Genomic DNA, 576,716 nt, shown 5'->3' with positions numbered 1-576,716 from the left:
AAATAACTGGGATGCTTAATAAATAAGACTCAGTTTCTACTTTTAAGAATATGTTAACCTAAAATAGTAATATGGCAGAAAAAGAAAGGTACCACAATGGAGGCAAAAATAAAGAGCTGCATATATTGAAATGAGGGATTGATCACAAAGAAAGGTAAAAGATTAGCAAAGTCTTGATTAATGAAGCAATATTTGCTCTAAACCCCAGAATATGAGTAACATTCTGATGGGGCTAGGGGAGGGGAGGTTTTAGGGACTGAGGTGAACAGGGAGCTGTTAAAGGCAGCAAAGCAAGGTAGTTAAGGTTGTCCAGGGTAGCTGGGCATTATCCAAGATACCATGGGTAATCCAAGTTAACTGGGGCATCCAAAATGCAGCACTAAACTGAGAATTAGGGTGAAAAGAAGGATTTACACTTGGTTATTGAGAATATTGAAAGAAAGTCAAAGTCAGATATATTTGGACTTAATTCAGTCAGTAGTGGGAAGAGGAGGAATGCATGAAGCTGAACTTCAGGAAGTTTTTTCTTGCAGCTGGAGATAAGAATGGATTAGGGCAAGGAAATCCTGGAGGAGAGCCCAGTTAGGTCATTATTGTAACAGTTAAGGTGATTAGGGATGAAGATCTGTCCAACTAGAGCAGTAAGGAAGTGGATGAATATGAGAGAGGAACAGACTCAGTTAATGGTTTGTTATCTCTAATTAAAGTATGGGATTTCAGTTGACTGGATTTGAGGACAGACCTAGGGACAAATCCTGGCTTTAACAACTGCTAACTGTATCACCTTGGGCAAAGTGTTATAAACTCTTTGAACCATAGTTTCTTTGTGGCAAGAGGATTAAATGAGCTAATGTATATGAATATATATAAAGGACTCAACGGAGTGTCTAGCATGATAAATGCTCAATAAATACTAGTTTTCTCACTCTAAAAAGATTATTATTTATAAAAGAACTGTAAATACAATTATGTCATTTTATAATTAGTCCCACTTGAAAGAGTCTAAGCTTTAACTGTTTATATACATATATACATACAGATATATATATAATATAATAGCAACAATAGCTAGCTTTTTTTGTTTTAACATATATTAACAATAGCTAGCTTTTGTTAAATTATTTCATTTATGCCCAACATTGTGCTGAGCACTATATATACATGATATCATTTAGTCCTGCCATCTGCCATATGAGATACATGTTTTCATCACCTGCATTTTACCGTTGAGAAGACTGAAGCTTAGAGAAACTTCTTTTTTTAAAAAGATTTATTTATTTATTTGAGAGAGAGAGAGCGCACACGTGAGCTGGGGCAGGGGCAGAGGGAGAGAGAGAGAATCTCAAGCTGATTCTCAGCTGAGTGAGGAGCCCATCTTGGGGCTCGATTTCACGACTCTGAGATCATGACCTGAGAAAAATCAAGTGTTGGTCGCTTAACTGACTGAGCCACCAGGCTCCCTGAGAAACTAACTTTCTTGAAGCGCAAAAGCTGATGAGTGACAGAGCCCGAGTTTGAACAGGTTTTTGCTGATTCCAAAGCCTTGCTCTTAGTTTATTGAGCTGCCTTTCTAAAATATAAGTGAGTCGGCATAAGTATTTCTCTTTCCATATATGTCTCACCTGGTATACCATTTGTATAGTGGGAGTTGCTAAATCAATACATGCTTGTTGATAAAGACCCATCACTCATGTTCCAATTGAGATGATGTGGCTGCCATTTTTCTGGCTTCAGACTCTCCTGGCACTTCACCTCCTGAGTGATGAATGTGGTTTTACTCCTTACTGTTTTGGCACTGCTCAAGTGCTTTAAAATGTTCCCTTCCTGACTTCGAGAGGTGATTTACCAAAATGTCAGTCAGAATTAATTTGAATGATATTCATTGCAGTTCCCCAAGGGCTGGAGTTACTGGCATGTTGTTTTTGGATGTCATATTTTGATGGGAGATAACATTTTAACTGGAGTGGGAAGGGCACAATTTTGGATGAGTCAAGCAGTAAGTCACTAGGGACTATATTCATAACTATATTACTGTTCTGCTTTACAGGAATTGTTAATCACAGTGATTCCAAGCCATTTAAAAGTCCCAACACCCTATCTTTTATTTCATTTTGCAAAAATCCATCTCAAATTATTCTATATCATGTTTTTCTTGAAGAGATTTCAAAATGAGTTTGCTTTGATGATTTTAATAAGCCAAAACCAGTAGGATAATTAGGGCCATTCCAGGAGACTGTAGGCTGTAATACCAGAATTTGGAATTGTTGATTCCGTAATTCCAGATCTCAGCTCTGCTTATTCAAATAAACTTAGGAAATCTGAAGTTCTTTCTTCTCCTCCCCAACTCCTCTTCTTCCTTCTCTTCCTCTTCCTCCTTCTTCTTTTTTGGAAGAGATTCTTTCTTTTTAAACTTTATTGAGGTGCATCTGTGTGGCTCAAGTGGTTAAGTGTCCGACTCTTGATTTCAGCGCAGGTCATGATCTCAGGGTCATGAGATAGAGCCCTGCGTGGTGCTCCACACTGAGCATGGAGTATGCTTAAGTTTCTCTCCCTAACCACCCCCCACTCGCACTCTCTCTCTAAAACAATTTAATGAAAAACTAAACTTTACTGGGATATTTTTGACATATAGAAATAATATATATTTAAGGTATACAATTTATTACAGGGAAATATATATAATATTGAAAAGTTCACCACAGTCAAGCTAAATAACTTATCCATCACCTCTATATAGTTATTCTTGTGTGTGTGTATGTTGAGAAGATCTGACTTAAAATCTATCTTCTTAGAAAAGTTCAAGTACAATGCACTGTTTTTAATTATCACCACCATGCTGTACTTTAGATGTCCAGAACTTATTCATCCCACATAACTGAACCTTTGCACCCTTTGACCAGCATCTTCCCATTTCCCTCACTGCCCCTAGCCTCTGGCAACTGCCATTCACTCTCTGATTTTATGAGCTTGACATTTTTTAGATACCACATATAAGTGAGATTATGCAGTATTTTTCTTTCTGTGTCTGGCTTAATCACATAGCATAATGTACTCCAGGGTAATCCATGTTATTGCAAATGGTAGGATTTCCTTTGAAGAGATTATTTCCAAGTACAAAAGCATGATAACAATGTTTGCTATCTTTTGGGATCAGTGAGAGCAGAGTCTCAGACTCATATAAACCTGGAGTTGCAGAGATTTTAGAATTCATGCCTTGTCTTTTAGGAACAAGAAAATTAAGATTCAGGGTAGTGAGTTAATTCATCCAAGGTCACACAATTGCTTAGTGATGGTACTAGAAATGAAATTTAGGACTCTTGGCACCTAATCCAAATTAAAGTTAAATTGACTTAGCAAGTGCTTAGCTATTCAAAGGTGCCTTGTCTAGATGTTCAATAAAAATGATGAAGTAGCTTAACCATAATCCTTGAGAATATATTACTGTTTGTTACTGAAGATAACATCTGCCTCTCTACATATCATCTTCTGAATTATTGCTAACTGGCTAGCAACTTCATTTTGACTTTAGCACACAGTATTGCTCATATTTGTTTCCTTACCACATTTTAGAAATACACTGGTTAAGAGATGATTCTATCAAACCAAATGATTTTCCTAAAGTATATTTGAAACAAGATCTTCTAATACCAGCATTGGATAGTATAAATTAAACACCTATCTATACCTGATACAGTTTAGGCATTGTATAGACTAAGACAAACAGATAAATTCTGATTTTTTACCTCTGTGGTATGACTGTTGAAGGAAATGGTGTTAATGGAGTGGTATCCAGTAAATTTAATTAAATAAATAACGTGTTAAGATCCATGTATCAAAAGGGTTGCATTGCAAAGAGGTTAACAAAGATGGGTCAAGTCAGTTGTTTAGATCAGTGGTTCCCAGATTTTTGAATTTCAAAGACTAGGAAAATTTCTCTCCAAAATTTTGAAAAACAAATATGATAAAGCTCTGCTTGTAAACAAGTTTTGATAGCCAAGTTTTATTTTGACAAATAATGAAAGAATGTTTAAAAAAACTTTATCTACCGTTGCTATTATTATATAAGAAACAAGATATTTTAATATTTATAAAGTTCAAGAACATAATTTCAGAATAAAGGATAAGCCTTCCCAAGAAAAGGTAGTTTCATTTGACACCTTTCTACCAGTAGGGGTGTATGGTATGTGTGTGTGCATGTGTCTGTACACCTTATGTTTCTCACTTTCTACAGGTGGTACAAACTCTGTAACAGCAGGGGTCCAAGGACTAGTATTGAGGAACAATTAATTTTTTGTTATGCAGAACCAGTAGATAATTGTTTCCTGTCCTAAAGCTAGAAAGGATTATAGGAAAAGGAGAAATTGCAGGAATGTTTTAAAAACTAAGATACCAGAGGGGCGCCTGGGTAGCTCAGTGGGTTAAGTGTCTGCCTTCAGCTCAGATCATGATCCCAAGGTCCTGAGATGGAGCCCCACGTCGGGCTCTCTGCTCAGTGGGGAGTCTGCGTCTCCCTCTGCCTCTGCCTCCCACTCTGCCTGCTTGTGCTCTCTCTCTCTCTCTGTCAAATAAATAAATAAAATCTTAAACACACACACACACACACACACACACACACACACACACACACACACACTAAGGTACCAAAGGTGAGAGCCAGGTACATTTCCAAGAATAGGTATAGCCTGGAGGAAGTCTCAGCCATAGAAATGTAATTATTCAATGAAGAAAGCATTTGGTAAATATAGGAATAGAGGAAAAAATAGAATCTGCATAGGGAATGAGATGGAAAAGAAAAGGTTGAGGAAAACCTTTGAGCCATTTATGTAATTTAAATTTGTGGAAGTTTATTACTTTTCCTCTACTTTTTTTTAAATCATGGTCAGATTAATAATGAAGAGCAATGATTGAAGAAAAGGGAAAAGCACTGATAGAATGGCTGTTCTGAATAAGTAACGGAAAGTATTTCCCTTTGAAAATGTCCTACCTGAAATGAACACATACCTGTCAAGCTTCCAGGTAAACCCACTAACTCTCTTTTATTGTAGTTTGTCCTTTAAAAATACACCTTTCCTGCTAAGGAAATGTTATTTAAAAATCCATAATATAGAAAATAGCAACCAGTCATTACAAACTAATCGTGAAACACCTTGCCTAAGAACAGCAAGGCCAGGCTATGCCAGGAGCAGAGATTCTCCCTGTAAGCCAGCAAAATTATTTCCAAATTGTCTTCCCTCCAAGATATGGCTGTTGGGGTGTGAAGAGAGTTTTTCTTCTCTTCAGGTGGCTCATAACTGCTCTGATTCAGAGGATGACACTTGGATAATCACTATTGGAGATTGAGTCTCTTCTCACTGAGCGGTCATTACTTTCTTCAGCAATATTATGGAACACCTGTGTTAACCTGTGATTGGAATCCCAAAGTAGAATTTGGGAATCCACTTTCTTTCCCAAAACAATGTTTTAAATGATAATGATACAATGAGAGGGGCGCCTGGGTGGCTCAGTCAGTTAAGCATCTGCCTTTGGCTCAGGTCATGATCCCAGTGTCCTGGGACTGAGCCCTGCATTGGGCTCTGCTCAGCAGGGAGCCTGCTTGTCCCTCTCCCTCTCCCTGCCTGCCTGCCTGCCTACTTGTGATCTTTCTCTCTCTCTCTCTGTTAAATAAATGAATAAAATCTTTAAAAGAATGATACAATGAGTTACACAATGATATGAGTTACATACTAGGATGGAATAGAAAGGATCATCTAACTCCTTGTGTAACCTCAGTGCCAGGCCTAATTATTTATTGAGCACCTACCAGATGCCAGTTACAATTCTGGATCAGTAATGGGCCTTCCCTAACTGTATTTTAACTCTGTGACTGTGACTTGGGATTATCTGTTCTAATGGGCTATGGCCTGTTTTATATATTCTCCATTAAGATTCCTCTAAGTAGCCCCATTTGTACTCTTACTGTAAATGAGTATGACCAATTGTCATATTTCTCTGTTTATGAAATAATAATTACTGATAAAAGAAAATACTCTATAGACCCAGGTCAGATTGCATGAGATTCCATATTCAACAGAACTTCACTGTTCTTTTGGGAAATATTACCTCTTTTTCTATTTCAGATAATGAAATTAGGGATTTATATTATACCCCAAAACACAATTCAAAGAATAATATAATGCAGATGCCTTAATTAATGAATGAAAAGAAGAAAAGTTTGCCTGGGTCAAATATTTCTTTTTTTTTCATCAGGAGATCTTCTGGAGCCGGATTGATGCTTTCTCTCAAGAGATCACCGGTTGGGGCAGTTGGGAAGCATTTGAAGAAATACAAAGGTAGACAGAAGGGTACACTCTTCTGTTAAAGAAAACACCTTTACCTTCCTCTCTATTCACATCTTGTTTTTTATTTTAAAGAGATATTTTCTTAATCTTAAAAATGGTGTAATTTATAACAGGTAAGGGAGGCAGTAAGGGAGATGGGTCAAAGTGTTGAGAGGTTACATGTGAAGTATGGAGTGTGACCAGTAAAGTTCCTTTCTTTGTACATAACGGATTTTAAGTGTCCATACTCTGAACCATACTTTCTGGGTTTGAATCCTAACTCTACCGTTTCCCAGTTGTGTGCCCATAAGCAAATTGCTAAACTCCTCCAAGCTTCAGATCCCTCAAAATGGAGATAATAACAGCACCCCCTTGCGAAGGTTCTTAGGAGGATCAAGTGAGTTAATATATCTCAAGCACTTAGAATGAGACCAGGTACAGCAAGTGTTTGTTATTATGGAGCAGTGTTCTCCAAAGTAGAGCATGTACTCCTCAGAGATCAATAATCTAAACACCTATTTATGCTTATTTTTTATCTTAGCCTGTTAAGTTTCCTACTTTTTGTATACTTTCTAGCATACATAGTGTTATGAATATATATTGTTATAGGATATAGTATAGTATTTCATAGATATTACATATACCATCTATTGGAGGTATACAGATTTTTTGTTAAAATCACAAAGGTTTGGAGACCACTGATACAGTAGTCTCCTAATTTTGTTTTGAAATCTAATTTTATTTATTTGTTTTTTGGGTGTTGAGTTTGAGAAGTTCTTTATAGATCTTGGATACCAGCCCTTTATCTGTAGTGTCATTTGCAAATATCTTCTCTCATTCTGTGGGTTGCTTCCTTGTTTTGTTGACTGTTGCCTTTGCTGTGCAGAAGCTTTTTATCTTGATGAAGTCCCCAAAGTTCATTTTTGCTTTTGTTTCACTAGCTTTTGGAGATGTATCTTGAAAGAAGTTGCTGTGGCTGATGTCAAAGAGGTTACTGCCTATGTTCTCCTCTAGGATTTTGATGGATTCCTGTCTCACATCGAGGTCTTTCATCCATTTTGAGTTTATCTTTGTGTGTGGTGTTATAGAATGGTCGAGTTTCATTCTTCTCCATGTGGCTGTCCAATTTTCCCAGCACCATTTATTGAAGAGACTTTTTTCCATTGCATATTTTTTCCTGCTTTGTCGAAGATTATTTGACCATGGAGTTGAGAGTCCATATCTGGGCTTTCTATTCTCTTCCATTGGTCTATATGTCTGTTTTTGCGCCAGTACCATGCTGTCTTGGTGATCACTGCTTTGTAATATAGCTTTAAATCGGGCAATGTGATGCCCCCGCTTTGTTTTTCTTTTTCAACATTTCTTTGGTGATTCGGGGTCTTTTCTGATTCCATACAGATTTTAGGATTGTTTGTTCCAGCACTTTGAAAAATGTCATTGGAATTTTGATTGGGACGGCATTGAAGGTATAGATTGCTCTGGGTAGCATAAACATTTTAACAATGTTTATTCTTCCAATCCATGAGCATGGAATGTTTTTCCATCTTTTTGTGTCTTCTTCAATTTCTTTCATGAGTGTTCTGTAGTTCCTAGAGTGTAGATCCTTTACCTCTTTGGTTAGGTTTATTCCGAGGTATCTTATGGTTTTTGGTGCTATTGTAAGTGGAATCGTTTCTCTAATTTCTCTTTCTACAGTTGCATTGTTAGTGTATAAGAAAGCAACTGATTTCTGTGCATTGATTTTGTATCCTGCCACAGTACTAAATTGCTCTATGAGATCTAGTAATTTGGGGGTGGAGTCTTTTGGGTTTTCCACATAAGGTATCATGTCATCTGTGAAAAGATAGAGTTTGACTTCTTCTTTGCCAATTTGAATACCTTTTATTTCTTTTTGTTTTCTGCTTGCTGTTGCTAGGACTTCTAGTACTATATTGAACAATAGTGGTGAGAGTGGGCATCCTTGACGTGTTCCTCATCTTAAGGGAAAGGCTCTCAGCTTTTCCCCATTGAGGATGATATTCACTGTGGGTTTTTCATAGATGGATTTTATGAACTTGAGGAACGTTCCCTCTATCCCTATACTCTGAAGACTTTTAATCAGGAAAGGATGTTGTATTTTGTCAAATGCTTTTTCTGCATCAATTGAGAGGACCATATGGTTCTTCTCTCTCCTCTTATTAATGTGTTCTATCACACTGATTGATTTGCGAATGTTGAACCACCCTTGCATCCCGGGGATAAATCCCACTTGGTCATGGTGGATGATCCTCTTAATGTATTGTTGGATCCTATTGGCTAGGATTTTGTTGAGGATTTTGGAATCCATATTCATCAGGGCAGAAGACATGAACAGACACGTCTCTGAAGAAAACATACAAATGGCTAACAGACCCATGAAAAAATGTTCATCATCATTAGCCATCAGGGAAATTCAAATCAAAACCACATTGAGATACCACCTTACACCAGTTAGAATGGCAAAAATTGACAGGGAAAGAAACAACAAATGTTGGAGAGATTGTGGAGAAAGGGGAACCTCTTACACTGTTGGTGGGAATGCAAGTTGGTACAGCCACTTTGGAAAACAGTGTGGCAGTTCCTCAAAAAATTAAAAATAGAGCTACCCTATGACCCAGCAATTGCACTCCTGGGTATTTACCCCAAAGACACAGATGTAGTGAAAAGAAGGGCCATATGCACCCCAGTGTTCAAAGCAGCAATGTTCACAATAGCCAAACTGTGGAAAGAGCTGAGGTGCCCTTCACCAGATGAATGGATAAAGAAGATGTGGTCCAAATGCAAGCTGGTGCAACCACTCTGGAAAACAGTATGGAGGTTCCTCAAAAAGTTGAAAATAGAGCTACCACTACCATATGATCCAGCAATTGTACTACTGGGTATTTACCCCAAAGATACAAATGTAGGGATCCGAAGGGGTACATGCACCCCGATGTTTATAGCAGCAATGTCCACAATAGCCAAACTGTGGAAAGAGCCAAGATGTCCATCGACAGATGAATGGATAAAGAAGAAGTGGTATATATCCACAATGGAATATTATGCAGTCATCAAAAGGAATGAGATCTTGCCACTTGCAATGATGTGGTTGGAACTGGAGGGTATTATGCTGAGTGAAATAAGTCAATCAGAGAAAGACATGTATCATATGACCTCACAGATATGAGGAATTCTTAATCTCAGGAAACAAACTGAGGGTTGCTGGAGTGGTGGGGGGGGTGAGAGGGATGGGGTGGCTGGGTGATAGACATTGGGGAGGGTATGTGCTATGGTGAGTGCTGTGAATTTTGCAAGACTGTTGAATCACAGATCTGTACCTCTGAAATGAATAATGCAATATATGTTAAGAAAAAAAAAAAGAAGATAGCAGGAGGGGAAGAATGAAGGGGAGTAAGTCGGAGGGGGAGATGAACCATGAGAGATGATGGACTCTGAAAAACAAACTGAGGGTTCTAGAGGGGAAGGGGGTCAGGGGATGGGTTAGCCTGGTGATGGGTATTAAAGACAGCACGTTCTGCGTGGAGCACTGGGTATTATGCACAAACAATGAATCTGGAACACTACATCAAAAACTAATGATGTAATGTATGGTGATTAACATAACAATAAAAAATTTAAAGAAAAAACAAAATAAAATAAAATAAAAAGAAGATGTGGTCCATATATACAATGGAATATTACTCAGCCATCAGAAAGGATGAATACCCAACTTTCACATCAACATGGATGGAACTGGAGGAGATTATGCCAAGTGAAATAAGTCGGGCAGAGAAAGTCAATTATCATATGGTTTCAGTTATTTGTGGAACATAAGGAAGAGCATGGAGGACATTAGGAGAAGGAAGGGAAAAATGGAGAGGGGGAAATTGGAGGGAGAGATGAACCATGAGAGACTATGGACTCTGAGAAATAATCTGAGGGTTTTAGAGGAGAGGGGGGTGGGGGGATGGGTTAGCCCGGTGATGGGTATTAAGGAGGACACGTACTGCATGGAGCACTGGGTGTTATACGAAAACAATGAATCATGGATCACCACATCAAAAACTAATGATGTATTATATGGTGACTAACATAACATAATAAAATAAAATTAAAAGAAAAGAAGAAATAAAATAAAATAAAATAAAATAAAATCTAATTTTAGGGGTGGCTGGGTGGCTCAGTCAGTTAAGCACCTGACTCTTGATTTCAGCTCGGTCGTGATCTCAGGGTCATGGGATTGAGCCCTGCATGATCCGGCTCCTTGCTCAGCATGGAGTCTACTTGTCCCTTTCTTTTTGCTCTTCCCCCTGATTGTGCTCTCTCTCACGCTCTCAAATAAATAAATAAATAAATAAATAAATAAATAAATAAATATCTTCTTTAAAAATCTAATTTTACTTTAGGAGAATCCTTAGACATAGAAAGTTCTATTTTGTCTTGAGGTTATGGTCAAACCTATGAGAATAGCAATATATTGCTTTTAAGACTAATTAATACCACCAAATTTATTCGAAGTTTCCCCCTTCTTTTAAATCATTTCCTCAGAATGTCTTCCAGTAGGGCATAATTCTTTAATTTTTATCAACTTCCAAATAATTTATATTGGTACATTTCTTGAAGACTAGGAACCATTTTCGGTGTATAGATTTAGAAAGATCTCATTTGGGTATTTGTAAACTACTCTTAACTCCTTTCTGTCTCTGTATTTAGGTTTTCTTTCGTGCATCGATATATTAATTCCCCAAATTTATCTCCTGAAAACCCAAGGACAGCAGTATAAAAGAATCATTAGCATTCCCTTTTAAAGTTGGGTATTTAAAAATCTTCAAAACGTAGGTACCTTTATGGCCCCAAACATTTTGTTACAACTGTAGAACAAACCTGTGGCATCAAATTTAGACTGAAAATTAGCAGGAAGCTTTTTGAAAAATCACTGCAGCCACAGAACAAATATACAAAATAATTGTTACCATCAAAAAGTTCTAGAGAGGCTTGCTTCCACAAGATGTCATTATATAAATGATCTTTGGAGGGCCTCAGAGTTCATGATAAAACTACCAAATTGCTTATTAGGAGGCAAACAACAGCTCTGCTGAGATAAGTGTAACAGGCTTAGAAAAGCACATCTATGGCACAGTCCGCCTACACAAACTCCGCTCCTACAGGAACACAGAAAACACTTTGGAATTCATTAGCATGCAGTATTTACTCAAAAGCTGCAAAAACATTGTGTTTGCATAATTTTATCAATTGTCAATAGCAGTGCTTGCCAACATTCATATCTTTATTGAGATGCAAAATTAAGAGCAGGAAGAAAGTTTGTATCAATATTAATACTGAACTCACTTGAAAAGATGACATTTATTAATAATGCATCTGGCTCAACATTCACAGTGGTATTTAAAGGCTAAACACAGTCCTGGTGCAGGAAACATTTTTTAGCGGATCTTGTTCATCAGCCACATTAGAGTTTTGAAATATATAAACCATTTTTTTCCATTCTACAAATGGTTACTTCCCAAAAATTCTATTGAAATGTAGGATGGGCTGGATGTAGTTAGAACAAGAGCAGTAATAAGACAAAGATTACAATGCATTAAACATTTTATGGAGAATTGTGTTGGTGCAAAGCATATTAGTTTTTAAAACTCTGTGTTTGGGGAACAGCTGGTGTGGGCTGAACATGGAAACAACTGTTGTAAAACAAATGTTAAGGAATTGCTGTAAACAAGACTCCATTTGTTTACAGTATGTTTCAATTCTTTCTTTCCTCTCTCTATCTCTCACTCCTCCATCTATATCCTTCCTGGCCAGTAGAACCAGGGGGATGAAAGATTCCAGTATGTAGGTAGGGGTGTGTGTGTGTGATGGGAATGTTGTTATGTGGACGTAGGCACACACACATATACACACATGCAAAAATATTATAAAATATATCAGTGTATTTATGTATGTATATTCTGCTGTGTTGAGTTGATCTTTTGCGCTCAGAACTGTAAAGATGTAAAAGTGATATTGTGGCCATGATGTAGGTTGTAAAAAAACAAAACAAATTTCATTCACTACTTTACCAATAGTCTTCATGACCAACCATCCCTTTGTTTTTTTTCTGAACTTCAACTTCAGTTCATTGTGGACACATAGCCACAAAGACCTTATATTGCTCAAAGCTAACCACACTTCATATATGACATCAGCAGTTTGGAACTTGACACTTTAGATAAAAATGAGGAGGAAACTAAGAACATTTGAAGTGGGGCAGGCACCTTGGGCTCCACCTCTCTCTTCGCATTGATTTGCATGGATTGCTAGCAACACCAAGAACCTAACACCTTCTTGTCCTATTTTCAGTTGCTTCCAACCCACTCATGCTCAGTTATTAAGCACAAAAGAAACTCATGTATCAGAGTTATTTTTTTCATCTTTAGTGTTATTGGCCTTGCATGCAAAATGATTATACAGTTTAATTAAAAGAGAATGAAAGGATTACTGATAAAGTAATCTAGTGGAAAGCTCCTTATGCAGTTATTTCTAAGCACATAAACTTTTGGAGGGCAGGGGGGATGTTTTAAATGCCATTTATTTATATTTTTAAAATGCCATTCATTGCAGACTTCTATAAACACACCTGTATTTCCTAGAAGACACCAGTATCAAACCATGGCTTGATTTTTATGATATTTTATGTCTCTCACAAGCATAAGGATCAGTGTGGCCCATGGTAGGGCAATGTCTGCCTGGCATAGAGCCTTTTCTTTCTTTCTTTTTTTTTTTAAGATTTTTATTTTTTATTTGAGAGAGAGAGGGAGAGAAGGGTTGGGGAGTGGGGGGGTCAGAGGGAGAGGGAGAAACAAATTCCCTGTGGAGCAGGGAGCCCTAGACGGCTTAATCCCAGGACCCCAGGATCATGACCCGAGCCAAAGGCAGGCGCTTAACCAACTGAGCCACCCAGGCGCCCCCAGCATAGAGCCTTTTCAAACTTAACTTTGGTCAGTCAAGAAACTAGGTATTTTATATGTGTATGATTTGGGTTTACGGCTAACCTGAGTTTGAAATAACCTGTGAGGCTTTAAAATAATTTATCTCCCCCATCATCCCTTTTAAAAACAATTAAGTACTCTATGTATTTGAAGTATCTATCCACAACTGTTACCTTTTGTTGTATTCTTTGACTAAACATTTTGAATTCAAAATACGGGGAAAAATACTTCAATGCACAAAGAAATATTAGACACTAAGTGTACGTGTCTTTTTATTCACACATCAGCTCCAATACATCAGAAATCCTCACTAGATCATGCCATGCCTCTAGTCCAAATCTTCAATGGCTGTCTGGTTTTAGATAATAAGAAAGTACTACTTTTGTTTTAATTTGTGACAAACGCTGTTAAGGAAAGAATACTGTTTCTCAGAGAAGTGTAGTTTTGTTCCAGTTTTCCCCTAATCCTTCATTGTTCTGTTGTATAATTTTAAGGAAAAATCTTGTGTATTCTACTTCCTATGAAATGAGAATTATTGACATTTAGAAATTGAATATTTTTCCCCAAGAGTTATGGGCCATTATTATTTATCACCCTTACCCATATGTGTTATGAAGTTTGACAAGTCCTAATTGTTTATTTTCAATTCTTAGGAAGTAAAGTGCAATATAGAATATATTACTTTTATTATTGCAAGAAATCTATCAAACTATCACATTAACTTTGATAAGAGTAATCGATTTATTGTCTCTTTTGTTTCAACAAAAAACATCACATGCCTACTATTTCAGAAGTGGTACACAGTTGAATATTCTTTGTCATTGAGCTTACAGTTTAATAGAGCAAGAAAAAAGCACACCAAAAGTATTGAAAATAGCACGTATTTAACGAGAGAAAGAGGGAGCTAGCATTTATTGTGCAAGGCTACTTACGTAACTTCATTTAATCCCCTCAGCCATCTTGGTTTGCCAGTGAACAGACTCAGGTTCTGAAAGGGATAAACAGCTGAGAGTCTGAAGGCCAAGTAGTCAGATTATGGAGAGTTGAGGTCATGCCAAAAGCCACATCCCTTTCATCATAGTGAAAGTATATTCGCAATTCAAAAATAGGCATAGGGAAAGGTGTCAAAGGAGTCAGGAGGAGGAAAATAGATTAGGAAAGATGTTAGCAAGATTGAGCAATATTGAGAAAGTTTCATTTTATCCAAATAACTCTCTGCAAATGGTCATAATTTTTAGGGGCTTGCCTTCTCTTCTCAGTTTGCTCTTCAATTAAACTAACCCAGAAACTTGAAACAAACTTGGAATGGAATTTTTTATTCAAATTTAAATTATCTTTTTTAAGACTTTATTTATCTATTTGTCAGAGAGAGAGAGCGCGCACACGCACAAGTAGGGGGAGTGGCAGGCAGAGGGAGAAGCAGGCTCCCCGCTGAACAAGGAGCCTGATGCAGGACTCGATCCCAGGACCCTGGGATCATGACTTGAGCTGAAGACAGATACTTAACTAACTGAGCCACCCAGGCATTCCCAAATTTAAATTATTAAAAATAACTATTGACATTCATTGTTCTAAATATACATCTATGACTGGAAACCCTCAGAATTCACAGTTAACACCAGACTACCTATATTATGATATAATATGTTATTAATTTGCTTATTATTTCTTAACTGACCATTGATCTGTGACTAGAACATATGGTGAGTTGAAGCACCTGTGCCTTTCAGAGCCCTGACCAAAGCACCTTGCTTGGATGCTCTAGAAGGGTGGAGTGGCCCCAGAGCTCTGATGGAGACCTATAAAGAACTGAAGGCCTCAGAACAGCTCTCAGTTGCTGCTTTAATGACTCGTAAGAGTCAACAATGGAAGGTAATGCCCAAAATAATGCAGAGGAAAAATTTTTTGTAATGGAAGAGATCATGCAGAAAACTAGCTGGCATGCATAATGTCTTTGTGACCAGTCTGTATTTACCTGCAAATTTTATAGGAATCAATACGTATCAATGTGAATTGAAAATAAAGAAAGCAGTGCAGAACTATAATTTTTCCAAGTAATAACACATTTTCAATACTCAAGTATATGCAAAGTTGGCTGGGGGGAAGCTTATTTTAAAGTCAGTGCAAAAATGAGGGAGGAGCCCAAGTAAATGGATTTGATAATCTACAGGATATCGGAATTTGATACAGAATTCATAACTATATGCTTGTTTTTAATTATCAGTTTAAAAATAGCTAAAGGGGCACCTGGGTGGCTCATCGGTTGGGCCTCTGACTTGGTTTCGGCTGAGGTCATGATCTCATGAGTGGTGAGATGGAGCCCCACATCGGGCTCCGCGCTCAGTAGGGAGTCTGCTTGAAGATTCTCTCCCTCTGCACCCCCAAATATATAAATCAATCTTTAAAAAATAGTTAACAAATATATTTTTTAGGAAACAAAGTTTTGAACAGTCCTGATGCACTACCACAGAATTCTAGTGTTCTAAGGGACAGAATTTGAAGTGTACTGATTTAAAGCAAGATTTTCCTCCTGGAAATTTTCTAAAATCTTTGAAAATGGGGGTAAACACTTCATTTTACTCTAAGCAAATGGGTCATTCATGCCTGTTCAACTGCTTTTTCCAAATCTTCAGAGGATCTCCTGCTGCTTTTGTTGACATTAGTAATAGCACACTGGGAAAGAAACTTTGTAGAGAGAAATGTCAGATATTTCCTTCCAAAAACTGGAAGTAGGGAAACACAAGAGAGGACTTTATGTGAGTAAATAAAGTGCTTTTGAATGATTTCAATACAAAGTTGCATTATTTTTTTTCCATTTCTTAACTTTTCCAAAACTGTTTTGCCTATAATAAAAAAGGATTATAATAAAACACATTATAATAAATTGTACCACCTCCCAATTATATCAGTGCTAATCAAAGTTATTGCATTCAATTAGGTGATAATTCAGTCACACACATCTATATTTCTATGAATTACACTTCAAGGTTTTACAGTATTATAAAAAGAATAATCATTTTAATAGGATGACTTGAATAGAAAATTAACCAGAATATTTCCACTTTCAGATTAGATATTCCATTGTATGTTCTTAATATAATAATCCAAAGAGCTTTGGTTTTCTTCAATTTAATTTCTAAGAGAAAGAATCAAACAACAATAAAACCTATCTATAGAGGAAATGCAATCAAATAGAATGTTGCTCACTTAATAACTGAGTTTAGACTCAGCTGTATCATCTATATCATTTACATCTCTGCACTTGAGTTCATTGTGGCATCTTTATGGTGCTCTGTATATAGAAAATTTATGTTTAGATTGGTTATCCAATGACATTTCAGTATACCGTTGAATCTATCACAAGACAGATTCAAGTAGATTCACCTTTGATGTTCTTACCAAAGAATTCTAGAATATGTATCTATTTCTATACCTATTTATCCACATATACATTTGTATGGATGGCTCCCTTCCCTTCCCTTCCCTTCCCTTCCCTTCCCTTCCCTTCCCTTCCCTTCCCTTCCCTTCCCTTCCCTTCCTTCTTCTTTCCTTTCCTTTCCACGTTATTCTTTGTCAGTGGAACAGGGATTGACAAACTTTCTGTAAAGGGCAAGATAAATATATACTTTAGGATCTGTGAATGTACCATCTCTGTCACAGCTACTCAGTTCTACCTTTGAGCTCAAAAGCAGCCATAGCCAATGAATAAAAGAGTAAATGTGGCTGTGACCCATTAAACTTTACAAAAATAATCATTGGGCTGAAGTTGATCCTTTATCCTTTTCTGTATATATTATTCAAATTCATCTCTTATAAATTATATGTGTATATATAACAAAATCCTGTGGAGAGATATTTATGTTGTTTCTAATTTTTATTCTTACAAACTGCTACAATATATATAGCAATATACAATACAATGTATATATATGTCCTTATTTACATATCTTTTAATTTGTTGGTTATTTCTTTATAAAAAAATTCTAGTAATTTCAGTTATGTCAGAGTTGCATACTTAAATATTTGAATCGTTACAAAATTGCTCAAAGCCAGTTTACACTCAGGTGTACTGGATATGAATGCTTCTTTTCCCTTATCATCCCCAATATTGGGTCTTATTTTTATTTTAATTCTTTTTCAACTTGTTTGGTAAAATATTGATTCCTCATAGTTCTGTTCCTTGATATTTACCAATCTGGAGTATCTTTCCAACTTCTTATTGGTCATCTATTTATTCTTCTGTGAGTTGTCTTTTTGTGTAATTTGCCCGTTGTTATACTGAGTTGTCAGTTTTTTTCTTATTTGTTAATAAGAACTCTCTAAATGATAAAGAGACTAACATTTTGATCCTTATGTGTGTTACGAAAAGAATTCACCACTTTGTTGTTTGTTCTTGGCTTTTCTCTGTTTTTCCACCTAGAAGCTTTTGTTTTTCTTAAAGTATATTAATGTAGATCTTTTCTTTTGTTGCTTCTGATTTTGGAGTTATGTTCACAAAGACATTCAACAGCCTAAGATGTAAAAATATTTTCCCATATGTACTTGTGGTACTTAGAGCACTTCCTTTTTCAATCTATAATATATTTTAAATAGTGTTTTTAGATTTTTAGATTTATTAGCATAGACCAGATTTACTAGCATGTCCTGTTTCTTATTTTAAATCTGTCTTCCATAAATGTGGTTACATCCCCTTTCCTAAAGTTATACACTTGTTTTTTCTCTTTTTCCTTTATCAGTTTCTTCAAAGTTTGCATATTTTATTTATTTGTTATTTTTTATTTTTCAAAAAACCAGCTCTTGACTTTTGGGGTTAATTCTTGGTAGCTGGTTTCTTACTTACTGCTTCTTGCTTTGTGAATTTATCCCTCTACTTTCTTTTTTTTTTTTATTGTACTTTTTCTAGCTTGAGTTGAATGCTTTATTAAACTTTGTTCACTAATTCTTTGCTTACGATAACGGAAATATTTAAGGCTATAGGTGATATCTCATTGCTTTGCATATGTAAAAATAGCATTACATTTGATTTCCAAATAACCTGGAATGATTAAGCTCCCACACATCACAGTTTCACAGTTGATTTAGCTCAGGTCTTAACATTAAGAGGTCATGGATCTTTATCTTGATTAGGGTAATTTGGGTGATTGTTACATAGATGTATACATTTGTCAAAACTTATCAACTTATATTTTTGAGAGCTGTGTATTTTACCATCTATAAAATATACTTCAATAAAATTACTGCCATGAAACAAAAATAAAATAAATGAGAGTGTGGAGAGGGATATTCTTGGCACAGCTCTCTTAGTTTTCCTGGTTCCACAGAGAATGCACTGGAAAGAGCAGGGGCAGGTAGCTTCAAGCTCGGCGAGCTGGAAAATCAGCCACACTGCTCTTCTTAGCCACTATGCAAGCCCCTTCTTTGTATGCAAGGCACGCCCAACCAGCTACATTTGAATATGTTGAAGAAGAGATCCAGGATTTCAATTCTAACAAAATCAACTTATTTATACTTTGGAAGCCTATTCTTGTGGGGCTCATATCTTCACGCCTTCCACATGAATTCCTACTAAGATCCTCCCGATCCATGGATTTTATTACTTTATCCACAGATCGCCTAAATTCTGGCAGTTATCATGTATCTCAATTATTACAGTCAGGCCTGATTATCATTTGCTCCCATATAGGAATTTGGGCCTGACTGTGCCTCAGAGATTAGGGTATGAGGTTTCAACACCTTATTCTCTATCTTGAATTCTGGAAAATTAATTTTAATTTTGATGTATAACATTCTAATTATAATACGGGAGCCTGATCTTTAACAATAACTTATAACATGAAGATCTGTGACAAAGGAAATGCCCAATAAAATTTATGTTTAAACTCTCAAAACAGAATACCACATGAAAAGGATGCTTCTGAAAAAACTCCTGGTCTAAGTTCCACAAAGACGTGTTGGCTGGCAGATGCACAGCTGAGAACCTCAATCTCAGGTGTTCCTAATGTCCTTATCTTGTCTGTGAAGCGTAGAGACACTTACCAACTTAACTGGATACATCTTAATTTAGAGGTACAGCACACTCTTATTGCTTGGGTTTGAATCCTGGCTCTGTTAGTTACTGTAGGTTCATAACCCTGTCAGGAACTCTCCTGGTGTAATATTAAACTGGCCCCTGGACACAGAGGGCAGGGAGAGACTGAAGAGGTAGGCCACGCCAGGTTGGTAGGTGGCAGTTTTAATAAGAGCAAAGGGAATTTACATACAAGGCTTGTCTTTGGCAGCAGTAAGATGAATGGATGCCTACATCCGCCTACCAAATCTTGAAAATTTATGAAGAGGCCTTAAGTGGGCCTAGTCACATGTACCATGCAGGTGTTTTCAACATCACATTACTTTCTCAAGGCTATGTCCTTGGAGCAGCTTCTGGGAGTGGGAAAGGGAAGCAGAACTCATATTCCAAGGATAGGGAAGGGAGTAAGAAGTCTCTGAGGGCCCGGCTTCAGCTCACAGGTCAATCCGTGGTCATATATTTTTTGATCATGTTCTTTAACAGTTATGTGATCTTGGGCAACTCATTTAGCCTCTCTGTGCTTATCTGTAAAATGGGAATAATACTACTGCTAACCTAATATGGCTGCTGTGAAAATCAGATGAATTGATTCTTAGAATAGTGCTTAGTACGTAGTTAGTGCTAAATGTGTGTTTTAAAATAAATTCTATTTAACATTACCTTCAAGCCCTGTGATACCATCAGCTGGGATATTGCCTTGGTTAGGTTCCTTGTCTCTGCCTTCTCGACACATGATCCTATACCATAGATATATTAACGTTTTCCTTTAGTTTCATGACAAATTGCCCTTTTTAAGGATACGTTATACTCAATTCTTATGGATATGGGAATAACATTTTTAGGTTGTCTCTTGTATTCAGTAACTCTGTTCTAGTTTTTATTTGTTCTGACTGCTCTGCATGACCCTTACCTCTATGATCAGTTGTTATTATCATCGTTGTTGTCATAGTCCCCTCCTCCCTCTTCTGATCCCAGTGTTTGTCCTTCACTCCAAACATGCCTTACTAGTGGCAACCCCCAATCAGAATATGTGCCCTCACCACAGGCTAAGCTTACCATAGTACTTCATCATTCTGGCCACAGTGACTGGTCTAGCCACAGAGTCCCAAGTTGGACCAATCTTAATTCTTCCTTGGGGCTTTTACAAGCTAGCAGGAAGACTACTTGGCCTTTTGGATCGTAAAACTGAAAGTGTCTCAGTCCAGAGTAACCAACAACTATCTTGAGGCTGAAACCCCCATGCAGTGGAAGAGAATGGAGGCCAAGACATTTTTTTGTTTGTTTGTTTAGAAAGAGAAGGGGAGAGAGAGAGAATCTTAAGCAGGCTCCATGCCCAACACAGACCCTGACATGGGGCTCAATCTCCCAACCCTAAGATCACGACCTGAGCCAAAGTGAAGAGTCGGTTGCTTCACCAACTGAGCCACGCGCAGGCGCCCCAAGACATTCTTATAAGCAGAGAAAACCCACGGAGAGACTCTTGTTGCCATTTCAAATTTCTCATTCCAGTTACTATCACTAAAATCAGCTATATCCTTGCATTTTCTGTTTGTGTAAGCCTCCAAATTCCATACCCTTCTCCTTTTTTTTTTTTTTTTTGGTCTGTGTTTTTGCTTAATTCAAGTTGGACTTTTCTTGCATCACAGTATCCTAACTTACAGAATAACTCTCTTTCAAGCAGCCAATTTTCTTTATATGTTTAGAGATTTTAAAGTATCTCTTCGTCCTTACAAATGACTGGTTAGAAGTTATCCTCCGTGGTTACATGAGGACATGGACTGCACCTGTCTTAATAATCACTACGTTTCCAGTGTTCAACATAGTATCTTATGCCATAAGATAATGAAGTCATTTCTCTCAAGGAAAACAACCAAAATAAGACCCTCCTCTTTCTGTGGTTCTGTGGAAGCTGAATTTGTTGCTAACTGCAATCTCCAGGTACTCTGCCTCTAACTAAGGTAACGTGTGCACAATCACTTGAGTGGTTTGACACTAGTTAGACCTTCCTGAGAAGAGAATTCTTAAGGGGGGCAGCAGGGGCACAAAACCCTAGATAGACTTGACTGCACTTGCAGACAAATAAGAGTGAAACCTAAGGTTTTGTGTTGGGATGATAAATGGCATTCCTGGCATAAAATATCATTGTACCAGTTGCAGACCATCTGTACCACCTGTACCAGTTCTCATCCTGGATTGGTCAATGCAAGTATGGCTACTGGCATCTCTTCTCTAAATTCTTTCTCTTTCAGTCTCAAAATTCAATTCAAACCCCATTATGCTTTCCTTCTGTCCCCAAATTTTCTATTTTCATTCCTGCTATTAACTGTGGCTTCTTGTGTATTAGTAGCTTTGGGAATGTATTAAAGCTATCTTCTGATTATACTTGAAGGGGAAGTCAAAATACACTAAGTGATGGATTGAAAGTATAAAAATTTATATAAGAATGAGCTCTTCCAAAGAGTTAAGCAGAGTCTTCTCAAATCAGACTTGACAGACTTAAGAAGTTAAGATTTTCCAAAAAATTATAGGGGTCATTATCCCACTGTTTTGTGAAAGATAGACATGTACTGTGTCTGATTAAACACAAATTCTTGGGCTTTCAGCTGGGCCTGTAGCATGAAAGGGAGTTGAACAATAGCTTATGAATTCATTAAAATGACAGCAATGTTTCTATCAAACATCTCATCTGTTGTATTGATGAGTCACATCAGTAGAATGAAAACTTTAACCACTTTGTGTACAAAACTTAGGAAAGCAACATACAGCAGCAATTCATAACATGTACACACTCATCATCTGGTTTATAAACCATTAGTTTTGGGCCTGCATACACTGTTTGACAGATGCTTCCAGCCTCTTAGGTTTTAAACAACAGTTTTCACTTGCCAAAATTCTCACTTCATTATTATGAACATAACATGAGGTGGTAGCAGCTGGTTCAGGTAAGCTAGCAATTCTCATCCACACATAACAGTGAATCTTAAATTACAAGCCACCTTCTCAGAAAGTTAGAAGAACTTCAGATGAGCGCTTTGAAGTCCTTTTGTGGTTTCAATTTCAAAATATTGTTCAAACACCGTTCTTAAATTTCCAAACAGTCCAACCACAGAAATAACCAAACTCAAACAACTTACAAATAATTTATTTTGCTACTCTATTATATAAAATCCAAAATTTAGAATGTCCAGAAAAATCTATTTCATTATGATGGTATGTCTAAGGGGAAGGGCAAAAGCCAGGAAAACCAAGGATCTGGAGACAGTGGAAAGGTGCACATGTTTCCATGAAAGGAATATACATCCACCCTGAAATCTGGCTGACTGGGCAACCTTGAGAAGACAAGACAAAGGGTGTGTCCTCATGTATTACCTTTCCCTGAGGCCAGGCTACTGTAAAAAAATTGGCTCAATGAAATAGGAAAAGCATGCACTTAAAAACAAACAAACAAACAAACAAACAAACAGATTATTAGAACTGGTCTTGGATAAAGATAGCTGATCTTGGTACAATCAAACCAAAATATAAGACAAAAATATCCAAAAGTATGCTAAAGAAGATAGGTAGAAAAGAAGACATACAAATGGCCAAGAGAGACAAAAAGAATGCTTCACATCACTTGGCATCAGGGAAATACAAGTCAAAACCACAATGAGATACCACCTCACACCAATCAGAAAGGCTAAAATTAACAAGTCAGGAAACAACAGATGTTGGTGAGGATGTGGAGAAAGGGGAACCCTCTTGTACTGTTGGTGGGAATGCAAGCTGGTGCAGCCACTCTGGAAAACAGTATTGAAGTTCCTCAAGAATTTAAAAATAGAGCTACCCTCTGACCCAGCAATTGCACTACTAGATATTTATCCAACGGTTGCAAACATAGTGATTCAAAGAGGCACCTGCACTCGAAAGTTTAGAGCGGCAATGTCCACAATTGGTGGACAAAATATGGAAAGAGCCCAGATTTCCATAGACAGATGAGTGGATAAAGAAGATACGACATATATATACAATGGAATATCACTCAGGCATCAAAAAATGGAATCTTGCCGTTTGCAATGATGTGGATGGAACTGGAGGGCATTATGCTGAATGAAATAAGTCAATCAGAGAAAGACAATTATCACATGATTTCACTCATATTTGGAATTTAAGAAGCAGAACAGATGAACATAGGGGAAGGGAAGAAAAAATAAAATAAGATGAAATCAGAGAGGGAGATAAACCATAAGAGACTCTTAACTATAGGAAACAAACTGAGGGTTGCTGGAGTGGAGTTGGGTGGGGGGATGGGGTGAGTGGGTGATAGGCATTAAGGAGGCATGTGATGTAATGAGCACTGGGTGTTATATGCAACTGATGAATCACTATACTTCTGAACTAATAATACACTATATGTTAATTAATTGATTTTATTTTATTTATTTTTAAAGATTTTATTTATTTATTTGACAGAGAAAGACACATCGAGAGAGGGAACACAAGCAGTGGGAGTGGGAGAGGGAGAAGCAGGCTTCCCACGGAGCAGGGAGCCCGATGTGGGGCTCGATCCCAGGATGCTGGGATCAGGACCTGAGCTGAAGGCAGACCCTGAGCCACCCAGGCGCCCCAATTAATTGATTTTAAATAAAAAAGGAGATAGGTAGATAATTAGAATTGGAAGATTCTTAATTGACAATTAAAATATAGTATATAGTGGGGCCTGACAGCAGTAGGCTTCCTTTACAGTTAGACAAGACTCATATGTTTTCAGGTTTAGTTTCTTTCCTGACGAACTTTGTCTCTTTTCACACTGCTATATCTGCCAATCCTACTTCAAGAACTCAACTTGCATACATTCTTTTTCTAATCTTTTATTGTTCTTTACCATTAATGTGTAATTTTTTTCAGGTCTGGTTATTTGTAGAGTACAGACAAAAAGCAGAATACAGTGCTGGATTGTTTTTAAAACATAGATAACCAGGTCCCAAGACATTTAAGGAATTAGAGAAAAAACAAATGCTTTGCATAAACTGTATTCAGATGCAAAAGATTTATTGCAATAGTATGTTTTTATTCTCTCCGTAGATTGTTACTTAGAGTCTTGAGTTAACTTAATGAACATATTTCTTATTTCATATTTCTACAATGACATATGATTAAGGACATTTGTGATGTGCAGGTAATGAGTCTATAAGTTCTGTCTCTTTGTATTCATCTGTATTTATCAATGGGAAATGGTCACATAAGCAGCACAATAAGTAAGTAGTTACAATCTAGTTTTTTATAGTCATTCTTCTTGCCCATGTCTTTCATTGTACACACGGTTTATCATCTAAGTCAGATCATTCATGTTTTTTAGTAATGGGCTGTTTAATCAAACGGTACATGTACTCAGATTATAAAGATTTTTAAAATTTATAAAAATATAAATTGCAGCCTATGATACATTAAAATAGTTTAAAGTCATATAAAAGTAATTTTAATCAATTTATTTATATGAAAAGCTTAATATTAAAGGCATATTGCTAGTCACTGATCATTTTCTAGCACATCAATGAAAATACTGCTACTTTAGTAGATTTTCATTTCAAAACCTGTGGGATATTTTTTAGCCAAGACACATATCCGTTCTGATTCCAATCTGTATCACTAATGGTAGCTCTCACTTTTGGATTTATGGTTTTGTCAATTAAAACATACAGAGTCCAGTGAAATAAAATAAAAACCATATTTTTGCTATACAGCCACAAATTAAAAGACAATTCTGAGACTATTAGATACATTTCCAAATTTCAGAGAAACAATATATATTTTTTGTAATTCTCCCTCAGCTCAGTAAATTCCATATCAGTGTTAGCAGCTGGTTTATATTTCACTCATTGGGGAGTTTTTCTTCCATGCATCTTCACCGGAGAAACCTAAATCATGACAAATATTTATCATTTTGTAAATCACTTTCAAAATTGTGATTTCCGTTAACTTTATGGAAGTTCAGTTACATGAATGATTTTTCTTCCCTTACAGTGAGATGAGAATTCCTACAGAGTTTAGGGCAAGACTTAAGAGTCATCGTGTCTGTTACCTGCAGTAGAGATTCATGGGGACATGAGAAAATGGGACGGATGTGACCTGGAATTGATGTCCAGGTCAAAGCCAAAAGACTTGTCCCAAACAGGTTGTTAATACGGATGAATGAAAGAAGCCATTCAGGAGGGAGGGGGGGGATTCAGGAAGTGGAGGAAGGGTAAGAGCAGCCCACTGGTGGGCAATATCATGGGTTAATTCCAGAGACAAGGTGCCAAATTTGTGGCAGTCTTGTAGTATATTACCACATATATTTGTGTTTACTAGTTAAGATCACTAACAGGTCAAGATTCCATCTACCTTTGCTCAATCTCGGCAGTTTGAGTTTCTTCTAAAAATCCCATAAATTGGCAGAGATTAATGGCACAAGCATGAAGAGATAGACACTCATAATCCATTACCTAATAAGATACTGAAATGCACACTCTATGTTTTCCTGTGGTACAGTGGACACTGGGAACACCAATTTCCATTTAGAATTGAATAAATTGCCAAAAATTTCCTTCCCATTCATTATAGCTGCCTTATCTGAGATAACTGGACTCAGTGTTCTCAAGCTTAGATTGAACTTCTCAATCTAAGCAGGAGTTAGTTAGGCTCTCTGGTTTGTGCACGCCAACTAAATTAGTCTGATATTTTTAGTTTTCTTAATTAGGTTTGGTTTCAATTTAGTTTTGTTGCCCTAAAATTCTTTTTTTTTTTTTAAAGATTTTTATTTATTTTTTGAGAGAGAGAGAGAATGGTAGAGAGAGAGCATGAGAGGGAGGAAGGTCAGAGGGAGAAGCAGACTCCCTGCCGAGCAGGGAGCCCGATGCGGGACTCGATCCCGGGACTCCAGGATCATGACCTGAGCCGAAGGCAGTCGCCCAACCAACTGAGCCACCCAGGCGCCCTGCCCTAAAATTCTTGAATCTCAGGTAGATTTTATTTGACACTTAAATTAGATGTGAATCTTCTTTAGATTTAGTTAGAAGGATAGGGCTTTTTAAAAAGCCATTTGCAATGTTCATAACCAGTTAATGCTGCTAGAATGTAAAGCCCCAAAAGATTCAAGTAATGTCTTGCCTTAGAAAGTTACTAAATTACATGTTTTGAGGATTAATGTTTTAGATAGATATAGGTAGTATTTAAGAAATTTTTTTAAAATATAAATTTATTCATAAGTTGGTCATTTTCAGAAACTTTTCTGCTCTGTAGTTTCAGACTTTATTAATTTTTAAAACCCCTTTTATTATTTGCTTCTACCCTCTCTGTTTCTCTTTCTTCCTTATCTTGGTTTCTATCGTTCTAGTATCCATTATACACAGATTGGATGATTAGAATTTTTTCTCCATAGAGCTCATCTTTTCTAAAATTATTTTTATCCTAATTTCACTAAAGTGAATTTTCTGCAGTATCCAGTCTGCTGTTCATTGCCCCTTCTCAGGTTTTATTTGAACAATTTTATTTTTTACCTTTATGACATTTGACTTTTCTTAACTTCTTCCTTTTGATATTTGACATACATTTTGGGGAACCTAAATTAGACATTGAATAAAATGAGCTTTTCATCTTGTAGTAAATCTATTTTAGAAAAGGCATTTCCTCTGCTTCCTCCAGATGGTCTCCTTTTGACTTACTGTATCTTTTCCATATCTTTCAGAGGAAGCCCCACTCTGCCAACTCTTGGTTTGTGGGGGCCATCTGCTCTAGACGGAAGCTCATCCACACTTATTTTCTGTTTGCTGTGGCTGCCTGCCCCATATCTTGCCCTCATTCCTCTTAGCTGCGGTGTATTAGTGGCGCTCTTTCTGGGTCTCCTATACCTATTTCCTAGGTAATTTCAGAGTATAGAAAGTCACAGATCGGCCTTCTATACCACCTTCGCTACAGTAGAAATTTTCAAGTGTTTGGTGTGTGAGTGGCATTTTTTCCCTCATTTTCCAGCACTGGTATTGGCATATGAGTTTTATACTCTGTAGTCATTTCCATGGCAATTGGGAATGGAGATGAGTTAAATGTCTACACTCATGGTTTTTCTTTTTCCTCTTAAAAACACTACTTTTAAATTTCCATGAAGTAATGTCTCCAGTCATAGCACCATTGAGAACTCATTGAGAATCTGATCTCTCAGATCTTTTCCTTATTCTGCCCCTTTCCCATCCCTCCTGGTTTGAACTATCAGTGAGAGTTCACAGGAGCCATGGCATTCCCATGCTGAGCATTCCTCTTCATTCAAGCACCTCTCTAAATCCTTTCCTAACAGCAGCAGCACATTTCTTCTACCCTCAGGCTTCACTTCCCCTTACAGATGCTCAGGATTAATATTATACTGGTATATTGTGGAGAGAATGTAGTCATCAGGGTATCTGACTGCATCAAGCGTGAGTTTAGAAGGCAATTCCCTCATAGTAAGCGAGGGGGGGGTGGAATCCTTCTCCCTCACTGAAAGAGCAGGGGAGATCCTAACACTATAAAGAATACTTATTCACATGGACATAACCCAATTTTAATCTGTTCTGTGTGATTGACTAAACTGCTGTTAGGGAATTTATTCTACTTCTTTTTATAGCTCTGAAGTGTCTTAAGGACTGAGAATCCAGGGACATAGAAATCTTTAGAGCCTGGAAAAAGTAGTTGGAGGCATTTTGCTTAAATCAATATTTTAGTCTCTTTTTCTTTTGATGCTTTTAAGGATCACATATGTTTGATGCTTTGAGGGTTGCATGAAGCATTTTTTTAAAAAAACCTGTTCCTACAAATAATAATCCAAAGCAATCATGCTTTAATTTATTCTCTGATTACCGAATTGCTCTTCTTGTGCCTGCATCCTAGCTAGCTTCCTATGAACTTCCTCAGTCTCTTAGATTAGTTAAAAATTAGTCACAAAAGCTGAGGAATCTGAATGTTGAAATATGCTTTGTCGTGGATGTATCTTTCTTTTAAAGCCATGACAAAGCTTAGCAAAACCTCTGCCGGTGGAAGTATGTTTGACAAAGAGAAGCAGATAGCCTAATGAGGAACAAGTGGCTGTGATTCTACATGTGGCACGTTTGGAGGAAGAACACCTGTGTTAGGTCATGGCCTAGCCTAGTGCCCTGATAAGAAAGGCTGACAACGTTGGAAGTAGGTAACTGAGGAAAGCAAGAATTTCCTCATGTTAATAGAGTAGGTCTGATGCCCCTGACATCCTCTAGCCTATAATAGTAAAGGTAGAGAGCCTGAGATTCGAGCTTGTATGACCAGATCAATTCCTTGTGGAATGTCAGAGCAAGAGAGTCGGTAGCAGAGTTGTGTTGTACTCCTGTCTCCGTTATAGTCCACTCACTTGTATCCCTATCTCCTTCATAGCTTTTACCATGTTTATTTGCTGGTTTGATAATTAACCAAAGTAAAAAAAAAAACCTTAGCAGAATCTGAATCTGTGTTCTGAAAAATCTTTGAGCTTGCATCAGCTTGTGGTGTCTGGTCTGGCTGAATGTCATACAGAGAAGAGCAGTTTTTAATGAGAACTTTTTATCCTGACTATTGCACCAGCGATTTCATTAAAAAGGTTTGAGGGCAAAATTAACCATTTTACCAGTGTACCAGATTTGTCTTTCAAATGTAAACACTATTCATGATCAGAGATTGACAAGCTTACATCTGCAAAGTGCTGAAGATTGTTATTTTGGGGTAGAAAATATCTCATTAATCAGAATGTTAAATAATCCACACAGTACTTATATAATGTGTTATTATTTATCAGTCTTGATCAGCTCTATTTCCAAAGGGGAAAAACAAAATAATTTCAACCAAGTGAGCATAATATTAATGACAGCAGTATTATAAATAAATTTAAAATGATGCCAGAAAGCATGTGACAAGAAAAAAAATAGTTCTTGTTGATTTTTCCCCCTAAATGTGCAAAACATGCTGCTATGCTTTTATCCACAGACTTTGTTTGAAAATTTCTCAAGACACAAGCCAACCCCATGTCAACAAAGGATGGGTACTTGGTTTGGTGCAATTAAAAGATTTTTACAACTTCTACAATGGAAATCTGCAGGAAACCAAGAAAATTGGCAATTCATCAAACAATCTAATTGAAGGGAAGAAACAAACAGGGTGTAGATGAACCACTGAAAAGAGTACTATTCTTTTCCATGATATTAACATAGTGGTAATCTTAGGGCCCCATGAATATGAATATCAGGCTCCCTTTCATAAGCTCTCTTTGGACTAGGAATTATTCCAATATGATGTGAATACCCCTTGACATCTCTCCTTCTCATAATTTAACTTGGAGCCTGTGTCTCTAAACAGCTGTATTGTCATTCTTCAAATAGGACAAACAGACAGGGACACTGTTGGAAACAGGGGCTCTCTGTGTGACACCACTCAGTCTTCCTGGGCAGAGAGAATCATGTTTCCATGTTGAAGTTCATTATTTTGACACACATTAGTAGAGTATGCTATGAAGATGAGCTATCCTTTATACATAATTACATTGACTTCTAAGGCCTATTCTGCTGATTTGGACACCTGAAAACTAAGTTGTTATTTATGCTGAATCCTGCCACCAGAATGTATTGGGCCAAGAAATAGATTTTGCAATCTCAATATTTTTCTCCAGTGCTTTATCCAATCGGTACTATTCTAAAAGAGAGATGTTATGTGACTGTCAAATGCCAAATTCACAATCAGGCATGTTAGCTTATGTGGATTGATTCTAGGATGCCTCTTAGAATTTTTAGTTGTGTTGTGCAGAAGTTTATGTCCTAAAAAATATATAGATTCAAAATAATGCCAATCTAAATCCTAACAGTACTTTTTTTAATAGAAATCATCTAGCTGATTCTAAATTTCATATGGAAATGCAAAGGAACTAGACTATCCAAAACAATTTTGAAAAAAGAATAAGTTGGAAGACTCACCCAGTCTGATTTTAAGACTTACTATAAAATGATAGTAATCAAAGCAATATGGCATTGGTGAAAAGAGACAAATAGATCAATAGAATACAATTGAGAGTCAGAAGTAGACCTCCACATATTTGATCAATTGATTTTTGGCAGAGGTGCAAAGGCAATTTAATAGATAAAGTATAGTATTTTCATCAAAAGATGTTAAAACAATTGGACAAGGCAAAAAAAAAAAAAGAACCTTGACCCATACCTCATACTTTATGCAAAAATTAAAACAGATCATAGACTTCAATGTAAAATCTAAAATGATCAAATTTCTAGAAGAAAAAATAGAAAATTTTTGTGACTTTGGGCCAGACAAAAAAATTCTTAGGAAGACACTAAAAGCACCAAAAGAAAAACTGATAAATTGGATTTCATCAGAATGAAAACCTGCTTTGCAGAAGATACTGTTACAAAAATTAAAAGATAAGCCAGAGGCTTCATGAAAATAATTGCAAAACACCTACCTAATGAAAAGCTTTTATCCAGAATATATAAATAACTCTCAGAACTCAGTAAGAAAACAAAGAATCCAGTTTTCAAAATGGGCAAAAGATATGTATAAATACATTACCAAAGAAGATACATGGATCACAAATAAGCATGAGAAATGATGGCCAACATCATTAGTCATTAGGGAAATTAAAAGCATAATGAATTATCACTAAAACTATTTGAATGGATTAATTTTTTTTAAAGAACTGACAATACCAAGTGTGAACAAGCATTTTGAGCAAACGGAATTCTTGTACATTGCTGGTGGGGTTATAATATAATATAACCACTGGGGAAGACAGAGGCCAGTTTCTTTTAAAGTTAAACATACACTTAACCATATAACCTAACAGTCCTACTACCAGGTAGTTACCCAAGAGAAATAAAACTATGTTTACAGAAAAACTGATATATAAATATTGATAGCAACTTTCTTCATAGTCACGAAATACTGGAAACAACCCATATGTCCTTAACTAATGCATGGATAAACAAACTGGTACATTCATACGATGGAATTCTATTCAGCAGTGAAAAAGAATGCACCTTATATTCATTGAAGAATATGGATGAATATTAAATGTGTTTTGCTAAGTGAAAGAAGTCAAACCCAAAAGGCTACATACTATATGATTCCATTTATGAGACATTATGGAAAAGGCAAAACTATGGAGATAGATAACAAGATAACAAGTGGTTGCCAGGGCTTGGGGGTGAGGGCAGGGTTTGGCTACAAAGGGACTTGGGGGAATGTTTGGAGGTGAAGCAATTGTTCAGTGTCTTTAGTATGGTGGTAGTTACACAGCTCTATACATTTGTCAAAATTTACAGACCCATATACCAAAAAGAGTGAGTTTTGCTCTATGTAAATTGTAACGTAAAAAAGAAAGAACCAGTGCTTAGGGCTCAAAAACAAATCCTGTATTAGCTCCTTAAGGGTAAGGCCCCTGTCTTCTTTTTCATCCTGATCCCACACAGTGAGTGTGTATATGATTAATGCTTATTTAAAGTAAATTTTCTCAACATCAGGTCATAGATTTCTGTAGTCAGAACACTTCTGTGTTCTTGAGACCAACTAGGTTTGTTTGTTACCAGAGATTTTTTTTAATACACATAGGAAAAGAAATAAATAAAAGAGATCATTCATTAAAGCATCCCCAAGGCATTCCTCAGAATTGTTTTGTCTCTTGTAACAAAGGAAGACTTTATTTTATAATGTGTCTGCATAAATAAGAGCTTTTCCCCCAAATGAACCAAAGACGTATTTTTTTAAAGAAGGCAGAAGTAATAGAAGAGAAATACATGCGACTTTTTAAAATGTTTTTTTTTCCCCCTACATTTGAAAATCTGACAGCCCCTCGCCTCCAGCACCTCAGCTGCACAATCAGGACACAGAAGGATTATTAACGAGGGCGCTCCTATTCTGTTTTCAAACCCACATAATACTGGTTAAAAAAATCGCTTTGCTGAAAGAATATTATACATCTTTCTCACCATACTTGGAGATTTCTGACAGCCAGATCCAAAAAAGTACAACACTCTGTAGTGTATGTCAACCAGAACAAATTTTCTTTACATAGAATCAAGAAACTGCCCCGTTTCCCCCAGAGATTCCCCCAGCCTAATATTCCCTAAGTCAAATGTGTCAGGGGAAACTACATCTTGCTGTGGGATTCAGATGTAGTTCATACAAAGAAATGCTACTGTTGTTGCTGTACTTATGGTGGTGACAATCTAAAAAGTTCTCGTGACAGCAGAAATGACACTTCTGACATACTATATATAGAGACAGAAGTGTACAGTTTAGAATCGGCAATGGATCGTGACTCAGTCTGCTTGTTCTCACACTTTGTATTGTTTCTTGGCACTACTGTGTGTCTTAAAGCACACACCAGTTCTGCCAGTAACAGACCTCCTTAGCTGATCCTCATTATCACCATGGCACAGAATCAAACCCCCATTCAGTTCTCTGTGCTTTTAAGAAAAGTATCTTTAAGCTTTACATCAATGTCATGTCAGAGATCTAGGGAGCTCCCTGCTTATGGATTTGCCCTCTTGAATGGAAAAGAAGAAAGGGAGTAGTCAATCCTTATGCAGCAACAAAGGAAAGCTCCTGGCCCTAACATTTACCCCACTGGACTAACCAATATCAGGGAAAATAATCTGCCTCTGGGGCAATAACCTTCTCTAAATCAGGAACACTCATGTTTTCCATTCTCCTCTACAACCTTAATTCTTTAACATGAGGGAATGGGAAGAAACTCTTCCCACTTTCCTTTCGTCTGAAAGGCCACGCATATTCTGTTTGTCATCCTGACTGCTTTTATAGTAATGGAAAAATTTTTGAGTAATGGAAAATGTCCTGAGGCCATGATGGTTCCTGAGAATAAAAAAAGGAGAAAATGCGGTGGAAGAGAGAAGGCAGTAGAGGCCCAGAGACAAGGTAGGAAAGAAAGAGAGGTTGAGGGGAGCCAGAGAAAAGGGGTCACTGTCTGGGTAGACCGGTGTATGCTAACTTGTAGACTTTCACGGTGGCCACAAAACCTTTATATATATGTATTCTCTGCTCAGGCACCTAACTCTGCTGCCTTCTGGGTAATTCAGGGTTCTGCTCTTCTCCTCCAGCTTCATTACTTACCTCCAAGACATTTTCCATAGAGAGGACATTTGTTCTTGATGTTCCATCCCGCATTATATGGTACCACAACTTTCCCACTGCCACCAAAAATATTCTTTCGCTTGCCTCAGGGTTGCAACATATAAGCCCCATTTATACACACACACACACACACACACACACACACACACACACACACACACAATGGACTGAGTGACCCTGTCTGTACATCTCTATATCCCATATTTCTAAAAACTATTAGCTTGAAAAAGAGCTGGTAAAATTTAGATATGTTTTTGTGTTTTCTATGTATCCATTCTTGAAGCTCTTTTTAAAAATGAGCATTGTATGTAATTTGTTTTGTTCTAGTGTTTCTTACAAAGTGAAAAAAACTAGATTTGTTTATTGATAAACATGCTTATTTCTAAAAATCAAGATACGGAAAATTACAATAAAGAAAAATTTTAAGATACTGCCATTCTATATACAAAACAAACTATAGTATTGCCTTTTAGCATATTATATCCTTGGCACTTGTTTCATTTCATATGCTGTGATCCTTTTATTTTATTTTTAAAGATTTTCTTATTTATTTTAGAGAGAGAAAGCACACATTGGGAGGGGGCAGAGGGAGAGGGAGAGAAAGAACCATAAGCAGACTCTCTGCTGAGCATAGAGCCCAGAGCCCAATGTGGGGCTCGATCCCATGACCCGGAGATCATGATCTGGTGGAAATCAAGAGTCAGACGCTCAACTGACTGGGCCACTCAGGCACCCCATATGCTGTGAACCTTTTAGAATGTATATTAGGATTGGACAGTATATGCTGTAGTAACCAAACCCAAATTTTAGTAATTTAATACTAAAAAATGTTAGGTTTTGCTTATGTTACATATCCCAAATCAGTCAATGGAGGGCTCTGGACCACACATTCACTTAGGGACCCAGGCTAATGGAAGCTCCATTATCTTGCGGCTGCAAAGTAGGGAATGCCCAGCCTCCTTGATTTTTAAGCTAAGAGAAGCAAATATTGGAAAAATCTTTCAAGGGCTTTTAATTGCCACAGTTTGGAAGTGGCACACCAGACTTCCACATTTCAGTGGCCAGAATGAATCACATGACTCTACCTCACTGCAAGGGTATGACAGGAGATAAAAGGAGTAAGTAAACATTTAATAGGCATTACTGTCTTAGCCATATCATTTCAATAAATATGGATCTACTTCATGATCTTTGGTGGCTAAAGAATTTTTAAAATGGATATATCATATTTTGTTTAATCAACCATGGTTGAACATTTAGATTGCTTTGATTCTTCACGACTCTAAATGACTGTGTGACAAATACCCTTCTATATACATCTTTGAGTACTTTTCTAATTGTTTCCTTAGGATAAATTTCTATAATTTGAATTGCTACGTCAAGGCATTTACACAACCTAAGTTTCTAGTACAGAATGCCAAAATACCCTTCAGAATGGATATTCATATTTATATTGTCACAGCAGTAATGAATATATTCATTTCTTCATACCTTCATCAACAATATTATTTATTTTGTACTCTTGTCAGCAAATGGGAATGGGGGATAAAGGAACTTCATTGTTTTAATTTTTACTTATTTGATTCTTTGACCTGTGCTTTAAAATGCTCCAGTCTTGGAGAGGGAGGGAAGATGGCAGAAAAGTAGGGGACCTGCATTTTGTCTGGTCCCTTGAATTCAGCTAGGTATCTATCAAGTCATTCTGAACACCTGTGAATTCAATCTGAGATCTAAGAAAAGAATTGCTGCAATTCTACTAATAGAAAAACGACCACTTTCTGCAAGGTTGGAGGTGTGGAGATGTGAATCTGGGGGGATATATTGGAAGATAAACTGCAGGGTGAGGGAACCTCCATAAGCTGGCTACCGGAAAGTGATATAGCAGTGGAGCACAAAATCAAAACTTTTAGAAGTCAGCTCTGGTGAGGGACATCCCTACCTGAAAGGTGCTCAGGTGGTGAAGTGGGGCAGAATCCTAGGGCAGGGGGGACAGTGTGGTCTCAGGAGCCCCAGAGTCACAAAAAGAACAGGGGTGCCTGAGTGTGGCAGAGTTCCCAAACATTGGAGTAGGGAAACTGGCTACAATTAGTGAGCCTAGGAGTGGCCTCTCAGCTAGGTGTTGCCATAAACTGTGAACCGCAGCACAGTCAGGCAACTGATCTCCAAGCAGGGGCCCAGCAAGCAGCAATGACTGTGAGACACACCTCCTTCCCATGGGAAGGCAAAAAAGGCAAAAGCTCCCGGAGCAGAGGCCCAGCAAGCACCAGGGCTGGTGAGACCACCTCCCCCCCATCCCCCCAGGAGGATTGGTGCAGGTGAGCACCATAGGAGTCTGCAGAGTTTGGCACACACAAAAGGGATTGACCACCTTTCCCTGAGTGTGCACTGAAGAGTGGGGGCTGTGATCATTCAACTCCGGGACTGGAGATTGGGGCACTGCCATTTTTTACTTTGTTTTCATTGTCTAAAGTGACACAAAAAGCCTTCAGGAAATAAAAGCCAATGGAATAACCTGGAGCAGCTTACACTGAGCTCAGCCCCCTGGCAAGAGGTGGTGAAGCTCTGCCTAGGCAAAGACATCTGAGAATCAGTGCAACAAGCCCATCCCCCAGAGGATCCACCAGCAGGATCCTCAGGCGAACACCAAGTTTATAGATCACTCAGACCTGAAAAACCCTGTGCTAGGAGAAAATAGTATATAGAATTAGAGGGTTTTTTTCACATGAGTCTTTAGTCTTTCAGTTTAAAATTTTCTTTTTCTTTTTTCTTTTCAACTAGTTTCTTATTTTATCAACTCTTTGTTTTTAAGTCTTTTTTTAATTTTCATTTTTAAATTTACATTTTATAGATATATTCATTTTTTGCTTCCTTTCACTGTATTTAATTTTATTTTTGTGTATATATATATATACATATATATATACACTTTGCTTTCTTTACAATTTTGGGATTTAGTGTCTTCTTTTTTTGGGTGGGGGGATTTAGTGTCTTCTAACAAACAGACTAAAATACACCCAGGACCAAGCAGATCACCCTGTTTTGTCCACCTATGAGATTATATTCTCTCTTTTTTCCCTTTTTTTTTTTTTATTTCTGACCTCTTTGGATTTGTCTAGTGTGTATTTTGCTTGGGTCATGGTTGATTTTTTTGATTTTGTTCTCTCATTCACCCATTATTCTCTGGGCAAAATGACTAGAAGGAGGAATTCACAACAAAAGAAAGAACCAGAGGTAATACTCTTTGCCACAGATCCAATCAAAATGGATATAAGTAAAATGTCAGAGCTGAAATTCAGGATAATGATTATAAAGTTACTACCTGGGCTTGAAAAAAGCATAAAAGACACCAGAGAATTTCTTAGTGCAGAAATAAAATCTAATCAGACCAAAATTAAAAATGCTTTAACTGAGATGCAGTATAAAATGAGTGCTCTAACAGCTAGGGTAAATGAGGCAGAAGAGAGAGTCAGTGATATAGAAGACAAAATGATGGAAAGGAAGGAAGCTGAAGAAAAGAGAAAAAAATAACTGTGGACCATGAGGTGAGGCTTCAAGAAATCAGCGATACCATAAAGTGAAACAATATTAGAATTACTGGGGTCCCAGAGGAAGAAGAAAGAGAAAGAGAGGGACAGAAGGTATATTTGAGCAATTCATAGCCGAGAACTTACCTAATCTGGGGAAGGAAACTGGCATTCAAGTCCAGGAGGTAGAGAGAACCCCCCTCAAAATCAATAAAAATAGATCAACACCCCAACATGTAATAATGAAGCTTACAAATTTCAGAGATAAAGAGAAAGTCCTGAAAGCAGCTTGAGGCAAGAGCTCCTTAATCTACCAGGGTAGACACATTACACTGGCAGCAGACCTATCCACAGAGACCTGGCAGGCCAGAAAGGGCTGGCATGATATATTCAGTGTACTAAATGAGAAACACATGCAGCCAAGAAATACTTTATCCAGTAAGGCTGTCATTCAGAATGGAAGGAGAGATAAAGAGCTTCCAGGACAAATAGAAACCAAAAGAATTTGTGATCACTAAACCAACCCTACAAGAAATTTTAAAGGGGATCATGTAAACAAAGAGAGAGCCCAAAAGTAACATACACCAGAAAGAAACAGAGATAATCTACAGAAACAGGGACATTACCGGTAATACAATGGCACTAAATTTGTATCTTTCAGTAGTTACTCTGAATGTAAATGGGCTAAATGCTCCAATCAAAAGACACAAGGTATCATATTGGATAAAAAAGCAAGACCCATCCATATGCTGTCTACAAGAGACTCAATTTAGACCCAAAGACACCTCCAGAATGAAAGTGAGGGGGTGGAAAACCATTTATCATGCTAATGGACATCAAAAGAAAGCTGGGGTAGCAACTCTCATAACAGAAAAATTAGATTTTAAACCAAAGACTATAGTAAGGGATGAAGAGGAACACTATATCATACTTAAAGGATCTATCCAACAAGAAGATATAACAGTTATAAATATTTATGCTCCTAACTTGGGAGCAGCCAATTATATAACCCAATTAATAACAAAATTAAAGAAACACATTGATAATAATACAATAACAGTAGGGGACTTCAACACCCCACTCACAACAATGGACAGATCATCTAAACAAAAGATCAACAAGGAAACAAGGGCTTTGAATGACACACTGAACCAGATGGATTTCACAGATATATGCAGAGCATTCCATCCTAAAGCAACATAATGCACATTCTTCTCTAATACACATGGGACATTCTCCAGAATAGATCACATACTAGGTCATAAATCAGTCTCAACTGATACCAAAAGATTAGGATTATTCCCTGCATATTTTCAGACCACAATGCTTTGAAACTTGAACTCAATCACAAGAGGAAATTTGGAAGGAACTCAAACACTAGGAGGTTAAAGAGCATCCTACTAAAGAATGAATGGGTCAACCAGGAAACTAAGAAGAATTTAAAAAATTCATGGAAACAAATGAAAATGAAAATACAACTGTTCAAAACCTTTGTGATGCAGCAAAGGTAGTCCTAAGAGGGAAGTACATAGCCATACAAACCTTTCTCAAAAGATTAGAAAAGTCTCAAATACACAAGCTAAACTTAAACTTACATCTAAAGGAACTAGTGAAAGAACAGCAAATAATGCCTGAACCAAGCAGGAGAAGAGAAATAATAAAGATTAGAGCAGAAATCAATGAAATAGAAACCAGAAGAATGGTAGAACAGATCAACAAAATTAGCAGCTGGTTCCTTGAAAGAGTTAATAAGATTGATAAACCCCTAGCCAGACTTATCGAAAAGAAAAAGGACCCAAATTAATAAAATCATGAATGAAAGAGGAGAGATCATGACCAAGACCAAGGAAATACAAACAATTTTAAGAACATATTATGAGCAACTGTATGCCAACAAATTAGGCAGTCTGGAAGAAATGGATGCATTCCTGGAAATTTATAAACTACCAAACCTGAAACAGGAAGAAATAGAAAACCTGAACAGACCCATAACCAGCAAGGAAATTGAAGCAGTAATCAAAAATCTCCCAACAAACAAGAGTCCACAGCTGGATGGCTTTCCAGGAGAATTCTATCAAACATTTAAAGAAGAATTAATACCTATTCTTCTGAAGCTGTTTCAAAAAATAGAAGTGGAAGGAAAACTTCCAAACTTGTTCTGTGAGGCCAGCATTCCCTTGATCCCAAAACCACATAAACCCCACCAAAAAGGAGAATTACAGACCAATATCCCTGATGAACATGGATGCCAAAATTTTTACCAAGATACTAGCTAGTAGAATCCAACAATACATTAAAAGGATTATTCACCACGTCCAAGTGGGATCACAAGAACCATATGATCCTCTCAATAGATGCAGAAAAAGCATTTGACAAAGTACAGCATCCTTTCTTGATTAAAACTCTCAGTGTAGGGATAGAGGGAACATACCTTAATGTCATAAAAGCCATATACGAAAAACCCACAGTGAATATCATTCTCAATGGGGAAAAACTGAGAGTTTTTTCCCTAAGATCAGGTACACAACAGAGATATCTACGGTCACCACTCTTGTTCAATACAGTACTGGAAATCCTAGCCTTAGTAATCATGTAACAAAAAGAAGTAAAAGGCATTCAAATTGGCAAAAAAGAAGTCATGCTCTCACTCTTTGCAGATGACATGATACTTGTTGTGGCAAACCCAAAAGACTCCACCCCCAAATTACTAGAACTCATACAACAGTTCAGCAATGTGGCAGGATACAAAATCAATGCACAGAAATCAGTTGCCTTTCTATACAATAACAATATAACTGAAGAAAGAGAAATTAAGGAATCAATTCCATTTACAATAGCACCAAAAACCATAAGATATGTAGGAATAAATCTAACCAAAGAGGTAAAGGATCTGTACTCTAAAAACTATAGTAAACTTATGAAAGAAATTAAGGAAGACACAAAGAAATGGAAAACCATGCCATGCTCATGGATTGGAAGAATAAATATTTGTTAAAATGTCTATGCTACCCAGAGCAATCTACACATTCAACGCAATCCCTATCAAAATACCATTGACATTTTTCACAGAGTGGGAACAAATAATCCTAAAATTTGTATCGAACCAGAAAAGACCCCGAATAGCCAGAGAAATGTTGAAAAGAAAACCAAAGCTGGCAGCATCAGAACGTCAGACTTCAAGCTCTATCACAAAGCTGTAGTCATCAAGACAGTATGGTACTGGCACAAAAACAGACACATAGATCAATGGAATGGAATAGAGAACCCAGAAATGGACCGTCAACTCTATGGTCAGCTAATCTTCAACAAAGCTGGAAAGAATATCCAATGGAAAAAGGACAGTCTCTTCAATAAATGGTGTTAGGAAAATTGGACAGCCACATATAGAAGAATGAAACTGGACCATTTTCTTACACCATACACAAAGATAAACTCAAAATGGATGAAAGACCTAAATGTGAGACAGGAATCCATTAAAATTCCTAGAGGAGAACACAGGCAACAACCTCTTCAACCTTGGCTGCAGTAACTTCTTGCTAGAAACGTCTCCAGAGGCAAGGGAAACAAAAGCAAAAATGAACTATTGGGACTTCATCAAGATAGAAAGCTTCTGCACAGCAAAGAAAATAGACAACAAAATTAAAAGGCAACCTGTAGAAGATATTTGCAAATGACCTATCAGATAAAGGGCTAGTATCCAAGATCCAAGATAAAGAACTTATCAAACTCAACACCCCAAAAAATAAAAAAATCGAGTCAAGAAATGGACAGAAGACATGAACAGACATTTCTCCAAAGAGAACATACAAATGACCAACAGACACATGAAAAAATGCTCCACATCACTTAGCATCAGGGAAATACAAATCAAAACCACAATGAGATACCACCTCATAACAGTCAGAATAGATAAATTTAACGAGTCAGGAAACAACAAATGTTGGTGAGGATGCAGAGAAAGGGGAACCCTCTTACACTGCTGGTGGGAACACAAGCTGGTATAGCCACTCTGGAAAACAGTATGGAGGTTCCTCAAGAAGTTAAAGATAGACCTATTCTGGGGCGCCTGGGTGGCTCAGTCGTTAAGCATCTGCCTTCAGCTCAGGTCATGATCCCGGGGTCCTGGGATCAAGCCCCGGATCGGGCTCCCTGCTCGGCAGGACACCTGTTTCTCCTTCTCCCACTCCCTCTGCTTGCGTTTCCTCTCTCACTGTGTCTCTCTCTGTCAAATAAATAAATAAAATCTTAAAAAAAAAATAGAGCTACCCTATGACCCAGCAATTGCACTACTAGGTATTTACCCCAAAGATACAAATGTTTTGATCTGAAGGGGCACATGCACCCCAATGTTTATAGCAGCAATGTCCACAGTAGCCAAACTGTGGAATGAACAAGATGTCCATCGACAGATGAATGGATAAAGAAGATGTGGTGTATATACACAATGGAATATTACTGAGCCATCAGAAAGGATGAATACTTATCATTTACATCGACATGAATGGAACTGGAGGGTATTATGATGAGCAAAATAAGTCAATCAGAGAAAGACAATTATCATATGTGGAATATAAGGAACAGCAAGTCATCAGAGAGGGAGAAAAACCACGAGAGACTCTTTAACTATAGGAAACAAACTGAGGGTTGCTGGAGGGGAGGTTGGTGGGGGGATGGGATAATTGGGTGATGGGCATTAAGGAGGGCATGTGATGTGATGAGCACTGAGTGTTCTATGCAGCTGATGAATTACTGAACACTACATCTAAAACTAATGATGTACTACTATATGTTGGCTCACTGAATTTAAATTAAAAAAATGTTCCATTGTTCTGGGAGAAATAACTCAGAAAATCCAGGAATTCAAGAAAGAGGCCAAGAATTTGTATGAAATGAGAAAAAGTAAGTAATTTATGTATAAATTATTATGACAAAAATATCATCTTTTAAAATTATGTAGTAAATAATTCATCTACTTATATCTGAAAGGCAGATTAGTCCAGTTTTGGGCAGCTATTTTTATAGTCTCATAAGTTTTGCCAGGATTTCTTTACCAAAAGCAAATAAAATGTTGCCAATTTTGAAGAACAAATTTTGCAGATATTTGCTTCAATAATATATGGAAATCATATATTATTAGTCACTTGTCTCCCAAACAATATTGTTAGAATTTTTAAAAATGAACTGGATAGATGGAGTCAGCATTTTGGGGAGGTCTGAGTTGTCTGAATTAAAGTATATTGGAATATTATAAAGCATATTGCAATGTATTATTATAAAGTATATTATAAATATAAATATAACCTTGATAAGTCTATAAAAATCATTATTCTATGAAAGAAAAGCTCACTCTAGTTAAATTTTCAAAAAGCATATGATGTACAGAAGAATCATATTGAACACAAAGAACAAAGTAAAAATATGGGATCAGAATCTCTGGTAAAGGAATCTAAATAAATGTTACTAAATTAACAAGTGCATTGTTGGTTTGAAGAGAGAGAAAGTTTTGGTCCCATCTGCTTTTTCTTCACTAAATTCCAAGTCCAATGTTAAAATATTTCATTGACTTTACAAGGTGACTTCATCGTGTTTAATCCAAAGAGAAGAATTTATTATATTTCATTGTTTCTATGGCATACTTTTTCTTGGTTCATGTTTTCACATTTCTGAAATTGGAACGTGTTTTATAGTTGCTGTTAGCTGGGCAGCAGTGAAGACTTTCAGTCATTGTCAGCACCTGCGTGTCAAAGCTTAGAGGATGGGTGAAGCACTTGGAAGAACATCTTAGAGACAAGACATTTCCTAAGAGGGACACTTTTAGGAGACGGTGTATGCTTTTGGTAGCACGGAGTATAATATTGAGTGGGAAAATAACAACCCTGAGTATGTTAGGAATTGGACTGTGAGTGCAAAGTTTTAGGAATACCTTACTCAATTTACTAGCTAACGTTTTCCTTTTTATGTAGACTCAAGAATGATATATGGTGAATATCTAGATGTGTGATAAAAGTGTTCTATCCTCGTTTAATGGCAGCATTTTTTTTCTTCTTTGCAAGTGATGCTATCTTAGTGCCAATAAAATAGAGATATTTTAAAATCGATATTATAAAATAGAGTCAATAATGTAGAGAATAAAAGATGAAAGATTGAATGAAGACTTGAAAGAGGGTTAAGATACTGGAAGAGGCAAAAGTGGATAAGATCATTGACATACATAGAGGAGTTACCTTGGGAAAGAAAGTGAAATTCATTCTCCGTTGGAAGGAAAGGAGAAAATGAACTTTCTTCCTTTACTATCCCATTGTTCCTTATACCCACCTCCCACTCATGCTGCTGCAGAAATCCAAGTCAGCTGATAAAGAGGAAGTAGTTATCCTGTAGCACATTGACAATGAAGACTCTGAATAATAAAAACTGACATTTATTGAACATGTGCTATCTTCCAGGTATTATACTAGTACTTTATATGTAGGTCAGAAGAAAAAATTTGAAAGTGCATCTGTTTGAGGGCCCTAACTTTGAAAGTTTAAGTCAAGGCATGTCAGGTTTCTGAAAGGTATTTTGGAGGAGGAGGAGGAAGAGAAGGACAAGGTAGAAGTGAAGGCAAAAGCATGCAGGTAGTAAGATTCTCTTTATACGACAATTTTAATAGACAATCTATAGATTCCATAGCTCTTGTGTTCTATAGAAGATATCGGGGCATACTAATGTAAGGTTATCTGGGGAAAATATTTGAATTTGGAATAAAGTGAAAAATTTAGCTTAGCTTCCATGGGAAATAAAAACAAATAGTATTTGTAGAGCATGTTTATAGACCAAGCAGTGGGCTGTTTTACATTCATTCTTTCATTTACTTACAAGGAAGTAATTATTGGGAGGCAGTACAGTGAGGTGCTGCAGAGCATGGGTCCTGGAGGTTTAAGTCTTGGCTCTGCTATGGGTTACATATATGACCTTGACTGAGTTATTTACCCTCTTGGTCCCTCAGTTTCTTCATCTGTAAGATGGAGATAATAATAGTGCCTCCTTCATTACATTGTTATAAGGATCAATAACGTTAATTTTAAGGGGCTTAGAAGAGTGCCATTATTTTCACCTTTTTATACATTAGAAGATCAAGACAGAGGAATCTGTATGATAGGTACTGTGATAAAATCCGTGTTTGAGATTAGGAAACCGAGTTGTATACTTAGTGAATGGCAGAGCTGTGAATTGCTCGTATGTTTCCCTGATGCCAAATCTTATACTGCCTCCCTAATATGGTTGGCACTCAATTTGAAATGAAAGCAATTGCTAAGCAACAGAGTAGACCCAGATGAATAGCATAGATTTTTAGTGAAATCACTCAGTGGGTTTGGTAACTTAAACTTCTGCAGACTGTTTGAGAAAGTGATGAATATGCAGGTAATATTTGTGTGTGTGTATAAATTTACATATTTTTCTTTTTATATTGTACATATGTATGTGGATATTATAATTACAGTATCCTGTATTTGAGACAAAACACAAAAATCATAATTAATTAAGAAAAATGGAAATATCAGTATTAAAAATGTCTGCCTGATAAGTCACAACAAAGTTATAAGGCAGACACCATATATAGAGAGAAGATATTTACAGACATGTGTGGATGTAATCATAGTATTCAGAATATATAAAGAACTCCTACAAATAAGTATGACAAAAAATAAAATCTCAAAAGGAAGTTGGGTAAAATATATGAAAAAACAATTCACAAATTAGGAAACCCAAATGGCTAGTAATTATGGAAAGATCTTCCAGCTTAGTAATCATCCAGGAAATTTAAATTAAAGTAGGGAGATTTTATTTTCTGCCATCAGATTGGCAAATGATCTGACAACATAAGTATGAAGTGCTGGTGAGCGTGTAGAGAAAAAGAAACTACCAAACATTGCTGGTGGGAATGTGAATCCGTATAATCCCTTTAGAGAACCAGTTGGCACTACGTAGTAAAGATGAAAGTACTCATATCCTTCAACCCTGTAATTTCACTTGGAAGTATAGGCACCCATAGAGAGTTCTTGCACATGTGTAGAGATATGTATAAGGATATTCATACAGTATTGTGCATAATAGAAATTGGAAATATCTAATGGGGGAATAGGGAAATAAATTATATTAAATATAAATTATGGTATAATTGGTTATATAATGAAGTGTTACAAACAGTTAAAGTGAGCAAACTAGTTATATATGTACTCATGGACAAGTAAAACACAATGTTGAGTGATTAATAAGTAGGTTTAGAAATATGTACAGCAGGAGTGCATTTATGAATGATTATCATAGATGTATATATAAAATGATCTGGAAACATAATAAGACCTAGAAGTATACAAATTAAATAATGATAGCCTCTGGAGGGGGTAGGGAAGGTTGGGGATGACATGGGGAAGAGTAACAAGTACTGTTTCAAATTTATCTGAAATGCTCTATTTTTAAAAAATCTAAAACAAAGTGACAAGCTATAAGCATTTGTTAGTTATAGAAAATGAATACTACAGGAATGTTTATGGTTGTGTGTGTGTGTGTGTTTGTATTTTTACTGTATTTTTTTAATGTTTCCTGCAAAATATTTAATGGGAAGCCAGAGTTTCCAGGAGGTCATTGCAATGGGAGATAGTATTGTTGACTGAACAATATAGATTTCAGAAGAGTAATTAGCTCTAAAATGCTTCCCTCAACCCTGCTACTGTATCAGATTACTTTCTCTTCTCTCTAGATTCTTTTACAAACAAATGCGTGTATTAATTTGGGAGGTTAACCCCTTGACCCCATAGCACAGTAACATGGATTAATTTTCCAGATTAGCAGAAAACACTGCAAGGCTTCAAGGAAAGAGACAGGGCAAGATGAGTAACTTCAGTCAGTATTCAAATTGCGATAATTCTCATAAATTTCTATGTGGATACCGTTCAACACAATCTGTAAATTGTAAGATTTAAAAGTAAAAGCCCAGAGTTTAAGTATGTTGGAGTTGAGCATTCGGCAGGTCAGGGCATGGTGGTGTGTATGGACTGGCCCCAGTATAGGGAGGACCTTGTGTGGCTGGGACAGAGAACTGCAATTTGAAAAACTGGTGATAGTCCTTGCATTTGAGCCAGAGCCAGTCTTGCTCTCCAATATCTGACCTCCCCTTGGGGTCCTAGAACTGCTTGACTTTTCCTTTGTTTTCAGTACTGGTATTGGGTTGTTGCTTAATCACTCAACATTTATCAATTCTCCCTTACTATTCATGGAATACTGTGCCCAGTGGAGTGGATACAAAAGAAGTAGAAATAGAAATCACTTAGAAGAGGAATGGAATAACTATATTAAAAATCCTTTCATTAACAGGATTAAGAAAAAAATTTTGATAAGTTATTCATACTCCCCTACATCATTATGACTTGTAGATCAATAAATAAAATTCCTTTGGCATAGGAATTTTCAGGTGAGCAAATTTTAGGCTTAGATTTTGTGGGTAACATTATTATTTTCTCTTAATTAACCTTTCTTAACAGAGATCTCTCACTTATGGTATGTAGTAACTTCTGCTGAAATTTCCATCAATTTTATAAATTTTCCACAAAGGCCAACTATGGAATATTTCCAGTGTTTCAGTTTCCTTCTTTCAGACTTTGATTTTTTTTTTTCCCTTAGAGGAATACATTTCCCAATGATGTGGAAACGCTACTTCAGCTTATGTGATGTATCACTCAGAAAACCTTTCTGAGCCTTAATAACATTTTCACTTCTGTTTGCCACTGTGGGATATGGTGCCGACATGCTTAGAAAGTTTGTGGTCTTTCCCAGCACCTGCTTTTTTCAAATATGCAATTGAATTTTTCACAGTTGAACTCTAACATTTCTCTCTTAACTGAGCGAAGTTTCACAACACATTTGAAATATTTCTGAGGCTGGGCATATGTTCCTGTTTATCCAACACAAAGCTGAGGCCTCTTTGAACTTTCATCTCCTGATAATGTGCCTCATACTTTAACATCATAACACTCTAAGATTGGAACTGTTTGGAGGCTTTTGTGCTTTCCAAAGGATTTTCTCCTTTTTCTTTTGGCAATTTTTCTCCTTCCTCGTTTTAAACAGCTGCCTAAGGGCAGCAGTAGAAGAGCACATTGGTGGTCAGTGCCAATAAACTTTCGATACGTACCCTCTTTTCTCAGTGGGGAATTCCCTAAGAATCTTTATCTTACACACATTTAAAAATCCTACAAGACCTTTTCATGAGTTGCAGTACACCATTGTGGGTGTCAGAAGCTCAGTCTATGCCAAATGGCTTTGTTTCCCCAAGTTGAACCCCTTTATTTCTTTTCTCAGATGCATTTCCAGTCCCCCTCTCACTCTATTTCCGATGTGTTGCTTCCCACAGTCATGAGAGAGAGAAGCATAACACAGCCTCATCTCCATAAGGAGATGTAATGATGTGTGTACAGGTTGGATATACGAAAATACTAAAACTCATCCTGAACTTTATCGGGGTTGACTTTTTATCTTTTGTGGATTTTTTTTTTTTTTAAATCTGGCTCAGAGAAACCTGAGAATGACTTTTCTTTGGCTCTTTAACACCTTCTTCACACACCACAAGAATATTATCCAGGATGCATTTGGCCCCCTATCTGCCATGAAACCTTGGTGAGATATTTCTCTGGAGTTCCTCCAAAGCTGGAGCAGGCCACATGGTTTCCTTTGACACCTCTAGGAAAGAAATAAGGTATTCAAACTATATTTGTTGGCTGTTTCCTTGGTTGGCTCCAAAATACTAACTTTACTTCAGCATTGGTACCTTATGCTAAGAAAATATTACCTTCTCAGTCCCTCTTTTTAGACAGACTTTAACATGTTTTCACCTCTTTTTGTCCTTTCCTTATGAAGGAGCATAGTAAGTCTCACACATGAGTTCTAAGGGAATGGTTAAAATGATTTAAGTATTTAAGACATAGTAATTAATTGGGTTGGACAAAAGCAAAACTTTTGCATTGTTGTCCAAAAAGATTAGAATGTCCCATTTTAACAAAATCTACAATTATAGCATCTCATGTGAGCTGATTTTATTTCAATCTAATGTTATCTGCACTATTAATTATCTTTGAGTTCTTCATAAAAAGAACAAATTTATGAATCCAAGATGTCATCGTAATTATGCTTATGTCTTCCTGGAAATTTACTCAAGTGATTGGGCAAAAATGAACTTTGTAGCAGTTCTCTTTCTCCATCTATGTTTGAAAGCTTCATTTTCTATAGATTTTATTTGTAAAGAATAAAGTAGCAGTTAATTAATTTTTTATAATATAAATATACTGAGTAAATAATTGGATCATCTGGAATCTGCCCAAAGCCTAGAATATCTGACTAACCTGTCTATGCTGGCAACATTACTTGGATTAGTAAGTAAGTCTTCCTGAAAATTTTAATTAGAAAGATGACACAGTAAATATTTATTTCTAAGGAGATCTAGTGCAGCAGAAAAATCTAATCATAAAGAAGTTTGTCCTTAGTTTGGTTGTCTAAAATAAAATATTCCTGAGAGTCATCAGCACATATAACTTAGAAAGTCTTAGAATTTCTCTAGATGTGTGGTCAGTAGTCATGTGAAGCAGAGAAATCTATTTACTTTCTTCAGTTTTCAGTATATTATGGATTTCTTATAAGTTGTTGATAGAATGAATTATGTTCTAAATCAAAGATTTTATGAAGACTTACTAGAAGTGGATCAAGGTCTACATTTCCATTTTCTACATAATTATTTAGGGACTATCACCTAGCTGATTATCTTTCTTCTAATCTTTTTCTCTTTTCTAATTCATTTGTCACACACTTGTTACATACTTATTTGTTCACTCAGCTATAAATATCTCTCAAAAGCCTAGAAATTCCAATACAAAATAGTCTTTTAAATATCTATCAAGTGAATTAAGTATAAGATTATTTACGTTTACCTTTTTCCTGTAATTCACATAACCTGTGCATCACTGGCAACTTCCAAGGGCTTTTCTTTACAGTAGAATACATATGTCCTATAAAACCACTGGCTGCGTGTATCATACTCTGTCCACAAAATTAGGAAGTGTACCAGAGATATATGAAAGTCTATTAATTCAAATAACCTTAGGAAAAAAATACTTGAAAAGGAAATACAGAAAAACTGAGAAAGGAATCAAAGTTAAGAATTCAAGGATGAAGTAGTCAAAAGGTAACAGCCCTAGTGATTAGCATTGTTTTTAGGTAAACATTTTATTTCAGGTAAACAGTGGTCCAAAAAAATTATTGTAATTACAATGTGCAACACAAATGTCAAAATGGTTTTTAAGAGAAAGCACTACATATTCAGAATAATATTTTAGTATCAAATAGGTGAAACTGTACATTCAGATTATGTGAATAAAGATGATGAAGGGCAGTGGGGGAAGGTAGAAAGAGGTAGAGTTTGCTAAATTCCTTATCTTAAATGAAGAAGGATTCAGAAGACGAGTTTTTTGTTTATTTTTAGTTTTTAATTGTTATTTTTCAAGTTATAAAAGTATTATTGTTATAGATCACTTAAAAATAGCTTTTATGTACTGATTTAAATTTTTTTCTCTTTATATGCTTTTTATTTTTCCATTATTTGTGAAATGAGCCAGTTTACATACACTTATTTCAGATACTACTTGGATACAGTCTCCAAAATGAAATTCTAATGGTGTTTTCTCTAAGTACATAAAACTTTGGACTTTTATTCAAACAGATTCAGTGATGAAATCCAAAACCAAAATATAACTTTTCTTTCACCCAACACTCTGACATTAAAGCTGCTATTTACAGGTAAAGTGGTCTAAGATATTAATAAATCACGAAAGGCAGGGACTAATTCACTAATTCGAAGATGATTGCATATGTTGGTTTTGTCTATGATATTATTGAAACTTGCTTTAAGAACATGGGGAAAAATGAATCTCACTGGGCTGCAGAGGAAGAAGGCCTGACAAGTTCCTGCCAAAAGATTTGGTCAGGGTATGTGTGGGAGAACAGGGGAACGAATGGCAAGAGCTAGTCACCAGCAAATTGATATTGTCATCTGAGGCCGAGCATGTCTTCTAGAGAGTGCCCTAATTTCCTAGATTCAGTTTATGTGTTTTAAAATTAGTCTGCTTTCTCTTATCCACATCACAGAAATTATGAGTACTGAGCTAGAGGAGAGGCCACCTGAGCTACTTTGAGTCATTCTCTTACTAATGACAGGAGGGAAATGAACACTACCTAGGAAAGAACCAAATGAGCATAAGGGGCAAACATTCGTCTGCCTTTGCTAAAGCAATAACTTTTTGGGATCTGAGAAAAGATGAAGAAATCCTTAGATAAAAAAGAACAAAACACAGTTTTCAAGGATCTTAAGTAAGCCAGCAATTCCACACACACTTGGCCATTTTATTTTTAAAGAGACCAAGGGGCGCCTGAGTGGCTCAGTTGGTTGAGCGTCCAGCTCTTGATCTCAGCTCAGGTCTTGATCTCAGGGTCTTGAAATGAGGCCCCACAATTGGGCTCCATGCTGGGTGTGGAGCCTACTTAAAAATAAAAAATAAAAAAAAAGACAAGAGGAAATGACTTTTCAAAATATATGAGACAATTGGATTCTTAGTATATAATGCCACTTTGGAAAAACTTACCTTTATTTACATGTATGAGGAACAATAATGACATGTTTAAACATAGAGTGCTTAAAAATGAGTTGAGGAATCCTCAACATATTTGAGGCTGCCTAATCATATTTTTGAAAATTTGGTAATAATGTAGGCAATTTAAAAATGAAAATCTTCATTACTTGTTGAAGAACTATATCAAAAATGTTTTTAAAAGAACATTCCTGCCTATTTGAGAGTGTCTTACATTTTATCTCCAGGCAAAAATATGGAAAAAAACACATATTAACTCCAACTTATTGACTGAGTCATTACATTCAGTAATTTTTTTTTTTATCAATGACTGTGTTAGATGCTACGATTCATACTCTTTGCCCTCATGAAGCTGGCACAACAATTATAACAATCCCCAAAGTTAAAAATCTACTTCAAAAGGAAAGTATCCAAAATAATGGCATTTGTGCTGGGGTGATCCGGTTATGGATGATCTTTTCCTCTTTTCTCTGTTTTTTCAGTTTCCTACAATGTGAATATTATCCATAAAGTACCACTGATTGAGATCACTGTGCTAAGTGCTTTATAAACATTGTCTCACTAATCTTAATGATTAATAACAATCCCTATTTTATACTTGTAGAAACTGCAGTTTAAAAAATTAAAAATCATACTGCAGGCACTTATAGAGTAATTTGAAACCTGGTTGGTTTTACTTTGCATGCTCCCAACCACTATGAAACATTAGCAAATCACAGAACTTTTAAAACTATATTCATCTCCCCAGAATATAATATAATATGTTGAAAGGAAAAGTAAAATAAAATTTGCCTGGAATTTATCTTTGTAAATTATATTTTTTGCAAGAAATATAACAATTCCTCATTTCCTGTAAGTCAGTTCAGTTTCCAACTATCTGTCCCCCTTCCCTTTCGGCTAGGGGCAACTCCTCTGTCATTCTTGAAGTTCTTCATCCCCAAGGTTGCACCAGGGATCCAATATTATCAACTAGCTTCAAGGGATTCTAGAGATCCTGGTTATCTGTCTCCACTGGTTCATCCTGAAATGTCCACTGTCCAAATCACACACTTCTTTCAGGTCAGGATAACTCCAGCATTTTAAGTCCTATTTTGGGCATAGGGATCTGTAGAGCATTTGGAGACTTGTAGTCATTCCCCTTTGGGGTATTGCAGTCTCTCTGGGGCATTGTTGGAGAATAGGGAGTAGGTGCCTTGCCACCCAAAGCAGTTGTAAAATGTAAAACCTCAGCTGGTGTTATATGAGACTACCATTTCCCTGTATCTTTGCTAATCCTTGTTAGAGGTAAGGTTAACTTGTTCAAGACTGATCTCCTGTTGGCTGGCTTCCCGAAGTGCTGGACTCCTACAAAGCTCCATGGAGAGTGGCTATGACCTATGGTTAAGGCCACCAGTACTTCTCAGTCTCAAGGCTTGGACCCTAGTTCCTCACCCCTTCATGTAGTGGAGGCACCAGTGTTTCCTTAACTATGAAGGCAATGGGGTGAATTCTTTGCTCATTTACCACAACATGTCCTCGCAGGTGTAAGGCTTAGATCCCACCTACCTGACTCCCAGGAAAGGGACTGGCATTCTTCCCAACCATAAACACCAAACCAGCCACTTAGAACTGTAGCAACTGTTTTGCATATCATATTGCTATTGAAGCCTGGCTTTTAACCCCCTCAGGGAAGTGGTCGGTCTTTCCCTAATCCTGCAGCTTAGCATCATAGTGCAAGGGTCTGAGTTGGGCTCTACTATATTGTGATGTGAGATATCAGGCTATTTGAACTTGTTTATACAGTGCTTCGACAAAAAGTATTAAAATTAAAATTTTTTTGCTAATTTCCTGAAGGGTATAAAATTATATATATTATGCCTTTAATATCTATTCCCTTGGCTATTACTGGATTGAGCGTCTTTCCTTATGTTGTTCCTTATTGGTCATGTCTGTTTTTCCCCTGTGATGTTCTTGTTCACAGTCTTTGCCTTTTTCTTATTAATTGGTAGAAGTTTACCGAAAACCATTCTTCTCTCTCGTACATGTGCTGCAAACCTTTCTCCCCATACTCCTGACTTTCATACAAGCTTCAGTCCCATATTTTTCTTTCTTTTAAAAAAATCTGATCTTATTTATTTGTTACTCTTAGAATATCTTATTTTTGATTCAGATTAAGGATAGAAGCTCTCGGAGAGGACAGCTTCTGTCTCTTGGATATGTTGCTGGCATTTTTCTTTGTTCTCCCATTCTCTTGGCCCAAAGTTTAGCTTAATCTGTAGCCTCTTCCTCATTTTTCTTAGTACACCGTTTCTTCAGAGCAGTACGTCAGTGTTTTGTGTTCTAGAATACATGGGTTAACAGGACACTTGGGTTCTGAGTTTCTTTCCTTCTTTGTATAGGGACTTTCTCACAGCATACTGGTGGACATCATCTTTTTAGAGAGATTGAAAGAAAACTTTGCAGATTCTGCCAGCTCTTTTTTGGGCCCAGGCAATGAGGCACGGTCATTCCAGGAATATTTTTTCTGCCTTTCTTACAATAACCAAGTTAAGGACACTCAAATTAATATCCACAATGCAGCCCTAAACATATTTGCCCCTTCCTTCTTCAGTTCTCCTTGGTCTATCACAGGAAAACCCTTTATTGAGTAGCAATGAACATAGGAAACTGTGTTTGTCATTCCCATACTGATTCAGGCCTCACACTCCTCCACTCTTTACTCAGAACAGGAGCAACAACCTCGGTGGCCATACATTTGTGTGTGTGTGTGTGTGTGTGTGTGTGTGTGTGTTTTATTTATTTGAGAGAGAGAGAGAGAGAGAGGTAGAGAGAGCAGTGGGGAGGGGCAGAGGGAGAGGGAGAAGCAGACTCCCCACTGAGCAGGGAGCATGATTCAGGACTCCATCCCAGGACCCTGGGATCATGACCTGAGCCGGAGGCAGACGGTTAACCGACTGAGCCACCCAGGTGCCCCCATACATTTCTTTTATATATGGAAAATACTCATCTTTGTCCTAAAGCAGCTGCTTTTCCTCTGAGATGCCATGGGAAAGAGAAAGCCAGTCTTATATTTCTAAGTATGTATCAGACATCTACTTGCATATACAAAATGAGCTCATCTTACTTTTCTCTTCTAAACCCTCCTTCCCAACTTTCCTGTCTCTCCTGGTCCCAAACTACTGGACCTATTGATGTGAAATGCTTATAGTCGATTTTGACTTTTCTTTTCATTCCTTCCTCCCTCCCTCCTTCCCATCCTCCCTTCCTTCCTCCCTTCCTTCCTTCCATTTTTCTTAACCTTTGGGCCCTTCTAAAGACAGTTAATCAAAACACATTTGATGCCAAACAAACACACCATGATATTATTCTTTTCACTTTTTTCAAAGTTGATAGAGAAAATATTTTATTGGTGTTTTTCTTACAAAATGTTTTCTGAGTTCTGAATTGGAGGAAAAAATGTTTATCCAAATAAACTATCACGTGCCGATCTTTGGCCAATGAAAGCTATACTGTAAAATGTTTCTATGATTATTTAATATGCAAATAAACTCCCATCTTTACCTTTCCCAAAAAAGTGTTCTTGGCAAACCTCTTTTCTTGGACTTTTAACAGAATAGCATTTTGTGAGTATGTGAGAGCTCTGGAGAGGACTGGCACTTGCTGCAGCTGTTTCTCCCAGCTCCCTACATGGTTACCTCCAGTCCCATCTATGGGAATCTCTATGCAAGTTAACTGTATATTGCCTTTTTACATGAACCATACAACCATCAAAATTTTATTTCTCAGTAGCCAGCTAGGTAGAAAAAAATTATCTGTAATTGTAATTTTAAAGAAGCAGAATTTACATTGTTTCCAGGCTGTCTGCCAGTTTGCTGTTTAGTAAAGTTAACCCAGATACAGCTTAATCAATTTGTATTGTCTTTTTTTTTTTGAATCACCAAAAATTCTCTTGTCAAGATCAGATGAATGGTAATAATATATCCTTAATGGTTTTGCACACTAGATGGGAGTCAGTCCCTAACTTCAGTAACTAGGAACCAGGTGGCATTTCCCAGAGGCCCTAATAGTTTCTTCATCCTGCTCATGGTCTGCTGTCATCAAGCTCTTTTCTCCCTGCCCAACCTGTTTCTGTTGGCTTTAGCAAGTCCATCAGTAGATGAGGTGTAGCCTTTGACCAAATAACTTCAGAAGCAAAAATCTGACCTTGTTGTAATGGGTCTTCCATTGAGTCATAAAACTTTTCATTATATTTAAAGTGTCTTGATGAACAGATTTGAATTTTGTACTCTCACAGAACATTGGGATTGCCATTTATATTTCACAATTTGCATAGCTGATTCCCTTCCCGTAGCCATCCCATTTTATGTTCTATAGTTTCTGCCAGTGTGTGTGTGTGTGTGTGTGTGTGTGTACAAATCACTAGAACATTGTGATATCGTACTGGGATATAAAACTCTGTGGTGAGAGACAGGGTAAGATTATGGCCCCTACCCCCAGGGGTCTACCTAAAAGTAAGATTATAATGGCATTGATAAACCTAGTAATGTAATGCAAAATCAAGAGGTGGAATAGTTTATCTCAGTCCCAAACATGTTGATTATTTTCCTGTAAAAGAATAAGTAAAACTTAAGGGTCCAATTCATATCCTCTACTGTGGAAATGGCCAGACTCATTCCATATTCTTTTCTTCACCACCAGCCTCTCCCCTGCTCCCTCCCACCATCTCCACCAATTACATGATGGGTGCAAGTAGGCAATTACATGATATGTGTGTCCTGGACCCGTTAGCCCTCACATCCCTTCCCTCCCTTTCCCTGCTCTTCTCTGTATCAAGAGGCACTAATTCCCTCAGCTGTGGTCCCCATGCTTCACTGACTTCAGGATGTGTGGGGAGGAATAGGCCAGGGTCTCTCCTCTTCCTTCCCTGCCAGCTGCTTCATGAATCCAGCTCTTGGCAGGGAGGCCAGCAATGTCTCCAGCTTCCACTAGTGCTGGGAACACTGCCTTTGCCCTTTATGCCTTCAGTGGTGGATGAGGCTGGATTCCTGCTGTTGTTAATCTTTGGATTGCCCCCGTGTCCCCTGTTTGGTGTCTCAACTCTTTCATCACCCATGGAATCAATTTTCTGCATTAAAGTCACTTTAACTACTCAAGTGGTTTCTATTTCCTGGCTAGACTCTGATGATATACATAATTTCCTCAGTACATATGAAATAACCTTTCAGACTTTTTTTTTTTTAAACTCTGTAAAGACTAGAAATTATTCTATCACCCACGGAGGGCAAAGCCAAAAATATAACTGCCAAGGGGGAAACCCAAGAATGTGCAACTTTTTAATTTGCTCTGATACATCTGTTGACTTACTCTATTTAGAATATAATATTTTTATTTAAAATAAGTATTTCCCCATCAAAGATGGTTGTAGTAAAGGAATCTGTGCTTTATTGAAGCTTAAGAAGTTGAAATATCACTTTTTACCTAATCATACTATTTTTCTGGTTAAACCTTATTGATGGTTAGAATTTTAAAAAGTAAACTTTTACAAAGAGAATTGTGTCAGTAGTTTGTGGAGAAAGAAAAATCAAGCAACATATAACACTTCCCATTATTTTTCTCTGGTTAACTGATACAAAATATGAAACTAGTAACAATAAAAGTAGCTTCCAAGGCTTCCCACTTAATTTCCAACTAGAGCAATGACTTAGAGTAGGGCCTTTTAACCTTTCTGTATTTGGCATTAAATATTGACTTTCAGTACACTGCATGTTGATGTTATTCTTCTATCTGTTTTTCAGTGTAAGATGCCAGAAATTTTATAAAATAAGCGATAAGATTGGAAAGGTATGTATAACATTTTCTGTTTGTTGTTGTATATTCTTCCTAAAATAAATGGTGAGAGTTCCAAGGAGAATACGGCACTGATAGGAGCCTTAGATATGACATTGTAATAAAATAATTAGAGTCTTAAGTGACTTTTATAACTGTCCAAAGTTTCCATTCCCCTGTTTACTTTATTTCTGAAACAAAAACTCTAAGCTTAATTTTTCAATTGCCACATTGCTTTGATCAATAATGAAAGTACATGTCATATACCAAACGCCTGCCATGAGCAATGTGTTTTACTTGGCTATTTCTAATATTTATCATGTTAGACATTTTTACTCCTATTTTACTGATGAAAAAACTGAGACTCAGATATAAGTTCATCACTTGACATGATGCAGAATTACTTTTCTGTGAAAGAAGAAAAGCAAATGGAAAACATTTCTTGAGACATTTCTTTGTGCATAGGACCCTGTTAGGTTTTTTTTTTTAGGCCTTAGAGTTGAAAATACTGAACCTTCTCAATGGAGTTTACAATTTAATTTGAGAAAGAAAGTGTCCCAAATAATAAACAGTAACAAGATAAATATCAATCTAGACTATATCCAAAGATGTGTCAGAATGGTGTGGATTAATGAAATAATCTCTAAAGTAGTAGAGCAATGTTAATCAGGCATGTTTTCTTTGAAGAATTAAATTATGAAAGATCCAAAAGATAACAGAAGACACAAAGTACTGAAAGAGTGAGGCAACTGGTTTGATTGAACCAGGTTAATAAATAATGAGTAAAAGATAAATCATATTTAAGATATATAAGTTTTTTTTTAAAGATTTTATTTATTTATTTGACAGAGAGAGTGAGAGAGCACACACGGGGGGAGCAGTAGAGGGAGAGGGGGAATCAGGCTTCATGCCAAGCAGGGAGCCCCATGTGGGGCTCGATCCCAGGGATCTTGACCTGAGCCAAAAGCAGACGCTTAACCATCTGAGCCACTCAGGTGCCCCAAAATATATAAGTTTTAAAAAACTAAGCAGACCTGGCTGGGGCAATTTTTAAAAAACTAAAGTTTTAAAAAACTAAGCAGACCTGGCTAGGGCAATTTGGTAAGAAAAGCCATAAAAGTCATCCAGATTGAAAAGAATAAAATACTTAGGAATGAATTTGACAAAAGAAGTACAAAAGTTACACTCTGAAAACTATAAAGCATTGTTGGAAGAAATTTAAGGAACCAAATGAATGGAAAGACATTCCATGTATATGGATCAGAAAGCAACATTGTTAAAATGACAATACTCTGAAATTGATCTACAAACTCAATGCAGTCTTCATCAAAATCCAGCTGGCATCTTTGCAGAAACTGACAAGCTGATTCTAAAATTCATACAGAAATTCAAGGGATCCAGAATAAACAAAATAATCTTGGTAAAGGAAAACAAAGTTGGAGGATTCACATTTATTGATTTTAAAACTTACTACCAACCAACAGTAATCAAGACTGTGTAGTACTGGCATAAGGATAGACATAAAGATCAATGGAATAGAATTGGTAGTCCAGAAATAAACCCTCACATTTACAGACACTTGATTTTTGACAGGGTGCCAAGACGATTCAATGGGAAGCGGATATTCTTTCAACAAATAGTGCAGAGACAACTGACCACACAGACCACATGACTCTCTCTTGTCTTTCTCTTGGCCCAGTTTACACATTTCTCATACCTGCTTTGTGTCTGCAAGCATTTGATTTTGCAACCTTGATCCAGTCCAACTCTTCACCCAATGCTTGAATTCTGCTTATCATTTCCCTAAGAGGTTTTAGCGTATTCTTGAATAAGTGTTATGGCCAGGGATCTCCTTACATTGGGCTCCATTACTTAAATCAGTAGTTCTTTACAGGAACAATTTTTAAATTATGTGATTATTTTTATTTTTTATAGCAATTGGAGGATGAGGCTGGTACTTAGAGGGGATGGGTGCATAGAGAAGCTAGATGTCCCACTATGCATATGTCAGCTTTGCACAATAGAGAATGATGGTACATGATTTTCAAATATCTCATCAACATTCGTGTAGGGGAAAATTGGTTTACAATTATTTATCATGACAAAGTTTCATTCTTCATAGTTATAAACTAAAATTTCCAGGAATGCAGTACTGTTTAAATCAAGGGAATATTGCACTATGTTTCCTAAGCATTGTTCACCATTTCAGAAAATCACATCAACAAAACAATGTCACTCATTACAAATGAGTGACCAATATAACATGCCAGTGTTATTTGGCACACATAGCTGCCACATGCAAATATATAGCAAAGGAAACCCGAGACTCTTTTTAACAGACTTAGACTTAAATATTACGAAATTAGCAAAGATACACAAGATGCAGGGATCTCACTGAATTGTATTAATAAAGATTGTTTTTATGTTTCATATTATTGCCATCACATATGTCTTTAAATTTTTGTGAATAAAAATAATAAGAGATCTAGATTATAAAACTTACATATTGAAAGTATTTATTCATTTTGGGGGTTACCTGTTTTTGCCAGTGTACATAGATTCTGTCTGTCATAGTTTTTCTGTGGTTTCTTTTATTACTGCTTCTTTTTGCCGTACACCTCATCCCCCATAGTTTATCAAAGGATATGGTCTCCTGGGTCTTTCTAAGTGCCAGAGACTGATTGTGAGCCTCAACATGTGGAGGAATTCAAGGCAGGAGATATGTTTTCAGAGATACTTTGTCACTATCCCGTCATAACATTGGGAATTATTTTGACATTGCACTTATAAATAAGGCCCAGCTCGTTTGTGCTAATATCATACTTCATCATTTTCTCTGTTTCCAAAGTCTGTAATTTGTCTTGGCATGTTATCCTTATTTCAATTAAGATCATTTCCCTCTTTTTCTTTTAGACAAATAAGTCTGGTCTGTTAGGACTTATTTTTATTTTAGTGACCATTTATATTTCCACTGTTTTATCTGCCTGAACTTCTTATATTGAAGGGTTTCTGACCTTAGCCCTCTTAAATCTCAATGTGTTCACTCAGGAGGTGTAGGCATCGATCATCATCATCAAGTCTTCAGGATTAGCTTTGCCTGAGCATTTACATATTGAAATACATTATTTTATCATAAATGACTCTCTTTTATTCCACTGACAGTGCTGTTCTGAGTTGTAGTGGAACTGAGGCTCCTTTGTGCTTCTTTTTTATTGTTATGTTAATCACCATACATTACATCATTAGTTTTTGATGTAGTGCTTCTTATAAGCATTCTCTGAGCTGAACCAAAATACAAGCGTTGCAGAGCCCTGTCCACATCTTCATTCTCTCACACCTTGCATCCCAGAGGAGCCTCTGAGGTCTGGCCAATGCAGCAACCAAGAGGGTCTACCTCATGGGTTTTCTCTTCTTCATGGTAAAATTCCCAGTTGCTTTAGCCGCTCCTTAGGTGACAGAGTTTCAAATGTTGAAATATTGGTAGCAGGTGCTTTCAACTCCATTTCTACAATGGCTCTGGGGTCAATTCCCTAACTCTCTCTGATTTATTTTTAATTTTCACTTGTGTTCTTTCTATAATGTCCTAATTAATTCCCCTGCTTGGTTTCCCCTTCCAGTTCTAATATCACAGAAGCCAGTTGACCTCTGAAGTGTAGGTGTGATTGTGGAGCTCTTTTGCTCAAAGACTTTCTTTTTTTTTCCCCCAAAGATTTTGTTTATTTATTTATTTAACTGAGAGAGACACAGCGAGAGAGGGAACACAAGCAGGGGGAGTGGGAGAGGGAGAAGCAGGCTTCCCGCTGAGCAGGGAGCCTGATGTGGGGCTTGATCCCAGGACCCCGGGATCATGACCTGAGCCGAAGGCAGATGCTTAGTGACTGAGCCACCCAGGTGCCCCCTCTTTTTTTTCAAAGACTTCCAATTTACTTATTTCTCTCTCTGTGTATATACATATATCTATATGTATGTATTATATGTGTTACATATAAAATATATATAACACCTCTTACTGTTTCTCATTTTTTTCCTGAATTAAGTCCAAATTCCTTATTATTTAATTAGCGATCTTCTTAATGCTGATCTCAAATAACTTACCCAGTACTCTTTCTTTTTTCTTTTTTTTTAAGATTTATTTGTTTATTTGAGAGAGAGGGAGAGAGAGCATGAACAGAGGGAGGGGCAGAGGGAGAGGGAGAGAGAGAGAACCCCAAGCAGATTCCTCGCTGAGAGAGGAGCCTGATGTGGGGCTCTATCCCTTGACCCTGAGATCATGACCCCAGCCGAAATCAGACACACAACTGACTGAGCCACCCAAGTGCCCCCCAGTATTATTTCCTTCAATCCTCCATACTTTTGCTTTGCTTACACTTTTGCCACACTGGTGGTTTTGAACTCCCCAAGCTCAGTAATTGATTCAGTTCTTCACACTTTTTAAACAATTTCATTTGCCTGGAATGACCTCTTCATTTCTTTGGGCATCTTTGCTATCCTTCAAACACACATTCAGTTGTTGCTTCTTTCCTGAGCTTGTGCTGATTGACATCTCCTTCCTCTGAATTCTGAGGCCCCTTTTTGGTTCTCTTACAACATTAGATGACACCACATATATGTTGCATGTTTTCTATTTCCCCTACAAAAAAATCAACTTCCTTGGTGAAATGACAGGGCATAGAATTAAGAATGTGAACTCTGGAGCCATACCTACCACTTACTAGCTATTTGGCTGTCTTAGATACCCAGTCTCTAGAGTGTATTAAGCATGTCTTTTTAATTCTAATGCTTGGTATCTAGGAAATTACTGATCCTGCAGGACTTACCTGCCCCTCCTAGGGCTAGCCAGTTCTTAGAGATGGTAAATAACTAGCTTGTAAGCACATCTTTTTTTTTTTAATATCTTATTTATTCATTTTGAGAGAGAGAGTGCAAATGGGGGGAGGGGCAGAGGCAGAGGGAGAGAGAGAATCTCAGCCAGACTCCACGCAGATAACAGAGCCCTATGTGGGGCTTTGATCTCACAACCCTGAGATCATGACCTGAGCTGAAATCAAGAGTCGGAAGCTTAACTGACTGAGCCATGCAGGTCCCCCTGTGAGCACATCTTTCATATGCAAGCTAACCAGTCCAAAGCCTACACTACACCCTTCCCTACCTACCTCCTCTGTTGGGTTCTTACATGCCAATAATTCCCCACCTCAGTCACCCAGGACTAGGCACCAAGCAATTTGGAAAAAACCTGGAGTCTGGAGCCCCTGAAATCATTAAAACTAGAGAATCTTGAGCCTGCCTACTCTGCCTTGCTTTTTCCTTCCGATGGAAATCTCTTGCTCATGCTTTCCATCTACTCTCTTTGTCTCCTAATTTTTTTAAAGATTTATTTATTCCAGGGAGAGAAAGAGAGCGTGAGAGGGAGAGAGAGGAGGGAGGAGGGAGGGAGAGGGAGAGAGAATCCTCAGGCAGACTGCTCCCCGCTGAGTGCGGAGCCAGACACAGGGCTTGAACCCAGGACCCTGAGATCATGACCTGAGCCGAAATCAAGAGTTGGCCACTTAACCAATTGAGCCACCCAGGCGCTTCTTCCTTTGTCTCTTAACTGATTCTGGTGCTTCCTTTTGTGGCCCTGTATAGCATGGCATGTCCTCTCCTCTTGGAAACTATGAATGACAAATTGTCTTTTCAGTGGCAGTCGTCTCCTGATCTGTTAGCCTCACTATGCCTGAATAATAATAAAGCCTACATATAAAAACAAAGTGCATATTGGGAGGGCCAAGCGAGGTAATCTTTGTCAAGCACAGAGATCAGTGTCTGATACATAATTGGCACTGCATGAGCATTCACTGTTAGTGAGGGCAATGATGGTATATAAAACATCTTTGTGTTCTCCCAGGGGGTTTTGCACATAGTAACTTCTCAATAAATATGACTAATAAAAGAATGCAGCTCTTTAAATGTCTGCTGTCCTAAAACGTTTTCATTGACAGAGAGCAAGAACAAATTCATAAATGGATTAGGAAAAGAGAATAATCAAGAAGAAAACAAGACAATAACCAAAGGAAAATGTTAGCATTGATAATTTGAAGGGGAGTTGGGTGGGAGCCGGGGAGCTGAATAAAGCTGAAATCAGAGAAGTAGACTGCCATAAAGAAAAGAGATAAGAGGTAACAGGAGATAAAAATCTGAAGGGATGTAGAACATTGGAGAAGGATCCAAAAGGAATAGGGAAATCAAATCTAAAGTTTTTAATATTAAAACCTAATTACACATTCCCTGCTCAGGGTGTTCAGGTGTGACCTACCCATCTGCAGACTTTGATACTGACAAAAAGGGGGGAATAAAGAGCTATTCGGTGCATGTGCTTAGGGCCAAAGTAAGAACTGCGTGAAATGATTCCATTTTCACTACATGAATTTTCACTTATGAAAATTAGGCTTTTGCAGAAGCTATGAATTCATAAGGACTAAAATTGTGTCATTTCTACCACAGAACAGTAGGTTGTCATAGCACAGAAAATAAATACAAGTGGCACAATTCCATATCAGTAATACATCCGCAACTCACTAATACTGCCCCTGGCAAAAAACGTGCTGAGCTATATAATGTTAAAGGAAAAAGAGCTCTTTGGCAAAAAGGATGGGCTTTTACCTGTGAGAAGTCACCTGTCATGGAAGAGGGAAAGAACAACTTAGAAACTTACAGAAAAAAATGCAAGTTGATCTTGTTAGGCGTGTGTCTCGTCTTTCTCACCAACAGTCCAACAGTGAGATTTTTTTTTCCCTCACTGTTCTAGAAGAGAAAGCAAAGCTGAACTCAGCCAAAGTGCCCCCTGTGAAAAACAAAAACAAAAACAAAAACAAAAACAACAAAACTATGTCCATAAACTTAGAAAAGCACAATGTTTCGTTTTAAATTTTTTTTAGGAAATACGACAAATACAAAAACAGAACAGATGTTATGTCTCTAAGCAACATCATCTTTGACACATCTTGAAGCTTTGTGAAACCTGCTCTATTTTATTTCTAACTTTTTATATCATAAAGGAAGAAGACAGAAAGGTTTGATTTTTGTGTTTCCTTGGGTTGTTAGTGAATTCTTTGCTCTTTCTACCGCTCCACAAGCAAATACTTGCTCTTAGGCTTTCTCCATCTGTAATCAAAGGGTCGTTTACATACAGTTACTCATTTTATTTAATTTAACTCTGCAGCATAATTATTATTTACAGATTGTGAAGAAATATCTAAAGAAAACTATGCTAGTACTAAACATATTGCGGTACGGTATAAATGTATTATTGTGTCACCTCTGCAACCCTTTAGGCAAAATTACTATTTATTTTCAAAAATAAATTTATGAATCACAAAAAGAAAATATACACAGAAAATTTGAGTTCTTAACCTGGCACAACAAATCAATGCCACAGTCAACAGCTTTGTCCTTTATTTATTAAGACCTCACATACAATGATGAAATTATTAGACAAAGTAATGAGTCTCTATCAATCTGTCTTTAGTTTTATAAAACCCAGCTTTACTCTGTCAGCCTTGTCAATGCTACTGAATATTAATGGGAATAAAGTTAATTGCTGGGTGGAAAAAGGTCTTACTCGAAGTGAAAAGGAAGCACCTTGTTGAAATCTGTCGTTTTTGACAAGCCATAATTTGTTTCTACTTAGTGATATGTACCGACAGGTTTCAAACCTCACTCTTATCTTTACCACAGATTCTAATTATTTTCATTTGGGAAGTTGTTGGATCCTGAGCCTCTGACCACTTTCATCATTTAGAAATAAATTGTTTCATGAAAGGTGCTTATACATTCTGAGTGAAAGGAGTTTTGCATTGAGTATAAGGAAGCAACTGCCTTCCACAACCTTTAGAAGACATACAAATATACTTACTGTATCTCAGTGACCAAGGAGGAAGGGAGAGCAATGACTTTCAGAACAAGAAAGGGTTATATGTGAACCTAATAACTTTCTAGCATAGCTACGTGCTAGTTAAACCACTTCAGTCAAAGAAATGAATAATGAATAATCACTTAAGGTTCTTCCTGATTAGATTGTCACCTGATTGGAAACATAACAGTCAGTTGTGTTAAGAATCTTAAGAACTTTCCATTAAATTTTAAACAGTTGTAACGTTAAAACAATACATTTTTTTTTTTAAATCAGTCGTCTATCAAATGCAGTGCCATTCTTCACTGAGTCGAGTTTAGGAAATAACCTTGAAAATGAGCACTGGCCAGTTCATAAGGTTCTTATGAGAAAGGACCAAATTAAGATGAGGTGATAAAATGAAAATACATTTACTGTTGTCTATTTCCTCTTCATATAGTCTTGTAGCTGCTTTTTTATAAGAATCTACATTTATTGTTGGAAACTTTGACTGACCTACTCTTAGCTGAAGGCTTATTGTGATCCTTACCCAAATAATAAAGAAAGCAGTAGAAAGAAAAAAAAAAGTAGCTAGGAGGAAAAGGGGTTGTTTGATGGGATCAACGCAGGGTTTTGTTTTTAGAAATTAGACTGTGTGGCCTAGTGATTTTGGTAATGATTTAATACATGAAATCCATCTGTCCTCATGGCCTGGCCTCTCAGAGTTGGCTATAGATTTTTCTCTATATTTGGCACCTACATCTAATAACATTTCAGGAACCTGCTCTTTTCCCGTTGGCTAAAAGTAAGTGCCGCATGTGACTGGCCAGGAGATTGGGTGGCGTTTATGTTGTGGTTCTTAGTCATCCCAATTTTTCTCCACCACATCCCAGTCACAATGGGGAAAAATGAAAAGCAGCTGCTAACAGCCTCACAACAGTTCTGTAATTACTTTCCTGGGCTGGCATTATATGATTTGACAATGGCCTGGGGATGTAACAAATAAGAAAAACCTTGTCATTCAATTTAAAAGGCTTCCTACCAGGGCAACACACTCCCCACTTCATCAGAATGACAGTACTCAACTCTGACACAGCCAGTGTGTTTAGTGCTGAGCGATGTAACTGCAGCCAGGTGGTGCCAAGCACAAACAGCCAACTTGCTTTCCTGTTGACACTGCCATTGAATTGAAAGAGGAATCCTAACATAGGCCAAAGATTCACATCTCAGTTCCAAAAAGCACCAACCTATTTATTCCAAGAAGAAATGCTAATATATTAGAGTTAAAAGAGCAGTTTTTAGAGATGCAGTCTTGCTTTGCCAAAGATTTCAAGTTTCCTCAATGATAACATATGCCATTTTCATAGCTTCGCATAATCAAGTTTCATCCGACCTTTCTGAGACAATATTAGGAACTGGTTCTGTTGGTTGGTCCTGGTAGACTAGCTATCGCAAAAATCTATCCCAATTATCACTGAGTTAGAATTATAAGTATTTTAGCCCTCATTCCCATCCTTGTCCATTAAAGAGTTTGGTGAGTGGCCTTCTACCCTGTGATTCAGAGACTCAGCCTCCTTCCATGCAGTGATTCCATCATCTTCTCAAGCCTCTGAAAAACCTACTGTATCCTATCCTTCTGACCAGAGCACAAGGAAAGAGAACAAAATCATAAGGCAAATTTAAGAATTCAGCCTGGGAAGTGCAATCCTATTTTATTGAATTTCCACCCTATTCTGTTGTCCAGAACTACTCTCAAGATGAACAGGGCTGAGAACTGGAGTTCAGCAGTATACCAAGAAAGAAATAGTGTCAGTCCCTGCCATGTTTAATTGCACAAAAAGGTGGAGGACCATTAATCATTGCAGCTTACAATCACTTAAAAGTAACCTATGCAAGACCATTAAATTATCATGTTCCCTAGCACACTGCACAGCTCTTCTCCACTAGTATCAGTGATGAAATATATTTTTTGGAAAAATTTTTAGCAATTTTATAACACTAGTAGTGTTATACTAGTCATAATTATACTTTAATAGGAAGTTCACTGGAGGGGAAAGAAAAAAATTCTTTTTTTTCCTCCAGGAAGTATTGATCTAGTCTTTTTTTTTTAAGATTTTATTTATTTATTTGACAGAGAGACACAGCAAGAGAGGGAGCAGAAACAGGGGGAGTGGGAGAGGGAGAAGCAGGCTTCCCGCTGAGCAAGGAGCCCGATGCAGGGCTCAATCCCAGGACCCTGGGATCATGACCTGAGCCAAAGGCCGATAGATGCTTAATGACTGAGCCACCCAGGCATCCTGGTATTGATCTCTTCTTAAAACCTAAACAAAGTATTCATTCACTCAACAAGTGTTCACTGAGTAACTACTATGTGTCAGGTGTTGTTCTTGGTACTTGAAATGCATCAGTGAGCAAAAAGACAAAAATCGCTGTCCTCATGAACCCTGTATTCTAGAGGAGGTAGAAGTAACAATAAACATAAGAAGTCAGTACATTACATGGTATAAATAGGATGGTGAATACAAAATAACGAATACTTAGAAGGGATATTGATGTGCTTGGAATAGCCTCGTTAAGAAGGTAATATTTACTAGACTTGAAGGAGTGAGGGATTATAAATGCAAGTATCTGGAGAAGAAGCATTTTAAGTAGAAGGAAAAGCAGTTGTAAGGGCCCTATGGTAAGGGCAAACCTTTCATGTTGAGGAATGTTAAGAGACAGTATGGCTGGTGTGAAGTGAGTGATAGAGAAAAATAGAATGAGAAGAGATCCAAGATCCAAGGGACCAGTTTATGTAAGGCTTTATGGGCTACTGTAAAGACATTGGCTTTTTCCCTGCATGAAGTAGGAAGGCACTGGATTTCAGAACAGAAGAAATATTTTATATGACCTAGGTTTTATCAGGTTTATTCTTGCTGCTATGTTGTGATTAGTGCAAGAGAAATGAGCCAGTTAAGACATTAAAGCAACAGTTCAGGTGAGAAATGGTAGTGGATTTATGAGACTACATCAGTGGAGATGGAGAAGGTGTTTGGATTCCTATTATATTTTTAGTCTTCTTTATATTTTGAACAACAGACCCTCTTTGTGGATTGGATATGGGGTGTGAGAAGAAGGGAGAAGTCAAAAAAGACTAAGATTTTTGGCACAAAGAACTGAAATGTTATCATCAGAGATGGAAGTGGCTAATAGCTGAACAAGTTTGGTGGTAGGATGACTTTGGTTTTGGACATGGGAAGTTTGAAATGTACTACTATACACTCAAGCATATTGAATTGGCAGTTAGATATGTGAGTCTGAAGTACAGGAGAGAGGTCTAGACTGGTTTATAAATTTAGGAGTCATTAGCATGGTATTGAGGCCAAAAACTGAGTAAAATGCCAAAGGAATGCATAAATATATAAAGGAAAAGAGGTCCAAGCATGCTCTGGGATGCTCAGTTATTGAGAAGTTGGAGAAGAATCACCAGTAAAGACCAGAAACAACAACCAGCTAAGTGAAAGGAAACCTGGAAGGCAAGTGTATCAAAGAGACAAGAGTAGCCAATATGTCAAATGCTATCAGTAGGTCAAGGAAGATGAGGACTGAGAATGAACCATTATATTTTGCAATCTGGAGGTTATTAGTAATCATGACAAGAACACTTGGAGTGGAGGGGTGGGGTGAAAGCCAGATTGGAGTGTGTAGGAGAGGACTTAGAGAAGGGAATATAAAGTCTTTTAAGGAGTTTTGTTGGAAAGGGGAATAAAACCATTTTTACAGCATCTGGCAAATAAAGTGGGCTCAAGAGTTCTTTTCACATGTGCAAAGTAATATTATCTTTATGTATGTTGTTGGGAATGATCCAGTTGAGAGTGAAAATAGGAAAATGGGGGAGGAGGATTTGTTTAAGTAATGCCTTGAAAAGTCAAGAGAGGATAGGATCTAGGGTACAAAATTACAGATAGGCTTTATTTTTTTTTAATTTAAATTCAATTAGCCAACATATAGTACATCATTAGTTTCAGGTATAGAGTTCAATAACAGATAAGAACATAGTTAAGATATCTATGGTAATAGTCAGATACCAGAGATTGTCAGAGATGATGTAGGAAAATCTGTGGAAATTCCCAGCAAAATAGGAAGAAACAAAAGCACCAAAGAATGAGCAAACAAAACTCAACATTATTAAGTTCTAGAGGAGATACTTCTAATACTTTGAATTTATATAGGCTATTTTGGAAAAGACACCTTTGGAATTGATTAATATGGTGTTGCATCTGCACTATGAATATTTATGACCCAGGTCTCATGAATTCCATTTTCATGATTATCCTCACTTTTCCATATTACATGTCCTCCATTCCATTCAGGCTAGTTTCCCAACTAGACCAGTGTGGGTTGAATTGTGTCCCGCAGGAAGATTTATTGAAGTCGTAACCATTGGTACCTGTGAAAGTGAACTTGCTTGGAAATAGGGCCTTTGTATAGATACTGGGTTAGGGCCTTAAATCCAATGACTTGTATTCTTGTAAGGAGAAAGAGATTTGGACAGACACAGGCACACAGCAGTAAGACAGCCATGTGAAGACAGAGGCAGAAGTTGGAGAGATGTAGCGGCAAATCAAGGCACACAAGGGATTGCCAACCGGCAGACGCAGGGAAGAGGCAAAGAATGATTACTGACGTCTTGCTTTCAGACTCCTAGCCTCTGGAACTATGGGAGAATAAATTTCTATTATTTTAAGCCACCCAGTTTGGGGTAATTTTTTACAACAGCCACAAGAAACTCTGTCAACCATGATCATTTCAGCCTGCATAATTTTTCTGTGCTCTTTTCCTCACATGAAATGCCTTCTCTTTTCCTCAGTTCAATTTTTTATATGTATTTACACACATTAATTAAAATTAGATATTGTAAGCATTTATGTTCAATGATCTATGACCAAAAATTGAAGTAGAGAAGGAAAAGCAAGCCGTGGCAAGTTGAAAATAAAAGAATCTATAGTATTTGTTATCAAAATAATTTAAGGAGCTCACCCCAAGCAAATTGAGTGTATTAGCCTCAGAGAAAATCCAACAAAGTTTTTAACACTTGAGGAATGGAGAGACTCACATAGGAATAAACCAATTATATTATAGATGTCAGTCATTGTCCTCATTTCCAGTCTGTGCTCCTTCCTAAGGACATCTCCATTCGTGGCCCCTGCATGGCCGTAGAAAATCACAATGACTCCAATGGCCAGAGATGATCGAACCAAAATGGATGAATCAGATTCTTTCACTTGAGAATTGTAAAAAGAGCAGTAAGTGTCTAAGTCAGTTGTGGAAAAACAGCTGCAGTGTCGTAAAGACAGATGAAAGTCAGCATATGCCAAGCCAAAGCCATGTGTCATTTTGTGGGAGCAGAGAGACCATGGGCAAAGAAAGGAAGCTGGTTTATAGAAGAAAGTAGGAGAACAAATAAGATACGCTGCAAGAAGCAGAGACCCATTGGCATGAAGACCCATTAAAGCCAGGGGGATAGCCTTGTCCTGATCATTTAGATCCCGTTGTATGAATCCTGGTGTTGTTTCCTGTCATGAATTCTTGTGAGATTATCTGTTAATCCTTAAACCAAACTTCTCTATTGATCTCCCTTCAAATCAAACACCTATACAGCCTTGCAGAGAATAGGCTGCTCCATGCTGTATTTTATGGAGATGTTTCTGGAAGGACATATGGAACTGAATTAGGACTACAGTGGGGTAAAGATGTATTCCCAGCCTTGAATAACAGTGCTACCCTTTCCTTTCCCTTAAAATTCTCAGAAATCATATTTTTATGTCCATTATTTCTTTTGGCCACCATTTCCAACACTTGTTTGTCAGTGTTACTAGGTTGCTATGCTACTGGGTCGCCATAATATTATGGTGCCTTTCCTAATAACAAGGATATTGTGAATTACAGTTAGTAATAGGCTGACTGGTTTCTAATCTATATCCTCCTTTACGGATCATTTAGTAGTTCTAGACCACTAGTAAGGTGGCTTAAACAACTGTAATATTTGCATTTTAAAATCTAGCATGATTCTTTTCCTTTGTTTATTTGGGACAGATTTAACTCTATCTCTGTACCACTTTAGTTAGGCATTGCGTGTCAAAATTGTTCCCCAGAACAGAAACTAAATGGTGGGAAAAGGGGCCACTGTGGGGTAAGAAATGCATAATTTGAAGGTAGGACCTTGACCAAGGAAGAGGTCGGCAAATCCTATTCTCAAAAGCCAGCTATAAAACTGTACAGAATTGTCAAAGCAAATCTGCCAAGCATTTCAAGGCTCTAGAAACCAACCAAAGGCAAACAACAAAGAGATAACCATTATTTTATGAAAAGCTGCTAGAAGTTCAGCTAAAAGCAGTGGGAAGCAGTGGCCTTCTTGCCTGGGGCTACTTCCATCTCTCCTTTATACAAGCTCAACTGGCACAGTTTTTAGACCAGAGTAGGGTTGCTTGTGAAAACCAGCAGATTTGCTGCCAGAGGATGAGGAATTGGTTTGGAGCTGAGAGCAAAAGCACATGTCTTGCAGGCATTTTCAGTACAAGCCCAAAACTTGGTAAGAAATGAATGAGGCAAGCCTGCAGCTCTGCTAGCCTGAGGTTTCAGTCCTGGTTGTGATGAGTGACAAGCCTACAGAGCAGCCAGAATCTTAACCAGGACATCCTGGAAGTGAGAGAGCTGCAGTGGGGCTGTATATGTTCTCCACACATCCCTGGCTGACTGGGGATTGTACACACACACACACACACACACACAGACTCTCTCAGGGCTGAGAGGAAAAATAAAATCTGGGACAGAGGAAAATTGTCTGAACTTTGTATGTCCTCTTCAAATCACACACATATCCATTGGCAAAATGTAAGTTTTAGGGGCACCTGTGTGGCTTAGTCATTACGCGTCTGCCTTTGGCTCAGGTCCTGATCCCGGGGTCCTGGGATTGAGCCTCACATCGGGCTCCCAGCTCAGCGGGAAGCCTGCTTCTCCCTCTCGCACTCCCCCTGCTTGTGTTCCCTCTCTCACTGTGTCTCTCTCTGTCAAATAAATAGAGTCTTTAAAAAATTTTTTAAAAATGTAAGTTTTATAGGTTCAAGGTGTTGAAGCATAATCTCTAACCAGTTATTGGCTGGCCCCTAAGCAAGGTGACCCCTAGGAAGCCAGGCTAACGAAAATAAGAATTAAAAATTTCTTAGTAGAGCCACTAGTGGTACCACATTGCCGAGGAGACAGCTTGTACAGAGTAAGTCCAACCTAGTTGTAAAAAAAAAAAAAAGAGAGAGAGAGAGAGGAAGAAAGGAAGAGAGAGAGGGAAAGAGGAAAAGAAACAGTAGAAGTTCTAGAAATGAAAAGCAAAATAACCAAAATAAAAAATTCACTAAAGGAGTTCAACAGCACATTTCAGATGACAAAAGAAAAAAAATAGGAAAACATGGAGCTAGATCAATAGCAAAGACAAACAGAAGGGTTTTGAAAGAAACAAGGGAAAATGATTGAGGCCAGAAAATAATGAAATGGCATAACCAAAGTACCAAAAGAGATGGAAAACTATTTTTCAACCAAGAATTCTATATCCAAAAATGTTCTAAAGTTGATTGTGACAATGGTTGCCCAGTTCTCTGACTATACTAAAAGTCATTGAAATGTATACTCTAAATGGATGAATTGTATGATATATAAGTTATACCAATAAATCTGTTAAGAACAAATAAAAATCCTACATACAGCAAAATTATCCTTCAAAAATGAAGGCAAAAATAAAGATACTTCCCCATAAATGAAGCCTGGAAGAAATCATTGCTAGTAAATCTTCCTTACAAGAAATACTAGAAGTAGTTCTTCAGGCTGAAAGGAAATGACACCAGATAGTAACAGGAATCTATAGGAAGAAATAAATAGCATCAGAAGTGGTTGACACGTGGATAAATATAGAAGACCATACAAATATTTTTTTCTTTTTTCTTCAATTATTTTCTTGAAAAGAAATAAGATTATATGTAAATGAGAGCAAATGATGCCAAATGCACTCAATTTAAAAGAGCACAGTAGAGCCCTCATTGACTGAAAGCAATGGAAGCATGGCATGCTGGCCCATTGCTTGAAAGCTTACATTGCAGTTTCCCTTAAAAGTGCTCATTAACTGAGAGAAAAACAACACTCAGAAAACAGGAAAACAGGGGCGCCCCGCGTGGCTCAGTCAGTTGAGAATCTGACTCTTGATTTCTGCTCAGGTCATGATCTCATAGGTCGTGAAATGGAGCCCTGTGTTGGCTCTGTGCTCAGTGGGGACTCTGCTTGAGAGTCTCTCCCTCTGCCTGTCCCTGCTCACACACTTTCTCTCCCTCTCTCTCTCTCAAAATAAATAAATCTTTAAAAAAAGAAAAGAACAGGAAAACATACTATTAATTGTATGTATATATGTATTTGATATGTATATCATTGTTTTATTTCTGTTAACACATAACATTTTACACATACCTGTTTTGGAAAATATTACAAAGATAGATAGCTTTAAAATAAATCAGCTTCCCTAGTTACTAACATGCATAGAGGCAATCATGATTACAATTACATTCTTCACCTAGGATTTGGTAAGGATAATGAAAAACTACAAAGGTGGTTAAGTTTCATCTCTAAGTTCTTGGCAGTGGTGTGAACACAAGTCCATTTTGCCACCGATGGCACTTCTCACACCTCTGGGATTTGAGACACTATCGTGGGTACATGGCTGATTGAGTTTGAGGTAGTTCCCTAGAAATCAAGGCAAAGGGGGCCTTTTGCCATATTCATCTATGTTAGTTTCCACTTAAAAACAGATGCCTGTCTCAATTTCTTCCAGCCTATTCTTACACCATCATACAACAATATTTTTCATCGGTTCTTTCCTCAGTTCAAAAACCCTCACTGAACTGTTTTAGTCTGTCAGGCTCTCTGTGATCTGAATTTAACCATATTTTTCAGTCTTGTTTCCAAAATACTTACAAGCTAGTCTATTCACAGTGGAGCATTTTAACCAAGAAAATTATTGTCAAAGAGATGAAAAACAGATGAGAGACACAGATATAAAGATGTTGAAATAGGAAAAAAAAAATCACCACCACCACAAAAGTGAGGAAGACACAGAAAGGAATATAGAGTTGATGAGAAGACGAAGTAACAAGGGACGGTGTCCCTTGTCTTGCCAACTTTGTCCTTTGTAACCTTTCATTATGAGAGTAAGTCAAATACACCCACCAGGATAAACAGAACCTTAATGCTGTGAGTTGGAGACTCCCACCAAAAATATCTCTTTTACTGCCCTAACTTGTATTTAAGAAATGCATCTTAAACCAGTTAAAAGATTATATCACCTTAGAAGGTATCAGCCAGAGATTTGGTGTTTGAATGTGTTTAGTTGGAGAAAATGAGATATAATTATTTAGACTCTCCTGAATTCTTAATATACATTAGGATCTGAGGGACGTGATTAGTCCTTTTCCTGATGTTTAGGCGAAGTGGTCCGAGGAGAGTATATTTGCCTCTCCATTGATTGTGAGCCTTCCCACTGTTTTCTGTGGAGTTATAAAGGATTAAGAAGGGAAAAGAGTCTACTCACTCCTGTTATTAGAACCCTTAAGAGGAAGCCTTCTTTCTGGATTATCCTCACCCCTTTGCTCTTTTGGCTGTAAGCACTTGCTTGCTGCTAAATCAGTAGGACAAATCTTGTACTGTGGACTCACTTCATCACAGAGTCATGGCTGGGCCTTGCTTTATTTTTACTGTGTAAAGCTAACAATTCATGCCCCTATGTTTTCTTTAACACCATACCTAGCAGGCAGGCAACTGGATAGCTGTGTTTGTTGTTCGTTGTCTTTAAATCCTGACCTTATTTTAGGGGTATCTATATTAAAGTTTCTTTCTCTGAATTCTTAGCTCTTGGCCTGAAAGCACAGGGGAACCATCCAATTTACTCATATAAAAATAACCAGCCAACCCATTTTCAGGAATTAGCCTCTCTGGTTTATCAGCCAGCCTTTTTCACACATCTGGGTTCTGACGGAATAGGACAGAGGAGGGGAGAAGGCTGATGGGAGCGTTCTCCAGCAGGTGGAGAAGACTGCGAACGTGAGTTACTGCAAAAGCCCTCAAAATCTTATGCCTGGTGATAGCAGGATGGACGACGGTGGTGGTGGTGGCGGCGGCTAGGGTACCACATGACGTGTAATGAGATGTACCTTAAAAGCTGTACGAGTCTTCCAAAAGAAGCGTAGGCCAAAGAAAAACTGCTCCTATTTTATAGTGTTGCCATGGGATGATTTATCAATAAAGTTTGATGACAATAATGGTAGAAGGCAGGTGAGTAAACAGTATTTTTTAAGCTCAGATGGGGAGTTGCTACACCTCTTAGCCCTCATGAAAGGCTTCTGGTGCTTTTTTCCCTCTATGAAGTCAGTAAAATTGACCTATTCAGGGCTTTTCTAACTTTAACAAGTGTGATTTAGTCACACTGTTCTGAATTCTTATTCCTTTCCATACATCATCCTTCATCTTGGGGAGAAGAAAAGAATAGAACAGTTAAATAAGAAGGGGTTTATCCTTAACTACTTCTTCTATTCTCTCCTCATCATCAAAGAACTACACATCTCCCTGCCAAGCCACAGGAACAAAATAAAGCAGATATGTGCCTCTGAGCCTTTCTGGATATTAAGGGATGGATTGAGCAAAGATGATTTTGTGGCAGTTATTTGCCTTTGTTTCTGAGTCTATGTGGTTGTTTCCATAGAAGTTTTGTTTTTCTCTCTGCTGTGGAAGTGTCCTAACAGTAGTCATTAAAAATATCGACATACTAAACAAATACCTAATGGTTAATATGTATTGCAAATATATCCTTTCCTTTGCATCACGCTTTAATTTCCTTCCCCAAGGTGGACGTGCAGTGGCATACCAAAGGGGAAGGAGGTGGGGGAGGACCCGAGGCGTGCCCTGGTGAGGAGCAGTACCTTCTCACCAACGTGATTTAGAATTGCATGGAGTCAGAAAAAAATAATCAGATTTTCAGCTGGTTTTATGAATGTTTTTCACCTCTTTATAGACAGGGTGCCTGCTTCTCATCTACACCTGGGGCAGACAACACCCCTACACCACTCTCACCTTGCTCACAGCTGGCATTTAGAATACACAAGACATGCATATTGAGCCCCAAGGAAATGGAGGCTTCATCTGCACCTTTTTACATAGGCAAACGTGAAAAGACAGTTATATTAACATAGGATCTAGAGCTCTGTGTCTAAAAACGAATTCCTTAGTTGAAACCTTCTGGCTCTGCTGCTGAGAAAATATGTATGGACAAATATATATCTTGTATTTGCAGCCGTGCACACTTTTGTGGCTTAGTGCACAATTAACAGTTCTTATTCCCATAGATACATGAGAGGGAGACGGAGAGAGACAAGGAGAAAGCAGCTGGATAAACTACTCCGAGCTCCTCAGATAGAAGTTGTGTCCTTTTCACCTCTCAATGGTAAACTGAAGAGAATGGTAGTGCCTACCTCGGGGAGTTGCTGCAGGATTCAGTGAAATGAGGCACACGCAGTGCTCATTCCAGCCTAAGTCCGCGTCCAATAGTCATTAGCTATTATTATTGTAGGAACTATCTTTTATTGCAGTGAATTGCTTATGTTTCTGTATGCTCCGTTTCCCTTTTGCCAATTTCCCCACACTTGCATATTCATCAGGCAGAGGAGGAAAAGGCATAAACGTTCTCCTGGTGCCATCAACCGGAAGCAGCTGTGTGCCCGCTGACTCCCCGGGCCACTGCTGCGAATAGAAGACATTTTCCTAGGGGCCACGCGTTAGCCGAAGTGTTTCGCAAACGTCAGCTAATTCAGTCCCTCCAGCAACCTGATAAGGATGAGGAAGCCGATGAGGAAACTGAAACCGAGGCACAAGCATTTTGCTGCAAAGCACGGGAACATGTGGCAGAGGCAGGAAGTCAATACTGGGAATTGGGCAAAGCGCTGGTGGTTTGGACCGGTGCTCTGCCCCGCCTCCTGCGGTCCCTCACGGATACACAACACGGGGACCTGCTGCCCGCAATATGGGTGTTTAGACTGTATTAAGATCCATTAACGCGGGGCGCCTGGGTGGCTCAGTCCTTAAGCGTCTGCTGTCCAGCGTCCTGGGATCGAGCCCCGCATCGGGCTCCCTGCTCCTCAGGAAGCCTGCTTCTCCCTCTCCCACTCCCCCTGCTTGCGTTCCCCTCTCACTGTGTCTCTCTCTGTCAAATAAATAAAATCTTTAAAAAAAAAAATCCATTAACTCAACTAATAAATCATGGAGCACTACATCAATAACTAATGATGTACTACTATATGTTGGCTAACTGAACATAATAAAAAATAAGTAAAATAAAATAGTAAAAGAAAAAGATCCATTAACAAGGTCAGGTTAAATAGTTTGGAAGACAAGTCAGTTTCATAAAGGGAACGTCTCTGTCTTTTTGCCACCTGTTACAGGTTGCTGCCTCTGGTTGTGAGGGGGACTAACGAATACTTCACCACCAGAGCGGGGGAAAAAAAATCCCACCTCACACTTCAACACTCCCAGGTGTAAGAAGCACCATTATTGTATAGGAAACATGAGACATTATTTCATTGACTAGATTCTTTCCTCTTTGTATTAAAACAACTGTCATTTTTCTAGTCATCAGTGGGCCTTTTTGAGCCTTTCTTTGGTGAGAATTCCTCCAGATTAGAGCCCCCTCCTTTACTCCCCTAGAGAGAGAAAACAAAATAAGAGCAAAACCCTCTTTAGTATTATAAACTAAACTTCAAAAAGGAAACCCATCCCCAGAGAGTACAGTAATACAGTAAGATCTTACTTTGGGGATCTATTTGCCTTCTCGAGGCTAGCGCTCTCCTAACATTTCAGTTCAGAGCACATTGCCCTCTGTTATGTTACCACCTGCATGGCTGGCTCCGTGCACCTTTAGTGCCAAGAAGCATGAGAAGATTTTATAACAAAAGTAATTGTAATAGGATTTAATCATGTTGGCAGCAAAGGGCCGGCAACCTTAATGATAATGTTACAATAGAGAGCCCTGGAAATTGTATAAGTAGGTAAAATACTATAAATGGAAGGTACCTTGTGCCTATAATATACACTTTAATAGCCATTCAAAGCCAGGCACCATAAAAATATGTCCGGTGTCTATAAGGCATTACACATGAAGCAAACCTCTGACAAAAGTCCAAAATCCCAAAGGATGCCATGGCGTTAAAACCCCATCTGTGAGAAAACTGAATTACAGTGCATCCAGAACACCTTAAGAAATCAAAAAACAAAGGTGGAAAATTAGAATTTACAAATTACTAGATCTTTGAAAATTTTGAACAAATGAAACTTCATGACACATTATTTCACCTTTCTAGCTGGTATGGGTAGACTGGAACCCTGAATTTAGATGGCAAAATAGATGCATACATATAATCTTTTGGCAAATGCTTTAAGTGACTTAGAGTATGGTATAAGCCTAATGTCAGGTTAGGCTAATGAAGCTCTCACTTGTAGGTTGTCTACATGTTCTCTAAGAGCTAATCTGTGCATTAGCTGATACCGACACTTTATTCTAAACCTTTCTAGAGTATTGCAAATGTTAATTCATCGGTCTCAACAATACCCTTTTAGAATAACATGAAAAATAATATTAATAACACTTTGGGCTATTATAATGCTTTTTATCTGAAAATCCCTGAAGGCATCATAAACATTAATAACATGAACAAAAGTCCTAATAATACTAGCTGGATCTCAAACAGAAAAGATTCCTAACCTCATTTTGCAGATGCTGAGATTTAGTCACAAATAGGCTAGGAAAATTGCCTCAGACTACAGAAGCAGTCACCAGCTGAGCCAGCAGTAGAAATCAATGCTTTTGATTTTTATGTCCCTATTTCAGACACTGTACTTTTTCCTATAGAAACAAGAGGCATTCCATCTTTACTCTTGGATGTAACATTTTGCATTCACAAAACCATCTAAACCTATCTAGACTTCTCCTCTTTGCCTACCTCAGTTATTCCCAGTATCAAGAACCGCTTCATGGTTCACTTTAGACGTCTATTTTAGGTATAGATACAAATATCATAATGGCTGACTTTTCATGTTCCCAATCATACCTGCCTGTACTAGATGTTGTTCATGCTTTAACTTTAACAAGATCATGAATGGCTTGATTTTTTTTTAACCATAGCTAGACTTGGAGCCTTTATTGAATTTGAAATTTGCCAAAGCAAGTGACAAAAAAACAAAAAATCCAATTCGTTAGATGATGTCACTAAGAATTTTTTTTCCTACTAACCTTTGGTAAATATTTACCTTAGACTTAATTTATGTTAAATCCAGCTTATACTTTGAGTGTCTAATCTCTTTTAAAGCAGATAAAAATCTACTCAAAGCCAACTAACTAGTTTCTTCTCGGATTATAGATCTTGACAACTTTTAGTATATCTCCCTTAGAGCTGCTTTCATGAAATGATGTGGAGCTTTTCAGCTTTACTTTTGAAGGAAGGTGATGCTTTGCTTCCCTTTCATATTTGTCTGAAAGCACCTTTGCCAGCCAGCTAGCATCTGTGCTGCATGTGAACTTTTCTACAGAATCTCCCAAACAAGGTGAAAAAAAATCATTAGTAGTCCAGATTTCAATCTTCTGCACAGCTCAGGTAACAATAAATGAGTAATTTGCCGCCCTTCGCTTTGGCAAGCTGATGCCTAATGATTACCCAGGGACAGGATAATGGTACCATAGTGATTACACTGTTTTTCTAACCACTTTCAAGGCCTTTGCTTTCAGACCTGCCCTAATGAAAAGAAAGCTCTGAAATTGGGCCAGGTCTTTATTAAAAATGTTCTGACAGGCTCTGCTTAGGGAAAATGTATTCACTTCTCAGATTTGAACCTTCTTCTGAGGATTTGGAAGGCCTGGGCTCCAGAGTAGATATGATTGCCTGAACACTTTCATAATGAGGAAATGAGGTGTTGGTTAATTCCATAAGCCACTGGAAAGATTTATTTAAAGAAGATACGATGATAACCCATCTCTGGACAGGGAACTGGCTCAGGGAGAACTATACAAGACAAGGAGGCAGAAAAACATAAAAATCTGATCTTTGCTTATGTTACTGAGTTACTGTGACTTTACAAAAGTTAATGTATCTGAGTTTCTTGGTCACTGTAGGCAGCACAGCCGTCAGTCATCTATCTGATAGCTAGAAGAGATTGACGGATGACAGTGATAGATACACAGGTACACAGGTAGACTTACTATGGACAGGAACCACTATCTGTACCAGCAGTTGTGGCTGTAACTACTGCCTTCTAAATTTTTATATGCAAGAAAACATATTGGCTGTGTTTACTCAGCCTCCAGTCCATCCTGTATACTGCTGCCTGAGCTATCTTTCTGAACCACCATATTATACAGTGTCACTGTTGTAATACCTCACCTGTGCCCACTGTTTACCAGAGGATGGTTTACTTGATAATGACCTGGAAAAAATTTAAAATGCATGAGCTGTATCATGAGTATTATGTGAGCTTTGGGTGTCACACGTTTGACCATTCTCGTAATTCTAGGGTGGGTAGCCCCCCTCCCCCTCACCAAAATTGGGTAAATAGGAGATGATTAAAGTGGTTGAGTGTGTTGTTTACCTGGACCTTGCTATTATTGGCCAGCATGATCTCAGGACTTGGGTAAGAGGGAAACTGAGTCAAGGGCCAAAGTTTTAATGAATGTTGAGAAGCAGTTTTGAGGCAGGTAGAGCCTTAACGGTACGAGCAGACAAAGAGAGAATATCCAGATACCATGAGCCATGTGCCTGGGGTTAAAGATTGTCAGAAATTGCTGACCTTCCTAATTCTCAAGTGGAGATATGGGAGAATTGTCGGAGGTAGGGAAAAAAAAGAGACCCATGTCTGGAGAGACAGATATATGCCAGATGCTGTACTAGACACTGGTCATGATACTTCATTTAATTCTTTCCCCAAACCAAGTAAAGTGAGGTATTATGATCTCCTTTCTTCTAAGGTGGGAACCAGGGCCCATAAAGATAGGGAAATCTGGCCACATCCTCACAGAGAGACAAAGGCTAGATTAGAACACTCATCGCTGAAGTCCCACGACTGTACCAGCATGACTCCTTCAATTCTGACCATTGAACATTTTATTTTGAGATTCTCTTATGTTCAAAACTCTATTTTAGGCACTGAAGATACAGGACATCAGTGCGTGTACAAGAGTTCCTTGCTCTCAAAGAGCCTACAATGTAATGAGAAATACCATCATAGCCATTCCTCTGGGAGAGGCAATGACTTATGCCAAAAGAATTTTTAAAGATTGGTAATGTGAGGTCTGTCTTTACTGCGTACTGTATTATAAGTTATTTTCAAACCTAGTGTACTCCTTTTGCCAAACATGAGAAGAGGAACCACTTTTACCAGTGAATATAGAAACGTCTATATTTAGTCACCCTTTTGTTTTTGGATCTTGCACCAGCCCATACAACTTAAAGCTGTTTCTGTTTCTCTTATAAGCAGCCTAGCTACAGGCATTGTATGTGGTTCTTTAAGAGCCTTATGATTTTTTATTACCCCTTTGTGACAGTTTTCTCAGAGTTATGCAAATGGTATGCCAAGTGTAGTAGACGGAAATTTCTTCCATTTTATCTCTGTCCAAATAGAAGTTGCCTCATCTGCATATAACAGTTCCCTTTGCAACTCAGTTGTAGTAGAAAATTGGAAGTCATTTGTATTTGCATTTCCTGGGGATACAGACAAGAGCAGATGCCAATAATGGATGTCATAATTTGCTGCCTTCTCTTTGCTGCCTATAAATCTTTGAATATTTTTCCTACAATAGCAAGTAAAGAGATTCAGCAAGCATAATGGGGAGAGAGGAGATGTAAATCTCAGCAGTGGTGGTGGATTCCAGCTATGAATATTTCAGAAACAAGACACTCTCTTTAAATGAAACACTAATGGTTTTTAAGATGCTGATAGGCCTGATGTGCTTTTGATTTCATTTAATAACCCAAAACCTCTGACTGCACAGCACTAGATCCTGGTTGGTAGATTCTAAAGAAAGTCTTTTCTCCTTTTCTAATTTCAAATGCTGGCCTTATTGTGGTGTCAATTCTTGACTACTTACATACTACACCAGAGATACACAGGTAGGTACAATTCAAAAATGTAAATACTTTATATTTCGTTCTGAAATGACACTCACATGCAAAAAGTCTCTCTGTCTCATACACATATACACACCCAAACTCACCCCCAAATACTTAGTTTTGAGTCTTTCACTCTCTGAACCCTCTTTCAGTAGGTTATGACCCAACTGAGTGATGGTAAGTATCTAAACATTGATATGGAAGACAACATTTTTACTCAAACTGAGTCTCACCTATAGAGATTTCAAAATGTAATGTTATTGATTAAATGTCCATTTTGTATTTTTTCTCACTTCTTATATATTGTGAATAATAAATTAGTATAACCCCAAATTATCCAAACTCCTCTTTCCTAACTCACATTGGCCATTTTTCTACCCATTTTGCTGTAAACATAAACCTTTATATGCTACATTGTTTTAGAAATTCTGGAACCGGTAGCAAGATTACCTTGTTCACACAGGTTTGTTGTTGTTGTTGTTTTTAACATCTGCCAAAGTATACAGCCTTTCTATAAGGTGTCTATTACTACTGTAGTGAGATGTTTAAATACCTTAATTAGAGCAAATGTTGTAAACTAACCCCAGTATACCTCATTAACTAGCTATATTCAGTAATACTACTGCCAGAAAGAATTGGCAAGCCATTAGCTTAAAGCAGATATTCCCCAAAAAGAAGAAAAGAAAGGAAAAAGAAAAGAAAAGAAACTAAATAAAAATTAACACCTAGATGAGCTTCCACTGAATTCAGAAGAATGGTGAAATCCAGAGTAGTATTTAATTCTGACCACAAGTCTCCAAATTTGAACTCTGTGAACTTATTGCCTGAATCACTCTTCACTCCCTACTGTGGCTACACCATTCTTAGCCTAGTTACCTCTTTTCTCTTCCTTAAAAGCCAAATGTCATTTTCATGATAAAATCTTTTCTAATTTCTCAGCAAACAGTTTCCCATTCCTACTATAGTAGAGGTGTTGGTGCCCAGCCCCAAACCTCTTTAGCAGGCAGCATGCCCAACCTTCAGCTGCTGTGAGTGTTGGCTGCTAATAGCCTGCATACAGCCACACTCTCTGCCTGAGGATTGCCTCCCACCAACAGGAACCTCCTCACTCAGAAATGTCTGATATGTTGTTCTCTGTCCTGGGAACTTGCTGATTTGGGTATCCAAAAGGCCAGTCTCTTGCTTCAAGATAGGACAACTCAGTGTGCCGTTCATGCTCTAGGGATCACCACAGGATCGCTGAGACTAACCTGCTGTATCTCTGCCTACCTTTATCCCCTGCCCCATTCTGCTTTCCTCACTAACTTAAGGTTTCTCCTGAGAGAACTCCCTCATTAAATCATTTGCACAAGAAATCCCTGTCTCTGGTTCTGCTTTAGAACACTCAACCTAACCTAGTTGGTGCCAGGAATGATCTTATAAAGTAGTCTCTAAGAATGCAAGACTGGAGTTAAATCATTCACCAGCCAGATGGCAACAAAGACTCCATTACTGTTGACTGGTACAGTATTGATCATCCCTGACCTGCTGTAACAATATAAATGCTGAGACTTTCACTTCTGGTAATCTCAGATGACATGGTTTATGTAATGTTCTTGATGCTTAAGAATTTCAGAGTAAATAATAACTACAAGGACTGTGATATTTGGTAGCTGTTGCTAAGTGCCATTAATGCCTTAAATAGAGAAATGACAGGCTCAGACTTAATCTCCAATTTAAAGCAAACCATGTTTCCTTGGCTGCAATGAAAGAGATCCATATCTCTTATTGCCAAAGTGTAGACAGAATTGACAACCAGGCACAGGACTTAACTGTAAGAGTGGCAGAAATTCAAAGAATCCTGAATTCAGAACCAGTCAGAACCCTGATAGGGATGGGCCCAACAGAATGGGCTCCCTCTCGATAGGGTTCATCAGGCTACTTCCATGGCTGACTGACCTGTCAATCACAAAGACCAGCACTGAGCTCCCAGTACAGGACTACCCCCCAGACTAATTAATCACTTGGCTGCAAATTGATTAAATGGACCCCTTTCACCCTGGAAAGAGAAACCATTTAATCTGATTGTGATTAACTTGTATCCTGGATATGAGTTTGCATTTCCTGTTCATAGTGTCTCAGCCAGCACCACAGTTGATGGGGCTGATCAGTCAGCATGAAACCCATACTATAGTGCTGTGAACCAAGACCCACTTTATGGCAAATGAAGTGTATGGCTTCTATACCATTCAGAAGCTGCCGGCCTGACAGTGTTGGAATGGCCTCTTGAAAGTACACTTGAGGCTTAAAGATGACACCTGGCAAGGATATGAAGGATATGGTGACTCCATGATGCTGTGTCCCCAGCAGGCAGAATATATGCATCTGGTAATCAAGGAGTAGAAGTGGGAGTCACCCCACTCCCATAGTTATGTAACCCATTGGAGAATTTGTGCTTCCCAACTCATGTATTTAGGTTTTGTGTGTCTAGAGATCTCAATGAGGAGGAATACTCTTTTAGCTTATCAGGGAAATTAACTATACAGATGCCACTCGTCATTTTGGGCTCCAGCAGGAAAAAAAAAAGAAATTATCATACTGTGAGGGGTAATTGAACTCTGATAATGAAGAGGAGTTAAGACTTGGTTCATAATTGTTGCATAGTAAGGTAAAGAGTAATAATTTTGTCACACAAGTGACCCCATGAGTCATCTCTTGGTATCTTCATGCTCCATTTTAATAGTAAGTGAATAAAGGATAAATGGGTAAATATAGCAACCATGACCTAGTACAGTCAAGATAACTAGGGATTTTGATCTGTCAGGGATAAAGGTCTATCTGGGTCACCTTTCTAGGCAAGACACCTGGATCAGCAAAATGCTAACCAAGGCAGAGAGGAATCTAGAATGGGTGGGTTGTAGAGAACATGATGCGCATTAGTGCAACAGGAACTGTAGTTTGTCTCAATAATGCTCTTCTTATAAGTTTCTTCAAAAATTCTGACCAACCAGAATCTTGAAGAAGTTGTGCCATAATGATATGAACTTAATGTGAGAAACAAGTGGGTCTGAGCAGTATTTATGGTGGAATGTAGTAGACATAGATCCTATTTACTGGGCTAGCACACCCATCCCCCAAGCAGCTCTGATGACAGTTTACAGCCTATGGCAATATTCCTGAGAATTGTTCCTGGCCAACAGAAGCCACCCCATTTGGAAATGTACAGGAGCTTATTATGCCCTCTCCTCAGGACAAGCCTGAAAATTGTGACTTAGTGATAAAAGGTTTGAACCTTTACCTCAAAGTGAGACAACTTTATGATGCCATTTATGACCCTGATCTTCTTGAAGAATCAGACTAAAGCTGAATTTCTGCTGAACTCTCATCTTTGCCTACCTTCTTGCTTCCCTCACCAGGTTTCATTTGAACACACTCCTTCACTAGATAATTTGCTTGGGAATCTTTGTCTCTTAGGCTCTGCTTTTAAGAAACTCACCCTGCAGAAATTCTCTGCATTCCCATAGCTCCTTCTTTCACTTTGTATCAAATACCTCTTATCATGTCACTTAATACTTTGCATTTGTCTTCAGTCCTACCAGTGAGCTCCAGGAGGACTTGTCTGTGTTTTCTAAGACAATTCCTAACATAGACTACATAAAAGCATATTGAATGAACTAAACAAACAACTGAACGAATGGGTAAATAAGTCATTATTGTCATAGGGTTTGCCAAATCTGGGCTAGTCTATGCCTGGATTCTTTTAATCTTAATTAGAAAAAAAAATTCCAGATACTTACTATGACTGACCAATGGTTTCAAAGGTTGTAATTCTCAATCAAATGTAATTTCTCATAATATTTAGGCATTTCTCTTTGTTTTCAGCTCAACACCTGAAGGTGGTGAAATTCAATTGATCAGATTTTGCCAGTCTCAAGAGCTACTATTGGTCGCTCTATGATGAGAGGAATATACCATATACTGCCCTAGCATAGAGGAATGCCTCAAGGGTAAATTGATTTTTACAATTTCTTCTGATGGTAAAATACCACTAGGCTTTTCCCCATGGGGAAATCCTATTAGATTTTCTTTTGCTTTATTTGGGAAACAATGGTACCTATGTATTCCAAAGTAGTTTAGGCATACATATCAAAATAAGCAAACATTTCTAAACAAAGATGTGCAAATTTTCTTCATTTTTCTTCTATGCACATTTATAGATGTTTTATTGGAGAAATCTCAGAGATTTTGGTTAGCAAATCTTGCAGTGTGGGATATTTCCCATTTGTTCTTTCAGATTCATTCCTCATTTTCTACTCTTCTCTCTGACCTAGGAGACTGACCTGTATGAGCAGCATCAATGATAGAATTTTATCATTAGTGAGGCTAAATATTTTTTCACATACTTAATTGCATATGTGTGTTTCTTGATAATCTGTTCATGATCTTATTCCACAGGGATGTTTATCTTTTTCTTAAAGATTTATAAGAGTTATTTTAAATAATTACATTTATTAATTATAAGTTATAAATATATAACATATGTGTTACATATGATATAGTATAATTATTTTTAAAACATATTTTTTTGTAAACTTGCATCTAATATTAGCATGTTTCTTAACTACAGATTGTATCCAGGATGATGCCAGTATAATACTTTAGTAATGCTAAACATCACATAAATTGTGGTAGAGGATTTTAATTTAGTCCCTTGTTTTACATGTAACAACATTATTTCTAGTTTTCTGTTTATTTTTCACTCTTTTCAAACTGCATGAATCTTTATTTTTATATTATTTAATGGTTTCTGTGTTTTATATCTAACTTGGAAATGTCTTACCCATGGAAAATTCTGGTTATGAATCAAATAAATGGAGGATCCCAAATAATAGTTGGCTGCTATGAGTAATACCTGTTGTCTTTGGGGGCTACTGAAAACATCCACTGACTTGGACACTAGAAGACTGAAGAACATCAGATTTCTTTATCTATTGTAGTATAGATCATATTCATTGCTTTTCTTTTAAAAATTTTCCCTCTATTTTATTGGAGTTATCTAGTTGTAGAACTTCCCAGTTATTTTGTAGAGGCTGGAGGCAAGTGTACCTATGGAGTTACTCAAGCATTTCATCCCCTGATTTAAGGATTACGAGTAGCTTTTCAGGTCTCTTGGTAAATGGTCCAGAGTAACACCCAAACATGAAATATGTTGCCTCCAAAATCCCAATAGTCCACTAGGTGTTATGCCTTTTTTTTGGTTGTGGGAGAGAACAGATACAACAACTTATCCTTCATCTTAGAAGACATATCTTTTTTTTATTAACATATACTGTATTATTAGTTTCAGAGGTAGAATTTAGTGATTCATCGTTTCATACAACACCCAGTGCTCATTACTTCAAGTGCTCTTCTTAATGCCCATCATCCAGTTACCCCATCCTCCTATTCACCTCCCCTCCAGCCACCCTCAGTTTGATCCCTATAGTTAAGAGTCTCTGATGGTTTGTCTTCCTCTCTGTTTTCTTCTTATTTTATTTTTCCTTCCCTTCCCCTATGTTCATCTGTATTGTTTCTTAAATTCCATACATATGAGTGAGATTATATGGTATTTGTCTTTCTCTGACTGACTTATTTTGCTTAGCATAATACACTCCAGTTCCATCCATGTCATTGCAAATGGCAAGATTTCATTCTTTTTGATGGCTGAGTAATATATATATATATATATATATATATATATATATATATATCACATAGAAGGCATATCTTGACATGCCCTAAAGTACTGGACTCCTAGAAATTTCACTGAGATAGAAGATTCCTGAATTTTTGTCAGCTTTATCTCCCACCCTCTGACACACAAATGTCTTACCAAAGTCTAGAGTAGTTACTTCTCGCTCACTAGGTCCAGTCAGCATAATGTCATTAATGTAATGGACCAGTGTGTTATTTTGTGGAAGGGAAAGGCAGTCAAGATCCCTGCAAACTAAATTATGTCATAGGACTAGAGAGTTATATATCCCTGGGGTAGAACAGTGAAGTTGCATCATAGGCCATGCCAGCTTAAAGTAAACTGCTTCTGGTGGTCTTTATAGACAGATATGCAGAAAAAAGCATTTGCTAGGTCAGTAGCCACATAGCAGGTACCAGAATTAATTGCTCAATTAAATCCTATCTGGTATAACAGTTGCAATTGGGGTAACTGCATGCTTAAACTTAAAATAATCTGCTATCATTCTCCAAGATCCATTTGTCATCTTCACAGACCAAATAGGCAAGTAGAATGGGGATATGGTGAGAATCACTATCCCTACATCTTTGAAGTCTTTATTAGTGGTACTAATCCCTGCAACCCTCCAGGAATGTAGTTTTTAGTTCAATCTTTTCTTAGGTAGAAGCAGTTCACTCTTTTCTTAGGTAGAAACAGTTCTAGTGGCTTCCTCTTGGCCTTTCCCACCATAATGACTCTCATTGCACCATTCAGGGAACCAATGTGGGGAGTCTGCCAACTGCTCAGCATGCTAATTCCAATTATGCATTACAGAACTAGAGAAATAACCACAGGATGGATTTGGGGCCCCACGACCCCACTGTGAGTCAGACTTGAGCTAAAACTCCATTGACCTCCTGACCTCAATAAGCCCTACTCCTCCTGGTAGACCATAGTGATGTTTTGCATCTCCTGGAATCAGTGTCAATTCAGAAATAGTGTCCACTAGTCTGGAAAGATCTGATTATTTCCTTTTCTCCAATGCACAGTTACCCTGGTAAAAGGCTGTATGTCCATTTGGGGAAGGCTGGGATAAAGATTAGTAGTATAAATTTCTGGCAGTGTACCATGTTCCCTCCTCAGGGAGGTCCTTCCTCAAGAGGGCCTCCTTTGCATTTAAAGGGCTCTGCGTCTGTAAACTGGCTCAAGTCTGGGAATTGATTGAGGGGCTGTGACTCTGTTTTTATGATTCAAGTCAGACTTTCATTCACTTAACCTAAAATTTTTCTGCTTATACAGATCAAATAAGAATTTAATAGACTTTCTATTTCACTTCTAGGAATACCATGATCAGCTAGCCAATACCATAGGTCTGCTTGAGTCAGACTATTCTGAATGTTGCTTTTCCTCCGCTATCCATTACACTCACCTTTCTTTTGGCAGCTGAGTGCCACCACTTGGCCTTTGCCACCCTGGGATCCAGTTACTCCCATTGCATTTTGGTTTCCCAATTCAGTGACTGCAGATCCCAAAGTAAGGTCTGGCTTCCAGAGACAAGCAATTACAGAGCTCTTCAAGGATGATGGGGCTCCCCTCACAAATTTATTACTCATAGTTGTGGTGAAAGGTGTATGTTCTGGACTCCCCCAGGGTGGTGAGTAGGTCTTAAGTGACAAATCCACTCTAACATTCCAATCTTCCTAAGTCTTTGAATCCCTTCCTCTACATTAAACCAAGGTAGGTCCAGCATTTTCAGCTCACTCACTGTGGGCCACCTTTTGGTCCATATTTCAGCCAACCAACCAAATAAATTGTTAGAGCCCCTTTTAACTCCCCCAGATGCAATATTAAATGCAGAATCTCTGCTTAGTGAGCCCATATCAATGAATCTGACCCAATCAACTTTATATTTCTGACATGATTGTCCCACATCCTTATAATCCATTCCCACACATGTTCTCCAAATTTCTGTCTGTGTAAGTTAGAAAATTCAAGTAGTTTTTTGGGAGTATATTGCACCACTTTATGGGTCATACTCTATAACTCAGTCTTAGGGGCCTACTGGGAATTGAGGCTAGTTTTAGGTCTAGAAGCAAAGAGGGGTTGTAAGAGTGGGTCCTGAAGAGAATCAGCATTGTCTTGCATGTCAGCTATCTCAGGGGAGGCCATTATCGTTTCATCAGGCAATATAGGGTTAATCCTCTCAAATGGAGATAGAGAGGCAGCTTCTACTGGGGCTGGGGAGGCTGTTTCCACTGGGGTTGCAGATGCTGCTTCCATTGGCAAAGATGATTCATCAGAATTTAGGGTCCCAGTGTCTCCAGCTTTATCAGGTTCTTCTCATACATCTCCATTCCACTTTTCGAGATCCCGTTTTTGCCCAGTCAATGCCTTTACTTTAATAGTAGATACCCTACAAGGCTGGGTGTTCAAATTGCATTGTAATTCAGTCAGTTGCAGGTTGAGATTCTGCATTTGATTTTCAACAATTTGAGCCCTGAAGCTACAGGGGATATGAGTGCTCTTTAGGGCACACACAGAAGCTTTCAGGTCATTTCAGTGGTGCCTGTGCTGGGAATTTGAATTCCTGAGTTCATCCATTTCTTTCCCTACTCTGGCCAGCGGCATTAGGAACAATCAGTCAATCTCTTTATACTTGTTAGTTTGACAAAAATGTTCAAAAGTATCATATACATAGTCACTCAGACCCTTGCTTATAAGTGGCTGTTTAGGAGTCTCTAGCAGTGATAGTGTGCTTATCTCTATTGCCTGATCATGCCAGGGACTATCAATGCTCTCTTTGCTACTAGAAATAGTCATTAGCATCTTTAAATCTAATCAAATTAAAAAGCCAGTTCCACAAACCCCAGAACCAATTCAGAAAACACATCCTTCTATTTCTATAAAATTGTCCTCAGTACCAAAATCTGTTTTATTGGTGTTCACCAGAGAAACAGAACAAGTAGAATAGAGATTGAGATCAAGATGGAGATAGTGGGGCAAGATGGGGCGGGAGGAGAGCGAGAGCGAGAGCAAGAGAGAGAGAGGGAGAGAGGAGAGATGGAGAGAGAGATTTATTACAAGGAATTGGCTCACACCGTTATGGAGGTTAGTAAATCTCAGATCTGCAGGGTGAATCAGCAAGCTGGAGACTCAAGAAAGCCAGTGATTAGGTTCCAGTTCAAGTCTGAAGATCTGAGAACCTAGAGAGCTGATGGTGTGGTTCTACTTCAAGGGCCAGTGCTTGAGACCCACAAAGAGATGATGTCTCAGTTTGAGTGCAAAGGCAGAAAAAAAACCAGTATCTCAGTCCTCAGAATGTCAAGAACTCTCTTACTCCTGGGAGGGTCAGCTATTTAAGCTTTCTATTTAAGCTTTCAACTGGAGGAAGCCTATCCACTTTAGGGAAGGCACTATGTTTCACTCAGCCTACCGATTTAAATGTTAATCTCATCTAGAAACACCCTCTCAGAAACATCTAGAACAATGTTGACCAAATATCTGGGCACCCCGTGGCCCAGTCAAGTTATCACATAAAATTAACCATGATACTAGACTTTCCTGAAATAAAAAGTGTTAACCATTCCCGCTTATGTGTTATTTTTGTTGGGTATTTAAGTCTCCACTTGTTTTTTTCTCCTCCCCAAATTAATCATTATTATCCTTGCTATTTAATGCAGTCAGTGTTTTTTTAGATTTATCTACTTTTTTTTAAGATTTTATTTATTTATTCATAAGAGTCAGAGAGAGAGAGGCAGAGGGAGAAGCAGGCTCCCTACTGAGCAGGGAGCCCGATGCGGGGCTCAATCCCAGGACCCTGGGATCATGACCTGAGCCGAAGGCAGATGCTTAACCATTTGAGCCACCCAGGCACCCAGATTTATCTACTTTTTTACCTGTTTACTTGCTCACCTTTCCTTCTTTCAACTTAATCCTTCTTTATTGATTCAATATCCTTTTTCTTGAATATTCATTAGAAATTCCTTCAGTGATGGTCTTTTGACTATAAATACAATAACTTTTATTTGTGAAATGCTTATTTTGATCCCATTCTTAAATGATGTTAGATGAATCCAAAGTACTCTTTTTTATGAGAACTTAATTTTTTCATTGAAGGGAATAATTCACTGTCTTCCCTTTTTCATTATTGCTATTGATAAAAGATATGTCTAACTGTTGATTGTGATCTGTCTCTTCTCTTGGCTTGGTTTTAAAATCATTTATTTGCCTTTGCTATTTTAGAAACTCCTTGGGATTTATAAGATTTCTTGAATCTGAGGACTAGAGTGTTTTATCACTTCGGGACAATTCTCAGACATTCTCTTAATAGATAGACTCACCACCCTTATCTCTCTAGTCCTCTCTGAAATTTCTTTTGAATGTTCTTATAAGACTTTCTAATTTTACCTTCATGTCTTTTTAACCTCTCTAATTTTTCCATTTCTTGGTCTCTCTTTGTTTCTGTGAATAATATCTTCAAATTTATCTTTCTGTTCACTAACTCTATCCCTAGCCATAACTAATCTTTTTTTCTTCTGTTTCAGTGACTAAATTTTTTATTTCTACAAGTTATTTTTCATTCCTTTTTTTTCAAATTTGGTCCAATTTTTTTATTAGTAATAATTTTGTACTATGTTCAGTAGAAATTATAGGAACAAAGCAGTTAACTGGAACCAGATATAAAGAAAATGCATATCCTTAAAGCAAACATGTGTCTTTTTAATTCTTTTAAACAACAATGTATTTATACTATATGATACTTTTGTAGCTAAATTTTCTATAATAATTAATTTTGGAAATAATTACACATCAGCATATATGGATCTACCTAATCTTTTTTACTTGCTGCAAAGTATTCTATTTTATGCTTTTTAAATAACATTACATTGCTTTCTTAGACTTTTGATTATTTATTTAAATCAGTTTAAACATACTTTTTTAGTGTGTTTCAGTCTTATTACCTAAAGCTTCTGGGATCTTATTCTGTTTGCTCTTTCTGTGAATACAACTTTTTGGTGTAGACTTTTTTTCCTAGTCAGATCTCAGGTCAACACAACAAAGTTCCTTTCATTTCACTTTGCCAATAGATGGATTTTTTCCCTAGCTACCATTTTCCTGAAGGCATAGCCTTTTATATGTCTTGGCTTTATATATAACTCTGTGAGGGGAAGGTTTGCTAGTCCAGCTTCCCAACTGAAGCAGTCTTAGTGTCTTATTTTTTGGTCCACAATGTTTATTAAATTCATTTGAATAACAGGACTGACTAACGTCTCCTACTCCCTTAAGCTGCCAATGTGTCAGAATCAGTTTACTAATCTGGTTTTCAGTGTCCTTGCTTTTAGCCCCTGGAGATTTTACAACTTCTTTGTGAGTTTGACTCTGTATTTTAAACAATACTAGTGATGTCATTAGCCCATACTTATAGGTGTTTGCAATTGAAGGTTCTCAGGATCCAATCATCTGTAATATTCTTATGTATTATGTGTTGTAATATTGTTCAACATAAAAGGTCTACTGTTTCATCACTTAGCTTGGAAAGGTCTGGATGTCACCTACTTTTATAACTCTCTCCCTAACTCTGGACACCACTGTCTTCATGTGTTCTCTTTGATATATTTAGGTAAGAGAGGAGCTTATTTAAGTCAGAAGCTTTGATGTGAGGAGTGATCTTGTTTGAATTTCAAAGTGAAAGTGAATACACATAGTATACAATGTCAAGGACATATCTCGCGAATATCTTTATTCTTTCTCTCCTACTTTCCCTCTCTCCTGTGACAATAGCTCAAGGGCATTCCTGGTTCAATCCCAAGTCCAATATGTATTTTACAATTACATTTGAGGCAGTACACGGTCGGTCGTAGAAATAATAATGACTACAGTGAAACCATCTGAATTATAGTTTAGCTGTACTACTAAATTATATGACCTTGAGTTAAATGGTCTACCTCTTAGTGCCACTGTTAATCTGTTATGAAACCTTCAAGCTATGTCTAGGACCATGTAATCCTGGAGCTTGTTACTTCTAAGAATTCCTTCTAGCCACCAAAAGTACAGAATGATTGAAAGCTGTAAGTTTTCCTATTTCTAAGTATTTAAAATCACACTTTTTAAAGTCATTCATAAAAATTGAATTAAAGGGTAACTCTTAGTGTCTGGTTTTTCCCCCATAAATCAGGAAAAAGGAGTGGTTGGAGACATTATATTAAAATTATTTAGGGTAAGGAAACAGATCAACACGATTTGAGTAGGAAAAGTCTAGGCACCTGGACATGTAGGTGTCTAGGTTACATGAAAGGCTAGAGATAACTGTTCTGACCCAGAGCATAGTTGAAGGAATTAAGTGTAGTCACAAAGCATATAATTAAACAACTAACTATTGTGTTTCATTCTTTACAGTAATTTGACATTTCAGCTATAGCCTGTGCTTATGCTGTCTTCTCTTGCATTTACCCTTACTCCTATTCACACAATCTACTTAAGCCCAGAAATCAACAGAAATCATTAGAGAAGGTCTCTGAATCCAGGCCGCCCTGGATCCAGGGAGCTCCTTGTAGTAGTTTGGAATTACATATTCATGTCTGTGGCCAGAATACTCCACTTAATAAAAATGCTGGGAAGCACATTTGTAGATCTTTTTGCTTGTGGCCTTTTAGTCATTTTACCATTTCAGAGGTGAATCACTCTTTCCATTTTGCCTACTCAAATGTATATGGGTTCATTCTGTACTCTTACCAGTGATTAATGGTATCATTTTATCTTTACCTTTTCTTCCCCGAGGGTAAAGAACCTCAAAACCTGTGATATAATTTTCTCAAATAGCACTGATAGCATTTTCTAGACTCACTCTCTGGAGGCCTTGAGTTGCTAGTAGGGAAATGTACCTCCCATAGACTTCCAGTAGATGGCAGGTACAGTACTTCAAACCTCTCATAACACGAAAAAAAATCCAACAGCTCAATACGTAAATGTAGATTGTTGCTGTTTTAAATCTCAAGAGCAATAAAAAAAGGAGTGAAACTTTTGTTTATAGATCTCGTATCATATTACCATATAAGTATCTTCTTATTTTTGTCTTCTACTAAAAATACAAATGCAACAAATGAAAATATGTCTTTATCAGGGAATGCCTGCAATTCCAGATTGCAAATTAAGTATTTAAATGTTGAATAATATAATCACCACGTTATAGATGTTAATTAAAGTGCTTAGTGAACAAAGATACATTTAGCAATTTTTAAATATAAATTTTGGAGGATGAGAAACTATTGTTTCATAGCAATTATAGTTTACTAGGCTTCCATTTACATTTTATTTATTCATTTTTTTATACATTCATAGATGGCAGAAGTACAAATATAGATAAATAAGTGCATACATATGTATATACATACAGACAAAGATAGATTTCTCAACCCATTTCTTTGCTTTCTTTGAATAATGAATCCCATGGTGTTTTCTTCAACTTACTGTAGAAATGAATTTCTACAGTGTATTTGGAAAGAAATTCCCCTCTGTGACCTATGGTAAGAAACAAAGAGGAACGCTTGGGGTGGCCCCTTACAGATGAAAAATGAGCACTCTGTCAGACCATGCATCACCTGACTAATAAGACAGATGTTTGTTTTGGGAGGGATGACTGTGAAAGCTGCAAAATATTCTATTACACATTCATAGACACACTTTTGTTGAAAATGTGTCCAGGTGTGACAAATCTAAGGTACCCAGGACTTTCAGAAATATTTTTTTAAACTTAAGATACTTTCCAAGTACTTAAAAATAGTTTTAACTTCAACATATGTCTTAAATTCCTTATAAACTTACCATATTTGTGTTATACAGAAGATGTCTAATGGGACTTATTTGAAGGAAACTCAGCCAAAATTATAGTTATGTGGGTTTGGACTATTTGCTTGGTTTTCCCAACTTTAATAATGTGCATTTTAGTTATTTTATTTATTTTCTGTTCTTCCCCTTAAATTGTAAGCAGAGTTATATAGTTTTATTCATTATTGAATCCACAACATTTAGAACAATGCCTGATACTTAGTGGATGCTAAGTACATATGTGTTGACTAAGTGAATGAATGGGTAAGGTTGCAGAATAAAAGAAAATAATGAAGAGTAGTCACTCAGTAAATGTTGGATTGGCTTAGTTCCCTCTTTTTCTCTCTCCTCTAGCACACTAGAAACCTTGGAGTCACCTTTGGTTCTTTTATTTTCCTTCATCACATTGGATTAGATCATCATTTTCAAAATCTTCACTCCTCAAAGTGTGGTCCACAGACTAGCAGCATAGGTGTTACTTGGGAAGTGGTTAGAAATTCAGAATTCTGGGCCTTAGCCCAGAACTTACCAAATAAGATTTACATCTTAAGAAGGTTCTCAGGTGTTTCATGCACACAGTAAAGTTTGAGAAGCACTGATCTAAGTAAGTTTGTTTCTCCTGTCCTAGATTTTTTCACTTTTCTCTAATCACACAGAGTTGAATCTTCCAAGAGAGAAAAGTCTTCCAAGTTAGTTCACTTGCCGCTAAACTATAGAGCGTACCACAACCAGATTCAGTTTTTTAAAATATTTGATTACATTGTACCTCTGCTTAAGGATCTACAATTTCTCCTTTTACTGAGTTGGTTATAGGAAGTCCAAGCGATTCTTCATTCTGGAATTCAAGCCTCTTCATCATCTAACTCTACCCCCACAACCCAATCTCATCTTTTATCTTTATTCTTTAGTTGGATTTCTGCAAGTTCTTGGCTTTTTGAAGAACACATGTCACTTTACTTAACCAAATGTTATTCATCATTCAGGGTTTAACACAAAGAATTAATCCTCTGAGGTCTTTCCTCATTGCTAGAGCTCACATGGATTTCTCCATTTTCTATGGCAACTAATTATACCACATAATGCTTATTAGAGAATAAGCTGCATTGTTTTAGAGAGTTTGTTATAAGCGAATTTCTTGTTTCCCCAGTAAGATTTTAAGTAAATCAAAAGCAGAAATTTTACCTTTTTATTTCTTTGGTATCATTCATAAGTGATTCAGAAACTTAAATAAATCTTTATGTTTTATTTTAAGCTAGTCTACTGTTAGGACTCTCTGGGTTTCTAGTAACACAAAGCAAAACTAGCTAACTTAAGCATAAGGAAATATCTCACAGAATGTAAGGGCAGTTCAGTAGAACATTGGAAGGTTTAAGAACTAGAGTGTGGAAAACTCACTAGAATTCTTTCACTACTCAGATTCCTTTTCTTTCTGCCTGGTCTGCTCATTTGCACACATCTGCTTCATTCTTCTTTCTCTCTCGCTGCATATTAACTGTCTCTGCTTCTCTGGTCCACAGGACAGGAAGATGACACTCACCAGTAGGCTCTATCTTTGAGCCTGCATATTTCAGAAATTGAGTCAAGCTTTTCTCACCCTGATCTTAGATTTCTGATTAGTCCAGCTCAGAGACATCCAGTCAACTAGTGTGAGAGAAATCATCACTGCCAAGGCTTCAGTATTTTTGTGATAAACAGTTAACAGCGGAGAGAGGGGAGTCATAACTTAGGAAATTATTGCCACGTATGTACATTATAACCAGCTAAGGTAGAATCCTAGCCCCATGTCTAGTCAGGAAGGAAAAAAATAAAGCTTTTTTCCCCTGAAGTAATACAGGTAGTATAATTAACTCAACAGTCTAGCTTTTTCTTTTCTCAAAATCTTCAGGTACAGGTTTTTTTAGTCATGTGAACAGTGAAATAGATACTTCACTCTCCGCTTTATCATGGCCATAGCAAAATCAGTTTCCAGGAGTTCTCTTATCATCTTGCTTTCATTCAGGAAAGGCTGTATTTTTTTTATGTTATGTTATGTTAATCACCACACATTACATCATTAGTTTTTGATGTAGTGTTCCATGATTCATTGTTTGCATATAACACACAGTGCTCCATGCAGTACGTGCCCTCTTTAATACCCATCACCAGGCTAACCCATCCCCCCCCACCCCCCTCCCCTCTAGAACCCTCAGTTTGTTTCTCAGAGTCCATAGTCTCTCATGGTTCGTCTCCCCCTCCGAATTCCCCCTCTTCATTCTTCCCCTTCTTCTTCTTTTTTTTTTTTTAACATATATTGTGTTATTTGTTTCAGAGGTACAGGTCTGTGATTCAACAGTCTTACACAATTCACAGCGCTCACCATAGCACATACCCTCCCCAATTTTTTAAGTAGGCTCCACGCCCAGTATGGAGCCCACCACGGGGCTCAGTCACAACCCTGAGGTAAGACTTATGCTGAGATCAAGAGTCAGATGCTTAACCAACTGAGCTACCCAGGCACCCCGGGAAAGGCTGCATTTACTTATTTATTTATTTGTTTATTTTTATTTAAAATTTACTAGCTTTATCCTTAACTCTGCAGTATTTTTTATAAAGATTGTATTTATTCATTTGAGAGAGAGAGAGAGAATGAGTAAGGTGAGAGAGGCAAAGGGAGAGGGAGAAGCAGACTCCCTGCTGAGCAGGGAGCCCGACATGGGGCCTGATCCCAGGAACCCGGGATAATGATCTGAGCTGAAGGAGACACTTAAGTGACTGAGCCCCCCAGGCGCCCCAAGGCTGCCTTTTTAAAAAGCTGGCTAGGAATGAAAATCCTTCAGCTCCAGTTAAGAATCTATCACACAATTCCAATAACCCTAAATAGACACTTCTGCTACCTAAAAAGCAAAGGAGACAAAAATAGTTCTGTTCACAAAAAATGCTGCAGGAAGATTTTTATCACAATTAGAAGTTTGAAATAGATGAACTCTGTTCTTTCTGACTCTTAACACACACACACGCACACATACACAGAGACTGAGGCCATTGAATCCATGTGAGAAAGAAATAAGAATCGAGGTAAACCCTAAAATGTGGAATTCCCTATTAATTAAAAAATATGGTTATGATTTGAAACTGTGGTCAAAAGAAATAATATTTTAGGATGATGAAATGTTATAAAATTAGTTTGTGATGATGGTTACACAGCTCTGCAAATATACAAAAAAACCCCCACTGAATTGTATGTTTTAAATGGGTGAACTTCATAGTGTGAAATTATCTATTAAAGCTATTACCAAATTTGAAGAAACCTAAAAAGCACAGGTAAAATGTTGTTTGGATGAGTATTTGGACGCAAAAATGTCACTTGGTCTCTGCAGCTTATCATTTGGATAATGTTATGGATTATAAACAAAATTGTTGAGTTGATTTTAGGTGGTTGAACATTTGAGTAGGATGAATTATTAAATAAAGACCAGTGATACAGGAAAATGTTATCTCATACAGATGTGCCATTGTAATGGAGGGTATAAATGAAGCAATTCATTTGTAGCAAATGACTAGTAGTTTTTATTAAAAGTGCTAAATGAGTGAAGCTACTGATGGTGTTGAGGAGCAGTAGGGCTCTTACTATATGGATACTCACTTAGAGGTCTAATATCAGGGAACACTGAGCTGATTATAAAAACCAGCTCTTCAAGAAGAATCATATGTAGGTTTTTTTGTGGACGAATTATCTGGAAAGACCAGCTACCTTGAATTTGGTTGATTATTCCATTCTTCTTTTCATTTTGCTTACACAGTTTAAACTTGGTTTTAGCAATCGGTGCTCATAGACTAAGCTCAAAAGACCTTAACTTTGGCACTTGCTTAATGCTTCAGTGCAGCTCTACTAAGACTGTTCTGCTGGGTCTCTCTCTCTGGATCATTAAAGCAACCTCTAATTCCAGTTATCAGTGTAGGCAAATGAAAAATCTAGCAGAGAAATGTAAAAGAAAAGAAAAATGTCATTCACTGTCCTGCAAAATGCCTTCTAGGTGACAGTATAGTTGAGCTTTGTTCTCATTCCATGTTCTTCAACTCTTGAAACCAGTTTTCTATTTTCTTTTTGCTCATTAGAGATAATCTAATCTGGTGTAGATAATCTAATCGGGTGTAGTGATTTCCTGTGCCTTCTGATAGTGTAGCCCCTAATTGTCACCTACTACTGCTTTCTCAACAGATTCCTCTACACTTTTCTTCTTTCTTCTATCACTTTGTAGAGCAAGCCATATTTACTTGTATGCCACAGCCTATGTTTCATATTTGTTTATTTTATCACTAATTTCTGTGGCTTGTTCTGTCTTTATTTGTTCCTTTAATGGCCAAGTCTCTAAACCTGCCGAGTATAAGAGCAAAATTCCTTTGTGTTTAGGGGAAAATGTGATGCCTATGATAATTTATTAAAATACTATACTTTTTGAGCTTTTAAAATTATAGCTTTATTTTTAATTGTTCAAAGCTGGAACAGAAACAAAGAGCCAAGTAAAACAAGTAAATAAATTATTTTATTCATGTAGAATACTATACAGTAATGAGAAAGCATGTACCACTTTTACAGATAAGATTGTTAAATTTATAGGTAGAGTATTAAATGAAAAACTGATTACATTTATATGAATTTTTAAAAGAGGCAAAACTAATTTATGAAAATAGAAGTAAAATGGGTGCTCTCTTTTTCCATAGGATTAAAATGGTGAATGGGTATGAGGGAGGTGTCCTAGTTGCTCTTATACTGCGCCTTGATCTGGGTGGTGGTTTCACAGGTAATTCATTTCATAAAATTCACTGAGCTGTACACTTAGTGTTTGTGCACGTTGATGTATTGTATTTCTTTTTTCCCTCATTTTTTCTCTTTAATGTTATTTCATACAAACAATAATGTTATTTTATATCCATTAAGATGGGCCACAGAGCTGTGGTTTCAAATAGCTTTTCAGTATTGGATTCCCTTATTTCTTTTGACCTTTTGAGCCCCTTCACCCATTTCTCCCACTCCCCAACTCTGGCAACTACCAATCTGTTCTCTCCATCTATGAACTTGGTTTATTTATTTATTTTAGATTCCACATATAAGAGAGATCATATGGTATCTGTCTTGCTATATGCCTAGACTAGTGCTTGGGATTTAAAGGTAAATTGCATAATCTCTATCCTTAAGAAACTCACAGTTTAATTGGAGGAGATGGATGCAATCAGTCAATATGAAAATATGTGTAAAGCATCCTGGGACTACAAAAATACCCTAGCTTATCCTAGTGCTAGGGAGTAAGGGTCAGGAGAGATACATTGAAGGGACTAATGCTGGAATTAAATTTTTCACCTAACATTACAAAAAATTTCAAACATATAGTAAAGTTGAAAAAATTTAGCAAAGCTTTTTAAAGAAAGCTTCTATTGGGGCACCTGTGTGGCTCAGTCAGTTAAGCATCAGACTCTTAATATCAGCTTAGGTCTTGATCTCAGGGTTGTGTGACTTCAAGCCCTATATTGGGCTCCACACTGGGCATAGAGTCTACAAAAAAAAACCCAAAAACCTACCTTCTATCATTACAGTTTCACTCTATATTATCACGTCTATCCATCTGTCTATTGCTTTAACTATGTATCAATTCAGGTATTTTTGATTAATTTCAAAATAAATCTCATCAGTACACTTTTCCTAAATGTTTTTGCACACATATCATTAACTAGCGTTCAGTATTTGTGTCCAGTGTTTTTCTTTTGATATAAAGTGTGTAATACAATAAAACACACACACTGTAACATTTGCTGAGTTTTGATAAAGGCTGAGTTTGGACAACTGTGGAACCAAACTCCTGTCAAGATAGAGACCATAACCATCACTTCAGAAAGATCCATCATGCCCCATCAATCCCCATGCATATCCACTGACACCAGAGGCAACTACTATCATGATTTTCTCCACCAAAGATTAGTCTTGCCTGGTTTGGAAATCTGCACAAATGAAATCATATATTCTCTTTTGTGAAGGATGTTGTGTCCTTTTTTAAAAAAGATTTATTTATTTATTTATTTTAGAGAGAGAGTGAGTGAATGGGGGGCAGCAGAGAGAGAAAATCTTCAAACAGATACCCTGCTGCACTCAGAGCCTGACACAGGGCTTGAACTCATGACCTACGAGATCATGACCTGAGCCAAAACCAAGAGTCGGGTGCTCAACTGACTGAGCCACCAGGCACCCCAGGATATTGTGTCTTACAAGATGAAAAAGGACAAGTCAGGGAATTCTGTGAGGGAGGAGAAGGGAGACTTTGGTCAGATTGTACAACCCACCCCAGCCAATTTTTGAAACATCTTGGTAAATTTCACGACTGGACCCTGCTTTCCTGTGAAATCCTGACTTTGACCCCTTAACTACCTAGATATGAAGAATCAGCAGTCAGAATCTTTTGGCTTGTGATATTTTATTTTCCCTTCTCTGACTTACATGAAACTGTTGCTACTAAACTCTTGATGTGACAGTCTAGAATCAGATTACTTTAGTGTAACTTTTTGTTTTATTTTTTAGAGAAAAGATATTAATTTTATTTTTAGATTTGTAGTTACCCTTATTTTATTTTTTAACTTTTTTTTTTAATTTGAGAAAAAAGCTGCAATAAGAATACTCTATCCAGCAAGGCTATTATTCAGAATAGAAAGAGAAATAGAGTTTCCCAGACAAACAAAAGTTGAAGGAATTCATCACCATTAAATCACCCTTACAAGAAACATAGTGGGAATTCTTTGAGTGGAAAGAAAAGGCCATAATCAGGAGTAAGAAAATTAGGAGAGGAAAATATTTCACAGGTACATACAAACATAATAAAAGTAGTACATTAATCAGTTATAAAACCAGTACAGAGGTTAAAACACTAAAGCAGTAAATCAATTATATCTATAAAGGGAACAATCCAACAAGAAGACACACAATTGTAAATATTTATGCATCCAACTTGGAGCACCCAAATACATAAAGCAACTATTAACAGACATAAAGGAAGAAATAGATAGTAATACAATAATAGTAGGGGACTTTAACACCCTACTTACATCAATGGATAGATAGATCATCCAGATAGAAAAACAACAAGGAAACCATGGTTTTGAATGACACATTGGACCAGATGGATCTAACATATATTCAGAACAGTTCAATCTCAAAACATTCTTTTCTAGTGTACAGGGAATATTCTCCAGAATAGATCATATGCCAGGCCACAAAGCAAGTCTCAACAAATTAAAAAAGATTGAAATCATATCATTCATCTTTTCTGACCACAGCACTCTGAAACTAGAAATCAATCATGAGAAAAAGTCTGAAAAGAACACAAATACATGGAGGTTAAATAAAATGCTACTAAACATGAATGGGTCAACCAAGAAATCAAAGAGGAAATAAGAAACTACATGGAGACAAATGATAGTGAAAACACAAAGGTCCAAAATCTTTGCAGATGCAGCAAAAACTTTTCTAAGAGGGAGGTTTATAGCAATATAGGACTATTTCAAGAAGCAAGAAAAATATCAAATAATCTATACTTACACCTAAAGGAGCTAGAAAAAGAAGAGCAAACAAATCCCAAAACCAGCAGAAGAAAGGAAATAATAAAGATTAGAGCAGAAATAAATGAAATAGAGACTAAAAAACAACAACAAAAACCCAGATCAGTGAAATCAACTGTTCTTTGAAAAGATAAACAAGACTGATAAACCTTTAGCCAGACTCACCAAAGAGAGAGAGAGAGGACTCAAGTAAATAAAATCAGAAATGAGGGGGAGGAGCAAGATGGTGGAGGAGTAGGAGACATAAATTTCATCTGGCCCCAGGAATTCAGCTAGATAGTTATCAAACCATTCTGAACACCTACAAACTCAACAGGAGATCAAAGAAAAGAATAGCAGCAACCTTCTGAACAGAAAAGCGATCACTTTCTGGAAGGTAGGATGTGCGGAGAAGTGAATCTGAGGCAATATATGGGAAGACAGACCGCGGGGGGTGGGAGCCTCTGCTAGCTAGCTACTGGCAAGTGATAGAGCGGCAGAGCACAAAATTGTAACTTTTAGAAGTCTGCTCCGCTGAGGGACATCGCTCCAGTGACTAAGCGGGGGGTGGAACACTTGCTGGGACAGTGTGGTCTCAGGACCCTTGCGGTCACAGAAAGACTAGGGGTGCCTGAGTGTGGCAGAGCTCCCAGGTATCAGAGCGGGGAAGCTGGCTGCAGAGCCAGAGCCGAGAAGTGGGCTCTCAGCTCAGGGTTGCCATAAAGTGGGATCTGTGGCACAGTCAGGCCACTACTCTTCGAGCAGGGACCCAATAAGTGGCAGATCTAGGGAGACTCCCCTTCTTCCCCTGGGAGGAGCAGCACGGGAGTGCACCACAGGGATCTGCTGGGTTTGGAGACTGCAAACAGGGTTGTGTGCCAGAGATAGAAACACTCGGTCACAGGCTGGGTGAGCATGAAGTGAGGCTGGAGACCAGGGAGAGAGGAGTGATTGACTGCTTTTCTCTGAGGGTGCACTGAGGAGTGGGGCCCTGAGCTCTTGTCTCCTCTAGGAGCAGAGATTGAGAGGCTGCCATTTTCACTCTCACCCTCCAAAGCTGTACAGAAAGTTTTCAGGGAACAAAAGCTACCAAGAAAATTAAAAAAAAAAAAAAAAAAAAGCTACCAAGAGCAAACCCAAGCAGATTATTTAGCCCGGCCTCTGGAAAGTGTGGTGCAATTCCGCCTCTGGCAAAGACATTTGAGAGTCACTGCGATGGGAGCCTCCTCCAGAAGATCAACAAGAACATCCCAGCCAAAACCAGATTTTCCAATCAATGGGAATAGCAAAACCCCAGTGCTAGGGGAATATAGGACATAGATTTCATAGCTTTCTTCCCATGATTCTTTAGTCTTTCAAAGTTAATTTTTTAAATTTTCTTTTTCTCTTTTTCTATTTTTTTAGTTGAATTTTTCTTCTTTCCTTTTTCAACCAACATCTTATCAATTCCTTTTTTAAAATCTTTTTTAATTTTTCATTTTTACAGTCATAGTCTCTCTCTTCATTGTATCTAAACTTATTTTTTGTGTATATATATGTTTTTCTTTCTTTAAGCTTTTGGGATACAGTTTCTTCTAACAGACCAAAATATACCGTAAATCTAGTGTATGACGTCGTCCTAGTCTCCCGTCTGATCACATTCTCTTTTTTTAAATTTTTTTTCATTCTTTTTTCAACCAGCTTCTTATCAATTCCTTTTTTAAATCCTTTTAGATTTTCATATTTTTTTAAAGATTTTATTTATTTATTTAATAGAGAGAGAGAGAGGGAACACAAGCAGGGGGAGTGAGAGAGGGAGATGCAGGCTTCCCGCCGAGCAGGGAACCCGATGCAGGGCTCTATCACAGGACCCTGGGATTATGATCTGAGCCAAAGGCAGTCACTTAACCAACTGAGCCACACAGGCGCCCCTTAAATTTTCATCTTGACAGTCATATTCCATCCCTTCATTACATTTACCCTTATTTTTGTATATATATATATAAGTTTTTCTTTCTTTAAAACTATGGGAGGCAATTTTCTTCTAACAGACCAAAATAAACCCAAAATCTAGTGTGTGGCTCTGTTATATTCACCAGCCTGATCATATTCTTTTTTTTTTTTCCCCTTTCTTTTCCCCCTGGTTTTAGGTCTCTTCTGATTTGTTTAGTGTATATTTTTCTGGGGTTGTTGTTACCCTTTTAGCATTTTTTTAGCATTTTGTTCTCTCATTCATCTATTCTCCTCTGGACAAAATGACAAGATGGAAAAATTCACCTCAAAAAAAAGAACAAGAGGCAGTACCGACTGCCAGTGACCTAATCAATACAGACATTAGTAAGATGTCAGAACTAGGGTTCAGAAGGACGATTATAAAGATACTAGCTGGGCCTGAAAAAAGTATAGAAGATACTAGAGAATCCCTTTCTGGAGAAATAAAAGAACTAAAATCTAACTAAGTCGAAATCAAAAAGGCTATTAATGAGGTACAGTAAAAAATGGAGGCTCTAACTGCTAGAATAAATGAAGCAGAAGAGAGAATTAGTGATATAGAAGACCAAATGATGGACAATAAAGAAGCTGAGAGGGGCGCCTGGGTGGCTCAGACAGTTAAGCATCTGCCTTCGGCTCAGGTCATGATCCCAGGGTCCTGGGATCGAGCCTCACATCGGATTCCCTACTTGGTGGGAAGCCTGCTTCTCCTTCATCCACTCCCCCTGCTTGTGTTCCCTCTCTCGCTGTGTCTCTCTCTGTCAAATAAATAAATAAAATCTTAAAAAAAAAAAAGCTGAGAAAAAGAGAGATAAACAATAACTGGATCATGAGGGCAGAATTCGAGATATAAGTGATACCATAAAGTGAAACAACATTAGAATAATTGGGATCCCAGAAGAAGAAGAAAGAGAGAGAGGGGCAGGAGGTATATTGGAGCAAATTATACCAGAGAACTTCCCTAATTTGGGGAAGGAAACAGGCATCAAAATCCAGGAGGCACAGAGAACCCCCCTCAAAATCAATAAAAATAGGTCAAATCCTGACATCTAATAGTAAAACTCACAAGTCTCAGAGACTCAGAGAAAATCCTGAAAACAGCTCAGGACAAGAGGTCTGTAACCTACAATGGTAGAAACATCAGATTGGCAGCAGACCTATCCACAGAGACCTGGCAGGCCAGAAAGGACTGACATGATCAGAGCACTAAATGAGAAAAATATGCAGCCAAGAATACTATACCCAGCTAGGCTGTCATTGAAAATAGAAGGAGAGATAAAAAGCTTCCAGGACAAACAAAAACTAAAGGAATTTGCAAACACGAAACCAGCCCTACAAAAAATATTGAAAGGGGTCCTCTAAGCAAAGAGAGAGCCTAAAAGTAACATAGACCAGAAAGGAATACAGACAATATACAGTAACAGTCACCTTACAGGCAATACAATAGCACTAAATTCATATCTTTCAGTAGTTACCCTGAATATAATTGTGCTAAATGTCCCAATCAAAAGACACAGGGTATCAGATTGGATAAAAAAACAAGACCCATTGATATGCTGTCTGCAAGAGACTCATTTTAGACCCAAAGAAACCAGATTGAAAGTGAGGGGGTGAAAAAAACATTTACCAGGCTAATGGACATCAAAAAAACCTGGGGTGGTAATCCTTATATCAGACATATTAGATTTTAAACCAAAGTGTATAATAAGAGATGAGGAAGGACACTACATCATACTTAAAGGGTCTGTCCAACAAGAAGATCTAACAATTGTAAATATCTATGTCCCTAACATGGGAGCAGCCAATTATATAAGCCATTTAATAACAAAATCAAAGAAACATATCAACAACAATACAATAATAGTAGGGAACTTTAACTCCTCACTGAAATGGACAGATCATCTAAACAAAGAACAACAAGGGAAATAAAGGCTTTAAATGACACACTGGAACAACTGGACTTCACAAATATATTCAGAACATTCCATCCCAAAGCAACAGAATACACATTCTTCTCTAGTGCCCATGGAACATTCTCCAGAATAGATCACATCCTGGGTCACAAATCAGGTCTCAACCAGTACCAAAAGATTGCGATTTTTCTCTGCATATTTTCGCACCACAATGCTTTGAAACTAGAACTCAATCACAAGAGGAAAGTCGGAAAGAACTCAAATACGTGGAGGCTAAAGAGCATCCTACTAAAGAATGAATGGGTCAGCCAGGAAACTAAGAAGAATTAAAAAAATTCAGGGAAATAAATGATTAATGAAAACACAACTGTTCAAAATCTTTGGGATGCAAAAAAGGTGGTCCTAAGAGGAAATGATATAGCAATACAAGCCTTTCTCAAGAAACAAGATAGGTCTCAAATATACAACCTAACACTACACATAAAGGAACTAGAGAAACAAAAGCAAATAAAGGCTAAACGCAGCAGAAGAAGAGAAATAATAAAGATCAGAGCAGAAATCAATGAAATAGAAACCAAAAGAACTATGGAACAGATCAATGAAACTAAGAGCTGGTTCTTTGAAAGAATTAACAAGATTGATAAACGCCTGGCCAGACTTATCAAAAAGAAAAGAGAAAGGACCCCTATATATAAATCATGAATGAAAGAGGGCAGATCACAACCAACACCAAAGAAATACAAACAATTATAAGAACATATTATGAACAACTATATGTCAGCAAATTAGATAATCTGGAAGAAATGGATGCATTCCTAGAGATGTATCAACTACCAAAACTGAACCAGGAAGAAATAGAAAACCTGAGCAGACCTATAACCACTAAGGAAATTGAAGCAGTCATCAAAAATCTCCCAACAAAAGCCCAGGGCCAGATGGCTTCCCAGGGGAATTCTACCAAACATTTAAAGAAGAATTAATACCTATTCTTCTGAAACTGTTCCAAAAAATAGAAATGGAAGGAAAACTTCCAAACTCATTTTATGAGGCCACCATTACCTGGATCCCAAAACCAGACAAAGACCCCATCAAAAAGGAGAATTGCAGACTAATATCCTTGATGAACATGGATGCAAAAATTCTCCCCAAAATACTAGCCAATAGGATCCAACAGTACATTAAAAGGATTATTCACCATGACCAAGTGGGATTTATCCCTGGGCTGCAAGGTTGGTTCAACATCTGCAAATCAACCAATGTGATATAATACATTAATAAAAGAAAGAACAAGAGCCATATGATCCTCTCAATAGAAGCAGAAAAAGCATTTGACAAAGTATAGCATCCTTTCTTGATCAAAACTCTTCAGAGTATAGGGATAGAGGGCACATACCTCAATATCATAAAAGCCATCTATGAAAAAGCCACAGCGAATATCATTCTCAAAGGGGAAAAACTGAGAGCTTCCCCCTAAGGTCAGGAACATGACAGGGATGTCCACTATCACCACTGCTATTCAACATAGTATTAGAAGTCCTAGTCACAGCAATGAGACAACAAAAAGAAATCAAAGGCATCCAATTTGCAAAGAAGTCAAACTCTCACTCTTTGCAGATGATATGATACTTTATGTGGAAAACCCAAAAGACTCCACCCTGAAACTGCTAGAACTCATACAGGAATTTAGTAAAGTGGCAGGATATAAAATCAATGCACAGAAATCAGTGGCATTCCTATACACCAACAACAAGACAGAAGAAAGAGAAATTAAGGAGTCGATCCCATTTACAATTGCACCCAAAACCATAAGATACCTAGGAATAAATCTAACCAAAGCGGCAAAGAATCTGTACTCAGAAAACTATAAAACACTAACGAAAGAAATTGAGGAAGACACAAAGAAATGGGAAAACATTCCATGCTCATGGATTGGAAGAACAAATACTGTGAAAATGTCAATGCTACCTAGAGCAATCTACACATTTAATGCAATCCCTATCAAAATACCATCCACTTTTTTCAAAGAAATGGAACAAATAATCCTAAAATTTGTATGGAACCAGAAAAGACCATGAATAGCCAGAGGAATGTTGAAAAAGAAAAGCAAAGCTGGTGGCTTCACAATTCTGGACTTCCAGCTCTATTACAAAGCTGTCATCATCAAGACAGTATGGTACTGGCACAAAAACAGACCCAGAGATCAATGGAACAGAATAGAGAGCCCAGAAATGGACCCTCAACTCTATGGTCAACTAATCCTCGACAAAGCAGGAAAGAATGTCCAATGGAAAAAAGACAGTCCCTTCAACAAATGGTGTTGGGAAAATTGGACAGCCACATGCAGAAGAAGGAAACTGGACCATTTCCTTACACCACACATAAAAATAGACTCCAAATGGTTGAAAGACCTAAATGTGAGACAGGAGTCCATCAAAATCCTAAAGGAGAACACAGGCAGCACCCTCTTTGACCTCAGCTGCAGCAACTTCTTCCTAGAAACATCACCAAAAGCAAGGGAAGCAAGGGCAAAAATGAACTATTGGGATTTTCATCAAGACAAAAAGCTTTTGCACAGCAAAGGAAACAGTCAACAAAACCAAAAGACAATCAACAGAATGGGAGAAGATATTTACAAATGACATGTCAGATAAAGGGCTAGTATCCAAGATCTGTAAAGAACTTATTAAACTCAACACCCAAAGAACAAATGATCAAATCAAGAAATGGGCAGAAGACATAAACAGACTTTTCTGTCAGGAAGACATCCAAATGGCCATCAGACACATGAAAAAGTGCTCAGCATCGCTCAGCATCAGGGAAATCCAAATCAAAACCTCAATGAGATACCACCTCACACCAATCAGAATGACTAAAATTAACAAGTCAGGAAACGACAGATGTTGGCGAGGTTGTAGAGAAAGAGGAACCCTCCTACAGTGTTGGTGGGACTACAAGCTGGTGCAGCCACTCTGGAAAACATTCACTCTTTGGTTCCTCAATATGTTGAAAATAGAGCTACGCTATGACCTATAGTGAAAATTGAGCATATTAATAAGAAAGGAGGAAAGTTGTATCTCGGTATTTTGCTACTAAGGAAAGCCTGATGTTTTTTTTTTTTTTTGCCTCCTCAGACTCAATAAATTCATTTGTACATCCAAGAAATTCTCACTGAGCATCTCTGTTCATCCAGCACAGGAGTTATGGAGATGGATGGAACCAATCCTGATGCCCAAGGAGCTTAAAGAAGCAGGAAAGCTAGATGCACAAACAAATGGGTAGGGTGCCATGTGAGAAATGTTGCAGTAGAACTTTGTGATGATAGACGGGGAAACAGAGATGAGAACGTGAAAGTGACCTAGACAAATAGAAGGGAGGATAGGAAAAGACTTCATGGATGAGGAGATCAGTAGGAACTTAACAAGTGTAGAAGAAAAGGACATTCCGGGTCAGCAGTTCCTTGCAGACAGATGAGAGAATGTATGTCTCATGCAGGGGGTGGAACATAGGCAGAGAGCAGGCAGGGTCTGTGATGGGATGTGGAGGTGAAGCAGCAAAGCAAAATGAGCAACAGGAGAGAAACTCAGGTGTGCAAGATGGGCAGGTATCAGCTAGTGAAAACCTTGAATGCCAAGCTATGGATCTGAATTTCATCTCATTGTCCATGGAAAGTCATGAAAGATGTTTTTATTTTATTATGTCAAGATTGTGGCATGATTTATAATATAGAAAGATAAAGTCTGCAAGATTGCAGAGGATAGATTAGTGGGGAAAGAGACTGGAACCACAGACCATCTTGGAAAACTGTTCCAATAGAAAGTGGTTTGGTACTCTGGGAAACAGTATGGAGGTTCCTCAAAAAGTTGAAAACAGAGTTACCCTACTACCCAGAAATTGCACTACTGGGCATTTATCCCAAAGATGCAAATGTAGTAGTGATCCAAAGGGGCACATGCACCCCAGTGTTTATAGCAGCAATGTCCACAATAGCCAAACTATGGAAAGAGCCTAGATGTCCATCAACAGATGAATGGATAAAGAAGATGTGGTATATATATACAATGGAATATTATGCATCCATCAAAAAATGAAATTTTGCCATTTGCAGTGACGTGCATAGAACTAGAGGGTATTAATCTAAGCAAAATAAGTCAATAAGAGAAAGACAAGTATCATATGACCTCACTGATATAAGGAATTTGAGAAACAAGACAGAGGGTCATAGGGGAAGGGAGGGAAAAATAAAGACGAAACCAGAGAGGGAGACAAACCATAAGAGACTCTTAATCTCAGGAAACTAACTGAGGGTTGCTAAATTGGGGGTGGGAGGGTTGGGGTGGCTGGGTGATAGACACTGGGGAGGGTATGTGCTATGGTGAGCACTGTGAGTTGTGTAAGACTGATGAATCACAGACCTGTACCCCGAAACAAATAATACATTATATGTTAATAAAAAAATTTTAAATAAAATAAATCAGAAATGAAAGAGGATAAATGACAATCAACATCAAAGAAATACAAAGGAATATGAGAATATTTAAAAAATTATATGCCACCAAATTGGATATCCTAGAAGAGGTTGATAAATTCCAAGAAACATATAACCTATCAAAACTGAATCAAGAAGAAATAGAAATTTGAGTGGACCAATTACTAGCAATAAAATTGAATCAGTAATTTAAAAACTCCCAAAAAACACAAGTCCAGAACCAGGCAACTTCACAGGTGAATTCTACAAAACATTTAAGGAAGAGTTAATATCTATTCTTCTCAAACTATTTCAAAATATAAGAGAGGAAGGAAAGCTTCTAGATTCATTCTATGAGGCCAGATACTAAAACCAGATCAAGAAACTACAAAAAACAGAACTATAGCCCATATCTCTGATGAACATAGATGCAAAAATCCCTAACAAAATATTAGCAACTTAATCCAACAATACATTAGAAAATCATTCACCATGATCAAGTGGGATTTATTCCAGAGATACACAGGTGGTTCAATATTTGCAAATCAGTCAACATGATCAATCACATTAGTAAGAGAAAGGATAAATTCATACGATCATTTCAATAGATGCAGAAAAAGCACCTGACAAAGTACAATATCCATTCATGATAAAAACTCTGAACAAAGTAGGTTTAGAGGGAACATACCTCAACATAATAAAGACCATATATAAAAAAAAAAAACCCTACAGCTAACATCATAGTCAATGGTGAAAAAACTGAGAGCTTTTCCTCTAAGATCAGGAACAAGAGAAGGATGTCCACTCTGACCACTTGTATTCAACATAGTACTGGAAGTCCTGGCCACAGTAATCAGAAAAGAAAAAGAAAAGGCATCCAAATTGGTAATGAAAGGGTAAAACTTTTGCTATTTGCAGATGACATGATACTATCTATACGAAACCCTCAAAACTCCACCAAAAAACTACTAGAACTGAGAAATGAATTCAGTAAAGTTGAGGATACAAAATTAATATATAGAAATCTGTCGAGTTTGGGCACCTGGGTGGCTCAGTTGGTTAAGCGACTGCCTTCGGCTCAGGTCATGGTCCTGGAGTCCCGGGATCGAGTCCCACATCGGGCTCCTTGCTCCGTAGGGAGTCTGCTTCTCCCTCGGACCCTCTTCTCTCTTGTGCTCTCTGTCTCTCATTCTCTCTCAAATAAATAAAATCTTTAAAAAAAAAGAAATCTGTCGAGTTTTGAAATACTTATAATGAAGTAGTGGGAGGAGAAATTAAGGAAATGATTTCACTTATAATTGCATCAAAAAGAATAAAATACCTAGGAATAAACTTAACCAAGGAGGTAAAAGACCTGTACTCTCAAAACTATAAAACATTGATGAGAGAAATTAAAGATGACACAAACAAATGGAAAGAAATTGCATGCTCATGGCTTGGGAGAACAAATACTGTTAAAATGTCCATACTACCCAAGGCAATCTACAGATTTAATGCAATCCCTATCAAAATACCAACAGCATTTTTCACAGAACTAGAACAAATAATCCTAAAATTTGTATGGAACCACAAAAGGCCGTGAAGAACCAAAGCAATCTTGAGAAAGAACAAAACTGGAATATCACAATCCCAGATTTCAAGATATACTACAAAGCTGTAGTAATCAAGACAGAATGGTACTGGCACAAAAATAGACACAGAGACCAATGAAATGGAATAGAGAGCCCAGAAATAAACCCATTCTTTTATGGTCAATTAATCTATGACAAAGGAGGCAGGAATATACAATGGGAAAAAGACAGTCTTTTCAACAAATGGTGCTGGGAAAGTGGGACAGCTACATGCAAAAGAATGAAACTAGACCACTTTCTTATACCGCACACAAAAATAAACTCAAAATGGATTAAAGACATAAATATGAGACCTGAAACCATAAAATTTCTAGAAGAGAACATATCCAGTAAAATCTCTTTAACATCAGCTGTAGAAACATTTTTCTAGATTTGTCTTCTTTGGCAAGGGAAACAAAAGCGACATTAAACTATTGAGACTATCCCAAGATGAAGATTTTACAAAGTGAAGGAAACCATCAACAAAACAAAAAGATAGTCTCCTGAATGGGAAAAGATATTTGCAAATGACATATCTAATAAGGGTTTAATATCCAAAATATATAAAGAACTTGATAATTCAATACCAAAAAACAAATAATCCAATTAAAAATGGATAGAGGACATGAATAGACATTTTTTCAAAGACATACAGATGGCCAATAGACACATGAAAAGATGGTCAACATAACTAATTATCAGGGATAAAAGCCACAATGGGCTATCACTTCACACCTGCCATAATAGCTAGAATCAAAAACGCAGGAAATGGTAAGGATATGAAGAAAAAGGAACCCTCATGCACTCTTGGTGGGAATGCAAACTGGTACAGCCACTGTGGAAAACAATATGGAGCTTCCTCAAAAAATTAACAATAGAATTACCATATGATCCCATAATTCCACTACTGAGTATCTACCCCAAAAATATGAAAACACTAATTTGAAAAGATATTTTCACCCCTATGGTAATTGCAACATTATTTACAATAACCAAATTATGGAAGCAGCCCAAGTGTCTATCCATAGATGAATGGATAAAGAAGATGTGGTATTATATGCAACAGAATATTACCCAGCCATGAAAAGGATTTAAATCTTTCCATTTGCAACAACATGGATGAATCTAGAGGGTATAATGCTAAGTGAAATACGTCAGTCAGAGAAAGACAAATACCATATAATTTCACTCATGTGAAATTTAAGGAACAAAACAAACAAACAAACAAAGACAAAGAAACCCCACTGAAATATAGAGAACAAACAGATGGCTACCAGAGGGGAAGTGGGTGGGGGATTGGGTGAAATATGTGAAGGGAATTAAGAGTACACTTACAGTGGGGCGCCTGGGTGGCTCAGTCGTTAAGCGTCTGCCTTCGGCTCAGGTCATGATCCCAGGGTCCTGGGATCGAGCCCGGCATCAGACTCCCTGCTCCGCGGGAAGCCTGCTTCTCCCTCTCCCACTCCCCCTGCTTGTGTTCCCTCTCTCGCTGTGTCTCTGTCAAATAAATAAAAGTCTTTAAAAAAAAAAAGTATACTTATGATGATGAGCACTGAGTAATGTATAGAATTGTTAGATCATTATCTTGTACACCCAAAACTAATATAACAGTTATAAGTGGACTTTTCATCCTCTTTATTTGACCCATCCCCCCCCCACCCCAGGCCTCTGACAATCATCAGATTATTCTCTGTATAGGTTTGATTCTGTTCTTTGTTCATTTGTTTTGTTTTTTAGATTCCACATATGAGTGAAATCATTTATTACTTGTCTTTCTCAGTCTGACTTATTTAGCTTAGCATAATAGCTTCTAGGTCCATCCATGCTGTCACAAATGGCAAGATCTCATCCTTTTTTATGGCTATATAATATTCCATTACACTCTTTTTAAATGTCAGTTGATAAAAATATTAATATTGTATTCCAGACTAGGAGTCCTAGGTTCATCTAGGTTCAGCTACATACCTGTAGCACTACTCTCATCATGGCTCCTGGCTCCCAATTCTGTGATTCTCTATATCCTCCTTATGCCTTTAGGTGTGGAAGCACAATCAAATATTTCTTGCCTTTCAGCACTGCTAGTAAAAAAGCATAAATCCCAGATGATGGGAATGTTATCACATGAGAAAATTTCTTAATCAGCTAAAAGAGCTTAGCATTCATAGCTATTCAAAGCAACTAATCAGACATTTTATCCTAAGAAAAAGCAAGTGGTAAAGAGAGTCATAAAACACTACTTCCAAGAACTGTGTCAAAATTAAAACAAATATCCCCCCCAAATTTGGAATAAATGGTTACTTTACTAGAGTGCAAATACATAATGATGTTCTAAGTAATAGTAAAACAACTTTTAATTCAATTGCATGAATTTTAAAGGTAATTTGAGGCACAAAGATCACATAAATGTAGTTTTTTTAGGCATTTAAGTAATCTCTTATCTGTTCTCATTGCCATGGTTTGCATATGCATTGCCTGTCCTTAGGGAAGATTTTGCTACCCATCAAAATGTTCAACGATCTTCTGAAATATGAGTATGATATCCAGGTAATTTGAGAGAATTCTCCTTTTTCATTCCATAAACTATTCTAGGCCTTCAACTTGGCACTATTCCTTTTATCTTCTGACTGTTCGTCTTCTTTAGGACAATTCAGCCACCAAGATTGCCCCAGAAAGATCCACTCTATCATGGTGAAGAGGAAAATGCCCAAGTCTTCAGGAATCACTGCAAGGATAACAATCATCAAAAAAAATCTAGCTGTATTTCTGCTATTACAAGCTGTGTGATCTTGGTTAACCCTATATATTTCTTTGGGCCTATGGTTTCCTGCTTGTAAAATGAAAAATACTGTGGTTCTACTATAAATAAAAAATGTCAACTTAAAAGGGTACATAAAAACGCAAGTTATTTTTAAATGTGATTTTAACATCCTTGTTTCATATAGGTTGTACAAATTCCTAAATGGCAAACAATTGGCTCTCATGAGCCTTTATCAGCCAGCTCCAGGACATCAATGGATATCATTGTTTTATACATCAATCTCCTCTACTGGATGGTGAATTTCTCAAAGCCAAGAATCCTGTATCGTGTATCTTTGTATCCCTACAAGTTACCACAGTGCTTCCAGCACTACTTGTTAAAAAGGTTTCCTTTTCTCCATTGAATTGCTTTTTCATCTTTGTCAAAAATCAGTCAGACAAATAGGTAGGGATCTATTTCTAGAGTCTACATTCTATTCTGTTGATCTATATGTCTATTTCTGCCAGTATCATATAGTCTTTTTTTAACATTTTTTTAAAGATTTTTTAAATTTATTTATTTGAGAGAGAGAATGAGAGATAGAGATCATGAGAGGGAAGAGGGTCAGAGGGAGAAGCAGACTCCCCGCTGAGCAGGGAGCCCAATGTGGGACTTGATCCCGGGACTCCAGGATCATGACCTGAGCCGAAGGCAGTCGCTTAACCAACTGAGCCACCCAGGCACCCTCATATAGTTTTTTTAATATACTAACTTATTCCATTTTTCTATATATTTTTTAAAATTTTAACTCCAGTATAGTTAACATACAATGTTATATTAGTTTCTAGTAATTAACTAGTTCTATACATTACTCAGTGCTCATCATGCTAAGTGCACTTTTAATTCTCTTCACCCACTTCACCCATTCCCCCACCCCACCCACCTCCCCTCTGGAAACCATCAGTTTGTTCTCTATAGTTGAGAGTCTGTTTCTTAGTTTGTCTCTTAGTTTTTTTGTTCATTTGTCTTGCTTGTTAAATTCCACATATGAGTGAAATCATATGGTTATTTGTCTTTCTCTGACTTATTTCACTTGGCATTATACTCTCTAGCTCCATCCATGTTGTTGCATATGACAAGATTTCATTCATTCTTATAGCTGAGTAATACTCTGTTGTATACACATCTTCTTTATCTATTTATCTATGGATGGACACTTGTGTTGCTTCCATAATTTGTGATAATTTGTAAATAATGCTGCAATTACCATAGGGGTGCATATATCTTTTCAAAGTAGCATTTTCATATTCTTTGGGTAAATACCCAGGAGTGGAATTATGGGATCATATAATAATTCTATTTTTAATTTTTTGAGGAAACTCCATACAGTTTTTGCAGTGCCTGCACCAGTTTGCATTCCCACCAACAGTGCAGGAGTGTTCCCCTTTCTCCACATGCTTGTCAACACCGGTTGTTTCTTGTGTTTTTATTTTAGCCATTCTGACAGGTGTGAGATGATATCTCATTATGGTTTTGATTTTCATTTTCCTGATGAGAGCTGTTGAGCATCTTCTCATGTGTCTGTTGGCTATCTGTACAGTATCACACAGTTTTGATTATTATAGCTTTATAATAAGTCTTGAAGTTGGATAGACTGATTCATCCCACAAAATTCTTAGTTTTCATGATTGTTTCAGCTATTCTAGTTCCTTTGCCTTTCCATATATGTTTTTAGAATAATTTTGTAAATAAAAAATGTAGAGATTTTGATAGCAATTATGTTAAACCTGTATATAAATTTGGAGAGAATTAATATCTTTACTATGTTGAGCCTCCTAATCAATGAAAGTGGTATATCTCTTCATTTATTTAGATTTATTTAGTCTTTGGTTTCTTTCATCAGTGTTGTATATTTTTTAGCATATAAATCATCTACTTTCTTTTTAAGATTTTATTTATTTATTTGACAGAAAGAGAGCAAGAGAGCACAAGCAAGGGGAACAGCAGAGGGAGAGGGAGAAGCAGGTTCCCTGCTGAGCAGGGAGTGCAATGTGGGGCTCAATCCCAGGAACCTAGGATCATGACCTGAGCTGAGGGCAGATGCTTAACTGACTGAGCCTCCCAGGCGCCACAAACCATCTACATTTTTATATTTACATCTATGTATTTCCTTTTTTAAATGATTATAAACAGCATTGCATTTTTAATTTCAGTATTTATGTGTTCATAGATAGTGTATAGAAATACAACTGATTTTTCATGTGATTATTTGTAATCCTATAACCTTGATGAACTCCCGGAACTTATTAGTTCTGGGAATATTTTGTTGATTCCTTGGGAATTTTTCTGTGTAGACAATCATGTCATCTGCAGAAAGGTAAAGTTTTATATCTTCCTTTTTAATCTATATACATTTTATTTCCTTTTCTTGACTTATTGCATGGGCTAAAACTCCCAGTACTGTTTTCAGTAAGAGTAGTGAGAGCATACATTTATGCCTTGTTCCCAATCACAAGGGGGGAAGCATTCAGTTTTTCAGTCCTTTTCTATCAAGTATAATATTTTTCTGGAGGTTATTTGTAGATAATCTTTGTCAGGTTGAGGAAGTACCTAGACCAGTATTTAGGATACAAAGATAAATTGCATAATCTCCATCCTCAAAAACCTCAAAGTTTAATAGAAGAGACAAATGCAAACAGATAACTAAAATACAATGATGAAAATATGTATAAGGCATTACAGAAACTCAAAGGATGGAGACATAATAACATTTATATTAGGGTGAAGGTGAGCATTAAGGTCAGGAAAGCTGTCAAAGGGCCCATGCTGCGTTAAGTCTTTTCTCCCTCAACATTTTGTTATGAAAATTTTTCAAATGTACAGCTAAGTTGAAAGAATTGTAGAGCTCCCACCTCAAGAACCTAGAAAAGGTAGAGTAAAATAAACCCAAAGTAACCAGAAAGAAGGAAATATTAAAGATAAGAACAGAAATCAATAACATTTAAAACAGAAACACAGAATAAGTCAATGGAACAAAGACCTGTTTCTTTGAAAAGATCAGTGAAAGTGACATATCTCTAGCAAGACTGACAAAGGAAAGAGAGAAGACATAAATTAACAAAGTGTGGAATGAAACAGGATATCACTACATATTCTGCAGACACCCAAAGGATAATAAAGTCTTACTATGTATAGCTATGCACACGTAAATTTGACAACTTAGATAAAATGGAACACTGCATTGAAAAACACAAACTACCACAACTCACCTAATATGAAATAAATAATTTGAACAGACCTGTAACTATTAAGATGAAATTACTAATTTAAAAACTACCAAAAAAGAAATCTCCAGGACCATTTCACTGGAGAATTCAGCCAAATGCTTAATGAATTAACACCAATTATACATGAAATCTTCCAGCAATTAGAAAAGAATGGAACAATTCCCAATTTGTTAGTGAAAACTATTACCATGATATCAAAATTAGAGAAAGAGAGTTCAAAGAAAAACTATAGACCAACAGCTCTCATGAATATAGACACAAAATCCTTACCATAATATTAGCAAGTAGAATCTAGCAATATATAGAAAGGATTATACACAAAGTCTAAGTACAGTTTATCTCACTAGATTTTTTTTTTAAGATTTTATTTATTTGAGAGAGAGAGAGAGCACGAGCAGGGGAGAGGGGTAAAGGAAGAGGGAGAAGCAGGCTCCCCTCTGACCAAGGAACCCGATGCGGGACTCAATCCCAGGACCCTGAGATCATGACCTTAGCCAGAGGCAGATGCTTAACTGACTGAGCCAGCCAGATGCCCCACAGCTCACTGAGATTTTAATATGTATTTTCCTGAAGACTAAGGTTTAAGGAACTTCTTAGATATTTATATGAGTGCATTTTGGGGGGTCTAATGTCAGATATCTTGCCCATTTTTTATTGTATTGTCTGTCATTTGCTTATTGATTTATAGGAGTTCCCTGTAAACTCTGGATACAAGGTCTTTACCAGTTAAAGGTGTTGCAAATATTTTCTCCCTTGTGACCTGTCATATCCCTCTGTTAATGGTTTCATTTGTAGAAGAGGAGTGTTAAATTTTAGTGTAGAATAGTTTGATCATCATTTCCTTTATTGTTAATACTTTTTGTGCCCTATTTAAGATTTTTTCCTGTTATGAAGAAATGCTCCTTTATTATCTTCTAGAAATTGTATTATTTTATCTTTCATATTTAACTTGCAATCCCTTGATCTTTGTGTATGATTTGAGATAGATATTATTTCATGTTTTTTCCAAATTAATATTTAATTGATTCAGTATAATTTATTGAATAGGTTACTCTATTCCCACTGCTTTTCAGGTCTTCTTTTGTCCTTATATGTATGGGTCTATTTCTGGATTCTCTGCTCTGCTTTACTCTTCTATTAACCTATCCTTATAACTGTCACAAAGTTCTCTCATTTTTTTTTTCTATTTCTTAAAGGTGGTCTCACTGTCCTCAGTCTTTTACATCTCCATGTGAATTCAGGATTACCTTGCTGACTTCCACAAAAAACAAAATGTGCTGTCACTTAGCTGGAATTTCATTTACAGACACTTACAGACTACTTTTTAATACAATTTATGAACATGGTCTATCACTTCATTTATTTAGGTAGTCCATTTCTCTCAACAGTGCTTTATAATTTTATGTATCTGGAGGTTTTATGTATCATTAGATTTATTCCTAGGTATTTGATTTTTAATGCTATTATAAATGTATCAGTCACTTAAATTCTTAGTGTCTTATTTTCCTGATTTTTACCCTATGTGGTGGGTACAACTACTTTAGATAAAGAAAATAAAGCTTAAATTAAAGGAAATAATGAGGGAGGTTAATTTTCTTGTAAAAGGTCACACTTCTAATGATTGGCAGAGCTGGGATTTAAATCCAATCAATTTGGGGCGCCTGGGTGGCTCAGTCATTAAGCATCTGCCCGAATCGGCTCAGGTCATGGTCCCAGGGTCCTGGGATCGAGTCCCACATCGGGCTCCGTGCTTGTCAAGAAGCCTGCTTCTCCCTCTCCCACTCCCCCTGCTGTGTTCCCTCTCTCCCTGTCTCTCTCTCTGTGTCAAATAAATAAAATCTTTAAAAAAAAAAAAATCCAATCAATTTTATTCTGGAGCTTACTCTCTCAACCACCACCTTATAGGATCTTATCAGTCACTGCTGATTTCAGAAATGCCAGTGGACTGTGATGAGGCTGGCCACAGAGTACTACAAAATGCCCTATACCTTTGGGCATATGCAGGATGGCAGGCATAGAAAAAGAAGAAAGGAAAATATAGCCTTGTAAATTTGCCAACAAATTAAATTCTCAGATTCCTAAGAAAATACCTAAAAGGAAAGCATTGAAGGTGATTTTTAAAGCCTTATTTTCAAGTCTGAATTAAAAAGAAAAAAGAGAGGTGCATGATTCCAGAGGTTCCAGTTCCGGTTCTAACACTTAGATGGGCTCTTACCTAGTTAAAAGTCGTGATTGGCATTATTCTGGCTTTATGGGAAGCCTGGTGGAGCAGGCACAGACCTTCCAAAACTGGTCCAGGCCAAAGAGACCCATGAGTGTCCTCAAATGGGCAAACCCTAAATTTGCTTCCCATGTGGTGGCTGGGGCACAAATGGAAACACTAAGACCAAGGGTGGAGTTCCTAGTGAAAATACTTCTCATCCTAATGGGATAGTGTCTCTAAGACTTAGGGAAGTGCAAGCGGCAAGTGCCAGCACACTTCTTTTTGTCCTGGTTATGGAGTAAATAGACTTTTTTTTTTTTTTTTATGGTAAACAGCCCTCTTTGAAAGACTGCAGGGTTTATATTTTTATCTAGGGGAATATAGAGCCACATAGGGGGGTGTTGGTTTATGGACAGACTTCAGTTGCTGCAATTTCTGATCTGCTAAGACAAGCAGTTGTGGGGGGTCCACAGAAACAAGTGGGATCAGAGGGAGGAGCCCCATTAGTTCCCTAAGAGCCAGGCTGAGCTGAATCTGTTTGCTTTCTTATATTAGGTGTCTGATCAATGAGGAGGACAAGGTAATAGGTGGGGTCAGGTTGAAAAACTGCACATTGGTCCTCTCCTCCAATCCCCCGTTTTACTCCCCTACCAATTATGCAAGGCCTATTGGAGGCTTATCCCAGACGAGGAACATTTCACTCAAACCTCTAGCTGAGCTTTCTGGAGAACAGGACTGAGACACCCCTAAGGAAACATGTAGTGACCCACAAACAAGAGAGACGAGATATGTGTTCTCTGATGAGGCTCCCCTACTGCACACCAAGGGAAGGGTCACCACACAGCCAGCCAGTGCTATTGGAGTAGGGGTTACAGTTCTCAAAACCCTATTTGTGACAAAGACACAAGACCCACGCTCTTGAGATGGTGGTAGAAGTGATATCTGGATTAAAAGTAAAATTTCTTTGCAGAAAAGATAAGGCTTTCTAGTGTGTGTCAGGATGATTTCTTTTGATATTTACTTATGTTTCATATCCTAATATTTCCTCCTTTTTACTGCCCCCATGAAGACAGATGAAAGATCATCTTTATAGCCCCAGGGAAGGAATATGAGAGGTTTTAGCGGGTAGAATAAATAGCTAGGACAGAAACATTAGAGGAAAAAAATGCTCGGAGACAAGAAAAGTTTCCCTTGGATCAAAGAGGTGGGAGGACTTTGAATGGCTTTCTGAGAGTGCGTCTGAAGACACAGGACCCTGGGCAGCCTCACATAAGGAGGTTCCTCAATGGAGGTTGGTGAAATCCTGAGCAAGAGAATATAATGCACAATGTCCTCAAACTCCTTTGGCCACCTAATCCTTTCTTTCCTTGCAGCTTAGTGTAGAGGTTTAGTATGTTGATGAACAACTGCTGAGAAGCAGTAAATTGTTTGTACACAGTCTCGGGGTGGGGGGTTTACAGAATGCAGGGAAAATACCCATATTCGTTCTAACCCAGTGGTTAAGTAACACACATTTCTTTAAAAAAATTAATTAAGCAAGTATTTTTTTCTCTTCGCAGCTGAAATGGTAGTAAATATCAGAAGGTTGAAAGTCCTTTCATCTGTGTATAGGCTTTGAATGTTTTAAGTCTTTAGTGGGGTTATCAAGTGTTTAAATGACCCTGTTTTCCAGAACAAAACATTCTGGAGAAAATATTTCTTTCTGAGCCATTGGCTGCTGTAGAACAAGATAAACAGGTTTTGTTGAAAGAGAAAAAAAAAGGTAACTTTTATTTTCAGAAGTAAACATGTTATTAAAAAAAATTGGTACATCTATCATCAAAATGTCTATCTGATTATATTATGAACTTCAGTTTTACATATGTATTCACATTTCTGTTTACTTCCCATTAGTTTTTCCACCCTTCCGTGAAACACACTCATTTTTAAAAATTAAAATCTTTTTTTTTTAAAGATTTTATGTATTTGTTTGAGAGAGAGAATGAGAGAGAGAGAGAGAGAGAGAGAGCATGGGGGGGTCAGAGGGAGAAGCAGACTCCCTGCTGAGCAGGGAGCCCGATGCGGGACTCGATCCCGGGACTCCAGGATCATGACCTGAGCTGAAGGCAGTTGCTTAACCAACTGAGCCACCCAGGCGCCCTAAAATCTTTTTCTTGCACAGTCATTTCCCAACACACACACACACACACACATACATACACACATCCTTATATATATTTTTTTCTTTAAAAATACATATGAGGTCATTTGTTACCATCAAATACTCCCCTAATAAGGATCAGTTGTGGTCTAGCCTGGGCAAACATGGAATTAAAAGTGATTATTTATTAATGATTGAGTTCCTGAAAGGGGAGAGTTCCTCAGTGCAAAGCCTCCCTTTTTTTTGGTCTTTGTTTAACTTACCTAAACTGGAGTTAAGACAACTGAAGTGCAACTTGGTTGGAAAAACTTGAAGTCAACAATTGATTTATTTTCATTTCCTAAACTTCTGGGGTCAGATGGAAGTGAAATTCTGTAGGAAAACACACTTTTCAATCACTTGCACTTTACTTGTTGTCATCATCGAAACACACAAAACTCTTTCTCAGGGAAAAGAATTCTTGTTGGAAGGACAAATCTGATTGCACCTAAGGTCAAATTAGCTTTTATCTGCGAATGAGAAGGAACTCTTGAGACGTGTCAGTGTAATTTCAGTAAGTAGAATTAGGAAGCCTAACAATTGCCTGGAATGATAAACAGACCATAACAGTACCTGTTGCCCATGTTCACTTCTGGCTTTTTGGGGTTCAAATATCAGAGAACAATGTGGGAGAATGTGCAGTGTTATGTATGAGATGATCATCAGTTGTCACATTTTGTCTTGGGGTAACCTTCAGTGTCTCCCCTACTTAGCACCTCTCTCCCTTCAGATAGTCTCAGCTTCTAAGCTGTTTAATAAATGGAGAAGTATTCAGCACACAGGAAAGGGCAGGATTGCAGACACGGTTGGGGCAGTGCCTTTCCACTGTTTCTCCGTCATACCACAAATACCCACAAGGCCTGGTCTGTGATGTAAATAAAGATCAAAATGTGTTACACATTTTGTTTATCAATTGTTATTTCTTGTGCTTTTTCCTAAATGTGTTTTCTAATTTTTCTAATTTGCTGTAGGAACTACTCGAGTTATTTAATAGTCAAAATATAAAACACCCCTGGAAAGATAAAACACTGAAAAGATCGTTACTATCCAGATTGACTTCTCATCCCAGCAATGGTGGATTTTTCATGTCAGTTTTAAAGAGCAATAATGGAAAAAAGCAAAATGGCATGTAACAAATCGACACACTAAACAAGCCTCACAATACTAGGTGAGCTTATGAAATTGTTGGGGGTTGCACCATTTTTGACATACAAAAATGGCTCTTTCATGCGCTTCAGTGTAATAATGAAGCACATAGACCTTGTCTAAACTGGCTCGCTGTTGCCCTTCCGGACCCCCAAAGGTGAAGCTTCCATGTGTAAACTCAAGAAACCCTCTAAGTGCCAAAGCTATGTGATGCCCAACTATGCCAGCAATGGTGATAATGGCAGTTGCCCCGGACTGATCACCTACTATGTGCTAAGAATCTTAGGTTATGTATCATACTTAATTATTACAAACAAAACACTGGCATATCCATTTTGCCAATGAAGCTCAAGGAGGGTAAACATTTTGCCAAATTCACACAGCAAGGAGGTCGTGGTGTTGGTGGTCTTAGTTTTGCCTAACTCCAAAGTGTGCAGATCACATCCCTTCCCACAAATCATAAAAGTTCGTTTTCATTTAATTCATTTTCTTTTCTGAAAGACAACCTGTTTCACTGTGTTTTCAAGGTGTCAGCTTGGAGTTAAAAATAACTACTTTCTCATTCACTGCTATAAAAACAAAACAAAAAAACCCACAAACTACAGTTGAAATACATGAGTTCAAAATAAAACAGTTGTAAAACAACTAACCTAACTAAAAAGCAATAGAAAATAAGTACAGTTTAAATTTCTACTTCACTGCCTGGTTTCCTCTAACCCTGGTTAAACTGTCACCTGTAATGCTTCAAATGCAGTTCGTCTTTATTTTCTATTTTTAAAGTACCTTTTAGTACAGACTCTGATGAGCTTTAGTTAAAAAACAAAAACCACCTAAAGGAGTCAAAGGTAGCCAGGTGAATGCACCTGTGAGGTTTGCTGTTTTCTTTAGATTCAGTAGCTTACAGAAGCAGCCAAGGGTGATTCTGTGGGTTCTACCGCCTGGCGCAACACACATCGCAATCACCGTGAAAGTACCTAAGGAGGGAAATACAGTGAGCTTCAGTACACTTTTTTTTTTTTTTAAAGAGAGAGAGTGAGAGAGAGCAGGAGGGGCAGAGGGAGAGAGAGAAGAGAAATTCCAAGCAGGCTCCATGCTCAGCATGAGCCGACTCGATCCCACGACCTGAGATCATGACCAGAGCCAAAATCAAGAGTCAGACGCTTAACCCTGAGCCACCCAGGTGCCCTGAGCCTCAGTATACATTTCAGTCAAATGTACACACACTTAATTACTAAAAAATTTATCCAGGAATCTTACTAAATTATTTTAGCCCATTGTTTAAGGAGGCATATGTGCAAAATGCCCACCATCACTCATTCCTCTATAATGTTCTGAGAGTTTAGCATGACATTTGTTTTTCTAGCAAAATGACAATAAGATTTAATTTAATTTAGATTTTTACCCCCTCGTGTGCTGCCTATCTTATTTAATGTCATCATTCCCATATTTCATCAATGCTAAAGTGCACTTTCTGCCCTCATTTTTACATCTCTGAAATCAGGATGTATCTCATAATTGATGACATCTTCTAATTATTGTTGGCCCAGAACACAGTTGTAATAAAATTTTCATTGCTCATTCATGCATGAACGTCTTAATTATTCTTGTTGATACAGCTGGACAATGGCAATTCCCTGACCTTTTCATCAAGAAAAATTTTAAGGATCACTTGAAGACATATAAATCCTAGGCATTGTCTAAAAGCCTTCCTCTGACATGTTCTTGTAAGATCAACAAATGCCAGAATCAAAGCTTATAACTTCAAAGACGGTCTCTGAAACAATAGTGAAGAACTCTTGTTGCCACAGAGGACAATACTGTATGGACAGAATGGATTTTGATAATTCTGAGTAGAAAATGACTTGTAAGAATTGGATTCTGAATGTGGAAGTGTTTTTAGGAATGCTTTAGCCAATTTATTTTGTTTTCCTTTTCCTTTTCAGAAGAGTGAAATATGACCTAAACATTTTCTATCTAAAATTCAAAATAGCCCAGGCGCCTGGGCGGCTCTGTTGGTTAAGCGACTGCCTTCGGCTCAGGTCATGATCCTGGAGTCCCGGGATCGAGTTCCGCATCGGGCTCCCTGCTCGGCAGGGAGTCTGTTTCTCCCTCTGACCCTCTTCCCTCTCGTGCTCTCTATCTCTCATTCTCTCTATCTCAAATAAATAAATAAAATCTTTAAAAAAAAATAAAATAAAATTCAAAATAGCCCTTCCAGTTTGTTCAAAATAAAAATTCTAAGGGGTAAGAAAGCATTGTGTCATAGTTTAATAGAGTTTGTTTTCTTTTTTAGTAATAGGTACGGTAATGGTGCATTTTACAGTCAAGGTTGCCATAGATCAGTAATAATCTAAGCTAAAGATGATCAGACGTTTCCACAACATCTTCACTGCCTGTACCCAATTAATTGCAAGACCTTGTCACTTTTTCTTCTGGAATATAATTTTTAATCTCACCATCTTCCCCCATTCCCACTATTTTTTTCCCTCAATTATGATCCTCATAATTTCATCCAAGATTGTTACAATAGTCCTTTATAGTTTTCTTTGTCTTGGGTCTCTTCTCAGGCCAATTCATTCTTCACAACACTGAGTGATCCTCAGGAAACACAGCTACATTCAGATCTCTACTCAGTTTGAAGCCCTCAGTAGCTCCCTATTTCCCAAAGCATGGTTCATAAATATACTAGAAGCATGTCCTGTCCCTACATGCCCATGGCTCATCAACCAAAGTTCTTTTTCCCCTTTAGTTTATATCCTCATTGAGGACAGGGTTTGCATCTATTTTGCCAACCACTAAATTCCAAATCCTTAGCATATCACTGGCACATATGGTCTCAATAAATTTTTGATGAATGAATACATGAGTCAAATATGCTTCATAATCCATCTAAACATCAAATTCCAGGTAGCAACTATCTATCTCTTAGAGTTGGCACTTAAAGTTAACCATCCCAAACCTACAGGACAAAGTCCTAAACTCTTTAAAATAGTAATCAAAATCATTAAGTCTATCCCTATGATCTTTTACGGTCTCATGTCTTGTCTCTTTCCACCATGCAATCTTATTCTCCAACCTCATCAGACCACTTGACATTTCGTGAATAGTCTCGCCCAAATTTATAACTTCTTCCTCTGTGTTCCTCTCCTACTGCTAACTCAATGTTATTACACTGAGCTAATTGTATATATAACTGTTTGCCCTCTAGAAAGTGAGTTCTTTTTTTATTATGTTAATCACCATACATTACATCATTAGTTTTTGTAGAAAGTGAGTTCTTAAAGGAATTATGCCATAATCATTTTTTATGCCCTGAATACCTAGTGTCATTTTCATCAGGAAAATGTGCTGAAGTAAAATGTTTATGGGAACTGTATTATTTTCTTTGGGCTGCCATAACAAATCACCACAAACATGGTGGCTTAAAAGAACAAAATTTATTCTTTCACATTTCTGGAGTCAAGGTGTTGGCAGGGCCATACTCTTCAAAGAGTCTAGTGAGAATCTTTTCTCACCTCTTCCAGCGTCTGGTGGCTCCAGACACTTCTTGGCCTCCATCTTCACGTGGCTTTCTCCTCTTTTCTGTGTCTTTTCTCCATTAACATGATAAAGATGCTTTTCATTGGATTTAGAGCCCAACTGGATAATCTTGAGATTCTTAGCTGATTTACACTTGCTAAAACCTCTTTTCCAGGGGCACCTGGGTGGCTCAGTCAGTGAAGCATCTGACTCTTGATTTCGGCTCTGGTCATGATCTCAGGGTCATGAGATGGAGCCCTGTCACAGGCTCCATGCTCAGCAGGGAGTCTGATTGAGACTCTCTCTCTCCCTCTTCCCCTCCACCCCCATGTTCTCTTTCTCTAAAATAAATAAACAAATCTTTAAAAAAATTTTTTTAAATAAACCTCTTTTCCAAGTACGATTACCTTCACAGGTTCTGGGATGTAGACATATCTTTGTGAGGGACACCATTCAACCCATTAAATGGCTTTCTAGCATACATACTTTTCTCACAAATATTTCTAAGTGCCTTAGAAGTGAGATTTAGCAGATCTGGAAGATTCTAAGTCACGATGTAAAGGTGGATCTTCAAGGGACCACATATAAAAAAAACACACATTTTGAATAATACTAAAATATAGTCAAGTTGCTTAAATCTCAGGCTAATGTTGCCATTTTGCATTACTGCATTTTTACTGATGTTAGAATTATGTCCATTCTGTGGTATATCGCTAAAATGCAAATAAGTTATTCTATTACAGGCCATAGAATATAATCTCATCCCTCCACATTCAAAGTAAGCATGCATTTTATTCATACACTTTCCAAAGACAAGCAAATTATACCAAAAGCTATAAAACTATATATAGCTTTTGCTGTTGCTAGCCCAGTGGAACATTGCTATTTCTTGTTGGTGTCCCTTAACCTTGCCCACAAATTTTAAATAGTTTCTTTATTAGTTTGGTTTAATTTCTTCTTTTGAGAATGACATCTGTTTCCTTATAGGATCCTAAAAAATGTAACTGGCATTAGTGACCCCAGGAAATAAACCTTTGAAAGGGAATTTTGTAATTGAGTTCCTAACACATTTATGAAGAATGCAGATAACCTCCTTGCCATAGGGAAATATGACAAGAAATCATGGCATACAGTGGCATCACTATTACTCAAATTATCACCTGTGGTGGCATGGAATAGAGAGTAGGTGAGGGCAGAATATTGGAAGACCAAGTGACTGTGACACTTGATCACTTTGGGCACAATGGTGACTACATAATTGTGGCTTGCACTGATTATTTCTGACTATTCTCTATAGTGTGTAAAGAGAAGAGGACAAATTGAAGGCCCCGAATGCCAAAGTCATTGCATAAAGGAAAATCACAAAGCCTTTATGGCTAATAAAAAGGAATGTTTTATCCTTTATAGCTGCAGAACAGATATGGCTAAGGATCAAGACCCTGGCCTGACTCTAAAAGTTGCAAGCTGTGGTGCCAATTACATATGCCCATTCAATCCGGGGAGTAGGAAGTAGCAAGCACCCTAGATGCTTTACTAAAATACATATGTGCCAAAGGAGAGGAGGTCAACCCCACAAAAGTGCTGTGTCCTTCACAAAGTGAAGTTTCTGGGCCTCTGCGTCATCTGGAGCTTGCTGTGATGACCTTTCTAAAATGAGAGTCCCATGATACTGCCCACCACAATGAGGCACAATTTCATGCATCTCTGGATAACGGGGACTGCATGTACTACATTTGGGCACGTGGCTCTAATTTATTTCCTGAGTAATCCATAAGGAAGTTAAAAGCATAAAAATATTCTGCAGCAGAGGCAGGGGCAGTATAAACTACCTTGCCACCTAAGCCTTAGGACCCCCAGCAGATGGATTTCTATTCAGAGTTTTTGGCAGACAGAGAGGATCTGGTAAACCTTGATAGGAAAGCACTAAGGTTTGGAGTAAGTTTGTGTCTTCTTCTGCCATTAGCCATTTTCCATTTGAAAGCCAACCTCTGGCCTGCTTTAGTGGAGCTTGAAGACCTGACCATGAGAGATTGAGTGACTCTATGGTCTGAACTGCCCATGTTATGATCTACTGGATCACAAAATTGTACATGTGCAGTAGCATTTCATTGTTAAATGAAAATGGTCTGTATGAGATTGAGATTTAGCCAAAATGGAAGTTTCTACAGAATGAATGAGTAGGTAGCTCAGAATCCCATGGTATCTGCTTCTACTGCTTTTCCACTTCTTTCTTAACTTGCACCCCTGGCTCAGCACTGTATGCCAACACATGCCAGGAAGTAGATAGCCCCTGCATCATCGCTCCACCAGAGGTGGCCCTGAAAGACAGAAGCTAAGGAAAATCCTCTAAAAGAAAAGAGTATCTAGTTGTCTACTTGGCAGGGAAGGAGAGATGCCCGGAGATGCATGTGTATACTGATTTATAGGAGTAGCTAGCAAGTTTACTAGTTGGGTAGGGACCTGGGAAGAACAACATCAGGATAATAGTAACAAGAAAGAAGGGAAAGAGGTATCTGGATGAGCCCTTAGTAAACTGGTAAATAAAGCTTTTAATAGGTCAATGAGTAAGATGACATAACCCATAGATATCAGTCAGTTTTTAATCCCAGCCACTCTCAATGCCTGCTAAGTGAGCCTATGAGAAAGCACCAAGAGGGCAGGGATGGAAGTCTTGCTTGTACTCAACAATATGAACTTTTCTCTCACCAAGGCTGAACAGTAGCTACTCCATTCCTGACCCCACAGTCTCTCAGTTCATCCCCAGACCTGTTCCCTCATCCATGGGAGAAAGGCCTACTAACGCAGATAAGAAAAGTTGAAACATCAGAGAGACTGGAGTTGAAGGACAGCCATTACCCACTTTATATGTGTGCCCAGAATCTTTTCCCCTTCCCCACCATTTCCTTAAAGTGATATAGTGTACAGATTATGGCTATATGGGATTGGTTTTCTACTCATTTCACACTTTACCAAGAAGACGACAATTCAGATCTTTTTAGAAGAAGGCATTTTAGAGGAGACTACCACTCTCTGTTGAGTTGTCATTTTTAAAATTTATTTGACTTGCTGCTGTAAATATCTGAAAAATTCAGCAAATTGCAGAATACAGATTAGTAGTCAACAACAAAAATTAATAATGAAAAGGAAGCACTGGTCTTTATTGGCAATGTGAGCATCCAGTTTCACATTGTCACTAAACACATCGGAGTGTCTTTGGTCCTTCTCTTAGCATGAACTGTGGGTTGATGTCAGAGTCTGCTGTGACACCTGCCAGCAATTCTGCCCCTTCATAATTCAGTTTTTCTCACATGAGCAGAGCTATCTATGAAACATATTAATAGATTTGTGCAGTTTGCTTACCAAGAAATTAGAAAATTAGAGTTTGACAGAGGGCGGGGTGGGGGATGTCATGCAGTCACGCTCACTTTAGTCTGTTGAGTTCAAAATATATTGTGATGCTAGCATTGTGTAATGTTACCTTTGATCCTCTTGTTAAAATTCCAAGTCTTATAAACTAACAAAAAAAGGAAAATATACATATATATATTTTTTAATTCAGCAGCAGAAATTTCAGGCCATTCTCCTGAGACATAATTTATTGGTTCCATAACTTTTTAAGTTTCAATTTCCTTATTTAGGTTTCCACAAGTTAGTCATCACTTAGAGCCTGCATTTTTACTTTGTAAGAAGGGCCTGTGATCCCTTTAAATTTAGGTTGTTTGAGCTGTGAAAATGCTTATAAAAATAAACATGTTTTGTTTAATCTGTTCTAGTTGTCGGAAAACTGCACCCTATTCATGCTTTTGTTTTGTTCATTGTCTTTGCCTTCCTTTATTTTTCTGATGGAGTAAAACCTATGATTTGTAGTCTAAATTTTTTATAACAAACTTGTGATTATTTTAACTCATTTCTATTATAGTCTGTGCCTATCTTATTTAGTTTGCAAAATATCTTTTTGGGGTATTTAGGGGCTAAAAAACTAAAGGTTAAGTAGGGAATTTAATTTTAGTTCTTGGCAAAATATTATAGCTAGATTATTCGTTATTTCCCTATGTCCCAAATAATTAGAGAAATGTAAGTTATTAGGTGTGTCCCCTCGAGCAATATAAACTTAATTTTTATGCTTTTTTTAGAGTGGGGGAGGGACAGAGGGAGAGGGAGAGAGAGAATCTCAGGCAGACTCCACGCTGAGTGCAGAGCCCGATGTGGGGCTCTATCTCCCAACCCTGAGATCATGATCTGAGCCAAAACCAAGAGTTGGATGCTTAACTGCCTGAGCCACCCAGATGCCCCTAATTTCATATATTTTTAATGAATCTCTTTATCTGCCAATCCTTGATTAAAGTAAATATATTAAAGTAATTCCTTAAGTCATATTTATTTCTATGTTTTTTAAAATTTTGCCCATTTCTAGAGAGAATGCCTTGGTTACTACTTGGTGCCAGATAACCTCTTAAAATACAAATGAAAAAGTACACCTGATTTTTTAAAAAAATATTTTATTTATTTGAGAGAGAGAGCATGAGCAGGGGGGAGAGGGAGAAACAGGCTCCCTGCTGAGCTGGGAGCCCAATGTGGGGCTCAATCCCAGGACCCTAGGACCGTGACCTGAGCCAAAGGCAGACACTTAACCAACTGAGCCACCCAGGGGCCTGGCAAAGTACACCTGATTTAATCAGACTTGCTTCTAAGGACTTTATGTCTGTTTAAATCGAAAACCCAAGGTTATTAATGTTTCTGAAAGTACTTGAGAATGATTCCTTCTAAAATCATATGGCTTCAAGTTTATCTTCTTTTTCAAATAAACTAGACTTAGTATTTAAAATAATTTATTTTAAATAATTGTTAAATTAGTAATTTCTTTTAACTTAGCTTTCTAATCAGCTAGTAAAACATGCATAACAATGCAAATATTAGCATATACAAATTTGGGAAATGTGGCAGTATGGAATAAGCCATTTAGTACAACATTTGGGGAGTAATTCAGGTCAGACTGGTGCTAATTTTAATTTTGATTAATATCTGGCTTGTCAGTCTATGCATTTACATTTTCAATGTTGACAAGTATAAACCACAGGTGCTATGCCTATACACAACTAATAAATGTTTTTTCATTACACTATTACTTTCTTTAAAGCATTCTACTGATTACCAATTGCACCACTGCTCAACTGAACTTTTTTTTTTACAAAAAATGTATAGTTATGAATAAAAACAATAATTTTAGTCTTTGTCGGTATATGGTAATTCTCTTTAATTATCTTTACAGCTCAGAGGCCAAACTATATAGTAGATACTATGTCAGGATCATCTCTAGAGACAGGTTTCTCATGCTCATGGATAAAAATCAGAGTAAGAGTAAAGTTGTCAAACTACACCAGAAATCAGCAGGTGAACAAAATTAACATGGCATTATTTACTCTTATCATAAAATTTTAGGCTTTTAAAAATACCCCTTTGTAAAAGTCTTGACTAAAAAATGTGGCCAGGGCACCTGAGTGGCTGTCATTAAGTGTCTGCCTTAGGCTCAGGTCATGATCCCAGGGTCCTGAGATCCAGCCCTGCATTGGGCTCCCTGCTTGGCGAGAACCCTGCTTCTCCCTCTCCCACTCCCCCTGCTTGTGTTCCCTCTCTCGCTGTCTCTCTCTCTGTCAAATAAATAAATAAAATCTTAAAAACATAAACAAATAAATAAATAATGTGGCCAGAGGGGATGTGGGGGTGGAGGCTGGGCAAAATAGACAAAGGGCACTGAGAGCTACTGACTTCCAGTTATAAAATAAGTAAGTCGGATGAAACATGAAAAGTACGGCAGAAAAATATAACAATACAAACTTTTTAAAAAACAGCTTTTGTAGAATTCAAGGCAAAAAAGGAAACAATGAAAAATATACAACCCACAATGAAGATGTTAGTTATGGACTTTTAAGTACAGAATGTGTAAAAATATATAAAGAAAATGTTTTAGGGATACAAAGATTCATTGAAAAAAATGCAGTATAAGTGTTATGGAACTTGGACTGGATCGCCTGAAGGAAGAACCAAGCAGCACTCGGAGATCTTGGAGGATCAGAGGTTTATTTAACACCGATGGGCTCAGAGGAGGGTGCTCTCCAAAGGTCTGAGCCCCGAGCACAAAGGGGGGCAATTTATATGCTTCTTCCGCATACTTGGCACTTTTGGCACGTGTGCGAAGCGGGGCAGGGAAAAGAACCCGGACTGGTGCACGTGGGAAGCAGAGCAGGGAGAATAACCCATAAGAGCCCCAGGGCAAGGACTTGGACTCTCTCGCTGGCTCAGTTAGCCATCTTAGGACACAGATTTTCCTATCATTCCCCCCTTTGATGCCCCTTTAAACACCTAGTTTAGAGGGCATCATTTTTAACTTCTAAGGGGCAATAGTGAGTAAGGAGTAACTGGAGTCTAATTTTAGCAATTTGAGTAGTGATAAACCTAGTAAGGGCATTAAGAATACAAGGACCAAATGCTACTATGAGGAGAAGCAACAGGAGGGGGCTGACAAGAGGGGCGAACCAAAGGAACCATTGTGAGAGGGTATCCCACCAAGTTGTCCATTGGAGTGTTTCCCACCACAATGTACTTATTCCTGTAACTGGGACAGAGTTTTCTTGGACCACCCCTGACTCGTTAGCATAGAAACAACATTTCTCCTGTAAGAAGAGGCAGAGCCCCCCTTGCAGGGCTGTGAGCAAGTCGAGCCCACACCTGTTTTGGAGGACCACTGAGGCCAGTGAATCAAGTTGGTGCTGCAGGGCCAGGGACAACTGAGTGAGGATGGAAAAATCCACCATGAGTTGTTGCATTAACCCCTGGTGCTGAACCTGAGACATCCCGACGCCAGTGGCACTGAGGGCAATACCTGATTCAGCCAGCAGGCTCACCATAAGAAGGATGGTCACGGGGGAGCATCGAGTGTGGCTAGGAGGTCTTCATGTGAGTGGGGCATAGGTCCAGGGGAGGACTGAAAGATTGGGTAAGAGGCTGACAAGCGTGCATGACTGATCGTGTGGGGTGATGCAGATGTATACACCTTGATCACAAGCCAGAAGAGTGTTGTTAGGCGCACAGACTTGACTGTGGCCCATGATGGGAGAGGAAGAGTTGCCATACGGCAGTACCGGAGCTAGAAAGGTATAATCTGAGGTCTCTGGTGCCAAGGTAGGTGACATGGTAGATTGGTTGAGGATGACACCTAGGTATTGGACAGGACCGGGCTTTATACAGATCCAGCAGTCAGACACTAGGGGTGGATCCGAGTGGTTAAGTGCTTGGTGGGAGGCATTAATCATACCTAACAGTTGTGCTATAGATGCTTGCTGCATGAGGATGGGGGACCCAGGGATGTGCCAGGGCGAGTTATTTTCTGTCTGACTCTGGGGGTTGACTGTAAGGCTTGGAGTGAACATGGACTTAATCATAAATTTGGCCATGGGGTCGGTCCCCATAGAGTGATATTGGCCCAACAGGAGAATGGTTCCTGTAGCCCATGATGTGGCATTGGGTTCTAAGACTGAGAGGGTGAGCGGTATACAGTGATTGTTAGAGCAAGAGGATGGGGCAGCGTTGCGTGACAAGGAAATCCCGATGTCACTGCGCTGTTTGAGGCGCCACCTGGTGGACCATTGTTCCATTCCCAGCCAAGTCGCCACCGCTGACTCACATCCGCAGGCTTGTGAGGAGAATTGAGGACAGGTGTTTGGCTTTTGAGGCATAGGGCCCCCACAGATGTAGATATCTACCAGCCTGTAGCCAGTGTGAGGGCCATGGAGGTATCAAGAAGCTGGCATCCATCAAAATGGAGGTCAACCTTTGGTGTGTGCCCATCCCAGGTGGAAGAAGTCAGTGGGAGCGCTGGTGTGGGATTGAGGGGGATAAGCTGGAAAGTCCATTTGCCAGTAACGGTGATATGAGAGTTTGCCCCCCCTTGCCTGGCCAGGCAAGCTAGAGGCAGTGAGGAGGAACAGCACACCAGGTAGCAGAAGATCAGGACTGACTGGGGCCAGGAAAACCATGGTGAAATTCACTCAAGAGTAGACAGCAGAGGGCCAGTAAAAGTGGGATGGATCTATGACCTTAGGTAGAGGGAGCCATCGTCAGCAGATGAAACTTGTAAACAAATAAGTGCAGTAATACACCCTAGGGACACCCAATACGCAATGACAATAGTAAGCCTCTGGGGGAAAGTCCAGTCAGGAGGGGCAACAGTGTAGAGTCCAACTCCCAAGATGAGGGAAATCACGCTGATGAGAGCCAGGGACCACGGTGAGCAGGTGTCCATCAGTCAGTGGGGTCTCGTCGAAGGTGAAGCCAGAGTGGGCTCATGATGTCTGGCTGGACTCTCCACTGGTGGGGCTCCTTGTCTGAATGATGAGCTTTCTTCCTTCCGGAGTGGTGGACCCACAGGGTGACACCTGAGACCTTGAGGGCAGTAGGGGCAGTTAGAACAACAGTGTGGGGGCCTGTCCACTGTGGTTTGAGGGGGGTCTTTCTTCCAATCTTTGACCCAAACTGAGTCCCCTGTCTGGAAGGAGTGTACCTGAGACCTTAAGGAGATTGGGGCCCTCTCAATGGTGTACTTTTGTAATTTATTTAGGGTGGCCCCCAGGGCCTTAAGCTGCTCCTTTATCCCTTTATCTCCAACCTGATGCAAGTTTCCTGGAAGGTTTCCCAAGCACAGGGGAGGCCGGCCATATATTAATTCAAACGGGGAAAAACCTGATGTGTCCCGGGCGTGCAGCAAGCACACAGGAGAGCTAGGGGTAGCAGATCCGGCCATGGGAGGTTAGTCTCCTGACAAAACTTTGCTAAGGTTTCCTTGAGGGTGAGATTCATTCGCTCTACTTTCCCTGAACTTTGGGGCCGGTAAGCGGTGTGGAGTCTCCAGGTGATGTTGAGGGATTTGGTCAAGACCTGTACAATGTCTGCCACAAATGTGGGCCCATTGTCACTATGGATTGTTAGCGGCAGGCTGAACCGGGGCACGATCTCCTGCAAGAGGACTTTAGCTACTTCCCGGCTTTGCTCCGTCCTAGTCAGAAAGGCTTCGACCCACCCAGAGTATGTGCATACTATTACTAGGAGATATCTGAACCCCCTGCTCGGTTGCATATCTGTGAAGTCTACCTCTAGATCCTCGAAGGGGGTTGCTCCCACCCTCTGGACACCTGGTGGGGGCCACAGTGCCATCTGAGCATTATTTTTAGCACATGTTATGCATCATTCACTCATTGCTCGGCATAGTGCTGGCAGCTGATGTAGAAGTGCTTCTTGAGAAGGACCTCTATGCAGTTTTCCCCAGATGAGTGAGCTGGTGGTATTCCTCCAGTTGCTGTTGGAACAAAGATGCACCTGCCTGGCATCATCTACCATCCCTTTTCATTCAGGGTGGTTCCCTCAGCCATGGCCCATTCCTTTTCCTTTTTAGTGTAACTGGGTGGAGGGACTTCTTCCAGGGGTGTCAGGGCCATGGTGAGGGAAGGGGCTCTGTCCATGTCCTCACTGGCTGTAGTCTTGGCTGCCTCATCTGCCAGATGATTTCCCCACACTATGGGGTCGTCTCCTTTCTGGTGTCCCTTACAGTGCAGGATTGCTACTTCCTTTGGAAGCCAGACAGCTTCAAGGAGTCTCAGTATCGTCTCCTTGTACTTGATAGCTTTTCCTGCTGCGGTTAGGAGGCCCTCATGCATTCATGAGGGACACAACTGCATGAGGGACCTTGACGTTAAGTTCTTGCCCCTGAGTAAGTTTGTCTGCCTCCTTGATGAGTAGGACTGTGGCTGCTAGCGCCCTGAGGCACGGTGCCCATCTCGCTGCCACGGGGTCCAGCTTCTTTGACAGGTAAGCAACTGGCCATTGCCAGGGTCCAACAGTCTGGGTGAGTACCCCAAGCGCTTTTTTTTCCGTTTCATCCACAAAGAGATTGAAGGGTTTTTCTACATCTGGTAGGCTTAGCTGGAGTCCCCCCAGGGTGGTCTTTATCTCTGTGAAAGCGGCTTCTGCTCCTCAGACCAGGCAGGGGGTTCTTGATCTAGTTCCCCTAAGAGATCATAAAGGGGTCTTGCTATTGCCGAGAACCCAGGGATCCAGATGCGGCAGAATCCTGCAGCCCCCAGGAATTCTCATAGGCCCCTTTTTGTCTGGGGCTGTGGCAGGGAGATGATGACCCTTTTCCTCTCTGGTCCTAATTCTCTCTTCCCTTGGGTGAGGAGGAAACCAAGGTATCAGACCTTTTGTTGGCAGATTTGTGCCTTCTTCCATGAGGCTCTGTATCCGAGTCTGACAGGAGCTGTAGGAGGGCCTTGGTGCCTTTTGTGCAGTCTTCTTGTGTGTCACTGGCGAGGAGGAGGTCATCCACCTAGTGGAGGAGGCTGCATCATGTGGCCTCTCTTGGGAAGCTGGCGAGGTCCACGGCCAGTGCTTCCCCAAGAGGGCTGGTGAGTTTTTAAACCCCTGCGGGAGGCGCGTCCAAATCAGTTGCATCTGGCGCCCTGTATCAGGTTCAGACCATTCACAGGCAAACAGTGGCTGGCTCTGGGGAGCTAAGTGGAAGCAGGAGAAGGCATCCTTCAAATCTAGGCAAGTGAACCATCTGGCCGACCCTGGGATTTGGCCGAGGAGGGTGTACAGATTCGGGACGACTGGGTGGAGAGAGATGGTCACCTTGTTGATGGCCCGCAGGTCTTGAACTGGTTGGTATCCCCCTCCTGGCTTCTTGACTGGCAGGAGTGGGGTATTCCAGGCCAACTGGCACTCGACTAGAAAACCCGCTTCTGAGTTTGGTCAGATGTTCTTGGATGCTGATCTTAGCTTCTTGTGGAAGGAGGTATTGCCTTTGCCTCTGAGGTTGGGCATTAGTTCGACAATAATAGGGGCCCGATTCCAGGCTAGTTCAGGTGGGTTGTTTTCAGTCCATACTGAAGGAAAGGCGAGTCTGAACTCCGGTGGGCTGCTCCGTTGGGCCTGGGCACAGAATAACCTCCATTCTTCTTCCCTTGGCGTGGTAATTGCTAGTATTAGAGACCCCGTCTCCTCTTGCGTTGGGTCTAATCAGAGGCTAGTGTGTCCAGTGGACTCAAAGGTTATCTGAGCCCTAAGCTTGGAGAGTATGTCTTGGCCCAGGAGGGCGATGGGGCAATCAGGCAGATAAAGGAATTCATGTGGGACCTTGTGGCCCCGGAGTTTGCACTGGCGAGCCTGGCAAAAGGGCTGTTATATCACCTGAGTCCTGGGGACCCCGATGATGATTGCAGTCCTTTTGCTGAAAGGTGCCACTGGGGAGGTGACAACAGAGTGCTCAGCCCCAGTATCAATCATAAAAGTCACTGGTTGGCCCCCCCACCTTCATTTTGACCACGGCCTCATGGGGGCCAAGGAGGAAAGAGCCTGGTCACCCTCAGTCTGAGTCCATTCCCGCAAGGCCTATGAGGTACTCCTCTCAGGGTTCTTCCTTATAATGGCTAGGGCTTTTGAGGCTTTCCCCGGTTGAGACATTTGTTTTTCCAATGTGTTTTCTCTTTACAGTAGGCTCATTGATCCCCTGCCAAGGGGGTTCTGGGCTTCCCCCTTTGGTGGTTGAGGTCTCCCCATCTTTGTGTTGTCCTTTTCTTTCAGGGCAGCGAGGAAGCTTTTTTTTTAAATTTTTTATTATGTTAATCACCATACATTACACCATTAGTTTTTGATGTAGTGTTCCATGATTCATTGTTTGTGCATAAAACCCAGTGCTCCATGCAGAACGTGCCGTCTTTAATACCCATCACCAGGCTAACCCATCCCCCCACCCCACCCCTTCTAGAACCCTCAGTTTGTTTTTCAGAGCCCATCATCTCTCATGGTTCGTCTCCCCCTCCGATTTACTCCCCTTCATTCTTCCCCTCCTGCTATCTTCTTCTTTTTTTTTTCTTAACATATACTGCATTATTTGTTTCAGAGGTACAGATTGGTGATTCAACAGTCTTGCACAATTCACAGCGCTCACCATAGCACATACCCTCCCCAATGTCTATCACCCAGCCACCCCATCCCTCCCACACCCCCACAACTCCAGCAACCCTCAGTTTGTTTCCTGAGATTAAGAATTCCTCATATCAGTGAGGTCATATGATACGTGTCTTTCTCTGATTGACTTCTTTCGCTCAGCATAAAACCCTCCAGTTCCATCCACATCGTTGCAAATGACAAGATTTCATTCCTTTTGATGGCTGCACAATATTCCATTGTGTATATATACCACTTCTTCTTTATGCATTCATCTGTCGATGGACATCTTGGCTCTTTCCACAGTTTGGCTATTGTGGACATTGCTGCTATAAACATTGGGGTGCACGTACCCCTTCGGATCTCTGCATTTGTATCTGTGGGGTAAATACCCAGTAGTGCAATTGCTGGATCGTATGGTAGCTCTATTTTCAACTGTTTGAGGCACCTCCATACTGTTTTCCAGAGGGGCTGCACGAGCTTGCATTCCCACCAACAGCGTAGGAGGGTTCCCCTTTCTCTGCATCCCCGCCAACATCTGTCATTTCCTGACTTGTTAATTTTAACCATTCTGACTGGGGTGAGGTGGTATCTCATTGAAGTTTTGATTTGGATTTCCCTGATGCTGAGTGATGTTGAGCACTTTTTCTTGTGTCTGTTGACCATTTGGATGTCTTCTTTGGAAAAATGTCTGTTCATGTCCTCTGCCCATTTCTTGATTGGATTATTTGTTCTTTGGGTGTTGAGTTTGATAAGTTCTTTATAGATTTTGGATACTAGCCCTTTATCTGATATGTCATTTGCAAATATCTTCTCCCATTCTGTCGGTTGTCTTTTGGTTTTGTTGACTCTTTCTTTTGCTGTGCAACAGCTTTTTATCTTGATGAAATCCCAATAGTTCATTTTTGCCCTTGCTTCCCTTGCCTTTGGCGATGTTTCTAGGAAAAAGTTGCTGCGGCTGAGATCAAAGAGGTGGCTGCCTGTGTTCTCCTTTAGGATTTTGATGGACTCCTGTCTCACGTTTAGGTCTTTCAACCATTTGGAGTCTATTTTTGTGTGTGGTGTAAGGAAATGGTCCAGTTTCCTTCTTCTGCATGTGGCTGTCCAATTTTCCCAACACCATTTGTTGAAGAGACTGTCTTTTTTCCATTGGACATTCTTTCCTGCTTTGTCAAAGATGAGTTGACCATAGAGTTGAGGGTCCATTTCTGGGCTCTCGATTCTGTTCCATTGATCTATGTGTCTGTTTTTGTGCCAGTACCATACTGTCTTGATGATGACAGCTTTGTAATAGAGCTGGAAGTCCGGAATTGTGATGCTGCCAGCTTTGCTTTTCTTTTTCAACATTCCTCTGGCTATTCGGGGTCTCTTCTGGTTCCATACAAATTTTAGGATTATTTGTTCCATTTCTTTGAAAAAAGTGGATGGTATTTTGATGGGGATTGCACTGAATGTATAGATTGCTCTAGGTAGCATTGACATCTTCACAATGTTTGTTCTTCCAATCCATGAGCATGGAACGTTTTTCCATTTATTTGTGTCTTCTTCAATTTCTTTCATGAGTATTTTATAGTTTTCTGAGTACAGATCCCTTGCCTCTTTTGTTAAATTTATTCCTAGGTATCTTATGGTTTTGGGTGCAATTGTAAATGGGATCGACTCCTTGATTTGTCTCTCTTCTGTCTTGTTGTTGGTGTATAGGAATGCCACTGATTTCTGTGCATTGATTTTATATCCTGCCACTTTACTGAATTCCTGTATGACTTCTAGCAGTTTTGGGGTGGAGTCTTTTGGGTTTTCCACATAAAGTATCATATCATCTGCAAAGAGTGAGAGTTGGACTTCCTCTTTGCCGATTTGGATGCCTTTGATTTCTTTTTGTCGTCTGATTGCTGTGGCTAGGACTTCTAATACTATGTTGAATAGCAGTGGTGATAGTGGACATCCCTGCCACATTCCTGACCTTAGGGGGAAAGCTCTCAGCTTTTCCCCATTGAGAATATTGGCTGTAGGTTTTTCATAGATGGCTTTTATGATATTGAGGTATGTACCCTCTATCCCTATACTCTGAAGAGTTTTGATCAAGAAAGGATGCTGTACTTTGTCAAATGCTTTTTCTGCATCTATTGAGAGGATCATATGATTCTTGTTCTTTCTTTTGTTAATGTATTGTATCATGTTGATTGATTTGTGGATGTTGAACCAGCCTTGCAGCCCAGGGATAAATCTCACTTGGTCATGGTGAATAATCCTTTTAATGTACTGTTGGATCTTATTGGCTAGTATTTTGATGAGAATTTTTGCATCCATGATCATCAAGGATATTGGTCTGTAATTCTCCTTTTTGATGGGGTCTTTGTCTGGTTTTGGGATCAAGGCACTGCTGTCATAAAATGAGTTTGGAAGTTTTCCTTCTATTTCTATTTTTTGGAACAGTTTCAGGAGAATAGGTATTAATTCTTCTTGAAATGTCTGATAGAATTCCCCTGGGAAGCCATCTGGCCCTGGGCTTTTGTTTGTTGGGAGATTTTTGATGACTGCTTCAATTTCCTTAGTGGTTATAGGTGTGTTCAGGTTTTCTATTTCTTCCTGGTTCAATTTTGGTAGTTGGTACATCTCTAGGAATGCATCCATTTCTTCCAGGTTATCTAATTTGCTGGCATAGAGTTGCTCATAATATATTCTTATAATTGTTTGTATTTCTTTGGTGTTGGTTGTGATCTCTCCTCTTTCATTCATGATTTTGTTGATTTGGGTCATTTCTCTTTTCTTTTTGATAAGTCTGGCCAGGGGTTTATCAATCTTATTAATTCTTTCAAAGAACCAGCTCCTAGTTTCGTTGATCTGTTCTACTGTTCTTTTGGTTTCTATTTCATTGATTTCTGCTCTGATCTTGATTATTTCTCTTCTCTTTCTGGGTTTAGGCTTTATTTGCTGTTTTTTCTCTAGCTCCTTTAGGTGTAGGGTTAGGTTGTGTATTTGAGACCTTTCTTGTTTCTTGAGAAAGGCTTGTATTGCTATATACTTTCCTCTTAGGACTGCCTTTGCTGTATCCCAAAGATTTTGAACAGTTGTGTTTTCATTTTCATTTGTTTCCATGAATTTTTTTAATTCTTCTTTAATTTCCTGGTTGACCCATTCATTCTTTAGTAGGATGCTCTTTAGCCTCCATGTATTTGAGTTCTTTCCGACTGTACTCTTATGATTGAGTTCTAGTTTCAAAGCATTTGGTCCAGTGTGTCATTTAAAGTCTTTATTTCCTTGTTGATCTTTTGCTTAGATGATCTGTCCATTTCAGTGAGGGGGGTGTTAAAGTCCCCCACTATTATTGTATTGTTATCAATGTGTTTCTTTGCTTTTGTTATTAATTGCCTTATAAAATTGGCTGCTCCCATGTTAGGGGCATAGATATTTACAATTGTTAGATCTTCTTGTTGGATAGACCCCTTAAGTAGGATATAGTGTCCTTCCTCATCTCTTATTACAGTCTCTGTTTTAAAATCTAATTTGTCTGATATAAGGATTGCCACCCCAGCTTTCTTTTGGTGTCCATTAGCATGGTAAATGGTTTTCCACCCCCTCACTTTCAATGTGGGGGTGTCTTTGGGTCTAAAATGAGTCTCTTGCAGACAGCATATCAATGGATCTTGTTTTTTAATCTGATCTGATAGCCTGTGTCTTTTGATTGGGGCATTTAGCCCATTTACATTCAGGGTAACTATTGAAAGATATGAATTTAATGCCATTGTATTGCCTGTAAGGTGACTGTTACTGTATATTGTCTGTGTTCCTTTCTGGTGTATGCTGCTTTTAGTCTCTCTCTTTGCTTAGAGGACCCCTTTCAAGTTTTCTTGGAGGGCTGATTTCGTGTTTGCAAATTCCTTTAGTTTTTTTTTTGGTCCTGGAAGCTTTTTATCTCTCCTTCAATTTTCAATGAGAGCCTAGCTGGATATTGTATTCTTGGCTGCATATTTTTCTCGTTTAGTGCTCTGAAGATATCATGCCAGTCCTTTTTGGCCTGCCAGGTCTCTGTGGATAGGTCTGTTGCCAATCTAATATTTCTACCTTTATAGGTTACATATCTCTTCTCCCGAGCTGCTTTCAAGATTTTCTCTTTGTCTCTGAGATTCGTAAGTTTTACTATTAGATGTCGGGGTGTTGACCTATTTTTACTGATTTTGAGAGGGGTTCTCTGTGCCTTCTGGATTTTGATGCCTGTTTCCTTCCCCACATTAGGGAAGTTCTCTGATATAATTTGCTCCATTATACCTTCTGCCCCCCTCTCTTTCTTCTTCTTCTGGGATCCCAGTTATTCTAATGTTTTTCTTCTTATCGTATTGCTTCTCTCTTGAATTCTGCCCTCATGATCCAGTAGTTGTTTATCTCTCTTTTTCTCAGCTTCTTTATTTTCCATCATTTGGTCTTCTATATCACTGATTCTCTCTTCTGCCTCATTTATCCTAGCAGTTAGTGCCCCCATTTTTGATTGCACCTCATTAATAGCCTTTTTGGTTTCGATTTGGTTAGATTTTAGTTCTTTTATTTCTCCAGGAAGGGTGTCTCTAATAACTTCCATGCTTTTTTCAAGCCCAGCTAGTATCTTTAAAATCATGATTCTGAACTCTAGGTCCGACATCATATTAATGTCCGTATTGAGTAGGTCCCTGGCAGACGGTACTACCTCTTGTTCTTTTTGCTGAGGTGATTTCTTTTGTCTTGTCATGTTGTCCAGAGGAGAATAGATGAATGAGATAACAAAATGCTAACAGGTTAACAATGTCCCCAGAAAATATACTTTAAAGAAATCAGAAAAGACCTGAAACCAGGGGAAAAGAAAGGGAAAGAAAGAGAGAAAAAAAAAAGAAAAAGATAAAAACAAAGAGAAACAGAACAAAACAAAACAAAACAAAACAGAATATGATCAGATATGATCAGGCTAGTGCATAGATGAGTGCCACACACTAGATTTTGGGTGTATTTTGGTCTGTTAGAAGATAGTGCCTCCTAAAATTATAAAGAAAGAAAGACTTATATATGTACAAAATAAGGGTTGATACAGTGAAGGGTATCATACAGATGACTGTAAAGATGAAAATTATAAAAGATTTTATAAAAGAAATTGATAAGTTGTTTGAAAAAAGAAAGAAGATTTAAAAAAAAAAGGGGGAGAGAATGTGATCAGGCAGGAGACTAGAACAAAGCCATACACTAGAGATTTAGGGTATATTTTGATCTGTTAGAAGAAACTGTATCTCAAAATATTAAAGAGTGAACAACTTATATATATATGCCCAAAATAACGGTAACTACTATGAAGGAATAGAATCTGACTCTAAAAATGAAAAATAAAAAAAATTTTTTTTAAAAAAGGGATTGATAAGATGTTGGTTGAAAAAGGGAAAAGGAAAAATTCAAAAAAAAAAAAAACCAGACAGTTAAAAAAAATTAACTTTGGAAGACTAAAGAATCATGGTAAAAAAGCCATGAATTCTATGTGCAGTATTCCCCTAGCGCTGGAGTTCTCCCGTTCTCCTTGAATGGTAAACTTGGTCTTGGCTGGCTGTTCCTGCTGATCTTCTGGGGGAGGGGCCTGTTGCCGTGGTTCCCAAATGTCTTTGCAGGAGGTGGAATTGCCCCACCCTTGTGAGTTTGGGCTAAGCAATCTGCTCGGGTTTGCTCTCGGGAGCTTTTGTTCCCTACAAGCTCTCGGTACAGGTTTGGAGGACGAGAGCGAAATGGTGGCTTCCCAATCTCCACCCATAGGAGGCGAGAATTCAGGGCCCTGCTCCTCAGTGCGCCCCCAGAGAAAAGCAGTCAATCACTCCCATCTCCCCGGTCTCTGGCCGCACTCTGTGCTCACCCGGCCTGTGGCCAAGCATTTCTATCTCTGGCACCCAACCCCATGTGGAGTCTCCAAACCCAGCAGATCCCTGTGGTGCGCTCCCGCGCCGCTCCTCCCAGGGGAGGAAGGGCAGTCTCCCCGGCTCTGCTGCTTGTTGGGTCCCTTCCAGTAAGTGGTCGCTTCTCTGTTCAGAGAGTTGTTGCTACTCTCTTCTTCGATCTCCTGTTGAGTTCATAGGTGTTCGGAATGTTTTGATCCCCATTCAGCTGAATTCCTGAGACCAGACGAAATCCAGGTCTCCTACTCCTCCGCAATCTTGTTCCACCTCAGAAGCTGACTTTCTTTTTCATCTTTTTCTCAGCTTCCTGTTCAGCTGCGACTTCTCTGTTCATGTAGACTTTATTGGCAGTCTCTATCAGCTGGGTGATGTTCATCCTGGCAAAACCCTCTAGGGTCTGAAGTTTTTTCCTGATGTCTGGGGCAGCCTGAGCCATGAAGGAGCTGTTTACCATCTATTGGCTTTCCTGTGCCTCGGGGTCAAATGGAGTGTATATCCTGTAGGCTTCACATAGTCTTTCATAATAGTCCCCGGGGGACTCCCCTGGGTGTTGAGTGACCCAAGGATACCTTAGTCATAAGGTTTCCTTTCAGGTACTGCTGTGCACCTTTCATTATTCTCCTCCTCGCCTCTATGTTAAACAGGGTGCGGAGTAACTGTTGGCAGTCTTCCCAGGTTGGCTGATGAGTCTGGAAGAGGGATTCTATGAGGTCTACCATATCCTGTGGTTTCTCAGAGTAGGATGGGGTGTTATGTTTCCAGTTGAGGAGGTCAGTGGTGGAGAAGGGCTGATAATACATCATGGAACAGCTGGGTTGGACTGCCCCCTCTTCATCGTGCCTCTCAGGTTCCCGCGTCTCTTGTACTGGCATTTGAAGGGTGTTTGCGCCTGGCCTGGGGCGCAGCCTGGCTGCTGGTCCTGGAGAAAGTGGATTTCTTAGGCCTGGGGGCGCCAGTGGATCCTCTGGGCCTGGGGGCGCTAGTGAAACCGATGGCAGCGGGGTGTCTGGAGCTGAAGGGCCAGGTCTGTAGACGGTCTTGGGGGTACATATGGTGGGGGCAGGGTCGGTTCGTCCTCGGGATCTCCAGCTAGGATTTGTGGAGACTGGGGCTTTTGCTGATTTTCTTTGGGTCTTAGATGAGGCGATTAAGACCCTGGCCTGTCTCTGCCTATTGCAAGTGAATCGCACCCAGGGGGGAAGAGTGAGCAATTCCTAGCCAGGAGTCAATGTACAGAAACTGGTCAGGGTGTCCTGGTTTTCCTGTTATGACTCGCCATACTCGACGAATCATTGGGACATCCAATGTCCTGTCTGAAGGCCACCCAACATCAAAGGTGGGCCATTCCACTTCACATAGGGTTCTCAACTTGCCGGGGTTCATCCTGACTCCATAGTCTCCCAAAAACCCCTTCTTGAAATTTTTGATCATGGTCTCTAGAACCATAGGTTTACTCTGCCCTGACCCCATGGTGATATTCCCGTGTGTGGTGGCACAGAGACAGACAAATGGGGGGTGCCTCCTGAGATGAGGAGACCAATCAAATGCCTGTCTGGCCATGTTCTGAAGGAGCTTAGGTGAGGCTTAGCCATAGTGGTCTCAATGTTGTGACTTAACGATTGGAAACTATTCTGATGCCACCATAGACTGTATGCCGTTCACCATGGAATCACAGATGGGTCCACTCAGACTCCGTAGGCTTCTGGGGACCTTAAGGGTGCCTGCCTGTGGAGTCACAGAATCAGTCTATTTGAGCAAGCCCAGTTGGACTGCACATTCACTCACACATTCACACTCCAGAAGTTATTACATTCCCTCCCTGGGAATCCCTACCTGTTAGACCTCTAAGAGGTCTCTGGGAGGTGATCAGGCTCCCCTTTCACTCCAATGGGGGTGGGCCTGTCTCAGTCCTGGGGCCCCAGGCCTTAGCAGAATCCAACATTGGGACCAGGTCCTCACTGGCCAAGTCTCCTTGAGTCTGGTGGGGACCTCAGAGTGCGCCCAGCCTGAGGCGACCGGGGGGGAGAATGCTGAAAATTAGGCAGGGTGTGCTTTCTCTGTTATGATAACTCATTCCGTCACCATCCTGCCGTTACCCCCAAACCGGTGGCAACAATGGGCCAGCGTGGTTGGGTTTCCTGGTCAGGGAACCAAATGTTAGAGATCCTGGATTGGATTGCCTGAAGGAAGAACCAAGTGGCACTGGAAGATCTTGGAGGATCGGAAGTTTATTTAACGCTGGCGGGCTCAGAGGAGAGTGATCTCTAAAGGTCTGAGCCCGGAGCACAAACAAAGGGGGCGGGGCGCCTGGGTGGCTTAGTTGGTGAAGCAGCTGCCTTCGGCTCAGGTCATGATCCTGGGGTCTTGGGATCGAGCCCCGTGTCGGGCTCCCTGCTCAGCAGAGAGCCTGCTTCTCCCTCTCCCTCTGCCTGCCTCTCTGCTTACTTGTGCTCTCTCTCTCTCTCTCTGTCAAATAAATAAAATAAAATCTTAAAAAAAAAGGGGGGGCAATTTATACACTTCTACTTCCGCATACTTGGCACTTTTGGCGCGTGCGCGAAGTGGGGCAGGGAGAAGAACCTGGATTGGTGCGCATGGGAAGCAGAGCAGGGAGAAGAACCCGTAAGAGCCCTGGGGCAAGGACTGGGACTCTCTCGCTGGCTCGGTTGGCCATCTTAGGACACAGATTTTCCTTATCAGAAGTAGGAGACCACACCACTCTATCAGTCTTTGACAAATTAAGGCAAAACATGAATTAGGTACAGATGTGAATAATATAATTAGCGAGTTTGATTTGAGAAATTGTAAATATGTCATTTTTGTGTCCTATACTTGAAAATACCCACTTTTAAGAATCCATGGAACATTCACATTCCTTAATCTTATAGTAAGCCACAAAACACTCAACGTAGTTCACATACTCTCACCACACTAACTGTAAACATTAATATTTTAAAGCTTAACCATAGGTAACTTGGAAACAAAAAAAATTTCTCTAGTAGTTAAATTACAAAGTATTTAAAATAGAGAGTGATGAATTGCACACTGGTGGAGCCCCGGTATCAGGTGATACAGGCACCACTCAGTACCACCCTGCTGACAAAGTATTTAAAATAGAAATTCACAATAGAGGGAGAGCTTATTTTTCATTCATTTTGGAATTCAAATAAAATTTGTAAGCATAAGATTTTTATATTTGTTAAAAAGATATTGCTTTAAAATTTTGAGAAACACTGATTTAGAATAAAATTAAAATATATTCTGTATGGAAATTCGTAAGTACGAAGTCAAGCTTGAAACAATGCTTAAATGTTTCTATCATTAATCAATATGAATTAAAGTTACCCATAATGCTTGAAAAGGTAGAAAGAAAGCACAACCATCTAAAGAAATAAGGAAAAAGCAATTAATGAATTAATTGATCACTGTCAATTCAAAAGTCTTAAGTAGAATAAAATGTTCAACAAATTTGAAAATATCCTTCAAAGTGATTGATGAAGGAAAGGTAGATTAGTGGGAGGAAAAACTACTATCTTTGTTTTAGTAAATCAAGAAAGAAAAACTTTCACTATCCAGAGCAACGTCGAAAAAAATTTTACTGAACTGGAAAGACAAATTAACAACATGATCAAGAATTTTTATTTCCAACCAACTGCGGGTCTTATAGTGAATGGAGCATTTATATTAAAGTTAAATTCAGGAATGACATGGCCTACATCACCATCTGTATTTATCTGTTTTTTTCCTGGAATTCAAGCTAATGCTATGAAACAAACCAAAAAAGAAGGAAGGAAGAAAGGAAGGAGAGAGGGAAGGGAAGGAGAGAGGAAGTGGAAGAGGAAAACAAGGGTGGAGGAAGTGAGCCAGAAAGAGAAAATGAAGGGTATAAATATTGGAAAAGACAAAAATGTACTTGGAGGTAACAGGATTATTGTATCAGTGCCCCCAAGGAAATAATAGCCATTAACAAAAACTAAAAAGCACAGAATTCTTATGAAAAACAAAAGCAGGGGCGCCTGGGTGGCTCAGTCTATTAAGCGGCTGCCTTCAGCTCAGGTCATGCCTGGGACCAAGCCCTGCATTAGGCTCCCTGCTCAGTGGGGAGTCTGCTTCTCCCTCTGACCCTTCCCCCATCTCGTGCTCTCTCACTCCCTCTTGCTCTCTCCTCTCTCTTGCTCAAATAAGTAAAATCTTAAAAAAAAAAAAAAAAAAGAAAGAAAGCAAACTCGAAAAATATTACCAAAAAAAGAGATTTAAATGAATGAGCATTTATTTTCTACTGGGCTTTTTGGTAGATTCAATATCAATATATCAATTCCCCCAAATTAATTTGTATGCTAAATTCAGTTCAAATAAAAATCTTAACAGAATTTGTAAACAATCTTGAAGTACTTCTATGACGCTTCTGGATATCACATGAGCAAATATTGCAAGAAAAAATATAAATAAAGAAGAGTAATGAGAAGGAAATCACCTCACTAATATTAAAACATATTTGTAAACAGCTGTTTGCATTTTCAATCACATATGAATCCTCAGAAAAGACATTGGTGCTTCATCTCTAGGAACTTGGAATGAGGTGAATGGTTGTGTCTGAAACATTAGACAAATCCAAATAAGGACCATCTAAACAAACACACATTCCACAATAATCATATGTTTGCAAGTGAAGGAATGAAATCACTTAATGAGACCGAGTGAAGAATGAATGAAGTGTAAACAGAAAAATTCAGAAGATAATATATATAAAAAAGAACACACAAATAATCCTCTACTTCTTCTATAAATAATGAGTAAAAGAAACTGGCCAAATGTGAGTTGTTGGTAAAACATTTAAAGTAGTAAAATGTCTTTTAAATTTTTATTTTTCAAATATTTGTGTTTCAAGAGCAAGTAGAAATGAGATCATCTTTTAACTGATTTGATCATTTATAAACAAATGTGCCTCTTTTTTATTATTTAGCTTTCTTCCAGAGAGCAACTTCTAATACAGGTGCAGAATTATGTGTTCTCAAAGATTTTGTTATAGTCTTTGGTAAGTGTTTTAAAGTGGAAACAAAGCTGACCTTGGAGTGTAGTAATTTATCATTAACGGCTCTCCACAAAATCAACTTTAGAAGTCACAAATGAAAACTTACCATCTAAAAATTTGTCATAAGAGAAGTTTTCTGCTGAAGGAATTCAAGGAGAAAGCACTGACCTTGCTCTGGCAGTTTTTAGATGGTGTTTCATTTATAGACAGAATAAAAGAAATATGAGCTTGTCATATTGGAGCTTATTTTGCAAACTTAAACACTGCAAATGGAGCATGACTTAAAAAAATTTCTTTTTTACACGATTAAAACAAAGTTGTGCCTTCTCCCTATCATTCCAGAAAAATTATTCTAATTGGAACCCTCATCCACAGAATCTCTTTTTCTCCTTGTTTTTCTTTGCCTGAGACAACAATCTTTCAAATCAGTCTTTTGACTCACCTCCCAAGTCGCCTTTCAAAGACTTCCCCAGAGGCAGGATAGGGGAGTGGACAGAGCCCTGGCTGGAGGAAAAGGAAACTGGTTTTGATAATAGCTTTGTACACATTTACTTTCTCTGAAGAGGGAAGATGACACCCTTTCTTTCCAACGGCCCCATGTGCGGGCTCTCGACTTTGTTCATTTAACATTTATCTAAATTATGCCCCCATAACATTATCTAATTATTTCAATGTGTTAAGAACAAGGGACCAGGACATATATTTATTTTATAATACCCACAGTTCTGTCATGGGGCTAAAAACTTAATACTTCTGTGGGGTATCACAAATTTTAAATTGAATGAGAATTATTATTCCATATTACCATACTGAAACACTTTAAAAGTCTAAAGGGATAAACAAATATAAGATTTTATTACTATATTACATAGGCACCTGGGTGGGTCAGTCAGTTAAGCACCTGACTCTTGATCTCAGCTCAGGTCTTCATCTCAAGGTTGTGAGTCCAAGCCCCGCATTTAAAAAATAAATAAAAATGTATTACAGAAGTTGGAAGTTTACTATATCTTTTTGTTTAGGTGAAAATTCTTTTTTATTATTATTATGCTAAGTGAAGGAAGCTTACTATATCTTAAGTCTCTTTCTTATCTTTTATTTTATTTAGTCCAAAAGTATTAGAATCCAAATTCTATTAAAAAAAAAAAAAAAGAATCCAAATTCTATTATTGTAAACTCCTAGGGGGTGATCTAAGCTATATTATTGCCTTAAATTTTTTGTCATATTAGTAACACTGAAAAGTTGGCTGGAGGTTGGAAATAATTGTTATATATAATTTTAATACTTTTTTGTTAGAGATAATTTTAGATTTTGTTTCAGGATAATAATTATCATCACTAATGGTAATCTTCAGTTTATCTTCAAAATGTTCAAACATATTTTTTGTTAACTTAGATCTTAAGTACAGTAGTTTTTTTCCACGTGAAGTTATATTTCCTTATAGTCATCATATATATTTAGCCACAACCAGTCTATTACAGGTGAACAACGTTTTGTCCACATTTAAAAATTCAAAAGCTCTGAAAACTAAAAATTTTTCATGACTCATTTGGAGCCAGCATCAAACCTAAACTGCACTCATTAGGTGGCAAAACTTGACTTGGACTGACATGAAGCTATTTATATCTTTATCTGTTTTTGTACATTTTGTTAACAAAATATAAAAATATTAATGTATTTGATTACAGAGTGTGGCCCTGGCCTGGAGAGGGTTGTTAACAAATAAATAGTAAATGTATGACATTGCTTTCTAAACTTTGAAAACAGTTTAAATTCCCAAACACATCTGGGATGGTTGGCCTGCATCTGTATTTTCCCTCAAAAAACGATTTTGATCAGATCAAGAAAGATCACAGCATTTATTTTTAGGGTTAGTCTTTGCAGGTAACTTCATTCCATTGCTGTTTGTTTGCTTTTCTTCTCCTGGTTATGGACATTATTCTTTCTACCTTTACTATAATCCTCTATTTGGTGTTCCTTTGTGTCCCCTGGACCAAAAACCACCCTTCCCATACCTCTTCATTGTCACTGGTACCCCTCCTTGTTTGTTCCTCTGGAGAAAAAAATCTCTGCAAATCACTAAAGTAACCTCTTGACTTGGTCTTCTCACTTTCCCACCTCTATACTCCAAATCTCTCCTTATTTACCTCTTTCCATTATTAATTACAAACAATCAACATTCTGTGGCTTTTGAAACTTTTTGCTCTTCATAAGATGGGAACTACAACCCAGTTTGAGGGAAATTTATTTCAAATGTACTTTAAGCCCAGAGATGGATATACTGCCTAGTAGTCAGCATATGTAAGTTACTAAAGAAAAAAAATGAAGATATTACTGTGTTCTGGTGACCTGTTGCTGTATAATGAACTACTCCCAAACTTGGTGATTAAAGAAGAAAAAAACTGGCTCATTATTATTTTATTTCATGATTCTGCAGGTCAGGATTTTGGACAAGCACAAAGTAGATGGCTTTCTTCTCCTCCATGTCTAAGGCCTCATCTTGAATGACTTTGAGACTCTAATTTTTGGGGGCTGGAGTAGTTAAAGACAAGCCCAGAATTTCTCTCTTTCTCTCTCTCTCATCTCTCATTTCTCAATTCGATCTGACATAGCATCACTTCCACTGTACTGTATTGGTAAAAGCAATGAGAGAATTGTCAAAGAATTTGTGTCCATCTTTAATCTGCCACAGCAGGTCAGTCAACGCCTATTCTCTGGAGTCCTTCTCTTTCCTTTTATTTTCTTTCTTCCATAGTCAAATGACTTGATTCAATGACCACCCTAAGTTGATTTCCAAAAGTTTTCCTAAGTCATTATTTAAAAAATGTAATTTCTTTGCATTTTCTGTCATACTTCCTCTATTCTTCCCACCTAGTACTATAATAAGGCTAGAAGAGGTAATGATTGCCCTAGTCATGCCTTCAAATTGCAGTCTAAAATTATTTGGAAATAGAAGCAGTGGCCAAGAAAGAGAATATTTCCATCTTATTTTTTCTTCAAAAAGGCTCACAATGAGAAAGTTGTGGATATCTCTCATCATTGTTCTCTTCTAAAAGATTAGCAATTTGAGAAATAAATTTAGAGAATGCTACAAAAAGGATCAAACAAAGGAGATATTTGAAAAGTCCTTTATTTCTCCCCTCTAATACCACATATTCTTGAAGACTAGCTTCAAAGGTATCTTATAAGGTATAATTAAAGTTCTTAATTGCAAACAGGACAATTCATTTCCGCTACTTACAGAAAAGAGATGAAGTAAAGGAGGGAGAAATAAAGAAATCACACAAGCTTCTAGAAACTATGAACAGGAACACATCCAGAGAGCTGGCCTGACAAGAAATCTGTCACCAGTGTCTCAAGAATGATAGCACTACCTGCAGTAGGAAAAAAAAAAAGGCACCATACAGAGACTTTTCACACATAGTTCACTTCTAAATCACTGTCTTCTGTGAATGTTTCTGATTGATGAACCATGGTCATATGCCCCACCCTAGCTACTGCACTCTCTTGGACATGTAGGATTTAAAAAGAAAAAAAAAAAAGGAATCAAACTTGAGAAGATAGAACTTAAGAGTGTGGCAATTATCAAAATGCAAAGTAGGTGTTTACAATTGACTTGATAGGCAGATATAAATGAGAAATATCTATCTCAGCCCATCTTTCAGTTGACAAATTCATCAATTTGTCTACCATATAAAACTTACAAACAGCACAGCAACAATATTTTCCAGCCTAATATCCTGTAAATATCCATTGTACTTTAAAAGCTTTTACTCTTTTCACGAAGGGATTACCCAGTTTCTCTTCAATTACTTAATCCAGCTCCAAGTATGAGACCTAGGTGATAGTTCTTTTTCCCCCATATTCTGTGCTCATATTTCCCTCCATATTCTCTCCTATCCTCCAAGCTTCCTTGCCATCTATTTTCCAATCTTGTTCCTTGTCAGTTCCTTAAAATCTAAACCTGTAGCCATGAATCAATGTATACCCATAACTCAGGCCATCACTTCTGGATCCTGAGATTCACCATTTGAAATTTTGTCCATTTTGAATATCTCCCTTCTCTGTTGTTCTTCAGATTACCCTTGAGTAGCTACAGAGTACACTCCTGCCTGATACCAATACTTACTACAAACCCAAAGTATACTGGACTCAGTTTTTACCCTCCTCAGTGAACTGACAAAAGGGAATTCCTCTTGAGGCCATAGTTGCGGATTGAGAGACAAAATGCTGGGTAGCAGGAGTAAGCACCACATGGACGTGAAACTTATTTGTGCCCGTAGGGCCTGTTATACCCATTGAAGTATCTATCACTTCCATTTGAAGTAGGGAGTGCTGCTATGTATGCCTGATTGTTGTTTTAGATGATACCCATGGGCATCTTAGTTGGAATGGTCCAGAGGCAACTGCTGGAAGCAGTAGTTATAGAACAGCAAATATAGAATAACGGTTGTTACTGGATTTGTCTTTACAATAAACTACTGTAATTCTCCAAGAATTATCTATAAAGACTAGAGGAGAATTGTATAAGGATATGATAGAAATCAATGTTCCTGAATTTTTCATCTTTGATGGAGGTACTAACTTTCTGATGTTCTTCAAAAAAAAAAAAAATGCAACATCGCTTTTGTTTTATTCTTTTTATGGGGAGTAAGATCTCCTGTGGCTTTCACTTGGCTGTTTCTGCGTTAATACCCCTCACTCCATAGATTAAGTAGCTAATTCGGACATTCTGCCAGTTGCTGAGGATATCTATTCTAACAGTAAATTAAAGAATTGAGAGAATACCCACAAGATATGTTCACAGACCTGATCCTCTGACGCTATGAATGCAAGCCCAAACTCTGTTTATCATTTGACCCCCTCCTTCCCCCATAAAGATCTTCTTTGTCCAGAGGAACATTATCCTATTCTGGGCCCCAGGGGTTAGCATTAGGTCAGATCACCTGACCACAAAATCCTCAGGGCATAGTTATGTGTTTCAGGTCCTTTGGAGGAAGGTGAACAGTAATATTTATCGTGATCTCTGTAATGTCTGTAATAGGCATTGTGCGTTGCGCCACACAAATCTACTCAGATTTCTTACCATTTTTTGTGAATGTCCTGGATCGGCAATTCTTCTTTTAGAAACTGCCTGTGAACTAATGGAGTCACTCTGAGCCTCAGGTGTAGAGAATCAAAGTACCTGGAAGTAAACTGCTGGACCCCTCAGGTAACCATTAGCCAATGGCTGTGGGTACAAAAATAGGAAAGCTCAGCTCCCTTGCCTCCTTGCCTCTGCCTCAAGCTGCGACAAACTCTGAGGTCCAATTTGTGCTCCAGAGATCCCTTAGAATCCGGCTGAGGCTAGGACGTTGCCTGAAACTGCACCTGGTTTGGCTTTTCCTTTTCCCAGTCCAGCGTCCCCACTCCCCTGCTGGCTCTCCTTGGAAGTACTTTTTAAATATGCCACTTGCATAGAACCTTCACTTCAGAGTCTGCTTCTGAGGGAATCCAGTCTAAGACAATGTCGTCATAGGGTTCATCCTCAAGAATTCCCGGACTCCTCTTCATTCAAGAAATCCTGTGCTGTGAATTGACTTGGGGAGCCATGGCATGGAGGCTCAATCCTAGAATCTGTTTTCTGGGTGGAGTTGTTGTTGTTTGTTTATTTGTTTTGTTTTGCTTATACAGATAAAATGGGACCTTAGTGGGTATGCGACTTTTTTAAACCCAAGGATCTCCTAATCCATCAGCAAGGCGAAGTGGTGTGTGTCAAATGACTCTGATTATCACTATGTGGGTTAGGTGCTGCTAATGAAGCACATATTAATGGCAGCATCTCCCACCATTGTTTTCAGCCTGCAGAGAATAGATACTGCATCCTTCGCAAAGATGGTTGTGTCTATTTGTCTTATTTTTAATACAAATTTTCCTTTTTTCTAAATCTATATCTAAAACTTTGCCGCAGTATGTAATTATATTCCATTTGTTCTGGTCCAGAACCTCAGAACCCATTCCCACATATATTCCTGCAGGTTTTTGCCGATGTAACTTGGCAAAATACTGCATTCTTTTTGGTGTATGAGCTTGTTATACCTGGGTTTAATTTTGCAGTGGCTTCGGGGAGCATGCTGGACTCTGACACGAGTTATGAGTCTAAGGCATTGGAGGATATCAGGAATAGGTTGTGAGGAAATTTATACCACCCTGCAAGGTACCTGCCCCAGGCAAGGTGCTTACATAATTTCCAAGGAAGGCAGAAGCAGCTCATCAAATGCTGGAGGAAAATCTATTTCTTCTAGCAAGGGATGTTTAATGACCTAGAGTACCCAAAGTGCTCTGAGTTTTCATGGTTTTCCCATTTATCCCAATTACAATTGAGATTCCAAAGTTCTTAACTTTAAATAAAAGACATTGTACCATTTGAATTCAACTGATGTAATTCAGAAACCACAGGATTAGACTGTGCATTTAATTTTAAGTTTCATCAGCCCTGCAGAGATGGGAGCTAATTTTAGGGTAATCATTTTATCCTCCTGGCTTTTTGACTCTCTTGAACTGGGAATTTAAAACTTTAAGCTTGTCATTTCCTTTCTTTCTATGCTCAGCACATTTAGTAGTTGACTCACCCTAAAGATCTGGCATTCTTCATGCCCATTATACTCTTCTTCTTCATTTTTTAAGATTTTTATCTATTTATTTGACAGAGAGAGCACAAGTAGGGGGAGCAGCAGGGAGAGGGAGAAGCAGGCTCCCCTCTTGAACCCTCAGTTTGTTTCTCAGAGTCACAGTCTCTCATAGTTTGTTTCCCCCTCCGATTTCCGCCCCCCTTCATTTTTCCCTTCCTACTATCTTCTTCTATTTTTTTTTAAACATATAATGTATTATTTGTTTCAGAGGTACAGGTCTGTGATTCAACAGTCTTACACAATTCACAGCGCTCACCGTAGCACTTACCTCCCCAATGTCTATCACCCAGCCGCCCCATCCCTCCCACCCCCCACCACTCCAGCAACCCTCAGTTTGTTTCCTGAGATTAAGAATTCCTCATATCAGTGAGATCATATGATACATGTCTTTCTCTGATTGACTTATTTCGCTTAGCATAATACCCTCTAGTTCCATCCACGTCATTGCAAATGACAAGATTTCGTTTTTTTGATGGCTGCCTAATATTCCATTGTGTGTGTGTGTGTGTGTGTGTGTGTGTGTATATGTATGTATATATATGTATGTGTATATATATATGTATGTGTGTGTGTGTGTGTGTATATATATATATATATATATATATACACAAACCACATCTTCTTTATCCATTCATCTGTTGATGGACATTGTGGCTCTTTCCATAGTTTGGCTATTGTGGACATTGCTGCTATAAACATTGGGGTGCACGTAACCCTTCAGATCACTACATTTGTATCTTTGGGGTAAATCTTAATCACTTCCAAATTGAAGACTTATGTGGGTGCAAATGATTGGTAGAAACCAGTCCCCTGACTGCAATCCTAGGCACAAGGGAAATTAGAAAATGCAGATTTTAAATTCTATTTAGGAAAGCAGAATTCAAATATATAAAAACACAGGTTAGGGTTCAAAGTGTTTTGTGCAACCAAAATTGACGACTGGATACTGTATATGGTTACTGTGTTTAACATACTTTAATAAAATTTATGAAAATACTTCAATAATTATACCTCCTTTTGTCTCATATATTTATAATACAGAAATGATTCTTATAATACTGGTATTAACACTTCAGCACTTTAAGTGTAGACTTACTTCCATTTATATCCCTTTACCCTCCCCACTTTCAAACTATAATTGTCTCAAATATTTCCTCTATAGTCATTGAATACCACATCAGATGGTGTTATAATTTTTGCTTCAACCATCAAATATGATTTAAGAAACTCATGAGAAGTGATATAGTTTATTACATTGACCCTTATTTTTACCCATTCTGGTGTTGCTTCTGTTCTGAAGTTTCAAGTTTTCTTTTGTTATAATGTCGTTTCTTTTTAGAACACTTCCTTCGGCTGTTTTTTTAAGGTTAGATTTCTTGGAAACAAATTCTATTCTTTTTTTTTTTTTTTTTTGGTTTGAGAATATCCCTATTCTCCTTTCATTCCTGAATGACATTTTGACCATATATACAATTCTGTTTTTGTTAACTTGCCCTTTTATTAGCTTAACTGAGGTATAATCGACAAAGAAAATTATAATATATTTAAAGCAAACAACATAATGATTTGATAGATGTGTACCTTGTGAAAGAGTTTCCACAATTGAGCTCATGTATTGAAAGAAAACTTTCAGTACTTTAAAAACGTTGTACCATTTCCTTCTGGCCCGTCTGGTTTCTAATGAAAAATCCACTGTCATCTAATTGTTTTTCCCCTAAAGTGTTATTTCTCTCTAGATGCTTTCAAGATATTTTCTTTGCCTTTACTTTTCAGAAGTTTAATTATATTATGTCTTGGTATGAAATTCTTTGGTTTTATCTAACCTGTGTTTCACTCTGCCTCTTGAATATGTAGGTTTATGTTTTTTGCCAAATTTTAGAAATTTTCAGCTATTATTTCTTTGCGTGCTTTTTTAGTCTCACCATCTCTCTCTTTTTTTTTTTTTTTTTTTTTGGAACTCTGGTGATACAAATAGTGGCTATTTTGCATTGTCCCATCAGTCTCTGAAACTAAGTTTCCTTCCTTCCTTCCTTCCACCCTTCCTTCCTTTCTTCCTTTGCAGTCTATCTTCTCTTTGTTGTTCAGATTACATAAATTCTAGTGCTCTGTGCTTAAGTCCACTGATTCTATCCTCTGTCATCTCTACTATTGAGCTCATAAAGCATGTTTTTATTTTTGATAATGTATTTTTTCAGTTTGATAATCTCCATTTGGTTACTTTTTTCTAACTTGTATTTCTTTGCTGAGATGTTCTACCTTTTCATTTGTTCCAACAAAATTTATAATCGTTTGTTGAAACATTTTTACAATAATTTCTTTAAAATTCTTTTCCCGATAATTCCAACATCTGATTCTTCTCTGTACTGGAATCTGTTGATTTTTTTTTCTCAGTCACATGATTTTCCTAGTATGATGAGTGATTTTCTATTGTATCCTGCCCATTTGGGATATTCTGAGACTCTGGATCCTATTTAATCTTCTTTTAGGAGCCAATCCCCTAGTGAGGTGTAGTCCAAGGGCTGGGTAAGTGTGTATGTTCAATATTTTGCTGGGCCTCACTGATAGCAGCCAGGCAATTGTGGAGCCCTGACTGACATGGCCTCATCTGTCCAGTCAGATTTCTGTATCTAGTGAAAATATCCTTCCAGAATGAAAGGAAAATAAAGATAGTCTCAGATGAAGGAAGACTAAGAGAATTAAATGTAGCTGACAGACTTGCTCTCAAAGAAATACTAAAGGAGAGTCTTCATACAGAAGGAAGTGTTAAATATTTGGAATGAAGGGAGAATAATTAAATCCATGGAGGAGTTACACAGTAGCTGGGGTATGGCACTGTAAGAGAGAGTTGAGCCCCCTGGAAGCACAGGCCAGTGATCCAGAAGGTAAGGATGTGGAACTATGAGAAAGGGGAATAGACTTAGGGTATGAGCCACTGGACTTTCCCCCTAAGAATGCAAGCCCTGAAGAAGGGTGGAGAACTACACGAGATATAGGCCAGCAGGCTTCGTGGTCAAGGACACGGAGTGGCATTGGGGGCTCTGTGGCAGTAGAGGGCGAGCTAGTGTTGTTGAGATATTGGTTACACTGAAAAAATAAGTAAACTTATTGAACAAATACATAAATATGTTGAGGATGATGGGAACCAATTTCTCATGTTTAAGAACATATTAACAAACTCAGAAGAGGAGGAAGTTAGAAACCCCTGAGGTATTGGATTACAATTGGGGGTATCAACATAAACTCATTGTTTTTATAATCTATTTATGCAAATAGATATAAAATAGTTCTAGAAGTATGAATGTGTATATGTTTATGTATGTATACATATATTTCTTGGCTTTGTCTACTAAGAGGGGCTAGAAGGTATGACCCAGAAATAGCAACAGGCCTTGGCAAGGTCCTGATCTTGGTTTCTGGTAACTATCTTCCACTGCAAAGAACCAGAACTTCCTGGGGAAATGACTGACTCTTGGGCTGAGGATGGAGGACAAAGTCAGCCTGGAATATATTTTTTTGCCAAAAAGTAAGATACTGTATGATAGGGACACATCAAAAGACACAGGTATCAGCTGAAAGGGGCTCACTGGCTAAGTATAGGAAAATTTGAGCATCAGAATAAATAATAACAAAAGATTTCAACACTTCAGTTAAATAACAATCCATCAGCCCGCAATCATTGATTTTAAACATGAATAAATAAATATATCTTCTCAGAAAAAAAGGAGAATATAATAGCTAACCGTGAGCTTTGTTACCTTGTAGAGTAAACCTCTATTTAGAGGACAGAGGTTCATAAAAACTTACAGTAAAGGTCTGAGGTTTCCAGATCTGAGATGAAATTCTTTTATACCTTAGACTTGAAGTTGCAAAATGTGACAAATACATTCAATTTTTCACTCTTTAATATACACTAGTTCTTAAATTTTTAGATCAAAAATTTCAAAAGTTAATTTCAGTTAATTTCAAAGATTTTCAAAGGTTTTTTTTTTTTTAATAGATATCGTAGATTTTAGTCCTTTGTCAGATAGGTCGTTTGCCAAATTTTCTCCCAGTCTGTAATTTGTCTTGTCTTTTTTTTTTTTAAGATTTATTTATTTATTTGAGAGAGTGTGAGGGAGGGGGCAGAGGGAGAGGGGAAGAGAGTCACAAGCAGACTCTGCACTGAGCCCTAGCCCAATGCAGGGCTTAATCGCACAACCCTGAGATCATAACCTGCGCTGAAACCAAGAGTCCAACGTTTAACCGACTGCACCACCCAGGTACCCCTGTAATTTGTCTTTTCATCCTCTTTTTTTTTTTAAGATTTTATTTTATTTTTGACAGAGAGAGAGTGTGTACAAGCAGGGGAAGCAGCAGGCAGAGGGAGAGGGAGAAGCAGGCTCCCCGCCAAGCCAGGAGCCCAATGTGGGGCTCCATCCCAGGACCCTGAGATCATGAACCCAAGCTGAAGGCAGACGTTTAACCATCTGAGCCACCCAGGCACCCCTCTTTTCATCCTCTTAATAGGGGTTTTTGCTTAACAGCATTTTTAATTTTGATGAAGTCCTATTTATTAATTTTTCTGTTATGGATCATTGCTATGGACTGAATATTGTGTCCCCTGACTCCCAAATTCATATCTTGAAGCCTCATCTCTAATGTGATGGTATTTGGAGGTGGGGCCTTTAGGAGGTAATTACATTGTGAGAGTGGAGCCCTGGTGAATGAGATTAGTGTCTTCCTAAGAAGAAACCCCAGAGAGCCAACTTTCTTCCTCTCCCTCTCTCCTCTCTCTGTCTGATCCCCCCAAATGGGGGTACAAGGAGAAAATGGCCATCTGTAAAGTAGGAAACTGGCCCTCACCAGCAGCTGACAATGCTGGCAACTTGATCTTGGATTTCCCTGCCTCTAGAACTGTGAGTAATGAATCTGTTGCTCAAGCCACCCAATCTATGGTATTCTGTTATAGCATCCTGGACTGACTGAGACAATCATGCTTTTGAGGTCATGTCTAAGAACTTTTTTAAAATTATGGATTTAATTTCCTTAATAGTTAAAGGGTGATTCATTTACCCATTCTATTGAGTGAGTTGTTGTATTTGTTCTTTTTGAAAAATTGTTCCATTTCATCTAAGTTGTCAAGTTTATGTGTGTAGAGTTCTTTGTGGTATTAACTTATCATTTTGAAGTCTGCAGGGTCTGTAGTGATATATCCTACTTCATTCCTGATATCAGAAATGTGTGGCTTCTTTCAATTCTTTGTCAGTTTTTCTAGAGGTTTTTTCATTTTTATTGATGTTTTTAAAGAGCTGAATTTTTGTTTTATTGATTTTCTCTATTTTTCTGTTTTCAATTTTATTAATTTCTGCTCTTATTTCCTACCTTCTGCTTGCTTTGGGTTTGTTTCCTTTGTTCTCTGGGCTCTTGAGATGGTACTTCGATCATTGATTTGAGATTTTCCTTTTTTCCATTATATGCTGTTAGTGCTATAAATTTCTCTGTCAGCATTGCTTTAGTTGTCTCCCACAAAATTTTTTTAAAATTTTATTTCATTATGTTATGTTAGTCACCATACATTACATCATTAGTTTTTGATGTAGTGTTCCATGATTCATTGTTTGTGTATAACACCCAGTGCTCCATTCAATAAGTGCCCTCCTTAATATCAGTCACCAGGCTCCCACAAATTTTTATGTGTTGTATTTTTATTTTCATTTAGTTCAATGTATTTCTTGATTTCCCTCAAGACTTCCTCCTCAGTCCATTGTTTACTTAGAAGTGTACTGCTTAGTTTCTAAGTGTTTTGAAATTTTCCCATTATTGTTCTGTAAGTGATTTCTAGTTTAATTCCATTACATCAGAGAACACACTCTGTATCATTTAAAATCTTCTAAGTTTGTAGATATTTGTTTTATTGGCCCAGAATATGCTGTATTTTGATAAATGCCCACTGCATGTTTAAAAAGAAGGTGTATTTCTGCTCATGTTGTGGGGAGTGTCCTATAATTGTGAATTCAATGTTGTTGGTTGATGGTGGTGTTGATTTCGTCTACATACTTGCTGATTTTCTGTCTAGTTGTTTTATCATTTGTTAAGAGTGGGGTGTTGACATCTCCAAATCTAAGTGTGAATTTGTCTGTTTCTCCTTTCACTGCTATCATTTGTCCCCCACCCCCATACTCACTTTGCAATTGTGATGTTTGGGGCAAAGGGCAATCCATTTAGAATTGCAGTGATTTCTTGGTGGATTGACCCTTTCATCATTATGTAATGTCCCTCTCCGTCCCTAGCAGTTTTCTTCACTGAAGTCTACTTTAATTAATATTAATATAGGCACTTTGTTTTCATTAAAGTTTATATGGTATATCTTTTCCATCCTTTGATTTTCAATCTTTCTATAGTGTTATATTTGAAGTGAGTTTTTGTAGACAGCCTACAGTGTGGGTTGTGATTTTTAATCCACCCTGCCAGTCTCTGCTTTTTAATTAGTATGTTTAGAACATCTACATTTAATGTAATTATTGATGTATTAGGGTTTATGTCTGCTATTTTATCTGTTTTTGGTTTATCCTGTTTTTCTTTTCTGTTTCTTATTTCTGCTTTCCTGTGTGTTACTTGAACATTTTTTAATAAATTTATTTTGATTTATCTTTAGTGTGTTTGAGTGTATATTTTTGTATAGATTTTTTTTAGTGATTGCATTAGGTTTTACATTGTATATACATAACTTATTATAGTATTATGGCAACAACATTTTACCTATTCAGGTAAAGTGTAGTAATCTTATTTCCCTTTAAGTCCCTTTGCCTTCCATCATTATAATTGTCTTAACTATTTCCTCTATATAGGCCAAAGGTGACATCATACAATGTTATAATTTTTCTTTCAACTATCAAATCTAATTTTAAAAACTCAAAAGAAGGAAAGTGTATTGTATTTACTGTGTATTTATTTTCCCACCTTTCTTCCTGGTTTATGTTCCAAGTTTCCTTCTTTTATCATTTCCTTTCTGTTTCAGCAACTTCCTTAGCCATTCTTTCAGGGTAGGTCTGCTGACAACACATTCACTTAAGTTCCCTTTTATCTGAGAATGTCTTAATTTTCCCGTTGTTCCTAAAGGATATTTTCACTGGATATAGAATTCTATGTTGACAGGTCTTTTCCTTCAACACTTAAACAATATCGTGGCTCTTTCTTCTAACCTCCACAGTTTCTGATGAGAAATCCCCTGTCATTTGAATTGTTTTTCTTCTAGAGATGAGGTGGTATCTGTTGATTTTCTTTTCTTATTCAAGTAAGGATTTCCTGGTTCTTGTTTTGACTGTGATTTTTTAATTATAATCTAGACATTTTGGATCCTGTGTTATGAAATTCTGGATCTCATTTAAATCTTCTGTTTCAGCAGGTCTTCGCTGACACTGTGCAAGGAATGAAAGGAAGTTGCCACCTAATTACTGCCAGGTGGAGATGGAAATCCAATCCTTCTGTCAGTCTCTTTTGTCCCTCCGGTGAGGAGAATCACCTCATTGCTGGGTGGGTGTGGAATTTCAGGCTCCCCACTATGCCTCTGCTGAGACCATTCTAGCAGTAGGGGAAGGGGGATGCTTCATTACCACAGAGAGGAGTGGGAGTCTAGATTTATCATGTTCTCTCTACTGATTGGAGATTGTTGACACCTGAAAGGATTGAAAGTCCACTTGGCTTTCTCTGATATCATCCCAGGGCAGAGTGCAGAGTGGTGGGGTGGTGTGTGTGGGGGCTGGGGGGAGGGTGTTGCCAATTATAGTGGGGTGATGAGAAGCAAAGTCTAGGCTTCCCTCTTAGCCTTTGAGGATGTGTGTGGGGGTCCAGTTTTTCCCATGGTGTTAGGCCGGAGTAGGGCAGTTACTGTCTCAAAATTTTCTGTCTTACTAGGTTTCCCCTCTCCTGATCCTTTGGCTGGAGAAAGCAGACTTTTTTAAGGGTTTTTTGTTAGTACTTATTGGTGTTTCTAGGTTGTAGGCTTCTCTAGGACCCAGCGTAGGCCTGTGAGGCAAAAAGAAAACTTACTTCTGTGTTATTCCATGAGTCTCAGTGTCTCTAGTTGATTCATCTTCTCTTTACTTTTCAGAGTCTCCCCATGTTTCTTTAACATACAATGTCCAGAGTTTTTAGTTGTACTTAGCAGTAAGAATAGGGAAAAGTGTATCTACTTCATGTTATCCAGAACTGGAAGCCCTTTAAATGTAATTTTAAATTTCTATTTTTGTATATATTTTATACCATTCATATACCATTCATATAATTATATATATATTAAATTACAAATAAATATACAAACACATTTATCAAAAGTACATGTTCTCTCTCTCTCTCTCTTTTTTTTACAGTGGGGTGCATAGCCAAATGCAGATTGTAGACCACTGGTGTAATCAAAACAGCGTTGACTCATTCTTGGCTTGGCACTTTTACTAACTTGTGTGATTTGGAGCATTTCTTTTTTTCACCTCTAAAATGAAGCAATTTGGTAAGATGGTCTTTAATACCACTTCTACCTCTAATATGCTACAAACAATAACAGCTAGTATTCCTTCCAAAAGATATAAAATACCACGTGAAAACTGTTTCCCTTATTGGTGGTTTCTTTAAAGCATTTTTTAAATCCTGGAAAATATTCATTCCCTTGAGGACAAAGTTTTATCCAATTTGATTATAACTTAATCAAGATTGATCTCATAAATGTAATTGTTACTCAAAAACAGCAAAATAGATTTGATTAAAAAGAGTCTATTATTCTAATTTTCTGTGAATTGTTAAGTTCAGGGTTGTATTATCTTACTAAGTAATTTAGTATTTTTCCTTGACATTTTTCAATAATATACTCCACTCCCACATTTTTCTGATGGAACCAAAAAGGTCAAAAATTGGAAAGGGAGGTTATTGTACTCTGTGCCTAGTGGTCCAGAAAAATAGATCATTTCTTTTGTGCTCTGTATGTATACATAAAATACATTCACTCTACCCTTGCACATTACATGCTACTGTCTTGCTTTGCTAGTGCTCCCATAACAAAATATCCCAGACTAGACTGCGTAAGCAACAGAAATTTATTTTCTCACAGTTCTAGAGACTGGAAGTCCACCATCAACATGCTGGCAGAACTGGTTTCTTTTAAGGCCTCCTTGGCTTGCAGATGCCCTTGCCCTTGCTGTCTTTTCACAGGGTCATCCCTCTCAGCACGCATGCTCCTACCGTCTTTCCATGTTGTTTTAATTTCCTCTTATTCTGACACCAGGCAGATTGAATTAGGGCCCACCCTAACAGCCTCTTTTTTAACTTAACAGCTCTATCTCAAAATACAGTCACTTTCTGGGGTACCCAGGGTTAGGGCTTCAACATAAGAATTTTAGAGGGACATAATTCAACTCCTAATGGCCACATTTATCATTCTGCCATTAAAATATGAATTCTACAAGTTAAGATTTTAAGATGAGTCTCAGAAGGACTATTTTACAGTGACCATAGCTTTATTTTGGCTAATACAGTGCACTGGAGTGTGTGTGTGTGTGTGTGTGTGTGTGTGTGTGTGTGTGTGTGTGTGTGTGTGTTTGGTATTTGTTCAGAAGAAGCTAGCCTTCTCTCGGTTGTTTCAAGGCTGTCGACTGCTAAAGTGCTTCACAGATATGCAGTTTAACAGTATCTATGAGTATGAATCAGTTAGAGATATTACACTGATATAATTTGGGGATGAACCAAGCAAATTTTCTAGGCCAAATAGAATAATGTTGTTTAATTAATTTTTAAACTAAAAACTGGATTATTTAATCAATTGTGTCATTACTCAATAAGCTATAACTGTGTAGTTGTGGAATCATTATGTTGTATTCCTGAAACTAATGTACCACTGTGTGTCACCTAGACTTTAATAAAAAAGAAAATACAAAAAAATAAAAATAATCTGTAACGTTGTAAGTTTGAAAACTGGGATTGGTTTATGAAAATAGAAAATTTTCTTTTAACATATTTTGCAAAATTTTAAAAATTAATTTTAAACATCCTTTATTCCATCTGCTTGTGAACCATGTGCTTATTTTTAAAGTACTATACTTTAACATTAAGAAAATTAGATTGGCACTTATATTTCTAGCCAATTAACAAAAAGTATGGTTGGGAAGTAGCAAAGCAAATACTTTACAATTTTGCTTGTCAGTGATATTTCATGAAGTTAATTAATTTCTGTCATAATAAAATACAGTAAAAAATGTATATATATATTCTATTACTTACTTTCCAAATATAGCATACATCACTGTTTTGATTTCTGACAGCAGAGCTGATGTTCTCCTGAGGTGTCAAATTTGATTTGAATATTCAATTAAAAAATCTATGATACGTCTTGCTAGTTAGAAAAACGTGTTTTTAGGTTTTATGTCAGTTTAATGTATTTCGCCATCATGAATTCTTTGAAATTTTGTGCATCATTATATTATTCTATTTTAAAACCCTCTACATATAATCCTTATTAGCAGAGTCAATCCCTCCCATAATTTATTAGTCTTATTTTTTTTCTCATAACTGTATTTCTAAATCTTTATTACAATTTGTGAATATATTTTCTGCCCAAGTAATGGTGCTATTTTTCACGTTTTAAAAAAAATGTGCCAGCAAAAAAATGAGATAAAGTAAATGTTCAACTATAGGGAGTCACAAACCACATTCTAGAATATTCTGCAGCCATTCCAAATGTTTCTGAAGAATATTTAATGAATTCAGAAAAATGCTTGGTATATTAAATTTAAAAATCAGATTAACAAACAATATTTTTATTTTATTTTTTATTTCTATTTTTTAAAGATTTTATTTATTTATTTGACAGAGAGAGACAGCGAGAGAGGGAACACAAGCAGGGGGAGTGGGAGAGGGAGAAGCAGGCTTCCCACAGATCAGGGAGCCCGATGTGGGGCTGGATCCCAGGACCCTGATCATGACCTAAGCTGAAGGCAGACGCCCACAGATTGAGCCACCCAGACGGCCCTCAAACAATACTTTTAGTATGATTCGACACACACACACTCACGTAGAAAAAAATAGAAGATTAATAGTAACTCTGAGTTAGATTATAATTTTTTTTAATTTACTTCTTATTTTTTCCTAATTTTTAAAATTAATATGTGTTACTTTTATAATCAGGAAAATAACCGTACATGTTATTCCACAGCTGAGATAGTTGATTTTTGGGAAGCTAGGCCATTAGATTATGCTATCCATTTTTTGAAGATATTTTAAACTCAAGTCATTGACTCATTCAGTAAACAATTACTGAACTATTACCAAGTATCAGCCTCTAGTCTATGCCAGGTATGGTTCTGGAGACACATGAGGAGGGGTATGTGGAGATGGTTATAAAATGGTTCCCACAGGGTATAGGATGCATCAATACTCTGTGATGGGTGCTAGGGTAATAGCGCTAAGAAAGTGCTATATCCGGACAGAGTAGCTAACTATGTGAATCGGATCTGACTAGATCAGGAGGATAGCGTTTATCTGAACCTCATTAACTGAGTCCCACAAGGAAATGTCTTCGTGCTTAAAGCTGGTTACTGACTTGAGCTTTTGAACAGGGTGAATATAAGACTACTATCTTGAAAAAAATGTTTGCAAATTTTTAATCTTCAAAGTGGAGTTGAACAGTTTATTCAAAAAGCACATTAATAAGCATTTGCTGTGTACTGGTACTAAGGGATAGAAAGGTAAGTAAGACAAGAGTCTTGCTCTCCAGGGAGTTCAGAATGTATATCAAGAGTTTTTCCATGTCTTGTATAATATGGACACCTGTGATAATTTCATCTAAATTTTTTTTAAATCAGACAATAAGAATTAGGAATTCATTCTTTTCCTTCTTTTGTTTTGCCTGTGAAGAAAGTTAAAGCCAAATGTTACAGCAGAAATTGTGGATATTAGCTAAAGTATTTGTGCTACTTATTTATTTTGATAAGATTTTTCTATTCATTAAAATTGTTTTTTGAAAGAACACAGGTGATAAATCATTAGTAGATGCTTTTTATCATTCAGTTATGAAGTATTTTCATATTCTGTGTAAAAACAAAGAAAATATGTTTGGTAAAGGAAATGAAGATTAAAATGAATCTTCCTCATTGATGATTTAAATTATTTCTCCAAAGCAAGTAAAATTTATTTCAATAACTAAATTTTTTAAAAGTTCAACTTGTAGGGCGCCTGGGTGGCTCAGTTGGTTATGCGACTGCCTTCTTCTCAGGTCATGGTCCCAGGGTCCTGGGATCGAGTCCCATATCAGGCTCCCCCTGCTCTGCGGGGAGCCTGCTTCTCCCTCTGCCTCTGCCTGCCACTCGCCCTGCTTGTGCATGCTCTCTCTCCCTCTCTCTATCTCTCTGTCAAATAAATAAATAAAATCTTAAAAAAAAAAAAAGTTCAACTTGTAAAGGGGCACCTGTGTGGCTCAGTCAGTTGAGCATCGGGCTCTTGATTTTGGCTCAGGGGCTCTGTGCTCAGCAGGGAGTCAGCTTGAGAGTCTCTCCCTCTACCCTCCCCCCAATCAGGCACGCTGTCTCTCAAATAAATACATCTTTTAAAAAAAGTTCAACTTGTCAGGTCAGATGTAGATGAACATGTATTGAAATAAAGGGAAGACAAATATGTATTGGACAGTCATAGGACAGCTGTTGCATGGACAAACAAACAAGCATTTAAAATTCCATTATCTACACTTGTTGACTTCAAGTCAACCAGAGAAGCAAAGCAGAAAGATTAAGGTATTCTAGAATGTTCTTTTTTCATCTAAAAGAGTATGTGCATAATTCTTAAATACATTCTCAAATAAGTCTAAAATCTAATGATTTTTTTTCTTTTTTAGTTTATGAGGACTTCAGTTTTCCTAGACAGTCTGGTTGACTGATTGAACAAAACAAAGTATATTTATGAAAAGTATATACAATATCTTATAAATATAAATAATTTATATATATAAAAATTAATATTTAATCAAGAAGTAAATATTCTATTTAATGCTGTCTGAGGCAGACATTTTTAGTTTGAATGCATGTGAGATCATATGTGTAAATAATTCAATTGAAAAATAGTAAACTATGGGAAAGGAAGTTTACTGTGGTTGCAACAATATGACTTTCCAGGATTGTATGTTTGAGGATAAGAATTAATAAACAAAATGCAGCATGATGATTAGATAATTAGGCTTCAATTCCATATAAATGACCTCATTTTAATTATGCATCCTTTCAACCTTGTGCCGTGTGAATTTTATAGTAATATGTGAATTTTAGAAATAATGCCATTTAAAATTTTAAGCCAAGAAAAGCAACTTATTTTTTCTTAAACTATTAAAACTATTTTTCCTGGTTATGTCACTAAGAAGTAAATCTGCCAGATTCTTTCCCTTAAAAAATTTCATTTTCCAAATCAAGCATCAGAAACCACACACAAGAAATTACAGGTCAAAAAAAAAATCTTTCCAGGAAGGAACCCAAAAAGTAACTTTGGATTAATGGCAACTCATTTATTCTTTCTTAATTTTTCAAAATTTAGTCAGCACTTTTTAAAATGTACCAAATAAAATAATATTGAATCTCACAAAATGACATGTACTAAGAATAAATTAGGTTATGGCATATTATCAACTAATGGAATGTATTTGATAGTCATAGCTGGAAAATGTTAGGCTATGACAACAAATAAAATCCAATAAGAAGGGAAGAAAAGTTTCTATCCCTGGAACCAATGGGCCTTGAAAACAGGATTAGAAGAATTGCATCTTTATAAAAAGAAATGTGCTGTTGTTAATGGTTTCTGAATTTGAATGTTGGATTGACTTAATAAAAGCTGATGTGCACAATTAGAGTTGGCAGCTATAAGCAAAAGACTGTGAGTATATTGAAGTTCAAGGAAAAAGTGTGTCATTCTGTTTTCAGGGAACCTGAGCAAATTTTGTACCTTAGGGCCAATAGATTTTAGTTCTTACTAGAACAGCAGAGTCAAAGTTGTTACTGCCCAGGAAGGAATGATGTTTAGGAAATCAAGTCTAACAAGAACAAAAAATGGTATAACAGAAATGTAAATGTATGTGTGCAAAAGTAAAGCTTTAAGATTTTGGACAATAAATTTTATTTTTTTCCCTGGACGATAAATTTTAAAGTACACTCATGACCTCAAAAATTAGAGAAATATAGGTTAAAACATACTTTAGGAAACTTAAACGTGAATACTGGAAGCTGGGTCTATTTCTTTTAACCCATTGATGAAAATAAAAGCAAATAAAAATGTCCTCCAGTAGCTGAGACTATTGACTTTTTAGGAAAAAAAAAGTCTAGAAATTAATACATGTATGTAGCTCCTAGATTGATTGAAGTACTTAAACAAAAAAATCCTAAGAGTAATAATGCAAAATAAAAACTATAGATGGATATTTTTCTGATTAGGGAATGCCATTCTAAGCAATATAAATAAAGGCAGAAAAGATATTTATAAAGCAGCTTGAAAAATACAGCCCCATAAAAAATTAAAAGATGAATGACAAAAAAGCAATTGCTTTTATATATAACAAAGGAATGACATTCGTTACCTATTAACAGTCTCTCATTTATTTATGTGTAGAAAAGGAATATTCCAATATAAAAACACATAAGGAATTTAGAATATAATATTCAAATAAGAAGACATACAAGTGACCAATAAGCACATTAAAATGTTTAACCTCACGTAAGTAAAAATTAAAATGAAAAATTCAATTTTTGCCTACAACTTAATTACTCAGGGGTGGGAGAATGTTTAAAAACTTAGCTTTCTTTCTTGTCTTTCTTTCCTTCTTCCTTTCTTCCTTTCTTCCTTTAGTAGGCTCTACACCCAACATGGCATTTGAACTCACAACTGCAAGATCAAGAGGCACAGGCTCTACAGATGGAGCCAGCCAGGTGCCCCCAAAACTTAGCATTCTTATGTATAGCTAGTACTTATTGCTTTTAGCTTAAAATAACCTTTATTTGTATATACTCTTGTTCATATAGCTTATATCTATTTTTGTTCATTCTCTTTGCAGATCTGTACTCATCTAGAAGTTGACATGTGGTCACACTGGAGTCTGAGTTTATTCCTCACCTAGATCATGATGATTTTATAGTTGAAAGCTTGTCTTCAAAGAAGGCCTCTTGTCCTTTTTAGAGTCTCTAACTCTACAATCTTACCTGTTTTTTTCCCTTGGAATTTAAAAAATCTGCTTTCTTAAAGAATAAATCAATTTTCTTTTCTTCTTGGTGAACTAAACAAGTTCATTTCTTTTTTATCTCCCATGAAGATATCAGTAAGATAGGCAACATTTTATCACACACCCAGGTTTTAGATTTTTGGCAGATGTCTATATGGTTGACATCTTCATTAGGACCTTCTTTTTCTTTCTTTCTTTTTTTTTTTTTTTTTAAAGATTTTATTTATTTATTTGCCAGGGAGAGAGAGAGAGAGTGCGCACAGCAGGGGAAGCAGCAGGCAGGGGGAGAGGAAGAAGCAGGCTCTCTGCTGAACAGGGAGCCCCATGCGGGGCTCCATCCCAGGACCCTAGGATCATGACCTGAGCTGAAGGCAGATGCTTAACTGACTGAGCCACCCAGGTGCCCCTTATTTTTCTGTTGTACCAGTTTTGTCACATAATCCTTATTTAACCTGATCTTACAGACTATAATTTATGAACGCTCTTAAACAAACAACAGCATAAAATGTTTTTATCATATATATTAATAATTTATCATCCATCCATCATCATCTTTATCCTTATGCTTACAACTTCCAGTGTTCAATTATATAAAAAGAAGGACATCCTGGGACCATACTTTCTCTTTCCAATTTCTCATTTCCACATTGGTATATAATTTCTCTGATCCTCAGTTTCTTAGACTGAAAAATGGTTGTTCTAGAGGATAGGACCCTTTCAGCTATAGAATTGCATTATCTTTTCCAATCACTTCTCTTTCTCTGTTGCCCATTTCATCTGAACAAAGCACATAGTGCTTCCAGACTGACTCCCATTCAAATCAGATTCTTCTTTTTCTTCTTCTTCTTTTTTTTTTAGATTTTATTTATTTGAGAGAGAGAGCAAGAGAGAGTGAGGGAGCATGAGTGGGGGGAAGGGCAGAAGCAGGCTCCCGCTGCACTGAGCAGGGAGCCCGAAGCAAGGCTCCATCTGAGGACCCTGGGATCGTGACCCGAGCCGAAGGCAGATGCTTAACTGACTGAGCCATCCAGGCGCCCTCAAATCAGATTATTCTTAATCCTCTTTCTGATAATTAATTATGAATTAGTGGACACTCCCAATATTATGCATCTGTTTTTGTCATTCATGCTCTTCTTCAAAGTATCTGCTTTTAATTATCTGAGCAATTTTCTTTACCTTCAACTTTTAACTTAAGGTCTTTTACATTTGTTGGGGGGCACCTGGGTGGCTCAGTCATTAAGCGTCTGCCTTCGGCTCAGGTAGTGATCCTAGGGTCCTGGGATCGAGCCCCATGTTGGGCTCCCTGCTCCGTGGGAAGCCTGTTTCTCCCTCTCCCGCTCCCCCTGCTTGTGTTCCCTCTCTCACTGTGTCTCTCTGTCAAATAAATAAATAAAATCTTTATAAAAAAAAAGGTCTTTTACATTTGTTGTATAGTACTCTGTTTCTCAAAGTGTGTTCTGTGGAACACTAGCTATGTGAATGTTAAGATATGCTACATGGTAAAAACAACAATAACAGCAACAAATGAGGAGGGATTCTAAGGTCAAGAATGTCTAGAAAGTATTGGGTTAAGTGAAATAAAACTTGTAGGACTTCTCAGTGCCTTTATATGCTAATTTATACTGAGAATTTAAGTGCTAATTTAATTTATAAGCTATAACAAAAAATGAAATTTATGCAGTTATTTTCAAAATTATTTCAATATACAGCTCTCTTTTAGAGAATATCCTACAGAATTAGCATTTATCTTTGGAAATTGTTATAAACACCTCCATATGCTTCTGCACATCCAACTCACTTTTACATGGAGTCTTCGTTAGGGTATTGAACCTTCTTTCTAAGATAGGTTGCCCACAATTAAAAAAAAAAATGAAATCCTGGGCACCTGGGTGACTCAGTCGTTAAGTGTCTGCCTTCGGCTCAGGTCACGATCCCAGGGTCCTGGGATTGAGTCCCACATTGGGCTCCCTGCTCAGCAGGAAGCCTGCTTCTCCCTCTCCCACTCCCCTTGCTTGTGTTCCTGCTCTTGCTATCTCTGTCTCTGTCAAATAAATAAATAAAATCTAAAAAAAAAAAAAAATCCTATTTCATGAATATAATTTGTATAAATAGCTATTCACTTTCTATTTCCTCTTTTCCAAAGTTCACACATCCAGAAGGCATTAAAACGACTGAATTCTTTAAAACCTTTCACATGTTCTATGTGTAATTTTGAAGATACTGGAGATACCCATCAGATTTCCTTCAAGTATTATCTGTTGTTCATTCTCTTATCATTCAGCAAAAATGGGTAGTAGTTCACAAATGGTCAGATCTCAGGTGCCTGCCACAAAAATTGTAATAACCAACTCTTTGGGAATTTTCTGCTTCTTATAGGGAGCTCCTGTGGTTTGAGTTTTTTTTTTTTTCTTCTTGTTTCTCCTTATTCATTCTTTTTCATTCAGTAATTTATCAACTTCTTAAAAGTAATTTTAATTCTTCAGGGCTGCCTTAGAATTTTCTCCCCTGCCCCTGTTTCCTTCTCAGTGATTTCCAGCACCCCACAAGAATCTTTCATACTGAGAAACCAGAATATAAGAAGCAGCTATTTACATAGCTTACTTTCCTCCTAAGTAGGGCATCTAAGCCCTGTAAGTTGCACGTAACTGATGAATGCCTGAAGCCTTCCCTCTGTAGATTTCTCATCTAACAGCTCTACACTAATGATTTCCAAATGTGTTTTTGGCCCTATTGTCTTTCCTAAACTCTGGGGTCAAGTATTCAGTTGTAGTTGTTATCTCCAGGTTGAATATCTGGTGGCATCTCAAACTCCACATGGTAAAGCAGAAATCTTATTTCTCTCAAAACTTGCTTCCTCCCTATCTTCTCTGTTTCAATCCAGCACCGCCAATAGGCTAATTGCTAAGAAACTCATGAGTCTGCCAGGAATCCCCTTTTCTCTCTCCCTATAAACCTCATTCATCAGCAAGACCTTTAGTTCTACTCCCAGAGTAGAGCCTGCATCTTCCTATTTCTTAATATCTCTACTACAACTGTAGTTGTCCAAACCACAAATGTCTCTAGACTGGACAACAGCAAGTCTCCTACCTGGTGTTTCTGCTTCGATTCTTTTCTCTTATACATAGTAGCCAGAGTGTGATTTTAAAAAATGCTAATTAAATCTTACTCTCTGGTTTAAAAAACCTTTCAGTGTTTTGGCAGTGCAGCATAATAAAAACTCTTAACTATGGTTTTCAAGACCCTTTGTGATCTGGCTTCTACCAGCTATCTGACCTCATTTCACACACTTTTCTTGTGCCTTGAAAATGCCAAGTACATTCTTTGTTACACTCTTTATGTTAACTGGTCCCTATGCCTCGAGTGTAATTAACCCGGATCTTCTTAAGGCTGGCCCTTTTCCATTATCTAGGCTTTGGCTCAAGTGTAAAGGCAGTGAAACTTCCCTCATCCCTAGTTCAAAGCAGTGTTCCTTTCTCTACTATCCTCCCCACAAGTCATTCTTATTACTACTGCATCATTTTTATTCATTGCAATTATGATTGTCAGAAATAATCTTAGTTGTTTTCCTTTTTTTCTTTCCTTTTTAAATGTGATTTGTTATGGCAGGGACCTAGTCTGTCTTCACTGCTGCACGCCTGGTGCCCGTATAGTGCCTGACACAGAGAAGGCCTCAATACTTTGTTGTGTTACCTATTAAACATGAATGTCTTCAGCTAAACTAACTTTTTGTAAGTACCTTGTAAACTGACAAGGAAACTTTTTTTCTGGTAATAGAAAGTTGGGGGAATACTTTATCCAAACTTTAAAAGAAAATGAAACACGTGTTCTGACATTAAAAAAACAAAAAACAAAACACAACTGCCTAGAGAATTCAGAACAGCATTGTATCAAGAATAAACCCACCATTCTCCTACTTTAGCTGAATCTGGCGTATTAGAAAAATTATACTCTACCATGGATGAAGAGAACTACTTCATGAGTAAGAAGGCAGGGAAAATGCCAGTCTATCCAGGTAGACCTTATCACACCATCAGATCCAGAGAGAATAAATTTAAATCTCTTCTAGAGCAGCGAATGACAGTGTCATTGGAGACCTTCAAGGCTCCGTTGCTAAGCCTGAGAACAGGGGTCTAACAGGAAGCTAACTTTTGATGTCCTGTCCTGGGTCAGAAGCAGAGATCAAGACATACATACATACATATATACATAGAACAAAACGGAATAAAATACAACTTAAATACAAAAGAAAACGTACATACTGATTTGCTCGAGTAGGTGGTATGCGCACTTGTGCAGCGTAAGGGGAAGGACTGGAGAAGTGGGCTACATAATTTGCCCAGCCCACTGCAAAATGAAAAATTATTAAGAATTCCAAGATGGTGAGAGGCAGCAAAGCATTGTGGCAGAGCGTTACACCCAGCAGGGCCCTTCTGAGGTCAGGGCCCTGTGCACGTGCACAGTCACACCCCTGAAGCCCATCCTGGGGGGGAGGATAAGATTAGAATTCGTCTCCGCAGACTGGGAAGCACCCATCCCCCTACCCCTGTCAAGACAACAACAGCAACAACGAAAAGCAACTACCAGAACTGGAGCAGATAGTGCCCAACCTTGATGGTGGTGCTAGTGATGGTGGTGGCGCTGGGTGAGGCTGGGAGCACCAGTCCTACAAAGCAGACTTTAGAATGATGGGAGAGGAAAAAAACCAGGGTGTCTGAGGCTCCAGAAGTAAAGGTGTCAGATAGAGAATAAGATAAAGGGAAAGAGGCCACAGCAGACCTTCCTCCTGTCTTTATGTAGACAATGCCTGCTCTTTAAAGAGACCATCTCCTCAGTTCGGCCACTTGTGTAAGTCTGGTGCCTTGGGAGCCGCGGTGGAGTAGGTGGAGTTGAGTATCGGGGTGTGTCAGACACAAAAAAGGTAGAGACAGGTTTAAATACATTTCCGTGGACAGGCTTCCTACCCTCTCTGGCAAGAAACCCGAGGGCTCCCAGAAGGAGGCGGGCTGTAATTGGATTTCCGAGGACCCTCTATTTTCATCCTCCCTTGAAGCTTCGAAGGTAAGACCCACGGAAAACCGCAGGGCTCGGCGTCCTTTGGTCCATCACAGGTCACCCCACTGGTAGAAGTGCGTTGTCCTCGGGCATTTGGAACTGGTGGCGGGGACTGGGGACAGGGAAGCTGGCGGCGCTAGGAAGCGGGTCGGAGGAGATGCGCCCCGTCCCCTCCGTCTGCGGCCGGGCACCCCGGCCAGCGGAGACCGGAGTCCGGACGGAGAGGGATGGACCACGCCCGCGGAGGCGGCCTCCAGCCCCGCCGCTCAGTCCTGCCCGGGCTCGGGGAGGCTCAGGCCCCGGGAACCCAGGGCAGAGGGGGCGGCGACCGGGCACCCTGCGGCTACTGCGGCCGCGCGGCCGCGGCTCTTGCGGCTCCGGCGCCCGCCGGATGGTGTCTCCGCAGTGCCCGCCTCCAAGCTCCCCTTCCCCGCCCCTCGCGCCCCCTTCCCCGCCCCCGCCCGGCGCCCGGCGCCGGGCGGCCCGGCTGCGCTGACCCGCCGCCCCGGCCCTCGAAGCGCGCCGCGGCGGCTGCTCCACGGCGGCGGCAGCGCCTCCCCCGAGCGGCGCCCGCGCTCCCGGCGGCGCAGTCCTCCCGCCTCAGCCATTTTCCCTCCCCCATTCCCCTCCCGATCCTCATCCTCTCGCCCTCCCCCCGCGCGGGGACTTTTCCGGAAAGTTTTTATTTTCCGCCTCGGCTCTCGGAGAAAGAAGCTCCCGGCTCCGCGGCAGCAAAACTTTTCGGCTGCCGCTTCGCCGGCCCCCGCCCTCGGTTGTCCGACCCCGCGGCCCTTGGCGCGCCCCGCCGAGCGATGAGCGCCCCTCCGGTCCTGCGGCCGCCCAGCCCGCTGCTGCCCGTGGCGGCGGCGGCAGCGGCGGCCGCCGCCGCGCTCGTCCCGGGGTCCGGGCCGGGGCCCGCGCCGTTCCTGGCTCCCGTCGCGGCTCCGGCCGGGGGCATCTCGTTCCATCTGCAGATCGGCCTGAGCCGCGAGCCCGTGCTGCTGCTGCAGGACTCGTCCGGGGACTACAGCCTGGCGCACGTCCGCGAGATGGCTTGCTCCATCGTCGACCAGAAGGTAAGGCGCCGTACAGGGGGCGCTGCCCGTCCGGTCGCCCCTCGCCGCGCCAACTTTCCGGCTCCGGGGGCTCGGCCGGGAGCCAGCCTCGCCGGCGCTCTGGAAGGGTCTGGCACCGGCCAGGGTTGGACGCCGGCATCTGAGACACTGTATTCCCTGTTGTCCGGTTCTCCCCTTGCCTCGTCTTCTTGCATTCCCGCTTTCTCTGCAGTCCGCATCCTCCTCACCCATTTCCATTCCTCTCAGGACGTTTCCAGGTATGTTGCTTCCCCATTTCTCTTAGCGCCTCTCCCTCCTCTTAAGACTTCGCGGCTCCCCCCCCCTTTCTTCCCTCTGGACCCTGGACCGGCACGTTCCTGGCGCCAGATTCCTCCTTCCCATACCAGAGCTCCCCCCGCCTCCCCTCCCGGGACACGCTCAACACGATTTCAGCACCACTCCCTTCCTCTTCAGGCCCCTCTCCCAGCTCAGACTGATGCTGAGGAGTTCCTGGAATGATCTAGAGATGAGGAATTTCTCACCTGTCAAATAAGCTTTTAAGAGGGGATGATTGACTCAGCCAGCTGTGAAAACAACTGACCAGATCACAACCACTCACCTCCTGGTAGTTTTTTAGTCCTACCCTTGTGTGAACGTGAAAGCAAATTTTTCAACCCTGAGGCACTGATAGTGGGGCATTGAAGTGGAGGCACAGACATATAAAAGGTGGGGGCACTCCCAGGAGCACCCCAAGGCTGGCTGTGCCCTTAAGTTTGAGGCTGTGGGACTCTGGACAGTAGTTACAAAAGGCAGGTTGGAAAAAGGGCCGTTATCCTGGGCCAGCCCACCCAGGGAGGAGACTCACCCTCCCCACCACTGTTTATAGTGCAATTCTGAATTTCAGGGTGTTTCTGTAGCCATCTAGAGTGATGTTGCATGGAAAGGGGTGATAAGAGTGTGAAGGAGAGGGGGCCATGGCGCCAGGCTTCTCAGTATAAACAGGCAGGGTTTAGGGGGTGGGGACAGGAGTCTCTAAAGGTGCTGAATTTCAGCCCTGGAGGACTGGCTAGTACTTGCCTTATAAAGGTCACTTGAATAATCATGAATGTTTTCTTTAAAGTATTTGGAACAGAGTTTGCTAAATCCGAGCGTTGTTAATTGTGGCATCAAGCACAGGGATTTTAGAAAAAGCCCCAGGGAAAAAATCAGTAATCTAAGAAGTTTGTAAAAGTTCTGGATGCTAGACTAAGGCAACAGTGGTGTCAAGAATTTTTGGTTATTCAATGTAGTGACATTTTATATTGCATATCACTCAATCTTTTTCAACTTGCACGTAAATGACAAATTCTGTCTAATTCTAGTATAAGTCCCGTCCTGTGCCTCCTCATCAATATTATGGAATATTAGTTGCAGGTGAACAGGAGTACTCTGCTCAGCACTGAAAGCCTTCCCTTAGTGGAAGTTGTAGTCTACAACAGTCTTCATTAGGGTGCAAACCAGTGGATTTAAGAGCATTACTGGATAAGCATAAAAACAATGTATAATGAAATTTCTGAAAAAGCTAATGCAATTGTACAGAATTTTCATTTACCTAAAGTTAAAATAAGTGGTAGAGTCATGGGGAATATTCAGATTAAGTCAGATTAATATGGATGGACTGTTTTGACCAGCTTTAACACACACACACACACACACACACCCACCCCTTGATGGAGTTTAGGATGGAGAGAAACATTAATGGTTCAAGAGGTTTGGGGATTTGGGATTTTGAATGGAGAGTGAATTCCAGTTGTCTCAGTAGCTACCAAGAAGGGGGTTATATGGAGGGAAGGATATGAGTGCAAAGGGAGCGAGACTCCAAACACCTATGGATTGCAGCAGGCCTGAGCATAGTGACCAGGGTATTTAGAGAAAATATAACTGAAAAGGCCTTAAAATTAAAATGAACTCAAATTAGTAGAAGCCTCAGTAATCTTCCACATAGAGATATCAAACCAAGGATATCTGAAAGATGTATTTGCTGTGTGGAAGATGTTTTAGAATGCCAAAAATGTTATGGTAGAAAGAAAACTGGAATTCAGTCATGGGCTACTTGAGACCTGAGCCAACACTCTGGGGAGAGACCTGGAAAGGTACCGGAAAGGGAAAATCGTCAGCCTTGGTGGCTGATTTATAAGGGGAACCTCTTCCTTTTGTATTTACTCTTGTAGCTCTTCTCTTGCTGAAAGAAGAGTTTGAGAAGTCAAATGGCTTGGGATAGCCAAGGTAAAGAACTCCCTTGTACTTTTTTTTTTTTTTTTTTAAGGTTATGGCATAGAGTTCGATTTAGAGATATGGATTTGAGGGTTATTTATATACAGAATACTGTAAGTAAATATTTACTGGATGGTGGGTCTGGACAGAAAAATTTCCATCTATCTGTCTTCTGTCATCTGTCTTGAGATACATTATTACCCGAGGCAGAAACAAGATTAAGAGGGCTGACTATCCATCACAGGATAGCAGGGATCACTCTGCTTTGTGACAATGGAAATGGCAGACAGGGTCAGTGCTGAATTAAGGAAATGGGAGGAGATCCTTTGTCCCTTATTTCAGGTTCTTTTTAAGTACTGGCTGAAGATAACCATGATAGGAGGGAAAAAGAGAGAGGGAGGGAGGGAAATGAATGTTTTAGGTTGGAACTGAGAGTTTGAAGTCGTTTACAATTTATAATGTAGTCCTGGAGTCATGTTGGGCTTACAGCAGAAGGGTCTCCTGATTTTCTGAGCCCTCTACATTCATTGTTTTTGTTTTTGTTTTTTTTTAAGATTTTATTTATTTATTTGAGACAGAGAGAAAGCACAAGCAGGGAGGAGGGTCAGAGGGAGAGGGAGAAACAGACTCCTTGCTGTGCAGGGAGCCCGATGAGGGGCTCGATCCCAGGACCCTGAGATCATGACCTGAGCTGAAGGTAGACACTTAACTGACCGACTCAGCCACCCGGGCGCCCCTCTACATTCATTGTTTCATTAACTTTTTGAAAAGGGGTTTCATAGGATTTGAGAATTCTCCAAGTACTCACACTAAAAGAAATCAGAGTAGCTTAAATCTTTGGAATTATTAGCTGACAATTCAATTTATTTCCTCAACATTCATGGGCCATTTCTTGTGGGGTGGGCGACTGAGGTGTATAGGGCTGTATAAGAGAGATCCTGTCTCTGAGAAACTCATCTTCAAGTTATTACTGTTGTTATTTAGAATTTAGAGTATAGTTTTTCTTTGATTATGTAGGTTTGGAAAGTATGGCAGACATTTGATTGTACTTGAAAAATTTTAATGGTAATTCAGCATTTTAAGGTAAATGTAGTCCAAGTATGTACTGAATTATATGGCTAAAGAATTATTTCTTTTATCTTTTAGTTTAGGTCAAAATCTAGTCTGGCTCTTCTGTATGTAACAATGTTTAAATATACAAGAGTTATTCCTTCTTTTTTGGAAGTATTAGCCTAAGGTTTTACTTATGCTTATTTCTTTACTTTGCAAGCATATAACCTTGAAGGCTGGTTGTATATAAAGACATACATTTTGTTAGTATACATGATTATTGTTTTCTGGAAGGTAAAAAAATAACAGTAATGGACTTCCCTTTGAAACACTGTTACTTTTTACTATCAAAGGAACCTTGAATGTACAGACTAAGAAGGAATTGTTTTGAGGCAAGGAACAGTATTCCAAAGGACAAATTAGTTTGGTTTTATAGTACATTGTCTATCTACACACGCACACACACACACACACACACACACACACACTTTATTTAAACAAGCAGTATTAATTTAGGGATGTGAGTTGCAACTAATATGACTATCTGTCCATTCATTTTGGTTGTTATCTTATTAGAAAGATGACTCATATTTCCCTTTTGAATTTACTAAAATGAACTAAGAACATCAGTAAGACTCTTGGCATATAGTTTCAGTTTACACAGTCATGTATCTGACCAGAGAAACTAAAGAGTGAGATTTTATAGAAGATAGCTCACTAAAGGAATAACAAAGGTTAGTGCCTTGGTTTGAGAGCAGCTTTGGTATGCTTATAATTGTTTCACTTTCTTAATTGTAAATTGTTCTCTTAACAGTTGTAGTGTCATTTTTGCCTTTATTGTAATTTTAGCTACTCTCTTTCTACAGATTAAGCTGGAAATAATTAACTGCTTGATCAGCTCAACATATGAGGAACAACAAAATCCTTTTAAGCTAATGATGGTGTTTGGGTCTTAAAATGTATACTTTTTATTCAGATTTTATATTTGTCATTATTATAGGTCATTTGATTTCTGATTTAATGATGAAGTACAGAAGTTGTCATTTCATTAAGTGATTCTTAACATAATTCAATAGTGTATGTTTAAAATTATAATTTCAAGCTTAGTAGTATAATAGGAATATATTTTGATATATATGTAATGCTTATGTACTATATATGTGCAGTTTTTACATATATACATAGTAGTTTATTATCTAAGTATATAAGTGTGTTTTGGAATATAGTTTTAAAAGCCCACTTTGGGGGCGCCTGGGTGGCTCAGTCCTTAAGCATCTGCCTTCGACTCTGGTCATGATCCCAGGGTCCTGGAATCGAGCCCCGCATCGGGCTCCCTGCTCAGCAGGAGGCCTGCTTCTCCCTCTCCTACTCCCCCTGCTTGTGTACCCTCTCTCGCTCTGTCTCTCTCTCTGTCAAATAAATAAATAAAATCTTCAAAAAAAAAAAGCCCACTTTGTCATGAATAGCCTCCAGATGCTGAAATATTGTTTTATATTGTTGTATTGTAGCCTGCAAGAAGTGGGGCCTCATTATATAGCTCATAATCCAAAGAGAAACTTTGCTTTATATTTTCTGCCACTGCACAGAACTGAAAAACTTATCATTCTTTCTTTCTTTTTTTTTTTTTTTTAAAGATTTTATTTATTTATTTGACAGAGAGAGACACAGCGAGAGAGGGAACACAAGCAGGGGGAGTGGGAGAGGGAGAAGCAGGCTTCCCGCTGAGCAGGGAGCCTGATGCGGGGCTCGATCCCAGGACCCTGGGATCATGACCTGAGCCCAATGCAGATGCTTAACCACTGAGCCACCCAGGTGCCCCAGAAAACCTTTTCTTATAGAGGTATGCTATTTGACAGTTCTCACAAGAAGAATATTCCTTTTTAGAAAAAATTTTATTTAAGTAGTCTCTATCCCAATGTGGGGCTCGAACTCACAAACCCGAGATTGTGGGTCATATGTCCGTCCTTCTGACTGAGCCAGCCAGGCACCCCACAAGGAGAATTCTCTAGAATATTCTATATTCTAGAAAGTATTCTAGAGAACATTCTAAGAATTAGATGATTGGCTGTTTTGACAAATATAGAAATTAATTTGGGCCTTTAGATCCAGGATTGAGATAAATTTGAAAGAATTTTCTGTGAAATCTATAGTATGAGTGTATGTGGGAGTGGGGGTTGGAGGGTAGGTAGGGCTGGAAAATTTTTAATAAAGTTTGAAAATTTGCCCCATACTTGGTAACTGTGTTGGTCCGTATCAATAGACTCCTTCACAGCTATTAAGGGAGATTTAAAACTTATTTAGCAGTTATTATCCCTTTTTTTTTTTTTTTTTGGTGAGGTGATTGTATATAGGCCTTCATCAGTTTATGCATGAATAACTTTATTGACCCTACTGGACAGTACAAACAAATTTGTAAGCCTGTGAATGTGTGGTTGTGACTTATCTAAGGTTACTTTGAACATTAAGGATATATATATATAAAGGATTAAATATACTGCCTGGCAAATAGCTGTATAGTAAATAGCATTATTGATATTCCAAGGCTTTACAAACTGGCATACTGTCTTGTTAGCAAAAGAAATGTGTACTTTATTTTATTCTTATATCAACATTTGAATAAAATTGTAGTATTAAAAAGCAATATGACTTTAAGGCCTGTAAGGCCTAGCTAATATGTTTTCTCTGTTGTCTATAATACGGCAAATCTTAGGAGTAGTTGTTTGAAACTGCTTCTCAAATTTCCACCTCTCAGAATTCCTCAAGGAGTAATTTGATTATTGCTAAATGCAAAACACATATGATAAAAGTACAGCACATCTTCAGTGCTTTTTATTATTTTTGACAAGAAGTTGATTTAATTCTTTTTCAGTTGCAAGTGTAATTTCAATGATATTTCATTTGATAAAAAAGGGAAATAAAATAGGTAAGGGTATGGTATTTGGCAACATAATGATTCTCAAATCTGGTCCTGAAGACCAAAATCAAAAGTTCCTTTGCAAGTCTGCCCTTGATACGAGGAGGAAGGCACTTGGAAATGACTTTGGGAGATCATATTTTGCTATTATACTAGCATCTAGGGGTTGTTTGCTCAGTTGTTCCATCTGATGAATAACTCATATAACATAGTTGTTCACACACATGCTGAAGTGTGATATTGGGATGAGAGGCAGTTTTACTGGGAAACAACTGAGTTAGCCGTTTCGCTGAGCCAATCACAAATCTTTTTCAGATCTTTTCACTAATTACCCCTTACCTCTTATTAAAGTCCATGCCCCATTATAAAACCTTTAAACAACCACAATCAGTAAGTATCCATCCATCTTTTAAAGAAGAGTAGAAGAGATAATTACATGAAACGTGTTTGTGATTTAGACTGGAATCACTGAAGAAGCTCTCAAGCTGTACCAAGAAACTAGTATGATCAGGATAGCAGGGCTGGACCCAGATTATATTAGAGGTGTATAAAATGCAGTTCATAGGAATTGATCATAACATGAGAGTTCTTTGTTTCATTTTTATATTTGTTTGCTTTGCTTTGGACATAACTAATATTTTTGACTTCTGACCTTCTAGAGTCACCTTGATTCATCTGAAAGATCTAAGCTCAAATGTGGAAGTAGAGGTTAAAAAAAGAGGGGGGAGTATTTTTAAAGATTGTGCTTAACTTTTAATTTCCTCAGCATTATTCTAGAGAGGCTTTGAAAATGAGATTTCAGTTTCTTAAAACTTTTCTTAATGTTGGAATATGTTAGAACACAAAAGAACAAGATAAAAGTGCATCAGTTTTTCTGTATTGATAGAAATTAGATACAGAGAAAATGGTTATTTTGCTCACATGTATTCAAAATTTTTTTCCATCTACAAGAATATGTGAAGTTTCCCCCAGGAATTTCTTTGATACTGTCAACCAAGTCTTTTTGTACCATTCAAAACCAATAATGACAGCACCACTTGAAGCTACTTGGCAGCAGGGAAACCCACATTTGGCCGTCTCTTACTCTGTCTTTCTAGTCTCACACAGAAAAGAGATAATTAAATAAAGCTTTTGATTACCTGACCACTATAGCCATTATGGAATATCGCATATTTTAGATAGTCAGAAAGGTAGAATTGGTATAAAAACACCACATGTTAAGACACAATTTTGCCTGTCAAAATTTATAGTTTCCTGTATAGAAGTTTCTTCCAAAGTTGCAAAAAGGTTTTATTTGGCTAAAGCTAGACGGTTGATACAGCAGCTTAGCAATGTTGGCAGATATGAAGATTAGATTTTTAAATATGCAATCATGTAGGAATTTTGTTCAACTTATTTTGGTGAAAGGGGGAAAAATATGTACCCTTCACTGGTTCATTGGCTTTTATTCTGACTAAGCCACTCACTGATTGACGAGGAATTTGTTGAATTTATTGCTTGTTTTTAGGCATAATTTAAAAAAAAATTCTGATTTCTACTCTCCCTAATTGTCAGCAGCTACTTTTTTCACATATGTATCATCAAATAAATAAAAAATATGAATGTGACAATGAAAATATTGAACAAAAGATATCATTGTGCCTAATAAATGGTATTATTGATAATCTAAGGTCTATAGAATAGTACATTGTCTTATTAATAAAAGAAACATAGTTTTTATTAGCAGGAAACTTTTCTAACTTTGGTAAAAAATGTTATATGTAACTTTTGTTTGTTCAGATTGTTGGAGAAATGCCATACTTTGAGCAACTGAAGCTTGCTTCAGTATACAAGTTTTGTTACAAAAATAATACACTTAAGATCCAATGAAAAGAGTATTAAATATGCAAAATAAAGATATGCGTCTCTTTCCTTTTTCATAAACAATGAGATAAAAAGAATCAATATAATCAAAGCCTGATTTGATAAGATGTGTCATAGACAAAAACATAATTTGCACATCAAATAAGACAATTTATTCAAATGTGAAATCCATATACCACTAAATAATTTTGCTTTTTGTCTATTTTTCATAAATGTTTTAAGTTGACTTTAAATATTTTTTGCTGGAAATTTATTCAGCTTGATTTATGTTGATGTAAATTTCAGATTTTCTTAAGAAGCAGAATATTTTCCAGGAATCATTAGTAAAGATTAAACCAATAGGTTTAAGTGTTAATAAAGATTTTTAAACTGTCAGTGTTGAAAATGCCAAAAAATCAAACCTTTTCCTAGGTTGTCTAAATAAGTCATACTAACGATATAATAACTAGTGGATAATTATGGAACTGTCACTAGATTTGAAGGGATAACCATAGCCAGAGTAGAGACACCAGGGATTCAGTTCTAGTTCAGGTGCTTGCATTAAGTTCCAGAGAATTAATTGATTGAATTAGGCCAGGTCAAATATTTATTCATGACACTGTGTCTCAACATTTTCATCAATTAAACATGAACATTTTTTCCCCTATTTTTTTAACTCCTTAGATTTTGAGAAACAGCGGTAGGCTCGTGGTCAGGCAGGGCTCCTGAGGTGGGACTAGGAGTTCTTATAATACCTCAGATTGGCTCCATCCATCTCAAAGTTCTCGGGATATCATGGCCAACCTTCAGGGAGGGACATTCGTAAGGGCTCCAGGGCATCTGGTATAGGGAATGGGAAGAATTTGAAGACACCTAAGGGTGATTTCTTTATCAAAGAAAACAGATTATTAGGGTGGGACAGGAAAATATTTCTCATTTTACGGAAAAGTCATCTCCTGGCCATGAGGAACCGTCTGTAGAGTCTTTGCACTCAGTGTCTTTGAAAGGTTTCGTGTGCATTCTGGATATGGAAAGCTGCAACTCAGAACGTATGTGACTTACAGAGTTATAATTATTTAGAGACTGGTTAGTCCAGTCAGACCCTCAGAACAGTAACAGTAGGGCTCGAGGCCCCTTGACCAAAAGCAGTGGTCTAGGTTGAACAGCTGTAGCTTTTGCTCTGGTCAAAAGCTGGAGAGTCAGGAAAATGGTGGGATTGGAGGGGTGGCAGTTAAGGTCTGGTATCACTGGTGACCTGAGCAGGCTACTGTAGGCGAGGCTTTTGGGATTATGAGACTAGTGACACCAGAGGGCAGAAGAGGACAGTGAAGCTCTGACCTCCTGTGGCCTGAGTTAGCGAGCAGGGCCCCACCACGTGACTCATGGATAGTAGTGGGGGGAGGTCTAGAGGTGGCTTTTTACAAGCTGAGCAGTTCTCCTTGGACGTTTTCACAGTGTCGCAAATGAGAGGTTCAAGGAGCAACTCCACGATGACTTGATAGGAGAGTTTTAGGAAAAGCTTGTCCCGGGAGCATTGGGTCATGCTCTGTAAGGTTCTGGACCTCATGGTAACAATGGCCGGCAGAGGGAAGCCTCCAGGAACAAAACCTTCCTGGCATGTACTCTGTGTGCCTGCCTGTATCTTGGCTTCTTTTCATTTGTCATCTCTGATTTTCACAGTAGCCCTTTGTGATAGACATTCTCTCTCCACTTTAAGGGTAAGGAACCTGAGGGTGTTAAATTGTTTACCCCATTCCACATGGCTACTAAGTAGAAAGCAAACCCCCCAGTATCTGATTCACTTCACTATAGCTATTCCTAAGAACAGAGGGGGTTGGGCTGGCCATAGATCTGAACAGAGAGTTTGGTTATCAGAGTATGGGAGAGGGGGAAATGTTAAATTTCCTATTGTGTTAGCCAAAATTTACTTAAAGGCACTTAAGCTTTGACAGTGTATTATTTATGTGTGTGTTTAAGTGATTTCTTAGTCTGGAAGGGTTCCCTCGTCTGGAATTCACATCCCACTTCATGGTCAGCTAAATGTGCAGTCACTCTGGTGGCCACCACAACAACGCTTCTCTTACTGAGCAAGATCCTGCCCCCCTCTCCCCCCAAGTACTGATAAATAATGTAAGGAACATTAAAGATGGACTCTCCCTGGGAATATTAGGGCCATTACAGATAGCTGATTGCCCAAAGTATTTTAGAGCCATACCTCACCCTTGAGGAGTTAACATGCCTTTTTTTTTTTTTTTTTTTTTTAAGTGGGTAGCAGAATTTGGTTTGAATTTACTTTTATTATACTCTGGTAAGAAGAGGTGGGGATAGCCATGCCTTACCCATCTTTAAATTTCCAGACACCACTGTTGTTTTTCCAAAGAAGTTAAATAACTTGTGTGATTAAATTGGCCTACCTTGGTTCACAACACTTCTTCCCAGGGAGATATGGACACGGAGGTGTCTTGGAAGAAGCGATTATGGAAGACCACCTGTTGATCATTGTGGCTCAAGACTTGTGGGTATAAAGAATCTTAGCTACCAATGTAAATCAGTTAATCATTTTTTCTTGAATAGTTCATTGATTCTGAGGAGATTTTGAGAAAATAACTAAAGGTCCTTAAGAAAAGTGCCTTGCAGTGGTTGCTTTTCATTTGAGAGGTATTTGGAGTGCCCATATGCTAAGGATCATGTTTTGCAGATGCATTTTCTCTTTTTATAAGTTTTATGTATTTGTTTGCTTATTTTTGGTCAGTTATGAATGAACACACCCTAAGGTAAACTTACTCCCACTTGTTGTGCATGATTAATCACAGGCCATGTGGAGGTTTTCTTTCCACTGCTGGCTATTCCAAATTGTGACTTGCCTTGCATTCCTTTGCATTGCTTGTATACAGGGCTGAGGCCAATATTTCCCTTGCAGACTAATGGTACTATCTTTAGGCTTTACAAAAATGTAGCTTTATATCTAGACACGATATAATCTAAAGTATATTGGTAATTCAATTAAATCCAAAGGGTTCCTGCCCTGTATGACTACTGGGAAGCATGTAGTAGTTATTTGTTCCTAATAGGTGAGAAGGGTGCCTGAAATGTTGCCTCTTTTTGATAAATTTAGAACTTTTGCAGCTTTAATACAATGGATGAGTTACATAGAGAATTCTCTTTTGATATGACTTCTTGGTGGTCTCTTGGCTGACAGAAAGGCAGCAGACCTCTCCAGCTGTACTAGAAGTCTGAATCTGCTAGGTATCTGTTAGTCAAGTACTGTGCCTTGTAAAGCCTTATCTTGAGACCATTCGTCTTTAACTAGTAAGACACAGGGAGGGCATCAGTTACTGTTTGAGGAGTAGTTGGATGGGTCACTCATGCCTAGCTCTTCTCTACTAAATGACTAGTGCTGAGAAATAGAGTAGCTCCTAGACAGGAAGGCTCTGTGCCCTTCCCTGTGACAGATGTTAATTTCATCTATTGACATGGAATGAGCTGTTGTCACCCTGGTATGTAGATCTTCAGAATAATTAAATATAGCCAGTAGCTTGAATAGATCTTCAAAGAATAAAAGACTGAATCTTGCATGAACTTGCTTTTATTCAATTCTTTGGGAATGGACTGGTAGAGTGGATCTGAGCTAATACACTATGTTAAATAGAATGACCGTAAAACCACTTGTCCAGAACCCTCAGTTTATGTCTGTTATCCTAGAATTCTTTTTGAGTGTGTGTTCAACAATAAAAACTGTGGAGTTTTAAATTAAAAGTAAACAACAAGCAAAAACAGAAAGAAAAACCTTCCTTAGGGAAGACGTTTTATGTCTTTTGGCCAAAAATCCTTGTTTGTTTGTTTGTTTGTTTTTAAAGATTTTTTTTAATTTATTTATTTGGCAGAGAAAGAGACACAGTGAGAGAGGGAACACAAGCAGGAAGAGTGGGAGAGGGAGAAGCAGGCTTCCTGCGGAACAGGGAGCCTGATTCAGGGCTCCATCCCAGGAACCCTGGATCGTGACCCGAGCCGAAGGCAGATGCTTAATGACTGAGTCACCCAGGCGCCCCAAAAATCCATGTATATTTAAAAGCAAAACTTATACCTAGAATTTATTTCATGGAAAGAATCATTAGATTATATATATATTGGCCATGTCATTTTGAGTAACTTTTCTAAATGGAGTCTTAAGTTAAAAACAAAAACAAACACAAACATTACTTTGGTTAGAATGTTATCCCCTGTGATCAAAAGTTTTTGTATAACTTAAAGATGAACTGACAATGAACATTTAGAATTGGTCTCATTAACTAGTTAATTAGATCTCACTTTGAATGTAGTATCTAAAGTAGTTTTAAGTCCACTTTCTCCAACCAGTGTAAATCAAGATACTTTGATAGGTTTGTACATGTTTATTGTGTCAAACAGCAAATAATTTTACTTATTTTGGTAGTTCATACTACCTTATTATTTCAAATGGGTAAACAGGAAAGGCCTGCCTTAAAGCTTTAGCACCCATGGCAACCATCACAAAGGCAAAATATACTGACTTACATGTAGGATAACATCATAGTTTTGAGTTGTACTTTATTATATTCTGTGCGCTGGAGAAAATAACATGGTCAGCAAAAAGAGAGAGAGAGAATTTCACACAAATGCTCTTGATTACTTAGAAAACTCGTTTTCTATTTAAAAAATAGGCAAATGAGGGATATAAAATTTTGGAAATTGTACTGTCCCACAAGCACAACATGTAGGCTGTAGCTCATATTTTCTTAAGATGTTCAGAGGTGTAGACTGAATGACACAAATACATGTTATACCTAACACTCTTTACTTGGTTTCTGTTGATAAATATGTTGTTGAAGTAATATTAAGAATTATAGGTTCAGAAATTATGTTGAAGGTTCTGGCTCCTGAAAAATAATGCAAGTCAATGGGTCTAAAGCTACCTGAAAAGGAGCTTGATTTTGTATAATCTTTTCTGTTTAGATTTCCCCACATGAAAAATTATAACTTTTATACTTCAATTACTTAATTATTTTTCTTTTATTTTGAAAATTATAAAATTACCGTGTGTGATAGGTTGAATAATGACCCTCAAAGATGTTCACATTCTAATCCCTGGAATTTGTGAATGATAAGGCAAAAGGGACTTGGCAGATGTGATTAAGTTAAGAATTTTGAGACAGGGAAATTATCCAGGATTAACTGGGTGAGCCCAATCCCATCACACGAGGGCCTTAAAAGTGATGAATCTTCCAGGGCAGGTCAGATGGATGAGACTGAGAAGCAGGAGAGATTCTAACCGTGAGACGGACTCTATCCCTTGTTGCTGACTTTGAAGATGGAGGAAATGGACAAGAGCCAAGGAATGCTGGGGTCCAAATACGGGGGAAGCAGGGGTGAGTTAGAGCACAGTAGTGATTGGAGACGTGACAACAGAAACAGAAGGTTGGAGTGATGCAAGGAAGGGGTCAGGAAGCAAGTAATACAAAGCTGAGAGCTCAGAGCTCAAAAATGCAAGAAAAGTGATCTTCCTTTAGAACCTCAGAGGGAACCACACCTTGACTTTAGCCCAGGGAAACTGATTTTGGACTTCTGATCTCCAGAACTGGAAGAGAATAAATTTATGTTTTTAAAAGCTGCTAGGTTTATGGTCGTTTGTTATAGCAGTAACTGGAAATTTAATATGTCACATTCATTGGAGAAAAGGTGAGAAATTCACATAAGCCCCCAAATAGATCATAATACCCAGACTTAAAATACTTTAATAAATATCAGATTTTTTTCCTACAAGTCGATAAGCTCATCAGAACTTCTCTATGGTTTTTTTATTCTTTTCTTTTGATACTATTGTTTTTTTCTAGTTTGTTTTTTTCTCCGACTTTATTGAAATATAATTAACACATAACATTGTCTAAGTTTGAGATATACAATATGATAATTTGATTCCTGTATATATTGCAAAATGATTGCCACAATAAGATTACTTAACACATCCATCACCTCATATAATTGCAATTTTTTTTTATAATGAGAGCATTTAAGATCTTTTGTAGCAACTTTCAAGTATATAATACATGATTGTTAACTATAATTACCATGTTTTACATTGCATTCACAGAACTTATTCATCTTGTAACTGGAAGTTTGTGCCTTTTGACCAACATGTCTCCATTTCAAACCACCCCACAGCTCTTGGCAACTACCACTCTATTCTCTGTTTCTATAAGTTCAGCTTTTTTAGATTCCTCCTTTGAGTGAAATCATTCAGTACTTGTCTTCCTCTGACTTACTTCACTTAGCATAACGCTTTCAGGAACCGTCCATGTTGTTGCAAATGGTAGGATTTCCTTTTTTTGTGGCTGAAAAATATTCCTCTGTGTGTATGTGTGTATATGCGTGTGTATATATCCCATTTTCTTTATTCATTTTTCCACTGATGGGCACGTAGGTTGTTTCCATGTCTTGGCTATTATGAATAATGCTGCAATGAACATGGGGATGCAGATATCTCTTAGAGATAGTTATTTCATTTTGTTGGATGTCTCTTCCTAATCAGTCTTTGTAGAGATAGGAGAAAAGAGAAAGTGTCCAAACTCACACTTTTTACTCCATATTTACTATAACTATCACAACCAGATGGTTTTATTTTTCTTTTAATTTATTATTGAGGTAAAATTAGTATGTAACATTATATTAGTTTCAGGTGTACAACATAATAATTAGATATTATCATTCATTACAAAGTGATCACCACAGTAAGTCTAGGTACCACTTGTCACCATACAATTGACCCTTTTTACCCATTTTATTCACCCTCTAATCCCTTCTCCTGTGATAATTTCCCACATCTGTTCTCTGTATCGATGAGTTTTGTTTGTTTGTTTGGTTGTTTGGATACCACATGTAAGTGAAATTGTATGGTATTGGTCTTTCTGACTTATTTAGCTTAGCTTAATACCCTCAAGGTCCATGCATGTTGTTGCAGATGGCAAGATTTCCTTCTTTTTTGGGTGAGTAATATTGCATTTTGTATACATTCCACATCTTAATCCATTCATCCATGGATGGACACTTAGGTTATTTCCTTATCTTGGCAATTTGATACTTTATCTTTCCATGTCAGTTTTTAAATATAAAATGTTCAGTGCCTTTGGGAGTAATTTTTATATGAAGCAAATGTTTTTAAGATATTTATTTTGGCTTTATAATTTAATATTCAAGTTGTTAAAGTTACAGGTTAAGATATTAGTCTTAATTTTTCTAATGCAACTTACACTTTTTTTAAGTCTAGCAAATTTTAACAGTTACACTTAAGAACCTCTGAAGAATTATTAGTATCCTTTACAAACCCAATTATTTAGATACTTTTGAACATTTTAAATTGAATTTGTAAATTTAATATATTTGATTTCCTTTAAATATTGCAATCACCAGCCTGATAAAGCTTTATATGTCTTTAATCCTTCTACATCTAGTGAGTGAAACTAATAAATATGCAAATATGGTAAAGTTTTAAGTTCCTAAATGTTCCAGTGTTCTACAGATAAGCCAAAATCAATTGCTTAATTATATGTATATAATATGCACAAAAATATTGATATTATAGTTTTAATTCTCAAACTCTTCTATATTTAATTTTAGATACTTCCATTTTAAAAGATGTTTTTCACTTGTGAAATAATTATCTGATTCCAAACAGTCTGTGGAGTTCCCTTCTCATATAAATTTTGCCATTATCTTCCTGGCTTGATTAAGGTTGCATAAGCCCCAGTGCTTTTTGCTGGGACAGAGATTGAATTCTTGTAGGCAACGTAGATCAGTTCTACGGAACTCTATTTCTTTCAGTGCTTCTATAACTTCAAGAAAGGGAGGGAGGGTAATCATGTAACTTACATCCCTGGGTTCAATTATATTTAAGATATATTCAGTATATTACTTCTGTGTGCCAAAAAGTCTCACATTCCTTCCCAGAATGATCATTTGATTGGATTTTAAATTTCTTTAGCACCTAAGATAAGTGAATCCTTTCATATCTACACTAAAGAACTTTGAACCTAATGGAGTACTGCATTTTTATATTCTTTCTCATAAGGCTACATAATTCTTACAGATATTAAATATGTGTAATTGACTGTTAGCAGCCTCTGGGGTTTTGCCTGACCATCTTCTAGTCACAACTCATAGGATTGTTCTTTTACTTTAATATCTTCTTCTGTAAATATAAGAAAGAATGCTTAGGACACCACCTTTTTTTTAAAGTTTTACTTATTTGTTTATTTATTTATTTAGAGTGTGTGCTGGGGGTGGGCAGAGGGAGAGGGAAAGAGAGAATCCCAAGCAGACTCCCTGATGAGTCCTCGACCCTGAGATCATGACCTGAGCCGAAATCAAGAGCCCAACTGACTGCAACACCCAGGTGCCCCAGGACTACTTTTTAATATTTAAATAGAACTGGTATATGGATTTGTCACAATATGTTTCACTTGTTCCCTACTCCTGGATATTTAAGAGTCAGTTTTTGTTTTTGTTTTTAAACATCTTTATGCATATACCTTGGCAAATTTTTTCCACTTATATAATATTTGTATTTGAACTTGTCTGTTAATTTTCCTAAGATTATTTAATATTTTGATATCATCAGTAATACTTAAATTTTTTTTCATTGGTAATATTCTTTTTTTAAAAAAAAATTTTATTTATTTATTTGACAGAGAGAGACATAGCCAGAGAGGGAACATAAGCAGGGGGAGTGGGGGTAGGGGGAGAAGCAGGCTTCCTGCCGAGCAGGGAGCCTGATGAGGGGCTCGATCCCAGGACCCTGGGACCATGACCTGAGCTGAAAGCAGATGCTTAACGACTGAGCCACCCAGGCGCCCCTCATAGGTAATATTCTTAAGATTAATATTTAAATTGTAGTTTTTATAGTGACTTTTTGCTTTTTTCAGTTTGAAATGCAAATGCATAGGTTTTTGGGTTTTTTTGTTCTGTATTTAAAGAGAAAAATGAGGTGAAGCAAGTGACAAGGTGCAGAATAAACTGTTATATTTAATAACCAACACTTAAATCCATTATTGGGTTGACTGCATATGAAATACATCTAGTAAATTCACAATGAACAAACAATAAAATTAAAAAAAATTAATTCCCATTTTACTTTTTTTTCAGTAAGCACTGGCCTCATAGTTTCTCTGTATAACCAAATTCATTTTCATCTTTTAAAAAGCAGTTTGAGAAATACACGTTTCATAAATATTTAAGAAAGTTCCATAGAATAATTTCTTAAAAGTTAAATTTCACTCTACTTTGTTCTTATTCAGTTCTCGATAGTGTTCTTTAGAAACCTGAAATATAAAAAACTGAGTTTTTTAAAATATGTAAGTGTGGATGTCATCTTTGATATGTCTGTTTTTCACCCAGAGCCCTTTCTTTTTTGCAAAAGAAGCCTTTGCATTTCTTATGGAATACCGTAGAGCTGTCTTTGTTCATTTAAAATATATTTTGATTGAGAAACCTTTGATTTACACACAAAGTTTCTTTGTTAGGTGAAGTCAGTAAATTTGAGTAAATCACCTAAGAGCATAAACACCCTTTGGGCCATAATCTTTGACTGTTCCCGCCCATATCCCAGGTATCTAGAAGAGTGCCTGGCACTGAATGATAGGAAAGAATGATTTGTTGCGTTATTTACTGTTAAGTTCCCAGAAGCAGTGCTGTGTGGTCAATTTGTATGCAAATTAAGTTTTTTGTTATATCTGGGCTATTTGTTTTCTAGGAAGTGCTGTTTCTACCTTTGATCCATAATTATTACTCAAATCAATGCTTTTAAAAGGTACATTAGAAGTGTTTTAGGAGATAAGAGGTACTTAGGGGAGAATGTTGGACTTGTATTTGAGGCAACACACAAACACAAAACCCTGGGATTTGAGTCTCTTCCGAGGAGTTAGTATTCTTCTCATCTAACTGGGCCAAGGATTTAAAGCCAGTGAAAGCCTTCCTTCCTGAAAACATTTTATGATAGAGCCTGAATAAATATTTGTTGAATTGAATTGAGTCTTTGGAACAGGAGTCTTCTGTGGTTGTTAGTGGATACTTAGTTGAAATATTATGAAAGACACTTCAGTGTTTTACTTGTCAAACCTCAGCCTACTTTACCTGTAGATTTTAAGAACATAATTATGGAAATAATAAAAAGCACAACATATGAAATATAGTGGTAGGAGAGATGGTGGTGGAGAAGATCAGTGTCTTTGGGGGAAAAACCAGGAAAAGACAAACTCAGCCAATGTTAGCTGGAAGTCCCTTTGCTGTTGTTTTGCTTCCCACAGGCTTGTGAAGTGAATTTGAGAAACTCCGACGGGCTGACAGGGAACATTTAGCAGAGTGGCCCCCAGTGAGGAACTTTTTCATAGTTAATAGTCTCTAGTTTGGCTGCTTTCGTGTGAGTCAGGAGGATTACAATTTAAAAACATTTACCTTTTCTTTGTTTCCTGCCAATTCTTAACCTTAGTTACTTTAATTTTTTACTTTTTATGTCTCAATTACTGTGTTTTATATTTCTTAAGTTATATTTCAGTTTTTTAAATGATTTAATATTGTGCTTCTTTTTGAAAATCATTTTATTCATACTTTCAGTACTTCTTTATTGTATACTAGATGACAGGTGTTAAATTATGTTTATACCCATCTATATGTACATGTTTGTTTGCGTTTCCTACTTATTTTCTGGGATTTTTTTTAAAAAAGTCTTTTCCTAATTCTTTTAATTTTATCCTCTTGCTAATTCTAGCTCTTGACAACCCAGATTTACACCTCATATGTTAAATTTTCTGTCCTGCTGTTTTGTTTTTTTTTCCCCCCTTCATAATTTACTTTCTTAAGCAGTTTTAAACCTCCTAGGATATTCTTAAATGTCTGATAGGTCCTCATGAGTTGATTTTCTCCAGAGTCATAAACCCCACTGGGTGGATATCGTGTTTAATTTTCTGGAACCCTATTGTTTTTTAACATAACATCCAGTCCTTGGATGAAGAATCTGTCACTCGCAAGTACATAACCACTGTATTTTGGGCAGTTGCAGGCTATAGGCCAGAAGTTATGTATAACTTCCACGGTCACTCCTGGGGAGGGCTTCTCCCAGTCGTTGGTGCTAAACCAGGGGAGATGATACCCCCATGTCACTCATTCATAAGAGGTGGAACAGTAGTAATTCATAGCCTTTTTAAAAAAAAAAAAATTTAAACTATTCTGCTTTCTAGGCTACTTATTCCAAGGATGGTCCCCACCTTTCCTGTTAAGAGTTTACAAAGAACTAAGTGGTTGGTGAGAACAGGAGTTATCTCAGCTTGGATTTGCACAATGCAGTGTGTTTTTTCCACTGGCAAATAGCTGTTTAAAGTCATCAGGTGCACTTTTATCCAGGCATTTTAAGAGTAGGCCTCTTGATATACAAAACAAAACAAAAAACAAAACAAAAAACAAAAAAAAACCCCACAAAAAAACAATTCCTCCTGTTTATTTTTGGATTATTGACCATAGTCTTTCCCCCCAATTCCTTGGGGTGCAGGGATATGGAAGACTGGAGTCCCTAGAGGGAAACTTGGTCAAATTTTAGGAATTGGGCCAAATAACAACTCCTGCTGGTGTAGTGTGACCTTTCTGCCTTTCCCTCCAAGAATTTTTCTCTCTGACTCCCATGAAGATGTGCTCTTTAATCTTTTGGGGGTCCATCTCACACAGTCATTGTGGTTGTGCACCTGAAAATCAGCTTAGGAAGTGACATCACCCGTCTGGCAGACCCAGAGTACAATTAAACTGTCTTCGAAAAAAGTGACCATGTGTTTGTTCTCCACATATTATGATTTATTGACCTTTTGTCCAAACTGATCTCCAACTAAAAATCTAAGTGTGGATATTTTAGGCCAATGATTTTATACTAGGCATAGTCAGGATTTAGATATTCTTTAGTGCCACCTTTTTAAATCAGGAATAACAAATTGCTGTTAGGTTTTATTAATTTTCCTTGGCCTTTGAATCTGTGAACAAGAACCAATTGTGAGTTAATCTACTTGAACTCAGTATATAGCCCTGATCATTTAAGCTCTTTCAGTAGAATCTGCACAGTAAGGGACCACTGGCATAGAAATCAGTAGGAATCAACTTCTGATAGGCCAGTTAAAAATTTTTTTTAAAAAATTTATTTATTTATTTGACAGAGAGAGACAGTGAGAGAGGGAACACAAGCAGGGGGAGTGGGAGAGGGAGAAGCAGGCTTCCCGCTGAGCAGGGAGCCCGATGTGGGACTCGATCCCAGGACCCTGGGATCATGATCTGAGCCGAAGGCAGACGCTTAGTGACTGAGCCACCCAGGCGCCCCAGACCAGTTAAAATATTAATAGCAGTCATGATGATGATGATGATTATTAATCTTTAATAGAGCTAACATTTATCAGCCATTACTATGCCAGTCTTTTAAAGGGCCTACCTAGACTAACTCATTTACCCAAGAGGCAGATAACTACTTTTACCCTCATTTTACAGGGGAGGAAACTGGGGCACAGAATGTCCAGGATTACCTAGGCAGTGACAGAGTTGGGATTTAAATTTAGGCATCTAACCTCCAAAGTTTATGTACTTAACTACCAGACTATATGTATAGAATGTCTTAAATATTTCTGCATGGATTAACAAATCTTAAAAAAATTAGCCACTTTTCCCTTTAGCTTGTTTCTTAATCATTTGATAATTCTTATGAATGAGCTAGATGCCTGTTTTAGAGAACACACAGAAACTATTCTTTTATAAATTGATACATTTTATTATTTGGAATTACAAGGAGCCCAGACTGGAGACTGACCCTGTTAATTAATTATTGCCATAAAGACAGGTACCTATAAACTTTTCTAAATCTAACTTTATTATGTTGGCCAATGTTTCTGAGCTTATAAGTGGTTTAAGAGAAGCAGTCATACTATATATATGTGTATATATTTGTGTTTGTAAGAAAAAATATATAAAACATGTATTTGTAAAAACATATAATTGTATGTGAAATATATATGTATATTTATTTTAAGTTTCTTGGTATCCTCATAAGTAGTTTGTCTTAAAGAGTACATTAAGACTAGTGCTGTACAATGTTAGACTTCCTTTGGATACTTTATTAGATTTTCATTTTCACTTTTTAATTATAAACTCTATATACCCATCACTCAGCTTCAGTAATTATCAAAATAGCACTCCTCTTTCATTAATAATGAATTTTTTTGTTTCCTAGTCATTACCCCTTTAGCCTCTTCTCCTTGGATTGTTTTAAAGCTAAATATTAAGATTATTTTAATCCAATTTCTGGAGAGTCTCCAGAATGAGTTTTGGAGAGAATCCTTGTGGTATAGTAGTACCCTCTCTGAGGCTGCATGCCTTGCATTTTTATAGGTGCTTGGCTTTGAAGGTGTCCTTACATTTATATTTTATTGTCTGGTAGGAGATGTGGTTCTCTGTTCAACTGGCAACAAAGAAAAACTATATTCCAGGCATTTTACTGATGCTGGCTACTTAGTAGTATCTCATGTGAGAGATGGCTGTCAGTAGAAATTGCTTGAAGTACATCTATCCCTCCATCTAGTCTACATCTTTTAAAGTACATTCCTGAATCAAGTTATATTCAAAAGTGGTGTGTTAAAAGGCATTGCACTGGTGAAATGCAGACTTACTTGTGGTGATGCCATTAACCCATTTCTAGGTTTGTAAGACAGGATGATTCTATGAAACTCACGTCTGGGGTAAGGACTGAAACATATTCATTATAATGTTTGGTCTTTTTTATGAGGAACCCGTAGAAGAATTTCCTGTTAAATTTTAATTCCAAGAATACTTGTTTCCCTTCTGAGCCATTCCTGTGCTTTTAATCTCACTGATAGTGTGAATTGTGAAATTAACATTTTTCCATCTTGTGTTGACTGTCCTAAAGGTCAGGGCCAATTTGGGGCCCAAAGAGCAGGTATATAGGACGTTACGGCATGGGTTTTAAATTTATTCCTACTTCTCCTTTATCCTCACCCTTGTTTGTCTTTTTTGCTTTTTCAGGTAAGACAGAATATAAACAAATTAACAAATTAATCCTGATAGTGTTATCTCTGGTTTGGGATAAGACAGCTGATGTTATTATTTTCTTTTTATTTTTCTAAATTTCTTATGTGTGATTATAAAAGTAATAAGAAAAAGATGTGAACGCTTTTAAAAATTGAAACTATTTGAATACTGGGCGCCTGGGTGGCTCAGTCGATTAAGCGTTTGCCTTCAACTCAGGTCACAATCCCAGGGTCCTGGGATCAAGTCCTGCTTTGGGCTTCCTGCTGAGCAGGGAGCCTGCTTCTCCCTCTCCCACTCCCCCTGCTTGTGCTCTCTCTCTCTCTCTCTCTTAAATAAAATCTTTAAAAAAAAAATTGAAACTGAATAATGAACCACTAATAAAAGAATTGTGGTTGGAAAGCCAGAGTTGTGTGAGATTTGAAGGGATCTGTGGGTACAGTTTTTTATTTTGTCATTTTGAATTAGACTTACTTGAATTTACTAATAAACCTTTACGGATCAGGTTGTATGCTAAGCACTTTCTGAACAGTATCTCATTCCATCTTTGGAGCATCCCTGTAGGAGAGAAATTTTCAACCCCTCCTCTGTGGGTCAATTAAAAAAATGTAATGATCCCTTCTCAAAAAATACCTTTTAAAGGAAATAACAACTTCAGTTAAACAACTGTTACATTAGCTTTACTGTATTGACATTGTCTTCTTTTGATAAGAGAAGGCACTGTATTCTTTTGATAAGCCATATTATTGATAAAAATAACTTTATCCATTTATTCCGATAGCATAATGTATTCTTTTAAAGATTTTTATTTATTTGAGAGAGAGAATGAGAGAGAGAGAGCATGAGAGGGGGGAGGGTCAGAGGGAAAGGCAGACTCCCCGCTGAGCAGGGAGCCCGATGCGGGACTCGATCCCGGGACTCCAGCATTATGACCTGAGCCGAAGGCAGTCGCTTAACCAACTGAGCCATGCAGGCGCCCAAGCATAATGTATTTTGAATGAGTTTCTTGAAGATGATTAAATCACAATTCCAGTGCACCTTGCTCCAAGTCATGCTTTGAGCCTGGTACGCCATGAGGAGAGTGACAACATGACAATATGAAAACAGAACACTGGCTTATGAGTAGAAGACCCAGGTCATGGTCTTATATGGATGCAAATCCAGTACTTCCTGTGTGCTAAGGTCTGTTCTAAGCACTGGAGAGAAAAGCGCCAACAGCTTTGGGATTCTCCATAGTCTCCTAACTTTCTGAATTCTGAGCTTCCACATCTTTACCCCTGTCTCCTCTAACAGGGGTAGCAATCCCTGCTGTTGTCACCACCAGGGCTTGTTGAAGGATCAAAAGAAAAATGGCTTGAGGGAGTGTTTTTTGAAAAGGGCCCAGCAATGTTAATAGTTAGAAGGTAGTATGTTCGAGCGAAATAGTTTAACATTTTTGTGTTACTGTGGATCAGATGCAAATGTAAGTTGATTAAATGATAAATGTGGAGCTGAAAACAGATGGAATTAATGGACTTTTATATAGTAGAGTTACTCTCTATAGTAGAGTTACTCTCTATAGTAGAGTTACTATAAAGATTTTTATTTTTCTCTTTCCAAAGCCAACGGTTTTTATTAATGCTGGCTCTTGCTGTAAACACTATCAGGGAATGGTTTAGAGGACAAGCCTGGGTTACTTGCCTTCTGAGTAACTTTGGGCAGTTTGCTTAAGATCCTAATTGCCTTTTCTGTAAGATGGGGATAATAAGTGTCTATGCATCATAAGAATTACTTTCTAAGGTTAACATGTGGCTTGATAACATCTGTAGAACACACAGTGCTTTACACATGCTAAGCAGTCAGTCCATGCTAGCTAGCTCCAACAGACTCATGTATAGCATTCATTATGAAGGTCATAATTTCAGTCCTGTATGGGCAAAATACTAAATGGTAAATTCTTATTTTACATAAACAACCTCTCTATGTTTAAGGGTGTATTGTATAAAAGAAATTGATTCTACAGTATTCTGACAATTAAAAACTGGCAAATGATTTATAGAATAGTAACTCTCATGAAGAGAGGTTTAAATTTTATTTACAAATATATCTAAATTCAGTGTTGTGAAAATACTTTATTTATTTGATGTAAACTGCCTTCTACTGGTGTGTGCTTGTACTGATTCTTAGTGAATTGTAGATTGAATTAAAAATAGCAAGTGCTAACCTTGATATAAATATTTTCATATTTGCATCACAAGTATGAGAATTTGCACTTTGAACATTTCATAAATATTAATCAATTAAACTTCAGAACACTCCAGTGATCAAGATATTGTAAATCAACCTTCTGGATGCGTATTAAAATTTGCCAGCCCACAAAGATATTCTCTGCCTTCTGTCCTCTAAACTACCATCCAGATAAGAGTCTGTAATATTTATTTGTTATTTAAAATGTATCTCTCTTTTTGTTTTAAAAGAAATATTTAAAAACGTCTGTGCTAAATAGCAAAGGAAAGCTTACACAGTTTGTAGACACAATTGATATAATCTTTTGGACATTAGAGCCTACTTAGTCAAATTCTCAGCCACCTCTTACTAAAAACAAAACCAACATGAATAGTCATAACAGTGACTCTAATTTGATCAGAATTATCTATCTGGTTATTGAAGACACAATGATATGGATGAACTGATGATGTGCTTCACCTTAAAATAAAGAAATCTAATAGCCAATTGAAGTGATGAAATGTGATATATTTTACACTTATACATCAGAAGCACCAGTATTTGAATAATATGGGATTCATTTATTCAGTATACATTTTGTAATGTACTTTATTACCCCTGGCACACATAGACTTATTGAGGAGAAAAAGACCATGCCCCTCCCTTAGGCGCTCCCAGACCACTTTGTGGCTTCCTTAGGTGTATTAGCTGAAAGGTAGTGAAATCTTTTGAATCTCTTAAAAAAAGAAGTAGTCTTTTTTTGCTATTTCAAGTTTAGGTTATATTAAATTATGTATATTATTATATATTATTTATTATGTATTATATACTATTAATTATATATTACATATATTAAACATTATACAGAGAGTCCCTGCATAAATGTTATTCAGAGAGTCCCCAATTTTCTTGTCTTAATCTGCAAAATTACACATAAATGTAGATCTGCAAAATCCAGAATTGGAATATTGGATATACTACTAACTTTGAAGATATAGTGAATAACAAAACAACTTAATTTTTAAATTTGTGAAATTAAGAAACTAGTAGTTATTTTAGGATAAATTCATTTCAGTTTTTAACTTGTTTTAAATTTAAAGGGATAACATAACATATGACATATGTTATATTTTCCTTTACATTTTAAGAAACATAGGCAGCTCTATATTAGTATACAAGATTATTTTTGAGAAAACATCTCAATGTATAAGAAATACTACCTACTCTTTCTTGAAAATTAGCATTCGGAATTTAACTTTTACCAAAAAGCATTGAGTACTGCTGAGGGAAAGAACTTACCAAATTATTTAAAAACTTTTAATTTTTTCCCTAGCTTTGAAAATTAAATGTCTGGCTTGAGTGATATAGCATAGGTGACCAATATATGTTTCATTCTTTAATATTTTTAAAATTGAGGAATAGTTGATATTTAACATTAGTTTCAGGTATACAACCTAATGATTCAATATTTGTATATGAAATATTTGTATACAATGCAAAACAATAACCACAATAAGTCTAGCTACCATCCATCACCGTATAAAGTTACAAAAATTTTTTTTTTCCTTATGATGAGAACTTTTAAGATTTACTCTCTCGGCATTTTCAAATATGTATATATTTGTACATAATGTACAATATTATTGACTATGTTGACCATGCAGTACATTATATCCCCATGCTTACTTATTTTATAACTGGAAGTTTTTACCTCTTTACCCCCTTTACCCATTTACCTCATTCCCCAGCCTCCCTGCCCCTTGGAAATTGCCATTCTGTTCTCTTAAGAGTTCTGTTTTGTTTTGTTTGATTGTTTGCTTTGTTTTTTAAGATTCCACATATGAATAGTATCTTATGGTATTTGTCTTTTGTCACAAATGGCAAGATTTCATTATTTTTTTATGGCTGAGTAATATATATATATGTATATATATGTGTGTATATATATATGCATATTTATATGTGTGTATATATATATGTGTGTGTGTATATATATATATATATATATATGCACTACACCTTCCTTAGCCATTCATTCATTTATGGGTACTTAGATTGTTTCCATATCTTGACTAGTATAGAATGCTGCAGTGAACATGGGGGGGTGCATATCTCTTTTCAAATTAGTGTTTGAGTTTAATACCCAGATAAATACCAAGAAGTGGAATTGCTGGACCACGTGGTAATTCTATTTTTAATTTTTTGTGGAATCTCAATACTGTTTTCCAGAGTGGCTGCACTAATTTACATTCCTACCTATAGTGCCTGTAAGTTCCCTTTTCTCCACATCCCTGCCAACACTTGCCATTTCTTATCTTTTTAATAATAGCCATTCTAACAGGTGTGAGATGATCTCTCATTATTGTTTTGATTTGCATTTACCTGATGATTGGTGATATTGAGCATCTTTTTATGTGCCTGTTGTCCATCTGTGTGTCTTCTTTGGAAAATTGTCTATTCATATCCTCTGCCTATTTTGCAATCAGATTTTTTTTTGCTATTCAGTTATATGAGGTTTTTTTTTTTAATATATTTTGGATCTTAGCCCCTTAGTGCATTTATGAATTGCAAATATTTTCTTCCATTTTGTAGGCTGCATTTTCGTTTTATTGATGGTTTCCTTTGCTGTGCAGAGGTTTTTAGTTTGATGTAGTTTCATTTACTTCTGCTTTTGTTGTCTTTGCTTTTGGAGTTAGATCCAAAAAATCATTGCCAAGATAGTTGTCAAGCAGCTCACTGCCTATATTTTCTTCTAGGAGTTTTATGGCTTCAGGTCTTATGTTCAAGTCTTTAAACTATTTTGAGTTAATTTCTGTGTAAGATATAAGATAGTAGTTTAGTTCTTTTGCATGTGGCTGTCTAGTTTTCCCGGCACCATTTATTTAAGAGGCTGGCCTTTCCCCAGTGTGTGTTCTTGCCTTCTTTATTGTAAATTAACTGACCATGTATATGTGGGTTTATTTCTGGGCTCTCTATTCTATTTCATTGATCTATGTTTCTGTTTTTATGCCAATACCATAGTGTTTTGATTACTGTAGCTTTGTAATAGAGTTTGAAATCAGGGAGCATAATGTCCCCAGCTTTGTTCTTTCTCAAGATTGCCTTGGCTATGTGTGGTCTTGGCTGTTGGCTTTGGCTATTTTGTGGTTCCACACAAATTTTAGAATTGTTGTTCTGTTTCTTTGAAAAATGCCAGTGGGATTTTTATAGGAATTGCATTGAGAATATAGATTGTTTTTGGTAATATGGACATTTTAACAGTATTCTTACAATCCATGAGCATGGAGTGTTTTCCCATTCATTTGTGTCTTCAATTTCTTTCATCAGTGTCTTGTTTTTAGTGTACAGTCCTTTTATCTTGTTGGTTAAATTTACTAGTAGGTATTTTATTCTTTTTATTTTTTATTTTTTTTAAAGATTTTATTTATTTATTCATGAGAGACAGAGTGAAAGAGAGAGAGAGAGGCAGAGGGAGAAGCAGGCTCCCTAACTCGATCCCAGGACCCTGGGATCATGACCTGAACTGAAGGCAGACGCTTAACCATCTGAGCCACCCAGGCGCCTGGTATTTTATTCTTTTTAATGTAATTGGACTGAATTCATTTATTTATTCCAACAGTTTTTTGACAGAGTCTTTAGGTTCACTATAATATAAAATCATGTCATCTGCAAATGTCAAATAGTGATGGTTTTACTTCTTCCTTTCCAATTTGAATGCTTTTTGTTTCTTTTTCTTGCCTAATTGCTGTGGCTAGGACTTCTAATACTGTGTTGAATAAAAATGGTGAGAGTGGGCATCCTTTTCTTGTTCTGCTCTTAGAGAAAAATCTTTCAGCTTTTCACTATTGAGTATGATTTTAGCTGTGGGCTTTCATATATGGCTTTCCTATGTTGATGTATGTTTCTTCTATACCTACTTTGTTGAGAGTTTTTTTTTTGTAACAGGATGTTGAATTTTTTCAAATGCTTTTTCAGCCATTCTTTCTTCAAATAAGTCTTCTGTCCCTTTCTCTCTCTAATTCTCTTCTTTTTCTTCTCCCTATAATACAAATGTTATTCTGCCTGATCCTGTCCAATAGTTCCCGTAAATGATCTTCACTTTTAAAAATTGTTTTTTTTCTTTCTGCTGCTCAGAGTGAGTGTCACTGCCCTGTCTTCAAGCTCAGTGATCCTTTCTTCTGCTTCATCTAGTCTGTTGTTGAACCTCTCTAGTGTATTTTTCAATTTAGTTATTGTATTCTTTAGTCTGTGACTTCTGTTTGGTACCTTTTTATATTTACTATTTCTTTCTCACTGTGTTTATCTTTTCTCTCTTTGCTCTCTCATCTATTCTTTTCCCAACTTCAGTGAGCATCTTTGTGACAATTACTTTGAACTCTTTATCAGGTCAATTACTTATTTCCATTTCATTAAGTTTCTTTTTTTTCTGAAGCTTCTATTTTGTTCTTCTTTTGGGGAATATATTGCTCTGTTTCCTCATTTTGCTTGACTTTCTGTGTTTGTTTCTGTGTATTAGGTGAAACAGTTACCTCTTCCAGTCTTGGAGGAGTGGTTTTTTTGTAGGAGATAGATCTTATTTTCAACTTTGCTCTAGCTCTTGTTTGTCTTTCAAAACTTTGTGATTGTCTAAACACCCTGGATTTATTCCTGACAGGTCCCAGTCACTGAGGGTGTTTTAAGACCTGCCAGTGTTCCAAAAGGAAGGACCTCCATCAGCATCTAGTGTCAGGCTGATTGGAAGCTAGACCCTTGGGTAGCAGCTTTTAAGGTTTACAAATATATACTGTTCTGTGGCACTGCATTTCTAAACCCTGCTGGCCTACAGACCAGGAGATCTGGAGGTGTCCTCTGGACCAAGTTGTAAAAACTGGGGCTTCAGACAAGTATAGAAGTCTCTTTCTGGGAGGTAGTGATGAGCTATAGCAAAACTAAGGGAGAGAGTAAAGATGGCAACCCAGCTTATGTTCCCTGAGAGTGGCTCAGAAGCTTCTGGTTGTGTGGCAAAGCTGAAGTCTGCCCTTCAGGGTGAAACTGAAAGACCAGGGCTGGGGGATGGGGACATTGGTGGGAGGAGGGTGTGTTTCATTCTGTTGTCTGTGTAGTGCCGTCGGGGTGGTAGCCTACCAAAAACTTTCTCTTCAATGTTACAGTCCTCTGAGGCCCACCAACAGAAGCCCCTGGCCACCAGATGATCAAGGGGTCTCCTCTATGTGTAGTGCATTGGCACCTGACTTAGGAAGGCAGTGGGAGAATGCTGGGCTAGGACATGCCTGCCAGCTTTTGTGGGTTTGTGGGAGAGCACAGGGCCAGGGTATCCTGCCACATTTAGTGGGGTAATAGGAGAGCAAAAAGATGGTGTCCACCATCACTTCCCATCTCCTGGGAGAGTCTCAATAGGCCCCTGCTCCCCTGGTAGATACTTTAGGATTAGCAAATGAATTACCTTCACATATAGTCTAGGTACTTTTCAAATTTCTGCTTTCATGCTGGTCCCTGGGGTGAGTCTGCATGCAAGCCCTTTAAGAGAAGTATCTTCGTTCTCTATAAACCTTTGGTTTTCAAAGGCAGATGTTCTGTGAGGCTCATGTCTCCATTGCAGGTCCCAGGGCTTGGGGTACCTGATGTGGGGCATGAACCCCTTTCTCCTCAGGGAGAAGCTCTGGTTATGTGACATCCCTCTCAATGATGGGTTGTGGTACTGGGGGTGGTATTTTTGGCAAGACCATGTCTCTGCATCACCTACCTACCTTGAAGTGGCCCTTTTACTGTTTGTTACGAAGGAGCTGTTCAACTAGCTTTCAGGTCTTTTTCAGAGGGAATTGTTCTATCCGTAGCTGTAGATTTGGTGTGGCCATAGGTGGAGTTCAGGATCGTCCTATGCCTCCATCTTGGGTTGCTCCCCCATTGCTTTAATGTTTGAGCTCATCTCAAGAAGAGAAAACATTACTAGTTTTCTGTTTTATGTAAAATGTCCTCCAAATCAAACTTCACATGCAGATAATGTTTTGAGTATTGCAGAGGTCTTTTTTTCCTGATAACTATGCATCACTATCTCTTTAGCAGTAACTCAGCTTTTTTTTGGATGACTTCATAGGCTTTTGGTGGTTCCTATTTTGCTTGATAGCTTACTACAGCTATTGTGCACTGAACAGTTAGTTAGCTGTCAAAATACTATGAGATCATACAGAAGCAGTCAGTTTCTGCCAAGTAGGTAAGTTTCAGAACTCTAATTCTTCATCATATCTTTAGGAAAAAACAATAACTAGGCACCTACTAGATACATAGCACTTTATTTTCTTTCCTTTTTTTCTTTTTATCTTCATAAAAAATGCTCTGAGGTTTAAATTGTTCTCTCATTTTACAGATTAGGAAACTGTGACACAAAGATTTAATAACAAGGCTGCATAGTTAGTAAATGGCAAAGGTCTATTTGCTCCAAAACTCTTGTTTTCTCACTGGATCGTAGTTCTGCACTAGAAATCATCATGATGCAATGCACAGGGTTGCCTTAAGTGTGGCATTTGTCATCTGGCCATGGAAAACACCCCCATTTTCAAAGTGAATTGGAAATATTAGAGCTGTTTGTGTGGTTCCATCAGTGTAGCGAGTTAGTGGGGGCTTTGGAACACAGCTTCCTCCCCAACACATACTTCCTCTTTGTTTCTTCCATAAGAGTGTTTGTTTTTAATTCCTTTCTTAAAGTATCAGTTTGAAACATAAATATATTATATAATGCTTCCCTGTGTAGTGAATTTTAACTCTAAGGTTAAATGTGAGTTGCCTGAGTCACACTGTTTACTACCAAATAGGCTCCAACTCAGGAGGCACAATTTTACTATTTCTGAATTGGATTATGTCTTATCTCTGTTCTGTAGCATCATGAAGAGTTCTTTCTTTGATTAGCTGCATGACCTTGGATAAGTTACCAAGCCTCTTTGAGCCTTTTTCTTTTTAAACTTCTGGAAGTATCTCTAGATCTTAATGTTCTACCTGCTTATTGAATAGATCTATTGAAACAGAGTAAACCAAACCTTTTGTAAGCTTTTCAGCTCTTATAAACATTTAACATATGGGCTAGTGATTCTCAGATATGAGTGTTCATTAGAATCATCTGCTGATTATGTGAGTGCTGAGTGCAGAGTCCTGGGATTCACTCCCAGTGATTCTACTTCTGTGGATTTGGGGATTATAAACAGGCTATTATAAAAAGAAGTAGAAGTAGAAGATGTGCCAATAAGCACGTGAAATTTTATAATAAAAATGCACATAAAACATCTCTGAGAGACTAATTTTCACCTATTAAATCAGTAAAGATGAAAATAGTAGTACTTGGTGTGGGAAAATGACTATTTTATGTTGTTGATGTGAGTATAAACTTGGAGTCGCCTTTCTGGAGAATAGTCAGGGAATATGGATTAAAAGGCATAGAAATAGTTTTGTTCCTTTGATTTAGCAAATCCAATTCTTTAATTTTTTTAAAGTAAAATCCCATCGTGTACACAATCCTGTATGTGGGCATATTCAATCGTGTGTAGGAATATCCAGTGCATAGTTGTTTATGAAAGAAACAAATTGCAGACAACTCAAATATCTCACAATAAGGAGCTAGGTAAATGAATTATGTTATATGCATATAACGAAGAATTATATAGACATGAAAATGTGGAAGTAGAACTATATTTTTATTTATTTGAAAGATGTTTGTGATAGTAGTTAAGTGAAAAGGGTTTATAAACATGTGTAAAGTGAACTAATTAAAAAAATTTTTTTTAAAGATTTTTATTTATTTATTTGACAGAGAGAGACACAGTGAGAGAGGGAACACAAGCAGGGGGAGGGGGAGAGAGAGAAGCAGGCTCCCCGCGGAGCAGGGAGCCCGATGCGGGGCTCGATCCCAGGACCCAGGGATCATGACCCAAGCTGAAGGCAGATGCCCGATGACCGAGCCAGCCAGGCGCCCGAATCAATTAAAATTTTGTATATATTCATAAAAGTCTAGAAAGATACTCTCATCATCTAAAATGGTAAATGGTTTTCTTTGGCTGATGGGATTATATATGTTATCAATTTTAATAAAATATGAAAAATTTACACATTTTTATAATTGGAAAAATAAAAATAATTTTTTGTTTTTAAAAGGAAAAATATTTAGGGAACTTTGATTTTTGATAAATGTCATTATTTTCTCTCAGACTTTGTATCTGTAGCCCCTTTCATCCCCCCATTCTAGTTACTTGGTTTATTTTCTTCTAAGGCTCTTACAAGAAGACTCATTTGCATGTTAGTTGGGGTTATAGAAGCTGAGGAGGTTCTTGCCCCTTCCCTGATTTCTGTATCTTTAATTCTCATGGTAAATGGGAATGTCTTAAAGCTCAGCCCTTTTAGAGGATTTTGTGTAACTAAGGTTTAGTCACCATAACATCATGAACTTTAACTTGGTTGCCACATTATCTTGTTTTGGATTGTGTTTGCCCAGCTTTATAACCATATCTGAGGATTTTGCTGATGGCAGGAGAAATAAATTCTTTTTATTTTCCTGTTAGCTTACTGATTTTCGGAGAGAAAACCAGTGATATCAACTTCCTCTCCTGTTACTTAAACAAATACTGCTTGTAGGAGGGATAAACAAATCTAAGGTAGGCTAACAGTCTGGATGGGGAGTGTGTGTGTGTGTGTGTGTGTGTGTGTGTGTGTGTGTGTGTGTCTGCACATGCATGTGGAAGCTGTAATCCTGATGATTGGGAATGGCTAAAATCAAAAAGACACAAAATAACAAGTGTTGTCGAGGATGTGGAGAAACAGAAACTCTTGTGTGCTGTTGGTGGGAATGTGAACTGGTGCAGCCACTGTGGAAAACGGTATGGAAGTTCCTCAAATAATTAAAAAAAGAACTACCATATGGTCCAATAACTCCATTACTGGCTATCTACCCAAAGAAAATGAAACCACTAATTCAAAAAGATACGTGCACCCCTGTTTATTGAGGCATTATTTACACTATCCAAGATATGGAAGCAACCTAAGTGTTAATCCATAGATGAATGGAAAAAGAATTTGGTGGGCACAATGGCTGAAGGGGAGTGGGTGATACAGACTTCCAGTTAGGAAATGAATGAGTCATGGGAATAAAAGGCAGAGCATAGGAAATATAGTCAATGATATTGTAGTAGTGTTGTATGGAGACAGATGCACTTGTGGTGAGTGTAGCCTAACATACGGAGATGTTGAATCACTGTGTTGTACACCTGAAACTAATGTAACTTTGTGTCAACTATACTCAAATAAAGAAATTCACAATCTGATGACTGGGAAGCATTAAGGATAAATGAATTTACTGAATTTAAGAGTCAAGAAATCTGATTTAAGCTCTGGCTTACTATATTAAACACATAGGAAAATTATTTAAATTCTTATAGGTTCTGTTTTCTCATCTATGAAATAGAGGTATTGGTTCCCATATTACTTTACAGGGTTTGGGACATGATTCAATCAGATAATACTTTGTCCTTCCTTCATTCATTTGTTCTCCAAATATATATGGAGCACCTACTGTATACTAGGCATTATTCTAGGCACATGATCTATTAGTGCACAAAACGGACAAAACCCCTACTTCCTTAGCGCTTATGTTCTAGCAGCTAGAGATGAACAATGAAAAATAAGCATAATAAATAGTAAATTATATAAAACATGATTAGTGCTATGGATAAAATTAAAAGATATGGGTAAGGAGAACTGAGAGTGCTATGGGTAGAACAGGGTAGGGTGGTGGATGGGGGAGCAGGTTGCAGTTTTTAATAGGATGTCAGGGTGGACCTTCTCGAGAAGGTGACATTTGAGGAAAGATTCTAATTAGAAGAAAGAGTAGCCATGTAGCCATGTGGACATGTGGGAGAAGAATGTACCAGGCTGAGACGACAGCAAGGGCCAAAGTCCTGTGGTGTTTGAGGGACAGCAGTGAGACCACTTAGGCTGGAGTGGAGTGAGTGAGCTGAGGGGAGCTAGGTGTGGTCAGATCACAATGACTTGTGGGCTCTTTAAAGACTCTAGCTTTCCCTCTGAAGGAGACGGGCCATTACAGGCTCGGAGAGGAGAGGAGACGTGATGTGACCTGTTTTAAGTTCTTAAAAGATCACTTCTGGCTGATGTATGGTGACTAGACTGTGGGAGTAAGAGTGGGAACAGAGGGCCTGGTTAGGAGCTTTTATAGGAGTTCAGGTGAGAGGTGATGGTGGCTTGGGTGGGAGTGAGCGGTCTGGGTAGGGAGAGTCATCCAGGAAGCCCGTGGAAATGAAGGTGTGTTTATTCTTTTTTTTAATTTATTTTTTTAAAGATTTTATTTATTTATTTGAGAGAGAAAGAGCACAAGCAGGGGGAGCGGCAGAGGGAGAGTGAGAAACAGACTTGGTGTTGAGCTAAAGGGTATTCACTTCTCATATTTTTTCTTAAGGGCTTAGAATTTAAATATATGTTGTTATTTGAATGTATACTTTTTAATATCAGATGTCTAGAAATTAAATGGGACCTCTTAGTTTTAGTTTACTTTTACTGAAGCTCTTTTGAAGAAATCGAAGTTTCAAGCTCAACAAAGATTGCTTTTGTGCCTCCTCTCACAGTACATGTAGCATATGATCCAGGGGTGGTTCAGTATTGCCCTGGCTTATTTGAGAAATTGAGATGTCCCTACACCACCACACACTCTCTATGCCCTCTCTAATCACCAAGTCTTGTCCACTGTGTTTTTTTCTTTTTTTAAGATTTTATTTATTAGAGAGGGAGGGAGAGAGAGAGAGTGAGTGGGTGCACAGAGGGAGAGGGAGAAGGAGATTTCCTGCTGAGCCGAGAGCCTGATGTGGAACTCGATTCCGGGACCTTGAGATCATGACCTCACTGGAAGGCAGATGCTTAACCGACTGAACCACCCCGGCGCCCCGTCCATTGTGTTTTTGAGTGATATCTCAACTCTGATTACTTCTCTCCATCTCCACTGTTATGGTCCTAGACGTCAGTTTTCCTTGTATTACAAGTATCCTCTTCCGTTCTCTACTTAGCAAACAGAATTTTCTACAAATGCAGGTGTCATCAAATCACACCCCATGTAAAAACCTTCAGTGACTTCTGTAGATCATTTTCCACAGGCCCCTGTCCATTCCACCTTACTCTGTCCTGTTCTGTGTCTCAGGAGGTGCAGACCACATCACTAGAAATCCTTTGGCTTCTGCTTCCCATTGAAGATGTTTTGTATTTTCTGTACCTAAGATGAAGTCCACAATCTATGACCTGGACAAAAATCTGCAAAGAAGGCCCTGCAGGGTCTGACTGATCCACCCAGGAGACTCGGCTGGCCTCTTTCCATCTCTAGCCCTGACAGTTGCCTCTCAGTTCCTTAAAGACCCCAAGCCCCTCCTACCTCCTTGAGTTGGTACTTCTCGTTCCTTCTTACTGGACCACTTTTCCTCTACCGCCCTTCCCCTTCACTTGTCTCCACCTTGCCCATCCTGAATGTCTGGGCTTCAATGTTGTTTCCTCCGAGAAACCTAACATGGTTATACACTCCATTTCTCACTAAATGTTTCCTTTGTAGCAGGTGGCATGACTCTACATAAATATTCATGAACTATTTGCATAATGTTTCTCTTCTCTGCTAGATTTCAGGCTTTGTGAGGTCAAAGATATGCAAGTTTTTGTTTCTCTTTTAAATCTCTGCCTCAGAAATACTTGATCCATACAGAGTACTCACTAACTCACTACCTGCCCAGAAAATGCATCCTGAAAGTGAAGATAGCTTCACCGGTTGTTTTCGGTAATTATCAAGGAAATTTTAATGTGTTAGTGTAGAGTCGGACCTAGGATCAGAACTAGAATTTCAAATCACAGTGAGAACTAGAATTAGAACCCAGGTGTCTGTGCATTCTTTCCTGTGCCGCAACTGACCCTCATGAACCTACCAGTACTATGTAGGAGCCTAAGAACCACATGCTAAAGAAAACAATATCAGCAAGGCATTTCTCATTTTTCAGTTTTGAAGTTGAAAGTATATATATATTTTTTCATTTCATATATTTATTGTAACTTTTGTAACTGGAATTATTGACATTGTTTGGGGTAACTTCAAGAACAAAGTTACATTTAACAAATAGAAATGAGAGAGAGGGAAAGCTTTGGCACCAAATACCTGGGTGAAGACAAAAGAATGACATTAATAAGACTTGAAAAACAAAACTAAAACTAAAAACTAGTTATGTAAAAAATAAAAACAATTCCAGTTATTTTAAAACAGAATAACTTTGGTCATTAACACCCTCGATAAAGTATAACTTGAAACAGGAGTATTTGGTCTTGGCAATAATAAACTGCTCTGTTACATGCATTAAATGTATTGAAATCTGATCTACATTTTTCTGTTATGAAACTACTTATTCTACTATTTCTACTAGAAAATGGAAATGTATCAAACTCTCAGAGTGGTATAAGTTAGTTTTATTTCTTTTTTTTTTAAAGATTTTTTATTTATTTATTCATGAGAGGCAGAGGGAGAGAGAGAGAGAGGGGCAGAGGGAGAAGCAGGCTCCCAAGGAGCAGGGAGCCCAATGCGGGACTTGATCCCAGGACCCTGGGATCATGACCTCAGCCGAAGGCAGATGCTTAACCACCTGAGCCACCCAGGCACCCAGCTTAGTTTTATTTCATCGATTGTCATTTTTTTTCATTTTAAAAAAGTTCGAATTGTATTTTGAGAAGGTTTATCAATAGCCATTTCAGAAGCAAATAAACAGATATGTTATTGAAATACATATGGTATTCTAAGTATTTCAAATTCATAGAGCTGAATGGAATTTATTTTTAACATTATGAAGAAATAGTCTTTCATGGACATTTTTAATGGTGCTTCTATTCCAAAATAACTTTTGTGGCTGTGACATTCTAGAAATAGATGTATTTGATGGAAATGTTGACAAGATTCTTATTTGTAAGCAATGAATGAAGCCACCTAGAATTTTAGTGACTTCCCTTCCAGTGAATGGCCATTCATATTTATTATTATCAATTCTAATAATAATCAGTTTTTAGAATGCCAGCTTGGCACTGTAGAACATTTGATGTGATCTCAATCTAATGAATCCACTTCTGAAGTACCATTGTTCAGTACACGAAAGCGCGTGCACACCTGAGAAGAAGATTCAATCTTGAGCCTCTGCCTTTTCCAGAAATTAATAATATGATAGGAGGTCAGGGCATCTATGCAATAGACCTTTGAGCATTAAGTCATTCTTGGCACTGCAAAGGAGGGTAATTTGTGTAAGACTTTTATTGTGAAGTCTGTCAGCATGGAAACTGCAAAACAAACTCTTGAAAGAGAAAATGCGTAATACTCTTTCTTTTTTCTCTTTTATTCCTTCCTTCCTTCCTTCCTTCCTTCCTTCTTTCATTCTTTCCCCCTTCCTTCCTTCCTTCCTTCCTTCCTTCCTTCCTTCCTTCCTTCCTTCCTTCCTTCCTTTTTGTTGTTATGGATGGCTAGAAATGATTCCACGTTTAGTAGCACAAGGCACAGAAGATTGTTCTTGATACAAAGGGAAACTTCCTCAAAAGTTTGGCTAAGGTGTTTGGAAAATTTGAATCCTTAAATGAAAAGAGAAAACTCAATTAATAATTATTTATCTGGTATCTACTGTGTACTTATCAAGGTATTAAACTTAATACATTGGTGTGTTTTTAAATGAAAGAAAGAATGGTTGTGTTGAAATGAAAGAAAGGTGCCAAAGAGCTGTGTGTAGAAAAAATACCTGGAGAATGTGTGACCTGTAAGAAGTGTGGGATAAAACATCCACCGTATATGAAGAGGACATGAAGTTTGGTGAGACTAAATAATTCTTAATTTATGCCGAAGTGAAGTTACTTACTGTTAATATCAAGGCAATGAATTAAGTGACTTATTTGTCAGCATCAATGCTGACAAATTTTGACAAAAATTTTGAGAGGTCAATAGAAGGTCCTTTAGAAGTTTTTATAAAAAATAGGGGTGCCTGGATGGCTCAGTTGTTTGGATGTCTGACTCTTGATTTCGGCTCAGGTCATGATCTCAGGGTTGTGGGATCGAGCTCCACATCGGGTTCCACACTCTGTGGGGAGTCTGCTTGGGATTCTCTCTTCCTCTTTCTCCCTTTAGCTCTCCCACTGCTCATGTGCACATGCACTCCCTCCCTCCCTCCCTTTCTAAAATAAATCTTCTAAAATATTTTATAAAAACTAAATATGTATGTATTTATAAGTAGCTAGCTACATGTAAACTCTTTCTGAATTTAATTCCATGAATATCTCTCTAGATATCTTTCAGAAAATGTATATTTTCTGTAAGAGCTAAAATAGAGGTATTTTTTTTTAATCTCAAAAAGGGATTAAAAAATACCAAAAATTTACTATTCGGTGGTAAAAGTAGAGAGACTGTGCCTCGGAGAAATAAAAGAGGGTTAAGATCCTATTCAATTAGAGGGATGCTTGCAGAAGAGGTGTGCCCTGGAATAGACCTTGAAGAGGATCAGCCTCTTTGTGTATATGATGGTGGAGAAGGGAGAGGCATCAGGACTGTCAGTGATGGACTGTAATAGTATAATAGTCTTAAGGAAGGCACGTAATGAATGGAGCACTGGGTGTTATGTGCAAGCAATGAGTCATGGAACATGACATCGAAAACTAATGATGTAATGTGTGGTGACTAACATAACATAATAAAATAAACAAAACAAAACAAAACTAATGATGTAATGTATGGTGACTAACATAATCAAATAAAATAAAAAAAAAAAAAGAAAAAAGAATAGTATAATAGCCCATGTGTCTGTGTGTGCATGGGAGAAACAGAAACAGAGGAAAAGGAAAACTGGTATCTAACTAAATATTTCACTTGTGGCTTTTGGGTGCACCATGCAATTGGACAGAGGGTTTTGCCATCCAAGGTGGCTCTGCTTTATATGATTAAATTCCCCTCTATTTCTGATTATTGCTTGAGTCTCTGAGCAGCCTATACCTCTGCCACAGCAATGATATTTATGCTCCTTTAAAGGATTTTTTCTGCTTATTCATTTTATCTTTGTAGCTTATTACATAGCTGTGTTTTGGGCATCCTGCTAGCATCCATTCACCATATTTGTGCCCTGTGATAAGAGATGTTGTATGTTGGTGAATTTCTTCCTTAATAAGTTCTGAGTGTCTAGAACAGTGCCTGGATATAAGCAGGCATTTGTTAAATATTTGGTTAATGTTTTTTGGTAGGGATTCTTCCTTGCTGTTTAATACCAGGTATATTTTATGTGAAAGGCAGATAAAACTTAACCACAGGAAACTGTGACCATGGTGGTAGATACAATTTTCAGTCATATGAAGCATCTAATTTCACAACAGTGGATCAGTTTCATAGAAAATTACGTATCTTTGTTTATCAGAGTATGTAGTGTCGGACAGAAATTAGGCTTTTTTTTTGTATAATTGGTTTCAGTGTTTGCATTCTCATCTGTCTGTGTACTGCTAGTTAGGCCATGTCTTCTCTTGGAAGAGTTATTGCATTAGAAGATTTCATTCCCTTGGAAGATACTTGGAATATTTTATCTTTAGCCATTTTATTGAAAAAAGGGGGGGCAGGTCAAGGGGCTGATTTCAGTCCTGTGATAGTCCTTTAAGAGTATCTGAATTTGCGGCACCTGGGTGGCACAGTCGGTTAAGTGTCTGCCTTCAGCTCAGGTCATGATCCCAGGGTCCTGGGATGGAGTCTTGAATTGGGCTCCTTGCTCAGCAGGGAGCCTGCTTCTCCCTCTGCCCCCCCCCCCCACTGGTGCTTGCGCGCTCTCTCTCTCTGACAAATAAATAAAATGAAATCTTTAAAAAAAAGAGTATTTGAATTTTCTAAGGTTATTTCCTAACTCACCTTCATTTGTTATGTTGTTAGTTTTCGCACCTATCTGTCTGTCCATCCATCTATTATCTTTCTGTCTGTCTCTCTGTCATCTATCTGTCCATGTAGCTACTTACTCATCTGTGTATCATCTCTGTTTCTGTCATCTGTCTGCCCATCTATGTACCTGTTCATCTTCTTTTTTTTTTAATTTTTTTTTAATTTTATTTATTTATTTCAGAGAGAGAGAGAATGAGAGATAGAAAGCACGAGAGGGAAGAGGGTCAGAGGGAGAAGCAGACTCCCCGCCAAGCAGGGAGCCCGATGTGGGACTCGATCCCGGGACTCCAGGATCATGACCTGAGCCGAAGGCAGTCGCTTAACCAACTGAGCCACCCAGGCACCCTACCTGTTCATCTTCTATTCATCTATCAATCATCTACGCCTACTACACACACACACACACACACACACATTTATTTTAGGATACCATTTATTATGTCAGGTACCAGGTCACATTTGTTATTCCTTCCAGCATATTTGCTTTGTAGATGAAGAATTAAGAATTAGGGGGCTTAGCTCTCTTGCTCAATTAGTGAGGTATGAGCAAAAATTGATTTTAAAAAGATTCTTTATTTGATGGGGTTTTCGCTTTTGAAAGATGCCATTGAGAGATTTAGTCTTTTACTTGTAACAGATTGGGAGAACTAATACAAATTCTTAACAGTGAGAAAAAATAAAACATTTGAAATATCTGAGCATGTCAGAAACTAGCAGTTCTTTGCTTTGTCTTAGGAGAACAGTAATGGTGTCTGGAGAGAACTACATTTGATAAGATATTGGCAAAACTATTAAAAGAATACTGTGGTAGTATCAATAATACAATCGTCCAGGGATTTGAGAAGTTCATATGCATACAGAAAATGATACAAATCGTTTGAGAACCTTGTTAGAGAATTACCAAGGAAAGATTTTTTGCTTAAGTGATTTCCTGTGTTCTTCAGGGCTAACATTTGTCCAAAAGTTTCTCTTTTGGAGTCAAGGAGAATGCACAGGATTGAAGTCTATCTATGAGCTTCTTCAGATAGGAATTCCCTAAATGCCTGAAGTACTGCCAGCTGTTATTGCCAATATTCTCAGTTTGCAGCCTAGGGTATACTTTGATGCTTCTCATAATTTGGGGGGTATGACTGTTATGTTATTTCCATTCCAATGTGGACAGTTTTTATAGTGAAATGATCTTAGTTATTTTATGCTAGGGTAGCATAGCATAGACCTTTGACTTTGTCTCTATACTTCTTTTTTTTCTTTAGTAGCACTTATCTCATTATCGTCTTACCACAGTGTAATTTCACATTTATTTGTGTGATTCTCTAACTGCTGTCTCCGCTGTTGGACTCCATGTTCCACAAGAACATTTTTCTGCTTCCTTCTGTAGCCTTAGAGCCTAGAATTATGCTTGTACACACACACACACGCACACACACACGCTCTGTAAATTCTTGTTAGAGGAAGGAAAGGACCTCCGAGAGACTTAGACTAGGCTAGATAAGAACTCATTACAGCATCCCCGACTGCATTATTTTCTAAATGCTCAGAAAGCATATTAAAGATGGAATTGTCTTTAGCAGCCTATAGCTTTTATTTTTTATTTTATTTTATTTTTATTTTTTTTAAGATTTTATTTATTCATTTGCGAGAGAGACAGAGAACAAGCATGGGGAGAGGCAGAGGGAGAGGGAGAAGCAGACTCCCCGCTGAGCAAGGAGCCTGATGTGGGACTCGATCCCAGGACCCCGGGATCATGACCTGAGCCGAAGGCAGACGCTTAACCATCTGAGCCACCCAGGCGCCCCTTATTTTTTATTTTTTAAAAAAGATTTATTTGCGAGAGAGAGAGAGCACGAGTGGGGTGAAGAGTAGAGGGAGAAACAGACTCCATACTGAGCAGGGAGCCTGACCTGGATCATGACCTGAACCCAAGGCAGACACTTAACTGACTGAGCCACCCAGACGCCCCAGCCTATAGCTTTTATTTTATTTTATTTTTTTTAAGATTTTATTTATTTATTTGAGAGAGAGAGAATGAGAGATAGAGAGCACGAGAGGGAAGAGGGTCAGAGGGAGAAGCAGACTCCCCGCCGAGCAGGGAGCCCGATGTGGGACTCGATCCCGGGACTCCAGGATCATGACCTGAGCCGAAGGCAGTCGCTTAACCAACTGAGCCACCCAGGCGCCCAGCCTATAGCTTTTAAATAATACCTTTTCCCATTTTGAAAATCCTTCTTTGATTTACTTGGATATATTCATAACTGAAGACACTTGGAAACATTGACTTCTTGTCTGATTTTCCCCAAAACTTTCTTTTTTTTACCTTGAAGAAAATAACAATATGTATTAGATATTTGCTTGTATTTGCAGATGAGAAAATTGGGGTGAAGTCCTTTTCTTATGATCACTTAATTAATAATTAAAAGGAATATAGAAAGAATTGTATTCTTTTATCTCTCTCTCTCTCTCTCTTTTTTTGCAAAGAAGAAAATAACCGCTTAGTTTTTCAGGTGCTTCTTTCTCTATTTAGCTGTGCAGTTGTATTGAAAATGATGATAATTTACTTCATTTTCAATACATAACTTTTATTCCTTTTTCAAATGTCCATGGCATTGGTTAGCACTTCAGAAAAAAGTTTAAAATGTGAGCAACAGTATTTCTAGAAGCATACTCCTAGTCCTTCATTATTCGATAATGCTATTAGTTGTTTCATATAGGTTTTTTTCATGTAAATGGAATTTTTTTATCCCTAATACTAGTAGATAATAGTATAAACATCTATTAATATTAAAGAAGCACTGGTAGAAATCTTACTACAAATCTTAATCAAAATTTTGGTTCGGGAATAGTCTTTCTAATTTATATCCAAAACATAATTGCCTTTAAAATAATAATTTCAATCATATTAGGCTAGCAGTATTTATACTTTTTTTAAAAGATTTTATTTATTTATTTGACAGAGAGAGACACAGCGAGAGAGTGAACACAAGCAGGGGGAGTGGAAGAGGGAGAAGCAGGCTTCCCGCGGAGCAGGGAGCCCGATGTGGGGCTGGATCCCAGCACCCTGGGATCATGACCTGAGCTGAAGGCAGACGCTTAATGACTGAGCCACGCAGGCGCCCCAGTGTTTATACTTTTAAATTGCATTAAAATTAAGATGAGTTTAAGAAAATAGTCTCAAGGACTAGAGGTCTAATGACGCCAACTTTAGTAGTGTTACTCTGAGGAGAACCCAAGCATGTTAGGGTTGTGGGGTGTTTGCACACGTTAGGAACACAGCAGTTCAGGGGATAGAAGATACCTGCTTCAGAGCTTTAGGTCAATATCACTACTTGAATAATAAAGGGTTAGTTCTGTTCCACTTTACCCAGCACATTATTTTTACCTTATTTCATCTTGTACATTGTATGCTTTTTTGGTGAACTTTTTTTTAACCACTTTAGAAACAAGGTTGAGTATGTATCAGTAAATACGGTAAATAACTTAGGGTTGTAGTAATAACATCTTACGCCTTACCTGGGAACTGAATCTCTGGTTTGTGTGGTGTACTTGTTCTTTATATCATTCCTCCACTTTTTTTTTCCATTTCATTGCTATGTGGACTTTTATTCCCATTACTCACTTATGTTAACCCTGCGGGTCAGTATGGATGTTAACAGATTCCCTCATATACCACTGTGACTTATTGTCCTGTTAACCTTGAATTGTACCATTTAGGTCTGATTTTTTCTTTCTTCTCTTGAATATATTTGCTTACTAATAGGTTAACTGAAATATGCCCTATGTTCCAGGTCTCAAGTATCCCTTCAAGGGATGCCTTCTAGCCTAATTCATGTAAAAGTTGATTTATCTTTCTGTAGGTCTTCCAGCATGATTATGTGTGTCCACTCATCTGGGCGTTTATACATTGCCTCAAGTCTTATTCACTGGGGCTCATATCACTTACAACATATTACATTGTATATTTATAACCTAAGCTTTTCTTCTTCATTTTGTAGTCTTTGAGAAAAAGCAGTGTACCTCATATACTGTCATATCGCTCAGGGAGCCTAGAGCTGTTCCTTGTATAGATTAGGTGCTCAATTTTCTCCTTCTTGTCTTCACAGAACAGATACCTTATTTCATGCTTCTTTGAAATCTTGCTTCTACTGCATCAGTGATATGGACATAGTAAATATACTACACATGCAGATATGATACAGATCAAATCTTCATGCATCATAGAGGGCATGCATTTTGTTGACACCACATTGTGTACTGGTTGCATCCCTAGCAGGAGACCTAACCATCTTCGTACAAGAGGAAGGGAGAGTGATAGTGGCATTAGGCTGTGTTAAAAGTATTCAAGTCCACCTGCAGGGCAGTTGGGATTGCTTTCTGGGTTTTTTCCTGGAGCTTGAGCTGAGAGAACACATTAAAACCATCTCTAGAAGATTTTATATTAACATTGGCAAGAAACAAACAATTGACATCAGGCATAAGTCTTAATTTGCGTTATGCTTTTGGCGCATCGTTGCTGGGAAAATTATGCTAATCCTCACCATCTGCAGCTACCAGATGTGCCATTGAGAGGTGCACAAGTTCCTTTCCAGAAAACTGCTCGATGTTGAATGTCAATCATTCCAGTTAAAATGACAGCACCTACCATCAGAGGAGGGAAGACAACTACAATTCATGTTTTTTCTTTACCATCACATACAAATCTGGATGATTAATACATTTAGTAGCTGACAGAGGAAAACTAACAAATGTAGTTGCTCAGTCCATCTTTTGTTCTGTTGCAAAATAGCTATGGAATCTGTTAAAGACTATCTCATTGAATATACATGTACAGTGGGTGTGGTTACATTCTGCTGACTGCATTATATTTCTTGGCTTGTATGGTTTATTATATTAAGAGAATTGGCTGGAAGGGTGTCAGCAGATGGTGCTAGGCACAGAGTTAAGTTTTGTCATTGCATGGTTTAGCATGCTTCCAGGAACTCTCTCCCAAATATGATTTTTGAAAATAAACTTGTTCATTTGAACACACTGACAGGTTCTTCCCCGAGAGTCTTATATCATAAAGACATTGCCATCAATTTACTGGAACTATGATTTTGTTCCTTTTGGTTGGGAGGAAGAGAACAAGAGAAACTAAGAAGTGGTGACAATCGACTTTTATTTAAAATCTTTAATGTTTTACCTGGATCTGGATGTATCTACATTTAGACATATTAGGAATCCTTTCTGTACTAGTTTCATACCCTTTTAATTTTGGCAGCTACTGCTAAGCATTACAAGAATGCCAGGGCACAGAAGCACGTTGAACATACCAGGTACACCCTAAAATTCCACTGATTTCTAGAATATTAATGAATAACAGTGTACGCCAGCGGCTGGACCTTTCCGTGAGCCTTGTTGTTCAAGAATGTGTCAGAGTGGGGAGCAGGTGCCTTCCTCCCCTTTCCGTCATTCCTTATTCAGGTCCCTGCCAGCCACACCGTGCTTTTTCCTCAAGAGGCTTTGTGTGGACATCGGAGTATTTTCTCATAGCTTAGGTATTCTGTAAACTCGTTCTAACCAATGTATCCAAAAAAAGTATATTTTGATTTAAATTACACTCCTTAGGGAATGGGGAATTCCCCCTTAACTCTGCTAACTGCTGTTCTTCAACTTTTGTCAGGAAATGGGGCATTTTTTAGTCATAATTATTTCTCCAAACTGCCTGTGATAAATATCTGAAGTCACCCCTTTTGTCCCATATTGGTATGTGGTGGTGTTCTTAAATCCTGAGTAAATGGGAATTTATAAAGGAATATGAAAGAAGAGGCAGCTTAGTCCAAAAAATAAGGGGTCCTCTGGATGAGTAGGAGATCATGAATGTTGAAAGAGTTACACTGTTTTGTCTTTTTGTACGATAGTGTTCCCTGAAAGTTCATCTCAGAGATAAATACAACTGTGTTTTATTTTCTCAGGACTGAGGAATAGAGCCTACAAAGGAAAATATTTTAAGCAATTTTCATCAGTCTTTGTGCCTTTGCCCTACTGAACCCCCAGCCTCTTTCTCTTCTACTCTTGAGTGAACTGCTCACCTGGTCTAGTAATAATAATAAGCTAGCATCTGTCTTTGTCACCTGACTGAGGTCCTTGATATGTTGAGACTGCTCTCTTTTTTGTTTTGTCAGATATAGCTCTGAATCTGTCTCTGGAACATTATAGCATCTATTAAATATTTGTTGAGCAAATAGATGGGTGAATAATATTATATTATTCTTATATGCAGAGTTTCATATATGGAGAATCATCTTCGATGTCTTTAAGGTTCGTGAGAATACAACATTTTGGACTATAAATCACAGACAAAATAATTTGTGTCTCTTAATTTTGAAATATGTAATAACATAATGTGTTCTATTATCGTTGGTATTGCTAACATTAGACTTGAAATATTAATACATTGGTGTATATATGTATTTTTTTATAAAATCTTATTACCTTTCAGTGTTTCAGTCCAGTTTTACATTTGAAATATTTGTCATATATGTTTCACATTAAAAAAGAAGTTAGCTCACTGAAAATCCTGATAGCAAAAGTCACTTTTAAACTTTTATTCATTGTACAAGCAGAACATTGCATACATTTTGAAAAAATCTTTTAGTCCTAGTGTCAGTAAATTACTTGTGACATTTTTGTCTGTGCTCCTGTAGACCTTTTAAAATGTACTTAAGTACAAACTTTTAAGTAAAAGGAAGATTGCACTGTACATATTGTTCTTTAACTGAGCATCATTTTTGAGTTGACAAAATTACCCAAAACATTTTAGGGTAGGAGTTGCCATTTGATGATCATCTCTGCAGATGATGCTCACATTGAAACTAGAAGGTCACCCATATGGAGAGGTTAAAAATAAAATCTGCTGGCCTTCAAAATCCTCTTATCAGCCACCTAACGGGGTCAGATACTGACAATGATGCATCTGAGAGCAGTGAGTAAAGACAGATTGCAGAAGTTTCATAATTGTGAATTGTGTTCTCAATTTGTTCATTTTTGCTTATGTTTGTTCCCTGTCTTGGGGTCTCTGGACTGTGCAAATTTAGGTGGCAAATCTCAGATGTAGCCCCAAAGGGCTAGTAGTCATTTAGATATTCATGCATGAAATAAAGTATTTTTATATGTCAATCAAATATACCCAGAAATCAGAAGGCAAGTTTTTTCCCAAAGTAAGTTCCATCTAAATGTAGCTAAAAAGAACTACTTTGTCATTAAAGTGAATGAATATTCATTTTTAGAACAGACATGATGTTTGGATTGTGTTAAACATATGTCTGTTAGTGAAAGTGTGAGTCACAAAGAAAATTTCATCTAAAAATAATATCTATAGAAAAAAGCAATAAATATACATATAGAAAAATGCTTTTTTCTGTAAACTTTTACTTCTTTATTTTTAATGCTAGTGATATCCTGTATTTATTTTCTGTTATTAAAAGAAATGGTTGACCATGTTCAGAATAGCATGATTCACAATGGCTAAGAGGTGGTGTCAACCCAGGTGTCCTATCCAGGGATAGATGGACAAACCAGATATGGTATATACATACAACGAAATATTATTCCACCCTAAAAAGGTGGGGAATCCTGACATATGGTATACCGTGGATGAACCTTGAGGACATGATAAGATTAAGCTAGTCACCAAAAGACAAATGTGTATAATTCCACTCATGTAAGTTATCTAGAGTTGTCAAATTCATAGAAACAGAAGGTAGAATGGTGGGTGCCAGGATCTGGGGAGGGGGAAAAGGGGGAGTTGTTTAATGGGTATAGACTTTCAATTTCAGTTTTGTGAGATAAAAAAGTTCTGGAAGTTGGTTGCATAACAATGAATAGACTTACCCCTTCTAAACTATACAGCTAAAAATGGTTAAGGTAGTAAATTTTATATTACGTGTATTTTGCCACCATAAAAAGAGAGAGAAACTGGAGAGAAAGTATAATTTTTAGATTGGAGCTTATTTATTTTTTACCATAATTGTTTCTACAGAAAAGATAACCTAGGATTGGTCTTGGACCTTTAACAGGGTTATGATATAATACATGATTACTGATCAAATATAGATATATAAGAAAACCTAGTTAAGGCTCAGTGGCAAGTCACTTGTCCCTAAATTGTCTATTTTATTTATTTTTGGTAGAAAACACTGGGCATTGTAAATTATTATTTGTAGAATAATTAAAAGCTAACTACGGGGCGCCTGGATGGCTCAGTTTGTTAGGCGTCTGCCTTTGGCTCAGGTCATGATCCCAGGGTCCTGGGATCGAGCCCTGCATGGGGCTCCCTGCTCAGCGGGAAGTCTGCTTCTCCCTCTCCCACTCCCCCTGCTTGTGTTCCCTCTCTCACTGTCTCTCTCTGTCAAATAAATGAATAAAATCTTAAAAAAAAAGCTAAGTATTAAAATCACCATGTTCAAATATGTATTTAACAGAGCTTTGCTTTTTAATGGTTATTAATAAATAATCCAGAGACATTGATTTATTCACAGATTTATTGACGGCTTACTATTGTGTTAGAGACTGAGCTGGGTTCAGACATATAATGATGAATAAGTTAAGTCTTGTCCTCAAGGAATCTAAAGTCAATTGGAATGGATTGGGAAGAGAGTAGCAAACAGAAAATTACAGTAAAGTTCCATAAAGATTATGAAAGGGGTTAATTAAGAGTATGATGGAAAAAATGTAGGGTTTTGGGAGTTCAGGGTTTCTGTTTTGGGGCTTCAGGAAACACCTTGTGGAAGAACCAGTAGCTTTGTTCAGTGAAAAATCTAAGTTCATTGGGTGAAATGGTTGGAGGAGAAAATGGAGGAAACTAAATGCAGAGGCAGATCGGTCGAGAGAGCTTCCGGTCGTTTTGCCGGGAGAGTCTTTTATGTCTGCTGTCCTGGAGTGCATGGGTTCTTTTTCACTGTCCTAAGTCCAGGTTTGGTGGTGTGCCTGTGGGGCTCAGCAAACATGGCTTAGCAACTGAGACTAGTTTACTGTGCTTGGAACACTGAGTTTGGGGTGGAGGAGGGAAGAGTTTACTGTGCTTGGAACACTGAGTTTGGGGTGGGGGAGGGGAGAGATGCCACACGTAAGGTGAGGCTACATTATGAAGTTACATGCCGCCTTGCAGCATGATTCTGGCAGTGAAGAACCATGCAAGATTTTTATAGAGGAGAGTAGTAGAGAGAGATTGGTACTTCAGAAATTTGATTGCAGATTCACCGAAGAGAAGAGATTGAAATGGAATGAGAGGCAGGGCCATCACTTAATAAGCTAGCAGTATCGTGGGGGACAATAACTGACATTGGTTGTAGGAATAGAAAGGAGTGAGTGACTTCCAGAGCTATTAAAAAGCTAGACTTGCTCTTTGCCACATCTATTGTGAGAATGAAGGCCATTCTCAGCAATCAGACAGTTGACATTCCAGAAAATGTTGGCATCACTCTGAAGGGACATACTGTTACTATGAAGGACCCCAGAGGAACTCTACCAAGGGACTTCGATCACATCAGTGTAGAACTCAGTCCCTTTGGAAAGAAAAAGAAGCAGCTCTGGGTTGACAAATGTTGGGAAAGTAGGGAAGAACTGGCTACTGTTCTCAGTCTGTAGTCACGTACAGAACATGATCAAGGGCTTTACACTGGGCTTCCCCTACAAAATGAGGTCTATGCATACTCACTTCCCCACCAACATGGTTATTCAGGAGAATGGTTCTCTTGTTGAAATCAGAAATTTCTTGGGTGAAAAATATATCCACAGTGTTCAGATGAGACTAGGTGTTGCTTGTTTGGTATCTCAAGAAAGCTGAGTTAATTCTTGAAGGAAATGGCATTGACCTTGTATCAAACTCAGCTGCTTTGATTCAGCAAGCCATAGCAGTTAAAAACAAGGATATCAGAAAATTTTTGGATGGTATATATGTTTCTAAAAAAGAAACAATTCGGGTTGATGAATAAGATCTAAGTTGCCCAGCTATAGAAACAGCAAGATGTTGGGATGATTTTTCAGACTTATTTGTGATAGTAAAAGGTGAAAAATTTATTTGATCTGAAGAGAAACCAGAGTATTTATTTGTGTTTTAAAGATGCAATTAAAGTTGTGTTGATTTGGATTTTTTTTTAAAAAGCTAGACCTAAGATTTAAAAATATTGAGTGTGAGTGTGTGTGTGTGTGTGTGTATGTGTGTGTGTGTGTGTAAGTGAGTTTGTGGGGGAAGGAAAAGGATGGCATTATGGCTTGGACAAGTAAGAGAATGGTGGAGCAGTTCACCAAGGTAGGGACAGAAAAGGAAGGAGGAGAGGGTTTGGGAAAACACAACCATCCTTACTGAAACCTTGGGAGGGGATGGATAAGCCTAGTGAGGGTCTGTGGGATAGGATGAAAGGAGGTCCAAAACAAGGAACCTGAGGGGGGAAAAATGGAAGAATGAACAGAGGGTGAACGACCCACAACCAAACCTAGGCAAACCAACAAAACACAAAACAAACAAAAAAACCAAAACAGCAAACAAAGCAAAGCTGAGCAGGGGTAGGTCAGAGAGGGAGGAGGAAAACCTAGAGTGTCCTTTCAAGAAACCAAGGGAGCAGGGTGTTTTTGGAATGAGGTGGTAGTCAACAGGCTATCTATCAGGGAAGGATTTGGCAGCAAGGCGCTGCGTGGTGTGTTTGGTGGAAGGCATTTCAGGAGTGCTGTGGGGCCCAGGACAGGTTGAAGTGGGTTGCTGAGTTACATCAGAAGTGGAGGCTAGGAGCCAAGACAACCATTTCAAGAATTTTTACTGTAAAGCGGAGGAGAGTGGAGTAGAAAGAATTCTACTAGAGAGGATATAATAATATAATTTTATTTTATTTTTATTTATTTATTTTTTAAAGATTTTATTTATTTGAGAGAGAGAGAAAGAGAGAGAGAGAGAGCCCATGAGGGGGAAGGGTCAGAGGGAGAAGCAGACTCCCTGCCAAGCAGGGAGCCCGATGCGGGACTCGATCCCGGGACTCCAGGATCATGACCTGAGCCGAAGGCAGTTGCTTAACCAACTGAGCCACCCAGGTGCCCCAATATAATTTTATTTTTATTTATTAAAAATTTTTTTGTGATAAAATATATGGAACATAAATTTACCACTTTATTCATTTTAAGTATACAATTCAGTGGCATTGAGTATATTCATGGTGTTGTGCAATTAACTGTCTAGTTCCCCAATTTTTTCAGCACCCCAATAGCAACTCTATACCCATCAGGCAATAACCCCCTAATCCTTCCTCCCTCTACCCCCTGGTAACTTCTAATCTTCTTTCTGTCTCTCTGAACTTGTCTATTGCAGATATTTCATGTAAGTGGAATCATTCAGTATTTGTCCTTTTGTGACTGATTTGTTTCACTTAACATAATGTTTTAAAGGCTCCTGTGTGTTGTAGCATGTATCAGAACTTCACTCCTTTTTATGGCTGAATAAGATTCCATTATATGTATATACCGTAAATTGTTTATAGATTCCTGTGTGGACACTTGGATTGTTTCTGCCTCTGGGCTATTGTGAATAATACTGCTAAGAACGTGGGTGTACAAGTGTCTCTTTGAGTACCTGTTTCCCCTTCTTTTGGATATATACCTAGGCCTGGAATTACTGGGTCATGTGGTGATTCTATGTTAACCGTTTTAGGAACAGTTTGTGACAGAGACTGTGACATTTTACATCCCCCACCAGCAAAGAATCAGGGTTCCATTTTCTCCACGTTATTGCAAACACTTGCTTTCTGTTTTATGTACGATTCTTGGACTTTAATAATGATAATACTTCTTCCCATCAGGGCTCTTGTGGACTCCCTCGCCTCTACCCCGCCTGCCAATTTTTATCTGTCCGTGAGGCATCATCTCCATTTTATAGGTGCAAAAACTGAGGCTTAGGCACATTCAGAAGTTTGCCTAAGATAAGTAAGTGCATTCTATCTCTTGGGGTAAAATCTATACAGCTGTAAAGACAGTATACACATATTCATCACTGGTCTTTATTTTTCCTTTCATTGAAATAAAACCAAAACCAAAACCAAACTAAACTAAAACTGAAACTAAAACCAAAATAGGAGCTAAAACTTGAAGCTGAAATGTGTAAGATCACAGAGCAACCTGCTATTCAAGACACATGCGGCTTTTACTATGTGGACTACCAGGCAGTGAAAACCTGTATTAATACACCCGGCAGCTACATTTGATAAAATTGTTAGAGAATAGATCTTAATAACATAAAATAACTGCGTGAATTTGATCTGTGAATGAAGAGTTTTCCATTTTGTGTAGTTCTTCAAACTCTTTTGAACATTCACACCATTGGTGAAAATAAAGTTGATCACATATTCCTCTATATGTGATCTATATTAATAAATGATACTGTAGTAATACAACTTATAAGTTATAAAATAAATTATAAAATAAAAACAACATATTTTATAAAGGTAAGAATAACAATTTGAAATTATTGACTGAACATAATCATTTTCTTTCTCTATACAGTGGTTTTTCTTGCTCATTTCTGGGCTTGGTGAACCTCTTGTGTAAATTACTGATAAAAAAATGGCTAACAGCCATCTTGTGTGATATGTTCAGGCACTTTTTTAAAACAAATATTTAAAACATCCATTGTATGTGAAAGGTATTTACTCAAATTAATTCACAAGTGCATGTTGAATATTTATTACATACAAAGCATTTTTGTACATATTGTGATCTTGCTTTGCTCTCTGCAAAATATACAATAAAGTTTAATTGTAACTATATCCAGCTAAAGTTCCAAAAGCTTGCCCTTGAGGAAGTGCCTCTAATTGTAGGAGAAAAGAAGTATAAGCAACATCAAATTTACTTATAAAGCAACCTTTGCAACCTTCATCTATAACTTGTGTTTAAATTGTCTTTGGAAAAGGGAATGAGGTGGTAATTTATCACATGAAGTTGTTTGTGCTGATGTTTTGGCATTTTGAAGAAAAGCACAAGTACATAAAATCTAATAGATTGTCAAGGGGAAATTGGCAAAGCACTCTGTGTGATCTCAGGAAAATACTGTCTAAAATACATATGTATTTTTTAATAACCTGAATTCACTTGAGTATGTTTCTGCTTTAACTGCTTTTGTGCATCGATTTGCTCCATAGCAACTGCCTAACAACTATTCTAAAGGGGAAGAAAGAAAAGGAAGATATTTGGTGTGGAGATTTTGAGTCAGCTTTTGAGTCAGCTGTTGTCCTTTTGACCATAGTAATTAATTAAGAAGATTTGAAATGTATTTTTGTGGTTACATTTTATGTACGTTAGTGATTTTTTCCTGAATGGTGTGTTTTTGTTTTTTCATTGGGTAAATAAATGAATTTCCTCTCTGGAAACAAAATCAGATTCAATTTTTTTAAGGTCAGAATGCATAAACTTTTTGCTCAGTGGCTCTTGAAACTCTCATGGCTCCGTGCAGGTGACTGTCTAGCTAAATTCGAGAGATGACACTAATGAGTAAGAAGAGTGACATTATGGGAACAGCTTATCAGTGAATACAGCTACTGTTATACTAGATCTGGAATAAGGAAAAGATGACAGTTTTCCATTTGTGTAGGAGAGTCAGGAACACTTTCTAAGTGTGTTTCACATTTTTTTACATACCCTTTTCACCCTTATTTTAACAAGATTAGTAGATGGTAATTTGGGCCAAGAGGTTTACCATTTCATGCAGAGCTGACCGTATTTCCAAACATGTTATCATCTCTTTTAGAAAATAGGTTAATATGGGTGAGTCAGGAGGACCCAGACCTAGAAACAAATACTTTGGCAGACAGTTGATATAAAGCAAGTAAGAACACTTAACTATCATACTCAGACTGTGGGTCTAGAACTTCTCTTTGAAATGATGGTGGTGATGGTGATGATGCTGATAAGAACAGCTAATGTTTACTAAGAATTGACTGGAACCTACTTTGCTAAGAGCTTGGTATGTATTATCTCATTTAATCCTCAGAACTTTGCATGCATTGTCTCACTTATCATGAGTTACTCATAATTCCCTTTTTATAGATGGGGAAACAGATGCAGTGAGTTGTTCAAGGTCACATATTTAATTGCCAAGTCAACTTAAAAACTCAGGCGTCCTGACCACAGAGACTGGGTCTGTGACACTCTACTGCCTCTAATTTTGGTGATACATTTTTTGGCAGATGGTGATCACAGAAGTTGCTTTAAGTCACAACTCTCAAGTACTCTTTTTTTCTAAGGCCAAACTGTGTAGCTTTTACCCCCCCCATATTATATTATCGCTTTTGTAGTTTTAAAGAGGAAGGTGTGAAAATTTGAAATGTTATCTATTCTCATTTAATTTCCTACTTTACATGGAGAGCGTATCATACCCAGATCTAAATGTCATTACCATTTGCTTCTCACACTTAACGAAAGGGAAAGTATACGCTCAGTTTTGAGCAGAGGCTCCCTTGTAGGAGTATAACAGTGCTCAGCAAAGTTTTGGCACTTGTGTTTGGCAAAACATCCCAGGCAGATGAATGATTCATATGGCAGGAGCACTGCTACTCGGAAAGGTGCATTAATATGAATATTAACACCTCAAAGTGTTTGTGAAATAACCTTAATGGAAGGACTAGAATATTGACAAAACATTATCAAAAAATTATTCTATATTTAACAGGTAAAGATACAAAGAGTAATTTATTGCAGAAGTCTGTGATGATTCAGTTCCAAATTGAATGTGACGTCTGTAATTATACTTTAGAAGAATATTAAACAATATGGATGTGATATCTGATTCTTAAATATCATCATTACACTGAGTTCTAAATATAATCTATCTATAACCATACTTAACAGATATTACTATGTGACAAGCAATACTTAGATGTAACAAGAAAGAAATGGAAAATTCAAATTTATGTGATTTCAGAATAATTCTTAGCATTGCTTCAGGGGTTATTAAGACAAATGGAAGGGATTTTTACAAGGTATAGTTCAGTTGCAGTTTTATTCCTCAGAATTCACATTATTGCCACAGCCTACGAATGACAAACATTTGTGGACTATGGCAGCAATCTGTTGGGTGTTTCAATCTATTTTGAGCTGAAATTGATTAGCACTTTATGAAAAGTGTACAGAAAATTGCCATGCTTATCAAGGCAAATCAAGCCATAATTCTGCCTTTTTTTTTGTACACCTGCAGCTATGAATATTTTTTGGTGGATACATTGAGATGTGCTCAAGAATATACATATTGGACTGCATATCATGCAATTTATTCTGATCTTACTGACAGTTTGCAAACAAAACCTCAAAACAAGATGCAACTGTGTGCAGCTCCCGAACTGTAGGTTCTGATTTTGGCATCCATGAATGCACAAGGAAAGGGGCCTACAGCTGAAGAGGTGTGCTTTTGCTCATCTTACTGTGAAATATAATCTGGGCATTTGTTTGATGGATTTCATGAAATATGGAGGAAATCTGAACTGAGGGTAAGAGTTTCATCTGATTGCCTTTATTTTTACCCCACCTTGGTAATACTAAGGAGAAGAAATGAAAATAACCTGGAGTTGATGACTCTAGTGACGTAAGATAACCACATTCAAGGGGAGTCGTTAAGAATGAGGAAAAGGAGGAAGTGAGCAGTGATGGTGAATTTCATATTTTGAGAGGAAGAGCCCTTTCTGTGGCAATACCTTCAAAGAAAAACAAGTATTGTAAGCAAAAAGAAAAGGAGGACGACCATGGATACATGAAAGTCAGTGTTATTCGACATACTTTTAAAAAACAGAAAAACAGGGACACCTGGGTGGCTCAGTCTGTTAAGTGTCTGCCTTTGGTTCAGGTCGTGATCTCAGGGTCCTGGGAGGGAGCCCCCCATCAGGCTCCCTGCTCAGCGTGGAGCCTGCTTCTCCCTCTCCCTCTGCTGCTCCCCCTGCTTGTGTGCTCTCTCTCAAATAAATAAATAAATCTTAAAAAAAATAAAAACAGAAAAACAGTGTAGAAATAGGCTAGTCTTCATGTTGTCACTCTCAGGCAGAGGTGAGAATAAATATCATCAGATTTAAAAAAAAAGAAAGAAAATCGTTGAAAATTTACAGGTTCTATGGAATGAGCTAATTACCTGAAGTTCATTTTAATTCCAGCAAATGTTGTAAGTTGCTACTTAAAAGTCCCATGTTGTGTGCAGGTCTTTTACTTTATGCCTGGCTCTATCTAGAGAAGGATCCTGAATCATTTGCTAAGTTCTAGATCTGCAATGAGTCTTCTGATGAAATTCTGTATTTTATATGAAAACACATTTTAAATAAAAATTTTAATCTTAAAAAACTTTTTAGATGTTTGTAATGAAAAAAAGGAAAAGGAAAATTGAAATCATTCATGATGCTAACACTCAGACTATATCATTCCACTCTTTTTATCATAGATTTGATGTGGTAAACTGTTTTGGGATTTGCTTTGTTGCATAATACACTATGAACCTATTCCTGTGTCATTAAATACTCTCCTGTGATACTATATTTAGAAAATATTCAGTTTTTTTTTTTTAATCAGGTGGACTTTCCAATGTTATCGTATGGATTTCCAACAACCAGTCTCTGCATGGTTGGATGTTTAGGTATTTCCAGTATTTTGCAATTAACAATAGTAATAATTTTTATCATCATCATGGACATTAAAAAAACATACTGAGGTGAAATTCTTGTAACAGTCACAGTGTTGTACATTTCACCACCTGTCTCTACTTCCAGAGCATTTGCATCACTCCAAAGAAACGCCTTATCCAGTAAGGGGCATTTCTGTTTCTGGCCTTAGCCTAACTTTCCACCATTGTCTCTCCCCTCCTCAGGTTTTTTCCAGTACCCAGACCAACCTTGTGAATTCCTGCTCTATCCCCTTTGTCAGTTGCATTACTGTCCATTTCCCTTCATCCATTATTCAAATCCAAGTCAATTCTCACGTCATTTGTGGAAACCTCTCTTACCAACTCAGCCGCCATGATCTCTCTCTTCTGAAAACTATTTGCACACATGTCTGTACTATTCATGTGACTCATTTTTCATCTTACAATGCTATTCCAGTAGCATGTGTTGCCCATAAATTATATTGCAAACAATTTCCGTTTTGCTAGAGTGGTATCTTAACTATTTTATGTTCCCTGATGTTTGTCTTAGTACATGGCACAACAGAAATGCACAATAAATTCTTCTCAAATGAATTAAAATTCATTTTTCCCTCTACAGACCTTAGCATAGTGCTTAACATAGAGTCCCAACAAATATTTACTGATTGATTTAAACATATTTATACTTTTACCTAATTATCTCTCTTGAGGTCAAGGTTCTGCATAACTAACAGCTTTGTAAACAAGTACTGTATGTACTCTGATTTATATGACCTTATTTAGGAGATTCATTTTTAAATACTGAGATTTATTGAACAAGGCAGTATTCATATGTAAATCAGTCTTTCTTTCTGTCTTTCTTTTTTTCTTTCTTTGAGCTTGGCCTAGTCTTTTCTCATCCTTCATATTTCTATGTGTGATGTTTATTTACATATGGCATTTCCACCTGTGGGACTACAAAGTGTAGGATTATGTTTTTGTTTTTGTTTTCCTAATGGCACTAGTGGCTAGTAGCTTCAGAGAAGGTTTCATATTGACTGTGGGCCCTTCTTGGCAATTGTTTCTGATATCTCAGAGCTCATTTTCCTAGAGATAAAAATTACATGATTTCTTTCTAAGTGTATTTGCTTTGCACTTTTGTCCATGTTGGTTGGACTCTGTAAGTGGAATGCGTGTTTCCATAGGAACTAGAAATAATAAATTGATATTACTATGCCTAGAGTTTCATTGTTCTGTGAAGACATTTCTGAAGCAAGAGAATGTGAATTTATCCAAGTAATCTGTCCATTTGGCTTTTTATAATAATGTATATTTTTGAAAATTTCCACTTTACTCCAAGAAAATAACTTTCTCTTCTTCATTACTTTTGAGGAAAAATTCCTATTGTGAATTGATGAATTTTTCACCCCCCTTTACCCTCTTACATGATTCCGTGAAAAGCAGATGAAAAACAAATGCAGTGAAGATCAGATTCAGAGCTAAATCTCTCAAAGTGTATTTCCTTCCATATATTTCTGGTGGACTTTTTTACAGCATAAGGGCCACCATTTATTTTTATTGTTCTTGTAATCAGTGAATAGGTTGAGCTTAATTTTATTGACACTCCTTTTTAAAACAATTCAGCCTGATTTCAGAAGTGACATATTTTGCATCGGAGAGGACTAAACTATGCAAAGTGGCATCCTTTGAGGAATGCTCATTACCAGAGTGGCAACAAGGAACTCAGCTCAAGCAGTTCCTATAGTGATTGCAAACTGGCTCACTTCCCAGCTCTTAACAATTTCAGTGTGGGTTTCTCTTGATTGACCATCAGTCTTCGGCATCTCTAAACACATATATTATACACACACACACACACACACACACACACACACACACACACACACACACACTTGGCCAGACACAAGATAAACAAACAAAGACTCTTATTAAACTCCAGGAACAGCTTACACAGAGTGGTTTAATCCTTTTTGTATATAAAAAAGATCCCTGCTCTGCTCTGCTATTTTAGAATATGGAAAGTCTATAAAGCTTGACTCTAAATTTCGGAAGGCATAGTCAACTGTAGAATGTTTTTGAGTGGTCCAGATATTCAGGGTCTATGACTAACATTCTCCCGACATAGATTCTCTCTAGTCTAAAACACATTTGCCAGACTAATCGTTCTGAGACTGATTTGTGACTGCCGCTTCCAGCTTCAAAGGTTGTTGGCTCACTTATCCATTACTTCTGTCATTTATTTTTGGGACATTTAGCACGTGCCAGGTGCTATACTAGATGGAGTGTCAGAATTCTGCTTTATATAGCTCCATACCTATTTTTTTTATTATTGTGTTATGTTAATCACCATACATCACATCATTAGATTTTGATGTAGTGTTCCATGATTCATCGTTTGTGTATAACACCCAGTGCTCCATGCAGAACGTGCCCTCTTTAATACCCATCACCAGGCTAACCCATCCTCCCACCCCTCTCCCCTCTAGAACCCTCAGTTTGTTTTTCAGAGCCCATCGTCTCTCATGGTTCGTCTCCCCCTCCGATTTACTCCCCTTCATTCTTCCCCTCCTGCTATCTTTTTCTTTTTCTTTTTTTAACTTATAATGTATTATTTGTTTCAGAGGTACAGATCTGTGATTCAACAGTCTTGCACAATTCACAGCGCTCACCATAGCACATACCCTCCCCAATGTCTATCACCCAACCACCCCATCCCTCCCACCCTCCCACCACTCCAGCAATCTTCAGTTTGTTTCCTGAGATAAAGAATTCCTCATATCAGTGAGGTCATATGATACATGTCTTTCTCTGATTGACTTATTTTGCTCAGTGTAATACCCTCCAGTTCTATCCACATCGTTGCAAATGGCAAGATTTCATTCCTTTTGATGGCTGCATAATATTCCATTGTATATATACCACATCTTCTTTATCCATTCATCTCTTGATGGACATCTTGGCTCTTTCCACAGTTTGGCTATTGTGGACATTGCTGCTATAAATATCAGGGTGCACGTATCCCTTTGGATCCCTACATGTGTATCTTTTATATAGCCCCATACCTATTCTGCCCCGAGCACCTGCTATAAATATCAGGGTGCACGTACCCCTTTGGATCCCTACATGTGTATCTTTTATATAGCCCCATACCTATTCTGCCCCGAGCACCGTGCCCCGAGCACGGTGCCATCTCTGTGAACCACAGTGACAGTCATCTCATAACAACATAGATTTTACTGTGTTACCTACCCTCCTGTTTAAAACATTTCCATGAAGTCCAGTTATAATTGGCCTAAGATTCAAACTCCTTATCACAGTTCAGAAAGCCTTGTATGATGTGGCCCCTGCCACCTGTCTGACCTTTCCTTCTGTTCTGTCCCTTGACCACCGTGTTCCAGCCACACTGGCCGCCTTTCTGTGCCTCAAAGAGGCCAGGATCTTTCTCGCCTACAAGCCTTTGTACATGCTGTTCCCTCTGACTGGAACACCCTATCCCCTTCTTGCCAGAGTTGGCTCCTTCTCCTCCTTCGTGTCTTATCTGAAATGTCGCTCCTCCGAGAGTTTTCCTCTGACTGTGCTATATAAATAGGCCTCCTCATAACTCTCTTGTTATACTCTGTTTATCTTATAGCACCTTCAAAGTTCTAAGTTTATATTTATTTGCTTTATTTAATTTATGCTGCCTTCTCTAAAGAATGATATTGGGAGGGGTTTATAGACTGTGAGAGTAAAGTTTCTCTCAGGTTGAAGAGAAGGTGTAGCAGAAGGGAAGTTTTGAGAGGGCCAGAAATTAAACAGTGTGAGAAGATTACTTCCAAGATTTTATTTTATTTTGTTTAAAGATTTTATTTATTTATTTGAGAGAAAAGGGGGAGGGCCAGAGGGAGAAGGAGACTTCATGCTGAGCAGGGAGCCCAATGTGACACTCCATCCTGGGACCCCAGGATCATGACCTGAGCCAAAGGTAGACGCTTAACCGACTGAGCCACCCAGGTGCCCATCTTCTAAGATTTTAAATGTGCATCAGTTATCAGGACAGCTTTTGGGGTGAGGCTGCGGGTGTAGGAGGCCATTGTCAAGTGGAGATGAAATGAAGGCTCATAGAGTTGAGTGTATACCGCAAGCCAAACTTCACTGGGCATTGGGTATATAAGCCTCAAAACAAAATCCAAATTGTATATTTTTACCACCTTTGTTGTAAATTAATTGGCCATATATGCATGTTATTTCTGGGATTTTTGTTCTGTTCTGTTGATCTATGTGTCTGTTTTTATGCTAGTACCATACTGTTTTGACAGCTTTATAATATAGTTTGAAATCAGGGAGTGTGATACCTCCAGCTTTGTTTTTCTTTCTCAAAATTTCTTTGCTTCTTTGGGATCTTTTTTTAAAGAGATTTTATTTATTCATTTATTCCAGAAAGAGGGAGAGAGCATGTGCACTTGGGAGTGGGTGGAGGGTCAGAGAGGGAGGGAGAGAGAGAATCTCAAGCAGAATCTATGCTGAGCATAGAACCTGATGCAGGGCTTGATCTCATGACCCTGAGATCATGACCTGAGCCAAAACCAAGAGTCTGATGCTTAATTGACCTAGCCGTCCAGGTGCCCTGCTATTTGGGGTCTTTTGTGGTTCCATACAGATTTTAAGATTATTTCATTTTTGTGAAAAATGCCAATGGAATTTTGACAAGCATTGCACTGAAACTGTACTACACTTTGGGTAGTATGAACATTTTAACAAGATTTTTCTTCCAGTCCATGAGCATGGAATATCTTTTCATTTATTTGTGTCTTTTTCAGTTTCTTCCATCAGTGTCTTTCACCTTCTTGGTTAAATGTACTCTTAGGTATTTTATTCTTTTGATGCAATTGTAAATGGATTATTTTCCTGATTTCTTTTTCTGATTGAAACGACAGATTTTTGTATATTAATTTTGTACCCTGTGACTTTACTTTTTAGTTTTAAGAATTTTTTGGTGGAGTGTTCAGCGTTTTCTATATATCGTGTCATGACATCTGCAAATAGTGAGTTTTACTTCTTCCTTTCCAATTTGGAAGCCCTTTATTTCTTTCCTTGCTTAATTGTTGTGGCTAAGACTTCTAATACTGTCTTGAATGAAAGTGGGGGTAGTAGCCATCCTTGCCCAGGCCTTTCCTTGCCATTCCTTGTCTTAGTGGAAGAGTTTTCAGTATTTCACCATTGAGCATGATGATAGCTGTGGGTTTGTTATATATGGTATTTATTATGTTGAGGTGCATTCCGTTTATACCCATTTTGTTGAGTTTTTATCACAAATGAATGTTGAATTCTGTCAAATGGTTTTTCTGCATCCACTGAGATGATTATGTGATTTTTATCTTTTATTTTGTTAATGTGCTGTATCATGTATCATGATTTGCAAGTGTTGAACCATCCTTGTTCATTCCTGGAATAAATCTCACTTGATTGTTATGTATGATCCTTTTAATATATTGTTGAATTTGGTTTATTAATATTTGTTGAGGATTTTTGTATCTGTGTTCATCAGGGATATTAGTGTGTAATTTTATGATGAAAAAGGCAAGAATATACAACGGGGAAGGGACAGTCTCCTTGATAAATGGTGTTGGGAAAACTGGACAGCCACTTGTAAAAGAAGGGAACTAGACTACTATCTTACACCATACACAAAAATTAACTCAATGGATTAAAGACTTGAATTTAAGACCTGAAACTCCTAGAAGAAAACATAGGCAACAAACTCCTTGACATTTGATTTGGTGATGATTTTTTGGACTTGACTCCAAAAGAAAAGGCAACAAAAGCAAAAATATAAACAAGGGGAACTATCTCAAACAAAAAGCTTCTGTGCAGCAAAGAAAACTATCAATAAAATGAAAGGCAGCCTACTAAATGGGAAAAAATATTGGCAAATAATATATCTGGTAAAGGGTTAATATCCAAAGTATATAAACAACTCAACCCAATAGCAGAAATACAAACAATATGATTAAAAAAATGAGCAGAGATATTTCTCCAAAGAAGACATACAGATGGCTAACAGGCACATGAAAAGATGCTTACCATCACTAATCATCAGGGAAATGCAAATCAAAACCATAAGGAGATACCACCTCCCATGTATTAGAATGGCTATTGTCAGAAAGACAAGAAATAATAAATGTTGGTGAGGATGTGGAGGAAAGGGGACCTTGTGCACTGCTGGTGGGAATGTAAATTGGTGCATCCTCTATGGAAAATAGTATTGAGATTCCTCAAAAAATTAAAAATAGAACTACCATATAATATAGCAATTCCATTTCTGGGTATTTATCTGAAGGAAAAAACCCACTAATTTGAAAATATATATGCGCACCTATGTTCATTGCAACATTATTTGTAATAGCCAAGACTTGGAAACAACCTAAGACTTCATCAATGGATAATGGATAAAAATGTGGTGTGTGTGTACATATACATATATATATAAAATACCACTCAGCCATAAAAAGCATGAAATTGTGCCAATTGCAATAACATTGATGGGCCTTAAGAAAATTATGCTAAATGAAATAAGTCAGACAGGGAAAGACAAATACTGTGAGATTTCACTTACATATGGAATCTAAAAAACAAGAAAACAAAACCATGCATACAGAGAACAGAACGGTGGCTACTAGAGGAGACGGGGTCGAGGGTGGACAGATTAGGTGAAGAGAGTCAAGAGGTTTCAATTATAAAAATTTTCAGTTATAAACTTTTAATTAAAATAAATAAGTACAGCATGTTGACTATAGTTAATAGTATTATAGAGAATACTTGAAGATTGCCAAGAAAGTAAGTCCTAAAATTTCTTTTCACAAGAAAAACTTTTTTTTTGTACTTTTTGTACATTTTTGTATTCAAGGCTAATCAGTCTATGTTTCTTTCTTTCAGGCAGTTCTAAAATAATGGCAGTATACTTTCTAAATTTCCATGGATTGTTTTCTATCACTTTACTTATGTGACCTTTCACAATGACTAATGTATAATGAATATCATCATTCAACATGGTTGAATAATAGTATTTTTCATTTTAATTTTTGGATAATGCAACATTCTAGATTTTTTTTTTAAAAACATAGATTACATTGGGGAACTTGGGTGGTTCAGTCAGTTAAGCATCTGCCTTCAGGCTCAGGTTATGATCCTGGGATCCTGCGATCAAGCCCTGAGTCAGACTTCCTACTCAGCGGGGAGCTGCTTCTCCCTCTGCCTCTGCCACTCCTCCTGCGTGTACTCTCTCTCTCAAATGAACAAAATCTTTAAAAAAAATTAAATTACATTTAAAGAGTATTGAGTACAAGGTAATGTTCATTGATTAAAAGGTACTTTCTAAGGTCTCATATAAGTTGTCATTATTAACAAGTATTATTGTGTCTCAGATGTATGGAAGTTAATGGACAGTTTTCTTAATAAAATACAGGATTAGCAGAGGGTTTGTTGTAACAGGTAATATGGAGAATAGCCAGGTGAGTGGAGTTTGGGATTTCCTGCCAGTACCTGAAACAACATAGAGATAGGGCAAATGGCAAGACATACCTAACTAAAACATTTTGGTGGCCATTTTGATTTCCTCATTTGTAGGATTTTTGAAAACTTACTCATTCAGCAAATGTTTGTTTAGTGCCTGTTACATTGTGTTGGAGGGTAGAGGTAATTACAAAGAGAATAAGACAAGCACAGTCATCCACCCCCATGATGCATACATTATCTTCAGTATGCAATTGAGCATGCAATTTTTTGGCACCTACCTCTCTTACATTTTGTATATTAATTTCATATGATCACTAAGTACTCCCAGACTGATGGATATTATCGTAAATATATGGTAGCAGTTTTGTGTATATTTTTATAATTAGATGTTGCTTGCACACATGACTTTGTGTTCCAGAAAAATACAGAAAATAGTTGAAGATCTGAAAAGACTACTATAATTTCTCAGTTCATTTAAGATACAGCTCTTTGAGGAAAAACCTGATCAAGTAATTTGAACATTGGCTCAAAGATCAAACTTAGGGACAATTCAAGAGCATCCTCCAGCAAACTGTGAGAAATCTAGTGGTAAGTTTATTCAAATGGACTGTTAACTATAGTCTTCTTTTTCCTTTATTTCTCTGTCCTTTCTACCTTAATCCCAAGGTCTTGGGATTTTAAGTAAATTGCTCCTTTTTAAAAAAGATTTGTTTATTTATTTTAGAGAGAGAGAGAGAGAAGGTCTGAGCAAGTGTGGAGCGGGGTGGGGAGTGGGGGGAGAGGGGAACAAGCAGACTGTGCTGAGCGCAGAGCCTGACATGGAGCTCCATCTCACAACCCTGAGATCTTGACCCGAGCCGAAATCAAGAGTCTTGCTTTAACCAACTGAAACATCCAGGCACCCATAAATTGATTCTTCTTAAAGTTATTTTCAGAGTGATTTGTTTTGGGTACCAAAATGTCCCTCAATTTATCTACATACTCATACTCACACTCTCCCTTTGCCTGTGTATGTGGTATGGTACATTTAAGTGTCTGTTCTGAGCCTTTGCAATACAAAAATGACAATACACTTTTGGTAAAAAGGACTGGTATTCTTAGGAGAAAAAGTAGCTTGCTTCTTTTTTTTTCTTCATGCTGCCTCTACTAAGGGTCTATGGGAAAGAATAGGTATTGGACCCAGAGCACTGGACTGCCTAAGACGTACTTTGCATACGCTTCGAAGTCAGATAGAATGTGCCTTCTTTTGAGAGTCAGGGTCTACATTTAAAAGGGAGAATTGGATTAGTTGGTAGATAAATTGAGATTCCATGTTCAGGTACCCTTAAAGACTTTTAAATGCGGGCTTTACTGTTTAGATATTAGGTGAAACTCTCCCCATATTACTGTCTTTGATTCCTTCTGTAGATTTATAAGGATATCTTCTGACCAAGTTACATTGGCAGGAATATTAGTATGTTATTAGTTGAATTCCCATATAGTCATTGCCCAGTAATGAGCATATGTCCCAATTAATGTGATTTAGTTCTACTTTTTAACTGGTAAAATAAATACTCTTTAGTATCTTGCTTTAGAGATGGATTCATTGGTTTACAACTGATACTATACATTCATATTTTAAAAATGAGTATTTTTACTGTAAAATTGTATCATATCATTTAAATTTACCTTAAAAATATTTTAGCTGTTCTTATAGTTCCTCTATTTCCTAGAACTAGCTAAAATTGCTGTTATTCTTTTGTGGTTTTTGAGATCATATTGTCTTACCTTAGATTCTCTGAAAAACTGTATGCTTTACTGAGTTTTCTTGGGGAAAAAGTGTGTATTTCAAGTCACTGTTTTCTAAGGTAATGGATAATGTCCAAATATGAAAAACAGATCTGGAGAGAAAGGAAAAACATGAATTGAAGATTTTTAAAAAATAAAAATTATTTCAGTAGCATCAGATTAGGATTGGAAGAGAGGAAGACAGGAGCACCTCAAGAACAAAAATGAACAGAAACCATGGTTCTTATACTTGGAAGTGAAGATTGGGGAGAAAAGAATTTGTATGTTTAAATATTATTTCCTGATGGGAACTTACCCTGTCCTTTTATACTAGGTCAGGTGTGCCTCTTCTACTTTCTCTTAGTGCTAGGTACCTTTTCCTGCATGGCAACATTTGCAGTAGTAAATGTAATTATTTAATGATACTCTGTCTCTCCCTGGTAATCCAAGTAAACATCATGGAGCGTGGCACATGGGCTCAGTGCATTAAAAATACAACAAAAGAAAAATGTTGGGAAGACAGAAGAATAGAAAAAATAAGTGGTGTGCATGTTGTCATTTGAGAACAAGAGAATGCCTTTTGTTATGGTTCCCCAGATGAAAAACAGATAGTAGAACTGAAAAATAAGATGGCTTGCTTTCACCTCCAGGAGAGTGGTATATTTTCTTCACATGGATGAAGCATTCATTTGAAAACACTTTGTTTTGGATTCCACTGATTGGATTGGATTCCACTGATACAAAATACTTTTGTATCTGATATTCTGTTTTTTACCTTAGTCTTCCTATGAGGAGGTATGAGTAGATTTTATACTTCCTTATTGATTAAAACACAAAGTGAACCATACTGAAAAGATAATTAGGGAACCTTCCAAAATGCCCAGAGTAGGGAATTTAAAAAACTCTGATTTTTGACTTCAAAGCTGACTCTCTTCTGCCAGTTTTACTTAATACATCATTTTTCCCACTTGAGAGGTCAGTGAAGGAAAAACGGTGAGCCTCTGCTAGCTACAGCTGTTCAGTAAGGTTCTCAATGAAGAGTGGCAGCTTTAGTCCAACTAGTAGAAGGTTGCTCCTTCTCAAAGCCAGAGTTGACTTTGTTCTATGACACTACCAAAGAGGAAAATGTTTGGTGAAGATGTAAGATAGAGTTATATTTGGTATAGAAGCTTTTAGAAATGGTGTGTCAGGCTGCAGTTTGCAAGTCAGGGCACCCCTTACTAGAGGTAAGCTAAAACCAGCTCACTTGATGAGAAGTGGCATCAATCAGAGGGAAACTCCCATTTTGCTTTGCATTTTTACCCCAGCTATTACTCAGTAAAAGTTCTACTTGGTTTAGGAGGTGTCAGTTGTAGTTTATTTGGACTTCTTTTGTTATTTTTTTTCTAACTGAAAAATGAGTTTAATTTGGCTTGTTTCATATACTGTCAAATAATTTTTAATAAATATTAAAAAAAGTAGAAGTTGCAGGGGAGGGCCTATTTCATCTCGGCTTGAAAATTAGACTAGTCTATTTGTTTTAGTAAATGTAGAGAATGTAATCTGTCTCATTACAGAATTAAAACATAAGTGGGTAAGATAAAGATCTGGAAAGAGCTGGGAAGTTGATGTAGTGGAAAGTCTGTTGGCCCTGGAGTCAAACGATCTAAATTTGAGTGGAAGTTTATCTTATCGAGTGACCTTGGGATTGTCACTTAAATTATTTAAGCCTCAGTTGCCTTATTTATAAAAGTAAATTTAAACATTTACTTCAAAGGATAGGAGGTAATATTTATAAAAGCACTTTCTAAATTGCAAATGATTAAACACATGCAAGGTCTGACTATGAAATGAAAAAGGCATTTGTGATGTGTGTAAATCTTATAGTGACATCAGTAAGCAACAACTAAAATGATCTTAATTTCTAGAGCTGTAGCTGTAGAAGAAATAACTCTGTGTATCAGCTCTAGACAACAGCATCTCAGATGATATTTGAGCTCAGTGAACTTAAATTGGAGCTACCATGAAACCTCCACGTATTGCTTCTGAGCTTGGTTGCAACAAGTCTGAGAAGCCTGGTTAGACCTTTTGTTTTGCAGTCTCTACTGTTAGGAGCACTGCTATCATCTGTCTCACTTTATGTTAGGAAGAGTATCGCTGGGCGCCCTTCTGAGTTACACATTGCCTATGCAGTTTACATTGGATTTAATTCTTCCAGAATTTTTCCAGCAATAGCCAGAAATATTTTCTACGGTAGACCTTCTGCCCCTCCACGGCCTTCAGTGCAATACAGTGGTTCAGGCCTAAAATCTATGTATTTGTCTTATAATCATGATTATTTTTAGGAATAGCACTCAGAGCAGAAAGAAGTGTACTTGTTTGGAGATTGCAAATGTGGTGGATTTATTCATGTGTATTCTGAGTGGAATGTTTATTTTCTTGTCTTTCCCTTGTTGCCCGTAAGTTTCTAGGAATGAACGGTTGATTTGACTAGTGCTGAATGATATAAGAAATGTTCAAAATACCTACAAGAACCCTATAGTACATTTAGTTCAAAGATCAGTTTACTCATTCAGATTATGAAAAATATTAATTGTATGTTGTTTTACAGAAATATCTTAGACTAAGTTTATTATTTTTAAAAATATGGTATTTCCTGAGCACTGTTTTTACCTGATGAAGAATTACAAGTCTCTTTCTAGGCTTTGAGTGCTTATTCCTGAGTCATGTAACTTTATGATTATTAGTAATTAACTAATTACTAAATTCTCCTTTCCATCTTTAAATTCTTATAATGACATCAGGGTTATAAAATGAAGCTTGTTTTATTTCATTCATTTATCTAATGGGGAAGCTGGGTGGCTGAATATAAAAGAGACATTATTATCAGGCTCTTAAAGATTTATTTATTTATTTTAGAGGGAAGGGAGAGCATGAGTCAAGGGAGGAGCAGAGGGAGAGAATCTTCGAGCAGACTCACTGCTGAGCGTGGAGCCCACAAAGGGCTTGATCCCACTACCCATGAGATCATGACCTAAGCCAAAATCAAGGGTCAGACACTTAAGCTGCTGAGCCACCCAGGCACTCTGATGGCCTGATATATTTTGATAATTATCAAGCACTTAATGTGTGAGTCTGTTCAAGTAGAGAAATGGTCTACTATTTTATGTTAGTATAAATAATGAATATATTGGTCTAAGAAGATAATTTGGCCTGCCTTTTGCCATCGATGTAATAATCATGGACTTTTATAATTAAAAAGATAATAAATTATTAGAAATAAGTGGTATTGTCATTTGATTTCACTCCTATGTGGACTCTCAAAAACAAATGAATAAACAAACAAAAAGTAGAATCAGACCTGTAAGTATAGAGAACAAACTGATGGCTGCCAGAGTAAGGGGGATGGGATGTTGGGCAAAATTGGGGAAGGGAAGTGGGAGATACAGGCTTCCAGTTATGCAATGAATAAAAGTCATAAGAATAGAAGGTGCAGCATAGTTAGTGATATTATAATAGTGTTGTGTGGTGACAGATGGTAGCTATACCGTGAGCATAGCATAATGTATAGAGAAGTAGGATCACTATGTTGTACGCCTGAAACTCATGTAATATTGTGTGTCAACTATACTAAAAAAAATTAAAAGAAAAAAAAGACATAAATGGTATTGTGCCATTGTTCAAATAGGGAAGACTTCCCCAATATTGGAAGCAGTTGGTTCCTGGGGAGGTGACTTTCAGATACCAAATGTAAAGTACCTTGTAGTGTCCTCTCCCCTTATTTTTCTACATATCAGTATTTTTTTCTCCAGAAAATGAAATGGGAAGATCTTACAATTGCATTTATGTGATTTGCCTTCAGAGATCTTTTCAAAGAAAGAGGATAAGAAGTTTATGACACTGTAAAAAAAAAAACAGGGAAAGCCATTATATGGGTGGAATTTTCTATTTTTGGTGCAGGTGGAAACTCTCTTTGAAAGCTTGCCATTTTTCTAAAAAAAAAAAAAATTCTCAGAGAGAACTGGTGCCAAGGACAAACCCCAGTGTCATGACACGCTATCTCTAGTGTTTCAAAGGGATTGGTAGGGTGTGATTTAAAAGGACATGATCACAAGCCCAGACATAGTCTGGTCCTTGTGGGGTTTGAAATAAGAAGTGGAGACTGAGTGAGGGAAGGATCCAGAGTTTGTTCCTAAAGGCCTAGTGTTTACCCTCAGTGTGATATGAAGACATTTCCTATTCAGTTCAGTTACTCACTTGTTCAACAAATATGGGCTGAGCATCTGTGATTTGCCGCACAGTTTTAGGTGAAGACTTGAGGAGTGTGAGAAACAGTATATACCCTCATGGAGTTGATAGTCGAATGAGGAAGGCAGACATTGAATCAACAAATACATAAATATTATATTTATTATAAGGACTGATGATGTATTATGTATTATAACGTCTGATAATGATATGTGATTAGAAGAAAACCAGGATCAGGGGGGAGAGATTCATTAGGAGGCTGCCTTACCCTCCTTGTCAGGGAGGCCTTCCCTCCATTCATTCATTTAATCATCAGTTCACTTCATGAACTCTGCTACTGATCTAAGAAGAGACAATTATGGTTTCTGCTTCAGAGAGCCATTTGGGTGAGTTCTGTAGAACTTAGAACTCATTTTCCTATACAAAATAATGTTAAACAGATGAAGTTAAATTTCCTTGCTGGCTCGCAAAAATTCCCCTAACTCATGTTAAAACTTCACTGTGGTACCAGTGATGGACTCCTGCATTCTGGTGCTTGGGAGAAGGAAGAAACCAAGGCATTGGAAGGGAAAGAAGGAAAGGACTTCCTCCTCTTTCCTGGACGCCAGGCAAACATCTTGTGGGCAGATTTTTAAATCGGCTAGTTTGGGTTTCCCATTATTCTGTCAGATTTTCAGCCCCCCAGACTTTCTTTATTTCCCTCACAGTGCCCTTTTCAGTCCCATTCACCCTGTTCCACTCTTAGAAAGTGTTCCATGGCATTTTAGTATTTTCTTTATCTTTGGTTCTTCCTCAGGTACCATAGGAGGAGAGAAGTTTGATTGCACTACTCCCCGTAAGTGTATGAATGAGTAATGATGTGAGCATAACCCTAATCTGAACAAAGGAATTTGCATTCTTTTTTTTTTAAGATTTTATTTATATATTTATTTATTTGAGAGTGTGGGGGAGGAGCAGAGGGGGAGAGAGAATCTCAAGCAGACTCCACACAGCATGGAGCCTGATGCAGGGCTCAATCCTGGGACTCTGAGATCGTGACCTGAGTTGAAATCAACAGCCGGCCATTTAACCGACTGAGCCACCCAAGTGCCCCAGGGATTTGCATTTCTAAAGAGGATACTTGAATCGCTAATTGCTGGACTTGTAAGCTAACAAAGTTGGGTGAAAATACTCAAAATGTAGTGGAACTACTGTCAGTCAGGGGCCACCGGGTCGCGAAGGCCATTGCTTCCCTTTTGTCTACTATGGGGTAAGGTGTGCAACCTTGCCTTTCACCTTTTTTCTTTTCCTCCTATGAACAAACTGGAGTATTTTCCTCTGAGGGCTCCCCTGTCGGCAAGGGAAGAGAAAACAGGTACAGAAGGCACTTTTATTCTCTGCCTTTATAAGTTAGACATTTGTAGGTCAGAGGTGGTATGGGTAGATTTTGTTCTACTGAGGTAGGTAGTCTGGCCTGCCACCACATGCGGGGAGGAGCCAGGAACAATGACGGTAACAGTGGTTCTATCAGATTCTGTGTTTTCTGATTGTCTCATACGCTAGATATTTCACATGCATTCATGATTTTGTTCAGTTTCAGCCACAGTCCTCAGGGTGTGTAATTCGATCATCCACAGGGAAAGAAAGCTGAGAGGTTGAGTAATCTGCCCAGCGCAACATAGTAGTGGAGTTGGAATTAAGATTCAGGTTTGTTTGATCCTGAAGTCTCTTTTCTCCTCACCCCCGTTATCCCAGAAATAAGCCAGTGATGGTTCCAGAGAAATTCGTCCCTTGTTAGACTTGAGCTCTGTTAACTCAGGACCAACAAGCAGCTCCTGTGTCCTGGATGCTAGGCAGCTGGGTGAGCTATGGAAAGACTGACAGCTGGAGTTCCTTTTGATTTTACTCCTGTCAGCTCACCAGGCTACAGTCGGTTCCCACCTCAGGTAGTCACTCCCCAACAGGCCTCCGAGGCCTTCTGTGCTCAGTTTGGTCCTGAATTTGCTCTTTCCATTCTCTTCGGAGTATACAAAGTAGAAACATGGATCAGCTCATTAGTACAATGAGCTGACAGCCCGGTTGGTCCTTCTCATGCTCACTATTGACGGGGCCCTCCTGCTGCAGATTTTAGATAAAGTTTTCTTTATTATTCACGCCCTTTATCTGTTTGTATTTCTTACTCCATGGACACTTTCACTGATTGTTTACTTTTATTCCCCAAAAACTCTAATAAGAAATCTGTGGTTTTGGTGCCTCTGTTGTTCTGCTTAGGACCCTGACAGAGCTTTGGTTGTGGTTGTATTACCAGTTATTCAGGTATTTCAACAACTGGCCGCATCAATTTTTTTTCTTTTTCTTTTCTTTTTTGAGGAGGTTGGGGAATGGACACTGATGCCTGGGTTGCTATATTTGGAATGTAAAATGATACGCTTGGCTCAAGTGAAGAACTTGTAGACTTTGGCAAAGGATTTTTCTTTGTATAGACTGGCAGCCGCTTTTTGGTTTTCTAGTATTTTCTAGTCAGCCAATTTCAACTTCCTTTATCCTATGATGTAAGGTATTGGATGCACTGTTCTTTATACTGAGTCATCCTTCATCCAGACGCATATGTTTCAGTGAAGCCTAAAGCTGAAGGAGTAGAACGATCCCACTGTGATGGGTGTGCAGACAGGCTATGATGTATTCTCCATTATCAAAGATGATATCAAGTGTACTTTCGCATCAGAAACTTCATCACCAGTGAAGACAATGGAATATATGGAAAGACAAGGAATCTAGGTGCCCTGTGTATGGTCCCATCTCTGGTACTGACTAGAAATGTAACCTTTCATAAGTTCCTTTATGTTGTAGGTCTTAATTTCCTAGTTTGTAAGTTAAAGCTGTTACTAAGGTGGCCATTTCATTCAGGTCTCATATTCTGTAATTTCAGGCAGAAATAAAAAAGAGTGCAGAGAAATGCATTCTAGGAATGAAGAACATAAGTAAGCCTGAAAAATTAAAAATATGTGATGAAATATGGAAACAACACCAAAATATAAAATTTCATATGTAAATCTCAGGTTGTATTGAGATGTGGTAGAAGGGTATGGATTTTGGAATCCACTACTATAATTTACTTTAAAACATTTCATTATGACAGTAGTATAGTGTGTTTGTGTTAGTTTAAGCCATATTGTAGGGTGGCCATTGGCCTAATCAGGAATACACATCACTGAGAACTAAGCATTTAATCAGAATTCAGTCTGAAGAGATCTGTACCACCAGCTGTCTTTATCTCTGGTCAACCGTGAGTTTTACTGGTAAGCCAATTAATGTTAGAACTGGATTTTCATTGGTAAAATTTTTGGCTTCTTATTAGCTAAAATGAGTTTTTACTTTTTTAAAATAAAAAGTGGTGTTCAAGATTTGTGGGTTGGCTACAATACCTTAGACACACATCCTACCCTTACAAGAATGTGGCATCAGGATCTAGAGAGGCCTTCAGGAATGGCAATGGAAGCATGCATCCTAAGCTAGCCAGCTGATAATTTAGAGGATTGTGGTTGCTATATATCTGTTTAAGGATGACTGAATCCTCTCTGTAGATTGTTGCATGGAATGTATGATCAGAACCCCTAAAAAAGAATAGAAACCTGGGACCTCATTGAGTGTGTAAACAAGTTTAAAGAACTGTTTTGTTTATTTATTTATTTATTTTGATAATTAATATTCCAAATTGTGGGTCACAGTTTGTTCTAAGACTTGCTTTTATACCTGCATGTGATGTGCAGGGAAATAAATCCAGACCCTTCGCTGACTTCTGACTGTTGGTGGTAGCTGTCAAAGAGAGCTTCCTAGTTGTGCATGACCTAATTAGCTTAGATAGGTTTTCATGAAAGTCAGAAAATCTCAGCTCTGCCACGTAACCACCGTATGATGCATTATTTAGCATTCATGAATCTTGGGTTTCTCATCTGTACATTGCCTCAACTGGTGATTGTGATTACTGAGATAATATTATGCACTGTCCTTGGCACAGCTCTTGAAACAATGGTCAGAATGAAGGCAGGGTTTGGTTATAGTTAGGATTGCCCAGCACATTTATGCTTGACCAGGTCCTGGATGAAGCCAGTGTTATTAGACACGGTTCCTCTGCCCTACAACAGTCACGTAAACTACTAGGGTAAACGCCTGATCCAAACTGGGCCAGATAGATGATTTTTCCTAGGGATTTGGCTGTTGACCCTGCAGTCGGTAGTCTCTAGGTGCAGCTGGAGCTGTGTAATGTGTTTAAATTGGGGAGCTGTGGGGTGGTCACCTTTCTCTGTCTTGAGGGATTCAACTCCGTTTCTGCCCTAGCTGCAAGAGAGACTTCTGTGTCTATCTAAGATAAAATAAAATAAATAAAAATAATCTGGGTTAACTCAGGTTAGTTTCTGTTAGTTATAACCAAAAAAAAAAAAAAAAAAAGTCTGAACTCCATTTTCAGTGTTACCAAGTAAAGTTAGTCGCATCTTTTTCAGGCTGTTGGTAGCATTTGATTCATAGTGTTGTCATCCTCTTTCTTGAAATACTTTCTCACTGGATACCATCACACTGTGGTATCCTGACTTTCTTCCTACAACAGCAGTGACTCTTTTCCAGTCTCCTTTGCTGGATTTCACCTTCTCTCCCCAAGCTCCAAATGTCGAAATCCTGCAGGATTCTGTTGTTGGCATTTTCTTCTCTTTACTTACCCCTGGATATTCATGTGGTCCTCTTCCTCCCTTCAGTCAGAGTTCTGCCTAGATGTCACCTCCTCAGAGGCACTTGCCTTGACCAAAGTCAAACTACACCCGGCTTCCTCTCATGCTTGACTTTTATTTTTCCCCACCAGTTTTATTTTCCTTGTAGCACTTATCGCCACCTGCAATTTGTTCTTATATTTATTTGTCAGTTGTGCCCCACAGTAAAATGTAAGCTCCATAAGTCAGGGATTTGTCTTGTTTTTACCTGTATCTTCAGAGCTTAGAAGGATGCCAGACATCAGCAAATATTGATTTAGTATGATAATGAATGAATAAATATTACCAACAACTATCACTACTTATATGTTGAAGAATATGCAACTTTATTGGTTATATAAAACATGTATATCATATTTCCTTAAATTTAAGATTTTATTTTATATTTTATTATTTGAAATCCATTTGCATCCTCCAGTTGGTATCATTTATATTTAATACTCTCATATAACATTCTGATCTGTTATTAAATAGATTTATCAACATCTTATTCTAGATGATAAATTTTAAGCAAGATATTGGTCTGCTCCTTATCAAATTTTAATAACAATGCATAGCTTGTTTGGGAGTTTTTTTTTAATTTTAAGTTTTTATTTTTTCATTAAATATTTATTTATTTTTAAAGATTTTATTTATTTATTTGACAGAGAAATAGAGAGCACAAGTAGGTAGAGAGGAAGGCAGAGAGAGAGAGGGAGAAGCAGGCTCTCTGCTGAGCAGGGAGCCTGATGCGGGACTCGATCCCAGGACCCTGGGATCATGACCTGAGCCGAAGGTAGCCACTTAACCAACTGAGCCACCCAGGTGCCCCAAGTTTTTATTTTAATTCCAGTTAGTTAACGTACAGTGTTATGTTAGTTTCACGTGTACAGTATAGTAATTCAACACTTCCACACATCAACCCATGCTCATCACAACAAGTGCACTCCTTAAATCCCCATCACCTGTTTCAGCCATTCCCCCCCCCCCCCCCGACCGCCCCACCTTACTCACCTCCCCTCTGGTAACCATCAGTTTGTTCTTTGTAATTAAGAGTCTGTTTCTTATGTCTGTCTCTCTTATTGTTTTCCCCTTGCTTGTTTGTTTTGTTTCTTAAATTCCACCTATGAGTGAAATCATATGGAAATCGTATGTCTTTCTCAGACTGACTTATTTCGCTTAGCATTATATTCCCTAGCTCCATTCATGGTGTTGCAAATGGCAAGAATTCATTCTTTTCTATGGCTGAATAGTATTTCATTATATATATATATATATATATTTATTTCTGTTGTATTATGCCCTATAAGTTGAACTATAGGTGCCTTACAGATAGCGGTTTTGATTCTTTTTTGATTTTTTTTGCAATTGTATTACTTTATCGATTTAGCAAAATATGTTGCTATGTAAAATGTGACACTTTCTGAATCACATACTATCAAAATCATGTGCTATCTTTCATTTACTCATTTTTAGAATTCTGCAGTGATCTTGAACACATTGTCTTTTTTTTTTTTAAGATTTTATGTATTTATTTAGAGAGAGCACAAGCAGGGAGAGAGGTAGGGGGAGAGAGAGAGAGAGAATCAGACTCCCGCTGAGTGCAAAGCCTGACACAAGACTCGATCCCACGACCCTGAGATCATGACCTGAGCTGAAATCAAGAGTCCTTGGATGCTTAATTGACTGAGCCACTCAGGCACCCCTTGATCACATTGTCTTATGTTCGAAGTTCATCTAAATATTTTCCAAATGTTGAACTTCAGTAAAATAATGTAATTTTGCAGCTCTTTTTAAAGGTTTGTTTTTTGTTTTGTTTTTTGTTTTTAGCTTTACAAGTTGTTTATTCAGCATTGCAATTTTCATTTCTTAGGAAACGTGAAACTGTAGTAAATTGTTAACAAAAAAAAAAAAGAGGAAACCTGTGTCTACAACAGTTGAATAAATTAGGACTCAAGGAAGAAGGCAGTCCCACACATTTTGACTTTCCCACATTTTAGCAACACTTTTCAAATTTGAGAAGCAATTTCATAGATCTGTTGTCTCCTCAAGATTTTTCAGTAAGAGTACTGTTGATTGTTTTCATTGTTTGAGGAGCTAGAGTGTTAGAGTTTAGTGTATAACTGAAGCTCACCATAAAGTATGATCTGTTTTTTTTTTTTTTAAGATTTTATTTATTTATTTGACAGAAAGAGAGAGAGAGAGAGCACAAGTAGGTGGAGAGGCAGGGAGTAGGCAGAGGGAGAGGGAGAAGCGGGCTCCCTTGTACTAAATTTTTACTTGACAAAGCCATAGGTTGTAAGTGCCCATTTAAAATGAGTATTTTATGTCACTGTATTTCATCATAATTTGTCTTTCTTGAAAGTAGGTTTTTAGTTACTTAAAGGTTCATACAAATGAATTTGATTTCCTCTCTACTTTTATAGTGTTAAATATTAAGCTTTTCTAAATACATAGAAAGAAAGCCGAATAAACATCCTTAGTGCTGGGGCGCCTGGGTGGCTAAGTCATTTGGGTATCTGCCTTCGGCTCAGGTCATGATCCCAGGGTCCTGGGATCGAGCCCCGCCTCGAGCTCCCAGCTCTGCGGGAAGCCTGCTTCTCGAACTCTCCCACTCCTCTTGCTTGTGTTTCCTCTCTCGCTGTGTCTCTGTCAAAAAAATAAAATCTTAAAAAAAAAAAATCCTTGGTGCTAATGGCTGATACTTATTAGAAGCAGTTGATTGAAAGTGCAATGGTTTATGTGTTGTGAACCAAATTACATATTTTTAAAGGTAGACCAACCCCGTCCTTCAGGCTACAGCAAAGCAGGGACACCTAAAAACAGTGGTTTTTATTTTTGTTCTTCTTTCAGTTTTGGAAGTAATTTAATTTTGAAATCTTAAAAGAAAAAGAACACTTTAGTCACCATAAGAAAAAAGGGTGCTTAGTTGCCTTCCACTTCTTTTACAGTTTGGGTAGTTATTGGAATTACTGATGCTGTGGAAGTGCATGTTTTTTTTTTTTTTCCCTTCAGTGTTTAGGACCACGCAAGGTCTAAATCCAGCCATGGACATAAAGACTTTTTATTGGGTAAGGTACTAGATGGAATCATTTTAATTACACTTAGAACCAGAAGCTAAGTTAACCATCCTGGTGATAGGTCTATGGTTGTGCTTTATTTTGATTTTTAGGAATACTTTGTGGAATTATGTGGCCTGCCATTGTTTCCTCTGATTTTCCTCTCTCCTAAACTTCATCCTCACCTAGGATTGCTCATCAGCTCTGGCCTTTACATTGTCCATGAGGAATGCACGTTCCACTGCTCGCCCCACAGGGCCTTCACGATTCCGGCTTGCTCCCCGAGCTGAATGCTGGTTCCTCTGATGACCCTAGTCTTTCTCTCAGAGCTCTCTCCAGGGAGGCTGCTTTTCTTGCTGCGTCTGAATGAGGACAAGAAGGAGGCATTGGCACACCTGACAGCCAACAGCCGAGTCCAGACTTTGGTTATGTGGTTTCTCAGCAGCTCCTCTCTGCAGTTGCAACCTTCTCCTTTATGCCAACAGACGCTACTCACCTTTGGTAGTGTGGTTTGACCTCTTGCCGACCGTCATTGTTGGCCTCTACGTCTGCAACATGACTTAATCGTCCTTCAGGGTTCTCCGTACCAGTGGCCGCTTTTTCAGCCTCTAACCTTGTAATAAACCTCCCTGGGCTCCATCCTACTCTCAATCACCATAGTAATTTTCCTAGTTCACGTCTCTGACTTAAGACTGAATCGGTTAAAATCGTCAGTGATTCCTCAAGGTTTAGCAAATAGAGTGCCAAAACCTCAGGCTGACAGTCCTGCCTCAGCCCCCTAAATCAGCCCCAGTTTACACCCACACACCTTTATTTCCACACACAGCTGGCAAGGTGTGCTGGATGTTTCCAAGCACACTCCCTTGTTTTTGGAAATGTCCTCTTTCCTCTGGTCTGTTTCATTTTAACCATGCTGGAGGGAAAACCTGCCATAATCACCACCTTCTCAGTGAAACCCATCTGGATTGTGTCATCAGAGAAGTCCTCTCTCCTGTTCTCCCATGGTACTTGGTTCATACCTTTCAAGTGATATTTATTATACATTTCAATTTTTAATGCTTTGTTGGATTTATGATGGCATGAAATATGAAAAGTATCCTGGGCCTCAGGAAGAATATGTTATTTTTTTTTTAAGATTTTATTTATTTGCCAGAGAGAGAGAGAAAGAGCACAAGAAGGGGGAGCGTCAGAAGGAGAGGGAGAAGCAGGCTCCTTGCTGAGCAGGGAGCCCGATGCAGGGCTTGATCCCAGGACCCTGGGATCATGACCTGAGCGGAAGGCAGACGCTTAACTGACTGAGCCACCCAGGCATCCCTGTTACTGGTTTTATCTGCATTTTTAAGTAATTTGTTCAAATGCAAAGCCTAGAGGAAACAAACTTACAGAGTCTGGTCAGTGCAATTGAGGAAATGAGTCTTTGAAGGAGAAGTAGCCAATTTTTGATCAAAGTTGGTCTAAAATAACCAGTTTCTTTAATTTACACTGTTATACCTGTAGAGGTAAACTGTACTATGTAATTCTAAGATTTTTCACCCAGTAAAAAAGGCAAAAGCAGAATGTGTTATCCAGTTTTCAGTTATTCAAGCCAGTGAAGGCAGGAAATAGAGTATGTGATGGAAATTATTATTGTGGTCATCAGCACAACCAAGTTGCTAAGTCATAGCAATGAATAGTTTTGATCTTTTCATTTTCTTTAACTGCTCTGGTATTTGTATAAAATAAATTTATTTTTTTTCAGTGCGCTGGGACACCATTCACAACATGAGTACCTGACACATTTCTAATCAAATGTACTTGTTGGTTGGTGTTTCTATATTTGTTTATATTTCTTTATATGTTCATTTTAATTTGTCAGATTGTAAACTCATAAATGACAAGGATAAGCTAGTTCTTCAGAGGGAAAAGAAAACCAGCTTTAGCGCAGCATCATGTAATAGGAGGTAGTAATGACTAGCATTTAAAAGCATTGACTTTGGAGTCCTCTGCCTGAATGTAGATCTTAGCTCCACCACCTTTAGTTGTATGACCTTTGTCTAATTACTTAACAGATGTGAGTCAGTTTCCTCCTTCCTAAAATGGAGATAATGTTTACTTCATAGGATGTATGAGCATTAATGAGATAATCCTCGTAAAATGGTTAAGGGAAGTACGTAGCACATAATAATTGCTTCATAATGTTAGTAACTTATTTTTGTTACTTCTGTTTTAATAAATATATTACAAGACAATGCCACTAATATTTAGTGAAACAAAACAAAAGCACTGGGAGAAAATTCATTCTTTGTGATTTTCAACAAACTGGGAAAACCAGGCATTAAATAATTAAGAGCATGCTTTCGTTAATCTGCTTTGTTCTAAGATTTAAGGCTAGTGAAACCAAGAACTTAGTTATATGTGAAGACTAATGTCAGAGAAAAAGAAATATTTTATTGAAATCCCAACGATGTGTGTGCTATGTGAAAGAAACTAGACAGAATTATTTTAAAAGGGAAAAAAAATCACTTAAAAAAATCAGGCCTCTTCAAACAAAACAAGAAAAGTTAGACAACAGTATGTCACCACAAACAAACTAGATAAATGGTACAGCTATTTTTTTGCCCAGCTCACAACTTGGATTTATGAGTTCTCCCAACCAGAACAATGAACAGCTGACAGCTTCTGTCTCTAGCAGATCCAGTTTGATGAAACTCATTAAGTTTTTTTTTTTAAACTGAGAAACCCTGCTTGAAAGTATTTGTGTAGTTTAAAACAAATTCAAGTTTTATGAACACATGCAATTTAATATTAAAACCCATATCACTCCTCTCAAAGGAAGAATAGGTCTAGTGCTGTAGGAAATGGATAGAGAGACTCTCTCTCAAAGGAAGACGGAGAAGGACATGCTCTTTGGAAGAAAGCTGTCTTCCTTTGCTCTGTATTTTGCCTTGAGAGGTTTGAATAGCTCCTCTCTTGAGAGTTTCTCTTTTTCTTTTTTTCAGACTCACTACTACGTATTCAGTAATGGGGCTGATGGGTAGAAAATAGAGGAGTAAAAGGGATTGCTTTTTTATATATGAAATTGAAATTGGTAGAATTCAACAAATAGCAATTTCGATGTATAGGAAGATAAATCAACTAAAGTAAAGTTCTTTCAGAGATAACTCAGAAAATGGGTATGTGGTCAGTTGTAAAGTAGAATCCTATATTACACGTTTCTTATACGGAAATGTTTCCTACTTGATGGGGAAAGAAAGTGTGTTCAATGCTGTCTGCTCTGGAAGCAACAATAAATACCTGACATCATCAGAATCCATTTCCTCTGAGGCACACTGCCTCTGGTTGGTGAGTAATGCTTTTTATTTCAGTAGCTGTATTGAAGAAAGGAAGTTGCCCGTCCCACTTTGGGCAGCTGCCTGTTACAATGAAATTTTAGTTTCATAGCTGATGTGTTAAGGCCCTTAAGTATTGTGTGTATAGGTACGAGTAGGAGACTTTAAAGGGGTAGAATTTTGGAGATCATTTTTCTTAATATATTAATTTACATAAAAGGAAAATGAGATTCAGTGACTTACCTGTAGTCATACAACTAATGGCAGGGTGTTAGATACATAGGACAACTTTAAGTACTGTTTACTCATCCACATGTTATCCGCAAGAATAATGCAGGATAGGGAAGGCATTCATCAGGGACTGCCTTTCAAAATGGATTGTTTTCAAACTCTGTACTTTTGAGATATATTTTTAAAAATAAATATTTTATAATGAATTATAGGGAAAAATAGATATTGTCCTTGTAAAATCTTCTCTTGTATAATATTCCTCAGTTGTACATAATTTTTGTATTTCCAAATTCTCCGAAAGTTTAAAAGTGTAGGTTAACTAGGTAATAAGAAAAATTGACTCCAAAGAAAGAAGAAAGCATATACAAAGTACGATACCCAGGTACAAACAGGGCTAAAATAAAATACCACAGATTCGCCAATTGATAAAATGTACAATCATATAAGTTCTGGGATCCTTGTTAAGATGGATGATGTTACTTTAATAAAAATGTGAATATTTAAATATTTTTACTTAAAATGATATAAAATGAAAAGATAATTCCACTTAAAAATGAGTTAATGAATTCTGAATTTTATTGATAGTAACCAAGGATTTAAATAGTCACTTTAAGGGTCATTTTGCTCAGTGCAGAGAAGGAAAGTCCAGTTCTTGTTCTGTTAATTTTCTTTGAGCAAAGAATGAGGGTGCCATTTGTAAAAATTTTGGATGAAAAATATACATGCTCATATCAATTTGAATGTATTGTGCTAATCAAGAAAAGAAAACCAGATAAACTTTACTATCCCCAAATTAAAATTTATGTATAATAATGGAAACTATGAAGAAAGCTAAAAGCCAAGTTAGTCTGAGAGAAAACAACATCTATAACAAATCAATATTTGTTTGATATTTTACAAAATCAATAAAAAAAGGCAAATAAGCCAGTGGACGAATGGGTGAATGATAAATAAATTTAAAGAAAGGAAATCTACACAATATACGAGTATTCAGGAAAATGCATTAAATAAGAAAGAGAAAACCACTTCAAGTCCACTAACAAAATTTAAGAGTTTAGACAATATTATGCATTAGAGAAGAATTGGCAGGGGAGTTGGGTGGGGCTGACTGTCTGTATAGTGGGTAAAGTGTGCATTAGTATGGTTCTTTTGGAAAAGTATTTGGCCATGTCTAGTGATGCTGGACATATACACTGAGTCAGCCATTTCTGCACATAAGCCCAAAGAGACATGTTCAAATATGTTCACTGTAACCTTGCTATGATGAAAAACAAGAATAATTTATATAATAATATGGTATATTCATTGGATGGATATAACTAGAAATGAAAAATAATGGCCTAGATATACATACATATGTCACAAGGACAAATTCCCTCCAGCATACTTTTGAGTGACAAAGCAACCATACTGATAGTGTAGAAGGTGCACATAAATAAAAAATAATTCCACCTGTGTCAGTTATGAACACTTGCAATAAGTGATTATGAAGTCATCAGAGATTGATTAAAGCATGGGCTGGAAGAACACATAGATTGAGGAAGGGATGGTCACAAATGGGGAACACAAAAGATTAAAATTTAAAATTAAAATTAAGATTTAAAGTTAAAAACTCCTATATAGAATAAGAAATTTAAAAAAATGTGAATGACCACTGGACTGGGAATGAGAAAAAAACTAGGTTTAGGTCTTGTTTTGCTATTAGCTTAACTTAAACCATCTGGCTTATATCCAAAGCAATATGTTATTATTAGGCCATCTTAAATGTTTTGTCCAAACTTAAAAATTTTATGAGCTTTGTAGCGGTGTGACATTAGGCCCCTTTTGGAAATGTTCTTTGCCTTAGTTTACTCATCTATAAAATGGGACAAATAGTAGTACCTATTTAATAGGGTTATTTTGAAGAGTATATACAATAATTCATGTAGAGCACTTACCCCTGTCCCCCGACAGATCTCATTGCTCAATAAATCTAAGTTACTACAGACATGACTGCTGAAATTCATGACACAGATCAATTATGGGATGGATACTTTAATCATAAAGATTATTTTCCTCTTTAGAGACTTCTTTTAGATAAGTTTTTCCAGGATATTACAATAGACTTGGTGTATTTATGACTCCCAGGGGCTCATGTCTTATATAAAATAAGATGGTTATACTTTTTCTAAATGTCAGTTATACGCAGTTTTTAATCTGGAAAGGAAAAAATATATACTTACATATGTGAAATAAGGAAAGATTTTAAATGTGTTGTATGTGATTCTTTTTTTTTTCCTATCAGAAGGTCTATCAGAAGGGAGACTGTACTTGAACGAGGTCCTTTATTAAGTCTGCTGATTGTTATGGTTAAATATATACTCACTTGAGGAAGAGTGAAAAACTATTTTATTGAGAAAACAGTATTTAATTATGTAACATGAGAATGGAGACATAGACTACTTCCAGGGTAGACCTGACTTAATTCTCAAATATAGTTCAGTAAAATATAGATTTCTTAAATGAGAAGATTTGACAATGTGCATAATTTAATTGTACAAAGACAAACCCCACTCTGAATGTCTTCTTGGCAAACGAAGGCCCATTCAGGCATGTTTCAATGCAGGCTCTGGGGTGGAGAGTGGGGAGGGAGGGAGGGACAATTTGTAGTACACTGTATCTACTTTATGGCTACTGATTTTAAACAATTTCACATTACCCTTATTGTCTAATCATATGTTTGGGAGGATGGGCTATTTATGAGATGTTAGCTTTCCAGATGCTCGAACAATGTGCTTTAAATGCTGTATTCATAAACCAGCCCCCAAAATGTGGCAGATTAGCTGTTTCTAATCTTTGAATTCAGAACAAATGTTAGAAAAAGGAACACTTGCAGATCTGTGTAGTCTCTATTACCTCATTAAAATGTATTTATAAATGAAGTAGACGAGGAGCAAATGTCTGCACAAAACATTACTACTTCATTAATATTTTTTTTATTACAAAAGCACTTTCTGTGAAATCTGTCAGCCTAAAGGAAATAAGTGAATCAGTTGTCTTTCATTTTTGTGTTTTGTTTATTTTCTCTGATATGCAAACGCAAGTTTAAAAGAAATGTTTTAGCAGTAAATATGACCTCAGTGAAATAAAAAAGAAAAGTAGCATGTGACTAGAAACAACATCTGGCTCAAAGTAGGCATAAAGCTAGGATTTAAGTGAGGAGATCGTCTGAACTTGAACAAGTTTCTATTTTTCTTAAATGTGAGGTTTCTGTGTTAGTAGAGAAATACGTTATGGTAGGTTTTGTGCCTAAGGGTAATTCCTTAAAAGGCTTCTTGTATCAAGAGTAGCTAGAAACAACGAAGGGACAAACAAACCTTTTCTTTCCCCTCCAAATTAGAAGTTTTGTTTAAAATACTTAGGTTGATCCTTTTATAAATTATATTCCCCTTTGGATATGTTTTATTTCACCAGGAAGCACCCATGACATTTATTGGCATGTGTAATTTGAGAAAAACTCTTCTGAAACCCAGAAAAGAACATTTATCTTTGATTCCTGATTAGAGAAAACTGGAGACCCACTAGATTTTAGAATGAAAAGTATTATCTCTTTTTGGAAGATTCTCATACTTCATAAAATTTTAAAACATGAATATTCCAATCCTTCCATGGGATACAGCATTAATCTGAAAGGGTCCCCTGTTGAGGGGATTAATTCTCTGACTTTTCAGTATGTACTGACATACTGAATTGATTACTGAGTTAGTGTCCGGTTGGACTAAATATGTTGTCATCAATACTGACAAATGCTGGGATGTTTGTAGCCACAAGGCTCACAAATTAAAACGAACAAAAAGGCAAGATACATCCTAAATTATCTACCTAATGATTTTTATATGACTGATTGTATAACTATCCCCAAGTCACCTAGAATGTCAACCAGTTAAAGAAGATACTCAACAGTTTTTGATAGAATAATTTCATAGTATGGTGAATACATTTCTTGAATGGGAATGTAGTCTGTTGGGTTAGTCAAGTTGTTTGTTTTTCAGGTAACATTTTGACAAGTCATTTGATACATGGATTATAATTGGAGAGACTAACATTGTGCCTGATTATTTGTATAAGGCCCCGAACAGAAAATGAGAATTGACTCTACTAAATTGATTTCCCGTTGATAGAGCTCATTTAGTAGGGAAGGGAAGGGGACCTCACCATGTGCTGGTGCTACTTAAAATAATGGTGGTTAGAGTTTTGAAGGGGGAATGGAAGAGTTAAGAATCAAGTTTATTTTTTAAATTATTTTGGTTGTTCAAAATGATAAAATATAGCTCCTACCTTTAATTTTCATAAATGGAAAATTGTGAAAGCTTGTTTTGGAAACTTGGACAAAACATTATTTAGCTTAGTCTGCTACCACTAAGTTTGATCCTTGTAGACTTTGGCAGAAGGTAGCAAATGTGACAGAGGCTGTTTCTCTGAAATGAATAAAGGAACATTAAAACATTCGGATCCTATTACTTCCATTTAAAAACTTTCCAAATACAGAATTGCTGCACCATCAGCATAGCTGATAACTCACTTAAAATTCACACAAACTGATTAAAAAATGCAAAGGCCTCAAGCCTGGCATTCCAACTGTGCGCATTCTGATTATACTGAATGCATGCAGTGTGTGTTTGAGGAATGTGTCAGTTTATGAAGAACTGGGGGAGTTTCTAAGGCTTAACCTCAGAGTTCTCAAATTGAACATTTGGAGAGCCAAAATACACAATGGAAAATACACACAATCTTGCTGTTTCCAATTAGAAGTGGGCTCCTGTTTTTTTGACTTCAGCAGGTGGCTATTCATCATTAAGATGAAAAATGTATATTAATATGAATATAATATTTTGGGATATTTACAATTAGGAATCAAAAACCTTCCCCCCCTTCCATCAACATTTTTATAATGGTCTCATACTAATGTTTCTGTCCTCTGACCTATTACTAAAGAATACAAAGGTGGACTTGTCAGCTCTTGGGTTCTTTTTTATGTCAGCTCTTGGGTTATATAATAGGGACAGTGCCCCACTAAAGAGTGTTTGTATTTGATTTAGTTGACTAGGGTAGTACAAAAGAAGTGGTAATATGGTATTCATTCAGTGATTTTTGTCATTTGTATCAGTCAATCTGATGGGATGAAGACCCTGGGTATTTTGAAATTATGAGCCTTGTTTACATTTTTTAATCACATGTGTACTTTAATATGTTCACATTTGAGGGATGCCTGCATGGTTCAGTCAGTTAAGCATCTGCCTTCGGCTCAGGTCATGATCCCGGGATCCCAAGATCCAGCTGGGCATCACATGGGGCTCCCTCCTCAGAGGGGAGTCTGCTTCTTCCTCTCCCTCTGCCCCTCTCCCCTCTCCCCTCTCCCCTCTCATGTGTGTGCTCTCTCTCTCTTGCAAATAAATAAAATCTTTTTAAAAATATGTTCACATTTGAATGGGTTTTTTTTTTGCATTTTTCTGTGGAAACATAGGCTATGGAAATAACTAACATTAAAAATAGCTTATCAGCCCACTTTTGGTAGTTACCATGTATCAAAATGGGATACCTGTGATCTTCTTTGTTTACAGAATGGCAGGTAATCATTGAAATGCAAACCACAAACTTACATCATAATGAAAAATTATGGAATTCCCTAATGGATTGTCACTGACGGTATCAAAATGGAAAGTCAAGATGGAAGGTAATATTTAATGAGTGCCTATGGGTTACCAAGTGCTAGACTCAGTTTTTCACATATTATATTCGATTATTTCCATCTGGATTCTTGGCAAAGTCAAGTAACTTGTCCAAGGTTATCCGGCCTGCAAATCTGGGAATTCAAGTCTGTTTGAATTCAAATGTGATTTTTAAACCTGGAGTGTACCATTTTCAATCTTGAGTTAGTCTTTTGTATAATTTACTTTTGACATAACTTTAAATTTGCCTTAGATGTGTATAGATATCTTGATTCTTCACAGAAATTTCCAGCTCTTCTTTAGTTAGATGCCCCTTTAAGACAGTGGTGGGACTGAACCAAGAACTGTGGGAGTATTTTCTTAGTAGCAAGAATCCATAAAGAATGTCCCTTTTGCATCCTTGCTGCTTGTGGGATATTCCCTAAACAGAATAGTTTCCAGATATGCATGAACAAAACCCAGGATTCTGTACTTAGAGCAACATTTTAAAAAATGTTGATGAAAATGTAGATACTACGTACCTAAAGTAAAGGGCAGAACATTAACTGCCTGCAAACATAGTGATTGCTTTCTTCCTTTGGAAGCTAAGGATCTCTGTGCATGAGATTTTATTTATAAACAATGCTGTTTCTCTTACAGGAGGTTCATCATAAGGTCATCTTTTGACCAGATTGAAGCACTAAAATAATTATTGCTCTATTAACATGCTAGACCAATGGCAAAACCATTTTGGATCTGAGCCTTTATTTGCTGAGTTAGAAACGCATAAAGTGAATATTGGCCCAAGAGAAATATTCACAAAATGAAAAAGAAGGTTGTATAATGTGCATAGGACAAAATTCAGATCATTTCTGGTGAGCCACTTTAAGAATTTTGTATAAATCATACCTGCGTCATTTGTTTTGAAGCTACTAAACTTGATCTGTGACCAATTATTTTCTATAGCTCAGGTGTAATGAATACTTGCAGTCAGATGACTGGGTATTTTTTATTCAAAAGATTGTACAAGAAAAACAGATTGCTTTCTGTGGTGACCTGGGGGGCCAAAAATATTGAAGATCCAGGTAATACATTAATCATGAAATTTAAAAAGGAAAAAAAGATTGTATAGAGAGTAATTTGGTTCATGGAGTTAGTTGTGAAACCTGGTTGCTATGCTGAGTTACTAGGATAGGTATCACCATTTCTGTGAGAGGATAGATGATTGCATGAAACTGGTGGTCACTGTGGGGGATAAACGCAACATGTTTAAAAGGCTGCTGTGACTATGAAGTCCGTGTTTGAGGAGGTTGTATGTGGGTGTGTGTGTGTGCCCACGCACACATGCTCTCACATGAGATCTGCAGGCATTCCATGGGGAGGAGCCTCATTGTTTAATCCAGAGTCATTTGGCATTGCTGTGTTGAATTATTTGCATTATTTGAACCATGGTTTGTTTTAATGTTTTTTCATCAGTAGTTTTTAAAAGAAGGGTTGAAGGTTAGTGTTTGTGAACCTTTTTTCTTTGTGTTGCTTTATAAGCCTTAAATGCCTATAAAGGCTCTTAGTCTGTCCATGATTATGCTTCCTTTTAAAATGAAGTCCTCTGTTTAATTTTGTAGTTCAGTGTGTAGGCAAGAGTGTATAGAATGAGAACTTAACTTGAACTGTATCCACACTTAAAAGTCACCGTCTTATTCGGATATAGTAGAAGATTGGTGCCAGTATAATAATCAGGATGTAGCAAAACATCTGGTACCTAAACAGCATAGTGAGTGTGTATTGCACGTTGGTTTGAACTGTGGTCACTGGGTGTCTAACCCATATACAAGTACCGTGTAATGCTGGTTACCATATAATTCTGTCCTCTCATTCTTCTTCCTTTTCTTAGCTTATTTTCTTTCTGATCATCTTTAAATATCTATTCTTAACTGTCTTCTCAAGCTACACATTCTTTTTTTTTAAAGAATTTATTTATTTGACAGAGAAACAGTGAGAAAGAGAACACAAGTGGGGGAGGGGCAGAGGGAGAAGCAGGCTTCCTGCCGAGCAGGGAGCCCGATGCGGGGCTTGATCCCAGGACCCTGGGATCATGACCTGAGCCGAAGGCAGATGCTTAACGAATGACTGAGCCACCCAGGCGCCCTCAAGCTACACATTCTTGAGCACTTACTCATTCTTAAGTTTCCTTTCCCTGACACACAGTAATTGATTATTGAAAAACTGAATGAGGCTTAACTATTCACTGAGACCTTCTCAGAACACTCCATATACACCTTTATTACAGCAACATTTCATAGATGCTATTGTAATTACAGAATTATATGTCTTTTTTCTCCTCAGATTGTAAGCTCCTTAAGATTAGTGCCAAAGCATGTTCATTTTCTCTTCCTACCATATAGTCCAGTGCCTGCACATAGTAGGCACTAAGTAAATATTCACTGAGTCAGACTACTAGAGTTGTAGCCTTGGTGGTGTGGATGAACCTTATTTCCAGGGCTGATCTGGGGTGGCTTTTTGATTCTACAACAGTTGTGTTTAAGGTGGGTGGATGTTCCTCGTCTTCTCATTGTGGACGTTGTGAGTTTATAGTGGCTGAGAAACTGGAGTGTATTTAGGAGTGCCTTTTAGGAGACCTTAGTTTTAGAAATAACTACCACTCCATGTGGACCAAGGTCTTTTGAGACTCAAATGTCTGTGATAGTCTACAACATAATATCGGTACCTTGAGGGCAAGTTTCAGGAACTCTGTTTCTGTGTGCTGCAAAGAGTGAGCTCGATCCATGGGATTTAATTCATACTTGTGGTTCAGGTCAATATAGTTTTTCATTGTTGCCCCCCCCTTTTTTTACTTTTTATTTGGAAATTAAATTCACAGAGAATTTATAAACTAGAAATAATGCAAAGATCAGTCTTCTGGCTTTTACCCAGGTTCACCTAAATATTTTACCCCATTTGTCTTCCCCTCATTCTCATGCTTTTTTCCCCCTCCTGAACCATTTGAGTGTGTTACATACCATGAGCCTTTGCATCCATCCACTGAGTGTATATTTCCCAAGAACAGGGTATTCTTTTATACAACTAGAGTATAATTATTAGCCTCAGTCAATTTATCATGGATAAATACTTTAATCTATCATTTGCATTACAGTTTTATCAACTGATTTAGTAACTTCCCTTAGAGCATCTTCCCCCTCCCATAGGAGTCAGCCTAGGATGGTATTGCATTTGGTGGGTTTATGTCTTTACCCTCCTTTAATGTGGACATTCCCATAGCATTTCTTTGTATTTTATGACATTGACTTTTGAAGAATACAGTGTACTCTACCCTCTTTCCTTAAATAGGATATTCCTTATTTGGGAGTTTGATATATTGGTAGATTTTGCTTTATCATTTTTTTTCTTTAATCATTGGATTTGCACTAATAGTCTATCACCACATCTAATATAAATAATTAATGTATAAAACTGTTATTTAATTTTCTTTGAGTAAATTAATATTACTTATGAAACTACACAGAAATAAAGCAGATCCTTCAAAAATGTTTATGTTCAAAAGAAGCAGATTGAATAAACCAATTTTTGGTAAATAAATAAGCTGTTTCTGGTACTGTGAGGAAAAAAGTCTACTCTTGGGTTTTCACTGATAACAAAACCAAACAAAAATAATTGTATTAGAGAACAGATAAAATTTTTGTTTTATCTTGAAATAAAATGGTATTTCAAATGAAGTATCTATCTCAGTATTTGAAATTTTAAATGCCAAGAAGATTGAGTTTATCTCCAGTTCCCCTATTTTGACCAATTAATTGATATTAAGTCTTCAAATAAAAATTTTGCTGTTATTTTGAGGAAAGCACTTTATACTACAGGTGCTTATAAATTAATTCCTTGGAGAATAAAACCCTCAAGGTAAAACATAATACATGAATATTTAGTAGATAGCAAATATTTAGAATGTTTAAACAAGGAAGTAAATTAGCATCAAATTAAATAAGCTGCTATGGATCTTTATCCCCACTATTGGAGAGAATTGTGTGGTATGGTGTTTCTGTTTGTTGTTGTTTGTCATCTGTTCTGACATCTCAGCTAAACTCATGAATTGAGAAGCAGACTGGGCTTATTTCCACAACATTCAGACCTTACTGTGCATTTACATTAGCTTACAATATGCTGCTTTTTTCTTTCCAAACACGGTCATCTTTAATGTTCACACCTTAGGGCACTCTGCACAGTCACCGTCCACAGTGCAGGCAACTTGTAGTGGGCAGCAAGGGAGAGAAGATACTGTCAAATGCCATTTTTGAAAACTTTAATTTGTTTTTCTCTCTTAATTGTTTATGATAACCTTGTAGAAACTTGAAAATAGAATTTCCTTCCCTGCTGTTTTTGTCATTTGTGTTTGGAAGTCCATTTTTTTTTTCAATGAAAAATAGTTACGTTGCCTTTTACTGAAAAGGAAAAAATCTCCAAAGCTATACACTTTTACTTTCCTCTGTAAGAAAGATGTTGTCTTCTTTTTCTTATTGGATTTTTGGGTGGAATTTTTGAGAAGACTTAAGGAGGCAGTGGCCAGGAGAAGCAGAGAGTAAGGTAGTTATTAAGAGCATGGACTCTGAAGTCTTAGAGCTTGGGCTTAAATGTTGGGTCAAGCAGTTTACTAGCTATGTGGTCTCAGGGACATTATTCCATCTCCATGTCCCCCTGTATTCTCATCTGTAAGTGGGAATTGTATAACTATACCTACTCATATGTTTGTTATGAGGATTTATTGAGTTGATGTTTGTAAAATACTTAAAATAGTGCCTAGAATATAGTAAATGGTATGCTTTTGTTAAATAAAAACAAATATCTCCCCCTGCAGTCTTACTACACTCATCCCTTTTCCTCGTGGTATGTGAGTGGAAAACAGTCCATAGCTCTCTCTTCAGAGAGTCCTCCTCAGAGAAGTAGGGGGACCCTAACTGAACATTTCTGGAATTTAATCTTTTCAAAAAGTTGAAATGCATCAGTTTGCCACTCATTTCTGTGCTTTAGCTTCATTGAGAGAAGGCATTATTAAAAGGCTAACTATATTTGTTCACTTCTGGACTTCTTACCCATAACATGGCTTTATTTTGATTTAGAAGCCCTACTCTATAGTGTTTGTGAAGAACATTTAGTTTAAAATTTCATTTAAAATTTCACAGATGTCAGGTATGTAAACTTGAAAGAAACACATTTTCCAAGCTGTTTCTAAGAGATATAGGCTCATTCTTCAAACACACGTACACACACACACACCACACATACCACACACCCAGCTAGCATAAAAGTAGGGTATGTAAATGTATGTTTAGAAAAATTAGTTGAAGCCTTCAGTCCTTAAGATGTCTTTTTTATCTAAATGTGGTTAAATTTGAAGCCTAGTAGGTCACAGGTAGTTCATATTTATTTTTACTGGAAGTTAGCAATAGAGAAAACACGATCTCTTGGACTGCCAGGACTTTGGGGGCATTTCAATATGTGGAGACCATTTTTAATAATCATAGCATTACATGAAATAGATTATTTACTTTATTGAGGACATAATATCCTGAATGACAGCTATCTTAGTTCTGGTTGCTATAACAAATTACCATGGAGTGGGTGGCTTAAACAACAGACATTTATGTTTCACTGTTCTGGAGGCTGGCAAGCCCATAGTCAAGGTGGCAACAGATCCCGTGTCTGGTGAGAGCCCACTTCCTGGTTTGTAGATGGCCATCTTGTGTTGCAAGACAAGCGCAAGCAGGGGCAAGCTCTCTTGTCTCTCCTCTAAGGGCACTAATCCTACCGTGAAGACTCCACCCTCATGACCTAATTACCTCCCAAAGGCCCCATCTCTCACATTGGGGATTTGAGTTTTAACCTATGAATTTTGGGGGTGGGGGTGGGGACACAAACATTCAGTCCATAGCAATAACTTTTACACTCCACTGAAATATAAAACTGTCAGCAAAGCTAAAGAATCCCTAACCAACCTTTTTAACACAAGGCAAAGTCAGAGTAAATGTAAACTTCTGCAGGATTATTAATGATATGGCTGAGGATATATATTTAATAGAAAAAGAAATCACCCAAGCAGTTATAGTAGATAATGAAAAGAAGTTTATGTGTTGGTCAGTGAATGATGAGAACTTAAAAAGCAAATTACTTTGCAGATTATTTAAATGTGTTCACAGCTAACAATTTTTCTATCATTATGTTTCACAAGTTTCATGACAATAGATGTAAGCAACAGTAAACTATATTAAAAAAGAAAAGAATGAAAATCAACTCCAACTCCATACCACTATGGTTCTATTGTGGCACATGGTTAGTAGCTGTGGTGGTAGCTCAGTGTCTCTGCCTTTCTCTCTGTGCTGGTTTCTGTAAACTGCTGATGAAAAGCTTCCAAGGGGAGTTTTGATTACTGACTTGGCTGTGTTCCATTCATTAAATTCTTCCCTTTGCCTGTACCTACATTGAAGGTAGAAATATTTTTTTTTAAGTTAATGGAGAAATGAGTATTATTAACATGTAGAACACTGGCACCACATTGAAACTGGTAGACCTAAGAGCTTTTATAATTTCTTTAGTTTACCTGGAAATAAAAATGGGGTCTGGAGTTGTGCTGTATGAGAATCACAGTTGGAGTGGTCAGTGGACTAGGAGTCCACTTTAAAAAGACTTATTTTTTTAAAGATTTATTTATTTATTTAACAGAGAGAGACACAGTGAGAGAGGGAACACAAGCAGGGGGAGTGGGAGAGGGAGAAGCAGGCTTCCCGCTGAGCAGGGAGCCCCATGCAGGGCTCGATCCCAGGACCCTGGGATCATGACCTGAGCCAAAGGCAGATGCTTAACCGACTGAGCCACCCAGGCGCCCCAGGAAAACTTTTAATGTGCATACATTGTTAATAGTCTGGGAAGAACCCTGACAGGAGGAGACTCTCCAGATAGGTGGATGTTACATAATGCATCAGGTTGAATTCTTAGTGAATGTTCCATTGCATAGTTCTGTAAATGGTTCCAGGCTTTCCAATTAAGTACAACTTGGATTAATGGTTAGGTTGTTATCAATAAATTTCTCCACATTTGCTCTTTTCATATTCAGACCTCAGTTTATGCCAAAGGCTTGTATTATGTACTTGGATTTTCCTCATTGTTGTGTTTCACCTCTTGCTCGCAACAGTTTCCCTCTAGGGACATTTTGAAACTGAATGTCTGGAATGGAGAGGTGAAAATATGTTGGAAGGATATAAATCATGAGACTCTCAATGGTATTCATGTTAACTATGATGTTCTAGTGGATTGGAAAGAAATAGCTAATTACCATATGTTTGATTTAGCTTAAATAATTTAGATACTTCTAATGGTAGTTTTGCCATGTCATAATTAATTATTTAATGTTATAGGACTGTGCAGTTGACTGGTAATTAAATGGTCATTTGATGCACATTTTTAGTAGCTTTTTAGCTTTAGAGGTGGTAAGAAATCTCTGAAATAGAGCTTGGAAGAAGAGCAGGGGAGTTAGAGTGGCCATTGATTTGAACGACACATTTTAGAAAACTAGTTTTTCAGAAACAACACAGAACACTTGGCATTGTTCATCTACGTTCAACCACACGTTTTGTCACCTTCTTTTAGATTGGTGTTTATTTAAATATTAAGCCATCCTTTCTACTTCCTATACAGTCACACAATTCAGGTTGGCTCTTGACCTATATTTTGCTTAATCATCAATATTTTTGCATGGTAGTTCATTCAGTTTCATGAAATATAATTGGCTTAGTTTCGAGTGCTAAGGAATCAATGATGGAATAGAACAGAGTCGAGGTTTTTGTGGCGAGCAGATACAAAGCGGTATTTATGTTGGTGCCAACGATGGAGGCTGCAGGGAATCGCTGAGAGGGCGCCCCTCCAGCCTGGGACCCAAGCCTACACCCAGTGGAGAGGGTTTTGAATATCGCTTTGAGAAAGAGTAGCAAAGTCCGGGTGTGCAGACTGCGCTTAGGGTGCATACAGACATCAGGGGTAAGCTGGTTGGGACTCGAACGCCCAGGATGGGACAGGTAGAAGTCCTGTTCCTCAGTACACTGGCCCAGTCGGGAGCCTAGGAATCCCTAGGAACCCAAGCCGGCCAGAACAAAACTAGGGCACCACGAGCAAGGAGACATTGATAGGCAGCCAGCGCTGCTCTCCTGCCTCGGGAGGTTTCTTAAGTGCTTTTTGTTAGGCTGCCGGGCTCCAAGCTTGGCTCGATGAAGACTGGGTAATTTGCCACACCTGGCAAACGCTGACTTGGAGCTGCCTGCATATCCACATCTGACTGGTGCTGACAGTGAGGAATTCTGTCGCGGTGCAGCACGATACAGTCAGGCGAGGTCATGAGCAAAGTGCTGTCTTATTTGTGGTTCCTTCCCTTCTCCCTCAATATTTTAACTCTGAAATAAAGCTGAAAGGGAATTTAGCTAGTGAAGAGGAAAAAAAAAAAAGCCAGGTTGGAGGAAAGTCTGTACATATCCATTCATTAATTCAGTCTTTCATTCAACAAATTTTTTTGAATGCCTTAGTATGTAATTTCCCAAAGTGAATGAATATTCATTTATCTTTGAAATTCAAATTCCGTTTTACTAATGAACAGCTCAGTGTTTTACCCAGAGGTACAGAGTTAGCAGCGGCAACATTAATTTGAATCCCAGACCTCTTGCTTTGTGTAATCAGTTCTCCAGGTCTCTGTGAAGTCCTGGCTTGAACCAAAGGTGGGTTTATCTTGGCTATGAATGCATCTGACTGAGCAAGAAATAGTAATAGGATGCATAATTTATACTGAGTTGGTGCTAAGCACTTGAGAGGTCAGAATGGGAACTGGCTGCCATAGTTGATAAAAACTGCTAATGTCTGTAGAGTATTTTCAATGTGTTCGACTCTGTGGTGTTGAGGGCGTCTCTTGGATTATTTTACTTAATGCAGTTTGAGTAGAATTAGGTGCCCTTTGAGCAGTCTTTATCTCTGAGGCCCTACAGACATGGCCACACCCTTTCCCCCAGGACTGTGACAAGATTTATCCCCTTTGGGCATTTGCTCACACACAGTCTTAAAAAGCAACAAAGAATTCTCACTTGGCTCAGGTCCTTGGGAACTCAAGTCTGGAGAATTCAGATTTTCCCTATTATACTTTTGGTTTTTTTTTTTAGCATTTGACAGGCAAGATGTTTTGTCTTATGTATATAAAAATTAAGTAACTGTACCAGCATCAAATATGTACTTTGTGTAAATGGTACCCAAGCCAACTTTCTGGGTGCAGTAATTTAACATTTTAGAGTTGATTTTGCCCTACTTAATACACACTTACTCCCCTTATGTGAGTAAAGGCATGCTTTTGCAAAGACCACTTTGGTTTCTAGAGTATTTTTATAGTTTCTAGATTGTGTGTTTTCATTTTATCTTAAGTAGGTAAGAGAAGTTTTAACAAGAAATAGAGCTGAGCACATTCCTCTTGGTAATGTACAGTATGGTTAACATGCTGATTACAGATTTTGTATTTGACCTAGTTATTTAAAGAATTGTTCTTTTATATCATATCAAAGTCAAATTATATTCAGTTTAATGTTCTGAATATATCCAAACTACTATAGGTAGTTTCGGTAATGATGGCCTGTATGCTCTTTTTTGTCCATTTAATAAGCCTTGGATCTTTTTAAAATTGAGGTAATTATAATATACGGTTGTAAGAAATAATACAGAGAAATTCCTATATAGTTTCTATGGTTTCTCCCAATGGTAACATTTTGCAAAACTGTGGTATAATATCACGACTAGGGTACTGACATTGACGTAATCTGCCTTTCCCCGTTTTACTCGATATTCCCAATTTTGTGTGTACTCCTTTGTGTATTTGTCTTTAGTTCTATAAAATAAAAATACAGAAACACATAATGAATTTGTGTGTCATTCTTGTGCGTGGGTCACGCTAATGTCTCTTGTCCAATTTTAGTATATATGCTGCAGAGGTAAGCACAGGCCCATAGGCCTTTTTGTTTTGTTTTGTTTTGTTTTTTTTGTTTTGTTCTGTTTTTAATGAATCAGGGCTGGCTTCACGGGCCCGGGACCAGAGCATTCAGTTAAGATTTAATGCTCTGGCTTTGCTGTCTTGAAATCCTTAGTTTTATGTTTGAATTTGTGTTTCGTAAGTGAAGTCTGCTGGCATAATGGAGCCTGCCCCTGCTTTCCACAGATTGCTCCCCCACCTCCTAGGACCCCAAAGACCTGGCTTCTTCCTTCACACTCTGTCCCACAATGGCTGCTGCCTTCAGTACCTGGCAGGGACGGGATGGGCTCGAGAGCAAGAGCCCAGGACATTTCAGGACTGGACACTGATGCAGTTGTCCCCATCCCGGAGTGTCACAACGATGCCTCAGTGGGGTAAACTTCTCACTTATCCCAATTTAGGTGCCTGATGTATCGTTGTATAGAGATTTTCAGTGCTCCTGGGGATGGGTTAGGATGGTGTGCCTTGGGGAAGGGAGACCGCTGACTTGACTTCCCCTCCCGCAGGAGGTGCACAGAGCATTGGTCTGCAGCTGGACGGAGAGGAGACTCAGTACCCAATGGGGGGGGCAGTTTGTGTGCACCTGAGGGCAAATGCAGGCTGGTACCCCAGGTGTGCACTCACTCTGCAGGTATCCCTGTGCTGAGGGATCACAATGCAGACTCGCAAATAAACAATACCATAGCAGGTTGAGAGAGAAACTGCAGAGGAAAGGGAAAATCTTGGTGTTTTATAGTACCTTTAATGGAACATTTCTTCTGCCTTTTGAACACAGGGCCCCCGCATTTTCATCTTGCACAGGGCCTGCAAGTTATGTAGCCCATTCTGATAGGCATAGTGTTATCTTCAGCAATCATTTACTATACACAGTGCCCACTTGTTTTCACTGCATCATCCTATATTTGCTTCACATTTCAGGGACATAATAAGAAGATATTCAGTGAGACTGTGTGGGGACTAGCGCAGCACAAAACCCATAATGATATAAATATGTGGTGGAAAATTACAATAAAACCCTTGCATCTTCCACTTTAATTTTGCCTCAAGGAAATGGCAAAATGCCCAGCTGGCAATAACCAGTTCTAAAGGAGCTGCCAAAACTGCTAGGTGCTGAAAACTATAGTTTGTTGCTCTTCCCATTTTGGAGCTTGACTATAGGTTTTGAGGTTGGTGTTTCAAAGCCAGAGCAGGTGCCTGCCACCTGGAAACATTTTCTTAAGTGCCTTGCTAATATCAACACAATGAGACCTATTGAAGTGTATTTTTAAATAACACTGAGGCTGCTTTACATGTGTATACATGTCTATTGAAATACAATCATAAATAGGCCTAAAATGTTTTCATCTGGAATTCAAAGGGATATGATTTGTGTCTTGGAACAATAAAGGATTCTTGTAAAAAGGAACATGCTGATGGAAAACATTTAGATAAAATTAAAATATTTGAAAAGTTTGTAAATGTAGGTTGAAGTACCAGCATAACAAAATTAGATTGCTTCACCTTAGAACCCTACACACGGACGTGCCTAGTACCTATCAGGCTGCAGTGCTAGCGAAGGGATAGTGAAGAGTCAGTACAGATGTTGGGACACATTTCAGTCTTGGAGGCCAAGGGGGACCCGTCTTGTTTCATTTGAAAGAATTAGCTTCAGTTCTGTACTTGTAAATACACTAACACATCAGATCATTTCTGGATGCCGAAAGGCAGGTCCTTGTCTACAATAAGTTTTTTCTTTTCCTTAAAGCTAGTGTTAGAATTTTCCACGAGCATCTCTGTATATATATTGTATTAGGGATCAGTGAATGTCAGACGTTTCTGAGGTCAGTTTTTGTTTTAATGCTTGTCTGCACAATCTGAACAGTGTCCCAGTGCTCATCTAAGCAAACAACCACTTTGTTTATAGTTCTGCCTGACCTGAGGTATACTCTGCATAATGTGCCGGCTGTTTTCTAGCTCAGACTACATAATTCAGACTGGGTCTAGCAACATGAAGTCCAGGCAGAGAGGGTTCCTTGAAATCTAGGATTAAAAAGAATGCACTTTCAATATTAATTTCATATCCTATGCCCTCTCCCAACCCTATTTCTAGAGCCCAAAATAAGAGCAACAAACTCAACAAGCAAACAAACAAAAATCAACCCCCCCTCACCCCCCCCTCCCGATTTAATAGTCTTCTCTTCTCCCTACTCAGTCTTGCAAAGTTGCTAATTAGAAGCAAAATATCCAAACAGTCCTATAGGAAGAAGAAAGAGACCCAGCAGGGGACATAGATAATCTGTAAATTAGGTAATTAGTATAAGAATAATCATGACTCTGTCATCCTTGAGTGCTTTTTCATGTATTCAGTGCAAGTAAACTGTTGAAGTCCTCCTGTGGTCCATGAGATCCACCACTTGACCTGCTTTCCTCTCTTGGGCATTTATTTGCCAAGCAGATCTGTCTTCATTCAGGCATCTGAGTCTGAGTGGGTGATGCCTCTGTTTTCCCAGTGCACTCTTAATAAATCTGTTTTTTCTCCAAACATTACTTTCATTTTCTAATTTTTCCTTTCTCCAGCTTGTTCTCCCTTCCTATCTTGTCCTAAGTTGTAGATTTTCCTCTCTCCTCTCCGTTGCATATCCCCCTTCATTGGCCACTTACAAGTCCTTGTATCACTTTGTGGTGATTCGCACTTCCCATCAACACTGAAATGTGCTCATGTTCCACAGAGTGGAGGCAGGGCTCTGGAGGCATCCTGGAGGAGCTTGCACCCTGGCTCCACCACTCAACAGCCTTGTGACTCTTGGCTTACTTAACTTCCTTTGTTCCTTCTCCACATCCGTGAAATGGGGATGAGTATATAGTTTATCCCTCGTAAAGTTGCCGTGAAGATTAAATGAGTTATTCCATATCACATATTTAGAACAATGCCTGACACGTAGTAGGTGCTTAACAAATGTTAGCCATTGTTAGTACTTAGTGTTTGGTTAACTGAGTTACGTGTCTCCTGAGTCACCTATTAGAGTCTTGTTTTTCTGGCATCACCTATTAATATCCTAGATAACTGGAGTTCCTTGGAATACATTTGGAAAATGCTACTCAGGATATGTTTAGTGTTGCCATTTTTCTCAAGTCATTTTCCAAGGAGGGCAGTTTGAGGTGGAGATTCTAGAAATAGAATCTCTCTTATGGTCAAATCCTTCTTTTGTAAAGCATCTCTCCACTAGTACGCATGCCTTTTATGTGCCCTTTCTCTCCACGGGACAATAACATGCATTGACATCTTGCTACCTCAGGTGCGGTCTGCTGACCAGCAGCATGGACATCACCTGGGCGCTTGTAAAAATGTAGATCTCAGGCCCCACCCTAGACCCCCTGAATCAGAATCTGCATTTTAGCAAGATCCCCAGGTGATTCATAAGTACATTAATGTTTGCGAAAACATTAGGCTAATGTTTCTGGGTCTGAGCACCAAAATTCTGCTCTAGGGAAATAGGAAGACATCAACCTAAATTCTGTTTTACAATACATAATATTGACTACTTCTACAAGTATAGCACTTTAAACCCTCTGTGATTTCCTGGAAAACCTATATTGGCATTCTCTTGGGTGTAATTGTTATTGATTAATGTCATTATTAAAAGTGTAGCTTAGGTCTACTGGGAGCTTTAGCTCATTGAAAGAAAAAAAAACCCTACCTCATTGATTTGAAGCCTTCAGTCAGTCATTCTTACCTTTTCAGAAAACACTTCAGATAAATAGCAATAATCTTAGCAGTGAAATTTGTCTCAAGGGATAATCTTTCCAACAATGACTTGCATTGATTAAGTTCATTGCTTTTTAACTGTTCACTTTGTTGCTGTGGTAGCTCTGTTTTAAAAATTAGGATGCATTTTCTTAGCTGGGATTGAGTGTGGGGAGGGTAGCACAAAGAAGCACATTTGGGCTTCTACTACTGGTTAGATACTTGCTGACAGTGTAGTGTTCTTGATGTTTTCTGAATATTGCTTTGTTGAAGCAAGGTTCTGGTAAGGGGAGGCATTGAATATGTTTAAGGGGTAGACAACATACAGAAGGGTCAAGCTGGTTTAACAAGTCTTGGTATCTCTACCAGGTACCAAGAAAGGACCTAAAGTGCTAGATTATTAGCTGGACAACTTTGCTTTTTGAACAGTTTAGTTTTATAAACCATGTGTTGTTAGATTGTTACCTTGACTTTTGCATACCTCTGTCTTTATGGGTGGGTGGAACATTTGGAAAATCTACAGATTTCTGTGGTTGTGGAGAGTGAAGATTTAGCTTGCTAGATGGAACTTTGATTTACGAACCACTAAATGGAGTGTATTAACTCCTTCAGTTCCTTCAGCTACCATATGTTCTTTATAATTGCAACAATAAATATTAATTTAAAATAGAATTCACTTGAGTTTCCATAACATTAACTTCCTCTCCATAAAGAGAGACAGCAGAAATACAAGACTGGTATTATCTGTCTCCCATACTTTGCCTTACAAAAGTAATCTTCCCTGGAGCGCTTGGGTGGCTCAGCTGGTTAAGTGGTCCGACTCTTGATCTCAGCTCAGGTCTTGATCTCAGGGTTGTGAGTTCAAGCCCTGCATTGGGCTCCATGCTGGGTGTGGAGCCTACTTAAAAAAAGAAAAAAAAACTTACTAAAATGTAATTCATATCATGTCTCTCTGTTACTTAAAATTCCCTGGTGCTTCCCATCACCCCCTGAACAGAGCATGACTCATGAAGACAGCTTCTGACCATTTCCTGTGTGTACCTGGAGAAATACTTGGCATTTTCTGGAACACTTTATGATTTCTCAAACCTATGGATTTCTGACCATCCTGCTTCCTCTAACCTGCATGACATTATAGCCCCTCACCATGCTCCCTTCTCTGCCTGGTGTCATAGCTTCAAGACTCAGCCCAACCATATCACCTCTGTGGAACCTTCCCTAACCCCACAGGTTGTTTACCTCGTGTGTTCCTACTTCTGCCGTGACATTTATCATGTTGTATTAGTCAGGGTTTTCCAGAGAAACAAAACCAGTAGAATATTGGTGGGGGTGGGGATGTGTGGGGGCATGTAAAAAAAAGTTTATTTCAGAGAAGTGGCTTATGTGATTGTAGGGGCTGTTAAGTCTGGAATCCAAAGGGCAGACTGTCAGGATGGAAACTCTCAGGCAGGAAATGGTACTGCAGTTATGAGGCAGAATCTCATCTTCTTCAGGGAAACCTGCATTTTGCTCTTAAGGTCTTTAACTCATTGGACGAGATCTATCTAGATTATTGAGGGTGATCTCCTTACTTCAAGTCAACTGATTGTAGTTATTAGTGACATCTACAAAATACCTTTACAGTCACATTAGTGTTTGGTTTAAATAACTGGGTATTGCAGCCTAGCTAGATTGACACATAAAACTACACATCATATATGGCATACTGCAATTATTTATGTACCTGTATTTCCACCTTAGGACTGTGGGCTCTCAGTCATAAACAAACATTACCTTTAAGTAACTCAAACATTATTTTATAGATTGCTTAAGTTGTGAAATAAACATACTATTTCTACCATTTATTTATTTATTATTATTTTAAAGATTTATTTATTTTAAGGAGAGAGAGCGTGAGCCAGCACACACAAGTGGGGGGAGGAGCAAAGGTAGAGGGAGAGGGAGAATCTCAAGCAGACTCCCCACTGGTGCGGAGCCTGACAAGGGGCTCCAGCTCAAGGCCCCGAGATCATGACCTGAGCAGGGATCAAGAGTGGGACACTTAACCAGTTGAGCCACGCCGGCGCCCCGGTATTTCTATCACTTAGATGTATTAGTCCTTAGAAACTTGAGTCAATTTGCCCATGATTTATAATGAAGCTCTCCATTGATACTTTGCTAAGAGTTTGAAATGAAAGGAAACAGAGGCAGTAGTATATTTATTAGCAGTAATTTATATATTATATATTGGTAGAAATTCATTATATGCCTTATTATTAAACTTGCAAAATATGGGTATAATAATGAAAGAAAATGATCTGTGGAAGAATTGTGATTCATCTTGTTTTAAAAATGAGATCTGTATCATTTATGTAAAAATATGCTATTTTTATTTTCACTCAGAAAAATCCTTAGTATATATAATACTTAGTAAATATAATACACTTGCTTAATAAGTGTTTAGTGCCAGTTTTTTTTTCCATCTTGTGTCACCACTGAAAAGGCAATTCCCTTAATTCTGATCCTATCTTTATAAGTTTTGGAAAATACAGCTCAAAACTCTTTTCTCTCGGGCGCCTGGGTGGCTCAGTTTGTTAAACGACTGCCTTCAGCTCAGGTCATGATCCTGGAGTCCTGGGATCGAGTCCCACATCGGGCTCCCTGCCCAGCAGGGAGTCTGCTTCTCCCTCTGACCCTCTTCCCTCTCATGCTCTCTATCTCCCATTCTCTCTCTCTCTCAAATAAATAAATAAAATCTTAGAACAAAAAATCAAAAAAACTCTTTTCTCTCAAAACTCCCAGGATTAAGTAGTATATTTTGATGTTCCTTTTTTCTTAATATTTGTATACGTGTTCACATTTGCTTCTTTTAAAAAACTTACTGTTATGCCATTATATAACTTTCAAACATCAATTTACCCTTGAATGTCTTAATATCACTATTTAACACCTGCACCTGGGTTCATTATTTAAGGTCAAATTCCAGTTGTCTAACTCAGCCTCCTTGTCTTTCCTGGTACTCTATATCCACTTTGTTCCTTGGCATGTGTGTTTCTCTTAGTGGTGCTTATTGAAATCCAAATCACTAACCTTGGAGTATGCATCAACCTTTCCAGGTCCCCCACCTTTCCCATCCAATCAGATGTTCGGTGAATTCCAACAATTGTCTTTTCCTGAATGTCTCACCTTCGCATCCTCTGTTTTTATTCCAACAACTGTCTTTCCAGCTTGGGTTGTTATTACCCGCCCCCCGCCATGTAGATTCTTGCAGTAAACTTCATGGACCAGTCACTCCCTCCTCAAAGATATCTCCTGTGCTCTCAACAAGTTAATTATGCTAATATAGTTACTATTTTGATATTCACCAGGAAAAAAAAAAAAAGAAATCAAGACTTGGTGGCTTCCCATTGCCAGTAAAATAAAAACAAAATGTTTTCCAATCTGGTCATTTACAGTGCTCCAAATGGCCAGGTTACCTTTACAGTTTTCTTATTCAACCTTCCTATGTATGGAGACATCAAAATTGGACTGTTTTAATCAACATGTACGTTGTGTTTCCCTGTCTTTGAGCCTGAGCTGTGCTTTTCTCTCCATCCGGAATGGTCAACTCACAATTTCTGCCCATTAAAATACTTCCTATCTTCTTTCTTTTTGCTGAAGCGGCTAGGTCCTTTCCAGGCTTCAGTATACAGATATGGCTTAAAGACCAGCACTGGGGAGGAGTACAGAGAGGGCAGTCATGCATGGCCTGTCACATGACTGATTCATTGAGGTGCAGTTTTTGGTTCTCAAATTTTAAGCTCCAAAAATTTTATTTTTTCCTTCCAGCCAGAGTTGCTATAGTTCCTAGAAGACAAACCCTGCTAGTAAAACTTACAAAAAATTTTTGTGATCTAGAATGGCTGTTTACCAATTCACAGTGAATGATGTGCTTATTTAATGGTGGAGAGGGTATTGCCTCTCCGTAGCAAGACACCTGCAAATCAGTAACTGGAAAGTTGCTGAATCAGCCCAGAGTTGAAACCTGAGGAATTGGTTGGTCTTGAAGGATATTCCATCTAGGTTGTGTGAAAACCTCGTTGCCTTATTGGGTCACCTGATAAGGTTCTTTTCCTTGGATAATTTGATATAAACAATAATGGATCTTCAGGTTCTGATCCCTTATCCATCATCCCAACTGACTGAATTACAGCTCTCCTTTACATGTTCCATTCCAGTAGTGTCATTCGGAAGATGCTGCTTGTGACCTTGTTTTAAATTTAGCAACACTCTGTCCTTATCAATTAATTTGTAAGGTGATCCACGTCTATACAACCACATTTAGATCTACCCACAGTGGTGTCTTTGGATGACAGATCTCATATGTCATGTGTTTGGTTTTGACCCTTCATGGTTTCAGAATGTGCCTTTTGTTTGAACTTATACCAGAATTCTTAGATTGCTTTATGCATTAGATGCAGTCACTTCTCTATCTCTTTCTTAATATGTTTGTATTATGGTTATTTGCATACTGGCCTTATTTACTACATGTCAGGTCTAAATTGCTTGAGAACAGGGACTATTTTTTTAATTTTCATTTGCTTTTTCTGTCGTCTCAAATATGATGACTTTGTTCTTTCCAAAAGTGAACTCTGACATTCATTCCTTTTTTCCCCTTTTTTTCCCCCCTTCCTTCCTTCATTCTTTTCTCCCTCCCTCTCCTCCCTCTCCACCCTCCCTCTCCTCCTTCTTTCCTTTGTTCCTTCCACACACATTTATAAAACACCTACTACCTGCCAGGAATATATCAGTGTCTGCTAATCAGTTATAAAACCCATAGACACTAATAGTATAGTACTACCACTCATTGACTGCCCTAAGTTCTTCATCAGATCCATATAATACCACCAAATGGTATGTATGAATACACTGCCTCCCCATTTTGCAAATAAATGGACTGAGGTTCAGAGAAAAAAAATGACTTTCTTAAAAGCACACAGTTTGTGAAATAGCTGGGATTTAAGCTCAGGATTGTTGCCTCAGTTTATTCTTTTTTCCTATTTTTTATTGGTGTTCATTGGAGGCACCTTTATGGTATAAGGTACTGTGTGCATTAGTTGTTTGTCCCAACTTGGCTAGGCTGTTATGTCCATTTGTTGGTTCAACACTAATCTGAGTATTGTTGTGAAGGTTTTTTTGTGGTCTGTATTTTGTAGTAGTTACATCCATAAGCAATTGATTTAAATAATAATGTGGGTGGGCCTTATCCAATCAGTTGAAGGCCTAAAGAACAAAAACTGAGAAGAAATGTCAAAAATACAGCATTAGGGTGCTTGGTTGCCTCAGTCAGTAGAGCATCTGACTCTTGATCTTGGGGTTGTGAGTTCGAGCTGCATGTTGGGTATAGAGATTACTTAAAAATAAAATCTTTAAAAAAAATAAAAAAGAATGCAGCATCAGTTCCTGCCTGAGTTTCCAGCTTGCCTGTTGGCCCTGTAATTTTGGACTTGCCAGCTTCCACACTCATGGGAGCAATTTCTGTATTATATATTCTGTATATATATATATATATATATATATATATATATATATATATATATAGACATATATACACACACACATACACATATATGCCCTGTTGGATTTTGTTTCTCTGGAGACAAAGATTGATTGGCTAATACAGCTTCTGACAATTAAATTGACAGAAGTATTATACAAAAAAGTATTTATGCGTTATCTTAAATTTCCAAATTAAAACAATGTTTTAAATTTAAAATCTATATAGCATACAGTAATGTTTTAAAAATAGGTACAGTTGTTAACATGGTCTTAATCAGGTAGGGAGCAAGTGTGGAAAAGGAAAGAGAGGAATGAGGGATTGGATTGTTTTCCTAAAATGACTGAAACAGAGAGTTGAAACAACCTGAAAATACTCATTCATGTGATATCTGCAGGAAAAGATTTATACATTTGGCAAAGACTTTCTTTCAAGAAAATCCATCAGTGACAATAGCAAAGACAAACCTGTTTTTTTCTTTTCTATTTGAAGTTGGCATTTGTCTATACATAGAATTAATAGTGTTCACACTTATATTTGGGTTTTACAAGGTACAGCAAATCATGTATTCTCTTGAGACATGGTCTTCCCAAATAAGAAGATATTGAAAAGGAAAAAAGAGTAGTGATTTTAGGATTGCAGTAGAAAAGTAATTTCATTGTTAGACTCAAAGTCATATGGTCAGTCCATAGATGTTTTCTGTTTCTTTGTTTGCTATAAATCAAAGATAACACTCTAATAAACCCCAAAGTCCAAAATACAGACTTTAATTAAATAAAAATTGGACCAAATCTAGGAACAGACTTTTAAACTAATGTGAATACTCTGCTTTATTCCCCCTGCCGCCTTCCCTTGGGATGATATAGCACAGTGAAATTGATTGGAAATACATAGTTAGTGGTAGTAATGTTCTACAAAGTCACTTAAAGAACTGAATTAGCAAATATTGAACCATTTATTGTTGCCAGGGGAAATACAGTGTTGATTCCTGCAAGCCTCTGGTTATATTTTTGTTTACCGATCGACACATATATCTGCTTATGTGTGTTTCTGTTTAAAGACACCTTGTTTAATATATTCATGGCCAACAGTAGTATAACTCATGCCTGATCTAACCCACATATTTTCTACATAAGGCTCATCACAGCCTTCTTCCTTTCGGAACACTAGACGGCACTTCAGTATTATGCTTGGGGGCCATTTTAAATAACGAAATCACCAGTGAGAAGCACAAAATACAAAAAAGGTGGCACTTACTAGACTGAGAAAAGTACATTTGTTTACAGTATGAGAGCTGAAACAAGAATGCGGAGTGTCAGCTGGGGATGTGCACGTTGGGCAACTCAGAAATTTTGCCACTCTGTGAATGACCCAGAAATGTCTGAGAATGACCCTGAAAGCACCATGAATATTGATTTTGGGGTTACAAATACATATTAGCTGGTAGGCGAATTCACAGATACAGAATCTGCAAATAATGAGGATCTACCTTAAACAGCTTGGATCTTTCTGGAAGATACATATATTTGTGAGTAAACAGCCTCCTGCGAAGCTACTCTGTGAGAGAGTGCAGTGCTGTCCAAGTTGTTGGGCTACCAAACATTTTATGTTCGTTTGCAAGATTCTTTAATAAACATTTTTAATCTTTGTTACTGCAGTATTTTAGGAAGAGAAAATAAGTTCTGTAAATAAACAGATCTCTAAATATGGCGATAGGTTTTCCTTAGGAAACTCTGAGCAATTTCAGGTGTTTGTTTTGAACCACTAGCATGTGTAATAAAATCAACACAAATAAACAAGAAATCAAAATCCAAGCAAAGTAGTTTGTCATCTTTTCCAAAATATTAGTGGAGAAGCAGTTTGTTTTCTTTCACCAAGATTTATGAAGTCAATTCATTAACATGTTACGTGTTTAACCATGTTAAAACGATTACTTGTTTAATTGAGGTTTTCACCTTTTGATGATTTTTATCATATTGAAATTTGCCAAGAAATTAGCAAGTCTACAACTTTGATTCTTGCAAACTGTTTATGTACTTTTAGGTTGATGCCAATCCTTCAGTTCTTTATTTGTGAAGCACTTAGGTGCAAATTTCTGTGCTTAAAAGTCATGAATTAGCAATCCAGGGCTTTTATTGCCTTAACCAGCTGCCACATCATGGAGGTAACCCCACCCAAGAAAGAGGAGGGAAAGGAGATGCCATTTTATAGGTACTGAAGCAAAATTAGAACTCAAGGGCAGAGGCAATAGATCAGCTCAACTACTGGTACAAAAAAAAAAAAAAAGAACAAAAGAAAAAAATGAAAAAGAATCAGAGATGTGGAAGATAATTTGAATATTTTATTGTCAGTGTTTCCACCACTTAGACCATTGTACCCTGAAAAAAAAAGAAAGGGTAGGTTGTTATTTCTTTATTTTGAAAAGATATCACAAGCCACTTTTCTTAGCCATATCATAAATTAGAATGGGAGAAAATAGATTTATATTATAGCAAGTAGAATTTAGTTTTTACTAGTGGAAGGAGACCCTACCAGAGGACTTTGGTTATGAATATTTATAACCTGAAATACATATAAGAAGTAAATTAGAGAAATTAGCATTGGCAATAATCATATTCATATAGTGACACTCTGACTTGGAGAGAATTATATTAGGTAGTCAGAAAACTTAAGCCTATTGCTGCTTGAAATTATGTATATGTCGATCCTTAATGTTCTGGGCTTGAATTTGAAAGACTCACTCATCAAGATTTTTAGACACATTATATTTGCTTTTGCAAATTAGAAGCTCCAACCACAGATGCAAGTGTACATTGCCATGTGTGGAATTAATGCTTCAGACAGCTTATGAATATGTATGTGTATTTTGGTGGCGCTTCTGCTACATAAGTCTGAAAAGCAGTGGGAAGTGGGTGTAACTGCGTGGAACTGCATATTGCTGTCAGGAAAGTGCAGTTCTCAAAGAAAAAAAATTATAGGGGCAAATTTTCATTTCAGACGTGTCTTCAGAAACAAAATATCCCAAGAGAGAAAAGCTGATATTTGTCCATTTTAATTAAATTAAAATTTCTGTTGGCATTTTCATAACGTAACAGTTGGAAATGTTCTGAGGACAATGCTGTGTATTTAAGTGTGCATACATCTTCCTGATGGTTTCTGGAATGCCTTAAGTATTAATATGAGGTGAGATTTGGATGATATTTAGTTCTGTAGTTACAGTTGATCCTGATTAAATGGCTCTATTACTGGTATGAATCGGTTGAGTTCAGCTTAAATTTTACTGTAAGGTTTAGTTTCTATACGTCCCCTGGATTTTGATATTAAGCAGTGATTACCTCAAAACTGTGTTCGTTTCAGCAAAGAAGTGCAAAGTAAATGGTAGTGCAGTTGTAGTCGCTTCCGTTTTATGGTCCCCAGGCCTCGGTCATGGTACCTGAGTAGGGTGGGGAGGGAGAACAGGAAGGCTAACGTGAACAGCTGCTTTTGCAGTGGTGTGGTCTCTCCAGTAGTGGACATGGCTTGAGATTCCTGGGCTCAGCGGGACAAAGGGTCTGCACCATTTACGTGTGGCCCCATGGGTAGTTTGAATTAATTACCCATTATGATTCTTGCAAAGTGGCCTCTGCCATAAAAGTTTTAGGTGTTCTGAGAAACCTTGTTACTTAATATGGCTAAAGCAGGATTAGATTATATTTACATACTTCATATGCTCTAACAGTGCAATTCTGATAATTTCAGACATTTAAACCATTCCTTTCAGAGCACAGTTTGAACATTAAATTGAACTGGTAATAGTAACATCACCCCTACAGCTTTATTTTATTGAATTAAACTTAGTACATTTGGCCAATGAATAAATACCAAAGAAATTTTAATTTGTCACTTACATAAAATTTATTTACAAGTCATACTAATAGCCTTCCTAAAAGACCACCTGGTACAGGTTTGCTTTTTTACGTGTTCTGGGAATAGTGATCATCAGGGGATTACCCAGTATCATTTATGAAAGGGAGAAGAACAATTGACTGTTGCTTTTTATATGTAGTTAGAATACCTGTACGTTTTAATTACTTTGAAAATAGGACTGTCCTGATTGAGGATCAAGTTTTCTAGACAAAAATATTCCCTACCATTTAGCTCAGGCTATCATTTCTCAGTGGATTTTCCTCATTAGAGCTTTTGACTGGATTAGGGGAATGTGTTGTTTAAGAACTTTAGAAAGAATTAATTGTTACAAATTTTTACTTGTCTTTAAAACAACCAAAAAATGCCCTCTTGCCTCTTCACCTCTCTCGTTTCTCTAGCCATTCTTTGTTGCCCTTGGCATTGAAATTCAACAAGTCTGTACTTGTCTCTACTTCTCCTATAGGTGTCTCTTAAACATACTCTAATTAATTAATTTTTTAAAGATTTTATTTATTCATGAGAGAGAGAGAGAGAGAGAGAGAGAAGCAGAGGGAGAAGCAGGCTCCCCACTGAGCAGGGAGCCCGAAGTGGGACTCGATCCCAGGACCCTGGGATCATGACCTGAGCCGAAGGCAGATGCTTAACCATCTGAGCCACCCAGGCGCCCAACATACTCTAATTAATTTAACACTGTTGTCCCCACCACTCCTCCAGCAATCTGATTAGGTTCAACAGTGACCTCCAAGTTCCTGTATCCATTAGTCATTGTTTGGTCTTCATCTTACCTGACTTACCCCAGAGCAGCAGAGACAGCACATCTACCCAGATGCCCGTAACTCATTTGTTCCTTGCTTCTCTTTCTTTAGACCTTCCCACGTCAGAGTACCCTAGGGATCAGTACTTGGTTCTCTTCTCTGTTTGCACTTACTATTGGAGATCTCATTCAGTCTTGTGACATTAAATATCATTTATAGGCTGATGACACCAGATTGATGTCTTTATACCAGAACTTTCTCCCAAACATTCAATTTTCCTATTTCACAAGTTATAGGAATTTCAGGTTCTACATCCAGAAATTTTAATAGACCAGTTTTGCATCTTCCATCAAAAAAAAAAAAAAGCCATCTATAAGATGATAAATAAAGATGCAATTTAAAAACTTTGAGGGCGCCTGGGTGGCTCAGTTGTTAAGCGTCTGCCTTCGGCTCAGGTCATGATCCCAGGGTCCTGGGATCGAGTCCCACATTGGGCTCCCTGCTCTGCGGGAAGCCTGCTTCTCCCTCTCCCACTCCCCCTGCTTGTGTTCCTGCTCTCACTATTTCTCTCTGTCAAATAAATAAATAAAATCTTTAAAAAAACAACTTTGATATTGTTGTAATTAAACATTCATTTTAATTTCCCTATTCAGGAGTTGGGGAATTTACTTCAGATATACAAACTAGAATCACTCAATTCAGGAAGGCACATCATACACGTTTAAGTGATTTTTATGCATACTTGTTGATTGCTATTTCATATTTAAGATTATTTACCTAACAAACTAATTCATGCTAACATAGTATACCATGTAATCCTATTGGGAGATATCATTTAGCCAGAGAAATCATTTGCTCGCTTAGAAGTGTTACAAATATGCATATCACTGTTATTTATACATCAATAGATGAAAGAAGAGTGTAGCATTTATAATTTAGTAGGAAACACACATACTAATACGACCAGCTAACACATTTAAAACGATCTTAGTAAATTATGTTTATTTTGCTTGTCCTCTTTTGTAAATGTTGTTATTTTTGCCTGTCTGGCAGTAAAAAGTTAACTCTTTTCAACCAAGATGAAAGTTGAATTTTATAACTTAAATATGCAGTTCACAGCATATTTCATGTATTGTTAGGCTTAAAAATGTCCCAAGTGATAATAAAGAGCATTCTAGAACATTTTGTGTTCTGCTAAGTGTCTTGAATGATTTTTTTAATACCTAGAATTTGGCAATATTCCAAATTATTATATTTGTCATTCTTACCTTGTTGGTCAACTTTACTGTAACTTTCCAATGGAAAAGAACTCTGATTTGAAAGCAATTTCAGACAGTTTCATTTCAACCATAAAGTCACCAAAATGTATACCTATTCCTAAGTTACACTACTACCCATGTTGAAGAAAGGACAAATATTCCAGAAATGTTTATTAGAATTTATTATATGAAACTTGGGTGAGACTATAATAGAAACATGAGTTATTTAACACACAATGTTGCAAAACTGATGTAAGAATATGGAGGTAGATAAACTTTTTCTATATCTCATGTGATTCAAAACCAGACATATTTACTGTGTAAAATAGATTAAAAGTAATTAAATATATATACATAAATAAATATATTTAAAATAAAAATAGAAGAAAAACAAAAATAGACAAAAGCAAAATGGCTTAGGGGTGACATTTTCTGGCTTTCTATATTAAGATACTCAATAAATTTTTATAAAAATTTTATTGAATAATAATTGACATATATATAGTATTGTGTTAGTTTCAGGTATACAACCTAGTGATTTGATGTTTATAATCATTTACAGAATAGTCACCCCATAGTTTTGTTACTATTTGTCACCATACAAAGTTTTTATATTATTTATATTATATATATTTTATATTTATATTCATACAGAATAGTCACCCCAATAAGTTTAATTACCATTTGTCACCATACAGAGTTTTTATATTATGCTGTACTTTATGTCCCTGTGACTAATTTTTTATAACTGAACAGTTGTACCTCTTAATCCTCTTCACCTGTTTTTGTCCACCTACCCATTCTAACTTCCCTCTGCAACTATCAGTTTGTTCTCTGTATCTGAGTCTGTTTCTCTTTTGTTTGTTTATTTTGTTTTTTAGATTCCATATATAAGTGAAATCATATAGTATTTGCTTTTCTATGTCTAACCTATGTCACTTAGCATATTACTCTCTAGGTCCATCCATGTTGTAGCAAATAGCAAGATTTCATTCTGTTTTATGGCTGAGTAGTAGTCCGTTGTGTATATATACCACATCTTTATCCATTCATTCATCACTGGTTACGTGGGTTGCTACCATATCTTGGCTGTTGTAAATAATGCTGCAGTGAATATAGGAGTGTGTATATCTCTTTAACTTAGTGCTTTTGTTGTCTTTGGGTAAATACTCTGTAGTGGAATTACTGGATCATATGGTAGTTTTATTTAATTTTTTGAGGAACCTCCATACTGTTTTCCATAGTGGCTGCACCAATTTACATTCCCACCAACAGTGAATGAGAATTCATTCCCTTTTCTCCACATACTCACCAGATATTATTTCAGATTCTCAATAAAGTTCATGGTATGATGAACTGTTGGATACATTTGGTGACTAGAAAATTAATATTGATGTCATTTACAGAATTAATGAAAATGTGTAAGAGTGATATACAAAGGAAGATATTTAGAGAATGAAAATAAATTTTCATATAAATGAAACAGTTATCAAAGATGAAAGGAAAAATGTTCAACTTAGTAATATTACAGAAATGTAAATCAAGTGTGTTTATTACTATCTACTAAATTATTAAATAACTAAAAATTATAAATCCATTTTAGGTGAGTGAATAGGGACATGTGTGAATTCACACGATGATAAATTGGAAAAATTTGCCCTTATATTGGGAGGGCAAAAACTGTGGTTATTCCTTTGATTCTATCATTTGGCTTCTCTTTCTGAGACTTTTCCTTGAGAAAAGATTCCAAAATAAAGTACAATGGTGGAGGCAGACAGAGAGAGAAGTATTTGGCTTTTTTTAAATATTGAGTTATGAAGATATAGTGTAGATTGATGAACAATTATGTTTGAAATAAGTAAGTAAATCAAGGTGCATTTTATCTCCATGGTGATTATAAATACTTAACACTCTGTATGTAGAAGAGGAATGAAAGGAATAGGCCAAAAAACAAAACAAAAAACCCCCCCAAAAAACCCCTAGTAATTGATAATTGATAGGTGTTATTTAGTGTAAGAGGAACTTTATAGTTTTGTTTACTTCTTCACTAATTTAAATTTCAAGTTGTAATAATTGTTGCATATCCATGCTTTAAAAAGGAATACAAGAATTTTATATACTAAAGTCTGTTCTACTGTATAGCATAATGTATAAGTCATGGCCCTTATTCTGTGTGAATAAAATTAAAACTTGAAAACAGCCTAAAATTACTTTTTGAAATTCTGAGCCCCTTTTTATAAAATCGGCATGTTAACCTTAAATTACAAGTTGGATTTGAACCTAAAACATCTGTTAATATATCTACACTTTATGCCAACAAAACAGACTTCATCACTATGCATAGCAGAAATTTGCAAACTGCTAATAAGCTTGATTTAAAGTGGCCACAGTAAAAAAAAAATCTGTTTTGGAAGGAACATTCTATGTTAGTAAATTCAGAACAGAGCCCATGAATTGCTGTGTTTAGAAAAGGTACTGTTAATAAAAAAAGAAAGAAAAGGTATGGTTGTAGCTTGTCATTTCCTCTAGCTCTTCCATTAATGCAAGATACCTATACATGGAATAAACATAATATTATATGTTTAAGAAAAAATCTACTCAGATTTCGCATCTCATTTTCTGTGGTGAGACAGAAGCTGTGGGTGATTTAAAATCCACTGCTTCAGAAGTGTTGCATAGGAGTTCTGGAGACCAAGTTCATTTTTTTTTTAATTTTAAGAAGCTAAACAAACAAACAAAACCCAAAGAGCAAAAGACCACACTTGTACTTGTTTCTTCCTATTTGAATCAGAAATACCCACTGTTCATGAATATGATTATTTTGAACATTGCTCCTATTTAAGTGTAAGAAACCAAACTGTTCAAAGAAAATAGTGTTTTTACCTCCAACTTCCCATGGAACATATATTGAAAAGATAGCTGGGGGATTTAGGCTCTTGAGTATCTTAGAACAAATTGATTCTTGGTAGTGGCTTTTGTTTTCTTTAAGGAGAACCTATCTCAGATTTACCTGAGGGGGGGAAGTGAATAGATGATGTGTTTCTTGAGTTATTATGGTATGTATGATTTTAAAATAGTTTGCTTCTTTTATTTTTCCTGTAGGCATTTTTTCCTGCCAACATTTTAAAGATGACTACTATATATGAGATATGGAATTGGATGTCTTTTTAAGTGCAATTCCATTTTCTATTCTGCAGAAACACCTACCATTTAAATAAAATTACAGTGCTTCTACAAGCAAAAAATAGTCTTTTGTTACCCTTGTATATTTATGCATATTTTGCTTTTATTTTAGCCACAAGAACTTTTTTCAGTTTTGGCAGCACTAATAATCTGCAGATTGTTATTTTTTTTCCATGATACAAGTGTGAAGTCTTTTAAAAGGAATCTGATTTATAGGTGTCTGTATATTGCCATTCTGTTCTCCTGTATGTTTTTTAATGCGTTTTATTTTGCAATTAGATCACTCTTGATCCAGTGAACATTGGGGAATGTTTGGCTTTTTTGTTATTTATTTATTTATTTATTTGTTTATTTATTTCACATGCTCCCCCTTTTTTTTCTTAGTTTTTTTATTATTATATTAATCACCATACATTACATCATTAATTTTTGATAGAGTGTTCCATGATTCATTGTTGGCGTATAACACCCAGTGCTCCATTCAGTATGTGCCCTCTTTAATACCCATCACCAGGCTAACCCATTCCCCACCCCCCTTCCCTCAGAACCCTCAGTTGGTTTTTCAGAGTCCATCGTCTTTCATGGTTCCTCTTGTTTGGCTTTTTTAAAGCAGTGACTTCACTTTGGCATCACTTTAGTATTGGCTGCTTTACTCAGACCTTGCTAAGTGAACTTGAATTATTTTTCTTGTCTAGTTTCCATCGTGTCATTGCTTTCTTCCCAGGTATTGATGCATCCAGGTGTTTGGGATTTGGTAGCAATTTTCTATGTAGATGATAAACCTTTCCTTTCTGCCTGAGATCTTCAACAGTTCCATGTTCTGGCACTTAGGAGATTTTAGCAGTTTTCCTGAGTGTTGCTGTCATTGGACGGCAAAATTATTTCCTCCCCATTTTTTGACTGACTTGTAATGGTCATCACATTTTAGCATCCTGGTTGAAATTTCACAAGCCCAAGCCATGCCAAGGGTTGGCCTTGGAAACTTTCAACATTGAATAAAATTCTTCTCTACAGAGGAATCACTCATGATAACATTTGAGATAAATTGATACATGAGACATTTGTAACATTATTAATATTTGATAACTCAGTATACTAGGAAGGTCTCTACCTCATCCTACCTAACTCCGTGTGATTACAGTACAAAATATGGACCTTCTGACCTTGTAAAAGATACTTCATTTTTATCCTATTTCATATTCTAGTGTATGCTTGGTATTAAAACTCATTTGTTTTGAACTCTTATACACTGCTACTGTAAATATCAAATGGTATAATCACTTTGGAAAACAGTTTAGCAGTCTCTTAAAAAGTTAAACAAATACTTAGCATAAATTCTAGCTCTTCCACTCCTGGGTATTTACCTAAGAGACATACCTTGGTATGGCGTGTCTGTACCAAGAATTATGTGCAAATTTTCCAATAGTAGCTTTGTTTGTAGTAGCCTGAAACTAAAAATAACCCAAATGTTCAACAACATGTGAATGTATAAACAAACTATTGTATATCCATATCCATATGATGGAATAATACTTGGTTATGAAAAGGAATGGAATATTGATATATGGTACAGCATGGAAGGATCTCAAAATAATTATGCTGACTGAAAGATGATACACACAAAAAAGTATATAATGTATGATTCCATTTATAGAAAATTCCAGAAAGTGCAATCTAATCCATAGTGCAGAAGAACAGATCAGTGGTTGCCTGGACTCAGAGGGTGAGAAGGACCTGAGGGAGGGACTACAAAGGAGCTGTCGGGAAGTGATGCCTTTGTACCTGTTTTAGTCAGTTTGGGCAGCTCTAACAATACCATAGACTGGGTGGCTTAAGCCTTAGAAATTTATTTCCTATAGTCCTGGAGGCTTTAAAATTTGAGATTATGGTGTCAGCTTGGTCACGTTCTAGTGAGGGCCATTTTCCTGGCTGGCAGATATCACCTTCTCACTGTATCCACATATGGTATCCACAGAGATAACATCTCTCTTATGTCTTTTCTTTTAAGGCCACCTATCCAATTCATGAGGTAAGTAAAATAAGTAAATAAATAATAATAGTAAATACAGTGGCAGGTCATGGGATCTCCAAGTGACTGCTGAATCTGGGGTTCACTGAGATGGCCCAGACTGAAGAAGAGCTATGGCTGAGGACTATGGAGAGATGCAGAAGGGCAGAACTGGACAATTTCAATGGTTTTCAATGCAAATTGGAGAAATAAGGGACCTAACTATGACTGGAATTGCCATACTCACCCCTACCCCTTCTGTTTCTTGCAAGTAGCGTGACAACATCCATTCAGATCTCAAATAACGTATTAGCGTAGGAGAACCAGAAGTGCCTTGGGGAAGCATACACTTTAAGCCTCTGATGAGCAGAATTTCTGACAAAGTCATGAAAACCACAGTGAGACAGACAGCTACAATCTCTCAGGTCCTTTGTTGTTATTCCTGAAACAATAGATGATGTGTAGTTATTCCTAGCACATCTGCTTCTGTTCCTAATATACACTAGATATGCCTGGTCTGGAGGAGTAGGAAAGATCTTCAGCTGAATGGTTTAACTGTGTTGTCATTGTCATCATCATCATCCTCCTCATCCTCATCATCACTGCTTCACTGAGTGCCTGTTATGCCGAGGGCTTTTCAAACATGTAATTTTCATAGTAACCTTCAGAGAAGACTTTCCTGAATAAGAATATAGATGATATATTTTCTCCCATCCCTCTTGCCCAGATTGTCAGAACTTCATTTTATGTGGTCTCATAGCATCCTGTACATCTCTCTAATGCTTGTGACTGTTGCAGTCATATAATGGATTACATAATTAGTTGATTAATATCTCTATCCCCTCTAAAATGTGACACTTATTCATAACATCGTGTACTTACTTGAAACAATACTATTTGTTGAGTGAGTGAATGAATAAAATATCATCATAACATAAATTTTATGGTATGGCAATAAAGGCTCTGTAATACAGTGATTCCAAGTTCTGTCTGAAGATGTTTAGAGATAATTTTAATTTTAAACCAATTAAAAAGAAAACAACAGAAATATGAGCAATGAGACTGAAAACAAACATAGAAGTTGTTTGTTTTCTGTGTTGTAGATCAGCCAAATCAGAGAAAAATCCTCTGAGGCTGGCTATTCCAGGGATTGTTAAGCTCAATCAATTGATGAATACTTTTGTCAATGAGAGGCATGAGCTCCTTTTTTTAAAAAAGCAAAAGTAAAGACCTAGTGGTATTTATGGTGTCTGATCAGCATGCTGTTGAATAAATTATGAATCTTCTGTTACATTACAGCTGGCATGATAAAAACTAAGTAGTAATTGGACTTTATCCATAATGTACATCTTTTTATTGTAAGTTGCTCAATCAGCCAAGCACACATCATTAGCAAGTACGACTTTTATGATATACATCTTTAAATGAAGCATACTTAGATGATGCCTCTAACTAGTTTTCATCCTTATTATTAAATAAACAGTGAAGAGTTCCCAAAGAAAATGCAATGGAATATAATTTAAATATTAATTGTTATTATATATGTATATCATATACATATTAAATATTAAAATTGTTCAGAGGAAAGATTTATAGTTATAATTCATTTCCCTTACCTAAAATAGAATCGTATTTTGCAAGTTGTTTTAGAAGCTTGTTGTTGTTGTTAGTAACACTCACAACTCAGGAGAAATCATTAAAGTAAAATAGTCCTCAAGATAAGGCGAATTCCCCAAAATGTATTTGTGAATCAGGCCAGAACATATTCTTGCAAGCAAAACACTTGGCACTGATAGTGTTCAGAAATGTTCACTGGTATTTTATTTATTTTTTTAATTAAAACAATTATTATTGAAGTATAGTTCACATATAATGTTTTATTAGTTCACATATACAATTTGACAATTCTATACATTATTCAGTGTTTACCATGGCAAGTCTAATCAGCATCTGTTACCATCCAGTGTTATTATAGTATTATTGACTGTATTCCCTATGCTGTACTTTTCATCCCCATGAATTATTTGTTTTGGAACTGGAAGTTTGTACCTCTTAATCCATTTCACCTATCTCCTGCCCCCCTCCCCTCTAGCAGTCATCATTTTGTTCTCTATATTCAGGAGTCTTTTTGTTTTTGTTTGTTCATTTGTTTTGTTTTTTGGATTACACATACGAATGAAATCATATGGTATATGTCTTTCTCTGACTTATTTCACTTAGCATTATACTCTGTAGGTCCATCCATGCTGTAGCAAATGGCAAGATCGCATTCTTCTTTTATGGCTGAGTAATAATCCATTGTATATATACCACATCTTTTTTATCTGTTCATCTAAGAATGGACACTTGGGTTGCTTCATATCTTGGCTGTTGCAAATAACGCTGCAGTGAATATATGGGTACATATGTCTTTTCAAATTAGTGTTTTCATTTTCTCTGAGTAATACCCAGGAGGAGAATTACTGGATCATATGGTGTTTCTATATCCAAAATATATAAAAAAATACTTGTATAAATCAACACCAAAAAAACCAAAAAATTTGATTAAAAAGTGGACAAAGGACCCAAACAGACATTTTTCCAAATACAGACACATGGCCAATAGACATATGAAAAGATGCTCGGTATCACTAATCATCAAGGAAATGCAAATCAAAACACAGTGAGATATCACCTCAAACCAATCCAAATGGCTAGTATTAAAAAAGACAAGAAGTGACAAGTGTTGGTGAGGATGTGGAGAAAAGGGAACACTTGTTCACTGTTGGTGGGAATGCACATTGGTGCAACCACTATGGAAAGCAGTAAAGAGGTTCCTCAAAGAATTAAAAATAGAACTACTATCTGATAATTTCACTAATTCAAACAGATATACATTCACTGTTAACTTTAGATTATCACTGATGACATCTCTTGTTTATCCAGAACGTTCTCAAAACAAGTAGGATTTCAGTCTTCAACTGGAAAGCATCATGATACAGTGTCTTAGGAAAACAGATATTTTCAGATCCTCAAGGAATACAGGCATATAAAGAATGTATCATAGATCTGTTTCTGGATACACAAACCATATGGATATTCTTGACAAAAGAAAAAATGATTTAATCAAAGAGGAAGAATATACAACAACCACTTCTTAGAAATAGCAGCAAGGTGAATTGTATACCTTGGTGCATTTTCCAAGAATATTCACAAATGATACAATGGTCTCCTTTTAAATACTCTTAAGGAACAATATGCTGACTGCTCTTTTTTCCCCTGTCAAGTTAGTTTGGTAAAATTGCGTTCGGGGATTATGTTATGGAAGTGTTCCTATAAACTAAAATCTCTGAATATGCAATACACAAAATGAACTTAAAAAATGTTTCAGGGGTGCCTGGGTGGCTCAGTCGGTTAGGCATCTGACTCTTGATTTCGGCTCAGGTCATGATCTCAGGGTTGTGAGATCGAGCCCTGGGTCAGCCTCCATGCTGGGTGTGGAGCCTGCTTAAGATTCCATCTCTCTCTCTCTCTCTCTCTCTCTCTCTCTCTCTCCCCCTCTGCCCCTCCACCCCCCACTTCCCTAACTCCCTCTCCAAAATAAATAAATAAATAATTTAAAATGTTAAATGTTTCTACCCTCACCTGGTGGTGGATATTTGTTATTTTTTTAGATCTTCCTATATTCTGGGGACTCTCTAATATTTTGAGACAGAGTCCTCAGCCATTACCAAGACTGAAAACCCCTTCCCAGTCTTCTTTGTAACTTATCACAGCCAGATCCACTTAGGGCTTGCGTAATAGCGGCCTCCCTGATGACTCTGTCAGTTGGTGGCTGCAGGAGAAAGGAGTGACAGCTGACTGATGACAGTGTCTAGCAGTGTCTTGCTATGGGCTCGCAAGCTGGGGGTCACTGTCCAGTGGTAGGGGCCTCTGTTTTGTCACTCGAGGTATTTTATGACTGATGAACTTCCTCAGGCTCTCTGGTCCTCTCAAGATTTTGCAAGCTACTCAGATCTCTTTAAGTAAAATCCTTATGTTCATAAATTAGAATATGCTTCTGCTGCTTCTACCTAAGAACATTAAATGACACAAACTTTGCTCTCTACACTTTCATCAAATCTTGTCATTTCATGCTTCACATTGGCCTCTGTCATACCCAGTTTCTCATCTCCATTGGAATGATAACTACAGCTTCTTGGTAAAGTCTTTTCGGTCTTCTCCCATGATTTATCTTTTATAGACATCTCTTTAAAACACAATTGCTATCTGCTGCTTTCCTGTGGAGCCCCAAAATACTTCCGTAGTATCTTCTAAATTTTGTGAAGCTTTGGAATCAGATGGATATAAGCACACATTGTTACCTTAGGCAGAGCTTTGCACCCTCTGGGCAATTTTCAGATGTCACTAAAGACAGTATTGGTAGTAAGTAGGTGTCAGGAACATTCTGGATGATAATAGAAGAAAAAGTGTATGCTTATACACATACATCAGTATGAAGTATATAATATGTAAGGTATAATGTAGGATATATGACATGATATATAATATGTAATATTCATTGTGTATTATTTAATATAATATACAGTGTTGAATAATGTTTGTATTCATTTATATAAATAAATTTTATTATATAACAGTCCACACCACTATTTTCTTACACCTTTGTATGTATGCATATGCAGTGTATAGTTTCTTTGTTAGTTTCCTTACTATACAGATGGGCTGGAGGTTGATATAGCAAACTGCTGCTTTTTTCCACATAAAGGAAAATATTGGCATGGGTTCTTTTTCAAGAGATTTTTACATTAATTCCTGAGGAACATAGATACTCCATATTAAAAGAAAAATAGGTGGGAAAATTGATGCGTATGGAGGAGTCACTTTTTAGGTGTGTCCCTGAAGGGTAGACCTGTCTGTGGTGCTTTGGTTTTCTCCTGTTGGTGATATGTGGAGCTCCCATGGCCTCTGTTTCTGTCTTTTTTTTTTTTTTTTTCAGGACTCCTATCTGTTGACACTTCCTATTTGTAAAAGTTGCTGTAATACTTTTTTTTATTATTATGTTATGATAATCACCATACGTTACATCTTTAGTTTTTGATGTAGTGTTCCATGATTAATTGTTTGCATAAAACACCCAGTGCTCCATGCAGTACGTGCCCTCTTTTTTTTTTAAAAGATTTTTATTTATTTATTTATTTGAGAGAATTAGAGAGAGAGAGAGAGCATGAGAGAGGGTTGGGTCAGAGGGAGAAGCAGACTCCCTGCTGAGCAAGGAGCCCGATGCGGGACTAGATCCTGGGACTCCAGGATCATGACCTGAGCTGAAGGCAGTCGCTTAACCAACTGAGCCACCCAGGCGCCCCAGTACGTGCCCTCTTTACTACCCATCACCAGGCTAACCCATCCCCCCACCCCCCTCCCCTCTAGAACCCTCAGTTTGTTTCTCAGAGTCCATGGTCTCTCATGGTTCATCTCCCCCTCCAATTTCCCCCCCTTCATTTTTTCCCTTCCTGCTATCTTCTTCTTCTTCTTCTTCTTTTTTTGTTTTTTTTAACATATAATGTATTATTTGTTTCAGGGATACAGGTCTGTGATTCATCAGTCTTATATAATTCACAGCACTCATCATAGCACTGTAATACTTTCAGTTTCCTTCTTATTGGCTAACATTTGGCCCAGGCTCAGTGTTTTGGGAAGTGGGGGGCAGAAGGAAATGAGTTCAAGGTTTAGAAGTGACTTGGTCTCACTATTTTTGTATCCTTTCTGATTCACAGGAGCACATGCACCCCAACGTTTATAGCAGCACTATCTGCAATAGGCAAACTATAGAAAGAGCCCAAATGTCCATCGACTGATGAATGGGCAAAGAAGATGTGGTATTTATATATGTGTGTGTGTGTGTGTGTGTGTGTATGATGGAATGATATATAAATGTATATATATGAATAAATGATATATATACATATATATGATCGAATATTACTAAGTCATCAAAAAGAATTAAAGCTTGCCATTTGCAATGATGTGGATGGAGCTAGAGTGTATTATGCTAAGCAAAGTAAGTCAGTCAGAGAAAGACAAACACCATATGATTTCACTCATATGTGGAATTTAAGAAACAAAACAGATGAACATAGGGGAAGTGAAGGAAAAGTAAAATAAGATAAAAACAGAGAGGGAAGCAAACTATAAGAGACTCTTAACTATAGGGAATAAACTGAGGGTTGCTGGAGGTGAGGTTGGTGGGGGGAATGGGGTAAATGGGTGATGGGCATTAAGGAGGGCACATGATGTAATGATCAGTGGGTGTTATATGCACCTGATGAATCACTAAATTCTACCCCTGAAACTAATATTGTACTATATGTTAACTAACTTGAATTTAAATAAAATCTGGAAAGAGAAAAAAGAGTGACTTGGTCTCCCAGATTCAAGACAGTGGGTATTGTGCTGGACTTGAGACATATGTAACCAAGGATATTTATAACAGGGGGGGAAGATCTTTTAAAACTGCTTTGAGAAAGTTTAATGCATGGAGTAATTTAAAATATACAGCATCCTGCCAAAAAGAAGGTATTTGAAACTACTTTCAGAATAAGAAGACCATGGGAGAGATAGGCTTTTGTTTGAGGCCTGTTATATCGTATATCTAGATGGTAACGAGGTAACAGAAGCACATAGTAATTGTTTTGTTTGATTTTTTTTTTTTTAATCAAAGAGATAAAGCTTCCAACTCAAGAGGTAGAACAAAGCTGGCTAGCAGAAACTTGGTGCCTGAAAATATGTGGAAATAGTGAGTGAGCTCTTAGGTAATGAAGGGATGATTTCTTTTTTATTTTATTATTTTCATTTCATTTCATTTCATTTCATTTCATTTCATTTCATTTCATTTATTTATTTGACAGAGAGAGACACAGCGAGAGAGGGAACACAAGCAGGGGGAGTGGGAGAGGGAGAAGCAGACTCCCCGCTGAGCAGGGAGCCAATGCGGGACTCCATCCCAGGACCCTGGGTTCATGACCCGAGCTGAAGGCAGATGCTTAACGACTGAGCTACCCAGGCTCCCCGAAGGGATGATTTCTTGTGAGTCCAGACTCACCATGCAGGGATGTTGGGATTTTTACAGATTCAAAGAACTGAAGAGTTCTAAGAGATTAAAAATAATTTTCCAGAAAGGGTAATAGAAGAATTTGTAAATTCCCAATTAGTAAACTTAACCTCAAACTCTTCAGCCAAATTTCAAAATAGATCATGAGACTGTGTGAACCTTCAGAAAAGCAGCAGTGATTATTAACAGGAGATGAGGCATGGCTTCATGCCAATCCAAGAGGAAATTGTGCTTCACTAACTTGTGCTAAGTTAATTAAATAAGGAGGCCATTAGACACAGGTGGTTCTAATGGCTTAGTAACCTACATAAACGAACCAAAGCTAAGCCTGTAATGCTTAACCTAGGTTAAGAAATCAAAACCTAAAGACAGCCAATCACAAACAGCCAAGTAAGCTTTCCTGAACAAGGCAACCGCTTAAGCTATAACCAATGAAATAATTTCCTTTTGGGCCTTCCCTATAAAAGTCTTGTCTGTGGCTCCTGTTGATGGAATGCTTCTAACCAATTCTGGTTTGGCACGGTCCTATTCCAAGGCATTTTTGCTCAAATAAACTTAAAATTTTAATATGCCTCAGTTTAACACTTGGTATCTCTTTTTAAATAATTACTTGATTCAAGGGCATGCATGGAACTTTGTGTATGTGGTAAATTTGGACTTTTTTTTTTTACAAAATTACTTCTGATGGTCTTATGGAGTAGATGGAAAGTGTGGGCTTGATGGAGATAGCTTAGTTCTTAATTGTGAAATTAACTCATCAAGGACTGGTGCTTAGTGGGTCAGTATGTCTCCCTGTGGAGGGTTTCTAGTTATGTGTTGCAAAGTTCCATCCTTGGGCCTTGCCCCATTCAGAAGCATATCAGTGACTTGCATAAAGACTAGAAGGCCTACTTGTCAATTCTGTGTATATCTAAAGTAGTGGGATGGTTAAGAAAGAACAGGGAGGTATAGCACACCCTTTGGAGTCACACAGACTAGATAAGAATGCTGATTCCAAGGCAAGTCACTTTAAAGTTTTGGATTTCTGTTTCCTTATCTTTAAAATAACAACCAATTTTCTGTTATAAAACAGTAGATACTCACCGAATTGTTAACTGATTTCAACTTTTTAGTTGAAAGAATAAAGGTAAATACTTCAAGCAACTCAAAACTTGTTCTGTAATTAACAGGGTGATTATTTATTATGTACTAGTATAAAACTAAACTTTATTGAAATTAATCACTTATACAACATATAACTGTGCATGAGAGCAAAAGAGATTCTGAAGGATTTGCTGACTGATTTTCAGTTGACAGTATTCTATTGCTGACAAAACAGACCTTATTCTAGGCTGCATATTTAATAATAACATGAATTAAGTACAAAGTACCATGTTTAGTTTGAGCACTTTGTTTTGGAGAGAACATTGACAAAACGGGAGTTCAGTCCAGTGATGGATCTTGAAACCTTATCTTTTGAAGAACAGTTGACAAAATGGACTGTGTTTAACCTGGAAATAAGAAAATAGAACTCCCTTGAGGTATTTTTGATAAAACTGCCTAAGGTTGAGAGAATAGAGGTATTTGGTGTGGCTCCAAAATGCACAACAAAGGCCATCTGGTACCATTTACAAGCATTAATTAGAACTTCCTTATAATTTAAGCTACTCAGATGATGGAACCTGTCTCATTGGAGGTTGAGCCCCCGTTGCTGAAGGTTTTCAAGCTGGATAAGCACTCAACAGAGATGAATTGGGTGGCATTATTGCATGGGGTTTTTGGAAAGTCTCCCTCTTGGAATTAGAGTTCTATAAATCAATTAAACAAGACCTCCAGAACTTGAATAGATTGCTTAGGTAGAGCAGAAAATCTGGGTACTTTTTTGTTTCAGGGGCAGAAAAGATTCAGGAAAGTCTGGCAGCATGAAAATTAGGATTTTAGGGGTGAAGGCTGGGGATTATATTAGGAGTAATATAAGATCAGCCACATAACTTAAAAAAAATTTAAACAAGAAAACATGGAGTACAAACCATTCCTGTTTAGAGAGTGTGTTTGAAGTAAAACATGATTCAGTTGGGAGAAGAAACAAATTCCTACCCTTATGGAGAATTTCTCCCTCACAACAGTCAGGGATTGATTAGCCTGTTTTTAAGTTCAGGGCAGCCAATGATACCAAAGTGACCCCAAAGAATCTGTAGTATGTTGAGCAAATTTTAATAATAAAAGTTTGTCTGTTTCCTTCCCCTCCCCCCAAACATCTATAATCTTAAATTCTGAATTAAAGTTTCACATTTTAAGGAATCACATTCTTTGGTCCCTAAAATTTATTATTTATTTCAATTATTCAATTATTTATTATTTATTTCGAAACCTATTAGAAGTCATGAATTATGTTCAGCAGCCACATTTTTCCAACTAAATTTTTTTAAAGTACTCAAAAAATAAGTCCATGGAAGTATACATATTATAAATTATAGTTAGTACTTCTACTCCTCCTGAGGTTGAGAAAAAAGTCACATATTTCCTTATATCTGAAGAGCATGACATTGATTCCCGTATTGTCAGCACCGTTCAGCATCAGTGAGATTCATGGACAATACCCATGGAAAGAAAGCCACAGTTGAGGTACTTACCATACCTGTGAGATTGATGACTGTAAGAGCAAATGAGGCTAAAATGGTATTGAGCAAGTGTCATCCTGTGATATTCTATTTCCCCTGCTCCTTGAATACTTATTTCGGGATGTGTTAACAGTGTCATCGTTTTTCACTGATTGAGAAAGCTGTCGAAGAGAACCGGAAGTCAGGACAAAGGCCAAATTAGAGCCTACAGTGAACATAGTGGGGCAGTGGGGAGGGCTTACTGAAGGCACTCTATGGTGCCAGCTGATCTGACGTCGCACACTGAAGAGAAAGGATACGGTCACAAGCCTATGGACTCGGGATTGAAGTCAGTGTTGCTTCTCCTGTTCTCCTCCCCCTCCTTTTTCTCCTCCTGCTCTTTCTTCTCTTTTCTCCTTACCTTCTTCCCTCTTCCTATTACTCCCCTTCCTTCTTCTTTTTTAAATATTGCTTTCATTATGAAATATAATATGAAACCAGGAGAGTCCATAAAGCTGAAAATATGGTTTAATGAATATTATAAAGCACAAATTCATGCAGTCATCACCAGGTCAAGGAAAAGAACATTGACAGATCTTCCAATTATAACCTCTCCCACTCCCCAGTTCCTTTCATTTTTCTTTAAAATTTTACCCCTCTGGGGGCACCTGAGTGGCTCAGTCATTGAGCATCTGCCTTCGGCTCAGGTCATGATCCCAGAGTCCTGGGATCAAGTCCCGCATCGGGCTCCCTGTTCCGCGGGAAGCCTGCTTCTCCCTCTCCCACTCCCCCTGCTGTGTTCCTACTCTCTCTGTCAAATAAATAAATAAAATCTTAAAAAAAAAAAATTACCCCTATGGGGTGCCTGGCTGGCTCAGTTGGTGGAGAATGTGACTTTTGATCTCAGGGTTGTGAGTTTGAGCCCCACACTGGGTGTAGAGATTATTTAAAAATAAAATCTTAAAAAAATAGAATAAAAAATAAAATTTTACCACTACATATGTACACCTAAACAATATTGGTTGGTCTTACCTGATTTTGACTTTCATATAAATTTAATCATACTATAGGTACTTTAGTGACTTGCCTTTTTTCATGATTTATTTACTTTAATGATTTACTCATGTTATTGTGTATAGTTGTAGTTTGTTTATTCTCATTGCTATAAAATATTCTATTATGTGTTTATACTACAATTTATCTATTCTGCTGTTAGTGGACTTTTGGGTTGTTTCTAGTTTTGGCTGTCAAGAAAAGTGCTGCAAAGAACATTATTGTACAAATATATCTCTTGATGTCCCTGTTCATGAGTTTCCCTAGAGTGGAATTTCTATAGCATGTGAGTTTCTTCAGCTTCACTAGAAAAGGCCAAATGCTTTCCAAAGCATTTTTTAAAATCAATTTATATTCATATTAGAAGGGCATGAGAGGCTCTGTTTCTTAATTCTCAAAAACATGTCCCATTCCCAGGTTTCAACATGAAGCAGTCAGGAGTGTGTGTAGCATCTTTAATTGTGTGTTTGTTTTTTTATTTCCCTCATTATTAACGAGGTACACCACCTTTTCATGTATTTTCACCATTTAGATTTACTCTTTGTGAAGCATCTATATAAATTTTATGTCTATCTATATTCTGGATACTAGTCCTTTGTCTGTTACATGTATTGCAAATTCTTTTCCCATCCACTGTCTTCCTTTTTTTCCTATCTTTATGATGTCTTTAATGAACAGAAGTACTTTATTTGAATATAGTCACGTTTAGTTGAGTTCTGGAATTAAGCTAACTTTCTCTGGAAAGAATCTGTATTTGCTTCTGCTGGGCACAAGGTGACACTTTGAATGTAGCACCAACCAAGCTTAAGGCTTGAATTTCTTTGGAGGCTCTTCATAATGCCAATTTGGGCTGCAAATCCATTCTATTTCACCTGTACCCTAAATTTAAGTTGGGATTCCAAAAGGAAACAATACTTGCTTCTGCCAGGGTGATCTCCTGTTAAATCCTCCACTCTGTGTCAGTCTGGGGCTTTGATTTTGGTCACCTTCTGCTAGTGAGGCCATGAAGACAAAAGGTCAAATATGTAGGAATTTTAAAATTTGTCAGAACTGGCTAATGGACTCATGGAAAGAAAACTTCCATGCTAGCTTATCTCTCTGGGTTCCTGCAGTATTGAGCTAATGATTCCTTATTATCTTGTCAGTTCTTTGATACTTTTAAAGTGATTTATTTAAAAAAAAGCCTATCCAGCATATATATATATATATCCCCCCAGTGGAGGAAGATTGGTTTGAAGCTCTAGTTCGTCATTATGGCAAACTGGCAGTTCTCCAGTGGTTCTTTATCAAGAGTGTACATCAGAACCGAATAGCATCTTCCCCATTTTAGCCCCTCAATTATGCATTCCTGGGTCCCACCGTGGACATTCTGATTCATTATGTCTGTGAGATAGATAAGTCTCCCTAGATGATTCTGTTCTGCAGAATAAGTATCATTGTAAAAACAAAATCAATCTATCTGCAAAAAAATAGAGTATTCTAATTTATGAATTTAAAGCAGATTATAATCAACAAATTAGAGGGGTAATTTAGATTTGCCTAGATTGCATTTGGATCCAGGATGAGCCAAAAGTCACCAGACAGTATATGTTAACTAGATGAGGAGCTCCTGTAGCCAGTTTTCTATGCAGATTCTTCAGCATGAAGAAGCACAGGGGAAAAATTAGGTTTTAGTTGCTTAGTTCCCAGCCCATTGTCCATTCTGTGGCTCCTGTGAGGTGCAAACCATGTCTTGAGTACCTTGAACACTTGTGGAAGACCCTGGGACACCATCCAAGGCCATGGGAACTACATTTCCTGGATGTGAAGCTTTTGACTTTTATTCTCCCTACCACAAGGAACACAAAATTAACAATAATCACAACCACCCCTCCTCATTACTAATCTGTAATTTACTTTTAAAATACTTCAGTATAGAGAGTAATATGTGTGTGCTGAAGTTAACTCTCCACTGTAGGCATAGTTATTTATATAAGAAGGACTTTTAAGGGGAGTCTGCAATCTAAAATGATCACTAAGAACACTTCAAATATTGAACCACAAAACTCATATATACAAATGTATAAATATATATGAACTACATACAGATATGAACCATAGAATTCATTAATTAGTAAAATGGATGCTAGAATTCTTCAGTGGTGAGACAAGTGCGGTTTGTTAGGAGTTGTATAGGTACCTCCATCCTTGGAATGAAGTGTGTAAGAATCTTGCAAACAGAACAGCTAACCCCTTCAGAGTAAAGCCCCTTGATTGAGAATTCCAGTGGGTCCACTCAAAGAGCATTCTGTCTTCTTATTTGACTAGAGGACTAGCTGATTCTTGTGGAATGGTAAATCTTTCATGCAGAGTGGTATGTGGAGTGCCTAAAAAGACTAAGAGAGGGGAGGGGTGCCTGGGTGATACAATTGGTTAAGAGTCCGACTCTTAGTTTTGACTCAGGTGGTGATCACAAGCCTGTGAGATCAAGCCCTGCATCGGGCTCTGTGTTCAGCACGGAGTTTGCTTGGATTCTCTCTCCCTCCTCCTCCCCCACTTCCCCCTCTTCCTCCACCTCCTTCTCCTCCCCCTCCCTCTCCTCTTCCTCTCTCTCCCAAATAAATAAATCTTAAAAAATGAAGACTAAGAGAGGGGAGTTGAAGAGTCTATAGTAACAGGTGGCATGATGGTGTATGCCTTCTTGCTAATGCTTGTTTGAACTTGTGGTCTAGCTCAGTCTAGGACTTGTTTTCATTAAAATACATTTTGCTGATTATCCGATGCTACTCACATGTTTATCAAAAGAATTGGGCAGTTGTGCCTGGCCCAATTGTAAATCAGTTTGAAACACCTCTTTTCCCATTTTCCTTCAGGAACCTCTATTTCAGGAAACGCACTTGTCTTGCTCACAAGAGGAAGCAGAACTCTTTTCTGTGTACAGGAAGGCTTCTTTTATTTATTGAATCCTGTGCTCCCTTTTTATTTTACCTGTTAGACCACTGGCTAATATAATGATATCAGTGACAGCCTGAGTTGATACCATGACAGGCAAATAGTCAAAAGTAATAAAATCAAGCCCGAGCACTCTAAAAGTGCAGTAGTGTGGTGCTATTTAGACTGGAAGCAAATATTTCACCTACCTCAGCAGATTCTGAGTACACTCCAGCCTTCTAGAGAAATGATGAAGACTTGTTTTTTTGAGTACAGTTAATTATCTAACTCAGTCATCCCAACAACCAGATGAGAAATGTGTTCTTATTCCCACTTTGTGGATAAGCAATCCAAGGTTCAGACAATGCCAAATTAGTTGATGAATTTGAACATTGAGCCCAGGGCTTTAAAATGCCTCTGCTTTTGATGGCCTACTCTGTTGCTTTCAGTAATTATTGATGTTTATTATGGTGACTTTAAGCTAATGTTTAAAATTTCAAGTTATGTTTAACAAAGTTATACTTAATTTTCTATTTTATTTTTTATTTTTTTTTAAAGATAACATTTTCTGTTTTAAAGAGATTTCAACACTGGTTACTTAAAATAAGAGGTTAAAATGGTAATTAAAATTAAAACATAAAATCTAGCGAACAAGGATGTGCCTAGGACCACCAATTCTATAAGTTTATTTAAGATAAACTTTTACAATGTAACTATATAAATATAAGCTACCAAAACAAAAACTAACAAGAAGCTATTATTATATATCTATTAATACAGTAGATGTAATACATATATATAATATATATATGTGTATATATATATAATATATATATGTTGCAAAGGATCTAGAAAGACTGAAGTGGAATGAGTTATGTTGTAAGGCTCAGTAGAATGGAGCTTCTGGGTAGTAATCAAGAAATAATTCCCCAATATGTATTTTAGCTAATGTGTTGAGTGTTAGTTGACGGTGAGAAAATTCTAGTCGGTGAAATCTAAGTGTCCCTTTAAAGTGAATTTGAAATCCAGAAGCTGTTCTAATGAACCGCTGGTGCAAGCAGGATTGAACTGTGTGAGCTCTCTCATTGGCATAACTCAGCGACTCTGCAAAGTAGAATGCAGAACAATTTCTCCAATGTGAAGAAAGAGGGAATTTGGGGTTGGCTGAATGGAAGGCTGCCTTTTAAAAAGAAAATAAGAGTGCTATTGAAAACTGCTATCATACAAAAATAGTAAACCATGCTGTTTGCCCATTCACTGGACACAACAGTCTCTTATTTAATAACATTGGGGAGGTCTGTATTTCTGAAGCCTTTGCCTGTGTTTACAATCAAGTGTAGGTCAGCCAGATTATTTTAACTTTTGTCCATAAGACTCTGACTGTGAAAAAATTGAAATTTCTTTTAATAAATAAGAAATATTTGCCAGTGAATAACATGCAGTTTCTTAGTCATAAAGGAAAATATATGTATGGAGTTTTCTGTAGGAGTGCTCTCTTTTAAGAGTTTTCACTCAGTGAATTTTGCCACAACGCACCAGTTCTTTGCTTACATGAGGTTGGCACCTTCAACACACAATCCCAACTTCTGCCACTGAGCCTGTGGCTCTTCTATTTTCTGTGTGTTTGGTGGGCTCTCATGTTTCTTACGTGAAAGTACAGTGTTGTGCATCTGAATAGAAGCCTCCCTTTTGTGCTAAAATAACTCCCAAACTTTCTGAGTGTCACTAAGTTGCACAAACTCCAAACCACTGCCAAAATGAGGAGGGCTAGTGCTGCAGTTCATTCCCCCTCTGTGGTGGCTTCTGGAATGATTACATTTTCAAATTAGTATTAGGACAGTGGTTAAAATTACCGGAAGTGTGAAGATGCTTAACACATGTTTTTGAATGTGACCAGTTTAATCATGGAGCTTTTCCTTTCATACTAATAGAAAGATTGCTATTTTTAAATTAATTAGAGTCCATTATATGAGCCCTGTGCCTTCCACACACCAGGTGATTCACATGCTGTTTGAGGCGAATTCCATGTGTACTTGGCATGGTCTCAATTACTCTTTTTCATTTTTTTCTCTTCTTTAGTTTGCTTCCTACGAATATGTCTCACCTCACTAGCACCTTCCGCGCTTACTGCCTATGTACCAATCTCAGTATTGTGTACTAACTACAGTTGTGGAACCTTTAAAACCCAACACAATTACAAGTCTCCTTAGACTTTAGAACCCTGTGATGGTTAAGACCAAAATGACCACATGTGACGAATGGACACCATCTGTACAATGTTGACATACTATTGCTCTGTAGCACAGCTTTATTCTTATATGTAAAGTTTATAAATTGAGAATTCCTTTTTTTTAAAGATTTTATTTATTTGTCAGAGAGAGAGAGAGATTGAAAGAGGGAACATAAGCAGGGGGAGCGGCAGACAGAGGGAGAAACAGACTCCCTGCTGAGCAAGGAGCCTGATGTGGGACTCAATCCCAGGACCCTGGGATCATGACCTGAGCCGAAGGCAGACACTTAACCAACTGAGCCACCCTGGCGCCCCTAAATTGAGAATTCTTAAGGGTAGGAACTCTTGTATTTAAAAACTTATTTCTGTTGGAAGGGAATGTGCTTCTATCAAATGAATATAACTGCAGTATGAAAAATAATTGTTGTGACAATTCAAGAGTGATAGATTAAGGTTTCATGTCATCATGTTCTGCATCTGAAGAGGGAGGCCTCTCTTGGTCCCAGCTTTGGAGAAATCAGAAATTATATGAAAGCTCTGCATTTTAACATATTGGCCAACGAGATAAAGTATAAACTACACCCAACACCTTGGTGGAATTTGAACATTTTGTGCTCTAAAACTCAGTTAAGGAATTGACTTTTTATATATAGGATATAAATAAGTCCTGATCTTGCAATTAAACTTCTACAGTTATACATTTGCCAGCTGCCTGTAAATGTAGAAAAAGAAGTAAAATACACCCTGCTCAATCCCTTCCCTCCTTGGCTTCCTCAGAGAGAGAACAGGCTTTTACTAAAAGAAATGTCTGAGATCTCTGACCTCCTGCTGAACTGCCAGCTATGTCTGGAAGTCTTATTCTCATGGTTTGCTGGGTCACCACGGTTTGAAGACTCACTGTAGCCACCTTGGAGTCATGTCTGGACAACTGCTCAGGTTTGGCTCATACACTATGGTCTTTCCACTCTCTGTGGTTAGCATTTCCACGCTCTTTCCTTCCTTCCTTTCCTTCCTCCCTCCTTTCCTTTCTTTTCCATTCCTTTCCTTTCCAAACAAGAGAAATAATAATAATAATAATAAATAATAAACCAAGCTCTTTCCTTTTGAACCAAGAAAAATAATTTTTTTTTGAAGTATAGTTGACATACAATGTTCAGTTACTTTCAGGTATACAACATAGTGATTCGACAATTCTGTACATTCCTCAGTGCTCACCATGCTAACTCTAGTTACTATCTCTCACCACCCAAAGTTATTACAATATTATTGACTACATTCCCTATGCTGTACGTTGCTGTGACTTGTTTGTTTTTATAACTTGAAATTTGTGCCTCTTAACCCCCTCCCCCTATTTCGCTCATTCCCCCGCACACCCCTCTGCTCTGACAACCACTTTCACTTTTCTCTTCTTTCACATTCTTCACTCTGCTCATTGACGTATCTTCTTTTTTCCTTTCCATGCTTTTATCCTCCTCTCTTGGTGAGAAGAGCTTTTTATTTACCCCGTAGAAAACTATAATTTTGGCAGAAAATTACGGGCTTTTGAGCAGAGCATTCAGAAAGTGAGGCACACCCAGGAAACAGACCTTGTATCCTGGCATTTCATAGCTCCTAGAACCATTCCTCATCTCCTCTTGAGTCTGTTCTTCCCTAGATTCCTAATTTTAAAGAACGTCAACATGAACCGTCTGGTGGCTCAATCCGCATATCTGAGCGTTGTCCCCACTCTGCCATTTCCCTGTGCACGCTTCACCCTCCTTATCCAATCTGCTGCCCCTCACTGTTCCCCCTCTGCTCTGCCCTTGGGAAGGCCCTCAGCATTCCCTGTGTGGGTCATTGCTGCTCTACTCTCACTCCCTTTAAGCCAGTCTGTGGGAAACCTCATTTATGATCAGGCCATGTTTTTATTTAAAAACAAAAAAGCAATCAAACTCTTTTGTGTCCACAATAAAAACAAAAAGTCCTTGTTGTAGCAATCAAGGACTATTCCCTGCCTAGTTCTCCTGCCATTTTCCTGAAATATGATTTGATATGGCTACACTCAATCCTTAGTCACTCTCATGGAGCATATATATTTGTACATGCCCCTCGCTCTTTGTGCAGCTTCACCTCATGCTTCAAAACTCAGGTGAGATGACACTTTGTCCATGTAGCTTTCAGGTAGAGCTGGGTACCCCCCTCATCCATGCTCCCTTGGCATCCTGCATTAGCTTCGTCACTGTGAAGACTGCATGGTTCTCAAGCTCTCTTACTAGACTGGGAGCTCCTTGAAAGCAGGAAAGAGCTTTCATTCCAGAATCCTTAGGAGTTAATGTGATGCTTGTCTGTATGCCCAGGCACCATGTTAGAACCTGAGACTGGTGAAACAGCTAACCGACTTCACTTACTCATTAAGGGGGATATGGAGCTTAGCTGTTCCAGCTTACTAGCAATATGATGTTAACTCTGCTGATCTTTGTTGATAACTATATACAATATCTTACAATTATTATTTTTTATATAGTTGAAAACTCTGGGTTATAATTATATGATTTTTAGTCTTTTGACTACACAGATAAATAAATCTAAAAAAGATGGAGTTTAAAGGGTGCTGTGGTCTGAATGTGTCTTCCTTGAAGTTTCATATGCTAAAATCCTAATGCCCAGTGTATTAGGAGGTTGGCCTTTGGGAGGTGCTTAAGTCACTAGAGTAGAACCGTCCTGAATGGTATGAGTGCTCTTTCAAAAGAAAAAAAAAATTTTGAATATAGTTGACACATAATGTTACATTACCTTCAGGTATACAGCATAGTGACTTGACATTTCTATACATTATGCAGTGCCCACCACAAGTGTAGCTACCATCTGTCATCATACATCACTATTAAAATATCATTGACTGTATTCCCTGTGCTGTACCTTTTATTCCTGAGACTTATTCATTCCATAACTGGAAGCCTATAACTTTCACTCCCCTTCACCCATTTTGCCCTTCCCCCCCCATCTCCATCCCCTCTGGCAACCATCAGTTTGTTCTCTGTATTTATAGGTCTGATACTATTTTTTTCCTTGTTTATCCATTTGTGTTGTTTTTTTGGATTAGTGTTCTTATAAAAAGAGACCCCACAGAGCTCCCTATCCCGTTCCGCCCCATGAAGAAGCAGAAGCAGAATGCCATCCAGAAGAGGGCCCTCACCCGATCATGCTGGCACTCTGATCTTGACTGGATCAGATCTTGACTAGAACTGTGAGAATAAATTCTGTTGTTTATAAGCCACCCTCCCTAAACGGACTAAGACACAGGGGCTTCAAAGTTGAAAAGTCTGTTCTACCAGATAATATATTTAAGTTAAAAGAAGCATAGAAATTGGTCCATGGCCACTCTACCCTTTTCATAAAATTCATGACAGCTATCTCAAAGGGCAGTTGTTTTGATGAGTCCTGAGCCTGTCACATAATTTCTGAAATAACACATCTCTCAAGTAAGGGACTACTACTGTGGTTTTGCCGCTGTGCAGGCTCGCAGAGCTTTGTCTGCAGAACCTCAGGCTTTCTAATTACTTGGTAAAGACTCTAGCCTGCAGTGAGGTTAGGAAGGACCAATGGCAAAGTTCCTTCAATCACATGAGTATTCCATATCCACACTGGTCCTGTTTTGTTCCATCAAGGATAGAATAAAGGACAGACATAGGGCAGTTTTGGTGAAAGTTTTGTCTTGCTTTAAAGTAATATCCAAAGAATGTTAGTTTTTTTTTTTTTTTGAAATGTTGCTTTTATTCTTGAAAGTTTCATTTGTAAAAGAGGAACTACCATGTGTATGTTTTCAAAATGTACAAAAAGAAATCCTCAAAATCTTGAATATACCTTCATCACTGATCAACTTTTGATTTAAATTTTGATTTAAAAACATAGAAAGTCTTTATGCACAGTACAGAGAAAGAACACTTCAAACAGACTTTGGCAGCATGTGTCATTGTTTCTAAATGTAAAGTTTTTAAACATAGCTTGGTACAACAGTTTGTTACAGTTAAAATTCAGTTTGTGTCACTTTTAGAAATCTAAACATTGTTTCTCTGTCATATGTCTTTGAAATGATATCATATGTTCTAGAAACTCAGTGGGGGTATTGAGAGTGCCAGAACTTACTACAGGAAAAAATATATATGTATTACCATTATAGATATAGATAAATATATGACTATATCAAGATATTTTTTCCTGTTTTTTTTTTCTCATTAGGCTATGAAACTGTAATGTCACACTAACTATGTACACACTAACTATAAAAATTGAGTGAAAAATGTGTGTGGCAATCGGTAAATCTCCACTCTATCTGCACGTCTATGACACTGTGACCTAGGCATTATGTGGCTATGCTGATTGGGTGGAGAGCTAAAGAGAAAGCTGGTTGTTCACAGGGTCAAAAGCAAGCCAAGGTCTGAAAGTGAGATCAAGGCTATTGAGTAAGAAGGCTCTGTCCCAGCACATTTGAGAACAAGCAAAAAATGCGGGCTCAGGATATCATGCCAAGGGCCAGGGAGTCATCAGCTTCCTCCAGGCAGTGTTTTAGGGAGCAGGAGGTCAGAAATTCACAAAGAGCCAGGGAGGATCCAAGTTTACAGGCTGCGGCTTTAAGACCAAGTTTTTAGGAACCATGTGATTACAAATGCAGAAACTGGTTGAAAAACTTTTTCTTGAGGAACTTGGTACACCAAACCATATTGACCAGGGGTGGGTTTGGTTTTATCCAGGACTCACACGGTACCACCAGGGTTTATCTCCTGGCTTAGTTGACCTTACATTTGGCTCCAGTCTACACAGTGAGCCCCTAAAGTCCAGTCTCTCCCTTTATGATTCCAAGGTTCCAAATTAGAATTAACCAATTAACTATTAACTATTAAAAACAAATAACCTGTGGCCTGTTGGCTTTATAAGTCAATCATGTGAAACTTTTAAGGAACTCTAATTCCTATTGTTGAAAGTTGTTCCAGAAAATTGAAATTAGCAAAAGCTGTCCAGCTCACTAACTGAGACTAGTTACATCTTAACTTTAAAGCCTGATGAGCACAACAGAGGAAAAATCATTATAGGTCTGTTTTTCATGTGATGTAGACACCATAACCCAAAGTAAACCAATAGCTAAGCAGATCCTATAGTGTATTATAGGATCCTATAGTGTGTTACAAATAATGCATCATGATAAAGTAGAACTTGATATCTGATATTTTAAAAAAAGGATAATTCATCTATTAGATCAAAGAAGAAAAAAAATCAAATGATTATCTTGATTGATCCCAGGAAAGCATTTGATAAGGTTCAATACCTGTTTATGAAAAATATATCTTGGGAATAAAGAAGTAGAATGGTGCTTCTTAATTTAGGAAGTATCATGTGCAAAAAACTTGTAGAAATATTATATTTCATGGAGAAGTTTAGTACATATTTCGGAACATTAAAAAGTGAGTAGGTAAAGAACAACACTTTAGAAAAAAGAAAAAAAAAGAAATGGAAATATTGGAATGAGAGAGGTAAAGCTCTCGCTATTTGTAGATGAAATGACCATCTATCTTTTTTTATTTTAATAATTTTTTATTGTTATGTTAATCACCATACATTACATCATTAGTTTTTGATGTAGGGTTCCATGATTCATTGTTTGTGCATAACACCCAGTGCTCCACGCAGAATGTGCCCTCTTTAATACCCATCACCAGGCTAACCCACCCCCCCACCCCCCTCCCCTCTAGAACCCTCAGTTTGTTTTTCAGAGTCCATCAGAAATGACCATCTATCTTAAAAGAAAAAACCCTGAAGATTTTACAGGCAAACTACTAGAACCATTAAAAGAGTCAACTAAGGTCCGGGATGCAAGATCAGCTTTCATAGATCAGTAATATTTTTCTATACTAGGAGACATCAACTAGACATTACAGTGGAAAAAAAAAGCAATACAAAGCATTAAATATCTGGAAGTTAACATAATTGAGTTTGTATAAGGCTTCCATGGGGAATATTACAACTTTAATAAAAAATATAATAGATGTTTATAAAAAAGGACAGTCCATGCTCTTAGGATGATATAATTTAATATTATAAAGATGTCAAACTTCCCTAAATTAACCTTGATCACAGTTTCAGTTAGATTTAAAAATACTAATTTTATTACAAATATTTTATGGAAAAATAGAGATTCAGAAGGAAATGAATCAACTTCAAGAAGAGGAAAACAGAGATTTGGCCATCAAATATTAAGATGATACCAAGTCATAATAATCTTTTTTAAGTTTTATTGGTATAAGTACAGAGAGGTAGACTGAAAAGATTGAATGAAATGCTCAGAACTAAACTGATATATATGGGAAAATTTTATATATGATAAAAAATTGTACCACAGATCAATGAGGAACAGATGGATTAATTAGTAGATGATATTGGGAAAACTGGCTTATAATATGGAAAAAATAAAACATGCATTTTTAATCTTATACACAAAGGTGTATTCCAAATAGATGAAAGACCTAAGTATGAAAGCTAAAATTATAAATTGAATAAAAAAAAATTAGGAGACTATCTTGTAATGGAGAGAAGGAAGAAGGCCATCTTAAAATTCCAAAACAGAAATCATAAAATGAAAAATTGATGAATTTGATGACATAACTTACAGGATTTCTGCTCACTAAAGGACACCATCAGGGAAGTTAATAAACATGTGTCTAAATGGGTGAAGATATTCCTAATATCTAAAACCTAATATGTAGAATACAAAGCGTTCCAAACAGTCAACTACAGAGAGAAAGCAAAACCAAAAGAAAAATAAACAAACGATATGAGCAGTTAACTTACAGAGGAAGAAACTCCTAATGCCCACAACATCAAATCATTTTGTAATTAGATAAATGCAAACTAAAGGAATTTTGAGATGTCACCTTTTACCTACTAAAATGCAAAAAAACATTAAAGCTGGATAATGCCAAGTACTTGTGAGGATTTGATAATTAGGAAGCCTCAGGCATTGCTGGTCAAAGTGTAGACTGGTGTAGCCATCCTAGGGAGCAATCTGGTACTATTTAGTTAAATTGAACTATACAAATATTATAACTCAGCAGTTTGGGTACGTATGGCCTCAAGAAATTTCTTACATAGCTACATGAGGAGCAGGGATCAACATATTTATTGTAGCATTGTTTGGGGGGGCAGTAAGTTGGTAGAAATCTGGGTGTCATCACTAGAAAAGTAGATAAGTAGTTTATAGTGGACACCAAGGATTAGAATGAAGCTGGTAGAAACTATGGATTTGATGTGCATATAGCAACATGGATACATCTCAAAACCAAAAAAGGACTAAAACGATATGTTGCATAATGTTATTTTTATAAATCAAATATATGCATGCATATACAAACCAAAGATACACATGAAGCATTTTACAATGGCTTTTCCTGGGGTGGAGAGAGAAAAGGAAGTAAGTTATAGGAATAAAAGAGAAAGAGAAAAAAAAGACACACCAAAGGAAGCAGGAAGCATAGATATCATTTCCAAAAGAAGGAAGAATGAATCCTATCTGCTAGAAATAGCAAATGTCTACTGTCTCAGGAATATCTCAAGAAGTCAGGATATCAAAAGTATACTAACAGAATATGTGATGCTGTATGAACACCAGCCTCCTTTGACTTCATTTGTGGATATTATCACACTGAGAACTACTCAAGGACCCGGACCCCTAAAATGTGGGGAAGGATGGCCAGCTACTTAAATTTAAGGAGAAGGTTTGGAAAGCATTAGCAGAATGGATTCTGAAATATTCATCATGGCACAGTAAATTAGAAACTAATCATTCTGGCTCTTTTTTTTTTTTGCTCTTCTTCTTTCTTTTATATGCCACTTAATTTTGTCTATATTGCCATTTACATTTTTTGGCTCTGTCCTTTCACGATTTTTTTCACCACATCAACTTGTCTTCCAATTTGCTTTTTCCTTTCTCTCTATATTAAAAAAAAGAAAAAAATGTACCGTCTTATTTCTCCTTCTACATTTTTCCTGTTCCCAACAGTCACATAAGGTCTCTCCCTATTTCTTTTTACTAAGAGGTTGATTTTCCTCAGCCTGGAGGTCTGTCCTGCACACCTCCCACACTCTTCCTATATATGACTTCGGGAGGATAATGGTGGGAGGGAATAAACTGCTAGGTTACTTGATCTTATTTTCATGCATATATTTTGGCAATAGAAAGTAAAGGTTATGAAAAAAATCAGGCTTCAAGAAAGTTTTTTTCTAAGTACATTTCTTTTACTTTGTTTTTTTTTTTTTTAGTACTGTAGGTTGTTCTTTGATGATTTCACAGTTGGAAAAATTAAATTGAATCACTTATCAATTAATATCCTATTTTGGCCTTTGGCCTTATGTTAAGTTGGTGATGCCCTCACAGGTCCTCAAAAATGAGGCCCACATAAGAAGTTGTTACCTGATTCCTATTTCTAATTGGTGCAAACATTTGAGAGAGCCTGGATATAATAAAAAAAAATAATTGTTCATCCCTGGAGAGGAATGCAAATAAAAAGTTCTTGTTTTTAGAAATCCAGCTGCCCGCCTTACCTCCAGCCATTATTCTAGCTTTTCCTGCAGGTTTATAAGGAAGTTGCAGCCCACTTTTACTAATTATGTCATCCTTTCCTAAAGAGTTGAGCACCATTTCCTTGAGGAAAATAATTTAATATATTATCTTTTTTTTTTTATGATGGAGAACTCAAGAATCTCTTCTTTGTCTCAGCCTCTGGGACTTAGGACGCAAGATGGCACATTATATAGTACTCAGTAGTATGCTGGTAAATGTTTAACAAGAAATGCTGAAAAAACTATTGAAGTTTTAATGATATAAAATGTAATATAGAATATAATTTACAAATAATAATAAAATGTGCAATACCCTTTATTATAAATTCCATATAGCCAATTATATCTCATAGAATAATTTTGTCTATTTTTTTTAAACTCTTGTATCTTATGGTTGCAACCTATGTTTGCAAATGATAAACAACTGTAGTTCTGACATGACCCTTGGTGTATAATTTTATGTGAATGAGTAAGATGAAAATGAAGCAACAGAGGTGGATGTCAGGACTTACCATGTTCATCAGTGACATGAATGAGTTCTTTGCTGAACCAAATAATAGTTTTGAATACTGGAAAAAAGTTTTCCCAGTTTGTGTGTGTATATGTCTGTATGTATGCATGTGTGTGCTGTTCACATGGCAGTGGTGGCTTCAGGGCTGGCAAGAGAGCACAAATGCTAATTATACAGCTTGAGTCATGCTTGCTTATATCCTATTGGCTAAAGCAAGTCACATGGCCAATCTCAGAGCACTGAAAATTACAGGATAGCTAAATGGACATGGTTACAGGGAAGGAAATAATTAGTGGTCATTTTTATGTGTTTCATCCATCATAGATGCCTTCAGCCCCATGTCACAGAAAGCCCACAGAACAATACTGAACCATCAAGCACATAAATATATTTAACATGGAGTTTGTAGGTACGGGGCTCTAGGGTCTCCTCTGCTGCTCCACAGCCTCAGGTTGTGGGGATAGTATCTCTATGATTCCTTTGCCTTTATCCCCTTGGTCATAAGATGGTTGCCCATATTCTAGACATTTTGGCCTTACAAAATTTGAATAAAAGCAGAAGATATCTGAGGGATCAAGGCAGTGAGAAAGCTTCATTTGCACACCTCATTCTTTTTTTAAGCTTTAATTAAATGCCAGTTAGTTAACATACAGTGTAATATTAGTTTCAGGTGGACAATATAGTAATTTAGCACTTCCATGTATCACCCAGTGATACAGATAGCCACATGATTTTTTTTGCACATAGGTAAGGAAGCTGACACCAAGCCTGGATCCGTAATGACCAGTAAGTAGGTACTTGAGCGAAGTGTGCCTGACCTGTGTGCGGGACCTTGGTGGTGGTCTTTCCATGGTTTTATCTTGGTGCTCAGGGCTGTACCATGGTGGAGGAAGCACCTCTACCTGCACACCATCCCAACATAGACATATATGCGCACATACAGATGTATCTGGCATATATTCTAACCTGAATAGGCTGTGAAATTCCATCCTAGAACGCAGAGCACAGCCCAGAGCCTGGTTCTTGTCTGTCTTTATAACTGCCTCCTTGTCACACCTCCATTTTTCCCTCCTTTCCTGTGTGAAGGTGGGACTACAGTCTGGCACATAACATGGTATGAGCCGGCTGGCTACAGAGTGGGAGAAGAGATATAGCACAGTACTTCCAAGAGAACGGCAGAACTAAATCCTTCTGTTATACAATAGCTTCCCCCCCTTAATAACAAAGGGATTATACGTATGTAGGGAGAAGCTTGAAAAATGCAAAAAAGCACAAAAGATAATACAGCCTTTCATAATCCCATTGCCAGATATATCTTCAGTTGATATTTTTGGATTCTCCTCAAGTCCTTTTTGTATGAATGCCTTTATTTTTAACAACATATGGGTTTCATTGTCTATACTCTTTTATGATCTTTTTCACTTACCGGAGCATCATGGCAATTTTTCACAACATTAAAGATTTTATTTCCGCCATTTGTTCATTTGTTCAGAACCTATTTATTGAAAACTTCTTTTGTGATTGGCATTGAATTTTAAAGGTGGTATAGGAATACATTAAAATGACTCATCTTTGTGTCTTTAATTTTCTATTGATGGCTATTAATTCATTCAATAGAAAAATATGCATTGAGCACCTCTTATGTACCTGGAATATACTAGGTGCTGAGGACGTAGAAGTGAATGATGCATATAAGACCCCTGCTTCCTGTATATTGAGGGAAATCACAGTCAGAGTCTCCATGTAAATATATGCACAGGAAAGGTGACAACCTATGTATGATCTCTTTCCATCAAGATTGCCATCTTCTTGATACTTGTTAGAAGTTTTGGTTCTTCCATTGCTCTGTCCACTCCCATGTTCAGGGTAATATGGATTAAATTCCCTTTGTACTTTACTATTGTTTCAGAATTTGTGGAAATGAAACTTTATTTTTTAATTTTTTTTGGATATGAAACTTTAATATGTATGCTTCATCTGTCATCCTGGACCAGAGGCTTATTGGCTTAAAGGATTAGAAAGGACTTCCCCAATCAGACAGATATACTCTTATATTTCTTTCTCATTTATTTATTTAACTATTTGTCTTATATTTAATTCCTTTAACATGCATTTTGGTTGGTTGTAGAGATTTCAGTTTATTTTTCTCCAATATTTTAAAATCTGAAATCATAGCACATTATATGTATTCAATAATTATAGCTGTAAGTCTGTTTTTTCAAAAGATTTATTTATTTACTTGAGAGGGGGAGGGACAGAAGGAGAGGGTATTTTCAGAGTGTCCAAATAGGCTGCTAGTTCCAAAATAAATGAAAATTCATTCAGTGACTAATGGGGGTAATTGGGAAGGGATGATGAAGATATGCTGTTTATGGAGCATTCATTTGACAACCATTAGTTGACTAACTGCCCTACACCTGGCCTTGTCCTGGGTACTAGGATTCAACAATGAATCAAACACATGGTCCCTGTTCAAGTGAGGGCACATTTTACTGATTAGAGAGATACTATATAAATGTATACACAGTGAGTTAAAAAATATAAAGATATTTGGGCAGAGACCTGAATTAAACGAAGGTGTATGCTAGTAGACTGTTAGGTGGAAGAGTGTTCCAGGCAAAAGGAACAGCAAGAATGGACACCATGAGTCTAGCTGTGCTTCATGGCTGATGCTTCCCAAGAAGAGTGGCTGAGGGGAGAGTGGAAAGTGGTAGTTGGTCAGTGAGAGAGGTGAACTGAACCAAGATTGGGTGGTTACCTATTAACTTGGTGAATCAGCATATTCACTTTTCTTTGCTTAATCTAAAGTTTCTAGAGGTGATAAGATACTCTGATAAGTCAACTGAGGAAATACCCACAGTGGCACAGAATATGAGAATTAGACCCTCAGAGACCTGGAGTTTCTAAATTGGGGAAACATGCTTCTTCAGTGTGAGCAGTCTGCCAAAGTCATTGTAAACATTTGAGTGTTTGACTGTGTCTGGGCTGTAACCTCTGCAAGGAAAGGAAATCCTGGTTTCTAAAAATAAAGACTGTTTTTATTTTAAGAGTCAAAGGGGAACAGATCGTCCCAATAAATACAGGTCATTGACATGTTTTAGTTGTGGATTTAGAGTATGAAGAGAGATCATCTCTTTAAATCTATGGACAGCTAGGTACCCATTTTTTTTTAAATGTCTCTGGATGGATTCTAAAACCTCTACTGAGAAATTATGAATTAGTTTTCGGTACTTCGGTACTTACCCAACTTGCGGTTGGGTTGATAATGTTAAAGAAAAGTGAAGTAATTGTTAACCAATTCCTCTAATTCTTTCATGAGGTAAAATAGCTTGCTTTTGTCGTGTTATTTATTCATGCACTCATCACTACGTATTGAGCACATACTGCCTACCAGGCACTATTCTAGGCTGTTGAGTTATAATAGTGAATCAGATGGAGTAAGTTCCTGCTTTAATGGAGCTTATGTTGTGGTTGAGAAGATAATTATTTTTTAAAAAAGAAGATAGATCTATAACTTCAGGTAGTGACGATTTTTCTGACGTAAAAGGAAACAGGAAAAAAGAAAGGCATCAGAGGAGCTGTATTTTACTTAGGGTGGTCAGGGAGAGCCTTGCTGAGGAGGTGACACTTGAGCAACATGAAGGAATTAGCCATGTAAATATTGAGAAGAGGAGTATTTCAAGCAGGAGGAAAAGGGCAAGTGTAAAAGCCTTGAGGAGGAACTATCTCTGATTTACTTGAAAAACAGTAATGGGACCAGAGTAGAGGAAGGGTGGCAGAAGATGAGGCAGAGATGGAAGAGCCTTGTGGGCTCTAGATACGACTGAAGGATAATTCTAAGTGTGAAGGGAAGCCATCTGAAGGCTCTGATCTGAAAGACGATTTAAAAGGGTGACTCCCATTCCTGTGTGTAGAAAAGATTGTGCAGCCAACAGGAGGAGCAGGTGGTTTGAGCAGTTATGGCAGTATGGGCAAGACATGGTGGCTTGGACTTGGGAGATGGCAGTGGAAATGGTGTCAGATTTTAGATTTGGAGTATATCATGCTTGTAGAGCTAATAAGATTTGTTGATGGGTTCCATGTGAAATGAGAGAAAGAAAATTTAAAGATGATTCCAAGCTTTCTGACCCAAACACCTGGATGTTGGTGCCTTTTCTTGAGATGGGGACAGTGAAGGGGAAAAATCAGGGATGAGTAGTCAAGAGTTCTATTGTGAATCTCATAGATGTAGCCACACAGTGATGTTGAGTGTCGTTAGATAGATGGGTCTGTGTTTTAGAGGAATGCTCAATGCTAGAGGTAGACATTTGTGCCATCTGAGTATATATGGTATCTAAAGCCAGAGGACTGGATGAGATCCTCTAGGGTGATTATAAATAGAGAAAATAGACTTCCTGCAGAATGAGCTCTGACCACTCCGGCATTTATCTACTAGGTTGGAAAGAAGTGAAAGATTCAGTAATAGTGACTGAAGAGTTGTAGCCTTTCAAGTAGAAGGAAAACCAAGAGAATGCACTATTCTGGAATCAAGGGAACAAAGTGTTTGTTGGAAGGAGGGAGTGATCACCTGGGGCAAATGCTGCTGATGTATTGCCTAAGAGGATGGAGATTACCCATGGAACCTGACAATGTGAAGAACAGCTCGCCTGGAGGCCATTCCAGTGAGAGTGTATGCATGGAAGGACAATTTCTTTTAAATAGGATGAGGGAAATGGGTGCAATTTGGAGTGCAATATACCTTGAGTGTTTTGCTGGTAAAGTGAATTCTGATAAATGTATTTGAAGTTTTGTGAAGGACAGTGTTTTGATTCTTAATGTGTTTCAGTCTCAACTAATGAATTTTATTTTCTATGAATTTAAAGTAAGATTTATATATAAATTTACATACATATATATTTAGTGAGCTTTAAAATATCATGTCCAATTCAAATGTCTCAGTTCTACTTTTTGTCTGCACCCATTCCCTCCCTGTGGAAAGGAATATGAATTAGTGCAATGACTGGACCCAGATGAAATGACATAATCACAGACCCGTACTCTTTTTTTTTTTTTTTTAATTTTGTTTATTTATTTGAGAGAGAGAGAATGAGAGATAGAGAGCACGAGAGGGAAGAGGGTCAGAGGGAGAAGCAGACTCCCCACCGAGCGGGGAGCCCGATGCGGGACTCGATCCCGGGACTTCAGGATCATGACCTGAGCCGAAGGCAGTCGCCCAACCAACTGAGCCACCCAGGCGCCCGACCCGTACTCTTTTATAAACTCCCAGTTGCTTCAAGAATACAATAGGGGGTTTTGACAACTTGCAGTTCCTCGCCTATTTAGATGGCCCAGATTTCTCAGATATCACAGGTTCCTCTCCTGAGGTTTTGTTGTACCTTCTTTTAAAGTCAAATAGAAGGGGCACCTGGGTGGCTCAGTCAGTTAAGTGCCAGACTCTTGATTTCGGCTCTGGTCATGATCTCAGGGTGGTGAGATCAAGCCCCACGTTGGGCTCTGCGCTCAGTGAGGAGTCTGCTGGAGAGTCTTTCCCTCTGCTCCTCCCCATCCCCCTCAAAATAAATAAATCTTTGAAAAAAAATAAAGTCAAATAGGAACTTCTCTCACAATGTCTCACTTAAAACATTTCCTACACTGACTTCTTCCGTCTTTACTGTCTTGTGATTATGGGCAAACTGGATCGTAGAAATGCAAAGGGAACAGGAAGTTAACTTTTGGGGGATTGCCTCTGGTAACTCTAGGAAATTCATGAAGTTTCAGCCGAGAAAACAGAGAAGGGTATCTTAGATCTTCATGAAGTTGGGGGATATTTGTCCATATTGTTTACAAACCACTGTTCTCCAAGCACCCAAAAAATAAAAATATAAATTTGTACTGGAATAATTTATGTCACAAGGTATTAGTATAGTGCCATTGTTTTTCTTCTTAAAAAAATCGTTTTATATTTTTTATATATTTTATGACCTTTGGTAAGTATGATAAATGAAAGCAATTAACCTACTTAATGCAAAGTCATAGTATAATTCATAGTATATAAGTCATAGTATAAGATTTTGCCTACATATAGGTATCCTCCCCACTTTTTGAAAGTTCTTATTGATCCACTTTGCTTTTATGAAAGACCTACATTAGTACTTATTTTAGCTAACTGAAAGGAATTTGAAGAGGATTCTTGCTTTTACCAAAAAAAGGCAAAAAGCAAAAACAGTGTTGAGCATTTGCTCTGCAGGGGCAGTTATAGAGGCAGCATGCATCCCAGGCGGTGAGAGGGGCCCTGTAAATATCCTTCCCCTGAACTACACTCAGTGAGTGTGTCAGCATCCAGTCTCTACAGCTTTGAACTGTACCTGTGAGCATCTGTGCTTTATCTCGGCTTATTTTGTGCATCCCTTAGCGAGATGTGTCCTCCCAGGCATCAGAAAAACCTAAGAAAGGTTATTTTCTGTATCTGAGAATGCTCAACAATTTTCCCATGTAAATTAATGGTAATTACTTTTTCCCTTTACCAACGTTTTGGCTTACAAAAAGGTTTCTAGGAATGCCCTACTTTTGGGTAATGGGGGAGCCTGTATTCATTTTTTGCTGTACCTTTCATCAAAGAACACATACTTTTATAGATTTTTTTTTTCCTCAACATCTCATTTTTTAATTCTTTCTCTCTTGGGATCAGGTGAACTTGCTCTCTCTCACCATTTTTCAGATTTCGTCTTTGTAAATTATCTACATCTGCCTTTATGAGAGACAGCAAGAGACCATTAGTCAGTTTTGCTGGAAATATAATACATTTCTCTATGACCCAATAACCTGAATCAAGGTCCTAAGGCATCACAGATATCCATAAGTGCTTTTGTAGATGCCTTTTTAATATAAACATAAAGGGTCTTTGTAGGTGGGGCCAAAGCTGCTCTTGCCTGAGAGCTCAGCTGAGGACATCTGGCCCCTTAGGAGTAAGCTGAAAGGCCAATTTATTAAATGTTACTTCTGGTGGGATGGCAGGTGGTTTTATTATCTTTGGCCACTACTAACTCTTCCACAAGCTACAGCATTCTTTCCAGAAGCTGTATAGCATTTTACGGGGGGGTGAAGAAATTCTTTCCTATCTTGGGGAACATCAAAGTAATTGAGAGAAATTGTTTTCATTTTGATCCTTTAAATCAGATGAAATGCCTGCTTATCAGTACAAAGAAGAAAAAAAATACAGCAGCTCCTTGGGGATTTGGTTTTCAGGAAATGAGATTTTTATCCATGGAACCAAAGGATCATTAGCAGTACAACCAGAACAATGGAATTCCACAGTATCAATGCCAACATCCAAATCTGTGGTCCTTGCTTTTTTCCTAGTACAGTATGTGAAATTAACACAAAAATATCATAATATGAATAAATACAAGGGAGTTGTTTAAAAAATTGGTTAAATTTCTTTCACCAAATATAGGTTAGTTTTGAAGAAATATAATACATATCTTAGGTGTAATGAATATTTATACCAGAGAATGCACAACACTGGAAGTGAAGGAAGCCTTAGTGTAACCTTTTTAGTTTCACGATCTGGCTAGAGCCAATTAGAAATCATGTGAGCTATGTTGAAGTTACAGGAACTAAGCAGAAATTGCAGAACAATAAGCAGCCTTATTTTGCATCCGAGTGGTCCCTCATATGGAGTTTCTGATAAAGAACAGAGTAGACTAGAAAATCTTGGTTTTCTTATAACTTACTTATAACTAAGTATTAACAACAAACATTATCATTTTCCTTTGGTCTATTATAAATCTTGTACAGTTAGTGTTTTTTAATTTATTTTATGATGTTATGTTAATCACCATACATTACGTCGTTAGTTTTTGATATAGTGTTACATGATTCAATGTTTGTGTATAACACCCAGTGCTCCATTCAATACATGCCCTCTTTAATATCCATCACTAGGCTAACCAATCCCCCCATGCCCCTCCCCTCTAGAACCCTCAGTTTGTTACTCAGAGTCCATAGTGTCTCGTGGTTCATCTCCCCCTCCGATTTCCCCCCTTCATTTTCCCCTTCCTACTATCTTCTTTTTTAACATATAATGTATTATTTGTTTCAGAGGTACAGGTCTGTGATTCAACAGTTTTACACAATTCACAGCGCTCACCATAGCACATACCCTCCCGAATGTCTATCACCCAGTCACCCCATCCCTCCCACCCCCCACCACTCCAGCAACCCTCAGTTTGTATCCTGAGATTAAGAATTCCTCATATCAGTGAGATCATATGATACATGTCTTTCTCTGGTTGACTTATTTTGCTCACCATAACACCATCAAGTTCTATCCATGTTGTTGCAAATGGCAAGATTTCATTTTCTGATGGCTGCATAATATTCCATTGTATATACATACCACATCTTCTTTATCCTTTCATCTGAGGATGGACATCTTGGCTCTTTCCATAGTTTGGCTGTTGTGGACATTGCTGCTGTAAACATCGGGGTGCACATACCCCTTCGGATCACTACATTTGTATTTTTGGGGTAAATACCCAGTAGTGCAATTGCTGGGTGGTACAGTAGCTCTATTTTCAACTTTTTGAGGAACCTCCATACTGTTTTCCAGAGTTGGTTGCACCAGCTTGCATTCCCACCAACAGTGTAGGAGGGTTCACCTTTCTCCACATCCCCGCAAACATCTGTCATTTCCTGACTTGTTAATTTTAGCCATTCTGACTGGTGTGAGGTGGTATCTCATTGAGGTTTTGATTTGGATTTCCCTGATGCCGAGCAATGTTGAGCACTTTTTCTTATGTCTGTTGGCCATTTGGATGTCTTCTTTGGAAAAATGTCTGTTCATGTCTTCTGCCCATTTCTTGATTGGATTATTTGTTCTTTGGTTGTTCAGTTTGATAAGTTCTTTATAGATTTTGGATACTAGCCCTTTATCTGATATGTCATTTGCAAATATCTTCTCCCATTCTTTCGGTTGTCTTTTGGTTTTGTTGACTGTTTCCTTTGCTGTGCAAAAGCTTTTTATCTTGATGAAGTCCTAATAGTTCATTTTTGCCCTTGCTTCCCTTGCCTTGGCGATGTTTCTAGGAAGAAGTTGCTGTGGCTGAGGTCGAAGAGGTTGCTGCCTGTGTTCTCCTTTAGGATTTTGATGGACTCCTGTCTCACATTTAGGTCTTTCAACCATTTGGAGTCTATTTTTGTGTGTGGTGTAAGGAAATGGTCCAGTTTCCTTCTTCTGCATGTGGCTGTCCAATTTTCCCAACACCATTTGTTGAAGAGACTGTCTTTTTTCCATTGGACATTCATTCCTGCTTTGTCGAAGATTAGTTGACCATAGAGTTGAGGGTCCATTTCTGGGTTCTCTATTCTGTTCCATTGATCTATGTGTCTGTTTTTGTGCAAGTACCATACTGTCTTGATGATGACAGCTTTGTAATAGAGCTTAAAGTCCGGAATTGTGATGCCGCCAGCTTTGCTTTTCTTTTTCAACATTCCTCTGGCTATTCGGGGTCTTTTCTGGTTCCATACAAATTTTAGGATTATTTGTTCCATTTCTTTGAAAGAAGTGGATGGTATTTTGATAGGGATTACATTAAATGTGTAGATTGCTCTAGGTAGCATTGACATCTTCACAGTATTTGTTCTTACAATCCGTGAGCATGGAATGTTTTTCCATTTCTTTGTGTCTTCCCCAGTTTCTTTCATGAGTATTATATAGTTCTGAGTACAGATTCTTTGCCTCTTTGGTTAGATTTATTCCTAGTTATCTTACGGTTTTGGGTGCAATTGTAAATGGGATCACCTCCTTAATTTGTCTCTTTTCTGTCTTGTTGTTGGTGTATAGGAATGCCACTGATTTCTGTGCATTGATTTTATATCCTGCCACTTTACTGAATTCCTGTATGAGTTCTAGCAGTTTTAGGGTGGAGTCTTTTGGGTTTTCCACATAAAGTATCATATCATCTATAAAGAGTCAGAGTTTGACTTCTTCTTTGCCAAATCGGATGCCTTTTATTTCGTTTTGTTGTCTGATTGCTGTGGCTAGGACTTCTAATACTATGTTGAATAGCAGTGGTGATAGTGGACATCCCTGCCGTGTTCCTAACCTTAGGGGGAAAGCTCTCCATTTTTCCCCATTGAGAATGATATTGGCTGTGGGTTTTTCATAGATGGCTTTTATGATATTGAGGTATGTGCCCTCTATCCCTATACTCTGAAGAGTTTTGATCAAGAAAGGATGCTATACTTTGTCAAATGCTTTTTCTGCATCTATTGAGAGGATCATATGGTTCTTGTTCTTTCTTTTATTAATGTATTGTATCACGTTGATTGATTTGCAGATGTTGAACCAAACTTGCAGCCCAGGGATAAATCCCACTTGGTCGTGGTGAATAATCCTTTTGCTGTACTGTTGGATCCTATTGGCTAGCATTTTGGTGAGAATTTTTGCATCCATGTTCATCAAGGATATTAGTCTGTGATTCTCCTTTTTGATGGGGTCGTTGTCTGCTTTTGGGATCAAAGTAATGGTGGCCTCATAAAACGAGTTTGGAAGTTTTCCTTCCATTTCTATTTTTTGGAACAGTTTCAGAAGGATGGGTATTAATTCTTCTTTAAATGCTTGGTAGAATTCCCCTGGGAAGCCATCTGGCCCTGGGCTTTTGTTTTTTGGGAGATTTTTGATGACTGCTTCAATTTCCTTAGTGGTTATAGGTCTGTTCAGGTTTTCTATTTCTTCCTGGTTCAGTTTTGGTAGTTGATACATCTCTAGGAATGCATCTATTTCTTTCCAGATTTTCTAATTTGCTGGCATATAGTTGTTCATAATATGTTCTTATAATTATTTGTATTTCTTTGGTGTTGATTGTGATCTCCCCTCTTTCATTCATGATTTTATATATTTGGGTCCTTTCTCTTTTCTTTTTGATAAGTCTGGCCAGGGGTTTATCTATCTTATTAATTCTTTCAAAGAGCCAGCTCCTAGTTTCATTGATCTGTGTTCTTTTGGTTTCTATTTCATTGATTTCTGCTCCGATCTTTACTATTTGTCTTCTCCTGCTGTGTTTAGGCTTTATTTGCTGTTCTTTCTCCAGCTCCTTTAGGTGTAGGGTTAGGTTGTGTATTTGAGACCTTTCTTGTTTCTTGAGAAAGGCTTGTATTGCTATATACTTTCCTCTTAGGACTGCCTTTGCTGCATTCCAAAGATTTTGAACAGTTGTGTTTTCATTTTCATTTGTTTCCATGAATTTTTTTTAATTCTTCTTTAATTTCCTGGTTGACCCATTCATTCTTTAGTAAGATGCTCTTTAGTCTCCATGTATTTGAGTTCTTTCCAACTTTCCTCTTGTGATTGAATTCTAGTTTCAAAGCATTGTGGTCTGAACATATGCAGGGAATGACCCCAATCTTTTGGTACTGGTTGAGACCTGATTTGTGACCTAGGATGTGATCTATTCTGGAGAATGTTCATAGGCACTAGAGAAGAATGTGTATTCTTTTGCTTTGGGATGGAATGTTCTGAATATGTCTGTGAAGTCCATTTGGTCCAGTGTTTCATTTAAAGTCTTTATTTCCTTGTTGATCTTTTGCTTAGATGATCTGTCCATTTCAGTCAGGGGGGTGTTAAAGTTCCCCACTATTATTGTATTGTTGTCGATGTGTTTCTTTGCTTTTGTTATTAATTGGCTTATATAGTTGGCTGCTCCCATGTTAGGGGCATAGATATTTACAATTGTTAGATCTTCTTTTTGGATAGACCCTTTAAGTAGGATATAGTGTCCTTCCTCATCTCTTACTATAGTCTTTGGCTATCTCATTTGTCTGATATAAGGATTGCCACCCCAGCTTTCTTTTGGTGTCCATTAGCATGGTAAATGATTTTTCAGCCCCTCACTTTCAATGTGGGGGTGTCTTTGGGTCTAAAATGAGTCTCTTGCAGACAGCATATTGATGGGTCTTGTTTTTTTTATCCAATCTGATAGCCTGTGTCTTTTGATTGGGGCATTTAGCCCATTTACATTCAGGTTAACTATTGAAAGGTATGAATTTAGTGCTATTGTATTGCCTGTACGGTGACTATTACTGTATATTGTCTGTGTTCCTTTCTGGTCTTTGTTACTTTTAGGCTCTCTCTTTGCCTAGAGGACTCCTTTCAATATTTTTTATAGGGCTGGTTTCGTGTTTGCAAATTCCTTTAGTTTTTGTTTGTCCTGGAAGCTTTTTATCTCTCCTATTTTCAATGACAGCCTAGCTGGATATAATATTCTTGGCTGCCTGTTTTTCTCATTTAGTGGTCTGAATATATCATGCCAGTCCTTTCTGGCCTGCCAGGTCCCTGTGGGTAGGTCTGTTGCCAATCTAATGTTTCTACCATTGTAGGTTACATATCTCTTCTTCCGAGCTGCTTTCAGGATTTTCTCTTCGTCTCTGAGACTCGTAAGTTTTGCTATTAGATGTCAGGGTGTTGACCTATTTTTATTTATTTTTAGGTCGGTTCTCTGTGCCTCCTGGATTTTGATGCCTGTTTCCTTCCCCAAATTAGGGAAGTTCTCTGCTATAATTTGCTCCAATATACCTTCTGACCCCCTCTCTCTTTCTTCTTCTTCTTCTGGGATCCCAATTATTCTAATATTGTTTCATCTGATGGTATCAGTTATCTCTCGAATTCTGCCCTCATGATCCAGTAGTTGTTTATCTCTCTTTTTCTCAGTCCCTGGCAGTGGATACTGCCTCTTGTTTTTTTTTTTTTTTTTTTTGATGTGATTTTTTTTCAGTCTTGTCATTTTGTCCAGAGGAGAACAGATGAATGAGAACACAAAATGCCAACAGGGTAACAACGACCCCAGGAAAATATACACTAAACAAGTCAGAAGAGACCTGAAACTGGGGGGAAAGAAAGGGAAAGGAAGAAAAAAGAAAAAAAAATTAAAAAAAAGGAATATGATCAAATATGATCAGGTTGGTGCATAGATCAGTGCCACACACTAGATTTTGAGTCTATTTTGGTCTGTTAGAAGAAAGTGCCTCCCAAAATTTTAAGGAAAGAAAAACGTATATATATACAAAAATAAGGATAAATATGATGAAGGGAAGATGACTGTAAAGATGAAAATTATAAAAGATTTTATAAAAGGAATTGGTAAGAGAAGAAGTTGGTTGAAAAAGGAAAGAAGAGGAATTTAAAAAAAGAGAGAACAACTGATATGTATACCAAAAATAAGGTTAACTACTATGAAGGGATAGAATATGACTCCAAAAATGAAAAATAAAAAAGATTTGTAAAAAAGCGATTTATAAGATGTTGGTAAAAAAAGGTAAAAGAAAAATTAAAAAAAATAGAAAAAGAACAAAAAGAAAATAAAAAAATTAACTTTGAAAGACTAAAGAATCATGGGAAAAAGGCCATGAATTCTATGTGCAGTATTCCCCTAGCGCTGGAGTTCTCCCGTTCTCCTTGATCGGTAAACTTGTTCTTGGCTTGCTGGCTGTTCTTGCTGATCTTCTGGGGGAGGGGCCTGTTGCCGTGGTTCCCAAATGTCTTTGCTGGAGGCGCAATTGCCCCGCCCTTGCTGGTCCCGGCTAAGTCATCTTCTCACATTTGCTCTCAGCTTTTGTTCCCTGCAAACTTTCTGTACAGCTTTGGAGGATGAGAGTGAAAATGGCGGCCTCCCAATCTCTGCCCTGGAGGAGCCGAGAACTCGGTGTCCTACTCGTCTGCTTCCCGAAAGAAAAGCAGTCAGTCACTCCCGTCTCCCTGGTCTCCGGCCGCACTCTGTGCCCACCCGGCCTGGGAGCGAGCGTTTCTATCTCTGGCACCCGACCCCTTGTGGAGTCTCCAAACCCAGCCGATCCCTGCAGTGTGCTCCCGCGCCGCTCCCCCCGGGGGAGGAAGGGGAGTCTCCCCAGCTCTGCTGCTTGTTGGATACCCGCTGGAAAAGCAGTGTCCTGACCGTGCCGCGGATCCTGCTTTATGGCCACCCCGAGCTGAGAGCCCGTGCCTCGGCTCCGTCCCTGCAGCCGGCTTCCCCGCTCCGATACCTGGGAGCTCTGCTGCACTCAGATACCCCCGGTCTTTCTGTGACCCCGAGGGTCCTGAGACCACACTGTCCTGCGAGGGTTCCATCCCCCCCTTAGCCACTGGAGCGATGTCCCTCAGCGGAGCCGACTTCTAAAAGTTCAGATTTTGTGCTCCGGGGCTATATCACCTGCCGGTAGCGGCTGATGGAGGCCCCCTCCCCCGCCATTTATCTTTCCGAATATCGCCTCAGAATCACTTCTCCGCAGGTCCTACCTTCCCGAAAGTGGTCACTTTTCTGTTGAGAGAGTTGCTGCTCCTCTTTTCTTTGATATCCTTTTGAGTTTATAGATGTTCAGAATGGTTTGATCCCTATCTAGCTGAATTCCTGGGACTAGACGAAATTTAGGTCTACTCCTCTGCCATCTTGCTCCATTGGTCTGTACAGTTATTTAATAATCTCTACAATGGTTCTGGGAAGCAATCAGTAAACAAATAAGTGTATGTATATGTACCTATAATACATGTGATATATGTCACATATATGCATATATGTGTCAAATATAAAAATATGACTGGGAAGCAAGTTTCTTTATAAACATAAATATGATAAAATGCATGGTGAATTTTCTGGAAGGGTGTAGTATATGCCACATTTTCCAAACTTATTTCAGACCTTCTTGTCATAGAGCTACTCGTGGAGTAAGTGTATAGGCTTTGGGAAATGTTAATTTTATCACTGAATTCTGATGTTGGTCTAAGTCCGGGGGATTCTTAATGAATAAGCAGTTTGTGGGGCTCACATGGTATCGGAGCTATAAAGTAGATGATGACACAGGCATTAGTCCCAGCGTGGACTACCATGAGATATGAAAGGGTAATGATGTGGGAACCAGCAATACTTTTTTCTCCCCTTGATCAAAGGAGACTTATTACCGTGATGTTAAAGAACATGTAAGATTTTTGCACAGATGCTTGTGCTGCTAGCAACTCTGACCTACTACCGCCCTCCTTCCGAAGTTACTGCTTTTGAACATTGGGTCTGAGCTGAAATGCCATTTCTTCGAGGAAGCCTTTCCTAATTCCCTGTCTGGTCCTTTGTTGTATGCTTTCTTGGGAAGTCGCTCCATTTCTTTATTACACTTATCTCACTGTCCTGTTACACCTTCATTTGTGGGAGTAGCTATCTGATGTCTGCCCTTCTTCCCCCACTTGTGCTCTCCCCTTCCTTCTGAGAAGAGACCATGTCTGGTTTGATTTATCATTGTATCTCTAGCTAGGGATGTAGTACCTAAAAGTTTGGGTGAACGAAGGACTGGGTGCACTTGTGGTATGCTGTGATGTCTCCCCGACCTCTTGAGAGAGGTGTTCTTCTGTGTGTTATGTGTGCTGTAGTGATCCAGGTGGGTGCTCAGCAGGCGGTTATATTTGTGACATCAGCCTTTCCACTTTATTTGGAAGGTCTGTGTCCCATCCCCATTTCTTGTTCCTTTAGGTATATCATTTAAAGAGCTTTGGTAAGAAAAGTATTTGACCTCTAAATACTTCTCCCTAACCTCCATTTCTAGATTTCTGATCTGAGGCATAATCCAGGCAGTTTGTCTCTCTCCCACACCCTTCTCCAGTATGTTATATCCCTGATGATTACACGTACTTAGTTCTGTCCAATTATTGTGTGAACAAAAATTACCTAGAGTAAGATGAATTTAGTCAAAATCAAACATTTTAGAACATAAGAGTAAAACAGTGAAAAAGGAGATGGTTTACTCAGTTATTTTGCTAAAGATTGATTTTTTTTTAAACTGGCTTTCATAAATTGACCAGCTGTTTATATAGTCCATAGCAGTTTGAGGGTTAATGGCATTATTAATGATTACATAAAAACTTTGTTGTAAATGTGTGCAGTTAAATTAGCATTTTCTGGTCATTGGTCTATGTATATTTAATATTAAAATATAGTTTTAATTTAATGAAAAGTTACACAGCATGCATCTGAAATACAAACTCAGATTGTAATACGCTAATATAATTATCTCTCATTATCATCAATGAACATGATGGACATATGTACAAATTTTCCAAATAAGAGTACATTTTATTTTCCAATTTTATCTTAGATAATTTAGTGGAAATCTTTTCAAATGTATTACTCAATTCTATGTGTATGTTTCTTTATATCTAAAGGACCAATAATTCTGTAAATATTAATTATGGTTCTCTTATAATAAAACTCTCCTTTGAGGGTAGGATGTGTAAGACTGTGCCCTCCCTGCCCCCCCGCCTTGTCTTAATGACCCTGACCAGGTTTTCTTCTGCTATAAGCTGTCCATTCTGCTGTCATTCAGCCTTCAGTGGGCTTCCTCACTGTCCCTACCCTTTTAATGACTTGTCTACGTAGTAAGAACTGAAGGTTGCCATGGAATAGCTGTTTTAAAATTCATTAAGTCATTTACCTTATTTTTGTTCAAAATCCAAAATCTGTAAGTGTGGGTCCAGCACTTTCTGGCAAAAAAAAAAAAAAAAACGTGCTCAGGGTTTTCAGTTCTGACTCACTGTTGGCTGGACTTTTGGCCACTCTTCCTGTGTTTCCTTCCCAGGAGAAGTGGAACTGAGAGGGAAGATCAAGCAGTGAGTTAGGAGACTAGGCTTCTCGTCCTTGTTCTGGCATTGCCTAACATTGTGACCTTGGATAAATTCCCTAGTAAATTCTGAGCATCAGTCTACTCATCTCTAAATGAAAAGATAAATTACCTCTGGAAATTTTTCTTCTCCAAAGTTAATGATTTTTAATTTTTGGTAAAACCTTTTTAGTTGCTGTCATATTCTTCATTTTATCTAATATGTACATCCATTATCATTAATTCATTTAAGTAATGAACAACCATGTAGCCTTGTTAAGGACTGTAAAAACTATAGAGTATTCTATAATGACAGTTGAATACAGAGTAAGACAAAGAGTGCGAAGTACATTTTTTTCCATTTCCAAGCTGCACATCTATGCACCTAATTACTGTTGTGTGAATAATTTCAGAGTGCCTACTAAGTCTTCTAATAGCTATCACTGACTAGTAATCTGTCAAGGTATAATGCAGTATAATATGTTTTTACACAACAGTGGTGAGGCTCTCATTAATTATTACCACCTATAATTGCTTGATATGAACATTTATTTTAAACCTTAAAAATTATAGACAACAAAATAATGATCTAACGTACCTCCAGGAAGTCTATACACAGAAGTTGCTGCATTAGAGTTAATGATGTATTAAGTCATTTCTTACTGCTTTTGTCTTTTTAATAGATGACATATTATTCAAATTAATGTAGAGGAAAAGTTTCTACTAACAATTAAGCATCACACTGAGTCACATCTGCTGCCTTAAAGATAAGCATATAATTTATTAAACAGACTTCTTTAGCAATATCTGGTATATGATGTCAATATATTTATATGCCCTAGGAAGAAGAATTTATAGTCTAGCTTTCTTCCCCAAAGGTGTTGCCAAGTTCCGGTCATATGCATGTTTCTCTGTCTGGTAGTACAACCAACTTTTAAATCTCATAACCAAAATCTACCATTTCACATTTAATCTAAAGATTCCAAGCAGACCTCTCCTTGATGAAATATATTCCTTTTTTTCCTCAGATTTTTTTTCTGCTTATTTTTCTTTTCTGTAATGCAAATGGAGGGTAAGGTTAAGGTCCAAATGTAAAATTATGAATGAAAATGATTGTTTAAACAATGGGATTTTGAACTTAATGGAAAGGAGAGTGGCTAAAAAAAGAAAATCTAAGCAGAAGAAAGTGCGTGGGTTAGATTCTAGATCTGCCTTTAGGAAAACAAGAGTGGAATAAATTAAAATCCTGTCTTGAATGAGAAAAGGAGGTGTTTTGGCTCTAGAGCAGAGAGAGGAGGAGTAGCCAGAGTGACTTTTGTGTTTGTAAATTCAGACCTTGAAGATTTCTGAAGTTGATAGACCCTTGGTGTTAGGCATCCCTTTTCAAAGGAAGCATTGGGCTAGTAGAGCAGAGTCATATGATTACAGGTGCTGGTGAGAGAAAGAACTACAGAGGGAGCCAGGCAAGGGTTGTGATTGTTCTCTAGGGTTCTCTTCATTTGGACAGCATGCCTGTGGCCCAGAAAATAGCAAAGTAAAATGGAGAATGCCTGCACTCCTGGCTCTGTCGGCGACAGTCGTGCTCTTTTTCATGGCTTGGGTAGTGTATAATGCATCTTCTTATGGCAACACTGTAACTATCATTTAGTCATCATTTTCAGGAACTGGAATTCTGCAAAGGCTTTTCAAAATATTTCATGAAAATAGGTGTTACAGATTTATTTTCATGAATCATATCTTTTGGACTGAGAGACCAGTGATTCAACCAAGAATCTGTAATAACAGTTGCCACTAGGAGAGATAGCAAAGTTCTGCCATTGACAATGATTCTTAGTTATTGTGATGGAACACTATTCAGTTTTCTGCCTGGCTTGCGGGGGTGGGGGTGGGTTGGGTAGAGGAGGGAGGGAGTTAAAAAGAAAAGTTAATTTTTTTTCTGGATTCTGTTTCCTAAGATTAGATTCAGAAACTAGTCACACAGCTATGTGGTCATGGGGTGGAATTCTTTTCATGTGTGCCTTTTTGAGGATATGAAATCACCAAATCAAAGAGCCTGTGCCCAAATTTGAATATATTTCAGAAATATGCCTTCAGATAATATAGAGTATTCACTTTTTCTTTTCCCCTTTCATTTACACTTTATAACTTGTGTTTTAAATGTCAGTTTAGTGTTCATGCTTTTGGTGGGCTTGAACCAGCTCATAATTTTGTTGCTACAGCTGTAGTGCTGTGTACGTGATAATCACCCAGTGGTTATTCACTATTTGTTGTTTTTTCATATACTTAACTTTTTTCTATACTTAAATTATTAAAAAGTTATTATATATATGAATTATAAAAAAATTATTAGACTTTTTTTAATTGTGAGGTGATTAAAAATGGGATGGGCTAGTTTCCTAGGCAAAGTTAAGAAAAGTTTACAACAGTAGTTGCCTTAGGTCTCACCCATGACATCCCTCGGCAGGATCCAGTTGACCTAAGGATCCACTGCTTTCAGAACCATCATCAACCGTCTGATTGTTCCTGCTTTTCACAGTTCAGTGCTAACATCATTCAGGTGCAACTCCAGCAAGGAACCCCAGAGGCAGTTTTACCCAACTGTTTAGGCTTTCTCGTAAAGACAGTTGCTCATCGTGTACCCTTGTTGTCCCAGTACTCCTAGAAAAGTACTTAGGGAGTATTTTGGCCAAACTAGGAAGTAGTAGCACCTTTTTAATTTCTTTGCTCATTAAGGGTGGCCAGTCATGGCACCACTTGTTACAAACAAAAGAGTTCTTGGAAAATAACTCGGAAAGCGTCTTTGATGAGAAGAGTTCAATATTCACCTGCCTGATGTGTTCTGTTATTGAGCAGAATAATTTAATTCCAGGACTTTCATCACCTTTTAGCAAAAGTAAACTGGCAGTGTATTTTCATTTCCTAATCAGGCAGGCCGTCTCACTCTCTTTCTTTTTTTTCTACTTGACTGAATCATGGATTAATTTATTTCTGGTATTGCTTGTTCCTTGCCCTTTGTGATTGGCCTCCACTGTGGAAAAGCACCCTTTGTTCCTCAGAGTTCCCGTTGGCCAGGTCACATTTCAGCAACTCATTAAAACATGTATTTATTCTACTCTGGAGCACATTGTCTGGCCAGCCATGAATTTATAGTGAAATGTAACAGTAAATTGTGCTCTGTGGTCAAAAATGCCAAATGATACACACAGCAGCACAGAGGTTTCCAGCATAGGGTAGAATTAAAGAGCTTAGGACCAGTGCCGTGATTGTTGGCCGTATTTTCACAGTGGCCAGTTTTGTTACAGTTGAACTTGGAGAGAGCTTGAAATCACTTATCTCAGATGTTTGCGCTCACAACCACAAAGCCTCTGAGAAACACAGAACTGATCTTGTAATAGGCTCCAGCTGAGTTTACAAGCCTCTGAGCCTTTCTGAAAGCCTGTTTAGTTTAATGAGGGTTTTCAGATTTCAAAGCTCACACACCTTCACGTAAAAACAGATGATTATGACCAAATTAGGGAATGTTGTTCCATGAATATTTTCCCCCAATATGTTCTCTTCTCGGTTGTCAGGCATTGTTTTGTTATACTTTCCACCTTCCAGACATCACTTTTAAATATAATTTTTGGAAGTCTTATTGTATAGGTTCTATTCAAGCAGAACGTTATGTTACATCAAAGAAAAGATTTTTTTTTCTCTCTTAACAGTAAAAGGCAAATGTGCATATATTTTTCTCTGGCCAATAAAAAAGGTACAATTTGAAAAAAAATCGAACCCTTAGTTTCTGCTGCCATGACAACTGTCCCGTGAGGCTAGGCCTTCATGTTCACCCCTGTGCCCTGCTTCACAGGCCTCTACAACCTGATTCTGAATGGCTTGTTAATGAAGAAAGAAAAGCCATGTTTATGACCCAGTAAGATGGCATGTGGGAGAAAGGATATCCACGCCTCAGTGCTCTATATCTTGGACAAATAACTTCCATGAATATTCATGATGGTATCTTTGGTTTTTAAATTCAGTCTTTTTAAATAATAGCTTTAATATGGGTTGTATATATTGGTATTATTCTATCTGTTCTTATTTTTAAAAGTGTTTTGTGAGTCACCCTCAGAAAGAAATATAATAATTAGGATGTGAGGCGCTCAAGCCTTACTTGAATACAAAATCATCCATTCCATATACCCACTTTTACAAAGAGGCACAATATAGAATGGGATACTCAAATGTTAGCAATCTAAGACCATAGAGAAATAGAATTTAGAAATGTCCTTGAAGAAAGGACAATTTCCTTGCTGAAGAAAGCAAGAGGGGTGTGGACATGTTGACAAATCGTGATGAGGTGGCAGAATCCTTGCCTCCTAAACCCCTCTTCATTATTGCCACCTGATCCTTCCTCCACACAGCACATCCACAAGACATTGTTAGAAGACACTGTAAAGTTTGGTTCCTCTTTGGGAAGACAATTGTTTCATCTCTCTTCCTGTCTAGCTATTATTGTCTACTCACCCCATCTCAGACACTGAGTCCCTTGTATTTTCTCTTTCCTATCTTGAGTCAGAATCAGCTACCCATGGTTTTGGACAGGATATAGTAAGATGATCTGTGCATTAATTAGTGTATTTTGAAGAACATTTGTGATCAAATCAGGGAAGATTCTTTAAGTTAAAGTTTAATTCAAACTCTCAAACTGAGGTTTAAGAGTTTTATGATAATTATTAAATTTTATTTCACTAAATGTATTTTATATATTTATTTCAGTGTCATCTAAAATGTACTCTTCCCAATTGTGGGCATTTTATTTGTCTTTAACTGACTTTTCTTGCAAATGCTATTTATATAGAATTGGGTAGTCAAAAGGTTGGGTAGAAAAAATTAGCATTCTATATTTTAAAAGCACATGAGGCTTTGAGTTCTTCTCCCAAGGAGTATCTGGTATAGGACATGCTCACCTGCTCCAAACAAATAGAAAACACTACAAAATGTGTAGAATGCCTGTTTTCAGACATTTTCCAACAGGCAATGCAGGATTGTGATCCCTGAGAGAAGAGAAATAAACAAGGTAAGTAATAGCTTTCTGCCTGGAGGCAAGATCCAGAGTGTAGTGTCGGGAGAAAGAACCTAAGAGGAGCCTAGTTGTCTAGCTGTATGGAAGACGTACAGAATAGAGCTCAAGATGACCATGTCAAAAGGATTTTTAGGGGAGAAACACTGGAAATGTGGGACCTATACAGAAAAAGAGCTTCAGAAATCTGCCTAAGGGCCCACTTGAGTATTAGACTGAATACAAATCTGTGTTTGTGTATGGTGAAAATCATTAAGGCAGAGGAAAGAGCAGCTGCCTGGAAGGTATGAAATGAACACTTAACAGAGCTCACACAGGGCTGAGAGACAGTTGAGTTTCTATCAGGCAAATGGGAGAAATTTCACTGAACACTTGAGATATTTCAAAGAGATGTTCAAAGAGTTACGTATTAGTAGTAGGGTTAAACTATCCCTAGAGGAGATACTACTCTAAAAGCTAACCTAACAAAGCTTAAAAATAAACCTTGAAAAGACAAAACTGAGCTGCAATTTTCTTAATATTTTTGCCAAGACAAATGTCAACATTCTTTAAGGGAAGACAACAAAGTCCAACTGCTCACATTAATTCATAAAATCTGGCATCTAATTTAAAAAGTACATGTATGTTCTACATATAAATGAAATCACATGGTATTTGTCTTTCTCTGACTTATTTCTCTTAGCATAATACCCTCTAGGTCCATCTGTGTTGTTCCAGACGGCAAGATCTCATTCTTTTATATGGCTGAGTAACATTCCATTATATATAAACCATATTTTCTTTATCCTTTCATTTGTCAGTGGACATTTAGGTTGCTTTCATATCTTTGCTGTTGTAAATAATGCTGCAGTTAATACAGGGGTGCATATATCATTTTGAATTAGTGTTTTTATTTTCTTTGGATAAATATCCAGTAGTGGAGTTACTGGATCATATGGCATTTCTCTTTTTATACTTAGTGAAATAAGTCAGGCAAAGAAAGACACATACCATATGATTCCACTTATATATGGAATCTAAGAAACAAATGAACAAATAAACAAGCAGATACAGACCCATAAATACAGAGAATAAACTGGTGGTTGCCAGAGGGGAGAGAGTAGGGGGATGGGCAAAATGGGTGAAGGGGAGTGGGAGTGGAAGGTACAGGCTTTTGGTTACCAAATGAATAATTCACAGGGATGAAAGGTACAGCATAGAGAATATAGTCAAGATATTTTAATAGCATTATATGGTAACAGGTGGTAGCTACACTTGTGGTGAGCATAGCATAACATATAGAATTGTTGAACCACTATGTTGTACACCTAAAACTAATGTAACATTGTATGTTAACTATACTTCAATTTTTAGAAAGTACACATATGAAAAAGTAGGAAATGTAGGAGGAAATGTAACCTAGAAGGATCAAAAAAGAGTTAAAGGAAATAGACCAGAATGGTAGAGGTGATGGACTTAGTAGAAAACAACTTTCAAGGATTTACATGAAAATATGAGGTGAAAGACTTGTACAATGAAAACTATAAAACACTGCTCAAAGAAAGGAAAATGAACACAAATAGAAAGACAGTGCATGTTCATGTATTGGAAGAATTAATGTTAAAATGTCTGTACTACCCAAAACAATCTACAGATTCAATGAAATTCCTATCAAAATACCAATGACATTTTTTTTAAAGAAGTAGAAAAAACAATTCTAAAATTCATATGAAATCACAAAAGACTCCAAATAGCCCAAGCAATTTTGAGCAAGAAGAATAAAGCTGGAGGCATGATACTTCCTCATTTCAAAATATGTTACAGTAATCAAAAACAGTATGGAACTGGCTTAAAATCAGATACATAGACTGATGGTCAGAGACTAATCAAGCAAAAAGAAAGAAAAGACAAATTATGAAAAAGTAATAAAGAGACATTACTATGGACCCTATAGACATTAAAAGGGTGATAGAAGAATAATATTAAAAACTTTTTTGCCCAGAAAGTCGACAATTTGGATGAAATGAATAGGTTCCTTGAAAGAAAACTACCAAAGCTCACTTAAGAGAAAATGGAAATCTAAGTAGTGCTATCTAAAAGATAAATCTTAGTAGAAAAATCCAGGCTTAGATGCCTTTGCTGGAGAATTTTACCAGATATTTAAGGAAGAACTTATACCAATTCCAAAGGAATCTTCAAGAATATGCACAAAAAAATGAGCCTAAATCGATGTTTTTTTTACTTCATTAAAAAATTATCTCAAATTGTATCATAGATCCAAATGTAGAACCCCAAAGAAGAAAATGTAGAATAAAACATAGGAGAAGATCTTTGTTACCTTAAGTTACACAAAGATTTATCAGATATTAAACCAAAAGCATGATCCATAAAGAAATATTTGATAAGTTGGGCTTCATATAAATTAAGAACTTCAGAAAATAATGTGAAGGGAATGAGAAGCCACAGACTGGAAGAAAAATCTATGAAACATGTATCTGATAAACAGCTTTTATCTAGAATATATGAAGAACTATCAGAGCTCAATAGGAAGACAATTCAATTTAAAAAATGGGCAAAGGAGTTGATCAGTTGTGTGCATGGGGGTGACACAATGGAAAGATGCTCAATATCATTAGTTGTTAGGGAAAAATTAAAACTATGAGTTAGAATATCTACAATAAACAATCAACATCTATTAGATTGTTTTTCTATTTCTATAACAGAAAAACATTGTTTTTCTATTTCTAACACCTATTAGAATATCTACAGTAAAAACAACCAACATCACCAAGTGCTGTCAAGGATGCAGAGCAACTGGAACTCTCATACACTGCTGGTGGGAATGCAAAATGCAATAGCTACTTTCAAAACAGTTTGGCAATTTTTTTTTTTTTAATTATTCTAGTGTTTTGCTGCTTAGCATACTTTTTTTTTAAGATTTTATTTATTTATTTGAGAGGGAGAGAATGAGAGATAGAGAGCACGAGAGGGAAGAGGGTCAGAGGGAGAAGCAGACTCCCCGCCGAGCAGGGAGTCCGATGCGGGACTCGATCCCGGGACCCCAGGACCATGACCCGAGCCGAAGGCAGTCGCTTAACCAACTGAGCCACCCAGGCGCCCAACAGTTTGGCAATTTTTTATAAAGTTATCCAGATACTTCCATACACCCCAAAGAAGGAAAAACTTGTGTTCACACAAAAACCTCTAAGTAAACATTTATAGCAGCTTTATTTGTAATAGTCAAAAACTGGAACTAAAATGCCCTTCAACTGAGGAATGGATACATACACTGTGGTATATCCATGCAGTACAATGGAACACTCCTCAGCAATGAAAATGAAAAGATTAATGATACATGTAGCAGAATGGGCAATCTTAAATTCATTACACTAAGTGAAAAACATCAGATTCGGGCACCTGGGTGGCTCAGTCGGTTAAGCCTCTACCTTTGACTTCGGTCATGATCTCAGGGTCCTGGGATCAAGCCCTGCATCGGGCTCCCTGCTCGGTGGGTGTCTGCTTCTCCCTCTGCCCCTCCTCCCCACTTGTGCTCTCTTTCTCTCTCAAAATAAATAAATAAGAAATCTGAAATAAAAAAGTAAAACATCAGATTTAAAATTATATGCAATGTAAAAGGTACAATACCATTCATATGACCTTCTTGAGAAGACCAAATTTTGGAGATAGAAAGATCAGTGTTTTCTAGGGGCCGGGGGTCAGGGGAGAAGTTGATAACAAAGTGGGAATGGAGACATTTTAGGGGGGGATGGGAACTGTTTTATATCTTGGCTGTTTTGTGTATACCACATAGATGGTATGTAGTTATTCCTATACATTTGTCAAAACTTGCAGAACTGCACACTAAAAAGGGTGAATTTTACTGTATGTCAAATATACCTACTATATATTTAACATAGTATAAAAGTATAAATTAGCTTGTATTTGTGCCCTGACACTTATTTTTTTGGTTTCTATTCTAAATTTAGGAGGATTTTGACATTTAACCTATTGTGGTATTTGTATTTACAGTTCCCTGAATGTGGTTTCTACGGAATGTATGATAAGATCCTGCTTTTTCGCCATGACCCTACCTCCGAAAACATCCTTCAGCTGGTGAAAACGGCTAACGATATCCAAGAAGGCGATCTTATTGAAGTTGTCTTGTCAGGTAGTACACTTATTTCTCTATCCATAGATTAATAGTTTGTATTTGAAGAAATCTTGGGCATAAGTTTTTAAGGCAACATAAAAAAAATCCATCAAACTCAGCCCTAAAAGGAAATGTTAGGCCTCTGTCTACAGGAACTTTCAAATTATTTTTTGGAAAAAGCAAATGGTTTGCCTCGAGTTGGCTGTTTCTACACCCAGTATGGCCCCAGTCACTTTCTCCAACTTTACCATCTCCCCAAGCCTCCCAGCAATACACAAGCATACTTGCATTCATCACCTTGAATCATCTGGGCAGCAGCAAAAGCAAACCAAAAACTCCCCAGTGGGAAAAGACAGATGTTAGGACCTCAAATGTGTGGAGGGGCTGGAAGCCAAGAAATAACAATAGGAATCTGTAGCTTTAGTTAAGTCAGATGTCTACTCATTCTAAGCCAAGACCAAGTTGGAAAACAGAGTTCGGGGAGTTACAGCAGGTCAGGCCATGCCATGTGACACTAGCCAGATCCCTCCTTGAGGAGCTGCTGTGTTTCCCTCTGCCCAGATTTAGATTTCTTATTTAGGATTTAAAAGTTAGTAATCAGACTGTGTGTATCAATACAGAAAAAAAAGGCATATTTAACTTAAAAAAAAAAAAAGTGCCAGAGAACAGCTGTAGTGGGGATCCTTACAACAATGATCAGTGCAATAATACAAACAGATCTAGATTTTTAATGTTTAGTTTTGTGGAAATTGAGGAATTCTTGAGAAACTCTTATTGTATTGTTCCTTTCTCCCCTCTGGCCATCTTTGCTTGTTATTTCTTTATCTAAAGGAAATCCATTTGCTTCACTGATTCTAGATTTAACTTCCTCAAGTTCCTCAACTTGTTCAGAGCCCAGACCTTGGTTGCACCGATTATAATTCAGTTGGACTTTGCTTTGATTCACTCCAATTTGTCTTTATCTTTGTTGATCATCTATCACTGTGTGAGGTCCTGGGATAGCCACATTTTCACTGTGTAGCTAGAGCCTATAAACTTGTTTTGTTAGATAAAAGAGTAATAATGTTCTTGTTTATAGGGTTGCCACTTGCTAAATCAAAAAAGCAAAAGCTTTCATGTGTTTTCTGTAGACAATACCAACCACTTTAATTTATTATTATTTTTTCATATATATATTTTATTCAAGTATAATTAATATAGCGTGTTAAATTAGTTTCAGATGTACAGTATAGTGATTCAGCAATTCTACACATTACTCAGTGCTCATCATGAGTGTACTCTTAATCCCCTTCATCTATTTTACTCATCCCTCTCACACACCTCCTCTCTGGCAATTATCAGTTTGTCCTGTATAGTTAAGAGTCTGTTTTTGTTTTTTGTTGTTGCTCATTTTTTTTGTTTCTTAAATTCTGCATGAGTGAAGTCATATGGTATTTGCCTTTCCTTGACCGACTTGTTTCACTTATCATTATACCCTCTAGATCTGTCCATGTTCTTACAAATTGCGGGATTTCATTCTTTTTTATGGCTGAGTAATATTCTGTTGTACATACACACCACATCTTCTTTATCCATTCATCTGGTGATGGACACTTGGGCTGCTTCTATATCTTGGCTATTGTAAATAATACTGCAATAAACATAGGGGTGCATATATCTTTTTGATTTAGTGTTTTCATTTTCTTTGGGTAAATACCTGGTAGTGGAATCTTACTGGATCATATGGTAGTTCTATTTTTAATTTTTTAGAAAGATTTTATTTATTTGAGAGAGAGAGAGAGAGAGACTGGGGGGTGGGGTAGGAGCAAGAGGGAGAAGCAGACTTACTGCTGAGCAGGGGGCCCGATGTGGGGCTAGATCCCAGGACCCTGGGACCATGACCTGAACCGAAGGCAGATGTTTAACCGACTGAGCCACCCAGGCGCCACTCTATTTTTAATTTTTTGAGAAACCTCCATGCTGTTACCTTTTGTTGGCTCTTTCACAAAAGTAGTACACCTGGCCTCAAAAAACTAGTGCCTCAAAAACTAATGATGTAATGTATGGTGATTAACATAATAAAAAAAACAAAAAATCTAGTGCCTTAGACATATTGTTTTTTAAGTTTCCTATTTCTGAACAGGAGGGTCTGTCTGTAATAAATTATTCAGGGAAATCATGCCCTGGATCCATTCTATCTATAATTCATATTAAACTCATAGCCAGGCTGCTTTGCAAATAACGTAATAACGTTTTACGAACCTTCCTTTTTTGGCCTGTGGCAATGTCCAGAAATATGTGAGAATTTTTAAGATTGCATTTCAAAATTTAATTTATTTTTCTTTCCATTTTACTTTTGTTGTCAAGCACTTTATAGTGATACCAGACAGATTGAATGCAAGCTGGGTGTGGGTGTGCTTGTGCTTGTGGGAGAGGGAAGAGGGCTGCCTGTTTGCATGTTACCTCAGTGAGCAGGGCCTGCCCTTTGGCACACTGACCTGACGCAGCTCTCTGCATTGCCCTGCTGCCCAGGGAACAGCATGATGCTCCTCCCACCATCTCTGCAAACCAAGACCCTCATTGTGCTTATACTCCTCTCCTTTTGCCAGCCACCCTTTCTGTCCCATGTTCTGCCTCTCCTGTCTCCATGGCCACAACTGCTGAGAGGGCACTTAAAGGCAGCCTTTTTTCTTACCTGTTGTCCCAATACCAGACTCAGGAAGGTCTCTCCTACTCTTATCAGCTAACTTGTTGGTATTTAAAAGGAGCCGTTCTGTAACAGCCTACTTTCAGACTCGAACCTGGAGACTTTCAACTTTTTCAGTCCACATAGTCCCACGTCCCCAATGTCATTTAACCCTTAAATATTCAAGTATACATATTTAATTAAATATATGTATTTAAATTATTATATATAATAATGTAGTGTATGTGTTTTTTATATATACCCGCATTCAATTATGTTTAATTGATGATCTCCCACATTTCTCTGTTAGCTTCTTTGGTGGCTGTATTCTCCCTCCTCTCCCACTCTAATGCTTCACATTGTGATTTTCTCAGTAAATGTTAAAAATGGTTTTTCCGTAACTCCCCCTCCCCCCATTATAACCCTGTTTCCCCCCCTACCCCTTTCCTCTCTCCTTGTCGTCAGTTTCCTATGTCTGAGCTCACCACTAAGGCATGGTCCAGCTCCTCGGTCCTTGCTCAGGCATTCCTTCTCCATCTTGCCTGCTGCTACCAAATCCACATCTGTAGGCCCTGTCTTTTGACTGTAGTTTTCAGGCACCAACTCCCTACCATCTTAAGACTGTGTTTTTCCCTTTCTTTTTCTCTCCCCACAGCACATGGGCCACCATGTGCACGTCTTACATCACTTTGATGCATTCTCAACTCTCTTGTGTTCTCTTACACCCTCACAGGGCCTGTTACACAGGTCTGTAATCTGAATAACTTTACCATCCATTTTTGTCATTCCTGGTCCTGAGCTACACAGAGCTGCTAGACACACAGTCCCCTGCCTCTGTGTCTCGGTGCAGACTCGTCTTTACTGGCCTTACTGCTGTTCACCAATCTCTTCTTCCCCCTGCCCCCGCATCCTTTTGTTACCACAGTTGAGGTTCTCAATAAATATATATGAGCTGATTGATTGACTAGTGGCTTTCACATTAGAAGTTATCACATTTACAAAATTTTGACAAAATATTGATTTGTTATAAAAACATCATTTCTAGGTATTTCCTCAATAGTAAGAAATAGAAAGTTCATGTCTCCTTGCTGTGCACTGACTCAGCCCTTACCAGAAATTAGCACCTGTGATGTGGACAGGGTTGCGTTGCATTATAATTGAAGGCAAGACAAATGATTGCTAACGAAGGCATGTCAGGTGTGAATGTGAGGGAGCTCCTATCACTTACTCATTCCTGACCCAGTCCCGGAAGAATATGCAGTGCAGAGTAATATGCCATTTCCTGAAGGTGTGGTTAAGTATCAACTTCATTCAAAATGGCAATGGAGGTAGGAGAACAAAACCCAGGGCGCACCCCCTCTGTTGCCTTTCGACCAGTTTGAGAACATAAACGATGCTGTGGAGACTTTTCTCTTAACGACTATAATTTTATTGTTCAAATTCATTTGTCCAAATTTTCTGTTTTTCCTTATGAAAAAATAAATTTTACTCTGTAGTTCAGCATAAACATAATTTGATTCTTTTAATGTTTAACCTGTATTCCAGCCATAGGAACATGTTCTGACATAGGAGTCCAGTAAAATGTGAGAAAATATGGAAAAAATTAATTTTGAGGAAGGTGAAATACTCTATAGACTCTTCAGGCAACCATCAAGAATTTTCTCTTGCTCATGTCATTTTGTGCTGAGACCTTTCATCATCTGTTAGTTCTAACCAGGCTGCTCCTGGCTAATTTGCTGGTTTTCTCCTTTTCTTTTTGAAAAACAGGGCTTGTATGAGCTAGTGCATTTAGACCCTGTAAGCCAGGAAAACATTGCTCATGGGTGGATGGGTTGGGTTCTGGAGAAAAAAAGAAAGAACTCCATGGAAGTTCCCCACCATGCACATTCCCACCACTGGCAAATTTTGTCTGTTAAGCAAAGGATTAGCATTGGTACTATTGTTATGGAGTAGGAAAACACTGCAAATGGAAATTTCTCTTACTAAAGCCAAAGTCAAGTTCAAGTGTGTAGTCCTAAACTATAAAATAAAGTTCATGGAATTCATCTGATGCCTTCTTCATGTTGGGTCTCTATCAAAGCCTGATAATTCAGCCATAGCAAAGCAAATTAATAACCAGCACTGCATTCACATGACTCAACTCTTTGTTTTTTGTTTTGTGGGGGCTTGATCGCTAATAATTTGTGTGTGTGTGTGTGTGTGTGCGCGTGCGCGCAGGTGTGTGTGTGTGTGTGTGTGTCTAATAGGTGGTTAAATGGAAAATAGACAACTACAAGAATTTCTCTAGTAAAATTACAATTTTAAAGTCAGAGCTAAATGTTGAATCTTTCCTTCTTTCATTAATGGTAAAAATCCAATTTTTTTCGGATATTTTTCACTAGTTTTTGCAATAGATCATGCAGTATTATTTATAGCTTTTGCAAAGCGGTGTCACCACATGTGGCTGGTTATTTGTTCCACACCATCTAGGGATAGGAGCCTCATTAGAAAGCTAGTGCTGTAGCCCAGGCAGAGGGAGCTGTGGGCCTATTTTCAGGCCATGATTCAAGAGCTGAAAATGGGATAGAGAGATTAAGGAATATTTTAGGGGTAAAATTGAAGAGATATATGCCCATTTGGCTATAGTTGATGAAGGAAAATGAGAATATGAAGAGGACTCTAAGGACAGCTACAACCACCTAAGAGTGATCACATGCTCTTCCCTCCCACCAAGTCTTGCTCTCACATGTTGTTCAATGTGTTTGTTGAGTGGTTTAGCTACTGCTCCAAGACGCTGGAGAACTAATTTCTTGGGCATATAGTATCATTGATTTCCTTTGTGATTTTGTACAAGTTGCATAATCTCTGAGGTTTAGGGGTTTTTGTGTGTTTTTCAATCAAAAAAGAATCTTACACTGGATGAAAGTATCAAACAGGGCTAATAGTGCCCGGATTCCATATTTTCTTTTTACATCTTCCATATTTTCTGTTTACATCTTTGCAAAGACATTTAGACATTCTGTGCCCTAGTTTCCTCATCTGTGAAATGGAGGCAGCACCAGCACCTACAGTGTGAGGTTACTACAAACATTAAAAATAAGTGAACGCATGTGAAGCACTTCAGAGATTTCTACACACAGGCAACTACACAATAGATGTTAGCTGTTCTGGTTTCTTCTCCTCCTCACGCTCTTAGCAGCCTTTCCCCACGATGTCCATCGTTGTTAGGGAATCCTGGTCTGACAACTTTGAGAATTGTTGTGTCAAACAATGTTAAAAGAGCTATTTATTGCAGGACTCTTAAGAACTTTGGTTCATGCTAATATGAAGCATAACTTTCTAAGATCACTTCCCAAATTCACTTTTAACACAGATACTTGTTTTTTTCCCAAGTATATAGTGAGTCTTGGCCTCAGCAGTCTACACTGGCAGTACTCCTCTGGGTCAAGCCCATGGACCAAATGGTCTGAGAGGGTCTATCTGTTCTCTCTACACATAGGCCACTGCTCTCTCACAGAGGGGAATACTTGAACCATGGAAAAACAGGAGCTAGGAAGAAAGAAAGCTTTGTTTACATAATAGCACAAGCTTTTGAATCTGTTTACATAAGTAATGTTTCCTTCACAATGACTCTGGGAGGTAGTGAAATCAGATATCTTAAAAGCTATAAAATATACATTTTAACTTGCCCACATCCTGCAGTGAGTAGTAGAGATAGTACCAGAACTTGAATCTAAGTGTTTAATCACTATTTACATTACCTTAAGTTCAGGTTAACCGTTTGAACTTGAACAGGATTTCTTGAGGATCTGTTCAAAGAATTCCTACTATGGTCAGTTGATACTTCAGGGAAATATTGAGGGTATTTGTAACAACAAAACCAGTAACGAGCTACAGGTTCCACTGGCATTGTTTTTATTGTAGAACCCTTATCCCCTCCTTTTCATGAAAAAATAAATATTTAATAAATATAAAAACTGTGACCAGGTTAAGAAAACCCGGAGGCTTTTCTTCATAGAGTGACAGTACAAAATAGGAAAAAATAAAGTAACCACACCCCTGCTTAAACAGGATCCCATCATATAATTTCACAACTCTGATCAAAATTGAAATATTGTCATAGCATCAGTATATTTCCAGGAATCCTTCTGACCATGTTTTTCTATTCCTAGGATTCAGTGCCTAAACCATGAGCCAAAAAAGGTAAAAAAATTCTAGCAAGGTTCTTTTTCCTTTTATAGAAAATGTAAATTATTGATTTGTATGGTACTGTGCCAGTTATATCCATTTCTGTCAGATGTAGGATACTGCTTAGCAGTGTTTTATACTCCCCTGAAATACGGCGGGAGGAGGAAAACTGTGAGAGTGATATATTAGATCACTGCATTATTTTCCCCAAGAATACATTAGATAGACATGGTTTTGTTTGCTTTTAAGAAGAGAGAATTAATCGTGCGAAGCACCTCCCCAGTCTTCATACTGCTTGAGTAATTAAGGTTGTACAAGACCCAGCCTGAGTACTCAATTTATATTTCTCTGTAGTTGTTTTGGGCATCTAAGTGTTCCAGGCTTCGTGGTGCCAATTCCTGTCCAACTTTAGTTGCAATTATTTGTGCTGGTGGTTTTATAATAATGGAAAACTGAAATGTAAGATTACAGGTCGTTACTCTTTTCTTCCAAGTAGGGTTTATGTTAACTGTGTCTTAAGCATTTCCTTGTTATTATTGTTAATATTAAGCCTCTTTCCATCTTTGTCTTGCAAGTAACCCTCATTTTAGTTTCTTTGTACTACATTAATCGTTTTCATAGAAAAGTGAATACAAAGAGGAGGCTATTGGAATGTTTCCATAGACTTTCCACCTTTCCCAACTTGTGACCTCAACTGGGATATGGGGGCTCGGAGCACTCCTTCCTTACTTTGGTAGTTTTCTCCATTATTTGTCTCTTTGTGGAGTGGAGTCTCTAGGGAGATGTGGCACAATAGTGCACTGCTTCTCTGTCTTTTTATACCCAAGTAACCCTAAGTGTCAAGGCAGAGTGAAAACATGCTTCCCAGGTAACATGGGGCATAAGACAAACCCTAAAGAGAAAAGTTCTTTGAAGAATCTTATTTCATTTGAAAACTTTATGGACATTTTGCGTTCTGCTGTGTTCGATTTCTCTTGTTTAATTTTGAATAAATAATATTTCTCCCCCATATTGTTCTTTAAGAAAAACAACATTAATGATGATGATATAAGGACGTATAGCATTCATGATGTGTTAGGCACTGTTTTAAGTGCTTTACGTATATTAACTCAGAAATATGCATCACAGTTATTTGATGGCATATATCCCCATAAATCCAGTTTGATAATTAGTGGACTTCCAGTCAAAGACTGGGCTGAGCTGCCATTTATTTCTTGCATAGTGATTGGCAAGTCACCTCCTTTCCCTGAGTCTTTATCCATCGCCTGTCAAATAGCAATAGTAATATCTTTACTATTGGTGTTGGGCTGTAAATTCCATGAGGATAGATATAAAGCATTTCACAAGATGCCTGGTGAATGTGAGGTACTCTGCCTTGTTCTACCTCTACCCACACATTTCTTGAAACAAGAACCACTTATTTTTATATTGAATCCTCAGGACTTGGCATGTCACATGCAACCAATGTCTGTTGAGTGAATGAATGGATACTTGAAGTAACAAAATGAACAAACCAATAAGCACATTATTAAATTGGTGCTTATATATAATATCCAGAACTTACTGATGTTCTGTAGGAAGAATTTCAAGGCTGTTCTGTAGGAAGAATTTCAATGCTTATTGTTGGCTCTCCTTGGCCTAATCTATTAGTAATATCAGTATTATTATCACTTGACTAATCCTTTTTTTCCAGATTCTTGCTATCTTCTATATGTTGTCAAAAACTATTTTTTAGAAATTACTTTTTTTAGAAATCCAGTTCTACTTTCAAAATATTTCAGTGTCTTTTACAACATTTCTCATGTAAAATAAGAACTAATTCATAAAACACTAATTGTTTTCCTATCTGATTCCCACAACTCCTGGATTATGCTCATCACCATGACCAAGTAACTCATTTGCTACCTACCTCAATTCATTCTTCCTTCAACCAGTTTTCCTAGCCATTGCTCTTTTCTTACAAATATTCTTGCTCTCTTTCTTAAACATGTTCAGTAATCACTCCTTTTGGATGCACTACCCTTCGCCCCTCCCCCATGCTAATCTCACCTGCCTTCATCAGTTTAGTATCATTTCCTCATCTGGAGCCGCAGTGCTCTATACCTGCGTTAACTCTTAGTAATGACTATGGAGCTGGCCTCAGGCTCTGACTTCTCGATTTCCGTGTCTGGAAGGAACTAGGACTGATATGCTGGGATGCTGGCTGACCTTTCCTGCTCTTCCTCCTCCCCTGACCCCCATTCCTCACACTGGAGCACCATTGCTTTATCCACCTAACAGAACAGCTGTCTGTGCCTAAGGGTAAGCTGGCACCATCTATAGGAAAAGCTGAGTCATGTGCTCCAAAACCAGAGTCTAAATCTCCATAGATCTCTGTCCATGTACATACTGTGGTTTTCAGAGACAGACGTATCAAGCCCCTCTCTTCACGGAGAATTAGCCTAAGGCCTAGTTCTTCACCATCTGGCAAGTGGATATCCAGCCAGAAATCAGAGTTTTTCCTTCTCTTCTCTTTTCATCTGTTACTTCTCTAATTGAAGCCAGTATTATAACTCATTCAGATAAACAGGAAAAGAACACAGGGGTAATGAAAACCACGCAAAAAGGACTTTTTCTCTGTATTTTCTGGTCTCTGTGTAATCAAAAATTCTTTATATTTGCTTCTTAGGGTGGAGATTTAACCGTCTCATGTATGTAAATCTTACCATGTTAGCACCTCCATGTAAAACAGGATCTCAGAGAACTTTGCATATTCAGAATCATTCTAGAATATATACTAAGATACTAGCTCATTCTTTTTGCCTTTTTACATGAATTGGTGTATAAAACACACACACAAAAGTCTTATTAATCTACCTCATTTACCAGGTTTGACTCTGAATTATGTGGGACGTATTTAAGAAATTGCACTCCAACTCAAAAATGATTTTTACACGTCAGAGGTAACGAAATAGATGACTTACAGGACTAGACCCTAATAAAAAAAAGTTTTAGGCAATCATAGTATCTGGTAAATCAGTATTTCCTTGGCTCACTTCTATATAGAGGTGATATGAATAGGTTTTTTGTCATAATCTTTGAAAAAATTATTAATATCGAGTTAGCACAAAATTCTTGTGTTCTAGGCTCAAACTGGAGAATAAAACTGTTTCAGTTGTTATTTTGTTCATCTGTTATAGAAAGACAAAATTATGTTCATGAGAATTGGCTGAGAGATAGGCAACCCCACCATTTCTCTAGTTCTGCCCTGTCCATATTAACTGTGAGTGGCTATACTTAATTTAACTAAAAGTAAGTAAAATTAAAGCTGAGTTCCTCAGTCACACTAACTATATTTCAAGTGTTTAATAGACACATTAACTAATAGCTGCCATATTGATATAAACATTTCACTATCAAAAAGAAGTTCTGTTAGAGCAGCTAGATAAACCAAATTTACTCCTAAAGGTCTAGAACACATTGTTTGCACACACACGTACATAGGCTGCAGAAATGCCTTTACTGAAATGTTCTTTGAAACGACATTTAGAGGAATGTTAGAAATAACACACCTGAATGCTTTGGTAGTATATTTACTACCAAAATCTCAGGGGAGAAATTGTCCACTATATTACCCTGAGACTTCCTTATAGGACAGATTCCTCAGACTTTAGTACCCCAAAACAGCTTTATTTTCTGAGTAATGTTACTCTTGTATGATGTCTGGTTTTTCTTTTTGCTTTGGCTTCTCCCTCTCAGATAGGAATTCATGGGCCACTTTTAATATGACCCAAGTCAATACTACGTCACTCTTACTATACTAATTCTTTGTATTTGCCACAGTATTCTATTTCCCCAAGTTTCTTAATTTCTTTATCTTGTTTCATTGCATGCTACACAGCATACCTTAGTGCTTAAAAGCACAGACTCTGGAACCAAGCTGCTTGAGTTCAGTTCCCAGCAGTGCATTCATTAGCTCTGTGGCATTGGGAAGGCTAGTTAGTGTCTGGGTGTCAGTTTCCTCACCTTCAAACTGAGGATGCACATGATAATAATGTATAGTATCTAACACACTACCTAGGACATAAGGAACTTGTAAAATCATATTAGAAATGAAGGAGATAGGAAGTGTAGATAGGAGAAAAAAAAAGAAAGAGGTCAGGAAGAATAATACAGCATCATGATATAGTATATAGATTAATTGTCCGATTGATGAATGGCTTCATTTCTTTGTTTTGTCTCACCTTTTTTCCAACATAAATTTTTGCTGGCTTACAAAAACATACAAAATATAATAAAATTGTCAGCAATTGACAGTGGATGTTGTCCAAGTTAGAAAAGATAATATTCTTTTTTCTTTTTTTATTTATTTGGCGGGGGGCAGAGGGAGAGGGAGAAGCAGACTCCCTGCTGAGCAGGGAACCGGATGCGGTACTCCATCCCAGGACCCTGTGATCACGACCTGAGCCGAAGGCAGACACTTAACCAACCAAGGCACCCAGAAAAGACATCATTTAATTAATGTAAATTCTAGAATATTTATTAAGAAGCAGTCATATAACTTTATCCTCATACTTCATAAGCTGCTTTGAATTCGAGGAAAGCCTGTTTTTGAAGGCCAAACCTTTTGTTGGTTTAGTGCCCATCTGTTTATTCTCAGGAAAACCATCTCTCTGGGTTTTGGGAAAATTTATGTAGCAACATTCTGAATGCATGCAGTTTTTAAAATTTTTTGGTCAAGATCAATAAAAATTGATATTGATCAAGACTGTTTATGATCTTACATCGTTGTTTTTTTTTTTTCTTTTTTCACTGTGAAGACATTAGAATGCTTTCTTGTCTTCTGCAGGGATAATTCCCTTAGTAATGGGAAAAAATTATAACATATACTTTGCTTCCCTATTCATCTCTCTGTCCAACACACACACACACACACACACACACACACACGCACACAAAACAGGAGGGCTTGGAAGAGGAAAGGAAGGAAGGAGGGAAAGTCAGAATTATAGATACCATCAAAATCAGCGAAATAAAGGCATCGAAGGCTGCCTGCATTAACAAAGGCCAGTTGGAGAATGGCTACTGCATGGCTCTCTGAAGACCTCTATGGCATGGGTATTTTTGTTTGAGGTAAAGGATTGGGCTTCCCTTGAAAAGCTGCCACATACCCCTTTGGATGTCCCATGATGGGTGGTGCTCACAGCACTTCAGTTCAGTAGCTCTGCCGTGCCACCATCTGCCCAGCACTTTCATTCTGCTGGTTGGCGTGTCGCTTATTTGCTTTTAACATGCAACCCATGTAAAAATCCCTCATAATCTGCCAAAATTAGAAATGCAGCTGTTTTAAGTCTTAAACGGCAATAGTACTATTCATTATGCCAGTATGCAGGAATAAAATAGAAAGATGTATTTGAAAAGAGCAATACTACACCAGAATGGATTTGTACCTCTACTTTTCTGAGTTATTTTTAAGACATCTACATAGCCTGTTACCAGTGTTGACTTCAGGCTTTAAAATGAAGTTGACACATAAATATACCAAATATCTCTTTCCCTACATATATTTTAATACAAGAATTGAGATTTGAATCAAGCTCTGAGCTCTTTTTTTTTTTTTCATGTTGTGAGGCAATTTCAGCTTTTCAGTTTCTAGAAAATGACAATTTTTTTTTGGCTAACTCTGGGTCTCATCTTATTCTATTTTTATTTTTCCTCAGAAGTTTTTTGAGGTTCTCATTATTATAACTTGTTAATCCTGGGAGCATGGTAATGTAAAGCTGTGTAGAGAATCCTCAGTGAGTCTAAACAGTTGGTCCTCTATTTAAAAAAAAAATCAAGAGAAAAAAGATTTTTCTCCCCACACAGTAATCCCTTGATGTTGAAAAACAAAAACCAAAAGTAAAGCAAAAACTACCCATTGCTTCACTATGTTATCCACAAGCAGTGTTTTAGGAATGATAGACATTAGGAAACAATGAAGATCTGGTATGGGGCAGTCCATCCAGAGATACCTTTTTTCACAGTGATTAGACAGACATAACCATTCTGAAACTAAAGTTGCATAGTTTGAAATTGGTTTGCTCCAGCTTTTACACTTTGATATTCATATAGGTTTAAAGGTCTAAGTTGAATTCATTTGATGATGTGTTAATATTGCCCCCACATATCTTTCACCATGTGAAATTTGAGCACTTAAAATCATTTGTATTTGTGAGAACTGACCTGTAAAAAATTACTTTCTATGGAATCAGGTCATGAAAAGCAATGACAGAGCAAGACATAAGTTTGCTGAAATGGATGTACTTGATGTGCATTTATCTTACATATTCAGTGAGATTAATAATCCTAAAGGACGGAGCAGTAGGTTATCATCCTTAAAAAAAAAAAGAAATCTGTATAACAATTAGCTCAGTGACAGATATACAGTAGTCAGTCCAAAAATACTTGTTCATGATTGATATGCTTTACTTTGCAATTTAAGACTTCATATATGACTCTCAATGTGAAAGGAAAAAATTAAGTTTGATTTTAGGGAGTTAAAATATTTGGAAAACTTCAGAGTTAAAAGAGACATTATTTCTTATGACATGTTATTCTAACAATTATCATAAATTTTTTTGTAAAAAAATCATTGTAAAATTTTAATGAAAAATATTTGTTTAATTCTATAATCTTAATATACGGTCTTTTCCATGTAGAAAAAATGTGTAATGTTTATATATTGAGCCAAATAGATTCATCTTGTCCTTCAAGCTTAATAGAATTTCAGGATTATCTCCTGTATAAATCTCTACTCTTGCTGGTTTTATGCTTTTAAAGACATTTCGTGCTGAGCAGAGGTCTTGGTTTGCTATCTCTAATGATTGAAATCTATTTTTGGTTTCCTGGAGTACTTAACATGCAGAACAAGTGAGACAAGCACAAATGCATCTTTCCAGCTTTAAAATCAGACTAGCCTCCATAGATGATACCAGCCTAGCAAGTGAATCAACAGTCAAAACCCAATAGCTTTTTAAATAAACTTTTAAATTTTTGAGTAGTTTTAGGTTTACAGAAAAGTTGCAAAGATAGTACAGAGAGTTCACCTCACCCAGATTTGCTTTCCTTTAATGTTATCATCTTACACTGTCATGGTACATTTGTCAAAACTAAGAAATCAACATTGGTCTATGATTTGAACTTACCAGTTTTTTTCCCATTAAGGTCCTGTTTCTGATCCGGGACCCAATTCAGAGTACCCCATTGCAGTTAGTTGTGTTTTTCGAGTGTCCCCTGGTCAGTGACAATTTCTCAGACTTTCCTTGTTTTTCATGACTTTGACAGTATTGAAGAAGACAGACCAGGTAGTCTGTAGAATGTCGCCCATATGGGTTTACCTGATGTTTTTCTCGTAAATAAACTGGATTATGGATGTTTGGTATAAAGTACCAGGGAAGTGCAGTATACTTCTCAGGTGTCAACACAACCTCACTGATGATGTGAATCTTCATTACCTGGTTAGGGTGCTATTGGCCAGGTTTCTCCACTGTAAACTTACTATTACTCTTCCCCCACTCTGTTACTAAGTTTAGCCTCCTTCAAGGGAGAAGGTAAGGTTAAGTTCCACCCTCTGGAAAGGGAACGATCTGTATATATTAAGTTGAATTCTTCTGGAACGAGAATTTGTCTCTTCATTTATTTATTCAAAACACAACTTTAGGTTTTTTTTTTTTTAACTACATTTAATAATACAAGTTTTAGTGCCACTTGTCCCAGCAATATTTTTGAGCTCAGCTTTTCTCACTGTGCATATAAGAGAATACACACACATGTACGTATAATTTAAAGAGATACTTATGGATACCAATGAATACCAGTATGTCAACTGTGATGGTTAATTTTCTGTTAGTTTGACTGGGGCATGGGTGCCCAGATTTTTGGCTAAACATTCTGGTTATGGCTTTGAGGATATTTCTGGATGAGATTAACATTTGAATCAATAGCCTGAATGAAGCAGAGTGCCCTCCCCAGTGTTGATGGGCCTCCTCACTCAATCTCTTGTAGTCCTATCAAAAAGGCAGAGTAAGGGAGCATAGCCTGCTTGACTGTCCCTGAGCTAGAACATTGCTCTTCTCCTGCCTTCACACTGGGATTAGGATTGGGACTGTTTCATTGGCTCTAGAGCTTGCTGACTGCTGATCTCGGGACTTGTTAGGCTCCATAATTATGTGAGCCAATCTTCATTCTCTTGGCTGTTTTTACCTGGAGAACTCTGATTAATAAACCAATTATCCCACTGAAGATTAGAGAAATATTGTAAGCCTGAAAAACCCTTTGTGTGCCCCTTCCCTGACTTTGTCTCTTTCTATTGAAATTTATGTTAATCACCTCTTTGCATTTATTGCTTTATGTGGTGAGATTTTAAAACTTATAAATTGAAATTCTTCTAAGATATTCTCCCAATTCTTCTGTTAAATAGATATGAATCTGAGCTAGCAAAGGCTCTAAAATAATTCTTTTACATTTTTACATTTTTCCCTTTTATTTAGGAGAATAAAATGCATGTCTTCCTTAATTCTTTAGTAGCAACAATGATAAAGCATACTCTGAATAAACTAAGTCTTAAGGAGTTTCTTCATTCCATAAATAATCTGCTTCTGAAGCAGATGCTAATCAATGGATAAGGATCCTCTTACATTTAGTTCTAATTTGCCATAAAAAAGGAGCTTTGCTTAATAATAATTTTCAAGTATTGTAGTGCAGATTGTAGAAACATGACATATTAATACTATGATAAAAACTAAGTCATATAAAATATATCTTGGAACAGTTATACAACATTTTACTGTCTTTCTGTGGAAGGAGTGATTATAGCTTTGTTTCGATTTAAAGACCTATACTTATTTTTAAAATAAATATTATAAGTTGTAAAGACACTTGGAGACTAATAGGTAAGGAGAAAATATTTAGACGAATTTCTTATTTTACATTATGGCCACTGTATACATTTTGAAATTAAATTTTTAAAAGTTTCAGATGTTTGTGCACTCACAACAATAGTTATACAATCCCTAGAACAAAGACTTGCAAGCTTCAAACCCTAATAGTTAACTTATGTTTCTAAGTCATTTAAGTTTACCCACAGACCACATGCAAAACTAATCCCACTCCCACATTTTTATGTCATCCTTTAAATATTTAATGCCCTAAAATCTCCTCTTTTCTGGGTCATGCTTTCTTTTATTTTTTCATTTGGTATTTTTTTCAGCTTTATTAAGATATAATTGACAAGTAAAATTGTAAAATACTTAAAGTGTACAACATGATTAGTTGATACATGTGTAGACTGTGAAACGATTGCCTCTATTGAATTACGTAACTTCCATCACCTCACAGATTTACTTTTTTTGTGTGTGAGAACATTTATGTTCTACTCTCTTAGTAAATTTAAATCATGCAATACCGTGTTATCAACTATAGTCACTGTCACCATATTATATATTAGATCCTCAGGCCTTAATCATCTTATAACCGGTATATGTTTTTATAGTTCCTTCACTTGCCTAAAGATCATTTAATTGGTCATCCCATTAAATTGTCCTTCCTAACGTCATTTTATCTGCTTGATTTAGGCATCACTATGTGTTACTCTATTAGAAAGGGATGATAAGCGTACTAGATTGACTGAGAGTGTGTACTTACTAAGCAACATCTGTGTTTTGGATTATAGAGGAGTCCCCAAAAGTAAGATTGACAAACTTACCTTTAATGGTCAACTGGCGCTATGGTCAGAAGTGATGGAGACTGAAGTGTCAGAGTCATATATTTCCAGAAGTCATGAAAGGGTCAGTGATCTGTCAACCTGAAAGATGTATCCTAGGGGTCATTTTATGATTATGAGTAAGCAAATCCAGGTAGGTACATCAACATTCAGGAAGCTCATAGGGTTAGTATGGGTACTTAAGACAGATTTCTATTTAAATATGATATGGATGATACTCAGTTTAGAACATTATCATTATTACTTATCAATCGAAAGAAAAAACTTTTAATGATTTTTTGTGTGTGGCTTTTTAAATTCATAACTTGAATAGCATCTAACAACCATGTTACTGAAAAACTCTCATCAGTGAACAAGAATAAAGACTATATGGAAAGAATTTCCATTGAAGTTCAAAGGCTTAAAAAGAAATGAGGAAACTAAATTTTTAAAATGGGCAAAGAATTTGCAAAAAAATGAACAAAGGATTTGAATAGAAATTTCTCCAAAGAAGTTGCATACATGACCAATAAGCACATGAGAAGATGCTCAACGTCATTAGTCCCTGGGGAAATGCAAATCAAAACCCCATGAGGTACTACTTTATACCCCAAAATCAAATAGAAAGGCAATAACAAGTTTTTTGGCAAAGATGTGGGGAAATTAGGACCCTGTATTGCTGATTAGAATGTAAAATGATAGAGCTGCTTTGGAAAAGAGATTGACAGTTCCTCATAATTTCCTAGTAATAGACTCCTAGGTATATACCCAAGAGAAAACATGTTCACACAAAAACTGGTACACAAGTATTCATAGAATTATTCACTGTAGCCAAAAAGTGGGAAAAGAACAAAGTTCCATTAACTGATGAATAGATAAACAAAAGTGGTATATCCATTCAAGAAATGTTATTTAGCCATAAAATTGAATCACGTACTGATACTTCCTACATCATGGACAAACCTTAAAAATATTATCCTAAATGAAAGAAATCTGACACAAGTGGTGAATTATTGTATTATTTCATTTCAGTGAAATGTCCAGAATAGGGATAACCATAAAGACAGAAAGTAGATGGAAGATAAAAGAAAAAAAATAAATAAGAATTTGGCTTTTCTTTAAACCTAGAGGATAAAGGTTTTGTAGAGGGAGGACAAGGGAAGGTATTATATCAAAAATACCGTGGAGGTCTTTTATACACAATTTTATTTGCTTTAAGAACTTTTAATTGCTAAAGATCAATAGAATATAAGGATTACAGAGTCAAAAAGCTGAACATAAGCTTTATTTTGGGGACTTAAGGAAGGATTATTATTCAAATTATGCTGTTAGGATAACCTGTCAATGTGAGTAATTCAAAGGATTTGGCTTTAGCACATTGCAGTATTGACGTGTAATATGCTTTTGATCCTTTTGCTTCAGAGATTTTTCTGTTCTTGCCAATGCAGAGTAATCTCTTCTCCTTAACTGATACATGTTTATGCAATGATATGATATTCTTGATAGAGCAATACTACATCTTTAGCTTTGACAGAACAAAAATTGCATGGACTGAATTGTGTGTGTGTGTGTGTGTGTGTGTGTGTGTGTGTGTGTTCAGTAATTAGCTGGTGTGGGATGCCTGGGTGGCTCAGTTCATTAGGCGTCTGCCTTCAGCTCAGGTCATAATCCCAGGGGCCTGGAATCGGCCCGCATCGGGCTTCCTGCTCAGTGGAGAGTCTGCTTCTCCCTTTCTCTCTCCCTCTGCCTCTCCTCCTGCTCATGCTTACTTTCTTGGTCTCTCAAATAATTAAATAAAATAAAGTAAAATAATTAGCTGCTGCCCTATTTTCAAGGGTGCTCAATAAATATTTAGCTATTCTCTTGTTCACTCTGTCTTACATTTGATGAGCTCACGGATTTTTATGTGTTCATTTGAGTTAAGGGCACTAGAAACAACCCCAAAACCCAGTGCAGTATGACATAGAACTCTGCGTGGTCTACATACCAAAACAGTAGCCCTAGAATTTAATTGTCATACCTGGTGTGGTGGGAGCTTAGCAAAGGTGAAGAAGATTTCTTGAAGAATGAAGGAAAGGAGACCCTAGCTTCAGTCCACAATCTGGTAGATAGACTCCTAAATATTATCATGGTTTTTACATGGAAGGTGGTGGGAGACTTGTCTATTTAAATGGGAAGACTTTGTGAGCTGGAGATCAATAAATGAAGATGAGATAACTGAAATGAAAGCATAGACAAAGGATAACCAAAAACCCTTGGGAAAAAAAATCATAGGTTTGATCATATCATGAAAAGAAAATCTTAATGAATTCCTCAAGTAGAAACCATTCACAGTATGTTTCTTAACATGAGTGCAATAAAGTAAGATAAAATAATCTAAAGGACAAATAATATATCAACTTGGAAATTTTAAAATATCCTTCTAAAAATTCAGGTTACAGAATAAAAGCAAACAGTTAAATTATAGACTATTTGGAAATGAGTATGAGAATACTGTACATCCTGTACTTTAGGATAGTGCCAAAATGATTTTAAGGAGAAAGTATATAGATGGAGGAGTTAAGATGGTGGAGATGTAGGGGGACTGTGGGCTTGCCTTGTTCCTTAAACACAGCTAGATAAATACCAGATCATTCTGAACACCCAAGAAATCAGTCTGAGGACTGAGAGAACAAAGCTGCACACCTACAAGTAGAAAAACAACCACCTAATGGAAGGTACGGGCTTCAGAAAGTTGATTTGGGGGAGAAAAGAACTGCAGGTGGTGTGGAGGGGAAGGAGCCCTGATTGCGGGGGCGGGGTGGTGGTGGTGGAGAGAATGCAGCAGGCAAGGGATGGCACAAGAAAAACTCTTCTCCAAAACCACTGACTGGGAAAAGGAGAGGGGCTGACTACCACAAGTTTTTATAAACAGTGGAGCTCAAAGTCTGATGCTTAAGAAGTACACACCATTGCTGGGGTCATGCCTGGTGAGTCTGATGGTACTCCAGTGAGGAAGGAGTGCAGAGACCCAGAATTGGGCAGCATAGTCTGAGGATCCCCTGGATCACACAGGGAGAAACAGTTCCCTTTCTTGGAGTGCATTTGAGAGTGGTGGCCTGGCCTCTCTGGGGACAGAGGAACTGGCGGCACCAACATGCTGCCCATTCCCTACCATGGGAACAAAGACACCAGTTGAGGGCAACAAGCCTTGGTTCAGGCTTGTTGCTGTGCTTTAGCATAGACTCTGAACTGCTGTGTGGTCGTGAGACTGCTTTTCTGGGACAAATCAGCACTGGCCACAGCCCAGTGAGATTCTCCTCCATAAGATCAGCACAGGTCCTCAGCACCTGGGTCCCTAAAAGTTGGAAGTTTTGAAATCCAGGCACATGCCTAAGAAAACACAGGAGTACTGACTGTGCTACCTGGCAGGCAGACAGCTTGGATACAGGCAGGGTGAATGCAGGAATCTGACAGGAACCGGGAACACAAGAGGGGTGATTGATTGCTCTTCTGTGAGAAATTCCTGAAGAATGATGGGCATGAACTGTCTGCTCTGGGGATGAGAGAGCCGGCCACACCATTTCTCCCCCATCCGCCATGAGCACTGACTGACTTTGGTGAACAGCACAGCACCCCCCAGTGGAGGACAGAGCTGCTTACACCAAGCCCTGCAGATGCATCTCCACTAGGGCAAGTCAGCCTGAGAATCAGCACAGCAGGCCCCTCCCCTAGAGGACAGCACATACCCCTCACACACACCAAGTCTACTGATCATAGAGTGCTGCAAAGCTTTAGCTCTAGAGGAGATAAGATCTAGCTGCTGCTGCTCCTCCTCCTCCTCCTCCTTCTTTGTCTTCTTTTTTTTTTCATTTAGCTTCTTTTAACAAGCAGACCCTAACATACCTAGTTAAAACTTGCCACACAGTGGACAAGATCCAAGCAACCCCCACTGCAGGCAAGGAGAAACTCTGCAGAGGACTGACCTAAGGGAAGGAGCAGCCAAAACACAACAACAGAGTGTATATTCTGAAATACCTCCTGAAAAACCAGGCACATGACAGTATAGGAACCCTTCTTAATATAGCCATTACTGTCAGGAGCAGGAATATCACAGGCTTTCTTAACAATCACACACATAAAACAGTGACCTACACAAAATAACAAGACAGAGGAATTCACCCCAAAAGAAAGAATAGGAAGAAGTTATGGCCAGGGATTTAATCTATATAGATATAAGTGAGATGCCTGAACCAGAATTTAAAACAATTATAAGGATAATAGCTGGGCTTAAGAAAAGCATAGAAGACACTAAAGAATCTCTTACTGCAGAGATAAAAGAACTGAAAACTACTCAGGCCAAAATAAAAAAATGCTTTGACCAGATGCAAAACTGACTGGATGCAATGACAATGAGGATGGACAAAGGAGAGGAACGAATCAGTGATATAGAAGATAAAATTTTGGAACATAATGAAGCTGAAAAGAAGAGGGAAAGAAAGGTATTGGATCACAAATGCAGACTTAGGGAACTCAGCAACTCCTTAAAGCATAATAACATTTGTATCATAGAAATCCCAGAAGAAGAGAGGAAAAAAAGGGGCAAATGGCTTATTTGAGCAAGTTACAGTTGAAAACTTCCTAATCTGGGGAAGGAAACAGACGTCTAAATCCAAGAAGCAAAGAGAACGCCCATTAAATTCAACAAAAGCTGAACATCGCCAAGACATATAATAGTCAAATTCACAAAATACACAGACAAGGAAGGAAACCTGAAAGCAGCAAGGGAAAAAAGTCCTTAGCCTGCAAAAGAAGACAGAGCAGGTTCTCAGCAGATCTATCCACAGAAACTTGGCAGGCCAGAAGAGAATAGTATGATATATTCAACCTGCTGAATGGGAAGAATATGCAACCAAGTATACTTCATCCAGCAATGCTGTCATTTGGAATAAAAGGAGAGATAAAGAGTTTTCCAGACAAGCAAAAACTAAAGGAGTTAATGACCACTAAACCAGCGATGCAAGAAATATTAAAGCGTACTCTTTGGGGAAAAAAACACCAAAAACAACAAAGACTAAAAAAGAACAGAACATCACTAGAAACACCGACTTTACAGATAACACAATGGCACTAAATTCATATCTGTCAATAATAACTCTGAATGTAAATGGACTAACTGCTCCAATGAAAGGACATAGGGTATCAGAATGGATAAAAAAAACAAGACCCATCTATATGGTGCCTACAAGAGACTCATTTTAGACCTAAAGACACCTGCAGATTGAAAGTGAGAGGGTGGAGAACCATCTATCAGGCTAATGGATGTCAAAAGAAAGCCAGAGTTTGTCAAAATCTGACAAACTAGATTTTAGGCCAAGGACTTATGTAACAAGAGATGAAGAAGGTCATTATATCATCAATAAGGGGTCTATTCCTCAAGAAGATCTAACAGTTGTGAATATTTATGCTGTCAACTTGAGAGCACCCAAATATATAAATCAATAATAACAAACATAAAGAAACTCATTGATAATAATACAATAATAATAGGGGACTTAAACACCCCCACTTACAGCAATGGACAGATCATCTAAGCAGAAAATCAACAAGGAAACGATGGCTTTGAATGACACATTGAACCAGATGGACTTAACAGATACATTCAGAACTTTTCATGCTAAAGCAGCAGAATGTACATTCTTTTCAAGTGCACATGGAACATTCTCCAGAATAGATCACACACTGGGTCACAAATCAGCCCTCAACAAGTACAAAAATATTGAGATCATACCATGCATATTTTCAGACTACAATGTTATGAAACTGGAAGTTAATTACGAGAAAAAGCTTGGAAAATACATGGAAGTTAAAGAACAGCCTACTAAAGACTGAATGGGCTAACCAGGAAATTAAAGAAGGAATAAAAAAAATACATGGAAGCAAATGAAAATGAAAACACAACAGTCTACAACCCTTGGGATGCAGCAAATGTGGTCCTAAGAGGGAAGTGTATTGCAATACAGGCCTACCTCAAGAAGCAAGAAAAGTTTCAAATATACAACCTAACATTATACCTAAAGTAGCTAGAAAAAGAGCAGCAAATAAAGCTTAAAACCAGCAGAAGAAGGGAAATAATAAAGATTAGAGCAGAAATAAATGATATAGAAACAAGAAGAATAGTAGAACAGATCAAGGAAACTAAGAGCTGGTTCTTTGAAAGAATTAATAAAACTGATAAACCCCTAGCCAGACTTATCAAAAAGAAAAGAGAAACGACCCAAATAAATAAAATCACAAATGAAAGAGGAGAGATCATAACAACCACCACAGAAATACAAATTATGAGAATATTCTGAAAAATTGTATGTCAACAAACAGAGCAATCTGGAAGCAATGGGCAAATTCCTAGAAAGATACAAACTACCAAAACGGAAACATGAGGAAATTTAAAATTTGAACAGACCCATAACCAGCAAAAAAATTGAATCAATAATCATAAAATGTCCCAGCAAACAAAAGTCCAGGGCCAGATGGCTTCTGAGGGGAATTCTACCAGGCATTGAATACCTGTTCTTCTCAGATTGTTCCAGAACATAGAAATGGAAGGAAAACTTCCAAACTCATTCCATGAAGCCAGCATTATCCTGATTCCAAAACCAGACAAAGAACGCTACTAAAAAGGAGAATTATAGGCCAATATTCCTGATGAACTTGAATGCAGAAATTTTCAACAAGATACTAGCAATCAAATCCAAAAGTATATTAAAAGAATTATTCACCACAATCACGTGGGATTTATGCCTAGGCTGCAGGGGTGGTTCATTATTCGCAAATCAATCAGCATGATAAACCACATTAATAAAAGAAAGAATAAGATCTATATGATCCTGTCAATAGATGCAAAAAAAAAAAAAGCATTTGACAAAATAGAGCATCCATTCCTGATAAAAATCCTCAACAAAGTAGGGATAGATGGAACATACCTCAACATCATAAAGGACATGTGTGAAAGACCCACAGCTAATATCATCCTCAGTGGGGAAAAAAGTGGAGGGCTTTTCCTCTATCAAGAGGAACAAGACAAGGATGTCCACTCTCATTATCCTTATTTAACATAGTACTGGAAGTCTTAGCCTCAGCAAACAGACAACAAAAAGAAATAAAAGGCATCTAAATGGGCAAGGGAGAAGTCAAACTTTTCACTATTTGCAGATGATATGATAGTCTATGTAGAAAACCTGACAGACTCAACCAAAAAATTGCTAGAAGTAGCAGGATATAAAATAAACATACTGAAATCTGTTGCATTTCTATACACCAATAATGAAGTAGCAGAAAGAGAAATCAAGGGATTGATCCCATTTACAATTGCACCAAAAACAATAAAATACCAAGGAATAAACCTAACCAAAGAGGTAAAAGATCTGTACTCTGAAAACTTACAGAACCCTTATGAATGAAATTGAAGAGGACACAAAGAAATGGAAAAACATTCCATCCTTGTGGATTGGAAAAACATTGTTAAGATGGAAACTACCCAAAGCAGGCTACACTTTTAATGCAATCCCTTTCAAAATAGCACCACCATTTTTCACAGAGCTAAAGCAAAGAATCCTAAAATTTATATGGAGCCACAGAAGACCCCAAATAGTCAAAGCAATCCTGAAAAAGGAAAGCAAAGCTGGAGGCATCACGATTCCAGACTTCAAGCTCTATTACAAAGCTGTAGTCATCAAGACAGTATGGTAGTGGCAGCGAAACACAGACACATAGATGAATGGAACAGAATTAAAAGCCCAGAAATGGACCCACAACTATATGGTCCACTAATCTTTGAGAAAGCAGGAAAGAATATTCAATGGAAAAAAGATAGTCTGTTCAACAAGTGATGTTGGCAAAACTGGACAGCAACATGCAGAAGAATGAAACTGGACCACATTCTTATACCATGCACAAAAATAAATTCAAAGTTGATGTGAGACAGGAAATCATCAAAATCCTAGCGGAGAACACAGGCAGAAACTTCTTTGACCTTGGACATAGCATTATTATACATTTCACTGGAGACAAGGGAAAAAAAGCAAAAATGAACTATTGAGACTCATCAAGATAAAACCTTTTGCATAGTGAAGGAGACAATCAACAAAACTAAAAGGTAGCCTATGGAATGGGAGAAAATATTTGCAAATGACATATCTGATAAAAGGTTAGTATTTAAAGTCTATAAAGAACTTATCAAACTCAACACCCAGAAAACAAATAATCCAGTTAAGAAATGGGCAGGAGACATGAAAAGACACTTTTCCAAAGAAGACATCCGGATGGTTAACAGACACATAAAAAGATGCTCAACATCATTTGTCATCAGGGAAATACAAATCAAAAGCACAATGAGATACCACCTCACACCTATCAGAATAGCTAAAATTAACAACACAGGAAACAACAGATGTTGGTGAGGGTGCAGAGAAGGGAACCCTCTTATACTGTTGATGGGAATGCAAACTGGGGCAGCCACTCTGGAAAACAGTATATATATGTTCCTCAAAAAGTTAAAAATAGAGCTAACATATGATCCAGCAATTGCACTGCTAGGTATTTACCCAAGGATAGAAAAATACATATTCAAAGGGATACATGCACCCTGATGTTTATAGCAGCATTATCAGCAATAGCCAAACCTTGGAAAGAGCCCAAATGTCCATTGACTGATGAATGGATAAAGAATATGTGATATGTATATATATATATATCATATACATATATATATCATATACATATATATGAGTAATATTCCTATATATACATCGGAATATTACTTATCCATAAAAAAGAATGGAATCTTGCTATTTGCTATGATGTAGATGGAGCTGGAGTGTATTATGCTAAGTGAAATCAGTCTGTCAGAGGAAGACAAATACCATATGATTTCATTCATATGTAGAATTTGAGAAACAAAACAAATTAACATTTGGGAAGAAAAACAAAAAAGAGAGAGGGAAGCAAGCCCTAAGAGATTCTTAATGATAGGGAACAAACTGAGGGTTGATGGAGGAAGGTGGGTGAGGGATGGGCTAAATGGGTGATAGATATTAAGGAGGGCACTTGTTATGATGAGCACTGGTTGTTAGATGTAAGTAATGAAGGACTAAATAAATAAAATAATTACAGTATACCCAAAATAAAATTGTTGAAGAAAAGAAACAAAATATATATTCTTAAATGCATTTATTAGAACACAAGAATGTTTGGAAATAATTTATCATTCCACTCAAAACATGTAAAGAGAACACTAAAATAAGTGAATTGCATAAGATTAAAGAGTATACTATGCATATTTTTTTACCAATACCCTTGAAAATAGAAATTTGGTTTATGCTACAAGTGAAGGATTGCACACTTTTAAAAAATTTATTAATGTAATTTTCACTTTAATCTACATTAGTGGATCAAAAGAGAAAAATGTTATGATTAACTCAGCATGTATTGGAGAAGTTTTGCATTTTTTTTCTGAAATAAATCTATAACAAGTTAGGAATAAAGGTAAACTTCCTTAAATTTATAAAGCATATTTTAAGAAACCTGTATCAAACGTCTCATGCAACAGTGAAGTGAGAAAGAATCATTCTCAGGGTGCCTTGGGGGGCTCAGTAGGTTAAATGTTTGCCTTTGGCTCAGATCATGATCCCAGGGTACTGGGATTGTGCCCTGCATCAGGCTCCCTGCTCAGTGGGGAGTCTGCTTCTCCCTTTCCCTCTGCTGCTCCCCCTCTGTCAAATAAGTAAATAAAATCTTTAAAAAAAGAATCATTCCCATAAAAGTCTGGAATAAAACACAGTAGTCTGGTCTCATGCCCCATTATTAAATATTGTACAGGAGTTCTTAGCTAATGATATATGAAAAAGAAATTGTATATAAGTATTAGGAGGAAAGCCAACTATTTTTTTTTTCAACAATTTGATTGTCTAATAGTTAAAATCTAAGGAATTTAACTGAAAAGCTCTCAAGATTGATTAGAGGGTTAGAATAAAGTGATGATAAATCATAACTCATAAGAGAAATTTATAAAATACTTAATTATAAACCTTAGAAATGTTGATGCCTCTAAAAGAAAGCTATGATACATTCCTGGAAGACATTCAAAGAAGAGCAAAGAAAATAGTTCCATATTCCTACATTGGAAGATTCAGTAAATTTAACATTTCAATTCCTCCCAGATTAATCATGTGTTTACTGCAACCTCAAGTTTAAAGATTTATTTATTTGAGAGAGAGAGAGATAGCATGTGTGCATGAGCAGAGGGGCAGAGGGAAAGGGAGAAGCAGACTCTCTGCTGAGCAGGGAGCCTGATGCAGGGCCCAATCCCAGGACCCTGGGATCATGACATGAGCTGAAAGCAGATGTTTAACCAACTGAGCCACTCAGGCACCCCTTAATAAAGTTTAAAAATAGTTTTATTTAATGTGAAAAGCTGATTTTGAAGGAAAATGTGCAAGAATAAGACTATTTGGGTTATCCAGATTATGATGATCTTGCAATTCTTAGAGAGTTGGAGGATTTAGGTCTGAGACAGGAAATAATGCAAGATGAGCCTGCAATATTTTATTATGCCAGGAAGCAAAAAAGCTATCAAAAACTAATGAGTTGAGAGTGATATCACCAAAATGATAATCATGAGTTGTTCCTGACTTCACTCTTCCTCACAAGAACAACTAACAACTATTCAAGAACAAGACACCACTGAGAGAGTTCTAGAACACAAGGGTGAAGCTGAAGTGCCAACAGCACCACAGAGACCAAGACAGACTGCATTAGAAGTTTAAGAGAAGCAGGGGCGCCTGGGTGGCTCAGTTGGTTAAGCGACTGCCTTCGGCTCAGGTCATGATCCTGGAGTCCCGGGGTCGAGTCCCGCATCGGGCTCCCTGCTCAGCGGGGAGTCTGCTTCTCCCTCTGACCCTCTTCCCTCTCGTGCTCTCTATCTCTCATTCTCTCTCTCAAATAAATAAATAAAATCTTTAAAAAAAAAAAAAAGAAGTTTAAGAGAAGCAGTTGACCAGTTGCCCCTTCCCCAGTCCAGCACAGAACCATGCAGAGAGGTATCCCCTGATCCTCAAGTTCCTTCAGTGAGGAAAGAGAACCCAGGGGGGACAGCCAGCCCCTCTCCAGCATTGTGGGTCACTTTGTGGAAGCCCGTACTCTGATCTTGCACCAGAGGGATTGCAGGGCAATGTGTGGGGCTCAACCACTGGGAATCTGCCCGTGTTGGAGATAGGAGGGAGTAGCTTGCAACACCTAGCACAGAGGATCTCTTCAGACTGAGCTCATATCTGCATTGTACAAAGAGCAATCTCAACCAGCAACTTTATTCAACTTGGAATGTAGGTTGGCTTGAGTCAAGAAAACAAAGAACTTCACCAGCTTTAGAGCTTCTTCTCCTGCTGTGAGTGGATGGGGAATCTAATTTGTATCCCTGTTCATTGCTGAATATAGTCTTCAGCCTGTCTGACCAGGGAACCTAACCAGAGCACATGTGAAGCCGCAGAACTCAGTACTTTGTACAGTGACATTTGAACAGAGAGCACAGCCTGTGGCTTCCCCTATCTGTAGAACCAGTGGCCTCATCTGCCCATGGAATTCAGTGCAAACTTTGGACTGATTTGGGTTCCCAAACAATGGGTATACAGGCCCTGGGTCTCATTTTGCTGCCCTGCCAGGACAGGGTAGCTCATAATCAACTACTATATATATAGTAGCTAGTCCCAACCACCTAGTAAGCCTGACAAGGAAATCTAGGCAACTGCAGAGCCCATCTACAACCTCATTTGGGTAGGGAGCCAAGCCAGAAGTCCTGTCTAACTGTTCTCAGCCACTGGCACAATCCTCATCCCCAATCTCAGAGCTCAGATAATTTCCTTGCCCCAAAGTAGACCATATTAAGACCCCACCTGTTCAGGAACATTACCAGTAGACATACCCAGAAACCCAACTGAGCTGACTGGTGAAGAACTGACTCTGCCAAAGCAAACCTCTAAAGTCTGGAAGAGGAGCTTGATTATTCAAGTGCACAGATACCAACATAAGGAATAAAGGAGATGAAAAATCAGGTAAGTATGATAACACCAAAGGAAACTGGTTACGCTCCACTAACTGACTATAAAGAAATGGAGATTTCAAACAATGAATCATGGAACACTACATCAAAAACTAATGATGTAATGTATGGTGATTAACATAACATAATAAAAGAAAAAGAAAAAAGAAATGGAGATTTCAGAACGGCCAGACACTGAATTCAGAATAATTCTCTTTAGGAAGTTAGGAAACTATTAGAAAACACAGACAATTAAATGAAATTAGAAAAACCATGCATGAATAAAATGAAAAGTTCAACAAGGAAATAGCAGTCACCAAAAATACCCATACAAAAATTTTAGAGTTGACAAATATAATAACTGAAGTGAAGAATTCAGTAGGGAGTTTCAAAGTAAACTTGACCGTGCCGAAGAAGAATCAGTGGCTTGAAGGATAAGACATGAGAAATTACCCTGGCAGAGGAGTAAAAACAAAAGAGAATGAAATTGAGTGAAGAAAGCCTAGGGGTCCCTATGGGACACAATGAAAATAAATGATATTTGCATTATGGAAATTCTAGAAGGAGAAGAGAAAGGGAAAGGGACAGATAGTATATTTACAGCAGTACTGGGTGAAAACTTCCTGAAGCTGGGGAGAGAAATGGATATCCAGATCCATGAAGCCAAAGGACCCCAAACAGGCTGAACCTGAATAGGACTGAATTGAGACACATTGTAATTAACTTACCAAAAATCAAAGACAAAGAATTTTAAGAGCAGCAAGAGAAAAAAGATAAGTTGCATACAAGGGAAGTCCCATAAGAATATTGGCAGAATATTGAAGCCAGGAGAGAATGGGATGACACATTTGAAATATTCAAAGAAAGTAACTGCCAAGGAAGAATTCTATACCTGGCAAAGCTATACATTTGAAATATTGAAAGAAAGTAACTGTCACCAAAGAAGGCAAGAAATGCTAAAGGAAGTTCTTTGAGTGGATGCAAAAAAACCCATGAGTTAATGTCATAAAAATATTAAAAAGTAGTGTAAATCTCACTGATAATGCTAAATATATAGTTATAGTTAGCTTCCACAATATGATAATAGTGGGGTATAATTCACTTACAACTGTAGTTTAAAAGTAAAAAAAAAAATAATAAAATAATCATAATGATGGTAATCTGTTACTCATTGCATAATATAAAACAAATATAATTTGTAACAGCAGTAATGTAAAATGTGGAGAGAAGCAAAAGCGTAGTTTATGGATTCTCTTTGAAGTTAAGTTGCTATCAGTTTACAATAGGGTATTATAAGTTTAAGATATTTTATGTAATCCTCATGGTAACCAAAAAAGAAAAAGAAATTTTCTTTTTCACAAGAAAATGTGAAAAAAACCACATTTTCCCCACAAGCACAGGGAAAATGCTATAGTAATTATGCAAAACAACATGATGAAAAAGTCAAGTCACACTGATACCAAAGACATCAAGACAGAAATGACAGCACCATAGGAAACAAGGAACAACAGATCTGCAAAACAACCAGAAAAATTTTAGCAAATAGCAATAGTAAGTCCTTGCCTATCAAAATTACTTTAAATGTAAATGGAGTAAATCCTCCAATTAAAATAAATAGAATGACTAAATAAAAAAAAAAAAAAAACAAGGTCCAATAGTATGCTGCCTGTGAGACTCATGTTAGCCATAAAGACACACATAGACTGAGGTGAAGGGATAGAAAAAGACATTTCAAACAAATAGTATCCAAAAAATGCAGAGGTAGCTATACTTAGCTTTAAAACAAAGACTATATTCAGAGACAAAGAAGGACATTATATAGTGATAAAGAGATCGATACATAAAGAAGGTGTAACAATTGTAAATATTTATGTGCCCAGCATTGGAACACTTAAATGTATAAAGCAAAAACTAACAGAGCTAAAAGGAGAAATAAACAATAATATAATAATAGATGAGGACTTTAATATCCCACTTTCAACTGTGGCTACATCATCCAGACAGAGAATCAGTAAGGAAACAACATATTTGAACAATACAGTAGACCAAATGGACAAAAGACACATACAGAACATCTATCCAACAACAGCAGAATACACATTGTTCTCAAGCTTACATGAAACATTTTCTAGGTTGGACCATCTGTTAGGCCACAAACAAGTCTTAGCAAATTCAAGATTGAAATCATACCAAGTATCTTCTCTGACTGTAATGGCATGAAACGAGAAATCAGTAAGAGGAAAACTGGAAAAATTCATGAAAACACAGAAATTAAACAATCCTCTTCTAAACAACCAATGGATCAAAGAAGAAATTAAAGGGGAAATAAATTTTCCAAAAAAAAACAAAAATGGAAACACAGCATACCAGAACTTTATGGGGTACAGCAAAAGCAGTTATAAAAGGGAATTTCAGAGGGACATATCTAAAGAAAATGAAAACACTTAACTCAAAAAGATACCTGTACCACCTTGTTCATAACATCTTTATTTACAATAGCCAAAACATGGAAAGAACCTAAGGTCCACTGATGGATGAATAGATAAAGAAGTTGTGTTATATATATGCATATATATAATAGTGGGATATTACTCAGCCATTAAAAAAAACACACAAGAAAGGGGCGCCTGGGTGGCTCAGTCGTTAAGTATCTGCCTTTGGCTCACAGGTCATGGTCCCGGGGTCCTGGGATCAAGCGCATCAGGCTCCCTGCTCCACTGGAAGCCTGCTTCTCCCTCTCCCACTCCCCCCTGCTTATGTTCCCTCTCTCGCTGTGTCTCTCTCTGTCAAATAAATAAATAAAATCTTAAAAAAAAAACCAACACAAGGAAATACTACCATTTGCAACAACATGGGTGGACCTTGAAGGCATCATGTTAAGTGAAATAAGTCAGATGGAGAAAGACAAATACTGTATGATCTCACTTATATGTGGAATCTAAACAAAGAAACAAATTCATGGAAAAAAATATCAGACTTGTGGTTATCAGAGGTGCAGGGTAGGGGGTGGGAACTGGAGAAAAGTGTTCAGAAGTTATAAACTTCCAGTTATAAGATAAATAAGTACTAAGGATGTAATGTACAACATGATGATGATGGCAGCTAACACTATACAGGAAAGTTGTTAAAGAGTAAATCTATGAGTCTTCTTTACAATGAGAATTTTTTTTCTTTTTTCCTTCACTTTTCAAGTGTTTTCTTTTTGTTGTATCTGTATGAGAAGATAATTATTAGCTGAACCTATTGTGGCAAGGTTTGCAATATGTGTGAATCAAATTACCATGCTGTATGCCTTAAACTTATACAGTGATGCGTGCCAGTTACTTCTCAGTGAAACTGGAAAAATAGCAACAATAACCATTTATTTAGTCCAAGGGAAAAAGAGGATTAATAACTCTTTGTTGAAGGGATATAGGGACCAACATGAAGCGTTTCCCATTGAGTAAATATGGTGCAATTTAAGCATCCAAAAGAAAAATAAGTTCAATTGATGGAAACATATTGGATATATAAAAATTTGTGAGCTCATGATAGGTAAGACAAAGAGTGAAAAAGAAGAAAAATACTTATATCGGAAATAATTAGGGCACCAACTCATTTTTGAAAATAATAGCAAGTAAAAGGGAAAAAATTAAGAGTTTATCTTGCCTTTTCTGTACTAACTGTATTTCAGGAAAACCCAATAGCACCAGTTTATGAGGAAGAGATATGCTTTATAGAATTATCCGAACTAACAGTATGGAATGAATAATAGAATTAGAAAATCACTATTTTGCAGTCTCTAATGAAATTGTTTCAGATAATGTTCATCAGTAGATGAACTAAAATTTGATTTGATTCTCAAATTTTAGTGAGCATCAGAATCTCCTGGGAAACTTGTTAAAAACAGATTGTTGGGCTTCATCCCCAGAGTTTCCAATTCAGTATGTTTAGGTGTAGCCAAGAATACGCATTTCTGATAAGTTTTCAGGTAATGTTAATGCTGCTGGTCTGAGAACCACACTTTGAGAGCCTCTGCATTAAATGAAATTTTGGTGGGGAAATTCAGAATGAAAAAATCAAGCTGTTAATCACTGGAATCTACTCATCAGTGAGCATTACTAAAGTGGGTCAACCAGGTATCATAGACCTCCAGATGTTATGTAAAATGAAGTACACAGTACTGAGTTGCATTAGATAAGGTTCTTCAGAGAAACTGAACCAATAGAGAGGTTATGTGTGTGTATATGTGTGTGTGTGTGTGTGTGTGTGTGTAGAGAGAGAGAGAGATTTTAAGGAATTGGCTCATGTGCTTGTGGATACTGGCAAATCCAAAATCTGCAGGTTAGTCCAGCAAGCTGGACATGCAGGGAAGTTTGATGTTTTCAGCTTAAGTCCAAAGGCAATCTGCTGGCAGAATTCCCTCTTCCTCAGGGGATGTCAGTTTTTTTTTTTTTTTTTTTTCCTGTTAAGACCTCTAACTGATTAGATGAGACCCACCCACATGATGGAGGGTAATCTGCTTTACTCAGAGTCTACTGATTTTAATATTAATCTCAACTTATGACTACTTTTACAGAAATATTTAGAATAATGTTTGACTAAATATCTGGGTACTGTGGCTTAGCCAAGTTTACACATAAAAGGAACTATCATATGAACATAAAATATTCTTGCCAAAAAGTTGAACCTGAATCCAGGCAAGGCTCCAGAGCTAACTTTTTTTTAATGGGAGAAAGAGGAACAAGGTAAATGATAAAACAAGGAATAGAAATGATTAGGCTTTTTCAACATGTCAGTGGTATTGAAAGAAGGAAGGAAGGGAGAGACGGCAGGAGTAAGGAAAGAGGAAAAAAGGGCAGAAAAAGGGTGGGAGATTGCCCTGGACCAAGAGAGATTTAAGAGAGATAACAACCAGATGTGATGTATTGAACTTGTTAGGACCTTACTCTCACAAATCTTTCATAAAAAGAAGTTTTGAAAACTATTGGAGCCATTTGTTTATGGAACAGAAATTATCAAGAAAAAAAGTCTTTTGTTAGTTTCAATAGATGTTATTATAGAATTTGTGATTACATATGAAAATGTTTACATATGAAAAGTGTTTTATTTGAAGAAGTGCATTCTGAAATATGTGGGGGTATAATGACAAAATGTGTGGAATCTGCTTTCAAATGCATCAGCAAGGGAAAAAGATTTAAAAGGGATAGTTGAAGCAAATAAGGCAAAATTTTGATAATTTTTTAATCTGGTTTGGGAATGGGAGCTCACTGTACTATTCTTTTTCCAGGTTTGAAATTTTCATAGTAAAAAATTTTTTAAAACCTTTGAAAAGAATAATAGAGGGGCACTTACCCTTCCAGATATCAAAACATCCTATACATCTACAAAATTAAAACTGTGGTTTTGACTGAGAGATAGGCAGCTCAGTAGTATAGTCAAGAAAGAGACACATTTGTATATGAACATTTAGTTTCATTTTGAATCAATAGAAAAAAAGAATGCATTATGCCATGTGATGTTGGAACAATTGGATATCCACTTAGAAAATAAATTCTAGGGGCGCCAGGGTGGCTCAGTCGGTTAAGCGGCTGCCTTTGGCTCAGGTCATGATCCCAGGGTCCTGGGATCAAGCCCCAAATCTCGGGCTCCTTGCTCAGCAGAGAGTCTGCTTTTCCTGCCGAAATGCGAACAAATGAAATTAAAGGGAAAATGTGCAAAGGTCTGAACAGTTAGTTTACAAAAGAAGAACTAAAAATATGTGAAGACAAATGGGAGACTATTAATAAAAATTTTGAAAAGATGGTCAACCTCATTTGTAATCTAAGAAATGCAAATTGATAGGATAGAGTTTTCACCTAGCAGATTGTCAAAAATAAAAACCCTGGGCAAGATCCAGTACTGATGAGGGAGGGGTACAGGGAAATGTGCAGCCTCACTACTGTCAGTTGGAAAACAAATTGGTAAAGTTCTTTTGATGGGCAACTTGGTAGTTCCTTTCAAAAATTTTAAAAAAGCAAACTCGGTGACCAAGCAGTTCTCCTTCTAGCTCTCAGTTCTTTAGAAATGCTCTCACATTTAATAAAAAATACTTTTACAAGGTTATTAGCAACACATTAGAAATCTGCTATAAGTGCCTTTTATTATTAGAGAACCAGAAAGGAATCGGAAAGGATAGAATATTCTGCAGCATTTAAATTTCAGTGATAACATGGAATGGCAGAAATTAATTTAGGAGGTCAAAGGATATCTACCATCTAGGATTTTTCCTTAATAGGCCATTATTTAATATCTCATTTCTTCTCTGTCAAGTTTGACAGAACTTGATTAAAGCTTACTTCGTGAAATTTCAAAACTATAAATAGCTTTCCTTATAAATAACACCGGTGCGCTTGTTACTTGTTGCCTTCATTGAAAAATGGCATCCTAGAGGACCACATTTACTCTCATAGTTTTAGGAATTTTATAAGTTTTACATAATATCTCATGATCCAGATAACAGTCACTAGAAACATGTATTTATGTTTCAAATGTCATTTTTTGATTTTTCTTAAAACTTAGTTTCAAGTATCCAAATCTTTGTAGTGAGGAAACACCAGGTTCATGCTCCAAATATTGACACTTTGACAGATCTCACATGACTAGTGGTAACAGTTTTTAGAAAAATTAGAACTATAAGATGTAATGAGAAAGACATATTTCGGTAAAGTTTTTGAGCATCTCTTGTTTTCATGTGAATTTTGACCTCAGGTTACTTTAGAAATGCCTAGCACATCTTTAGATACTGCTTTACAAGTCTGAATAGACATTTATTCTCAGGTGCTCTGTCTTCTCTGGCATATAAAATTACAGGGTTCTTATATAATATCAAAAAAGTAGAAAGCTGTGGGAGTTATACAATTTCATTATGTCAAACAGGAATACATTAAAGCTTACTATTTGTTAAGGTTAAAAATACATTTGCTGAAATTGCTGGAGAAATTCAAGCACAATCATGTCAAGAAAAAAATGAAAAAGAAGTGAAGTGTGATTACCTAAAATTTCTTCAGTCCAATTCATGAAACACAATTTTATATTAAAACATTATTCCCCCAAACTTGTTTTGCACACACATTTTAATAGAGTAGATGTTTGCAACGGGATAACATACTCTAAATCAGCGGCTGCCCTAAAACGGCATCATGAAATTTAAAATGTTACTAAAAGATCTGCATACATGATACAGACTGTCCTTATTTTAGAGGATAGTAATTCAGATGAAGTTTTAACTTTTTATTAAATGTCTAATCTTGTGTACATACACTCACTTAGGCAATAGAAACGCCGGGAGTTGTGTTGGTGTTATCATTTGAGTTGTAAGTGTTAAGAACACTTTTAAAAATATGCAGCTGTATGTTTCAGCTCCTACTACCGAGATTTTAAATTGTCCTGTCAGAGGAGGAGTGGACTTAAATACTGGTATGTGATTTTTTTCTTTGTGTGTATCAAAATGTGGCGACAAACCAGCAGTGCATAGGTCAGGTACAACCTACAGATGTGTGTTAAGAGTCAACAAAATGGTGGGTTTTTTTTTAACTCTTTATTTTTTTTTTGAAGATTTTATTTATTTGACAGAGAGACAGTGAGAGATGGAACACAAGTAGGGGGAGTGGGAGAGGGAGAAGCAGATGCCCCATTGAGCAGAGAGCCCGATGTGGGGCTCAATCCCAGGACCCTGGGCTCGTGACCTGAGCTGAAGACAGACACTTAACGACTGAACCACCCAAGAGCCCCAAATGGTGTTTTTTTTTTTTTCCTGGAAAATTAGAGTAGACATTTAAAAATATGGAGATTTGACATAAACTCTGGACTCCAGGATTGTCTTGAAATTTCAGAGGAACCAGCACTCAGACTCAGCACTCCACGACAGCCCCCCCACCCCAGCATAGGGAGCCTCCCCGCTGATGGAACAATGGAATTTCAGCACTATTGTTCACTGCAGTCACTGCCCCTCTTCGTGGTCTTCCTGTCGCTGAGGCCGCATTATCAGTCACTGCTTATCTTTGTGATTGTGAAGTGTCCCTAATAATTTAGAGATATTTGGTAGGAACTGTGTCTGTAGCCAATGACAGAAAACAAAAAATTGAAATGGCTGCATGTTTTAAGTAGAGAACATGTTTAAGTAACATAAAGTGGCTCACTTTGCTCATTTTTGTTTACTTTCTACCAGGTCTTATAAACATTTAAAAATTATCTTTATTGGCATAAAATTCATAGATCATAAAAATCAGTCATTTAAGATTTATAGTTCATTGATTTTCAGTATAGTCACAGCATTGTGTAGCCATCATCATCTAATTTTAGAAATTGTTGGGGCACCTGGGTGGCTCAGTTGGTTAAACGTCTGCCTTCAGCTCAAGCCATGATCCCAGGGTCCTGGGATTGAGCCCCACATTGGGCTTCCTGCTCAGAGGGAGTCTCCTTCTCCTTCTCCCTCTGCCCTACCTCCCCCCTCTCAAGCTTGCTTTCTTGCTCTTGCTCTCTCTCAAATAAATAAAATCTTTTAAAAAAAATTGTCATCACCCCCAAAAGAATCCTCATAACCATTAACGGTCTTCATTTAAAAGTATGGGGGTGCCTGGGTGGCTCAGTTAAGGGTTTGACTCTTGGTTTTGGCTCAGGTCATAATCTCAGGGTCGTGAGGTCAAACCCCCAATCGGGCTCAGCACGGAGTCTGCTTAAAATTCTCTCCCTCTCCCTCTGCTTGATCCCACACACTCATGCTTGATCTCTCTCTCTCTCTCAAATAAATAATTAAAAAAAATAAAAGTATGAAAGTGATAGAAGATGTGAAACAAAGGAATCAGCTTTAGTCTGTTATCCAGATTCTCTTCCAAAATTTGGGAAACTTGGTTTACATGTCTTATAAACAGCTGACCTTTCGTAGCTTTTTGTATACTTCAAGTTTTATAACCAAGTCTCTTGTGTCTTTATCCGAAATAATTATTTGAAAAAAAGAAAACCCCCCAAAAAACCTATACATATGCACATACACAGGCAAGTACGTGGCTCTGTGGAGTATCACTAGATGCTTTCCTGGTGATGGACATGAATCCATTAATTAGTAGTTTGTATGCTTAATATTCAGCTCATGGGGTTTTTTTTGTTTTGACTTTTTTTAATTTATTGGACTAACGTGAGCAACTCTGACACATGCTTTGTAGAAAATGAGAGTCTTTATGCTGTGGTAATTCCCCCATCTTTGAGTATATACCAAAATGAACCTTTATAAAAGACCAATTCCTAAGACAAAGTGACTTTATTTGGCTCAAATCAATCAACTAATCAGTACTTTTTTTTCCCTCAGTGTTCTCAACTCATCTACTAATCCAATATGAAATTTATATTTTAAGTTTACTGGACTATCATTTTTCCGCTTTCTTCTATCTCTCTCTTTTTAAAGATTTTATTTATTGATTTATTTGAGAGTGAAATAGAGAGCATGTGTGTGCGAGAGAGCATGAGTGCGGGGTGAGGGGGTGGGGATGAGAGGGAGAAACAGACTCCCCGCTGAGCAAGAGGCCCCATGCAGGACTCAATCCCGGGACCTCAGAATTATGACCTGAGCCAAAGGCAGACACTTAACCAGCTGAGCCACACAGGTGCTCCTCTTTTTTTTTTTTTAATCTAGGATAACATGCCCCAGTTTCCACTGGCTGGCAATCCCCCTCTTTTCTGATATTACCCTAATGATTCTCTCTAAGTTCTTATAGTTTGAAGATGTGTCCCCTGAACTCTAGACTCTCATATCCAGCTGCCTACTCAGCATCTCTGTTTGGAATGTCTTATAAGTTTTCCAAAGGCAGCATGTCCAAGGCTGGACTCCTCTTTGTTTCCTCTAGACTGGCTGCTCCCATACTCCTCCCTTCATAGTGAAAGGCAATTCCATGCTTTCTGTTGCTCAGGCTATGGATTCATAGAGCCATCCTTGCTTTCTCTCTTTCATACTTTACATCTGCTCAGTTATTAAATCATATCTACTCTGCCTTCAGCATACATCCAGAGGGTGATCTCTTTATCCTTTCTCTACCATGCCCACCCTAGTTCAAGATATCATCTCTCAACTGCTTCTGTCCTTGCCCCTACACAGTTTATTCAAAATATAGCAGTTAGATGATCTAACTGAATTCTAAGTCGGTCTTTATCGTGTTCCTTGAACGTACCAAGTCCACTCCCACTGCTGGGTCTTTGTACATGCTGTGCTGTCTGCCTCTAATGCTCTCGCCTCAGATATCAGTGCAGTTCATTTAGTCATTTCCTCCACTCTCACGCCCATGGTACCTTCTCTATGAGTTCCTAGCCACAGTGTTTAAATTTTTTCTATCTAATAATCCTTATAATATAAAGTTGGCTCTTGAATAATACAAAGGTTAGGGGTCCTAACTCCCTGTGCCGTCAAAATTCATATATAACTTTTGACTCTTCAAATTTAACTACCAATAGCCTACTGGTGACCGGAATCCTCACTGATAACATTAATAGTCAGGTAACACATATTTTGTATGCTTTATGTATTATATACTATATTCTTACAATAAAGTAAGCTAGAGAAAAGAAAATGTTACAAAGAAAATCATAAGGAAGAGAAACTACATTTAGAGTACTGTACTGTCAAAAATCTGTGTATAAGTGAACCCACATAGTTCAAGCCCATGTTGTTCAAGGGTCAACTGTAGCATCCTTATATATAATCCGTATACTACAGTATTATATATATCTCCTTATAATCTCCTCTTTGTAATCTATATTATAATTGCTATATTATAATTATTATAGTTATAATCCTATATTATATATAATTATAGTATTCCCCATAATAAGTAATAAGTCTTTTATATATACATTATTATGTCTTATTATGTAGTTATAATTACATATAATTATAACTATATAATAATTGTCTTTAGATATATGATATATATGATCACATGATTTTGGAGGCTGAGAAGTCTCATGATGTGCCATTTTATAAGCTGGAAAACCAGAAAAGCCAGTGGTGTAGTTCTAGTCCAAGTCTGAAGGGTTGAGAACCAGGAAAACTGATGGTGTAAGTTCTAGTCCAAGTCCAAAGGCCTGAAAACCAGAGAGCTGATGGTGTAAGTTGTGATCCAAGTCTCAGCTCCTGAAAGCTAGGAGTGCCACTGCTATTAGTCCCCGCCTGAGAGCAGAAGACCAATGTCCTACCTCAACCATCAGGCTGGGTGAATTCTCCTTTCATCTACCTTTTTGTTCTATTCAGGTCCTCGATGAATTGGATGATGCCCACCCACACTGGGGAAGCCAGTTTGCTTTACCCAGCCTCCTAACTCAAATGCTAATCTCCTCTAGAAATCCCCTCACAGACATACCCAGCAATGATGTTTAACCAAATATGTGGGCACCCCATGACCCAGTCATGTTGACATAAAATCATCACACATTGCTATTTTCTTGCATGGATTTCTGGATTTCCCAGAATTGGTATTAGTTATAATATGGAAACTGTATATGTGATACAACTGTGGGTAAATAAATGAAATGATCTGACCCAAATTTGCAGCACAGAGTATCAGATTTAACTGCATCTTCAACAACTCTTGGCCTTCAAAATTCGATCTTGATGGGCTGTAGAATACAAATGACTGGAAGCTCCCAATTTCTTAGAAGAGGTATTTTCTGACTATAAGCATGAAACAGTGACAACATGAGTACAACATCTTTAGAGTTTAACCAATTAGTAAGGGCACCAGAACTGCACTGCTTGTTTAACTCAAATGCTTTCCAGACATTGTTTCTAAATATAAGACAGATGTTTGTAATTTGCATTGAAAAAATGCACAAGTTCATTGCCAAATAACAGAAGATTTCAAAATATATCATGTGCAATGTATTACTGAGCAATAGTTTAAGAAATAGCAGGGCCATGTAATAATTGCTTTATTACATTTGGCCTGCACTTCTTTATATGAGGATATTTGTTGTCATGTACAATTTAGTTACTGTAGACTGAATCAATATTAGCCAATGTAGAGAAAACTACTGTAATTATTTGGCAAACTTGTATCTCTGATAACTTCCGGAGTTATAAAAATCTTATATTTTATCAGGCTCCCTATGAAGACATGATGACAATTTCTTGAAAGGGAAGGATGGGTGTTTGTATAGTAGCATTCAGAGTAATCTGAATTAGGGGAAGTTGAGGATGATGAGTAAGTGTTAAATCAGGCCACTGTCATTCTTATAAAAATTTTTTTGAGTGCAATAATGATTCCAGTAATTACATTCAAACTAAACTAATTGCTAAAGGAAATATTCTATTTGTTTCCTCTTCCAAAACATTTTAAGTCCCTTTTTCTGGTGGCCATCAAATTTTGCAAATTTTCCTCCATGTAAATAAAAAGAATCCTTTTCCTAAAAATTACCCCAGAAACAGTCATTCTGTGGTTCTCCTTGATTAAAACCCGTCCTTAAGTCATAGTGCTCTCCTGTTTTCAAAATGCAAATGAGGTCAAGTGCTAAGACAATCTGAAACTCTAGGGCACTGTGCACATGGAAGGATGTAAAGCAAGAATTGAATCATCCAACAGGTACATTTGGACCAAAGGGTATTGGAACACTATTTTCTTTTGAGCAGAATTTTTAAAAAATGAGTGAGAATTCTGTTGTGAACTTTGTTTAAAGACATTTTTACATACATAAAATGATGACCATAATTATCATAAGGAGGCTGACTTACAAATTAATTATTTCAAGCACATAGTACCATCATGGGAAGATTTAAGTTTACTCAGTGCTTGGCTGTGTGGGATAAGTTTCACATTTAAAATATTGCATTTGTGTACCGCCCTGAAAGTTGATTATGCTGCTTATTCTGGTGGAGCACATACCTAGAATCATATGTGCGTATTTTGAAAAGTCCTGGAGGAAGGCTGCCTCTTCATTAAGGTATGCAGGGAGAAGGGGAAGAACTCTTTTTTAAAGTTCCCATAGCTGTATGCTAGCTCAGAGCATTCTAAATACACCTTCAAAGTTTGATGGAAATATATCCCTTTTTTTTTGTGACATAGTGGTGGCAAATTGAGGGAATCTTTGTTTTAACTTTATAAATATTAAATGCTGAAGAAGTGATCAACAATCATATTTAACCCTTTGTACACTGCTAATCCAACTAATTCTACCCCTCGAAGTACAGCCCCAGGGTGAGATGTCTCAATGGAATAAAACTGTTCTCTTGTTGCTGTTGTCTTGGCAACCTCTGCTGGGCATTGTGGGCCTCAAGCTGTTTAGATTTGTGTGGACCAAATGCTCTCAGAAAGCCCTTATTCTCATGGCAGTAATTTTAAAGTAGATCACATTAGTGGTTTTAAATTTTGGCTACTTATTAAAATCACATGGGGGAACTTTTTAAAAATACCTATGCTTCACCATCTCCAAGACTTCCTCATTTTGTGTAGGTATAATCCAGCATCTGTATGAAAGATCCCAGTAGAATTTTAGTGAAAAAAATTGGGCTGCTTCTCAGCTCCATTTAAGTTTGATCTTTAATATAATTAAACCTGCCATTTCTTCATGTTACAACGGTGTCTTGAGCATCTACTATGTGCCAGGCACTGTGCCAACATGAGGATAAAATGGTGCTCAGAATAGCCATGCAACCGCCATTACAGGACTTAGAGCCCTGTTGGACAGTAAACAAATCACTAGACAGTTTTCATACAGGACCACGGTAAAGACAAGCAGGTCGTAAAGGTGTCTATCCATACTGAGGGGAAGAGGGAAGACAAGGGCAAACAAATAAAGTTTATGCTGAAAACTGAAAGATAGTTGGGACTCAGTCAGATGAGAGGGTAGGAATGGGGAGCATTCTGAGGAAATCAGGAACTCAAAGTCCAGGAGAGTGTGTGTGCCTGTCACAAAATGAAAGCATTTCAGTGATGTTGGAGTGGGGTCCCAAGGTTAGGAGTTCAACAAGTTCAAGCAGATAAAAAGATCTGAGGATTGTAGAGTCATGTCATTATTCCTACAAGCAGTGTTTTTTTTTTTTTTTTTTAAGATTTTATTTGACACAGAGAGAGAGACAGCGAAAGCAGGAACACAAGCAGGGGGAGCGGGAGAAGCAGGCTTCCAGCCAAGCAGGGAGCCCGATGCGGGGCTCGATCCCAGGACCCTGGGATCATGACCTGAGCCGAAAGCAGCTGCTTAATGACTGAGCCACCCAGGCGCCCCACAAGCAGTGGTTTTGACTCTTTGGCCATGACACAGAATAGATTGAGCAAGGAGGCAAGAGTGAAGCCGGAAAGAAGGGATGCTGAAGCAGAAATCTAGTTAAGAGGTGATGGTAGCTTCCGCCACAGCAATAGAAATGGAAAGAAGTAGAAAGCCTGTGAGAAGAATAAGAGTGAATTATTTGGAGTATTTGGGTATTTGGAGACAGAAAAGAGGATGAAGGCATCCATGCTTTGGGTATGGGCAATTTGACCAAATTAAGAACCTTAGGAGGAAAAACAGGTTTTGAGGAGAAGTTGATGAATTTGTTTTAGAATAAATTACATCTGAGGCTCCCATGAACTGAACATATTCCCCAAGCCTATCCCTAGTCCCAGTAACTGTCATGAGCTTTAGATATGCATTCCCAGATGTTGGGACTAGGGAAAGACTTGGGGATATAAACATTCATAGGATAATTAAACCAGGAGAGTAGATGACCTCATTCAGAAAGTGAGAAGGGGAGCCTGTATCTCAAAGTTTAAAGAACAAGGAGTCTGCGGTGGGAGTACCTGTCCAGGACACTGGACGTAGGTATAACTAGGTTTTAGTTCTGGCTTTGCCACTGCTTATAACGGTGCCATGGGCAAGTGATTTAATTGTTCTTATTTCATTTTCCTAAACCCATACCAGGAGAAACCCCTGCCTCCACCTAAATCATAAGGTTATGTGGTGGGCAGAATAGTGCCCCACCTAAGATGCCCATGTCCTGAGCCCTAGCACCTGGGAAGATGTTAGCTGCATGGCAAAGGAGAATTAAGGTTGTAGATGGAATGAAAGTTGCTAATCAGCTGACTTTAAAATAAGGAGATTATCCCTGTGAGCCCACTATCATCAAAAGAGTCCTGACGTGTAGAGGAGAGAAACATAAGAGAGAGAACCAGAGAGATGGCAGCATGAAAAGAACTTGGCCTGACATCACTGGCTTTGCAGATGGAGGAATGAAGGGTCCCAGAGGCAAGGAATGCCTGCCACCTCTAGAAGCTGCAGAGGCGAGACCATTTCTCCCCTGTGGACTCCAGCAGATATGCAGCCTGCTGACACCTTGATTTCAGCCCCCTGAGGACTCCTTTTAGACTTCTGACTCCCAGAACTCTGAGATAACAAATGTGTGTTGTTTTAAACCACTCAGTTTGTAGTATGGCAGCAGTAGGAAACTAATTCAAGTATTGAAGTAGTGAAGTCAGATAGGGATATGAAGTAGGTTCAAATGTAGCAAATGGATATACAAATGCACATGCTTCTGAGGGCATGTTTATGTGTCCCTCTACTAATTTCAGTGACAAATGTTGAGCACTAGGTGTGAGTGAATTGTGACAGATGTGATTGATTTTAACCTTAGACTCACTAAATAGATAGGAAGTAACGGGGAAAATAATTAGGAGACAAATGGCGCACAAAAACACAGTTAACAATGAGGGGTGTTTATATATCTGTGGAGCGCTAAGTAGTATGTCAGAGTGGTTGTGATAACCACCCCGAGCAAAGACTGTGCACATTCAGGGCCCCCTTCCCACATGGCTATACGCGCAGCAACCTGTGCTGGAGTCTTAGAGGAGCTCGGGGGTCTCATGCCTCTGACCTTGAAGAAGTTAGCAGAACTTTTTGAGTCCCTGGTGATAGGTCATTGTAGAGCTGCTTGAAGAGTTAAGTGTACACATAATTAAACCCTTTCCCCTCCTTCTCTCTTCTCCATCCCTAATCTCAGCCAGTTTCTCCTTCCATCAAAAATCTGAAGACACACAATTTCAGCTGGGCTTTTGTACAGCTAGTAAAATAACTTCACGTTCTTTACTTCTCCTTAAGAGATTAAAGTCTGTTTTTTAAAGATACGCAAAAATTTTTCAGCTCTGATATGTATTTTTTAAAGCCCATATCATGGAAAGAAATATGTTGCAGATGGCGACCAGACCTCTAGGGAATGAGCAAAGATTAGGGGTGGCTGACTGGGCATGGCCTCTTCCTCAGGAGGGCTTGAGCTAGCAGATCACAGAACTTGAGGCAGGGAGCGGGTGCTCAAGGTTATGATGTTCAAGGATAAAGGAGAACAGACTAAGCTTTAGGAACTGGGCCAGAGAAGGCTCTGACAACAAAACTGTGACATGTCATTAACAGTCAGCTGGTGGTAAGTTCTTCACTGTGGTCAGCATCAGCCCTGTCTAACCTGAGGTGGAAAGAATGGTAATGATAATAGATTTCCTTCTTGAATATTTAACAGAGTGCCAAATATTAACTTAATCACATTACAAGGAATCTTCAAAATATTTTGTTAGATAAGCAATGTGATTATCATTCCCAGTTTACAGATGGAAAAACTGAAGCTTAGAGAGGTTTAGGAATTTGGCCAAGATCACACAGCCGATAATTGGCAAATAGAGGTACATGGCCTATAGGCAAAGCCCTTGATGGGGAATCCAGAACATCTGTCAGATAATGACAGCCCCTGAGTTCATATCTGTGGCTGAACCTCTGGGATGAATGAAAACTGGCAAGGTAACAGATACAGAGGGCATACGTAGGCGTGGATCCCAGCACAGATTATGAGGAAAAGATTCAGCCGTCAGAACGGGGGACTTGAGCACCCTGAGTATGGAGAGGAAGACTGAAGAACACAGTCGTCTCAGTGGATTAACATGGGTAGCTGGGTAATATGCCAATGGCGGAGCACCAGTTTAAAGCCCCCAAATCTCTCCCACTGACAACACTCCGTAATCATTCCCCTAAATGCCTCCACCCAGAGACTTAGTATGAGATTCCTGGTGCTTCCCAGCCCATCTGGTCAGAGTTAGATACATCAAGCAAGGGGTCACTGGCTGAATTATGGAGCACACTCTCCACTCAAACAAGAAAGAACCGAAAAGGATTCCAGTTACGAGGAAAAGGGTGAAGGGAGGTTTTGAGCTTTCGGTGGGACAGGAGCTCTGTATCCCAAACTGTTAAAGAAAGTAGCAAGCCCTTTGTAAGTATTGTGCAAACCAAATCCAAAACTGCATCATGTCTTCCCCCTTATAATACGGTTACTATGGAAAGTTATTATGTGTGTGTCTTTGAAGACTTTAAATGGAAATAAACATTTTCCCTAAATCAGCTGTCATCATCAAAATGAGAATCTGTCTTACTGTTAGAAATTCTGAGTTTAAAAAGTTTCTATTTCTAAAACTAAATGCTGATGAGAGCTATACAGTCCAAAATAGAATTTTTTTTTCTAAGCATAAACATCTGAAATTTGAGTTATAGTTAGCTAGTCCAGTATTGCATAGAAAAGACTGTTAACACACACACAAAGAGTGAGGATAAAGATACATCTTTGCTCATTCTGTGAATTATAACTATTCATCTTTCTTAAGTATGAAAGATCCACAGAAGATGCTATTTGCCTCCAAAAATTTATCACCTTTACTGGAAAATATGTCACAGTATTTATGACAGGATTGGGAATTTTAACCATCTACATTTTTTGTTCAGTTCGCTGAAAGTATCTTGAACAAGATGAAGCCAAAGTTGAATTAAATGCTCTCCTTGTAACAGAATTCGTGATCCCTAATTCATTTCCGTGAGATTAAAGAGGTACTTTACTTTTTTTCCCCTTGCAGATGATGAAAAACTGTGTTTAGTTAAGAACATCACTCAGTTTAATATTTCAGAGAGATAAATGGTGATAACTTACAGAAAAAATGTAATAATATAAGCTTGTGGTATATGCAGAAAGTTGATTTGTAAAGAGCTTCATTGCTATGGTCTTTTCTCACCAAAATGAAACTTTTTAGATGTTTGGATGTGCTCTGTCATTTCTGTCAGAGTCAAGTTCCATTGCAGATGATAAAAGTAACAGTGGTTTTAAATGCATTTTGTTTGGCATTTACTTTCTCAGATATATTTAGACTGACATTGTGGAGCATATTTAAACAAGCTGAAAACAGGCACTCAAAGCAGGGCAAGGGCATACTTTCTAGCAGTCATCAAGTTAGATGTTCTGGGTTCAAATAAGGTGTCCCAAATCCCAGGGCAGTCAAGCTTCTGCCAAGTGGGATGGTCTTCTGCACTTCGAGTGGGAAATTGCGAGAGAAGTCTCCTTGGGCCTGTGGCCTGAGAAATGCTGCTAGATGGTGATGAGCCAGGATGTTTGAGGGGCTTCTGTTTTGGAGTTTGTCTAAATCTTACTCTAAAGAAGGACTCCATCAAAGTAAAACTTTGTTTCAGAGACATTTTTTGTAGAATACTCCCTGGAAAGGGGGAAAAATATTCTTCCAGAATTCAGAAAATCAAGTCTTCTAAAATAAGCTTAAACTGTGAGTCCACTGGAAAAATTGTATGCCTTAATTTGTTAACAATCTCAGGGGTGTGATAACTGCATGAGAAGCCAAGTGTATTTTCAGAGCTTTTAGCTCAGAATAGTCCTGCATAGCCCCACCCAGTGAGCAGGGTCTTTCCTTCCTCGTCATCGTCCATTCAAGCTTGCACAGGCTTTTTAGAGGGCTGGGAACGTCCTTCTGCTCTCTTAGAATCATCCTGTTAAACCCGTATAACTGAGAACATTTCTGCTCCCTTAACCCTCAGCCAATTCTAATTTCTTTTAGCATCTGGGGACATGGGTTCATTTATAACAAATACTTCCTCACTGGGTACACCACACCTCTCACTGACAAGTGTAGGGTACAGAAGAAATATAAAATGTGATAAATAGGTCTCAGGAGCCTAAAAAGAACATGTTTCCTTACCTCTTCCAGCTGCTTAATTGAGGGGAGAGCAATGCACTTAAATTATTGATGTATAATAAAAGGACAGTACATAGAACTAAATGATCCTCTTTGTCTTAAAGAGCAAGGGCTGTGAACATTATAAAGAAGATATTTGGAGAGTCCGGGAAGACTTTCTGGAAATGATGGTTCTGGAACTGGGCCCTAAGGGCTGGTTTTGAGGAATGTGAACATGTGGACACAAGGAGTTTGTTAACTGTGAGAAAATGGTCATTAGGTTTCAATAGGTCCCTGGGTACATCCATGGTCTGCTGGTACCAACCAGCATTATGTCCTTGGACAAGTTCCGTAAACTCCGAAAACTTTAATCTTGTCATCTGTTAATGGACAATGACAGTAGAATCTACCTTGTTGCAGTTTGGGGTCAGGAGTGAGTGAGATCATGCATATAGTGTTTAGCATAATGCCTGATATATGCTACATGCATAATAAATGTTAGGTATTACTATTTCTCACTCTGTATTCTACTCCGTAGTCCTCTGTTCAGCATTTGGTACTGGTTTAATTACCCTTCAATTTGGACATCGCATCTCCCTTAGCTTCCATTGAACTCCTGCCTCCTCTCTGACTGTGGCTCTTCCATCCCTCCAAAGACCTCCACTAGGCCTCTTTACTCCTTCTGTTGGTAACCTTGTCACTCCTGTGTCTTTAAGAACTGTCTGTGGGGTGGGTGACTTCTCCACTGTCAGTCTCTGTCTGAAATTCTCTCTCCCGAAGCACATTTCTAACCATTTGGTGGACATCTCCACTTGGATATCCTAGTGGCACTCCTAGCTCAACATATCCAGAACAGAACTCATTGCTCCTCTGGCTCAACTCACCCCTCCTGCTGGTGATCTGTTATCCTTGATGGTAGCATTTGGTTTCCGGTCAGTTTGTAAGGGCTCAGTTGACTGCTTTTCTCAATAATGTCTCATTGCATCTGTTGTCAAGTTTATACCTTGCCTTTCTTTTTCTCTCCTTTGTTTTTACCATCAGAACCGCTGTAGCTCTTTCTGGTTAGCGTCCTTGCCCCTCTGCAGTCCATCCTCTCTGTGACCATTCTACATATCAGTCTTCCAAAAACCTGACTGTAATCTGGCCTGAAGTCCCCAGTGCCTTCCGTTTCATCATCTGCTGAATCCCATTTCCCTAAGCATCCAGGCCTTTCTATACAAGCCCTGACTCACCTTTTGGCTTTTCCCTGGCACACTTCTGTACATGCTTTTCGGGTGTTCCGTGATTCAACCTAAGTGAACAGCTGACCGTCTTGAACTGTTCTTTGCTTTTCTGGGCATTTCTTTCTGCCGAGGATACCAGCCTCTTTCCCAGCTTTGTGTCTTAAGGTTTACATTTACCCTTCAGGATCAAGATGAGATCCCAAGTTCGGCATGAAATTTCCCCTCCACTGTTACAGTACTTGTCACAGCTACGTAGTGTTTATGTATATTTATTTGATCTCTTCTACTAGACCATAGTCTCCATAAGCACCCCAACCATATTTTCCTTTTTCTCCTGGCATCACCACCTCCCCTTCCTGTCCCCTTCCTGGCCCTGTGTGTTCCATGCAGTTGCTGTTCAACAGATGTTTCTTGAATAAATAATGCAGTGAGAAACAAAGCCATTTATTTTAAGCAAGGGAGGAATATTGATGAAAGTGGTATTTCAGGAAGATTGGTCCAATACTGATTACATGAAGGATCTGAGCTAATTTTACAAAACATTTGAAATGTACAAGGGAAAGTAAAATTATTTAAACAAGACCTTGAACCCAGTGTGTCCTTTCAATCATTAGGAAGGACTAGAAAAAGCCCTTGAGATAGAGGTTAAAAGAAATTCTTCTAATATATATCTTCTTTCCTACCAATGTGCAAAGTTCAGTATCCTCACTTTAATTGATGCTAAATAAACAAGTACATAATAATTATCAAACCTTGTTGGTAGTCCCAGATCTGACATTTACATTTCTATATGAACTAGTGTGATAGAGAACCAGAAGCCAAATTGCATACTTACACCCTTAATTACATGAATACTCACACAGACATGTGGACTTTATGGTTCAGTGGCTATCAAATTATGTACAATGATCCACGGCCATTTTGCTAGTTTCCACTTTCCATTTGTTCATTCTGTTTAGGTTCAGTGTAGTTTTTTGCTCTGGCAAATGTCATTGGTAGTATAATTGAGAATTACATCTATACTCAGCAATTTCAGAAGCTTAACTGCTCATTTTCTCAGCATTCTCTTAGTGGTTTTGGCTTCTACTGATCTTCTAAAAGCATTTCACCATTAAGTATGTGAATTCTTGAATACAAATTGTGCCATGTTGCATGTTTATATGTTGCGTGCAATAAAAAGCACAGAATAGAAACTAGGATCCATGAGGGCAGGTTCTGATTTTACACAAAGGACAATAAAATATAGCTATGACAAAAGAGAAACATTTCTCAAGGATAATATTTTTCCTTACTTAATTTAAAGATATTCAAGTGTGTAATTGCTTGACATGTCTAGGTACCTGCCTAATAATTTCAACATAATAGAAGTCTCTGCATGGGTCACATTACTCAGAATACAATGGAGAATAATGCCTGTCATAATGACTTTGGTGACGTGAGGGAGGCAGGGTTGGTCCCATGTGGACACTGTGTAACAGCGGCACAGACAACTTATTCACCTTTCCCTTCACCCAATGTGAAAATATTACTCATCTCTGTTATGGACACATATAAATATAATTAGCTTGTGATTACTCAGAAACAGAACAAATTTGCCAGGGTACTAGTTTCTCTTCTCTTTTTCCTTTTTAGTCTTAAGGTTGTAAATTCATCACCTATTCTCATTCTCCTGAAAAGACAAAGGGTCAGGGAGCAGAAAGTACATAAGAAAACTTTGAAGTTTTACTGTGAGAAAAAGTTGGAGGCAGTAGCTAAATAAAGTTTGGGGATTTTTTTTAATGCATTAGTCTCCCAGTTTTGAAAGCAAGAGAATATACAATATGAAAGGGAGCAGGTAAATAAGAAACAGTAATACTTTCTTTGCAGCAGGAAATTTGTCCCAAAATACTAGTATAGAACTCTACAGAGCAAAGCTGAAACAAATGGAACAGTGCTTCCCTGTTCAGGTTTCTTTTGCTGCTTTAACAAATTACCACAGTTTTATTGTCTTCAAACAGTACAAATTTATCTTCTAGTTCTGGAGGTGAGAAATGCAAATGGATCTCACTGGCCATGTTTCCTTGCCCTTTCCAGTTTCTCGAGACCCACACTCCTTGGCCCTTGGCCCTCCACCATCTTCAGTGCCAGCAATGACCAAGTGAATCCTCCTCATTTTGCATCCTCTGCTTCCCTCTTCCGCATTTAAGGACCATTGTGACTACAGTGTACTGACCCAGATAATCCAAGATCATCTCCGTGTCTAAAGTCAGCTGATTAACAGCCCTAACTCCAACTGCTAGCTTGATTTATCTTTGTCATAACATATTTACTGGTTTGGGGGATTTAGACGTAGACATCTTTAGGAGGGGAGGGAGTGACTGTTGTGCCTATCAGTCTTTCTTCTGGCCCGAAAAGATTCACATCCAACCCATATCCAAAATACACTGACCACATCCCAAGATCACCCAAAGTCATGATAGAATCAACTCAAAGTCCAAAACCTCATCAGCTGAGAAGTCTCGGATCTCATTATGTGCATGTGAATATCCTGGGTATCTTGTTAAGATATAGATTCTGATTCAGTGGGTCTGGCAGGGTAAAGGGTTCCCACCGTCTTAGAGGGTAGAGTATGAGGTGTGGTTGTCTGAGATTGCCTTTCTAAGAAGTTCTCAGATATTGAGGCTTCAGGTCCATGGACCACATTTTAAATAGCAAGAATTTAACTTTTTTTCTAAAAACCTTAGTGGTAATTGTTGGAAAACCTTTCATGAGAGTTGGATTTAGATTTTTGGATTGAATACACAGAGCATGTCTTTGACAGACTTTAATACAGTGTTATCTAGTGGGGACACACACACACACACACACACACACACGGAGCAAAGGAGGAGGCCAAAGGCTTATGCCCAGGGCTTTGACCCCGGTGTATACTCTTGGCCATGACTTAGAACTGTCATATTTGTTCTACTGCAGTGGCTATCCTAGCTCCACATATAGGTCAAGTTGATGAGGGCAGTTGCTTCAGCTGTGCACTGCCATAGCCAATTAGAGAAAACACCATAAAAGGCTAGCCTTACCTCCTACCTCTTAGGCTTCAAGGAAGATAGAAGAGACCACATCTTTCCTTACCCCCCAGCCAACCTTATTCCTCTGAGTGTTCCACCCGTTTGTAGGACTTCAGTCTACATAGTCTCTTGCGATTTGACCAATTAATTACAATGTAACTCCCCCTTGAGAATGGGCCAGATACTGTGCTTGTCCAGAAATGGTCACCTTGGTTCCCCCCCATCGGGGGGTCTGCTTCTTTAGGTATGGATGTCCCCTGGGCAAGCTGAATTCAGATGTGAATTTCTGATGAAGGAATAGACAGAAAGTAGATACCAAATGAGCTTACTGGGTTAGAGATGAATGATTCTCATCCAAAAAGAAGACTCAGTAAGACTCAGTAAACCTGCTTCTTGCTATTTAGAATCCGTTTCATCAGTGTCCAGGATGGACCATCAGCTTTCCATAAGTGGCATTTTTAATAGGATGGTACCATAGCTTTGAGAACAGACACTCTGCTCTCTTATGTAATCTTTCATGCCACACTGGCCAAGTCCAAAAAACTACTTATGTGTACATTTTAGAATCCACAGAGAAGAAACACATAGCTTCTCTCCCTTGGTTATCCTAGCAGCTAATGAAGGTAGAGATGCCAGGCAAGGGATGACATATATATGGCCCCTGTTTTGCCATCATCACTCCTTGTTCTTAGGGAGATGTTCACAGCATTGCCTTTGGAGAGTTATTGAACCTACAGGCAAACACTGATCAGTGGTAAAAGATGTTTGGAAGATTGAAGAATTTTACTTCAGTTAGACTGTCTTTCTCATAGGTTTCTGATTTTACTAGGCTTATGTTAAACTGGCATATTTGCCCCTATGCTTTGAAACATAGCATCAGGCATATTTTTTTTTACTGTGTTAACCTCACTGATTGTCATCATACAATTCAGAGTCACATATGTCTTTTGATGTTCTTAAAATTGTTATATACAGTGTTGTTTTTTTTCTCTCCTTAGCAAAATTATGGATGGTGATCACATTTTACTTCAAATATGCCCCTTAATAGCTTGAAACATAATAAACTGATGCTAGGTTCTAAGTCCTTTTTAATTATCAGCTTCTGGAGACTCATGAAAATCAGTGAGGTCAGCCTTAGGCAGTGATTTTCAACCTTGTTCACTCATGAGAACTTAAAAAAAATGCGTATCTATGCTCCAAACCAGAATAATTAAATCAGATTCTCTAGAGGTCAGGATCAGAACTTTCCATAGATAGAAAGCTTCCTAGGTGATTCTAGTGCTCAACCAAGGTCAAGAACTTCTGCAGTAGATGCAGGCAGTTTGTGAGAAGGAAGCGCAGGGAGATTTAGGAAAGCCCAGCTGCTTTGACACTGAATAGGAAATATGTATTTGTTCTTGTTTCTCCTTCTTAAGGCATAAAGAGGCTTGGAGGAAGAGGTGATGAACGTCTCAGCTCTGCCCTGGGCTTATTAAAGGTGCCAGAGGGCTAGTTATGCGTCGCCTTAGCAGGATTATCATGATATGGCTACAATCCAAGGACATTTTGCTCTTGCTCCAGTCACCTAAAGGCATCACCATGGACCTCTGCTACCTTATAATGCCAGTTGCTGTGGATAAGAGAAGCTTAAGTACAGGAGATTCCTTTGGCTTTCTAAATGAGGAAAGAAGTACCTACATAACTGCTTTCCTCTCTTTTCTTTTTCTTCCTCAGCTTCCGGCAGGCTGCACTCTGCCCCTTCACTCCCTCGTGCAAAGGTCTCTAACTGACCTGCTGTTAAAAAGTCTGGAGGTGTTTTCTCGGACCACACAATTCACCCTCTCCAAAGGCTTTCTTCCTCCCTCATCTGTGACAGAGTAGCTCCTGGGTCCCTCTGCCCTCTAAAAACTCCTCCACCTGGTTATTTCTTAGCCCTCAAGCCTCAAATCTTAACTCTGCTCTACTTCTTCTCAAAGGTTCGTGTAGTCTCTACTGGACTGATGTAGGTTTTACACTTAAATCTTTCATTCTCTCAACTATAGGTCTAAAACATGGGCTTTCCCTTCAAACCTTCCTTCCTTTCCTTTTTTTTTTAAGTAGTGGTGCCGATGTTTTGTTTCATCCATGCAAAAACAAGCCAAACTAAAACAACTCCAAAAATAAACAAACAAGGGGAGTCATATTTGTCTTCCTGTTCTTCCATAGGTTGTCCCTTTCTTCTGTTTTCCCGCTGCTTTCCTAGCTTAAGGTCCCCTGGGTTCTCGTTGCTTTCTCAAGTGTGTCTGTACTTTCTGTGTTTTCCCTTTATATGCTCTAAACATGAGTCAACTCATCTCACCAAAACCCTTTTCTACATACTTCACCAGCTCAGGAGGGGATCCCAAGGCAGTTTCTGAGGTGACGGTAGTTTTCTTCATTTGGATAGAAAGTACGAGGGCTGTCTGTTGTTATTCTTTAACCTACTCATATGCTCTATATGCTCTTTTGTATATGTGATACTTTTAACTAAAATAAATTCCAGTCATTTTTTTAAAAAAGACTTTAAAGGATGGCTTACTGCATTCTAGAGCCTCAACTTGAAATACCAAAGTTGGCCATCAGCTGATCCCAGACAAACTGTCCACTGTCTTTCCCACTTCTTGACGATAATGACCTTCCCATCTGATCATGTTGATTCCTTCAGTACTCCAAACTTCCCACATTTATTTCCTCTTCTGAACCTTATTCCCACCATGTTTCTATCTGAGAAATTCTATTTCTTCTTCAAGATTTATACTTTCCTTCATCTTTTACAGCATATCGTCTGTGCAGTCTCCCTTCTCCTTCCCAGGAACTCTTCCTGACCTTTACCATCTCCCAATCCATATGTGGTTACATACTGTGTTATAGTCTACTTGGCCTATTTGTTTGTTTTTTAGTATATTTACCATCTTTCCTCCCCTAGAATATAAAATCCTAGTGGAATGACCATGAATCTTTTTGCTACTTTCTTTTAAATATGTTGGAAGAGGCTATATTTGTTTGGTTTAATCATGTCAAGTGTAGAAATACTCCAGAGAGTGTTACTGTAAATGTGGAGTGAGCCGAGAAATGTTGAAGGCCAGATACAATCTTTGAGTGCCAAGAACAATGGCCTTTGAAAAGACTTCAAAGCTCTACCAAATGTAATAATCCTACAGGCAAAATCACCTTTTGGAATATTTTGCTCAGAATCACTTGTGCTAATATTATGTGTATAACACCCTTTAGGAAGATGGGCTAAAAATGACACATGGTACACGTTGAATCTATTCTTTGCTTATTATCAAATCAATTTTCTTCCATTAAAATTTTCACTTTTAGGGTTTATTTTCATAAACTTTTTAGATAACTGTGGCACATAGATCGGTTTCTGTGTTTTTTCTTTATCATTTTCATCTAGGAAAATTACTGAAAAAGAGCCCAGGAAAGTGATTGCACTCTCTCCTGCCATATAGCCTTCTGATAACATGCAGCATTTAATAATGGCTAGAGCTTTTAACTTACCTAAAGCTGGAAGTTGATGTACAAATTGTCATCTGTTTTTAATGTTTATTTTAATGCTTACTTGTTATCATTTCAAATAATATTTTATGATTTAAGGTAAGGATTATCATGTTAAATGTATGCCAATTGTGTTGTGATTCAAGTATTCACGGTTCATTAATTTAAATCTGCACATTTATGTTAAAATCCATTATTTTCATCAGAGATACAATTAAAATCATTTGAGTACTGAAATATATTTTAATAGTAAGATTTATTCGCTGTCATATGATTTGGCTTGTAATAATTCGTTAGAATGTTCTCTTTACTCTCTGGTATATGCACTCACACACACATATATACACTTTTTTTTTTTTTAAAAGATTTTATTTATTTATTCATGAGAGACACAGAGAGAGAGAGCGAGAGAGAGGCAGAGGGAGAAGCAGGTTCCCAAGGAGCAGGGAGCCCGATGCGGGACTCGATCCCAGGACTCTGGGATCATGACCTGAGCCGAAGGCAGATGCTTAACCATCTGAGCCACCCAGGCGCCCCATATATACACTTTTTGATAGAAAAAAATTACAATTTGTTTGAGATGTACCAACTTTCTCCCCGCCCACTCAAAAAAAGAGCATTGTGTAGGCAATTTGGGTGGAATTTCTATCAAATACCTAAGCACAAACTATTTCAGAACACATAAAAGTTGAACATCTTGTCTAATAACTAATCCAAACCTAGCAAAATTTTAATACTGAAACCTGGAAAAGACACCATAAGAAGGAAAAGGAAATGCAGTGGATTGAATGTTTATGTCCCTGAACTTCATGTTGAAATCCTAACCCCCGAAGTGATTGGTATTAGGAGGTGATTAGGTCATGAGGGTAGATCCCTCATGAATGGGATTAGTGCCCTTATAAAAGATACCACAGAGAGCCTTATCACCCCTTCTGCCATCTACAATTAGTGACAGGAAAGACCTCCATCTGTGAACCAGAAAACAGACTCACCAGACACTCAATCTGCTGCCTCCTTGATCTTGGACTTCCCAGCCCCCAGAACTGTTGTTTACAAGCTATCCAGTCTGTAATATTTTGTTACAGCAGCCCAAGCCAACTAAGAGGGAAAGGAAACTAAGACAGAAAGAATAGACTGTGTCCACTAATGGAATGATTAATGTTTTTAAACACTTACCATTCACTAGGTACTATGGTAAGCCTTTTTCAGAGGTATAGAAAAGTTAAGTAATTTGCCAGGAAGCTCCCAGTTACTTAGTAGTAAAATTTTACCTAAAACCCAGGAATATCTGAAATCAGAACCCACATGCAATTAATGAAATATTTTTGCTTTCTGGTTACAAAAGTCCTAAATAAAGTGTTGAGAAAAATAGAATCTGTAAGAATACAAAAGAATAATACAAAATAACCAAGTAAGTTATTCTAGGAATAAAAAATTGATTTGACATTATTAGTCAATTTTTATAATCTTTCATGAATCTTAATAAGAAGTAGTTAACTTAAATCAATAACATCCTTTTTAACAAGAATATGTAAGGCACAGTCCAATTAAGGTTAAGAAGAAAAGAGCTATCTTTCCTAGTTCCGGAAATTCTTAGCAAATGGAATAACACTACAAAAAGAAATGAAGTAGAAATACTGGAAAGGAACAGGCAAAGTGATACTAAATTTGCAGTGGATATGATAACTTGGAAAATCCATATGTAGGCCTGGATTCAGGATGATCTAAATTATTCTCCGGAACTTTCCTCTCTAAAGTGTCTATGAGTTTTCACCTAATTTGTCCACATTCAAAACCTGAATTCCTATTGCAGTTATCACTCTCATTTTACAGATGTGGTCACCGAGACCTGCAGAATCAGGAATCATGGCCAGGCTCAGACACCTCCTAAGTGGTGAAGCTGGCTTTCAAACCAGGCAGTCTTGCTCCAGAATGGCCTTTCTAACCCGTTACACTGCACTGAATAACACAGTCCTTTCTGCCTCCCTGTTGTCTACATGCCCAGCACAAAGTGAACTCTGCCATCACATGGAATGGCAATCGCAGGAGAATATTCCTCTAGACTAGGAAAGGAGCTACTATCCGAATTTCAAGGATTGCATATATAATTTGAAAACTGCTTTGTTCCCCTCCCTCTCAGCGCTGGTATATCTCCCTGGAAAAACACATTACTACCTAAAACTGCAACAGGAAACATCAAATTTACTTAAAAATTTACATCTATCTTCTTTTAAACATTTTTTTCCTATGCTATTTATCCTCTATTGTCCTGAAATCACTAGATAGCTTGTTTAGAATTTATGTGCTGATAAAATTAACCCTTTGTTGCTTTAAGTAATAATGACATTGGGATTTGCAATTTAAAATGGGAGAGAAAGTGGAATTAAATGCTAAAATTCAGATATGACTGTAAGAGTACTGTATGAGAATAAAATGTATATTGAATGAGTAAATGAACAAAGTTGCAGTAATAATTCATTTACCATACCCATGCAGAGCATTTTGATATTCAAAACATGAATGTTGTTTCACAAGATTAATTAAAGCTTGTCCAAACATAGTTAATTTTAGATTAAAAATCATAAACTGCAATTACTTGTGGTGTTTTCTAAAAATTGGTAATGATGATCTCCCAAAATATTTTCTTGAGTAGGACCAAAGTTTGTGATTTCATTTACAAAGATGGAATGTGATATAAGATCCTAAAATAAGTATAGACAGACCTGTATATGAGTTATGTCCTCAAACACATTAATTTGTAAATTAAATATTTAGAACAAGAATGATTTTGTAACTGAAAGAATATCATAAATGGACATAATAGTTCCAAACTAATGTACCAAAGCCTACAATGTACCCACAATGAACGAGGTTTCATGTGCTTATTTACCATCTACATTAGATTCTTTGATCAACTGTCTTTCAAACTTATTCTTTTGGTTCTTTCCTTAATATTGTTGAGAGTTCTTAACATAGTCTAGATACAAGTCCTTTATCGAAATGTATTTTGCAAATACTTTCTCCCAGATTGTAGCTTGTCTCTTTATTTTCTTAAGAGATCTTTTGAAGACCAGAAGTTTTTAATTCTGATAAAGTCTACCAATTTTTAAAAATTAATTAAAGTGTTGGTTGTATCTAAGAAATCTTTGCTTAGCCCAAGGTCATAAACATTTTCTCTAAGGTTGTCTTCTAGAAGTTTTACAGTTTAGCTTTTGTGTTTAAGTCTATGATCTATTTTGAATTTATTTTTTGCTAATGGCATAAAAACAAGATTATTATAAATCTACATATGCATATAAATTTGAGAAAATGTCTACTATATTTTACCATATTTTGTGTACTACCACAGTGTAGTGCCAAATATAATACTGTTATTTTTAAATATTTTCTCATTAAAATGATTGTGAAACTGTTATTTGAGTTTATTTTTCTACCCATTTCAAAAGATGAGGGAAATGAGGTACAGAGAGATCCTACAGCTTGTAAGTGGTAGGTGGAAATAGCAGTGAAGCCACCTTATCTCCTCCCAAAGTCATATGCTGTCCAGTGTTATAAAAAAGAAATTGTTTTTGACAGTAGAGTCCCATGTTATGGATGTCCTGGACTGATCACAAACATTCCTTTCCACCTCTGCCTTCCCCCTGGAACCTGGGCTCTGGACCCTACATCCCTACCACCCTCAATCTCAAAATGACCGTATGCCCTAATGCCCTGGGAGATGGATAAACTGATGTTCTGTTGAAAGAATTCACCTGGAGAGTTGGCCAGCAGGCTGTAGTGTATCAACCACATGGACTACAACTCAGCCATAAACAGGAGTGAACTACAGATTCACATAGAACATGCATGAATTTCAAATGCATTATGCTGACAGAAGCTATACTCAAAAGGCTACATTTATACGACATTTTGAAAAAGGGACAGAAAATACATCAATGGTTGTCAGGGCAGGGTGCCAGGGGTGAGGAGGGGATTGTCTACACAGCGGCACAGGGGAATTTGGGAGGAGTTGATAAAATTGGCACGTTTCTCGATTATGGTGTTAGTTACATAATGACATGTTTATCAAAACTGTGCACAAAAAAGCGTGGATTTTACTTAATGTAAATTGCGCCTCAATGCACCTGACTAAAAAGCATCAACTCAGATTTTCAATGGGTAAAGCTCTTATTCTGGTGAGCTAGCATAGACCAATGAAATCAATGAGCCTGGTTCTTCAGAAAGAACGCAGGGAGCTCCTCAGCAGCACATCCCCTACCCTTGGTCCCCTGAGCGGCAGCCAGAACTTATCCTGTGTGCAGCAAGCCCTGGATTCAGTTCAGCCCGCACTGAACTCTTGCTTCTTCTGCAATGGGAATACCCAGCCGATTTCACAGCTTTTAAGGGTTCTGTTGTTTGTGAAGCAAAAGTAAGCATCTGTTTTTATGAAAGGTACAGTGAGACCTCAGCTTGAAGCAAAGCATCTAGGACCTCAGTCTGGTGTCTCTGTGTGCAGATGTCCTTGACAACAGTGATGCCATTTGTTGCCAGAAACCCTGCTGCCTATCAGAGCATTTCCCATAGTACTGTACCTAGCCTTGTCTACCAGCTTTTTTAAGTATCTAAAGGGCGGTTTGTATGTGGGGGTTCCTCATGTAAATGAGGTCATTATCCTTTTAAATGTATAACGTTTCCTGTATGCTCCGGAGCTTTCTAAGAAACAGACTTGACCTTTCTTTCCCTCATTCAGGGTGCCTGCAGAGCCTGTACTCATTAGCTAGAATTTGACTCCATGACATTTTTACTTAATTTTCTTTTTCCTCTATCTTGGACACATGGGGCAACCATTTATGTTCTTTCTTGACCTGAGATGCTCTCTAATCTCTTTCCAGCTGTGGCATTTGTCATTCAGTCACATCAGGATACGGTGACCCTTCTTTCCCCACAGCAATTCCCAACTGTTAATTGATTCATTTTAGAGAAGGAACTAGACACCATCCTATGGGCTTAGCTCCATTTAATTAGTGTTAACCAGAACAGTAGATAGAAAAGCAATTTCCTCTGGAGTGGAAACATATTCTTTATAAGGTAATAGAGGGAACAAACGGTAGTAGTTTTTAAAGTCCTTGGATTTTTTAAGTGCTATGGATTGGTAATAGATTTAAAAGCAGCATTGCCTTCCATTAATATTGGTGGTGACAATAATAATTATAAATAATATTAATAATAACTGGGATTCAAACCCAGGTCTTTCAGATTACAAAGCCCGCACTGTTAATCTAAATTATGCCAAGACGTTTTTGCGATAACCACCACTGGGACTGTGCTGGTTACTTTGTGTCTTCTCACAACCCAGTCAGGTGAGCTTTACTAAGCTAGTTTTGTAGACAGACTGAGGTTTAGAGAAGTGGACTGTGACTTACCCAAGGTCACTCACTTGCTATGACCAGGATTAGTAGCCAGGTCTGCTCTGACGCTGTGTCCATGGTTTTCATGACTACAACACCAGGCTTCCTTTACAGTAATAAGGAACTAGCAAGGACATCTCTGAAAAGCATTGCTAGACACTTTGTAAAATGTGATCCAAATTATGGTTTTGATGGGCTTTGCTTTTAAACTTCAAATACTGTATTTAGAGATTGCTGGGATTTCATAAGATATAGAACCTGGGATCTGCAGACAAGTGTTTGAGTTTTGAAGGCACTGCTTTATTTATTCAGCCATGGTTGAATCATATTAATTGATCATTAATATGTGCATATAAAGTGAGAGAAGGTATGATCTCTATCCTCCAGCAATCTGTTATGTCAGATGTGAACAGATAAAGGAGTAAGGAAGGGAGTTGCTGTATAGAGTGATACATTTTATGACACAAGTGTGCCCAGGAGCTTATGAGAACAGAGAAGAGGACAGTTTACGTCAGGTGGGGGCAGTCGTATCACAAAAGGCTTCCCAGAGCAGGTGATACTGAGCTGAGTTTGGGGATGAGTAGAGTTAGCTACCTGGGGTTAGCCACATGCTAAACAAAGCAAAGGTTTGGGTGAAAGACAGGGAAGCATACATCAGTAGTGACTGGAGCACATTGGGAGGCATTGCTGCTTCTAAAGCAGATGTTCTGCAACAACCAGAGAGCTCAGTTGCCTGGGAGGGAAACAAAGGGTCGGTCACTGAGGCATTAACTATAACTCTCCTGGTTCATGAACAGATCGTCAGCTGCTTCCTGAGCAGGGTTGTAGCCCTGCCATCAGACACTCCCACTGTCTTGCTGCTTGCTTCTGGTTAAACAGAGAGAAAAAAAAAAAAAGAAGAAGGATTTCTTTCTTTCTGAGCAAGAATGAATGCATGCAGACTTTCCCAATTTTCATAATAGAACCTAGGCCTTGTCACCTGTATGTCTGGTGTCTAACAATGCATAGGGGGCTCTCCTTGTATGTTAGTAGTTATATTCTGAATACCTGAAAATGTTAATATAATTAGCTTTCTGTGACCTAGCTTTATATAATTATCATAAATAAACCTATTGTAACTATGCTTAAAAAAAGAGACTGTCATTATGACACTTTGGCAAGTCAACCACTAGTGCCTACTACATGAGCATCTTCATGAACTTGCCCATTCAGTTTCTTCCATCACTGTTAAGATTTATGAGCTCCTCTTACTTTCTACAGTCATGTTTCTTTTATAGATTTGATGAACGTTCACTTCTGTTTTGTTCAGGTTGGTGTTTTATTTGAACTTTTTATTCATCAGGTATAACATATATAATACATTACATATATATGTGTGTATGTATATATATGTATATACATGTATAACTTAGGAAATTTCCTATGTTTCCTTATTTCCTATATTATAGGACTATTTCCTGTAATATAGGAAATAATATAAAATCTATTTTATAAGTTATAAGTTGTAAATTATTTATAATTTATAAATATTATATAAAAATATATTTCCTATAGTATAGGAAATAAGATTCTAAGTTATATTTTCCACCATGTAGCTAATTGTTAATCATTTAGTTAAATGTTTTCCTGCTGTACTGATTTACGATATTTCCTCTATCATATTTTAAATTCATACATAGAGTGGATTACTATGCTATCAAGACCTGTCTTTTTTTTTAATCTCTTTTGTCTTACAGCCAGCACATTTTTATTTTTTTTAATTTATTTTATTTTTTTTAAAGACTTTATTTATTTATTTGACAGAGAGAGAGACACAGAGAGAGAGGGAACACAAGCAGGGGGAGTGGGAGAGGGAGAAGCAGGCTCCCAGCTGAGCGGGGAGCCCGATGTGGGGCTTGATCCCAGGACCCTGGGATCATGACCTGAGCCGAAGGCAGATGCTTAACGACTGAGCCACGCAGGTGCCCCTATAGCCAGCACATTTTTAAAATATAGTTTTATAGAATATTCTGATATAAACTAGGGCTGAATTTCTTCTTTACTCTCCTTTTAAACTTTTATATTTGTATCAGAATATTTTCTGTTTTTCATACAGAAGGCCTTCAGAATAATTTCATTAAGCCCAATGAGATTTTGTTAGAATATTCTGTAAGAATATTGCAGTAGATGTTTTCTTAAGATTAAGGGTGAATTTTGAGCCCTCGTGTATAAGATTTCTTATGGCTTATTTAAAATAGTTCAGTTAAAGCCCTTAGATAATCTTTGTTCATCTACTCTATTTTCTTCTGAAATATATTTGTACTTCTAATTTTTTGTTTTTTGAAAATAGTCCTCTTCCCCTAGAAAAGACAGGGAAAGAATTACAACTGAAAAATTCAGCTTTTTCTATTTTGTTTGTTAGCATTAAGCTGTGTGTGTGGTTTTTTGTTTTTTGTTTTTTGTTTTTTTGATGGTTCAGGACTATCTCGGCTTCATCCTTTCCACATATCACACGGCTGCAAGGTCGTTTGTTCTGTTTCAGGCTTTTTCAAAGCTTCGGCTTTTTCTTTCCATTAGTCTTCTCGGGGTGGCTCTTACTGGCCGGAACCACCATTTGCCTTCACCAGACTCGGCTGCCCCTTCTGTAGCTGATGCATTTTATTTTTCAGTATGAGCTTGTCAGAGAGTTCCCTGGGAGGTTACGTCAGTTTCTCTAGCTCCCACCCCTTTTTCTTCCTAATTAGGGTAACTTGTTATTGTGCTATCAATCTGGCTTGAGAGACCATTCCTCTTGGAGCCATATTTTTTTAAGGGTCTCTGGCCATGGACTTATAAAATATTTTCCCAGAACTTTCTGAACTGCCTAATCAACATATCTAAATGCATTTTATGGTTTTTTTTCTCTTGGCTGCTATAACCTCTGGGATATTCATAGCCTCCCAAGTTCCCATCATTGCACCTCACTAAAATTTTTCTGGTCAGATATGAGTCAAAAATGGAAATTCCCATCTCATTTCTTCAAAGGGAGAATCTGGTACAAACATGGCTTGGAGAGACTGAGACAAATGAAGAAGCAGAAATAAATGACCAGCCTTAGGATGTCCATGTAGATATGTGTGTATGGGGGGTAGAGGTAGTACAGACATATGCAAACTTAATTTTGTGAGTACTGTCAAATATGTGGGCCACAATAGCATAGAAATGATCTGTTGTCAAACTTCAGGTACCTGCTGCATGGACAGTTGGGAGTCCCTTTGCTAACTGTCCCGACAGTGCACCAAAGATGAAATGTCAAGAACTCACAGTGATTATAGTTATAAAGAAATATGTAGCTAATCCTATAAATTGTCTATATTTAAATAAAATCGGACTATATAAAAATGTTCCCTCTTCATCCCATTGTCTACTTTTCAAAATACAATACACTTCATCCTTCGGTTCTGTTCAGTGTCTGTCCTTGAGGTAGCTGTCCCTGACAGATCCAGACAGTTTTAGTCACCCTTTTCTGTTTCCATCTCTGCATTTTCTATTATGATTATTATGGGTCTGTCATCCTCACTTCGACTTTGAACCCTCAACAGCAGATACCGTTTCCTGGTCATTTTTCTCTTTCAAATATATACTACGTTACTTAATGGGTTGTAGATACATCAATAAAACTAGCATTAGTCAACTACATACTTGAAGATATTAGGACCACTTGGCCTCCGTGAGCTAATTTATGAAAGATGTGGACCATGTCGAAGTTACAGAGGAGTGTTTGAGTCTCAGAATTAAAAAAAAAAAAAAAATCTTTCTACTAATTTGATATATTCACAAATGCAATAAACTGATTTGTGAGGAGTCATCATTCCACCAATGGAAGCTCTCAAGGAACCGAGGATGATTTATGTGTATCTATTTGTGTGTCTGGATAAATGATGGGATGTTAAAGGACATAATTGTTTCTTAGCCTTAAAACTGATGAGTATGTGTATTTATGTGGGAATGATACCCAGAAGCTATTTGCAATATTCTGGAGGTTAGGGAAAAGGCAAATTTATCTACAATAAATCTTAAGAGCTTTAAAAAACTTCGTAATGTTTTGCACTTGGCCAGACTTACCAGGTGAATGTGGCAACACTGGTTATCATGTGGACACAAAATTCCACTGGCTGTTAGTGATGCATTACCTTTGATTTTGTGACAATTTAAAAACCAGTTATTGTTACTAACTCCTATTGGTTTGGAGGCAGAAGGATTTAAAAAAATGGAGTCCATGCCGAAAGCATATTAAAAGGATAGTTGATCACAAACAGAATTAATTTCATTCTATGGTTATTTCATGGACTCCTTTTCTGTCCAATATCTTTTGCATCTCTGAGATAAGGATGCATGATACAAGGCTAATGTGTTATATTTAATTGTGTTTTTAAAAAATTTTTTCTAGTGATTCATAAAATAAAGATGCAGTTTATAATCCATAATATTTTTAATGGTCAGAGAAATATGATAATTTGATCCAGAGCGGCTTAGAGAATTTGTATGGTTCAGGTGTGGAGACTTTCTGAATCAGGATGCTCTGTTACCTAGGACAGCTCCTTAATTTCTCTGAGACTCAGTTTTCTCATTTGTAAAGTAGGGATAATAATATCTACTTCATAGACTGCTGGTAAAAAACGGAAAGAGATGATAACCTTTTCTCTTATATCTGTCCCAAATTGCTGATGCCAGAAAGAGTTAATGCTTCTCCGAAATTGCCAAAATTACCAATAAAAAAATTACTGCAAATCTTGGAGGAGCTGACATTATTTTATTTTATTATGCAAATAATTTTGACCTCTAGAGATTATTTATTTTGCATCAGAAGCCTCAGTTCTTCTGTACTGCTAACCAGTTTATTCCATTTTGTGCAACAATTCATAATGAACCTTAAAAGAACTACTGATTATTTTAGAGTTTTTGGCTCAATTACCTGTTTCAAATGCTCAGTGACTAAGGAAAGCATGTCATTTTCTCCTCTCCTGCACACTGGTGTATAACAATAGACTTTGAATAGAGCAAATCAAAGAGACACAAATACCAGTATAAGGGGCCCATTGTGCTTAGTTTGTAGCCCTGTCACATGCTTTTAATTTAGGTTGGTTGATTGATTATGACAAACTGACAGCACATTGTTCCTCTCTTGGAGTCTCTAGACACTTTAACATTCCTACTCTCTTCTGTCCATTTTGATTCCAAAACTTAAGTGAAATGGAATTACAGCATTCACTTTGTTTTCCTGTGCTAAGTGATTATCTCTGAAGTGCAATTTTGTGATTAGACGAGATGGCATGCATACACTCAGCTAATGCTGATTTCCCCCAGGGTGCAGAACAGGTAAATTCATAATGAATGGATGTTGTGCTTTGATTTCAAATGGATGTAAAACCTCCCCATACTTGGTAGTTTTATTTTAAAAATCTATTTAATTATTCTAAAATTAACAGGAGAATATTAAAATTGAACTTTAGAAAATGGCATTTAAACATAAGTCAAGGGTGCTAACCGCTTATGAATGTTAATCCCCTTCAAAAAGTGAAAAAACAAACTTACCTGGCATAAATGGGGTGGGGGGGTGGAGGAGTGTGGTCACTGAAAATCTTCAGTTTAATTATTTATATTTTTCCTGATTATTTCAAAAATATCTGAGAGCACAGCTTAGTAATCATATTCTCAAATACTAATGTTCCTTATTTTGAAAACTACAGTAATTATTAACTAATTGGTATTATAGTATCATCATAGTTGTTTGGTCCTGAGGGGTGACTTTTTTAGGGGGAGGGGAGAGAAGAGGCAAGGAGTTAATGATTGGCACAAAATATTTTCTTTGAAATTTTATTTTATTTTTTAAAAGATTTTATTTATTTATGTGACAGAGAGAGACACAATGAGAGAGGGAACACAAGCAGAGGGAGTGGGAGAGGGAGAAGAAGCAGGCTTCCTGCTGATCAGGGAGCCCCGACATGGGGCTTCTATCCCAGCATCCTGGGACCATGACCTGAGCTGAAGGCAGCCACTTAATGCCTGAGCCACCCAGGCGCCCCTTCTCTGATATTATAAAAACAAATTTTGTCCATAAGTCAGAGAGCTCAGTTTTAAAGAGAATTTACCATCCCCAAATTAGACGTGTTTTGACCAAACCACAAAAGTAGATGACTGGTACACAAATCATACCCCTTTACTGATAAGCATTGACTATAATATTGTGAATCTTGAAGTGAGAAACATAGTATGCAATTTCTCAAACTTATTTCATTTGAAATCCTTTTTATAAAAAGTATTAACACTAGTCAGAACTTCATGGAGGCCATGTTGGTGCATGGTTGTTGGTAGTTCTTTAATCAGCTTCTTCTTCCCACACTTAAATCTCTTAGCATAATATCCAATATATATTAAGAGCTCAATATATCCTAATTATTCTTGTTATTTTAATTATCTTTCCAACTGAGTAAAAGTCATGATTTTAATAAATTGATTTTCAACAGTAAAGCACATTAATTTGGAATAAAGTGCTTTTATTCAAGGCTCAAAGAACAATCCACCCATTAAAATTTTCAATCTCCAATTATGGTCCAGTTGTATGTCCTGCGAACCATCAGTAATATTCTTTCTGGTTGAAGTGAGTCACTTTCCTGCATGTTCTGTTATCACTTGCTCTGAGGGATGTGTTACCCTCAGAGTTGTCCTCATAAATTTGGACACCTACCTAGCAGAGATGAATGGCCTACATCTTCAGTATGCACTCTGTGACACCTTGTATACTTGAGTTAACAAGGTAAGCACTTCCTAAGTACACTCAGTGAATGATTTGTTAGCCTATAGCCTGCTCTCCAAGGCAGCAATAGGAAAACTGCACATATTTATTCTCCACAGCATGGGCCTATTGGACATAACTCTTTGGGCGGAGATAGGGAAGATAAGATGTAATGCTGGTGTGATGAAAAGGACAGTTAATTGGGGGCCAGAACACCTATGGGTTGTAGTTTTAGTTCTCTTTAGTATCATAGGTCACATTTTGTAGTTTCTCTGAACCTTGGAAGTCATTTTATACTTATCGTGGGGGGTTTTGTTTGTTTGTTTTTACCTATCTTTCTTGCTAGTTTGGTAAGCTCGGTAGAGATGTCTTACTCATCATTAGATCTTTATCCCCCTTTGTACCATTGACAACACTGAAGGTGCTTAACAAAGTTGTGTTGAAAAAGTAAGGCAAGAAGGCAACCAGAAGGAAGAGAGAGGCAGAATAGAACACTATATTTAAGGCCTAAGTTCCCCTTCCCACCCCACCCCCCGCAAATTCTCTTTGAATAAAACCTTATGAAATCAAGTGCACATGGTCCTAACTTTAATGGAAGTGTAAACTTTTAGGGCTTGGAGAAGTTACCATCAGTCAGATCTTCTCTTTTTATGTATAAGAAACTGAGGCTCATGGTGATTAGGTGAGGAGTCACTTGAGTAAATGCAAAGCTGCATTCAGCCCTTCTCCCTTCCAGCTCAGCACACTCCCTCGAGTGTCCCGGGTAAGCTCAACATTACGTTATGTATGCAAATAAATCTAGAAAGATACACCCCCTACCCATTAGAATTTTGGGAAAGTGGGTGGTCTTTTACTTTCAATTCTCTATATCTTTCTTGACTTGAACAACAACAAAAAGCATAAACTACTTTTGTAACACAATAAAAAATATCATTTTGGGGAGCCTGGGTGGCTCAGTCATTAAGCGTCTGCCTTCAGCTTGGGTCATGATCCCAGACTCCTGGGATCGAGCCCCGCATCGGGCTCCCTGCTCCACGGGAAGTCTGCTTCTCCCTCTCCCACTCCCCCTGCTTCTGTTCCCTTTCTCGCTGTGTGTCTCTCTCTCTGTCAAATAAATAAATAAAATCTTTAAAAAAAATAATCATTTGGAAAAATATAATTTAAAAAAGTAATGAATTTCAATACTTTGCAGGAGTACCATATAGAATAAGTAGCAGTATGTGATAACAAAAAGTACCCTACATCATGAGTATGATTTGCTAAAGTGTATTTCTCAAGGAGTGGACTGGAAGTCACCAGCGTGTGTATTAAGTACCTCTTACCTATTGGTGAAGAGGCTGCTTAGTTATTTTTAGGTCATAATAAATGCTTGTTTATATTGCCTTAAGAGTTCAAACAACTCTATCTCCCAAAGAAGAGGCTCATCCGTCTTCCAGTGGGACCCCACCCTTCTCATGTAGTTCTTCATGGTCATATTCAAGTATTCCATCTTCTGATCTGTCAAATTCAATCCATCAAATTTTTTTTCATTAATATTTCTGACTGCCTTTCAGGGAAGAAAAAGCAAAATATTTTTAAGTAACATCAGGTATTTGTAAATCTGATTGAACTATCCTTGATTCATGCTTTCTTCCACATTTTACCTATTCTCAAAGTGCCCCGAAACTTTGACTAGCAGGAAGATGGGAGAGAGGCTATGCCAAGCCACCAGTGGTAAAGTTGGGGGTGGGAAGAATGGAGTCTCACTGCTAAAGCCAAGCAGTCTTGCATCTTATCTTTCCTGACTTTGCCCAGAGAGTTATATCCATACTTGTGTATTAATTATCCTGTATGCTAATTATCTAAAGATCAGAGTATCCATTTGACTTATTTTCCAATGTTACTATTTCTACAGCTTCTGCCACTTTTGAAGACTTTCAGATTCGTCCCCACGCTCTTTTTGTTCATTCATACAGAGCTCCAGCTTTCTGTGATCACTGTGGAGAAATGCTGTGGGGGTTGGTGCGTCAAGGCCTTAAATGTGAAGGTAAGGTCTTTCCTCCCCAATCAAGTCAATCACATGCGGGAACATACCAACTATCTGCTTATGTTGTGGCCTCTACAGTAATGTCATCTTTCCCTCAGATGTCTTCCAGCGATTTTTTTGGGTGCATGGATTCTGTTTCTGTTCATTTTGTTACATTTCCTGTCTTCAGCATATTTGCTCTGATCTAGGAAACCTGACACTCATACCATTTCCCCTGTATTTTGTAGATTTGTTTCTTTTGTGTTATTTTGGCAACAAACTAAAAATAATATTTGCTTCTTCAGTCAGGATTTGGATTAGTAGGCATTCAATAAAAGTTTGTTGAAATGAGCAGAGATTTAGGAGGTTAACCAAACCATGCAAGGTCATTCAGCTGTAGAATGGTAGACCGGAGCTTGTACCCATGTGTCTTACGTGAACAATGAATAGTGGGAATATTGAAAAGAAAATGGTGCCTTCCTAATGATCTACCATGTGGAAACTACCATGTAAGGTATTTTACATATTTTCTTAACAATGCTACAAAGTAACTTATTCCTATTTTATAGACAGCGGAACTGAGGTATGCAAGGTCATGTGGACAAAAAAATTGTCGAGCCAGGATTCAAATCAACGTAGTTCAAAAGTTGTGATGCACTGTGATTAACTTTCCCTTATGCATCCACTCGCATTAGAACTTGTGGCAGTTAAAAATGCCTCAGATAATCTCTTTGGGTTTTTGTTGCTAGATCCCTCAGAGCCCAAGTTCATTCTATCAAAGAACATTTAAAAAAAAATAACTAGAATAGTTGCTGAGCTTGTCCAATAGAATCAGAATTCAAAACCCACCCTATTTACAAAATGTGAAAAGAAATCAGAAAAAGCTCAGGAGAAAATTTGAATTTCCAAATAGCCTCAAGAAACAGTACTATTTTTAAAAATGCATAATTTAATACCAGAAGAGCTTTTAATTTATGGTTGAACAAAAATCATTTTTACTTTCTCTTTCCAGGATGTGGTCTGAATTACCATAAGAGATGTGCATTTAAAATCCCCAACAATTGCAGTGGTGTGAGGAGGAGAAGGCTCTCCAACGTTTCCCTCACTGGGCTCAGCACCGTCCGCACAGCGTCTGCTGAGCTCTCCACCAGCACCCCTGATGAGCCCCTTCTGGTACAGCCTCCTGTTTATCCATTTATCCATTTACGTGAGGAACCTGTGGGACAGTGTGGTAACAATGTCAGCCAAGACAGTGCCCTGGGAGGGAGGACACAGCCAGGGTGTTAAGGGTTAGGTTTCCTCAGGGCCTATGCTGGAGATTGGTCAGTGCTTCGTCAAATACCCAACAGCTTTGAGTTTGCTTTTATCTGTGAGCTTCGTGCAGTTAGAAATATGTGAGGTTTCATCGTGGTCGTAGGGCCAGAGCAGCGCAAACCTAGTGTGTGAATATTGCAAAACATTAGTTCGTCGAAACTTGGAAACCAGAGATAAAAGAAGTTCTCCTCTGGAGATTATTAGAGTACTTTGTGGTGTCGCTGAATATTTATTCTGGGAGAAAATTTTAAATTTGCTCTTATGAAAATAGGCAAGTCTTTAATGTCTTGGCATCAATGGCATACATTCTGTGATACTGTCAGGGTGATGCTGATGGACAAATGCTTAGAGAAAAATAGAGCTTGAATACTTTAAATATTTCCATTAGCTCTAAAATACTTACCTTACGGATATGACTTAAATATTCTTCTTTAAGGCAGTTAAATTTGGATTTTCCACACATTTAAAACCAAGTAAAAATTGTGGTAATTATGTGAATTATTTAAAGTAAGAACTTAACGGGGTGCCTGGGTGGCTCAGTCGGTTAAGCAGCTGCCTTCGGTTGGGTCATGATCCCAGCGTCCTGGGATCGAGCCCCGCATCAGGCTCCCTGCTCAGTGGAGAGCCTGCTTCTCCCTCTTCCTCTGCCTGTCTCTCTGCCTACTTGTGCTCTCTCTTTCTCTCTCTCTGTCAAATAAATAAAATCTTTAAAATAAGAACATAAGCTAACAGTGTGAGATGTTGAATTTCCCATAGTTGCTCCCTTCCCCCAAAGAATATTACAAAGAATTTTTATAATCTAGCTATTGTAAAAATCAATTAAAAACTTTAAAAATTATTACAACATTAAGGTTAAATTTATCCTTCTTGGAATGGAGAGGGGCGATAAATTTTGAAGACATCTCTAAAAAAAGGTGTATCAATGAGTCCTTTGTTTGTTACAGCGTAAACCAGACATATAGCCCAAATACATGCTCATTTTGGTAAACAGGAAAATGTCGTAGTCTGTTTTCCCAAGACTTTCTTTTGAGACTTTGTTGTGTTTTCAGTCTTTCATGAAGTGAACCTGTTGGAGGAAGGCAAGTACTTATTCCTGCCATTTAACTAGAAGAATATGTTATGTTCGGTAACTATTCAGAATGTGTATGCGTGATTTTATATTATTCCGTAATGTTGCATTAATTGGAACTAGTGATATTCTAACTGAAAGGTACTTAAATCAAAAACTATTTACTTTTTCAAATAACTCATGTCAGCTTCCCAATTCTGAAATTCCTTGATTTAGTTTGAATTTTTATAGGTAGTGATTTTTCAAGTTATAGTAGTTACTCTTGCTTTTAAGTTAGTCACTGAGACAATTCAGTTCAAGAGAATAAATATTTACAAATATAAAAAAAATAAGTTTAAGAAACAAAATTGTAAACTAATTGTATATTTCTTTCAGTTTTACCAAGGAAAGTTCTTAAAAGATTATTTAACATCCCACAAGAAATCTAAAGCTCTAAAGCCATTCATTATTAGAATAGATTAGAATCTAGATGATTAATGCTAAAGATTCTTCTTTTAGATCTATCTCAACTTTTTATAATATATACATATATATGTATACATGTTTATACATATATATACACATACATCCATGTAAATAATATAAAACATTACATATATAATTTAGATTTTGTAAGTATAAATTGAATTACATATTTAAATTATATGCATGTGTATATTTATAAATATATATAATTTATATGTAAATATAATTTAGGTTACATAACTATAGTCTTTAACATGGGTTTTTAAATCAAATTATTTAATTGCTTTATTTAACCAAATTAAATAATTATTTCATCATTTGAATTACTTGATTACAAGCTATATTTTACATGAAATGTTGAAATTCATTAGTGCTTTATTGCTGAATGGAAATTTTTATAGTAGAATGCTTAAAATGTTTTTTTTATTATTTTTAAAAATCAGATTTTAACCATGTCTGTCAAGAAGGCTTATAAGATTGTGACCAAATCAGAAATTTGTAAGGTGAGAAAATATTGGGGCCATAAAATACTTTGAAAAATATTATTATCATAAACTTCCATAACCTTGTATAAAATGCCCGACAGGTAGCCTTTACATGAGAAATGCCTTTGGAAATCATGTTTGTGACACTCTTTGACCCACTAGTTCTTAAAGTCATGTTTTCCATGTATCAAAGCTCTCTGTGCCCTCACGATATACCTATTTATCTCTTGTTTTATCCGATAACTGAGAAAGGAAGCCAACACTGGCCCACTTTGTGGAGGGCATGTATTTTCTGGTTGTCTTGGGTCATGATCATGCCTCAGCTGCTTTATGTAGGGACAAAACCACCCTGCTCTACCCAGGCATTTTGGAGTACAGTGAATATGACCTTTTTTATCCCTGGGCAAGACATAAAAGGTCAGTAATTACAGTTTAAAATTTAGAGTGAATATCTAATCAAAAGTAATATGGAAATAATAATAAAATCTTTTAGTTATATATACAATAAAAGATATTTTTCCATTTCTGAAAAAGACAATAACCAAGATATAAAGGTGGTATTGCTTATTAATCCCATTGATATCATCCATGTTGCAAGTCTGCCATGACAAGTGTATAGATTTTTTTCTCAAACATAAGAAAATGATTTTTCCTGTCCATACTTGATGGCTTATTTTGACTATAAAATCACCATTTCACAGATAAAGACACTGGTAATTCTATTAATTTATTCAGTTTTGGCACATAAATTGAATCTCAGATTTCCATATTGCTGCTAAGAAAAACAAGTATAACAACATAGATCATATGACAGGCTTTATCTGTCATCAATTTTGGCAGTAAACTGTATTCATTATAACAACCATGAGGCAATCCATCTTTTAAGAAGACTCAAAATGCAGTCAATTTGTGGCATAACAGCTCAGCGGGAGGTGTATACCTTTTTGTAAACCATCACCAGTATTAGAAGGAAATGAGAAAAACCCAATAAGTTCTTAATTAGGACACATTAATATATTTTATTATTATACATAAGTATACTTATTAAGATTATATCCATTTGATACACTTTTAAGAAAATTGCAGAAGTCAGGATTAAATGATCCTATCATTTCTCTATGCTTTACTCATCTTTTTATTTATTTTTTTCATCTTTTTATTTTTATTTACAAATGTTCTTGTGGTATTTAGGAAAAGTCAAAACCAATTGAAACCGTGTTCTATGAGACTTAGTCTTAGGCAAAAAGTTAATAATCTCTTTCAGAACTATGAAGAAGCTTATATCTGATCAACTGTCCTACAAGGGACAATCATAAAAGCTGAATAAAATATAACAGAAGAAACCAGAACAAAATAATATTTGAAGGTACCCAAGAGCAACCAAAGCAATCAGGATTTGAGGGACCGATGTCTCAGGAGGAAGGAAATCACAGAGAGGTCAGTGCACAGGATAGGCCCCCACAACAAAGAAGTATCTGGCCCCAAATGTCAGTCATGCTGAGGTTGAGAACCCCTGAGGTATAACCATGCTGGAGAATTTCCTTATTATAAAGCCGTAGTTAAGACAATGTAGTATTGCACAAGGTTTAAGTATTAAAAAACAAGGTGGTATTATGCAAGAGCAGAACAATAAACCAATCAAACAGAAAAAAGAGTCTAGAAACTACCTGTGTGTATGTATAAGCCAACTGATTGCTGACAAGGGTATCACTGCTGTGAGAAAAAGATGGTCTCTTCAACACATATTTCTGGGACCAATTGGGTATCTATCTGGAAAATATGAATCTTGACCCTACCTTACACCATATGCAAAATTAATTTAAGGTAGATTGGGAGCTTCTAGGACATAACATAAAAGAGTATCTACAAGAAATTGGGGTTGGAAGAGCTTTTTTAAACAGGACTCAAATCACTGATGTCAAAGGGAATAGAGTGATGAATTGGGCATCATTAAAATTAAGAAGTTGTTTTCAGCAAAAAATACCATTGATTGGAAAGCAAGTCACTGAATAGGAAAAGGTATTTTCAGTGTATCTGTCTTATAAAAGACTCATATCCAGAATGTATAAAGAACATCTACATAAATTTAGAAGACAGACAACTCCATTTAAGATACAGGCAAAAATACTTGAAAGGCACTTTATAAAAGAGCACAGCCAATAAACATGAAAATGTACTTTATGGCATTAGTTATCAAGGAGCCTAAAGTTAAATCAACAGTGAAATAGGTCCACACCAGAATGTCTAACACTGAAGAAAACCCTGATAATAACAAGTATTGATGAAGATACTGAGGAACTGGAACTCACAGACACTGCTACTGTGTGGATATAAATTAGTTCACAGCTTTGGACAAATGGTTGGCATTTATCGTTCTAAAGCTGAACATATGCACATCATGTGACTCCACAGTTCTACTCCTAGGTTTATATTCAACAGAAATGTGTATAGACATGTAGAGAAAACTATGTACAAGCATTTTTTTTTGTTGTTTCTTGCTTTTAAATTTTTTAGACTTCATTTTTTAGAGCAGTTTTAGGTTCTTAGCAAAATTGAAAGGAAGGTACAGAGATTTCCCATATACCACCTGCCCCCACATGTGCATTGCCTCTCCCATTATCAACATCACTCGTCAGAGCAGTACTTTTGTTAATACTGATGAGTCTACACTAACACATCATAATCACCCAAAGTCCCACTTTAGTGTTCAATCTTGTTGTACATTCTTTGGGTTTGGGCAAATGGTTAATTGTGTATTCGTCATTATGGTATCACATGAAGTATTTTCACTGCCCTAAAAATCCTCTGTGTTCTACCTGTTCTTCCCTCTTCACTTTCACCCAATCCCTGCTAACCGGTGTTCCTTTTACTTTCTCCATAGCTTTGCCTTTTGCAGAATGTCATATAGTTGGAATTATACAGTATGTACCCTTTCCACAATGGGTTCTTTTATTTAGTAATATGCATTTAAGTTTCATCCATGTCTTTTCATGGCCTGACAACTCTTCCCTTTTAGCGTGGAATAATATTCCATTGTGTAGGTATCCACAGTTTATTTATCCTTGCACGTAACACAGGACATCTCAGTGGTATTTCATTGTTTAAATTTACATTTTCTTGATGACATATGATGTGGAGCTTCTTTTCATATGCTTATTTGCTATCTCTTATATCGTCTTTTTTTGTTGTTTAAAGATTTTTATTTTTAAGTAATCTCTATGCCCAACATGGGTCTCAAACTTACAACCCTGAAATCAAGAGTCTAACGCTCTACTGACTGAGCCAGCCAGGCACCCCTTTTGCTTATACCTTTTTTTAGTGAGGTATCTATTAAGGTTTTTGGCCCATTTTTAAAATTAAGTTGTTTGTTTTCCTGTTTATTGTTTTAAAAGTTCTTTGTATATTTTAGATAACAATCTTTTATTAGATGGGTCTTTTGCAAACATTTTGCAAATATTTTCTCCCAGTGGCTTGTCTTTTAATTCTCTTGACAATGTCTTTTGCAGAGTGGAAATTTTTAATTTTAATGAAGTGCAGCTTATCAGTTGTTTCTTTCATAAATTGTGCCTTTGGTGTTATATCTCAAAAGGTATCACCATATTCAAAGTCATGTAGGTTTCATCCTATGTTATCTTCTAAGAATGTTAGAGTATTGTGTTTTACATTAAGGTCTGTTACATTACATCACTCTATTACATTGCATTGATCTATTACATTAAGGTCTATCCATTTAGAGTTAATTTTTCTGAAGTGTGTAAGGTATGTGTCTAGGTTTTTTTTCTTGCATGTGAAGTTTAGTTGTTCTAGCACAATTTGTTGAGGAAACTGCTTTTGTAAATTGTATTGCCTTTGTTTCTTTGTTCAAGACCAGTTGACTCTATTTACAAAGGACTATTTTGGGGTTCATTAATCTGATCCATCGATCTATTTGTCTCTTCTTTCACCAGTACCATACTGTCTTGATTATTGTAGCTTTATAGTAAGTCTTGAAGTCAGGTAGCATCAGTCCTCCAGTTATGTTCTTCTCCTTTAATATTATGTTGGCTATTCTGGATCTTTTTCCTTTCCTCCTAAACTTTAGAATCAGTTTGTTGATGTCCATAAAATAACTTGCTAGGATTTTGACTAGGATTGCATTGAATCTATAGATCAAGTTGAGAAGAACTGACATCTTTACAATATTAAGTTTTCCTATCCATGAACATGGAATGTCTCTCCATTATTTAGTTCTTATTTTATTCCTTTCATTAGAATTTTATAGTTTCCCTCATGCAGATCTTATACATATTTGGTTAGATTTATACCTAAGTATTTCTTTTTGAGGGGGTGCCAATGTGAATGGTATTGTTACAAGCATATTTGTATCTTTATTCATAATAGCTAAAAGCTAGAAACAAATAAATAGTTATAAAGTTATTAGGTTTCTTCATCACAGGTCATGTGAGAAAAGAATAAAATATCAGAATAATTAATAATTAAATTTAGTTCTGAAATTAATATCAGTTGATGAAAATGGGGTTATAGGAATTATATTATTTAATAAAGGGAAATAAATTCTTTGGGTGCTAAAGAAAAGTCATGTTGTCACATCATCCAATATGCATATCATTTGCATAATCAACATTGTTTTCTACAGTAGCTTTCACTACAGATGAAAAACTGTAATTCAGATGATCTTCCTTCAAGGGGAAACCAAAAATAAAAACAAAACTATAGCATAATATTACAGCCAACTGCTAAAGGAATAGGTGGCACCTATTTGGGATGAAAAATAACCTTTCTGATGACTCTTCCTTGATAGCAAAGTAGAAAGAGCTCTGTGTTCCCCCCAATTTTTTCTTTAAAGTAATGGTCCTATCACATATTCTGCAAAAAAAAAAAAAAACTTCCTGGTCAGATAATAATGGGAAGCCCTTCTCGGTCCATCCATGTATTAGACATCGTGATATTTATTAAGCATAATTATGGGTCTCAGAAGTCTTGGAATAAAGAAATCAGTGTTCCTATACTGACTCAAATATGGAATCCCTTTTTCCTCATAAAACCTAGGGATATCCTATAGGGGAAAAATGCACTTTGAGAAATGATAACTTAGTGGAATAAATGAACATATGTTGCATAGATCATCTTCAAATATCATGAGCTGAATAGCATTCAGCTGAAACTGAATGCTGATTAGAGCCCAGAGTAAAGGTACTCAGAGCTTACAAATGGGAGGAAAATCATGAACTTTACACATCAGATATGTTGATGAGGATAAGGATAAGACCTTATTTTGGAAATTGAGAAAATTGATTGATTTCCTCTCCCAAAGAGAAAGCATTGCCATCTCTGTATGAAAATGTTCCGTAAAAGCACATACAAACAGGGTTATAATTTTACCTTGTAGGGACCCAGGGCGGGCTATCCCAAGATGGGCCACTTTGGCATAAAGATTGTTTTGAGTTAAAAGCAATCAAAACCCAGCAGATGCAGGAAAAGCTCTCTGCCTCCCCCACAACTGCCTAAATTTACATTGGAAAAGAGTGCCTGTAACAGGAAGAGAGCTATTAATAGAAACTCCCCTTTACCTAAGGAACTTATCTGCATAATAGGGCAACTTTGTTTTTCCAAACATCTCTCTTCACCTTCTTGCTAAAGACCTTCTTCCCCTACATATCCTCAGGCCCTACCCCTCTCATTAGCTCATATAAGCTTCATGTTGCCTCATTGTTTTTGGAATTTCATGTCTGTGTAGATTCCCCATATGTACACCTATTAAAATTTATTTTCTCCTGTTAATCTGTCTCATGTCAATTTGCTTCTAAGTCCAACTAGAAGGACCATAAGGCAGAGGAAGGTCTTCTTCCCTAACATCCCTAAAAGTCTGTTTGGATCTGTTCAAATGAGCGGTTGTTAACCCTGAGTTCTGCACATGCTTCATGTCAATCCAGAAATGTAGCAGTTATTACTAGGTAACTAACAGTTAATCTTGGCAGAACCTCAGTCTAAATGTACACTACTTCCCAATGTCTCTGATTGTAGATTGTACATTGCAGAATAGGATATGGGGGTTCAGAGAACAATGGCCATGCATTTTTGTTAAGAAAAAGAGTCAGCTATATTTTAGTTTTGATTTGGGATGAAAAAAACATATTCAGTGTAAATACAGGATATGTATTGTTTACTTAACCAAGGTGTTTCTTACATTTTTCATTGATATTCTTCTTAAAACAATTTTTCAGAATAACCTTTCCACTTTTGAATTATACTTCAACCTTGAATGAAATCAGACAGAAAACAATGATATGCAACAAAGATTTTAAAATGAGCAAAGAATGCATTGTAGGCATATTTCTCTCATTAAAACTCTAACCCACTGTTGGACTTTCCAGGTTTGTAAACCACTGACTAATACTGATTATTCATCAGCTTATTCTTGCCTGCAGGCAGATAACAACTATGTAACATTTGATTACTTTGATGACCTTTTTCATTCTTTTCCCATTGAGAGGATGAATTATTGTGAAGAAAATCTAATCTTTCCCATAAAGGTCAAAAATGCTTCATTCTGACTATAATTTATTTTCAACAAGGTGAAAGAGCTGTCTTTCATCACTGACACCTTAACAAGTAGATTTTTTTTTTTTACTTTTCCCAACTCACAAATTGTAAACTGTGTTTTTGCAATCTTGTACTTAGTGTTCATAATTCCATTTAAATGTTAAAAAAGTCGTTTCTAACTCAGATGTCTCTGTGACCGTAAAAGCTGATTAGTGTAACATTTTGCTTGAAAATGCATCTATGTAAAACATTACTGATAACATGCCTTGCTTTCTTCAAATAACACGATTTTCTTGTCTTTTTCCCCCTTTATTCTGCACCTTTGCCTGCTTTTTGCTCTTACAACTTCATGTTTCAGTCTCCTGTGAGTCCTGGCTTTGAGGTAGGTACTAACTTTACCTGACAATAGAAATATGCTTCACCATCTTTTACAAACCAACATAATACTAATAGGTTGACATCAGACAATTATTTGTATTAACTGTATGAGAATAATCAGGTCAGAATTTAGCTCAGAATCCAACCTGTTGAACTGCAGAAAGCCCATAGGTTTTTCTAGGAAATTGAAAAGACAGGTTGAGAATAGAACAGAATAGAGTCAGCATGCACTTTACCCAGTGGCATGTTAACTGAAGTGCGTGCATATTGGAATTGTATCCTGAAGCCAAGTACCACAGAACCACGCAAAGTGAGGCCACCATCCCAATACACACACACACACACACACACACACACACACACACACACACACACACACAGGTTTTGGTTGGCATACAGCAAGGACTGCCTGAAGATGAATATAACTTTTTTTTAAGAAAGAAGCTTTTTTTAATCCTTAATGTATTATCACAATCTATTTAATTATTTTTAAAAGGATGGTATGCAAGTGGATATATCAAGGTCTCAGTCCAAGAAGAAATTATATTTACAAAATTCACAAATTTCCTTCCTAAGGGTTTTAATTAAGCCCCCCTCCAAAACTGGCCTTTTATTTATGTTAAGCAATTGATAGCCTGGAATAAGAGGAAAGGCATTTAGATCAAGTGGTAAAGCAGAGTATACAATGATGCTTTTATAATGATAACTTGTTTTGACCAGTTGGCTTGTTAATCTCTAGTTTTCCTTATTTTTGTACTTCTGGCAAATTGAGAATTGACATATTATTTTTCTTCATGAGACTAAATTTCAAATACCATTATTAGTGTCCATTCTTAGATGGTCTTGTTAAAGTAACTCTAACAAAGGAAGCTAATGAAAACACAACCAGAACGTGTTCTAGGTTAAATAAAATTGAGAAGTCAAGATATCTTGATTCATAGGATATAAAGTGAAGAAATCTACTTCAATAATAGTAAATTTCTATGTTTGGAAAAATCATCCTAGTTCAAAATGTGCCCTACTTAGAAAAGTCCAGGGTGAAAGCTAGGTAAATGTAATTTTTTTTATATTCTTGCAAATTTAAATTTTGTAATTTACAATGCCTTCCAGACATAATTTGAAATGGGAATTAGTATCTTTCCCTTCAGATTGTCCTTTCGGAATGAAGCCAAAGGAGAATGAGAAGCATTTTTCACTTCCTTCTCCTACATTGTAATCAGGAACAGAGTATCTAAGGGACTGAGGGAGATCATTTGCTTTTCTGTGAAAGTTTTTTTTTTAAGATTTTATTTATTTATTTGAGAGAGAGAGAATGAGAGATAGAGAGCACGAGAGGGAAGAGGGTCAGAGGGAGAAGCAGACTCCCCGCCGAGCAGGGAGCCCGATGTGGGACTCGATTCCAAGACTCCAGGATCATGACCTGAGCCGAAGGCAGTTGCTCAACCAACTGAGCCACCCAGGCGCCCAACTTTTCTGTGAAAGTTATACAACCTCTAAAGGCCTTCACAGGCCTTCACAGGATGACTCCTGATGCAAATAAGATGCATTTTTGGCACAAGCTGTTGTTCTTGAACTTTCTTATATCCAATTTGTTGAAAAGATAGTAGACTTTTGTTTTTTATACTTGTATTGGAAGAAAATGATGCATAAAATTTGACCAGTATATTCATGACAGTAGTGTAAGTTGCAGAATTCTTATAGAAACCACCCCTCGGTTCCACATTCCTGTGCTAGTCAATTAACACTTTTAGGTTTATAACTCTGGAGTGAGGAAGCATACAAAATTACATAAATTCTCTGCCCTTATGGAGCTTGCATAAATGGCCAATGTGCAAACAAATAGATATAGTATATATGTCTTTGTAAAAACTTCCTGGGGTTATATTGCAATGATATATATTAATTTTCTTAATCTCTCCTATTGATTCAGTTGTTTTCATTCTTTTATTTTAAACATAGCTGAAATAAGCATACTTGTGTTTTTGTTGTTCATCTGTAAAAGTGTTAGTAGGTTTCTTGGTCAGCATTTGTTGAATGTATTTAGTAGGTTATCTTCTTAGAAGCCAAATGGACTGAAGAATATATACAATTTTTTTCCAAACAGCTCTTCAAATAGTTGTAAAAGTTTAAATTTATAACTCTGTGAACTACAGTGTATGAAAGTTTCTGTTGCCTTATATTCGTCCTGACAATAGATTTTATCAGTATTTTAAAAAGGTTTTTTTGTTTTGTTTTGTTTTGTTTTTTTACTAATTTGACAGGTGAAAAATTTCTATGCCTAAATATTATTTCTTTATTGGAAGATAAACAGCTTTTCATATATTTATTGGCCATTTGTATTTCCCCTGTGGTGAATTGCCTTTTTTTCTGTTGAGTTGCTTATTGGTTGCTTAGAATCTTTGTATATGATTAATCCTCTGTTAATATGATTAATCCTCTTAATATTTTCAGTTTTATGTGTGCTTTTGGCATCTTTTCCCACCCTGCTATTTTGACAGAGAAAAGACATATTTTCACTAATTTTCTTACTACAGATAGACTGCTAAAAATTAATCAGTATGGCCAGATTAAACATAATACCCTAGCAAATGACTGTGGAGAATGTTTTTTTCCTGAAGTAAAGGAGCTGAAGTCAAAGTAGAAAATGAAGCCGAATTTAAGACAATGGTGTCCTTTGCAATCACAGGATATAATTGATGATAGTTTTTTTAAAGTAAGGTCTTATGGAATTTTTAAAATTTAAGAACTTTACTAAAGTTTTAAAATTATTTTTATCTTATTTTTTTAAGATTTTATTTATTTATTTGACAGAGAGAGACACAGCGAGAGCAGGAACACAAGCGGGGGGGTGGGAGAGGGAGAAGCAGGCTTCCCGCAGAGCAGGGAGCCCAATGCAGGGCTCGATCCCAGGACCCTGGGATCATGACCTGAGCCAAAGGGAGACGCTTAATGACTGAGCCACCCAGGCACCCCTAAAATTATCTTTAAATGTCTTTCAGGAAACATTTGCCATTATTGCTTTGAGGTTAAGGGGCTCTGCAGAAAATTTATTTTTGGTGAAATTAAATACTTCTAGTCCAGTCTTTTTGGTTATTCCTAATATTCAGAAATTATTAGGAAATAAGTTGCTCATTCCAAAAGTTTTCCCTGTGTTTGACTGTTTTATGTCCTCACTTTTTGCATCCTTTCGTTTTTATGAAAGTTAGATAATATTCAGTTTAACTTGTTATTAAGGGTGCATATTTTCTAAATAATAATTTGCCATAAACTGCTATTACTTTCATAACGTTTGCTGACTCACATTTAATTACACAAGCATTGTATTAAAAGGAACTCTTGCTTGAATACTTTCCTAGAAAAATCTCCCCCACAAATGATTCATTCAGTTACTGTTTTTGTTCATTAAAAAAAAAAAAATGAAGACAAGAGGATACCAGTATTGCATTATCTGTCTCTTACTGGATATCATCCTGCTGTGCTTTATCATATCCAGGTAGATTCTTTTCAAATGAGCAAATAATGAAAAAAAAAAAAAGCTATTTCTAATCCTGAATGAAACTATGATATTTCTGACCAAATAAAAATTTTCCAGGGTATTTTCCAAAGTAGCAAAAGTCTACCTAGAAATAGAGACTTAAATTGTTATTACCCTTGTGTTCTGGGGTTCCAGGAATCCTGGTGATTCATCTGAATTAAAAAGTCATTTTTCCATTGAAATATGCACCATAACATCCATGTAGTACATTTGCCAGATATTGCAAGATTTCTTTTGATGATTGTGTAAACTATTTCTTCAGATTCAGACCTGGGTAGTGTATATGTTCAGTCAGTGAGGAAACACATCCAAGAATTCTTGTACCAGCACGTCTCCACCTCCTGAGAGTTAGAAGAGTATGTGCAGTGGTGGGTTTGTCAGGAAGGAGCCCTTCAGTAAAATTAAGAGTGTGTGGTCTACTTGATGTGTTACTAATCAGCTGTTGCCTGATTTCATTCAGTGTGTCTGGCTTATTATATGTACATTATTAATTCATGCTCTGAACAAAAACTTCCAGATGTGTAACTCTAAATTAAACACTTCAGGAGTGTTCTTCATGGACTCCCGCAGGAGAGAGGGGCATTTACTACTTGCCCACACTTACAAGCATATCGGTCTTGGGAACTAATGGATCTTTAAAACAGGCTCTGTAGGGCCTGTGTTCTCCTCAGGAAAGGGACTTTCCTAACTCTACCCACAGCCATGCCTTAAGACACAGAACACGGCTCTCTACCTTGGATGCAAAACAGGCTCCCACCCTTGTTATCAATAACAGGCCTTTGTTCTAATTCAAGCCAGACCTGGCCAGATTTCAGTCGCTTCTCATTTAATTGCTGACCAGCCATGACTACTGAGGTCCTCAATTAACTTTGAGAGCCTGTGTCTTAATGAATGTTTCTACCCAGAGAAAAAGTTTTGTGTAGGAGAAATAATAATGAAGTGTGAGGAAAGTGGAAGATTGGAATTGATATTATAAATTAGACTTCCAGAAACTTGAGAAATAATTCAGCTTCTAACATACTTATCTGTGTTTTCAGAAATATTTAGATACATTATTTTACTTGAATCATTAGACATGGTTTTCTAATATTTGGTTCTATTTGATCAGATGAATTCCTCTCTCCCTTCTCAAGAAGAGTGAAAGTATTGCCATTTTGATAATAAATATAGTGAAATGCAAGATGAAACAATGTCTAGAAGTTATGAATAAATATACATACCTCTTTCTCCAAATAGCCCAGTTTTTTGGTGATACCCATTTTTCTATAGCTATGCACTGAAAATATCACTGAGTGGTGTAATTTTATTGAGGTAGTGCTTTCCTGTATTTTTTAAACTCAAAATTGATGAGGAAAAAGTCTCATCTTATTCTTCTCTCTTTTCAACTGAGTTACATTAAAATCTAGCCTTTGGTTCTACCATGTTGTTTCAGAAGCACAAGTGCCCATACACACACACACACACACACACACACACACAGAGTGCTTCGTGTTCACCATTTACTGTTATAGGTTAAGATTCTATAAAATACTATAAAAGTATCCTTATGAGCCCTTAAGTTATACTTTTTTTTGAAGGGAGAGGCTAACCTCTATAGCCTTGAACTGTGTTTATGGCATGCTTTTCCAGCTTTTCCTTGATGTCTCTAAGGCAGTAATCAATGTGACAGCCTCTTTCCAGATCATTTCATTCAGCTTTCTCAGACCAGGTCCCTATCAATTTAGGCAGCATCAGATTCTATGGGAATGGATGTTCCTAACATCACTATTCTTGATTTTTCCACATAATCTATTTACCTTCTAGTTCACTTTCTATGTGTAGACCAATCCTGCCATTTGAAGCCCCAAAACAGAAGCTGTTGACATGCAAAATTATTTTCTTCCTCAGTGGAAGTGCTCCTTTTTTATTGTGTAAAGTTAGAGTACATGGCATTAAGGTCACATTACCTTCAAGTAAAAAGCGAGGTAATCTTATGTTATGTTTCCCCTTTCCTCCAAGATCCCACAGTTTGTAGGATGTTGGTAACTGACAGTTTGAAAGAACAATGCATGTAATTTGCAACAATTCTTGAACAGTTCTGGTGCTTTCCCTGCAAAGGTGGATCACAAGCAAATAGTAAGATTCCTTTACCCTTCATTTCTGTTTACCGAAAAAAGAGCGATGCAATAAAAAAGTTAATGTAACTTTCAAGATTATTTAACACTCAGAAAATCCAGACCACCTTGTATGTTTAATAGAAGATTATACATATATATGTTATTACCCTGAAAGCTTTCACAAATTGCAGCAAACATTAAGAAATGCATTCTCTTCTCTTTTTTTAAAATATTTATTTATTTGAGAGAGCGAGAATGAGAGAGAGAGTACATGAGAGGGGAGAGGGTCAGAGGGAGAAGCAGGCTCCTCACCGAGCAAGGAGCGAGGTGCGGGACTCGATCCCGGGACTCCGGGATCATGACCTGAGCCGAAGGCAGTTGCTTAACCAACTGAGCCACCCAGGCACCCAAAATGCATTCTCTTCTGTAAAATACAGCATCAGTCACCACTAAACAAGGGCACACTTTTTTTTCCTGCCCTATAGCAACTCTTTTCACTGTTATGAAAAGGTGTTGATTAGCTTTTATTTATGCTATATATATTTAGGGTATCCAACTGAGTGAGGAGGCAAACTCATTTATCTGGCATGCTTGGCAGGCAGTTCAAGGGGTGTAGAATCAGAATTGTAACAGAATAGCGTCAAACAATCGAAAGTCACCAAACACCCTACCTTCTCTCTACTCAGTGAAGTACAGGACAATGAAACAGGGGTGTTCCTATATGAATTCCATTTCCCAGGGGACTTCAGATGTATCTTTTGCCCAACAACTGGTCTGTGCCAGAAAACCCCTCACTCCTTGTGTGAGAGGTAGTGTGTTCATCTAAGTGCTGTTGAGAGAAGTTGATCATTTCTTTTATTTTTTAAATTTTTTTAAATTTTTAAAATTTTTTTAATGTTATGTTAATCACCATACATTACATCATTAGTTTTTGATGTAGTGTTCCATTTCTTTTTGCTTCAGAAAGTAGTCAGCTTCAGACTGAGCATTCACAGTGTTGTTGTACTGGCAGCAACTAGGGGCAGGGTTAGATAATCATTTCTAAGAGAGATAAAGAGGTATCAAAGTAAATAGAGAAATCTGCGTGTAGTTTCAACATAGTCATTCATGGTAGGAGTCAATTCAGGGTCCACACCAAATGCTTATTCCTCAGGAAGCCTCTTTTCTGAATGACCCCCTCTGCCTCCACCATAGGGGTGGTTTCTCTTTTCTTCAAACCTTCATATGTATGGGCACTTATTCTATGCAAGACAGTATTTCAGAAGTTGGTGATACACTGATGAACAAAACCATCAAGATTCTCTCCTCATGGCCCTTATATTAAAGGAAACAGTAAAAATCCAATATGCAAGTGGGCAAATAAGACAGTTGCAGGCTTCAGTAAGAGCTCTGGGAGGAGATAGGATGGCGTGCCAGAGAGCGTGAATGAGGAGTGAGCGATAAGCTGGGTGGTCCGGAGGCCTCCTGGAGAAGGTGACTTATGAACTGAAATCTGGAGAATAAAGCAGAACCCTGTATGCAGAAAGAAGGGAAGAGCACATATTGTGATTGTTGATAGTAACAGTTATGTTGTATCCAGGATTCTATTGATTTAGAGTTATCAGGCACAGAGACTTATTTACTGGTCTTTCTATGTCCTGCAGCATCTGAAGTGGGCTTTCAGGTTAAGATTTGCCCCAGGAAACGCTTGTTAAATTAAATAGATTAATCATAATTGTGAGAGAAGAGAACTATCATAAGGCGCTATTCCGCACAGTTCTTTGAATGATAGTCCAAAGTGCTAGATCTTAAAACTTTTGAAATAAAGGATTGTTTGGTTGGATGTTTTCACACAGTTGTGCTAGTATCTTTTAAGTATAATAGCACCTGAATAGGAAAGTAGACAGACAACTGAATGATGCTCATACAATAGAAGCTGTTTATTCTGCTAGTCATTTTGTTCTAGAAAACATGCACGACTCAGATGCTATCCTCTAAGCACAGACGAGCTGGTTGAAAGTCTCTTCTGTAGGTCAAGGTTAAGGGATTCACAATATTTTCACATTGCATTTTGGCATGTGGAACGTTATTACTTAATTATTCTCACTTTTTCCCCAAGAATTCTTCCATCATGATTTAAATGAAGGGAAGAAAATCCTTTCTACTTTCATATTAGCATAAAAGCAAGGGATGTGAGAGCTGGGAGGGGCTAAGGAAGAGCAATCACTGTTAATCACCTGGCCTGAGACTACCTGAATTCAGAGTTCTGCTACTGACAGACTGTGTGACCTGGGCCAAAGGATGTAACGTCCCTGAGACTCAGTTTTCTTATTTGTACAATGGGGGGTCATAACACTAGTTGGGTGTGGAGTTTAAATGAATTAATGCACGTAAAGTGCTATGAAAAGAGCTTGGCACATATAAAGGTTAAAGAAAGTGTTTTATGTCATTATCTAGTTCACAGGTCTCGGTTCATGGGCCACATTTATTCCCCAAGTAAGTGGACTGGCAAAATGTTTCATACTTTTTTCAAAGTTGCCAACATTTAAAAATAGGGTTATTTCATAAAACAACTAGATTTTTTTCTGCTTGTTTTGAAAAACGCAGAGGCCTGACAACACTGGGCTCACATACTCATGTGGCAGCTATCAGCAGTCTATGAGCAGGGGCCATCCCTTTTATTCTGAACCTTCCTCCAATTTACCATAGTCTCCACCATTCTCTATTGCATCCCTGATACTGAGGGGCTACCCATTGATCTTAGCAACCTACAAGTATTTGAACTGACTGTCCTTCTCTTTCTAGAGCAGAAGAGTTCTGACAGATTTTGTATTTGTGTTTGATATGCCAAGTAGGGGTGAGGAGCAAGCAGACAAGTACAGAGACAGCTGCAATGAAAAACATTCCTTAGCAAATTGTACTCTCGGGGCGCCTGGGTGGCTCAGTCGGTTAAGCGGCTGCCTTCAGCTCAGGTCATGATCTCAGGGTCCTGGGATCGAGCCCCGCATCAGGCTCCCTGCTCCGTGGGGAGCCTGCTTCTCCCCCACCTCTCTCCCTCTGCCTGTCCCTGTGCTCTTTCTCTCTCAAATAAATAAATCTTTTTTTTTAAAAAAAGACTTAAATGATAGTCTGTATTTGCATATTTCTATTGAAGTGTCACATCCATTATTTCCATGCAGTTACTTCTTTTGAAAACATTAATTCTGTTCAGTTCAAGCAATGTTTATTGTTTATCATGTACCAGGAACTTGTTTCCATTCACAGAGGACAAATGTGATTAAGACAGTGTTCTTCTCTTAGGAGCTTATTGCCTTATGATTGAGACAAGTCCAAAAAGGATGTCAACATGTATGCTAAAGTGTTCTCTACTTTTCTGTTTCTCTTTCACTCAAGGGGAGTTTATGTCACCCCAAGTCCATTCCCAATATGAGGCTGTGAAATGAATTCTAGTTAATGAATATAAATATATTAATACCGCAGTTTTCATTTGAACCAGGCGTTATGTAAAGTGACTTTTATCTTCCAAAATCTTGTGTTTGATTTTTACATCAATGGCAATCAGCAAACGGCAAGGAAAGGCAACTCCTCCCCCTCTGTTTTCTAGCTTTACTAATGCAGAGAATTCATTTTGAACCACGAAGTGGGATATACCTTGTTGGGAAGTGGTTTCAGAGTCCTGTTAAATGTTAAAGATGTGCTGGCAGTTGGAGTTTCCATAATGTAATCTAAGCCATCATTTCCTGGAAAGGTTCCAAACTTGCTGAGTCATTAATTTAGCATACCAGGTTAAAAAGCAAATTCAGTCTCTAGAGAAGCAGGGTATATTATCTGTGTAAGTAGGTGTTCAGTGCATATCATTTTAACTTTGGCTGTAATTTCAAATGAATACTGTTAGCATAAGAATACTACAGATGCTTTACAACACTACAGACTTAAAAATTAATTTCTGCAATCTTTATTTTATCTCTAATCCAGGCTTTAAAAATCAGCTTTCATAATTTTTCTGTTCTCATATTCTCCCCTGTCTGTGATGTGGATACATCTTACACTGAGAACAGAGAAGAAATCTTGACACTTTGCATCAGCTATAATTTGCCAAATCAAATCATTTGTACACAGGCATCCCAGTACCGTACTTCACAGTTATGTCAGTTCTCCCAAAAGCTGCACACCTGTAACTTGGTCTAAACTCCTCCACTCAGGAAAAGAACAATTCATAATACCACTGGCTAATGTAGAAATGTAAATTTTTAGAAGTACATCCTCCTGCATGTGCTTACCATAATTATAGAGAAGGGAATTTGAGATCTGTCCTGTAAGTTTTGAGCCAGTTTTTGCTCTGAACATAATAATGAAGCAGAATGAAACAAAATGTAGCTGTTCCCTTTGCAGAGCATTTCAACTTTCCTCCCCTATGCCCATAAAAAACAATCATTCTGCAGGTTGCTCAGGTTCACCAAATACATAGTGCCAAACTGGAACAACAAGTAGCAGTTGGAAATAATTTAAACACCACTTAGTTAACCTAGTAAAACCTTCACTGGTGTTGATGAGTAGAGAAGAATTTTCTCTTTACCAGAGTTGACTTTAAAGAAAGATCTTACAGGGCACCTGGGTGGCTCAGTCGGTTAAGCATCTGACTCTCGATCTCAGGGTCATGAGTTCAAGCCCCACATTGGGCTCCATCTGGGCATAGAGCCTACTTAAAAGAAGAAAAAAGGGGAAGGTCTTAAAGGACTGTGCACATTATAAATATACAAATAAATAAAAAAATAAAATTAAGTAAGTTAAGGAAGAAATAGTACTCTTTCTCTTTATGTTGTATGATAATGTGTCAACATGCACAAAAGCCCGGTTGTTTAAGTCAATGTTACTCCTTGACTTTGACTCACCACTATGTCTAATTTCATGTTGAAGTTATTTTAAAGACCAAGCTAGTTGGATTTAGATCGGGGAGATTTTATTAAGGATCTTTTTTTTTTTTTAACATTACCAATTTCTAAATTTTGCCTACTTTGTTACAACAAACAAAATACTGTAATTATGGCTTTCTGGTGCACATACCTTCAAATAAAACTTCACATAATTGAAATTACATTTTTTGGCTTAAAATGGTAACTGAATATTAATTATGAAGGAAAATGTATCACTGATTCTGAAAATCCTTAGGAATGTTTGGTTTGTGTTCACATCATTAGAATTAGTTTCGAAGGGATGATTGGCAGGATTACTGAAAAGTTGGTTCTTTAACATTTACATAAACAATGATAAATGGGTATTACAGGGCAACAGCCTTATTTCATAGGCTTTTGTTTGTTTTACAGTCTGTTGTATATCAGTGAAGGCCTTGTTTTGCATTTTAATTGAAGAATGGATAAATATAAGCACTTACAGAGTTATCAAACAGTGACCCAGTCTTCCTTTTTTGTCTTAGCTTCTGAGATTTGCATCCTGGTAGGAAAAAGCCCATGCACGTGTGTGTGGATACTCCAGACACAGAATATAATTCTTCAAACAAAACTTCCAAAGCCTTTCCCATTCTCCCTTTTCCAGAGTGTGTGTTATCTAGTAAGATTAGACAGCACAAGCTCCTTCTAGAAGTAAATCAGTTCCCACATAAGTCACCAAGCTTGCAACGCATCTCAAGATTTTAAAGCTTTACTTTTTAATTTAGAAACATAGGCCACATTGAAATTAAGTCATGTATTTGGAACTATGAGAAAAGGTGATGATACGTATTTCTGGTCATGATGCTAGCTGATTTTAATTTTAAAATGTCATGAATGCCAGGAGGGTACTCTTTATTAATGCTACTAAAAGCTTAAATTGCTATTAAATCTTAAGTGCTATTAAAGTCTTAATTTCTGATACTATAAATTACAGAATTTGTGAGTTGTTATTCCGTGCCAAGCACACATGTAGCTGTGTGAATCTCACCATTGCCTGAATGTGTGTATAATACAGTCTCTAGGCCACAGTGACAGCTAACTTATCTTCTATAAACTCACATAACATTTTAAAATTCCATATGCAGTCCTGCCTTGAAGGTAATAAAGGAAATGATTTTTTTAAGTTTTAGGCAGTGTTTAAGGCAGTGTTTATGTGGATGTTACCGTATTGGCTAAGAAGAAAACATTCAATTTATCAGATTGCCTCTTGCTCTTCTGAGTGACTTTGCTCCACGGTATAGTAAAGAGCCCTTTGTGAAACTGGTTCTATTAACATAGCCTAGAATTAGGTGTCTTAAATTAAGGAAAATAGTTGAAGAGTGATTTGGTCAACTTTTCATAGGATTTTCCAAATCTGAGACCATTTTAAAATGTGACATCAGGTCAGCTTTTATTCTGAGTGTTGAAACTTTCCAACTATGGAAAAATACCAATTTTCATTTTAGTCTGTGCTTAAAACTGGCCCATTAGCTACAGTTACTCGAGAAGGACACATAAAACTGAGACCTAACCCTGTGGATTTAATTATTTTTCAATTCCATTGAAGATATTTATTCAGTATATTCGTATTCATGATTCTGGTCTGGCAAACCTTTGGCCTATCATTGTACTCCCTCAACTTCTCTGCAAGAGTTGAACCATTCCAGAGTAATTATCCTTTGCAGTTTTCTTTTATAGGATTGTAATTACAAATTTAACTGTAGACATAATATCCCTGTGTAGAACTTCATCTCAGATTTTTTTTTATTGCAGCTAGTAAATCTGCAAATCAAAATATTTCCAACAAATGGTAACAAATGGTGCTACCTTTTGGTGCTGATAGGCATTGAAATGGGTGGAAATTGTACATAAATATGATTTTTTTTCTCATCTTGTCAGTAACCATTCCAAATCAGAAACTAATTGAGTAAGGTAATAATATAAGGGCTCTGGAGGCAAACAAACATGGGTTCAGGTTTTAGCTCTTGTAGCATTTGACTCAAAAGAATATATTTAAATTTTATGGGCTAAGATACCTTGACTTTAGCTAATAAAGCTTATCTTGTGAGGTGTCTCGTACAATGATTACTGAGGGTAGGAGCTTAATAAATGAGATCTATAAGTATAGTAACTATTAAAAAGTAACTCAATTCCTCTTTTATTCTGATAATTCCAAAATACATTTATTCTGATCATTCCCAAGTACATTTCCTTGATATCAAGAGCTACATGAAATTGCCCAAAAACATAGAAACAATTTTAATTCATTTTATTTTAAATTAACTCATTTAATTAAATTTATTTGAATGTAATAATGTAATAATTGTTATAAATTTATATTAATTTGTATAATAATGAATTTCTATATATAATGTAACAAATTTAAATGAATTATTTAATTCATTTAATTTTAATTCATTTACTTAAAAATCTATGTACTGGGCTGATTAAATAATTTTTAAAATGAGAGACAAGAGTGCACAGAGATGTAATTATAACCAAACACCCATATTTGTGTGTCTTGTATAGTCCACTAGTTGCTTTGTTTTTTAATTATAAAAATGAGAGTATAATTTTAACCCTTCACTTTTCTGTTGTTGAGGAATAATATCAAACCATATTTATTTTTGCTTTGAGGAACTTCAGAGGAACCGTAAGCACTTTTCAGATGATGCACTATGCAGACTGCTTGCCTTTTTTTAACCACGTGCATGTCATACTTCAGAAAATGTCAAAGAAATAACATGTGCAGTGGGGTGAAGGATCATTGTGTGTTTGCCTTCAACTTTATACTTCTGCATTACAACTAATTATGTTACTTTTTAAAAGCCCCAAATTTGAAAGTTCTAGAAATCAGTTTCAAATATTCTGATCTCTAATTCTCTTCTTTTCAGACTGTAAAAATAAGGTAAGTCAGATGAGAAATAAAGGGGGTATAAATTACATTAAATAACAGAAACACAATTTTAGTTTACTCCTCTCATTTCCTTATGGACCCAACCACTAAACAGTAAAAACAATTTATATCTATATAGATATATAGATATATATATGTTTATATGTATATATAAAACAAGTCATCTCTTACATCTTATTATCCTTTATTGTATTTCAAACATAGCAAAAGTCACCATCAGAGTCCTTTATTGGTCGAGAGAAGAGGTCGAATTCTCAGTCATACATTGGACGACCGATTCAGCTTGACAAGATTTTGATGTCCAAGGTGAAAGTGCCACACACGTTCGTCATCCACTCATACACCCGGCCCACCGTGTGCCAGTACTGCAAGAAGCTGCTCAAGGGGCTTTTTCGGCAGGGCCTCCAGTGCAAAGGTAAGGAGAATCTTGCCACCGGACATTTGTCGCCAGCCGCACTTTGATCTGGAAAGTAGTCCTCATCCATTTGAAATTACTGTTCTTTTTCTTAGTTCACAACTCCTCTTTCTGATGAGTGCTTGGTTTTTGTTTCCTTTCACAATCGTTGTGATCAGATTGCAGATTCAACTGTCACAAACGTTGTGCATCCAAAGTACCCAACAACTGCCTTGGTGAAGTGACCATTAATGGAGGTAAGTGAAAGATCAACTGTCACATCTGTGCTTCTTCCCTGTTCAAGAGTGTGTCTGTAATGACTTCACAGGATTTTTTTTTTCTGTTACTTGTGACCCAGCCCAAAGTAAATTATGGGCTCAGTTTGTTCTATTTGACTTTAGAAAAACGCTCTTCAATGAGTTTTGATGAAAACCAAAGAGCTTGAGGCGCCTGGGTGGCTCAGTCATTAAGCATCTGCCTTCAGCTCAGGTCGTGATCCCAGGGTCCTGGGATCGAGCCCTACATCGGGCTCCGTGCTTGGCAGGAAGCCTGCTTCTCCCTCTCCCACTCCCCCTGCTTGTGTTCCTGCTCTCACTGTCTGTCAGATAAATAAATAAAATCTTTAAAAAAAAAAAAAGAAAACCAAAGAGCTTCGCTTGATTTTTATGCAGTGCACAGCTAGTACTGAAAACTTGGATGTCCAGAATTTCTTTCTCAGCTTTCTTCTTAATACTTCTTTCCTAGTTTGTTCAGAAATGTAGAAAATGTTGGAATGCCTGCAAGTTATAGCTCTCAGTCTCTTTTTCTTCATCCTTCTCCTTCCAAGCATTGGGACAAAGATTAATTTTTCTTTGGGAGGAAAGGGAGGGAAGAATCAGAGACTGACCCATCAAGAAATAATCACCCACTTCCTTCCTCCACCCAGTTAATTCGGTTATATGTGTGCTTATTAACTTGAATCTTTAATAATAATAAAAAGAACTTTAATTCAGCCAATTAAAAATATATATTGTTTTTTATACTTGGGAATATTCTTTTGAGAAAACTCTTAACTGTAAAAATTAACTTTGAAAGATTCCTAAGTAAAATACCGTGTCCTAAAGGAACAGCTGACATTTTTTTCTTCCTGAGTAGTATTCCTAATGGAGTCTTAGTAAAATATTTGACTTAGTACCCCAGGCTAACTTTTTCTGTAGACAGTGGACTGCTTTATACCTTGAGTCTAATATCAGTTTTGTGATTCCTCTGGAAAAAAAAAATGGTGGACAGAAGACCAGAGAAAAAAATTGAGTATTTTTAATGCTAAAACTCTGAAGAATAAAGGGTTACCTTTTCTCTAGAACTTTCTTCTCTAGAAGAAATATGTACCTAGAAGAAGAAGGGAAATCTCTCAAGGAAAGCATTCCTACTAGTTCCTGCCTTGGAGATTCATGGATTAGCTGCCAAAATGGAAATCTTGGCAGTCTTCCCACTTTCTGTGGCATGTGGAATTGACTTTTTCAGGCCCAGGAAATGTCAGTATGTTCTTGATAACTGGAACTAAGGGGAAACAGTGCGGTTTTTGATATTGTTGATTACTTTGAAATGGCATTTTCCCATACAGTCAGAAAAATCTGGTAAAAACATGAATTTCCCAAGCTTGGCAGGCTGAGGTCCATGATCTGTTTTTCAGTTTAAAATAAGTACTCTGCATTTGTAAGTACAGTCAACACTTGAACAACTTGGGGATTGGCGGGGGACCAACCACCCCCCATACAGTTGAAAATCTGACTATAACTTCTGGCTCCCCAGAAGCTTGACTGCTAATAGCCGATTGTTGACCAGAAGCCTATTAATAACATAGTTGATTAACACACATTTTGTATTTATATGTATTATATACTATATTTTTACAATAAAGTAAGCTAGAGAAAAGAAAGTGTTATTAAGAAAATCATAAGGAAGAAAATATACATTTACAGTACTGTATTGATCAAAAAAAAATCTGTGTGTAAGTAGACTCACACAGTTGAAATCCATGTTGTTCAAGGGCCAACTGTAATTATAATTTATTGCATTGCCATCAAATGCATGATGACAGGATTCAGTATTACTTCAAACATCAAATATCTTAAGTATTTAAAAACTGCTGCTTATGTGACCAATTGGATATATTGGAATCCATGACTTAAAAATTTACTGGAATAGCAAGAATCGGTGACCCTGAGTCTTCTTGCATGTCAAAGTTTCCCTCATCCTCCCATGTATCCCTTTTTTCCCACCGGGGCTGGGCTACTGAAATAGACCAGTTTCCTCCTCACTCGTTCCTGGTATCACTTTGCTTCCTAGAACTTTGCTTCTATCCTACCCTTGGCTTCCTGCCATGGCTCTCCATGTCTTTTCATGTTTTTAGGCTTAGGGGCATGAAAAAGAAACATCTGCTTATAAAATTATGTATTCATCCACTGATAATTTCAGATACTTATGAACTAAAATTTAAAAAAAAGAAAAGGAAAGAGAGGATAAATTCTTGAAATAAGTATTTTTTTAGGGCTTCCAATTGATATGTTGTAGGATTGCCTAACTCTCTTAAGCCCTGACTCTAGGATTCCAGGCTTATCTTCATGGATGCAAAACAATTTTTTAGATTTGCTTAGCCCTGGGGCAGAGTCTGATGTGGTCATGGAAGAAGGGAGTGATGACAATGACAGTGAAAGGAACAGTGGGCTCATGGATGACATGGAAGAGGCAATGGTTCAAGATGCTGAGGTGGTGATGGCAGAGTGCCAGAATGACAGTGGGGAAATGCAGGACCCAGACCCCGACCCCGAGGACTCCAACAGAACCATCAGGTGAGGGCTGCACTCCCAGTCTCACGCCAGCAGGGGAATTTCCTTTTTAAGATTCTTTGCTATTTTTATCTATTGGAGAAGAAATTTAAAGCGTGTGCTTGATTTGTTTAAGAATGCGATGTGAACTAGGGGAGAGCCAGTGGAGTTAGGAGGTCTGGATAGCCTTAGAGAGGTGTAGTTTTGCATCCTTTCTAGCATTGCCTCTTTCTGTGATCGCTTTTCTTTTGCATGTGAAAGTTACTCATATTTGCCAGCCACAGGTTTACTGCTAAATTAATGTTTATTCAGAGTTCATTGTTTGGACCTGCAAAGATCAGGGGCCAACATCAGTGGATACCATCTATCTTATAGCTGGCCCCTTATACAAATATCACATATGTCTACATCTTACTGTTCTGTATTTTATTTCAGAAGTATGTGAAATTTTATATTTGGGATTTGATCATCTGTACTTCTAGATTACTAGATGATCCCCATTTTTGATATCAGGGATCAGCACACTATGGTCAATGAGGCTGCTGCCTGTTTTGTAATAAAGTTTTATTGAAACATAGGCGTGACCCATTCATATTGTCTGTGGCTGCTTTTGCACCACAATGGCAGAATTAACTATTCTGCAGAGCTTAAAAATGTTTACACCTGGTCCTTTGCAGAAAAAGTTTCCCAGCCTCTGATTTACATTATAAAATGTATTCACACTTTTGTGTCCGTTTTACAAATGCCATATTTATTGGCAAACTGAAATTGCTCATGAGTAGAGCAATAAAATAATTGGAGTTTTTCCATTTAACGGCATAAGAAATATACTGGAAAATATTAGTCTTGTGACGGAACTATCTTTTGAAGGTGTACATTTCTGTAGTATCAAAGTGGGGGGAGTTTGGGGGGAGGTGCTTGCATATATGCAGAGTGGGTAGGGAAGAATTCAAGAAGAGACAGAGACAGAAATGAAAGGCAAAGAGATGAAGGATCCTGTGAACAATAGCTATTTAAGAGAGTTTAAATGGCAGAGTCTACTTTTTATGAAATTATCCAGACTCAAAATCATGTTCTATTATATTATGTGCATGATTAATATATTGCCTGTAGTCTATGATAAGTAAGCAAATAAGCTTTTATGTGTGATTCTGAATACTGTGGCCTCAGTACCCTAAGACGGTAATCTATCTGGTGTTTCCCCGAAAACTGAACACCATGCGGTTCAACCTAAAAACTAAGGTGATTATTATCCTGCTTCAGGATTTTTAAAGTGTAAAGTGCCTATCACTCAGAGTAATCCAGATTCTGAACCATGGTATTCTGACAATACATTTCACCAAAAATGGGATGTGAATGTTTTTTGACTTTCCCCCTGAAATAGCTGAAATAAGGTTTTATGCAGGAAAAGATCTGTATCTAAAAACATTTCTCTCCCAAAATATTTTGACTTTTCAAGTCCATCAACAAGCAACAATATCCCGCTCATGAGAGTTGTGCAGTCTGTCAAACACACGAAGAGGAAAAGCAGCACGGTGTTGAAAGAAGGATGGATGGTCCATTACACCAGCAAGGACACCCTGGTAAGATCCACAGCCAGCAGTTTACTCTTGGCTCACTAGCTTTCATTAGAAGAGTTGCTAGTGCCTTGACAAGACCGCAGGACATATGTTACCAGGAGCAAACCACTGCTTGGGCATGGCGTAGGATCCGGTGGAACACATTAACAGTCTCTGGGTGTCGGAGGTAGTTGAGCAAGCAACTGAGTTAGAAAAAAGTGTAGACAGCAATTTCAGGGAAACAAAGTCATTTACCTCTGTTACTTGAGATGATCTCCGAACAACTTGATCTACCTGTCATTTTATAGCAGTCATGAAAATGACAGCATGTATTTTCAGAATGCTCCTTTGTGATTCAGAATTTAAGGAAAAAAAAACAACACTGCATTTTAGGGAGAGAAAAAACAATGATAACTATTATACACTTTTTAAATCCTTAATTAAGTGTTCACTTAACAACTGACCCATTTGGGAATACAGTGATCCTGTATTTTATTAGATAAAGGACAACATATTTTAATTTTTTAAATGTAGTCTGAGGTGTTCACTACTCCAGATTTTTCTAATAGGTGATGAATGAGATTGTGCATGTGTGAAAGAGAGAGAAAAGAAAAATCTTCGTTTTTGTTTTGAACTAATAGACATTTGGTGATAAGCATCTTTTCTCAGTTACTGGTAGTGTTTTCCTCCTCACCTCTTATTTATAGGATCCCCAACATTTCTTTAGAAAAATAGACACCCATAACCTAATTACTCTATCTATAATATCAGTCTTCTCTGCTGGAGAGAGATTTACATGACTTACTATAGGATCCAATTGAATATCATTTCTAGTTCTTCCTAGACATGGCAGACATACAGTATTTAAAGCATATCTAATATATTTGACTGGTCTAAGATTAGTTGTGGTTGAGAACCAAGAATACTGCTAGGGCTTTTTGGTCTAAAAGGATGAATACACCCACACCCACACCCACACACACACACACACCCACCTACCCACCCCACACACACACACACACCCTAAAATTGTGGACCATAAACCTAGACTGAACAAGGACCTTATCACCAAATCATGGAAGTTTAGATCTGTAGTGAACTTAAGAGAACATAGAGTTTGATGCATTCCCCTGACTTCGTTACATTGATGTCATGGAGTCAGACTTGACATCCAACAAAATATTCTTTAGTTCTTCTGTAATATTCGGAATTCTTCCATCTCTAATGGAGGCCAGAATACTTGACTGGATAAGCATGGTATTCCTTATGTTCTGAAATAATGAGTATACATAAATTCTACATCTCTTATAATATCTCTTATATCTAACCCTTTTTATTTTATTACAAACTGCAAATCCACCTCTAGCTCTGCAAGCAGTCAAATAAATTTTTAAAATGGAAATGTACCTGAGTGGCGCAGTAGGTTAAGTGCGGGTTTCGGCTCAGGTGGTGATCTCAGGGTCATGAGATCAAGCTCCTTGGGCTCTGCAGTCAGCAGGGAGTCTGCTTCAGTTTCTCTCTGCCCCTACCCCTTGAGTGCTCACTCTTTCTCTGTCTCTAAAATAAATAAATACATCTTTTAAAAAATAGAAATATTTACTACGCATGCACTAAGTGCTATGTTTAGTTTACTAGTAAACTATAAGTTTACTATATTTGCACTACACTGGGTGCAAATATATTATCTCCTTTATTACTCCTAACTCTCTGATGGAGATGCAGAAACGTATCACACAATTGCTAAATAGTCAACTTCTTCTAGAGTCTAAAATTCAGTGTGAGTCTTCCTGGTCCAGAGCCCATCAGATCTTATGTCTCCATTGGGAAAATGTTTTGGTTTTATCATTCTTAGGTATTTTTTTTTAATCTTTGGTATTTTTAAAATTTTTAAAAGATCCTAAATCTAATTTCTGTTTCAGCGGAAACGGCACTATTGGAGATTGGATAGCAAATGTATTACCCTCTTTCAAAATGACACCGGAAGCAGGTACTACAAGGTAAGGATGGCTCTTGCCTTAATTGGAGTCTCCTGCTCCCTCTTGTCTTCTTGGGAATGTAGGGTGTTAGGAATACAGAATACGTCTAACAGACATGACTGTTTTGTGCTTGTTCCAGGAGATATTTTTTTTTTCTGTAGTTTACAGATTTGAGGGGAATCAGGTTGTGACCCCAAGTTAGTCATCTATGAATTTCAAATTTCCCTGAGGAGTGCTTCTGGCCCCATGGAATGGTGGTGGGGAAGAGGAAGTTTAATTGAGTATATAAGATATGTGCATTTTAACTAGAAAATTCAAAGTCCAGCAGATTGGCTGCATTCTTGATATCCACTACATCCAGGTTTTTTGTTCATCTATAGTCTTACAACACATTCCCCAGGGCGTTAAGAAACATTGTATGATGTCTCCATGCATTGCCAATATGCATAAGGAGCACTTTCCTCTAGAGAAAAATTTGGCAGCAGTTTCCACTTTGTCTCTCTACGTGAAATAGTACAGATGTCACATAATGTATCACCCAGTAAAACATGGTTCCAAAAGAAGTTCATGGTGAAAACAGTATATACTTGCTCCTTCAAAATTAATGCAGCCTCAGCCATAGTTGATATGACTCACAGTGTCTACTTTATACAGCTCTAACAGAAAAAGGAAACCTCATTAAGTTTTAAATGAAAAATTTATTTTAAAAGTTATTATTTCTTAGTCACTCCATACCTCTGCATAGACAATGTGGTGATTAATTATTTTTTGCTATCAAAATTGTCTTAAAAGCAATGGCTTTTAAAACCAGTCTCTCTGGTCTACCTCACTAAAATTGTTCATTTGGCTATACTATTATATTAACATCTGTTGAATCAAATTATATGATTCATTTTCAGTGCCTAAAAGGATAGTTAAAACTTAGCAACAGCCAGGCATACCCAAGTGCATTTCAAAAGTGTTGTGATTCTATGTCACCATTATAAAAATTAATCATTTATATTCTTAGATCTCAGTGCAGGTTCAAAATCATTATTCCTATTTGTACTTTTTCTTGCCACATGAACGTAGTAAAAAAGTCACTTGAATTTTTCTGGCAAGAGGAGATGATAAAGTTTCCCCCAGTAAAGGTACTTTTGAATTTTGCTTAGCAGTATTCTGTGTTTAATAAAACTATTTTACCTGAATGATGGCTATTTGTAATGTCATTTGTCACATGTGCCTAGCATGAATTTTATTTGAAAGTTTATAGACTTGTGATAAACTGCAGTTAGTACACTCTTTCTTCCACAGGAAATTCCTTTATCAGAAATTTTATCTCTGGAACCAGCAAAACTTTCAGCTTTAATTCCTAATGGAGCCAATCCTCATTGTTTTGAGATCACTACGGCCAATGTAGTGTATTACGTGGGAGAAAACGTGGTCAGTCCTTCCAGCCCACCACCCAATAGCAGTGTCCTCACCAGTGGTGTTGGTGCAGATGTGGCCAGGATGTGGGAGATGGCGATTCAGCATGCCCTCATGCCCGTCATTCCCAAGGGCTCGACTGTAGGTTCAGGAACCAACTCGCACAGTGAGTCTGCTCTAGTTTTGTGTCTGTAGAACAGTTGAAGAGAGCCTCTTTGGGGATGACTTAGTTTATTGGAGAACATTGGGTCTCTCAAATAGAAGCTGCTACACCTACTAAGGTATCTCATTAAATGATCATATGTTATTGTTTATTTTATATGAAAATTTGAACAAATTCATGTAAACCCTATGTATTAGGTAATAGCAGAAACCTAGAGCTGTTGTTGGTCCTAAAAGAAGGAGTAATCTAGTCAGCTTGCATTTGATCTGGAATGCCAGTTTTGTTATTTGCAAATGTGAGTTAACATGTTTCCTCAAAACCCCCTAACATGGTACTCTGTGCAGGATACTCGGTATGCAGAGTACTTGGAAATTCTTGATAATTGTATCCCAGAAAGAAGTCTCTGTTCATTAGTAGAATGAGACAGATTTTACCAAAATGCAACTGTGATCAGGTGTTGAGAATGAATTTTAAAAAGATATTTTAGAGGAATATCTATGTAAAAATGTGTAATTTTAAATTTCAAAATGGCTCTTAATAATGAAGCCTATGAGGGGGGAACCTGTTTTTCGTATTGCAGTAAGTTATCTGGTGATTGGTCACAACTTTTCAATTGATGTGTAAAGCAATGTACATATATAAATAGGTTATATATGTTTATTTTGGTGCTAAGCATTTTACGTGAGGTCTCTATTTTAAAGCCTAAAACAACCCTGACAGGTGGATGTTAATGATTTGCCTGTGTTACAGGTGAGGAAATCGGGCCCTAGAGAGATTAAGTTGTCTCAACTTTACCAGAGTGGTAAAGCGGCAGCCAGCATTAACCCAAGGCTTCAGGACTCCAGACTCTAAACTGACAAAATATTATTTTTCAAAGCCAAGTACAGAGTAAATCTGTAATTGTAAAAGGAAAGAAATATTCTAATGAACATTTTCCTAGAAACATTTAATTGCTGTGATTTAAAAACAGCCCTGCAGCTTGATTAGTAAAGCCTGTAATCTGCTTGCTTTGATGTTGCTTCTCTTACTTCTTTTGTGTATTTTTTAACATGTATTTCCAGGAGATATTTCTGTGAGTATTTCAGTATCAAATTGCCAGATTCAAGAAAATGTGGTGAGTGTGTACCTACTAATATAAAACCACATTACTAATGTGGTAATGTGATTCTTTATTGGAAAATAAGAGTATCCTAAAGTACATATTTATTTATCTAACATTTTAATTTTTCAGTATTTTCTAGAAAGTAAAATAGGGTCTATTGGGATATTTTTCTTCCATAAGATTTTAGAAACATTATATTATGTGGATTTTTTAAAGTGATTTTTCTTTATCCTGTAGTGTGGAGAGCTAAATACTATTATTCATCTCAGATAAACAATTATAATGCAGTGACTGATTTTTCTCACATTTGCCCACCTTGGTATTGGAATTTTAATGGTCAATATAACACAATACCAAACAAAATAAATTCTTTGAGTTGCACAAGCAGCCCTTAAATTCTCATTCCTTGATTGCTACCTAGCAGTGCTGTCTTATGACAAGGAGTTGTGAACGCTTTTAGAGTCACGTATGCTTATCAAGACCTCAGAAAACTGCATAAATCATTAGATTTTATGGGTCCATATTCTAACGCCCTAGTTGGCTATGCCACATAACTCCATCCTTTCAACTCAGTTTTTGAAAATCATTGACATGAGATAATTTATTATATTTTGTCATGACAGGCAGCCAACATGTAATAAAGCCTTTCCTACCCCGTCCTGTGACTCAGACCTTTTGCTCTGTTTTCCCTGCTATACCTATGACTGAAAGCAAAATGTTTACAGCCTTACTTACACTGATGTGAGTTTAATTTTTAAAGAATAAAATCCATGAAACTCTGTTCATCACTAGTTATAGCTTTGCATCCTTTGCTAAATTGGCATAAAGTAAACTGAAAACCAAAGCTGAATTGAAGAGAATTAGGAAAACTTCATAGTGAAGGTTAGTTGTAGTCTTATGCTGTTAATCTTGAAATATATTTCTAAACACTTGCACGTTCCTCTTGCTCTTGCTCAGCCAGAGAAGACTTTGGGAAATAAAGGTAATCTATAAGCCTCTTGGAAAATTCTAGATACCTGTCAGGTCATTCCACCCTGTTCAGCCACTGTTATCCACTGAAAATTTGGGGTGGGCCATTGAGCCATATGAAAAAGTTGGAGAAGCTGGGACTCAAAATACTGGAACAGTATTAATTTGTTTTCTTGTCTCCAGACAACCTTGAACTCAACCCATGGCTACTCTGAAGGCAGAACAGAATAGAGACAACTGGTAGTTGTTTTATAGGGAGGAGCACAAAGGAAAAGATAAGAGTGGGTAGGAGATGAAGAGGGTAGGATTTGATGTACAAGGACTTGCTTTCTGAAAGGACAAAGACTGTAAGAGTGGAGGACAGGCAGAAAATTCAGTATGATATAATAGGAATACATAAAGTGGAAAGTGGTGTTTGTGTTTTCATGAGTGTAATCATCAAATCAGAGACTGTAAGACATAGATTAAAACATAATGCTTTCTTTAGCAATTATTATTTCAAAGAGAAAAGACTAGACATTTGGATCTTGTGACCTCCAAAAGTAGTAAAAAATAGCTTCCTCACAGATGAGAGTTTCACAATGGATTGTCATCCTTTTGTGGTGTCTCCAACTCACAGTGATTCAGCCCCTTCAGTTTAGATTCATCTGGGTTGGATGGTTGATAGAGAAGCATCCTCACCATCCTAGCCATAAAGAGTGAAGTGACATGTGATTGGGACCCATGATTATTTAACCTGAAATTTCTAAATAACCATCCCCACAAGCAAATCTCTTTTTGAATACTTAAAGTAGCGTAGTATAGTTATAAGTCTTATTTCTCTCTGTTAAAACATATATGACTGAACATTGTGAAACCTCTGCTGCTTAAGAACCAACCAGTTTGCAAAAATATTACACTATTAAATTAATTGAAGAGTGTGCTTTGAATTCTGTAGTGATACTGCACATTTCATCTAGCATTTACAATCTTATCATTTACGTTAAAATATCTAATAATATTAGTAATGTATATAATAGACATATAATTTATCAGGACTAATGTTTTGTTCTACTTCATGTTTGTTTTTCATTGGACTTGCACCTGTAGGACATCAGCACAGTATATCAGATTTTTCCTGATGAAGTACTGGGTTCTGGGCAATTTGGAATTGTTTATGGAGGTAAGTTAGCTCACTAGTATTTTATTAACTTGGAATTTTAGCTACGTGTATTTAGAACAGTAATATCTCCAAGAAAAATATAAAAGACAAGACCTATGTGTACACATATTTGTGTATATATCTCTCTCTGTTTTACCTTTTCAGCAATTTCTCTTGAGATAGTCACTATCTAGAGAACTGGATATTTCTGTCTTGTAAGAGAAGTTTTTCTACTCCTAAAAAACTTCTTTTGATTAACTCTTGACAGAATCTATACACAATGCTGGTTAAATACTGGTTTATTTAGACAAAATATTGAGAAGGATGGAAGTTATAATTCATAAATTAGTTCCATTTCTTTTTAGCATATTTGATCAGAACTCTACAAGAAATCTATTCACATAACTAGACAAATAATCTTTTAATTCTAAAATCTGTGACAATGTATTTCATAAAGGTTGTCGTTTTTTAAATTTTTGAAATGAAATACTAGGTTTTTACCCTTTTCCTTATTGTCAAGCTATTTGGTGAACTTATTATTTTAAACTCTGCTGTTTTAGATTCTAGCCAGTTCAATTATAGTTTTCAAGTCTTTAAGAAACATTTAATATTTATGCTTTACCTCCCCTATAAACTGACACCACAACTTTCAGTTCTTGGATATAGTCAGTTAAAAAAAATTATCTTTTCTGTGAGGTGGGAGGGCTCTGAAATAATCACAATGTCTCACTCATTATTGTTTATGATAGTATAATACGTGCTTTTTTAGTTAAAAACTGATTAAGTTATATTCTGTTCTAAAAAGTGATTTGGGCCGCACCTGGCTGGCCCAGTCAGTAGAGCATGCAACTCTTGATCTTGGGGCTGTGAGTCTGAGACCCACACTGGGTGTAGCGTTTACTTTAAAAAAATAAAAAAATAAAAAATAAAAAGTAATTTTGATTCTTATAAAATGCTCAATGCTATTTTTTTATGGGAAACCCACAATGAGTCAGCAGACATTGTGCTTTTTGTTAATGCATAGCAGTGTAACAGTGCTGCACAGAGTATTACTCTACAGTGTAATCATTGCTTGCAAAAAAAAAAAAAGTCATGCAATATAAAACATAGTAAATATAACTGCACATCCTGTAGGGTTGAGAAATGAGGGCAGAGGGACCAGCAGGTGCCAGATAATTTGTAATACCCAACACTGAAGGAGCAGGCCCAGGAAGAGGCCTCCACAAGGAAACTGAAAAGTTTAGACCGGTCTCATAGGGGATGAAGCAGATGAGAACCACTATCAGAAGAAAGGTCAAGTACTCTATGTCATGACAGAGGAGTGGAAACAAAAGAAGGTCTGACCCTGAAGAGAGTAGAGAGTGGAATGACTAAGTAGAATAGAGATGGCAGTGCATCCAAGAGTAAGTGATGTTAGGGAAGTAGAGAATGGGAAAACAGGACAATCTGGGAAAGAAGGAAGGAGGTGTCAGAAGGAAGTCAGCAAGAGTCTGGAAGGAGTCAGAAGGCAGAGTGAGAGTAGAGTGTGGGGGAAGGAACGCTGGATTTACAGCAAATGGTATCATGGAATTTCAGGTTTGTTTGTATGTGAAAAAAAACGTGTAATTAGGTCATTTTCATACTTATTTAACACTACTCTATTCTATACCTACTACAGTATAGGAGTGTAGAAGTTAAGAGCTCGAGGGTGCCCTATAGATTCCCTAAAAGGTTTGTTGGGAGGCTTAAATGGGATGTAATGTATGTAAAAGGCCTGTCTTGTGATGACAATGACAGTGATGATGATGAAGGTTTTCTGAGTTTGTATAGTTCTCTGGGCAGTGTGTGTACCTTAGGTATCTTATTTCACCTAATGCTCAGAACAGCCCTACCATTGAAGATGAGGAACCTAAAACTCAGAAAGCCTAAAGTGATTTGCTCAGGGTCCCAGAGCTAGTAAGTGAGAGCCAAGACTTTTTATTCTTTCCCTTATGACATGCATTAGTTTATCAGGACTTTAAAATTATACTTTCTTAAGGAGAGCATTTTGCTGGTGGTATAAGATTGTTTATATTAAGTAGCTCAATATCGTGTTTCTAAATCATATATTTTTATGCAACAATATCAGGCTGTTGATATGTATAGCCTTTAAGGTCCCACTTTTGTTTTCTAAATTGTGGCTAATTTTATGGTACATATTTGATTTAGAATAAGGGAGCTAAGAAATGAAATCTTGATGGATGTAAGTCAATGCTCATTAGAAATGTTGTGTTCAATGAAACATTTTTGTAATTCCCAAAATTGTCCTTGTAAATTCTGGTGTTCTTTAATATAGATGATATTTAATAACATTATGCTAATATCTTCCTCTTTTTATTTTAAAGGAAAACATCGTAAAACAGGAAGAGATGTAGCTATTAAAATCATTGACAAATTAAGATTTCCAACCAAACAAGAAAGCCAGCTTCGTAATGAGGTTGCAATTCTTCAGGTACATCTTTGTTTTTCATTTGGAGTCTCTAAGATTGTCCCCCAACTTCCGCAGAACAAAGAAAAGGTCTCCGGATATCTATGGCATAGTTTTTTTTGGAAAACTTTAAAATAACTGGAAAGGCAGCTTGAGCATCCGACTATTGCCTGGGTAGTATCTTTCCTAAATCTGGGCAGTAGTTGTTCTCTTTTATGTACTTAATTCTGGGTTTTAATATATTATTAATGCTCATTAAATGGGTAATGTTTCAGCATTTGCTCACGGTGGACATGCTGAGACCATTTTGTTTTACATCGTAAATGACCTTACCTTCATAAACATTCCTCCTTTATGCTGTGATAATTATATGAATTGAGTATGGAACTGTCAGCATATTAGGTACATGAGTAATGTATGCCCGAGAATCGGATCGTCTTGGTATTATTAATGTCCTTTTTGTCTCTCACTGTAAGCCTTTCCCTTAATAGTGAGCATATTACTTAACTCCTTTCATTAACAGTAATCCCTTTTTCAAGCCAGAATATGTTAGTCAAAGATATTATGCGGTACATATAATTTTTGTAACCATTAAAACTTTTTCCACAGGCTAAAAGGAAATTGAGCAACTGTTTGCTAAATGTGGTCACCTAGCTATTCAGTCTAGACAATCAGGCCATTGATAAATGCCCATTTTTTATATAACCACCATAATTCTGTACTTGTTGTGCAAGCTGTTCATAATTTCTAATTCATAGCTTTATTGAATAATTTTCATTTGAACGTGGCTAACAGAACAGATTGCCTTTCTTCATTTATTGTTTCATTGAGCTGCCACTTATTGTTTCATACAATAAAAAGTTGAAAAAGATGCAATTTCTGCCCTAAAGGAGCTCATGTGCACAGACAACCAAAAATAATGCCCGCTATACATAGAAAAATAACATAGACTTTTCTGGGACTCAGAATTTCTAAAGATGGTGTTTTTGTGCTTTTGGACAACTGTGTAACACAGAGAACTACCACAGTGTTCTGTGTTTTCCTGGGGAAGATGATAACCAGGCTCTGAAGATGCCAGTTTCATAGATTCATAGCTTAGTGCTTGCTAATCAGTTACCAAAAAAAGATTTTTTAGAAAATTCTTAACTTGGCGACATGGAGCTGTTAATGACGTCTGAAAACTTAGTAAATGACATCATGCCAAACCTGGCCCCTGCTCTCCCAGTCTCCACTCCCAAGTGGTGTCCTGAAGGCTGATCCTTTGCAACATGCCAACCTCCAGACTGGCATATGTACAGAGACATTTATCCTTGCTTGCCAGACATGAGAGAGAGAAACTTCCTGGTTAGCATGGCTCTGTCATTTTACATGTTATTGCAGTGGCAGAGTGTGATCGGATAGATGTAGAAGGTCTAACTCTCTGTGTCTAGGCCCTGTAATTGGCTCTCCCCCACCTGTCAGTAAGTATCAGCTGCTGACTCTATAGTGAGGTAGAAAAATAAAATACACCTGAGCATAAACTGCCTCCCGTCTCCTCTTCTAAAAGAGTAGGTGCAGTCAACAACTCAGATACAATAAACAGACACTTGGCAAAATTTTCATTATGGTTTTCAAAAAAAAAAAAAGTTTGTTTAGGTTGAAAGTCAAATTCTGCCCCTTGAGCATGTGAGGAGGTTGAACAATTCTCATATTATGGCCTGGAATCTCAAAAATCCTCATTGCTAATCCCTCATCCCCACTGTCCCTAATCATTCACTTTATTCATCAAACTCCTATTGATTGAGTACATAGCATGAGCTAAGCACCGTCCTAGGTCCAGTGAATACAGAGGGGACAAGATGCACAGATCCTTGTTGTGGGTCTTTTTTTTTTTTTTCTTAAGGTGATTTTATTACAGCATGGGGACAGGTCCCATGGACAGAAAGAGCTGCCTGTTGTCGTGGGTCTTAATTTGAATCACTCAGCTATACCTTCAGTCAGATGTTTGCAACTTATTTATGTGTCGAATTTTCAATCACATAACATGTACCATGAGTCTTCTTAAGCCTTGGCTTAATTATATGCACTTGCGGGATTCAGAAGTTCATACTTTTATCATAAAGTTGCCAATTGTTTCAAAATTTCAAAAATAGGGGACTCATCCTATCTCCCAACTGAAACAAATGAAAGAAAATGTTTTAACCCTTTAACCATTGTCTGATTTATCAGCCTCTCTGGAAAGATTGTAATTCAGTATTCAAAGACAGTGAAGTTCAAGCTCACCTCCTTTGAGTCTTTGCTCAAATATCATCAACTATATAAGTACCATTCTTACCTTATTGAAAACTACAATTCATTCAGACCCCCTCCCATCCCTACCCCTGTGCCCCTCTTACTCTGATCTGTTTTTTTCTTCCATAGCCCTTATCACCTTCTGTTCTATTATAGAATTTCATTTATTGTATTTGTTGTGTGTTTCTCTCCCCAGCCCCTTCACTAGAATATACACATCAGGGGGGTAGATATCATTCTTTTGTTTACTGATATGTCCTGAGCCCCAAAAATTGTTCCTGGTACATATCAGGTGTTTAGCAAATATTTGTTGATGGAATATTTGTTGAATTAAAATTGTACAGAAACACCATCCTGTCACATAAAATGTCCTACATAGTATCTAACCAGGTAGCAGAAGTCTAGACTGCATTTGCTCTTAATGGTTAATTGGCTGGTTAGTTAAGAAGGATTAACTATGGTTAATGGGGTTAGTTCTTTGAAAGCCCTCATTGCCTCATTTTGTATTTATCAAAAGTAAGAATTCATCTTTTTGGACCTGAAAAGACAAAGTGGTAATGGGGATAGAGAGTGGGGCTTAGAATTCTGACTCACTAACTGGTATGTTCAGAAAAAGTACCATGAATGAAGTCAACTGGATGGTGAGCAAGGTTTTCTTCTACTACACTTGAGGAACAGAATTCCGTCCCTCTGGACATAAAAGTGATTCCTAGAAGCATTTGGCATTCTCTGCCTTGTGGTCCCCTACTTACGAAAGCTGGAGTCCTAGTTTATGGTTGTACCTGGAGTCTTACAAGTTTTGCCCTGTTCCCTTCCTCCTGATTCTCCAGAAGGGGCCATGTGGGCTGAAATGACTGATGGCAGAAATCCCTCCTCCTGCAGCTCTTCTAGTCCTCTGGTCAAATTCTGATGTGTTTCTGTTGTTTGTAGAAAAGTACCTTTGCTTATAGAAGACTTCAGAGTTGTGTAAATATGGACTATGTGAAATAGTAGAATTCTTTCATTGTCCATTTTCTCCTTGCTGTATAACCTAGGTCAGGGCTTTCCAAAATCTGATTCAGTCATTAGGAAACTAAGCTCTTCAGATATTTTTGAATAGTTGACAAATTAAGGCAAGTGTGAATCTTATGGCATAGTCATCCCTTATATCATTTAGAATAGCCTATTTTCGTTAGATGTAAATACTTCGTTATTATTTTTCTGTTTCAGTAGAATGTTAATGTACATGTTAAATGTTTCATAAAATCCCCAAGGGATCTGCTTATATTATTATGTTAAAAGTTGTACCTTGATTTAAAAAAAGACATAGCAAATTTAAAACTATTTTTTTTCTATTCATGTCAGCAAAATAAGAATAAGAAGATTGTTGTTTTATGATTAGGAATATCACAGAAAACTGACCTTTTACAAGGAGATGGCAACTATCTCTTGCAAAACTTAGAAACTTAAAATTTAAAGTAAATGGTATTGGTATATTTAATATACTGTACTAACATGGACTTGTTCAGTCAGAATTACAACACTAGCACTTCTGTTTATGATACAATGTGTGAAAGCATTTTGGAATTTAAAAAGGACCGAATATAGAATACATAATATAAAAAATACATAAGAATTTTATAAGCCATAAATTAAATGTATCCCTTTGCACTCCAGAATTACCTCGATTATTCTGGTTTCTCTGTTGTGAGGCACTCCTCTTCCCATTCAAGTCTCTCTTCCCTTAAAAACCAAAAGGCAGCAACAACCAAATGTGGTCTTGATATGTCCAGGCTGCCTTGCATAGGTGCATTCAGTTCTCCCTTCTGTGTGGCCACTCTTTAGATTTAGATCTCTCCTCTTCTTTCCATTCTTGTTCACACATTCCTTTGTCTTTGGTTTCCACACCTTTCTTAAAGAAAATGCAAGGTCCTTTTGCCATCGCCTTGTTTTCTCCTTCTGCCCATCTGTCACCCTTTGGCTCTTTTTCAGTCTTTATCCAGCTTGACTAATCTCAGTCCTTATGCGGCATTGATCATTTGTTCCCCTGCATTTACAAGATCCTCTCTCTCCTTCCCTGCTAGCTTCTCCAAACTTCTACCTGAACTTCTCCTTTCTTTCACCTAACTGGCCTATGCTAATGTGGGACTCATTCCCAGAGTGAGGTCATCCACTTTAAGAGCAGCCTCTGTCATCCCTTTCCAGGTCATCCCGTAATTTATCTTTGAGTTCTGATCTTCCAGAGGCACTTGAGTCTCATATTTTTGACCTTTGGACATCTCCACTTTGCTGGGCCAGTCTCACCCCAAACCAACCAGCCTAAAACCTAACACTTAATTGTAAGATCTTTCCCTGCAAGATACTCTCTCCCTAACTTTGTTTTGCTTTCATTCTTCCAGTTTCTAAGGCAAGAACCCTTTTCCTCAATTAATAAAAATATTAAGTCAATCAACAGTACCTACGAAGTACTTCCTTCCTTTATACAAAGCAATATAGTGAGCCTCTGGGCCATATAAAAATGAATGAAAGCTTTTAAGATATTTATCATCTATCTGGGCAGTCAGGTACAAGTAACTACAAGTCAGGATAGCTGTGGAAGCACAGTGAAAGAAATCCTGGATTATGACTGAGGCCAGGATGTTGGAATCAGTTCCAAGAGAAATATGGCATTGGTGAAGTCTTGAAAGATTCATGGGTTTTGATAACCAAAGAAATGTTGGAAAGGGTTATTAGGCTGAGGGGCCACCTTAGTAAAATAAATATTGTATGAAAATTGAATAGAAAAATTTAGATCATTTTAGAAGATTAGCTTTCAGACATTTTTCCTCATGTATCCTCAAAAAGAATTTTAAAAAACGTTGTACCTTGTACCTGGTTGTATATTTTTAAGATGACAGCCAGAACTATTTTATCAGACATTTAAAGAGTTTTAGTTTTGCACTGTATTAAAAATATTGATATTTAAAAATAAAGCTATTATATCACTTCTTTACAGGTATGCATTAGAATCTAATTGTCATAGTCAATTGATATACTTTACCAACCATTTAAAAAAATACATGAATGGACTCTTCTTTGACAATATAATTCACAATATTGCTTGTTTTCTTTGACTATATTACACTTTTCTCACAAAATTGTATTCCAATGTAATGTGTTTTTATAATTGAAAATCTTTTGTTGGTCCCCTTTCATAATTATTTACAGTAAAAATAAGTATATATTTTAAATTTCTTGATTACAACACTTTAATAAGTGTTTCAAAGCATTCTTTTGGGTTCAGTTACCATTACAATTATTAGTAAAAACTTAATTCCCTAAAATTTTACCTATACTTGTTAAACATAAAAAATAAAATGCTACTGAAAATACACTATTTATTGAGATTGATTTTTTAATTTAGTTCATAAATTGGCATGTGAATATTACTTGTTGTTTGAATTAGACAGAATTCAGCAACCATTTTCTTTCTTTTTTTTTAAACTATAGGAGCCAAGTTATAAGCCCAAACAAAAACAGTGATTTATCTTCAGAAATTCATTTCAGTCCTTTCTCCATTAATAAATCCATTAAATCTCTAATTTTGATGAAAGCATGAATTAGAAACTAAGTTACAGATGAATTGATTTCCAAGTTAGAGTCATTCACTTCAGACTGGCACAGTATTTCAAATTTTCTCTCTGCTTTTCTCTCAGGGGATTTTTCTCCCCACCCCCGGCAAGGTGCTCTAGTAATATTTGGAGTAAGTGAGAAGCATCCATGGAAGGAAGAAAAATGATTATGAAAGGAAACATGTGGATGGAGAATTTGAGAACTACACAGATATTTTCAGATCTATATTAGAAGTTATTTGTGGACTGGTCTGATTCGTTCATTCATTCCTCATATATTTTTGAGTGCTCACCATGTTCCAGGCTACAGTAAAGATACAGATATAAACAAAACAGATTTTCCTAAAACTCTGCTCTGCTCACATATCTCTTAAAAATCTTTCTGTTCCCCAAGAGTATGCCTACTTGGTTAGGAGACTGCTGTGGTGGGACATAGTGTGCAGGAAGACAGGAAATGGCTTTCATGGGAGTTCATGGAGAACCTTAGATAATGTGCCAAGTTGATCAGATTTTATTATGCTTGGGTGATTGTAAATTATTGAAATGTTTTGAAAAAATGTTATGATCAAATTAGCATTTGGAGATGGCATATTATAGAGAAAAATGTCTAAAGGCAAGAAAACCTCATTGGAGGCTATTTGCTATTTTCAGCTAGTAGTGACAAAGTGCCCCTGTTCCTCTTCTTTCTTGCTATGCAATTGTCTTGGCTTCATCCTTAACATTTCCATTGGTACTAGTCTACACCAGACTGGGTTTTTTTGTTTTTTTTTTTAAGATTTTATTTACTTATTTGTCAGAGAGGGAGAGAGAGTGAGCACAAGCAGGAGGAGTGGCAGGCAGAGGGAGAAGCAGGCTCCCGGCTGAGCAGGGAGCCCAATGCAGGACTCGATCCCAGGATCCTGGGATCATGACCTGAGCCGAAGACAGACGCTTAACGAACTGAGCCACTCAGGCATCCCTAAACCAGACTTTTAAATTCATGCCTTGATTGCTGCAATGGGTGATATTCTGATAGTTTGGTTTCCCACTCCCCCAGCCCGAATCTGTCATCATCTTGCTGACCCTGCCTTTTCCCCTGGTCCATCCTGAAGACCACAATCAGATGAGTCTTTAGTGGGTTTCCATCCTGTCCCTCCCTGGCTTAGTAGTTTTCTTATTTCATCAAATCTGTTTTTAGCATTGTAGGTGATCATGCTGGACCTTATCACTCCTATTCAACTTAGTCCTTCATTTCTCTTCAAGTTACTGTTCTCATCATACTCTTAACCTCTGGCCATTGCTCAGCTTTTAATTCCAAGCCTGGAGGCCCACCTTGGTTTCCTTGGTTTATTCACGTTTGATTGATCTTCGAGATGTATCAATCCTCTCTGACCACTCATGCTCTTTTCCATATCTCCTGTTTACTTATGGTTTCTAGTCTTCATACAAAGCAGTAATACTTATCAAATACTTCTTATGTCATAATTATACTATAAACAAATTTGAAGGTCTCAGCAACGCCTTGTTTTCCGTTTCCACAATGCCTAGCACAGTAGTAAAGACATTACAAGTAATAGGTTAACGTTTGACAAAATTGTCTTAAATCACATACTGTATTAAATTTTAAGGGCCTTTGTTATAAAACCTTTTGCATGAATCATTAAATTTTAGGCTCGAATTAGAAAGTTATTGTATTTGAGGAGGAGGAAGAGTTTGTAGAATAGCTGTTAATTGTTCCAGATGTACAGGCTGTCTCAAAAGCTGAATCCTGTGGGGAAAATTGGGCTTTAGGTACAAAAGAAGTCAGAGAACATGTCAGAGCGATACCTTTAAAGACAGTGGAACCTCGAGATCAAGAGGGGATTTGGTAACCTAGAACTACACTGTGGTGGTACGTGGGTTTAGAAATAGAATGAGCTCTAGGAGAAGTCCTGCCAGTCAGGAAAATAAGGAATCATCAAGGCAACTTGTCAAGGTGGATGTCATCCCTGGCAGCATTCAGAAAACCAGACAATATGCTGAAATGGGTTGTGAGATCACAGTGAAGAGGCCTAAGTGTCATGGAGCCTGAGGCATACCAGTTAGAATAGGCAGGACCCCAGTCCTAAATGGACTTGAGTCCACAGAAAAAATTAAAGCAATGTGTAATATAGCATTTAAAGAACATGAGTTCTGGAATCAGGTGCCTGGGTTCAAAGCTCAGACTTATTTAAGAGTTCTTAGGAGCTTGGATAAGTTACTTACACTGTCCGAGCCTCAGTTTCCTTCTCTGGAAAACCTCGTAGAGATGTTGTGAGACTCAGATGTGATAATTTTGTGAAACTCTTAGCAGTTCCTGGCAGGTAGTAAAGGTTCCATACTTACTAAGGTGTTACTAGCATTGCCACCACTAGGTTGTAAAGTCTAGCTTCTAGAAAGCGGGTCCAATAACTTGATGTTGAATTCCCTAAATAGAGAACCTCAAAACACATTGTTTCATCATAACAAAGAACGTGGTTGACTCAAAGCCTAGACTCAGGCTAAAACATACCTTAACATATGCCTGGCCCCTGATAGGCCTTAGTAAATATTTATTGAACAAATAATGTCGCCACACTGAAGAAACCAGGGGAATACAGAATTGCAGAGCATGCCAATAAGATAATAAAGCATTCCTTATCATTTGTCTAAAACCATGGCAATTTGTCTTCATTGAGCAAGATGACATATATATCTTGTAAGTAAATGGCTTTGTTCTCTTACTCTAGAAGGATGATCAGGAGGTGGAGAAGAGGTGATCATGATAGAAAACCAGAGAATAATACTGCTAAGTGTGGGTGGGAAAATGAAAAGTTTTGCCAACTGGTGATTTTTTTAAAAAAAATCATGAAGGAGTCAATTTTTCTTTCTCTAGAGAAAAATATGCAAAATTTGACTTGGTTCTTTTAGCGTGTAGGGAGAGGTTTGTTTATGCTTCTGTTGTTTCATCTAATCGGTTTATTATATTTCCTGAAATATTTCTTTGTATTCTATTGCATGAAGAATTTTCATGAAATTGTTTCTTTAGATAAGACATGTTTTGCAGCTCTGAGGTGATCTTGTTATCTTCTGCATGTTCCAAAAAATGAAGCCCATTGATTAGGTATATACGTATCTAAAATAGAGCAAGAAAGGAAATAAAAATCTATTATAAGAAAAAGAAAAGGAACTTAGAAATTTTTCCAAATAGTTATTCTGTTCAGTAAGAAGTTAGTCATAGTGAAAACTTAGTGTCAAAAAGCCAGATTCCTTGCAAGTCAAAACTGTTCCCTTTTTGGGGGGGTGGAGGTTAAATCTTTTTAAACTTTGATTTCCTTATGAGTTGGAATTCATCTGACTTTGTACTTGGTTTGCAAGAATGTTTTGGAGAACTAAATTAAATAATATATTTAAATCAGTGTTTCCCAGCATATTTTTGGAAGAACACTAGTCTTTTGAGTTTCTTCATGGAAGGGGATGGGGTCAAGATTCCCTCATTGAGACAGTTTAGAAAATGCTGTGTATGATATCCAGGTCATCCACGTCTTGGAAGTGAATACAGTCTTTTCATTTACTAAAGCCCCATAATTAAGAACTCGCTTAATTTTGAGAATATGCCAGTTAAACACGTTTTGCCACAGAAAGCTTACACAAATGTGAAATATCACCATTTGACCTTTTTGCACATAACGTTCTGTCTTCTGTTCCTGTCCAGTAGACCCTATATCCTCGCTCCACTTCCCATTATCTGATATATAAGACATCAGAAGGATTATGTATCTGTATAGATCATTTAACACTATAATAGAGTGTTATGCTTTCTGGAGTGCTGGCATCTAAATATAGAAGCCAGGCTACAGTGATATGATTTGTTAAAAATTACACTTTAAATCTAGCACCAAGACTAGATTGGATTTATGCATTCATGTTTCTAGCCAGATAGATTAACAGGAAATAAAAAAGTGTTCCAGATGTGTCTCCATTGCTTTGCATTTGATAGCAAATTGAAAAAAAATCCAGATATTTGAACCATTTTTCAGCTTTTATATACAATAAACATATCTTGATTGACAAATTCCAGTTTTTCTGTTTTAACAACCATACTTTAATTCTTGCCTTTCCCCTAAACACAAACAGTAATAGCATGGAAGAAGGGAGGGTCATATTTTATGGGTGAACTGTTACTAACACTGATTTTTTTAAGGTATTGATCAGTCGTTAATTTTCTGTCCTTGAAGTCTTTGTTATTGGCTCTCATATATCAACACCTTTTTACCTAGTCAACTTAAAATTCTGGCCTTAGTTAGGGGTCAAGGGGTAGGTACTGGAGTATGTACAAGATCCTTTCTGTTGAGGGTCTGTCCTGAGTTCTCCTGATAGAAACCACTCCCCCTTTACCCAAAAATTACAGTATCAAATTCAACCATATATAAGCATTAATTCCAATGAAAACTCAGTGTATCAGTCCAGATGATAGACTTAGGACATCTGGATTTGGTTTTTTAAATTTTCCATATACCTCTAATTTGAAGGATTCCTGGTGATGGATGGAAAATATCACATATGTCACATACTATTTCTACCTGAGAAGAAGTCAAAAAAAGCTGGAAACAGTATGAGAGAAAATGATGGGAGGGTTTTTAAAGTATTGTTTTATATATATTCCCCCTTAGCTTCTTCTCTTAGAGGGAAAGGGGAGGACTCACATTTATCGTGTGTTTGCAGCAACCCTGCTTATCTAAAGCTAGATTGAAGCATTTCCAGAACTGATAAAGAGAAGAATGACTCAGAGATGTGTAGATAGGTTTATGGGTATACATGAATACAAAATCACGCATCAGCCCTCAGTTGATTTTCTTGCTGAGCAAATATTGAATTGGTCCTTTTTCTTTTTCTTTTCTTTTTATTTCTTGGGCCAGTGTTACCTAATACAATACACAAGACTTAAAGCTATTTAAGATGTTGTGGTGGACTGTTCATTACAAGCTGGCCACCTGCAAGTTGACTGTCTTGAGAGCCAGGCACAATACAGGTATATCTCTTGTTTTTAGCAGTTAATGAAGATGCTGCTTCAGCTTAGGGTTTCTCTCACAAAATTTCAGACTGTATTAAACTAGCATTAATCTGTGCTAACTACTGCTACAACCAAAGTAAATTACATTCCAGTTGTGATGGATGGTATGAGCAGACAATTCTTACCAAAACATATATGAACATTTCTGAGGTCCGAGAGTCCAGTGGGTTAGTTTGATTGTGGCCCTATTGACTTCACTGTCAGCCAGTGATAGCTATATATAAAAGGATGGATTATTAGAGCTGGTCTTGTGATTGAAGTAATACTGTATGCCTTTATTCCTCTGACAGTGCATGTTAGCTTTATTTTGTTCTAGGTTGTTATCAAGTCCCTTTCTAAAAGTTTGCAGATGAAATTTGCCAAAAATGCTAAAAGATAACTACTTAAAGTAGGACCTCATGTAAACTGTAGACCTTTGGCCAACTGAGCATGAAATGGGCACACATTTACACACAACAACCAGGTGATCTCCATTCCCACCTGAGGCCAGGAGGGCCTTCACCTAGTGTAACACAGCCCTCCCTTGGTTGACCTCAGGGTAGATGCATCTCTGCCATCATTGAGGTCTAAAAACACAGCAAGGGGAAAGATGGGGAAGGACACACTAGGAGGTACAAGTTCACAGTGGCAGTTCACACTTAACCCTGTAGCCTCTGTTAGATGAACGGCAAAAGGAAATTTTCTTTGCTGCCACTTACTGTAAACTTTCAGGTATCAAACTAGAGAGAGAAATGTAACACAGATCTTTTTAAAATGACAGAAAATCTGCCTAATAATATTATCAGTTAACCTTTACTATATGCCAGGCATGATTTCAGGTATTTTATACACATTAAATGATTAAGTCCTAGTCACATTTCAGAATTAGACACATTATTCTTATGCCATTTTACATACAAAGAAATGGAAGTCAAGAGCTGGGAAGTGCAGAGCTCCAGTACACTCTGGCAGTCTGTCTCCAGGTACTGTGCTCCTGAAATTATGTTCCACGCCTTGAGACTTTCCTTGTAGTCATGCCTGCTCTGGGCTAAAGCAAAAATGGAGAAAGAGAAGGGAGTCCCAAGGTCTTCTCTACACAAGAAGGCAGAAGTACGGTGATCCTTATTCTCTGAATAGCCCATTTTTCATTGCTTTATTTCTCATCCTCAGGACAATAATGAAATCCTAGGAATTAGGTTTTCATAACTCATGTACGGGGGGGGTGGCATGGAAGGAAAGGGATAATGTAGAAGGAATATACTGATGGTGGCCTTCAGCAACTGCTGCTTTGCTTCTCTTGCTGATAACCCTTGCTTAGTAGCCTTTGAGAATGAGCTGAAAATATGAATAGCTCCTTATTGAGAACTAGATATAAAATAAATACAAATCACCCAAATAGCAGGAAAATTATGGGTTTCTTCCTACCATAGATGCTGAAGTATTTACCAGGGCAGTGGCCAAAACTTGTATGTTTTGAAGGAATGGTGCCCAGAAACCACTAGGAGGTCTTCGTCATTCCCCTGAGACTTCAGAAAACCATTTTTCAACTCACACTAGTGGCAGCATCTCTGATATTAGTCATCATCAGAATCCTGAGATTGCTTACTGGCAGGTTCAAGTGAACTTACAATGAAAAATTCATGTACTGTATTCTTATATGAAGAGAAGATACCAGCATACACCATACTCGATGCAAAATGTGCTGACCAAACATGTCGGACATGTGTTATCATCTCTTCAGTAAAATAATTTAAATCCTAAAGAATGTTATCTACATACTAAAAAGTAAGGAGATATAGCAATTCATCTTTCAATCAAATTAACAAATTTGCCTGGGACATTTCATATGTACCAGGCACTAGGCTTATACTGACTAGGAATATAACGGATAAAATATAGGCCTTATGAAGCTTATAGACTTGTAGATAAGACACACGGGTTCACCAGTAACTGAATATGATATGTTAACTGTTCTGAAAGAGCATTTATCAAGGATTGAGGAAAGAGGGTGGAGAGACATCCAAGTCAGACTATGGGAGTCAATGAAAGCTGCCTGACTGCTAAATATTCAGACCAGGCAAAATGGTCTGGTTCAGGCTGAGAGAAAGTATGTATGAAAGTGTAGAAAGGAGAGAAAGAGCGATACTTGTTCTGAAAATAGTTTACTATGGCTAGAGAGAAGGGTAGATATGTAGGAGAAGAAGAAAAGATGGGGAAATATTGGGGTGGGGGGAGGATAAGTAGTTGATGGTGAAGGGTCCTGTGTGCCACACTAACAGGGTACATCTCTTCCTCAAGCTAGTGGTGATTCCCTTATGAACTGGAAGTAAGATGGAATGATCAGAATCACAGTGGCAGCCCTTTGAGGAGTGGGCTGGAGGAGAGCAAAACCTAAGAGGAGATCACTTGGGAGGCTGTGGCCCATCCCTAGGAAAGAAATAAGGTTCAAACCAAGGCATTGATGGTTGAGGATGAAGGTGAGGCATCAGTGTGAGAGAAATTAAGGGGATGAGCTCTAAAATTTTTAGAGACCAACTGGTTGTTAGAAGTGAGAGGGAAGGGAATGTTTAGGATGACTCTCAGGTTTCTGACCTAGATGGCAGGCCATTTACCAAGAGAGGAAACACCACCAGAAGAGTAAGTTTGGATGGAAAGACACTGATCCCATTGTTGGCATCACTCATTTACATGAAAAAAGACACTTGGATATAAGATTCTGGAATTTAGGAGAGATAGCGGAGCTTCCCTTATCAATTTTGGTATTATCTTTGAGTCTTCTTATAATCATCTGCTTTCTACATTGACTTTTGTAGCATCTCTCCAGGAATTGCATGTTATTTCTCCTTTATAAGGCATCAGATGATGGTGATTTCGAGGGCCCTTAAATGAAGTATAAATTGTAAGAGAACGTGATTGGAAAATGGATAAGAAGGTATGCTCCTCTCTCAACCCTGGCAAACGGGCAGTAATGAGGATCAACAAAGCCATTGCCACAGTGCTTTACTCTGAGAAAGGCACCTCATGTCCCCACCAATACCACTGTGTAATGGAATATTCTTCTGTTCTGCATGCCATGTAGAATTTAGACCTTGGACTCATCATTGTTAAGTTTATTTCTTTCAGTCTCATTATGAACCAAATCATTCAGGTGTTTGATAGAAAAGTAGTCAGAAGTCCCCATATTAAGGCTGTATTGCTCCTAAATAACCTGTTAAAAAGATATGTTGATTCTAATTCTCCTCTTTCCTACCTCTCATATGTTTGTGTATAATAATCCTGAAGGCAGAATGAAGGGGAAAACATGACACCTTTAACTTATCACAGTTAAATATATGGAATAAATACTCGACTTCAGAGTTGAGTATTAAAACAAAGCAACACTATTAGAATTAAGGAATACAGGTACTAATGAAATATTGCTTAACATGAATCCAAAAAATATAAAATAGAATGTATGCATTCACTAAAAATGTGAATTAGTTAACTCCTTTTTTCTTTTTTTTTCAGATAAAATATTGTAACCTTTATAAAAGCTTTTGCTTTTAGTGACTAGTTTCCATTAATTACATAAGGATTTTCTAGGCAACTTGAATCAGGAAAATTTTTGTCTTGATCTCCAAATGGTATTTCCTCCAGACTTCAGAATAATTTATATTCACCCCATGGATATGTCATCAATCTGTGAAGTGTGAATGGACACTATTCTTTCTTGTACTTGACCAAATGTTTCATTTCCTGAAAATTAAGTTGCTTAAATGCAACGAACAGATGGCCAGAGAGTCCAGGAGTAGATTACTCTGCCATGAAATTTATTATCTGAGTTCCTGAGGCAGGCCTGAGAAGTTAGCACAATTCCTTCTGAACACTAGTGTGCCATAGTGTTGTGGTCATCAAGCCACTTTTCAGTTAATTCAGTTACCTTGGACATTAGAAGGAAAAGTTGAAAAGCTATTTCATATTTTATATAGAAGAGTAAAATTGTGAACAAGTCACATGGACTGCTTGGGTTGAAGCTTATCTTAAAGTTACCCTTAAGGAATTAAAAAGGTAATATGAATTATAATAGAAAATAAGGCCTTGAATTTTTTTTTATTTCCAGTCTCCAAATATTATCTTCTCTAGGGTAAAGAAGTATTCATCAGTATAGTATGGAGAATATGGATAAATAAGGCATGATTCTTTCTATTCTCTTTTCTTTTGTTACTGTCAAATACAAAAACAAGTTTGGTCATTTGGGTCAATGCAAAAAATACAGCTCATGAGTAAGCATCTGTGATGGCCTTGTCTCAACTACACATGATAAACTTTAAAAATGTTAACTTGTTATATATCAGCTCTGCAGGGAAAAAAAAAGTCATTTTTCTCTTGGAAAAATTTTTCAACTACCACTCAATGTATTCTTTAGCAAACCTAGAAAGCATAAAGGTTTTTATAAAAGAGCAAGGGCCACGTGCAACAAACATATTAGTCTAAACTTTTCTAAAACATCTTTTTACCAGTTGTGAATACATGACTTTTAGTTCAGTGCTTTTACTGAATTTTTTATAAATCTATATACCTAACTATATTCAAAGTCCCTTATTAAAATAGCAAACTTTCCCCTTATCCTTTCCTTTCATAAAGATGTTAGTAGGGGGACATTTTAGAGTGCTTCAGAGTTTACAGTGAACATGGCACAAGATAGTTGACAGTGAATAATCTCATTAATCTGTTCCATACTTTTGGCCTTGAACATTCTGGGAATACACCAAATAGATAAACCCATTTAAGTCCTCGCCTCTATATAGGGGCTCCTTAAGTCATGTTGTAGAATAGGGAATAGGAAAAAAGAAATACTGACACAGGACGTTAGTACTTTTAAGACTTCCCTTACGTAGAGGAATGCCAGTAGAAGCACATGAGAATCAACATTGCATATATATTTGGATTAATTTAGGTAGGAGAGCTTCCTGGCCATCTCCTAAGTCCCTCTTCTTCCCCACCCTTCATAGCCCAAGACAGGGTGCAGAAGCAGCACCACTTCTGTTCTCCCCTGCTCTTCCTGAGCCTCCTTTTCATTGATCTTCTTCACACTCCAGTTTTTCCTGGGTCTACATGGGAGACCCCTTGCCTTGCTACCTTCTTTTGCCTATCTCCTGCTTTCTATTCATTGTTCCTGCCCCCCACTTAGTCAATAAGGCCTTGGTCATTTAAGAAAGCCAAACTCAGGGCACCTGGGTGGCTCAGTCGGTTAAGTGTCTGACTTCTGCTCAAGTCATGATCTCGGGATCCTTGGATCGAGCCCCATGTCAGGCTCCCAGCTCAGCGGGAAGTCTGCTTCTGCCTCTCCCTCTGCCTCTCCCCTGCTTGTGCTCTCTCTCTCTCTCTCTCTCAAATGAATAAATAAAATATTAAAAAAAGAAAGAAAGAAAGCCAAATCTCCAGAACACTGCTTAAATGCTTAAAGTTAGAGTAAATAGAAAAAAGAATCAGTTCAGAAGATACTCAAAGAGGAAGGTACACTTAGCACATTTCACAGTGGACTTGTCGCAGGAGAATCATAACTCAGGCAGGACTCTCATTTCATTCTTAAATCCTTTCCTGTCATCATTGATTTAAAAGAGGACAGCTGAAATGCCTGGATACCCCAGGGGCTGGTGGTCTTCCTACTCGGTGTGGCTCCTGGATCCGGGAAGGGGATTCAAGACCATGTGACAGCCTGGGCACGGGTTCAGGTATGAGCAGTGCTATTACTGGTACTCCATACTGCATATCAAACGGACTCACAGAGTCCTTCATTAGCATCTCCCACCTAATGATCTGGTAGCCCCACGGTGGTCAAAGCCCAGCAGCTGTCCGGTCTTATTTGTAGCCAGTCAGGACAAATAAAGTAGTAGTTTTGTTCATCTCACTCTCTCTCCATGTGCTTCAGCTCTGAAGCTAGAGGCTTAGTTTATCCCAAAGTAGCCAGTTTTGACCAGTTAACAGTGTGACAGTTTCAAGAACAGTGACTCCAGCCCTCTGGAAGTGAAAGGCTTTGGGGTAGAGGTGCAGACATCTGCTCAGACCACATTCAGAAACTTGCTCTTCCCTGACCACATTAACGGTACAGGATCGGGCACCAAGGCACCAAAATCAAAAAGACCCGTCAGGTGTCTGAGGCAGAGATCAACATGGCCCAAGTATGGGCAGGGTGTCCTGAGAGACGTGTTATCATCACGGGAGCTTTTGCCAGGCTCCGTATCCAGTTCACGCCAGACTCTCCTTGTCCGTGGGCAGAGGGAAGACGACAACCATTCAGACTCACCTGCAATCCCTTCTGCTGCTCACCAGCCAGTATCCATCTGTGAGGTCTAAATAGCGAGCCGTCTCAGGTTTCAAGAAGTTTGTGAAAATTTCATTTTATGTGTACTTTTATCCCTGAAGGAGAATTTTTTTTCTAAAATCGTTTATTTATTTATTTATTTATTTTGGTCTGTTCAGCTGTTAGTACATTTTAGTTAGTCCCTGATTTTTTCTTTAGGTAGTTGTGTTCATGATGATTTTTTTTTTTCTGTTTCTCACTGAAATGTAAGTGGATGTATAATAGTTCTTTTAATGTTAGGATTTTTTGTTGTTGTGCCCAGAAGAAAAATAAAATAAAGGTCAGATGATTGAAGGCTTTGTTGTTGACCCCACAGCAACTTTCAGGCTGAAGCATCCTCACAAGGGTCCATGTAATGTTAAGAGTCATTTTACTTGACATATGTGACAATTAACATGTCAAGCCAAATGCATCCTCTCATTAGCCATTGCTTTATTGTGGAAATATTTATTGAGTGCTTGAGAACCACGCAGGACTACCACGTGGCATGGGGTACTGAAAAAACATGGGCTCAATAATTTTTTTTTTTTTTTTTTGCTGTTTTCCTGGCAATCTTCATTCCGTGTAGGAGCGTTGGTAGCAACTACTGCAGCTTCTCATAGCAGAGCAATTCCGAAAGGTTTTGACTCATGTGCTTCCTCAGTGCCATCCGATGCGTTGCAAGTACAGATTTCATCTTGTCTACATTAACTTTCTATCAAGTGTGTGGAGATGGCCTAGTATGCTTATTTAGGGTGGTATGCTTAATATTGGAGATGATCCTGAGAAATTACAGATTTCTCAATATGGCATTCTAATTAAAACCTAATTAGCAATTCACTGTGCTGGAACTTAGGTTTTTCAGCATGGAAAAAAATAATTTCACTCTGCATAGAAAGTAAAGATATATTTTTTGGAGACATTGTAATTTCAAAAATATAAGGCAGCACATGTGGAATTTAAGAAATGTTAAAAATCTGAAGTGTGGGTTTCTTCATAGCTTTAAGCTTGAACAGTTTTATATAATCAGCCAGCTTGCCAAACAGTATCAAAAAACTCATTTTCTTCAAGTGCTTTATTTATCTTTAATAGAACCTTCATCACCCTGGTGTTGTAAATTTGGAGTGTATGTTTGAGACGCCTGAAAGAGTGTTTGTTGTTATGGAAAAACTCCATGGAGACATGCTGGAGATGATCTTGTCAAGTGAAAAGGGCAGGTTGCCAGAGCACATAACGAAGTTTTTAATTACTCAGGTAAGAAATCAATTAGAGACAGAAAAAAAAAAAAGATAATATTCAATATCAAATGTTATCACTGTTTTACTGCAGCTTCCTAGCCTTGTTTAGTCCCTGAGTCCCAAGTCTGACTTACACTCGGAAAGGTGGTGAGGGCGTGTTGTATTATTTCGTTTCTATCTGTGGTCTCCAGAGTCCAGCATACCAAGTGAGTCATGCGTTTGTGGGCCCATGTATTAAAACTACTCATGAAACTTTCAGTTGCACGGTGACTGAGTCCTGGTTCTTTGAAACTATTCAAGAATGGGTCTCCCTGGAAGATATTACTGACATCTGTTATCTACACCTGTCTTGGTTGCTGTATCAATACCATAATATGCTACTCTTTCTGCTGACGTTTCCTTAGAAACCTGCCCTGTGAATTGAGCTCATTTCAGTGTCTTGGTGTAAAGAGGCTTAACTGTTCATTGTGGGTTTTCTCGTGGCCCTTCCAATTTATGTCCCAGGAGAAGACATTTTGAAATAAACTCATAGACCAAAATAAGATTATTTTGCTGATTTTCTTCTCTCTAGATCCTTGTGGCTTTGCGGCATCTTCACTTTAAAAATATCGTTCACTGTGACCTCAAACCAGAAAACGTGTTGCTGGCATCGGCAGATCCTTTCCCCCAGGCAAGTATGAAAGCCTCTCTCAGCAAAACCAGCTGATGGCAGCCGGCTCCCCTGCAGGATTTTTTCCTCAAAAGCTTTATTTGTTTCACGTTTTACCTGTTCGTTTTCATCCATTTGTCTCCTTCTTCGATCTTGGGGACTGCAGCTTTGTTACTCTGGCTTCTCAGTTCAGCCTGCCGGAGAGCAACACGTGCAGAACCTTTTCATTGTGCTTGTTCAGCTGCTAGGGTAGGCAGAGCCTGGGACACTGGCGGCCCCAGGCAGTACTGAAAGCACTGGCCAGGGAGGGAGGAGAACAATGAAGAGTCCCAGGGAAGGTGAAGGTCAATGTTGTTCTGAGGGGCAAGGGCAAACGTTTCTGCTTTTCCTCAACTCAGAGGATGGAAAACTACTGCACGTCTCCCCAGGGAATCTGCCATCCGAAGTGAACTAAGGCAGCTGTCCGCCTTGCTTCCCTGACCTCTTCAGGTCCTGTCTAGGTTCCCAAGCAGAGTTGATTTTGAGGATCATCGTAGGTAATATGACAGGTCTCTATGCTGATCCCTCAAACTTTACTTATAAGCCCTTGTGTTCGGTCTGTCACTTCCAGATTTGCATGAGGTTTTTCTGCCTTGTAAAAGAGTATTGCCCACTTCTGAGTATACATATTTTCACATTTATCTCTCAGTTTTGTGTTGGGGGGAAGGAAGGATGAATGTTTAGATGATTTTTTCAGGAATGAAAATATACTTTTGTACCAGTACTTCACCACTGTCTTCAAATATATAAAATGGAAAATAGCTATTACTTCTATCATGCACAAGAAATCTATACAATATATGTGAAGTATTCTAATTGTTGTTGACAGACCTGGGCTAAGACACACACAGACACACCATTTGTGACCTTACCATTTCTGCAAACCATTTATTACCAACAGGTGAAACTTTGTGACTTTGGTTTTGCCCGGATCATCGGAGAAAAGTCTTTCCGGAGGTCAGTGGTGGGCACCCCAGCTTACCTGGCTCCTGAGGTCTTAAGGAACAAGGGCTATAACCGCTCTCTAGACATGTGGTCTGTTGGAGTCATCATCTATGTAAGCCTAAGTGGTACGTTTCCGTTCAATGAAGATGAAGACATACATGACCAAATCCAGAATGCAGCTTTCATGTATCCACCAAATCCCTGGAAGGAAATCTCTCACGAAGGTACTATCTCCCACTCAAAAGTGATAATGGCTTAATGCTTAAATGTTATACTATTAATTCAATTGTGAATTATTAAATTGATAAATGTTCATTGCAAATTGTCCACTGGAGTAGGGGCACAAGTTGTTAAGGTGGATTAGGAAGGAGTAAAGGAAATGGAGGCTGAAAGCATCTTCTGATGAAATGTCCATATTTTATAGAGAAATTGAGTGATACATGTTAAGAGACAAATGAAACAAAAAGAAATTGTTATTATTTTGGCATATTGCCTTATTTTAAGAGTAATCTTTAACTATATACCTGTTTCTGTATTAAGCACTTTAATCTATTAGGGACACAAGAACTTTATGATAGTGATATTTTAATTATCATATTATATATTAGTATGCCAGTTCTTTGTGTGCTGATTTTGAAGGAAATCATTAGAATATATATGGTATTTTCTTTAGCGATTTCCCTGGTATTATATTTTTAGGTTGTTCCTATATGATCCTTATATATAATTTCTATGTGTATCTCTGGTTGATTTCTTTAGGATAGATTGCCTTGGCAGTGCTGCGTTATTTAAAGTTAAATTCTTAAAAAATCTTTCCTTCTTCTTAAAGAGAGAGAAAGAGTTTTAAAAGTGGGAGGGGCAATCAGGGCAGAGAAAAGGGCACACCCAATGCTTCGGAATAGAAGAACCCAATGAACGTACTTCGGAGTTTATTTAATTCTCACAACAACCCCATAAGATAAGTTTTACTATTACATCTGGATTTCAGGTAAGAGCACTTGAGGCAAAAGAACAGACACCACAGGCCGAAATCACAAAGCTAGTAAGTGGCAGAGCCAGAATTTATACCCAGGCAGTCTGTGCATACATTCTTTAACCACCACCGGTTAATGACTGGTCCTTCTTTAGTTTTCAGGCCGTGTCTAGTTCTAAGTTCAGATTTTTCGCCACTTAAAAAGGCAGATACAGTCATAGATAAACATCTGTTCAATACCTGTTACTGAATGCGATGATGTAGAAATTGGAAAAGAATGTAGATAAACTGCCTGAGGTAATTAAGTTCTTAGACTACTGTTGGTATTAAATGGCAAGAGCTATCCATTACCAGGGCTTTGAGTTACTATTAGCGACAACTTTTAACATCCTCTAATTAGTTGTAAATCATAGCTGGAGGGATATATCTTAAAGGAATCTGTGACCTACAAAAGAACTATCATGTAGCCAAAGCACTAATGAAATATTTAGGATAATTTAACAGAGACAAAAAGCAAAGTATCATTATGTTTCCATTCCGGAATGCAGAAAGGTGGAATTATCAAATAACCTTGTGACCAGTATCCTTGTTAGGAAACACTACCTTTAAATACGGTTAACTGTTATGCTTGATACCTACAGTCCAGAAATCCAATAAAATGACTTGATATTGTTACCACAGTGCAAATCTGGAATACCTCTGAAGCCAGTCACATTTTCTTGTTCTGTAGGAATAGGACATTGGGAAAATAGCCTCCACATTTTAAAATCTTTTTCTTGGAGTAGTGGAATAAATGATGCCCCCTCTCTGGTACCATGGAAATGTGCTGGCCTAACTGTGTTGATACAGCCTACTGAGGCCAGAATCGAACAGTTACAGGCTGTGAGTGTTTAATTATCACTGATAGTAGAGACCAGAAACCTAAATATTAATGCCTCAAGGAACTGTTATGGGGAAACCCCATATGTATGTGTGCACAAAATTTGCAAAGAAAGAGATGTAGCATTTCAGAAAGAGAATTACATGGAAAATTTAAAAAGGCATTTATATTTGACCAAGAAGTACATATTTTACTTGCTGTATGTATTTCTAAGTGCTAAAAATTTCCTACCACGCAGACAAAGTGAAGTGGAGGCCAGCTCAGATAGACCCTCACTTTTCTAAATGACTCAGGTATCAGTTTGGAATTAACTGGCCTCTCTCCTCAGTATCTTCTTCTGACTCCTCCTTGCCTTTGAAGCACAAGAGTGGTTCCTGGCTGCCAATTGAGGCTCTGGATGGCAAATGAGTTACCTAGCTGCTGGTGTATGAACAGAACTAATAGTCGAATATAAAAAAGTTAGTTAAAGATGACATAATATTAGCTGAAGTGTTACAGAAGTAGTTACTGGCCTGGAGTCTATCCCACTATCTTGTTGAGAACAAATAATTCCCTCATGAAAAGTAATAACAGGCTGGTACGATATAATTTTAATCACATAGGAGCTGATAAATACACAGGCAAGCTAGTATTGGTAAAGGATGGTCACAACTGATATTAGTGAATTTTTAGTCTCAGTATACTTTAAACCACACCAGACCACCATCTGGATACAAGGAAATAAAAATCTAAGCACCTCAGTGACTCTAAAATCAAAGGTAAGGAACAATAGTCAAGCAGTTGGATTTATCATCCTATCTGCCATTCTCATTAGCCATCACTTAACCTTCTTTGAGCTTTGGTTCCTGCCTATATAATGAGGTTGTAACAGAGACTGAATGAAATAAAGGATGTGAAAAGCATCTACAAAGGCAGGTGTGGGGTGAACCAAGGATTTTGATTTAGGAGGAGGCTAGAACACTAAGCTCCAAGCAATTGCTCTGGCGGGTAACCAAGAATTGATTGTATAATTTTAGAAATTATATGCAAACTGATGTGCATGTTTCCCAAGGATTCTTCAGACATATTTGTTAGTTGTATTTTTTTTTCTTGGCATGAAAATGCAAAAGAATAAAGAAAGTTGTAAGGTCCTTGTAGCATACATAGATGGGTCAGAATGAAAAAATTCTTGGGTCATGCATTTTTTTCTGTTAGTGTAGAAATGTACCTGATATAATATACTACTATATATTGGAGTGCTGGAGTTATCATTGTGCCATTTGAACCTCACAACAATCCTCCAATATGTAACTTGTTTTAGTCTCTGTAATAGACAGAAACCAGAAAGGTTAAGTGCCTTGCCTAAAGTCACACAGTGGCAGGACTTGGATTTGAAATTATTTGCCTCCATTCTCTGTATCGTACATTGTTGTACATGGAAGGGTGCTCCTTTCTTATGGATTGATGTTTAGAACCCTATAGAGAATATTTTAAATTCATTCATTATTTTTGCTATGATAATAGAATAAGCCGAGTACTAGCATTCTGGAGATGTGCTTACCAATAATTTAACAGTGAATTAATTAATCAGGACTCTTGTATGCAAATAATAGAAACCTATAACTAACCTAAGCAGAAGATAATTTATTGACTCACACAACTGGGAAGTCGAAAAGGTGAACCTCGTCTCTTTGGATCCGGCAGTTCAAGTGTCCTATTTCTCCATCTCTCATCATCTCCACTTTACTTTATGAAGGCTTCCTTCTCAGGTGGACTCTTCATGTGATGCCAAGTGATCCCCGGCAGCCCCAGGCTTTACATGCTATACTCATTGTACATGATCTCAGAGTGGAAGAATAATTATCTCTCAGTAGCCATAGAGTCTCTGAAAGGGGCACTGATTGGCTCTGCTTAAATCCTGTAATACCCTGGGAACAATCCCATTGTCACTGCAGGAGCGTGGCTTTGATTGGCCATATGGATGATGGAGAGCCTCTCCAGTTTGGAGAGAGTAAGCTCCTGCAGGGAAAGGATAGTAGGCTAAAAACAAACACAAAAGCATTAACAGATGTCCATTATAAAAATAGATTTTTTTTTGTGAATCAAGGTATGATTTGAAAAATGAGAAAAAATGTGAGGAAAACTTACCTCACTAAATGTTACAGGTAAGAGGGAGATAGTAAAATTAAACTTTCAAAGAAAAAAATAATAGTAGCTAACACTTCTATAACATTTGCATTATAGCCAAGCACCTTACATATATGAACTCATTTAATCATCCCCAACCTTTGAGTAGATACTATAATTGTTTCCATTGAGAGATGAAGTGGTGTAGACACAGAGGGTTAAGTGATTTGCCTGAGTGGGGCCAGGGTGCAAATCCTGTCAGCTGGCTCCAAGGTAGATGCTCTTATCTACTACAATTACAGCCTCTTGATTATCCTTCTAATGGATTTTGCCATGCTGTCACATTAAATTTTAATATGCTTTCACCAGCTTAGAGCTACAGTAGCAACACAATTTTCAATAATGTCTTAAAATACAGGGAAACAAGATCATGTTGTGATAATGACCTGAGTTGAGAGCTCTTCCACTTAGTGTAATGTTGACCCCATCCAAGTTACTTACTCTCTTAGGTCTCAGTTTTCTTGTCTGAAATATGGTGACAGTAATTCCTAATTCACTGGGTTATATTAAGTATTAAATGAAATTATACTGCAAAATGCATAGCACAGTGATTGACATAGAGTACCTTAAATATATGAACACTTTCTGTTTTCCAGTCACTTTACATGATCTATGTATCTGTCTTTCTATGTGTATTTAGTTATACCCACACATGTATGTAATTATATAGTTATATATGTAACTAAACATATATTTAATTATAGTTATATATAGTTATTTATATATATAACCAAATACACACATTATAAATACAGTTATATAAATATAACTAAATAAGAATGCATGTATACAATAAAACCCTCCAGAATGAATCATATGATTACAAATAATTGCACAAGAGAAGACTTGAGGTAATCATGAGATGGGAGTTTGAGAACATTACAGTTCATTCTAAGCCAGTGTTGTGTATTCGTTTAATTTCCTCGTTTCATTTCGTCATTGTGACTGCTGGATGGGCGTTTGACATCATCCAATTTATCCATTATTACCCATCAGTGATTACACATGGCCTCACTCCCACCTCTAGCTTTATGACATGCTGAGTTCAGTTTGGCCCTCAACACATCCATCCTACGACCTTTCTCAGTTCCTTGAAAGGACTCGTGTACCTGTTTTAAAATATATACTTGATTAGGCAAATTTACTTTATCTTATAGAAAGAGCAGCCCATTTCACTTAAACATTTTTTAGATAATCAGATGAAACTAAGGAAAATGATGCCTTACTTGATCATGTGTCAATGTGCCCTTCCTTTCATTGCATTTTTAGCAATTCCAAAAGAACAAGAGATAGACCAGGCTATTCTCCATGTTTGGCACATCTGGTAAAATAATAAGGGTAAATCTCGGATGGACATTGCCAAAACATCAGAAAATTGCAAACAAGACTCTGTCTATGACTTAAGAAGTAGATACCAGGGGTATAAGTCTTAGAAATGGGAAATGGAAAAACTAGCTAATAGAACACAGGAATATTTGCAAGGCAAGGGATTTCTAATAATTTTGCCGAAGAACCTTCTTGATTATGGCTCATTTTAAACAACCTGCCATAGTCTAGCTCTAAGTCTGTAGCTGGCATTTTTTAACTTTGGAATGCCACCCTTTCATCAGAGGAGGTAGTTAAAAATGGAGATTCCCAGGCTCCCCCCATAAGCTGCAATCCTGCCCTGAGAATGTAAAAAGTCCACGGATCACACTTCCAAAAATGCTGCTCCAGAGCCCTGATCGTCTGAAAGACCTGACAGCTGAACAGTGTTCTAAATTTTTTTTTTCTAAAAAACTTTTTAAATAAATTCCCGGAATTTAAATTTCAGTAAACTATAAAACTCCTCTCTAATTCCCAACCTCTTTTTGCATTCACATTTTCTTTATCAGATATTTAATATCAGGACATGTAATTTGTTCCAAATGTTAAATGTATTTCAATATACATTGTCATGAAAGTAGTAAGAATAGAAAAAAACTTCTTGACCAGTTCCTTTTGTAAAGAATAAAAAAGAAAACATATAAACTCCAGGAAATACAGAAAGTTGTATAATAAAGCTATATACAATACATAATAAACTAACATATGTGCCATGATTTTGAGCAATTAAAGGAATGTGGGAAAAGAGAATCCTTTTAACACATGAAAATTCTCCTTTGAATGGACATAGGTTTGGAAATTTTATATTATAGGTTATAGGGTATAGGGGGCAGGGGTTATAATCTTATAGTTCATAATAGTTACATATAAGTTATTCCACATATTAATTTAAAATTTTAGGTAACCTTTAGACCAAGCATGTCTGACTTCATTATACTTATGCAAAAGAATGTAAATAATGAAACCTCTACAATCCTGAGAAGGAGGAGAACAGAGAAGAGGTAAAGAGAACTCTAAGAGCCATAGCTTTCACAGAGTTCATATAAGATTCTGCCTAGGTGAACGGACTGAGTCATACAAATTTACCTGTATATGATTTAATATATAATTTGAATCTTAAGAGTTAATACTTGTGAATAAATATTACGTATATGTATTGTATAGATATCTCATATTGTGTGCCAGGCACTGTTCTAAATTACAAAGGTGGCCAGTACATTAACTTAGGATAATCTCATTACTTGGGGGAAGGAGGACAATAAGGTCAAGAAAAACAAAATGATTCATTGTCCTTAATGGAAAGGAATCTGTTTGTTTTGTTTTCTTTTTTAAGGTGATTCTTCTCAAACTCTGTGATAAAGGGCCAGTTTTATTTTATCTTAATTTCCAAACATATGGACCAGTACTTTGTAAAATAAAATAAATGTGACAGCAGTATCATATTGCTATAAAAGTTTCCAAAGACTTAGTCTTACTTTCTATACTTATCTCATCGTAGACCAATAAACAGTTCACAGATTGGCACTGATCCATGGACCTCCTCTGAGTAGCACTGGTTTAAATCAGAAGAAATTTTTTAAGTAGTTAAAAGAGGTAATCTCTGGAGAGTGGGTCTCATAATGAGATGTGAGGTTTTTATTTTTCATTTTGAACTCCTTTTACTGATTAATTTAGATCTTTTACCAAGTGCATGCAATACTTTTATTACAAAATAATCAAAGTGGGGCGCCTGGGTGGCTCGGTCAGTTAAGCGTCCGCCTCTTGATCTCAGCTCAGGTCTTGATCTCAGGGTCGTGGGTTCAAATGCTATGTTGGGCTCCATACTGGGCATGGAGCCTACTTAAAAAATATATAAAAAATAATAAAAATGAACAAAAGTGTGTGGGGGGAAAGAAGGCTCCAGAAATAAATGGAGTACAACTTTTTATATAATTCTGTGCCTGATATAAAAATGTCTAAAATTTTAAATACACAAACAATATATGTAATATTTTATATATAAGTATCATTCACCGAAAAGTGAGGGTTATGTTTCCTTTTCCTTAACACCAGCCCTTGCATTGTGACTGGGCAGATGAAGAAGACATAACCTTCACTCTCTAAACCTGTGTCCACACAAAGGAGAATTTTCAAGTGTGAAAGTCAAACAAATTCTCTTTTCCTATATTCTTTCAGTTGCTCAGAATCATAACATACATCTTAAATGATTCTTTCTTATGTATGGCTTTAGTAGGCAGCTTTTGTTTTCCCAAGAGTTTACTCTTAGAGGAAGAAGGGAAGTGACATAGATAACCGAGTGATGTGGATTGTATAGCTGGTAAAGTGAGATATCATATTTGTTCCAGCGCAAGTCATCTCACCAGAACGATGACAAACCTGCAGCAATGGGAAAGCATTTATTAGAGTAAAAAGTACATTTCCGTCATCAAATTGAATCGATGTGTTCAATTAGAGACACACAGTAAATCTGAGGAAGGTTAGTAATAGACTGTGAAGATCACCAGAGAAATTACTATTTTTTTTTCTTCTGAGTTTTGATATTCCTTTATGTGCCATTAGGGAGGCAAGCAGGCAGTAATCAACACAGAGGCAACCTTGGAAATTGTCTCACAACGAGCCCCCAACCCCCGCAGACAGAGATCATGTTCTATATTCACAGGTGAAGTCTGAAGAAGCACCTACTCTCAAATCACCTGCTGTGTTGTTACTGCTCAGCTTCAGAGTCACATGGTTAGTTGGTATTATCAAGAATTAAGAGCTGACATGAAGCTTTCACATTCCACATGTAAGGGGGGGGGGAACCCCTTGCATGACTCCTATAGCTTGTCTTCAGTTCAGAATGATCAAATCATGATGATGCCCCAGTGACATAGGTTTTTTCCACTTGTGTACTCGATTAGCCTCAATGTTAGTATTTCTGTCTCCTCCTTTCCCTGATAAGCATAGCTGTAATTTATTCTTCCAGTGAGTCTCAGTCCTGTGGTGAGATTTATGCACAGTGTAGAATATATGGCATCTCGAGTCATGGACTAGCTATCATAATATACCACTAAATTTATCAAAGCATCTCAATTTTACTTTAAAAGCAATTTTTACCATTCACTGTGGTTAATTCAAATAAAATTGGTCACAAGTGTGTTTTTCCCCCAGAAATTGAAGATGAAAAATACAGCCAGTACAAACACAAAGCAAAGCTAAATAAAAGCCTAGCAGCAAGAATACCACATGGTATGTTTTCAAAATGAACAGTGTTCCAGAACACTAAACACTTAAGTTGGAAGTAGCACTTTACCATGAAAAGGAACCAGCTGTAGGTCCCTCTTCCACTACATATTGTTCAAAACAAAAAATAACCCCGTTGAAAATAAGCCTCGGGTAGATGAGACCCAGAAATCCAATGGTGTAAGAAACAAAAGAAAGACAATTGTCATTTTAATAATTAAACTCTGTTTGTAACAGTTTATGAGGATTGCAGATCCAGCAAGCCTGCTGAATATTAATGAATAGATTGATTTGTCAACATATTAGCACCACTGTCAGACATATCAGTATGGAGGAGATGTGAGGGGACTAGCTGGTGAACTGCTTCAAAATGCTTGACTGAGTCCCAGGAAATTCTATCACGATTGGTAAACTAAAGTGAATTATGTGGATTCGAACTTCCACGGGGGTTTAATAATCCCCACTTGAAATTCTGGAGTTACTTACGTTTACTTTTTTTTAAGCCATGCACTTCATTCAATAATAAGGAACTTTAAAATCATGAACAGTGATTTTCTTTTTAATCTAATAGAGTGAATTCTTTATTATGTATGAATGTGTACGTATACATGTATTTCAAAATCCAAATGAGATAATATTTGAAAAGATGTAACACCAGGAAAGGAATTGTTTATTCTGATAGCAAGTAAGATAAAACGAATAGAATTTTCTCTAAAATATGGTAATTAGTAGAAACTGCTGAGAAGTTTTAGCAAGAATATTGGCATTAAAAAAAAGAATATTGACATTATAGGTGCTCAAAAATTGGCTGTTTGTTTGTCCCCCCAAATTGAAGTGTTTCCTGTATATCTCAATTATAAAATTAAAATTTCACTTATGAATGTGTATCATAGTTGAGTTGAAGTATGACATCTGAAATGTCAGGGTAGAAGAACGGTAAAGTTTTAAGTATTCTGAGTTTGCTTTCTTCTATAATGACAACACAGAATACTTCAAAATACAGCATCTTAAAAATCTTACTTAACCCCTCTACTGCTCTGTAGTTCAAGATATCGAGTAATTATCCAGAACATTCTTAAATTGCTTCAGTGATAGAAAATACAGAGTTTCATGAGGAGCCCTGTTTCTTCTGAATTTGACCCTTGCACAATGAGCAAAAATATCCCAGTGTTTATATCCACTGTTAGAACAAGCCGGCTCCTTTTTCCAAATAGAGGCTCATCTCAGAGGTTTGAAAGCAGCCATCATGTCACCCCTAAGCTTCGCTTCTCTCCTCTCCTCTCCTCTTCGGCAGTCAGCTTTTCCTTCACAGCCTCTTGTTCACTCTGGTCCAAACACTCTCATCTTCGTTTATGTTCTTTGGAAATCGAACCCCGAAACTGTTCTCACTTGGGTTCCATGAGTCAAGTGTAAAGTGATGCCACCACTTCCTCATGGTAAAGAACACATTTCTTTTAGCATGACATGAAATCACAGTTGAGTTGGGAACAGTAAGTAAACAAGTGTTGAGTTTACTGTGGATTTAGAATCCTGAATTCTTTCTCCAAATGTTGTTGATAAGCCAGGTTTTCCAATTCTGTACTTAGACTTTTCCTTGGTCTAAGGGGGGGTGGGGAAGTGGGACCTAAAAAGAGGACTTCATTTCATTTGTCCCTGTTAAATGTTATCTTATTAGTACGGCCCATAGCTGCAGATACAGTTACTTTGGAACTTGTTTGTGTAATCCAGTTTGCTTGCTCTTCCTGTTGACATCCTCTGAATCCTAAAACCCTTCTGTGTCTTCATTGCAGAATACTGAACCAGATAGGGCTGAGGACAGATAACTTTCTCTATGTTTACATCCATCCATTCAGGGGCCCGTTAGGTGAGATTAACCAATTATTAACTCCTGTAAATGTTCTCATACCTCTAGTTCCTTGCTACTCAAAATGTGGTCTAAGGCTCTTCCTAGGATCCACTAAACAAGAGATTCTGAGGTCTTACCCCAGATCTGCCAAATCAGAATCCTCAGTGTAGGATCCCTGGATTATTCATATGCACGTAAAAGTCTGAGAAGCACGGCTTGGCAGAGTTGTTCTCAATGCTGGCTGCACATACTAGCAAACACTTGGGGTACTTCTCAAAATACTGATACCTGGAAGCCCCTCCCTAAAGATTTTCACTTGAAACTGTGGCTTGAGTATTAGCATTTTTTAAAAACCGGAAACACAGAAGCCTCTCCAAAGGATTTTAATATGCAGTGAAAAAGGAAAAAAAAATCCACCTGAATATCATTAGGATCATGTAGTAAATGTATTTTGATTTCTACCTTAAATTTTGAACCAATTTGGCATCAATTTGGGGGCTGCTGTAGGCAGTTTTTTAACAACTCATGATTTCCAAGATTGTGTTCCTAGTCTTCAAGAGGAAATGAAATTGTAAAGGAAAGGCATAACCATTGGTAGAGTAACTTTCTACAGAGGAAAGAACTGGAAAAGGAAAGATACCGACTTGAGTCTCAAAAGGTCCTGCACTTGACTGGATTGCGGTCATTGACTCTGAACAAGGAAGAGCATGATTTCTAGTGGCCTTGTTTGCCACCAGCCTCTGGTTTCAGCCCAGGAGGAGTGTCCCTGTTAGTGTTGCCGGGCAACAGCTTGCTGGGTTGAGAGCTGGAATGTGAAGGGTTGCAAAATGATTTTTAAAATAAACATACAACTTACCATCAGCATGAAGCAAACCAAGAGAAGTACTGAGCACTACACTGTGACAGGCAGTGAGGCAGAATCGAAAGGGAAAAAAGAAAATACCTCCTTGAAGGCAAGGAGCTCAGTGGTTTGACAGATGATGGCTCCATCACTAGAATAATAGTTCCGATCTGGTTTCCTGTTTGAAAATTTGTACCTGACTAATTTGTGGGTGGACAGAAGACAGTGTGGGAAAAATGTTGAAAAGATACTGTTTCTGGAAAAAAGAGGTCAGCCCATGGGATTCACAGGTAATTTCTCTTCTGTAAAATCAACATTGCAAAATAACATGATCTCTATTTCAGGTATTCTCAGCATTATTTTGATCTTCTGATAGAAGTCACCAATCCTGTGATCTATTACATTTTATGGAGTTGTGATGTCTTTCCATCTAGGAATATGTTTAGCCAAAATAATACAAACCATATGCACATAATGTGGATATTAAAACTTAGAGCTGAGAAAGTGGCCATTTAAATTTCTAATTAATGTATTCAATCTACCAAATGCCATTTAGCACGCATTCTTCTAATGTGCTGAGTGATGCATTTTATTTTAAATATTTATGAAAGTTATGTGCAAAAATCAGTACATAATCTGTGTGACCTTAAAGGAGTTAAAATCTAGTGGGAAGAACTGGGGGGAAGACAGGCATATACTGAGATAATACAAGATGGGAAATGGGAAATGACTGAGGTTTGACGCACGGGACCTATTATATATTCAAATATGTCCAGTTCTATTCATTTGGTAAGATTTTCTCCAGGTTTTGGATGTCCTTCAGTTTAGCCATAGTAATGGCGTATGCAAATGTACCAGTCTACATAGAGAGAACCTATTTTTTTTTTTTTAAGAGAGGGAGAGAGGTCAGCAAAGGGGGAGTTGCAGAGGGAGAGGGAGAGAGAGAATCTTAAGCAGGTTCCACACGCAGCACGGAGCCCAACCTGGGGTTCATCTCACAACGCTGAGATCATGACCTGAGCCAAAATCCGAAGTTGGACACTCAATCGACTGACCCACCCAGGCGCCCCACACAGAACTTATTCTGTCCATACACATGGTATTTGCTTTGAAATACAGAATGACTGCAATATAGTCTCTACAATTTCAAAGGTAATTTTGAATTTTGATGCCAGAAAAAATGGAATCCATACAATTAACACTCTGATGGGACTTTCTTTTCTTATTAAAACAAAGCCCTTCAACACCTGCATATACAATTTAGTTTTGGTTTTGTTCCGATATATACCTGTACACCTGGCAGACAGGCTACCCAGTACTTTAGCTATCCTAACATCTGCTAAAGTTCCATTCCAGCAAAAGAGAACATCTGATTCAATTTTCTCTTTGCTTTCCTGACATTTTAGACTCTCAGCTGATGGGGCAATGAGAGAAATTGCTATACAGGAAGTTAGGGGGAAAGTAACCACGTTAGCCAAGAATTTATTGTGGCAAAAAAGAAACATCAGGCTTCAAAAAACAGATTTTCTTTTCTCTTATTCTCTAACTTATAGGAACGTCAGTGTGAATCCATGGCTAGAGACATTTTAGAAGGCACAAAGCTCTTTTGCTCATGAAGGAGAAGGGATTCTTTAAAAATGAAAATTTGAACCATACAATTGCTTAAAATTTTCCAATAACAAAGAAAAGGGAAAGACTTTCCACATTGCCTCTGTGGCAGAATCATTGGCACGAAGGTCAAGAAAGAATTCTTGAAATGTTTGATGGTGCAACTTCATAAGTTTATTTAAGTAGCACAGGGACAGGACCCATGGGCAGAAAGAGCTACACTTTTACTGAATGAAGCTGGTGCTTATATGCCTAGTGTTCAAGGGGGAGGGTGCAGGGAGTATTAGATCATACACGTCTTCTTTCTCTACTCGTAAAACTACTTTCGCCAGATTTCTCTGGTGCTTATCATTCAGTTCGATAGTAACTATTGGTGAGATAGACGGGCAGTCATGAGACCCTTTAAGAATTTAGCAACCAGCATGTATTTGATCTATATTGAAACTCTGCAGGCTATATAGGTCAGCCTTCTGGACTAAAGGTGAACATTTTTCTGCTTCTCTCCCTCATCACCTCGATGTGGCTTTCCAAGGTGTTTAGAGAGCTTGAATTTGCGACAGTTTGTTAATGACAGGGAAGGAGGGGATTGAGTTTAAGGAAGAGAACAAAACCCTCAGAATATTAGAAAGGCTAACTCCCAGAATAAATGGCAGAAGGTAATCCTACTAGTTTCTGGAAAAATTATCATATTTACGGCAAAGAGAAGGAGAAATCAGCCACTGCCTGTTTTTCTCCTGTTTTGTTCAGGGAGGGATGCGGATGTCTTAAAGCTGAGAGAATAAAAAGAGGAGACTGTGAAACTATATATATATAACCCAAGGGAATAAAGGATTCCCTGCATAGCTTTTGCCCTAGCCAGTGTTAGCTGTTCAAAATGGCATCTGCTGATTGCCCAGAACTGTGGGGACCAGCACTGTGTTGCAATAAACTTCAACTCTTGAAAGGCAGGTATTTGGATATATCCTTTTTGCTATATCTAGGGAAGGAGGTACAAGATACCAAGATTTTCTGAGACATTATCTCCTCCAATATCCCTTTCTCGTGGGGCTACGGAAACCTCTTCGGCTGCAGATCTTCATGGAGCTCTGGGGAACCTGGAGTTCCTGCCTCCTTCTACCTTCCCCCTTAGGCTCTGGGGTCCTGCTCTGCTGTGGTGCCAACATGCATCTTCCCTTCTGACTTTCCATTCTAAGACAGTCCTCTTCTGTACTCCTGTTTCCCACAGCCAGACCCAGAATGTGTTCCCTGTCTCCTTTGCTTAGTTTTGAGAGAAAATCACAGAATGGCCCAATTTTGTATCTATCGCTCCCATTTTCTCTCCCTCCCCCTCATCCCCTGCATTCTCTTTAGATCAGAGTGCTGAGTCTTGATTTCAAGTTTGGGAAGTGGAGTTGAGACCCCCATCTGGACTTTTCTTCTGATTGCTGGCTCTCTTTTGGGACTGCTGGGGCTACTCCAGTTTTACTAGTCTTTTAGCTCATTTGTTACTGGCCTCTTCCCTTAGCTTGGACCCTCTACACTCTTAATATTACACCTAGTAGTTTCTGCTGGGAGTTAGCACCTGGGGGAAAATGGTCGTATCACAAGAGGAAGGACACTCAATGGCATCTCATCGGTCTCCCTGCTCCGCGGGAAACCTACTTCTCCCTCTCCGTCTCTCGCTGTCTCTCTCTCTCTATCAAATAAATAAAAAAAACTTCAAAAAAATTAATAGAGCCAAGTTAATGTGGGTTAGTTATAAAAAGACAGTTTGGGGCACACTATAGGAGAAACGAATTCTTGTTACTAGTATGCATTGGCATATGAAATAGACTGGACCGTTCTAGATAGTTTCATACTATCTCCAGTGTGTCTGTGCGCACATGTGTGTGTGCACTCACATTTTGCCTTTGCACCTAGATTGGGAGCTTTTTAGGGTTAGAGCTTTATCATTAACTCTTTTGTTCCCTAAGTAATCGCTAACAGTCATTCCTTAGGGAAGATTTGGTGAATGAATGGTGAATGAACAGACAAATGAATGGTTGACACATGTGAGGAAGATAGCCAATAAAGAGAACATTGTGAAAACAAAACAAAACTAGAATTTCTTTTAAAAATGGGTTTAGGGAAAGGCATTTTGGATGGTACAGTTAATGCTGGATTGTATGACTTGATTAATAAAAAGGATGTTTTAAGAGCTCCAGAAACAGCGACAAGTAGAATGGAGCTCTCAATGATGGGCCTATTTTCCAAGTAACACTAAGTGCCCAAAGTTAATTATCCCCATTTTTTTCCTACCAAGAGCCACAAAATATATTTATAAACACACAAATCCACTCACATATTTATATGCACACACGTATCCCTTCTAATTCTCTCCTTATATCCTAAACGATTATCTCTTGGTGGTACTTGCCCTTATTTTGCTGTGTTTATTCACATCGCCCAGCTACTGCGGCTGTAGTCAGAGCTGTGATTGTGTGCTTCCTTCAGCAGAAAAAATTTTCCATCTCCACATATTCCATTCCCTCCAGACACTTACAGATCTCCCCTGGCAGTCCTTCCCTCCCCATTAGGCAGTGTGGCTCACTGTTGGGGTGCATTTGGGCACAAACCAGGCCTTTTGTTGAGTTACTGTACTCCTACCTTCCTAATTATAGAATTCAAAGCAGAATGAGTGAATTAATAACGTGTATTTATTACCTGCGGGGTCTGGGGAAACGTAATGCCCTGGCGCACTTACAGTAGCACATAAGCTTTCCCGAGTCTCCCCTCATCCTCCGTTTCTGCTCTCTGACTTCACAGCAGCAAGAATGGAAGGTGCAGTTTACTCACCAGTGAGTAAATCATGTGAATGGATGTTTTAAAGCACATGCCCAATACACAGTTCACTGAAAGAACTATCCTTTCAAAAGCTCTCTGGGAACACATGCATGGAACTTGAAATTGTACTAAGTACTGTGTTTCCTGAGGTATCCTCATTGAGGCAGGGGTATATGGGCCTAGACGGCCCTGAAATGTATGTATGCTGTTGCCTTTACTTTCTCCAATCGAAGAATTCTGAAGTGTTTGATTCTCCAGTCGTTCAAGCATGCAGACACATACTTGGAATATTAGTAGAGAGATAGAACTCTGGATTGCCCAAAGACTATAGAAATAATTTCTCTTTGCCCGATAATGAGAAGGACTCTGATTCATTCTGTTTGAAGCAGTCTTTGTCCCAGTTGCCTCTGGACCCCTGTGATTACCTGTATTTTCAGATCCATACAGGTTGACATAGACCATACATAGAGTCAAAGTCATCTGAATCAGGACTTGGTGGTTGGGGAAGTTGGGGACTTAATTCACACTTTTTATATCAGCTACCCATTTGATTAAGATTTGGAGGGGAAAGATCCATCTCTCAGGAAACCTAATGGTCAGGGTAGGATAAGGATAGAAATGAACTCAGGTGAAATGTGAATGCTTCCATTGGTTTGGCAGATTTCGCTAAGCTCTTTTTTGGGAAGAAAATGCTAAGATGAAAGAAATATGGGAAGTTATTACAAGAATGAGTAAGAAGTGTAATAGTGAATTTAATAATGAACTATTAATAATCTAGGCTGAAAATATAATTTTTACAAAGGTGAGGGGAAATTCTGTCACATGGTAACTCAGGTGCTTTGTAACTAGATGACTAGAAAAATCACTTTCCCGCCCCCCCCTGAATTATACTCTGTAGGAATCCCAATCAGATCAGAGTACTAAGCTGGATACATTGGTTCTAACCTATTTCTTTCCTGTCTTCCTCTAGTAAACAATGAAGGCTGATATAATTCCAATTCATTGGATATTTTAAAAAGCAAGGTGAAGGAGACCAAAATGTTTTCCTATTGGGCCATTTTTAGGCTCTGAGTTTATCCTGAATCTTGGCCCATGTTATACTTTATTTTATTTCTTTTTTAAAAAAGTTTTATTGTTATGTTAATCACCATACATTACATCATTAGTTTTTGATGTAGTGTTCCATGATTCATTGTTTGTGCATAACACCCAATGCTCCATGCAGAACGTGCCCTCTTTAATACCCAACACCAGGCTAACCCATGCTCCCACCCTCCCCTCCCCTCTAGAACCCTCTGTTTTTCAGAGTCCATTATCTCTCGTGGTTCATCTCCTCCTCCGATTCCCCCCCTTCATTCTGCCCCTCCTGCTTTCTTCTTCTTCTTTTTTTTTTTTCTTAACATACATTGCATTATTTGTTTCAGAGGTACAGACCTGTGATTCAACAGTCTTGCACAATTCACAGCGCTCACCATAGCACATACCCTCCCCAATGTCTATCATCCAGCCACCCCATCCTTCCTACGCCCCACCACTCCAGCAACCCTCAGTTTGTTTCCTGAAATTAAGAATTCCTATCAGTGAGGTCATATGATACATGTCTTTCTCTGATTGACTTATTTCGCTCAGCATGACACCCTCCAGTTCCATCCATGTCATTGCAAATGACAAGATCTCATTCCTTTTGATGGCTGAATAATATTCTATTGTGTGTGTATATATATATATATATATACCACATCTTCTTTATCCATTCATCTGTTGGTGGACATCTTCGCTCTTTCCACAGTTTGGCTATTGTGGACATTGCTGCTATAAACATTGGGGTGCACATACCCCTTCGGATCCCTGTATTTGTATCTTTGGGGTAAATACCCAGCAGTGCAATTGCTGGATCATATGGTAGCTCTATTTTCAACTTTTTGAGGAACCTCCATACTGTTTTCCAGAGTGGTTGCACCAGCCTGCATTCCCACCAACAGTGTAGGAGGGTCCCCCTTTCTCCGCATCCCTGCCAACATCTGTCGTTTCCTGACTTGTTAATTTTAGCCATTCTGACTGGTGTGAGGTGGTATCTCATTGAGGTTTTGATTTGGATTTCCCTGATGCCGAGCGATGTTGAGCCCTTTCTCATGTGTCTGTTGGCCATTTGGATGTCTTCTTTGGAAAAATGTCTGTTCATGTCTTCTGCCCATTTCTTGATTGGATTATTTGTTCTTTGGTTGTTCAGTTTGATAAGTTCTTTATAGATTTTGGATACTAGCCCTTTATCTGATATGTCATTTGCAAATATCTTCCCTCATTCTGTTGGTTGTCTTTTGGTTTTATTGACTGTTTCTTTTGCTGTGCAAAAGCTTTTTATCTTGATGAAGACCCAATAGTTCATTTTTGCCCTTGCTTCCCTTGCTTTTGGTGATGTTTCTAGGAAGAAGTTGCTGCAGCTGAGGTCGAAGAGGTTGCTGCCTGTGTTCTCCTTTAGAATTTTGATGGACTCCTGTCTCACATTGAGGTCTTTCATCCATTTTGAGTCTATTTTTGTGTGTGGTGTAAGGAAATGGTCCAGTTTCATTCCTTTGCATGTGGCTGTCCAATTTTCCCAACAGCATTTGTTGAAGAGACTCTTTTTTCCATGGGACATTCTTTCCTGCTTTGTCGAAGATTAGTTGACCATAGAGTTGAGGGTCCATTTCTGGGCTCTCTATTCTGTTCCATTGATCTATGTGTCTGTTTTTGTGCCAGTGCCATACTGTCTTGATGATGACAGCTTTGTAACAGAGCTAGAAGTCCAGAATTGTGATGCTGCCAGCTTTGCTTTTCTTTTTCAACATTCCTCTCACTATTCGGGGTCTTTTCTGGTTCCATACAAATTTTAGGATTATTTGTTTGAAAAAAGTGGATGGTATTTTGATGGGGATTGCACTGAATGTGTAGATTGCTCTAGGTAGCATTGACATCTTCACAATATTTGTTCTTCCAATCCATGAGCATGGAACATTTTTCCATTTCTTTGTGTCTTCCTCAATTTCTTTCATGAGTATTAGTTTTCTGAGTACAGATCCTTTGCCTCTTTGGTTAGATTTATTCCTATATATCTTAGGGTTTTGGGTGCAATTGTAAATGGGATTGACTCCTTAATTTCTCTTTCTTCTGTCTTGTTGGTGTACAGGAATACCACTGATTTCTGTGCATTGATTTTCTATCCTGCCACTTTACTGAATTCCTGTATGAGTTCTAGCAGTTTTGGGGTGGAGTCTTTTGGGTTTTCCACATAAAGTATCCTATCATCTGCAAACAGTGAGAGTTTGACTTCTGCTTTGCCGATTTGGATGCCTTTGATTTCATTTTGTTGTCTGATTGCTGTGGCTAGGATTTCTAATACTATGTTGAATAGCAGAGGTAATAGTGGACATCCCTGCCTTATTTTTTTTCTTTTAAATTTGGTGTCCAGATGTCTGTCATTTGATTCAAGACTACGAAGCCTATTATGTGTATTTAAACTTTAAACACATTTTATAACAAAATTAGTAAATGCTTTCTCTTGAATATTAGTTGTTTCCTGCAGTTAGTGTAAGAAATAGTTAAATGATATACATTTAAACAAAACTCCTACTTTTTTTTTTTAAGATTTTATTTATTTGACAGAGAGAGATACAGCGAGAGAGGGAACACTAGCAGGGGGAGGGGAAGAGCGAGAAGCAGGCCTCCTGCCGAGCAGGGAGCCCAATGCGGGGCTCCATCCCAGGACCCTGGGATCATGACCTGAACCGAAGGCAGATGCTTAACGACTGAGCCACCCAGGCGCCCAAAACTCCTACTCTAGAAAAATGTATTAAAGACCAGACCAAGAGAAATTCACATCATGTTCACAAAAGACTCAGACTTCCTTCTCCATAATTATTTTCAATTTCATTTTTTAGCCTCCAAAATAAAATGAAGGCCAAGATTTTAGAATTCTCAAGAGGTATTTTCTTAAGGTTCTAGTGCCTGTTATCACTACGCTGCATTTAACAGTGTGAAATAAACTGTAAATGAATTATGCATATGTTCCAGATTTGTCATCTGTTTTTATCAATAATTGAAATTTTTTTCAGCCATTGATCTTATCAATAACTTGCTGCAAGTAAAAATGAGAAAGCGCTATAGCGTGGATAAGACCTTGAGTCACCCTTGGCTACAGGTAAAACATCAATCACTGGATATTTTCCCAATCAGATGGACTTCTAAATATTTACCAGATTCTGGTATTATATGTAAAAATCTTTTGTTATCGTCTTAAAGTTGTTATTCTTTTATCAATTTGTTTGCCAAAATGCACACAACATCTTAGGATTTAATAACAATTTGGTGTTTCTAGATCTCTCTGTCTCTACCAAGAATATTTGACAGGGGAGAAATATACCACAATACACACTCATGTACGTGTGCTTACACATGCACCAAAAATAAAAACAGAAGAACAAAAAAAATTTAAGGGTCATTATAAAACTCCAAGGACCAGATTTCAAGAGCATCTATATGTGTAATCCTGATAAATGTCCAAGCAGATGCCCATCTGGTCATGCACTGTACTCATTTGGAGGCTGCATTTTTAAATCCTGGGCTAATATTCATGAAACAAATGCATAACAAATATAAAGTATATGCATGTGTTTGTTTCCTCTTCTATATTTATTGTCACATTAAACTTAAACATTAGAAAAATGATACTCTGCAATACTGAAGGATTATTCGTAGGCATTAAATTTCAGAGGAATACCAGTATTCCTAGTTGGTTGACTGCAAGCATTAATTGCCCACTCTTTGATGCATGATACCATATAAACAGTCTGTCTTTGCAGAGTTTAGGTAAATAGGAAGGCTTTGGTCCTGATGTTGTCGCCTGCAGGTGCGTGATGAGAGACAAAGCACAGATAGAGTGGAAGGGAAAAGGGTAACTCATCGGTTGTGGGAACTAACAAGAAATGAAACCGTATTTTAATGAGTTGTAATCGTCTCTATGGTAATATTTTGGAATTCCTTCCTCAGGATTATCAGACCTGGTTAGATTTGCGAGAGCTAGAGTGCAAAATCGGGGAACGCTACATCACCCATGAAAGCGACGACCTGCGGTGGGAGCAGTATGCAGGCGAGCAGGGGCTGCAGTACCCTGCTCACCTGATCAATCCAAGTGCTAGCCACAGCGACAGTCCTGAAACAGAAGAAACAGAGATGAAAGCCCTCAGTGAGCGTGTCAGCATCCTCTGAGTTCCATCCCCTATAATCTGTCAAAACACTGTGGAATTAATAAATACATACGGTCAGGTTTAACATTTGCCTTGCAGAACTGCCATTATTTTCTGTCAGATGAGAACAAAGCTGTTAAACTGTTAGCACTGTTGATGTATCTGAGTTGCCAAGACAAATCAACAGAAGCATTTGTATTTTGTGTGACCAACTGTGTTGTATTAACAAAAGTTCCCTGAAACACTAAACTTGTTATTGTGAATGATTCATGTTATATTTAATGCATTAAACCTGTCTCCGCTGTGCCTTTGCAAATCAGTGTTTTTCTTACTGGAGCCTCAATTTGGTAAGAGTCTATGGAACCTGTCCATGAAATAGTTCTGTTCTGTGTGTCCCATTGGCGTTGTCATTATAAGGAAACTCTTGAAGAGTAGATTATTACTAGTTCTATGAACAACTCCAAAACTCATGTGGAAAAAAAAAAAGTGAATGATGGAAGATGGGAGATAGAAATACAATCCTAGACACAAGTGCATGGAAGAGTTTACTGTATAGTTTCAAATCCTTTGCCTGCCTGGCGTGCCTCAGTATGTTTAAACTCAAAGAAGTGGACCTAGTTGTACCTACTACTCATAAGCCTAAATGCCTTAGAAATGTAAACTGCCATCTGTAACAGATATTTCCCCCTTTCTTACAATACCCTCTGTACTATGGAAAATCAGCAGCTAAGCAACCTTTTGCCTTTGTGTATTTTTCAATAATAACAAATAAATATTCTTGTCAAAGAATGTGTCCCCTTGACCGAATCGTTTCATTTGCTTTCAGGCCATTTAGGAGCAGAGGTATCTGCTCAAAAAGCAGAGAAAGTCTCATGGTTTTGAATTTAGCTTTAACTGCTATGAAGCCTAAAAATGTGTTTCAAGGTGTAATGAAGTATTTCTGTCTTGCGTGTCATCTAGTTTCCAGTAGAAAAAAGAGCTCTCAAAGAGAAAAACAACCAAACAGGAGACTTGGAGGCATAAGGAAGAATATTACAAATGGCAGTCTCGATGTAGCATCCTGATTTAGTCAGTATAAAACCAGGATTTATTACAATAATGGCTCTAATTTCTTTCTATATTATCTAAACAAAAAGGTTCTAAGGTGAACTACAAAAACACATAAAGACTAGAGAATAATTCCTAAAGAGAAAGCCACCTGAGGTAAAGTTCTATAGCCTGGGAAAGAGAAAACTAATATTGGACTTAACAGACTTTGGGGTAAGGAGTGGGTAATGTAGGCAGTCTTTCTTTGTAGCAAGACGACAAAGCATTAGCATGTATTACTGTTACTTTGTAACAGAAATGCTATAAATATTTGGAAGAATTTTATAAGTGTTCTGAGACACTTGAATGTATTATGTAAACGTGTTAAGACTACACAGTATTTACAGATGGGGGTAAAATAGTGGTAAGTCCAGTCCAGTGGTTAGTCACTATTTTGTATTATTGCCTATTCCTTATTCTGTTCTGTTATTATTTATCCCTTTATGTCTCAGAACACCAATTGAAACTTTCAAGCAGAAGAATAAGCAATATCACAGAGTTCACTCTGCCAGCAAGACAAAGTCTGGGTAGAAGCCAGGATAAGGAGTGAGCCAAAAGACCAGCTAAACTATTGTAATAACCCTTCTGGGATGATGAGGACCTGACATAAAACAGTAGTAAATAGAATTTAAATGTGGAATTTAAAAAAATCCAGAATGAATCCTAGGTTTTGGCTTGGATGATTGATGGAACTATTAATCAAAAGGAGTTACAGCTTTAGAAAGGGTGAGTTCATGTTTGAACATGGTGAATATAAAGTTCTATAGGACACCAAGTTTGGGACATCCTGAAGGCATTTATATATGTGCCTGGAGCTTGGGGAGAATTCTGGAGTTGAAGATACAGATTTGTAAGTCAAAATCCCACCATATGTTGATCAGAATGACTTGGATCCTTGGATAGCATGAGATGGAAGGGACCTTGGGACACAAACCTGAGAAATACCAATACAGAAGGTTCAGTCAGAATGAAAGGAAAATTGAAAAGGAACACGTAAAGGTGGAATTAAATGAAGCAATATTACAGAAGCCAAAGGAAGAAGTTCAAAAATGAAGTAGACCACAGTAGAAAATACAATGGAGAGATAATGATTTCAGCCTTTGGGGGGCCAGCCTTACCAACCATTCCAGCATTTTGTAATGAATATGACTACAGCTACATTCAGAATAGCCATGTCAAAAGGACATCTGTGTGCTATTGACACCATCTATTGTGCCTTGTCATCAAGCACAGGAAAAAGAAAAAACGGCTCTGTGTTTTCAGAGAAGGGGGCCACTGAAAGTCATGCCACTTTTCTTCCACCCAAAATATCAGGGATGCTACAAAGAATCCAATTTTATTGAATGAGCACCGACTTTCTATGCTAAATTATCATCAGTAAATTTGTCCAGACTTCACATCAGTGGTATCTCATAGTATCAAATGATATGGGCATATCCATAGTCTATTTAATTCAAAAGACAACCCAGCATTTTTGATACAGAAGTATCTTCTGATTCTAACAAAAATAAGAGAAATGACAAAAGCATGTTTTAGGGAGGCTGTGTCCTCTGTCATTGTCACAGAAGCAATATTCCTTACGTAATGACATTATCAGCCCAAGATGCCATAAAAATTGCTGGTCTCTACGTGTCCTGAACCATCAGCACAAACAGCCACCATTCTTACATTTGTCCTGAGCAAGAGGACAGTGCTGAGAAAAATATTTTGATCACGGATGCTTTTGATACGTCCATTTGTCCCTAAGGAAGAGATCATCTTTGCGTTTAGTGAATACTCACTCTGATGGAGACATTTTGAGAAATATGTAATGAACCTTTGTACTGAATGTGTAAAATAAGTACAGTGGTGAAAATAAGCCATCTGTCTCCTCTGCATCCATTACCCAGTGTTAAAGCTTGACTACTCCTGTGAAGTGATTCTGTTTGCAGACCATTTGTTTGGACTTGGTTTAAGAAACCAAGTACTGGTTCATCTGAAGATCCACCAAGGCCCATGGAGAAGGGCAACTGCTTTCAGTGGCCAAAAGGGAACAAGTTCCTTCATCTCAGCCTTTACACATTGCTTGCAAGACGTTTCTGCCCCCCCACTCCCTTGCCTTTACTCCTATTCATCCTTTAAGCCTGCATTTGACCTATGTCTCACATCATTTCTGCTCCCCTGCTTCTCTTTAACTGCTTTCTTTTTTGTTAGATATTTTTAGTATCCACCAACAAATTACCCCTTGACTTAAAACAGGCTCAGCTTCCCACTTTCAACAAAACAATATAAACAAATCAACTTGAGCCTTGCTTCTCCTTTTAGCAAATATTTTTGCAAAATAATTTGTCTGTTCTTTCTCTGGTAAATTTCTCACTTTTTTTTCTTCCTTTGGCTTCTGTGTTTATATCCCATGGCATAAAATTTTCATTTTTATTATTGATAATCCTCTTCTTACGAAAGTCATCAATGGCCTCTAACTCAAAAAGGATGGATTTTTCTCAACATAGGTTAAAGGTTAGAAACCCAAATGTAGAGACAGACTAACATTGGCTTGAATTCTAGGTGACCATGAAAGCGCTACAATCACTCATACATCTTTGGGAGTGTTGGGAGAGACTAAATAAAATAATACAAACGTACAATTCAGTGCATACTTGGCTTGAGATGTCGATAAAGCCATCAATAGTGGTTGACTGTTGTTTAGTCACTCAGCAATGACTCTTGACCACTTCCTGTGTGCTGGGAATATAGCAGCTGAGAGGTAGATGGGGTCACTGTCCATATTGCCTATGACCTGTTTTTCCCTGAGGTCCTACCTCCATTTATTTTGATGGCTACTGAAAGGGGTGTGAACTTTGAAGCTTAATGGCCATAGATCCAATCCCAACCCCAGGTCTTGTTAGTGAACTTAGACAAACTACTTTAAAGTCTCTGAGTCTCCTCATGAGTAGAGTGGCAACAATGCCTATTTTAAAGTGCAGTTGGGATAACTAAGGTAAGTATGTAAATTTCTTAGGCAAATTGCTGGCATGTATTGCAGGTCAAGAAATGTTAATTTCCTCCTCTCCCTGACCTCTGTTTGCATTTACCAAGGTTTTCCCTATTTTCTTTTTCGATATTTTCTCTTCATATGATTTATTTCCAAATCCATATTGGCTACCGTAAGCTCTCAGCAATCCAGTTTCCTCTCTCCATGAATTTATAGGCTCTATCTATCTAAAGATCCTAAAATCAGCATTATCATTTTCACCTTTAAATCAGCTGCATCATAGACGTCTTCTAGGTGGAACTTTTTCTTCAGGCTCTCCTCCCTCCCATCTACTCTCCACACCACTGCCAGATTTATTTTCACGAAATTTGCTTTTATCCTTTTACTCATATGTTCTAAAATCCTCAAGGACTCTGCTCCCAGTTATCTACAAGATACATTCAGATTCCTTAAAGTTACAAAAGCTGTGGGGTCCAAAAATTAATAAAAGTCCTATTCAATAAGAATTCTATGTATCCCACAGATTTATGGAACACAGATAGAATTCAGGACTTAGGAATTAGTTTCACCTCTTTGAAGTTCATCTCTTATTTCTATAACAAAACAGGAAGCTAGACAATATGACTTCTAAATTATCTCCTAATTCAAAGATTTTATGAAAGCATGGTTTAATCTGAATGTCAACAAAGTGCCAATGATGCACACTTTTTGTCAACTCTCTTTATGTTCTAGTTCTCTGGGGCAAATGCTCTTTTGAACAAGGGAATGTCACATCCTTTCCTGACCTCCTTTTGTCAAAGATTGTGTCCAGGAACTTTTGACAATAGATGGTTTCTTTAAGTGAATCTGGGCTACCAGATCTGCTGAAAAGTGTGAACAAAAGTGTGAACATTTGCTGCAGAACTTCTTTCTGTATCTTAAGTGAAATGGTAAGACTTTGAATTAAGATTTGTTTTTTTCTGGGAAATGGAAGAGTCTTCATGTCTTCTGTTTTGTTTTGCTTTGTTTTGTTTTAAATATGCCCTAGAGTAAGTCGGAGGGGGAGAGGAACCATGAGAGACGATGGACTCTGAAAAACAAACTGAGGTTTCTAGAGGGGAGGGGGGTGGGGGGATGGGTTAGCCTGGTGATGGGTATTAAAGAGGGCATGTTCTGCGTGGAGCACTGGGTGTTATGCACAAACAATGAATCATGGAACACTACATCAAAAACTAATGATTTAATGTATGGTGATTAACATAACAATAAAAAATAAAAATAAATTTAAAAAAGTGAAAAAAGTGAAAAAAAATATGCCCTAAAACCCTTGGATCTTCTCCTTTTGAAATATTTTAGTGTAGCTTAGTCTGAGAACAAAGGTTGGATTTTACTTGAGCTTTGGGCACTTGACTGATCTCAATTGCCAAGGAGATTTTTTTCTCTCCTCATAATTTTGTCTCCACATTTAAAGGCAGGTAGCTCTCTTATATTGGTTGGCTACTGGATTCCACTAGATTCCACAGAGACAAGGATAATTAGGGACAAATACCTGAATGTGACCCATATTAGATCTCATGTAAAATCTCCAGCTGGATTCTATGCAGGAGATTTCACCCCTTAGATTGAGGGAGAGGAGTAAGAGGAATCGCTTGAGTAAAGATATGGAAGTCAGAAGAACCTGACATGAATAGAAGAAAATCTCCTGATGAAGCAAAGGGTTAATATGAAGGTAGACCCCGGGAGTAACATTGTCCAGGTTAAATAGAGCTAAATTATCAAAAGCCTCAAAAACCAGGAAGAAGAATTCACCCGTTGTCCCAAAATAAGTAGGAAGCTAACTGCAATTTTTGTAAGGGGAATTATGGAATTCTTTTCTTTTGCACTTAAGAAAGAAAGAAGAAAATTGGGGGCAGGGTGATTCTAAGAATTCAAATATTTAAGTCATGCTTTTGTTCATAGAGAGTAAAAGGCTTTAAAAAAATAATGCAAGCAGAGTCCAGGTTAAATGGACTATTCTCTCATTACTTCCTTTTGAAGACAGAGTACTCTTATTTTCAGATGTGAATTTCTCCATCGCACTTGATTCTCTTTCATCAGATACCCAAACTAAGAATATCTCAAAGGAGATAGTGACTTGAAGAATAAGCCACACTTTGATTTCATAAAATTGTAGCTTGTGTACATAGAGAAATAATCATTAGAGCCAATTATCTTTAGACAGACTGATGTTTCAAATTCTAATTACAAAGTTCTAGCTTTGTTAACGCAAGTGCTTCATTTTATATCTTGGCTACCACATTTTATTGTTACAATTCATTAAAAGTAATGTGAAAATGAAGATGATCATAAACTTCATCAAACAAGCAAAAAAAAAATAGGGCCTGGGTATTGATAACAACATTTTATATTTGCATAGCAACTTCCTTTTAAGGAGCTCAAAACATTTCACAAACATTATCTCATTAATCCTATGAGTAAAGCAATAAAAAATAGATACCTGAGCTAAGGAAATTGAGGCAGGAAAGGGCTACAGTTTGTTTCTAATGTTCCACATTGAATTATGAGCACATGAAGTAGTCAGATTTATTTTTTATTTTAAAATTTACATATAGTAAAATTGACTTTTTTTGGTCTACACTTTTTATGAGTTTTACCACATATAGATTAATGTAACTATCATCACATTCAGGGTACAGAATAGTCTTATACTCAAAAAAAAAAAAAAACTTCTTTATGATACATCTTTGGAATCAGGCTCTCTCCAACATTTACCCCTGGTGGACACTAATCTGCTCTCCATCCCTACGGAGTTGCCTTTTTCAGAATTTCATATAAATAGAATCACAGAGTATATAAACTATTGTGGTTGGTTTCTTTGCCTCAGCGTAAGGCCTTCGAGATTCATCTGTGTTGTTGCGTGAATCAGTAGTTTATTCCTTTTTATTGCTGAGTAGTATTCCATTGTCTGGATGTATCAAGTTTGTTGATCCATTCACTTATTACAGGACATTGAGGTTTCCAGTTTGAATTGATTTTTTTTTAAAGATTTCATTTATTTATTTGACAGAGAGAGACATAGCGAGAGAGGGAACACAAGCAGGGGGAGTGGGAGAGGGAGAAGCAGGCTTCCTGCGGAGCAGGGAGCCCGATGTGGGACTTGATCCCAGGACCCCAGGATCATGACCTGAGCCGAAGGCAGACGCTTAATGACTGAGCCACCCAGGCGCCCCTGAATTGATTTTTAATAGAGCTGCGATATGTATTTATGTACAGATTGTGTGTGAAAATAAGTTTCATTTCTCTAGATTAGATACCCATGAACACCGTTGTTGAGTTATATGGTGTCTGTTAACCTTATAAGAAACTGACAAACTGTTTTTCAGAGTGTCGATACCATTTTTAAAAACCACCAGAGGCGTATGAAAGTTCCAGTTGCTCTATAGTCTCATTAGCACTTGGTATTGTCACTCTTAAAAAATTTATTTTAACCATTCCTGTCAGTGTGTAGTGGTATGTCATTGTGGTTTTCATTGCATTCCCATAGTGAATAATCATACTGTGCTTATTTTCCACTGGTCTCTTTTGGTAGTGTCTGTTCAACTGTTCTGCTCTTAGTAGTTCTAGAAATTTTGTAGAATCTTGGGGAATTTGTACACGGACAATCATCTGCAAAGAGACAAAATGTTATTTATTTATTCCTGATCTTAAGCATTTATTTATTGATTCTTTGTATCTAAGATGTCAAATTTAGGCACACAAATTTTTTTGTATTATTCCCATGTTATCCTTTTAATATGTGGAGCTTGTGGTGGTATGATTTCCTCCATTTCTGATTTTGATAATTTGCATCTTCTCTCTTTTTTCTTTGTTAGTCTAACTATGGTTTCATCAACTTCATCAATCTTTTCAAAGAATCACATTTCAGTTTTAATGATTTTTTCTACTGCTTTTTTTTTGTTTTAAATTTAACTGATCATATCTTTATTATTTTCTTTCTGCTTCCTTTGGAATTCTTTCTAATTTCTTAAGGTATGTCTTAAATTATTGATTTGATACTTTTATTTTTAATACAGCATTTTATTGATAAATATTGCCCTCAAGCATTAGTTTAGCTGCATCTCTCAAATACTGGTATGTTGTATTTTAATTTGTTAAGTTCAAAATATTCTCTAATTTCCCTTCAGTTATCCTCTTTGAACCATGGATTATTTAGAAGTATGTTCTTTAATTCCCAGTTACTTGGAGATTTTTCAGTTATCTTTCTGATATTGATTTCTAGTTATTCTTTATGATCAAGCAATATATTTTGTAGGATTCCATTCTTCTTGAATTTGTTATGATGAAGATAGGGCCAATCTTGATAATGTGTCATATGTACTTGAAAAGAATATGTATTCTGCTATTGTGGGGTGAAGTGTTCTACAAAGGTCAACCAAATCCATTTGAGTGATGGTGTTGTTCAGTTCTTCTGTATCCTTCTGGTTAATTTTACATGGTGTATGTTTTTCCATTTTTTTACCTTAAACCTATATCCATATATTAAAAAGTGAGTTTCTTGTAGATAAAATGTAATTGGGTCTTGGATTTTTAAAATCATTATGAAACCTTTTTTTTTTAATAGCTGAGACAATTTAAACTTAACATAATTATTCTTATTTTTGGATTTAGGTCTACCATGATTTTTTTTGTTTGTTTTCAATTCCTCTCTCTTTTTATTCCCTTCTTTTCCATTTCTTTCCTTATGTTGAATTATTAGAATATTTTATAGTATTCTATTTTTGTTTATTTGTTGACTTTTACTATATCTCTTTAATTTTTTGTTAGTGGTTGATCTAAGGATGACAATAGACATACCTGAAGTTTCACAGTGCATGTAAAAGTAACATATTACAACTTCAAGCGCAATATATAAATTTTCAACCTTGTAGATCATTTATCCTCTCCTCTTTATGTTGTAGTTGTAATATGTATTACATCTATATTGAAAACCCCAGAGGCACCCGGGTGGCTCAGTCATTAAGCGTCTGCCTTTGGCTCAGGTCATGATTCCAGCGTCTTGGGATCGAACCCTGCATCAGGCTCCCTGCTCAGTGGGAGGCCTGCTTCTCCCTTTCTCACTCCCCTTGCTTGTGTTCCTTCTCTCGCTATGTCTCTCTGTCAAATAAATAAATAAAAATCTTAAAAAAAAAAAAGAGAAAGAAAACCCAATCAGACTGTTATAACTTTTGCTTTCAACATACATTTTTAAAAAGAATTAAGGGGAGATTTGTCTATTATGTTTACCCAGAAATTTACTATCTCTGTCCCTCTTCCTTCATTGCTGACATTCCAAGTTGTCCTCCAATGCCATTTGGATTCAACCCAAAGAACTCCCTTTTACATTTCCTTAAGAGCACCTCTGTTGGCAACAGCTTCTCTAGTTTTCCTTCATCTGAGAATATCTTTATTTTGCCTCCATTCATAAAGGATACTTTTACTAAGTGTAGAATTCTGGGTTGACATTTCTTTTCTTTCAGTACTTGAAAATATCCCACTGACTTCAGACCACTACTTTCTGGATTCTGATAAGAAATCTGCCATCATTTAATATCGTCTCTCTACATGAATGCAATGTTTCATTTTTTTCTAGTAGCTTTCAAGATTTTTTGCTTGTCATTTGTTTCTGGGAGTTAGATTCTGGTGTTTCTGGGCATGGATTTCTTTGCATTCATCCTGTTTAGGTTTCACTGAGCTTCATGAATCTTTAATTTATGGCTGGCCAGATTTATAAAGTATTTCCTCACTCTTTCTTATGATGGCTTTTCTGAACTACACTCTTTCTATTATTTTTCTGGGACTCCAGTGACGAATGTTTAACTTTTGGTATTATCCCGCAGATCCCTAAGACTGTTCATTTTTTTTAATCTCCTTTTTTTTCAAATGAGATACTTTCTGTTGATCTAAGTTCAAGCTTACTAATTCGTTCCTGTGTCATTTCCATTCTGTTCTTGAATCCATCCAGTGAGTTTCTAGTTTTTGTTATGGTATTTTTCAGTTCTAAAGTTTACCTTCGGTTTTGTTTTTATGTCTTGTAGTGCTCTTCCGAGACTTTTTATCTTTCCATTCATTTCAGCAGTATTTGGCATTACTTCTTGGAGTACAGTTAAAGTCACTACTTTAAATTTTTTCCTGATAATTTCCACATCTATGCCATCTGTTGAGAGTTTCTTGCTTCCTGTATGTTAAATTTGGGGATTTTATCATGAATATTTTGAATATTATGTGGGTTCTTTAGTCTTGTTTAAGTGTTGTAGAGAGTATTGATTGCATTATTTGTTTCTTGATTTTAATAGCAATAGATCCTGTTAGATTCAAGCTACAAATTCCTACTTGCCTTCGGGGGCTGTAGTTCCAAAGTCAGTTAACTTTTGAACACTTGTGCTGTGCCATTTGGACCTGTCTTTTTGTGCACCACCCAGTGGCAGTCTAGGATCTGGGAAATGGTCTACGTCACCATTCAGTTCTCAAAGCCTTTGATAAGCAGACTAGAGATAGATTTTAGCATGCACAACTTGTGACTGAGCCCAAAAGTTCTTATACAACTTTTTGGAATTATTTTCCTGAGCTCCCTCCTCTCTGAGATCTTCCTGACACCTTCTGTCTCACAGGAGCCCCCTTTTAATGGTCCTCTCACTACTAAGTCAGGGCTTTGGCTTCCTCACTCTGTAACATACTTAGCATGGCTGTATCTGTCTCCAGGGCCAACCAGCAAGAGGATATATAGAGAAAAAGACACAGTGGGGTATTTCCCTATACTCTTAGGACCAGAGTTCTTCTGGTCAAGGGGAAGTGCTCCTTCATTTGAGTGGTAAGTGCCTGCCAGTCATTACCATTGCTATCACTGCTGTTTTAGGGTTAGCTGGGGTGAGAAATCATAGAAAAAAGCACAGAGTGTTTTCCCTCACTTTCTCTGACACCAGAGGGCCCTTCTTTGCTCATTAGCTAAGAAATAGCTTATCTTGGAGCCCTTTCTATTCACATTCAGTGCACAGTCTCAAGTCCCAGGCTGCTTTTGAGTTCATTGCTAAGAGACACCAGAGGAGAAAAAAAATGGGAAACTCATTTCTGATTTGGTGCTACTTCACGTTCTGGTTTCCTTCCCCAGTCTGCCTACTACCATTTACTTTTCAGAGTCCTCAGATAGCTGCTGTATGCATTATGTCCAGGGATTTTAGTTTCTTTTGGGGGAAGAAACTGGGTGGAATGTGTTTTCTCCATTTTGATTGGAACCAGAAACCAAGGTTCATGTTTCTTGAATCTTAGTCATCAAACCAATCTTGAAAGTGTGCTTTAGACTAAAGCCTAAAACAAATGTCCAAACAATAATAGTATATAAGATTTAAGTAGTAAAGGTGCCAAAAACTCAAGCATTTCATTTAACTCTGCCATAACTCTATGAAGGTTGTATGATAGGCATTTTATATATTTTTAACTTTATAGATAGGGGCCTGGGGTACAAAGAAATTAAGTAACTTACCCAAGGCCACATAGCTAATAACTGATGGGGTCAGGATTTGAATCTAGGTAGTTTGGCTCCAGAGACCAAGCCCTTAATCATACATCAGTGCTTAATATTCTATTTCTATTTTCTCTTTTTGTTTTATTTTAGTGTATGTGTTATTGTCTGTTCATGGGAGAACACTGAGTATAACTTTTTAGCTACAAGCATAGTTTATTTTATCCCAAGTTTAGGAGGGAGAAAAGATCAGTTGGCAAAGAGGTGATATGGCCACTTCTCAGAAAAACTCAGAAAATATTTTGGGGATCAAAACAATTTTAAAGCCCACTGATCCTTTAAATATATATGTGTATCAGCTGGATTTATTCACACACTTCTCCTTTTCCCTTCATGTTTTTAAACTCTAATGTTAAGTAGAAGGGCATATGGAGGATAGTAGGATTCTGTTAGAATCAGTCCATGCTGTCAAAAGAAATCTTTTTTAATTAAAAAGAAATCAGTAGTTTTCACTTATCTGTAAAATTAAAACCCCAACCAAGACACTAACGTAGTCCCATAAAAAGTGAAATCTGTGGAGTAGGGCTGGTCTTGGGCCACCACAAGATGAGTACAGAAATTATAAGTGTTTAGGCATTTTTATGGCAATTTGATAGTCTTTCTGTTGTTAAATATAATAACTAAAAAGCGGATTCATATTTTTTTGTCCTTGTTTTTATTTTACTCTCATAGTAATTCATTGCTACTATACTTTGCAAAAGTATAACTATGCTTTGGATTGGAAATTAAAACAAAAACAAAAAAACTGATTGTTTGCCCCACCAGCTTGAGAAGGGCCACACTGCCTTCTAATTTTAAAAGAAACAATGGCAAAATTATTTAGAACACAGGGTCCTGACATGATTTTCTTCCTTCAGAGATTCTTAGCATTTCTAAAAAGTATGCCTGGCATTTTAAGTAAGATTGTGTTTGTTTGTAAGAGACAAAGTCCCAGAGAAAGGTCCCCAGAACTGATGTTGAATCCGTCTGAAAGCTCGTGTTTATATTTATTTCTTTTCCCTTGAATTTTAGGTTTGGAGAGTAAACCCCCCCCCGACCTCCGCCCCGCCCTGGCCCCAGTTCCATAAGGAAGAGCCCAAAAGCTGCTGCAGCAGGGGAAGATCACTGAGGCCAGGTAAAGTCCTGGCCTGGGTGGGGTTTCTCATGGCCCTGGAGGTCCTTGAGGACCACTGTAGTGGTCTCAGCCCTTGGGAGATAAAAGGCAGTGAAGACAAAAGAGGGGATTGGAAGCAAGTGAATCCCAGCACAAGATCGGCTCTTTACCTTATTACTCAACTCAGCGACGAACAGCTCTTACTCTTAATCAGCTCAACCAACACCCTACTAATTAATATCTTTTCACCCACGTGCTACATAAACATCGATGTCTGGTTAAACACGACAATCCGCCAACTTCTCTGGAGGTTTCCTTAAGTATCTGGAATTGGATCTTAATATAAGAATGTATTGCAACCAACACTAAATGTGTTCTTAGAGAAAAGAACTGTCTACGGTGTGGAGATTGTGTTCCTTGTGATAAAGTTTTACAACATTTAATGAGAAAAACCTATCCAAATTTGTTCAAGACTTTTTCTTTTCTATTTTGCCTTTTCTTTTCTAATAGATCCAAATCTCAGTATTATAAAAACAAAAGTATTTATGGAATTGGAAAATTGAGACATATAAATGTCTGAGTTTGTTCTAACAAAAATATTAATAAGAATTAGTCAAAAAATACAGAAAAGAAAATTAAGTCATTAGTTATATATATCATGTTTTTTGAACTGGTCCATCAATGTTGGCTTATAGCCCTCTGATATCAGTTGCCTAAATATGTTTAAGTCTTTCCAACTAGTTGAACCACTCTATCCTGTAAAAATTAATAGATCTTCTTTGTGAGGTGGGAAACCCAGTGTTTCATCCAGGATTTCCTGGAAATTCTTGGGGTAGTCTGATATTTCTCCCAATGGATTATCTCTTCCTACTTACAAAAAATATTTTTGATCTCCTTGTATTTTTTTCTAGTCTGTATTTACCCAAATGTGAAACATAGCCTTTCATTTCCCTAAATTATCAGTTCATGAGGCATCTGTGCTTTGTAAACCTTTCCTGAAGATTGGGTTCATAATAGCTCCCACTTCATAGAATTTTTAAGAGCATAAAGCAAACATATGAAAGGAAACTCCCTGGTATACAGTAAACATCTACTAAATGTTGGCTGTTATTATTCATTTAGGGATAATGGTATGGAGTTATATCATAGCAGACAGAATAAAATGGAATGTTAGATATCCCTGACCTCTTTGAAATTCTTTAGCCTGTTCAACCATAAGCATTTCTCTCCAGGTTAAACTTGCTTCCATGATCTGCTTATTACTCTTTTAACCTAGCTGTACATACCTCAGTTCCTGTTACTTTTCTTAGTCATAGGGACTCAGCTCACTTGCTCTGTGTCTGTCTCTCTGTCTGTCTGTCTCTCTCCTCTTCCCTCTCTCCCTCTACCCCCCTCCTTTTCTCATGGCATTCCTGTCCCCTGGTGTGGTGGAGAGGAGAAAGGATTGGGATCAGACATGGGACCAGGAATCTTTTGATGGACCCTTCCATCTCCCAAGTGACCTATTAAAGAGGAACTTCCACTACTCTAACAGCTAGAGTCAGGCCAGTCAATTATGAGATTAAAGGTTAAAGTGGCCCCAAATTATAATTTGATTTTACCTGATGATTTCCAGTAATGAAACCATCATTGAAGCAAGGAGAGTTAGATTGGGTGAAAAATGACTCTTAGAAAACTCATATCAAATATTGTTCCGCCTTCAGGGGTGCCTGGCTGGCTCAGTCGGTAAACCATGCCACGCTTGATCTCAGGGTCTGGAGTTTCACCCCTAGGTTGGGCATAGAGCCTAGTTAAAAAAAATATTGTTCTACATTCAATCTTCTAATAAGCTATAAGCAGCAAATCTAAATAAGAAATAAAGACTTGGATTTACTTGTTTAATCAGTTCGGGTAAAATTATATTGAAAAGGTTCTTTCCAAAGAAATACAATCTGATACTAGCAGACCTCTAAAGAAAAAAGCCAACAAACTTTCAAATATTTAACCAAACTAATTCTTCTACTTAATGAATTTTTAGAGACTGTTCATGTATTAGTTTCCTAGGGCTGCATTAACAAAAAACTTGGTGGCTTAAAACAACAGAAATGTATTCTCTCATAGTGCTAGAGACCAGAAGTCCCAAATTAAGATGTTGGCAGGGCTGTGCTCCCTCTGAAGCCTCTAGGAGAAAATACTTCCCTTCTTCTTCCAGCTTCTGGTGGCTCCAGGCATTCCTTGGCTTGTGGCTGCATCATTCCAATCTCTACCACACCCTTCACATGACCTCCTACTTTGTGTGGCTCCTCCGCATGTTTATATAAGGATATGGCGTACTTGAATTTAGTGCCCACCCTAAGCCATGATGGTCTCACCTTGAGGCCTTTAACTTAATTACATCTGCAAAGACCATTTTTCCAAGTAAGGTCACATTCACTGATTTGAGAAGTTAGGATACAGACACATCTTTTTTTTTTTTTTTGACAGTTTTTAAAAATTGAAGTATAATTAGCATACAGTGTTATGTAAGTTTCAGGTATAGAACATAAGGATTCAGTAGTTCTATCCAGTACTCAGTGCTCATCACAGTAAATTCTCTTAACCCTTTATCTATTTTGCCCTTCCTCCCACCTACCTCCCCTCTGGCAACCACCAATTTGTTCTCTGTATTTAAGAGTCTGTCTTTGTGCTTGTTTGTCTCTTTTCTTTTTCTTTGTTTGTCGTTTGTTTTGTTTCTTAAATTCCACATGAGTGAAATCATACGGTATTTGTTTTTCTCTGATTTTGTCACTTAGCATTATACATTTTAGGTCCATTCATGTTTTTGCAAATGGCAAGAACTCATTCTTTTTTATGGCTGAGTAATATTCCATTGTAGATATATATATATATATATATATACACATATATACCACATCTTCCTTATCCATTCATCTATGGATGGACACTTGGGTTACTTCAGTATCTTCGCTCTTGTAAATGATTGGTGGGAATGCAAATTGGTACAGCTGTGGAAAACAGTATGGTATGGAGGTTCCTCAAAAAATTAAAAATAGAACTACCATATGATCCAGTAACTCCATTACTGGATATTTACAAAGAAAATGAAAACACTAATTCAAAAAGATATATGCATACCTATATTTATTGCAGCCTTATTTACAAATAGACATCTTTTTGAGACCACAAGTCAACCCACCACAGCTCAGAAAATGGATAATGAACTGAGTTGGAAAAAAAAAAAAAAACCTTTTCTAGAAAAATTTCACCAATTGGGTAGAATTAGGGTAAGCATGAAATGGTAAAAAATACTTGAAAATCTGGCTATATTTTAGTATATATACTAATTTTAGCAAAGCTAACAATCTATTAAATGAATCGTATCAGTGAAATGAGAGTGGTGCTCTAAATTTGAAAGCAACTTCTTTTTTCCCCTTGAGACTATTCTTTATATTATTATGTATGATTACTGATATGGTCAGCAGATACTTTCATCACAGGTAAAATTGATTTTAGCTGAGCTCTTTTGAATGTTCAAAAATCATTTAAATTTGAATTTATAAAACATAACACTCAATTTTTTGAAGTTGCTTGAGGAATTCCACAGCTGAAGAATTAAAACTTACCTGAATTCACTTGGACCCTTGCTTATTTCAAAACATATTCCTATAGATTAATATTATTCTATATTCTGGAAGAAGGCCCAGTTTGATGAGCTTAATAAGGGATAAGAAGGTATTAAAGTCTTAAATCTTGACCTACAATATCACAGGTATCTTATAATATCAGTAATTTCTAACCAATTGGCTAAGCAAACTAAAATTATTTATTTTTTATATCAGAAGATAATTAACGTAGGAAAGATGAGGCCCTTCATACCTACTTGTCTAAGGTTGTGATCTTCAGAATTTTCAGCTACCCTCAGAGTAAATCAGTAGACTATCATAATGTGCTTTTAATTATATTCATTAATATTCATTTGGGAAAAGTATATCATAGTTTCTATTTCAAGAACAAAAGCTGGAATATGAAAACTTGCTTTTGTCTAGAACATTCAGTTTGAGGCTAATCTTTTCAAGACCTTTCTCTAAGGAGATTATTGTGCTTTAACTGTTCAGTTACTGAAATGTAACGAATTTGCTCTATTGAATTATAAACAATTTCTCCAGGGAGTACCCTATTTAGACCAAAGGTGAATGATTTCAACTTGGTTTACTAATTTGCCTCATCGTTTTCCTGAGACTGCATTAGCATAGAGAATTAATCAAGGGGTATAGATCAAAACAACTGTCCACATAGGATGTCAGTGGTTTCATGGCACCAGAAATCCAGTCCTGAACAGTGGCATTAGCAGGCTTTTATTTAGCACTTACTATGTGTCAGCCACTGTCAGCACTTCACATGCATTAATCCATGGAATCCTCAAAACAGATCTATTATTGTCATTCCCATTTTACAGATGAGAAAACCAAGGAGCAGAGAGAATAAATAGCTTGTAGTGAGAAAGTGACAGATCCAAGATATGAAACAAATAGTTTGGCTCCAGAGTCCTCTCAACTCCCCAAAACTTTGGTTTTTCCTTAATGTTATACAATAAACATTTTTCTAAACAAACTGTTATTTGAAAATGCTGTTGACAGAGCTATCCAACGTTCTTAGGTTTTTACTGTAATTTATTTTACAATTTCTCTTTAAGTTTTCTGGGATCTTTTTTGCTATTGTAAATAATATTTATACAAATGTCAGACCAACTTTTTGATAATTTCCTTTTTAAAAGTGGAATTGACAAATACAAGAATGTGAATTTTTATAAGGTACTTAATACGTTATGCAAAAAGCTTCCAGAAGGCTTATATCAATTTGCAACCCCAGGAGTACTAACTAGATAACAAAAAATAGCATAAGCAAAGACACACAGCATGAGAGAACATGGTGGGTTCAGCCATAGGAGAGTGACAGAAACAGATAGGGTCCAGACCATGAAGGGTACAGGAAAATTAAAAAAAAAAATAGATATTAAGCAGTCCTAGGTTTCTGACTTGTATGTCACAGTCCACTGGATCACCAAAAGAGAAATCAGATGAAAAGAATAGGCATTTTGGGAGGAAGATAATGAGACCAGATTTAAATATATTAAATACAAACTGTGTATGGCATATCCAGATGGCTATTTTAGATTTTCAGGTCGAGGACTCAGGAAGCCAGGACTTCAGCTATAGATCTGAGAGTCATTATTTTATTGGTCACTGAAAACTGGTTGATCACTCAAAGTACATTACAGGGAGAAGAGAAACCAGAGCACAGAGTTTTGGGAACAACAATATTAAGAAGTCTTATAATCTAGCTTCTCTAAACCAAAGTTTTTTTGAAATATAAATAACTGTAATTTTGTGATAACTAGCACTAATCATACAATCACATCATGGTTCTGAATTTGTGTAGCAATAACGCCCACTTTCCAACTGACTCGTTTTATACATATCAAATAGATTTAAAATGTTGTAAGAGAGGGACCCAATAATTTTGCCTTTAAAATATACATTTAGGACTTAAGAAATTCAATTTTGCTCTAAAAAGAAAAAATTTATAACAAATTAGAATAGTAACATGATACATACACTCATCTCAAGAACCAGGAATTTGGAGTAATTACCAAATTTTGAGAAATTAGTATAATTTTGCTATTTTCTAGCCAGCAGACAATCATGAGAAGCCCTACCCCTACCCCATCCCCCATGCCGAAAGACATTTTTTTCTTCTGGAAGAGCCCATCTAAACCATGTAGATTTGTATACTTTGCCACCTTGTGGTCATTACAGTTCTTTGCATGAGTCCGTCTGTACTGTGGTTTGAAGACTTTCCTGTTAAAATGGCTAGATGCTCTTATATATTTAATTACTAGCAATACCAGCACAAATATATTAGAATAAACTTGAGTGACTTTGACAAAAAGATTATCATGCCCAAGATGAGTATCTTTCTGATGAATTTATTGCAGGCTGATGTATTTGCTTGATAACTCTTTCTGGACCTTTCTTAAATGTGGTTTTTCCACGTGTTGCTACAGTAATTATTTTGACACAGAATAAATGTTAATAAAAATAAGAAAAGCCTTATTACTCTTGATAGTTTGAATATTAGCATTTTTTTTTGCATTTCACTAAGGTTTTAACAGAAAATATTACTCATGGCATGGCATAGATGGAGTATATGTATGAATAAATAAAAGACAGCTTTCTGTAAAACTCAAACCAAAGCATCCATGAGTGCTTAGGCTAAGCTCTAGTTTCTACTAGAAACTAAACTTTTCTAGTTCAATCTATCAGAAACAAATGTGCTAGAGAAGTGAATTTTTAAAATGTCTCTAGAGGTTCAGTAGCCATTGCCAGATAACTAATGTGGTACAGATGCATTTTTGAGAGGTTTGGGTGACTTGCAAGAGAAGAATTACTGTATATTTCATTATGCTTTTGTTTCATCTTCTGATTCCTTTTCACATGAGATTTGATTTTCCTCTGTGAACCTACAAAATAGCCAAACATTTGTCTTGGAAGCTACTCAGGGAACATCATCTTTGCTTTAGGGCTCTTTCTTAGGCATAAACAGAGGTCTCTTGCCATTCCTAGTCACTAGCTCCCTGTGTCTTGAGGCAATAAGCTGGGTTTTGAGTAAATGGTTTCATAGCAATTACCATTCTTAAGCTGCATTTTATTTCCCAAAATATAAGAGATGCCATTGAAATTTAGCAAAGAACAGCTGAGCTAAATTTCCTTAATTTTTTTTTCCTTTAAAAAAAGATACACTTTGGACTCGTTTAAGCTCTGGTGATACTGTTGATAGACTGCTTATATACTCATGTTTTTCAATTGAAGGGACTTCGGGAAAGTTAGACCAGTAGTAAAGGAGCCATGTGAAAACACACAGCCTTGACTGTAAGAGAAAACACAGGGAGAAATGATAGCATTCTATCTCTATTACTGGAAAAACCAACCCAAATTACAGATTCTCTTAAGGTTAAGTCCATAGTGCTTCTTTTACATGATGGGCTCTCAAGAAGTATGTTGGCTTATGTGTTCCAAAAAGGACCAAGTCCCTCCAGAACCATCAAGTAGCCAGGACACACAAGTTTCTGCCCCGAATTTGTTCCCAATTACCCACGAGTTTTAACAGAAATGAGGAGAGAGATTTCTTAGAGAATAGATTGTTTTCTGCTATGTAGTGGAAACAAATCATAGTACCTTGTTAAACTTTAACTCTCTTGGGCGAGGTTGGATTTTTCCTCATGGATCAGGAAGCTTTACTTATGCTGTGAGGATGGTCATAGCAGGGATATGCTGAAAAACATAAGGATCAAAGAGGATAAAAAGAATCACTTTTGTTCACCTATCAGGGAAATTTGATGCAAAAATAGTAGCTCCATTCACATACAAGTCACATTATATGTGATATAATAAAGGAATACTTTTAGGTTAAAAAAATTAGTTCAAATGAAAGCTGGATTTAAATCCCACTTCAGCCATTTCCTGTTGAGGCAAGTTAGTAAATGTCTCTAGTTCTCAGCTTCCTCATATTCCTCAAATAATTATACTTCCCTCAAGTGAACTCATGAACATTAAATAGGAAAACATTAGAAATACACAAAGGTATTATTAGTCAGGTTAGCAAAGACTATGCTGTGATAACAAATAAGCCCCAAATCTCAGTGGCTTAAAATAAAAAGTCTTATTTCTTGCTTATATTACAGTCTGAGGTAAAACTGGTGTGGCTCTTTTCTAAGCCTAGACCCAGAGATCCTGGGTTTCAGCAGGACATGGGAGAGAGCACACAATAGAAAGTACATCCAATTTTTATTCTGTAGGTAGGGCATGAAATAACACATCACTCCCCCTAATATTTGATTACTGAGAGATAGTCACATGATCTTACGGGGAGGCCTGGTGGCTTGGAAAAGTAGACGGGCACGTGGACGTATTGTGAAAACCAATGATCATTGCCACAGGCAATGTACTTTTATTGTTGAAAAATAAAACTGCTCTAATTTCTCTGAAATGCATATCAATTTCTACAATTATTGGCAACAGATTACTTGTGATACAACTTTTTTTTTAAAAAAGATTTTATTTATTTATTTGAGAGAGAGAGAGAGAGCATGAATGGGGGTGGGGGGAGGGAGGGACGGAAGAAGAAGCAGACTCCCCAGTGAGCAGGGAGCGGACCCCAAGATCACAACCTGAGCCAAAGGCAGCTGCCTAAGGGGACTGAGCCACCCAGGTGCCCCTCTTGTGATACAACTTTTACCCGAGACCATTAAACAATGTGTCCTGAATCAGAGGGTAAAAACTTCTGCTTGTAGAACTTGCCAAAAGACGTAGGTGGTGACAGAGGGAGCCACTGAACTTGGAACGTATTTCCCTGGCTAACTCATGTTGTTACCTCAATTTTACTTGACAGTAGTGCATATGATTTTTTATTGTTCCCTAAAGATGTTTGTATATGCAGTAAGTCAAATTGCAGCATTCAATAAGCCCCATGTTTCTGCTCAAAACAAATTATAGTGCACACAAATTTATTTTTTTCTCTGGTCTCACTTGAAATCAGGTAGCTATTATAAATAATACAAAACAAACACTTTATTTTAGAAAATTACAGAAAACAGCATCACCTTTTACAGTGTTACAGAAATATGTGGCTATTTGGAAATCCTAAATCAAAACTCCTTTGAATTAATATCCAAACATACTTAGCAGAAGTAAAACTGATTTTGTTAAATCATCTTTTCTAATTTTTAATGCTAAGGTACATGTTTTGTTGTAGATTAAGCATGACTATAGAGATGCATAGACAAATAAGACAAGACCATATATTCCTGCTACCAAGACAGTAAAGACAATTGTTAAATGTAAGGTTGTTGGTTAGAGCTTATGAAATACGCTGTTGGTAGTCTTATGAATACACTCATCAGAATTTACTTAAATATTCTTTACTGAATTTAATTTAGAATAGTAATAGCAATAGGTGCTATTGGTTATCTGTCTACTACATGCTACATGCTACATACTCTGCTGGAGCTGGTCTGTGCCCTACCTCACGTATTCACAAAGAAACTGCAATATAGCTTTTGCTTCATTTTACAAAGGAGGAGCTGAAGATCAAAGAAGTCATGTAAAGGTAGAATGCTGCATAACCAGGATTGGAATTCAGGTCTTTTCCTTCCAGAATTCCTCTTCACCGCAGTTTCTTTCTTTCTTTTTCCCTTTTCCCCTATTTATTTATTTATTTATTTATTTATTTATTTATTTAAATCACCTCATCTTTATTCCAAACTATAGGCATCAAGCAACCAAAGACCAGCAAATTGGGAGCTGGAGTTCAGGACCAAGCCTTTCATGGAATGGCCAGAGAGAGAGAGAGAGAGAGAGAGATGGGAGATGTAAAATTTTCAGAGAAAAGCAGAAAAATCAAGGTAAATTGAGAATGAGGTAATGGGTACATTACAGCCCCTTGGTGGTAGTTAACCTCATGAGAGGAGCTGGAAGAACAGTGCCTACTTGACCTGGTGTGGTTTTGATTATTTTGTTAATGAAAATATTTCAATGTTTAGGGTCTATGAGAGCAGGATAAGATAGTGCCCTTAAAGGTTAAGAATTTCTAGTTCCAGATACTAAGTTCTTGCCTTGCTAGAATGAACCACTCACTTAGGAATGTAGAAGTTCTGCTTCTGTAGACAGGATAATCCCAAAGTCTGGGCTGGAGACTTGACCTTTCACCACAGAGGGTTGATGTGAACTGGGGTCTGGAATTAGGCTCAAAGGTTTTTAGTCAAAGGTGAAGTTTTCTGGGACCTCACAGAAATTGTGTCCTGCTACAATAGTATTATAATTGGGGATATGTTTTAGGAGGTTTGGAATACCAGTGATAAAACACTTGTAAATCTCAGGAAACAATAAACTCACAGTATGTATTGAAAGGAAACCTACCATGTAATGTAAGCAGCTAGAAAGAACATGGAAAGATGGGGAAGAAAGGGAGAAAGAAGACAGAAAGAGAGGAAAGAAGAGCTGGAGGAAAAGTCAAGATAAATGGGCAAGTAGCTGCTCTGATCCATGAAGGGTTCCTGTCCCAATACCAGGTCACCTATAATTTGGTTGTACTTGATAAATTTAGTTGTACTTCATTTTGATGAGCCCATTCTATTAGTAAAATAAGAATAGTTTTGTTGAACTGGTTTAACTGGATTTCTCAAACACATATGCCTTGATAAACACATTGATTTTGTCAGTGTTTGAAGAAAACTTACTGTTTGTAACAAAGGAAGCATATTCTTTGTAGAGAGTATGAAGAGAAAACAGGAGTTGAATTCTGCCTGGTGTGACTTGATACAACCGAGATAATATTAAAGAGTGTATTTTTATTTTTATGTATTTTTTTAAAGCAGCATTCAGAGAGAGCCCATGTTCTCTGAGGATTTATAGAAGATCAATAAGAAGATGTAATTCCCAATCTGGAAAAGTTTGAGTCCAGCAGTGGAGTCACAGTCTGGCAAGCTCTGGAGGGTTCTTCTTTGGCTAGAAATATCTCTGCCATTGAATAAATCCATCTAGGGGGTGGATTGCCTGGAGCTGGTAATTTCTGCTATTGGTGTCAGTATTCCATGCGGCCCCTCCTTATGCTTATATTGTTAGATTTCTTGCTCCTCCATTATACTTATAAAAGAATCCATTACCAACCTGAATTCTCAACCATGAGATTCTGTTTTGTTTGTGTACAAACCAGATTTACTTGCTGTCTTTGTCAGCTTGGGCTGCTATAACAAAAATACCATAGACCAAGTGGCTTCAACAATGGAAATTTATTTCTCCCTCATCTTAGAGGCTGGGAAGTCCCAAGATCAAGATGCCGGTAAGTTTGGTTCCTGGTGAGAGTCCTCTTCCTTGTTTGTAGACAGTTGTCTTCTTGCTGGGTCCTCACACTGTGGAGAAAGAGCTTCATGCCCTTACAAAGGCACCAGTCCCATCGTGGGAGCTCCAGTGCCATGACCTCATCCAAACTAAGTTTTTCCCAAAGGCCCCACCTCCAGGTACCATCATACTGGGCATTAGGACTTCAACATATGAATTTGGGGGGGGACACACATGCATTCAGTCCATAGCACTTGTACAGGGTTACCTTTAAAAAAGGGTGTTAGTTAAAGATGAACCAAATGTCTCATTCTAGGTAAAATTTTAGCTAAAATATGAGATGCAAACATGTTCTTTTGCCCAACTGAGATAAATATACTTGAATCCTCTTTCCAGAAATCTAATCAAATGGAGAGCTCTAACCCTGGCCAACTTTTCTAAAACATCCAAAACACTCCATTGACCTACATCTTTGTACATCACTAGCAGCTGAAAAATAATGTCGTAGAAGTTACAAAATGCTTTGAAATAGTTCTAGAGACTTGGTGATGCTTAAACAGCTCAGCAAAATATTCGGCCCTACACATATTTGTTGACTTCTTATATGCATTTTGCAGGCACTCTGCTAGATAGTGAGGACTCAACAACGCTCAAGTAGATTTTAATCCAGAAGATTGAAAAATCAAAGGGACAATATGTCAAAACTCACAGAGATAATTCCATAGAAGCTTGATTCTGGAAGGGAACCAAAGCATCTGGCCCAGTCCTTCGCTGTGGAGAAGATGAAGCTGAGGTTCAGAGAAACTCACTCATTATGGACTTGCCAGGAATAGAAGCCAGGGCTTCTGAGGATCCTAGGAGCACTGTTTATTTGTAACAGAGTGGGTGCACCACAGAGCCCAAATACATAGATTGATTTGTTTTAGAGACTCACTTAAGTTCTTGGCTTTCTTATTTTTTTGAAGATTTATTTATTGATTTGAGAGAGAAAAAGGGAGAGAGAGAACAAACAGGGGGAGAGGCAGAGGCAGAGGGAGAAACAGTCTCCCCATTGAGCCAGAAGCCCGATGTGAGGCTCAATCCCAGGACCTGGAGATCATGGCCTGAGCCTAAGGCAGATGCTCAACCATCTGAGCCACCCAGGTGCCTCTGGCTTTCTTATTTTTTATAGGAATCAAAGTCTTGCTGCAAAGAATATCATGAGCATCCAATTTCAAAGATGCACATGACAATGTTGTGAAAATTTTATAGTACCAATTTGTAAGGCATTCTTAGTGTTCCCAAGTACTCTTTCATTTTTTAACTCCTAGAAGGAAGTCATACAAGCTGGTAACCTCACAATATGGAAAACACTGTTGGTGTTAAGTACCAAGCTGTTAGATTAATTAATATTTGCTGGGGGCAGAGGAGTGCAAAGGTGTGTTTTCAGGAAGAAGTAATTGAGTAACTTGTTCTGAAAAAAAGTTGACCATATAACAAGTGTATCCACCTGACTTATAAATGACTAAAAATAGTACTTCCTATGAGAGCATAAATCCTATGTGTAGTACCAGGCAAAGTTCTAATAAGGTTTTCAAGAAAAAGGATATAACAAATGATAGATAAATGGATGGTAGGATGCAAAGGTTACTTTAGTGTTCTTGCATTTTGTGCCTTTGGATTTTAGGTATATTCAGATTGAACTTCCACCATTAAAAGAAATCGTGCTCTCCTCAAAGATGCCATGGGACCTCAGTAGCCCTTTTTCTATTTGTGCGTAACTTTCCCGGGACCTGCTTTTCAGGTTATGAGCTACAGCACCAAGCCATGCCTGCTTCTGCAACAGCTCCAGGAGAAGCTCAGAAAGGTTGCACAAAATTGGCATCATCGCTAGTTCTTCCATAGTCACAGAATTTCAAACCCTGCTGATGTTCTTTCCTTTTAAAAATTCTGATGTGAGCCTCAGAGTCACAATCTAGAACATGTTTATTTGTTCACATTAAATCACTTAACTCTCTCCTTTTGATACCAGAAAAGAGCTTCCAAATATACAGAACATTAACATTTGTTTAAGTGACAGGGGTTTTATTAAAAATCAGCCCTAGTATCCAACAGGTGGCACCCACCATGCTACACGAAATCTGCCAATTATTTGAAAGAATCCTCTGCATTTAGAAAAGATTGAGAGGCTAAAAATAATAATTAAAAAGTTCTTGATCAGGGTTAATGAGGCATATTTTCCATTTGTCCTTCCAGATTCACTCTGCGGTTCCTGGCACTTATTCTTTGCTCTGGGAGGCTGAGCTCTGTGCACTGTCTCTCCTGGGCATCCTGCCTTGTGGCTTCACTGGGCCTCAGCCAGTGGAAGGACACAGCAGAAGGAAGGAGGAAGAAGTGGGGTCTTAGAATTGACTTCCCGAGTTCCCTCTCTAGAGATACACTGCCTGCTGGCTATTTCCTCTACTGAAGGCTGCTGGTTCCATCATGCAGCCTTCTCCATGCAATCACCGAACTAGAATTTAAGGAACTACTCCTTCCCTTTCCCTCTGGAGGCAGGGAGAGGAACAGCTCCCCTTGTTGTGAGCCCCAGGGTGCGGGACTCTCTTTTCGTTTTCCTTTCTTCTCATGACAGATACAGAAAAACTTAAGCAAAAACATAGAGCTCAGTTACGAGGTTAAGAATTTCTGTCTGCTTTGCTTGGTGCCTAGAAGAATATTTGGCAAACAGTAGACACTCCATCCATATTTGTTGAATATATTGTTATAATATGATTTTTTAATGAAAACTAGAATTGTTAAGTAGGTAATGTTTATGATTCGCCAATGTAGAAATTAAAAATAAATTCCTACATGCATGCAAAAAAACCTCTGTCACATCCGTTTTTATTATACATACTTAATTGTACATATATACAATACATGAATAAAAAAGATATTAAAGAATGAGAGTGACACTAGTGGTGTCCTAATGGCAGTAACTGAAGAAAGATGTTCACTACTTCAGATAGAATTCAACCTTGTAAGCAAGAGGTAACTCATGCCTTCCTTCTCTTTGAATTACCCTAGAATAAACACGTGCACCTGGGGAGCCCGATGAAATAAATATTTAGTCCCAACTGAGCATCTGCACCTTCTCTAGAAGCTGGGAGTATAGTGGCGAATATGCTAGATCCCACCTCTCCACCCCTTTTGGAAATGCGGGGGGCCTAAGGGTGGGGTAGAAGAATGCTGAGTGTTCTGAGAGCCCAGGAAAGGATTATCTTTGACTTAAAATGTCTTAACTGCAGAGCTGAGAGATGAGAAGGTGTTAGCCAGGTACTGGAAGCAGGTTGGGAGAAGGGGGTTCCAGGCATAAGGGATAAGAGCTTGTGGAACGGGGTGGAGAGTGAAAGCATGACTCACTCAGGCAACTGAAAGAAGTTCTTTATGGCTGGAATACAGAGTTCGAAATTGAGAATATTGAGAAATGAGGATGGAAAAGTAAGTAGAAGGTTTTACATAGGATTTAAGGGAGTTGAGATTTCAAGCCAGTTAAGTGCTCATAGAGTGAGAATAAAAGGTAAGAAAATAATTATTCTTCCCCTATTCTCCAAAACATAAACACGCATATACACTTTATATCTTCCAATTGGGAGGAAGTTAAGGATCTCAGAAATTACTGGAAAGCAACGATTGTCTAATTGACATTAACCCATATTTTAGATGCTTAATTAACTATGGTTAAGCAGCTAACAGTTATTGTGTGTTTACTATGTTACAGGCACTGTTCTAAGAACTTTATAGGTATGACTTTTTTTTAAAGATTTATTTATTCTTTTGAGAGAGAGAGCCAGGCTTACCCGAGCACATGAGCACAGGGGGTAGGGGCAGAGGGAGAGCGAAGGAGAATCTTAAGCAGATTCTGCACCAGCGGAGCCAACAGGGGCTCAATTCCACAACTTGGAGGTCACAAGATCATGACCTAAGCCAAATCCAAGAGTTAGGTACCCAACAGACTGCGCCACCCAGGTGCCCCTAGGTATGACTTTTTTTTTAATTAAGTATTTTATTTATTTATTTTAGAGCGAGAATGTGTACAGAGAGAGAGAGAAGGAGAAGCAGATTCCTCGCTGCGTGGGGCTCGATCCCAGGACCCTGAGATCATGACCTGAGCCGAAGGCAGATGCTTAACCGACTGAGCCACCCAGGTGCCCTTGACTTTCTTTAACACACTCACAGTAACCTGATAAATAACCCTATCAGCTAGTTACTATTATTATCGGAAATTTACAGATAAGGAAGAAGAGGCACAGGAAAGTTAAAAGACTTACTCAAGGTTACACAGATAGTAGGTGATAGAGATTTAAAAAAAGAAGGAGGAGTAGTTGTTTTTCCTCACCTCCTATAGAAGGTAGGTTGGGAAAAATGCTTGGGAACTGCACTGATATTGAACATAAATAATTAGGACTACGGTGACAAGCTTGCTTTATACAGAAGCAGTAAATGGTGCACGCACCTTATATCATGGCATAGAGAACAAATTTAGTGAATAGATACATTAAGTGTTGAAATCAATGTAATACAAACATGGCAATTAAATTGCTTTTCTTTTTAAAATATGGAACGTGTCATGAATTTGCGTGTCATCCTTGTGCAGGGGCCATGCTAATCTCTCTGTATCGTTCCAATTTTAGTGTATGTGCTGCCGAAGCAAGCACTTAAATTGCTTTTCTAAGGGGGAAAATTGAACAGAACTTTTTTAAAAGTCAGGGAGCCATGGAAACTAAAAAATGAAATTTGAATCCAAACAGGTCATGAACCAGTAAGTCAAGGCTAGGTCTGGTGCCTCCATGTTCCTAACCTTAAAATAAAGTGACATTTTCTATTACTATATTGGAGTGGTAAAGAATTATGCATCAGACAGCCGTTTGAAAATAGTCTATGCTGTAATTATAAATGAGAAAAGACAGTTATTGAATCAAATAACTTCAAAGTCTTTAGTCTTATTAGAAGCTTACCAATTATCTTTAAGAAAAATAAGTCTTTGGTAGTTTGACACCAGCAGATGGCACCCTAACAAAATAATTTGTGTGCCACAGGTGAACTTTTACAGCCCTCTGTACATTCAAATGCAAGGCAAGTTCACTGTATTTGGATATGCAGGATAGAAAAGAGAAAAAACAAAGACAAGACTTGCTCTTTTTGAGTCAGACAACTTTTATTTGGGGAGGAAAAACCAAAAAGAATATTTTCCTTATTACTCTTTATTTTGTGAATACCTAGCTAGCATGAATCATTATTATAAGAAAATTCTCTATAAATCTGCAGAAAACTCCAACTAGAAAAGGTAACATGATTACACTTAAAGGAATAAAATGGACTTTCCAGCCAAAAATAAAAGGGGAGGGGGAGGGAATTTGGTGAAACAAATATTCTTTTTGATTGCTTCTGCTGTCAGAGATGACACTAGAGTTTTGGGTTGTTTTTTGTTTTTTGTTTTTTGTTTTGTCTTTTACAGTTTAATTGAGAAGAACTTAAACATGAAGTCTGTACCCAAGATACTTGCCACAATGCCCATTTCAATTTCAAACCTATTCAGCTTGAATTATTCCCAATTAGGTAATTGGTGTTTGAATGCCCCCCCCCCACTATTTTTGTGTTAACGGTTGTTTTTAAAGCAAATACAGGATATTTTGTCAAGATCATGATAAATGCATCTATAAGGGATGAGTATATTCCCATTTTGGAAGATGTCAGGGTCACCACTTTTTCTTTCTTCATCCTTTTGCCTATTTTCTGGTATTTGATTTAAGGAATCAACCAGATCTACAGTTTGCCCATCATTTTCTGGTCTCTGAAAAGTGTAACCAAGTTATTGGCCTTTTCACTAAACCCTCTCACCTGCCTCGGTCTCTAACAAATAATTTTTCCACAAATATATCAGTTTATAATCAACTCTGCAAGGAACTATAATCGAAGCGTCAAGACCAGCCCTCTGTCTAAGATGGAAACTTTAGGTACAAGGCAGCAGTAATGGGCAGTAGCAGTAACTACGTTCAGCCCCAATCTACGATCTACTTTCTTTGAACACTTACTGCATGGTCTTGCTCAAAAAAAGAACTGAAATTAAGTATATAATTCCATCCTCTTGAAGACCTTGAATGAAAAGAAGGAAAGGCTAAACAACCTGACTAGGTATTTTAGGGATAGGGTGTTTGGGAAGAAATAAGGGTGATTTGCTTGCTGAGAAACAGAATGGTTCCTGGAGGCAAAGTCCTTTTACATGAAAAAAGCAGCCCATGTCTGCCAAAAACCTTGGAACCAAGTGAGGCCAGTGCTCCGAAGATGAACCACATAGTGAAGGAGGTGAGGCTCAGTGAATTTACAACCTGCTTTGAGAAGATTATCCAGTGGTAAGTAATAACGGTTAACACTTACTGAGCACAAACTATCACTTAGGGACTCTTCTAAGCATTGATATAAATTTAATTAAATGCTTATACCAACCATGTGATCTTTTTGCTATTGTACAGTATGTGCATTTTATTTTATTTCTTAAAAAGATTTTACTTATTTATTTTGTGAGAGAGAAAGAGAGTGCGGACAGGGGGAGGGGCAGAGGCAGAGAGAGAATCTCAAGCAGACTCCCCGCTAAGAGCGGAGCCCAGTGCAGGGCTCGATCTCACGACTCTGAGATCATGACCTGAGCTGAAACCAAGAGTCAGACGCTTAACCGACTGAGCCAACCAGGCGCCCCTGCAGTATATACACTTTAAAGCTGAGGAATCTGAAGCATTAATAGCTTTACCCAAATTGGCCCTGGGTGGTCTGGGTCCACTTTTAACCCCTAATCCATATCACCTCTTTAATAATTTTCTGTGAACCTCTTGCGAGTACTGCGAGTACCACTGTCTAAATAAAGATGGAGAAAAGCAGGTTTCATACAGCAAAAAGAGAAAGCTTTTTTTGTTTTTTGTTTTTTGTTTTTTTTTTTACTTAATTTTGGAGCAGTGGAACTCTCTGGGTTGATAACAAAGCTCAACCCTAACACATTATTTTCACTGTCTGGAAATGTAGCTCAGCTTGTCCTTACCCGTAGAATGCTGGGTCAACACAGCAGATCTATCAGTGTCTGCAGAAGGGGAAAGTTCCCACTCCTCAAGAGTATGTCAAGGAAAGAGTGATTCAGGAGATAGTGGGAGGCACAGAGAAATGTAGTAGCAGGTAGAACTGAGTGCTTTAAACAAATGCAGAAAGAAATCTTGGAAGCCATCTTGGAATCACTGTGAAGGATTGGTCAGCAGAGGAACACATCGGAGTGGTTTCAAGTCAGAGAAGAGGGCCTCAAGGCTTCTCTCTCCAGCCAGAGAGATAGTTTTCTGGGTCTCAGAGCGCTATCAGCTCACAGTCTTCTACCTTCCTAGCATTCTAGAGTTGAGAATCATGTCTGGAGACTCCTTAGGCAAATGTCAAGTTACTGATGTCACCTGTGAGTCTGTTTCTTCTCCCAGGTAACACTTACTGTTGTCAGCCCTGCCAGAGAACTCCCTGATCAAGAAAGAGCTGTCCAGGCCCTGTTTCATCACGTTTATTTTCCTCTTGGAATTCTAAAACGGGATGGTTCCTGGGTCTTCTCCTTAGCAACTCTCTTTTCACAACTGACTTCCCATCAGACCCCGATTTGTTTTCCCACTTCATCCTGAAGAACTCCAAGGAGGGAAGCTAATAAAACCCATTTAAGGCAGAAGTAGGGTAACTACAGTCATTAGCGTCTCTGAAGTTTTTTCCCCCTTCTGTGTATTATCACCATCAAGGCTAGGCTGATGTTTAGCAAAGAGCACCTGTCAAAACAAAAGAAGAGTTTCACACCTCACAATTTTAAGCCCCAGGTAAGAAACTCAGCCTGGTGGATCGGCCAAGAGGAAGACAAGAAACCTGAAACTCTAAGACTTGGAGAAGAGTTAAATGAGTTTCCTCTGGGTACCAACAGGCTTTTGTTTAACACGATTAAATCCTCTTTGTTTCATTACAGACATCAATTCGAAAACAAACAGTGTGATCAAGATAAAGGCCGGGAGCAGCATTCTGTTTCTCTTTCTCTTCTTTTTCTCAGAGAGCTATCACCACCTCTCAGTGGACAGGCTTAAAGGAACTTAACTGGCTCACAGAAAATTGATGAGCTGAGCTGAGCAGGTGTACAGGAAAGCTTTGTGCTGCAGGGTTAGGGAATGGAAAAAGTGTGAAGCACTTATGTCCATGACCAGATCGAGTGATAAGAGGACTGGCTTCCTTTGCTATCTAATTAATTGTCTTTCTTTTCAAAACATGGTCTTTGATTTCAAGAAGCACCTGAAGAAGGTAAGACCTAGTCCTAGTACAACAACAACCAAAAACTCAAATGGGGGCTGGGGGTCGGGGGTGGGGGGTGGGGTGGGTGGGGGGTGTGGGAGTATAGCGGGCAGACAGGAAGGATGGAGAGGGGGAGGAGGGAGGTGTTACGGAGTCAGTAACAGAAACAACAAAATATCCAGTCAAGAGACGGCCGTCAATGGAATTCTATCAGGGATGCAACAAAATTGAAACTGGTGTGCATTTCCAAGGCAATCCTTTCTATATTATTAAATTGCTTATTTTATTGTTGTTAGGCAACACTAACTCTTTTTTTTTCCCCGAAACAAAACATGGACATTGTCAGTGTAACAGCTACACTGAGCTGACAGAAGCTGGGGTCATCCATATACACATTTTAATTACCTCTTTTCAGTCAGGAACATCATTAGAAGTTTATTATTACCAGACACTATCTTGTGATCTTAATTGGCTTCCTTCACAGACGATACCACGAAGCCAATGTAGAGGCTCTGGCAGCCTCCCAGAGATAGTGACCAGATCGGTGACACTTTACACTGATACTGTCTTCAGCTGAATAACAGCCATCAGTTTAAGTTTTAATGCTAGACATGAGGTGGAAGCTTCTTTTAACACCTGTATGCAGAGACGGTCCTGATTCCATGGGGTTGAAAAACACATGGAGAAGTAGCGACTTTTCACACACTTTTGTTCAGGTTATAGGGACACTATCTATACGTAGCAAAGGGATGTGCCAAGCAGCCAGTTATTATTCCCTGTGGCTCTCTTGGATCCTGGTAAAGTGGAAAATCATAGTTTGCTTACCAAATGGAAAAATCTGGATTCATTTGACACGAAGATTAAATCTGCAGCATGGGCCATAGTTATCTGGCTCCTTGCTACTCAGAAAGTATGGAAACACCCTTAAATTAATAGTTTGCATTAATAACATCGGGCCTGAATCAATAATAGTTATTAACTTAGTTTCCAAAGCATTTGCAATCATGTTAGGGGTAATGGCAAATTTTGAGGCAGGGGGAAAAGGAGAATGATTATGAAGGAAATGTATTGTCATGTCCTGTGGTGGATGAGGAAAAGAAAAGTCCCCTGTGAATAGAAGTGTATCTTTGTCTTTGCTAAAGGAAAATGAGTAAGTTCAGAAATATTAAACACCGAGATTCAGTCTATAAGACCAGGCTGATGATCTGTGGGAACAACATTACTTGGATGCCTTCTTATTATGGTAACTATACTATTGATTCCTGGCCCTTTGGGCCATTCTTCAGGCATTTATAGAAACTGAGCTAAGTCACAAATATTCTAGCTTTGGATAATTATCAAATTTCAGTAAAATTTTGAATTCCACCAAAGAGGAAAGAAAAAGCAATTTCAAAAAGCTACATATATCAGTGGGTTACTTATTCAGAATAATAATGGTTAGAAAGGTTGTTTATATCTTTATGGTTAAGACTCAAAAGATACTGGTATTATCTACATATTCCTGAATTATTCTTTTAAAAGAGATTCTTGTCATTCACCAGATATAAGAAAAATATCTACAGCAAATATTGCAGGAAAAGGCTAGTCAATGGGTATACTCTTAGGAGTAAAATTTTCCATTCAGTGGACTGAACTAGTATAGACATTAAAGTCTTTGGAAAGAAACGTCAGTCCATTTTGCTATCTCTCCAGAGGTTTGGTTGTCAGAGGATTAATACATCTGCTTTCTTCCCGACAATTACTCTACAGTGACCCAAATGCACTGGTTGTTTTTCCAGGACTTGATATTTCACTTTTTAATAGCACTCAGCCATCTAATCATAGGTAAATATTATGAAATTAAAATATATATATATATAAATGACAAAACCAACTTCATCTTATGGAATTCCTGGCATGTGAGGTCATGTCATGATTATCCATATGTAAGTATCATTTTGATGCCCTATGTATAGGTTTAAATTTTAAAATGTGTCTCAAGACTTGACATTGATATATATTCCATCTACAAATACAGCTGAATTCTCAGCGAGAAGGATCTTGAAATAAAGAAAAAAAAAGTGGATGAAAAATTCAAATCACCATAATTAGTATAAGACAGCTAAATATGGTTTAAACAACACAGCGAAATGGGGACTAAGGAAAATAATTCTTCTCTTCCTTCACTACCAAGCATAACCTCTTGGAGGCTCCACTTCTGTGACTGGAATTGTCATCTCTGGCCTCCAGAAAAGGTTACCTTCTCGTTCTCATTTTTTGTTTACCTGATGGATTTCCTCTTTTGGGAAGACATGACAATCAGCTTTACATTTCAGCGGCTCTACTGTATTGAAACAGGATGGTGGAAATACAGCTGTTTAAAACATACTGCGAGCAAAAAGGCAACGAAATCTTTTTAAGAAGAGTTATCAAAATCGGGGTGCCAATCACTTTTAGAAGCAGGGTAAAAATTACTTGCACTTCAATATTTATATTTATATTTATGATAAGAAAAAAGTTTTTTTTTTCTGGAATGAAGGTGCAGAAAAGGGCACAGTATTAGCTAAATATTGTACCTTAGAACATCAGTCATTTCCTTCTCAATAGTACTGAAAGGGTCTAATTTATAAGTTTTTCCATCTCCCTGTTATGCTGGTTTGTAAGTTCTGACACTGCTACTGGTATGTTAATGAGAAGCTAGCGTTCCATTAAGAGAAAACCATATGCTCTGTTGCCTACTGTGAAAGGGAAAGCATGTAATGTGGCTGTTGCCGTAGTAACACATTAATTCATTTTGTCAGTGTTGGCACAGATCATTTCATTTATAAGAAAACAAGTATAATAGTTTACCACATCTATAATATTTACAGTGTTTCTGTTACAAAACAGTGACAAAATGAGTTTAAAAAATAGAGTTGGTATAATATCATTAAAATATGGAATTTGTGGTAAAATTTTCCCTGTAAAAATGAAAAAAAAATAAAGATCGGTGTAAAATTCCTCTTCACAATCTGACTTAAAACATTTTAACACCAAACTGTTTGCTTTTTAGCATATTTGTATTATACTAATAATGTGCGTCTGCTGCAAAAGATTTAGTCCGTGGAAGACACAAGTGCATTAACAGTTTTTAATGAATGCTAAACAAAATATTTCATACAACAGTTTTGTTAAATTACAACCATTATAAACCTAATCGTATGCTAGTGTGTTACTCATAACAAGACTAAACATTTATCTAGTTTTATCTGTTCTTCCAGATGTTTATTAGTATTCTAGCACTCCTAAAATATTTAAATTAAACCACTCCATTTTCTCATGTGAATGCATTTTGGGTTTTATTCACAGAAAATCTAGTCACATGTACATCTAAATAAATATAGAACACTGTATATGCTTTATGCACAAGTGATACTTAATGTGAATTGAGATAATCCAAAAGCATGATAAAGGAGAGAAGTGGTTAGGGGAAAGACAAGTTCCTGTTTATTAAAGTCTGCACCTGCAGCAGGATATCGGTTCTACCCATCCTTAGGGTATTCCACACCTGTAAACACACATTCTTAACAACAAACATTTTCCATCTGTGATGTTCATCTACCTTCTCTAACCAATAGAAAGGGTCCCGTGTACAAGATAGCGAGCAACTATCATTTACCAGTTTATGTAGTGATTCAAGGTTTATGTCATTTCAAAGGAAGCATTTATACATTTACATAAGTTATACAAATGAGTGCAAAGCACTGCAGAGCTGGCCATCTAAATAATGAATGGCCAATTATACTTTCAACATTAAGAAATACCTTCCTAAAGTGCTGGTGTTCAATGGGTTCATCCAAAGCTTCATGAACCAAATGTGGGTGTTTTTTAATTTTTGCTCTCCTGACTATATTTACTGCAGTGCTCCCAAGTTTGATAGGATTCTTTCCAATTAGAACCCAAGACCCAAGAGTACTTTTAAGAGTCTTCTTTACAGACCTGCAATGCGATTATTCTGGGAAACACTTAAGAAAATAAAATTTATGATTAGCTTTGATGAAAATGACTTTAGTTTTAACTTCATAATATCTCCGCTTTGATATGGGTAAAATACTTTGAATGGCTACATCACCAGAAGAGAAAATATAACCAAACATCAATGTGATTTTATATGATAGGGAATTAAATGTCTCTGAAATGTAATCATATCACATTGACTCACCCAATAAAAGTAACTTAATGAAGTATTTTATCTAATTCATATGTTTTTACTTATTAGTTTGTGGTGCTTGAAAAAATAAGCTGTAAACTTTTCAAGATCCTTCTTTCAACTCGAGCTATTTCTATCAATAAAACTGGTTTGTCAGCAGTTAAATGGCACCATATTTACGCTTTAAGTACACTAAATTATGGGTAGCTTTATCATAAAATTCACTGATTAGACTTACTATAATAATATGATACATATTACTATGACTTCAGTTAAATAAAAAAATTATCTTGTGGTATATAACACCTCAAATTTTAAATCTTTTTGATTTTAACAGTTTCTTGTTATTCATCCACCCCATTAATTAATGCATTAATCAACGTAAGGATAGAAAATAAAATTGTAAACTGGAAAACATACATATATAAGTTTATATGTGTATATATATTCACACATATACTTTTATGCTATTTAATATATTTTTAAATTTTCTCTTGATAAATAAAACTACATATTTTATAGCTAACATTACCCTAGTGAAACCTCTTATTATTTTCTCATGATGATTTCCAAAACCCACATTTAATACCAAGAGCAAAGAAAACTATTGTTGTACCTACATGATGATGAAAAAAAGATGAAATGAAAAAATTCCCAGAAAAAAATGATTTATTATGTTTAGATATATTATATCCTGTCATCAGGTTAACTATCCTTTCCTCACTGATGCCGTCAGTTGTGTTTGCTTTATTTCCATGCAGGAATATGAGGAATCGAGAACGACAGTCATGAAGGCCAACTGCATTCAAGGTAAGCTTTATGTACCTATTTGTTAACATATTTGAGTCTAAGGAGTTTAACTCTGATAATATTAAGTTATTATGTTGCCTCACAACTGCTTACCCATGTTATAAAATATTCTTTGTAAATAATATTTATTATCATCATCACTATTTTGAAATGTATATGAAATATAATTGATTCATATCAAGTATAAGTAGATATTTCTGAGCTGTTCGAGTATTTATTTAAGAACTATAAAGGGACATAGAGTAAGGATATAAAAAAACAACATGAAAATATTTTTTAAATGGCACACGTCAAATAACAAATACTTCATAAATACTTGTTGAATAAATGAGTGAACAGAAAATATGTAAGTATACTTGCATTCATACCGTTTTAGTCACATACTCACTAAATTTATGGTGTTCACAATCTTACTGGTGGATCATTTTGATTATAAGAGTGCTAAAAGTAAGGATTTAAAATTTAGCAATAGCTAATCAGGCTCAGCTTTTGGATTTCCTCTTTTATGAAGTAAGGTTTCAGTCCAGTTGAATTCAATGTAAATTTGCTCAGTGGTGGAAAAGGAGGGACGGAATTAAATGACCTCTCAAATCCTTTACCATAAAATGACATTAAAATAGTTGTACAATAAGAATGCAAATTTTAATAGTTATCAAAAGATATTTTAAACTGAGATGTAATTTGCTATTGTCCTAATTCATTTAACATAAATGAATAGGATATAAATAATAAACTTTAAATAGTTGAATACAGAAAAAAATTGGTCTAATGCATGAGAGGGATAGGGAGAAATATGTCAGTATAAGGATAATGGCGTGATTTGGGCTTTGTTCTTTTCTGGGAAAATTCAGATCTCTAAGTTTTTCTCATTTATTATCTACCATGTATATAATATTTCCCAGGTAAGTGAGGAAGATATAAAATACATGCTATAATATTTTAAAAGATATATGTAATACTATTTTATATTTTTCCTTCAAGTAATACACAAACGGTTGTTGGCCATTAACTTATTTCTAACTAGTTCAGTGATTAGGGTATGCTAAAATATCTAGTCCTGGGATATTATTTTCTAGGCTTACCTCATATGGAATAGGAGGACATATTACAGCACATGCTATGCATACTCATGATATAATTAGTATATAAAAAGTTTTATTTAGAAATATTTTGGAGCACTGGGTATTAGTTTCTCATATATTTCAAGTTGACTTAGAGAGAACATGTTGGAGATAGAAATTTTCCTAAGTTAATGCTAACATTGTTCAAACAGACACCACGCATTTTCTTGAGTTTTGTCTCCCTTTTAACTTTTGGTCAAATTGATAAGCAGCCCAGCTTCTTAGCAGTGTAATAGGAAGCCATAATCATATCTGAAGACTGAACTTTTTACTTATAGGATCTTATGTGCTAGCCAGTACAACAGGGTTTTCCTTTTGTTTGTTTGTTTTGCTTTTTCCTCTTACATACAGAGAAAGAAACTTATGCCTCAAAAAGAAAGACCCTTGTGGGGAAAAAAAAAACTTATGCCTCAAGAAAAAACTCTACTAAAGAAAAGTACACATTATCAGATTTGAATTTTTCTCTAGGAAATAAAATTTGGGCATATATAAAAAACACTTTTCTAAAAAACCAGATCCCCATAAACTACATTCTATTGTGATAAAATTGAAGAATATTTCATAAACCAAGAGTATATACTAAGATACTAATATCAGAACTGGAACTTTCCATATTTAATATAGAAATGCTACTTGGCAGAACTTTTACTATGATAATAATTTCTCATTTGTTTATCAATAAAAGGTAGTATAATTTTTTAAAGTAAATCCCACTTTAACATGCATGCTGAAAACTTTAAAAAGAATATAATGCTACTACTTAAAGCAATAAATAATGATTTCAGGTTTGGCATACAAGGAATGCTCGACTCGTGGCCTCACTAAAGAGTTAAACATAAGCTCTTGCAAGGTGGGTTCTCTGATTTGTGCAAGATTAATATTCATAAAATGACCACCTTCTTTTCCTTCATTTCCTCTTTGTTTGAAAATAGATCTCCAGTTTTTCTTCTCAGTTCACTCATGCTCCATGAGGGTAAGAATTTGTCCTCTTCATTTGTGTATTCTTTATAGGAGTGAGTCATTGCTCACTAAATGTTTGATGACTTGAACTGAAACCCTATGATAGGTGAGTTTGTCCTTCCTTATAAAGATGATATTATACCTTGTGTTAAAATATTTATTAAATTTATAGAAACAACTAACTTCATAAGGTAAACTTGGACAAAATATAATTCCCTTTCTTGGTTTTCACTACTAAACGTATAAGCAGTTTTAGCTATCATTGCTTTAGTGAATTGTCAGCCTATGTAATTTTTTTTTTTTTTTAAGTAGACTCCAGCCCAACATGGGGCTTGAACTCACAACCCCGAGATCAAGAGTCACATGCGCCACCAACTGAGCCAGCCAGGTGCCCCAGCCCATGAAATAATATCCAGTGGACTGTGTATTTTAGTTTTGAAGAATTACAGAATGCTCTGTCTCATTCTAGAATAGGCAAGTAATCAATACTCATACCAAATAATTTTTTAAAAGTTAACTTTGACATATAAGAAGTCTTTGATACATATTTTTATTCTCAGTGTTCCTCAATGTACTTGTAAAATATCTGACTACATAGGGAAATTTCCATTCAATTAAGCATCAAGCTTATTGAGTTTTACATGTAATTCCGGAAAGATTAAATTATTTAGTCAAGATTATAATTTAAATTCTACTCCAAATTCAGTTTTCTGCCTGTTTAGATTATTTCTAGATATAGCTAATTAAAAAAATTATAATCCTAGACTTGCAATGTTAAGTACAATATGGTAGGCGTGAGGAAGTAAATAAATCTATATGAAAATTATAAAACATTTTCCTTTTACCTTTTGTTTTCCTGTTATTAAGTGCATAATAAGTTATTTTACTAAATACAATATCATATATGTACAAGTCAGTTATTACTTAATAACAGTAATTCATTGGGATTATTTAAGTTTGCTAAAGTTATTTTCTAAGTTTATCCTTAAAACAGATGCAGAACACAATATTACCGTAAAAATTCTAGAATTTGGGGCTTTGTCAAGGTGCTAATGGAACAAATATATACCACCTTGGTTTTGTAAGCCATGGGTATTTTGGAAAGTTCTATCTCACAAATAATTACACGCTAAAATTTGGAAAGTAGGTTTCTGGAGCTTTCTACATATATATTATAATGAAGAAGATGGAAGAGGAAGAAGCTGAGAGAGAAGAAGAGACTCAGGAAAGAGGAGAATGGGAGAAAGGAAGGGAGGAAGGGGACAGAATGGAGGAAAAGAAGAGTGAGTGGGGAAGGACACACTGAAATTTTCCTGAATGAGTGAACAAAGGTTGAAATAGAAAAAGACTGGAAATTTAGGAGATGTGTATTTGTGAGAAAGAGACTGACTGAAGGTAAGTTTGGTTATGTGTTTAAAATTTGAGAGAAGGGTGAGGGGACAAGGAGAATGCATCAGGGTCGCAGTCCCCTTCAAAGGTTAAAGTAAGGAAATAGAGAGAAGGCGTGAGGCACAGAAGAGCCACCAGGTGGCCCCAATGTGTTGAGGCAGTTGCGTTGTTTGGCAAGTACAACCTGGGCAGCTTGGAGTTAGGAGGAAGAAAAGACTGAAAATATTGCGCGGACACTTATCTGTCTTGAAGAAAGATTAAACACAGAGTGATTTCTCTAGTATAGAGTAAAAACAAGCAATTAAATTTTTTCAACAGATAATTATTGAGCACCAACTATGTGTCACATACTCTTACAGGCCCTGGAACTATAATAGTGAGCAAAGAGACATAGCCTTTTGGAGTTTATAGTCTAATGAGGCCAATAGCCAGTACTTATGAATGCACCATCAAATAAACATGTAAGTATAAGCTGTGATAACTTGTTTGGAGGAAATGAACCAGGACAGAAGTGTGTTGGTTTCTTTTTTATTATTTGTGTGTGTTGGTTTATTTTTATTTATTTTTTTTTAAAGTAGGCTCTGTGTCTAATGTGGGGCTCAAACTCACAACCCTGAGATCAATAGTTGCATGCTCTACCTACTGAGCCAGCCAGGTGACCTAGGAGTGGGTTGTTTTATAACACATGTGCAATGCTTCTCCTATGGGCAGCAAAACTTTTCTGTGGATGTGATGTTTGAGCTGGGATCAGAAGATGAGTGGACAGGAATTAGGCAAAATGTGATAGAAGAAAAAAATGATGCAGGAGAACCCTAAAACAGGAAAGCATTTAATGTGTTTGTGGGACTAGGCAAAGGCCAATGTGTTCCAGAATTTGCTGAGAGGAGTGGTTGCACACAAGATTGGAGTAGACAAGGAAGGTCAGATAGGGGCTTACGGCAACATTAGGATTGGGCCCTTTATCCTATGAGTCACAGAAAATGGTCAAAATTCCAAACTACTGTGTTATTTCATCATATTTGTGCTTTCAAAAGATCACCCTGATTGTGTGATTTGGAGACAGAATTCAGAGTGTGTGTTTGGGGTGAAGGGTGGCAAGGGGTGGTAATGGGGAAATGGAATGGATTCGGGAATAATGATCTGGAGGCTATTATAATAACCCAGATGAAAGATGATTGTATCTTCACCTAAAGGGGTCTGGAGAAGATGTGGAGGAGTGCGAAGATTCAAGATATATTTAGGAAGTAAAATTTATAAGAACAGCAATACATTGGGCATGGGAGTTGAGGATGTCAAAGGCTACTTTTGGGATGGGGAACCTTTTCAAATATCACAACGGACAGTTATTTTCTCACATATTTTCTGTACTGTGGTTTGAAATTCATACATGATTGTGTAATTAAAGAACATGATTATTTGCAAGGAATTCCCAAATAGAAAATCACATTGTATCGGTAGATCTGCAAAATATGTTGTCTATTTCCAAAATGGTGCAAAATTCAGTGTTCTGTTGCTCCAAAGGTTTCCTTCCTGGAGGTAAGAAAGACAAGCATTCTTGTTCCCTCTTTTCTCCTCTGATATTCCTTTGTCCAGGATGCCTCTGAATTCCATCATAGATCACTGATTTATGTTCTCCACATGCCTCTCACCCCCAGTTGGTGATGGAAAGACTGTGTAAGTTCAAGATCTTATCAAATTTAGGAAAAATTTTTGGATCTCGGCTACTTATCAGGTTTTACCATGAGGAGAATTTAAACAAATTATCTAAGTTAACAATGAAAGTATAAATAGGACTCACATTATTGAATTATTTTTATCATTCTCATCTGCTAGGAACATTAAGTATGCCATATACAGTTTACTCTTGAACAACGTGGGGCTTAGGGGTGCCAACACCCTGAGCAGGAGAAAATCTATATATAACTTTTGATTGCTAATAGTCTACTCTTAACCAGAAGCCTTAGTAATAAATAGTTGACTAACACATATTTTGTATGTTATATGTGTTATAGACTATATTCTTACAGTAAAGTAAGCAAGAGAAAAGAAATGTTACTAACAAAATCATAAGGAAGAGAAAATACATTTATAGTACTTTACTGTGTATATCAAAAAAATCTGCATGTAAATGGACCTTCACAACTCAACCAGTGTTGTTCAAGAGTCAACTGTGTAATTACACTATTTTTAAATGTGAAGGAAAGGAATTAGTAGTTATTAATATTTGGCCATCTTAGCCACAAAATAAAGTTAAATTGTGTTTTCTTTTAGTTCACAACACAAATTTAAGCCTTTTGTCTAATAATAATGGCTATAATTTTTAAGCCTTTATTAAGGGCAAGGAAATATATAGATACATGATCTCATGTAAATCTTACTGAAATCCTATGACGTAGGTTATTATTATTTCCATTTTTTTTTCAGAATTAGAAACTGGTATGTTTTTTAAAAATCAAGTAATTTCTTCAAACACAGGTCTGGCTCATTTCAAAGTTCTGTGTATATCATTTGCTTAAGAAATTTCATGATTTATATCTTTACTGAAAGCTCTCGATTGAATCTTAGAAAGGAAAGATTGCCTTTTAAACATTCTTTTTGTGTTTTGAAACTAGAGTAAAGTTAGGTATTCTTAGCCTAAAACAAAGTTTTAGAAATAAATAATAAGAAATACATATGACTTGCTCTTCGAAAAGCTTTTGCCAACATCTGACTTTTGAATACAGGTATGTATAAAGCCAATGGCTTTATAGGTATGTGTAAAGGCCACAGGTTGACCCACAGGTCATTTAATCGTGCCCTTATTTTATCCTGGGCATGTCATTTAACGCTTTAATAATTAATTGTTTCATTTTAAAACGTTGCTTCTAGGAACTCCCACATGACCAATGAATATAAATGAGATAATTATTTATTTAAGATTTATTTATTTTAAAGAGAGAGAGAGAGAGCAGGGTGCAAGGCAGAGGAGAGGGAGCGAATCCTCAAGCAGACTCTGCGCTGAGTGCAGAGCCTGATGCAGGGCTTGATCCTGGGACTCTGAGATCATGACCTGAGCTGAAACCAAGAGTTGGATGCTTAACCGACTGAGCCATCCAAGCACCCCAATCATCAATAATTTATGAAAGAATGGTTCAAACTAAGTCAATGTATTATGTTTTAGCTATCACATTGAGAAATGTGCTGTGAACCTGGAAGTTCTTGAAAAAGGATCTTTTCACAATATCTAGAATTCCCTTGCCACACACGTCAAAATAGAATAAGGTAAAGGTAGAATTAGAATCATTCCTAGGTTTTTCCAGTAATTACCCTACACAGGGAAATAGAATTGTCACAGGTTTTTCTGCCTAAATTTCAAAATATCACATAGCTTATTAAAAAAGAGATGTTAATTTTATTAGATAAAATATCAAACTGATTATTTTTTATTAAATCTGTTACAGTTTGGACATTTTAGGAGAAACAAAGCAAAACAAATAGGGGAAAAGGCAGTTGCATTTTTGGAGACTGTCACAAGAGGGCATTTATGGATTAACTCAGTACGTTTTTCTATATTGGAAAACACTGAAAGCATTTCCAACTCCCCCAAACAAACTAAGAATAATTAATTAATAAAAATTTAAAGGGAGAAAAAGAAAGTCTCTAAAGTTTTTATTTTATATTAATTCTGCCCTAGGAAGTTGGCTGTTTTTGTTCAGGTGTTTCTGTCAGATGAAAAGTAGTATGTACTTTTAAGTGTTTGATGTGAGTGACTCATTTCTCCAAAATACTGAGATCCTGAAAACATTTTATTAGCTTAAAAAAAATCACACATATTTTGTTTTTAGCATTTGTTTGTATACTATTGTAAGACAAATATGTAAAATAAATGTTATTACTACAACTGATTAAAGGTTATTACATTTTTAAAACATGGATTTTATCTTTTGTGCTGAAAAACAGGCTAATTAATATTCCTAAGTATTTTGAAAACAGGTGCCATTTAGACAATACAAGCATAAATGCCTTAATAAAATAATGAAAAGCTTAGTTTCATTAGGAAATAGGTAAATTGCTAGAAAGAGAGTGTGCTGGGGCCCACTTAAGGGGAAAAACCAAACTGAAACAAATGTTTAGATATTTTTACTCATAATATCTTGAGCTCTTTAAGAGCAAGGCCTTTTGTCATATTCATCTTTATAATCTCAGCCCAGCATGGTGCTGAGAATACAGTAAGTACTCAATGAATATAGCTAAATGAATAAATGAAAGCATCTCTGTAATTGAAGATAAATTTAGAAGTGGCAGGGCAAGGGAGAATTTTCAGTGATTATTAATTAAATTAATGACTTTCTTGTTCCATTAATTGATGTCAAGCCTTCAAATACAAAGGGAAAACTTCATTCAATCACCTGGGGTTTCCAAATAACTGCAGAGTTGGTGCCATGTAAACAAAACATCAGGAGAGCTAATGTGATGATATGTATATATTCAATTGGCAAGAACAAAGAAGTTGCAAATATGGGAGCAACAATGTATGTAATATGATCTGGGAATGCTAGAGCTATAAATCTTTTCAAGATCATCTAGTCTATCACACTAACATCCAACTTAATATCATGGAGGATTTGATTTTTATCCAAATGATCCAGTATTTTGCAGTATTTTCTTTTTATTCATCAAAGATCTGTGATGGGCTATATGAGTATTTAATAAGTATTAGATAATCCCTGTTAGCATATGATTTTATATAATTTCAATCAAAAGTAAAGAAATGTGCCATTTCAGGGGCTCCTGGGTGGCACAGTAGGTTGCGTGACTGACTCTTGGTTTCAGCTCAGGTCCTAATCTCAGTGTCTTGAGATCAAGCCCCGTGTTGGGCTCCATGCTTGACAGGGAGTCTGCTTGAGATTCTCTTTCACTCTCCCTCTGCCTCTCCTGCTTGTGCTCTCTCTCTCTCTTTCTCTCTCTCTCAAATAAATAAATCTTAAAAAAAAAAGAAATATGACATTTTAGATAACCTGCAGTCTTATTACAGATAAACATACAACTTCCTTTAGGCATTTCAACATAATTAAAACAAATTTCAGATTTGTTTTCCTACTTATGCCAAAGCACAAGCTTTCAAAAGCCATTTTCATTATATCATACTCAGGGAAGACAGTGAGACGTGGGGAAACAGTCTTACTGTTTACTTGAATTTAACGGCCTTCGATTTAGAACTCAACTCCAATACTTGTTAGGAATTGTTTTTTTCTTTATCTGTTTTCATCTATAAAATTGGGATGATATTGCCCACTTTAGTGGATTGTAGGTTTGTACTGTTTTAGGTATTACATTTTCATATTGTAGGTAGTATATTTTGACATATGTAAATTGCCTGTTAAGTAGAAGATAATATAATACTAGACTTTATAATTAGAGAACCATAGATTTTAGGACTTCTGTTGAGAAATTTGAGATATTGGCAGATATAGAAATGATTACAAAATTTTCCATGTGCTCTTTTATATTTCTCAGACACCTTGGCATTTAATTTGGACCACGAGAGTAGTTCTGATCAAGTGGCTTTGCGGGGGAATGATGTGTATCACTTTTTGGCTGAGATCATTAAAAGCGATATGCCCTCTTCATCAATACCTCCCCATAGCAGGGTACCCCATGAAGCCTGGTCCTGAGATGGTGGTGTCTCAACATAACAAGTTCCCCATCATTTGGGTTATCAAATGACTAAATGGAATAGATTCCTTGCAGGGCATAGACATGTGCAGGATCTAACATTTGTTATGTTAGGCCACTGATACTTAGGAATTAAATTATCACTATAGCATAATTCATAATCTGATCTAACCCAAACCTTTCATTTTATTAATAAGGAAACTAAAGTCCAGAGAAGTCAGTTTGTGTAATAGCCAAAACTAGAATGAATGTAGAGGTATTGGATCCTTTTCAAGTGTTACGTCTTATGAGAATCATTATATCATACTCAGGATCTTCTTCAGTTCCTCTATATAAATATACCTAATATATATTTCTGAATTCCTATAGTGAAACTGACATCTCAAGTTATTTTTTTTTTTATCATTTTTTTCCCTTCCTTCCATCTATGTTCAACATAAAATCCTCCCAATCAGGCTGGATAGTCTTCTGGAAAAGAACTTCTTGTCTATCTATTCTTGTCTTCACCTCAATCCAAATATCATTATTTTTGTGTTTTAAGCTATGGGCCAGATATCAAATCCTATTCATTAAGAACATATTTGAAACCAGAAGTTCTTTTCTTGATTTTTTTTCTGACTAGCAGTTGGTTAAATTAAAAAAAATATATGGATTTAAAGTACTTTAAGTTCTAAATTGAATTAATCAGGTACTATATTCTCTAAAAGATTTTTTTTTTTAATGCCACTTGCCCTTAATGAAACTTTTTATTGTGCTCAGTGTGGACTGAAATTTCTGGTTATAATTTGAATTTGTTTTTCCAATGTATGGATACTTCTTGAAAGTACTGACTTATTTTTGTAATTGTACAGTGATGAGAAGTGGGATTATTTAAATCTATATTTGACAAACTCATTCTTGGAACTTTTTATTCCTATGACTAATAATATGAAGAGTAAAAGCAGTCTTCTGAGTATTTTATTGGAAGTGGGAATGGTTGCTAAGAATGAAAATGTAGACAGAGAAAATAACTTTTCAGGGAATATACATTTAAGAGCAAAGAAGAGAGAGGTGCCTGGGTGGCTCAGTCCACTAAGCGGCCAACTCTTGATTTCAGCACAGGTTATGATCTCAGGGTCCTGGGATCAAGCCCCACATTGGGCTCCGTGCTCAGCAGGGAGTTAGCTTGAGGAATCTCTCTCTCTCTCTCTTTCTCCGTCTCTCCCCGTCTGCCCCTCCCCCTACTCATACCCTCTCTCTCTCTCCCTCTCTAAAATAAGTAAATAAATCTTAAAAGAGAAAAAAAAAAGAACAAGAAAGAAGAGGAAGAGGAGACTGTGACAAAGAAAGATTAGGCACAGTCAAATAAGTAGAAGTGTAGCTAATAAAATAAATGTTTAAGAAGCATAGGATAGAGGTTAAGGAAAGAGATAGTAGTAGATATCACCTGGTTCTGAAAGGTAAGGATTTCCATTGAGGAAAAGCATCTGAGTTTGATCTTAAAGGAATCTTTTGTTTTTGAGCCGTACTGATTCTTCGAACATACTGATTCTTAAACTTCTTTTTCTCTTTATAACACAAGATATATAACCACTCCCCATCAGCAACAATGCATTGTTCAGGGCAGGAAATTATCAAAAGCAGTATCTCATATTAGAATCTCATAGTAGGAAATGGGTCGCTTACAAATATTTCAAGTTATTCAAATCCAGTGCCTGAGACAGTCAAGTAACTCCTCCACCCCAATGAGAACCATTATTCTTAAGTCGTTTTTTCAAACTCCCCTCTGGGCAGTCCTGCAATTCATAGATATAGCCTTGGAGTCTGTGAGTTGATGATGAAAAAAATTTAAATTCTATGTTTTCATTTTAGTTGAAAATCTAAAAAAATAATATAAATGTAAATCATATTATTGAATATACACTTGCTACATAGCTGGTGCTCATGTTTGCCTCTAAAATAGATACGGTTTTTAGGAAGAAGGATGGATGCATCTCCGTGAGTGTATGCTGTACTGATGATGGTTTCACAGTCCTCATGGAGACGTGTTAGGAGAGTTACAGTAGGACATGCACTTGAAAGTATAGGCACCTGAGTTTAAAAGAAGCAGGGCAATAACAGTTCATCTCATATTCACTTTCTGAGCTGTGTTGTGTGGATTCCACCTTTGTTCATATCAATCATTAACAGTAATACTAGATCAATATATGTTAATGAAGAAAATTTCTGTTCTTTCTTGTGGCACTAATTGGATTACATAGGCCTTTAACATAGATTACAATATAGTGGAACAAAATTTATCTTTAAGCAAAGGAGACAAATTTAGGGAGTTCTCAAGGGACATCTAATTAAAATTGACATTTTAAGATTGTTCCCTCAAAGAGTTTAGGTTTAAGTAGAAGGTCTGATTATCATGAACCAGAATTCAAGGATTTACTATTATTCATATATTTTCTAAAACTGGGTTATTTAGCTAGGCATAAGTGTTACTGATACAAAAATAGAAAAGCAGATTAGGTGTAGAAGCATATATTATGCTACATTATTTTGTCAGTAAATGCAACTAAGTATTTTCTGAAATAAATATATCATCTGACATATTATATTTATATTATTTATAATTTATTGGTTTTCCAGTTTATATTAACTTATACTTTCATGATTACATCATCATAATTGATAACATTTACATAGAGTTTAAGTTAAATTTACATTTATGCATATTTAAGTAACATGAAAATACAAATAATTTAACACTGCCAATATATTAAGAGTATTCTGTTCCAGAAGGTACGTATGTATCTCAAGTATATGAAAAACTGTTCTAGAGTTTATTTCATAGAGTAATGTGGATGAAAGCCAGATTCCTTTCATTTAAGGAAAGTCTAGGGTGAGAAATCAGTGGTTGTAGTGATATAAAACATCTATTAGAGAAATGTGGTGGAAGAAAGAATAAGAAAAATAGGGCAGGTGCTAGAGAAATCAGCTGAGTTAGGCAGGCTGGGCCAAGATAGGGAAGACCTAGGCGTGATGCGAAGCCAGTGTGGTTAGAAAGCCATGGAGAGAGAGGCCAAGGAGAGCAGAATAAGGGGGAACAAGGTCTGTTCTGACACTTGCTGTACCAAAATACACTGATAACACATGACACCTTGCCACACGGCTTCAGTCCATGAAGCGGCACTATGTTAAAAAACTGAGACACCATCCCCACTGTCCGTCTCCACTTTCTGCCAGAGGTCTCTTGTTGGAGGGATCGCCAACCTAGCCTGGTGAGAAGATTCACTGAGGGGAACTGTTAAAATTAAACTTCCCCATTTCCAGGCCAAACATTCTGATCAAAATCTTCACAAGAATGATAGAGTAGGCAGTTAGTTAGAAACCAGCTGGAGGCAAAGGTGGCGATAAATAGGTGACCCATTAGAAGCCTGAGGGCACAACATCCTGACTTTGTGGCTTTTACCATCCTGGCCTCATGGCTTTCCACACCGGAGCTGACAGACCAAGAGCCACAGGGGCAGAACATGCCATGCACTCTCCTCTTCAACCTCTGCCCCCAGGGTAACCTATAGCTTCGTTATGATAAATTTACATTGTGGTTTTGACACCCTGCCCCAAGACGGCCACAACAGTTCTGGCAAGAACCTTGTAGAGCCAAAAACTCCCCCTCCCAACAGGTAGAAGGAGTCCTTTAGATGATTGGAAACAACCTCTGTTGGAGACCACCCTAGCTGAGACCCATAACCTATGCAAACACAGAAGAAAAACACCCCATCCCTGGTGCAGTTGCCACGCTGGGGCCTGCCCACTCTCCCTTCTTGAGAGGGCACTGTCCTTAGGAAACTGCTTTGTGCTTGCTACATTTCCTCTAGTTGTCTTTGTTTGAGTGTGAATCCTCACGTAAATCTTTTATGGGGAATCCAAGAACTGAAACCTCCATTCACACAAGGCAGACTCTCCCACCGATAACAAGACTAGTCTGGGAAGCTGTGTTTTTAATAGGTTTCCAAGGTGTTACGGTCCTCTGCTACTTTTTGTGGCATGGTTGAATACAATGTTTCTTAAAATGTGGTTCACACACCAGTAACACAAATTCTCAGGCTCCCCCCCAGACCACTGAAAATCCCCAGAAGTGGACCCTTGAAGTTTGTATTTTCACAAGACATCCAGATGATTTTGAGGCATGCTAACCTTTGAGAACCACTGGATTAATGGGAAACCAGTTGAAACTGGATCTCTGAAAGTCGAAGCCTAGGCATGGATTTCTTTTAAAAGGTTTCCTAGGTGGTATTAATATGTAGCTGTGGTTGAGAAGCGCTGCAAGAAATCATAGCACAGACCCTCTGAAGGGCATTGGGTTGACAAGAGTTGAGTAATAAATTAATTTACAGAACAGAGGAAAGCCTACCATAATCAAGCCTACCTTGATTATGCTAATCAAAGCACTTCTTTCTTATCCCCACTCCCCAACGCCTAGATCATCTTCCCCTATTTACCACACATACATTCTCATATCGATTGTTTGTTAATTGTAGTAATCATTTAATACATTAGTCCTAGACAGTATCTTTCCTATAACAGATATAAGGAATGATGTCCACATGCAAAACCCTTGCTTATTTTTCAACATGTTCTTGCTCTAATTTCATCTTTGTTGTTCCAGGAAAGATTAGACTACAAGGTGGTGAAAATGATATAGTAGATAGGAGTAACTTTGAGTCTGCTCTAATTTATTTAAAAAGATAATTATCTGCAAAATTGGTAGTTTATTATTAGCAACAAATCACTTGAGGCACACCTCACAATCAAGGCACACCACAATTTTGAGCTATTTGAAGACTGAGAAGAGCAAAGTAGTATATGTGGAAACTGGTCAGGTTTTTTACTCCAGCTGAGAGCCCCTTAGTCTGAGACACACAGAAAAGACAATATACAAGATGGGCTGGGTCTTGGCCTGCCTTAGGCCAGCCTTCTTTGTCTAATCACAATAGACCCCAAAGTGAGAAGCTGAGGGTTTCCTTCATTACCCTAATTCCCATAGTCCCACTTCTTGAGATGTAGTTGGAAGGTTTGGAAAAAAGTCATGTAAAGGAAAGAACTGTCAGTGTTTTAGGCATCTAGCATAGAACTGGGATTAGTTGGTGCAAAATATTTGTCTTTTGGGTCATAGATTAGCTGTTGTCAGCATTATCAGATCTGGAATCCTCATTTTACACAAAAAGAAACTGAGGCCAAGAAAGTTTGTCCCTGCCCTTCCTCTCCACTGTGACATTCTTTTCTAGACATGAGTCAGCTCAGAGAAAGCGTAGGTGAAGGTGTGTGGGCTGATCTTTCTCTCTGTGAGTCATCTCCTGGGACTATAACTCATTCTCCAGAGCCTTGGAAAGCTGAACTCTTGACTTCTTATTAGAAGACAAGAGGAATACTTGTCACTGAGAAAAAGAAAAATCCTGAATTGAGTGACACAAAACAAAACAAAACAAAACAACAAGGAAAGAACTGGGATCATTGGATACATAATAGGAAGGGAATAAAGACAGAGAGAGAAATGAACATGAATCCCCGGTCACTTGATAAAAGGGTGTTCTTTTTAGGTAACACATCAAGCGTTACTTCCAGTTTATGTAGAATTGTTTACAAAAGAAGTTATTATATCATACACTGTCATAATCTCAAAGAAGCCTTGAAAAGCGAGTGTAGGCATTGGATAGGCTGATGGGAATGGAACTCCAAAAAAAGGGAATATAACTTATTCATCTGTTTACCAATTCCCTCATTCCTTGTTCATTTACTTATTCACAGACTCATTCATTCATTGAACATATATTTATTGAAAGCCTACACAGACACAATCTCTGGAGCTTTTACTGAGTAATAAAACCCAGAGACATGCTATACTACAGGTTATGTTGAGAACTTTTAAGAACTGGAGTTTACTGTGGCTAAAGGAGAAGATTCACAGGGCTGCATTGGGTGATAAAACTTAAGACTTAGGGAGAAACTCAGTCAGAGACATCGAGAGAAACTCAGAGAACGTTTTAGAGAGATTACTCAAGTTATAATGTGAAGGAATTGGAGATAGCAAATTTGCAGGTATGGAGCCCATTTAAAGAGCTATTTTATAGTCAAAATCAGAATGGAGAAAGACTACCATAATAAAATCAGTGGGGACAAACTAAATGGGGTGGATGCTGCAAATGTAAAGGTTGATAAGTAATGTAACAACATCTTTTTTTGCCATTTTGTTCTAAATGTGGTTCTTGTATTCAGAAAAGTGGAGCCCAAAGTGGGGCTTAAACTCATGACCCTGAGATCAAGACCTGAGCTGAGATCAAGAATTGGATGCTTAACCAACTGAGCCACCCAGGCACCCCTCTGCATTTTGCTTTTTAACTTAATTCAACAATCTTTGTTTTCATATATAAGAATTTAATCAATTCATATTATTCTGGATAATTGAAATTTTCGTTCCTTTCATCTTTTGTTGTGTTGTGTTCTGTTTTGTTACAATTGTGTGATGATTCTTTGCTACTCTTTCAGTATTACTTTCTACTTTCCTCCTGTCCCATTCCTTGCTTTTGCTCAATTGATAGCGATGTCTTCTGAATTCCTCATTGTACTCTGCGGTCTATTTTTCTGGTGGTTACCTTCATTATTTGTAACAAATACATTTAAGCCCTTGTTATCTATCTAATTTATCTGTATATGGATAGAATTAAACTAAATGAAGGATATAATAACATTAACATTCATCTTACAAACAATCCAGCAGTAGAATATTCGTAATTACTTAGAAATAAAAAGAGAGTTGATAATACCATAATCATAGTGGAAGATTTTAATGTATTATCTTAGAATTTAACAGATGAACTAGATGAAATATGATAAATATGATAAAAATTATAAAAAAGATTTGATTAATACAAATAAAAAAAAATCTCAATTATACCCCCCAATACACATAGAGAAAAAGACAGAAAGAGAGAGAGTAAGGAGAGGTGGGCAGAATATGTATTCTCTGTAGGGTACAGAGGTTTTATTTTCACAAAACATTTGTGAGAAGAAAAGAAACTTTCATTCAAAAGAAATGAAGCTTAAATTATAATTTACAACATGCACATTTTACAGAATATTTGTTGTACATGATAAAATAAAACAAGAAACCAAGGATCAAAGATACAAAAGAATTAGGTACCTGAGAAAAAAGCTATTCCAAATAGCACAGATACTAAACAGTCAATCATAATTTAAGCAAATGATGTGCAATTTAAGAAAATAAACATGAATATATCAAAACCCATGACCACGGTGCAGGCTGTGTTTAAGATCTATGGCCTTGAATAGTTTATTATTAAATAAGCATTGTAAAAATAGAAAAAGATGAAAAGCAACAAAATGAAAGGCACTTCAATGTAGATAAAGACAAATAAATTCTAGAGACCTACTCTGCAGTGTTACACCCATAGTTAGCAATACTGTGTGGTTCACTTAAAAATTTACCAGAAGGGTTGATCTCATGTTAAGTGTTTTTACCTCAATAAAGAAAAATGATTGAACAGTAAAATAGGAAAAAAGTAGAAATGATGAGTAAAACCAAAAGTTTTCACCTGAAACTGTTGAGTAAAATGTATAAATCCCTGACATGAATGAGAGAGAGCAAGCAAATTTACAATATTCTAAATTTGAAAAATTTATAATATTATGATAACTATGATATCACCACTATTATACAAAATATTTATAAACACAAGGCTGTAAATTAGAACAGAAGACTAACTGGAAGAAATTTAAAATGTAGTCAATGTTAATCTAATAGATACAGCTGTGGGCCAGAATAATTTTATATGTACGTTATATTTAACTTCCAAGGAACCAGTACATCTAAGTTGTTTAAACTATTTCTGAGTACAGAAAAGATGAAGAGCTTCCCAATTCATTTTAGAAAAAGTTAAATGTAACTAATAGTAAAATCTCATACATTTACTTTTCATACAAAACTCTACAGACCAATCTCATTTGTTCATGTAGAACTAATAATGTAAGTTATACAATTATATTCTGTACTAATTACAAATTATTTGTTTTATTAGTAATATTAGTATATTTATTAATAATACATAATGATAAAATAAGGTTGATTCCAGGGGCGCCTAGGTGGCTCAGTTGGTTAAGCCTTTGGCTCAGGTTTTGGTCCCGAGGTCCTGGGATCAAGACCCGTGTCGGACTCCCTACTCAGTGGGGAGTCTGCTTCTCCCTCCCCCTTTACCCCTCCCCCTGCTCATACTCTGTCTCTCTCTCAAATAAAGAAAGAAAACCTTTTTAAAAAAGTAAGACTGATTCCAGGAATCCAAGGATTGCTAAATTCTAGGAAATAAATCAACATGGGAGAGGAATAATTCATAGTGGTTATGAGTGTGGGCTCTGCATCTAGACTGCTGGGTGAAAATCCTGATTATTTCACTTAAATCTGTTTGACCTCTTTATTTATCAGCTTCCTGCTTTTAAAGTTGGGGATAGTGATATGACTTACCTCAATGAATTCATCCATATAAAATGTTTCATTATGCCTGGCGCATAGTGAGAACTTCATGAGCATTAGCAATTAGTGGTAGTAGTAGCAAACTGATGGCAAAAACCCCCACAGAATTATATAAAATGATCCCCAAAACTTTGTGACAACATTCAGTCATTTCTGATAAATTCCTTATAGGCAAAATAGGAATCATAGATACACCCTAAATGTTATAAACTATTTATCAGAAACATCAAACATCTGAAATCAGATTAAATGGTGAAAAATGGAATACTTTCCTTTTTAAGTTTATATCAAGGCAAGATATTCACTATTATTTACCATTCCTGGAGGTTCCAGCTAATGCAATAAGATTAAAACTCCCCTGGGGCACCTGGGTGGCTCAGTCGGTTAAGCAGCTGCCTTCAGCTCTGGCCATGATCCCGGAGTCCTGAGATCAAGCCTCGCATCAGGCTCCCTGCTTGGTGGGAAGCCTGCTTCTCCCTCTCCCACTCCCCCTGCTTGTGTTCCCTCTCTCACTGTGTCTCTCTCTATCAGATAACTAACTAAATAAATAAAATCTTAAAAACAAAAGATTAACCCCCAAAAGTGAAATAATTTATCAAGAGAAATTGAAACATACTAATTTTTTTAGTTGGTGTACAAGATAAATGAAATAGAATTTAGTTAGAATATGTGATAAACTCTACCAAACCAAGTTTTATAAAGTTGAAGGATACACAGTACAGAAAACTCAGTAGCTTTTTTACTCATACCAGTGAAAACTAGTTAGAAAATAAAGTATAAGCAAAGATTCTAATCATCTTTGCATCAAAAACTATAAAACGTATAGGAATAAATTTTGTAAGAATGATGTAACATATATTTCTATGTATACATACACGTAATATGTGTGTGTGCATGTGTGTGTGTGTGTGTGTGTGACTTGAAAACTTTACTGAAAGACATATAGTTTGGTCTAAGTAAATGTACAGATGTGTAGGATTTCAAATTGAGAGGGAAAGTAAGGCTTTTTCAATAAATGGCTGGGGAAGAATTAGCAACCATTTAGAAGAAAATGAACCTAGATCCCTACCTCACTGTATATTTAAATAAAAATTCTGGATGGACTAAATGTATAAATACACTTGTGTATAGTATTTGGAATAAATATCACATTTTTCCTTAGGATTACAGAGGATTGAGGGAAGAATTAAATGTTTTTTAAGATGGAGTTTGTTTTATAAATTTACCGGAAGGAGTAGCAAAGAAGGAGGCTTTGGAATACAAGCATATAAGAGAAAAATAAAAGCAGGGAAGTCCCCGAGGAGATAAAAGGGAAAGTGACATGATGCTCTAGGGGAGATGGTCACCCGGAAGAGACCACAGCTACTCTGCAGATGGAGTGCTGGGAGCTATTGCATGTGTAGTTATGGTGTAGGTTGTCAAGAACACACAAAAAAGAACCGAATATGTAGTTTTCTTTATGAAAACTAGAGGTTGTAAATGAAAAATCATTTCTTGTGAGGAATGGGGAGAATTTCTCCAGAAAGCCACTTGAGAAATGCTCTTTATCCACAGGAGAAGTTAGAGAAATCAGAAAAGTTGGAACATCAACACTGGGACACCTTTCTTCCAAAGGCTAACTGTGCTTTCTTCAGAATACTGCTTTCTTCTGAGTATGTGTGTTTCCAGGAAGTGGTGAACTAGATGTAATTGTCATGTCTCTGCTCCTATCGCTATTAACCCTCTTGAGATTTACCTGGCAATTTATGAAACATAGTCCTAGTATTTATGGACTGAGGAAAACTTGCCAGGCCAGAAGTTACTTTGGAAAGGAGTGATTCTTGTTCCCCAAATATTTTAGGAGCCTCTTGTGGAGATGCGACTGTCAGGGCAAAACTACATTAGCATCAGTGAGGTTAGATAAAATTCGAGATGAACTATTAATTTGAAATTTACTTTCTATAACTTATAGCATAAGTTCTTTTTCTTCTTTTCTATACAAAGAGATGGCCAGCTGACTTCTTTTGGGACAAAATAGCTGGAAGAAAAATAGGAGCTGTTAAGCTAAAACCTGCTATGCCAAGTTGTAAACTACAGCACATTTTCATGGTTGAGTGGAAAAAAATCCTGAAAGACCAGGCTTATAATGGAAGTGCTGACAAAACCAGCTCTAGCAGCACAAACGCAGGACTATTACCAAGCCCTTAGGGTGGACTAGTTGATATCATTTGCACTTTAAGCAGTTTAGGTGTTAAATTGCATGCAATTGCACAGTGTGATAAAACACCCTTCAAAGATATGAAATAATCCCTCTTTTTTTCCTGCACTATTTTCTTACAGGAAGTCTTAACTCATAAATGGTAGTATTGGGTAATTTGTTTCTAGTAAAATGCAGCGTAATCCATTTAGTTACAATGCTTATCCCGTTCCAGTGGCAAAATGTAACAGGTGCAGGGTATATTCAATAGAGAGTGAGCCTAATTTCACAGATTGGAGTTTAGATTGAGATTTTCCTTCTTATTATTCCTTTACTGATTTTTTAATGGCAATTTAAAACTGTTTGACCAAAAGAAAATAGGAAAGTAACCAGAAGTGGATTTTTTAACGTGAAAATTTTAATGTAACTGCTCCTCTATCATCTCTTCTTTTCGCAGACTGAGAACACAATGAAAATAATCTGTTCCGTTCCAGGATTTTTATGGTTTGCTTGCTCAATTTTGTTCACTAATGTCATTTTGGTTTAATTCAGTGAGCAACAGTTGTCATAGGATGATTAACCTGCAGCTGGGCTGATGATACAGAAATAAAGTAAAAATGATTTTAGGTTTTTGGTAAAGCCTTCTTAAGAGTGACAGGCTTGAGAGGAGGAGTTTCTCTACCCCTTTATGGAGATTGTCAATCTCGAATTGGTCAAATAAAGACACATTATGCCAGGCACTATCTCTTAATAGAAATGTTTTAGAGGATTTTAAGATGTATCTTAGAACACATTTTGAAATAAAATCTTAGTATTGTTTGATGACCCTTGATAGGAAAGATTGAGAAATAATCTTTTGGAGAACAAAGCAAAGAGGAATTGTAAGAACCAATGGAAATGGTTGAACAGAAAGATAGAAATATATTTTTCATGTGAGGTCACTTGTTAATCACTTGGATTAACCTTTTTTGGGGGGATTGGTGGGGAGATTTAAAACCTGTTTATTATAGCATATCAAAACTGTAAAGTCAGAACAATGCCTAGTGGTTAACAAAGGCTATATACAAACCACCTCTCTAGAAATCCTATACACAAAATTCTTCTGATGAAATAAAGCTGAAGGTTGTACATGAATACAGCCATCCATCCATCCATCCATCCATCCATGTATCCATAAAATACTTATTTTCTATTTTTCTATACTAGCCATAGGTAGGCAGATCTTAGGTACTAAGGATGCAGCAATGAATAAAATTTGATCCTTATCCTCAAGGAATTTATGGAGCAATGAGTAAGACATTCAATAATAGTAAATGTATTGATAGCACAACTAAAACACAACATTGTAAAAGTAGGCTATGTTGTAACAGGCAAATGCTGTTTTTATGAATGGGCTCAAAGTGAGTAAGATGTGATTGTTTACATGTATCACTTTCCAGATAGCAATGTGAACTGCAGGAACTCAGAAATAACAACTCTCTCCACTCAGTGGTCTATCTTAAGGAACCACGGGAAATCAGAACAATTGCTGCTGCTGATTGAACCACAAATGTATGGACATGGCAAAAATGTTGCAACAAAATTTTCAAAATTTTAAGAGATATTTATGTATCTCTGAAGCTATTATAGTGAACTTAAGCCAAGAAACATGTCTGGAGGGGCACCTTGGTGGCTCAGTCGGTTAAGTGTCTGACTCTTGATTTTGGCTCAGGTCGTGATCTCAGGGTCGTGGGATCGAGCCCCGCATGGGGTTTCATGCTCAGCACGGAGTCTGCTTCTCCCTCATCCTCTGCTTCTCTGCCGGCTCTCTCTCTCTCAAACAAATAAAAAGAAAATAAAATAAACATGTCTGGAGAATGTGGTGGTCTTTTAAATGATATTTTCCACTTAATTCATCTATACAGTGAAATGGCCTCAGATGAAGTTACCCTGGTTTGAATACAGTTGCTTGTACATTTGGACTTTTTTTTTCACTTAAGCATAATTATTTTTTTAAATTTTATTTTATCATGTTATGTTAATCCCTGTACATTACATCATTAGTTTTTGATGTAGTATTCCATGATTCATTTTTTGCATATAACACCAGTGCCCATTCAATACGTGCCCTCTTTAATACCCATCACCAGGCTAACCCATCCCCCACCCCCTCCCCTCTAGAACCCTCAGTTTGTTTCTCAGAGTCCATAGTCTCTCATGGTTCGTCTCCCCCTCCAATTCCCCCCCTTCATTTTTCCCTTCCTACAAGACATGTATCATATGATCTCACTGATATGAGGAATTCTTAATCTCAGGAAACAAACTGAGGGTTGCTGGAGTGGTGGTGGGTGGGAGGGATGGGGTGGCTGGGTGATAGACATTAGGGAGGGTATGTGCTATGGTGAGCGCTGTGAATTGTGTAAGACTGTTGAATCACAGACCTGTACCTCTGAAACAAATAATACATTATGTGTTAAAAAAAAGCATAATTATTTTGGTTGATTGCTGAACATGGATCTGTGTCTGTTATCCTGGATGAGGCTGGGAATATTCTTGAGCTCAATAGTTGGATCCTCATGAAGTTTTGAATATCCTTCTGGTAACCACTCTTAACTGTATGCTTGTGTCCTTCCAGTTTCATTCTGTTTATTTACACACACACACACACACACACACACACACACATATACACGCATAGATTTTCTTTTTTTCAACATAAACTGGATCATTGTTCTGTAATTTATTTCCAAACATAAAATTTCAGAAGGATCTAAGTCATCAATTGCTATATCAATGCATTTTGAAAGATACCTAATAAAAACATATAGAGAGATTGTAACTGACCTCAGGTGATTTTGTTTATAGCCCTTGACATCAGTGCTTGAAAGCAACTGACAGGAGATCTCAAGAAAACCATGATCTTAGCATGGGTTGGTTTGCCCAGAAGAGAAAGTACTCAGAAGCTGGGTAGAAGGTAACTTGTAAATTTTCTTTCCAGTTGAGATCTTTCCTACCTGTTTAAATGTTAGATGTATTTATGATTATTATTAGGTTTTTATAGCTTCAGATTTGTGGTTAACAAGGTTAACAACCTTTGAAATAGAAAGAAAATTTTTACAAGATGTGTTTAGTCATGTTTCTCCTTTCTTTTTGCCTGGTACTCTTTCAATATGAATAATTGAGTCTTTAGATAAATTTCTTTTTTTATTTGATTTTTCCTTCTGTTTTCCTTCCTCCACACATTTGCATATATATATATATATATATATGCTTACATATATACATACATAATCTGTAGCTATAATATATATTATGCATACTATCTTCTGGTGCTTTTCCCCCCCCTCATTATCTTTATTACTTCATTTTGTTGTAAGATATATATAGCTGATATTTGGTTTTATTTACTACCTCCACAGCGTTCAAAATCAGTATGTTTTTCCTTGAGTTTTAGGATTTCATCATTTCTGAAATGAAGGTAAAAATAACATATTCCTTATAGTCATATGTGAATTATACTAGAATGCAAAATTAGTGCTTAATAAATTCTAGTAATTGAATTGTGGTCAGAGAATGTTTCTATAAATGTTGTCCTTTGGAAATTACTGAGACATTTTGTTTCTTAGTGGATGACTAACTTTTTCTGAGTCTTTAGGAAAAATATGTTTCTCAGTTAAGTGCAAAGTTCTCTGTATATGTTTACCAAGCACATTTGTCAATCATCCCCTCAGTTCTGGTTATGTCAGATCTTAAGCTATGTCATTCCATAGCCAGAGTTTGACCAAATTATTCTTATATTGTTGACATTTTTTATTTTATATATTTTAATGATACACTTATTGGTACATAAAAACTCCTTCGTATGTATCTTTGAAATTAACCCTTATAAAACCCCCACTTTAAGTTGAACTCTACTTATCTTTTATGACTATTCATGCTGGAAATCTTATATATTCCTCCCAGATCCACCCTCCACTCTTCACTCTTCTCTGTCTCTAGATGCTAATTTGTATGGACCACACATATCAAGAGATGCCCTTGCCCCCTGACTTCTAGTTGTGTTAGGCTGGCGAGAGCACTGGCAGGACATCCCAGGGAGGGAGCAGAATGAATTTGGGATGCCTATTCCTTGTTTCTTTCATGTGGAGTTGCCATATGACTGTAGGTTTTGAACAAAATCACAGCTTTTGTCAGATAGCCTCTGGCTTCTGGTAATAAGCCTTCCCCCTTTACCCACTGAACCTAGGGATGGTAATAATTTCCTGCTATAACTGGTGGTGGTTTTCCTAAACCCTACCCATCCTCTATAGATGCTTTATTTTATTAAACTCTCTTCAAGTTATCTGAACTGAATGTGCTAAAAACTTTCTGCCAGGACACTTGCTCGTATATTATTTTCAAGTTCACTTTATTTTTATTTCTGATATCTTTATACCTTTCTGTTTATTTTCAATTTTCTGTGTCATTTTACTTTAACTACATCCCTAAAAATCAGCATTTATAGATTTTCCTTTTTGTTTGTTCAAACTGAATGTTTGGTCTTTTAGAAGGGGCTTTTTAGTCCATTCATTTTATTATGACCTCTGATATATGTTTTTTTTTTTTTTAAGATTTTATTTATTTGACAGAGAGAGACACAGCGAGAGAGGGAACACAAGCAGGGGGAGTGGGAGAGGGAGAAGCAGTCTTCCTGCCGAGCAGGGAGCCCGATGTGGGGCTCGGTCCCAGGACCCTGGGATCATGACCTGGACTGAAGGCAGATGCTTAATGACTGAGCCACCCAGGCGCCCCTGATATATGTTATTTTTAACATCTTATTTTTTGCTTTATTTTCTTCCTGTTGTTTGCATTTATTTAATTTTGACATCTATGAAATGATCATGTTGACTTTGCTCATTTAAAAAATCTCTTAGTGGTTTGGAAGTTTTACATCCTATTTCTTGTCCCTCTGATTTCTATAAAATATTTGACTTTATGTTTCATTATTGTCATAAGGAATATTGATAACCTAATCTTCAACCAAGATTTCACTTTGACATACTTTTGTTCTTCATCACCTCAAGAGTCCATTTTCTTTTTAAATCAGAAACTTCACTTCTAAATTTTAAAATTTAATGTATAATAAGCAGCAAAAGTGAGAAAAATGTATAGGATAACTACAGTTTTGTGTGTGCTAGAAAAGATAGCCATTCCTATTGATAAAAAGTTAAGTGTAATTAATGCTGAACTTAATTGGTGATATTTATTATTGGATGTTTTTCCTGGGGAAAAAAGATATGTTGTTGCTAGTTTGGAATTCTGTAGTCTTAGTTTCATTTTTTTTTCTTAGTGAAAACTAGTACTTTACGGGGCACCTAGGAGGCTCAGTAGGTTAAGCATCTGCCTTTGGCTCGGGTCGTGATCCCAGGGTCCTGGGATGGAGTCCCGCATCAGGCTCCTGGCTCAGCGGGGAGTCTGCTTATCCCTCTGCCTCTGCCTCTTCTGCTTGTGCTGTTTCTCTCTCAAATGAATAAATAAAATCTTTTAAAAAAAGAAAGAAAACTAGTACTTTAGAATAATTTTTATAAAGTTTTTATTTAAATTCAAGTTAGTTAATATATAAGGTACTATTCATTTCAGATGTATAATGTAGTGATTCAGCAGTTTCATACAACACCCTGTGCTCATCAGCAAGTGCCCTCCTTAACCCCCATCACCTATTTAACATGTCCCCTTACCCACCTCCCCTCTGGATACCATCAATGTGTTCTCTATAGTTAAGAGTCTATTTCTTAGTTTGCCTCCCTCTGTTTTTTCTTCCCCCGTTGCTCATTTGTTTTGTTTCTTAAATTCTACATATGAATGACATAATATGGTATTTGTCTTTCTCTGGATGACTTATTTCATTTAGCATAATACTGTCTAGCTTCATCCATGTCATTGCAAATGGCAAGATTTCATTCTTTTTTATGGCTGAGTAATATTCCATTAAAAAGGGGGAAAAGAAAAATGAGCACCTACTATGTGCCAGGTTTTGTTCTGAGCACTTGAAATACAATAGTAAACAAAGAAAAGAAAGACATCATACTTAATATTGGTTTATCCTTTATCTTTTAAAAATTAATGCTATTTGTCAAAATTATGAAAATTTTTTATTTTTATAAGTCTAAATCAGAGATTAAGTCATATAGCTTTTAGCAGAAACAAGTGTAAAATGTGCTATGACCTAATAAAACAATTAAAAAAAAACCCCAACAGGTTATGGTATTTTGTTATGGTATTTTCTGGCTAAAGATTTAGCAGAAAACTTCTGTTTAAGAAAGAAGAATAATTTTGGACAACAGCCACTTTTTTTTGTAGTGCAACAATTGCATTACAACACAGGCTGTTTTTAAAATAATTGACAGGAATTATTTTATTCCTTAATTCACCATATATATATCTTAAAAGATTTATCTATTTGAGAGAGAGAGGGAGAGTGCTGAGGGAGAGAATCTTCAGGCAGACTCTCCGCTAAATGCAGACCCCAGTGAGGGCTCCATCTCACAACCCTGAGATCATGACCTGAGCCAAAACCAAGAGTGGGATGCTTAACTGAGTGAACCAAATGCCCCAATTCACCAATGTTTTTGAATGCCTACTGTGTACCAGGCAGTAGCATATATCAAAGAACAAATTAGATAAAAATCCTTGCCCTAGAGCAGCTTACATTCATGGAGTAGAAAAACAGTCAAAAATAATACCCATGGTGAATAAAACCATTCTTCTTTGGGTTCTCCCACAATCACACTATTTTGAACTGTTTGTTTCAGGTCATGAGTGAATCTTTTTGCTTTTCTTAGATCTCATTTTATTTGATCTCTTCTGAGGTCTTCAGTGTGGCTGAGCCCCCCCTTTTTTTAATAAATTCTTATTCTCTTACCTTCTGGGACAACAATAGCCTGATTAATTCTTCTTTTTTATATTTTTCTTCTTTTCCTTCATACATTTCTCTACCTTGTTCTGACACTTAGTTGAGTTTTTTTTTTTTTTAAGACTAAGATTTTGGGTCTCTTTCTACAGTGTCAGAGATCTCATTTATTCTCATTTAAATGGTTACTTCAAAAGTTTTCTTGTGTTGCCAAATATCTACTAGATATTTCTTTCTTAGCTGATCATTTTCTCCTCCCAAATCAATGTTTTTCAATGTCCCATCGACCTCATTTTGTCAATATTATTCTTTCCTTCAGCAAACCTCAATATGATGCAATGATAATAAAAAGATAGTAATAAATAATACTTACTGAATTCTTTCTATTTGTCAAGCACCTGTTCTAAGCACTTTACATTTAACAACTCACAAACTCCTCACAAAACCCTATGAGGTAGGTAAACTTAGTTTTGGAATTTTATAGATATAAAAAACAATGTATAGAAAGATGAAAAGTTTTCTAAGTGGTCTCCCAGAATCTATAGCCTCTACTGTCTTTATCCAAACCAGCTACCAAACAGTCATTATTTAAGTCAATATTTCTTAAACTTTCTTTATATCATGTAAAAGTTATACTTAAATTCTTAAATTTTTGTACATTGTGCATTTACTCATAATAATAATGTTATCATTTATTGAGCATTTACTGTATGTGCTAAGAACTGATCTAAGCTCATAGGCCAGTTTTGAAATTTGCATAAAATAGCAAGTGCTTTTTAATTTTCTTTTTTGCTTTAAGTAAACATTTTATTTTAGAAGTTTTAGATTTACAGAAAAGTTACAAAAATAGTACAGTGAGTTCCCAAGTACCCTACACCTGTTTTCCTCTCTTGTTAACATCTTACTTGTATATTTGCCACAACTAACAAACCAACTTTGGTACATCACTATTAAACAAACTCCACGTGTTATTATTAGTATTGTTATTATTAACTAAATTCCATCAGATTTCATTAGTTTTTCTCTAAAATCCTTTTTCTCTTCCAGATGTTCCATATGGAAAAAATAAATATGGAAAATATACTTTGCTCTAATGCCCAATAACCCACACAAATTTACTGTTAGGAAACAGTTTTTTGTTTTTGTTTTTTTTTTTAATCAGGTTTTCCCCCAAATATTGCTGTAATCTTAAGGGCAGTTTTAATTCTTCACATTTATCTAATTGTCACATCTGCTCTCATTGAGCCACCTCATCATGACTTCTCTGGCTCCCACCTTGTCATTTAAAAACATGAGCCAAGATTTCCACAATATTTTCTTAGATTTTGGTTTACCTCCCATTGCAGAAACCAAGTCATCTGCCCCTACTTTGAAAAGCATCACAAATACTGATCCTTGTGAATGTCTTGTTCCTGCTCGTGGCTATGAAGAGTAAAACAACTCTTATATTAATGAAATAAATAAATAAGAGGGGCTCCTGTTTGCCTCAGTTGGGTAAACAGCTGCCTTCAGCTCAGGTCATGATCCTAGGGTCCTGGGATCGAGCCCTGCATCGGGCTCCCTGCTCCATGGGAAGCCTGCTTCTCCCTCTCCCTCTGCTTGTGTTCTCTTTCTGTGTCTCTCTTTGTCAAATAAATAAATAAAATCTTAAAAAAATAAATAAATAAGACATAATGGGATTATTATATATCTTTATAATATATAATATTTATTATATAAATAATAAATTAATGGAATAAATGAATGGCTTAAATGAATGATTGAATGATTTTCAGATCTTCAATATGCTTTTGAGATCTTCCTCTTTTGACTTATCCATTTTTCAGATCACCAAATCTTTATTTTCCTTTGCAACATCTTTGGATTTATCCATCCTTTTCTTTTCATCCGGTTGTGATAATAGGCTAAAATTCTTTCTTTTTAAACTTAGTACGGTTCTGCTACATGAACAACCCACTGTAAGTTTGTGTATACCTGAGTATTGTTTTGTATTCTAATCAGATATAATCTTTACATTTAAAAGTATCCATGCTCATTATTGAGCAGCATAATAATTAGAATTGGTATTAACTTAGTTTTTCTTTTAACACCTTTCAAGAAATAGTCCATTGATTTAATAAGGATATCTCCCACATTTTCAGGATTTAACATGATTTTTTTTCACTTTAGATTAATTTTCACATATTTACCATCTTTATTATTATTGGGTAAACTAGATACCAGTGAAATAACAGAACTTCAACTATGAGCACCTTTGCCATTTGTTACGCTCATGGCTTTCTTTGAAGATATTGGATGAAAAAGACTAGAACAAGGTTAAGATCACAGTTTTGGAGTTGCAGCCACTAGGAAAATGGTATGACATAAGGAAATGTAAATGATCTTTCTATTTAGGTATTACATTTCAGGATTCTTTCAGTGTATATGAAGTGAGTTTAGACAAAAATTCTTTGAACATAGCAGTGCCCTTTGTTTTTTTCTTTGCCACAATATGGCTTCTGTGTAATCCTGAGGAGACCCATGTTGATCTAGATGGAAAATAATTCCTTTGAAATATATATTTATTGTGAGTTGACATGCTAGGTAAATAAGGGTGTGAAATCTTTAAAACAAGTTTATTTCCAGTTTAGCCAAAATGACACGAGTCAGTTTTATGTGTTTGTGTGGTTTCAGTGGTCAAGACACAGACCTGTCCTAGAGCACATGTAAGTGCCATGCTCTGTCGCACAAACATCTATTATAGTTGTAGTATTTTTTTGAGGGGATGACCTGAGGTTTGGTTAGACTTCTCTGGTTATTTTAAAACACAATGATTTGGTGGGGAGGAGAGGACAAACAAATATTCTCTGGCCAACTCAGTGTCCATTTCTTTCTTCATTTCTCCTCTCAGCGGGGGGAAGCATTGCTATGGTTTCTGCCAGATTGTAGGATTTTGATTGAGACATATTTGCTAGCAAGTGGGATCATAAGGGTTAAAGACACATCCACTCTTCCCTTCCCTTTCTTTCTTTTCTCGTTTCTCTTCCTTCTGTTCTGCTCCCCCCTCACCCCAACTATGTGCATTTGCTGTACTGGTTTAAGGCTTTCCTTGGGGCCAGATTATCTCTCCTTCTTTTCACTTTAGTTTACTCATCTCTGTTTTGTGTTCATATAACAATGAGCAGAATGAACCTTCCAAGATTTAGATGCAGAATGGATAGAGCTGGTTGGAGGGTAGAGGACTTTTCTTCCATGTATCCCAACCCAGATTTTCCAGAGTTCTGTACATTTGAGACCTGGAGGCTGGTCCTACTATTATAAAAGTTGATTCCCATTTTGAAATTATTTCTTGCTTGTAGTTGCACCTATGGCACACTGTGAGAACAAGTAATGGGTAGTGCTAGGTTCTAACATTCATAAACATAATCTCATCAAAATTTCTGCAAAACTTCACCTCAGTTCAGTGGGATGATTCAGCTTGCTTCCAAGGCTCCCAGAGGGAGAATGGGGTATTGAGAGAAGCACTTCACTGTGTTCTGATTCCATGTTATCTTTCTCAATTATGTTTAGTATCTCTGCTTTGTGGGGAAAGCCCAGGTGGAGACTCTGAGAACAGACTTGTCATGGCACCTCCTTCTCCTGTTTTGTTACCCTGAGAATGCCATTCCTCCCACCAAAGAGAAGTGCGATTGCCTGCATATGCCATCTGCTTACAAACCCCTCTGAGCTGAATTTCTTCCCCAAAAGGTTTATGTAAGCCCCCTGTGAACTCAAACCACTATGTTTTGCTCAGCTCAAATAAACATCGAAAAAGTATCTAAGCATTTGAACTTATAATAACATATTTATCCCAACACATGAGGCTACTCATCATTGGTGTATGTGTAATATATAATTGCAGCATGCAGAAAACAAACAGCTCTCGATCAGAGAAGTCTCTGGATCCCACGGGGTACTAATCATCTACCAAAAATAGAGATGGTTGGGGAAAATAACTTATAATTGCTTTGGCAATCCACTATTAAAGTATAATTTCATGTTGTTTTCATTTCTAGCAAATAAATAATAAAAAAACTGATTTGAAAAAATTGCTCATTGCATGTAGTAGCAGACTCAAACATGAAATCTAGAAATTGAGTATGTATAGAGATTTTATTAGGTGTGCATTGCAAAAATCTAGAAAAAATATGCACACACATATGCATGAACTTGTCCTCTTAATTTATAAATAAAATTTAATTTATACTTATAAAACTTGAATTATACTCTTTATAAATTTACACTCAAGTTATAATTAAAAATTATAAATATATGTGTATATTTCTCTTTAATGGTTTAAAAATATTTATATTTATAAAGACCTAGCTTTGCTATATGTTCTCAAGTTGAAAGAACTGCATTTTAATTATATTTGCATATTTGAAACATGAGGTTGCAGGTCAACCAGCAAACTGAGTCTGAAATTACATGACAGGAATTGAACTTGGAATTATTTGAACCAAAGAATTTATGTTAACAAAAATCATATAGGCTCAATCAAGGAAGAATAAAAATGGTATTATAAAGCAGAGAAAATAAAAGAAGCTGAAGGTAATGAGTGACCAATGCCCATCAACAAATGTTTTCCCTTGTTGTTATTTCACTGAAATATGTTTGTGAAATGGATCAGGGTGTAGCATGATAGTGAATTATCTCTCATCTCTAAAATATTATCCATGTAACTCTGAATAGCCAAAGCAGGCTTGAAGAAAATAAAGCAAAGCTGGAGGCATCACAATTCTGGATGTCAAGTTATATCACAAAGCTGTAGTGATCAAAACAGTATGGTACTGGCACAAAAATGGACACGTAGATCAATGGAACAGAATGGAAAACACAGAAATGAACCCACAACAGTATGGTCACTTAATCTTTGACAAAACAGATAAGAATATCCAATGGAAAAAAGTCTCTTTGACAAATGGTTAGGAAAACTGGACAGCAACATGCAGAAGAATGAAACTGGATCACTTTCTTACACCATACACAAAAATAAATTCAAAATGGAAAGACCTAAATGTGAGACCTGAAACCATAAAAATCTTGTCCTGGAGGAGAACACAGGCAATAACTTCTTTGACATCGTCTGTGGCCACTTCTTTCTAAATATGTCTCCTGAGGCAAGGGAAACAAAAGCAAAAATAAACTATTGGCACTTCATCAAAATAAAAATCTGCACAGTGATGGAAACAATCAACAAAACTAAAAGATGACATACAGAATGGAATGAGAAAAGATATTTGCAAATGACATGAATAAAGGGTTAATATTCCAAAATATATAAAGAACTTACAAAACTCAATACCCAAAGAACAAATAATCCAGTTAAAAATGGGTAGAAGACATGAATAGACATTTCTCCAAAGAAGAATACAGATGAGCAACAGACACATGAAAAGATGTTCAATATCACTCATCATCAGGGAAATACGAATCAAAGCAACAATAAGATATCACCTCACACCTGTCACAACGGCTAAAATTAACAACACAAGAAGCAACAGGTGTTGGCGAGGGTGTGGAGAAAGGGGAACCCTCTTGCACTATTGGTGGGAAGGCAACCTGGTGCAGCCATTCTGGAAAAGTATAGAATTTCCTCAAAAAGTTAAAAATAGAACTACCCTAGAACCCAGCAACTGCACTACTAGTTATTTACCTAAAGGATACGAAAGTACAGTTTTGAAGGGACACATGCACCCTCATGTTTATAACAGCATTGTCAACAATAGCCAAATTATGAAAAGCGCCCAAATGTCCGTTGACTGATGAATGAATAAAGAAGATGTGGTATATATGTTTTTGTGTGTGGTGTAAGAAAATGGTCCAGTTTCATTCTTCTGCATGTGGCTGTCTAATTTTCCCAACACCATTTGTTGAAGAGACTGTTCTTTTTTTTCCCCCATTGGACATTCTTTCCTGCTTTGTCGAAGATTAGTTGACCACAGAGTTGAGGCTCCATTTCTGGGTTCTCCATTCTGTTCCATTGATCTATGTGTCTATTTTTGTGCCAGTACCATACTGTCTTGATGATTATAGCTTTGTAATATAGCTTGAAGTCCAGAATTGTGAAGCAACCAGCTTTAGTTTTCTTTTTCAACTTTCCTTTGGCTATTTGGGGGTCTTTTCTGTTTCTATACAAATTTTAGGATTATTTGTTGCAGCTCTGTGAAAAATGTTGATGGTATTTTGATAGGCATTGCTTTGAATGTATAGATTGCTCTGGGAAGCATAGACATTTTAATAATATTTATTTTTCCAATCCATGAGCATGGAAAAATTTTTCCATTTCTTTGTGTCTTCCTCAATTTCTTTCATGAGTGTTCTGTAGTTTTCAGAGTACAGATCCTTTACCTATTTGGCTAGGTTTATTCCTAGGTATCTTATGATTTTTGGTACAATTAATAATATACTATATGTTAATTAATTGAATGTAAATAAAATTTAAAAAAGATGTGATATATATGTATATATACAAATATACATCTATATATCTATCTATATACATATATATATATACAATTGGATATTACTCAGCCATAAAAAAGAATGCACTCTTTCCATTTGCAACGATGTGGATGGAGCTAGAGAGTATTATGCTAAGCAAAATAAGTCAGTCAGAGAAAGAGGAATACCATAAGATTTCACTTATATGTGGATTTTAAGAAACAAAACACACGATCATAGGGGAAAAAAAAGAAAAAGGAAAACCAAGAACAAACAAACTCTATAGAGACAAAACTGATGGTAACCAGAGGGGAGGTGGGTGGGGGGGAAGGGTGAAATAGGTGATGGGGATTAAGGAGGGCACTTGTGATGAGCACCAGGTATTGTGTGTAAGTGTTGAATCACTAAATTACATAACTGAAAGTAATATTACACTGTATGTTAACTAACTGGAATTTGAATACAAACTTAAAAAATATTATCCATATAAATCTTATTTAAAACTATCCATATTTGTAAATATGAACAAAAGAGATAAGGTAAGCCACAACAGAATGAAAGGCATCATGCAAAATTAAAATAGTAGATACAGTAATAGATAATTGAGAATAAAACCTTATTCTCAATTAGATAGGAGGCAAGAGTACCTTTCAAGGGTCCTTCATGGGGATAGGACATTTGGTCTACACATGGCCAGCAGCGAGGCTTCCCGCTCCAGTGTCACCAGAGAAGTTTATTGTATCCTTTGTTTCTAAACCATACTGAGGGGAGTTTTACCTTTTAATTGTATAAGGCAGACTTTCCAGCTGCTGGTATGAACTTCTAGGAAAACACATTCTGCTGAATCATCCCCCTGTAGCAGGAGGTTAAGTACAGTTGACCCATAGGTCAAAGAAGAGATTAAAAAATGACCCTAAGAGTTTCCTATCAGAAAAAAAGTAACATTTTGGGCATAAGCAGCATAGTATATTGGTTTGATTTAGTAGTCAGTAGAAAAAAATTCCCAGGAGTGTAGCCTTTTGAATTTAGTTTGCTTGTTAACTGACAGGGGCAGTGACTCCTAAGCAGTAAGTTTCTATTGATGAGCTGAGCAGAACATCCAATGGCTGGTACCTTTGGAAGGTGGCTTACTAAAATGAACATTGCTTTATGGGTGACAATAAATCAGTTAGTCTATAGTTAGAGATGGAAAATATGGAGGAAACCCCACAGAAGTCCAAGTAGGGGAAGAGAAAAATCTAAGACAGCTAGTTGTGTGGGTTTTACATAACATATAACCTTTTTAAATAAAGTGATCTGCATTGGCTCGTGTAGACTGTGGGAAGGCTTGGCGAGAAATGCTTTTGGGTATATTCAAGTCTGTATAAATGACTCCCAATGTGTCATCTGAAAGCTGTTAGGATTGAAAAAGGCACTGGAACCAATTCTTTCTTTTGTCTCCAGGAGGATTTGAACAGCCCACTCTCCTGGACTCAGAGAGAAGTTTTTTCACACCTCTTCCAAAGACACTGGTGCCGGAAGCATGCTCTGGGCCATATGTAAGAAGCAGCTAGTGCAAAGATAGCCTTGTCGGTGTATTCCCTACGGCCTTTAAAGGGCAGAGGTAAATTGATGTAACACTCTTATACCCACTCACACTTTGTAGCCTTCCTGCCGTATATTGTGCCACATTTTAGGATTAGGCCCACAGAGGTTAAGGGAATCTTATGAAGCAAAGTCTCATTACATAGGGAATGATGTCCCTGAATTTGAGCTTCTCAGTATCTTAAATGGGGAGAAGATTACTCTAAAGCTCAAATGAAATAATAAAACATTTCAAATCTTGTAAAGTGCTAAATATAAACTATTACAACACTGCTTTGTGAAATGAGTCCTGTCTTTAGCCAGTAAAAGTCTGTACTTTCCAGCCTTAGGGAATCAGCAGCAATCCCCTTCATGTCAGAATCATCTCATGCCAAGACCCTGAACTGGTTTTGTGGTTGTGCGAGGTCGTCTCCCTTTCACTTAATATGCCCGCTTGGTGGCCATATCCTTGGGCCACCAAATTTTATACAAATAAAAATTATCTGGTATGGTGGTATGGTTCTTTGAACCCCACAGAAGAAGCCCAGATTTGAACCATAATGCTCTGAAACAGGGATGTGAAAAGGGAGCAAGCGGCTGTTGGGGGAAAATCAGTTCCTAATCATTAAATACTTTGAGGAATATGGCCAACCTAGCACTGTTTAGAAAATAGGGAAAACAACCAGTCAGTCTGGAGGTTGGCACTGAAGTGTTTGTGCTCCTAGAAGCTCACCCCACTAAGAAGCTGAACAGCTGCATTCCCACCTGCAGAAAGCTCTGGGTGGTCTTGAAGGCTGGGCATTAGGTATAGAGCTTTCAGCAATTAGCCTGGAGGTAACTAAAGTCTGAATGGATGGGTATTTCACAAATTTTATATGAACAGTCCCCCATCAGATGCTTCTTACAGAATGCATATACTTCTAGTTTTTTTAACAATGTCAGAGTTTTGTGTTTCTCTAACTTTAGAATTTCTCTTCCATTAAATACACTATAATGACATTCACAGAAAAAATAAACAAAACTAAAAGTAAGCACATTTTTATGGCTTTTGATACATATAAATTTACTTTTCAGAAAGGTTATATTCCTATAAACTCAGTTTAAGATTCATTTCCTTGTGCTTTCACCAATATTGAATATTATACCTTTAACAATTGCCAATTCAATAGATGGAAATGCCACCTGCTATCTTTATTGTTAATTTGTCTTTATTCATTTGTAAATTCAATATCTATGTAATCTGAACTAATTTTAAGACTTTCAGTACAAAAATTCATAACTCTCAGCCTCAAGTGACAACCTATTGCCAGTACATTATTTTTTTTAATCCTATTACATTTAAATGACACTTACCATCAACGATAAGGTGTAGTATTTATTGAATGTTGAGTTTGTGCCACCTGCCCAGGTAAGAGCCTTCAGACGTCATACATAAATTTATCCAGTTGTTTCCCAGCCACTTGCCTACTTCTCAACTTCCCTTGATGGTAACACTTACAAGGGTCCATACTTATGGCTTCCATTTTGTTACCCTCCCCCAAGTTTTGGCTCAAACCACTGGAATACAGACTCTGTCTGCCATTTCACTGAGTTTGAAGGACACAACCTTCTTATCACCTAATTAAAATACCATTTTATATTTCTAATCTTTCTACACACCTCAGCAGTCATTTGCACAGCTGAACAGTTGTTAAAAAAAGATTTAAAGGCGTGCATCACTTTTTCTCTTGGCTTCTGTGACACCACAATTTTTTGGTTTGTCTCCTACCTCCCTGGCAGCTTTTTCACTCTATTCTCTGTGGATTCTTTGCCCCGTCATTCTATCAAGGTGGGAATGCCCTGGAGATTCATCCTGGGTTCTCTTCTTGCTATCTACATTTTCTTTCTAAGGGGATCTCTTCACACAATGTGAGCCCCATAACAGCAAGGATTACCATCTGAATTTTTTTCAATGTTGGTTTCCTAACACTTAGAACAGTACCTGGTTATATTAGGTGCTTAATAAATATTTGTTTGATAAGCAAATGAATGAATGACTCTAGGCTCAAAGTGTAAGTATTATTTACATGTTGATAACTTTCAAAGGATAACCTCCTGCTGGACTTCTTCAGCTTGCAAGCTCCAGATCTGTGATTCTGATCACCTCGCATGTCTCCACAGGCAGCGTTAAAAGAGATCTCCAATTTATGACGTTTGAAGCACAATTCTTGATGATACCAACCTGTTTGTCCTTTAGCCTTCCTCATCTCATGATATAGTTACTTAACTGAAAAACTTAGTATTTGTCCTTGATTCCCTAGCCCAGCTTTTAATACAACAGAAAGTCGCCTTGGCACTATTTCCAACATCTCCTGAATCTGTCCATCTTGCTCCATCTTTGCTGCAATCCGCTTGGTGAAGCTGCCCTCATCTCTCATCTGAACTACTACAACGGATTCCTCGTTGCCCACCGTCACACTTACCTCCCCACACTAATCCACCCAGAAGGCCAACAAAGTGTTTTAAAAATGCCGCCTCACTCTCCTGCTTAATACTTTCTAGCGACTTCTCATTGCCCTGACTTTACAATCTAAACTCCTTACCAAGACCTATGAGATTGGAATCATCTTTAGTGTCAACTCAGGATGTAAACTGGGTCACAGAGTATGTCAATGTCTGCAAGGTTTGGAAGTTTGCTATGTTTTCAGGTGGAAGGTAGCAACCCCCCCTCCGCAATAGCCAAGGACTAGCTAATCAAATCTTTTAGTTCCAGATTGTATTTCCTGAAAGCTGGTGCTTTGTGGGAAGGAGGATAGAGAACATTTCACACCTGTTAGGATGGGTACTGAAGGAATACTTTTTGTAAATGAATACTGTAATACTGTTAGTAATACTTAAAGAAATTGCTTAAAGTAAATATTGTGTTTATACTTAAAGTAACTGAATTGTTATGAAAACTGCAACATCAGAAATGACCACAGGCTGTTGCTATTTACCCACAGTTTGGGGAATAGGTAGCATTTCTTATTACACAGGAATTATTTTTTTATAGACTGTCACCACATTGGATATATTGACTAATTTATTATGCATATTATATATTATATGTATATGATTATGAATATTGATTGAATGTACATGTAGACACATATATCTCAACACTTTGATTCTATTTCATGATTTTTAATTTATCTGTGGAAATTAAAACTCTTTATTTCATGTGCAGGTATGCTAAAAGAAGATAGTATAGAATATATGATTTTTACTTTCTTCATTGTTGATAAGATATTTAAAAATGTCTAATATTTTCTTTTAAACTTTCACAATTTGACATGTAGTTATTTTATATACTCTAAAATTTTTTTGAACAAAAACATAGGCATATTATTTTCACAGGTGTGTATGTCCACAATCATACATATCTTTATGGTATATTTTTAAGATATTTTCTCAAATCCTGGCATTTTTGGTTGTATTTCTTACTGTCATTTGCCTTGTTATTAAATGATAGACCCCTATTCACAATCAAACTGTCAGTCTCTTCAAACATGTCTAACTTATTGTCTCCAGTCTTCTTTTAGATTTTAACGTATTTGTGAGAAAGAACTAAAGATTTAAAGAAATTAACTAATCAATTCACTAATCAAGCCTGTCCACTTCACATTTTATAGAGATAAATGCTATTTTAGAATTCCATATCATGTTTTTCAATCTCCAGTACTAATATGAAAATAAACTTCCTTTTGTATTTGATATTTTTCATCTGGCAGCACCCAGCTATTAAAAAGATTTTAAAAGAAAATTCTGTTTGTTGTTAATTTAAATGACTTTCAAAATCAATCCCTTAATTTCCCTTGATATCTGACAATCATCTAGTCCTCTGCAATCTTTAGCTAAAAAGTGCACATTAAGATAATCTGTCATTAATTCCATACCAACTCGCAAGGTTGCACACTCCTCAATCATTAAAAGAAAATAAATTACAATATTATTATTCCTTTAAAATATGGGAACATCTACAGCCAGTGTGTAAATTTCAGTTGCAAATTTGACTGTTGGGACAATGACTTAAACTCCATATTAAATGTTATAAAATCTAACTGAGGGTTCCTCTGTAGAAGGCTCATAAGGTAGTATATTGTGAATGCCAAGGCTTAAATTCCTTGGTATTGAAGTAAAACATTAAAAAAAAAATCTCTCATGGATATGAGGTTTAAAATTGTCATCAAGTTATTTCACTTTCTGACCATTTTCATGTTTAGTTAACAAATATGAACTAAAGTGAATGATAATGATATATGCTAAAGAAAAAAACCTCATCATCTTTAATTGTGTGAGAATTAATGTATAGTACAGTAGGTTTACTACTGTTTAAGAATTTCTTAGTTATAGTACCAAATTCTCTTCCCCTCAAAAGCTAAAAAAACTTTATGAATATTTTTAAAAGATTTTATTTATTTATTTGACAGAGAGAGACATAGTGAGAGAGTGAACACAAGCAGGGGGTAGTGGGAGAGGGAAAAGCAGACTCCCCATTGAGCAGGGAGCCTGATGTGGGACTCCATCCCAGGACCCTGGGATCATGACCTGAGCCGAAGGCAGACGCCTAATGACTAAGCCACCCAGGCACCTCTAAATTATGAATATTTTTAAGAAACACAACAGTATAATTATAAAGCAATAACTTGTGTTTCCCCTACCAAGATTTATATTGATGTCTTTAATTCTCAGAATGTGTAGGAATGGCAAAAAGTAAGTGTAGAAATTATTTTTTTATGTTAATGGACAATTATTTTTACTTTACAAGGCTATATTAAAAAATCTAATACACAAAAATGACTAATATTTAGTTAACTAGAAAAGTTAGAGTGTGAGGTGCCTGGGTGGCTCAGTTTATTGAGTGTCCCACTTGGTTTCGGCTCAGGTCATGATCTTGGATCGTGGAATTGAGCCCTGCATCAAGATCCATGCTCAGTCAGGAGTTGGCTTGTTCCTCTCCTTCCCCCCTCTGCTCTTCCCCCCACTCTCTCTCTGTCTGTCTCTTAAATAAATAAATAAATAAAATCTTTAAATTTTTTTTTTAAAAAGGAAAGCTTAAGTTACTAATAAAGTACAGAGTTTATAAAGAAGAATCAAAGGGGTATTTAGAAGGAATTTTGGAAATAAATGTTTGCTTATTTATTATCAATTTTAAAAACTTCTATTTAAAGTTATTTTTTAAATTTTTTCTTAGGTTTTCTTTATTTACCTTGGGCAATTCCCATGAGAATATCTGTAACAGAAACTAGAGTTACTTTAAATTTAAAAGCATAAAGATCCAAATACAGGCATGAAGATAGTTAGCTGCTTGAATTTATAAGTTATGACTGACTGACCTTGACGTAGAGTAAAACTATTGATTATGGTTTCTAATATATGCTGCTCTTCCTTTGTTGGCATTATCAGAACACGTAGTAGACCAGTATATGGATGAATGTTTGTTGTGTGTGCACAGACCTATTGTTAGCAGTATCATTTCATAAATGCATATTTCACTTGGTTTACAAAAGAGAGATTAATATGTTATTCAACCCTAGACCCTAGAGGCTAAGTGATCTGTTAAGATAGTTGATTACCCCAGAATTTAAGTTGTTGCCCAAATTATGAGAATGAAGGTGTTCTAAAAATAAGTGTTCTAGGATAAATCGCACCAGAGACAAAACTCATGTAAAAGTCATTTTTTCTATATTAGTTATAAAACAATATTTTCCAAAATTGTGTCATTAGTAAAATAAGAATTTTTTCTGATAAAATTATTCGGCAAGATTTTTTCAATGTTTGTAATGTCTCATATAATAAAATTGTTTCTGAAAAGTCATATAATCCATGATGATGTATCACAATGCCTATAGATTTATAGCTACAGAGCTATAAATTATTAATGGAATTCTACATATCAAATTCTCCCTTACAAGTTACTGTTTTAATCATGACTTTCTTGATTTCCCAGTCAGAACGTCTGTGCTTCCTGTTTATTTTCATTGCTAAAATTTAATCTGTGCAAGCGCTAAGTACTCTGCATGTGTTAACTGATGGTCTTGACACCCTGTGAGGTGTGTCCAATTACTATCCCCTTTCACAGATGAAGATATTGAGAAGAGGTGAATAATTTACCAGGATTATAGACCCAGACAGTCTAGGTCTAGAGTTGACACCCGTAACTACTCTAGTGCACGATTGCCAGTACTTTATTTCCTAATTTAAAAATGAGGCCAGCCTCATCATTTATAGGGGAAATTACATTGAACAATGCACTCAACAAAATCCCTCTGTAGTAGTCCTAACAGAGTGAAATCTCTCTGATTTGCTGAAGAACTGTTGTGTACAAGGATTAAAGCCAGATTCTAGAAGGATACAAAAATACACGATCTTTGTCTTCAAATCTAGAAATTTAGATGGGAAGATGGATGTGTTCACACCTACAGATAGAAGCAAAATATCATGATAGAATAGAGGTAGATAATTGTGAGGATTCCAGTCTAAGGTGGGTAAAAGGGGTGAGGAGAGAAATAACATGATCAATATTAAGAGGGGCTGGTGTAGAAATTGAGATAACATGTGCATTTGACACAACTATTTCCTCAAAACAAGAAGTACAAAAGGAGTACAAAAACTTAAGTTAATTCTCATTTATTTTCCAAAAGACAAGAGACAAGCTGATTTATCGGTCTATCCCTGTCCTTTATTGCACCCACAGAAATACACAAAGAGAAATATAAATCACCATTTTTTGAGATGAGCCATGCCTACAGCTTTTTAACTTAATTCACAGGACAGGAACAGTGTCCATACCATGAGGTAGAGTGGTGAGGCATTTCTAGTACAGTTCTGGCATCAGGATTCTCCAGCCCATGGACTACTCAAGTCTCAAACTATGGTAAACCATTACTGGAGGTCCTGTGGAAGATATTAATATGAAGAGTAGACCATAGCTACTTCTTCCATTGTGTGGTTGAAGGAGGTGTTTTGTGGAAGTAATAGGTCTAGAGTTAGTTCCTTTTCCTCTTGTTTAGTTGATATGATGAGAGTAAATGAGATTTTAAATTATCACTAAAGATCCTCTTCGAATTAGTATTTGTGGTTTTTACAGAGCTAAGTATTAGCTTACGGGGAAACAACTACAACAGTTTTTTTAACTTTAATTTTGAGAAAGACAACTTAAAAAATCACCTGCTTGCTTCCAGAATGGTTTTAGAGTAGCTTATTAAATATGTGTATACAAAAATGCTACTAGAATAAAGAAAAAAAGATTTTTTTAAATAGGTAGAAAATATTCTCTCACAGGAGCAAATACATTAACTGTGATCAAACCCTACACTTAGCTTAGAGATTCCTGGCAGCTGATAACAATGAAAGGAGAATGGATTTCATAACTCTTATTATCTTGGAAAATATATAGCTTGCTTCTGCAAAGGAAACCTTTTTGTTACCAGTTTTTTTTAATTATATGTAAGAGACATTGAACAAAATATATAGAGGGTATTTACAATGATAGTTTTGTATGATTTTTCCTATTTAGACTCTTGATAAAAATCTAGGGCATCATATCAAAATTTTAACAATTTGTAAATTATTTGTAATAAATGTTGGTAAATAATTTATAAATTATTTAGCAAATATATGACTGTGGTGAGGGAACTTAGATAATGTGGTCCAAGTTTACTGCTTTCTGATTTACCTTGCTGTGAGGTAATTTTCAATTTATTAGACATGCTCGTCTAAATATTCTCTTTGGGTATGTACTGCTTTGAGCTTTTAATTGGAAACTAGATTGGGAGATATGTCCTCCCTACTGAAAATTATGTCACTAATAAAATGCATTTCAAATACAAGTTCTGTATTAGGAATAAGTATGTTTAGCTCTCAGGTGTTTAGAGTAGTAGTATAAAGTTCAGTTGGAGAAACAAAATGCTAAGGTTCAAATGCAAAATTTGCTCTCTTTTTTAGTGGCAGGAACTCAGTGCTTTAGCATCTTCTTAAAATGGGATTAATAATAGGAGGGTTTAGGCAAGGATTAAATACATATGTAACATCTAATTGAACACTCTTATCATCTCAGACAAGTGGCTGTTTCACATGCTGTTAATGACCTTCAGGAAGTGAGATTGGATTCTGTGTATAGAGAAGAGCACCCTCCTGCACAGAGGTGAGTTGAAAGATGCTGACTCTCAGGGCTAATCTTTTCCTTTAAGAAGGAGCTTCTGAGCTACTGAAATTCCTGAAGATGTATTTGAAAAGTGCGTGGCAAAGATAATTTTACCCTGAAACTTTAAGAATAAGCCATCTACCTTAGATACGGTTTTATATCTTTGAAATGTTTGACTTTGAATTCTACCAGAATCATCAGCTAAACTAGCAAAAGTTAGTGGTTAAATCAATTTCTAGAAAATTAAATAAATTGATGTACCAGACTGGGATTGTTGAATATTGCTGACATCAATTTTGGTGTGGTAGAATTGATATCAGAAGTATTACAAGTTAGCAATAACAAGGCAAGAACTTGTAAAATGTAAAGATTTGAAAGGACAGGCAAAGGATAATTTAGCCTATATTATAACATTTCAGTAGGGCTACTTAAAACATTTCATAACATAGGAATGGGTCTCATTGTAGACATGGCTCAGGAGAGAAAATATGCAATACTGTTGAACATAGCATACTCTGCAAATTTCCTCGCATGTCCACTGGGGAACCCCAGTGGTTCCCTGGACTGAACTGACCCTCAAACTCAGGGGTACATTAATTAAGAAGTGTGTCTCTGGTATATTTTTAATTTACTGATGTGATCTTCTCTCTGTAGTCACCAGCTGTGACACCTATGGTGACCTATGCTAAGTTATTAATAAGAAAAAAAATCATTATTTCTCTGGATCAAAGATGCCTCTTTATTAAGCCTGAGCTATTAGTAATTGCAGTGTTTTATCTATCTTTAATCTGAGTCAGTGCACTAGACCTAAAGCATATTCAAAGTTATTCTCAGGCCCTAGGACCCATAGGGCTTCAATAACTATTGAATTGGATTGAGAGGAATTGAAGAAGTAAACATTCCAAATCATCTATTTAAATCTTCTTTAAAAGTGATAAATAGCTTGGTGTTTAAATATCAAGGGCTTTGGCTGGACGTCAACAGGAATGGCAGAGTAAGGAACTTCAAAATTCACTCCTACATAAAGGAATGAGAATATTTGCAAAATGGTCCAAATAACTTTTTCAGAACTCTGGAAATTACCCAAAGGCCTGCAGCAATCCAAGGAGCATTAATTCAAGAAGAAAAATCATTGAATCTTGGTAGGAACAGCAAGTTTTATGGTTTTATTTTAACTTGGTCTAATTCCCCCCCTACTCGTAGTCTTGCAAACCAACAGCCACACAATCACAATGAAAACAAGCAACTTAGCAGCCACTGTAAGGGTCATGATGGGTTCCAGCTTGCTTAAAGTCCCATTCTCAGAGAATTATCATCAGTTGACCTGCCTGGTAGTTCTTTGGAAATCTCCACTTAGGGTTTGTATTTACCTGACTCAACTCATATCTCTCAGTGAAAACAGCTCTTTTCCCTGGGAGAAAACTATCAGTTGAAATTGTTTAACATCACTTCTGCCTAAGGCAGCAATAATAGTCGGAGCAAACAGGAAACTGGACCAAAATCTACTAGGGAATAGATGTCCACAGGGGACTTTGAAAACCTCCTACATATTTTAGGGAAGGTAGAAGGCCATGCATGGACAAAGCTGTGCACATGCCCAGGACTGTGTGAATGCCTAGGAAAGACCTGAGAAGGATGTAAGTTCTCACTTCT

At 37.3% G+C, this 576,716-nt stretch overlaps 1 protein-coding gene, 2 non-coding genes and 1 pseudogene across 6 annotated transcripts; 3 read left to right on the top strand and 1 right to left on the bottom strand.

Moving 5' to 3' along the window:
• Positions 1 to 148,608: 148,608 nt before the first annotated feature.
• On the top strand, positions 148,609 to 148,711 carry LOC112822882 (small nucleolar RNA SNORD67). The gene has a single exon (XR_003207863.1). It is a non-coding gene; the product is annotated as a small nucleolar RNA SNORD67 (small nucleolar RNA).
• A 29,316-nt stretch (positions 148,712 to 178,027) lies between these two features.
• Positions 178,028 to 496,149, top strand: PRKD1 (protein kinase D1). 4 transcript variants are annotated; one of them, XM_073895012.1, is made up of 20 exons: positions 178,028 to 178,625; positions 347,053 to 347,191; positions 416,556 to 416,687; positions 417,679 to 417,839; positions 419,958 to 420,017; positions 426,901 to 426,924; positions 440,580 to 440,790; positions 440,949 to 441,026; positions 443,396 to 443,600; positions 445,036 to 445,159; positions 447,055 to 447,132; positions 448,405 to 448,684; positions 449,743 to 449,795; positions 451,842 to 451,914; positions 454,257 to 454,363; positions 472,644 to 472,805; positions 473,361 to 473,459; positions 474,379 to 474,646; positions 494,217 to 494,302; positions 495,151 to 496,149. In XM_073895012.1, exons 1-20 carry the CDS (start codon positions 178,362 to 178,364, stop codon positions 495,367 to 495,369), a joined length of 2,823 nt encoding a protein of 940 aa, XP_073751113.1. In that variant the 5' UTR covers positions 178,028 to 178,361; the 3' UTR covers positions 495,370 to 496,149. The 4 variants fall into 4 exon arrangements, with proteins under 4 accessions (XP_073751113.1, XP_025724934.2, XP_073751114.1 ...); XM_025869149.2 differs by lacking the exon at positions 419,958 to 420,017; XM_073895013.1 differs by lacking the exon at positions 426,901 to 426,924.
• On the top strand, positions 228,287 to 228,855 carry LOC141373155 (large ribosomal subunit protein uL6 pseudogene; annotated as a pseudogene).
• Positions 496,150 to 523,475: 27,326 nt separating the features above from the next.
• On the bottom strand, positions 523,476 to 523,581 carry LOC112822909 (U6 spliceosomal RNA). The gene has a single exon (XR_003207879.1). It is a non-coding gene; the product is annotated as a U6 spliceosomal RNA (small nuclear RNA).
• Positions 523,582 to 576,716: the final 53,135 nt, after the last annotated feature.

The sequence above is a fragment of the Callorhinus ursinus genome, unplaced genomic scaffold, assembly GCF_003265705.2.
Source record: "Callorhinus ursinus isolate GAN/ISIS: 27379988/994484 unplaced genomic scaffold, GSC_fseal_2.0 scaffold8, whole genome shotgun sequence".
Taxonomy (NCBI): domain Eukaryota; kingdom Metazoa; phylum Chordata; class Mammalia; order Carnivora; family Otariidae; genus Callorhinus; species Callorhinus ursinus.
This window is presented reverse-complemented; position numbering and strand designations above follow the sequence as displayed.

What these genes read in the sequence shown, in the direction of transcription:
- PRKD1 (XM_073895012.1), top strand. Translation starts at nt 178,362, where the DNA reads ATGAGCGCCCCTCCGGTCCTGCGGCCGCCCAGCCCGCTGCTGCCCGTG. An exon ending in GACTCCAACAGAACCATCAG is followed by an intron (nt 443,601 to 445,035) that starts GTGAGGGCTGCA and finishes TGACTTTTCAAG; the next exon opens with TCCATCAACAAGCAACAATA. An exon ending in ACACCAGCAAGGACACCCTG is followed by an intron (nt 445,160 to 447,054) that starts GTAAGATCCACA and finishes TTTCTGTTTCAG; the next exon opens with CGGAAACGGCACTATTGGAG.